Source organism: Lissotriton helveticus, chromosome 4_1, assembly GCF_964261635.1.
Source record: "Lissotriton helveticus chromosome 4_1, aLisHel1.1, whole genome shotgun sequence".
Classification (NCBI taxonomy): Eukaryota; Metazoa; Chordata; class Amphibia; order Caudata; family Salamandridae; genus Lissotriton; species Lissotriton helveticus.
Genome location: NC_136063.1, coordinates 2,109,045,549 through 2,109,622,264, shown reverse-complemented (window position 1 = coordinate 2,109,622,264; position 576,716 = coordinate 2,109,045,549). Strand labels below are relative to the sequence as shown.

The window sequence follows — 576,716 nt, the reverse complement described above, 5'->3', positions numbered from 1 at the left end:
TTCAGCCGGAGGCTATGTTGTTTTTCATGGTATAACATTTTTGGTTTCATTAGCTCAAATGTCCAAATCTTAAATAATATACTTACTTAATGGAAGTGTAGTTTAAGAAGACGGCTGACAATAGGATCAAACTAATTACATTGTGCTTTTGACAGCGTGATTATTTGGATACAATTAAAGAGATAAGCATGCTGCTATTGCTCCATTCTATGAAAATATAAGCAGCTTTAAGTAGCGCGCTTTCAACTTTTGATGCTTACTTTTAGGTTGCAATCAATGGTGAAAAAAAACAATAACAAAGGATGCCTCCTGATGCTTTCCAAATGCAGCATGTAATGTGAGGCTACTTAACAATATATCCTGCAGGTAGACAGTGCAACACCATTTCAGCAACACCTCAGCATCAGTGCAGCACCACCACTGCACCAGTAAGCGTCACTCAGCACCACTTCAGGTGCACCACCACTGCACCACTTAAGCATCACTCAGCAACACAACACAAAGCACAGCACCACCTCAGCATCACTTCAGCACCAGCACAGCATCACTTCAGCCCCAGCGCAGCACCACCTCTGCACCAGTACAGGACCACCTCACTACAGGCACAGCAATACCTCAGCATCAGTGCAGCACCACAACCTCAGCATCAGTGAGCATCAGCACATCATCACCCAGTGCCACCACAGCATCACTCAGCACCACCTCAGCACCAACACAGCATCTCCTCAGCATCACTCAACACTACCAGAGTAATACCTCAGCATCAGCACAGCACCTCCTCCACATTAGTGCAATGCCACCTCAGCAGCAACTCAGCACTGACCCAGCACCACTTCAGCATTAGCCCAGCACCACCTCAGCACCAGTGCACCACATCAGCACCAGTGCACCATATCAGCACCAGTGCATCACCTGAGCACCAGTGCAGCAACCAGTGCAGCAGCAACTCGCATCACTCAGCACCACGGGAGCACCAGCACACCATCACCTGAGCACCACAAAGCATCACTCAGTACCACCTCAGTGTCACTCAGCATCACCTCAGTATCACTTAGCACCACCTCTCCACAAGAAAATCACCACCTCATGATCACTCACCGACACCTCAGCACCAGTGCAGCAGCTCAGCACCAGCAGAGCATCAACTCATGATCAGCACATCACCACCCCAGTGCAGCACCACATCAGCACCACCTGAGCACTAGCACAGCACCATCTCAGCATCCACACAGTACCACCTCCTTAGCACACGCGCAGCCTGACCTTAGCGGCAACTCAGCATCAACACATCACCACTTCAGAATCAGTGCAGCAGCACCACCTCAGCATCTGCGCAGAATCACGTCAGCACAGCACAGCACCACTCAGCACCAGCTCAACACCAGCACCAGCTCAACACCAGCACCAGCTCAACACCACCTGAGCATCAGTGCAGCACCACCACCTCAGCATGGCTCAGCACCACCACAACAGCACTCAACACCACCACAACATTACTCAGCACAACCTCAGCATCAGTGTAGCACTATCACAGTCCCACCTGAACTCCACCACAGCACCACCTTAGCATCAGCACAGCAACATCTCAGCACCAGCGCAGCAACACCTCAATATCAGCACAGCACCACCTCCGTATCAGTGCACCACCACTAGCACAGCCCCACCTCGGCACCACTGCAGCACCAGTTCAGCATCGCTCAGCACCAACTGAGCACCAGTACAGCACCACCTGAGCACCAGCAAAGCACCATCACCTCAGCATGACTCAGCACCACCACAGCATCACTCAGTACCAGCACACCCTCACGCAGCAACAGCACACCATCACTCGGTGCCACCACAGCATCACTCAGCACCATCTCAGAATCTCCTCAGCATCACTTAACACCAGCACAGCACCATCTCAGCCTCAGCACAGCATTGCCTTCGCGTCAGTGCACCACCAGTAAGCACAGCACCAACTCAGCATCAGCGCAGCCCCACCAAAGCATTAGTACAAAACCACCTCAGTACCAGCACAGCCCCACCTCAGTAGCAACTCTGCGTGAGTGCAGCAGCACCTCAGCATCAGTGCAGCATCAGCACAGCACCACTTCTGCATCAGTGCACCACCACTAGCGCGGCCCACAACGACACCAGTGCAGCCCCACCTCAGCATAACTCAGTATAACTAAACACCAACACAGTACCACTTTAGTATCAGCACAGCAGCACATCAGCCTCCACGGAGCATCACCTCAGCACAGCACCAACCTAGCATCACTCAGCACCACCTGAACACCAGCTTAGCACCGCTTGAGCATCAGTGCAGCACAACCACCTCAGCATCACTAAGCACCACTCAGCACTATCTCAGAATCTCCTCAACATCACTCAACACTAGCACAGCACCACCTAAGCCTCAGCACACCAATGCCTCTGCATCACTGCACCACCACCACCACCACAGCACCAACTCAGCATCAGCGCAGCCCCACCAAACCATTTGCACAAAACCACATCAGCATCAGCGCAGCACTACCTCAGTAGCAACTCTGCATCAGTGCAGCACCACCTCAGCATGACTCAGCACCACCACATCATCACTCAGCACCAGTACACCATCACTCAGCACCCCCACAGCATCACTCCGCACCATCTCAGAATCTCCTCACATCACTCAACACTAGCACAGCACAGCATTGCCTCTGCATCATTGCCCCACCACTAGCACAGCACCAACTCAGCATCAGTGCAGCCCCACCAAAGCATTAGCACGAAACCACCTCAGCACCAGCGCAGCACCACCTCAGTAGCAACTCTGCATCAGCGCAGCACCACCTCTTCATCAGTGCAGCATCAGCACAGCACCACTTCCACATCAGTGCCCCACCACCAGTGCAGTCCCACCTCGACACCAGTGCATCCCCACCTCAGCATAACTCAACACCAACACAGCACCACTTTAGTATCAGCACAGCACCACCTCAGCATCCACGCATCACCTCAGCATAGCAACAACACAGCATCACTCAGCACCACCACCTCAGCATTACTCAGCATGACCACAGGTTCACTCAGCACTGCCACCAGCATCACTTAGCACCACCTCAGCATCAGCACAGCACAACCTGAGCACCACGTTAGCATCAGCACAGCTCCATCCCAGCACCACTTCCTCATTTGTGCACTACCACCAGTGCAGCTCCAACTCAGCATCAGTGCAGCACTACCTCAGCACTAGCAGAGCGCCTCTTCAGCACCAGCTTAACACCACTTCAACATCAGCACAGCACCATCTCGGGCACACAGCGCACCACCACCAGCGCAGCCCCGCCTCAGCACCAGCATAGCTACACCTCAGAAGCAACTCAGCACCACTTCAGCATCAGCGAAGCCTCACCTCAACACAGCATCACCGATCACCACCTCAGCATTTCCTGAGCACCAGCGCAGCACCACCACCTCAGCATGACTCAGCACAGCACCACTCAGCACCAGCAAAGCATGACTCAGTGCTACCACAGCATCAATTAAGCACCTCCTAAGCACCAGTGCAGCATTTCCTCAGCATCACTCAGCACCACCTCAATAACACATCGATTGAATGCCGCAGGAGCGAGCGGATGATACGGATCTCGCTCCGTGATGCACTTCTGATTTATTCTAAATAGATCGTCCGATTTACTTGGCTATAAGGAATATGATAGTTCATTTCAAGCCCAAAGAGGACCCCCATTATTGATTATGGCGGGAACCACCTTTTTCAGCTAGTAGATCTACAATTTATCTACACCTGAAATAATTTCTACAACAACTTGGGGTCTATCTTACGGAGACCCGTTGGCGCTATACCCCTGCCCCTTGTCCTGAAGAAGACCCGCGCTAGACCCTCAACTAAGGCGTCCTACAGGGTCAAAACGCCGACGATATTAAGAATATTGGATCAGTAGAGAATACCCAGTCCTTATAATAACCGAATTGAGTGGATTACTGGGATAATTACAATTACCAACTGTAACTGACCAAATAAGCCTTTTTTCTGCCCCCTTCCCTTCCACTTCACTCACTTGTAGATAAGCACGTTTGAATGTCACCATTTTCACTTGATGTCACGTTATATTCACTTAATTTTATTCTGCGCCGCTTTTGTAAATTGTAAATAAATCATGTGTAAACAGGGTTATTTATGAATGAAAACTGAAATTCATAGATTAAAAATAATTGGTTACCCTGAACCCGTGTGGTATTGGATTTGCGTTGTGAGCAAGCTCCTTGCTTGGAGCACAGTCTTAAGTAATCAAAGGACCATTGTGAATTAAAATGAAATAATGCATATATTGAAGTAATCAGGTCGCATACCCGACAGAACCATTGTTTAAATTTAACAGCACCACCTCAGCATCAGCACAGCACCACCTCCGCTTTAGTACACCACCAGCAGCGCCGCACCAACTCAGGCCCACCATAGCATAAGCGATGGCACCACCTCAGCTCCAGTGCAGCACCCCCTCAGGAGCAACTCAGCACCAACGCACTACCACTTCAGCATTAGCACAGCACCGCCTCAGCACAAGTGCAGCATCACCTCAGGACTAGAGCAGCACCAACTCAGCATCACTCAGCACCAGCACAGCACCACCTGAGCACCACCAAACCATCACTTGGCACCACCTCCGCATTACTCAGCACCACTTCTGTATCACTCAGCACTACCTGAGCACCACCTCAGCAGAAGCACACCACCACCTTAAGACCACCTCATTATCACTCAGCACCACTTCAATATCACTCAGCAACAATTCAGCTCCAGACTAGCATCAGCGCAGCACCCCTTCAGGCATCAGCGCAGCCCCACCACAGCATCAGTGCAGCACCCCTACAGCATCAGCACAGCACCACCTGAGCATCTGCACAGCACCATCTAAGCATCTGCACAGCACTACCACATCAGTGCACCGCACCGCACCAAGTGGAGCACCAACTCAGCATCAGGGCAGCCCCACCTTAGCATCAGCACAGCACCACCTGAGCACCAACGCAGCACCACTTCAACATCAGCGCAGCACCACCTCAACATCAGCACAGTACCATCTCAGCATCACCTCTGCATCAGTGCACCACCACCAGTGCAGCTCCACCTAAGCACCAGCATAGTCCCACCTCAGCGCCAATGAACCCCACTTCAGCAGCATTCCGAGGTCAAATTTCTGAATGCCCCCAAGATGTCTTTAGCAAACCTTTATTATAGGTGTGTAAAAGGTTAGTTAGGGAAATGAGCTGCCTAGTAGGATATTGCACCCGCAAGGCCATCCTAAAAGGATGACAAAAATATACATTTTAAAAAAGGAATGCGGAGAGGAGGGCAGGAGAGGCAAAGGAGGCATGTGGACTTGGGGACAGCAAGTCTTCAGCGCAGCCAAGCAGCAGTGAGCAGGGGGGGGCAACAAAGGAAACCAGGGGAGTAGAGCAACAAAAACAGCGCAAACATGTGAAGGGGAAGCAGCACTCAGGGAAAAAGTAAGGAAATGCATGCGCTGAGATGGGGTGCTGAAGGCAAAAGAAAAAAAAATCAGAATGGAAGTAATGGAAGGAGACAAGCCTTTCAAGCAAAAGGTTGGTTAAGAAGTCATATTCCAGAGGTTGGACAGCTAAAAGAAATAAAGCAATGGGTTGACCCAGAGCCCAATGTTAAGTATTGCTATTGTACACGAAATAGAAACCTGAGTTGGGGAGAAAACATAAAACCCGGCTGTAATACTCAAAATGATTACTGTAATGTTGTGATCGATGCTTACCAGCTGTGAATAAAGAATTTAACAAAAAAAAAGTATTGCTATTGTAACCAATTGTTTTTTTTGACAACACACTGCTAAAGATGTTCATAGGCAAGACCTCAAACATAATTCAAGACATAAAAAATACCTGTAACTTTACAATAATAAAGCCACGTTGTAATGATGTTATTAAATAATACAAAGGTAAGTGGAGTCACACACGCACACATCAGTCAAACATAGCTTTTGGGTCAGAAAACTTTAAACCTTGAGACTGGTACAACTTAAAATCCGGCACAGGGTATATATGACTGGCCCCAGGCTGCTGCACATGGGAAGGGCTGAAACAGGAGACTGTCGCAGAAAATATGGGCATATAGGTACCTTCATGCACATCATATGGGAATGCACATACATTCAAACATACTAGAGGGAGATACGCAAAGTCATGAGGACAGTCCTCGGTCTCGCTATTCACCCTGAAATACGTAGATGCCTATTAAACATATGGGAACCGACTGACTTGAATACCCAACAAACTCAGTGGGCCACTCTGGGGTTCACACTGGTAAAAAGAAACATCGCTCGGGCCTGGGGAGCGGCGGATCCCTCCACATTAGGGGGCCTGGAAAAAAAGTATGGACTAGTGTATGATCAGGGAAAAGACGGTATATGTTGCCCGAGGCTGTCCTAGAAAGTGGTCCCACATTTGGACACAGTGGAACTCATATTGTGGTGACATTTGCACCGCCCCGCAGAGTATTGAACTTGAGGACCTGCGCCCTCCCTGAAATGTCTTTATTGTGTATGATGTAAATGATTGCTGTCTCAAATCTGTCTTGCCTTGATTGATACTGCATAGGTCTTGGATTTGCTTATTTGTCGATGATTGTTTAATAAAAAGATTTATAAAAAAAAATCTTTAAACCTCTCAAAAAGGCAATTAAATATTTAGCCAAAAAAACAAGAAAATGAAAAATGCCTTAGAACAGTGCCACTTTCACTACAGGGGCCCTCAAAGTCCAGACTAAGGATTGCCCACTTTTATTGAATTCACAGACAACATTATTGCATTTCTTTTTGGCATAATTCAAATGAAACTAGACTGGAGGCAAAGAGCATTGCCATGTGGTGTGTGTGTGAGCTGTTGGGAGGGCGGGCAGTGGTTTACATGAAGGCCTTACATACATCTGTGTATCACACACAAGGCCTGCCCAGATTATGGTAACGTGGTATAACTCTCCAATAACATCTGATAGCTACAATGACTATTAACCACCCACCCCCATGAGAGCCTGAAGATGCACTCATTTCTCCCAGACTGAAGAACAGCCACCTATTTGTTGTTAATTGTGTGCACATAATAAGCCTTGGAAATACTTTGACAATGAAAAATGCCTTAGAACAGTGCCACTTTCACTGCAGGGGGCCTCAAAGTCCAGACTAAGTATTGCCCACTTTTATTGAATTCACAGACAACATTATTGCATTTCTTTTTGCATAATTTAAATGAAACTAGACTGGAGGCAAAGAGCATCGCCATGTGGTGTGTGTGTGAGCTGTTGGGAGGGCGGGCAGTGGTTTACATGAAGGCCTTACATACATCTGTGTATCACACACAAGGCCTGCCCAGATTATGGTAAGGCGGTACAACTCTCCAATAACATCTGATAGCTACAATGACTGTCAACCACCCACCCCCATGAGAGACTGAAGATGCACTCATTTCTCCTAGACTGAAGAACAGCCACCTATTTGTTTTTTTTTGTTTTTTGGGTGTTCAACTGTTTATTGCAAGTTTCACACGGTACACAGCTATTTCACCTACAACCCTGGGGCCGGCAGAATGTAAGTATGGGCATTGATCAGGTGTGTGATGGGATATCACAGCCATGGCACCGACAGCCCGGAGGCCCGGTGGCGTTCAGCATTAGTGTACATATCACAGAGTGCACCGAGTGCAATACGGAATTAGCCCGCTGTCACAGTTGAACCTTTTGTGTCAAGAATATCATGAAGAAACATGCATATAATGTAGTAACATTTTTCCAAAAAGAAATACCAAATAAACAAAATCGAACAATTGCAATATGACATGATTGTGCATGAGGTGTCACTTCAGTCACATTCTTCAATGGTATCATATCTCAATCCTACTCCAATTGCTCGGCCAATAAAGGAATGAAAACCCACGTCAGGGGACAATATCTACGGTGGTCACTCAGGACGGCATATCCACTCAGCGCCATCAATCGTGCACGTATGTAGGGCACTTCTCCAGACAATGAGGAAACCAACCAAGAAGGGGAGGAAGGGGCGTACAAGCAAGTGCGCATCCAACCAGCGGTCATCCATCGGACAGACCTCCATCCCTCAGCCAACACCCTCCGGGGCCCTCTCGGGAGCTGGTGTATCCTGAGTACCTCCAATGGTGCTTGCTATATATGTACGGTATGGGCCCCAGATGTCGACCAGCCGTGATGTGGTGGGGACCATTTCAGAGTATTCAGTGCTGTTGAGGTTGCATTGTGCCATGCTCCGGAGCCAGGAGCTGTGAAGGGGGGGACGTCGATCGCACCATCTAAGCGCAACTTCTCGTTTGGCCAGTAAAAAGCCCAGTGCCGCTAGTCTGCGCACCGCCTTCGGGAAGTCCGCAACATAACCCAGCAGAGCAATTTCCGGTATGGGGGCCAGTGTTAGATGGCGCATGTTGCCAAGTGTCGTGTGTATCTGGGACCAATAGTCATGCAGTTTAGGACAGGTCCATGAGAGGTGAGCGAAATCTGCGAATTGGCCGCCGCATTTGGGACAGGTGTGAGGACGTGATGAGTCTATTCTGTGGAGTCGCGCTGGCGTAAAGTACAGCCTACGTAGAAACTTGAAATGTAAAAGTTTGTGTTTGCTATTAATTGAAACGTTTTTGGTTGCCCTGTAGCACCATAGCCATTGGTCATCCGAGAGAGAAGATCCTAAGTCAGCCTCCTAGGCAGAACGTACCACTTGGTCTCGAGAGGGAAGGATATCGCAGATCATCCGGTACAACTTGGAGACCAGGTGCGCATTCGATGGATGCTGGATGATGAAAGTGAGGGGTGTCATCTCCTGGGGGGGGAGAGGGGGAACGACGAAAAGGAAGCGCGCAGTAAGGAGCGTAGCCTGGTAAGGACAAACGAATCCATGAATGTCCTTTCAGTAAATCTGTGATCCTCAGTCAATGTAAAGGCGTGCCCTTCCGGGAATAAATCCCCGATCATGGTTATGTGGAACTTGGACATCGTGTGACGCACCACCGTTTCCCCAGTTATCGGGAGCCAAGTGCCATTCGGCAGTGGAAGGGCCAGAGAATACAGTTGTGGAAGGCCGACCAGGTGGCACAGCCTCCCCCACGCCCAGCACGTAGACGACACCGTTTGGATGTCAGTTGGATCTCTCGGGAAGCCCGACGGCAGTGCAGTAGATAATAAACCCGGCAACACCAAATCGGCCTCTGGCTTCAAGTACGGAATCCTGGCGTCAGGGTGAAACCATGGGTAGGCGTACGAGCACTGTGCCACAAGAAAGTAAAGGTAAAAGTCAGGGACGCCCAGTCCACCTCGCTCATATGGGAGGGTTATCACATGCCATGCCACCATTGGGGTCTTGTTTCCCCATACCAGCGACAGGAGCAAAGAGCGGAGCTGCGTGAAGAAAATCTTGGTGAAGGGTATGGGTATATTGTTGAACAAGTATAGAAACCTAGGTAAGACTATCATTTTGATGATAGCGACGCGGCCAGCCATGGATAATGGGAGTCTATTCCACCTCTCAATCTGTCCCTCCAGGGCAGCCAGTGCAGTGCCGTAATTCAATCTGAGAATGGATTCTGGCTCCAAATGTATATGGATGCCTAGGTACTTCACAGACTTCCCATTGAAGAGGGAAGGGGCTGGACCATTCGTCCGTGCTGGTCGTAAGCGGGAATATGACCAACTTGTGCCAGTTAATGCGAAGGCCAGACAATTTCCCAAAGAGGGTGATTTCCAGGAGTAATGGCTCCAGATTGACTTGCGGGTGCCTAACATAGAGGATGGTATCGTCCGCATATAGCAAGACGAGAAGTGGACCCGTACGGAATTGGAGGCCGCGATGTAAGTGCATCTCCTGGAAGTGTCGGACCAATGGGTCAATTGCTAGAATGTACAATAGGGGGGATAGAGGGCAGCCCTCTCTCGTGCCACGCGCCAATCGGAATTGGGCAGTGAGGGTACCATTGAGGCGGAGCCAGGCGACAGGTAGAGTGTACAACAATTCAACTGTGTTGACCAAGCACTCTGGGATACCCATGCGGCGCATCACTGACATCAGAAAGGGCCATTTAATGAGTCAAACGCATTTTCGGCGTCCAATAGTATCGCAGCTGCCGGTGTGTCAGGGTCCACCCGACCTATTTGTTGTTAATTGTGTGCACATAAGCCTTGGAAATACTTTGAGCTTTTTAGTTTTACTTTTGTCATTGTATGCCACTGGGAGCATTTTTATTGCAAAACTGACAAATCTGTTTTAAATATCTTCTACAATTGATCTAAAATTATAGGCGCTTACCTGCACTTAAAACTGACTCACAAACAACTCGCTACTCGGCGGGAATAGAAAATCGCAGCTCCTCCCCAGCGCCATCTTGGATGTAGGGACCTGTGATTTGGGGCACTTCTGGGCTTGCTCTCTAGTTTTTTGGCCACCATCACTTGCCTGCCTATTTAGAAAAGGCAATGCAAGTGCGCAGCGCGCTCGCGAGCGGGCGTGCCGATGGCGCGCCAGAGGCAAGCCCGTCTGCGCCCGTCTGCGCCCCGGTCCCGCACAGCCCCAGCCATGCTGTCCGCAACAGCCAAAGTCAGGGCAGGATAAAGTACTCCAGGGAACAGCTTCTGAAGCTTGGTTCATTGTAAAAGAGGTATCCGATGTGTTAGAAAATATGAACCTGGATGTCCTCTTCTTAACAGAGACTTGGACTAGCACTGACTCATTGGTTCAAATGGGCTTCGCAAGTACAGATGGATATAACATTTTCCATAAACCAAGAACCGTTGGGAGAGGAGGGGGAGTCGGGGTGATTTTTAAGGAGAAATGGGATTTTTCCCCCCTACAAGTAGACGATGTCAGTGGGATTGAACTATTAGGTTTCTCACTTCAAAAGGCGAAGGGCAGGCTACTTACAGGGGTGGTCTGCTATAGACCCCCAAGCGCAGACACCCAGTTTCAAGCACTTCTTAACTCCATCATAGACCTGAGCCTACTCCACTCGAGAATGATTTTATTAGGAGATTTTCATCTATGAGATAACAGTAGTTTAGACCACCATCTGAGAGATTTAAGGCACACCTGTGAGAACCTTAATTTACATCAAATGGTACAACAACCAACGCACTCAGGAGGTCATGTTTTGGATCTTCTGTTTGCGAATCAGGCAGAAACTGAAGTGGTCGATATATTGCCCCAAAGTTGGACCGATCACTCTTTAATTCAATTCTGCATTACGCTACCTAATCTAGAGGTTAATAACAATCAGTCAATGACTTATCGTAAGGGAAGAGAATGGGCTAAGTTGGTCAAAAATAGGGCACTGCTGACCTTCCCTGATCAGAAGCTCTTTACTACTCTTGTCTCTGTTGGGGAAAATTATCAAATCTACTGCAGATATATAGCAGGAACCCTTGACTTACGAGCTCCGGTAAAACACCTTAAAAACAGAAAGAAAATCTCTGCCCCCTGGTATATGATGAGTTAAAACAGCTACAGATAGCATGTAAAAAAGCCGAGAGAAAATGGAGGAGGGCCTACTCAGAATCAGACAAAAAATATTTGAAATTAGCTCAGGCTCAATATAAGGAGTCTATTGCTAAGGCCAAAGCAGATTATTATGCTAAGTCTATTCTGCAAGCTCCAAATAGCACCAAAGCGCTTTTTAATATTGTTAGGGATCTATCTAATCCTGCCTGCACGAGCAATAAGGTTGTCGCGTCACAGGAACTTTTTGACGAGATTACTGTTTTTTCAAAGAAAAACTAAATAAAATTGTCGGAGAACTACATCCGAGCGGTATGGAGGCTCCAGCTCGGAAGTTAAATACAGGATCTCAGGTAGATGCCTCTTTGGAAATTTTTCCAGCCCCAACGGAGGATTTTTTTAATCAGCTTGCCAAAGTGTCTTCTCGGGCTCCCCGCTAGATCGCTTTCCACATAAAATCTGGAAAATATTTGGTCAAGAAATCTTCCCCTGGCTATGGAAGATCTGCTGTCAGTCGTAGGAGGAAGGAGAGGTACCTGAGGCATAGAAGCAAGGAGTGGTGACCCCCCTGTTAAAAAAAACATCTCTGGATCCCACCAATCCAGCAAATTTTAGACCAATCTCCCTCCTGCCATACCCGATCAAAATCTTAGAGAAGGCAGTTAGCAAAATTCTATCACGCTATCTTGAGGACATTTTTGTGCTGGATAGGGACCAGTTTGGCTTCTGCCCGGGACATGGTACTGAGACGGCTTTGATAACCGTAATGAATAATCTACGAATGCGTGCTGACAATGGGAATTCCTCTGTCCTAGTGCTATTGGACATGTCAGCAGCATTCGATACGGTGAGCCACACAGTGCTAGTGGAGAGATTGGAAAGCATAGGGGTTAAGGGACCTGCCTTGCAGTGGTTAATATCCTACCAGTCAGGAAGATAACAGGTTGTGTCTCTGACTCCATTCACCTCGGACAAGTCCCCAGTACTCCATGAGGTACCACAGGGCTCTGTGATTAGCCCAATTTCTTTTAATATCTACCTGCGCCCTCTATTCCCCATTATCAAATCCTATGGCATACACCTGATCAACTATGCAGATGACACCCAACTGGTGTTCTCCTTGGAAGGAAAACATGCGGTATCTATGGATACCTTCCAGGAGTGTATGCACCAGACTGCTGGTTGGCTCAGGGAGATTTCCCTACAGTTTAATTGGCGGAAAACAGAGGTGGTGTATTGTCCTGCCTCTAGAATATCTCGACACCTACTGGTGGAGTTCAAACTTACTCCTGAGGATGAACCATTGATTCCGGCCAAAGTGGTGCGTAATTTAGGTGTTATGGTGGACAACAACCTCCAAATGGAATCACAGGCAAATAAAACTGCCAGTGTCTGCCTATCCCTGTTACGCATGCTTCGGAAGGTTCTCCCACTACTCCCAAAAGATACTCGATCTCTTGTAGTGAGAAGTATAATTCTGAGTAGACTGGACTACTGCAACTCCCTGTATTTGGGAGCACCACAATATATTGTGCAGGGGTTGCAGAGAGTCCAGTCTATGGCAGCAAAATTGTTGCTGAACAGACAGCGTGGGTCCCCGACGACGGTGGCCTTGAGAGATCTCCATTGGCTGCCTATCAAGGAGAGAGTTTGTTTTAAATCTCTCTGTATTGTCTACAGAGCACTACACGGCCAGGGCCCAGTCCCCTTGCAGGAGCTGTTTACCTGGTATAATCCTGGGAGGCAGCTCCGCTCCTCGAATGTAAACCTGATTACAACTTCTAGATTTAAGAGATCTCGGATGGGGGGCAGAGCCTTTGGCGTGGCTGCCTCGTGCTTATGGAATGAGCTGCCTCAGAACATTAGACAGGCCAATTCTTTGACCTGTTTTAGGAGGAACTTGAAAACTTGGCTATTTCTAAGGAAGGATCCGTAGACTCCCTCACTGACAATTGACTCTGCTCTGTGGTGGCTATTCATCTTTCTAAGCGCCAGGATACCCGTAGTGTGGCAGTTTCACCCTATAGAAGTTCCTAATTCAATTAAATTCAATTCAGTTCAATGAATCATGTCTAAGTCCCCCTCCCATATCACATATGTAAGCTCATGGCATTACACTCTGACAGTATCCTGTACATCTATGAGCTGCTATTCCTACCAGTTGCCTCATTCACCAGATGTATATAAAGTCTTGCTGGTACACCCACTTTCCTAAAGTCAGGGAATCATTACCAGTGTAGATGCTGCTAGCTCCTCCTCCTCCTCCTCCCTTAAACGCCAACGGTGTACCTGCAACCTCCATCCCGGCATCTGACAGGTTCTCACCCTACAAACAGCCAGTGCCTCGCAAAACAAGCTGATGTTGAAGACTCCCTGTTGTAATGCCTTGACTTCACCAACAATCAGCTGCAAGTATTCGCAGAACCCAGGTAGAAAGGAGTTTGAACTGCTCAATCTTCTTCATTTATACTTGCAGATCAGGCAATGATAATGGTTATTAAGCTCTAATGACTTGCATTAGCATATGCCTTTTCACAAGCCTGCCTGGAGTTGCAGTTTGGCCAAGGAGCTAACACAGTCTGGCCAATCCTCTCTGTTGGGCCAAAGGGGAGCAGCACAGACCAGCAAACACGCTCCTTCACCATACAAAACTACATTTTAGATTGCCCTTGCTTATTTCTGCACTTCAGTTGTAAATTTCTGCATCCCTCTTGCCACTTTCTGCACTCTTCTTCCATCTTTCTGCACCTCTTGTCACTTTCTGCGGTTCTCCTGCCTCTTCCTGTACTTTTCTAGCCTCTTTCTGTATCTTACTTACCTCTTTCTGCACTTATCTTGCTATTTCTATGCACCTCTCCTTTCTTTCTGAAGCTATCTTGTCTCTTTCATCACTTCTCTTGCTTCTTTCTAAACCTCTGTTGCTTCATTCAGCACTTCTCTTGCCTCTTTTTACACTTCTGCCTGCTTTTGCACTTGTCTTACCTTTCAGCACCCCTGTTGCCTCTTTCTGCACTCCTCTTCTCTGTTTCTGCAACTCTGTATATTTTTTTTACAGAGTTTTATATAGCGCAAACTTGACCCGAATCAGATATCAGAGCCCCTTATATAGCACCAGTTACATTACACGAGAACACATTCATTGGATTGGGAGATTAAGTGATTTGCCCAGATTCACAGGATGTTCAGCGTCATTGCCGAGACTTGAACCCGGTTCCCCTAGAATATGGGTCAACCGCCCTAGCCGTTAGGCCAAATCCTCTCCCCTCATCCATTGAAAAGAATGGAGTGCTCCGAGCTTCTAATGGCCAGTAGAAGCCAGGAGCATCAACATTCCAATGTTTAACAAAGGCCTCACAGAGCCAGAGGGGATTTCAACCCCCTCAGGCTCCGTGGGGTCTTTGTTTTACAAATTAGAACATACTGCCCTCTAAGGGCAGAATGTTCCAATTGCCTTAGAGTTCTTCGCAGCAGCCTCTACCGGCCATTAAAAGCCCGCTCCAGGGTTAAAGCCCCAAGGCGAGAGCCTTTAACGCTGTAGCATGACTTTAATGGCTGGTACAGCCCGCTACGGCAGGCTCCAAGGATATAATACATGTTTTACATACTTTATATAGTTACCATGCGTGGTAAATGCATATGCCTTGTATCGCTGTTCAACCTTTCTGCAAGTACACAGACTTTGGTGATCTTGGGCTAGTGGAAGATCCTTCTGATTTCTGTGCCCCACACTTTGGCGCTGGAACTTCATAAAACTTCCTTGCATTCCCTATTTAGTAAACTTCTGAAAACTTCTTTCTTTTAAGTTTGTGTTTATACCATGGGTCCCTTTTAGCCCCCTCAGCTTTTTGCTTCTGATCTAGTACACGATTCTTTAAATGATAGTTCCACTCTAGAAGTTTTTTTAAATGTCTAAACATAGCCATGCTAAATTAAAAAGGTTACTCCTATTAAAACACTAGCCCAACTCCACCTTTAAACGATTGTTTGACCCAAATCATGCTGTTTGGGGACTCTCTGCTTGCCCATGCCCTTATTGAATCAAAGCACAAGGTGGCATAGCAAAATGCAAGTGAGGTAAAATGATCAAACTATCCCAGGTGAAGTCCCCTCCCCCCAGAAAAAAGAAAACCAGCAGCTTACCTTCTCACTCTAAGTAAACTGTATCACAGGCCCAAATTTGAGATGTTTTTAGTTTGACTCCTGCTTAAAAAAAAATATATATATGAACGTAAGTGCCCCTGAAGATTCTGAGTGAAACTAAACAAATCCCCATAGGATAATAATGACTATTTGGCAAATATAATTATGTATCTAGTGCTATTAAATTACATACATCTTTTTTACTATTCTTTATGAGTTTTGTTATTATGCAATACAGATCAGTGCAATACATCTGCCATCCTATCATGAATAATTGTTTCTCCTGGTTTCATCAGGTAAGAGTGTGGTTTACTCAATCGGGTTAGTTCTAACAGAAATTCAAGGCAATCTAACAATTAACAATCCCCACCGACACGTCACGATGAGAGTAATGTATATCGTTGTATTCTGACCGCTAAAGGAAACTGAATTCAGGAGATTTCGCTGGACCTCTAGTGAGGCGATACCACAAACTTTGGGCGGGAGCATATCTGAGGGATAGGGCCAGGTGAGTGCGTTCCGGGACTGAGCACAAGCATACCCCGATGGGCTCGGGGGAGTAGGAGGTCACGTCCCAGTAGGCAAGCTTTAATCTCTGGTGTGAAAGGAAGCTGAATCTCCATTTGGGGGCATTGTGCCATCTTTTTCTGTGTCAGTCAGAGCACTTATCATGGTCTCCCACCCCTCTGATACGGCTGCAACTCAGAGCAGTAGCAGGCAGTATGTTTAAGGGTGGGTGTTGCTGCTGGCAAGGGAAGAACCAGTCTAGGAGGATAGCTTCCTCACTTCTCCTGGTGGTCAACCCTATCTCTTCCACATGTTTATCAGCCAGCCACCAGGCTGCCCATTGTATTTGTGTTGCCAGGTAGTAATTTTGGAAATCCGGTGTTCTGAAGGTAGTTTTAATTTACTTACCGCTACTCTGGGTCTGATGACAGCCCAAAACAATTGGTCCAGCAGTGCATCTAAGTCACGAAATATACATGCTGGTATTGTGGAGGGGGTCTTGGCAAAATAATACAGGGGACGCAGAAGCATCACCATTTTGCATAATGGTGCATGAGAGAGCAGAGATCTTATAGCACGTTGCCTACCCACGACTCCCGCAGGCCCAGCATCTTAGGAAGCTTCATGTGCTCTAAAATGCAGCCGCAAGAGTTCTCTCCGGTATACCAAAGTAAGTATCTGTTAGGAAAACCATCAAACAACTACACTGGTTACCAGTGAAGGAGAGGGCTCATTTTAAAGCATTGTGCTTCGCGTATAAAGCACTGCACAAACGAGAACCCTAAGAATTATACCAGAAATTTATATGGCACACACCCTGCAAATCACCTAAATCTTACAATTCCAGAAGTTTGGTGATGCCTTCATTTAAGAGAACGAACTAGGGTGGAAGTTTCTATTTAGGTACCATAAAAATATGGAATAAACTCCTGATATCCTTTCATTCAGCTTCTTCCTTACTTAACTTCAGGCAGGAGCTGAAAAATTGGCTTTTTAGTACTTCCGATTTCTAGTAAGATACCAGCTTTTTTCGGTTTTCATCAGCAGGTCAGAGCAAGGACACCGTTTGGTAACAGAGCGCTTTACAAGTCTTACACATTAACATTAGCCCTTTGCTGTAGGTTCAGGGTAAAGCAATTGGATTCAGTTTATCAGGAATGGGCCTAACACATACTGGTTTAATAATAAATACATATAGTCCCACAGTAGGGTGTCAAAAGCCTGTTCCATGTCTGTGGGTATACAGATGGAGTAAGGCCAGACAAGAGATTGACCATATATCTAAGAGGCTCAGGTTCAAGGATGTGTTTCTGGAAGGGATAAACCGGCTGGACCAGTGTAAGTTATAGTAATGTCCATAATGACTGTGTGAGCAGTTTGCTTAGGATTTTATAGTCTACATTTAACATTGAGAGTGGTGTATAAGAAAGTGATATAGGGTCTATATGTTATCATCAAGAAGGTATTCAGGTATGTCACACATTTTCCATTAATTCAGAATGTTAGCACTCTAGTTGCTTATTAGATCACTGTAGTAAAACTACTACTCACCAGGGAAGTCTACTGCTGGTATTGAAAGTCCATGTTTCAGTCTGCATGTCAGAGCTTTTTAATGAAATAGAAGAGGATTTGAGAAGTCACTCAAAATGTGCCCTAATTTTTCTTTCTTCAGCACTAATCATAATTTCTATGGAAAAATGAACCCCCTCAGTGTGTTCCTTTTTAAATTAAATGTTAAGTGTTACCAGTTTATTCCAATCAAGATGGCTTCAGGTGTGCCATACTTTTGTCATACGTAAAGCAGTAAGCGCTCTAGTTGTTCTTAAGAACACTCTGGGACATTCTGTCATTGAGCTATACGTGGGCTACATCTGGATGATATTTGTGCTACATTTGGGCTCTTTTGTCTCTGGTAGCCATCTTGGGAGACTTATTTGTTATGAAGTTTCCTAATTTCCTCATCTACTACAGTCTCCTCAGTAGGAAATACTTTCAGTTTTTAACTTTGATTCCACCAAAAAAAAATCAGATGTGTCACACATTTGCCATTAATTCAGAATGTTAGCACTCTAGTTGCTTATTAGATCACTGTAGTAAAGCTACTACTCACCAGGGAAGTCTGCTGCTGGTATTGAAAGTGCATGTTTCAGTCTGCATGTCAGAATTTTTTAATGAAATAGAAGAGGATTTGTAAACTCACTCAAAATGTGCCCTAATTTTTCTTTCTGCAGCACTAATCATACTCTCTATGGCAAAATGAACCCCCTCATTTTGTTCCTTTTTAAATGAAATGTTTTAAGAGTTACCGCTTTATTCCAATCAAGGTGGCTTCTGGTGTGCTATGCGTTTGTCATAAGTAGGACAGTTAGCGCTCTAGTTGTTCTTTAGAACACTCTGGGAAGCTGCAGTAGAACACAAAAGGAATCAACTGACAGTTTCTGCCCTTGTTGGACGTACATGTTTCACTGAGAATGTGAGACTTCATTCTCACATGACTGAGAAAGATAATGTGGATTTACAGAAAATATGCGCTCAGTTTAGCTTATAGATCTTCTTCCAAACCTCTGTGGGAAAAACATGAAAAAATAGTTTTCTCTCAAACTTGATTCATGATATCCCAGCAGAAGGCTTCTTCACATGGTAAAATCACCTTAGAACACACCACAATTCCTAAAATGAGTGTGGTACCATCAACAAATGATTTATAATGTAACTAAAGTCTTAAAACCTTCTATTAACTTCAATGCTTTTTAATGAGGTGCGATCATGTATATTGGTCCCAAGATGGCTGCCGACACTTCTTTGATGAAGTGCTGACAGCCAATCAGATCTCACGAGTAGATGTGTGGTTAGGCTCCGCCCAGATATATATACATTTCTTTTTCCATTAATATTAAAAAAAACACTGAGCGGATTTACACCATTTGGTGTATTTCCGTTCAGCAGTTTGGGCTGTAGCCGTGTCTAAAGTTTCCTATGGAAAATTGCACGGAGAAAACACGTTTTGGGACCCCCCTTTTTTCTCGGACCCCGCTTGCCGAATCATCCCAAAACTTTTAAGATAGGAGCGGACCGAAGCGGGCCATAAGTTTTGAAAATTTCACAAAGATACGTCAATTGGAGCCAAAGTTATTGGGAATAGAATGTTGCGATTTTCCTATGGTAACTAGGTTCTAACTATAACTACCTACTGATGACCGCCAGTAGGTAATATATAAATATATATATATATATATATATATATATAAAACGAAACCGTTATTCACAAACACCATCCTTTTCAAAAGAATAACGCGAGTAAGCCCAAGTTTTGTGCTGATTCTTCAGTGATTTATTGTGCAAGTATAACACCAGCCATCCGCCATAACGCGTTTCACCTCCCAAACGAGGCTTGATCACATATATATATATGTATCGAGAAACTCCACAAAACCTCCGGCAAGCAGCCAAGCAACGCCGGCGAAGAAGGAGACGGACCACCAGGCTCAGGTACGTTGTTTTATTTTCACTCAACAGAGAGCAGCTACGCGTTTCAACCGCGCATCAAGGCGAGCCAGTAAAACAACATTGCACACAAGAGTTGCAAGTAACTGGCAAAGACAAGTTGGCAAATGTGAATTGCCGGCTTTAGAGAAGCAGAGGAGGAGGACCCGCGATAACGCCGCATTTGTACTGCACGGAGCTCTAGTGCTAACCGCCGGCTTGGGATAAGCAGCCAGCTGGGCGATAGCACGGAAAGCGGAGAAAAGTGTACTAAGGCGAGCCGTCAAACGAACACTGCACACGAGGGCTGCGAGTATTAAGCGTAGACGAGCTGGTCAAAATACATCATTTACGCTTAAGAACTGCACGGAGTACCATTGCTAAACAGCCGGCTTGGGAGAAGCAGCTGGTCGGGTGACAGTAAGGAAAGCAGAGAAGTGTGTATAAAGGCACGAGGCTGTGAGTAACGGGCGAGGATAAGTTGGTCAAGACACAGCATATGCACACATAAGGACTGGGTAACAAAACCGGTTATTCCTGCGGTAGAAAAACTGTGTCTTGGAGAAGCCTGCAAGTATCGGTGGAGCTGCGAGAAGGAAGCAGTGAGTGTGCGAGCCAGAACACGATGCAGGTAAGCCTGATTTCTTCCAATTGTGGAGGTGGCAGTAATTAAACAGCAGAACGTAGTAGGGGGACTAAACAAAGTGCGTCTTATATGCATTATACGGTATTGTGACTATTGGTGAAGGAGGCATGTTTTGCGAAACTACGCGCCGCGAGGAGGCTAAAGACATGTTTAAATCCCAGGGTGGAGGTGGGACACAGTTGAGAGGACCCACCACAAACGCAGCCACAAAACAAAATGACTGAATTATTGACAAAAATGGAACGATTGCTTGAATGTGAGATTAGAAAATGGTGGGAGGCCACCAGTCTTCAGAGTTATATTGAAGAGAATAGGGTCCCTAGGGGACTAAGGGTGTATACCGTCCCATCGTATGAGAATCCAGACCCTCAGCTTTTGACAGATTGGGCCGAGCATACCGCACAATACTGCCGTGGCACTCTAGGCATACTTGTGAAATATGCTTGGAGTGACCGTGAAAAGGCGCTGGCAGAAATAAAAGAACTTGAGGAAGAACTGGCAAAGGAGGATAACAAGAACCGGGTGGAGGAGTTGAAGGCCCTGACTATTGAAATACGAACAAAAAATGTAAAGTAGGAAGCAAGAAAAGTTTGTCCGTGATGAAAACGATTATTTACAAGGAAGGGTCCTAACATTCGCCCGAAAGTTCAATGCACCCCGAAAGGAATTTAACTGGAAGAAACAACAAGTGGTTCAAAGGGTAGAAACCTCGGAATCTGATTTGACCGAAAATTAGTCGAGTGATGAGCAACATGGGAGTACAGCCCAGAGTAAGAAAGTCCCTTTTCACGACGAGTTTCAGATAATAGGCCAATCATGGCTCCGGGGTGGCAAAAACAAAACCCTAGAAACAAGAGGAGAAGAACCAGTAGAGGGTGTGGCGGCAGGAAAAGGGAAGCCGCAGGCAACCTGGGTGAATCGCAACAAGAAGAGATCCAGCAGGCGATGGCAAAAACCACAAATCTAACAGTGACCCTGACCCCACGTAAACTCACGTAAACTGAAAATAAAGTTTTAAGTCTTGGATTGACATTTTGCCCTACGAGCCACCTAGAATATACTCAAACAAGGATAGACCTTTAGTTTCATATGTAAATCGAAACTACATAAATATTTCAAACTGAGGACCCATTTGAAAAATCAGAAAAAGGTGTCCAATAGAATAACTGCCACCGATGCATTGACTGGGAAAGATCTGTCAACCATCGAAATCCTGGAGGATGCACAGTTTGAAAACAGAGACAATCATTATGATCAGAGGTCCATACCAGAAAGAGCTATGAATGTGGGTATTGAACAGGACAGGGAGGAAAGTCCGTTCAAACCGGTATCCATTTTCAATCCTCAAATGCCACCGGACGCCATAGATGTGTTCACAGAAGCCATGACAAATGATCTATTAAAGTTCAGATCTAGTAAAAAATCCTACAATAAAAACATCACGATGGCAGAAACAACAGCCTTACAAAATTTGATGAAAGATGCATCTATAATAATTAAGCCTTCTGATAAAGGTGGAAAGGTTGTTGTTCAAACCAGAGAACTTTATCGGAAAGAAGCATTGCATCAATTGTCCGACGTCACAACTTATGAAAAGGTGTCGAGTGGGATCTATGAAGCGAGTATAAAATCTTATGATGATCTAATCAGCAAGTGGTATGGAAGATCTATGTTGGGAACAGAGGAGCATTTATTTCTGAGAAGTAACAACCCAGTGGCTCCCCCCTTTTACCATATCCCCAAACTGCACAAAGACAGTGTAAATCCACCGGGGAGACCAATCGTTTCTTCAGTTAATAGCCTAACGGAACATTTGTCCAAGTTTATAGACCATTTCTTGTCCCCTTTGTGATACAGTTGGAGTTCTATATTAAAGACACCAAAGACTTTCTAAACAAGATAGCAACACTATCATGGGATCCCAGCTACCTTCTAATGGTTTTAGATATAACAAGCCTGTATACATGCATAAATCATGAGCAGGGTCTAGGAGCGGTACAGGCCTGTTTGGAGAAGATACAGCTACGCTATGCCATGCACAACCAGATGCTACTGGAATATGTAGAGTTCTGCCTAAAAAATAACATCTTCTTGTTTGAAGATCAGTTCTACAGACAATTGTCCGGGACGGCGATGGGCACCTGCTTTGCCCCCAGCTATGCGAACTTGTTCGTTGGCTGGTGGGAGGAGCAGGTGCCCAAAGCCCTTGAAGGTAGAAGTACAGGCAGAGTGGTGCGGTGGCACCGGTATATAGATGATTTATTCATCGTATGGCAGGGCAGTGTAGAGTCAGCGTATGACTACATAGAGATCTTGAACAGCAATGATCTAAACCTTCACTTTTCGGGAACAGTGAGTCCGGTGGCAGCGCACTACCTGGATCTGAAGGTGTTTGTAGAAGATCAAAATATTTATGCTGCACTCTACCATAAATCAACGGCAGGGAATTCAGTGCTGTTTGCTAGTAGCAATCACCCACCCAAACTCATACAAAGTATTCCTTATGGAGAGTTCCTGAGGATTAAAAGAAATAGCACCAGGAACAAGGACTTCGAGGCGGCTACCTCGGAGAGCCTAGCGAGATTTGTGCTGAGGGGGCAGAATCCCATTTCACTTACAAAGACGTTGCAAAAAGTGAGATGTATCCCTAGGGAGAAGCTGATTGTGGAGAGTAGAGAGAGAGATGTAGAAGATGGTCAGAATAAATTCGGTATGATTACACCTTATTCAGCGAAGGCTAATTACCTGAAGAAAATGCTTAAGAAAAACAGGCATATTTTAAAAACAGACAACACCATTAAGGATGATATCCCCAATTATCCCTTGGTAACATTTAGAAAATCACTATCACTTTGTGACATGCTAGTCAGGAGTCATCTTGAAAAACCGCAACAGCAGGGCAGAACCCTGAAAGAAATGAAGGGTTTCTTCCCCTGCGGGAGATGTAAGGCACCCCCTATGCCGTGTACTGCCTAGTGTGCCCATGCGGGCTGCGTTATATAGGCAGTACTATACATCAACTTATAATCAGAATTCTAGAGCATATGAGGGCCATAGACAAAGAAGATCCTTCTTATCCAGTGGCTCGCCACTTCGCAGAATTCCACCAAAGCAAAAGAGATAAAATCCAGTATTTCGGTCGAGATTGCGTTCCGGTAAATCCAAGAGGAGGAAACAGGTTATGCAAACTTAGACGTTTAGAGTCAAGGTATATTATAGATCTGTTAACTAAGCCCCCTAGAGGGATGAATAGCGGGGAGGAGTTAGCTGTCCATTTGGGCCCTTGAATTACCTAGAATATGACTTTGGGGGTAGGGGATATTTCTTTCAATATTATTTCATTCAATATTATTATTACCATACCATTCAATGTGAGGTGTAATCCGATCAAATTAGGAGAATTACTGTTTGTGATCATAATTTTAAATTGAAGGAAATCTAGAAAGTATAGTCTGTTAAGGGATTGAGTCTGTATGTTTTATGAATTTTGCTTCACGTGTATCAAGTAGTCTTTCTGAGAAAAATGTGTGTGTCATAAGAACAAGAGTGTGATGAGTTGAAACTACCCATGGAACTTATAAAAATGTTTGTAGTGCATGCTAGCAATTATCTTTTAGGATGGAAATAATGTGTGATAACACAGTAAGAGGGGACATTAGCCGATCCACGGCGGGATTGTATACTCAAAGTAACATGATGTTTTCTGGGTAATAAGCAAAGTACGGAGCAATATAGCAATTATTAGCAATTGCAATGAATTACATACATATAGATGTTTTCCCGTAGTGGAATGTTCAAATCATTGCTTTGGAAATGTTTTTTAAAGTATGAATAGACCAGAAGCTCTAGGTCTGTATACCATTACAAAATGGCACTTGCTTTATGCATCGAAATGAATGTCCCTTCTTTGTTTTCATGAATGCACGAGAATCATGGGATAAAACATGCCTCCTTCAGTGTGTCAGTAACACTGAGGAAGGCTCACGCCGAAACGTTTGTATCTTTTGCGGTGAAAATAAACACTTTGTAAAAGTCCCCCCGGAGTACAGCATATTTTTTCCAGGAATTGGGAGAGTTGGAGCAACAAAATTACGCGGTTGTCCACTACCACTGCACCCGTTCACGAGTGCTCTAGTTGACAAGTGGAGTCAAGGAGCGTATATATATATATATATATATATATATATATATACACATACATATATATATATATATATATATATATATATATATATATATATAAATAAAAGTAAGAGTCCTCCGAAGAAATGAATAGTGACCAATGGAGGGAATTCAAAAAAGCACTTTATTGGAGAATTGTTCTTAGCGAATGCATTTCGGCGTGTCTGCCTTCATCTGCGCTCCTCTCCAACTGCTTCATGTTCTGGGGCGTAGGCAACCCTGCCTCGATGGAGATAACTACACCTTGCTCTGCCCCCTGATGTGATTGGGCTCTCCCGTGTAGCCCTGTAGACACGGACTGCATATCCCAAAATGCCGCAATGTGGTGCATCGCAGGGAAGGAGATGCTGTGCGGGGTGACACTCACGGAGTGGACATCGAGAGCAGGCACAGAGTCAAAGCAAGATGGAAGGTGAGGCAATTCCACAATCCAGTGCCCCCTCAAATCCCCTGCATTTTCCCGCTGCAACCCTTTCGCCTGGAGCCTTTCACGGGGGTCGGCACAGGAATCCCGGTCACTCAAAAAGGAAGTATGAGTACTTCCTAACCGCTGAGTCCTACGGGCATCGTGGTGGGTTCTGGACGAGATTGCAACCACAATCTAAATGTAGAAATGCTCAACGAGCCTGCCAGACCGTCCTGACTTCTTGTGCTGCGGTGGTTCACTGAAATGCGTGCTGGCTGTCGCATGTATTTATGAAAGTAAGACTCCTCCAAAGAAACGAGTAGTGACCAATGGAGGGAATTCAAAAAAGCACTTTATTGGAGAATTGTTCTTAGCGAATGCATTTTGGCGTGTCTGCCTTCATCTGCGTTCCTCTCCAACTGCTTCATGTTCTGCAGCGTAGGCAACCCTGCCTCGATGGAGATATCTTCACCTTGCTCCGCCCCCTGATGTGATTGGGCTCTCCTGTGTAGTCCTGTAGACACGGACTGCATATCCCAAAATGCCGCAATGTGGTGTATCGCAGGGAAGGAGATGCGGTGCGGGGTGACACTCACGGAGTGGACATCGAGAGCAGGCAGAGTCAAAGCAAGATGGAAGGTGAGGCAATTCCACAATCCAGTGCCCCCTCAAATCCCCTGCATTTTCCCGCTGCAACCCTTTCGCCTGGAGCCTTTCACGGGGGTCGGCACAGGAATCCCGGTCACCCAAAAAGGAAGTATGAGTACTTCCTAACCGCTGAGTCCTCCGGGCGTCGTGGTGGGTTCTCGACGAGATTGTAACCACAATCTAAATGTAGAAATGCTCAACGAGCCTGCCAGACCGTCCTGACCTCTTGTGCTGCGGTGGTTCACTGAAATGCGTGCTGGCTGTCGCATGTATTAATGAAAGTAAGCCTCCTCCGAAGAAACGAGTAATGACCAATGGAGGGAATTCAAAAAAGCACTTTATTGGAGAATTGTTCTTAGCGAATGCATTTCGGCGTGTCTGCCTTCATCTGCGCTCCTCTCCAACTGCTTCATGTTCTGCGGCGTAGGCAACCCTTCCTCGATGGAGATAACTACACCTTGCTCCGCCCCCTGATGTGATTGGGCTCTCCTGTGTAGTCCTGTAGACACGAACTACATATCCCAAAATGCCGCAATGTGGTGCATCGCAGGGAAGGAGATGCTGTGCGGGGTGACACTCACGGACTGGACATCGAGAGCAGGCACAGAGTCAAAGCAAGATGGAAGGTGAGGCAATTCCACAATCCAGTGCCCCCTCAAATCCCCTGCATTTTCCCGCTGCAACCCTTTCGCCTGGAGCCTTTCACGGGGGTCGGCACAGGAATCCCGGTCACCCAAAAAGGAAGTATGAGTACTTCCTAACCGCTGAGTCCTCCGGGCGTCGTGGTGGGTTCTGGACGAGATTGTAACCACAATCTAAATGTAGAAATGCTCAACGAGCCTGCCAGACCGGCCTGACGTTTTGTGTTGCGGTGTTTCACTGAAATGAGTGCTGGCTGTCGCATGTATTTTATATATATATATTACCTACTGGCGGCCGCCGGTAGGTAGTTATAGTTAGTACATATTTTCCATAGGAAATCCGCAACATTCTATTTGGAATAACTTTGGTGCCGGTTGATGAATCTTCGCAAAATTTTCCAAACTAGTTATCAGCTCTCGTCTGCTCCTATTCTGAAAGGGATGATTCGTGTAGCTGGGGCTGAGAAAAAAGGGGGGTCCCAAAACGTGTGTTCCCCACGCAATTTTCCATAAGACCTTTTGACGTAGCTACAGCCTGAACTGCTGAACGGATTTACACCAAATTTGCCAAAGAGGTAGACCTCAGTTCAGACTCGTGCCTTTTGCTTAAATGGTGTCAATCTGTTCAGTAGTTCCTGAGAAATGACAATTAAAATCATTTATATATCTATGGCCGCGGTGGATCCGCGCACCCTGAGCGCACCCTTTCGATCACGTGCTGAATGCTAATTGGCTGTCAAGTGGTTGTCAACATTCAAAACCAGGAAATGTTGGCAGCCATTTTGTGCCTCGGTAGAAGCAAGGTTGAAGAAGTCAGTGGAACAAGTGTGCAAAACGTATAAAGGGGGCAGGGTAGAAATATCCTGATCATCTAGACCTGTTTAGGGGACCGCCAGGGCTAAAACTTTTAATAAAATAAAAAAAAAAAACACGACAGGTGCGCGCATCCGGCCGCAAAAAAAATATATATAACAAGGCTACTTTTATAATTAGCCCCCGGGAGGCCAAATCCGGGGGGCAAATTTGAAAAATGTATGGGGGGCCCAGAGGGGCCCCATAGCCCCGGGGACTGCCACCCCCCCTGGGCTATAAAATAAATGGTTGGGAGGGCTTCAAGCCTCCCCCTGCAAAATCAGTGGTGGGGGGCCTCAACGACCCCCCCCAAGCCACGGGGATGACCACCCCCGGGGCTTTCTGTATTGTGGGAGGAGGGCCCCCACCTGGAGCCCACGAGGGCCCTGGGGACCGCCAGCCCCCAGGGCCAGCTCGTGCAGTGTCATGGGGTGCCTACCCCCGGGACACTGCTGTTTGCTATGAGAGGGCGGGAGTCTCATTGCTCCCGCCCTCCCATAGCAAACTTGGTTTGGATTTTGAAAGAGAGAGCAGGGAAATCTGCTCTCTCTTTCAAAATCCAAACCAGATTGCTTTTCCACATGCGGAGCTGCATGTTAGCAGCTCCCAATGTGGAAAAGCAATGCCGGCTCCCAAACGCGTAGAAGCCGTGCACCAAACGCGCTGGAGTCGCGCACCATACAGATTATGCACCCAGGCCTAATTGCTCACCTTTTCGTGGACAGGACACCTTCTACATCATGCAGTCCCGTTCAGCCACCAGGAAGTCTCACATATGGTGCAGTCTTGATATCGCTATGGGAAAGGACATACTCGTGCACCTAGCTTCATCGCAGGCTCCTCACCCGCTCAGTCCTTGCGGTACCACTAACTCAGTGACCAAAGAGGCCACGCACGTAGTGGTGGGCCCTTGTACTCGGTGGGTCAGGACTACATGAGGCGTCAGAACCACTAGGACGGGCATTCACAGCGCTTGCAATGGGAGCAACTCTAAAATGGCGTAGAGCACGTGCACCCCGTCTTTTTTATTGATAGGGTCACGTGTGTAGTGACGCATGTGCTGGATGGGTGTGGTGTGGGTGTATACCAGGCATGAGGGAGTGTGTGTGTGTGTGTTTGCTGTTCTGACAACTAGGCCTGGAACTAAAAAATCAGTACAATGGAAATCTGAGCAATGTTGTGTAAGCGGAGTGAGCTGGCCTGACGTATGCAAGTGCTGCGCGAGGCTCTGAACCATGATTCCGGAGCTATGGGCATGGTTCTGTCGTGAGCTATATGAGAAATCAAGTGATTCGGGTGTCCGTCTTGTAGTGCTGACATCACCCGGGTCTTAAACGCAAATGTGTCATTATATCTGTAAAGTTCCACAAAATGGCCAACATGGAAGGTACGGGGTATCGCTGACTATATTCATTCATAGTTGCATACATAAAAGATGGTGGACATGAAACATTTCTGCGATTATGAATGTTTGTTGTACATTCAGTGGAGTGTTGTAGCTGTAGTAATACAGGGATGTGAAAGGTTTCAGTTGCAGTTTTTGGCACATGAAAGGCAGATAATATATATACGTATGTGGTCATTCGGATATACTGTTGAACTTGGTGTTGGAAATCAGTGTTCGAGGCTCGGAGTTGCGTCCACATCCTGTTATTGTAAAGTAATGACGTAATCTACGCGTGCCTGAAAATGTACTGTAAATACGATGCTCATGTAATTTGCTGATATAGTTTTGGGTTGATTTTGCGCTATATAAATATGCTAAAAAAAAAAATTTTAAAGGAGGAATAGCCCACACTTACTGTCAGAGGTGAGATGGTTGTATACGCTATATCACAATCTAATGAGGTAGGGCGCATGAGCAGCATTTTACAAACATAATAAATACACAGACACAAATAGAGAGTTGAAGTGTGTACAGGCACGTGTGCTTGACTGCATTTTATTACGTTGCTGTTGGTAACAAGAAGAATAGTAATCATGATATCATACATAGATGGTCAATCGTAAATCGTTTATGACTTCTGCTGTACAAAGGTAGGAGCACTACATGTGAAATAATACACAGAAGATTCTATCGTAAAGGGTTCATGAGTTGTGGTGCACTAAGGTAGGGTCGTTTTGTGTGGAACCTGCAATGATGTGTGGTTCACGCAGCCCGCACTGTTAAGAATGTCTTTTGACTACTTAATTTTGCCTTAATAAGGCCATGTGGCGATCATTTATGGTGCACTGAGTTAGTGGTACGTCTGGTACTCAGCGTGTTGCCTACTGGACTGCATAATCTGTAATTACGATTGAAATAAAAGATGAAACATGTATGGAATACATTGTCGAAATATGTATGTTTTAGAGACAATATAGTTCAAGTTGTGACCTGTGGTGTCCGCAGTATAGACTACGATTGAGTGTGCTTTTGCATTTGCAGCATGAATTTTGTTTTTCAACTAAACCTAGAACTGATATAAAAGAAGTTTTTAAATGAAAGCTACTAAAGGGATATTGTGTAAGTTTGAGGGACGTTATACTTTGTTTGGTACTGCACTCTATAAATAATGAAGAATCAGTTGAATTCTGCCGGATACGGCCATGTGGCGATGAATTATGATGCACTAGTTAGTAGTCCCTTTGGAACCGAGCGTGTACATAACCTGTGATGATGCGTGGTCCAGGCAGGCCGCACTGGGGATGTGCAGGACATCTAACCTGGGCATCTATTGGAATGCTATAACGCATATTAGTTAGCCCATTATCGGCGTTTAGCGGCAGTTTCCTGCTACTAAAACTGTGATAATTTTAACGAGGTTCTTGCTAATATGCCCCAATGTTTTTTTGACTACTGAATGTTGCCTTAATAAAGCCTTGTCATTAAGTGTGCCTTTGCACTTGCAGCGTGAATTTTATTATTCAACTACATCTATAACTGATATAATAGAAGTTCTTAAAGGAAGTATACTAAAGGGATATTGTATAGGGTTTGATAAATGTTATACTTAGTTTGGTATTGTACTCTGCAAATAATGAATTAACAGTCTAATTAATTGTGAGTTCTTATGCCTGCAGTGTAGGCAGGAGGCATCGGTTAGCAAGAGCCCACGGCCACGAGTAGAGCTGCACAGTATTGGTAATTCAGTGTGTGAGCAGCCAGCGATGATAAGTGGTGCACAGAATTTGTGGCACCTTAAGCAGCAAGGTTCTGTGGAGCCTTCAATGATGCATGGTCCGAGCAGGTCGCACTAGTAGCAAGCTCTTTAAAATCAAGTTTTCTTATAAATACTGGTTGTCCTTTTATGGGAGTAAGTTGCAGTAGATCTCCAAAAACTATATGTTTTCTTCAAAATAAGACATCTGACTCAATACAGTCATGTGGCAATTAATTATGGTGCACTGAGTTAGTAGTAGGTTTGGCACTGAGCGTGTACGTAACCTGGGATGATGCGTGGTCCGGGCAGGCTGCACTAGGAGCAATGTTTTTTGCTTAGTAAATTCTGCCTTAATAAAGTCACCGGGAGATGACTTGTGTTGCAGTGAGTTAGTGGTACCTGAAGAACTCAGCGTATGCGCACCCTGCAATGATTCGTGGTTCCGGCGGGTTGCACTGGTACAATGTCTGGAATGAGTCATGTGCAATCGCCATTCCACCTGAATCGTGAGCCCTCCCAATGTAGATCGAAGGCAGTAGTCATCACAAACATCAAGAAATTATTTTTGTCATATCCTTTATCAAAATCTGAGGACATAAAGTACAATTATCTCTACCTTAAATAAATCAAGGCTAAATTTCATGATGTCCGTAGTATAGATTCAAAGCTGAATTGAAGTTGAGAAACCTGCTGTCTGCACTGTAGATCAAAGGCAGTACTGAGCAAAGATATGGACGAATGATTTTTGTTTCTTATTTTAACAAAAGCTGAACACATACAGTACAATTGTCTCTGCATTAAATAAATCAAGGGTGAATTTCCCTACTGTCCGTAGTGTAGATGCAAAGTTGAATTCAAGTTGTGAACCCTGCTGTCCGCAGTGTAGATCGAAGGCAGTACTCAGCACAAACATCGATGAATGCTTTTTTGTCACAGTTAACAAAATCTGAGGACACAGTACAATTGTCTCTGCCTTAAATAAATCGAAAATGAATTTAATGTTGTCTGTAGTGCTGATGCGCTTCTGGTATCAAGTAGTGAACTCTGTTGATCGCAGTGTACATTTGAAGGCAGTGCTCAGTACAGACATTGAGGAATGTTTTTTGTTGCATCATTTAACAAAATTGTCTCTGCCTTAAAATAAATAAAGGCTAACTTCAATGCTGTCAGCAGTGTAGATGCAAAGCTGAATTCAAGTTGTGAACCCTGCTGTCCGCAGTGTAGATTGAAGGCAGTAGTTGACACAGACATCAAGGAATGCTTTTTTGTCACATACTTTAATAAAATCTGAGGACTTAGTATAATTGTCTGTACCTTAAATAAATAATTTCTGAATTCAATGTTGTCTGTAGTGCTTATCCGCAACTGGTATCAAGTTGTAAACTCTACTGACCGCACTGTAGATCGAAGGTGGTAGTCAGCAAAGATATCGACAATTAATTTTTGTCACTTGTTTTAACAAAGTCTGAGGGCATAGAGTACACTTGTCTCTGCCTTAAATAAATAAAGGCTAACTTCAATGCTGTCAATAGTGTAGATCCAAAGCTGAATTTAAGTTGTGAACCCTGCTGTCCGCACTGTAGATCGAAGGCAGTAGTCGATACAAACATAAGTCTGCGGTGATGTGGTGCTGAGTTCACAATGGGCCTGTATTGAGGAGGCACGTGGTCATGGCAGCAGTCACGTGGCAGCGTGAGGACCTTCGCTGTGGTGGAGTCTCTTCTCTTTGCAGAAGTGAACCACACCCAAGGCATAGCCTAATTATTTATAGTCTTACGCTGACGTTGCGTACGATGGACCAGCCCACTCTGCTACTGCTTCAGGGGGTGGAGGGGAGGAACTCCGCTACATGACCAAAATATTCCCCAGTGTCTGAGATAATATGGTTGCATCCACTATGCAGTTCCCTACACTTATCAATGGTATATCTACACATGGAAAAGTTTTTGGTTTGTATAGTGAATTGTGTATAGCATTCCACCGATAGTCTTGGCGTTGTGTACATTATTGTTGATGTGAGAGTTATTTCCCTTATACATACTTGGCTGCCACATCTCTCAACGTTGAGTTAGTGTGCTGTTGAGGGGATATATTATTTTGGGAAGGTATCTAAAAACCTACTCAGTGATTTCTAGATCTACACACACATCTAATCAATTACCTATAGATTCACTCATACATGCTGTCTATAATCAACAGAACACTATCAAATATAGTTATACACCTATATTGATATTACACACCAGCACACATCCTATTCACCTATGCAGTCATCCTACTCACTTTTGGAAATAATGTATCATATTTACATTTACTCAGCTACACATTTATACTAATAGCTCTTCATTTATTCATATAGATAGTAACTGATACTTAGTGTGTTATGTAATCACTATTACAAGTATACAGTTATCTATACAGTCACTCATGCAATTAATTAGTTTTATGTATAGTTATGTATATACAACGACTGTTATATACACTGCCTTTTAATTTTTCTACTTTGTTGGACATGTACCATTGAGAAATATATTTGCTCATCACCACACCCATAAAGATATTCACTCACCCAAACAACTATTATAACATGTAGTCTTAACAATATATACCTACTGAATTAACTATTAACATATCTTTGGGCAGTCACAGATTCCCCCACTGAACTACACACAGATTCACTCTCCTATACAAATAATCAGTTAACTAACCAATAACTAATATAGACTTTCACGTAGCTAGTAACTAACTGGTGCAGCAGTTTACACATCAACTGACAAAATACAAATATTCACACCGTTTAGTCACAATCCAATATATTTAGTGAGATACTATCAATTAGTCAAGTAAACAGTCAATCATACTGCTGCTAAATCCTCCCTCACGATAGGAATATATTCACTGATTCTTAAATGCAGATTGCTATTTATATAATAATACATATTTAAATATCATATTTAAATATCAAACCAAACCACATTCACTGGATGATGGCATCAGGGATGTCATTTGAGATGTTATCAGATGTCATCAGTGATGTCACTGACCATGTCATGAATGATGTAATATGTGACATCATCACCAGTGGATTGCAGGCGCGAGAGTTACAGTTAGTACAACTAACTATAACGGAGGAATTTCAATGGTTTTCCCACAAACAAGCACCTACCTTTGCCGTGAGGGGAACGGCTGCCCTTATCGTTAAAGCCACTGCACTCCTGGACACTCTCTCCGCCGTGAGGGGAACAGATGGCCTCAACGCCCATACGCCCACACGCCGCTCTGCGACAGGGAAGCTGGTAACTACATCTCCCAACAGGCATTGAGCGGTGCGATCAGAGGGCGTCACCAGAAGGCGCCAGAGGACGTTAAAAACAGAGCAGCCCTCCCGCAGCATGGGAGCCCGCAAACAAGCACCTACCTTTGCAGTGAGGGGAACGGCTGCCCTTATCGTTACTGCCACTGCACTCCTGGACGCACTCTCCGCCGTGAGGGGAACGGCTGGCCTCAACGCCCATACGCTGCTCTGCAACAGGGAAGCTGGTGACTACATCTCCCAGCAGGCATTGAGCGGCGCGATCAGAGGGCACCAGAGGACGTTAAAAACAGTGCGGTTCTCCAGCAGCACTGGACATGCACGGGCCAAGGGCGGGCCCGTCCGCCCCGTCAGCAACCGAACCGGGCATACCCTCTTACAGCGATGCTTCACCATGGGTAAGCGAAAAGACCTTTGCTCTGCAGACTCTACTATCTCTATGGCAAACATCCCACGCAATTGTGCCTCCATTATTTCCTACCCGACTACCGCTGTAGAGGCTATTTCTAACGAGATTCAGGATGTGGAGGCTCAGAGAAAGGGAGCTTGGACGCTGCGAGCTGTGGGACTGCAGCCCCTGGTGAAAAAGTGAGAGGGGGGGGGGGGGGAGAGGGGGGGGGGGGGGGGGGATCCTGAAACCAAGCAATACTACCACACAGAGGCCATCAACATGTAAGGGTGGTACTACTCAAAGGCCATCGGCAAAGCAGACACGCCTTGATGTGACTAATGTGGACCTGGACCTGACTATTTCACATATTAATTTGCTTATTGGTTCCCTAAAGGAGGATTTATTTAAATATGTTCAATCTGGTCTAGACAGGGTGTTGGATAGGTTAACTAAAATCGAATCTACACTTGATGGCCTCAGTGTTGGAGGGGGTCAGGCACTTAGTGCAAACAGCCTAAGCGTTGCTGGAGGGAGTGGGAGCGCTCATATGCTTTGCGCTGGGGCTCGAGATGTTGAGGCTAGGGTACCCACCTTGGTTCCTCCAGGGGCTCTTAGTAAATATAACGCAAACAATGGCCCAACGAGAGGGATTGCTAAAGGGCTAGTTAGTTCCAGTCAACAGAAGCCTAGTACACCACCTAAGCCAGAGCCAAAACCAAAACTCCTTAGAGTTGAACAGGTAGGATTGGATTTGCCACCAGAAGCTACCCTCTTAGTAGCAGTCTTAGTAGGGGTACCCCCTGTTAAAGGTAACTGCGTTGAGACCACAGAGGAGCTTATCCGCAAAGTTAGGTTTTGGTGTAGCAGGGTTTCTGAGGGGGCCTAAGGGCATCTACACACATCATAATGGCAAGGCGGGTTGGTTGGGAAGTTGCCCGAAGACGGAGAATGTATCGTGATCAACTTTGACCGGACGGATGTGGCAGGGTAGCTTCTCCATGGGAGCACCAATCGGGGAGCAGGAGGGATTATTGCTCTACCTCTGGGCTTTTTCTATCCCCCTGTCATAGGTACTCGGGGCAGAGATAGCCAGGGGCCACAACGTAATAGGGTAAGAAATAGGCCATTTAGTCAAGCGGTTGAAACAGCGCACAGCTCCCTTCAGTTCCCCAGGGTTGGCATTGTTGATCATACCCGAGACCACTATACAGGGATCACCCCTATAGATGAAAGGTTTTGTGAAAGCAGGTTCACGACATTTAATAGATTTGACCCATTAAGTGAGCTGGATAATAATGACAGACTAGATATTTCTACAAATGAACATTTGGTCAGTCTGTATCATTTTCTTGAACTGTATAGTGAGAAACAAACAACTTCTTATTCGGTTATTGTTTTAGGTGATTTTAATGTACATTGCTGTAACCAAAATTATTATATTTGGGATAGTCTAGGTCCTGCTGACCAATCAGATACATTTTTAACATTCATCACAGTGAGGCTTCTTCGAGAGTCTTGTGGCGGATAATGGTCTAACTTATCCCAATAAATCTGATGTTGGCACAGTTGTTCCAACTTTTAAAGGCAGGGGTATGCACTCAACTATTGATTACATCTTCATTAGTGCAGCCCTGACTTCAAAGGTGATAGGTTATACCACTATTTGGTCCCAGTACAGTGACCACAACCCTGTTACTTTGACACTGGTGGACGGTCTTAAGAAGCCCAACAAGCTTAGTAGATCTGCTGGTACTTTAGGCATACGACCCACAGACCAGGCCCGTAGAATTAAATGATGCTCGGTAGTGCCGCAGGACTTTCAAGCTAATCTGCAGGTTGAGGTCGGAAGGGAGATGCACCTCTGTCTAGAAGAGAACACCAGGGATGCTGATGTCCTTATGGCTTAAACCACAATTTGTACCCAGAGAGCTACTGACCTTAAGCGGCCCTGTAAGGAGCAGCCAACTAAAGGGAAGAGATGGTTTGACCGAAACTGTTCAGCAGCCCATCGCAAGCTGTTAGCAGCTTTAGAGTCTAAACCACAGGATAAATGTGCCATAGCAGTCTTAAGGAAAAGCTATAAATTGTCTCAATCAAAACATAAAACGGAGATTAAAAATGAGGCCTGGAACGATTTTTAATCTATCAACGTCATTAAAAATAGTGCCAAATTTTGAAAAGTTAACAAACCCTTCTTCCAAGATTCCATGAATACTCCCCTTGATTGTAACATACAGGAGCAGGCCAGGTATAACCATTTTAAATCTGTGTATGGTGACCAGAACACCCAAGGTCACTCTGGTACTATAGTTAAATCGAGGCATACTCTCTGACGCTGACAGAGTCAGATGTAGCAGAAGCCATAAGTCTAATGACCAGTAATAAAGCCCCAGGACCAGATGGTGTCCCAGCCGATCTTTTTAAATCTGATATAAAGACATGGTCTAAAATATTTGTCATCGTTTTTAAAAAGGCTTGTAAAATTGGCCTACCAAACTGAGTGCGGAGAACAGTTTCTTCCCAAACTGATCGTACCTTTTAGATTCCCGATCCGTAGGAGCGGTCGAGAATGCGGTCTGGGAGGTAGAGGCCTGGATCACCAGGCTCTAAGGGGTGGGGTGAACGGACAGGAAGCCAGGGTCGCCCGGAGCCGGGCGGTGGCGCCGGGCCACGTTCCGATCTACAGTGAGGCCTGTAGAGGGCTTGGACCAGGTGCCCAACAGAACGTCAGTGATGGCTTCGTTAAACGTCAGGAGAGGCTTCGAGGAGCTTGCCTGCGGTTTCAGCACCTCAGTGAGGAGGTTTGTCCTCACAGCCGCGACTGGGAGCTCAAGAGCCAAGGCCTTGGCTACCCTAGTCAACATCACGCTATAAGCAGCCCCCTCCTTCGTAGTCACGGTAGGAGGGGAGACAAATCTAGTGTGGGGCGAAGTGTCCAGACCACTGGCCTCCCCCAGCTCGTCTGCCCAGTCCTGGCTCAACTGGCACTGCAGTGCCAGAGGGTCCTCAGACCCCTCCCAATCCCCCTCGTCATCCATCTCCTGATAGTCAGGAATAAATGATGGAGCCGGGTCATCGGTGAAGGGCTCACCGATCGGCATTGAAGACGGCGCCGGGCAGCGCCAATACGACGCCGGATCCGGACCGGGGTGGGGAATCGGGGACGATGCCATCCGGGGACGGTGCCGTGGGCGACAAGGGCCTTCCAGTAGGGCAGTTTCTGCTACATGCAACGCCCTCATCGCTGCCACCGATGACCTTCGAACTCTGATGGACAACGGAGAAACAGCGGCCCTCATCCTCCTGGACCTCTCCGCGGCTTTCGACACTGTCTGCCACCGCACCCTAGTACAGCGCCTCGGCAACATCGGAATCCAGGAGAAGGCACTGGAATGGATCACCTCCTTCCTCGACGGAAGAACACAGAGAGTCCGCCTACCACCGTACAAGTCAGAGGCCACCAAAGTCATCTGCGGCGTCCCTCAAGGATCCTCACTGAGCCCCACCCTCTTCAACGTCTACATGAGCCCCCTCGCGGCCATCGCACGCCAACACAACCTCAACATAATCTCCTACGCCGACGACACCCAGCTGATCCTCTCCCTGACCAACGACCCCGCCACCGCCAGAGCCAACCTGCACGAAGGGATGAAAGATGTAGCCGAATGGATGACGACCAGCCGCCTGAAACTGAACTCGGACAAGACGGAGGTCCTCATCCTGGGCTCCTCGCCCTCCGCCTGGGACGACTCCTGGTGGCCCCCCGCCCTGGGCACCTCACCCAAACCGACGGACCACGCACGCAACCTGGGCTTCATCCTGGACTCCTCCCTCTCCATGACCAGACAAGTAAACGCCGTCTCCTCGTATTGCTTCAACATCCTGCGCATGCTACGTAAGATCTTCCGGTGGATCCCCACCGAGACGCGGCAGACGGTCACCCAGGCCCTCGTCACCAGCCGACTGGACTACGGCAACGCCCTCTACGCCGGAACCACGGCCAAACTCCAGAAGAGACTCCAGCGGATCCAGAACGCCTCGGCCAGACTCATCCTCGACATCCCCCGACGCAGCCACATCTCCAGACACCTGAGGGATCTGCACTGGCTCCCGGTCAACAAGAGAATCACCTTCCGTCTCCTCACCCACGCGCACAAAGCCCTACACGACCAAGGCCCGAGCTACCTCAACAACCGGATCAACTTCTACACTCCCAAGCGCCTCCTCAGATCAACCAACCACGCCCTCGCCGCCGTCCCCCGCATCCGAAGAGCGACAACAGGAGGAAGATCCTTCTCCTACCTGGCTGCCAAGACCTGGAACTCACTCCCGACCGACCTGCGCCTGACCCAAGACCACCTCTCCTTCAGGAAGAAGCTCAAGACCTGGCTGTTCGAGCAGTAAACGGCACCCCCCCCACCCAGCGCCTTGAGACCCTACGGGTGAGTAGTGCGCTCTATAAATGACCTGATTGATTGATTGATCATACGCACATTAACACAGGCCTGGGGCGACCTTTCTGAAGAGCTACCAACTCATTTGCCAATACAATATTTGCACGTCATGGGGAACGGGTCTCACGTGGTGCACTGGCTTGCACAGGCCCTACACATCCACACGCAGTTTTCTTCCCAGCGCCTGTGGGACAGGTGGGCGGAGGACAGGGGACGGACACACAAGGAATGGGCGGTGATTTTGGCTGGCGCAAAAAACATACCACGCAACTCTCGCTTTAAACTCATTGAACTCTACATCATACACCGTGCATATTTGTCTCCAGACAAGATCAATCGCTACTTCGGGCTCACAACGTCTGCGTGCCCAAGATGCGCACTAGTCGCTGCAGACCTTTTGCACATGTTTTGGTCCTGCCCCTCGCTACATGACTATTGGCGCGCAGTGACAGCCTCCTTGGCTGCAGGTGTGGGTGGGGAATTGCAACACACATGGGAAACATGCATCCTGGGTCTCTACAAAAGGACGAAGCAGACAAGAGTTCCCACAAGATTTTGGGACGTCGGTTTAATTACGGCAAAAAGGTTAATTACTAAACGCTGGAAAAACAGCGAGCCCCCACAGGCGGCACATTGTGCAGCTCTTTTGATAATTGGGCGTGAGCGGAAAGCATAACACTACATGGGGAAGAAACGGCAGGACTCCGTGCATATCCCATAGCACAGTCCTGGCTTGACACCTTGGATGCCTTTCATCGGACATGCCTTCAATGCTTCATTCAGTCATTCAGATTGCTTTGAGCAGAGTCCAGGAAGTGGTAAGGAGACAGACTAGTGCTGTCTCTTCCCAAGACAAAAAGTTGTTTAAAAAACGATTTTCACTTTCTGTGTTTACTGTCTATGCCTGTGGTTGTTACAGTTAAAAATTGTAGTTTTATCCTGCCTGTAATTGCATATTTTATCACCTGTGTTGTGTTTTAAATGTGTGGTTTTCCATGCCCATGATTGCCTTCATTTAGTGTGTTGAATTGTGGGATTTGCAGTCCAACCTCTGTAGTTTGTCCCTCTAATTCCTTGGTGAAATATCTGTTTTCCCTTCAAATTTCTCCTTTGCTCTGTGCTTAGGCCTGTGTGTTCAAACAGTGCACCCCCGCCACCATTTTGTGTTCACAAGCCAGTGAGGCCAGCCCCCCTGCCCCCCCCCCCCCCTAGCTACATGGATTTTCTACATCAGAGGGTGCTTCTGTGAGCTGTATTTACTGGGGCCTGTGCACTTCGTTTTTTGGCCAGCAGGGGGAGTAAAGCTTTATTCAAACAGTATTGTTAGATTTTGAGTTAGTGAAGCCTTTACCTGCTGAAGTCCAAAGTTGTGGATTGAGCCTGTCTGTCTCCTAGGAGATTCTGAACAGGAGCAAGCAGCTGCCCAAACCCCACCCCCAGGTCAGCAGACCATTGGCTATTCAGCTACCAGGCAAGTCTGAGCCCTCCTCTCACACCTGCCCTGGCCCCTGAAGGCCTTGCTGGGTGCACCCCAAATCATTCTCCATCTTGTGAGTTGCAGCCCACATGTGCCCCAGATTGCTTTGAGCAGAGTCCAGGAAGTGGTAAGGAGACAGACTAGTGCTGTCTCTTCCCAAGACAAAAAGTTGTTTAAAAAACGATTTTCACTTTCTGTGTTTACTGTCTATGCCTGTGGTTGTTACAGTTCAAAATTGTAGTTTTATCCTGCCTGTAATTGCATATTTTATCACCTGTGTTGTGTTTTAAATGTGTGGTTTTCCATGCCCATGATTGCCTTCATTTAGTGTGTTGAATTGTGGGATTTGCAGTCCAACCTCTGTAGTTTGTCCCTCTAATTCCTTGGTGACAAATCTGTTTTCCCTCCAAATTTCTCCTTTGCTCTGTGCTTAGGCCTGTGTGCTCAAACAGTGCACCCCCGCCACCATTTTGTGTTCACAAGCCAGTGAGGCCAGCCCCCCTGCCCCCCCCTAGCTACATGGATTTTCTACATCAGAGGGTGCTTCTGTGAGCTGTATTTACTGGGGCCTGTGCACTTCGTTTTTTGGCCAGCAGGGGGAGTAAAGCTTTATTCAAACAGTATTGTTAGATTTCGAGTTAGTGAAGCCTTTACCTGCTGAAGTCCAAAGTTGTGGATTGAGCCTGTCTGTCTCCTAGGAGATCCTGAACAGGAGCAAGCAGCTTCCAACTCCCTGGCCAGCAAACCTTGTCTGAGGTTGCTGGGACCTTATATGGTGTGCTGGTGGTTGGCACATGTGTACACTGATTGGCGGTTGTATCTGGTGTTTCAATTGGGTTAGGGTTAATGTCCTCATTGGTTGGGTATTTGAGCGTTCTGACTGGTTTCTCGGTCTGTGATTCAATCATTGCAGGTTTGGGACTAGGGCTAGGGTTCGGATTTCTATAGGAAGTAGGGACTAGGGCTTCCTATGTTATTGGTTGTTGGGAGTAGGGTGGGACTAGGGCTAGGGTTAGACCTTCAATTGGAAGTAGCTATTTAGTGCTTCTGGTGTGATTGGTTGTTGGACCAGGTGTGGGACTAAGAGTAGGGTTAGGCTTGCTATTGGAAGTAGGGACTAGGGCTACCTGTACCATTGGCTGCTTGGACTTGGATTGGGACTAGTGGTAGGGCTAGGGCCTTTACTGGACGTAGAGATCAGGGTTTTTGAACTGATTGGGTGCTTGGACTAGGGTTAAGATTGGCTGCAAGGTCCTGGTCTCCTATTGGTTCTAGAAGTTAGGGCTAATGTTGTGATTGGATAATGTTAGGGCTAGGGTTCCCATTGGCTGAAGGGGTCACCTGATTACTAGGGCTACAAAAAAGGCCAGGCTTAGGGCGTCTCTGCCCGGGCGTCGAGGCTAAGGGTGGAGAGGACAAGGGTAGTTGCCTGTTTGGGCCTGTTCGAGACTGATCGGGACTAGGGACAGAAATGCTGCCCTTTTTCTCATTAAAAAAAAAAAACCTTCACTCTTTTATCCCTCCACTATCCTTTTTTTCTATAAAAATTAACAGACTAACATGTTCACTTCTCAAATTCCATGTTCCATATTCAACTATACTAATATACTGCCCAAATAACTGAATAACATATCTACTACTCAAATTACTTCATATTTATACTATACTAATTTTCAACACTAATCCTTTATGGGTTCCGGAGTGGCGTGCTACTCGCCAAAAAGCGCTTCAACACCCATCAGGGGTAACAAGTGCTATATGAATGCTAATCTTTCTTTTCCTTTTATCCATCCGCTATCCTTCTCACTCCAAGTAACAGACTAATATACACCACTGAAATTACCTCATATTTCATCTATCCTTCTGCTATAATTCCAAATCCAAATATCTGACTAACCTATCCACCACTTAAAATGTACTTGCATGTTTCACCATACTAATTCAACACTAATCCTCTGTGGGTCCCGGAGTAGCGTGCTACCCGCCGCAAAAGCGCTTCGAAGCCTCGTCAGGGGTAGTAAGCGCTATATAAATGCAATTACAATACAATAAAATACAATGTGGAATCACATAGACGCACCCCCTTTGACCCAGCCCTCGAGCGAGATACTATCACAAGAAGTGGCCCAGTGCTATCACTTCGCGTTTGGATCCCACCTGGGGGAATAGCCTTTAACGGAGCAGCATTGAAATGCCCCTTCATTGAATCCCGATAGCTCGGTTCCCAACATGCTGAAAACCCACTGCTGACACTGAGACCGCTATTGACCCTCTACACCCCCCCGCTGGTCCCCCCTCTCCCCAACCCCCTCGGACCGGATCACTAGTGTATCCCCCCGGCTCTCAGAAAAGCCACGCCACACACTAGACACTTTACATTAGCGGTAGCACAACATTGACAACCAGCCTCTTTTTTTCTTCTTTCTTTTTCTCTTTCCTTTTGATTTCTTATATTTTATTCTCATTTATCAAGTTGTTGTTGCAGTTTTTGAAGACGGATAGGTTTTTGAATATTGAATTGTACAAGTATCCCTTTGGGCTCGTCCCGATGACTATACTAGCGGATTCCTTCACACTGATTCTATACCTGTATGGTGATACACATTACTAGAGGCACATGGATGAGAATACACCTTTGGAACAGAATAATCGGCTGCTAAGACAAATGACTTAACAGATTACGATGCCATACACACCTTGCATTTCTTTTGTCTCATGTATCCCCTGCACCTCTCGGCACCTTAGGCAATGTGGCGCTGATTTATCTTGAATTGTATCTTACTAATTTCTTTTATGTACACCCGCCACATCTTGGAAGACTGACTTATTGGTATAAGTACCTTAGGCTATATATTTGATGTGTAAAATGTGGAACATGAGTAATACCATCGTAGCAAACTGTTGTCTCTACAGTGTGTGTATATATATATATATATATATATATATATATATATATACACACACACATATATACATATACATATATACACACACACATGATTACGATTTGTCGAGATAGGTTTTCATTACAGGTACTTTGATATGTAATGCAATCCAAATAAGAAATGCAATAAGATATTCAAACAAAAATTAGGGTACATACGTGTGGAGTTAAATGAAGTGAACTTATACTTAACCTATACTTACCTTGTTGAACTTCTGGTGCTACAATATTATGAATGAGATGTTATCCTGACATACAACTGTATAGAATAAAATATATTCACCATCAATTATTATAATTTTTTTTTAATGAGGTAGGACGCACCCTGTTTCTGGTGTAGAGGAGTTCTCTGTGAGCCTCTGGTGCTGGGGAGCTGGATAAATGCAAGCATTTCAGCCATTTTTAGCTTTTGTATATACAACCTCCTCTGTCATCACATTCTTTATCCTGGTCTATCAAACTAGAACATAAAGATAGCGCTAAGGAAACGTGGTGTGGTTGAGGCTGAATTATCAGATCGATATATTCAATTTATTCTCATTAGGATGATAACGTTGTGAATCTGAAATTAATAATACCAATGACTGCACTAAATACTATTCAGTGATTCCAAGAAGCCTCCATGAAAATAAAAATCACAATTTTTACACAAAGAGCTAACGAATGAACATTACATAGTTAACAAGATGACCCCCTCATAGACTTTCAGGTAATGTAGCTGCCCCTGGTAACACTTGAAAGGTAAATGGCTGTGGTTACACACAGACAAGCAAGTCTACAGATTGTGCCATGCAAAATAGGCTACTTCGGCACTTCTTTGAGCTCCGACTAGGTTATTACAGCGAGATTAGTCTGCAAGAACCCAAGTACCATGCCACGCGTAGTTTACTTCTGCTTTAGAGATCAGATGAAATATGTGGAAAGGCTATACATTATGGCATCTAGTGAAAGGACCCTCCAGTATCTGGAACCAATGGTTTTTGTAACTGAAGCAAATAGCTGGGTTCTTGATGCAAGTTAAACCTCATCATGGAACTGCTTTCTATTGATTCTGTATAAAGCACAACACCCGTTTACTAAAGAAGCCCACTTTAAACTCTTCGCTTGCAGGCCCAGTACTTATTAAGCTATAATTACTACTCATTTCAATGTCATTGTTGTTGAATTTTGTGTGCAACACTATGGTCATTGAATAAGCTGCAGCAGCAAAAAAAAAAGTCAATCCTATGGAACCATTTTCTAGTTATCTGTAGCTAATTAACTCTGTTGTATGTCATTTTGACTTAATTACGAATGTGTCTGTACATAATATATCCCAAATTCCTAAGAAAGTAAAAAAACAAAATCTACATATATTTTGTTTAGAGACTTGCAATTTGACTGGTTTTAAAATAATCTAATCTTGTGAAAAAATTGTTAGCACTTTTGTTATTGAGTAAAACAATTTAAAGCTAACCTAATTCAATGTTGTACCCAGAGTTGTGTAAAAACGTCTAGGCAAGAGGGATACCAAGATCTAATGGCACTTTTGAAACTTGTGCATGAATCAGTTACCTTGTTTCCTTATTTGAACTGCTCCTATTTTCTTGTTTTGTGAAGGATTAGGAACATTATTTTGTATTCAACAGGTAATTTGGAGAGGCAAGCAGTTTTGTGGATCACTGTATCCAGGGCCCTAATATTTGGATCTGGATTACCAGCATAACTTCCTGCAAGATATATTGTTATCAATCTTCAAAATAAGCATTCAGTGATCTTTGGCACCACCCAGAGAAGCATTAATCAATTACCTCATGCTATTTGCTGAAACATTCCACCTCCTTGGAGTGCTTGCTTTGTCAAGAACGTGGGGCTATTTTACATCTGACAAATACACTTAATCAACACATTCAATTCTTTCATTCTTAGATGCATTTTATACAAAAGCAAATACGATAGGTTTTTTTAGATGTTTGCAGGACTTGAGTGTGAGTTATTAATACCACTACGAGAACCATTAAATACCGTTAGACATCAGTATCATGACTACCTTTATCACCCTGTAACATTTGAGCATGCCAGTGTTTGTATGCTTTAACGTATGATAGCTAGCACACCTGCCTTTGACGTTTAAATATCAGCAAACAATCCATCTCAAGCGGGCCGCCATGGCTAAGAGATGGCAAAACAAACAAGAGGAAAATAGAACAGCCTCAAAGCAAAGACAATCATAACTTGTCTCTGCTAACTCGAACAGAACAACGCTTTAAATCTAAAACTGATACTTTTTTTTTTAACTGCTTTAAATTTTATTCAGAGTATGAAGAGTTGTACCAGTGATTCTCCATTGACCTCGTATTCTTGAAGATGGTTGGGAGGTAACTTCGATATAAACAGACTTCATGATGAGAGTTGGACTACTGGCACCTGCAGTGGAATCTTTATTCTCAAACCATCACCTACTGCCATTTTTAGGTATCGCCCGAGACAGCGCATGTGCGGTCTCTTCGAGACATTTAGTAAGTGGCTTTTAAAAGTGCCACCAGAGGCTTTTGCTGGCCTACAGCTTGCGTTCACGAGCTCGTGCACAGCTGCCATGTGTTTTTATTGCTGTAATCCAGCTCCTCTGTTTGCACTACACCCCTCCCTTTCCCCCCTCCCTCCCTCCTGGTCAGCTTAATTGGTGTCCTCTAGCTGTGAATCATGCTCCTCTGCTCGCACTTCCCCCTTCCTTCTCCCCCTCTTCTTCATCAGTTTCATTTGTGTCTTCCATCACTGTGAATGCTCCTGCTTCCACCAGGAACACACACACCAGCCGTCAGTGCACGCTTCCACCAGGCACACACACTACCAGCCGCCAGTGCACGCTTCCACCATGTACACACCCCCAACCGTCAGTGGACGCTTCCACCATGCACACACACCACCAACTGTAGGTGCACGCTTCCACCAGGCGCACACACACCACCAGCCGTAGGTGCACACTTCCACCAGGCGCGCACACACACACACACCACCAGTGCACGCTTCCACCATGCACACACACCACCAGCCGTCAGTGCACGCTTCCACCATGCACACACACCACCAGCCTAGGTGAACGCTTTCACTGGGGGCACACACCACCAGCCGTCAGTGCACCCTTCCACCAGGCACACACACACCACCAGCCGTAGGTGCACGCTTTCACCGGGCACACACCACCAGCTGCCAGTGCATGCTTCCACCAGGTACACACCCCTAGCCGTCAGTGGATGCTTTTACTGGGCACACACACCACCAGCCATCGGTGCACGCTTTTACTGGGCACACACACCACCAGCTGTCAGTGCACGCTTTCACCAGGCACACATACCACCAGCCGTCAGTGCACACTTCCACCAGGCACACACCACCAGCCATCAGTGCACACTTCCACCAGGCACACACCACCAGCCGTCAGTGCACACTTCCACCAGGCACACACCACCAGCCGTCAGTGCACACTTCCACCAGGCGCGCACACACACACACACCACCAGCCGTCAGTGCACGCTTCCACCAGGCACACACACCACCAGCTGTCAGTGCACGCTTCCACCATGCACACACACCACCAGTCGTAGGTGCACGCTTTCACTGGGGGCACACACCACCAGCCGTCGGTGCATGCTTCCACCAGGCACACACACACACACACACACACAACCAGCCGTCGGTGCATGCTTCCACCAGGTACATACCCCTAGCCGACAATGGATGCTTTCACTGGGCACACACCACCAGCCATCGGTGCACGCTTTTACTAGGCACACACACCACCAGCCGTCAGTGCACGCTTCCACCAGGCACACACACCACCAGCTGTCAGTGCACGCTTCCACCAGGCACACACCACCAGCCATCAGTGTACACTTCCACCAGGCACACACACACACCACCAGCAGTCCGTGCACGCTTGCACCAGGCACACACACCACCAGCCGTCAGTGCACACTTCCACCAGGCACACACACCAACAGCTGTCTGTGCACGATTCCACCAGGCACACACAACCAGCCGCCAGAGCACGCTTCCACCAGGCACACACCCCACCAGCCATCAGTGCACGCTTCCACCAGGCACACACACCACCAGCCATCAGTGCACGCTTCCACCAGGCACACACACCACCAGCCGTCAGTGCACGCTTCCACCAGGCACACACATCACCAGCCATCAGTGCACGCTTCCACCAAGCACACACCACCAGCCGTCAGTGCACCCTTCTACCAGGCAAACACACCACCAGCCATCAGTGCAAGCTTCCACCAGGCACACACACCACCAGCCGCATGTGCACGCTGTCACTGGGCACACACACCACCAGCCGTCAGTGCAAACTTCCACCAGGCACACACACCACCAGCCGTCACACACTACCAGCCATCGGTGCATGCTTCCACCAGGTACACACCACCAGCCGTCAGTGCAAACTTCCACCAGGCGCACACACCACCAACCGGTGCATGCTTCCACCAGGTACACACCACCAGCCGTCAGTGCACACTTCCACCAGACACACACCTACCCCAACAGCCATCAGTGCACGCTTCCACCAGGCGCACACACACACACCACCAGCAATCAGTGCATGCTTGCACCAGGCACACACACCACCAGCCATCAGTGCACGCTTGCACCAGGCACACACACCACCAGCCGTCAGTGCACGCTTCCACCAGGCACACACACCACCAGCCGTCGGTGCATGCTTCCACCAGGTACACACCACCAGCCGTCGTTGCACGCTTTCACTGGGAACACACACCACCAGCCGTCAGTGCATGCTTTCACCAGGCGCACACACACCACCAGCCATCAGTGCAGCAGGCAGGCTCTTCTCAGAGTTTCTTGGTAAATATGTGTTCGATGCCTGGGAGGGAGTGGGTCGAGTTTCCTTAAACCATGCGGAGTATGCAGGTGCAGTGCATGAACTCTTGTGTGAGCGAGTCAAGCTGCCTGGGGCTTACTCACTCCACACTTGTAAATTACGTCTGCACCAGGTTTTTTCTCATTTGAAAAGTTCGGTGCATGCGCACAGATAGGCAGCCCCCACACCCCTGGGAATGACTGCTTTCTACAACCAGAATGGAAACATTCCAACAATGAAAACAAGTTCATTTGATGCAAAGAACTGTTAACAAAAACCATGTCCAGCTATTGAAGTTCTGGCAACTTAAACAAAACCGCAACAAAACTAAAAACAAGCACTGGCATAGCCAATAGGTCTCGCTTTTTGGACCCTCTAAGTATTTAGTTATGCATCAAAATAGCCTTGGTGTAACAACACCAACTGTTGCATGGCTAAACACTTATAAGGTCCCAAATGCGAGACCTATTGGCTATGCCAATGCTGGTTATCTTTGTACCTTAGGAAGATTAATTCCATTGTAGGTTGCTACACATCCTTCAAGAACAAGTTAAGCCTTTTCTTTTCCTACTTCTGCTTTTGGCAGTGAAGTCCTTATACTGCGGATTCATTTTTTTGAGCGTGGCCAGGTCTTGAAGAACTTGAACTTAGCACAACAGTGTAAACCTAGCCTAAACCATAACATTCATAGTAATTCCTTCCCTCTGAGCTTCTTACTCCTGCCGCTAAATCACACTACTCCCATATTGGAATCACATCAATTGATGCTTTCATTGGCCTGATAAGCACACACAGAGGTCTGTTACAGCCAACGCATTCACAGATTAAATATTTACGGCTATTTGTAGTAACTAGTTACAGAAAGCAGCAAACAAGTAGCATGATGTCCGAGAACTGACATGCTGGCAACTACTCCATGGCAACTAAAACCATGTTGGCAACTATGTAAAAGTAAAATCGTTTTTATTAAAGGCTACACATAACTAATAAACCGACTTACACTCTTGGCAAGTTACTTTGCGCTTAGCTAAGAAACTGAGGTTCTTGTTATAGACGGAGTTCCAAAATCATGTAGTTTATTTCAAAGTTTTGTTCCACGCCAAAGGTATATATTTCATGTTTTTTCATAAATATTTTTCCGTTTTCAATCCCTTCTTATTTAAATTGACAACTTTCCATCATTGGTATTAACAAAGGAACATGCATAAACATTCCTAATTTTGTCAGCAAGCTACTCCTCCTCCCAGTAGTTTCTTAGAAAGCTGTTCACTTCAGGAATAGGTGTGAAGCAGGAGCCTGGGGGTGTGTAAACTGGTTAGTGTAGCAGTTATAGAGGAACACCCAATCGTGAAAATGTAACATTAGAAGCGCACACACACAAAAAAGAGGCGTTTTCTTCAAGGCAAACTTGTAAAACCAAGCGTTGTGGTAGTGGGTGGATTCGTAAGTGACAAATCCTCACAATTTGCTCCAACAGGCTGAATATTGTGAAATTGTTAATGGGAAATACCTCTTTCCTTAGGATTTGAACAAACGGTTTCCAATGTCGGTGTTGAAATCCGCATTAAACTTTAGGAGTGTAAATAACCTACTGAACCAGAAACGTTACTCGTTTTATCTTAACAAAATATAAAATGGGTAACACATTGATGCTGGGGTAATCTCGGTAAAAATACACCAAAAGGTCTTAGAAATGCCTGGATGTTGCCCTTTTAAAAAAAAACTCAAGAGATCCAGCACAGTCCAGAAGATGCCGCTACGGCTCTAGGACTCCTGAAAGCGGAAGCAGTCATTTGCAATTTTCCAGACCGTATTGCCAGGTGTCACTTGTGCTGTCAGCAGTAAGTTCTGATTGAAGTCACTCGGTCTATTTCCTTCGAAGTTGACTGTTCCACAGGTCACCACTAGGACGGTTGTCTGGCCTCCAGTAGCTTCGTCTTGACATAAAGAGAAGAAAATGCATCAGCACATAGAAAAGGGACATCTCAGATCCATCAACAAACTGCAGTATCTCTGACTGTTTACTACAATACATCTCAAAGGGAACTGCACTCAAAGGGGTTCAGAAGAGGCTGTGACGAGGAAATAACTAGATAATCTGAAAGCAAACAAAAAAGAAACCTATCGCCAGCAAGCAGACACCTACAGCACAAAGAAAATGGAGAGGGCGTTGCCGTAGTCTGCCCCCTGGTACCTACCTAATTCTTCTTGGTTTTAAATGATATTGTCATAGCACAGGCACTTTTAGAGAAAGCAAAAAACGGCTGCCAGACAGTAGGCTGGCCAGCATTTTTTGTTTTTGAAAGCTAAAAACATCAATGTAAAAAAAATAGAAACAGATGTCTTGGGGTGATTTTTGATGAATAAGTGTATACCCTCCCATCCCGTTTACTCGCAAGTCAAATGGCACTTCATTTCGCACTGATCAGCAGTAGTGATATTGTTTGCGTTTAAAAAATCTTTGCAGACTCTAACTTGCACTAGACACAGAAAAAATAAATAAAAACCACCACATTTTCTATAACTGGCCTCCATCCATAAACAACCATAAACATTTTGATTGTTAAAACAATAATAGTTTAAAGCACGAATGTTCTTTGCCCCAGAGTCCTTAAAAAGGAAGGACCCATGGACAAAATGCGCCGTCGATCATGTGCACAAAAGACCATCTGTAAATACATACACATACTTCCAAATGGGTATAAGTAAATCCAATGAAAATCACGCAATACTAAAAACAGTGCAAAAGAAAAGGAATCTGGAAAATTAACATCTCAAGTAACAGCTTTTTTACTCCTGGGCCAGTACACAAAACCAAGAAACTGCCTTTGCAAAAGATCAGTATTCAGTTTCCACACCCCACTGGGGAGGGCTGCTTTTTATGTAAAACGACAAAGCTGCCGACAACTTCTTGCAGATACATTGGCTGGCTCAGTGGAACCTAAAGTTTAAAACGCCACTTTGAGGAGTAGGTAAGAGGGAATTCAACACCAATTCTTTTGCGCAGAGAGATGTCGATTATGGATTTAAACCGCAAGACCACCCTGGTCTGGTCAAAAACAGCAGAAGTCAGATGAGAGCAAAAAGACAGAACTGATCAACTGTCTTCGAGAGGTAATAGTAGGTGCTGATTAATGGCCTTAGAAATGGAAACAGCAAAACAAACACACACAAGATTTTCATACCAGTTGAAAACGAAACGGTTACTTACCAGTAGTAGTTGTTTTGCAGCTCGAAGAATTTTCTGGATTCACATGCTGTGCATTATTCCGCCATCTAGTGGTTTGGTCCGGAATCGTCTTACATTCTATTTTCTTCTTGTTTTGGTCGCTGGTGACCACCATTTGGTGCCAGGTACCTGTGTGACGTCAGACGGTATCCTGGAGGTCGACGTGCGTGGTGGCCATCTTCAGATTCTTTTTTTCTGTTTTCATTATGTTTTGTAATCTTTGAGATAGTTTTGAAATACTGTTGTAGGCTTTTGCTTCCCACTATTTTGTTATCCTTCTAGGGGAGGCTGATTAGTTTTATTACCTTACTGTCAGAGACTGTCCCCTCTGGTAGAGGGCTGTTTCTCGATGGATAGCTTGTATTCTGGCTTGTGTGGGATAAGCCTTGGCATTTTCTGTGTTCAGTCTTGCCTACAGGAAAGTTCCCTTTTTCTGGTGTTGAAGGTTTCTTGTGGTTTATTGAGAAACCCAGTGTTTGGAATGATTTTTTTAACATGATTATGACATGTTTGTTTTGTGCATGCCCTTATTAGCCAATCGTCTAAATCAGGGTAGACGTGGATTTGTATCTCTTCTCGGGTGTGCTGCCACTTTGTGAACACCCGTGGAGCAGATTTTATTCCGAATGGGAGTACCTTGAATTGGTAGTGTGTTCCGTTGTGTAGGAATCTTAGGTACTGCCTGTGCCTTCTGTTCATAGGGTTATGTAAATAGGCGTCCTTGAGATCTATTGTTGCCAAGTAATCCCCCTTTTGAATCTGTGGAATTATTTTTTGAAGGGTACACATTTTGAAATGCTGTGTTAGTATGAACTTGTTTATGAATCTTTAGTCCATGATTGGCCTTAGAGTTTGGTCCTGTTTGGGTACTAGGAAGTATGGAAAGTAGTTTTGTTTGTAGCACTGTTGTATTGGTACCTTTTCAATTGCTTGTTTTTGGTAATGTTCTTTGATTTCTAAGTTGAGCAATGTTTTTTCTGATCTGTTTAACTTTCTTGTTTCTGGTGGATTTGTAGGTGGTGTCTTTGCGAGTTCTATGCAATATCCGTATTGTACTAAATTTAATATCCAATTGCCTGTTATCCTTTTCCATTCTTTGTGGAAAAGGGATATTCTTCTGGCCACTGGTATTTTGTGTGGGTCCTTTTCCATGATTAAGTAAGTTAGACCAGTTTCCTCTTCTTCTAGAGGATTGGCCTCTTCCTAGGCCATTCAGTCTTCCTCGACAGGGTTGTTTCTGCTGTTGTTGCCAACATTGGTAGCTAGACTGTTGACCCATATGTTGGTTTGGGTTCTGCCCCCGAGATGGTTGTGTCGCTTGCTGTCCTTTAGCAAAGCGGCCTCTACGTGTGGTTTTTCTGTTAGAGAAACCTCCTCTTTTAAAAGAACCTCTTTGCTGTAGGGCTACCATAGCCCTTGTTTCATTGTCTTTTTTAATTTGCTGGAGGGATTCACCCACCTCTGTGCCAAACAGAGCTTCAGCGTTGAATGGTCAGTTGAAAATTGAGGTCAGAACTTCTTGTTTGAACCCAGAAATTCTGAGCCAGGCATTTCTTCCGAAGATGGTTCCTATGCACATTTGCCTGCTTGCAGTATGTGCATAAGTCCAGGGCTAACTTTAGGCAGGTGTTTTCCCTTCCTGGACAATAGATTTTGCCCTCTTCCTGTACTCCTCGGGGAGTTTGTTCAGCAACTCCTCTACTTCATCTCACTGTTGGTGTCCGTACCTGTTCAAAAGGGCATTAGAGTTGGCAATGTGCCACTGTGTTGCTGCTTCTTTGTCCATTCTCCTCCATGTCCACCCTTTTGCTTTCCTTTTCAGGTGGTGGCCCTGTGTTGGAGACTGCATTGCCTCTCCTCCTGGCTGTAGTGACAATGATAGTCAGGTACTGTACTTTCCTGAACATATTTTGGGTCTTTTGAGGAGGGTTTGTGCTTCTTCTCTACTCTGGGGGTTACCCCCTGTTTAAAGCTGGTTCTTTGAATGCTTCTTGCCTTGGTCCAGGATACTTGGCAGCATAGGCAGCTATTGTGTCCCTTTTTAAGCTGGTGCCTGTGTTTCTAGCAAGAAACATGTATCCCCTTGGCCCACCTCTAGAGGGACTCCAAATGGATTTGCTGCTCTTTTGACAATGTCATTGCAGAATGCTATGTCACCTTTTGAAGGATAGCAGCAAATCTCTTCCTCCGGACTCTCGGTTCGAGATCGTTCCTCGAAATTTTCCGAGTTCTCCTCCTCTTTCGGTAAATCTCCGTATTCCTCGGGTTCTTCGCCTTGATGTTCTGGTGTCGGGGGAGAGTCGAAGATAGCTTCTTCTCCTGCGGCGTCTTCTGCGTCGACACGCTCTGGTTCAGGCGCCGGTGTTTTCAGGATACGATAATCCTTCTATGAGGCATTGAAGTCCTACTTTTGCAGGAGCTGCCAATTCTTCCTCGAGCCTTCTTTTCTTTTCGACCTCGAAAGCGCTCTCGGCGTCAATGGCCAGAGATTTTCTTTTTCCACCCAGACGTCGACGTTAGTCTTCGGCGGTGTAGTGGTCTTTATTGCGGGTTTCAGCGTCGACCCCTTGTTTCAGCGTTTTACCCTCCTCAGTGACAATTGTTTGGGTCCTGTGGGGTTCTTTAAAATCGGGGTTGGCATTCAATCGCCTTTTTGCTCGGCATCTGGGCTGCCTTGTGTTCATTGCCCTTCGGTTCCGACACATTTTTAAGTTGTCCTACCTTCTCGGCATTCTTTTTTGATCCTTAGCCTTTATCGGCGTGGATTTTTACGGAGTCCCCATCTGTGACTTAGACGTCCGATCCCTCGTGGGTCGACTCCGCTGGTGCTTCATGTTCCTCGTCTTCGCTCGAGAAACCCAGGTCTCTTAGAGAGGTTTTCTTCGCTGTCTGCGACATTGTGGCGTAGTGTACCGGTCTTGGACTTCGACGCGTCCGTAGCGTTTTCGGTAGGAACACTGCGCAGGCCTCACAGTCCCTGTGGTTTTCGGGCAAGCAGAGGTTGCAGACGTTGTGTGGGTTGCGTTGTGCATACTTGTGGTGACACTTAGAACAGAACTTGAAGGGGTTATTCTCCATCACCCCAACCTCGCCATTTGTGGACCTGCGTGGTTCTCTGGTTCTGCCTCCCTCACGACGTTGATGATCGCTGATAACTTTCGGTAATGTCGATGATCGATGTTTTTTGATAAGCTTCTTCTGTTTAATAGTTTTTTTGGGGAACAACAAAAAAAATCTTCAGAGCTTTCCGCCTTGATTCCAGACCCAACGGCGGAAAAACCATCTGAAGATAGCCACCACGCACGTCAACATCCAGGATACCGTCTGACGTCACACAGGAGACGTATCTGGCACCAAATGGTGGTCAATAGTGACCAAAACAAGAAGGAAAAAAAAAAAAAGAAAGAAAAAGACAATTCCGGACCCAACCACTATGTGGCGGAATAATGCACAACATGTACCAATCGTGACTGACGCAACTGTGTTTGTGGGCTACTACATTTTCAAAGAATTTAAATCAAGGGATGAGTATGACAAAATTCTTTATTGCAGCGACTATTAATCGCACAACTAATCAGAGCATGTATGATGTAACCTGTAGGATTAACAAAGACGAAAGAGTTTTTGTAGAGGGTTGAATGAGACTAAAATCAGACGAAGAGAAAGGGAAAAAGAACGTTTGTCTCAGGCACATTATTGGGAATGGAACAGAGATTTTAAAGGAACCACCCCCAAGATTGAGCACGGACATTGCTAAAAGGGGAACTTTATGTATCGTAAGGAAGCAGGAGGATGATGAAAGACTAGAGGTATTGGGATGGAGTGAATGTGAGCTTAGATATTTAGTCAAAAGCAGGACCTTTGCTGAGTTACAAGGGAGTATCAAAAAAAGTAGGTGTGTATGATGTGTATGTTTATATGTGCATTTCCATTTACCACATTACTGGGTAGTTAGCGGTTATGCAGCTTTGATCTTCCCCAGAATCTATCACACTAATGAGCTAGACATCCCTTGATCAATATATAAAACGGAGCAAGCAGATCTTTGTGATATTTTTGGAGCATTTACATTTTCGATAGGAGTTACATTAAACTAGGTTAAGATGTGAAAGCTACCAACCCTAGTAGAACAGCTTGCTACTAATACAGCAGGAGCTCTAACTGTGATAAAGAATTGCTTGCTATGGCGTACCAGAATCGCCGAATACAGGTAGAATGGAGGACTACGTCGAGAAGATTCTGATGGGATTCATCAGAAAGGAGGCATTCTCTTCGCAGTTTATAGTGGAAAGAGCACACAGGACACTTGGACCGCGCCCGACGCCAGGCAACCCTCCCCCGTTCCCACTCCCCACCCCTCCCCCCCAGAGACCCATCATTGCAAGATTGCTCAATTATAGGGATCACGATGTGGCCCCCTGCGCAGCGAGACACAAACAAACGCGGACATACAATGGTAGTACCTTTTCAATATATCCTGACTTTACTCAGATGGTACAGGAAGAGAGGTGCAAATTCATAGAGGTCAAGAAAAAGCTCAGAGCAGCACAAATAGACTATGTCCTACTACACCCGGCGAAACTCAGGATCACGCACCAGGGAAAACAGAAGTTGTTCACGAACCCGCAGCAGGCGGAGGACTATCTCTGAACAGTTAAACGTGCGGCACGGGGTGGAGGCGGCCCAGGTGCAGCGCAGCAGCCTGAACGAGATGGCGACAACGAAGATATGTAATGATTACTCCCCAGTACCAATAACGTTATCCATCAGTCAGGTGGCAAGAGAACTGTGGAGTATCAACACACAGAACGGTTCAAGTGAGGTGAGAAGGTTCCGATTGCATCATTTGCGGTTATGTTATTCATGTTCCAGGCTCAGCTTCCCCCCCCCTGCGGAACAAGACACTAACCAGGGGTGGCTTGCAAAGAGCGGAGAGACTGCGTGGCTAGCTAGTTATGTCCCACCACGGGCAAACCCCCTTGGAAGAAAATGTTCAGTTAAGTGGAAGGGATATACAGATGTGTTTACTGTATTTGGGGACTGAGGGTGGAGGGAGGGACTCCGATTCTGGCAAAGTTGGGTTGCTTCAGTGGGAGGGGAAGGTGTTGGGATGTTTGGTTTACAGAGGTGGGCGGGGTACAAGGTTCCCCCCTAAGGGGTGAACGAGTGACAGGAATGGACATGGTACAGCATCATGAGGGAGACGCTTTCAATATGTATGAGCAAATGCAAGATCGAGGTGGGAATGCATGGAATGTAATTGCGGATCGGAAACTAACTACACAGTATGGCTAGTACAACTGTGGGTACACTTAAAATTATAACGTGGAATGTTAGGGGTATGGGCGACGCTAGGAAAAGAAGATATATATTATCCTACTTAGATAGGCAGAAAGTGCATATTGCTATGCTACAGGAAACACATCTGGGGTGTAGAAACAAGATACTTTCGCCGCTAGATGGGCAGAACATATAATATTCTCCTCATACTCCACGTATGCATGGGGAACGCCGATTTTGATAAAAAAACAGGTCCCCTTCCGCCTGGACGATACTCACTGGGATTCGGAGGAACGTTATTGCCTCGCGTGGGGCTGAATAGGAAACACGCGTTACGTTTGCATGCTGCTATGGGCCGAACACAGATGACCCTGGGTTCTTCGACACAATATGGGCTAAGATCTTTGAGGCAGACTCCGCTCATGTTGTGTGGGGAGGTGACTTTAATGTGACATATTGCCCCAGATTGGACAGATCGCACCCTGCTCAGCATCACGTCACTAAAGCGCAGGTAGTGCTTCAAGACATAGTGGCTGCCTACCAATTAGTGGACGCCTGGAGACATACTCATCCAGGCGGGTAGGAAGGTACGCATTTTACGGCGCATGCGCAAACATGGGCTCGCTTGGACTATTTTTTGGTGTCAAGGGGACTGGCGACGGCGATAGTTAAAGTACGGCACTTAGCTAGAACCTACTCTGATCACACGCCTGTGGTACTGGGACTCTCCTCTGCTGACTTTGGCACGCCACGCAGTCCTTGGAGACTGTATGCCCCTAGCCTGCTTGATACGGTATTCCAGGAGGAAAAGCGAGAAGAGATTGAGGTCTTCTCCGAGTGCAATAAAGATTCGGTCGATAGTCTGGAAATGGTCTGGGAAGCTTTTAAGGTCACAATCAGAGGTTATTGTATAGCCAAGGGGGCCGGAGTGCTTAGGGATATATTGAACACCCTGTGGACACTAGAAGTAGACCTTAAAAAACTTGGAAGTGGAGTTAGCAGAGAACCCGAGGGGAACAACACAGGCAGCTTTCACTCACAGATTATATGGGGGAGGCTCGGAGAGAGGTGCGATTTCGTGGCAAACACTGGGTAGCTCAGCAATTTGGTGAAGGGGAGAGGCCTGGTAAGGGGCTGGCGCAAAAGGCAAGGCATCCTAGGTGCAATTATTATATAATGGAAGTGGTGGATTCCGATGGGGAGAGCTGCAGAGAGACACCTACTATACTTAATGCGTTCTCAAAGCACTACAAAACACTCTACACCACAACTAGAAAGAATACACTAGATTTGGACGGGTTCTTAGGAGATGTTACACTCGGCTGGCTAAGCGACGGGCAGAGAGCATTTTTATGTGCACCGTTTGAGATAGATGAGGTACGGGAGGCTATAATGGGGCTACAGTCCGGGAAGGCCACGGGAACAGATGGCCTTCCGGCAGAATTTTATAAACATACATAGATATGATGGCTCCTATTCTCAAAGAAGTGTACGAGGATGCTTTAGAGGTGGGGCATCTGCCGGCATCAATGAGGGAGGCGCTCATACTGTCGTTGCTTAAGTCGGGTAAGGAACCAGCGCACTTTGAATCTTATAGGCTGTTATCGCTCCTCAACTGTGATGCGAAGATTTTGGCCAAACTTATTGCGACGCGTCTGAGTCTCTTAATGGAGCATTTGATCCTGCCTGACCAGTCGGGCTTTGTGCCCAGGAGGGCCACCTCCCACAACCGGAGAACACCGTTTGCCATCCTAAATATTGTCTCACCTGATATACCTCTGGCTGCGGTGTTTTTAGATGCCACCAAGGCATTCGACTCTATGGAGTGGGATTATATTTGAGGTGATGAGACGTATGGGTTTCCCCCCCGCTGTTCCGGTCATGGATAGAATTGTTATTCAGCATGCCAGTGGCCAAGGTCCTTATAAACGGACAAACGTCAAATTCTTTTAACATCTCGAGGGGGACGCGAAAAGGATGCCCCCTTTCCCCATTGCTTTTTGCTATAGCTACAGGCCTCTGGTGGCGCGTTTAGGTCAACACCACAATGATAAGGCACTCCGATGCAATTTGCGACAGGTACTAGCCTCCTTGTATGCGGACGACATCACACTTCATTTTCGGGACCCGCAGCAAAACCTAAACCCGTTATTGAGAGAGTTCATCGTTTTTGGGCAGCTTGCAGGGGTTCAAATAAATTGGAACAAATCCTGTGTTTTTCCATTAACAGAGGCCACGGCGCGCTTCTCTCTTGATTTTCCCTTGGAGTGGTGCGAGGATGACCTGAAATACTTGGGGATCAGTCTCACTAGAAACAAAGAAGAGCTCCTGAAGCTGAACTATGGCACGGCCATGAATACCATAACTGAATGCGTAACCCGCCGGGTGGCGTTGCCCCCATCTATGGCGGGCCGTGCGTCTTTGATTAAAATGGTTGTACTCCCCCGGCTGCTTTACCTTTTCTTGAACATCCCTTTTTATCCAGGTGCATTTTTCTTTAAGTCACGGAGGTCAGAGATGATTCGGCTGGTTTGGGGAGGGAAACAGCCGAGGCTACAATGGGAAGGGGGGTTTGGAATCCCAAATTTTGAACTCTATTTTCTGAGCGCACAGGCCCATTACGCTTGGTATTGGGTGAAGCAGCCTAAATATATGCCACAGGTGGCAGCCGAACATTGGATGTCGCACCCCACACCCATAGAAAGGTGCTTTATATGTCGCTGCCACGAATAGGGATAGGGCGGCCACTGCACTTACGGGCACAATTACCGCCTGGCAACGCCTGCTAGAAATACCCATGATATATTCGCCTCTACTGCCCCTTGCGTACCACCCGGACGTGCACTGCTGCAGGAGGGGCCGTTTAGGAGATTCCACCAGCAGACTGGCATATTCACTTGGGGAGACTTGTACCATGAGGGGCACTTTCAAGATATTGATCACGTGTTCAAGACGGGGCAGAAAACTCCTTTAGATGTGTTTATATATATTAGACTTATAAATGGGATGAGATCGGTTACTCCTGCATTTCCAGCAGAATCGCCAGTTCTTGTACCACTGCAGATAGGATTGGAGCAGGACACACCCAAAAGGTTGGTGTCATTGATATATCATACGGCACAGAAACACATGACTCCAGCACGAGCGAAATGGAATTCGGAACTAGCGATGGAACTGACTGACTAGCAGTGGGAAAAGAGTTGTTCACAAACTGTGCGTGTATCAGCCAGTAGTCGACTCCGGATACTTCATTATAAGTTTTTACATAGATTGTACTACACACCGGCCAAAATGCATAGGTTCAACCTACGGAGGATGACATGTGCGATAGGTGCCACGTGGAGGGGGCAGTCTTTCTACACTTAGCATGGGAGTGCCCTGAAGTATTGGGAGCAGGTGTTTCAGGCACTGAGGGAAATGATTTCTGCATCCGTGGCAGCCACCCCGTTAATGACACTGTAGGGGCATGTCCACACACTTCGCTCTGAACATCGCAAATTTACTGCGTTGGCACTTCTCATGGCTAAAAGACGGGTGGCGTGCCGTTGGGGTAGAGGGCGGGCACCCAAGTTTAAGGAGTGGATAGTTGATTTAGTGATGTGCCAGGAGAGACTCTCGACTTATGCGGAACTGCTACCACTGACCTCTCGGCCCAGGGATGTCTGGGCTCCATTGAGGGGATATTTGCTGGCTCACCCAAGAGAGGAGTTGTAATAGGATACGAGGTGAAGTTGCCCGGGATGTGATGGGCAGTAATCCACTTGCAGAGTGAGAGCTGAGGGTGGTTGGTATAGCCGCAAGGGCATGAGAACAAAGATGTTGGAGTGACAAGGCGTTCCTTTGATTGGACAAGTACACAGGATCGTTTATGTACATATGATGTTATATGTGATTCCTGAGAATACTATTGCATGAGGGTTGTATTACATACTATAAGGTCCACATGACATGTATGATGATTAAACTGATGCTGTATCTACCATATAAAATACATCTTGTAATCGACGAATGTATGTATGTACCATTGCACTGCACTAGATCTATGACTCATTGGCATGTACAATGCTTTTTCCTGTCCTGCATACCTGGTATGTTTTGACTTTAAACCAAAAACCCTAAAAACAGATGTTACATTTTTTTTTTTTAATAAAGAAGAATTACTTGCTATGAGAGCTATGGTCATGCAGAACCACCTTAAGTTGAATTTGCTTCTTGCGAAAGAGGGCAGAGCCTGCAAGGTCATTCATGCCTAGGAATGCTGTGCCAATATCCAGAAAATAGATAACCAGCAAAATAGCTATGTTGCGAACATTACAAATATGACCAATGAGCTAACTTAACTGTAAGACACAGGTGCCTGGTAAGGAATAGGCTCTGTATTTGGGCCTATTGGAAGAGGTTTCGCTATGGTAGGTGAGTGTCTAGAAGTATGGGTGGGAAATACTGAAATTGCTATTAACTCCTCTTTTGATTATATTAATTAGTGTTGCATGTGTGCTTCTCACCCTAAAATTCTGCAAGGGAATTTTATCAAGCAATGGGATAAACTGTGGGTTTAAGAAGCTATCAGCAACGAGAGGAAGCAAAAGAAAGGATTGATGTAAAGGTCGAAGAGATGTAAAGGAATCTAGGACATTATGAGGGACTTGGGTGAAACCAAGGAATAGAACCCAAACCTGATGACTGATGTACTATAATAAGATGTAAAGTGATAATTTAGAAGTCATTAGAGAGGGGGTTGTGGGAGACGTTTGCTCTTTAGATTTAAATGTATTAGAGATTGAGCTTGTGCCAATATGAACAAAGCTTATGCTTTATTCAATCTTGGATGTCACCGCACAACACATGATCATGGTTGTTAAATAAAGATTTGTAAGCTTTTCACTAAGATGGTGAGCAGTCCGATAGGTTCCTCACCACGCTGTACCCAACCAAGGACAATCCAACTGTCTAAGACCATCGTTTATACAATGTGTAAATTACAGTGCTTCAATAAACTGAGAGCAACTGAATTCAATGCAACAGTATTATCAGAGAATCTTTGAATATATTCTGTAGTAAAATGTTTCTGCTTCCTTCTCCCTCATTGGTTTATATCCTCAGATCCATGTACTTGTGTAGTAGTTCATGAAATCCTTTGTCTGAAGTCCTGTAAAATTATGTCCCTTTCCTCTGTAACCAGGGACCCCCATTCAGACCTTTATAAGGCAAATCTATGCTGGATTTTTCATCAAACGTTACTGAGTTTTTTGGACCTATATTCTTTATTGCCAACCGTATTTATGATGTACTTAATATATTTTACTGAATAATTCTTTATATAAACTCAAAAATTTGAGCTGTGTCTATCGTTCTTACTGAGAAGGTCATGGTTCCTACTATTGATTTGAGATCACAAGAAATAGAGACCAGGCCACTCTGGTCCTATACGGACTACAACGCTCCCAGCCTGAGCTGCTGGTAAAATTATGAGAACAGATTTGCACGTTGACACCAGCCACTTGATAATGATTAACAAAACTGGAGAACAAAATAGCAGGCCTCTGCTCACTGCACAGTACGCCACAAGGCTGCTGAGAAGACAGTGGGCACTTGGAAACTAGTCGCAACTGGCATGCTCCGACAGAGACGGACAATGGTGTCCAACCTGGCCACACAGAAACTCACAAAGATTCTTGCTACTGGTGAGGTGCCTCTCAAGTCAGGACAGAGCAAGGACTGTCTCCGCAGCAGTCTCTAAAGCTGCATAGTAATTTCCCACTCAACGAGTCAAACTGGCACAATCAACCACCACAAACATTTGCAGAGCATTCCAGTCTTGTAGAAAAGCAGGTGCAAGCAAAGTGAGTAAAAGGAAAAAAATGCCTTCAATGACAATCTCTTAAGGGTAGAGATTTACATGTGCAGGTTTGTTTATAATTATATGTACTACATAAATATGTTTATATTGTACACTTTATATTCTGTGCCGGCATTCCCAAGAACTTTGGTTCTAGAAGCCATCCGACATTCTTCGGTTGCCCATTGATGGATCCCGAAGTGCTGTCTTCTTGGAGCCGGTCGTGAGTAATTACTTCTCAATTAAATTTTAACTTTACCTTCATTATCTGTTCCTGTGCAGAGTCTTTCATTTGACTGTGGGTTATCCCACCTTGACATGTTGGTGGCAAGGATCAGATCAGTATGTTAGAAAACATGTAAATAAGAGCCAGAGGGGTCTACTATCTGATAAGCACTGAAGGTTTCACAAAAATAATTCCAACCTGTATCCTGCCCAGCCAGCCCTCAGAGGTATTTGCTTTGGACTTCACTGGACCATTTGCTTTGCTAGATTCAGACACAAGGTATTGGGTTGTTGCAATTGATTATTACTCTACTCTTGTTAGTGTGCCTAACAGAATGTAATTCTATTTTTGGATATTTTCTCTAGTGTGCTGAAAATCATTATTGATCATGGCACTCATTTTTCATTTTTTTTTATATAAGCATTTTTTTAAATATCATGATTTCAAACACTTAAAATAGTTCTTTATAGCCCCTTCTCACACAATCTCGTCACGCGAGCAAAAGAAAGAGGGAATACAAACTCTAAAATTGAATTTTCATACCCATTTATAAAGAAAATCTGGAATTACACTACTCCTCGTAGCGGTGACAGGCGTTTTGCCTTTCAGATTGTTGAGAAGTAGGGAGCCAAAGTCGAAGGTGAGAGCTGGGTGGTTTCATAGTCATTCTGTACTTTCCAAGACTAACTTTGATTTAACTGATGTATAACAGAAATAATCTAAAGCAAGGTTCTGTGAAAAATAAATGTGACATCAGAAAATGAAATGTACAGGATGTAGAGTTTAACAAGCATTGGCAAGGCCAATAGGTCCCGCCTATGCAAGAGCTACTGGCTTTGGCAATGTGTTTTAGCCAGGTTGTACACCAGTGTGATTGCTGTTCAGCATGGCTAAAAGTTAGTGGTGTGGGGAGGGTAGAATAGGGTGGATTGTAGAGGGGTACATTGAACCGTGGTAGACTGCAGTGGTGTAGATTGGGAGGATTGTAGTAGGGTAATAGAGTGGGTAGAGTGGAGCGGGGTAGAGTAGAGTTAGATTGCAGTGGGGTGAGGTGGAGTGGATTAGAGAAGGGTAGATTGCAATGAGTGGGGTAGACGGAAGAGGGATGATTGGAGTAGGGTAGTTTGGAGTGGGGTAGATTGGAATGGAGTGGTGTAGATTGGAATGGAGTGGGGTAGATTGTGTGTACTGGAGTGGGGTAGATGGCGGTGGACTGGGGTACAGTGGAGTGGAGCAGATTGAAGTGGAGTAGCGTCTACTTCCGCCCCTTGCACCTTAAATACCTTTATCTCCAATGTCTTATGGAGTGAATGGGGGGGGGGGTGGGGGGGGGGGAGTGGGGATTAAACGCGTGCAACACGTTCCACTTCCTAATTTCAAGACTGATCTCTGCAAAGTAGCTTTATTTTGCTGCCACGGTAACTATGTGCACAACAAAGAGGTGGAAAGTTGCGGTGGCTGCACATCTGTGTCTAAACTGGAGTACAGCGATAAGAATGCAGTGCTTTCTTGAATGCAGTCAAGTTCAGAATCACTTGAATATCCAGTGGCAGCTCATTCCAGAGTATAGATAGAACCCAAGATTTGAAAAGCCATGTCTTTTTTTCCTTACTCTTAGACACTTGAGTGGAGGGTTCTTCACCCTACAATGTGCAGAAGGGTGTAATCTACCAGCAGCTCAAAATGGGGCCTATAATATGCCTTATGGACTAAAGAAGCTGTCTTCGATATAATCCTCTTTCCTACGGGCATCCAGCTTAAACGGCCTTTGCAACGTGAGACATAATCAAATTGATTTAACACTATTTTCACTGCATGTTCTGGATGCACTGTACTTTTACTCTAGCACTGACGGGCAGACGCATCTGGCTAGCTTTATAGCAGTCCATATGAGAGAGGACACAAGCACCCACCATATGACCAATCAGCACTACAGGGGAGAAGCAACAGATTTTCCTCATGGTTTAAAGTAGGCTGAATCTGGTTGTCCAGACCTAATGCATGTGAGGTCGAAAGGATCGTTGATCAAACAACACTCCCAAGTTCTTTACTGTGGAACCTGGAGAACTAGCATTCCCAACCTGTTGTGTCCACAGATTAGGAGACTAGTGCTCAAAGTCCTCACCTCCATCTTATCACTTACTCGGCTTTAACAATTACTGGTCACACAATTATGGTTGCTCAGATGACAGTTTCAGCCTTGCAACAGCATCTGTTGATCTTTGATTGAATTTCAGGAGCAACTGAGTGTCATCTGTATATGTATATGTATCAAACCAACAAGGGGCTGACAAAAATAGAATAGGAGACAGAGCTGAGCCTTAGGAGAACAGAATGACAGCATTGCAGACTCAGATCTGTCCTTCAGGCAGGAGGTGAACCAAGTTAGTCCCTTTTCTATGAATTTCAATACCTTAGCTGGTCTTGATAGATATCATTTCTGACTATGTCAAATGCCACAGCTAAACGTAAGATCACTTCGCAATGCCCCTCATGTTGCCAAATTCTTATTTGGCCCAATGCTGCCACTAACAGTGCCTACCTGCCGTGTTTAAGCCAAAAACCTGCATGATACTTGTTGAGATCTCACTCTCTTCCAAGAGCTTGGACAGCCAAGAGGCCAGGTTCTTCCCTATCACTTTTGCTATCAAAAGGCAACAGAGTAATTGATCTACATTTTTTTTAATAGTTCAGTCGCATTCAAGCTACTTCCCCCACCACCCATTTTTTTAAATATTTGTTTGGGCACTAGGCCTCCCTTCACAGATTAATAGCTGCTAAGCGGCGGTCTTCAATTGCTGGAAAGAACCCTTTGAAGAACTCAATGGGGCATGGTTCATAAAGAGATACAGATCTCAGAAAAAGTAAGATGTCTTTAGCGGTTCTGGACCCAATAAAGGCAACTCTTGGATCACAGGACTACCCAAGCAAGGTTAGAGAGTGACTGGGCCTCTACTGCTGCACGAGTGAGACCAGGTTTAAAATCTACAGACCGATGCACATAGTGATCATACCTTGGCAATTAAGTTGATCACAGGCTCATAGATTGTAATAAACTTAGCAGGGAAAAAGTCAGCTAGATTTCTTTAAAAAGTCTGTTAGGTAGGGATCTGTCAGCACACTAGGAGGGGGACTGAACTTATTAATGATGTAAACTAGCAACCAGTGGCGATTGTGTGTAGATTTTAACTGTTCCACAATGAAGGATGTTTTCACTGCCTTGAATTCCTTCGAGAGGCTTTTGAATTTGTTTTCCAGATGTTGAAGTTACGTCTACTGTAGATTGTTGTATGCCAGGTGTGAGAAGCTTGCCCATACCCATTTTTCCCCATTGCGTTTCATTTGATTCCGATGTTTGTTTTGCTTAGCCCCGTTGAAATGACCACAAAGAACCTGATTGCGAATGTTTCTTTTGTTATGAATACACTAAATTCATCGTTAGAGCACATAAAAGGACGAACATATCAACAAGTCACCAAGACTGCAGATGTGAGAAGTTTAAGGACTGCCACAATTCAGATATCCACTTTTTGGGTGACCTCCATCTTATTTTGAGATTGGCACCCAAGTCCCTTGGTCTAACTCCTCTTAACATCCTCCCATGGCTGAAACCTTTAATAAGGGTAATTGCCCTCTGGATGAAGATCAACTGTCTGAAGCTGAACACCAACAAGAATGAAATTGGGATCTTTGGGAAAAGCACTGCACTGTGGGACTCCATCTGCTGGTCAACAGAGATAGGACAGACACCCGCCTCCACCACCCACAGCAAGAACCCCAGAATCGGCATCGATAGCAAACTCAACATGACTGTGAAAGTCAACGGCATCACTGCCTCATACTTCCATACCCTGAAGATGCCAAGAGATTTCCAACTGCTCCCAATCAGCACCCAGAAAACAGTCACACACTTCCTGTTAACAAGCAAGCTAGACTACAGCACACCCTCGATGTGTAAACAAATAACTCACGTAAAACTGCGGACCATTCAGAACTCTGTGCTCAAATCCCTCAACTTCCAATGCCATACACACACGCAGCAACTTCACTGGCTCCCCATACACAAACGAGCACAATTCAAACACTGCACCCATACTTTTAAAGAATTACATAATGCTGGCCCAGCATACCTCAAGATGACGACTCCCCAATTATTATGTAGAGAAAATCTTGATTTCATTAAAGACAAAGGGTGGCTGCATGTTGGGGCAACAAATAGAAGTATGTGCATAATTGTAGCCTCCACATCTGCTCTCGTAAAACTTTCAGTCAACCTCTGCTCAACAGTACTACTATTTGCACACATCCCCTGCACACAGAAAACCAGATCTGGCAATCAAGTCTTATACATTGCTCTTAAAGTATGGAATGACTTGTCACACGTAAGAGCCTCCTCCTCACTTCTTGAACTCTACAAGCAGCTGAAGACCTGACTTTGAGCAGTCCCACTAAGTCACAGGTCTGGGTAGACTCACAACTACTCAGTATCAGAATAGTCTCCTAAGGGATAGTGCACTCTACAAATCTGCATAACATTATTACTAAGTTGAGGTTACAACTTCCTCCTAAAAACATGCCAGGATCTAGAACTGCAATGGTTGAAGAGGACAGCAGTTATGAAAATGGCTACTTGGATTGTGCAATATTGTGGAAATTAATTTTGCATCTACAATTTTAAATACAGGTCTTTGCATAAAGGGGGTGGAGCAGGACACCGCATATCAGAAGGAAGGCCATACCAGACACACCCCAAGTACATAACCAGCCAGCCACCTTGGACTGAAGGGACTTTCGCATACTTAAGCTTTTACATGGTAATAAAGGAAACTCCATATAGTCTTGCAATAGCCCTTTTCAAAAAAATTCTGCAAATATTGATATTGAAATAAAATCTTACCATGAACTGGTTGGCAGTCTAGAACTTTGATCCGGAACTGACTGGTTGGCAACAATTCAAAGAACTCCATGATAGCCTCTTGTCCAGACACTGCATTTCCATTCCACACTAATGTTGCCTTGTCTAGATAGAGTTTACTTAGCAGCTAAGGGAAGGCGATGTAAAATGATTATATACAGACAAACATATCGTTTTACATATCATTGTTTTTGCTAATAAATCTTACATTAAAAATTAAACCGTACTAGGCCGTTAGACACTGGGTGTGTACTAGGTTTGATGAATGTAATTGGAAACAATAAATAAAAATGTAAACACATTTTAAAAAGTAGTGAAATGAGAGAATTCAAAGTCAGGAAATACAACATCTTTCACTGCATTCTGTGGATACTTAACATCTTTCCAACCATGAGGCAAGTTTTTATCTGAGAACAGAATCACAATAGGGTGCAAACACACCGTTTTTAAGCACCTAGGACCTTTTGCAAACGTTTATGCCAGTACTTCTTAAATATAAATTATTCGGGCACAATGTTACCAACCACACAAGCTGTCAAGTTTCTTCATCAGTAAAAGGTTGCTTGGTCCCATGCAAATGGTGTCACGTCTAGGAATTTTGAACTTGCGCGACAGAGATGCAGGCGCACATACATGGAAGCCACCCACAAAGTGCCCAAGATGTGGAAACCCATAACTGCCCTGACCAAGAACCACCTCTACCCCACCAAATCTGTTCTGAACTAACAAAGAATTCTATTCTGAACAATGTGAGGTGTGGGAAAGAAGGACTATGTAGTAACTGATCCACCATGGTAAACACAGGAGTTCACATTAAGAGAAAGGAACAAAAACATAAGAAAAAGGGGTAATCCTCAAGGTGACCTTATGCCACAGAAATTCACCAACAGAAGTATCAACAAAGGAAGGTTGGACGACAGTAGCCAGCCTTGATGAAGGGGCAGAAGGAGTAGACTTACGAAGCAAGGGCAGCTGCCTTCAACAAGGCTTCCAAAGTAGACTCAAATTTTGAATACACACACAAAATATATATATATATACATATATATATCTAAACAAAATAGTTCAAAGATTTTGGTGTCTATTCTTCTTCCAAAATCTTTAACTTTACATAAATTAGAACAATTTCAGCCTCCGCCAACTCTTCAGGTCATTTTAGTAGATTTTTTTCACATATACAAATCAAGAAATATACAAGTCTGGTACGGTCACACTTCATAGTCACATTCCGATCAATTCCATTTTCTTCTCATAACTCGGTCCCAATTTTATTCTGGTATTTCACCCATCTAACCCACATGTTCCAGATTGGCTGTAGCCCATGTACTTTAGCTGGAACGTAGAGTGCTTGACACAATGTGGGACACTGATCCTGGTGTCATCATGGTGTACAGCTTATCTGGAAGGGGTTGTAGGCAAAAGCCTCCTGTGACTCAGGAAGGAGAGCAAAGAAACTCTTTACTGCTCTCTATCAATCATAAGCAATGAAGTGATGGAAAAATACAACCACCTTCTACTTATGATGTGATTAAACAAATACCATAGCGGTTCAAAACAACTGCTGGAAGTTGCTGCAAACCCTCTCTAACCAGCAAACGCTCTGTTGCAGTGAGCATCTAAACAAAGAATGGTCACAGGCAGTAAATAGTAGGTAAAAAATATACATTAGTCTTTCAGCCCCATCTAGATTAATGGTGTACACTGCAAGACAGGATCATACCCGGTTTTTATGATAACAACTGACCAACTATAGTTCAATATATCTAAATTGATCTTATGTGGATATCCCTAAAATCTCCATTATTCTAATTGACCTATGCGGGATATGGTACAGCTCCCCAACAGGATATCAACAAACCAGGCACTGATCTTTAAAATGCTTTTGATGAAACACTGTTGATATTTATTCTCGAACAGCAGGGAAGCAAAAGTTGATAAAAGTAGGAGATCTTCAAGTCAAAAGCAATTACCTTAATTTGCAGCTTATATTGTGAATATAACATTGAGACAATTTCACGTGGACAATAATTGTGGGCAAAGGTAAAAACAACCTAAAAAAATCCAAGGTAAAAAGTAGAGCTCTCGCACCTTCAGGGCAAGTTATGAAACGTGCACCAACAGTCTGTCTTAGAAACAAAACGGAGTATACTTTTTTCAACAGTTATGAAAGAGAAGTGAAAAGGAAGTACCATTAACTTAACAAGCATTTACAATGCAATGGTTTTGCCTTTGTTAAAGTTAGAGCTATTGGCATTGCTCTTGACATTATTTTTATTTATGTTTTTTTTTAACATAAATAAATGGCATTGTCATTTACAATGCCACTAGCTTTATCTCGCAAATGACACCCACAAACACCCACAGAGAGCCACCCCCCAAACACACACAGAGCCCCCCCCACACACGCACCCACACAGAGCCCCCCACACACACAGCCAAACATCGCATTATATTACACCATCTTTTCCCTTTTGATACGAAATAAAACTAAAACAAGAAACTAAAACGACACGTGTGAATGCTCAGGAAAGCACTAAATCCTCAAACTGCTTTGACATTCTCCTGGCACGTGAACCCACCGAGCTTATACGTGGACGCCCACAGGAGAAACTCACTTACACAAGAGCTTCCCAAAGTGGTACATGCATGACACATAGCTCTAAGAGATATTCATGGAGCCACGCAAAGCCACTTTGCCTGGATTTGAATGGCTTCCCAAATATGGAGTAATGCAACGCAGAACAAATTGCTGCATTGCCTTACTCTGCGCAAGTTCCATTGACATTGCTTGGGTGTTCCCACAAAACTCCCATGGTTTTTGATGCATTCCCAGATTTACAAGGACTTGTACATCTGGGAATGCGTCAAATACTTACACCTCCCCAAGTGAGTTGTGACGAGGAGAAATATATTTATTTTTCCTTGTTTTTCTTCTTTCTACGTGTGCTGCATTCTGCAGCATGCCTGGAAAGAGGAGAAGGCCTCTATGGATTGTTTTTGTGCAGGAAGGTGCACCTTCTTGCACAAAAACAACCCTGCCTGTAATGCAGGCTCCCTTGCGCCATGGTGCAAGGGAGCCTGCGTTGGAGCTAGGCTGCTGAAATGACGCCTGCTCAAGGGTATCGGAAAGGAATGCACCGTATTGGATAAATACGGTGCATCCTTGCCCTTTCCCTATGACGCATGGCTGCAGAGCAAGGGAACTGGCTGCGCTGCCCTGTGCCACCATTCTAATAACTATGCCCCCGAGTGTTCCTTCATGGGACCTCTCTCCACTGACTACAGCCCACATTCAAAAAGTGGAAGCTGACTCAGGGACAGTTCCACTTTGACAACGGATGCTTGTTGGGAGTTGTTAGCCATTCAATTGTTTACAATTACACTTACAATTTGAGAGCAGCAGAAGGGCGCCCCTTGTCTGCACCATTTTGTTCCGAGTCACAATCAGACACATTTACGAATAGAAATGTACCTTTACTTTGCAACGCAACCTGTCTTTTCGCAGGTGCAAAGCTTACATCTTTGGGAATGGCAGGCTTTGCTAGCACAACAATCTGGAGCGAGCTTCTCGTTCAAGTCAAAGGCTGCCTTCTCCCAAGCATTTAGCAAGGACCTCACTCGCCATCAGAAATGCTGACGAGAACTAAGAAAATAGGACTGGGAGTACATGATGTCTCCTTTGCAAATCCGTGTCCCCAGACAGCCGCTGCTTGCAGAGCAGCGACTGCACAGACGTCGAGAGGTGTCAAGCTCCAGGCGGCGGCAGCACGAACAGGCAGCGCGCCAAGGTACAGCGCAACAGCAGTTAAAAATTGGAAACACCGCTGGTTGCTGCATGTGCGACATATGCGGCATAGCGGCGAAGTAAATCAAATCCAATCCGCTCTTAGCGCGCAACACTTCTGTATTCCTGACACTAAATAACTGTTGATTAAAAAGCTTACTGCGGACACGCATACGGAGCAGGGAAGGAGTAATCACTTTTGGTTGCACCTCGCAGGAAAGCAGTAGCACGTGTGAGGTTATTATTTTACAATGAGCGAATTTGGTGCAGGTTTCACACGCTCAGTTAACTCCAGCAATGTCTTTTAGATAGCGTTTGCTTTTTCATGTGTAAATATATCTCAAAATGATTTGCAGCAGGATAATCAAACGGCTCTTTGCAGCAGTATTGCATTGATGAACATGAGGACAAAGACTGTCAGACACTCGGGGCCTGATGTGCAAAGCCTTTTTTCAGTCACTAAGCATGTGTGTGTGCCCAACATTACAGGCTTTGTAACTCAAACAGGCAAGACGCAATATTGCACGGCGAGTAGGAAATGGCTTTTCGACTTGCAATGTGTACATTGAGACTGCTTGCAATTTACCAGGATGAGATGGTATCTGTACATCCGGGTCTCTGGTTTGAGCTCTCTGCAGCTTACAGTATAATGGGTGCGAGATCGCACTACGGGGGGAGGGGCGGACACCGACAATGTGTCCCGACGCCCCTCTCCCCTTGCAGGCACTCACCGGGTCCGGCGGCTGCTGGAGGAGAGCTCCCGCTCCTCGGGACTCTCCGGGGCCGCGGAGGGACGTTCTCTTTCCCCGGGGCTCCTCCTGTGCTCGGGAGCCTCGGGACAGTCGATGCAGGCTGCTTCCTCCTTCCGGCTCTCTCCTCCTCCTCCTGCGATGACGCGGAAGGGGGCTTGGCCGGCTGGGCCAATCCCAGCGCGGCCCGGGCTTGAAGGCGGGCGCTGCTTCCTCCTCTCACTCGGGGCCGCGGCGGTGAATACACGGAGCAATGCCGGGTGGGCACCGGCCTTAAATCTAAATATTAAGCGAGGTGGGCACTCGCTCGGGGTACCACAACAGCGGCAAGGTCCCTGGCAGGGTGGGCACCTGCCAGCGGACAAAATACTCGAAAATCAGGTGCCGGCAATGCCGGACCAGATTCAGGGGCGTTCCCGGCTTTTGGCTGACGTAGCGTTACGTAGCCAAAAGCCAAAAATTCTCGGGAACGCCCCCGAATCTGGTCCGGGATTGACGGACAGAGCCAACTCCCAATGGTTAGCCTCCATTTATGGAGCTAGCCAATGGGAGGAGGGGGCTGTTACCCGACTCCACACACAGATCATAAGATTTTTCCTAGCGCATGCGTACTTCGTACGCATGCATTCGCTAGGCAAAACCTAAAAAGGGCAAGAACTTGCAAGCACAAAACATATTCCAGCTGAAGAACAAAGTACGTGGACTGTCACGCTAGACGTGCGCATGCAAACAGGCATATATATGCATTTTCATGGAAGAGAATAACAAAAACAAAAAAACAGCAGACCTACCCTTCTCCTTTTATCCATGGTATCATAGTAAATGTTAACAAATTCTTCTCCAGCTTTACAAGCCAGGTCCACTCGGATCCCAAAATCCTGAAGGACAACAGTTAAAAAAAACGATTAAGAGTTAGATTGCACATGAAAGATAACATTTCTGCTCGTAACACACTTAGACTTGCCCATAGTCAAAAAGATTACATTTGACACACAGCAAGTAACTATTGTCGGAAAGACAAACAGAACCTGCCAAGTAAACTCCTCAGTAATCTATACCTTTCCCCCCAAGAGGAGCTCAGTCTTATTTAGATGCTAAACAATGTCAGTCAGAGAGACAGGAGGAAATAATCATACATATATGCCTTACGGAACATACACTAGGTTAGGAGCTGGATGTCCTTTATACTTTAGCAAATTTAGGTGCTGGATGTCCTTTATAGCTTGGCAATTTTAGAATTTACATATCACCATCCTTCGATGTTCTGAGAAGAGTCTGCTATCTGGGTTTAGATTGTAATTACAACCCTGATCCTATAATGGCAGTAAACAACTAAGGGTAAGGCATGTGACTGGGGATGTGTGCGAAGGGGGAAGATTTTTAGGACCTCTTTGTACCTTTAACAAGTAATGCAGTGGATTTCCTATTAAAATGTTCCATATGCACATCACACAAAAGTGTGCCCATGCTTGTATACACTGCTTGTAGATCCAAATATCACTCTGGGGTCCAGAAGAGGCAAGTCAAAACAAAAGGGTAGGTATTGGAAATGATTTCACGGTGCTATTCACATCTTACAAAGTCCACACAGTTTTAAATGCCACAGGATATTGCCATAGCCTATTCCCAGTTAAACAAGCATTGGCTTTGCCAATAGGTCTCGCCTTTGGGACCTAATAAGTGTTTAGCCATGCAGCATATTATTCTGGGTGCTACAGCATCTTTTGTTGTGTCACGTGGCACTGGTGAACGGCCACACACAACCAAGGTCAGAATTTCCTGCTATTTAATGAACACTGAAAATACAATTCATGCCCAGATAGAGCAAGGCTGCAACCTAAAGGACTGTAAACAATGAACAAAAAGTAAAAGCTGAGGAATGCAAAACAAGCAATATTGCCGTACTGTGCTCTTCATGCGGAGGGGGCAGGGGGGAGAAGGGGCGGAGAAATCATGAGCGCAGTGTTGTTGAGGCAGGCAATGGCAGGCAGTGTCAGGGTCCCGGGGGAAGTAGAAGGGCCTTCTGGGTGGAGCGGTCGACTTTGGGGCACTGGATGTGGCATTCTGATTGAGGTGTGGATCGACGTTCGGTGATCCTGGGCAAATTGTTTGGTGTCCTCGGAATAGCACGGACAGAGGGGGGGGGGTCCGGGTGTGACCCAGGGGGTGCTCGTGAAGGCAGACGCATTTACAGTGATTGGAGGTTTGGGTGGAGACGGTAGCGCGGCACGGGTGGGGGGGGCAGGGGGAAATGGTTTGGGCAGCTGGAGAGGAGGCAGCGACTGGTCTGGTTGCAGGGTTAATGAGGGGTGGTGGGGGAGACAAGACAGTCCAAAAGAGGGAATTTTCCAGATAAGGAGATCGGGCGGGGGCTGGCTGTGAGCCATTGGGCATTCCCTCACATCTGGTCTGTGCGGGGTTGGCGCTGTTCCGACAATGGACGGAGTCTTTTAATGTTGCGGACAATATAGCACAAGTAGAGTAGTTTTGGGATGTGGACATGGCTGCTGAGGTTTTGGATTGCTGTGGGCAACATTTTCATGGTTTTGGTGTAATCGCGAGTGACATTTCGGCCACTGGGGGTGACACTATCTGAGAGAGGAGGTCGGGCAGTGGAGGCGAGGAGAGCATGGATGTCAGGGATTGCACCCCTTTGAGCAACAAGAGGCCCTATGTGAATCTTGAGACTGCTGCATGTCACCAGAGATGGAGGGGCACTGGCCTGGTGCTTTAGTGGACGGTTTGTAGTTTTGGGAGTATACAGTCAATCATTGTATAGTTAAGTGTTTTCAACAGGGATGTTTGGCCCTTCCTCGGGTAAAAAGAAAACAAAAAAAACGCTGGGGTGGTGGCGATTTGGTGGTACCTTGTCTCTTGTGGAGTCACAGCGCAACACTGTTGCACTTGGGTGGGGAAAGATGGAGACAGTGCAGCTGCTGATGTCTTTGGGAGGTGTTTTTGCGGGTTGGTCTGTCTCGCACTCACTGGTTCAGCACATTGCATGCGCTCAGCTGCTGTACAGTGGCGGGGTTGGGGCTGTTCCCAGGTGCAACCATGGTGGGGAGCCCCCAAAGGCACTCTGTTCTTGACTGCCACTGCTCAGCTGATGTGAGGGGCGTGTCTGCCCAGGACACCACATGCTTGGCCTCGCCCGGAATACTGGCGCGTGTTCATGGGCCTTGTGGTGTTGACAGGCCATGGCAACGGTTACTGGGGGCCCGGGCTGAGGGTGGCAGATATACAGTGCATTTTCATGACGGCGCAGTGCCGCGAGTGGTGTGTGTGGTAGGGGATAGCGAAAGTCAAATTGCCGGCATTGTGAAAAAGAAATAAAAGTGAAAGCAAGCAGACAAACATGAGAAGCGTCCACCATTGCAGATCTGAATATACAAAGAAGGTGGGGTTATGTAAAGAGAGTGGAGAGTGCCAAGATAAAGAAAAGAAGAGGAAACATATGAAAAGAGTGGAGGGAACAGGCAGATAACAAGGGCGCCCACAAAAGTAAAAGCTACCCTTGGAAAAATGATAAGGAACAGATGGCACCCTGCGCGCCCCTGCTTGCTCCCATTAGCTGGAGACCGCCACACACACGAGTTTCAGAAAAGTGCAGACTGATTCCAGGAGGTCATCTCCTAGCGCAGCGCAATCTGCGCTAGGCTAGACCTAAAATTGACCAAATTATAATCGACCCGAAAAGGAATGGCACAATATTTAGTCCCATTTAAGTCTGTCCTTAAACAACTTTGTGTTTTGCCAGGGTTGAGTAATTAAAAAATATACATCGTGCAGGGGTGGAATTGCCGCAAGAAGAACAACAGTCGACGTTTCGACCCTCTTATTAGTGCAGGGGAGATTAAAATCCTTGCTGTGGGGTCTTCATCAGGACCAAGGGGTAGGGGCAGGTAACCTAATATATAAAGGAGAATGAACTTAGATTACAAATTGAGGGGTATCATTCCTACCTCATAATTTGTCACAATGATAGTTGGTGTAAGAGAACTGTATGGTTGAACTAATTAGTGGGAATAAAAGTACCACATCATGTCACGTCGACTGTTGTTCTTCTTGCGGCAATTCCACCCCTGCACGATGTATATTCAATATACCATTTGGAATATGCCTACCTATGATTTTGGTCATTGTTAGCCGCTTTGGCATTTGCTGTTAGATTAATCACAGCCTTACGCTATCTTGAATGTTTGATTTTACTGTCACACAATCCCGCCACTACCTTATCCTCACTTATATCACTTCCCTCCTCCCTCCCGGGGCACTTTATAACCTTTAATACAGCCATTAAGTTGTTTGTATATTCTTTGCATTCGATCCCCCAGTGAATAAAACTCGGTGGATCTAACTTACGTGTTTTTTGATTAATTCATCAAATTGTGCAAAATGTTATAATTATTGTCCGTCTATACTGGGACCCCCTCTTCTTTGTAACTATACAACCCAGGTCCCAGTGACTGTTATTGGGTAACCCCCCTACTTATACACTACTTCGAGCAGACGGCTGTCTGCGAGGTTCTTCTTTTTCTAATTAACTTTGCCTCTTCACAATATGGTAGAAAGAGAACTCTTGTCCTACTCCGAGGACTACATAGACAAACTCCTGGAGAACCCTGATAATATTTTTTTCCCCTCCGATATTCCATCAATTGATTTCTCATTGAAGGACAAGATCTCACGTCTCGAGCGTCTTGAGAAAAAATTGGTGCGGACACGGTGGCATGGCCATTTGCTCACCAAATATCTGAAAGAGAACATTATTCCTGTCGGTCTCCAGATTAAAATTGAACCAGCAATCTTTATCGAAGTTCCAAAGTTCAAAGAGGGTTTCAGCCACATCTCCAATAATTGTTCACGCCATTGGATGGTGCTTGGTGTTGAAACTGCAGCCGACCAAGTGCAACTGATCTCTGCTGAAATCAGGGCGCTGAGATCGCTGCTGACGCCAATTTCGCCAGTGCCAAGGATACACTAACGAACTTGGAAGCCACTTTGAAAGATTTTGACCTAACCACTCAGAACCGTAAACTTGAGAAGCTATCTCGTGACATCAGGTTATACGATAAGAAAAAGACCTATCCATACCTCCAAGAGGACTACTACCGTCAAGACACCCAGGGTCGTTTCACCAACAGAGGCAGTGGTGCATATCGGGGAAGACGCAACTTCCAAACCTTCTCCGATTCATCTTACAGCTCCGAAGGTGAACAGGATCAATCTGGCCACAACTACTACCAATATCCTGACTATAATCACCCACCCCAGCATTTCCATCCTTTTTTAGGACAAGTCCCTGGACCATGGCGACCCCCCCGAGGCAGAGGCAACACCTGGCCTCGTGGCCAACAATAACGTGGCCAGCAACACAACCAGCCCAACTGGGACACCGGACGTGGCCAAGCACAGAAGCAAGTTCGCTTCCAAGCCGAACAACACGGCGAGAGGGTGACAAGGAACAAAACTTACCGCTGGTAGAAATCAATGCTATCTCCAACCCAGTGATCAACATATCTCAACAATCACTAACTAATGTTGAACTTCAAGTACTGAGCAAAGGATTGCCGTACGTTCCCACTCACAAACCAGACAATTTCGTTTTAAGAACCGAACTTTACAAATTCTTTCGAAAGATTCGACTGAAGTATTTCTTTCGCAACACCGATGCTCAACCTAAGTCATCCGTCACAGGCCTGCGACCTCCATCGTCCTTTGTCCCTTATGCCAGTAACATGTCCAACCAAATTCTAGCATATGAAGCGGTGGTATGGCGGGATGTCCAACGAGCCCTCCATGATAGAACTTTTGTCAAACACAATACCAGCATACTTGAAAAAACAGCCCTACAGACTCTGGCAAACAACCGTCTGGTCGTGATTAAACCGGCTGACAAGGGTGGCGCCATTGTAGTGCAAGACTCATCCGCCTATAAAGCAGAAATTCTTCGGCAACTACAAGACGACTCATGTTACCAACTACTCAGAGCCGATCCGACTAGCTCCGTGGCACTCGAGATTCTGGAAATCACGCAGGCTGGCCTTGATGCAGAATTTCTATCCGAGAATGAATTTTTGTTTTTGAATAATAAACATCCCCGCCTGGCAACATTATACACTTTGCCAAAGATCCACAAGAACCCGACTAACCCACCTGGCCGCCCAATTGTTTCAGGATGTGGGTCCATCCTGGAACCACTTGGGAAATATATAGACTTCTTCCTTAAACCTTTGGCTGAATCCACTCCATCGTATTTACGAGACACGATGCACACTATTAACCTCGTGGAAAGTATAGCATACGACCCTGAAACACAAAGACTGGCAACATGCGATGTGGTGTCATTATACACTTGCATCCCACAGCAAGAAGCACTAACAGTGGTCACACGATCTCTCAAAAAACGCCCTGCACCTGTACAAGTTCCGTCAGAATTCATTGTTGCCTTACTGAGAATAGCGATGACACGGAATTTCTTCCTATTTGATAACAAATTCTACCTACAGACGTCTGGAGTAGCGATGGGGGCTCCTTTCGCTCCGGATGTAGCCATACTGTATATGGCAGCCTTCGAAGACGACTCAATCCTGAATCAATTGAACCCATTCAGAGACCATCTCGGCCTCTGGATGAGGTACATTGACGATATTTTAATTATTTGGCATGGCGATCAGGATACTCTAAACTGTTTCTTTACTTGGCTTAATCAACAATCCGACCATGTCAAGTTTACGATACAGTCCCACAGTGACACCATTGACTTCCTTGATGTCACCATCTTTCACGAAGCTGGCGTACTACGTACCAAATTGTTTCGCAAATCGACTGAAAGAAACTCTCTCCTAGCCTACAGCAGTCACCATCCGCGAGCACTTCGCGATAATCTGCCATTCGGGCAGTTTCTAAGAATACGGCGTAACTGCTCCAATAAAGATCATTACTTCTCGGAATCAGAGGAGCTTTCCAATCGATTGCTCAACCGGGGATACACGAGACGCCTGATTAAGAAAGCATGCAAACGCGCTTGGTTCTATCCCCGTCAGGAATTATTATCACCACAAGACAAGACCAACCAGCAAGACAATCGCATCGTTTGTGTCACCACCTTCAACACCAAAAGCAACAGGATAAAACGAATCATTAATCAACATTGGCATTTGGTATCCGAAGACATCCAACAACCTGAGACACCACTGCATGCATTCAAAAAGGCAAAAAGTATTAAGGACCATGTGGTCTGCTCTTTTCTACCCTCGGAAACCCAACCAACTATTACCGCCTTGTGAAACCTCCCTCCGGTCACAGGTCACTTTAAGTGTGGGAACTGCAAAGCTTGTGACTGTGCAATTCAAACGAAAGAATTCCAACATCACCACCTTACAGTAAAACTAAAATCATTCAGCAACTGCAACTCGAACAACATCATTTATGCTATCGTTTGCCCTTGTCAAAAGATCTACATTGGCCAAACGCAACAAAAAGTTAAATCCCGAATCTTACAACACATGAGCAGAATCCGCTGCGAAACTCTGGGTGCACCACTAGTAGACCATTTCAAATTGAACTGTCATCTCCCTGAAAGTCTACGATGGGTTGTCATCGAAAAAGCAACTTTAGGACCACGAGGTGGGAATATCTCTGATATTCTCAACACCCGCGAACTGAAATGGATCTATTTTTTTGACTCAATCAGCGCTGGCCTAAATGAACATGATAGTTCCTTTTCCCAATTGGCCACTTTGCCATGATGCAGCCCCATCTCCCCGTGTGGCTTGATCAATCAATGAGATAACATTGGGCCCATTGATAGTGCCTTAACCACACCCCATAAATTGGACCAAGGAACTTACACCATGTAGACTAAACTTGACTTTGAAATGTGCTCTACCCTCTTGTCTGAGAAATATGCCATACCAACTCAATTGTGTATTGTCCTAGCCGTGCAGTACAGATTACCGAATGCATTTCAATGTCAATGTTTTTTAACTGTTTTTTCAACCTTCTGTCCTAAATTCATTTACCTAATTGACGTAATGTGCTTTACCCTCATGTTAGAGAGGTACGCCTTGTCAATTTGGCCTTTTAATTCAATGTACCTTGAATCTTGAAATGCCAATTGTTAATAAGTATGACAATCGGGCCTTTTAATTTATTGTACCTTGAAATCTTGAATGCCCAATTTATTTGTCTGATTGTCGAAATGTGCTTTACCCTCATGTCAGAGAGGTACGCCATGCCGTTTGGACTTGTGTAATTTACTGTATTTGCAATTATTATATGTATTTCCCTTTGCTATGCGTTTTAACATTTCCAAACAATCATTTAAACTACAATCCACGAACACACCCTTGACTGAGTCTGTCTACCAGCCTCATTGCTCTCCTCGGGATCATGTGACCTGATCCCCATGGTTACATTAGTATCCAGGAAATCGTGCTCGCGTTACACGTTCGAACCGAGCAGCGTGATCAGCTCCAAATCAGTGAGTATCACTCCGCCCGAGACATCCAGGCTGCGCCGACAAATCTTGAACTGTAGGTAATTCCCCTGTCCCAATTTGTCATTCACAGATCGACTCTGGATTTATTCCCTATTACGCCTCTCATCTAAATAACTACGAGCGAGGGTGTTGCTTAATGATCGGTAAGCCTCATGTCTTTGCCTTAAAATCCACCATTATCGCTTAGTTATGTCCTAGTTCTTCATGAACCTACATGTTTATCATTCAGGTTCCGCCATATCCTGACGGCGCCACAATCTATTCCTGACCTATTGAAGCACGACTAATAAGCGTGGTACGTTTCCTTGCTATACAATGTTGTGACGTGCTGATTTCATTAGCTAGCAACCATGCCACGCCAGCTTTGTGCCAATTATCACCTGTTGTACTGTGCCTCTTTTTGTATCTTGAGACTCGAGTTCTCACGACATTCAATCACTAGTTTGATTATAGTGTCCTGCTTACTAATTGCGGTCTACACCTGCTATAAAACAGAATGTGTGTTAGATTTCAGTTTTCGAAATATTATACTTTTAGTGACCATTTTGTCTAGATGACAAACATGATGTGGTACGTTTATCCCTACTAATTAGCTTAACTATACTTTGCTTTAACATCCACCATTTTCGCTTACTTATGTCCGAGTTCTTCATGAACCAATATGTTTATCATTCAGGTTCCGCCATATCATGACGGCGCCACAATCCATTCCTGACCTATTGAAGTACTACCAAGACGTGTGGTACGTTTACCTGTAATACAATGTCGTGTCGTGCTGATTTCATTAGATAGCAACCATGCCACGCTAGCTTTGTGCCAATTATCACCTGTTGTACTGTGCCTCTTTTTGTATCTTGATACTCGAGTTCTCACGACATCTAGTCACTAGTTTGATTATAATGTCCAGCTTAGTAATTGCGGTCTATACCTGCAATAATAGAATGTGTGTTTAGATTTAAGTTCAAAATATTATACTTTCAGTAACCATTTTTGTCTAGATGACAGACATGATGTGGTACTTTTATTCCCACTAATTAGTTCAACCATACAGTTCTCTTACACCAACTATCATTGTGACAAATTATGAGGTAGGAATGATACCCCTCAATTTGTAATCTAAGTTCATTCTCCTTTATATATTAGGTTACCTGCCCCTACCCCTTGGTCCTGATGAAGACCCCACAGCAAGGATTTTAATCTCCCCTGCACTAATAAGAGGGTCGAAACGTCGACTGTTCTTCTTGCGGCAATTCCACCCCTGCACGATGTATATTCAATATACCATTTGGAATATGCCTACCTATGATTTTGACTGGGTGAGAGTTTTCTGCTTAATTCAGAGACTCTGTCCATCACCACCCCTTGTTGTTAATTATTTTGTCCACCCTAAGCGTGGAAGGGTATGCTCAGACATGAGTCCCTTGCTCACTGCACCATCAGGATTCAAGCAAGCCGGGCCGAAGAGGCTGAAATGCCAGAAACCGGTCCCCGGTAGCTTGTTTCCTTTCCAGTGTAAGAATTGGCTTTGTAGTTTGAAAAATGACAGGAACAGACTAATTTGCATACAGCCAGGTTCTGAAACTGGGATGATGCAGTGAGCTAAAAAACGGTGTTGGATCTAGCCCTGATCTCTTGACTGGGTGAGAGTTTTCTGCTTAATTCAGAGACTCTGTCCATCACCACCCCTTGTTGTTAATTACCTATGATTTTGGTCATTGTTAGCCGCTTTGGCATTTGCTGTTAGATTAATCACAGCTTTACGCTATCTTGAATGTTTGATTTTACTGTCACACAATCCCGCCACTACCTTATCCTCACTTATATCACTTCCCTCCTCCCTCCCAGGGCACTTTATAACCTTTAATACAGCCATTAAGTTGTTTGTATATTCTTTGCATTCGATCCCCCAGTGAATAAAACTCGGTGGATCTAACTTACGTGTTTTTTGATTAATTCATCAAATTGTGCAAAATGTTATAATTATTGTCCGTCTATACTGGGACCCCCTCTTCTTTGTAACTTTTCCTGTACTATGGCAAAAAAGAAAAAAAAAGCTGTACTTGTTTGGATTTTTAAAAAAATTGATTTATCCAGATGGTTCTCCAGTTGCCAGCTAACCCTTTTCTCAAGCATTTTACTGTGAAGATTGCTTTCTTGAATGTATGAGGATTCAAGATGCATGAATGATTGCACGAGCCGCCAACTAACTTTGTTGGCAGTACCTGGCACAGGCGCATATTCTTTGAGTAATACCGAGGTGTCCACCATACAGAAATAGGAGCTAGCACAAACGTGCAATCTATCCAATGAACAGGCAACGGATCATTCCAGGGATATTACCAAAATCAAGACACACAGGGCAGAAACTTGGAGTAACACCTCTTATGGAGGCAGCTTTGCACTAATGTAGCGTTTTGGAACGGCTTTTGTCTATGTACCTGTATTTCTCAAGCCATTTAGCTTCCAAACTCCAACACTGTTTCATGTCTTCAGCTCTACAGTGTGTCATGTACAATGGAATGCAGGATTTTAGGAATGGTCCCAACGAGTTCTGTGCACCTGTCCAAATCACTCTGCGTCACTGATGATTTGCGCAACTATGCCAATAACTGAAATTATTTACTAGTAAATTTAGATAGGAGTTAACTAAATGCCTTGATTTATGGAACTTTTAATGCTAGCTTTTCATTGGTATTACCTGTGGTAGAAAGTAGGGGACAAAATTAAACATCAGTATGACCAGCCCAGGAGGAGAAGTTGTGGAATAGAAATTGTAACAGAAAACAATTTCTACAGCACTTTCAGCCAGTTATCAGTATTGTATTGGTATTTATAGAGGGCACAGCTACCAAACAAGGGTCTCCAGGCGCTAGACAGGTCAGCAGGCAGAGCCACATAGACTGCTAAACAACAACCCCAAAGACAGAGTCAGACCTGGCAACTGGAGAACAAGGTCTTAAGGTTCTTACAGAAAGGGAGCAAAGAGTGACAATTCCTGAGCTCAGCTGGATGAGAGTTTCAGAGCTTCGTGCCTCAGAAAGAAAATGAGCTTCCTTTCATGCGCGCAAGACAAAACCTGGGCAATGTAAACAGTGAAAGGGCTGGATGATCTCAACTGTCGGGAGGGGACATGGAGTTTCACCAGGCCTTGTAGACTATATACAGTCATGACAGTTGAAGATACAAACAATGAAGCTACAGTTAATATGAATTTAGAAATGTATAATAAAGAGGATGATGCAGGAAATCTCAAGCACAATTTGTAGGAGACCGATGCCCTTTAATTTATCTGACCAACAAAATGTTGCGCAGAGATGGGAAAAATGGAGGAGATTTGAACATTTTTTAAAAGCAACATGTAAAAAATATACAGATGAGCAAGCAAAAGAGTTGTTACTTAATCTTGTAGGGGATGATGTTGAGAACTTAATAATTACATTCCCAGAACAAAAACGAGATACGTATAAAGGGCTTATGACGTTTTTAAAGACATGTTTGAGCCTCACAGAAATGTAGATTTTGAAAGATAGATACAATACTAACATGGCTTGTCACCAGGAAGAAGAACAAATGGATGACTATGTCACAACACTAAAAAAAATTGGTGACATGTTGTGAATTTGATCAATTTAGCAGTGAAGAGGCAATAAGACTGATGTAAGGTTGAAACTCAATAAAATTTAGGGAGAAACTTTTAGAAAAAAAAATTATGATCTGCAGGAGATTTTGAGAATGGCTAAAACAGATATGCAAGCTTAGAAACATGCTGCAAATATGAAAGACGGGAAAATGAAAACAGAAGAAGTGAGACAAAAGCCAAAGAAAATAAATATTAGAGAGAAAGTAGAAAGGCTAAACAAAGAAGGAGGTTGCGTTGTAGAAGTGGATATAGCTCGTCTCATCCTCTTCAGGTGGCAGATAGGATCTTGGTGGGGAGCGGAGGGGGCTTAAATTCCAACAGATCTACAGGATATATTTATTTTGAGCCACAACATCTTGTAACCTATTTTTTTCCAGATAAAGTTAAACGTGGGCAAAACGTTTGGAATTTTTGCCAGAATATCCACTGAACAGAAAGCCTGCCTGTAGATGAGAAACAGTTTGGTCAGAAGTATTTTGCTACTGCAAAATTGCAAACCAAGTGAATTCCCAGATTCCTAGTTGTCAGTGCTCTTTATCAATTGGCTCAAACGCTATAGGGTCACCCTTTGTTAATAGAATATCAATTACAAGTCTTTTTGCATTATAATAAGCAGTTCAGCTACCACCAACTTGTGAATATCTTAGAATTAATACATAGAGTGGACATACAACCCAAGATTGGGCTGCAACTCTCAGCCAATGCTTATGAAGTAGGACAGAGAAAAGAGAGATGACATGCCAAAAGTTTGAGTCCAACTTCTGAAGTAAAACTTTCACATGCTTCCTTAGAAAAGAGAAAGACAGTGAACTCAGATTTGGGGATGAACTAGAAGACTCCGTCAAAGAGATGCAAGCATTGAGAATTATTACATCAAGGCAGTTTTGAAATTAAGTCCAAGTGAAAAATTTGATCAGAAGGAGAATCACTTCTATGTGGCAGGCCTCAAATTTTGTAAACCTATCTTAATTTGGAGGCTGAGCTGCTTAGTTCATCTAACTGCTTTTGAAAACTTAGGCCTTCATTCAGAATCGTGAATACTAAGGGATGTAGTAAAACTGGATTCCTAATCCCCCATGCACTTCATCAGGAAAAAGATGCCAAAATGTGCGAATCGGGTACAAAAATAGTGATTCCCATATTAGTTTCCCATTTCTCAAGAGACATTCACTGTGCAACCTGAAATACTATGGTGTTATGCACAACTCAGGATAAAGACCATCATTACAATGGTGCCCCAAACCTGTTTTGAAGTACCAACTTTCATTTGAGATGCAAGTCTGATAAAGGATTACAAGTCAAATACAAACTGCAAAATGAAGAAGTTGGGGCAAGCAATTTGTGGCAGGTAAAAATCTAAAATTGCATGTGCAAAAAATGTGATTCCAGTTCACACAAGCCCAGCTGGGATGCATAAAGAGAAGCAGTAGCAGAAGAGCTCAATTCCAAATCTAAGGAAGGTGGAAGTGGGTGGATTGAAAAGGACAGGTAAACGACAACAAACGATGAAAAACTGATCAGAGGCAAATTTGACACCCGCTAATTACTACATCTATGCTATACTACTCTACTATGCTAGAGGTAAGTCATAGGTGCACAATTTGCACCAGCTTTCAGCATTGGCATTGTAGTCTTAGTCTTAATGTTCTCATAAGGTAAAGGACCCACAACAAATCCCTAAAAACTTGGATTTTCGGAGCCCCTGACTCTCCATGCTTCCCTCATTTAACACCTTGCAGTTTCCCCAAAGCGAATCAGACTACTCTGTACCCTTTTCATTTATTTCCGCACAGCGTCAAGATACTCCTTCGGAGTGATAGTCGCGCTTTAGAAATTCCAGATACAATAAAACATGAATACTCTTCTAGATGACATGCAGTACTGAAATTCGATGGTGGATTGTGACTGATTCCAATTCACAAATGTTTCCATGTGCACATGGTATAAAATGACACAGAAATTTGCAATGTATTTGATGTACCATCATGACATGCGCCGGGCACACTTCACTAATTAAACATTGATAAAAAAGATATTTTCAGTACAAAGACATCAACATCCCAGATACCATGCTCTTTGCACAAAAGAGTAGGAATGTAATATTGCCATTTTATCAATCTTTGGCTGCTTTCCTCTATCTTGGACAAAGAGCACTTTGAGAATCAAAGGAACCATTTGATAGACTTTCGTTAACTCAACGAACATACCTTCTGCGGGTTTTGCTTCTGTTGCGGGTGTTTGACTGATCCTTTTTGCCCTTCAATTCTGTATCTGCAAATAATTTTCTAATATTCTGCCTATTGACCTACATTTTGCACTTATCCTTTTCAACCTACACAATGCAAAAGTGCAAAGCCGGATCGATTCAGTTTTCAGCTTTTTAAATTTTGCACATGAACCAAATTAGCTTGTTTTCTAGGGGTAGAATATATTGATTCGTGAATCAGGCATGTGAAAGTAGTAGAGTTCACAGAGTGAAGGCTCTGTCATGCAGGATTGGTCATAAAACAACATGTTACTATGTCACCAACTGGAAAATCACCAATCACTTCTTTCTGTACTCACTCCCCAGGGCGCGACAAATGCACTCGCCCGCTCACATTTGCGAGGGAGAATGGATGAGGACAAGCTATTTTTAGGTCCTACTCGCTCTTTATGGCGAGTAGGAAGACAGACTAACTTTGGTCCTCTGTCTTTGAAAACGGAGCAAAAGTGACAAGATAAGATTTAAAGGCAGTTTTATTGCTCAAAGGGACTGAGCAATAAAGATGCCTTTAAATCTTGTTAACTTGTCACTTTTGCTCCGTTTTCAGAGACAGAGGTCAAGAAGGTTGCAGTTGGGTCGAGGGGATTTTCCAAGTTACTAGACCTGCAGGACTAGTAAAATGTTTTAGATTTGTCGAGCCTGCTCCCCAGAAGTTGCAAAATAATGTTATTTTTTTTTTTTTTGAAAAGCACCCGCTCAAGCAAATCCAAATGATCTTAGCTTACCCAGTGCTTTTAGGTTATTATTGTTTTTAGGTTTCGCCTGCGTAGGCTGCGCATGCGCAGTCTCGCTGGCGAGATCTAATGATTTTGAGGAGCTTTCACTAGCGAGGTTTAAGCCACGCCCCTCCCCCATTGGCCAGCGTCACCGTTTATGCTAAACTTTATACTTTTATACTACCTTTATCTATCTCTATCTTTATGGGGCCAAACACATGGCCCCATAAAGATAGGAAACCTTTTACGGCAGGGAGGAAGGCAGACGAGCCAGTCCAAGTGGGACGGCTCAAAAAGAGAAAAGTATAGGAAAGCAGGCCGCATGTTTATTTTTGCATCGCGCTTAAAGTCAAAGCGTGATGCAAAAATAAACAGTGGCTGACTGGCAAGCACTTTTTTTGAGTGCGTTCTTTCCTTGTTTTTGGTAGTAAGGACAACCACTCGTTATCTCTGGCTTGTGCTAGTTCGTAGATTTTCTGTTGCCGAATGGACATTATCAGAAACGATTTGACTTCTGGGGCCATATCACGAGGGTGTATGTTCACGTGGACCAGAGAGAGTTGTGTGTCCTTTTTTTTTTAATAGAGTTGTAGTTTTTGAAGTGCATGTAATTAACTCGCAGTTTCTCTGAGTTAAAGTGTGCACAGCTCGGAAACAGTATGAAGCAACGGACTACTCAGTGTTTCCGAGCTGTACTTTCAGCAGCATGTGCACTAACGCAAGAAATTCTGATTCTCTGCCCCGTTGTGTGTGTACACAAGTGAAAATCTATGGGAGAGAAAGGCTGATAACAGTTCCTTTATCCCGGCTGTCTGCTGCTTAGCTACTCGGAGGGCAGCAGGCTTCAAAGTGACTGCTGAGTGACCAGATAAGGAGCTGAGGCCAAAGTGTGCTGCAGAAGGAGGGGTTCTGTGTGAATGTGGCTTAAAATGGCTTTCAGGAACATGATTGGCATTGCCAATAGGTCTTGCTTGTGGGACCTTATAAGTATTTAGTTTTGCAGCACAATATCCTTGTTGCATAATCGGATATTGTGCTGCAAAACTAAATACTTATAAGGTCCCACAAGCGAGACCTATTGGCAATGCCAATGCTTGTTTAAGTCAGCTCCGTTTGGCAATGGGCAGAGAGTGTCTCTCTGTGGTGTTGATACATTCCATCTTTGGAGTGCCCAAATGTATGAAATCAAACGCAACCTGGACGAGGGAGAAACTGCTGTAAGCATATTCTAACAGGTGCCTCATATAAACTATCCAGATTCAGGGTTCCACAGATTCGGTAAAATTAACATGAGTAATAGTAATGCTAGGTTGTTACAACATCAACCAGTCCTCTTTTTGTTGCAGATTCACTCTTGTCAGAGACCCAAGTAAATCCATTTTTAGGCTGGGAAGGGATGCAAACAACCACAAAATTGTTTCTCCACAGATAAAAGTATAAATCTCCAATAGATGAATAGGGAAAAATTTAGCAAATTAACGTTGTGTGGCATGTTTAAACATACACAAACATACACTTCCTACTTTGTGCATTTATAGATCGCCATTCATGAGAATAACATTGAATATACAAACAATTCCAAGAAATTGGGATCTGTTGCGATTTACGTATGAACAAATTTAACTAGGGCATTTCTAGCTCAAACGGTTTAAAAGCTACTAAAAACATGACAACACGTGTCCCTACACACTGTAAGACCCTTCGCAAAGGATGACTTGTCGCTTTCATTTGCTTATTATTGTATTTGGGTGTTAAAGTGGTACTAATAAAATAGAATCTTTTCCAAAATAATGAAGTAACATTGTCACGAAATATGATGCTCCATAATTTGCCCTTTTTTGCAGTGTAAGTTAGTCAACCCTGCCACATAATGTGGCCCTCCTCAGCAGCGTAATTCCAGTGACCCTGCGTATACTGCATTTTAAAACGGCCACCCACAACAGGAAAGCTCCAGTGTGCACAGAATCTATGGTAGCAAATCACTGACTATTTGGTTAAGATTACCACACGGCGAGCCCTGCCCGTGACAATGCTCCCTCCAGCTCTCCCACGCCTTGGCAGGCCTCTTTCCTCCTGAGCATGGGTGGGCCGCGGGCTGCGCTGATTTCTGCCATGTGGTGCTGATGATTCACTGCCTGGCCCTGCCAGAGCATGCCGTGATTTTCGTGTGTCACACGTGCGAAATACTCGGCAACGTTCTCATAGTGACGGAAATGAGCTTGTTCCTTAGTGCGAGATTCTTCGCGCGCTGGACGCAGACCCGTTGCCAGGCAACAGCGCAGAATCATCTCGGGCTTTACGTTTGTAGATTGCGCGTGATGTCAGTGGAAGAGACCATTGCGCCCCAGATAAAAATATAAATATATATGTATATACAATTCTACTTTTCATCTGTGTCAGGTTCGGTAAATGTATTACAAATAACTAACGTGCCTCACTGCTGCGGGATGAAGCGCGCCTTAAAAATAAACAAAATGCCGTAACCAAGCAGTGTACATGGAGCGCCACATGCTCGCTCTCGGATGGTATTGTCATGAGTGCTTCCGCCAAGGAAGTGCCCTGTGCTTCTGTTGGTTGCAGATAACAATTCGATTGCGTGTTATCATGTGCACCGTTTGGGGTGAACCTCCGGCCCTCTGTCCTCCGCATGATGCGCTTTCGTCGCTGCCCTAGAGGGATGTTTTTACGGGCCTCTGTAGACACCACCCATATCCTCTCTTTCTCATTCGATGTGTAATTATCTAAAAATATGTTGCTTGCAGGGAGGGACAACCGTGAAGTACATTTTACACAAGAATTGGACTTAGTTCAGGCGTGAGTTGTTATGGAAATACGGCGTTTCTGTTCCTGTCGACGTAATACCACAGCAGTTATCTCGTGTTCATCTTGTATGGCTGTTGCTATTTCAGTTTATAGTATAACATGCATAATAGATCTGAATGTACATGTAAACTGGAAAATCCTACACAGTAACATGAACACAGTACTCATAGGGGTTGTTTTTGCTCAAGTGGACGGGGGAACACGGCCTGGGGGAAGCTGGCTGGGGAGGGGGAGGAGAAATGCAAGGAAGTTAGGGGAGGAGAAGCCGAGAAGCCGCAGAGCGCACGCTGGGCGAAGCCCTTTGATGTGCTCTGCGGCAAGGTGCAATTAGGAGGAAGGGAGGCTGATGCGCGTTCGTGTTGATCACGTGGTTCACGTGAACTTCGTGAAAACGCCAGGCAAAAAGCTGGTGGTTTCACGAGCAGTTTGCCGACTTGAATTCTCGCTCCGCTCGATGCGCATGCGCGCATCGATAGGTCGCGAGACCTAAAAACCACTTAATTACAAACAGAATTGCTTTAACTTAAACGAGGGCCAAACCTATTGCATTTTCAATGCTCGTTTAATTTTTGGAAGGTCAAAATAAAACAACTAAAATGGTCACCAGTGTGTCACAATGAATGTGTGGGTTGCTGGCAAAATAGGACACATGGTGAGTGGGGTTTCAGGGAAATATACATTACCCACCCACCAGTGTCATTCATTACTTAGGGCCTAATTTGACTATTACACCAAGAGGTCTCTGGAGTGGATGAGGAGACTAGAAATAGAATGTAAGACTAACAGAGCATTATTTAAAGTTACATGCATCCGAGAAAGACCGCTCCCTCTGTTATTTTCCCAGCAACCACACACTCTCGGCTGTAATATTGGAACATATAAACGCCATACAAGACAGCCAGTGTGTGTGAATATGTGTCATCAACGGCCCCAAAAGCGCTGGGATGCCTGGCTGCACCTGGGGGGTGCCCAGGAGTGGACATTTCCCAGGGAAGCCAGGAAGGGTTCCTAAGTGGTATACGGACAGCGCCGGGACACCTCCGGTGGAGGTAGCTGTGCGCTTTACAAATTCCGACATTTACATTTACATCAAGCATGCATTATAATGCACCTGTTACCAAACATGAATCATGACGCACCAGTGGCCATTTTGGTTGTTTTACTTTACCGTTCCAAAATTTAAAATAAGCATTGGAAAAGACAATATGTTGACAAACACTTTATAAAGAAAGACAAGGTAATTTGGCTTTGCCAATGCTTTATTCTTCTCTTGTAACTTCTGAGGAATTAAACTGTTGAAAGTTGTAGAAATAGTTCTGTGGCAAGATTCAAACAAGAATCCACTAGACCAGTCTCCTGTAATATCAAAGAAAAGGTAAAAGTGGCTTCATAGTTTAGGATGTTGATAACAGGGAGAGCACAAGATATACATGTATAGAAAGTTACATCCACAATATGGTTTGGGCTTATACCAGTTCTGACATTCAAGCCGTTTTGCCCCTGCATAAAACCAGCTGAACAGACAGTTGAAAAGGGCTCTAATCGCCCGTCCCTGTGCACGCCTAGTGTGTAAGGACAATAGCTCTAGCCAGCAAAAACCATTTAAGAGAAAGAGGGAGTGGGTGAGGGAGAAAAGAAACACACCCATTGTTAAACTGCCATATTTTGATTAAAACCTTTGGTGTGTCCGTTTATAGAAAGGAATACAAAGATGCTAAGCTTATTTATTTATTTATTTTAAAGTTGCTCGGAGTAAATCTTCGACAGGGCGTACCGGGCACAGAGTCTCATCGGACTATCACCTGCCCATCGAAGACTAGCCGTCAATTTCTTGGTCATCCGTGGCTATCCTTTCTGGGATTACCTCTAGCCTCTTCAATCACCTCAAGTTAATGTAATACTCCACAACAAAACATGCATTCTGAACAAATAATTCCAGAATACATCCCTTTTCATGCCCCCAAGGCATTCACCTGAGCCAAAAATTGTAAACATGTATTCTACTCCAGTATTTTGTTTTTTTGTACCGTGTAAGTATGTAAATCTCCTTATGTTACGTACTTGGTTCTATCGTAAAGCGCTCAGACACCTTTGGGTAAAGTCCGTGCTATATACAATTGCATTAAATAAATACATGACAATCAATTACACCATTCTAACGCCAAGTAGCTTAAATTAGCTTCTCGTTGATGCAAAGGACAAATTTCAAACACAATGCCTAGTCTGACTGGAACTAAGAGTACATTACGCTGTTAAATAAAGAGGCAGGATGGGAAAGCGATGTCCTTCTGGCATTGTGAACTAATTCCAGCAATGTATGCACAAAAACTAGGTCATAATTCACACAAATTGCATACTGGAGAGTGTGCCTGCAGTGAGGCTGCGATAGTGCCTCAAAGTACACTAGTTCTGCCACCATCATAGGATTGAAAAAACTGGGGCCACATCCATCACCCCCAAAACCCCTCGCGCATCCCACCCATGATCTGCGTTGTGAGAAAATGCCACATCCGTAGGGTCTAAGAAAAGTGGAAGAGTAACTGAAAAAGACGAGCTGGGGCACTGGTTCAGATGGGTGGGTAGACCGGGTAGCCTCTATACGTTCTAAAATGTGATGGCAGGGTATCCACGGTATACTGACACGATCCATCACTTACTGTGGAGGCCATGAGACCGGTAAACCCAGAATCACGAAGCAGGGAAAAGCAGCTACGGTCACTGGTCCAGCAAGCGGCGGGCTCCAAAGACCATTTCGCACTAGAAAAAGGAAAGACAGACTTAGACGCAGGAGGAAAAAATGGCTACATTGAATAGAAGTACGAGCGAACGGAGACACAATTTGTTTATGGGAAAGACATAACTTTGAAAGTAAGTTAGCGAATTAGTAATAATACAAATACAGGTCGAACCATTTACAAGTACAATCAACTGTAATTTCTACGAAAAAAAGTAAGTAATTAGATAATTTATTGTAAACTATGCAACGTAAAGTTATTAATAAAATGTGCTGTTACAACGAAAGCTAGTCTCAACTCAGTACATTATTTAAAGAGTTTAAGTTAATATCAATAAACATAGAAAAATTCAAGATGGCCGTTATACAGAACATCAGCCGAGTTGGAACCTTAAGTTGATAGTATCCGGGTTGGGTTTCTGTAGTAGTGCGCCTGCGCACTCTAATATGACGTCTATCTGCACGTGAACGAATTAAATCGTACGGTTTTGTATCCGCCTGATATCTGACGCAGGCAGGCTGGGAATTACAATATTAGCGCCATTAACTTAATGTCAGTATCTTCAGTCTCTGATGCAAGCACAGGGAAAACTCTACAGACGTTTGCTTTGATTGGTAAGAGCGAGCCCTCAGAGTTTCTAACAAACAATAATAACAAATTCAGTTAAGGAATGTCTAAGCACAATTCTGGAAACCTGGTGAGAACAAGCAGTTGCAATAGGTCTCGCATTAGGAAAATTTGAGCTATTGGTATTGTAAATTACAATTTTTTTTTTAATGTGTTGGTTTTGTAAATAGCGAAATTAATAGCTTTGTCATTTACAATGCCAATACTGTTCATTTTTGCAAATGTGACACCTATAGCATTTGTAATGCAACATGTTTTGTATTTACGTGACTTGGATGTATTGATATTACAAATAACAATGGCTGATTTTTTTAAATAATTAATACTTAAATAAAATGTATTGTAATTTATAATGGCAATAGCTTAAACTTTTGTAAATAACTTTTGTGAAGATTATGTTCAGTGTATTTTATTGTGACGAAAATCCAAGAACAGAAGTGAAATATTAACATCTTTTTATGACATTTGTAATAAAGCTTGAAACATTGAGAGAACATATTTGAACCAGTTGTTGTTGAATGGTTGCACAGATTGATGCTGTGGTGGCGCGGAGTGATGTTGTGGTGGCGACGAGTGATGCTGAGGCGTTCAGTGATGATGTGGTAGCCCATAGTGATGTTGTGGTGCCCCTGAGTGATGCTGTGGTGGTGGTGCTGAGTGATAGATATAGTGAGTGCGATAGATAGTGTGAGGGCGGATGTGGCGGTGGGTGTGGTGGTGGTGGACGTGGGGGTTGTGGACATGGTGAAGGACGTGGTGGTGGAGGAGGTGGTGGTGATGGACATGGTGGTGGAGGTGGACATGGTGGTGGGTGTGATGGTGGTGGACATGGTGGTGGTGGACATGGTAGTTGTGGACATGGTGATGGACGTAGTGATGGTGGTGGTGGTGGACATGATGATGGTGGATGTGATGGTGGTGGATGTGGTGGTGGACGTGGTGGTGGTGGATGTGGTGGTGGTGGACGTGGTGGTGGACGTAGTGGTGGACATAGTGGTGGATGTGGTGGTGGATATGGTGGTGGTGGATGTGGTGGTGGTGGATGTGGTGGTGACGTGGTGTTGGTGGACGTAGTGGTGGATGTGGTGGTGGTGGACATGGTGGTGGTGGACGACGTGGTGGTGGTTGGTGTGGGAGGGTTAAAATCTGAAGCACTCCAGAGGCGATGAGAATCGCTTTTACAGAAAAGCAATGAGACAGGCATAATCTTTCAAAGATATCCGTAGTTTATTTGTGGATTTATTTTTCCTTATTACTTCATATGAAACGTAAATGTTCAATCCTTGTAAATACAGTCCGATTAAATCATAGGACAGTTCATCACATGTGTTGATGCTAATTACACTTTGAAACGAGCAAAAGGGGGGATTTTCTGGGAAGTAAAACAACTGAAATACGTGTCTGAATCCAAGAAGACAGATTGCGAGCAAGACAAAAACATTCAACTAGCAAAATGCTACGTCTGGGGTGAAGGAAACAAAACTACAGCAGTAAAAGACTCTAGGAGAAGGTGCTGAGTAGGGCGCCCCGTTTTGCGCGAAGCGTGTGGGTGAAAATACTGAATCTAAAAATACCCGAGTGAATTCACGTGTTCCGAGGCATTTATGTGCGGAAAACAGGAGAAAAAGAAATGTGCTTAGGACACACAAATGTAAGGGTTAAGAACTTGAATGGATCTGTGACACTAATCAGTGAGTGAGCTCAAAACAAAGAGAAGGAATCTTGCTGAAAAAAGCAAATGTGTCTTTAGATGTGTGACACGGACAAAAAAAAGTGACCTATGGACGTGGAAACAAGCATTATTAAAATGTAGCCTAGCCTAACAAGAAACAGCGCGGCAATCGGTGCAAGTGATGCCGCACAGTAAACCTGCTGGTTACCGAGTTAAATACTGGTGACCGAAAGTGATCGGTGAAAACACAGTGCTCTGAGCAAGTGAATATGTAAGAGTTAGCGCGGTTAAAAAGTTCAGAGAAATATGGCCGTCGGGCATACCTTAGTGCTTGAAGCTCACATTGCCGAAGCCAACCATGTCGGTGTTTAGTAAACGCCGTTGGGAGTGAAGTTAGCGGTGTGGTGACTTCAAGAAGTACTCCAAGACCCGGAATGCAGCCCCGGGGTCACAAGAAGTAGAAAACAGACAACGCGCTGCCGCAGCGTCTAAGAAGAAAGTGAGAGATGTGGGGAAACGTTAAGAGCATAAACGCGGCCGTGAAATGGGAGCCGCGAGCGTGGAAAAAAAATTTGACACAAAAGAATGCATGTGCCACGAGCGCTGTGAGGGAGCTAGGCAAGCATGCCAGCATTCACGAGCAGATGGTCCTATTTACCTATGGACGTGCAAACAAGCATTAGTAAAATGTAACCTAGCCTAACAAGAAACAGCGCGGCAATCAGTGCAAGTGATGCCACACATTAAACCTGCTGGTTAATGAGTTAAATACGGGTGAACGAAAGTGATCGGGGAAAACACAGTGCTCTGAACAAGTGAATATGTAAGAGTTAGCGCGGTTAACAAGTTTTGAAAAGGGCCTTCCACCACGCAGCTGCATTTTTAGTATTGTTGGAACCGTTTGAGCTAGAAACAAAAAATATTGTTGTTAAAATATGCAGACGATGTTGTAAATGCGGAAAATCTATAATTATGCGAAAATCACGCGACCGCACAATGGTATAATTTCCGTAGCCTTGCTTTTAGCCTACATGTATCATTCGGGCAAGCTCAACGGACTTAGGGACACATACTTCCCCAGAAAGATACTACGACTCGTGCTAGAAACAAAAACTTAACAGAAATATTGAAAGAATACTCAGTATATTATACTACAGTATACTAATTATAATGGTATACCACATGAACAGGAGAACAGTAATGGAATTAGTAATACGAATAATGACCATAATAAAACAGTACGCAGCACAGCTCTGCGATGCACACTAATGGCGGCACGGCGCTGTAAACATCTCAACATAGAACTCAATTGTAACTTTGAAAGTCACTCGCATCACGGTGACAGTGACAACAGGAATAACGCTGACACTCACAATAATCACATTAATAGGTATCATACAGTGTGTAGTGATGCGGTGCTTATATTCAATAACCAGTTTAGGCCGAGCCGTGGTGATATGTTATGTGCAAGGGAGTTATTGGGAGGGGGAGGGGGGGCGGGAGTGTGTGCAGGAGGAAAGGGACAACCTGAGAGGAGAGAGGCAAGATAACGGACAGAGCCCGACTGTTGTGCTCAATAATAACACGGAACTTGATAAACGGGTTGGTGGGAAAGGAGGAAAAGTAGAAGGTTGGAAGGGAAAGGAAAATGCAGCGGGGAGGTGAAAAAAGTAACCAAAGGGAAAGAAGCGAGGAGAGCGAGAGAGTACATATAGAAGGGAAGGAAAACCTTGAAGACTTTGGATAAAAGGTGAACAACAGAGAAGGAAGGAGGTGAGGAAATGCACTGGGAGTGAAGGAAACAGTGGGAGGAAGGAAGGAAACGGCGAAAGACGGAGTCAAGCTAGGGAGGTGAGAAAAGAGAACGAGGTGAAAAGACGAGTGAGAGAATAATCTAGAAATAAGGAAACAACCCAAGACAGAGAGAAGGAAGGGGGTTGAGTAGAGTGGGGAAAAGGGCAAGAAGGGCTGGGGTGAAAGGCCAACGCGAGAGAGGGGCGGGAGGTAAGAGATGAGTGAAGAGAGAAAGTAGGGCTCGCAGAACAGAGGGTGGTAGAAGGAAGTTTCCAGAGGAAAAGATATTAGAAATGGCAGGAGGTGAGAGAAAAGAGACCTTGGTACAAGGAGGGAATATGGGAAAGAGGCGCTCAGTGGAAGTCGGGGAAATTAGGGTAGATTGGGGTAGATACAACTATGGAAAGACGGAAAAGGATGAGGGAAATGGGGGGCAAGGAATGAGCATGTGAATGAAAGAAGAGTGTGTAAAGAGTTAGCAGGTTGAAGGAGTAGAGATGGGAAGAAAGAGTGATGGAAGTAAATCAGGAAATGAAGGAACCAGTTATGGATTTAATATCACAATTGGATGTATGAATTGAAGCCTATAGTGCTGGTGGGGGGGTGGGGTGTAGCGCCTTGATGCCTGGAAAGGGCTTGAACTATTAAAAAGTGAAGAGACAGCTTGTGAAAGGCAAGGGCGTCCGAGAGGTAGAATGCGAGAGCGCCATGGCACGAACTTCAGGATGTTAGGGAAACAAGCTCTCGGCATTGCTGGGTGGGCGGGGGAGCAGCAGCCTGTGGTGTGAGAGACAAATGTTGGTGTGCGAGGATTCCTTTCAAGTCGTGTGGGGGAGCAGGGGAGCCAGCAAGTGGGTGGGAATAACTCTTGGCATTGCTGGGTGGGGGGGAGCAGCAGCCTGTGGTGTGAGAGACAAATGTTGGAGTGCGAGGCTTCCTTTCAAGTTGGGTGGGGGAGCAGGGGAGCCAGCAAGTGGGAGGGAATGACTGAGGCCAAGCGCGCGCTGGTGAAGCGTCACGCTTCAATACTTAACATGCATTGTGAGAAATCCGCTTGTTTAAGAGAGTTTGGTCACATGTAATAGGTTCAGAGCATTAAATTGCTCGACCTAAAAACGGTGGAGCAGGAGTAAGACTAGCAGGGGTGAGAGAGTTTTGTGAAGTAAAACATTGGAAATGCAAGCCCTCTAATTAACAGAAACAATACAGCTTTTTACACATATACATGCTATTTGTAAACACCTGTGAAGTACTTACTTGTGGCTCCAAGAAGACTGACGTCAAGCCACGCAGCTACTTTGAAGTTATTGGTTTCTTTGTGCCCGTGAAGCACACGATTTTAAGAATACCTGCAAAGTACTTTGGTGCGGCCTTAACACCAAGCCAAGCTGGCACAGCTTTCCTAGCCCCTATCACAGTTACGTTGGAAGATAAAACCTGAACTACATTAATGTCCCTAAGCAGCAGGGAGTCACAGCTACACAGGGAAAAACAGGTACAGCCTCATAATAATAATGATGAAATATAAAATGTGTGCTTACAGTGTGCGCTACAGTACAGTGTGCAGCAGAGAAGTGTGCCACACTGAGGAGAGCGTTCGCTGCTATTGCTCTACCAAGGCTTGTGTGCACTGACATTAACATTTGGGCAAAATACATGGCGTTGCTTTGGGCCTGATAATGGTGTTGCTTTGGGCCTGGTAATGGCAGTGCTTTGGGCCTAATATTTATAGGCCATTGCGGTTGCCAGGTTTGTCCGTCGTATTGGGCTTCCTGAAAAAAAGCGAGGAATGCTGGCTCTGCTGGTATCATTGGAAGAGAGCAGCCTCGGCAGGGTCACCAAAGGAGTAAATGAAGGACCATTTACAGCTCCGGGTTGGGAAGGGAAGACTTACCTTGCTGCGCCGGTAAAATATATGGAGCCCACTTAATTACTTTTTGATTCCAGTGGGCTGGTTTTTACTTATCGACCTGGACAAGATGAAAGGCTATGCTGGCGCCTTCGGTATTGAATCATGTGACGCTAAGATGCACTAGCATTCTAGCAGCATGTACAGTAACTCTAAAGTATCCTAGCATATAAAATACGGCTGGATGAAGTGTTCGCATCTAACATGGGGCAGCTTCAGATATCTGCACCAATAGCTATTTTATGGGGAAAGATGGGCATTTTACAGCATATGCTAATAAATAAAAACAAACAACAAATAAAAGTGTTCAAACCCAAAATAATAGACAATAAAAATATGTGCATTTAAGAGCCCAGGAGTGAGTGACTTCCAAGGGCATTCTTCACACCGCTACCACACAAGAGGGTGGGTGCATTTAAAGGGGAGCTGCATGTTTTGGGACAACTCAAGCACAACCGAGCTAAGGAAGCACAGAGCTATTTGTCGTGCAGCAGTCTCTGCATAACCTTGATCCAAAGCAAAGGGTATTTAGTCACTGTTTTCTGCCGGCTTGCGGCACTGATGTGAGAGTAAATTCACACAATGTTTATCCTTTAAAAGACTGTGAAGTACTTAGCTGCGGCTCCAGAAAGACGGACACAAAGCCACGGAGCTCCTTTGAGGTGATTTGTTTTTGTGTGCATATAAAGCATACAATATCAAGAGCACCTGGGTGCAGCTTTAATACCAAGCAGCAAGTTTAAATGTAATCTCTTAAAAGACGACCAGCACACACTAAACAGCTCTAATTAAAAAAAAGTGTGTTTTTGGCCTAGAATGCAAGTGATCTGCAGGTGATGTAACTTTTTGCATTTCATGAACATCACCCGCTTAGCAAAATACAAAAAGAGCATAGCATAAAAATAAAATGTAATTCAAAATAATAATACCAAGCGGACCAAAACTAGGCAACATCTGGAAATATATATAAATGATAACCCGATATTCACACAGTTGGTAGGGGGAAAACCTTTTACAGTCTTTACGCATTGCACTGAACATCAAAACTGATTGCTTTTGCTGGCGAGAAAGTGTTGCTTACAGTTGTTAAATATAAGTTATAATTACAATAAAATAAAGAAAAAGACACATATAGCAATCTCACATTTTAGCAGCTATATGCAGACAATTTTGAACAAAAGCGCCTCCTGAGTTGGGCTTATCTCGAGGAAGCGCATTCCTCAAAGGTTCCGTGAAAACTAGCTGAAACGCGAGAATAAGCCCCGAGTGACAACAGGATGTTTATGGGCTGTTACCAGAGCTTTTATACACATTAAACCAGGAAAAATTAGAAGTTGATCCCAAAGACTATTTAAACCTATGCACAAAACAAAAAAAATATAAAACACACACTGATTTGCAGCAAGCAAAATAACCTACAAAGTTACATGCAGATTTAATGGTTAAAAAGAAACAACGCGATTAAGATGGCACATCCTTTTTAGCCCCAGTCACAAAGTAATGTTGGAGAATAAAACGTGAATTAGCTGAAAGTTCCCCGCAGACAATCACAGCTACACGGGGAAATAGAGGATATATAAAATATGTGCATGGAGCGCACGTTCTACCTAGGTGCTCTAGGCACTTTAGTGCGTTGAGGAAAGATACAAGGTCCGTAAAAAAAGCTACGAAGGTTCTGGTGTTATTGTAAGGTGGATGAGAGTTATACTTCCCTTACTGCAGCGGCTCTAGTGGAGAGTCTCAGTGGCACCATTAAAGTATAGTGTAGTCCTGGCAGCCGTCTCTTCGGTAGCGTAATGGCGTCTATTTTAGGAGAACATGGGAATCTTCAGGTCACGCACTTTCAGTAAAACGCAGTCGGTTTTCGAGCTGCTCTGGGCCCGTGGCGGGGTGAGATGCGCCTGGGGCCTACTCGAGGACGGACCTTGCCCTGGCGCTGAAGGAATGCAGCCAGCCTTAAGAGGCACTTCGCAGTGAGATTTTTTTCCATTTCTCGCAGAGAACAGGCTGGTCTGGGCAAAGTCTGCAAATAAAGCGCCCTCTCGCATCCCTGTGAATTTCACCTTCCCTGTGTGAGTGGGCTGGGCGCCAAGAGGCGCTCCCCGCTGTCCTCTTTATGCCTTTACTTCCCGAGGCAGGAGACAGCTGCAGGGCTTTCTGTTCCCGCTGTTCAGGTCTACCTTAGTCCCGGCCTTGAGTGATTTGCCGACCTCAGTAGAGGAGAGCAGCGCGCCCCCAGGAGGTGAGTGTGTGCGCGTGCCCGTGTGCTAGTCCCAGTGAAAAGGTCCGTCAGTGAATGCCGTGACGTCACTACCGTTCTCAAAGCCCACTCTCTGACAGTGTGGAGTTCTGTCTGATGTCAGTGGGCGTCGGCTGATGAGGATGTATTGATTGGGTGAAGAGGACAGACTGTGATTATAAATTCAACAGGAGGAACAAGCCGTGAGCGTGCACTCTCCCGAACTTCCGGTGTCGGGATGTGCACGCTCACGGCTGTCGTGGGGCGGGACTTCCGTCTTATGCGCCCACGGAGTGGATGGCCGGCCCAGAGGAGCGGTGGCAGCAGAAGTCAGGATAGGCGCCGAGGCTGCTGATGCGGTAAGGTAAGTGGGGCTTAGTCGTGGGGGTGTGTGTCTGTGTCTGTGTGTGTGTGTGTGCATGTGTGCGTGCGTGTGCGTGCGTGCGTGCTTCCGTGAGTGTAGCTGTGTGTGCGCGCGTGAATGAGAGAGGCTGACGCTGTGATTGTGGAATGTAGAGCAAAAGATGTGCACGGCTGGGGGGGGCTGGCATGCGCGTCCACGAGGTGCAATCGACGCTCGTGCCCCGGTCTGTGGTCCCTTCAGCGCTAACTAGGCAGAAATAGGTCTTTCGCTGACGCGAGACCTAAAAAAGGATACCATCTCCCGCCCACTGAAACACAATAATGTCTCGGCATGCCCACTTACATGGGTAAAATGTAGATTTTTTTTTTCTTGTCTCGGTTAAAGCTCAGAATTAAGAACAAGCATTTGCAATGCAATATGTCTCGCATTAGGAAGGTTTGAGCTATTGGTATTGTAAATGACAAATATTTTATTTATGTGTTGGTTTTGAAAATAGTGAAATTAATAACTTTGTCATTTACAATGCCAATAGTTATAACTTTTGCAAATGTGACACCTATAGCATTTGTAATGCAATATGTGTTGTATTTATGTGACTTAGATGTATTGATATTGCAAATAACAATGGCTTTTAATTTTTTTTTTAATAATTAATACTTAAATAAAAGTTATTGTAATTTATAATGGCAATAGCTTAAACTTTTGTAAAAAAACTTTTGTGAAGATTATGTTCAGTGTATTTTATTGTGACGAAAATCCAAGAACAGAAGTGAAATATTAACATCTTTTTGTGACATTTGTAATACAGCTTGATGTCTGACCTGGGGTGGTGTGGAGTGCAAATAAACGATGGATTTAGGCCCAGATCTCTGTACTGGGGTGAATGTATGACATTGTTCCGCATTCTGTCCATCAATTGTTGTTTTTGCATTTGTCACCCCGAGTGGGATGGGTATGCTCAGACGTGAGTCCCATGCTCTCCACACCACTGGAGTCAAGCTATCCAGGCTGATGACGGCTGATAGCCAGAAACCGGTCCTTGGATGCTTGATTCCGGTCCAGGAAAGACATGGCTTGGTAATTCGGGCTGGACTGTTCCCATGAGGCACTGGGTCAAGGCTGATTTGCATATGGCCATGTCTGACCTGGGGTGGTGTGGAGTGCAAAAAAACGATGGATTTAGGCCCAGATCTCTGTACTGGGGTGAATGTATGACATTGTTCTGCATTCTGTCCATCAATTGTTGTTTTTGCATTTGTCACCCCGAGTGGGATGGGTATGCTCAGACGTGAGTCCCATGCTCTCCACACCACTGGAGTCAAGCTATCCAGGCTGATGACGGCTGATAGCCAGAAACCGGTCCTTGGATGCTTGATTCCGGTCCAGGAAAGACATGGCTTGGCAGTTCGGGCTGAACTGTTCCCATGAGGCACAGGGTCAAGGCTGATTTGCATATGGCCATGTCTGACCTGGGGTGGTCTGGAGTGCAAAAAAACGATGGATTTAGCCCCAGATCTCTGTACTGGGGTGAATGTATGACATTGTTATGCATTCTGTCCATCAATTGTTGTTTTTGCAGAATTAAGAACAAGCATTTGCAATGCAATATGTCTCGCATTAGGAATGTTTGAGCTATTGGTATTGTAAATGACAAATATTTTATTTATGTGTTGGTTTTGAAAATAGTGAAATTAATAGCTTTGTCATTTACAATGCCAATAGTTATAACTTTTGCAAATGTGACACCTATAACATTTGTAATGCAATATGTGTTGTATTTACGTGACTTAGATGTATTGATATTACAAATAACAATGGCTTTTAATTTTTTTAAATAATTAATGCTTAAATAAAAGTTCTTGTAATTTATAATGGCAATAGCTTAAACTTTTGTAAAAAACTTTTGTGAAGATTATGTTCAGTGTATTTTATTGTGACGAAAATCCAAGAACAGAAGTGAAATATTAACATCTTTTTGTGACATTTGTAATAAAGCTTGAAACATTGAGAGCACATATTTGAACCAGTTGTTGTTGAATGGTTGCACAGATTGATGCTGTGGTGGCGCTGAGTGATGTTGTGGTGGCGACGAGTGATGCTGTGGTAGCGCATAGTGATGTTGTGGTGCCCCTGAGTGATGCTGTGGTGGTGCTGAGTGATGCTGTGGTGATGCGATAGATGGATAGAGTGAATGCAATAGATAGATATGTTGTATTATGACGGCGATTGAGTTGAGCGTTAGCGAAAGACATCTGAGTTTTAGCCATTATGTTGACATTTAGCGGCATCCATTTTGAATTCACGGCAGCCATTTTGTCTACCACACGCTGCCTCGTGTCGACCATGTGCGTTGTCCTACCTTTCTGCTCATGGCCTTTGAATCTGCCCGGCAACAGTCTAATAATAGCATCTCTGTGTTTCGCCGCTGACCGTTAGGGTCTGCATCTGTTGGTGATTAACCCTAGATTGGAATGTGTTAGCCGAGACCCCAAGACTGTTGACTCCTCCCACTGATCGATTGTGCTTCTCGATATTACCTTGTATGGACATAAAATGTGCTCTTATGCTTTGTACCGCCTTCTCTTGAGCCCCTGTGTGGGTATAAATAAACCATGTGTCCAGTAGCCCTGTGTGCTACTTCTCATAGTACTGAAGGGTACTGTCTGAACTTTAGCACCACCTCATGAGGTGTAATAAATTCTATGTTTTGCAATTCCAGTTTCCATGCCAACTTTTTCCTTTGGGTCTGAGGACTTCGTGCGCAGAAGGGCGAACCCCTTGCACTAGCGGGTCTGGCTGAGGCCTGCACGACAAATTGGCGCCCGGCACGTGGGGCTCATCGGCGACTCGGAGGACGAAGGTTCGGAACCTCGCTGAGGACGCGATCGCTGCCAGAGAAGACCCGTGTATTGGCATCCAAGGTGTCCTTCCCTACTTTCCGATCCGACCATCCAGGTGGCGCCGGTCCTCGACTGAGATCTCTTCTGCTGGTCTGCCGTGCAGTGACCGTTTGGTCGATTTTAGAACTTGGCAGTTTGAACCTGGAGAACCTATGATTGGTAAGAGCCGTTTTGCGGCGCCTGTTGTAGGTTTTGGCATTTGGAAGCTCTTGTATTGGTAAGGTAGTCTTAGGAACGCTTACCCGAGCAGATTTGTATTTGGGATAGACTTGTCTACTTTGGATTTTGTTTGAGATGATTGTTTGAATTTTGCCTATATATGTGTTGCAACTCATATAGGCAGGCGATGCATGGAGTTTTTCTCAGCTTTTGATATGTATAGCGCAACGTACTAAGAAAGTACCGTAAGCGCTGTTTCCCTATAGTAGTGTATATCTTGCACTATTTTTGAGCACGCCTGTTTGCCGCGCATTTCGAAAGATGTGCTGCTTGTTTGGTGGTACCAGTTTACGACTTGAGGAATCACAGCCGGCTCCCCCCGAGGGGACTCCTAATCGAGACATGTATGTGAAGTTTGGTCTTTCTGCCATAATGTACAGCACGTTGTGGCATAAATATACCAAGAAGGATCCTGAGTTACGATGGCCAGTGCATGGGTCGTTTGATGCGCGAAAGGTTTATTATGTGGAGCGATGTTTGTTTGAGCGAAAGTCTAGGCGTGATATGTTTGAGAGTCTGCGAATGTGGGAGAAAGAAGTACGACAGCAGGAGAAACGTGAGCAAGCGTTGATTGAAAAAGAACAGCGAAAGACTGTGTATGAGAAAGCGCTGGAGTTGAGGAAGAAAGAAACGAAAGAAATACAGGAGCGAGAGGAGAAAGAACGTAGGGTACAGATATCTGGCCAATATCCTGTCCGTCAGCCTCTCTATCCTGTCCTTAATAAACCACAAGATGATTTTTTGTTATTAGATTGACCTCCACCTCCGTATATCGCTCCGTCTGCTCCGTCCGGGGATGGCGAGGATTCCGACTCGGGACAACAGAAAGCGCGGGACACTCGATCCATGTTGACTACGGAACGCGCAGCTGAAATCAGACAAGCTGCTCGTAAAGCATTACGTGGCACAAATTCCGCTTCCGATCTTTTAGCTGTTATACAAGATTGTCTTCAACGAAAAACAAGGGAAACCCTACTCACAAAGGAACCAGGGCCAACAATTATATCAAAAACAATGGTTCCAGTGGTGTAATCAAAATGATATGAATTAATTCTATAGCTCAATGGCAATGAAGATTAATACTGAGGATTGACAAGGATGGCAAAAAGAAATGTACGTACAATTGTGTATATTTCTCTTGTTTTTTTACTTCATAGTATGAATTTTGTTGAAATATGTCATACAGTACATTACATACATAAACAAAAACATAGACAGTACATAGAAGTGCAGTGTGTCCCAAGTGTATCAATAAAACCAAACTAACAATATACAAAACATAAATTCTCTTAAGGCACAGTGGTTTCTAAATGGATATATGAAAAAGGAAAAAGACCAAAGAAAGATAATATGATTGTTAAAAGTGCTTCTACACAATCGTAGACACTTTATTTAAGGTTCTATTCCTTGTGGCGTCGACGGCGTTTCAACCCTTAAAGATGTGGGTCTCATCAGGACAGGACAATGAAGGACATCTGAATTTTATCATGTGTGCACCCATGCACGGTGAAAAAATGGAAAGGATTTACTCACTAACAAGTGACCCAGCCGGGCACACTTGTAGTGGTCAAAGAATTTCAATAAGCAATGTGTGATCGAGGGCACTAGTAATATATCGCGTCTCACAGCTCTCTCCTTCCGTGACGGAAGGAGAGAGCTGTGAGACGCGATCGGGCTCCAAAGCAGCGAGGCATGTTAAGGTCGTGTTAAGCGAGCTGTTTTACCACATACAATCCTGTAATATCAAATGAAAGGACACCACACAAGTATATATTATAAAAATATATGTATTTATTATTAAAAACAATCCCCAGTATTCTTTATGAATAAAGGGGCACAAGCGTTAAATCAAAAGCACAGTATAACATACAAAGTAGCACAAATATGGATGAGGGCGAGGGGCCACTCAGACTAATTACTAAACAAGTGGTATAAGAGATACCAATCGAACAGTGGTTAGGCCTAGGGCCTAGGGAATCGCTGGGAGCAGTCGGGACAAGCAATGCTGAAGTCGGGAAAAGCCCGCAGGATTCGGGTGCAGTGCAGAAAGTGCACGCATGCACCAATGTTAACCAATGGTGCGTAAAAGTTACAAAGTTAGAGTTAAAGGACACTTCCGCTGAACCTAGAGAAACAAAACTTAAGACACAGACCCTAGAGGTGTGTACCAGTGTGGGAACACCGGCGTTGCAATGTTACCTCACCCACAGGAAGCGGGTGCACAGGGTCGAAGTTGAGTCGGGTTTCGTCACGCAGGCTCTTGGTGCTTTGAGCTGAAAGGGCTGCAGGCGGGGTGAAAGAGAAGTGTCCGGTGGAGTCCAAGGGTGGACTCAAGTCGAAAAGTACCTGAAAGCAGAGGGGACAGAGTCTGGGTCACTCAGCAGTGACCAGGGTGGAACCAGGACGGAACCAGGCAATGTCAGGCGCAATCAGGTGGTCGTCGAGGAGCTTCTCTCCGCTGTCACGTGGGCTCTGGGGCTTCTACGACGTCCAGGAGCGGGTCACGATCTGTCCCACGCAGGCTCTCGCCGTCGGCGCTGTCGGCTTCAAGATTGGAGCAAACAACACTTGGCAAAAGCAATCCACGCGGAACCGGGAGATTGCTTCTCACTCGAACCAGGAGGGTCAGAGTGGGGGCTCCTTTTCAGGGGAGCTGGTGCAAATCTGGGGCCACCAGAATCGCAGGTCGAATTTCAAGTTTCGTCGGCACAGGGGCCACAAGCCGGCTGGCAAGTGACCGGGCCAACGCGTTGAACCAAAAGAAGCAGAAGGGCCCCACGCAGCACTCGTCGAGTGTGGAGGGCTGAACTTCGGTGCAAGAGTGGCTCAGGGTTGGGGCTTCTCAAACCCAGGTGTACAGCTTCGAGGGTCACTCGTGGGCTGCACGGTCAGCGTCTCGTGGTCTTTCCAAGATGGCGTGCCCCACGCTTCCGGTCGCCTCCACGGGTCTCAGCTCTGCAGGGACTGTGGATCGGGCTGTTAGAAGGCAGGCAAGCTTGATCTCGTCCATCTCTGTCGTTCGAGTTCCGGCGGGAACTGCGACAAAGCAGACGTCGATGGCTGGATGGTGCCTGTTTGCACAGGGTGGTCACTCCTTGACCACAAGGGAGATTCTTCGGGCTTCTACGTCGAGTAGGATGTCGAAGGGTCCAGAGTTTCGTTTCTTATGTTTCATCAGGATAATCTGAAGTGCATTGGCACTGCTCCCACTCTTATTCGAATCTGGGGGGCTGGATTACCTGCTAGGTCCCCCCCTATGGGTGGGACCCAGGAAGTGGGTGGATACACCCCCTTCCTTTGATCCAGGCCGCCCTGGCACGAGGGCTGGAGTGCCCCAGAACCGGTTTGGCCGGATTATGCAAAGGGCAGCCTTGTGCTCCCCAGGCAGTGTCTGGTTTCTTTCAAACCTCCCTGCTACAATCCACTATCTCCTGTCTGGGGGGGTGTAACACCTCCATGCGACAGGAAACCCTTTGTCCAGGCCCCATTTGGCTGAGTTTCGGTCAGCTTCAGGGGGTCAGACTCGTGTCTGTGGCAGAGGCATCCATTTTGTGGATCCAAGGTCCTTTTAGAAATTAACCGCATTTAAGTAAAGTAACATGTCTTACCCCTCTAGAGGGGTGGAATGCTATCCCCGTTGCCAGAACTGGCGAGGGGATAGTATTCCAAATCGTATGACACCTTACACGACATGTTTTGATAAAGCCAAACCAAAGTTGCTATATAACCGCGAGGATTATAATGCACTTAAGAGTATATGGTATGGCATTATCCTGAAACAGCTTAGGGAGTTGTTCCCGACAGCTGCAGACAGGCTCAGCTCATTGCAGAGCTCCATCTCACATTAAACCACGCACTCTGCCTCCAGGATTGATGAGGCCTTCCATAGGAGTGGCTCACAGGTTAATATGTGTCCAGATATAGGTTTAGATATAGGTATACTATATCTAAGTAAGGGGTGATTACACCACCTTACCCCAGCTGAGTGATCAGCCAGTTGTGTCAATTTAAGAACCAGCCAGGGGTGGCAAAGATATGCTGCAGCCCCTGGTAGGCCTTGGTGGCCCCTATGCCCTGGGCACCTATAGTGCATTATACAGGGGCTGACAAGGAGTCCATTTCCAATTATGGTATGTGCCTATAGCACATGTATCATTAATTTAGTGAGAGAACAGCAGGCTGGGGGTCTGATCAGCAGGCCTACAGCCTCAGTAGTCGAAAACCAGTGAAGCAAAAAGCAAAAATTTGGGGTGACCATAGGATAGCAGACCCCACTCTCCTACACAACCCCCCCCCCCCAAACGCAGGGACATTAAACTAACCTTGACCAGATAAGTCTTCATGTTCTAAGTGGAAGTACCTGGAGAGACCATCTGCATTTCCATGGTCAGTCCCTGGGCGGTGCTCCACTGTAAAGTCCATCCCCTGTAGGGAAATGGACCACCTGAGCAGTTTGGGATTTTCACCCTTCATCTGATTGAGCCACAAGAGGGGCTTATGGTCTGTCTGAACTAGGAAGTGAGTTCCAAACAAGTAGGACCTCAACCTCTTCAGGGCCCAAACCACAGCAAAGGCCTCCCTCTCAATGGCTGACCAACGTTTCTCTCTGGGGGTCAGCCTTCTGCTAATAAAAGCAATGGGCTGGTCTTGACCATCTTGATTAAGTTGTGAAAGCACAGCTCCCACCCCCAACTCAGAAGCATCTGTCTGTACAATGAACTGTTTGGAGTAGTCAGGACTCTTCAGGATAGGTGCAGAGCACATGGCCTTCTTCAGGTCATCAAATGCCTTTTGACAGCTAACTGTCCACTGAACCTTTTTTGGCATCTTCTTGGATGTCAAGTCATTTAATGGAGTCACAATGGACCCATAGTTTTTCACAAACTTTCTGTAATACCCAGTCAGGCCCAAGAAGGCTCTGACTTGTGTCTGGGTAACTGGAGGAGCCCAGTCCTGTATGGTCTGGATTTTGCTCTCCAGTGGTTGAACCTGACCCCCACCTACTAGGTGGCCCAGGTACACAACCTTACTCTGCCCTATCTGGCACTTAGTAGCCTTGATAGTCAGGCCTGCCTTTTGCAGGGCCTCCAAAACCTTCTTCAGGTGGATCAGGTGACCCTCCCAGGTGGAGCTAAAGACAGCAGTATCATCTAGATATGCTGCACAAAAGTCATCCAACCCAGCAAGGACTTGATTCACCAACCTTTGGAAGGTGGCAGGTGCATTCTTCAAACCAAAGGGCATCACCACAAACTGATAATTCCCACTGGGGGTAGAGAATGCTGTCTTGGCTTTTGACTCCTCAGCTAGTCTGATTTGCCAGTAGCCAGCTGTCAAATCAAATGTGCTCAGAAACTTGGCAGAAGCCAATCTGTCAATGAGCTCATCTGCTCTTGGAATGGGATGTGCATCTGTCCTAGTGACAGCATTGAGACCTCTGTAGTCCACACAAAACCTCATTTCTCTCTTTCCATCTTGGGTATGAGGTTTTGGCACAAGGACTACTGGGCTGGCCCATGGGCTCTCTGATGGCTCAATCACTCCAAGCTCCAACATCTTTTGCACCTCAGCCTTGATGCAATCCCTGACATGATCAGGTTGCCTGTAGATCTTATTCTTGACAGGCAGACGGTCACCAGTGTCCACCTCATGGGTGCACCAGTTAGTCTGGCTGGGTGTGAGTGAAAACAAATGCCTGTGGGCCTGCAAAACATGTCTGCAGTCCATCTGTTGCTGGTCAGTGAGGCTGCCTGCCAAGGCTACTCCATCAACTGAACCATCATCAGGGTTCTGAGAAAGCAGGTCTGGGAGAGGGTCACTCTCTTCCTCCTGTTCCCCATCTGTGGCCATGAGCAAGCTCATGTCCTCCCTGTCCACAAATGCTTTCAAACCATTCACATGGAGCACCCTGTGGGGGCTCCTAGGGGTTCCAAAGTCAACCAAGTAGGTGACTTCTCCCTTTTTCTCAATGATAGGGTAGGGTCCAGTCCATTTGTCCTGGAGTGCTGCTCGGGCCACTGGCTCCAACACCCACACCTTCTGCCCTGGCTGAAACTCAACCAGAACAGCCTTTTGGTCATGCCAAGCTTTCTGTAATTCTTGACTGGCCTCCAGGTTTTTGGATGCTCTCTCCATATACTCAGCCATCCTGGAGCGAAGACCAAGTACATAGTCCACTACATCTAGCTTAGGCTTTTTGAGAGGTAACTCCCATCCTTCCTTCACCAAACATAATGGACCCCTCACAGGGTGGCCAAACAAAAGTTCAAAAGGGCTGTAGCCAACCCCCTTCTGTGGGACCTCTCTGTAAGCAAAGAGCAAGCAGGGTAAAAGAATGTCCCATTTCCGCCTAAGCTTCTCTGGTAATCCTTTTATCATTCCCTTGAGGGTCTTGTTGAATCTCTCCACAAGCCCATTGCACTGTGGGTGATAGGGTGTGGTAAACTTGTAGTTCACTCCACACTCCTTCCACATTGCTTTCAAATAGCTAGACATGAAGTTAGTACCTCTGTCTGACAATACCTCCTTTGGAAAGCCCACTCTTGAGAAAACTGCAGTGAGGGCTTTTGCCACCACAGGTGCTGTGGTGGTCCTCAGGGGAATAGCTTCTGGATACCTTGTGGCATGATCCACTACCACCAGTATAAATCTGTTCCCAGATGCTGTTTGAGGATCCATGGGACCCACAATATCTATTCCAACTCTTTCAAAGGGTACCCCCACCTCAGGTAGTGGTATGAGGGGGGCCTTCGTTGTGCCACCTGACTTACCACTGGCTTGGCAAGTGACACAGGAGCGACAAAACTCCTTGACATTTTCTGACATATGAGGCCAGTGAAAGTGTGAAACAAGCCTGTCCCACGTCTTGTTCTGGCCTAAGTGTCCTGCAAGGGGAATATCATGGGCCAAGGTAAGAAGGAAACCCCTAAACTTCAAAGGTATGACCAACCACCTGGTTGTACCAGGCTTGGGGTCTCTAGCCTCTGAATAAAGGAGTCCATCCTCCCGATACACAGTATGGGTACCTTGGGCATCCCCAGCAGCCTCAGCAGCAGCCTGCTGTCTGAGGGGTTCAAGGGAAGGGCAATCTAATTGAGCCTGCCTCAGGTCTGCCCTTGAGGGTCCCCTTGTCCCCAGAAACTCAACCTGGTCAGGTTCAAGCTCCTCAGAGACAGTCTCCTCTTGGACTGCAGAATCAGTTTCCTGTGAAACCTGATCCTCAACCTGGGGCAAGGTGGAAGGCTCAGCCTTTCCTCTCTTGCTCCTTCTCTTGGGTTGTGGTTGGTCTATTGTTCCAAGATCCACCACTGGTTCAGGAAGGCACTTCTTAGCCTGAGTCCTTGTCACTGCAAGGACATGTGCTGAAATCCCTAGCATTTCTGCATGAGTCCTGTACTCCACTTCTGACCAAACTGAGCTTTCAAGATCATTGCCTAACAGACAGTCTACTGGGAGGTCTGCACTCACAACAACTTTCTTTAGGCCATCTACCCCTCCCCAGGAGAAGTTCACAACTGCCACACTATGGGAAGTAGTGGAGTTGCTTGCATTGGTCACTAGGTAACTTTCACCTAGTACAATCTGTCTAGGGTCCACAAAGTCAGGTGTCACCATTGTGACACTGGCACATGTGTCCCTGTAGGCCTGAGCCAGTTTCTCATTGATTAAGGGCGTCTGCCTATATTTGCCCAGGTTACTGGGACTCACTGTAGTGGACAAGGCTAGGTCCACATCATATAGGAGAACTGCCTGAGTAGGGATTCTGACTAGGCCAGATCCTACTTCAGTACCCAGGGTTAACCCTACTACACCCTTTGGCTGTGTTCCACCACGGTTAACTGTACTAGGGGGTGCAGGTGCTTTAGGAGCTGCAGTGGTGGGGACTGGATTTGTCTTGGTGCATTCACTGCCCCAGTGTGAAACTGATTTGCAGGTATTACACCAAGGCTTCTTTGGGCCATTATTCTTCTTTTTCTTGTTTCCATTTTGGGAACCACCCTCCTTATTACTAGTTTGGGGTCCTGAAGACTTCTGGTCCTTTTCTTTATCTTTCTGATTCCCACCCTTCTGGTCTGTTTTCTTCTGGTCACCACCTTGGTTCTGGGGTTTCTGCTTAATCCTTGTTCTGACCCATTTGTCCGCCTTCTTTCCCAATTCTTGGGGAGAGGTCAGATCAGAGTCAATAAGGTATTGATGCAACAGCTGGTTTGTACAGTTATTAAGGATCTGTTCTCTCATGATAAGATTGTACAATCCTGTATAGTCTGAAACTTTACTTCCCTGCAACCAACCCTCCAGAGCCTTAGTGGCACAATCTACAAAATCAGTCCAGTCTTGAGTCTGTGCTTTTTGGGTGTCTCTGACCAACAACCTGTATTGCTCAACGGTTAGGCCAAACCCTTCAATAAGAGCACTCTTCAAGACAGAGTAGTTTTTGGCATCCTCAGGTCTAACTGTGAGGAGCCTGTCCCTCCCTTTCTCTGAAAAGGAGTACCATAAAATTGCAGCCCACTGATCCTGAGGAACCTGCTGTACCATGCAGGCTCTCTCAAGAGCAGTCATCCATTTGTGGATGTCATCCCCTTCCTTGTAGGGGGCCACAATTTTTGTCAGGTTTCTATTATCATAGCTCCTGTCTTTTTCTCTAGGAATATTGCTGCCACCAGTGGCATCTAAGCCACACAATTTCTGCTCTCTTGCCAAGGCAAGTCTAGCTTGAGCCAAGGCTACCTCCTCCCTCTCTATTTGGAGATGACAGCCCTCATCCTGGCCCTATGCTCTATCTTCTGAGAGGCAGTCATACCTCTCTGAGATTCTCTTGAGGCACTAGAAATATGAGAGTCCCCTGAGGGAGATCTCACTCTTCTGTTGCCTGGGAGAATGACATGGTGGGATCTGGGGAGGTGCTGGCCCTCTCCATTTCCCAGTAGGTCTAAGTTGGCCTGGTTAAGCCTGGCAACTAGGACCTGGCTACCCCTCTGATCCTGTTTCTCTGGGTCCTCTACATCTGAGTCCTCCTCCTCCTCCTCTTCCTCCTCTTCTTCTTCCTCTGGAGGGGTATCAGTTACAGGGGGGTTCACTCCATCTCCTGACTCTAAGGGAACTGCATTCACCTTTTCTAAGTCATCCTGCTCTAGAATGGCTATCAGGGAAGGACTGGTGGGACTTCTGCCCATTTTTAACCCTCTTGAGATGCATAAGGCAACCAAGTCTTTGTGGGTTAGTTTGTCATAGCTGGAAGTTGCCTGGGTAAGGTCAACTGTCACAGGAGCAGACCCTGAGGCTTTTCCTGTGTCAGACATGACTCTAGTGTGGTGTAAGTGATGCACCTACCTACACTAAGTGTTTCCCAACTGTACCTTGCTAGTGAGTTGTAGTCAGGGTGTGCTAATCCCTTTAATCTACAACTACTAAGTTCAGTAGAACTTAAATATGCTAAGCTTTTGATTTATATGTACCTAGAGGTACTTGATGTGATCTTTCAATTTGATAAAAGATTGCAATGGGAAAACAACAGCAAGCTCAAATCCGCACCGCTGCTCACCAATGTGAGAAGTTGGCCTGATAGGTGATGTTTCCAATTCTGGAACCACCTGTTATCAGACCAAACAATCCCTTATGGTGTCTGGTTGTAAGTCAACCTTATTAGACAAGCTATCCTAGGGGTAGCATGGACTAAGCAGCCTAAAGGCTTAACTTAAGAGGTCGTGTTAAGCGAGCTGTTTTACCACATACAATCCTGTAATATCAAACGAAAGGACACCACACAAGTATATATTATAAAAATATATGTATTTATTACTAAAAACAATCCCCAGTATTCTTTATGAATAAAGGGGCACAAGCGTTAAATCAAAAGCACAGTATAACATACAAAGTTGCACAAATATGGATGAGGGCGAGGGGCCACTCAGACCATATACTAAACAAATGGTATAAGAGATACCAATCGAACAGTGGTTAGGCCTAGGGCCTAGGGAATCGCTGGGAGCAGTCGGGACAAGCAATGCTGAAGACGGGAAAAGCCCGCAGGATTCGGGTGCAGTGCAGAAAGTGCACGCATGCACCAATGTTAACCAATGGTGCGTAAAAGTTACAAAGTTAGAGTTAAAGGACACTTCCGCTGAACCTAGAGAAACAAAACTTAAGACACAGACCCTAGAGGTGTGTACCAGTGTGGGAACACCGGCGTTGCAATGTTACCTCACCCACAGGAAGCGGGTGCACAGGGTCGAAGTTGAGTCGGGTTTCGTCACGCAGGCTCTTGGTGCTTGGAGCTGAAAGGGCTGCAGGCGGGGTGAAAGAGAAGTGTCCGGTGGAGTCCAAGGTTGGACTCAAGTCGAAAAGTACCTGAAAGCAGAGGGGACAGAGTCTGGGTCACTCAGCAGTGACCAGGGTGGAACCAGGACGGAACCAGGCAATGTCGGGCGCAATCAGGTGGTCGTCGAGGAGCTTCTCTCCGCTGTCACGTGGGCTCTGGGGCTTCTACGACGTCCAGGAGCGGGTCACGATCTGTCCCACGCAGGCTCTCGCCGTCGGCGCTGTCGGCTTCAAGATTGGAGCAAACAACACTTGGCAAAAGCAATCCACGCGGAACCGGGAGATTGCTTCTCACTCGAACCAGGAGGGTCAGAGTGGGGGCTCCTTTTCAGGGGAGCTGGTGCAAATCTGGGGCCACCAGAATCGCAGGTCGAATTTCAAGTTTCGTCGGCACAGGGGCCACAAGCCGGCTGGCAAGTGACCGGGCCAACGCGTTGAACCAAAAGAAGCAGAAGGGCCCCACGCAGCACTCGTCGAGTGTGGAGGGCTGAACTTCGGTGCAAGAGTGGCTCAGGGTTGGGGCTTCTCAAACCCCGGTGTACAGCTTCGAGGGTCACTCGTGGGCTGCACGGTCAGCGTCTTGTGGTCTTTCCAAGATGGCGTGCCCCACGCTTCCGGTCGCCTCCACGGGTCTCAGCTCTGCAGGGACTGTGGATCGGGCTGTTAGAAGGCAGGCAAGCTTGATCTCGTCGATCTCTGTCGTTCGAGTTCCGGCGGGAACTGCGACAAAGCAGACGTCGATGGCTGGATGGTGCCTGTTTGCACAGGGTGGTCACTCCTTGACCACAAGGGAGATTCTTTGGGCTTCTACGTCGAGTAGGATGTCGAAGGGTCCAGAGTTTCATTTCTTATGTTTCATCAGGATAATCTGAAGTGCATTGACACTGCTCCCACTCTTATTCGAATCTGGGGGGCTGGATTACCTGCTAGGTAATGCTATGGGTGGGACCCAGGAAGTGGGTGGATACACCCCCTTCCTTTGATCCAGGCCGCCCTGGCACGAGGGCTGGAGTGCCCCAGAACCGGTTTGGCCGGATTATGCAAGGGGCAGCCTTGTGCTCCCCAGGCAGTGTCTGGTTTCTTTCAAACCTCCCTGCTACAATCCACTATCTCCTGTCTGGGGGGGTGTAACACCTCCCTGCGACAGGAAACCCTTTGTCCAGGCCCCATTTGGCTGAGTTTCGGTCAGCTTCAGGGGGTCAGACTCGTGTCTGTGGCAGAGGCATCCATTTTGTGGATCCAAGGTCCTTTTAGAAATTAACCGCATTTAAGTAAAGTAACATGTCTTACCCCTCTAGAGGGGTGGAATGCTATCCCCGTCGCCAGAACTGGCGAGGGGATAGTATTCCAAATCGTATGACACCTTACACGACATGTTTTGATAAAGCCAAACCAAAGTTGCTATATAACCGCGAGGATTATAATGCACTTAAGAGTATATGGTATGGCATTATCCTGAAACAGCTTAGGGAGTTGTTCCCGACAGCTGCAGACAGGCTCAGCTCATGCTAGAGCTCCATCTCACATTAAACCACGCACTCTGCCTCCAGGATTGATGAGGCCTTCCATAGGAGTGGCTCATAGGTTAATATGTGTCCAGATATAGGTTTAGATATAGGTATACTATATCTAAGTAAGGGGTGATTACACCACCTTACCCCAGCTGAGTGATCAGCCAGTTGTGTCAATTTAAGAACCAGCCAGGGGTGGCAAAATATATGCTGCAGCCCCTGGTAGGCCTTGGTGGCCCCTATGCCCTGGGCACCTATAGTGCATTATACAGGGGCTGACAAGGAGTCCATTTCCAATTGTGGTATGTGCCTATAGCACATGTATCATTAATTTAGTGAGAGAACAGCAGGCTGGGGGTCTGATCAGCAGGCCCACAGCCTCAGTAGACGAAAACCAGTGAAGCAAAAAGCAAAAATTTGGGGTGACCATAGGATAGCAGACCCTACTCTCCTACAGTTACATATTGGACTATCCGCGCCAATTACAATTTAACCGCAGGTGCAACAGCAGTCACCTTGAGACTATATTACACATGCACACATGATAAAATTCAGATGTCCTTCATTGTCATTGTCCTGTCCTGATGAGACCCACATCTTTAAGGGTCGAAACGCCGTCGACGCCACAAGGAATAGAACCTTAAATAAAGTGTCTACGATTGTGTAGAAGCACTTTTAACAATCATATTATCTTTCTTTGGTCTTTTTCCTTTTTTATATATCCATTTAGAAACCACTGTGCCTTAAGAGAATTTATGTTTTGTATATTGTTAGTTTGGTTTTATTGATACACTTGGGACACACTGCACTTCTGTGTACTGTCTATGTTTTTGTTTATGTATGTAATGTACTGTATGACATATTTCAACAAAAATTCATACTATGAAGTAAAAAAACGAGAGAAATATACACAATTGTACGTACATTTCTTATTGCCATCCTTGTCAATCCTCAGTATTAATCTTCATTGCCATTGAGCTATAGAATTAATTCATATCATTTCGATTACACCAGTGGAACCATTGTTTTTGATATAGTTATACAAGATTGGTCAGAAAGGGAGCAGTTATATTTCACTGCGTCATTTACCGATGAAGTTGTAGAAATGTTTCGAAAATATTCCGCAGTTTTAGAACCTGCTGATATTGCAACTGATCAAGTACGTGATGGTATTTTTGTTTTTTCCCAGGCGCATGATTTCATTAGACGACTGGTTAAAATACGAGATGAGGCAAAACATCTGAAGGAGCAGAAAAAGGCTGCGGATGCCGTTCCACAGACTAATCCGCCCGGAGAGACGCAACGTCCTATCTTCGTGACAGATAAGATAATACCAGTTGTCATGAAACCTATGCGGGAAGCCGCGCCTTTATATGTTCCTCCTAAAGGAACGGGTGAGAATGATGATAAAAATTCTGTCGATGCGAAGGGCTATTTTATTTATAATTGGGTGTACACTCCCTGGAATAGAGCAGATGTAATGGCGCTTAAAAATGCGTTGCCTGACCCGCGTAAAAACCCAGCCGCCTTTTACGAAGAAGTTGAGGGTGCTTTAAATTCTTGTGTCATGACTTTATGTGATATAGATTTGTTTTTCGGTCTTATTCTACCCCCAGATATGTGGAGGACTGTTCGTAAAATTGATGATCGCGCTGTTCTTGGTGCCGAGTGGAAGGAGATAGAGCGCATGGATGCGGATAGAGAGCCCGCCCAAAAACCGCATCAACTAATATTAGATCTCCCTGCAGCTATTTTGACTAAACTTAAAACGATTATTCCCCCTAAAAAGATTGATTGGACTGTTTTAGAGTCCTGTAAACAAAAGACAGATGAATCGGTTTCTGATTTCTTTACTCGTTTCGAGAAAGCCTTTCATGATTTTAGCGGTCAGTCCCTTACCGATGATACCGGCAGACATTTGTTTTGTCAATAAATATGTTTCGAATTTGTTACCTGGAATAGCAAGTCGCTTAAAAGCTAGCGAAAGTTCTTGGACTACGTCCTCTCCGGCCACTGTGTTGACGATGGCTCAGTATTATGAGTGCCAGGAGGCAGAGGCGAAGGGGACTGAGGACAAGAAGTCGAAAGAGTTAAAAACGAAGGTTATGTTGGCCCAGGTGTATGGTCCGCCTTCTAGAGGTTACGATAGGGGCTCTGATAGAAATTATGATAGAGGTGGCCGAACGCCTTCTAATGCTCCTTATGGTCGAACGGATGTATCTTCAAATCAATGTGGATATTGTAAGCAGTACGGTCAATGGGCGTGTAATTGTCCGGTGCTATACCCTCAACAGGATGCTAGGGGGCGGGGCCAAGGGAGACCTGGATCAGGTTACTCGGCGCCTCGAGGTAATATGAATGATCGTGCCCGATCCGACACGAATACACGCCCACAACAGAGACAGAATACATTCGATAGGCGAAATCAATATCAAGTGTCCGATTATGTTCAGCCTGACTTGTAGGATTCTGCTCATGCATAGGATTGCCTAGGATGGGGTAAGGAATCAGTTGAAGTTCCAGTAGATCACATGGGTCCCTATGTTACAGCACATGTTTTGAGCTCTACTGATCGGTTTCTGGTTGATACAGGAGCTACACGTAGCGCTTTGTCTAAACAATTGGTTCCGAGGGCTCCCCTGTCTGGCACAACTATTACTTCGATAGGTTTCGATGGAACACCTTCTCTTAGCCCATTGTCCCAGCCACTCTTATTCTCTGTTGATAAATTTGATGCTCCATGTCCGTTTTTGCTTTCCCCGAAAACACCAGACAATATTTTGGGCCTTGATATGTTAAAGCACTTTAGAGCCACAATACGATGTTTTCCTGAAGGGGTGCGTGTCATTTTGAGTGATAACTACACTGAACGTGATAGAATCTGCTTGGTTAAAGAAGACACTGCATTAGCCTCACTTCCTGAATCCTTATGGGCTACCTCAGACACTGATGTGGGTCGGATGGTTATTCCTCCGATCCAGATTAGTGTCAAGGAGGGAGCTGAGTTACCTCGTTTGCCACAATATCGCATCTCACAGGAGGGAGAAGAAGCACTCATACGAATTGTACATGATTTGATACGAGTTGGGGTTGTTGAGGAAGTTCCATACAATGTTTGCAATAGCCCGATTCTTTCGATTTTGAAGAGAGATTCAGACACACGAATTTACAGGCTTATTATTGATTTGAGGGAGGTAAATAAGATAGTTATACCACAATATCCTGTAGTTTCTGACATCACAGCACTCCTCACTTTAGTCCCTCCAACTGCCACTACGTTTACTGTAATCGATTTGAAGAATGCTTTCTTCTCGATCCCTATTCATCCTGATAGCCGATATTTGTTCGGTTTCACTTTGAATAACCCATCGTATCGATTTTGTAGAGTTCCTCAAGGTTATACTGAAAGTCCGAGTATTTACAGCCAAGCATTGAAAAGGGAACTTGATTCTTTCGTACTGACTGAAGGTGTGGCTCTTATACAATATGTCGATGACATCTTGTTGGCAGCCGACACTCGAGAGCAGTGTGAAAAATGTACTTTATCTTTGCTTTCTTTTCTTGCTTCACACCATCACAAAGTCTCTCGAAAGAAGCTCTAATACTGTAGACCAAAGGTAACCTACTTAGGTCACCTTTTGTCTAAGGAGGGAAGTGCATTGACATCAGATCGCATACAAGCAATTTTAGACATGCCAGTTCCTACCACACAGAAAGGAGTACGTGCATTTTTGGGTCTTACTTCGTTTTGTAGACAGTGGATTTGGGGATTCTCACACATTGTTAAGCCTTTGTTAGCACTTTTGACGAAAGATACCCCAGTACCTCTTCCATGGACAGAAGAATGTGAAAGTGCTTTTCGACAATTACGACAAGCCCTTTGTTCAGCACCAGTGATAGGTACACCAGATTACAGAAAGATTTTCACACTTTACGTGCACGAGAAAGATGGATGTGCATTGTCAGTGTTGGTCCAGTTACACGGCGATAAGCAACGACCGTGTGCATACTTTTCTGCAGTTCTTGACCCTGTTGCTAGAGCATTACCTGGATGCTTTCGTTTAGTTGCAGCTACAGTGGTGTCAATTCGACAAAGTGAGGGAATAGTTTTGTCACACAAATTGTTAGTGCTAGTACCACATGCTGTTGATGCCCTTTTGAATCAGACAAAGACGCAGCACTTGACTAGCGCTCGTCTTACAGGATATGAACTGACATTGCTAGCCCCCACATTACATTGAAGAGATGTGCAACCTTGAACCCAGCTACTTTGTTGCCATATCCGGTGACTCAGCCTCAGTCACAAGACACACATGATTGTATTTTTCTGACTGAAGAACAGACAAAGGGTCGCATTGATTTACAAGATACGCCCCTTCCAGATGTAGATGGTGAATTGTGGGTTGATGGGTCTTGTTTGAAATTACCAGATGGTACGACCTCAACCGCATATGCAATTACCACGCTTGAGACAATAGTGGAGACAGCTCGCATACCACAGAAATCGGCTCAAGCAGCTGAATTGATAGCGCTGATGCGAGCATGTGAGCTCATTGCTGGTTTGTGTGTGAACATTTTCACAGATAGCCGCTATGCTTTTGGAGTAGCGCACGATTTTGGCCTACTCTGGAAGGAAAGAGGCTTTCTTACATCTCATGGAATGCAGATAATGCATGGACATTTAGTGCACAATCTCTTGACTGCATTGACATTGCCGAAGAAAATTGCCATAGTGAAGTGCAGTGCACATAAGAAAGTCACAGACAAGATTGGACAAGGAAATGCTTTTGTAGACCGTATAGCACGTGACACTGCAATGCAGAGAAATACCACTTCTATGTATGTAGTGAAGTCGCAAGCTGAAAGATGGCACGATGCTAGGCAGGAAGTGCGAGAGATACAGAAGACAGCTTCTGACAAAGAGCGTGAACAATGGTCTAAAGAGGGAGAGTTAGATGATGAAGGTTGTTGGAGAAATAAGCAAATGGATCGATGGAAGCTGCCTATAGCTTTTGTGCAACCTATGGTTCAGATGGAGCATGGGGTGGCACATGTGGGAGCTCTTGCGATGACGAAAATGCTTACGCAAGCTTGGGAGCATCCTGAGATTACTAACACAGCTAAGAGAGTAGTACAGTCCTGCTTGATTTGTTTGCAATACAATCCTGGAAAGGGGACATGAGTTCCATCTGGAGGTTTTGTTACACCAACTGCACCTTTTGAAGTCTTGCAAATGAACTACATTCAACTTGAGCGGTGTAATAATTTAAAGTATATCCTAGTGGTGGTTTGTGCCTTCAGTAAATGGATTGAGGCATACCCTACGAAAGATAATACGGCTATTACTACTGCTAAGGTGCTACTGAAGGAGTTCTTCCCGAGGTTTGGTGTTTGCAGACATTTATGGAATGATAACGGACCTCATTTTGTTGGGGAAGTTATCAAGTATGTCCTGAAGGGATTAGGAATCAAGCAAAAGTTCCATGCTGTGTTCCATCCACAATCTGCATGATTGGTGGAAAGGTATAATGGCACTCTCAAGCTCAAAATTGCGAAAATTCAAAAAGTTGACGTGGCCAGATGCGCTGCCATTGGCATTGTTGTCCATTAGATCGATACCAAATTCTCGGACGGGTCTTACCCCGTACGAGGTGGTGTTCGGACGACCGATAAATATTTGGGGAGTTCCGAAGCCAAGTTCTGTGTACGATGTACCTTGTGTTTTAATGAATGACTATTTGGCACAATTAACTGACAGCTTGGTTTCCATTCATCAACAGGTTCGAGAAGCGCTCCCGGATAAATCCCAAGGTGAGGGCCATGGACTCCTTCCCGGTGACCATGTAATGATCAAATTATTCGAGAGGTCAAGCAGCTTGGAGCCAAGGTGGCGTGGACTAGAGCAAGTACTCCTCGCTATGAGAACGGCAGTCCGAGTTACCAACAAAAGGAATTGGATCCATAGTGTCCACTGCCGCAAGGTATTGCCGACCTTGGTGGAACCTGCTGTTTTGACCGATCATCGGGATATCCTAGCTACGGAGAAATGCCCTGCTGTATCACCTGACGGATCTGTGGAGTTATTCCCGGACCAGGCGACTCCTGGAGCAGCACGCTACGATTTGAGATCAAAGAAAGTGTTTTGAAGTTTTGTTTTTGTTGCGAGACTGGTTGAGCAACCGCTCTGGGTAGTGGAAACGGAGAGCCGATATGACAAGGGAGGGGGATCAGCCCTGCGTAGTGTAGTGACACCTGTCTTGGTTTGTGTTGAAGAAACCAACGTCTGCCCAGAGTAAAGAGCTCATTGACTATTTTTATTTTTTCTGTTTTTTTAGTTGAAGAAGACTCTGTGACTATGAATACTACCAAGAAAAAGTTTTTAGGAGTATTAGGTGTTTTTGTTGTTTTAACGATTATAGCAGTGATCACCTGGTCAGTTGAAATAGTGAGTCCTGCTCGAAAAATTCTTATGGTTCCTACTACTCCGATTCCGGAAGAGCATCAGCATTTTACTCTTCCCTATCATGAGCATAAGCATCGAGAATCTTATCTGAATAACACTTTTGTTCAAATGTTGCATCATACCCACGATGCCACAAATGCTACAAATTGCTGGATTTGTGTATGCTTCCAGCTCATCAAAAGAAAGGTGGAACACTGTTTATTCCACTTCCTTTTTCGCATAATGGTTCTTGTCGAGCCTGGTACACTCTTCTCTTTTCTAACAGAAAACCTGCAGTAGGTGGACTTCTCTTCCGTTTGAATAAAGAGTGTTATCAAGATTGTTGGACCCGGCCTCGTGGCGTGGTCCTACCCCTCCCGCATGGCGGGCCCAGGACGACATCGGCCCTCCATCGACTCGCTGTCGACCCCCCTGACACGAACCTTCATGAAACCTCGACGAGAGCAGCCCCCCTGGCAACCAACGGCTCTCCCACCCTGGGACCCCGGCGGACCCTACTCGCCAACCCGGCCGGTCTGGCAGCCATGCCAGGCCCCCATCTCCAGCCCGACTCCATCTTGTGCCGAGCACGTCACGAGCACGTGGCCGCAGCCGCCTGGCCCCGGCCCCAGCGAAGCCCCGACATCGAGGCACCAAGATCCTCCCAGGTGGTAGAGTGGCCACTTGGCGGATCCCGGAGAAGGGGAGTTTCGATGGGCCTCCTGCCGTCCCCGGACGCCTGGTATCGATCGCTCTCCAGCCTCCCTGGGCGCTGGATCCACCCCGCTGCTGGGTGTCTGGACACCTTCATCCCGGCCCCTCTGACCCCCAGGCGCGAGAGTCCGGACATCAAAGGACTCCAGTCCTATATCTGAGGCAGCCCTGGATTAGGGCTTCAGTTGTATCTTGGAGTCGAAGCCCTGCTGACCTCGTGGCGGCTGATCCTGATCCGAACGCTTGCACCTGGAATCTTTGAGGCCCTGCTGACGCTGTCGCGGCCTGACCGAACTGAACCATCTTTGAGGCCCTGCTGACGCTGTCGCGGCCTGACCGAACTGAACCATCTTCGAGGCCCTGCTGACGCTGTCGCGGCCTGACCGAACTGAACCATCTTCGAGGCCCTGCTGACGCTGTCGCGGCCTGACCGAACTGAACCATCTTCGAGGCCCTGCTGACGCTGTCGCGGCCTGACCGAACTGAACCATCTTCGAGGCCCTGCTGACGCTGTCGCGGCCTGACCAAGCTGAACCACCTTCGAGGCCCTGCTGACGCTGTCGCGGCCTGATCAACGCTGAACTATCTTGTGGCCCTGCTGACGCTGTCGCGGCCCGACCCCTGGAACTATCCACGCACCAGTTGGTGCCAAGACTGTCCCGCTACCCCCTGTTTTTCCCCGAATCCAAGACTTTCCGGGTCCCTCGACCCCTGTGTTCTGCTACGACAATAACGTGCCTTCATTGCTTATATAAAGATCCTGAGAATATCCTTTCGTGTGGTGTCCGTCTGTAGTAGTGTGATTACTCCGCTGTTACGATTGTAGGAGAGGAGCCTCGCCACGGAGGCCTCCCTACGGCGCTCGGCCTATTCTATACGGAGAGGTGTGTCTCGGGGTGGGCAGTCAGACACCTTCTGTCTCCCCTGGGATCGCCTTTCTAACATTGGTGGCAGCGGTGGGATCCGAGCCCGCGCAAATCGTACAGCGAGTAACTCGCCACTACTAACAGGGGCACACAGCAACCATGAGTACTAAGGAAGCCGGAACGACCACAGAATTCCAGAAAGAACTATTAGAGGAGTACACCCATAAAGAACTTAAACAATTTTGCAAAGCCTTGGGTATCACTACCACCGGACTAAGCACAAAAGACGATTTTAAAGAAACGCTGCAAACCTGGGTGGAGACCGGAGCGACCCCACCCCAAACTAACGATGACATTGTCCTAAAAGTACCCGTGAGTACCGTCATAGCCCCAGTGGAAGAGAGAACCGCCAACAGAGAACCGGGCCTCTCCCACGAAGACGCCCAGGAGCGAGAGAGGAGTCGGCTCCATGAACTAGAGCTCGCCCGACTCCGGCTGGACGGGGAACTTCAATTAGCAGAAAAGAAAATGGCCATTGAACAACTACGATTAGAGGGAGATCTGGAAGAGAGGCGAAGGCAAAGAGAACTGGAAGAAAAAAGACTCACGTACGAACACGAGCGTGGCCTCAAAGAACTAGAGATCAAAGCCAAGATTGAAGAGGCGGGCTCCGCGGTAACCTGGAACCCTTCATCTCCTGCCGACCCGAAGGTCCACATCCTGAAGGATGTCGTCAAAGAGTACTACAAGAATGACGATATTCAGCAATGGTTCAAGGCGTACGAAGTTGCCATGACCGCGCACCGCATTCCGCGAAAAGACTGGGGTGCCGGCTTATGGGGGAGATTTGTCAGCGAAGGAAGAGACACCCTGCTAGAGCTAGCCGAGGACGTGATGTCCTCCTATGACCACATGAAGGACGCCCTGCTCATCCGGTATGGCCTCACACCCGAGATGTACCGACAGAGGTTCAGAGATTGCAAAAAGATCCCCGGTACCACGTGGGTAGAGTACGTAAACTTTTATAGCAGGGCCCTGGAAGGATGGATAAAGGGCAGCAAAGTGTCCACCTACGAGCAGCTGTTTGACCTCATCGTTTGGGAGCACCTCTCCAACAACTGCTTTGTCGAGCTCAGACAGCACCTCCTCGACAGCAAGCTGACCGAGCCCCGAAAACTCACCGTCGAGGCGGATCGATGGGTGAGCACCCGGGTCCCCCAGACCCCGATAGGAGAAACGGGACGGAACGGCCAGGGGCACCCCCGCCAGCGTGGCAGCGGAGGAGGCCAGAACAGGAGCCGAGACTTCCCGCCGGCCCCGGGACGGAGTCCACCTCGGGGGTCCCCCCAGAATAACACTTCGCCATCCCTGACCAGGAGGGGGCCCCCTCCAGCACGGCCGGGGCCCCGCCCGAACATCACTTCCCACAGATACCAGCCTCCCAGTCACTATGCCAGTGACCCCCTCTGCCCCATGAACCAGCGTCCCGGCACCACTGGGCCTCCGACCCGCCAGTTCGCTGCTGCCGCCCTGGGAGAAGGGGGAGAAGAAGACGAAGAGGTCTACGATGGAGATCAGACAGAATATGAACCGGCCGCCATGGCCCTAGCCTGCCTGGGCAAAAGAGACATGGTCCCCCAGGCCCCGCTACCGAGCAACACTCAAAAATACCGTCAGTGGGTCCACATCAATGGACGACGGACCGAAGCCCTCCGAGACACGGGAGCCAGTGTGACGGCCGTCTGCTGCCACTTGGTGACCCCCGAACAGATCATACCAAACGTACGATGCCCCGTGAGGGCCGCCGACAACTCCGAGACTCTGTGTCAGATGGCCCGAATCCCCTTCGAGTGGGGGGGGGGGGGTGCCGGGCACCCTCAAGGTGACCGTCCGGGACGATGCCCCCGTGGACTGCCTCCTCGGAAACGACCTCGAGAGCTCTCCCTGGGCCCAAGTCGAGCGGAGAGAACACCTAGGAATGATGGGACTACCAGAGTGGGTCTGCGCGACGACCCGATCTATGGCAGCCCGAGCCCCGGCGGCGACCGAGGCCGCCCCGACCGAAGAGCCGGAGTGGCCCGCGCCACCACCACCCGCAGTCAATGAAGAAGCCGACTCCGAGCCCAGGCCATCGAAGCCCGACCGCGAAGACAGCCACGAGCTCAGCGACATACCCGAACTAGCCCAATGGCGCCAGGAGGGTGGTCCCACCCGAGAGCAATTCTGGCAGGAACAGAAGGCCTGCCCTGCCCTCGAGGGGACCCGACAGCAAGCCGCAGCCCAAGCTACCGGGGACACCTCGGGGTCCCACTGGGTCTACTGGGACCTCGGCCTCCTATACAGTGAACAGAAAATCGCCGAGCTGGGGGCCAGCTGAGTGTTAGTGGTCCCCCTACGATTCAGAGACTTCCTTTTGAACCTGGCACACGATGTGCCCCTCGCCGGGCACCTGGGGCAGGACAAAACTTACAGCCGCCTGGTGACCCATTTCTATTGGCCAAAAATGCGCAACGATGTGCATAACCACTGCCGCACCTGCCCGACATGCCAAGCCAGCGGAAAGAGCGGGGGGAAGGTGAAGGCCCCGCTCCAACACTTTCCAGAAGTGACTACCCCCTTCGAGCGAGTGGGGATCGACATCGTGGGGCCCCTGGACCCCCAAACCTCGCAAGGGCATCGCTTCATCCTTGTCCTGGTGGACCACGCCACCCGCTATCCGGAAGCCATCCCCCTCTGAACCATCACGGCTCCCGTGGTGGGCCGAGCACAGATGGGGATCTTCTCCAGAGTGGGGTTCCCCCGGGAAGTCGTGAGCGATCGGGGCACCAACTTTATATCGAAGTATATGCGGTCCCTGTGGCAACAGTGCGGGGTCACGTATAAATTCACCACCCCGTATCACCCCCAAGGGAATGGACTGGTGGAGCGGTTTAACCGAACACTCAAGGGGATGATCCAGGGCCTAGAAGAGCCCCTCCGCCGCAAATGGGACGTCCTGCTGCCCTGCCTCTTGTTCGCCTATTGGGAGGTACCGCAGAAATCCCTGGGGTTCAGCCCCTTTGAACTCTTGTACGGGCACCCTGTCCGAGGTCCCCTCAGCCTGGTCAAAGAAGGCTGGGAAAAGACAGTCCAAAACGCACCGCCGGATGTCTACCGGTACCTCCTGACCCTCCGAAACCAGACTCGGAAGTTCCGGGCCCTTGCTGAAGCCAACCTGGAGGCCAGTCAGGAGGACATGAAACGCTGGTATGACCAGAACTCTTCATCCATCGAGTTCGAGCCGGGCCAGCAGGTCTGGGTCATGTCCCCGGTCGAACCGTGTGCCCTCCAGGACAAATGGTCGGGCCCCTTCAAAGTGATCGAGCGCAAGAGCCCCGTCACCTACCTCGTGGACCTGGAGTCCCCCCGAAACCCCCTCCGGGTTCTGCACGCCAACCGGCTCAAACCTCATTTCGCCCGCACAGAACTGAGCCTGCTGCTAGCTACCGATGATGGAGCCGAGGACGACTCCGAGCCCCTGCCCGACCTCCTAAGGTGCGCAGAGAAGGACGGCTCCGTCGAGGGAATCTCTCTCTCCCCCGACCAGACCCCCGCACAGCGCAGAGACTGCCAAGAGCTGTTGGGGCAATTCACAGACCTGTTCTCCCTCACCCCCGGGGTTACCCCGTGGTGTGTCCACGATGTCGACACCGGGGACAGCCAGCCAGTGCGACGCCGGGCCTACCGAGTCCCCGACCGAGTTCGGGCCTGCATCCAGACAGAAGTTACCAAAATGCTGGCCCTGGGGGTGGTCGAACCCTACGACAGTCCCTGGGCCAGCCCAGTTGTCCTGGTCCCCAAAGCCGACGCACCTGGCACCCCTCCAGAACTCCGGTTTTGTGTCGACTACCGGGGGCTGAATGCTGTTACCAGCAACCGACGCACATCCCATCCCCCGGGCTGACGAACTAATCGACCGCCTGGGAGCCGCCAAGTACCTCAGTACCTTCGACCTCACAGCCGGGTACTGGCAGATCGGCCTCACCCCTGGCTCCCAGGAGCGATCAGCCTTCTCAACACCCGATGGCCACTTCCACTTCAAGGTGATGCCCTTCGGCATGAAAAACGGCCCGGCCACCTTCCAGAGACTAGTGAACAAAGTGCTGGCGGGGCTAGAAGAATTTAGTGCCGCCTATCTAGACGACATTGCGGTGTACAGCCTCCACTGGGCCGAGCACCTGAAGCACCTCTGGGAGGTCCTGACGGCCCTCCGGCGGGCCGGACTAACTGTGAAAGCCAGCAAGTGCCAGATAGGTCAGGGGTCCGTGACCTACCTGGGACACCAAGTGGGGAGCGGCCACGTGGCTCCCCTCCGACCCAAGATTGACGCCATCATGGCCTGGGAGCCCCCGGTCACCCAGACCGCCGTCTGAGCCTTCCTGGGGCTCACTGGATATTATCGGCGCTTCATCAAAAACTATGGGAGCATTGTGGGGCCCCCTCACAGAACTGACCTCGAAGAACCGGCCACAGAAAGTGCAATGGACACCCGCGTGTCAGGTGGCCTTCGAGACGTTGAAAACAGCCATGTGCACCGCCCCTGTGCTCCAAGCCCCTGACTACAGCCGGGAGTTCGTAGTCCAGACCGACGCCTCAGAGCACGGCATCGGGCGGTCCTATCTCAGATTGACCCCGAGGGGGTTGACCATCCTGTGGCCTTCATCAGCCGGCGGCTGCTGGCCCGAGAGCAGCGATGGAGCACCATTGAGAGAGAGGCCTTCACCGTCGTGTGGGCCCTCAAGAAACTCAGGCCCTACCTCTTCGGCACCCACTTCCGGGTGCAGACCGACCACTGGCCACTGCGGTGGTTGATGCACATGCGTGGCGAAAACCCAAAGCTGCTGCGATGGTCCATCTCCCTCCAAGGGATGGACTTCACTGTGGAGCATCGCCCTGGCAACGACCACGCCAACGCTGATGGCCTGTCTCGCTTTTTCCGCCTCGACGAAGAGAGTCCCCAGGAAGATGGGTGACTCTCCCCGCCTTCAGCTGGAGGGGACGTGTGTTGGACCCGGCCTCGTGGCGTGGTCCTACCCCTCCCGCATGGCGGGCCCAGGACGACATCGGCCCTCCATCGACTCGCTGTCGACCCCCCTGACACGAACCTTCATGAAACCTCGACGAGAGCAGCCCCCCTGGCAACCTACGGCTCTCCCACCCTGGGACCCCGGCGGACCCTACTCGCCAACCCGGCCGGTCTGGCAGCCATGCCAGGCCCCCATCTCCAGCCCGACTCCATCTTGGGCCCAGCACGTCACGAGCACGTGGCCGCAGCCGCCTGGCCCCGGCCCCAGCGAAGCCCCGACATCGAGGCACCAAGATCCTCCCAGGTGGTAGAGTGGCCACTTGGCGGATCCCGGAGAAGGGGAGTTTCGATGGGCCTCCAGCCGTCCCCGTACGCCTCTTATCGATCGCTCTCCAGCCTCCCTGGGCGCTGGCTCCACCCCCGGCTGGGTGTCTGGACACCTTCATCCCGGCCCCTCTGACCCCCAGGCGCGAGGGTCCGGACATCAAAGGACTCCAGTCCTATATCTGAGGCAGCCCTGGATTAGGGCTTCAGTTGTATCTTGGAGTCGAAGCCCTGCTGACCTCGTCGCGGCTGATCCTGATCCGAACTCTTGCACCTGGAATCTTTGAGGCCCTGCTGACGCTGTGGCGGCCTGACCGAACTGAACCATCTTTGAAGCCCTGCTGACGCTGTCGCGGCCTGACCGAACTGAACCATCTTCGAGGCCCTGCTGACGCTGTCGCGGCCTGACCGAACTGAACCATCTTCGAGGCCCTGCTGACGCTGTCGCGGCCTGACCGAACTGAACCATCTTCGAGGCCCTGCTGACGCTGTCGCGGCCTGACCAAGCTGAACCACCTTCGAGGCCCTGCTGACGCTGTCGCGGCCTGATCAACGCTGAACTATCTCGAGGCCCTGCTGACGCTGTCGCGGCCCGACCCCTGGAACTATCCACGCACCAGTTGGTGCCAAGACTGTCCCGCTACCCCCTGTTTTTCCCCGAATCCAAGACTTTCCGGGTCCCTCGACCCCTGTGTTCTGCTACGACAATAACGTACCTTCATTGATTATATAAAGATCCTGAGAATATCCTTTCGTGTGGTGTCCGTCTGTAGTAGTGTGATTACTCCGCTGTTACGATTGTAGGAGAGGAGCCTCGCCACGGAGGCCTCCCTACGGCGCTCGGCCTATTCTATACGGAGAGGTGTGTCTCGGGGTGGGCAGTCAGACACCTTCTGTCTCCCCTGGGATCGCCTTTCTAACAAAGATGAACATGGTTATCCTCAAGCGAATGGAACTATATGGGAGTGGGAAGAATATCGACCGGACAATGCTTCTACACCTTATGTTTTTACTCATACAAGAGACTCTACTACGAGCAATGAATCTGTCATTACTGTAACACGAACTAAAGCTATCTCTGTGTGCAAAGTACTGGACGAATTCCAGTGGGAGTTTGTGAATGTGTTATTGTGTTGAATATAGACGGAATAAATGATAGTACATTTTTGGCTTCACATAACACATATCTAGTATGTGGAAGTCATGGGTATCATAGATTACCTGTAGGATGGTCTGGTATTTGTTATGTATCTTTCCTATTACCCCCTGTTTTTCTTGCGCCTGCTTCTTATCACCGAGATTTTAAACTTTTTAGAAACATCTCTATGAACCGTTATAAGCGAACGATTCGGATTGATGATATCGATCAAACAGACACTAGTCTGCAGCAATATGTTGATTTTAATTTAGGCTTGTTTCCGTTTGTAGGTGCTGCCTTAAATAGCAGGAAAATACGACGATTAACTAGGGTTGTGGAAGTTGTCACCAATGAAACTGCTGTAGCCCTTGGTAACATTACTGAGGAACTGCAAGTTGCTAGAATTGTAACTCTTCAGAACCGAATGGTTCTTGATGTTATGTTAGCAAATAGAGGAGGACCATATAAAGTCATCGGAAGTAGTTGTGTGTACATACCTGATAATTCACCTTCTGTATATGAAGCAATTCTTAAACTGCATAAGATAGCCTCTGATATTCATGAGAAAAATGGTACCTTGACATTCTCTGGATGGTTTTGGGCTTTGATTTCCTCTTGGGGTTGGAAGTTACTGACTATCCTGAGTGTTGCAATTACATTGATTTTCACCTGTTGTATGTTTATACACTGTGGCCCAATGCTATGTTCCATGTGCATAACTGCCTGTATACCATCCAAACGAAATGCCGTAAAAGCGCAACAATCATTAGATAAAGAAGTGGCCAATATAATGTGCATAGATATACGGGATGAATGCACAGATTATCCAAAGAGGGCATATGTCTTTAGCCAACGCTAAAAGGGTTGTCTGTTGTATTATGACGGCGATTGAGTTGAGCGTTAGCGAAAGACATCTGAGTTTTAGCCATTATCTTGACATTTAGCGGCATCCATTTTGAATTCACGGCAGCCATTTTGTCTACCACACGCTGCCTCGTGTCGACCATGTGCGTTGTCCTACTTTTCTGCTCATGGCCTATGAATCTGCCCGGCAACAGTCTAATAATAGCATCTCTGTGTTTCGCCGCTGACCGTTAGGGTCTGCATCTGTTGGTGATTAACCCTAGATTGGAATGTGTTAGCCGAGACCCCAAGACTGTTGACTCCTCCCACTGATCGATTGTGCTTCTCGATATTATCTTGTATGGACATAAAATGTGCTCTTATGCTTTGTACCGCCTTCTCTTGAGCCCCTGTGTGGGTATAAATAAACCATGTGTCCAGTAGCCCTGTGTGCTACTTCTCATAGTACCGAAGGGTACTGTCTGAACTTTAGCACCAACTCATGAGGTGTAATAAATTCTATGTTTTGCAATTCCAGTTTCCGTGCCAACTTTTTCTTTGGGTCTGAGGACTTCGTGCGCATAAGGGCGAACCCCTTGCACTAGCAGGTCTGGCTGAGGCCTGCACGACAGATAGAGTGAGGACGATCGATAGATAGAGGGAGGGCAATAGATAGAGGGAGGGCGATAGATAGAGGGAGGGCAATAGATAGAGGGAGGACGATCGATAGATAGAGGGAGGACGATAGATAGAGGTAGGGCGATAGAGGGAGGGCGATAGATAGAGTGATGGTGATAGAGTAAGGGCGATAGATAGATAGACAGATAGATAGACAGATAGAGTGAGGGCGATATATAGATAGATAGATAGACAGATAGATAGAGTGTGGACGATAGATAGAGTGAGGGTGATAGATAGAGTGAGGGTGATAGATAGAGTGAGGGCAATAGATAGATAGAGTGAGGGCGATGGATAGAGTGAGGGTGATGGATGGATACATTGATAGAGTGAGGGGTGATAGATAGAGTGAGGGCGATTGATAGATAGAGTGAGGGCGATAGATCAATAGAGTGAGGGCGATAGATAGATAGATAGATAGGGGTGTGTGTAGACAGAATGAGGGCAAAAGACAGAGTGAGGGCGATAGATAGATTGAGTGAGGACGATAGATAGATAGAGTGAGGGCGATAGATAGATAGAGTGAGGGCGATGGATAGAGTGAGGGTGTTAGAGAGTTACATTGATAGAGTAAGGGGTGATAGATAGATAGATAGATAGAGTGAGTGCGATAGATAGAGGGTGATGGATGGATACATTGATAGAGTGAGGGGTGATAGATAGAGTGAGGGCGATTGATAGATAGAGTGAGGGCGATAGATCAATAGAGTGAGGGCGATAGATAGATAGATAGATAGGGGTGTGTGTAGACAGAATGAGGGCAAAAGACAGAGTGAGGGCGATAGATAGATTGAGTGAGGACGATAGATAGATAGAGTGAGGGCGATAGATAGATAGAGTGAGGGCGATGGATAGAGTGAGGGTGTTAGAGAGTTACATTGATAGAGTGAGGGGTGATAGATAGATAGATAGAGTGAGTGCGATAGATAGAGTGAGGGCAATAGATAGATATAATGAGGGCAATAGATAGATAGAGAGGGTGATAGATAGATAGAGTGAGGGCGATAGATAGATAGGATAGATAGATAGATAGATAGATAGATAGATAGATAGATAAATAGAGTGATGGCGATAGATAGAGTGAGGGTGATAGATAGATAGAGTGAGGGCGATAGATAGATAGAGTGAGGGCGATAGATAGAGTGAGGGTGATAGATAGATAGAGTGATGGCGATAGATAGATAGAGTGAGGGCAATAGACAGTGTGAGGGCAATAGGCAGAGTGAGGGCAATAGATTGAGTGAGGGCGATAGATTGAGTGAGGGCGATAGATAGATAGAGTGAGGGCGATAGATAGAGTGAGGGCGATAGATAGAGGGTGATAGATAGATAGAGTGAGGGCGATAGATAGAGTGAGGGCAATGGATAGAGTGAGGGCGATAGAGAGATGGAGTGAGGGCGATAGATAGATAGGTAGATAGATAGCTAGAGTGAAAGGGCGATAGATAGAGTGAGGGGCGATAGATAGATAGAGTGAGGGTGATAGATAGATAGATAGATAGATATATAGATAGATAGATAGGGGGTGTGTAGACAGAGTGAGGGCAATAGACAGAGTGAGGGCGATAGATAGAGTGAGGGCGATAGATAGAGTGAGGGCGAAAGATAGATAGATTGAGGGCGATAGATAGAGTGAGGGCGATAGATAGATAGAGTGAGGGCGATGGATAGAGTGAGGGCGATAGAGAGATACATTGATAGAGTTAGGGGTGATAGATAGAGTGAGGGCGATTGATAGATAGAGTGAGGGCGACAGATAGATAGAGTGAGGGCGATAGATAGATAGGGGTGTGTGTAGATAGAGTGTGGGCAATAGACAAAATGAGGGCGATAGATAGATTGAGTGAGGGCGATAGATAGAGTGAGGGGTGATAGAGTGAGGGGCGATAGAAAGAGTGAGGGGCGCTAGATAGAGTGAGGGGTGATAGAGTGAGGGTGATAGATAGATAGATAGGGGTGTGTGTGGGGGGGGTGTTTGGGGGTTGTGTGTGTGGGGGGGTTGTGTGTGGGGGGTGTGTGTGTGTGGGGGGTTGTGTGTGTGTGTTGTGTGTGCGTGTAGGGTTGTGTGTGGGTGGTTGTGTGTGTGTGGGGGGGCTGTGTGGGTGGGGGTGTGTGAGGGGGTTATGTTTGTGTGTGGGGGTGTGTGTGTGTGGGGGGTTGTGTGTGTTGGTGGGTTGTGTGGGGGTTTGTGTGTCGGGGTGTAGGGGGGGTTTTGTCGGGTGTGTGTATGTGGTGTTGTGTGTGGGGGGTTGTGTGTGTGGGGCTGTGTGTGTGGGGTTGTGTGTTTGTGGGGGACTGTGTGGGTGTGGGAGGTTTTGTGTGGGGTGTGTGTGTGTGGGATTGTGTGTGGTTGTGTGTGGGTGGATTTGTGTGTGGGGGGGGTTGCGTGGGTGGGGGGGCGTTGCGTGGGTGGGGGGCGTTGCGTGGGTGTGTGTGTGGAAGCTCAGGAGGAATGTAGGGATTCTGTGAAAAGAAAGGGGCTTATTTACAAGCCACTTGCGCCGCCGGACCCTCACTTTTAATATGGGAAAAAGTGACGTACTGGCGGCGCACGTAGCTTGTAAATATGCCCCCCAGGGACGCTATGGTCCCTCTGCCACCAAGACAAGTGGGTGCCAAATCAGAATGAAACACAAATTTTAAGATATCAAATTCTTAAATGGCGGATGCCGTGATTGCATGGTTCGCCTGAGGTGTCTTTGCTGGTCTTGGCCTGCCTCTGTTTCGAAGCGGCTCATATGTGGAATGAAATAGTGTGCTCTGAGAGGGGTCATCCGGTAATGACGTCAGGCTGAATCTCAAACCCCAATCAGTCCAAACACAACAACATGCCAGAATGCGCAGTGCGTATGGTTAGTGGGGTGCGTGAATGGGTAAAGAGAACAATTTCTTCTCTACACTGGATGGCGCCATGAGGGCGAAACGGAATTCGAATCTAATTCAGCTCCTCTGTGAAGTCTATAGGCTGAACGACTCATAAATAGATGTCAGTACATTCATTGACTCGTACCTTGTCAGTACAATTCTGCCTTTTGTCCTGGACATATACTTGGAAGTGTTCTAGTCTCAAAGCATCCCGAAAAACTCCGCAAGGATCTGTTTCTCTGAGGCTTCTCGACGCTGCATGTGTATTAAATGATAGGTTCTCACCTAGGAAACTGCAGAAGCGCTAGCTTCATAGCTATGGCGGAAATGGTCTTAGAGACAGTACCGGAAGCTGCTTCCTTTTATGGTCATTAGATTAATCGTAAAAAATGCAGAGAATAATTCCACTTCGATAGCTAGATCTACAGGATTGATAAATAGATTGGGGCAGAGAGAGAGAGAGAGAGAGAAGAGACAGACAGAAGGAGCGGACGGACAAAATTTTGACTTACACATTTAAGCAGCGTCTGTGGCTGGAAGAGTACTAAAGGCAATATTTCTTGTAGTCCGTTATCTTCCTTCACACTATCTACTACTAACTAGGTAAATTTATGATACCTTCACAGCCTACGTCAAACCTTCTACAGAGCGCTGTCCATAGCTGATTATCTGTTAATCCAATGGAATGGCTTTCCCTGCCAGTGCCTGCCCAGACATTGCCTAATTTCTGCCAGTGTTGGCAGGTCTACACTCATTTGTAGGGATCGGGGCTTATTTTCATTATCAGCCCTTGACTCAGAGAGAGAGAGAAAGCCTGAAAAGGAAGTAGGAAGAAAATGAGAGGAGAGGAAAGCAGTGCAAAGGAAGATAAAACAGAATAGAAAAAGAGGGACAAAGGAAGGAAGAGAAAGGTAGCAAAACGGTGAAATTAGAGGAAACATGAGAAAAGAAGGGCCAGAAAGTAGAAGAAAGAAGGGGAGACAGGGACAGTAAAGCAGAGCAGAAGGAGAACAAGCTCTCGGCATTGCTGTGGCGTTTTTGTTGGTGTGTTGGTGGAAAGACAGGTTTATGTTTCACGAGCAGATGGTCCTGTTTATGAACTGCAGCGCGTGAAGTAGCTGCTGGCAAATGGAATCAAAGCGTCCGGTCGCTTTGATGTTCTTAACTTGTCTTGTCTTGTCTTACTTTGTGGGAGGGGGAGCGAAGTCTTGTGCACGCGCCTGGGTCACCTGAACTGAACTGTGTGTTGTACTCCGTGCTTCCTTCCTGCCACACTTGCCCACGGAAATTTATAAAGACAAACGTAATGAAGTGAGTGGCAACTTCTTCAAACCTCACACTCTGGTTACATACTACCATAAATTATTTCCCCTTGTGGAAGTTCATAGGTTTTAAAAAACTCAATTGTAACAAGTCCAAGCGCCAGAAGGATTGTGTCCGATACCAGACAGGTCGATGAAGTGCAGTGAAAAGCTGGGAACTGGCACTTGCGAACATTAAAACAGCTTAATGGTAGGCCCTCCAAACTGGTGTCCGCAGCGGTGTGCGGTAAGGAATCCAGAGCTGTCCCAGTTTAAGTAAAAGCCACACGCTGGCAAGCAGACCGGCAGATAAAGCAGGCCACATCAGGGTGATTCATTGGCTTTGGAACAAAGAGCAGAGTTGTGGCGAAACGCGATGTTACTTAGTGAGCTGCTGAAGATGGAAGGAAGGCAAACAAATAAAGGCAGAGAACCGGCTGGGTACCGAGCTGCGGCAGCCCAGAGCATTGGAAGATGAGAGCATTGCTCTGATGCGGGGGCCGGGGAGCGGCAGCTTTGAAGTGTGACGGGAGGCGGGAGGCACAGACAAATGTCTGTTGCAAGGCAAATGGTGGTTTGTGACGTGGCTGGTGTGGTGGGGGGCAGGGAGCGGAAGGGATTACTTTGAAGTCTGATGCCAAGCATCGGGGAGCAAATGGCAAGCGCGTGCACAGAACACATGCACTGTGCGTAATCCACCTGCCAAAGCCCTCTTTGTAAGCTTTCCTGATGCGCCTCTATATGTCTCGAGCTGCAATGCGCAAGCGCATTGGCAGGCGAGACCTATAAATAACCTGTGACTGTGTAATATATGGTAATGTAATTTAGAGTTATCTTCATAGAATGCTGTATATCGAATTCTTGTATGTCATTTTAGGAATGTTGTATGATGAACTTTAGTCTTTAGAATGTTAGTACTTGGCATTATTGAAAACTTGCATAGAAACTGTTGGAGATAGCAGGAGGTTAGTGGGTCCTTTGCTTCTCTTAAACCTACTTTTAAAGTGGATCACTTCGTTATGGGATTTGTTCATTAACTACATACTACATTTTATGGCGACGATCTACATTTGGACCCACTGACAGAGGATTAAATTGCCTGAATTTTATCATTCACCGCGAGGATATGGAAATTTAGTCCCTGACACTTGGAAGACCAAGGAAGAACCCTTTGATAATGTACATTTCGACTTGCTGCTTTTGTGCACATGGATAGACTTTACCTAGCGCATTCTTTGATGGGGAGTCTAGCGCTGATGGTTCAGTTCCGGAACATGTATTTATATTTCCATGTTTGTGCAGAGTGCGAGTGGATTTCGTGTCTACTGTGGAAGCGGCTTGTGCATCGTAAAGCATATATTTTAAAATTGAAGTTAATACCGATTAGCTTCTTGTGGCAACGTTGCTGTGGGATTGTCTACCACGGTGTTCGAGCGGTTGAGAACGTTGCTTTGCGGGCATCTTTTGAATTGGTGTGCGTGCATTTTTATGGGCGGCATTTTTCAATCTACAGAGCGCGCACTGGAGAGAAGCAAACAGAGTCTTCACAACGGAAGCTGACGCGTGATGATTGTAGCATGCGTTCATACGTCATCATGCAACCCGACCGTGCATCCCTCCATTTTGTTGACGATCAAAAGCAGTTGCTTAGCAACAAGGGAAAGCACATTTTAACGCGAATACCATTGTTTTCAGCAGTTATTTTCTGAAGTAATTCCTTTTATGGATAAACGCTGCAATAATTTTGTTATACATAATATATTACAAGCCTGCAGAACTATTTCGAGTATTTTACAGAAAATGTCATATTTGTTTTTGTTTAAAGACTTAAGAACTCACATACAGTTCATAGATTTTTGATATTTGAAAGTATATTATTATTTTTTTTAAATGGCTTCTAGTAGCAGCAAACATGTCATGCAACCACCTCCATTCCTTGAATTACCAGGAAAGCCAGCGAAATCTTGGCTCAAATGGTTTAGAACCTTCGAGAACTATCTTGAGGCTATTGATGCCAGAAAATATTCAGCGGTTCTAGCGAAAAAGATAACTAATATTTGAAATAAGACGTTTCTAATATGACGCCCTTGCGGAATTATTCCAGCTCTTAGGTACTCGGTTAGCATGCGAGCATGAAGCTCGGTCCAAACAAGCTTCTTTTTTGCCTTCTCAAGTCTCTCTAGCAATTGTTGCCTGGGATTGGTGGTATGTGTGGGGTTTGTGGTAAAAAGTGATGGTACACTAATTATTTTGGCTATGTAATCTTCTGTGTAGAGAGGAGCTTCGCCCTCCGACATTATAGCCCTTACTGTGGAAAGTGCACCCTATTCTTAATAGGGTATGGCAGGAATGAAATCCAGAGGCTGGATAAATCCCTCGCGGTGCAGCCACTGCACGAAAAGTTACTGTTGAATACAGGGGAACCCTACTCACAAAGAACCAGGGTATTAGTTTTATATTGGGAAACAACGGTTCTAGCGAAAATTTTAGCTAATATTTGAAATAAGATACAAGCACAATGGCAATACATTTGTAAGGGACAAAGATAATGTTGGTGGACAAAATGAGTTCTCTACACATCTAGATCTGATAGTTATTTGTATATACAAAATAGAAGTATAAATCACTTTCTTAAACTCAAAAAGCAGTATACTTTGTGCAGTAAATCCCCAAGTGAGACATGAAACCATAAGTGAATATATACAGTGAATTGCGTTGCAAAAAGGTTTCCATATGTAAAAGAAGTGACCATTCAGTTATGTGTGGTAACAGCTTAAATGTGTGATAAAATTGGCTGTAAAGAGGTCCTTTCTGTACTGATGTTGACGATGTTTCAACCCTCTATCGGATGTGGGGTCTCCTCAGGACGTGTGTTGTGGGGATATCTGCGGGAAACGCATAAAGCATTAGGCCTGGTATTACTAGCACTTATGCAAGAGTTATGAGAAGGCAATTTACGGAAGGTAAGTACCTGAATGAGAGCGCAGCCTATGTGAAGTCGTGGTGTCCCGTATGTGGTGAAGATAAGGAAAAACAAACTCACGTGAGTACCCGGCCGGGTGCTGCGATGTGCGTTCAGGAAGGTAAAAGACATGGTAAGAATGGAGCTTTGGACAATAGTGTTAGATAGACTTGAATTACTCCTGGAAGCTTCTTACCTCACAGTGGAGAGGTGCAGGCTGCCTCTGTTACTTAGGGGGGTGGAGGACTCTTCTAGCCCTTATCTAATGGCTGGCGGTTGTTAGCAAGTAGACATTCAGTGATATTGGGGTTCTGTGAGCAAGACGATTGGCATTACTAAAGCGAGGTGGGGGGGTTTGGGTATGGGTGGACAACTCAATGCTCTTAACGTACTTTGGAACAATCTCCATGTGGGTAATGGTGGCGCCGCCCACTCGGATGTTGTGTGGCGTCTTGCCGGATGATGCGGCTCCTGGTCCGATGACAGCATGTGTTCGCCTCGCACTCCCTTTCTGAATAGATCTTGGCTTGGATAGAAGCCTGCGAAAATCGCTGGGCAGGCTGAAGGGATGAGCGCTGCGATACCGTTCGAGCAATCGATCGGTGCCGGGTTGTCATGGCTACCGTTTACGGGTCTGCCAGCTCTCGCGTGTCTCATTACCGCGCCACCAACAGTGCTTACAGTAAGCAAGCGTGTGATATGTGGTTATGCAGGGAATTGCCATGTCGGTGCTATGCCCCCGTGTTTGTTGACAATATGAATTGCATGATTGTGTACATTTTCATACAATTATAAGTACACTCTGTGAATTGGTCGGTTGGAAATAAGCATTTTCAGTAACCATATAAATGTTCCACCGTGTTTGTTGGCCAGTATTTGCAGTGTAGACGGCATATTTGTGTGCAATTACATACAGATACAGCTACATTCTGTGAATTGATCGACGACATCATTTCGCATCAATTAGCAATTACCATTTTGTAATAAACAAGTATCAAAAGTTATGCTGGGCCTCAACTGTCACAAACCGTGTTTGTTGACCAGTATTTGCAGTGTAGACGGCATAATTGTGTGCAATTACGTACAGATACAAGTACATTCTGTGAATTGTTCGGCGACAACATTTCGCATCAATTAGCAATTACCATTTTGTAATAAACAAGTACCAAGAGTTATGCTGGGCCTCAACTGTCACGAACACAGGTCCATGCTCCCATTCTGGGTGACATACGGATATTTAAAATGACATATACAGGTAAGATCTATAAGGGTGCCACAGATTGACATCTTTTTGTTGAATATATCTATGGTGCATAAGCTCTATATGGTAAACGTGCGTGGGGGTGCAGGCAGGATCTAGAATCAGTGTAGATTTGTTACGAATCCTCGCCACTCATCGGCAAAATTAAATCCAGCCTCAATTGAATTAACTCTGTCTATCCATCTGCACTCTATGCGTTGAAGGATAGTGGCCAGGTCGCCGCCCCTTTCTGGGAGAGTGGCTATGACTATTATTTGCCATCTGATTTGGTCAGCTGTGTGGTTTTTTCCCATGAAGTGGGGCACCAAAGGTGCATTGGGGACCAGCCTACGTATGCGGCTCCGTAACAAATCTACACTGATTCTAGATCCTGCCTGCACCCCACGTACGTTTACCATATAGAGCTTATGCACCATAGATATATACAACAAAAAGATGTCAATCTGTGGCACCCTTATAGATCTTACCTGTATATGTCATTTAAAATATCCGTATGTCACCCAGAATGGGAGCATGGACTTGTGTTCGTGACAGTTGAGGCCCAGCATAACTCTTGATACTTGTTTATTACAAAATGGTAATTGCTAATTGATGCAAAATGTTGTCGCCGAACAATTCACAGAATACTTGTATCTGTATGTAATTGCACGCAATTATGCCGTCTACACTGCAAATACTGGTCAACAAACATGGTTCGCGACAGTTGAGGCCCAGCATAACTCTTGATACTTGTTTATTACAAAATGGTAATTGCTAATTGATGCGAAATGATGTCGCCGATCAATTCACAGAATGTAGTTGTATCTGTATGTAATTACACACAAATATGCCGTCTACTCTGCAAATACTGGTCAACAAACACGGTGGAACATTTTTATGGTTACTGAAAAATGTTTATTTCCAACCGACCAATTCACAGAGTGTACTTATAATTGTATGAAAATGTACACAATCATGCCATTCATATTGTCAACAAACACAGGGGCATAGCACCGACATGGCAATTCCCTGCATAACCACATATCACACGCTTGCTTACTGTAAGCACTGTTGGTGATGCAGTAATGAGACATGCGAGAGCTGGCAGACCCGTAAACGGTAGCCATGACAACGCGGCACCGATCGATCGCTCGAACGGTATCGCGGCGCTCATCCCTTCAGCCTGCCCAGCGATTTTCACGGGCTTCTATCCAAGCGAGATCTATTCAACAAGAATTTGCAATGCAATAGGTCTCGCATTAGGAAAGTTTGAGCTATTGGTATTGTAAAAGACAATTATTTTTTTAATGTGTTGTTTTGAAAATTGCTTTGTCATTTACAGTGCCAATAGTTATACATTTTGCAAATGTGACACCTATAGCATTTGTAATGCAATATGTGTTGTGTTTATGAAGGTATGTACAAGATTTGCTTTTGAAGCAATACATCTCTGGTGTAACTATGTAAGCACGTGGATTATTGGAACATTTCAGAAATTAATTTAAAGAACAGCCCGTAAAAACCATAGCTATTTCATTCATAGTTTTGGGAAATAGTGCTGTAAAATGGATCATTTGGTAGTAGTTAAACAGTCAATTAAGCACTGAAAACACTCCCAAGTCATTGGCCTTCTTTGCAGGATAGGGCTTTGGAAGAGAAAGTAGGTGGTCAGGGAATAACAGTAAGTGTCAAGTAGCAACCAACTAACTTTTCTCAAATATTCCAGACTACCAGAACACTGTAACACTTCATTAAACTGAGAAACCCATCATTCCTGTTCAGCCAAGTCTGATGACGTAATGGAGGAAATGGAAGAGTTATTAGCTATGATGGAACCATAAACTACATATACCCTAACTGGATGCAGGAGAAGGAAAAAGAAACAAAGAAAGAGTGTACGAAGGACAGAAAGAAGGAAACAACCATGAAAAAGTGCTGACAAATAGACCAAACGGGGATCGATAAAGGAAAGACAAAAAAGGAAAGATGGAAGCAGAGAAAAAGAAACCGCAATTAGAGACAGCAAAAAGGCAAAACTGAAAGGAGAAGAAAAAGAAAAAAGGAAACGAAAAAGAAACAAAAGGGAAAGGAAGAGACAAAGGATAAAGGAGGAGAGAATGGAAGAAAGGAAGAGAGAAAAGAAAGATGAGAGAAAGAAACACGGAAAGAAGAGAGAATAAAAGCAGGAAAGAGAAATAAAGAGGGAAGGAGAAGAAAGAAAGGAGCGAGAATGAAACCAGGAACAGTGCAGCTTTGAAAATAACCCTCTGAGGGCCCGATGTAGGTAATTTCCATTCACCGATTCATAAATACCGACTCATACCGAATCGGTGTTTCTGAATCGGTAAATAGAATGTAGGTAAAAAATCGGTAAAAGTTACCGATTAGGAATGACTCGGTAACCCAAATCGGTATTTACCGAATCGGAAAAATCCAAGTCGGTATATTCTGAGTCGGTGAAACCCAAGCATTCCTATGGGCCTCCTGGCCCATAGGAATGAATGGGAATTACCGAATCGGAATAATCCGATTCGGAATATACCGAATCGGATTTTACCAAATCGGTAAATACCGAATCGTGAGTTTGAAAACAGCCATGTGAGCCTGCCAACCAATCAGGGACCCCCACCACACCCCACAACCAAGGCCCTGAGAATCCAACCAATCAGATTGAAGCACTCCACCCCAGTACCTGGGAGTGGCCACACCCATGCAGGTGCAAACCAACAGAACAAACATTTCAGCAGAGGTGAGAGGAGCAGAGCAGCCACAAGCAAGCAGTGCTACAGGATGGAGTCAACTGAAGGCCAAAAGGATGGTGGGGAGAGAAAACGAAAAATCAAATTCAGCCCAGAGGAACTACAGGTGGCTGTAGAGGGAATTGTAAGCCACTACAGCCAAATTTTCGGGAAGCAGTCTCTGCATGTTGCAGAGACTGTGAAGAGGAACATTTGGATCTCCATACAGGGCAAAGTGAATGCCATTGGTGTGACCCACCAGGAGATTGAGGACATAAAAAAGCGGTGGTATGACCTGCGCATCGTGACAAAAAAGAAGATTTCGGCCCAGAAAAAGGATGCTGGTGAGACTGGAGGTGGCAGGAGCAAAGCCCCTAAGCTGACAGCAATTGAGGAGCTAGTGGAAACCACCATGGAGCCTGAATGCATCCATGGGATAGGCGACATGGACAGCACAGCAAGAGCTACAAAAAAACAAGGTAAGAGGCATGCACCCTAATCCACACCCATCAATCTGACCCCGTACTCCACTGTGTAGATTAATCATCCTGCATAACAACTCATACTCGGTGTCAGCAATGCATCATGGTAGACGTAGTCATGCATACATAGATGCAAAGCATCCACCACATGATCCAGCAAGGCATGCCACACACATCACCAAACACACAAAGTGCACAGGGCAAAGATGTTTAGACTATTTATTTAAGAACTACACACAGATGAACAACAACAGTGACCCTATGTTAATTTCATTCCACAGGAGAGTCCTCACGCAGTTCAGCACCACCAAGGGAGGAGAGTGCACCAGCACCTAAGAGAGGGGAGAAAGAGAAGAGACAATCTGGTCACAGGGCGGCAGAAGGAGGCAACAACACCACCCAGGCAGCCTCATCACCAGACCGACCCACAACACCTGTCCCACTTTCCCCTCTGTTGTTCGGAACACCTGAACTGACAACCACACCCATTTCAATGTCCAGGGTGTCCATCCCGGGAGGGGCAAGTAGGCATGAGGAGCCCCCTCAGAGGATCCTGCTAACCTCTGAATTGGAGGATGAGGAAGTCACCCCCCACAAGAATGCACCTGTGGCTGACAGGGCAAGACCACCGACAGCAGCAGGTGCTGCGCGCACCAGTGTACTTGGCAGGAGGGCACGTGAGGGTGGGGAGGGGCAGGAAGGGGAGAGTGTCTTCTGTGGCCTGGAGGGCACAATGGTGAAGGCGCAGCGCCAGCAGGCCATAGCACTGTTAGCCATGCATAAGGTCCGCTGCATGAACACTAAAATGTCCAACATGGACAAGGGCATAGGCCACATTGCATCAAGCCTGGATCAAATTGCTAAGGGGATTACAGACACTTACATGGAAGTACTGTCGGATAAGCTGGACAGGGACCATCTGCAGCGTGCCAGGGATCGACAGTACATGCGTTAACAAACTAAGGCGATGAATAGATTTGCCACGAGTACCTCACTACTGTGCAGACGCTCTATTACCATGCAGGATGCAGTAATGCACTGCTGCACAGACCTGACACGGGGCATGGGTAGAGTGACGTCTGCGATGGAGCAGATGCTCAACACCAACACTGGCAATGCTGGTGACACGGGTGTGGAGGAGACGGAGGCGTCAAGCAGCAGGAGTGGCGCTAGCACACCAGTACCGAAGGTGCGCAGGAGCGGCAGGCGCAGCCATGCAGAATCAGGCCCCAGTAGGGAAACTGAAAGCCAGGCACTACAATCGCGCAATGTGGTGCGTGGACGTAAGCACTAACCTATGGTGCGGATTTACTGAACTGCACACAGTGACGGCAACTGAGCAGGAGCAGCCAGAGACATTGACTTTGATAAATGATGCCCTTTCAGATGTGACAATTATGATTTAGTGCAGATTAAACTACACTTGTCAATCACTACACCTGTCTATGTGTCATACATTACCTAGAAATATCGACGTGTAATTTCTGTCCGTCTCAATCTACCATCTAGTGCTGCTGGTCCTGTTGCCTGGGCCTCTGCATGTTCTTGGTCCTCATCGATGTTCTCGTGATGTGTCAACTCCACCTCTGTGCCTTCCTTGGTAGCCAGATTGTGCAAAATGGCACAGGTCACTATTATCTTGCAACACAGGATGGGGGTGTACTGTCGAGCACCTCCACTCTTGTGGAGGCAGCGGAACCTGCTCTTGAGGAGTCCAAATGTTCGCTCCACTACGTTGCGAGTAGACCTGTGCGCCACATTGTATCGCCTTTCGGCTCTGTTGGTTGGGTTGAGGTACGGTGTGAGCACAAAGGAACGCAGGGCATATGCACTATCACCTGGGAGGGAATGAGAGGTACATGCGTTACAATCACATTGCACATTCAGCTGCCATTCATTACAGGGTGTGTTACACATATTTACCTAGCAGATATCCATCTCCAAAATCTCCAGCAACTAGCCGTGTGTATATTCCGCTGTTCTGGAAAATGTAGGAGTCGTGCGTGCTCCCAGGAAATTTGGCCACTATGTCGGTGATGATATTGCCTGCATTGCATATCACCTGCACATTAATGGAGTGCGTACACTTACGGTTTCTGTATATGTGTTCGGTGGCTGCAGGTGGGCATAGGGGAATGTGGGTGCCATCTATGCAGCCTATCACATGCGGGAAGTGTGCCAGTCCATAGAAATCAGTTTTTGTTTTTGCAAGTTCCGCAGGTGTGTCAGGGAACCGGATGTAATGTCCCATTCTCTGTGTCATGGCATCCAGAAACTTCCTGAAAAAACGGGACAGACAGCTCTGGGATACACCTCCTACTGCAGCTATCGCACTCTGGTAGCTCCCAGAGGCCAGCAGGTGTAAGCTACACAGCACCTGGACATGGGGTGGGATGGAATGGGCCCTGGGTGTTGGGTGATCCAGGTATGGGTGGAGGTCCCTTATTAGGTCCATGATGGTCCTGGGGTGCAGCCTGTACCTCTGGAGTATCTCAGGCTCAGTCAATTGGAACAGAGTGATCCTCTGCCTGTATACCTGCTCCTTCCTTTGCCATACCCTCAGACCTGCAGCCTGTAGCCTTCGCCTCCTCGCAATCACATAGAGTGCTGCCATTTTTGCAACACTGTTGCATTTTGGGCCCATTTTTATAGGCTGCACATGGTTACCGCCTGCTTTCAGTCCATGGTAAATACCGACTCTTAAATACCAAATTTCATTGAATTCGGTATTTTTGACCTTTCCTACATCTCGTTGGGCATTTTTTCCGATTTCTTATTTACCGATTCGGTGTATAAGGACTCGGTAAATAAGGTATCGGTAAATACCGATTCGGTAATTATGTATTCGGTAAATACAGATTCGGTATTTTCCCGATTCATATTTACCGATTCGGTATATTTTTGACTCATACATCTCTTTTTTTAAATACCGGTCGGTAACGGCCTATTTTACCGATTTTGGGCCGTTACCGACCGGTAAAGGGCTACCTACATCGGGCCCTAAGTGTTTTAACACCGATCTTAATGAAAGAGAAGTTCACGAGAGGTAAAAAAAAATGTAAAGTGTGCTGTCGCCATTATCGTCTGTCTCCATGCATGCGGGCAGGCAGAGCGGTAAACATCTCACATGGCTTCCCATTGATGTGGCAGCAGATTCAACCCAGAGGGTGCCTGGAACCCTGAGGCGGGTTTCAAGGAGCAGATAAAGACGTAAATGAGTGGAAAGAGCGACCCAGCGGCGACCAAAAAGAAAGCAAGAAAAGTCGCTTCCATGCAAAGAAGGAAACAACGATGAACAAGTATCACATGGGCTTAATTACAAGCCACTTGACCCCAATGTGTCAATTTTACTATGGGAAAAGTGAGGTACAAGCAATGCAATGTAAATAAGTACTACAAAGTGCCATGAATTAGTGCAGACCTGGGTTGACAGTAGAGTTAGAGTGTCTTTGCTCTGAGCGTCTCAGTGCAGAGAAGGAGAGAAGTGAGCATCAACACCTGTGCCGTGAAGTTGTTCAAATGTGAGTGAGTGCTAAATCCGAAGGTGAGTGAGTGCTAAATCCGTGTACGCTCATTTGACCCATTCATTAAATAAAACAGAAATTGAACGGACTAGTTCACACAAGACACCAAATCACCGCTGCGCGTGCTTCAACCTCTGGGTAATTCCGGTGTCAAAGGGTAACATTAAGGACCAATCGCACAGCGTATAATATGTGAGACAGAAAGATCTCAAGGCGCCTCCACAACGCTTCATTGCTGTCTTGATCAGTGCTGTCAAGTGTGGAGATGGTTTTCACATAAGGAGAGCAAGAAACGGCAACCTGCTGTTTGAACTGTGTCCAGTCAGTGAATAGGTATTGTAACTGATGCCTGGTTCAGCCACCCCCCCTTTTGCAGGGCGAGCTGGACCATGCCATGATTCGAGTTGGAAGTCGCAAAATGATTACAATATAAAACAAGCAGCAATATCGAGAGGTGGTGGGGGCAGGGTGAAGGGTTAAGGGGTAGGGAGAGACGGCACAGGCTGGGCTTGCTGCGATGGGCTGGTGAGAGGAGAAATGCGAGTGAGTCACGGCCTGGCGGGCGTGAAAAGTGAAGTGAATAATAAGGGTTGAAATGCCAGAGGCCGGCTGAGCGCATGCTGGGGGAGCATTTGAAGTCATGGGGAGGGAAGCCTGTGGGAGGCTGATGCAGGGGGGAGTAGAAATGCGGGTCACGGCCTGCGGCCGTGAAAAGTGAAGTGAATAATTAGGGGAGGAGAACTGGCAGAGGCCGGCCGAGCGCACGCTGGGGAAGCCTGTGGGAGGGAGGCTGATGCCTTTCATGTGGGGAAATGCGCGTGCTTGTGGTCACGTGATTCACGTGAACTGTTGAAAATCCGCTTTTGGGGAGCCTTGGGTTTAAGTCTTGGTTTGACGGCATTAGAATCGCATATTCATTCCTGCGGAATGGAATATGCGAGACCTAAAAAGGGAGTGCGAGGCGAACACACGCTGTCATCGCACCAGGAGCCGCATCAACCGGCCAGACACCACACAATATCCGAGTGGGTGGCGCCACCATTACCCACACGGAGATTGTTCCAAAGTAAGTTAAGAGCATTGAGTTGTCCACCCATACCCAAACCCCCCCCCCCACCTCGCTTTACTAATTCCAATCGTCTTGCTCACAGAACCCCGACATCACCGAATGTCTACTTGCTAACAACTGCCAGCCATTAGAGAAGGGCTAGAAGAGTCCTCCACCCCTACGTAACAGAGGCAGCCTGCACATCTCTTCTGTGAGGTAAGAAGCTTACAGGATTAATTCAAGTCTATCTAACACTGTTGTCCAAAGCTCCATTCTTACCATGTCTTTTACCTTCCTGAACGCACATTGCAGCACCCGGCCGTATACTCACGTGAGTTTGTTTTTCCTTATCTTCACCACATACGGGACACAACCACTTCACATAGGCTGCGCTCTCATTCAGGTACTTACCTTCCGTAAATTGCCTTCTCATAACTCTTGCATAAGTGCTAGTCATACCAGGCCTAATGCTTTATGCGTTTCCAGCAGATATCCCCACAACACACGTCCTGAGGAGACCCCACATCCGATAGAGGGTTGAAACGTCATCGACACCAGTATAGAAAGGACCTCTCTACAGCCAATGTTATCACACATTTAGGCTGTTACCACACATAACTGAATGGTCACTTCTTGTACATATGGATACCTTTTTGCAATGCAATTCGCTGTATATATTCACTTATGGTTCCATGTCTCACTTGGGGATTTACTGCACAAAGTATACTGCTTTTTGATTTTAAGAAAGTGATTTATACTTCTATTTTGTATATATAAATAACTATCAGATCTAGATGTGTAGAGAACTCATTTTGTCCACATTATCTTTGTCCCTTACAAATGTATTGGCATTGTGCTTGTATCTTATTTCAAATATTAGTTATAATTTTCGCTAGAACCGTTGTTTCCCAACATAAAACTAATACCCTTGTTCTTTGTGACTAGGGTTCCCCTGTATTCAACAGTGAGCAAATATTCAGCATCACGCAAGAAAGCATTATTATTTTACCATTTAGGTCACGCTGGGAAAGACATTTTTGATGATTTGCCTATTGTTCCTGCACCATCTGGAGATGATTCTTGGGATGTTTAGGTCTCGCCTGATCCAGCTCATGCGCTGGTCTGGCTGAGCATTTGTAGGTGAGTTTTCAAAGTGCTACTGGTGTGCTACACGCTTGCGTTCACACGCGCAGCCGCCATCTGTCTTCTCCGTCACAGGTCATTAAGTTGCTTGTTTTTATTTCCCGTGCTTTCCCCACTGCCTCGGTCCGATCCCTTTCACTTTCGTTTGATTCCAAATGTAAATTACCATGGTGTGCAAACTTTTTCGAGTTGCATCAAAATAGTCTTATTATTATTAGTCTTATGAATAAACTTATTGGTCTCAAACTTTGTAGTCTCTTCCGTGCACGACCACATATTTACTCTGCTCGTCAATGCCTACCAACTATACAAATTGGTTTCGGGCCTAATTTAATTGCTCCCAACTTGCAACTTACATGGATTATAGTACGCACACACACACAACCACACAGACAACCTCACACACACACAACCACACAAAACCACACACACAACCACACCCATACACAACCACACACACAACCACACACAACCACACAACACCACACCCACAACCACACACACAACCACACTCCCACAACTACACACACACACACAAAAACCCACAAACCCACACAACCACAACCACACACACAACTGCAACAAAAAGTTTTATGAAAAATTGACTCTTAAAAAATTCTGATTCCACCAGAATCTGAGTCCTCCACAACACCCTGTTTTTTGTCTGTCAGCTGTGAAAAGGAGACCAATATTGCCCCCATTTCTATTATTCTGTATCCTCGGTTCAATTCTGGGGTGCTTTTTTAACTTGTCTCTAGTTCATTGCGAATCTTACCGCTACTAATTCAAATTGTGTTAGCTTTGGCTTATTTTCAATGCAAGCTTGATCTCTATAAGTTGCTGTAACAAGCTGCAAGTCCGCTACGGAAGTCCATTTATTTGCTATTTATTTTCCACATAAGGTTGCAAGACCATAAAGTGGAGTATTCAGGATTTTGAATAGTTTGTTTTAAGATGTTACTCTCTCCTGCGCATCCCACTCCTGTACTAAGGTTACGAGTGACCTGGCACCCGCCTTTCAGAGGTTCTTGTCCACCCAAGTCTGGCCTGGCCCTGGTGCATCCCAGCCTGGTACACACCGGGTGATGATCTCCGCGCCTCCTTCTAGACCCCAGCTCACTACTGTTTGCAGTCTGTCACTCACCCCTCACCTCCCTGGCACTCGCCCTTCAACCCTCACGCCTGGCAGTCACTCCTCGCACCTGGCACTCACCCTTCTCCCTCTCTGGCACACAGCATTGACTCTGCGTGACACTCAACTGTCACCTCCCTGACACTCACCCATGTCCCTCCTGGCATTCACTATTCGACCCCTTGGCACTCACCCTTCAACTCCATGGCGCAAGCCCTTCCTCCCCCTGGCCTGGCAGCTGCCCTTCACCCCTTGCACTCACCCTTCCCCTCCCTAGCACTCACCCTTGACCCTCCTGACTCTTACATCTCACCTCCATGGCACTCACCCTTTATCCCCCTGACCTGGCACTCAACCTTCACCTCCGTGGCACTAGCCCTTCACCCCCCCTGGCCTGGCAGCTACCCCTCACCCCGGCACTCATACTTCCACCTTCTCTGCACTCACCCTTCCCCTCCCTGGCACTCACCCTTGACCCTCCTGACTCTTACGTCTCATCTCCCTGGCACTCACTCCTCCCCTCTCTGGCACTCACCCTTCCCCCATGGCCTGACAGTCACCCTTGTCCCTTTTGGCATTCACTCCTCACATCCCTGCCACTCACCCTTGACCCTCCTGGCACTAGCCCGGTTTCTCCCTAGAACTAAAAATTACAAATATTGGCATAGCCAATAGGTCTCGCCTTTGGGACGTTATAAGTGTTTAGCCACGCAACAGTTGATGTTGTTGCACCAAAGATATTGTGCTGCATAACTAAATACTTAGAAGGTCCCAAAAGCGAGACCTATTGGCTATGCCAATGCTTGTTTTAAAGAAGATTGACCTCATATAGGAAAACAGTATGTAGATGAATCATCAGTTATGGTGGAGAGACATACATTTTTCAAACGAAAACAATCTTCTGAGGAATCTATTGAAGATTATCTAGCAGTTTTACATGTTTTAGGTTCAAAATGTTTTTTGGCAATTATTTAGACACTGCTCTATGTGATCAGTTGGTTTTCAATTGTGTTAATAAAAAATTCAGGAACGCATTTTAACATGTAAAAATCCATCTCTTGATGAAGTCATGGATATAGCAAGGAGTATAGAACGCTCAGTTGTTTCTTCAAAATTTTTATCCGAATCTCCTATCAATTTGTCATCTGACACTTCCAAAGTAGCAAGTATAGAAATTATACCATCTAGTAATGATACTAATGTACATTTTGTTTCATACAGGAATGTAGTTAAAAAAGGTAATGATAAGAGAGTGAGTGGAACTTGCTATAGATGTGGTTCCAAAGTTTCATATAGGTAATTTTCCTAACTGTCCTGCTCAAGGGAAGCGATGTAACAATTGCAAGAAAACTGGGCATTTTTATAATGTTTGTCATGCTAGCAAAACAAGAGTTAAAGTCGGTCAACTTGATGTTAAGAACAAAATTTTGTCAGAAGCCATTAGTAATGTATCTGTATCATCCGTAGAAATTAATGCATTAGGGCATTCTGAGAAACATTGCAAGGGTCCTATATGTGATGTGAAAATTGGTGTTGTTGATTTAGGCTTTATGGCAGATTCAGGGTCTCCCATTACAATTTTAGCTGAGAACACCTTTTATAAATTCTGGTCAGGAAAGCTATTGAAATCTACTACCATCAACCCGAAAGCTTTTGGGGAATATGACATAATAATGAGGGGATACTTTGATGACAGCATTTTGTTTAAAGGAAGAAATATTTTCACAAAAATGTACGTTGCAGTTAATGGACGTGATATTTTAGGATGGCAGGATCAAGGGAAATTAGGAATCATATTCAGACCTGGGCATGACAAACCTGTCACACTTGGTGATATGCCTGTTTTAGCAATTCAGGAGATGAATATTCATAATGATTTGACTAAAAGGTTACAAGCTAAATTCCCTGAAGTGTTTTAAAATAAAATTGGTGTTATTAAAGATTTTGAACATACTATTGTATTGAAAAGTAATGCTATTCCGGTCATACAAAAAATTAGACCGGTCCCCTTTTCAGCCAGAGAAGATCTTAAAAAACTTCTTGATGACATGTGTTCTCAGAGCATTATCAAACAAGTAAAATCCTCAAAATGGATTTCGGCTGCCGTTTTCGCACGAAAAAGTTCTGGGGATATACTCTTGTGTGCCGATCTGAGAGTCCTAAATCGAAACATCCTTGTCAACTGTCATCCCCTCCCGAGATTTCAGGAAATTTTAGCTAAATTAGGTGGTGGTAAGTATTTTTCGACAATTGATTTACGCTCTGCGCATCATCAAATACCTTTATCTGAAAAGTCACAACACCTTACTACATTTGTAACACTTTTTGGTGTATATAGGTATAAGCGTATGCCATTTGGGTTGGCATCCGCTGCCAGTGTTTTTCAACGTGTAATGGATCAAATCTTTGGGGACCAAAAGGGTGTTCAAGCCTTTCAGGACGATATTTTAGTTCATACTGATAGTTTGAGTCAACATATTACATTGTTAGAGGATATTATAAGAAAATTAGGTTCTCATGGCATGACAGTCAATTTTGACAAATGTAAATTTCTATCACAAGAAGTTAATTACTTAGGACATAATATTTCTGGAGACGGCATAACACCTAAGGTATCCTTGTTGAAAGGAATTAATGAAGCAGCTATTCCCAATGACAAAGATTCACTTAGAGCTTTTCTAGGCTTAAGTGAATACTATGCACGTTTTGTTCAAGGATATGCTGTTATTGTCCAACCTTTAAGGAATTTGTTGAAGAAAAACGCTAAATTTATATGGTCTGAGGAATGTCAACAAGCTTTTGTACGTTTTAAGAAATTGATCACATCAGCCCCTGCCATCAAACCTTTTATGCACGGTGCAAAATGTATGATTACAGTAGATGCCAGTGCTAAAGGTTTAGGGGCAGTTCCTAGCCAAATGATTGAAGGTCAGGAGAGAACTATCGCTTTTGCTTCACATGCTTTAAATGCCGCTGAAAAAAATGATAGCACGATTGAACATGAAGCACTAGCGTGTTCATGGGCTTCAGAGAAATTCAAAATGTACATTTGAATTGAATTGAATTGAAAAAGGATTTATACAGTGCAACTTTGCCCGTAGGCGTCAATGCGCTAACGATGGTATAGGCTGTGAGGAAAAGGGAAGGAATTACAAATAGGTCTCCCTAAAGAACCAAGTTTTCAGGACCTTTCGAAAAAGAGAGTAAGCTGGCTGACCTTTAATGTCTGCCGGAAGAGTATTCCAGTTCTTGGGGACAAGGGAGTGGAAAGACCTCCCGCCCCATCTGGCTTTGTAGATTCTAGGGATCACAAGAAGATTTTTATTGGCAGATCGAAGGGCCCTAGCGGGGATATAGGGTGTTAGCAGAGATTTGAGATCTTCTGATCCACCGGCATGCAGGGCACGGTGAGTAAGACATAGAGCCTTGAACTCTATCCTAGCCTGCATAGGGAGCCAATGAAGGTCCCTCCTGATGGAGGTTGCTGATGAAAGTCTGGGGGCGTCAGCGACAAACCGAGCAGCTGCATTTTGTATCAATTGCAGGTGTTGTACCTGCTGTTTATTGATACCCAAGTACAGTGCGTTACTATAGTCTAACCTGGAGGAGATTAGTGCTACTGTAACAGTTTTCCGGGCTTCTGGGGAAAGATAGTGCACCAACTTCCTCAGGGTTCTGAGAGCTCAACAACAAGTGGAGATCGTCCTGCTGACCTGTTTGTCGAAAGAAAGTTTATTGTCAAAAATGACACCCAGATTTTGAGCGGACTGGGAGGGCTTAGGACAGACCCCAAGAACGGGAGGCCACCAATCATTTGACCATATTTCTTCCTTGCCTCCGAAGATCAACACTTCTGTTTTTTCCCCGTTTAGTTTGAGGAAATTCCTCACCATCCAGCCAGCCACTGCTTCCATGCAGTTTCTGAAATTCCGGGCTGTGATGTCGGCTGAGTGTGAGATGGAGACCATGATCTGGGTATCATCGGCATAGGATACAGCTTCTAGCCCAAAAGATCTTACAAGTCTGGCGAGCGGTGTTACATAAATGTTAAAAAGTGTGGGGCTCAGGGAAGACCCCTGAGGGACCCCACACTGCACCGGTTTTGCTGGTGATAGGAAGTCGCCCAGCTTGACCCTTTGTACACGGTCATTAAAAAAAGATTTCAATAGGCTGAGCGTCGGCCCGTTCACTCCTATCTCCTTGAGGCGATTGACTAAGATGGAGGGAGATAGGGTGTCAAATGCGGCTGTAAGGTCGAGCAGGACCAGAAGGGTAGTCTGGCCACTGTCGACCTTAGCACGGATGTTATTAGTGGCAACTGTGAGAGCGGACTCGGTGCTATGAGCTCTGCGGAAGCCGCGTTGAGAGGGATCAAGAAGGCTGACGTTCTCCAGAAAGGTGCTCAAATGGATGTTAAGATGGGCCTCTAGCATTGTGGCAGGGGCAGGAAGCAAGGAAATAGGCCGGAAGGTTTTTAAGATACCGGGATCCAGTGAGGCTTTTTTGAGGAGGGACTTAACTATGGCCATTTTCCAGGACGTGGGAAAGACACCTTCCAGAATTGAGAGATTGATTACTTCAAGAAAGGCGGGGAGAAGAACATCTCTGCATTCCTTAAGAGTCTTTAAAGGGCAGGGATCCAGGGGAGAGCCTGACTTCAGCTTATCTAGGTACAGATTGAGTTGTTCTAGTGTAAGCTGAGGGAATTTGTTAAGAATGCCATAAGATGATTCAGGGGGAACTACTTCCACGGAAGGAGGAACAGAAGTGGCCGGAAGTTCTAGTTCCTGATTGAGAGCTTCTAGACTGGAATAGATATCAGTTATCTTTACATGAAAATAAGTGGATATCTGGTTGCAAAGCTCCTGAGATGGCACAATGGGGTCTGGAGATTGCAGGGCTGTCAGGGAGTCCACGATTTTAAACAACTCCCTGGTGGAGCTAAGGGAAGTAGTCATCTTAGAGAAGTGTTGTTTCTTTTCCGCAAGCAACGCAGCTTTGTATTCTTTAAGTAGGGTCTTATGTTTTTGCTTTTCTTCTGGATTTAAGTATATTCTCCAAGCTCTTTCCTGTCTTCTGCATCCCTGCCTGAGGGACCTAAGGGTGTCAGAAAACCAGGGCGCCGAGGGGCTTTTTCTGGCAGAATAGTGCGGCTTGACGGGGGCCAGTGTATCTACTGCCTTCAGGATAGAGTGGTGCAAGTCAAGCGCAGCACTATGTGTGCTCCTTACGGAAGGTGGGCAGTGGTTGGATAACAGGGAAGCTAATGTGTCACAGTTTATCCCTTTAAAATTTCTTTTAAATTCCCACTTACTGGGGACTGCCGAGGATGGAATGGAATTTGAATATGTGAAATCAAAGGGAATGGCCATATGGTCAGACCAGGAGAGAGGGAGGGGGGTCCCTGTCTGTACCCTGGAGTCGTTGGTAAAGACCCCGTCCAGGGTGTGTCCGGCTGTATGAGTACAGCCATCCACTCTCTGGCTCAGGCCGCATGAGGCTAGTAGGTCCAGCAGGAGGGCAGTATCAATGGAATTGTCCTTCTCGAGATGAAAATTAAAATCCCCCAAGATGGTAAAGTTGGGTCTGTCTAAATAGGGCTCCAGAACCTTAATAAAGTTCTGACAAAATTCTGACCTAGGACCAGGAGGCCTATAGATCAAGATCCCGGAGAAGGTGATAGTGGGGGAGGGATTCAAGGCGAAGAAAAGGGCCTGATAGGGATCAGTGGGTGATGATAAATGCTCAGTTTTGCATCTGACTGCAGCTCTATGTAAAATCCCAATCCCACCCCCCCTTCGTCTCTCTCTGTCCATTCTGGCCAGGGAGTAGTCTTCCGGAATGGCGTTCAGAAGGTCTGGTCCGGAATGATCGGTAGCCCAGGTCTCCGTAATAAATACAAAAAGAGGTTTTCTCTCGGAGACAAAATCCCTAAAGGCAAAGTTATTCTTAATCAACGATCTGACATTGATCAGAAACCCATTCTCTGTGGTCGATCGAGAGGCGATGCTATTAACTGTCTTAGGGTGTTTATTGCGAGGGGCCGGATTACCAGTGCACTGACAGGCTGAGGCTTCCAGGGCGCGCTCAGGGGGGAAAATATGATGGCAAGGCAAGGACGGGGGTTTGGCCAAAATCAGTGTCTGTAGGGAGTAAAGAAAGCTACCTATCCATTGGGTGGAGACTTGAACATCCTGGCCAGCCACCATCGCCTCCTTGGCGCAGATGGGCAGGACTCTGGCATGACTCCGGCGTGAGTCCGGCGCGTCCGCAGATCGTGTCCGCTGCACGGAGGGAGGCCGTCCCCTTTTATACTCAGCTAGAGCGCGGCAGAGCGCTTAAACACCCCCAATATGGCCGCTATGAAAACTTCGGCTCCCCGGGACCGAACTCTCAGCGTCTATACTCAGCTGAAACTGGCCCGGGTAGCGGAGGGATGAGGAAGGATATCTGGCAGGGTAAAACGCTTAGTAAAGCAAGCTGAAATGCCAAACACAAAATTAAAATGAAGTGTAAACGCTTTTTAAATCAAGCAGAAATACAGGTGGTAAAGTTAAAAACACTCAGGGGAAAGGCTGTAGAGGAGGACCTCCCGGCTTCCACCTCAAGAGGGTGAAGATCGCATAGCTAAGTCAGACGCCGGGAACAGGGAAGCCCCTTTTATACTCAGCTAGAGCGCGGCAGAGCGCTTAAACACCCCCAATATGGCCGCTGTGAAAACTTCGGCTCCCCGGGACCGAACTCTCAGCGTCTATACTCAGCTGAGAGTGGCCCGGGTTGCGGAAGGATGAGGAAGGATATCTGGCAGGGTAAAACGCTTAGTAAATCAAGCTGAAATGCCAAACACAAAATTAAAATGAAGTGCAAACGCTTTTTAAATCAAGCAGAAATACAGGTGGTAAAGTTAAAAACACTCAGGGGAAAGGCTGTAGAGGAGGACCTCCCGGCTTCCGCCTCAATAGGGTGAAGATCGCACAGCTAAGTCAGATGCCGGGAACAGGGAAGCCCCTTTTATACTCAGCTAGAGCACGGCAGAGCACATAAACACCCCCAATATGGCCGCTGTGAAAACTTCGGCTTCCCGGGCCCGAACTCTCAACGTCTATACTCAGCTGAGAGTGGCCCGGGTAGTGGAAGGATGAGGAAGGATATCTGGCAGGGTAAAACGCTTAGTAAATCAAACTGAAATGCCAAACACAAAATTAAAATGAAGTGCAAATGCTTTTTAAATCAAGCAGAAATACAGGTGGTAAAGTTAAAAACACTAAGGGGAAAGGCTGTAGAGGGGGACCTCCTGGCTTCCGCCTCAAGAGGGTGAAGATTGCACAGCTAAGTCAGACGCTGGGAACAGGGAAGCCCCTTTTAGACTCAGCTAGAGCGCGGCAGAGCTCTTAAACACCCCCAATATGGCCGCTGTGAAAACTTCGGCTCCCCGGGACCGAACTCTCAGCGTCTATACTCAGCTGAGAGTGGCCCGGGTAGCGGAAGGATGAGGAAGGATATCTGGCAAGGTAAAACGCTTAGTAAATCAAGCTGAAATGGCAAACACAAAATTAAAATGAAGTGCAAACGCTTTTTAAATCAAGCAGAAATACAGGTGGTAAAGTTAAAAACACTCAGGGGAAAAGCTGTAAAGGGGGACCTCCCGGCTTCCGCCTCAAGAGGGTGAAGATCGCACAGCTAAGTCAGACGCCGGGAACAGGGAAGCCCCTTTTATACTCAGCTAGAGCGCGGCAGAGCGCTTAAACACCCCCAATATGGCCGCTGTGAAAACTTCGGCTCCCCGGGACCGAACTCTCAGTGTCTATACTCAGCTGAGAGTGGCCCGGGGAACAAAATATGAACTGCATACTGATCACAAACCTCTTATATATATGTTGGGTGATAGTTGTTCAAATAAGGCTTCCTCTAGATTGATATGGTTGTTGGCTACACTACATGAATTTAACTTTGATATAAAATATATTCCAGGAGGCAAAGATGTAAGAGCTGATTGCTTGTCACGTCTACCTGAGAAGATGATTGTATTCATGAAAGTCAGAAAATAAATTGGGAAGATTTGGAGTATGTATTCACAGTAGGTGACATAAATGAACAATTTAAGATTTCAGAGAAAGAATGGTTAGAGGGTTGTGACAATGATGATTGCATGGTTCAGGTAAAGATATTTCTCATCAAAGGTTGGCCTGGATTTAAAATGTTTTTATCAGGTTGCATCAGAATTATCTCTAGTCAATAATATTTTGGTTAGACAACATTTGTTTGTTCCTCCTATCAGTCTCAGGCCCAAAATAATTTCTTTAGCCCATGAGGGACTTTTAGGTATTTCAGCTACTGTGAAGAAAAACTAACAAATTTATTGGTGGCCAGGTATTGACGGTGAAGTCAAAAGGTACGTGGAAGTGTGTCCTGAGTGCTTATGTTCTGATAAGCACTGGAAAACGTCAACAGCTCCTTTATGTCCTGTTAGTTGGCCAAACAATTCCTGGGAAAAAATTGGTGTAGATTTCACGGGTCCCTTCAATGTTTTCGGATTCGACAAAAGATTTTTGATAGTGGCAATTGATTACTATTCTAAATGGTTATACTTTTCTTTTGCGAGCAGTGCAGATTCTTCTATGATCTCATTTTTGAAACACTTATTTGGCATTGAGGGCAGAGTTAAGGAAGTTGTTACCGATAATGGTTCTCATTTTATTTCTGAACAGTTTTCTAATTTTTTGAACCAACATGATATAAGACATATTCGTGTACCATTACATAGTCCAGCTTCTAACGGTTTAGTCGAGAGGACCAATAGATTAATAAAAGAAGGTGTCCAGTCAGCTGTTGCTAACAATCTTAATGTAGCAGATTATTTATATTTCAAAGTGTGGAAGTACAATATTACTCCACAAACTACCACTGATGTTGCTCCTTTTGTTTTGCTTAGAGGTAGAACACCAATTACTTCTATTAGTCCAGCATGGTTATTAGACAAAGTTGAACATTATCACAATATTAATTTACAGGGTGTGCGAGAACATGTTAGGGAAACAAATAATTTATAAAAGGAATTATGATAGCAGAATGCATGTGAAAGAAGGAATGTTGAACATTGGAGATTGGGTTTTAATCAAGAATCCCAATAAAGTCAGCAAAGGACAGACACAATTTTCAGAACCAGTAAAAGTTTTGAAAATGAACAAGACAGCTGTTTTATTACAGAACAGGGGATGGTGGAATACTAATGCTTTAGTTAAGGTAACTAAAGATCAAGCAAGAATTGTTTTACAAAAAGTTGGTTCCTCAGAAGGATGTGAAGGACATGATTGGTTTGATTTAGATTATTTAACACATTCTGATCTTAATGGAAGTGTGCACTCTTTTTCACATTCTGACCAAGATCGCAGTGTGCAAATTTCCATAGGAGAAAATAACTTGGACAGTAGTGATTTTGATGTTAATGATGATAGGGCAGCAACTACAACATCTACATTGTCTACAGCAATAACAACAGCTACATCGTCCAATACTATTCCTGGAGCAGGTGGAGGCAATATCATCAGGAGCAGTTCGAGAGTAAGATCTGCTCCAATCTACTCAAGGGATTATGTGTATTATTGATTGTATATTGTTTGTTTATGCTATTACTTATTTTTAATATTTCTGAGGAAAAGGGTGTGTGCAATATATGGTAATGTAATGTAATTTAGAGTTATCTACATAGAATGCTGTATATAGAATTCTTGTATGCCATTTTAGGAATGTTGTATGTAGAACTTTAGTCTTTAGAATGTTAGTACTTGGCATTATTGAAAACCTGCATAGAAACTGTTAGAAGGAGATAGCAGGAGGTTGTGGGTCCTTTTCTTCTATTAAACCTACTTTCAAAGTGGATTACCTCGTTATTGGATTTGTTCATTAACTACATACTACAGACTGTTATCTATATATAATTAGTGCTCTGATTACTTGCCAGTAATGCCATTTTTTAAATACAGATTTATATAGTGCAAAACGCACTTTACTTGAGCACCAGTTACATTACACAAGGACACATTCAGGCACAGGGAGATTAAGGGATTTGTCCAGCATCACAGGATGTGGACGCGATCCCGAGGCTCGAACACTGGTTTCCAGCTCGACAGTCGGCAATCTAGCCGTCAGACTACATCCTCTCCCCTTTACTCTAAGTCCTCTTTGTCCTCAGCCCTGTCATTACTAATGAGGTATATTTCACTGACAGGAAACTGTAGTGAATAACTCCAGGCAGGCTGTAGTATTTCAAGAGTATTTCTTAAAGTAGTTACAAGTATAGATGTAGTCCAGGACTAGCCCCACCAGGGGCAACCAGTATGCTGCTCAGCCCTTCTCCAACTGTAGTCTCTGACCCCCAACGTTCCACATTACATCATTCTAGGAGGAACTCACTGCCAGAGCATGAACACATTGAACCCAGGATACAACATAAACGCTTTTAGGCTTCACCCACCCTCCTGCCGGGGGCAATAATTACATAGCCAACAGAAAGCACTTCCTGACATACCAAGCAACAAAGGCCTGAACCAGGAGGGTGGGTGGGAGGCATGACTGGGTCGAGGACGAGTAGGACTAAGAGTAATAGGGATTACCGGAAAATAATCAGAGCATTACCTCTACGTTCCTCGACCCAGTCATTACTAATGAGGCATACCAAAGCAAAAACACAGGAATGCCTTTGGCACACCACACACAGAACACAGGCCGAACACAAAAGCGGAGTGCTGCAAGTGTAAAAAGTTTAATAAACACACAGAATCAGGTGGGGGAACAAGCCCCACAGCACGCAACACACCACAACCAAAATTTGTATGGTCAGACAGAGCACAATTTAAACGATAATGCTTCAGAAAAATAGAATCAGAGGCCCAAGTCCCAGCCCGACAGATCTCATCAAGGGAAACCCCATGAAAAGCAGCCCAGGAAGCAGAGAAACCCCAGTGGACCAGGCCTGAACCCCAGAAGAGCAAGGCAAACAGGGCTGAACCTTCCCGTCATCTCAAAAGAGCATGGCATAAACTCTCCTCTAATGACCTGCACGCCACCTTAGGAGATTTCCACCAAGAAGCACATATAAACATAAACACCACATATGTTGCTTTTCATAACTGGATCACTCAAGGATTAGACACCCTTATACCTCTCAAATGGACCAAGGGACGTGGCTCCCCCTCCAATCCTTGGCATAATAACACCTTGAAAGCCATGCGAAGGGACTGCAAGATAGCCGAAAGAGCATGGAGACGAGAATACAGTAACAATGACAAATCTGTCTATCGTCTCAAACAAAAGCTTTATCACAAAGCTATCTGCTCTGCTAGGGCCGCCTTCTATGCTGAAGAAATCAACTCTAGTCCTAATCCCTCCAAAGTTGTGTTCAAACTTGTAGATGAGCTGCAGAGTAGCAGATCTTCTTCCTTCCATACCATGTCAGCGCAGCAATGTGAAGATCTTGCATCTTTTTTCGTTGACAAAGTAGAAAAAATCTATAAAACCTTCCCACAACGCTCTGCTACATCTCTCAGCCCCCCCTTACCCATCAATGAAGGCACCAAGTTGGAGCACATACCGGAAATCTCTCACGAAGACCTGACTATACTCTGCAGGAAAGTCAAGTCTGGTTCCCCAGCAGACCCTATGAGACCGGTCCACTTCATGGAATCTCTGGATTTTTTGCTCCCCTCCATAGCATATATACTGAACCTATCCTTTTCCTCGGTCACTGTCCCGACTGCCTGGAAGCAAGCGTGGGTCTCCCCCATCATTAAAAAACCTTCTCTCGATCCCTCCAAACTGGAGAACTTTAGACCCATTTCACTGCTTCCATGGATATCCAAACTCGCAGAGGCCCACGTAAACATCACCCTATCCAAACACATGGATTTAAACAACATCTTAGATCCATCTCAAAACGGCTTCAGGCCAGGCCACAGCACTGAGTCTGCCCTCCTAGCCACGTCAGAACATCTCCGGACGATACTTGATGCCGGCCAAAGTGCTGCGCTGATCCTCTTAGATCTCAGCGCGGCCTTTGACACGGTATCCCACAATACTCTGCTGAATCGTCTGGCTTCTGCAGGTATCGCGGACCGTGCCTTGGAATGGTTCCGTTCCTTTCTGGAGGACAGGTCTTTCCGGGTGTCAGCCCCCCCATTTCTCTCCCAGTCCCACTCCATCGGACAGGGAGTTCCTCAGGGCTCCGCACTCAGCCCATCCCTCTTTAACCTATACGTACAGCCGCTGGCGGCTGTAGCCAGAGAATGGGACCTCTCGCTGGTGTCATACGCTGATGACACACAGCTGGTTATCACTCTTACCGAGGGTCCCTCTATCTCTGCAGCAAGGTTCAGGGATGGGCTGGCTGCTGTAGCCCAATGGATGACAGATAACTGCCTGCAGCTTAATGCAGGCAAGACGGAGGTGCTGCTCCTTGGAAAGAACACCAGTCACTGGAACCAACACTGGTGGCCAACATCGCTGGGCACCATCCCACCCCCCAAATCCCTGGTCAAGAAGCTAGGCGTTTGGATGGACTCATCACTCAACTTCCAGACCCACACAAAAAGAGTAGCGGCCACTTGTGTGGGCCTGATGAGGAGCCTCAATCCCATACTCGGCTTCTTCGATCCCAGAGTTCGTCAAACGATCATTCAAGCCACAATTCTGTCCCGCCTTGACTATGCTAACGTCCTACTCTTGGGTGCTAACAAAGCAGAGATAGTGCGTTTGCAATGCGTACAGAACACCGCGGCGAGAACCTTGGTCGGACTCCCCCGCAGGTGCTCGGCAAAAGCTACAATTCGAAAACTGCATTGGCTACCTATCGAGTCCCGAATCCAGTTTAAAGCTCTCATTATGATCTTTAAAATTCTTAAGGCTGGATGCCCAGAACTTCTCCGGCCACTCCTTACGCCTTATGTGCCCCAGCGCAATCTGCGCTCACTGGGCCAACAACTACTGACGGTTCCTCTCACAAAGTTGGCTCGCACTGGCGGACGCTTCTTTAGAGTGCTGGGAGCCAAACTTTGGAACAACCTCCCTGTGAGCAATCGCTCCCTGGAAAATTTGGCTGCCTTCCGGAAAGCCATTAAAACCCATCTATTTCCTCCCCCTTAGGTGTCTTGCCTCCTGTTTCTGTCCCTATGGAGTTTCTGTGGTTCTCTAGCGCCGGGACGCCCCTTTGCTGGGGAAGCTGTTTGCGCTCTACCAAATTTTAACATAACATAACTGTTGTATCTTTTCCTTTAAGTGAATACATTCCTTGCTAAGAATGTAGTTAGGTCATGTTTAGAATGTAATGTATTAAAGAGTGTCAGTTGTTACATGGTCTGTGAAGAGAACGACTTGCCTCCCTGTTGGGCTAATAAACTACTTTCTACTCAATTCAAGAAGAGCTCATCTTTACAATACTGGCGACGATGAGCCCAACAGGTGATTAGGAACCCTGCGTGACTTTGTTTCTCGGATATCTTGGGATTTCCAACATCTTTACGACAGTGAGTTTTTTTTTATGCATTTGGACTTTCGAATTTTTTTTTGAACGATTTTCCAAGTATGAATTGATTTCTGAGCTAGCGACTCCATAGCGGCAAGTACATTTTTGTTATTTACTATTTTTTAGTACCTTCACTGCAGTAGTGTCTACTTTCGTTGGACTGCGTGTTTTAAATCCTGCACGTGAACTGCGCGAGTTGTACTGGAGCGTACTGGAGCGTGCCTGCCATTGATGTCTTGAACTGCGCGAGTTGTACTAGAACGTACTGGAGCGTGCCTGCCATTGATGTCGTGTCGTCATACAGCGGACTCGGAACAAGCTGTGAGAGCGTCTTGTCGACTGTGGAGCGTGTTGTCATCACACGTAGAGCGCGCATTTCCACGTTGCTAAGCAACCGCGTGCATTACCGTCCTCTCGCTCTCACGAACTGTGACGCGCATTGTTTTCTTAGGCAAGACACAGAAGTGCATGCTGGCATTTGACGAGTACGATACTCGCGGAAGTATTTGACATCATTTTACGCATTTAAATATGTTTTGCATGGATTGAGGCAAGTCACATTTTATGTTTTAAGCGAAAACTGAAGTAACCGCTGTCTGGATTGACAGATTGGCCAACCGCACTCTTTTGGGAGAGTGGCCTCTTCAAAAGTTCAAACCAAGTAAATTCAAAGTTTTTAACCAATAGATACGTACACAGTAATCCAAAGTAATTCAATTAGTCCATTGAAGTTTATTTACTGTAATTCAGTTTGTAAAGTAACGTTGTTGTCTCACAACTTTATAAGAGCTCATGTATTTTCCTTTTCAAAAATGTATACAACAAATAGTTCATCCACATGCCCAATGCATTTCGTGCTGGGAAGCACTTCATCAGGGGAAATACATTTCTGTGGGATAATTAAAACAGAAATAAGTTGATGGGAAGAAGCAGGTCACAGTCTGCGCTCAACAAACATTGTATTTCATTTAAAGTGACTATAAACACATAAAACAAAGTGCTTAATAAGGTAAAACAAAGTGCTCCGTGTGATACATAACATTAGTGCTTGTCTCGTGATCATAGGTACAAAAGTGGTGCAACAGTTAGCTCAAGTGTCACTGGAGTGTTCAATAACGATATAGGCTAGTAACAATGCAAAGTAAACGATGCGGGGTAAACGCGCTGTTCCTACGGTGCTTCGAGTCAGTTACACGTATTGTATTAATGGGATCAAACCCTTAATATTACCGCATGGAAGCAAAGGAAAACTGAGGAAAACTGAAGATTGTAACTCTATACCCTATCTCAGCGCTAAGAATCGCTTAACAAACACTCACCGGTTAGCGGTTTGTGAGAACACCTCGTTCGAAAATCGCCGCTCTCAGCCTCTGGCATCTCAGAGTGAAGTCGCGCATGCGCTTAACGCGCGTATTATGCATTTATCTGCATGCAAAACCGGAAGCTTTTAAGAACCTTAACTCGCTTCGTATGGCTTAATATTTAAACAAACGAGCATGCACAACAATATATTCAATATGTCTGTATGCGAAAGTTACTTGTTGAGGTGAAATAATCCGTTTGACTGGAAATACGTGCGCTCTATCTGTGAGTCAAACTCGCGGCCATCTTGGAATGGTCAATAATACCTATATAACCAGTGTAAATAAACAAGTGTACTTTCAACCAGTGTTACATCCACATGCTCACGAGAATTATACTCAATATTTTCATGAGAAACAAATGCTGATCATACATGTTCATATATATTCAGTGTGCAAAAAACAAATTGACAACAGTGTTGTTGAGTGAAAACTAAATGGTAAACAAGAAGGTTAAAGAAAATCCTAATTATTACAAAATCAGTGTTAATGATGTTCATCTAGGTCTAGAGGAAACAACTGTATTCAAGGCGTTCATTAAGCCCCGTGGGGTGGCAGGAATTTAACTTTTTAATCTAAAATATTTCTCTTTGGAGTAGTCTTTTCTTGTTGTCACAACCTAGTTTAGCAGGAACACACTCCAAAATCAAAAAACGCATCTGACTGATGTTGTGGCTGTTGGTGATGTAATGCGCAGCTACTGGTGCCTTTATGGATTTATTTCTTATGGTGCTCTTGTGCTCTGTCAATCGAGTCTTAATTTTTCTCTCAGTCTTGCCCACATAAGCTAGTCCACATGGGCATTTTAGTAAATATACCACATTTTTTGAGTCACATGTAGCATTCGTAAACAATTTTATGGTTTTACCTGTTGTTGGATGGTTAATGGTGTTACCACGAATTATGTTATTACAATGCCCACAATTGGCACATGGGATCGTGCCAGAAAATTTCTCTTTTTGATGTGATGTATCTCTTTCAATAAGGTCCTTAATGTTCCTGGATCTCTGGTATGCAAATAGTGGTTTGTCGAAAATTCCTTTGAAATCAGGCTCCTTCTCAATCATCTCCCAATTTTTTAAGATGGTTTTCTTGATAACCTGCTGTACTTTGACAGTTGTCATCCGTTATCACTCACACGCCATTTACCCTACTCTCAACTTTTGAGAATGAAACGAATTTCGTCTACCAATCAAATCTTTGAAAGGAATGCAGATTCCAAGATAGCGAAGTTTCGAGAGAGGAAATATCCAGAGACCATCTTAGATGAAGCTAAAGTCAGAACACAAGGCATCCCTAGAGAGGAACTGTTGAAAACTAAGAGCAAGGACAAAAAACAGAACAGACCAGTATTCGTTTTGAAGTTCTCAAATTCAAGCAACCAAATCAAGAAAACCATCTTAAAAAATTGGGAGATGATTGAGAAGGAGCCTGATTTCAAAGGAATTTTCGACAAACCACTATTTGCATACCAGAGATCCAGGAACATTAAGGACCTTATTGAAAGAGATACATCACATCAAAAAGAGAAATTTTCTGGCACGATCCCATGTGCCAATTGTGGGCATTGTAATAACATAATTCGCGGTAACACCATTAACCATCCAACAACAGGTAAAACCATAAAATTGTTTACGAATGCTACATGTGACTCAAAAAATGTGGTATATTTACTAAAATGCCCATGTGGACTGGCTTATGTGGGCAAGACTGAGAGAAAAATTAAGACTCGATTGACAGAGCACAAGAGCACCATAAGAAATAAATCCATAAAGGCACCAGTAGCTGCGCATTACATCACCAACAGCCACAACATCAGTCAGATGCGTTTTTTGATTTTGGAGTGTGTTCCTGCTAAACTAGGTTGTGACAACAAGAAAAGACTACTCCAAAGAGAAATATTTTAGATTAAAAAGTTAAATTCCTGCCACCCCACGGGGCTTAATGAACGCCTTGAATACAGTTGTTTCCTCTAGACCTAGATGAACATCATTAACACTGATTTTGTAATAATTAGGATTTTCTTTAACCTTCTTGTTTACCATTTAGTTTTCACTCAACAACACTGTTGTCAATTTGTTTTTTGCACACTGAATATATATGAACATGTATGATCAGCATTTGTTTCTCATGAAAATATTGAGTATAATTCTCGTGAGCATGTGGATGTAACACTGGTTGAAAGTACACTTGTTTATTTACACTGGTTATATAGGTATTATTGACCATTCCAAGATGGCCGCGAGTTTGACTCACAGATAGAGCGCACGTATTTCCAGTCAAACGGATTATTTCACCTCAACAAGTAACTTTCGCATACAGACATATTGAATATATTGTTGTGCATGCTCGTTTGTTTAAATATTAAGCCATACGAAGCGAGTTAAGGTTCTTAAAAGCTTCCGGTTTTGCATGCAGATAAATGCATAATACGCGCGTTAAGCGCATGCGCGACTTCACTCTGAGATGCCAGAGGCTGAGAGCGGCGATTTTCGAACGAGGTGTTCTCACAAACCGCTAACCGGTGAGTGTTTGTTAAGCGATTCTTAGCGCTGAGATAGGGTATAGAGTTACAATCTTCAGTTTTCCTCAGTTTTCCTTTGCTTCCATGCGGTAATATTAAGGGTTTGATCCCATTAATACAATACGTGTAACTGACTCGAAGCACCGTAGGAACAGCGCGTTTACCCCGCATCGTTTACTTTGCATTGTTACTAGCCTATATCGTTATTGAACACTCCAGTGACACTTGAGCTAACTGTTGCACCACTTTTGGACCTATGATCACGAGACAAGCACTAATGTTATGTATCACACGGAGCACTTTGTTTTACCTTATTAAGCACTTTGTTTTATGTGTTTATAGTCACTTTAAATGAAGTACAATGTTTGTTGAGCGCAGACTGTGACCTGCTTCTTCCCATCAACTTATTTCTGTTTTAATTATCCCACAGAAATGTATTTCCCCTGATGAAGTGCTTCCCAGCACGAAATGCATTGGGCATGTGGATGAACTATTTGTTGTATACATTTTTGAAAAGAAAAATACATGAGCTCTTATAAAGTTGTGAGACAACAACGTTACTTTACAAACTGAATTACAGTAAATAAACTTCAATGGACTAATTGAATTACTTTGGATTACTGTGTACGTATCTATTGGTTAAAAACTTTGAATTTACTTCGTTTGAACTTTTGAAGAGGCCACTCTCCCAAAAGAGTGCGGTTGGCCAATCTGTCAATCCAGACAGCGGTTACTTTGGATTCCACTAACTCCCTGCAGGGCAGAGGGAGCAGACCGGCCAGCACCTAAAAAGAATAGACATTATTGAATTTTTGAATACCTTACGAGTGCCACGCCACCCCATATTAAGCGAAAACTGACCATTGAATACACTCAATCAACTGGAATTCGTCCCTGATGCTTAGAAGTTTATCGATGTTCGTTTAAAGAAAGGAAAAAAAAAAAAAAAGAAGTGACCAAGAAAAGAATGATTTAAATTTTTTTGTTTCTCATTGTTATTTTTCCTTCATTATTTTGGATTGTTATTTTGGATTGTTGTGTTAGCTTATTTAGTTAACTTATTGTGTTAATTTGTTTAGTTATTTTTGCCTTTCAGCATGTCATCTTCAGCGACTGGAATGAATCAACCTCCCCAATTTTTGAGCGAGCAAGGTGAACCAATTTTACCGTGGAAGAAATGGAAGCCAATTTTTGACTCTTATTTACTTGCCATTGGTGGGGAGAAGTTTTCTGCTGTCAGGAAACAAGCTGTTTTGTTAAACAATCTTGGTATCGAAGGAAGAAATATTTATGACAGTTTGGATCCAATACATATTGGTAGGGGTGCGGGTGAACCTTCTGATGTGTATGAGATGAGTGTACTCCTTTTGAAGAACCATTTTGGTGCACACATTAACGTTGTCATGGAAAGACACAAATTTTTTATGCGCACACAGGCTAAGAGTGAGAGAGTTGGAAACTATGTGGCAGCACTTAAATCCCTTGCACAAACTTGTGAATTTGAGCTTTTGACTGACTCTCTCATTCGTGATCAACTTGTTCGTTGCACTAATGATCTCAAGATCCAGGAAAAACTTTTGTCAAAAAATCCAAATTTGAAAGAGGCCATACTTATAGTTGAGAGTGTTGAACATACCTCTACCTGGGTTAAGGAGATTAGGAAAGGTCCTTCTCTAACTGATCCTGTTTCCAATGTAGGTAATGAAAATCGTCAAATTTTTCAACCAGAGACAAGTGTTGCTGCCATTAATAAAGTTCCTTCAAAGCAGGAGAAAACTACTTTTAAAGCTGAGAGACCTAAACAAATCAACAGTTTTAACAGAGAGAATACATTTAGATGTCCCAGATGTGGTAGTGAGAAACATGGACCAAACTATCCGAACTGTTTTGCAAAAAGCACTGTTTGTAGGAATTGTTGTAGGAAAGGCCATTATGCTAGGATGTGTAAAAGCAACAAAGTTAATTGTGTTGACGATGATGAAGAGTACTCCCAGGATTCTATTCATTGTATCACCAATTCTCAGGATGATGTTGTTAATGGTGTGAGCCAAGTTGATGATGATGAAGTATTTATGCCTTCTTGTGACATCCAAATTGCCAACAAGGTTGTTCCCGTACTTGCTGATTCGGGTTCACTTTTCACTCTTATCAGTGATAAATTTTGGTTTAATAATTTTGATGGAGATAAGATCAAACTTTTGACTCCTGACATTAATCCCGTTGGGTATGCTAAACAGAAAATTGATTTGATTGGATACTCCATCCAAACCATTACTTTTAAGGGCAGAGAAACTGTTGGGAAGGTGTATGTTGCGAAAAGGGGAGATAATCTCCTTGGTTGGCGTCATCAAAGGAACTTAGGAATTACTTTGAATCCCAATGCTCCTGAACATGTTATGTTGGCTTCTCTTTTGGGTGATTGTTCGGAGACTTTTGAAACTGTCAAGTCTGGAATTGCTAAGATGCCAACTTTGGGGCATTTTGATGTCCACAAGAAAACTATTTTGTCTACTGATGCGAGTTTACGTGGTTTGGGGGCTGTTTTGTCCCAGCTAGTAGATGGTTCGGAAAAGGTTATTGGTTTCGCGTCACGTTCTTTGAAGGGAGCTGAGGAGCGATATTCGGTTATTGAGCGAGAAGCCTTAGCTTGTATTTGGGCCATCAAGCATTTTAGGTTCTATTTATGGGGTCTACCTTTTGTTGTTAGGTCTGATCACAAACCTCTTGTGCAGTTGTTCTCGTGTAGAAATGTTGAATGCACGACTCCTAGAATTAAGAGGTGGGTCGAAGGACTCCTGGAGTAAAATTTCTGTGTGGAATACTTACCTGGTCTTAAAAATGTCCCTGCGGATTTTCTCTCCAGGTCACCCCTTGACAAACTAGTCATGTGTGACTCTGAGTCTCCTGTTATCTCTTGGGTGAGGGAATCGGCATTAAATGAGGCGGAATGGACTGGTAGTTTTTCTAATGATCCGGCCAGGTATTTTGTTTTGGAAACCACGGTTAATGGTTGGCCTGTTTTGAAAGAGGTTCCCGATTCAGCTACGGGTTATTGGAATGTGAGGGATGAATTGAACATTATTCAAGGTGAATTATTCAGGAGTGACAGGTTAATTCCCCCTTTTGGGGTGAGAGAGAAGATATTTAATTTAGCTCATGAGGGACATCTTAGTCGTAGTCTCACTAAAGCTAGGGTCAGGGAATCCTATTGGTGGCCTTAGTTGGACCGTGAGGTTGAGATTGTTGTCAGGGACTGCTACATTTGTGCTGGTAATGATAAATCTAGGAAGGTGAACATCGCCCCTCTTTCCCCTGTTGCCATACCTGAGCGTCCTTGGTCTAAATTTGCTGTTGACATTATTGGACCTTTTGAGTACCTTGCACCTTCTGAAAAATTTGTTGTTGTCCTAGTAGATTACACTTCAAAGTGGTTATCTGCTTCCTGCATGGGTTCTGTGTTGAGCAGGAACGTTATTGAATTCTTAAAGGATGCTTTTACCTGCGAGGGAGTACCTGACGTTTTGGTCTCTGATAATGGTGTCCAATTTACCTCCCAGGAAATGTCTGACTTTTTGAAGGATCTATCTATCACCCATCATAGGACTGCTCTTTATTCTCCGCAGGCAAACGGTTTGGTGGAGAGCATGAATAGGTTGGTTAGAGAGTGTGCCCAGACCGCTTTGGAGAGAAGACTTCCATTGAAACCCATTCTCAGAGAAAAACTGTGGGCGCATAGGAACACCCCCAATAGTGTAACTGAGTTATCACCTTTCAAAATACTGAAAGGTAGAGTTGCTGGTTCTAAGCTAAATCCTTTGTGGTTGTCTGTTAAGGATAGAGGCTGTGTGATCGAAGATTCCAGGTTGCGAAACTATCAAGATAAGTACAAGAACAGATTTGACGTTCTAAAAGGAGCAAAGAGTTCTTCTTGGAAAGTGGGTGATCTTGTATTTATTAAAAAAAGGCTGTTTGGTCCCCGAAAGGTGAGTCAAAGTATTTTGGGCCTAGACGCATTATAAAGGTCATGAAGAACGTGGTTATGCTTGCTGGGGGAGATGTTTGGAGTATGTCGCGGTTGTCAAGGTGTGTGGAGGGAGATGATGGTGTTGTGAAACCTGGTCTTAGTAAATCTGTTGTGGAACCTGCTTCTGAGAAATGCTCGAATCTACCACCTCAGAATAAGCTTGTATCTTCTCGCAGCACTAGCATTAGAACTAGGAAACCTCCATTGTACCTTCAAGATTACTTCCCTAGATGACTTACCCTTTTACTTGATCATTGTTTTCCTGATTGTTCCTTCTTTCCTTTTCTTGTTTTCTTTTTATCTTTATGCTTTTATCTTTTCCTTCCACCTTCTTTCTTTGTTCTATTTCTTTTTCGTTTTGTTATTATAATAAGGGAGATGTGTTGTATCTTTTCCTTTAAGTGAAACCATTCCTTGCTAAGAATGTAGTTAGGTCATGTTTAGAATGTAATGTATTAAAGAGTGTCAGTTGTTACATGGTCTGTGAAGAGAACGACTTGCCTCCCTGTTGGGCTAATAAATACTTTCTACTCAATTCAAGAAGAGCTCATCTTTACAATATTAACATAAACCAGAGCCCTGATAAGCCTGAGAAATAACAGACTTGATCCAGTGATCCAGCGACCCAGCGTAAGGCGGGAAGCAGCCTTCCCCCGACCAGCTAGACCAAAAGTCACAAAGAGAGAGTCGGAAGAACGAAACACTGCAGAGCGGGCAACATAGATAGACAAGGCACGCTTCACATCAAGAGTGTGCAACAACAGCTCAGCAGGAGAGGAAGGAGAAGGGCAGAAGGAAGGGAGGATCAACTCCAGAGAAGAATGAAATCTAGAACAAAAATTAGGAACTAACCGAGGATCCAAAGAGAGGACTAGCGCGTCATCCAGGAAACGTAACAAAGAAGGAGTACAACGCAAGGCAGTAAGCTCACCCAACATCTGAGCAGAAATAACGGCCACCAGTAAGGCCACCTTAAAAGAGAGCAATGTAAGGTCAACCGACTCCAAAGGTTCAAAGGGGGAGGAGTGGAGAGCACCCAGGACCAAAGAAAGATCCCAAGAAGGAACAGGAGAATGAGCAGAAGGAGAGGAGAGAGATAAACTCCGGAACAACCGAGAAACCTACAACCCATCCGAAGACGGGAGCGAAACTGGATCCCAGAAAGCCCGATTAGCACTTCACTGGCCCTTCAGGGTAGACAAAGCATAGGTCTCCTGAAGCCCACCCAGAAAAAAACTGAAGGATAGAAGCAACAGGGCAAGAGGTAGGAGACAGACCAAACCCAGAGCACCAGGAGGAGAAGGAAGCCCAATGCTTAGAGTAGGAGGATAAAGAAGACTTCCTACGGAAGGCCTGCATCACCATAATGAGGTGGTCAGGCAAACCCTGTACCCCAAGAGACAGCCGTTCAACCTCCAGACCTCCAAGGTGAGAGGGACCAGGAGGGAGGGAGAGGTCAACCTCAGCGGAGATATGCAGCGAGGCAGAATCCAAGGAGAACCCACCGCCAGACTCAGCAACAATGGGAATCAGTACCTCTGAGGCCAGTGAGGTAAGACAGCCACAACCTGGGCCCCAACCGCTGCACCTTCAGCAAGAATGCCGGAATCAGAGGAAAGGGGAGGAAGGCAAACATCAACCAAGGGGGCCACAGGAGAGACAAGACCTCCAACCCCTAATCCCCCCTAAGCCCCCAACTCCAGTGTCCGGGAACAAAAGAGGGGAAGCAGAGCATTGGCCCTGAAAGCCAACAAGTCCAGCCTGGGAGTCCCAAACCTCCGGCAGAGCAACCGTAAAATCCTGGGAGAGAGGAAGAGAAGACGGAAACCTGCGACTCAAGGCATTCTCCACCACATTGTCCAGACCCCGGATATGTTGAGCAGAGATGGCCAGAAGATGAAGCGCCGCCCAACCTGCAATCGCACAGGCCACCAGATTCAAGGAATGACTGTGAGTACTGCCCTGATCTTAACTCACAAGCTCTAGCGAAAGCCGCTAATTCTGCTGCTTGAGCAGAGCACTGCGGAATCTGAGCTGTTTCTACTACTCGCCCTAATGTCGTGAGAGCGTAGGCAGCTGAGGTGTTACCATCTGGCCCTGTCTACATACAGTGTACCTTCTGGTTCTGCTATTGGGGTGTCCTGTAAGTCAACCCGTCCCTTTGTCTCTTCCTCTGTCCTTAATATGCAGTCATGTGGGTCTAAGCGTGCATCCTGAGTATCCAGTGGGAGTAATGTGCGGGGTTTAGTACAGTGCATCTTTTGATGTTGATGTGGCTGGCAAAGAGTGTCAGTTCATAGCCTGTGAGTCGTGCGCTAGTGAGGTACTGTGTCTTGGTGTTATTAAGAAGCGTATCTACAGAATGGGGGATCATCAGAGTCAGGGGGGAGTTCATGACTATCCCCGCACTCTGACGGGCCATGAGGGCTGCTGCAGCGGTTGCCCGTAGGCATCCAGGGAGAGCCCTTGCAACAGGATCTAAGGTGCCTGAAAAATAGGCACATGGCCGATGGTGACCTCCGAACATCTGGTTCAAGACAGCGCATGCACAGCCGTCTGTCTCATGTACAAAAAGAAAAAATTGGTTGTTATAATCAGGAGTACTGAGGACTGGAGCAGTACACAGAGCCTTTTTCAAATCTTGGTAGGCCTGTGCATGCTCTCTAGTCCATGGAAAGGAATGTCTTTAGTGGTGAGGGCAAGAAGAGGTTTGACCATGGCCGAAAAATTGGAAATCCACTGTCTACAGTATGAGGTTATGCCTATGAAGGCTCGCACCTGCTTTTGTGTTCGTGGGACCATCATAGCATTGATAATGGCTACACGATCAGCGGTGAGCTGCCTTCCCTCCTTCGAGAGGAAATGACCTAAATAGGTCACCTTCTCTTGACAAAACTGAAGCTTTTTCAAAGAGACTTTGTGATTATGGAGATCAAGGTGGCGTAACAAACAGAGAGTAGCTTCTTTACATGCTGGGGCAGAATTTGCAGCAATGAGGAGGTCATCTACATATTGTAATAGTGTGGAATTATCAGGGAGTTCCAAGGAATCTAGTTGACTTTTTAGGGCTTGACTATAGATACTGGGGCTCTCGGTAAAACCTTGAGGGGCGCGGCAAAATCTAAAGCTCTGCCTACCAAGGGAGAAACCAAAAAATTGTCTGCTGGCAGTAAGTATAGGAATGCTGAAAAAAGCATTCTTCAGGTCTATGACAGAGAAGTGTGTTGCATCAGAAGGGACTATCGTTAAGAGGGCTGTAATGTCGGGGACAACAGGATATGGGAGATTGTTATTTTGTTAAGGGCTCTAAGGTCAATTACAAATCTGTATATTTTAGGGGAGAGAGCATCTCCATTGGTCTTTTTAAGAACGGGAATAATGGGACTGTTACAGATATTGCCACCTGTCTCCTCCACTACGCCCTTGTCCATATTCAGATATTATTGTTAAAAGGGCCATTTCTCCTTCCGCGGGCAGTCGATACTGCCAGAGGCAGGGGAGAAGTGCACCTGGCTGGATGCATACCACATGAGGGGATATGTTGAGACACCCTACATCAGTGTCTGATGATGCCCAGAGGGAGGAAGGTATAGACTGCAATTCTGGTGGGAGGGGACCAGACAAATACATATAGGAAGCTGCGGTGGGGGAAATAGTTAGGGATACACCTAGAGGACTACATGATATGGTCACTCATCTATCCAATGGCCGTACCCCTTACAATAAGCACACTGATCTGTTTGGAGGGCTCCCGTACTTTGAGAGCTGGAGGGGTAGACTGGCGAGCCCTTGGAGGGGGTTGGGGTTGAGGTCTGAAATTCCAGCGGGCATCGGGACCTCGGGGAGGGTAAGCCTGCTGCAGAAGTGCCTTAGTCTTAACAACCCTAACCTTCTTACTTTGCTTGTCTCTATCCTCATTCTCCCTATTCTCGTGATATTGTGCCATAGCCAAGACACCAGTCATAGTTTGGGCGGACCACGTACATTCAACTTTCTTGAGCCTGGCGGAGATCTCAGGAAGCAAGTTGCTGACAAACTTATCGACAAACACTGGGCCAGAACCTGGGGTGCGGGGATCCAAACCACTATGTCCCTTGTATTCTGTCTCAAAACGGGTAAAGAAGTCAGCTACATTCTCATCTTTTCGCTGCCTACAGGCGTTTATTTTATCCCAGTTAATGACAGTTTCCGGCAAAAGTGTTTCCATAAATGTCATTATTTTACCGGGCAAAGTCAGGATGGCAGCTTCTGGTTTAGTCCCTCCTACCCTTGCTTCTTCCATAGCCTCTAGGTCAGCCCATTTACCGCCCAACGCCACTTCATGGTCAGTATGTCGAATTTTGTCCAAAATTTCAGTGGCAACAACTGTACCAAAAAGTAAATCTATATCCTCAAGAACGAGAGTACCTGCAGATATAATCTGACCTAATTCTCTGTAAAAGGCAGCCGGATGCTTCCGGGGATCTGGTAATTGTCCTTTTAACTGCATTACTTCTGACCTTTTCCAAGGAACATGAACCCAAAGCCTGCACCAGTGTGCCTCAACAGCCCCTCGGCCACTATTTTGGACATCGGTAAGTGCGTTAACAAAGACAGGGGCCGCCTCTCTCATTGGCATAGATGTTTCTAGAGGGGTGTTGGGAATCACAATGAGCCATTAAAGCAGACATAACGACAAACATCCCCTCTCCCTGAACATCGCCTCTTTTTATTTGCGACCTAAGGTCCATTAATCCGGTGGGTATCGGCATATGCGCATTCTCAAATCTTTGCATGACCAGGGTACACTTGTATTCGGCCCAGGTGGTCTGTTCCATAACCGTCCACTGGGAAAAGGTGGACCATATTTCTTTAAAGGCATAAATATTCCCGTTATTTATCCAACATTCACACTGTTGCCTCTGTAGGTCATTTTCTCGAAGGGACGAAAAGCTGACTGCAGAGCGCAAGCAGGGCAGTCGGGGGGAATTCAACAATTTATATAAATCCTGCTTAACTGTAGACCACGGGGAAGCAGGAAAAGGGCGTGTAGGGGTAAAGCGGCAGGGGTTGGGTAGATGGAGACTTGTTGTCATTCCCGGAGCAAAGACAGGGTTAGCGGGCATGGTCGGTGTCATAGGAAAAATCGGGAGGGATGGTGTGACAAGGAGAATAGTAAGAGGTGCAGTGGGGGCAGGAGTGGGCGGTGGCGGCGGGTCATGCGGGGTGTGAGGCGTCAGGGCAGGGTACATTGGGGCATATGCAGGAGGGCTTTCTAGCATGGTATCAAACACGGAATCCCCTACTTCTCCCCCTTCCATATGGCCCTTTCCTTTCTCCTCATGAGCTGGATAACATTTTTGTACCCGGGCCCCATGCTCCCTATCGGCTATTTCTACTGACTTTGTCATTTGATTTTGTAAATTTTCTCTGGAGTGGTCGGCCATTGACATACGTTCCTGTTTTCTTTCTTGAGCCTTCTGCTTTATAGCTCTCTGCTCTATCTCGTTGCTCCAAAATCGGACAGATTCAAACATAGACGGGCACGTTTTTCTTTTCATTAATTGCTCCTCTAAGTTGGTGAGAACTTGGGAATTAAAGGAGCCATAAAGTGGCCACTGTAATTCCGCGTTACTTTGTTTAGTATATTTTACCCAGAATGAGGAAAACATTATGGCAGAAGGGCCATGTTTAACATACATCGTATGGTCAGGGGTCCCTTCTGGAGGAAGCGAACAAGCCACCTCCAGCTGGGAGTCCTGTGTACACATACAACAACATAATCTCTTGAACTTACTACTGACTGGCATGCTTAAAAACAGATAACAGACACCAGCGGGTTTTTAAAATTCACCTCGCTTGCTTGGCTTTGGCAAAAGTCAATAACAGCTTGGCTTTTGCGAAATTCAATAACAGAATCATACAGACTTGGTGGGTGATCAGTCCACCCTTACCTTACAGGGGTAGTTCTCTTCTGCATACGTAGGGATGTGTCCTGCTCCAGAAATTATTTGCTAGGGGACTTCAGTAAGTACGCGGTCAAGTGGCCCAGACCGGGTGGGGAGGGACAGCGGGCGAGTCGTTTGGCTTACCGGATTGCAAGAATCCCTCGGGTAGGGTACCTCCGTCGGAGTCTCTCCGTGCACCCCCTCACATCCACTGGGCCTGACCTTCGTGCTCGTGGAGTTCCTATTCGGGCGCCATTTGAAGAATCAGAATAACCCACTTAATGGGTCTCGGCGGCATGGGGAACCGCCCAAACCTTCCATACCCTTCATACGTAGTAAAATGAGACACAGGAACTTTTTCATCCCAGTCTGTTGGCTGTTAGTTCATTGTTTAACCAGGGCAGTGTTTGCAGTTGATAACCAGATCCAGACGACGTTTGTAGATGGTGATCTGGTCAAGGCTTGGTACACAAATCATTGTTCACTCGGCTTTGATCAAGGCTTAGTCTTTTCAGGTCATTGTTCAATTGCCTTGATCAAAACCCGGTCTTTCAAGTCATTGTTTAATCACCCTGATGAAGGTCCAGCAGTCAGACCATTGTCCAGATAACCTGATCACGGTGTCAAGGATGTTTACCAGGCTGGGAGCAGGAGATGGAGAATAAATCATTTACTCAGTGTGGGTGTCTCGTGGCTTTCTGGTGAACTGCAGAGAACAGGGGGTTGGGCATGTGACAGTTCCTGGGCAGAAATGCAGGCTGCAAGATGGTTTTTATCGTGTCAGTTAGAATTTTCCTCAGGCATCAGCAAAAACGACCAGGTGGGTCGTGTGGAAGTGTTTGACACGAGATGGCAATGAAAAAGCTATGGAAATGATGCAGATCAGAAGAACACTTTTCCTCAATTGCATAGTCCTGAGTCGGGAAAGATACCCAATGGTGAAGTTCCCAAAGCAAAGGCTGAATATGGAACCTGGCCCACGAAACCATAAAGACAGTAGCAGCCATATGACCCTGTACTTAGTGCGACTGAAGCAAGGTAAGCCAAACCATGAACCCTCAACAGGGATTGAAGGTGCAGAAGCCGGGAAACAGGAAGGAACACCTTGCCCTTAACAGAATCGAAGTCTGCTCCAATGAAGGACCTCCGGGTGGCAAACAGCAGGTGGCATGTTGGGAAGTTCAGGAGAAATCTATGGCACTCTAGCATATGAATGGTTAAAGACAGGTGCTGAGACATGACCACGGGTGAAGGGGAATGGAGAAGACAATTGTCTAGATAAGGAAACACAGAAACTACCAGGAGGTGAAGATGGGCTACCAAGGGAGCCACCTCCTTGGGAACACCCTGGGAGCAGACCTTAGACCAAACGGAAGGACACAGAACTGCCAATGAAGACCTCCCAGGCAAAACAGCAAAAATTTCTGATCCTCCAGAGCCACCGGTACATGAAGATATGCGTCCTGGAAATCCAGCGTACACATCACCCAGCCCCCCTGAATGAAAGGGATCACACGTTGCAAGGTCTCCATCTAGAACAGAATCTTACGGACAAACCGGTTAAAAGGCCGGAAATTTATCACAATCCGAAATCCCACCATGACTTTCGGAACGAGAAAGATGATTGAATAGGTCCCCAGACCCCATTCTGACTGGGGAACAGGTACAATCGCCAGGGACAGGAACTGAACGCTGTCCAACGGAGACCGACGATGAGCCAGGCCCAATGGAGTCGGAGAACGCACCATGCCGGAAGGCGGAGGAGGGGAAAGAAACCCGATCCGATACCCATGGCAGACGACATCCAGAACCCACTGGTCGGACGTTGTCAGACGCCAAGCAGGTAGTAACAACCGCAGTCTCCCACCAACCACTTGTGGACCACCAGCGGGACCTTCCCGGGGGTCCGCATAGTCAGGAACGCTGAGGACCCCGTCCAGCATCCTGAAGGGGTTTCTTCTGGAATCTGCGCTGGAAACCCTTACCGACTCCTTTCTGGCCCCAAAAGGAAGACTTTTGAAACCTCTAAGGCAGACAGAAGGACTTGGCATTAGAGAAGAAGGACTCCTTTCCGTGAGGCTGATGCCGGAAGGACACAGAATGCTTTCGTTTCTTGCACACCTTGTGAAGTTTATCCTTAAGAGTGTCCCAAAAAGACGAGGGCCAGTAAACGGCAACTGCAATGCCATGGATCTCTGAGCGGCATCCGTATTCCACCCCTTCAGCAACAAATTCCGCAGAGCAGCAATATACGAAAAACAAGACAAGGTAGAAGCATGCACAGAATCAAAGGCAATATCCAAGAGAAATTCATCCTGACGCTCCATGGATTCCAGCAGGTCCAGACAACGGCCACCCTCCCTCATTGTGGAAAATAAAGTCTTAATGTCGGCCACCGAGGACTGAGTGACATGAGCCCCATAAACACCCGAACGGATAGTAAGATGGGACCCCGCATACGACTTCTTCAAGCCAGAGTACATTTTCTTATCCACCTCATCACGAAGGATATTATCGTCGGCCATAGAAGGACGACCCACTAAACTGGCCACAATAGAATCCAAAGACTCAGGAATCATATCCTCCATGTCTTGCAAAGGGTAGAGTTTTGACAAAAAGCGAGGCATCATGATGTGATCAGGGTCCTTCAATTCCTTCAAAAGGACGTCCATCACAAAGGGATTTATAGGCAGCGATTTAGTAGCAGGCTTCTGAAATTGCGGCAAGACCGCATTCTGTGAAGTGCTGGCCACAACCTCATCCGGAAAACCCATGTTCCCCCTGACATGAGAGAGGATGTCCAGCAACAAGTCCTTGGATATATATTTGCCCTTCAGGTCCACCGCACCCAAGGAGGAACTATCGGAAGAGTCCGAACAGGAAATGTCCGAATAGAGGTCAAGACCCACACCAGAACGTCCACCAACAGACTTCTTGGAGGACTTTAAATCTGACAAAGTCTCCAAAATTAGGCACCTTAACCGGCTGTCATCCAACCAGCACTGCTTCACAGGAGAGGCCACTTTTCCAATGTCCGCCGGGGAAGAGGAGACAGGCGACACATGTCTGCGCTTTCGCTGATGTTTACCCATATTAATTGCACAACCACCAGGAACTAATCAACACGCACTGGCGCAGGCTCAATAGAAATGAAGCGTGACCCCGCCTACATTTAAAGCCAAAAAAAAGTGGAAACCGCAAATCACGAGGTAACCGGCAGGCAGTAACAGCCTAAAGTAATGCAGGTAATGAAGTGGGGGGCGTGGCCAGCCGGAGGCACAAACACCGACCAATCTTGGCCGCCGAAGGCCAAACCCCGGAAGAGGGGACGAAGACCTCACCATGATCGCAGAACGGAACACCCAGAACCCAACCTGGGTGCTCATTGCCACCGAGGCTGCTGCAGACACAAAGACGGGGCCCCAACCAATGCGGGCGAAGTCATATCCACGAGCGGAGAACTCCAAGCCCAGCCCCGGCGCCCATTACCACAGAGGCCACCGGGGAGAGCTCCCAACACCGCCAGGCTATTTGCAGGGCTCCAGGTAGCCGCTCTAGTCCCGAATGAGTAGGAACAAACCCCTCCCCCATCTCGGGACGTCCAAAGACGGTGGGAGGCGACGGCAATAACCAAATGGAGAATCTGCGTGGAGGTTGGGGCAGAAACTCACCACAAGATGAATCCAGCTGCAACTACACAGACCCCAGGAGACCTGCGCCGCCCAGCAGCATGGGAAACGAAGGACCGGATGGAATCCAGGAAGCCAAGCGACCCGACTCCAGCAGCTCCCACCAAGGCCCAGAAGCACCCTAGAGCCCAGTAAAGGAGGAATCAACAGGACAAGTACGTAGCAGGTAAGTGCCCAGCACCTACCCCAGCGTTCCCTGTCATGTCCACAGACAGGAAACAAAACAAGAAGTGCTTTCTGTTGACTATGTAATTATAGCCCCTGGCAAGAGGGTGGGTGAAGCCTAAAAGTGTTTCCTGTTTAGTTTACGGTAAGTGGATTATACCTCATTAGTAATGACTGGATCGAGGACGAGGGACGTAGAGGTAATGGTCCTTCCACAAATCCAGTGTATTTCCTGCTCATTCCTTTTCGAATCATCTATAGGTTGGTTTTCCTAACACATTGTTTGGCTTGCTTTCCCATGCACCAAACAACTGCGAGTGACATGGGGGAGAGAGACCTCTCTCTGTCGCTGTTTTACCCGGATCCCATATAACGTCTTTATTGTCAAATCAACCTGAATTGGACCTGCAAAATGCTAGCACGTTACAAACTGCTGTTCCTCGTATCCTTGAATGTAAATAGACTCCAATATTTATTAAAATATTTCTTCAAAATTATCCTATATCAATTCAAGTACATTTTAAAAACTTGTGTGAGAAATACAGACAGGGACAAATCAATAATTACAATAATGGTGTTGCAGGCACCCTGTACTCCAAGAAATTCCGCATGACAGTGGCATGCCCACTATTGGGAGGATCAGGGAAGGTGTTAACATCAAAGTCTATGAGGTGGGGTCCCCAGAAATAAGAAGTAAAACAGAATTGCAAAATATAATCAATAACAAAGAACTGACTCAAAAAGTGAGTTCAAGATAAATAAAATTAAGTAACCGTGAAGATTTATTACAAAAATGTAAAAATACAATACTATAGTAGTAAAATGTACATGCAGCAGCAATCCCAAATTACATAGAAGTGATTTGCCACAAAGGCTCTCAGTAATATGACTAGAACAAAATAACAGGATAAACCAGAATTAGAATAAGTCTCAATTGTGCAGCTAAACCAGTAAGAAATTAGACAGCATCCCTAGAGGCTCAGGAAAGATCTACTTGGCTTACACCCACATTTAAGGGGTTATATACTGCTATTTTGCATCAGTATGGTACAATCATTGCTCTAGTAAATCTTATTTTCTCATTTTAAAACATCACATAACCCCATCACCTTAGTAGCAGCCCGCTACATGAATATTGATTCACCTCTTCTGACCTAATGTTGTCTGGATGTGTTACAATAACTACTTACCTAATCAACAGAGAATCGTGGTAAATTAATGCAATACAGTGTGTCAACAGGAAGAAACTTGTGATCTAGCAAAAAGCTAATTGAGCGAGTTCTTCAAGAACGTCTTCCTGAAATAAACATTGACGTCTTACTGTATGTACTTTCGACAAGAAAGGCAGAGGCACAAAGAATGGTAAAGCAAGAAAATGACCACTTTTTAAAAGTGGAATTATCAAACACACAATTTAAAAAAACATCTTCACTGAAAAATGTATTTTAAAATTCTGCGCATTTGATCTACAGTCCCTGGGCACACATAGTGAGCTTTACTAGGGACTTACCAGTAAATCAAATATGGCAATCATGGATAAGCAACCATAATCACAATTTACACAGGGAGCATTTACACTTTAGCACTGATCAGCAGTGTTAAAGTGCCCAGAGTCCCTAAACCAGCAAAAACAAAGTCCAGCACACAGTCAAAATTACATCCGGTGTCAGCAAAAATTAAACCACGCCAAGGAGGCCAGGTCTAACACAAGGCAATCCAGTCATGTAGATAACTTTCTAATCTTCAGAGGCAGTCCAATATATTGAATCCTAGCACCCAACACATCTGAATCCTAGCACCCAACACATCTTTTAATTGTAATTGTATTTGCATTCATATAGCGCTTACTACCCCATACGAGACATCAAAGTGCTTTTCGGCGAGTAGCATGCTACTTCGGCACCCATAAAGGATTAGTGGTAAATTAGTATAGGGATGTATAAAATTAATTTGAGCAGTGGACATGTGAGTTTGTTATTTAATTGAAAAAGGATAGTAGAGGGATAGAATAGGGAAAGGGTTTGTATTTATATCATGCTTGTTACCCCTTGTGAGGTGTTTAAGTACTTTTCAGCGAGTAGCACGCTACGCTGAACCCCAAAAAAGGATTAGTGGTGAATTAGTGTAGAGAAATATGAAATTAATGTGAGGGGTGGACATATGAATCTGTTATTTGGATTGAAAAAGAATAGTAGATGGATAGAAGAGGGAAGAGTTTGCATTTAAATAGCGCTTTCTACCCCTGATGAGACATCAAAGTGCTTTTTGGCGAGTAGTACGCTACTCCAGAACTCAAAAACAGGATTAGTGATGAATTAGCATAGAGAAATATGAAATTAATTTGAGCTGTGGACATCTAACTCTGTTTGTTGGATGGGAAAAGATAGTGGAGGGATAGAAGAGGGAAGGGTCTCAAAAGAGTTTATTTGGAGTTCATAGCAGAAGAAAATTTTGGGGGATGGGTAAAGGGGAAGTGGAGAGGGAAGAGTCAGTGAGAAGGGTTTAGAAAGGCTTGTTTGGGAGATCTCAATAGTAAACGAGGATTGAGATGATGCAAGGAGGGGTAGAAGAGGGGAGCGTCTAGAAAAATTATTTTTGGTAGGGGATCATAGTAGAAGAATGGGGTTTGGGATGAGTCAGAGGATGGAGGCAGAGGGAATATTGACAACGTGAGGTGTGGGGGTAGGGGTAGTAGAAGGTTTTAAGCAAAACCGGATCCTACCGCTGTGCATTGGTTAGGTGCAGGTTGCCCTGTGGTAAGACGTGGGCAAAGGAAAAAACTGGGTGTGTTACTGACCAGCCTTGTTCTAGTTTGGGGACAGGAGGTGGACAAGAGGCGGAAAGGCGTTAGGTATCAAAGACCTGGAGTGAGAAACCAAGTGGAGTCATTGATTTAGGCGTATGCTAAGAACCCATGGACTGGCTTCTTCTGTCAGGCTGGGGATAGTGTATGTGGCACGTTGCAATTTTATGGACTTGGAGCTCTTTGCGGCTGGAATGTGGGTGAAAATTTGAACAGGATCCATATGTCATCTCCTCTGCTAGGTAACAGGTTTTGGATGGGGTCGTTGAGGGAACTAGTCAACAGCGAGGAGTAGCAAACACCAGTTGACAGAGACAAAAGCCCACATCCCTCTAGCTCCCTCCCCTTCGTACTCACCACTCTGCTCCCCCAGGAAGACCAGCTTGAGCTTGTGCAACAGATTCTCAAAGTGTCCTCCGGTGGACACTACTCAAACCAACAACAGCATTCACCTCATTTACATGGTAAACCACTGGAAATACCAGAGCAAGGTAGCAACTACCTATCCAATTACGAGGCAGAGTTACATTAGTTGTCTTACCACACACATAATACATTCCTCTACATATTGGCTCTTCACCAACCAAAAACTCAAAATTGACTACAAAACTCCTTTCACACTGACTCTCTATAAGAATATTTTGGATTTGAAGGTAAGTTTATTCAGCTCACAAAATGTATCCTCCTGCTGTCGACCACCTGCAGCAACTGCCAAGTTTAGCACATTCTCTACCTTTCTCGTTTATTCAGCTCACAAAATGTATCCTCCTGCTGTCGACCACCTGCAGCAACTGCCAAGTTTAGCACATTCTCTACCTTTCTCTTCTTTTCTACACTTCCCACCCTCATTAGCATATAATTCCACATGCAACATATCCCCTTTCCTTATAATAATGAACACAAGTTAACAATGGTAATAAGAACACAATCAACATTTAACTACATTTCTAATATATATATTGGTGTGGGGTACACAGCAAAATAGAAATAGCACCACTAACCTGGGTCTACATTGCCTTTTTTCAGCTCGGAAGCGTGTGTGAGACGAGAAATTGGGATATATATATATATATATGCATATATATATACAAAAGATCAGACATATTGATTGGGTGGAAGGGGACTGGCTGATTGCACTGGACGTTACAGCCATTTACACCAGCATTGCACATAGTGATGGGTTATCAGCGGTAAAACACTATTTATCAAGACGTGGACCCTTATTCAAAGAGCACAGTGCAATGCTTATGTGGATGTTGGAATTTTGTCTAAGTAACACCATTTTCATGTATAACAAGTTACTGTATCGCCAATTACAAGGGGTGGCAATGGGGGCCAGCTTCTCCCCAAGCTTCGCATGTTTACACATGGGAGCTTGGGAGGAGCTGGTCCTTAAAACCACACATGAGCAGGCATATTTGAACAATGTGGCAGGTTGGTATCGATTTATCGATGATTTGCTTATAGTGTGGAGAGGCAGCAAAGAGGATTCTATAGGATTCATCCAAGATATTATTCAAAATGAATTGAATTTAAAATTTACTGCCTCACTTAGCCAGGAATCAGTAACATTTTTGGATACTGAACTGTATGTAGCAAATGGACGATTGGAGACCAAAATACACCGCAAAACCACTGCGGGAAAAAGCATTTGACATGCGGCCAGTGCACACCCCGCACACCTTGTTTCTAGTATCCCCTATGGAGAGATGCTGCGCATGAGAAGGGTATGCAACAATCCCATTGACCTAGAGAATGCTCAACAGGAAAGCAAAACTTGTTTTCTTGAAAGGGGCTATACAGAACAGACAATTGAGAGGGCCAGGATTAAATAATTGACAAAAACTAGAGAGGATCTGCTAACAAAAAGAGACAACAGGGTTCAGAATGCCATTGAGCCAGTGGAGGGTATTAGACAAACTGAAAAAGAAAAAACCTTCAGAATTATCACTGGCTACAACAAGCAACACAGAGATATTTACAAAATTGTAAATAGAAATTGGCCTATTGTAACTAGTGATCCAATCATTGGAACCAGTTTACCCAAGAGGGTGTCATTAACATACAGTAGGGCACCCTCTCTCAGAGACCAATTAGTTGATACCAACCCTGAGCCTATTGAAAAAATTACGTGGTGGCAGAATAACAAGGGATTCTACAGGTGTAAAACCTGCAAGGCTTGCAATCACGGCGTAAATGTCAAGTCATACACTGATGGATTTAGTGGCTTATCACATCCTATATCTCAGGTTTCAACATGCAAAACTGAGTTTGCAATATATGTATTGCAATGTCCCTGCTCACTCAAATACGTGGGAAGTACCAAGCTACCGGTACATAAACGTATCCTCCAACATCTGAGGGCCATAGCCAATGGAGATAATACATATCCGGTAGCTAGGCACTTCCGTGAGTTCCATCAAAGTGTGAACACTTCATTAAAATACTTTGTCATTGACGCGGTCAAGGCCACTAGACGTGGCGGAGACAGGGAAGCCAAATTACGGAGATTGGAAACCCGTTATATCCTCCTTCTTGACACAAAGACCCCTGGGGGATTAAATGTCACTGAAGACATGTACACATGCCTCCCATAACTATAATAATCCAACTATTCTGCAACGGCCCCTGAAAGGTATCAATACCATGAGCCTATCTCTCAATATTGTTTCCCGGCTGGGAAACGGTAGTATTGGATTTTAATAGGGGATACAACAATATATTGATTCATTACATGCTTTCAATATTTTATGATAATTTAAAGTAGATCTATTGTGGGCTCCAATTGCTGCAGATTTTGTGTTAGTCGATTAGCATGAATCTCATACTCATCTCTGAAGTGACAATTTCTTTTTATTCGCAGGTATTGTCCGAATGGCAGATTTTCCTTTAAATTTCTGGGGTGATTGCTTTCAAAATCGAGCGCTTTGTTGCGGTCAGTCTGTTTCTTGTATAGTGTTGTGACCAGTTTTCCGTCTGATGGATAGACCTCTATATCTAGAAATGCCATTCTTTGCTTTGAGAAGTTGAGGCTGAATTTGATTTCCCGGGTGCAGTTATTAATCCATTCGTGGAATAACCAGACTGACCGCAACAAAGCGCTACATTTTGAAAGCAATCACCCCAGAAATTTAAAGGAAAATCTGCCATTCGGACAATACCTGCGAATAAAAAGAAATTGTCACTTCAGAGATGAGTATGAGATTCATGCTAATTGACTAACACAAAATCTGTTAGAACGGGGATACCCAAAAAGACTTCTGAGGCGCTCCATGAAGAGAGCGTGGTGGACGCCAAGAGAGGAACTGTTGAAAAAGAAAGAAAAAACTCCACTGGAAAGGGTGGTATGTGTTTCGACTTATTGCCCCAACTCCAATCTTTTGAAGAAAGTTATAAACCAAAATTGGCATCTCGTCCAAAATTTGGAAGAGACATTGAAAAATAAACCTTTATTTGCTTTTAAGAAAGATCAAAGCATCGCAAACCATCTGGTCCGTGCGGCTATCCCTAAAAAGAAACATCCCTCAGTGAGATCAATGTTAGGCTTGCCTCCAGTTCAAGGCCACCACAAATGTGGCACATGTGTATGCTGTCCCACCACGGAAGAAGGAACAATATTCAAGCATAAACAATCGTTTTGGAAGCACGACGCTTTTACGAATTGTAAATCGCGTTATGTGATATATATGGGATCAGATGCCCGTGCAACATGGTATATATCGGTAAAACAAACCAGGAAGTAAAAAGCCGAATTACCCAGCATAAATCACGAATCAAAAACAATGTTCAGACAGCACCTTTGTTAACCACTGGAAAGCAAAAAACCATACAGAATCTGACATCAGATGGACGGTAATTTTGAAAAGATCCTCGCGGAGGGGATATGGAAGAAAAACTTGCGAGAAGAGAGGCAATGCTGATTATAAAATTTAATACAGCAAAAGATGGCCTTAACGAAATTTCTGAATTATATAGGCTATCGTAGCCACCCTTAAAAAATGAGAAAAGTGCCCTCAGTCCTATTCCAGCAAATCCGCACACCACATGTTTACCACAATAAAGTGCTGCAATTAGGCAACTCATGATGATTAAAGAAGACCCAAAGGCAAGAGGAACCAGAAACCAGTTCTGTATTTTTGTCCTCCCGCAAAATCGATCAGATGGTATCTTTTATGCATACCTTGGATATCACAAATAAATTCACGATCAGAATACATAAATATTCCAAAAAAAGCAAATGTGGAGTCAAAAGACTCGTAAACTACAACTCCCAAGTGTAAAGGAAACAGGGGAATGTCGCCGCGTAATGACGTCACACACGCCGGGAATATCAAAATAAACCCAGAAGACCGCAAACGCTAAACCCATCGTGATAACCGGAAAGTAGAGGACGTTAACGCCGAACCAAACGGTAAGCGCAACTTTGTTTTCTCACCAATTTTGTAAAAAACTGCAGAACTTTGCAGTCAGGCTGGCAGATAGACGCTGTTAAATCAAAACTCGCTCTATTCCCCCAGATAGAGAGTCCACGACCGAAGTGAAGAGACACAGCAAAGACTTGCAAAATAATAAACAAATCTTGGTGCCTTACAAGTAAGTCTCCTTTATGGTTTTATATAACTACCATCATAACAGAGACTTCCGGATAACTGACGCTCCCTTCTTTTGATATCGTAGGATTTTAAATACAGCACTAATACATCTAACATCTGGAAGTATACACCAACCTACAGTGTGAGTATGACAAAGGAATAATTTGATGTTTAGCGACGGGTTTAGTGCCTAAAACAAACAAGTGGTTGTAACCTGGTTGTTGGTGTAGAGTGGCAAACTTAGGTTTCTTTTCCTTTTGATTTTTCCAGAGTCCCTCTTTTCCCTCGATTGACACAAGGCAGAGGTAAGATAGACTAGCTTTTAGATTTGCGAAAACAGTATACTCCCAGCAGTCAATCTAAAAACACCTTCCCCGTCTCTTTCAGATATGTGGTCCTGATGAGAACACCCCCCAATAAGGGTGTTCGAAACGCGTAGACCGGCCCCTCATGCAGCCTTAGGAACCCTTAGGAACCCTCATAAAGTGTTAAACTTTCTAATTTGAAAAACCTATCCCAAGGTTGTCTTCAATTATGAAGCAAATTTGTTTGTATAAATGAATGTTAAAATGTATATTGTGTAAATAAGAAGTGTGGTTGACTCTAGTGAGTCTGGATGAATGTTGGTATGGAAGATGTGAGAGGATAGAAAACATTTTAGTTTTGATTTTTTGTAGGTTTTGTTAAAATAGTAAAGGTCAAGAAATGTATATAAATATGGTGATGTCATATAAATAATGCAAATGTTTATTTGGTAAATTAAAAATAAAAATAGAAAGATTTGAATCAGACAGAAAAAGAAGTCTTGGAAATATGGTGTTTTGTTTCACTATGTTACTATAGTTTTTCTAGAGTAAAACTGCAGTACTGGTAATTGTTTTGTGATATAGCTAAGTGAGGCTTGAGCCCAAACCCTTTCTTTGGTTTCAAAGCATCCTGGATGAGCAGCAGCTGTCTGAAGCTCAACTTGGAGAAGACAGAAGTCCTCATCCTCAAACCCACCCGCTCTGCATGGGACAGCACCTGGTGGCCCTCGCCCACTGCAGCTCTCCTACCCCCATGGACCGCACCCGGAAACTCGGCTTCATACTCGACTCCTCCCTCACCATGACCCGACAGCTCAACGCTGTCTCCTCCTGGTGCTTCAACATCCTCTGCATCCTTCTCAAGACTTTCAATTGGATTCCCCTGGATCCAGAAAACTGTCACCCATTCACTCATAACCATCATACCGGACTACGGAAACGCCCTCTATGCCGGATTCAACAAATCCCTGCTCCAGAATCTCTAGACCATCCAAAGCACCACTGCCAGGCTCGTCCTCAGCATCCCATGACACAAACCCATCACCCAGCACCTACAAGACCTCCACTGGCTCCCTGTCGAGAAGAGAGTCACTTTTAAGATACTCATGCATGCCTATAAATCCCTCAACAACACCGGACCCCAATACCTCAACAAAAGGGTCTCCTTCCACTCACCCAAGAAAAAACATCCGGCCCGTCAACCTCGCCGAAGCCCCTTCAATCCGCAGAGCCAGAACGAGTGGAAGAGCCTAGTCCTACATCGCAGGAAAGACCTGGAACAAACTCCCGCTCAACATCAGACGTTACCCCACTCTGCACACCTTCAGGAAAAGCATCAAGACCTGGCTCTTCAGCTGATTAGACGCTGCAAGACCCCCCCCCCCAGCACCTTGAGACCCTCACGGGTGAGTAGCGCACTTCACAAATCCCTGATTGATTGACTGCAATTTTTAAAAACTGATGTAGATCTCTTTCTTGAGTCATGTTGTCATTTATTAATCATTGTGTGCATTTGCAAATATTTTACACTCCTCGGTGTTAGGGCTAAGGCTGTTCGACCGCACTACCCCTTAATAGAGCACTTTGGGATTGCATAGCAAGCCCTGTCGGTTAGTAAGGGAACCCTCTGACTCTTTACACTATATATCAGATTATTGATATATTACATAAAGATCTAGCTCCAACATCAGGGTTGTGTATTGGCTCCCACACTTTTTTAGGTCTCCCTGAGTCAGCGCGCATGCGCTGCTCGGAGAGACATTTAGTAGTGGCTTTGGGAAGTGCTCCCAAAACGGCCACCAGCTTCCTAGAACGCGCACAAGCATGGGCGTTGCAGCGCGCGCATCCCTTGCGTGCTTTACCACGTCATCGCGATGACTTTCGCTTTCACGGCGATCGTGATCGCGATTACTTTCTCTTTCACGGCCGCGGGGCGTTACTGTTACGGCAGCGCGGCCAATGCTTGTATTTTTTGTGAAGCACTTGAGAGTGCATGTGCTTTCCTGATCTCTCGTTCGTGTTCTTCCCACCTGCCAAAACACCCACCTCCCCATGTTCTGTGTTGCGCTCACCCTTGTGTGCTGCAGGCTCTCTCTAGCTCTCTTGTGTGCTTCGCCACCGCCAAATTGCTCACTCACGTGCTCTGTTTTGCTCTCTGTCTTGTGTACTTGCCGCACGCCGTATATTGCTCTCTCCTTTGTGTGCAACTCTCTCTCTCTCATTTGCTTCTCCCCCGGGAAACTCTTCTGACGCTCCACCCTATGTGTTGTTCTCTCCATTGGGTGCGTCTCCCCGCCCTAGTTTAGCTCTCTGTCGTGACGGCTTTTCCTTTCCTCCTCCCGCCCATTCCTCCTTTGGCTTCCGCCTCTGCTATGTTGTTTTCATGTTCTTTTAGACAATTGTTTTTTTTCCCCTGACCTACGTACCATCTGCCATTTTGGATTGATATATTAAACAATAAAGAAGATAACAGTTGCTTCATCATGCCTTTTTCCACATTTTGCGTCGACAAATTGCATTGGCAAAGCCGGTAGCCAACAAAAGGCGAGACCTACTGGCTTTGCCAATATATTTTAAGTCGGTATGCAGCTGACGTGAACGCTAGTCACCTTAGTTACAGTCTTTTTTTGTGGCTCTGCCTGCCGCGTTAGATGTTATTAATAACATTTTCTTCAACAACAAAAAAATACAGTCCCTAAGGCTGAAGGCAGAAGTCGAGCCTAGCGCACTTTTTCCTTCGTAGTGTTTAAGGGCTACTGGTGTCAGCCCCTGTCTGATTTTAAACGGTATTTCCTTTATCCTCTCATAACCCTCTCCTTCTCTACATGCTGTCTTTTGCATTGCTCTGTCTTTCCACACTCACCTTGTCCATTCTCGGTTTTTCTTTCCCCTCACACATATCACAGTCCGCACCCTTTTCTGTTCACCTTAGCACACTCTCGCTCTCCCTCTCTCTCTTCATCACTCACGCCTCCTCCCTTGCCACATTCACCCTCCTTGTAACCTTTCTCTCTCCTGCGCTCTCTTCCCAGTTGCCCGAGTAAAGCCTGCTTTTTTTTACTGCACCCCCTCCCCCTCTCCTCTGAGGGAATAATTTATGGTGGATTTTGTCTTGCTGCTTTCATTATGCTCTGATGAGGGAGGGCTGAGCCCATGATGTGCCTGGGCCAGAAGTGATGGGAAGCATAAGTTCTTAGATTGTCCGCACTGCCCGAAGACCAGACTGTACAGCTCCCCATCTTGGTTATTTCAGATCTTCAGTGCCTCTAGTGCTTTCATGCAGTGCTGCGCGTTAAGTATTCCAGCACTTCCATATGCAATATTGTCCTGCATTGCTGTACTGTAATGCGCTGCAGTGTTTCCATGCAGTGCAACACTCCCATACATCACCGTGATTTATACTGTGGCCATTTTACCCCCCATATATACATTCCTGAGGCGTTCACCTTCCATTCCTGAGACATTTATGTTCCATTTCTGAGGCATTCACCTTCTTTCTATTCCAGAAATATTAACCTTCTTTCCCTGAGGCATTCGCCTTCCATTCCTGATGTATTCAACATTCACCTACCATTCCTGACGCATTCACTGTGCATTCCTGACGCATTCACCATCCATTCGTGAGGTATTCACCTTCCATTCCTGAGGCATTCACCTTCCATTCTGTAGCTGCTTCAAAAAGCATTGGTATAGCCAATAGGTTTCGCCTTTGGGACCTTATAAGTGTTTAGCCATGCAACAGTAGATGTTGTTGCACCAAGGATATTGTGGTGCATAACTAAACACTTATAAGGTCCCAAAAGCGAGACCTATTGGCTATGCCAATGCTTGTACGCTCTCTATTTTTGTTTCCCTTTTTTTTTTGTAAAAACTTTTTTATTTTCATTTCATTGTCAGGATTTTACATACATCAATTAACTACAGTCGTCTCCATTTGCGATGATACAATACAATCTTCAGACTGCATGCATAACAAGGTTACTCAATACAGTCCAATCTCCATTTCCTTAGTAGAACATTCCTCCCTCACATCATCCCATCTGTTCTCTCTATATTAATGATATTGTACCATGAAGCAGACACACCCTCACTGGCACATACCAAAACCCTAATACTCTTATTTGCTGACGACACGTTGTTGGTCTCCAAGACTACGAGCGGGTTACAGAAGCTCTTGTTTCGTTTTGAGGAGTTTTGTCTCGCCCAGGGACTGGAGATCAACACCTCAAAAACCAACCTGATGTTGTTTAATCCCCACAGAACTTTCAAGAAGGGTGGGGGGGTGGGCATCATGAGTTGGTGGATTGGTTCAGCTAGTTGGGTATCATGTTCAGCGGCGCATGTCCTGGAAGCTCCAGGTCAGTAAATCTGCTTTAAATCTCAAATAAATTACGGGGGCAAGATTCAAAGGATATGGGGCTCTCACAACAAACTCATTCTGCCTTCTCTGCACCTCTATGAGGCTAAATTAATGGGTTCAGCTCTGTACGGGGCAGAGTTGTGGGGTCTCTCCAACACAGCTTCGCTCTCGAGCTGAGTGGTCGCTCCCCTGCTCCCCTGGTGACCTGTGGTATTGTTGCTCCGCATTTACTTTATTTACTGCCTCCTAATTGTTGCCTGCAGTCTGCCCTGCTTGCCGCTTTACTCTTTTAGCATTTTTAAAGCGCTATTGCTACTTTAACTGGTATTGCGCGTTTATCCACAAGCGCTCCGCTCTGCTTACCCCTCCGCCTCCATTTTGTTTGTTGTGGCCCTCTGGAGCCCGCCCCGCCTCCCAGCTGAGCCGCCCTCGCCCCTCCCCCTCCACCACCCAAATATGACAGTTGTTCCCACGCGCAGCGTTCACGCGCAGCGATCGCGCCCAATCCGCGCCGAAGGTGCGCCAAAGGTAAGCCCGTCTACGCCCGTCCGTGCCTGGACCGCGCCCAGCGCCAGACCCCCTGCCCCTCGCACTGCCCAGCCCTCCCGCATTACCTACGATGCCACCACCCTCCTAGCCCTCAACCCCGGCCGTTCCCCCAACTGCGTCCAAGCCGCTCCCGGACACACCCATGGACCTTTCTCATGCTACTCCTGTAAATTCATCGGTACCGTCACCAACTCCGCTACGATCACACCTCAGATTCCCGACACCAACCACCTACAATGCATCCTTCTCAACACCCGATCGGTCCACAGGCACGCCATTGACCTATGGAATCTACTAGACACCATCTCTCCAGACGTCGCCTTCCTAACAGAAACATGGATGAACGCTTCCTCCGCCCCAGACATCACCATTGCCATCCCTGAAGATTATAAGATCATACGCAAAGACCGTACCGGCCACACAGGAGGAGGAATCGCTATCGTCCATAAAAAATCTATCCACATCTCAACCAGCTCTGACGTCAATCTCGCCAACTCTGAACACCTTCACTTCCAGATCCACATCGACCCCAAGACCACACTCAGAGGCACCCTCCTCTACAGACCACCAGGACCCCGCGCAAAATTCAGTGAAGACATCACGGACTTCATCACTCCACACGCGCTCCCCTCCAAAGATTACATCCTTCTGGGAGACCTCAATTTTCACCTTGAAAAGAACAACGACCGCAACACCACCACCCTCTTGGACAACCTCGCCAACCTCGGACTCAAACAACTGGTCACTTCCCCCACCCACATCGCAGGTCACACACTCGACCCTATCTTCACCTCCAGCAACCATGTCTCCTTCAGCCACACTACGGATCTCCTCTGGACTGACCACAGCTGCGTTCACTTCACCTACAACAAGCCGAAACCCATCAACCACCCCCAACCAACTCTGCAAAGAAACTGGAACAAAACCACCATTGACCAGATCTCCTCATCGCTCCTTCTAAACACCCCAGCCCACTCTTCTAACCCAGACCAAGCCGCCACCAACTTCACCCTATGGCTATCCAACAGCGCCGACATCCTAGCACCACTGAAAAAACGTCAAAGTAAACCTGGCAGCAAGAAGGCCTCATGGTTCAACGATGATCTTAAGAAGTCCAAGAAACTCTGCCGCTCCCTTGAAAAGGCCTGGAAAAAAGACCCAACCACTAGCACCAAGGACGCCTTCAAAAACGCCACCCGCACACACCACCAACTAATCCGAAAGGCCAAGAAATCAGCATTCAAGGATCGACTAGACAACAACGCTCACAACAGCAAGGAACTTTTCAACATCGTCAAGGAATTTACCAATCCCTCGGCCAACTCCAACGACATCACCCCCTCTCAAGCCCTCTGCGACTCCCTGGCTTTATTCTTCCACAACAAAATTGCAGACATCCACAACAGCTTCGACAACCAACCCGGAGACCAACCCACCCAACCATATGCTGAACATTCTCCCCCCTTGAACACCCTTAACGACTGGAACCCAATCTCCACTGAGGACACCATCCGCCTGATGAACTCCATCCACTCAGGATCCCCCACAGACCCATGTCCTCACCACATCTTCAACAAAGCAGACTCCGTCATAGCACCGCACCTCCGAGACGTCATCAACTGCTCCTTCAACTCCGCCACCTTCCCGGAAAGCTGGAAACACGCTGAACTCACCGCCCTTCTGAAAAAACCCACAGCGGACCCCACCGAACTCAAAAATTACCGCCCCATCTCGCTCCTTCCTTTTCCGGCCAAAGTCATCGAGAAAGCTGTCAACAACCAGCTCGCCGCCTTCCTCGAAGCCAACAAATCCCTCGACTCCTCACAATCTGGCTTCCGAGCAAAACACAGCACTGAGACCGCCCTCATCGCAGCAACAGACGACATTCGAACTCTACTGGACAATGGAGACACAGTCGCCCTCATCCTCCTCGACCTCTCTGTAGCCTTCGACACAGTCTGCCACAGCACCCTTTTACAACGCCTCAGAAACATCGGAATACAAGGAAAAGCACTTGAATGGATCACCTCGTTCCTCACCGGAAGAACCCAGAGAGTCCGCCTTCCACCATTCAAGTCCGAGGCCACTGAAGTCATCTGTGGCGTACCACAAGGATCCTCACTCAGTCCCACCCTCTTCAACATATACATGAGCCCCCTCGCGGCCATCGCCCGCCAACACAACCTCAACATCATCTCTTACGCGGATGACACTCAACTGATCCTTTCTCTCACCAATGACCCCAGCACCGCCAAAACTAACCTACACGAAGGAATGAAAGAAGTTGCCGAATGGATGAAACACAGCCGTCTGAAACTGAACTCAGATAAAACAGAAGTCCTCCTCTTAGGTACATCCCCCTCTGCATGGGACGACTCTTGGTGGCCGGAAGCCCTTGGAAAAGCACCCATCCCGACAGACCACGCACGGAACCTAGGCGTTATCCTGGATTCTTCACTTTCTATGAACAGACAAGTCAGCGCCGTCTCCTCATCCTGCTTCAACATTCTTCGCATGCTCAAAAAAACATTTCGCTGGATCCCCACCGAAACAAGAAAAACAGTCACCCATGCTCTGGTCACGAGCCGACTGGACTACGGAAACACCCTCTACGCAGGTACTACCGCTAAACTCCAGAAAAAACTCCAACGAATCCAAAACGCCTCAGCCAGGATCATATTAGACATCCCGCGTAACGAACACATCTCTGATCACCTGAAAAACCTCCACTGGCTACCCATCAATAAGAGGATCACTTTCCGACTTCTAACCCACGCACACAAATCACTCTACGATATCGGACCAGAATGCCTCAACTCACGACTGTCCTTCTACACCCCCTCCCGCCAACTACGTTCTTCCAGCCAAGCCCTCGCCACTGTACCTCGCATCAACAAGACCACCATGGGAGGTAGATCCTTCTCATACCTGGCAGCTAAAACATGGAACTCACTCCCCACTTACCTTCGCCTTACCCAGAACCACCTAGCATTCAGAAAGCAACTTAAAACGTGGATATTTGACAAGTAATCCCCCTCCCCTCCCTAAGCGCCTTGAGACCCTCTGGGTATGTAGTGCGCTATATAAATTCTTTGACTTGACTTGACTTGACCCATTAACTAGCACCTAAAAAACATGGGAGTCAGCAGCCTAGTTGGTAAAACAAAGTTGCGCCCTTTGGTAAACTGGAGGCGGCTGTGGACAACGCCGGAGCTTGCTCATTATACTACAGCCCTCCAGTATGTAATGGCAGCTGACCAATGTACGAAAGTACCTTGGCTTTTGAACATTAAAGAGCTACTTTATACCCTTGGTCTATCTGACCTCTGGGCTTATGCTGCCACTACTCGGTTCCTGTCCAAAAACACACTGAAGACTTTTTACTGGGCAGCCACCAAGGCCAGTGAATCTAGAAAAGCTACCTCCTTCCTCTCATCTGGCAAGAGAGTTTCTTGATTTTAAGCCCTTGAGGGGGTACAAGCCATACTGGGACCAGGTGACTGTCTCTATAAACAGGAAGGTATATTTCCAGTTTAGGGCGGGCACCCTTCCGCGGAGAGTCTTCCCTCAGAGGTGGTCAGTCGGGCCACGGATACATGTCCTTCCTGCACTTCCTCAGCGGAGAGTGTAGCACACGTCTTCTTTGCCTACCCAGCTTCTCTAGCTGCTAGATCCTACTTGAAGACACATAGATCAGCGTAGCCATTCAACCGCTCTTCGCATTCTGAGCTCAGAATGCAGCCCACCCTTTGCCATACCAGTAGCCAAGTTTTTGGGGGCCATATGGATACTTCAACGAAAGGTACTCCCCCCACTTAACTTAATGTGTTTCGCAGTGTCCCACCTCTGTTTTTTTTAATAGCACTGCAATACTTTTAGCTCTTTTTCTTTTTATCATTTTTATTCTGCATATGGCAGTTAACCTTATTGTGCTGTTATTGTACTACTGTTGGCACTTGTTTATTTATATGTATCATGTTTGATTCATGCCGAACTGCAATTGTGTTTTTTCACTTATCCTTATGCATTGTTTTACTGTATTTGCACTTTTATGGCCCTGGTGGCCAAAATAAAGTTATTTGACTGACTGACTAACAATTCCTGTTCAATTTGAGAGAAGACTCACTGCGCTCTGTGCAACTAGTGCGGCTACATAGTCTAGTTTTTTGGATTTGGTTTTATGTTTACTCTGATTATCTTTGATGTTATACAAGCCCTACATATCGTGTTAGTGCTTGTGCACTAGCGCTTGTTGCCATCATCATGATGCTTTAGTGCTCAAGACAAGGGGCCCGAGTCACAGAACTAACTTAAGACAAAATCTTAAACTTACTAATATTTTGGTATTCACAGAAGGCACTTACTCATTTTGGTATTCACAGAAGGCACTTACTCATCCATGAGTAAGTGCCTTCTGTGAATACCAAAATGAGTAAGTTACTCAAAATGAGTAAGTTACTCATTTTGGTATTCACAGAAGGCACTTACTCAGATGAGTAAGTGCCTTCTGCTAATACTAAAATGAGTAAGTGCCTTCTGTGAATACCAAAAGGTAAACATCCTTTACAACGAAACTTTTTCCACGCAGTACCTTTGCAACACAGGAATTACAACGCAAGTCGTTACAACGACTTGCGCTGGAGGGCGCTGTAGGATAGGGAATAGTTTATTTTACTATCCAAAACCTTCCCTACTATCCACGGGGACTGGAGTTGGAATAGTAAATTAAACTATTCACTATCCAGCGCCCCCCCAACGCAAGTCGTTGTAACGACTTGCGTTGTAAAACCTGCATTGTAAAGGCATGCGTGGAAAAAGCATGCATTGTAACGACATACATCCATACCAAAATGAGTAAGTGTCTTCTGTGAATACCAAATTGGTAGTAAGTTTAGGATTTTGTCTTAAGTTGGTTCTGTGAATCGGGCCCTACGAGATTGAACTTGAGTTTTGTGTTTGCCTACTACACCAATATTTAAAAGGAAGGGAGCAGATTTACAGATGAAAATCCTCCTGACAGATTAATGGGTGACTGGTGTAACATTCAACTTTGTCAATATCGTATTATGACTATGTGATTGGTATGTATGGCGCTAATACTTTATGTCTTTCTACTTATCATTAGAACAACTCTGCTTTCAGAAGGACACTGTCCCCTACGCACTCCTGATGAACCCGGGTGCAGGCTGGACCAAGGGGCACGTTGTGGCAATGTTCTCTTTTCATCTTCCAATACCCCTTCCCTTTTGGAGCACCTACTGAGACTAGAGGGTTATACAAAATGTTGAGAGGTGTCCCAAGAGGTCTGGGGACGGGTGGGGGCAGCATCACCCCTGCAGAATACCTGCTTTTCAGGTGAGTGGCCTCGACATAAGGCACTCCTCTGACCTTAAGTGCAGTAGGCTTAGCATCATCTTTAAGTTTGATTCTATGACAAGACCCTTTCAAACATCCCAAAATATTCAAGAATAACTCCGCCCATTTTTGATTTGCATTTGCATCAGATATACAGCGGCGGTATTACGCGGAACGAAGAGACGTGACTGACAGCCGACTCTGAAGGTCCCAGTCGAGAACAACCGACTATTGCTCGACCCCTGACTACCACAGACGAGATAGTATGCAGTATTACTGACAACGCCTCATACTCAACAGCTAAGGGAAATTACCGAGCTCTGAATAGAATACAACGGAACAGTCCGATAGAAGTTCAGAGGGAACCAGCACTAAACCAGAATCCATCTGTGGGTGCTAGAATTTGAGACACCATCCAGTATCACGTGGTTGAGTATGAGGCACATAAAAACCACGCAGTCAAGAGTGCTACACTCGCCTTGATTCAATCTACTAAGTCTCGAGTGGTTGAGACGAAATCACTAAGGGTGAAACTTATTGACTCTTTCAGTTTGACAGAAACATCGAAAGTCTTGATAAAGATGTTGTAACAAACTAGATCCATCGAAACGCGTCGACGCAAAATCAAGTACAATCTGGGAAACTTACACTGTTGAAATACAAATTATATCTACGTATGCAACAAAGTGGTAATATAGGACATTGGATGTACAATTGTATTGCGCAATTTCTTTGTCTTACACATTTTCTGTCTGTTTTAATTATGCTGGTCATAATTATGATGCATTCGTTTTTTAAGGAATTTTTTTGTGTATTCTGTTTTTAGCAAACTGAATTATTGTACAAATGTTTTTGCATATTAGTTTGTAATTTTAATACAAGTACTAGAACATTAGGTACTACAAATAAAGTGTATTTTTATTATATCTGGTTTCATAGCAAATGTTATTGTATTTTCGATTGTTTGCGTAGAGTTTAAGTTTGATCAAGGGGATCACTCTGTATTTAGGTACTTATACCTTAATTCCCTTGATTACGTTAAAGTGTACCTCTCATTCCTTTATCTATCTATCAGATATACAGGCACATGCATCAAGGTAGGATTTTGTGAGCCCTTAATTGTGATAATTAGGGAATCGCAATTAAGGACTCGCAAAAGCCTACGCATATAGGGATCCCTGTAAAAATAGCGATTCCTACACATTCCTGTTTTGCGACTGGCAAATTGCTAGTCACAAATAAGGAATGGCTTCCCATTCATTGCTATAGGCCTGCAGGCCCATAGGAATGAATAGGAAATTGCATGCGCAATTTGCGAGTACCAATAGGTCCTCGCAAATTGCGCATGCAATTTCAGTGTACAAGGGTGTCAAAAGGACACCCTGTTGCACCCTCTGAAATTGATCTGTGCACATATGTTGCGCACACACATGCCCTTAGGGCATGTGTGTGCGAACATGAAACTTTGAAAAATGCACAAAAGTGCATTTTTCAAAGTTTTTGCAAATGACCATGAAGTTCAACTTCATGGTAATTTGCGCCTCCTATTAGCGAAATCGCTGATTTTTTAACTTTAATGCATTGCATGTAAGGAATCTTAATTTGCGATTCCTTAAATGCAATCGCAATTTAAGTAATCGCAATTTAGAGATTACTTAAATTGCGATTTTTGCATTTGGGATGATGCATCCCAAATGCAAAAATACCGGTCGCAAAGGGGCATCCCAAATGCAAAAATACCGGTCGCAAAGGGGCAGATTCTGAGAATCTGCCCGTTTGAAACCGGTTTTTCTTTTGATGCATGTGCCTGTTAGTGTCTGTGTACAAAACTGAATCAGGATGATTGGGATTCAAAACAATACCCTACAACTTTTGGTCAGCACAACTTACCACATTATCGTCAACACTAACCATATACACCTCCCTTTAAAAATGATGCCAGCATTAAAACAATCAAAGGCAATATTTTACTTCAGTAATGTACAGGATAAATCCTGGTATCTAAGAACTCTAACATTACGATAAAGTGGGGAGGCTAGGGTGGTTACCGTGGGCTGTCTGTGTAAGGGGACTGGCCCCTGCATGGGCCGATGTTAAAGTTACTGCTGATCTGAACAACCACATCCTTCGTTTTCCTTTTCTTTTGTGAATTGTGGTGTATGAACAATGCTCACTATATCTACAAATATAATAAAATGGTTATAAAAAGCAATAACTCTTAACATTCCCCATTTTTTTTATGTTGACGCATCAATTATGGTATTTGGGGAACAAGAATCTGCCTGTACTTCCATATCATTACCTAAAATTAGAATTTTACATTTTGGTTGATGAAATAATTCGGTCTAGACATCTACGTCTGACTCTGCAACTACTGACACCTCATCTTATTCACTTCCAGACTCATTACATTCACAATCTACATTCACTCCCCCAGTTTTTTTTATCTCTTCCATTGCACACAAAATGGCCCAATCCGTTTACATTTATCGAACATTAATAGCAGAACAATTGATTGCTAATGCAATCTGTCTTTCACTACCACAATGATAGCATTTAGTTGAATTATTCTTTTCTCCCAGACTTCCTCATTCCTCTCTCCGTTTTCCTTTCATATAACCATTTGGTTTATCATTATGAAGTTTGTCTGCGTCAATTCCAACTTTTAAACTTCTGTACCATTACGTCTACATTGGTTGTAGTATCTTCACTATGATGTTCACTCAGATTTCATTATTTTACATAATGAGATGTAGTCTCAACTCTCTTAGTAATCATTATCGCATTGTCAATTGTAAGTTCCTTTATGTTAAGAAGTTTATTCTGAATTTAACTATTGTTGGTCTTCTAAACTTGTTTGTCTCTGATGATCTCGTCACCCAATTCCTTAAATCTACATGTAGATTCTAACGCTCCTAATATTGCAACATACTGGTCCACCCACTCTCCAACTAACTGTTCATGCAAAAAAAATTGTGACGCTCCACTACAATATTTATTTTAGGTTAAAAATACCCCTCCAAGGGGGCGTGGCCAAGCAGCATGGCTGGCAGGACGTGAGCTCCGCCGGCTCCCGTCCTGCGGACCGGAAAATCCTTTAAAAATATCCTGTGCAGGCGTTTATAGCGGACCAGATTGAGTGCCGAGGGTCCCCCCTGTCCTGGAGACCCCCTGGCTGGCGGCTGGTCGTGGCGACGTCCGCAGATCCTGACAGAGACGGACCGGTATAGCAGAGGCCGGCCGAGCACCTACGTGAGGCCGGGGATCACGGCCTGGTGCGGAGAGGTACGGTGGGAGTGGCCCTGCCTCCCTGGACTCTCCGACGGCGGTGGTGTTTTTTCTTCGTCGGCAGAGCCTGTTGCCATGTGGGGCTCCGCCGTCCTGACGCCTGTGAATTCCCAGAGGGCTCTGGAGATCTACGGCCCGGTCCGGACCTTGATCTGTGGCCCGGAGGTGAGACGCGGCGCCCGTCCTCTCCCCCGGGGGCTGCCTGGTGGTTGACGGAGAGTATCCCTGCCCGGATCGGTGCCCCTGGGACCAGTGCTGACGACCCTGCGGGACTTGGGAGCTGGCGGGGAGCCCGAGGCGGAGCAGCCTCGTGTCCCGTCCTGCAGCTCTGAGGTCCGGCATTGAGACCCTGCCGGGCCGGGCCGTCATCTTGCCCGCATAGCGGGAGGAACGCAGGATGCGGGCGAGGTCGGTGCCTGTGTATTGCGGGGGCTTGCGGGCTCCAGCGGGAGCATTGTGGTGCCTTCCCCCCCCATCCGCGGGGGCCCAGAGCCTGAGTGGCCCCGAATCTGGCGAGGCCGTGATTGTGCCTGGGGGAGCGGGCGGCCGGAGATCGGGCCGCCCGACGGATGAGGGGAGCCTGTCCCTGGTGCCCGCCGGCCTGATATGAGCCCCTCAACATTGTGAAGCGGTGTCGGTAAACGGAGGGACCTCACCGCTTGAGCGGCTGGCTGCCCCGGACCTCCCCCCATGCTTCGACGCTCCCTGGGGGCCGCTTGGTGGTGCCGTTGGTTCCGCTGGTGCTGGGGCCCCTGCCCCCTGGAATGAACTGTTTGCCCCGGGCCCCACCGACAGCCTGGTGAAAGAGGGGACTGCTGGATCAGGCTGCAACTACTCCTGGGAGGCGGACTCCTCGGCTGAGTGGCCCTGATAGTGGCCCCGGTCTACCCGCAGGGGCGCAGCTTTGTGGACGGGCACCCCATGATCCCCGGGGAGACGAGAGTACGGGGGACTGGAGAACTATTGGGTTGTAGGCCCACCACGACGTCCTAGGCCCTTGAACTGGCCTGCCTATCCTACACCCCGATGCTTGCTTGGCGGAGGAGGGATACAACACGTGTTCGCTGCCCTGGGACCTCTAGGCCCGGCCGATTGCCGGGTGCCATCAGGGGGAGTGGATTGTTGACTTCAACGGCCCCCCGCGGACGCCGCTGCTCTAGGGGGCGATAGTGAACATTATAGCCCTCGCCCCAGGTGTGTGGGCCTGCCTGGACGCGGAGGAGGTGCCCCTGGCCCCGGCCTGGCGTCCTTCTGATCCTTAAGGAGCTGCCTGGAGCCCCGCGGCAGGAAGACAGGGGGGAGCGAGAAGATTCTGCGTCACCCCGGTAAGGATCGTTGAGACCTTGTCGCCACCGGCCATGCGTAAGGACAGGATGTTGAAGTCCACTCAACCCAACACCATTACACAATACACTACTCAGAGACTGCCCTCGCAAAGAATTACGCGTCAGACGGGCCAAGAGGAGGGTGCGGAGGGGCCTGCGGAACCATCCAGAGCCGAACTGCTGAAGGCTATACAGGGCTCCCACACTGCGCTTGAGCGGCAGATCGAGACAGTATCCATTGATGTCAACCTTTTGCGAACGGATCTCCGGAAGGTGGCGGATAAGGTCTCTGACGCCGAGGGCAAAATCACCCAGCTGCAAGGCGAAGTGGCCTCTCTCAAGAAGACAGTAACGACCCTCACGGCTGCGACGCATGCCCTGGAGCGGAGAGCGGAGGATGCGGAGGGTAGAGCGCGACGTAGCAATATCAGGGTCCTGGGCGTGCCGGAACGGCTGGAGGCGGGCAACGCCGAACGTTTCCTGGAAACTTGGATTCGAACCCACCTGTGTCCACAGGGCCTGTCCGGTGTCATTGTTATCGAACGGGCGCACAGAGCCCTGGTGCCGCCTCCGCGCCCGGGGGAGCCCCCGAGAGCGCTCATAGCCAAGATACTGAACTACAAGGACCGGGACTGTATACTGAGGGCGGCGAGGGAGACGGAGAATCTCACTATTGAAAACAGCCGCGTCTCCATATATCCTGACTACACCCAGCAGGTGCAGGAACAGAGGAAGTCCTACCTGGCCGTGAAACAGAAGCTCCGGGAGATGAAGCTGCAATATATGCTCTTGTACCCGGCTAAGCTCAAAGTGATCTCACAAGGTTGTGCTCATTTCTTTGAATCCCCGGCGGAGGTCTGGGAGTGGCTCGAGATACGTGGCGATGATCTACCACCAGGAGAACGGGGAGGACCCCGGGAGACGTGGGGCACCCGCCCTCAGCGACGGCGCCGAGGGAGACGAAGACGCGATCTGCCTCAGAGGACCCGGCTGGACCTAGAATCATGGTGGGTGAGGATGGTGCTCTATTGCTGAGACCTCCCGGTGAGGAGGCGGGCCCGGAATCTCTGGGCAGGTCTATCCCTGGGGACACTTTGGTTCCGGACACCCTGCAGGATACAGTGCCTGGCACAGACACCGAGGCACCGGTGATACCAGAGACGGGACTATCCGAGCCATTGACAGAGTCGGATCCACCTTGAGGTACCTATGATCTCTGCAGTATTATCCTTGGTGTAGGAGGAACTTTGGGACCCTTTCTGATGTTTCATGATGCCGGTGGGTTCGGAGGTTTGCCCGGGATGACGAGAAGGGGTGGGGGGACGTGCTTCCTCCTGAGGGGGGAATCCGGGGCGGGGGAACTGTGTGCTCTATTTTTGTATTTCGCCTAAGGTTTGCTATGTTAGATTGGGTCTAGCGGGGAGTGGGTGGTAGGTACCGGTTGGGCTGTGTGTGTGTGGGGGTTGTGTGGAACGGATGGGGTGGCTGTGCACGTCTTGGCACCAGCAGAGGGAGGGCAAGGTAGCATGTTTTGTTTTCGCTGTCTGCTTGCTCGTGGGTGGGGGTGGTGGGATGTGTTCTGGGGGAGTTGTGTGGTTTGGGGCTCTTAGGGGTTGGGTGGGGTGCAGTGGGATGATTGTTGTTGGCATCGAGGCACCGTTCAGGGTCACGGGTGGGGGAACCTACTGGAATGCAACTGGTGGCCCGGAAGGGCAGCAACACAGGTCATGGGATATAAGTTGATGACATGGAATGTGCGGGGGCTAGGCACTTGCACCAAGAGACATAGGGTCCTCTCCTTCCTTCGCCGCCACGGAGTTGCCATCGCATGTCTGCAGGAAACGCATCTAATGGACGAGGGTGCTCAAAAATTGGCCAAAAAATTGAGAGGTCAGGTGTTCCACTCCTCCTTTTCTACATATGCTAGGGGAGTATTGGTCTGGGTGGCTCCAGGGGTACCCTTTGCCATACAGTACGTGGAGGCTGACATAGAGGGTAGGTACCTGCTACTTCGGGTGAAGCTTGATGGAAGGGATTTCTCGATCTTAAATTCGTATGCCCCCAATGTCGATGATCCTGACTTCTCCCGACTCCAGGATGTCCTGATTTCGGAGCTCGATGCCCCCCTCCTCTGGTTTGGAGACTTTAATTGCGTGTTAGACTCGGATCTGGACAGGCATCCCCCCGTACTGGCACAAAACCGCGCATGACGGCGAAACTCAGGGAAGTGATGTCTAACCTAGGGGTTGTCGACGTGTGGCGACAGCGCCATCCCTTACAAAAATTGTATACCTGTTACACTCCGACACATAATACTCATAGTAGACTGGACAGGGTCCTCGCCGCGAATATTGATGTATCCCTCTCCGTAACGGTCACCCACCAGGCCCGCCTCTTGTTGGACCACTCCCCAGTGACATGCGTGGCCCAGTGGCTCGCCCAGCCCTCCCGTCCTCAGACCTGGAGGATGCCGGTGGACCTATTACAGGACCAAGTGGGGAAAGCCCATGTAGAGACAGCTCTTACTGACCATTTGGATTTGAACTGGGGTGAAGCTGACTTGTCCTATCCGGTCAAATGGGATGCCATGAAAGCGGTGGTGCATGGCGCATGTATGGGCCTGTCCTATGGTGTGCGGAAGCAGTTGCTCGGTGACCTGTGTAAAGCGAAGGATCGCCTGCGAAGCTGCCAGACTATTTCGGACCCCGACGACTCGGATTTAGAGTCGGAGAGGTCGGCCAGGGAGGAGGTCCAGGACATACTGACCAGGCTAGATAAGTAGACTCTGGGTCAGTATCGTCAGCGCCTCCATCGCGAAGGGGACAAAGCCGGGAGATTGCTGGCCTGGATCCTTAGGAGGGAATTTGCTCCGGAACGGATAGCTGCTCTGCGCAACCCTGCGGGGGACCTGGTGCTCTCGGAGGCGGGTATTCTGGGGGTCCTACAGGCCCACCTGCAAGTGGTTTATGCTGCGGACCCCTCGGTGACGGAGTCCGCTTCTCAGGCTTACCTTCGGGGATTGCCCCTCCAGACTTTATCGGAGGAGGCGGCAGAGGAGTTGGAGGTGACCCTGTCGCTCCATGAGATCAAGGTCGCACTGGCCAGTCTACCGCAGGCCAAGGCCCCTGGGGGAGATGGGTTTCCGCCAGAATTTTATCAGGCGTTTGGGGAGGCCCTGGCCCCCCGGCTCCAGCAGGTCTATGGTGAGGCGCTGGAGTGTGCCGCCCTCCCGCCTACTATGAATCAGGGTGAGGTGTGCATGATTCTCAAGCCTGGAGGCGACAGCTGCGACCCTGCAGCGTATTGGCCCATTACTCTCATCAATACTGATGCTAAAATCCTCACGAAAGTGTTGGCCAATCGCCTGGCGCTGCACATGGCGCATCTGGTGCATCAGGATCAGTGCGGATTCACTCCGGGCCGCAACACTGCGATGAACCTCAGACGCCTGAACCATATTCTCCATGAGGTACGGGATAGACAGGAACCCCAGGTCCTGGTGTCCATTGATTTGGCCAAGCCATTCGACACAGTAAATTGGGGGTATCTACTGGAAGTGCTTCATCTGGTGGGTCTGGGCCCCATCTTCTGTAACTGGATCCGGATCCTTTATGGGAAACCTCGAGCTAGGGTTAGGCTCGGCGCGGCGCGATCGGAGGACTGGCCACTGGGCAGGGGCACGTGGCAGGGTGCCCCCTCTCGCCACTGCTTTTTGCCTTGGCAATTGAGCCTTAGGTGGTCCTCGTGAGGATGGAAATGGCGCAGTGGGGTATCAGAGTAGGGGACACCGTCAATGTGGTCTCCCTGTACGCAGATGATGCTTTGTTTTATTTAACGTTCCCGAGCGAGTCGCTGCCACTTTTATTATGGCTATTGGATCGTTTTGGCGCGGCCTCGGGTCTGCGGATTAATCCTGGCAAGTCCCTCATTTTCCCCTTGGCGGGTTATGGCCCCGACCAGCGGGCGAACCTCCCACACCTGGGATTGCGATGGGAACTAGATGCCTTCCGGTATTTGGGAATCCAGGTGGCATCGTCGGATGACCAGTTGCTGGCCCGCAATGCTGGGCGTGTGGTGCGCTCCTTTCAGCAGTCGGTCTCGTTCTGGAATACACTTCCTCTTTCCCTCATGGGACGATTGGCGGTGGCTAAAATGGTGATGGTCCTGCGACTGTTATACGTCCTACAGAATTCACTGTGCCCGATCCCGCCAGGTCTGTTCCGCGCGCTTGATTCATTACTTACGTCGCTACTCTGGGCAGGCAAACGCAGTAGAGTTGCTTTGCGCACTGTCGTCCGGAGTCGGGAGTCGGGAGGTCTGAAGGCTCCGAGATTCGACCTGTACTATTACGCGGCACAGCTTCAACCAGCTGCACGCTGGTTCGCCGGGACAGCGAATTGGGAACTAAGCCTTTTGGCGGGTAGAGCGGATGAGGAGACTCTCCAGGTAGCACTGATACAAGGGAGGGGAGAGGATACGTCTTTACCTTATGTGGTAAGGCACACAGCAGGGATTTGGCAGAGATTCGTAGAGAGAATCCTGAGGCGGGCCCCTTTCCATAGAGAATTACCGGTGTGGATTCTAGCGCCTGTGGTGTTGATGGAAGAACATATGTCCTTCCGGACCTGGACGGGGGGTGGCTGCGAAACCCTGGCGGACCTGTACCCGGATGACTCCTTTGTAACCTTTGAGGGGGCTACGGAGGCCTTTGGCTTGATGGAGGGGCATTACCTGCATTATAGGGGACTGCAGGACATGGCGCGGGTGACCTGGCCGCAGTTCCCAGAGGTGACCGCGGTGTCACACACCCTTAACATCCTCCTTTCCTGTGGCAGAGGCCGACGGCTGATCACGTTGTTGTATTCAGCCATGCGCAGGGACTCGGATCCACCGGTCTCCCAGGCTTGGGCTGCATGGGAGGCGGATCTCGGTGTCGCCCTGGAGCCTGACCAGCACAAACGAATCGGGGCATTGACCCGTACGGTATCATGTAATGCACGGTTCAAGCTCATCCATTTCAATTTTATGCACCGCACCTATATGACCCCGATATCCTTACACCGCATCTCAAATGACAGACGGGACGACTGCCCTAGGTCTGGACTGGGTGGAGCGGGATTTCTCCATCTGGCCTGGGAGTGCCCGCCGGTAGCAACCTTCTGGGGGCAGGTGGTAGGGCGCATCCGGAGGATCACGGGTCTCCGGATCGCCTTGGATCCACTACATTGTCTGTTGGCCCTGGTACCCAAGCCTAAAAAGAGAAAGTTGTCCTATAAGCTGTTGCAGCTACTATTGGTGCTGGCAAGGCGCAGGGTGGCTATCACCTGGATGGGAAGTCGAGCCCCGGAGCTTTCATTCTGGCTTAGAGATTTCAAGGAATGGCCCCTGGCGGAGGAAACGCATATGCAACACACACGTAGGGATGAGAAGCTGCAGGAGGATCTGTTGGCATGGCGCATGATGTGTGCTGTGGGGTCTGTAGATAGTGACTCGGATGCCATCAGTGCTGAGCTGTTCACCCCGCAGGGGTCGGACTCCGGGGAAGAGGTGGTTGGGAGTGGGGATGACGGGGCTGCTATGAGCTAGTGTCTTGCAAGTACCGCGCGCATAACCTCTGTAAAAATGTGATTTGCTTTGAGTCCCAAATGGATCTGTGTTGATTTTGATTTGATAATTGTGCCCGGATGGGCCCTGATGACCTGAACGGAATGTATATGCCTGTGTTCTCACTATGCCGAGTTTGTAGGGGAGGGAAAGTTTTTGTTATTCCTGAATTTTATTGAAGTTTTTACTTTGTCCAGTGTTTCCAAACAACAAACAAGAAAAAAAAAGTGATGATGTACTTTCACCTGGCCGTATAAGCGGCATGTTTATTGTTTTACCATGACTACGGAGTCCATGTTTCTGGTACCATACTGCCGCCCGGCCCCCGGGATGTGGGCTGAATGGCTGTGTCTTGTTGGTTAACGTCCGGGTCCTCGACTCAAGGAGGAGCCGTGTACTGATATACTCCGATGTTTGTTTTTGCATCACACTCAAAATAAAGTATTTTAAAAAATAAAAAAAAAATCCCCTCCAATGGCCTCATAACTTGCAAAAAATTGTCATCACTCTCTTTCTCAATACTCATATCCTCTTCATTTTCCAATATATCATGAAGAGGAAAAAGTGATTGCTTAAATATTTTCTCCTGTCAACTCTGAAATTATGTTTCAATCACAATAACCTCCATCTCTGTCTAAAAAAGATGACCCAATGACTGGATAATACACTAAAATTCAATGGATATAAGACTGAATTTCTATGCTTCTCACCATCAAACATACAACAGCAACTCCCCGCAAACATTTGGCCTTGGGCGATCAACGCAGACATTGAAACTGGTACGCAACCTAGGAATCCAAAATGATAATAAACTCTCAATGGAAGGCCACATCAACAAAACAGTAGCAACCTGCATGGACTCCTCAGAATTTTGAAGTAAGTAGTCCCATTACTCACCCAACCTTATAGAGAATTGGTGATACAGGATACAGTTCTAAGTAGATAAGACTACTGCAACTCCTTTTTACTAGGTAGTCCTGTTTACCTCCTTAAATGGCTCCAGAGGATCCAGGTGTTGGCAGCTAAACTACCGCTAAATAAAGATAGAAAGGACTCTGCATCAGAAACACTATAGAAACCACACTGGCTACCAGTAAAGGAAAGCAGCATTTTAAGGCACTAAGCATTTCCCATAGGGCAGTAAATGGTGCAGGACCTACAGCTCTTCAGCAAATGTTTTAACTATATAAACGCTTCCGAACTCTAAGTTCTTCCCAGGCGGCCCTCTTGTCTACTCCCCCCTTTAAAAAAACAAGAGTAGGAGGTAGATAAGTGCGAGAAAAGGTGTTTTTTTTCTTAATAAATGCTTGACTCCTCTTCACTCCGATAATTTACCAGCGCCAAGATGCTCGTTGGGTGAAAGATGCACTTTACAGAATTTTTTTTATAAAATATAGCCAACTTGCACTTACGTAAAAATACCTCTCCCACAGTAGCTTCCAAATAAGTCTCAAATGGCTCTTGCCAATGTTCCAATAACATCAGTGGGTCACCAGTAGAGGAAAGAAATGTTGAAGGAGGCTGATATGGATTTAAGATTCTGAATACCTAGAATGAAGTACTGTGCCAGTGCCTGTCTTCCTCACCAATAGCTAATACAGTATAATTTTAAATCGAATTTATATATTTACATGGAATACTTCCACAAGCATAGGTTCTTGTTGTCGCTGACCCTCGATGATTAAATGTTCACTAATACTTAAAAAGGTGTGACTGTCACCAAACAAAAGAGGCAAACAAAGTTCTACATAGTAATCACTGTAGAGAAACTCTTAGCCACCATTAATTCCTATGGTGCTTTCCCATCCATCAAAGATGGTTGCCAAAACGTTGCTCTGTAATTATTTTTTTGCATGGTAGATCTTGTTCCCTTTACATCCAGCTCACTTGCCACGCAAGCAGGAGAACTATTAGAGTGTGGTGTTCAATACACACGCCACAGGTGAAGCGCACGGCGTCTTAAAACACATGCCACAGGTGAAGCGCACGACTCCATCTTCATGATCAAGCAAGAAGCCTGCACTGCACTTTTCACGAAGTCAGACAACAGGACACTGAAGGACAGAAACATGTCATCACTAATGAGACTGGATATTTCGGATCTGAAGGTAAGTTTATTCAACTCACAAAACGTATCCTCCAGCTGTCCACCACCAGCAGCAGATGCCAAGTTTAGAAAGTTCCCTACCTTTCACTCCTATTTTGCCTTTCCAACCCCTATTATCATATAATTAGGGCTTCCGGTTTCATGGTATATTTCTTTTTACATTTCCCGTCTGTATTCATCCATATATGATTTTTCCAAATGTTATCTGTACTTATCCATATTTTTTATTTTTGTGTGAAAACTTGAAGTCAAAACTAGTGTATTTCGATATTTACTTAACCGATAAATGTACATTCATACTTGAACACCTGATAGGTTTCAATGATATGGACACCTACATATGACAAATCAGTGCACTAATATGAAAACATTAACATTTTATAATCAAGGTTGTGCATATCTACTGCTGTTTAAGCCCATTTTCTAAAAGTCCTTTCTTTTTTTAACCCCTTACCTGTCAATCTACACAGCTATTGGCCTGCCAGTCATTACTGACAACATTTAGAATCACTCAAAAAATAATCCAATTTTTGTTTTTATTCACATTTAAAAATAGATACAGACCTAAAATAATAGTTTTTCTGTCTGTATCTGTAAAAATCAGTAAAAACAGAAAACAGGGAACCTTACATATGATTCCAAATACAACTACAACATAACACCTTGCACACTAACTCTCTTCAGCAAAGTCCATTGATTTAGTTCCCTTAGAGCCTTGCGCAACATACAAAACTCGCCTCTCTTCATTCTCCATTCTCAATCTTGGATGCGCATTCAAACCTATAAATGTTTTTTAGCTTTAATTTGTTCTCTTAGCCGATCTTTCAAGATTTTCACTCTCTTCTCATTACATTGCATAACAGACTCTCGCTCTTCTTCACTCAAACCACATACATGCTCATTATAATCTCATTCATTTTCAAATTTGTTTGTGCAATCTTCAGCAAGTATTTAGAATAAGTCATATGAGTCCCAGACTCTCCGGAAACAGGATTTCCTCCCTCGAAGTGTTGAAATCCGTAATATACAGCATCAAAAACTCATACTTTAGGAAACTCTAACAAAAACACTGCATGATAGACTGTAGGACAATGGTAACAGGAGATAAGTGAAACCTTCAGCTGAGAAGGGGAGAAATGTTCACACAAAACAGTCTTTAATATCCATGCTTTCTATGGGCCTGATTTAGAAGTCATCACAAACATGACAGATATCCTGCCCGCCGTATTACGATCCCCATAGGTTAGAATGTGATGGTAATACGATGGACAGGATATCCATCACGTTTGTGATGGAGTGTGACCCTCAGCTGACTTCTAAATCAGGCCCTTTATCGTCCTCCATCAAATTTGAATGCACAGTTTCCCTGTAATTATCTAGTGATCTATCTCTGTCTGTAAATCATATGTGTTTTATGGTGTGTATAATAGTTAATGCACCATGTGAAAGTGAGACATCTAAACTGAGAATCAGGCATAACATCAAATCAGCTAAAACTATTACTAGTAATAAAAAAATTATACCACATATTTGCCAGCATCTGCTGTACTCCATCGTCTATTGATTAAAACGTAAAAAAGGATGCATACAATTTAAGAAGTACAGAATCAGGACTTACACTCTTTTTTTCAGTTCTTAGAATCAGAAATCCTATTATCTTCTTCATGGATACCTAAGGTGCAAAATAAAAATCAAGGAATTTCAGTCTAAAATCCTTAGTTCAAAGTTGTTAAGATCCAAGGCAAATCTTCTTCTATGGGTTTGTCTTCAAAGATGAATTGGCAAGAATTTGTCAAATTATGAATTTCCACATGTTTTTTTTTCTCAGACACAGATGCAATGATGCGTACTTTCTATACGGCACTTGTTTTCATGTTGGACATTTAGCAACAACTGATTCAGATTCACTTTTGCTATACTCAGAATCAATTTAAATTTTCTCTGGTTCTTCTCTGATTGATTCTGATCTTTAAGACTTCAGTGTAAACATTTACTGCTTATCACAGGGACAGGACACTTGCCTCTAGATATGTTATTTTGCCTACTGTATCTACATATGTGACTACTGTTAACTCTTCTACACTCACTGCTGAACTTGTACTTTGATCAGCAACTTAGCTCACTGTGAATCATTTTCCCTTGGTGTGCCTTGCGTGGATCCCTTAATGTTTTCTTACCCAGAATCCCCTGCAAACCTCAAATTTGCTACAAAAACGAATTTTCCTCACATTTCTGAGTGGGTTCACTCCACCGGAACACATCTCCTACCACCCAGCGTTCCCCTTGGTCCTGAAAGTAAAATGATACCTCACTTTTGTGCGTGGGCCAAGGGTCTGCGACTGGGAATTGCCACAAATGTAGAGATTGAGGTGATAACACAGAGCTCTCTAAGCGCTATATATTTTTTTTATATATGTTTTTAGGCTGACTCTGCATTGGACACCCACAAAAGGGAGGTATCATTTTTATCGAGAGACCAAGTGGAATGCTGGGTAGTAGAAAATTTGTGCCGGCGCAGTGATCCCAAACAGAAATGGAAGGAAAATGTGGTTTTTTGTAGCTAAATTTGAGACTTGCATGGGTGTGGGTTGGCAAGTACCACCTCCTTGTGGAGGCCAGTGATCACGGAAACACTCAAGGAAAAATATTAGCTAAACTTCCTGCAGTAACTTACCAGGCCCAGGAAGCCCTGTATCTCTTCTATCGAAGGAGGGACTGACCACCCAGACTTGCCTTAAACGTTTTGTGAGTCCAAGGGGATCCCGTTTGTGGAAAGGACATTGCCCAAATACTAAACGGATTTCCAGGTTGGATCGGCTAAGTAAAACTAAAGCCCTCCATAATAAGGGTGTGTGACTTGGTGTTGACATGAGGGGTCGTGGCCTAACAGTGAGGCTGTTGCATCCTGCAATGTTATAAGGAAAGAATAGTGAGGCAAAATAAGACCAAATCGGAGCTCAGCTACTCTTTATTGCGCCGGAAAGCTCCACTAGCAGTGTGGTAAACTGAGAACGTAAAACACATGTAATTAAAAGGAGACAGCTTAAATCATAAAATCAGTATAAAGCTGTAGAATAGCATTTCAAGATGATGCCTGCTTTGTTTAAAAAGTGGTTCCAGGCATCCCCAGGGAGGGAAGCACCTACAAGGAATCAAATCAGTTACAGAGGGTAGAGTCTAATATTGTGCAAAATCAAGCAGGCTCCTCCTAGGACAAGGACATCCTGTGACTGGTCTTCTTACCAGTGTGAAGCTCCTGTCTTGGTTCTGGCTACTCTCCACTTTCACTCTTGCTCCATTTCTCTCTCTCTCTCTCTCTCTCTCTCTCTCTCTCACACACTCATGGCTTTACTCTCTATTGGGCTTTGTTTGTTATTGGAACTGTTTTTTGATTGCCTCTCTGTTGTTTCCGGGTGAGGTTCCTTTGACTTTTTCGCTGCTTTTTTCTGCCTGCCCATCCACTCTTACTCTTGCCTCTCTTCCCTCAGCACTTGCTAAGTTCTCAGCTCTTTTTTGATCTTTCTGCCCTATTTCCCTTGTTCCCCTTACTTTTCACATTTTGGTCAATTCTGGTTTTGAACCTTTTGCCATTTTCTTATGTTCTCCTTTATCTTTTACACATCTTGCTTGTTTCTGCTTTGGTTTGCTCTTGCCCCTTTGCTCATTTTTTCCTCCTTTCTTTCATCTCCCCTCTCTTTTGGGCTTTCCACCTTGTTACATTTTCCTTTTCCTTCAATGATCTCACCCTACTCTATTCTTTATCTTTTCTCTATTTCCACTACTCTTTCACTCTGTGCTTGCCCACTATGGCATGCGCTATGTTTACCCTTAAATGACGTTCTAGATTCTGTATTACTGTGTTATCCTGATGATTCTGTTTGCTACCCGTTGCCTCCGCCACCCCGAGACAACAACCAGCGAACATACCGGCGGAAAAGCCCCAAATCGGCAGCAAAGAGCAATGAAGGGCGTCGGAAGGAATAGAGCACAGAGAGGCGGTGCAGATTCTCTGATGGGAACAGAGCTGAGCAAGAAATAAGCAGATGCGGGCTAAGAATTGAAGGGAGAAGCACAAGATGGTGGCGCACTAACCCGACCGAAGCTCCGACAAAACAACTAGCCTGAGGAACACCAGACGAGCGGTAATGACGGCGATGCAGTGACCGGAACCAAGCCAGACCGGTAAGGAGGCTGACTTACCAACGAGCGAGTAATTCCAAGGGGGATTCGAAGCGCCACGGATCCGAAGAACAAGAACGAAACCGAAAGACACTCTGGGCGCAGCCATCTTAGAGCCATCTTAGAGCGGTGCCAGAGTAGGAAAATAACAACATATGAACACCAACAATAGCCCGTACTCGAAGCAGATAGAAGACCCACTGCTCAACAAGGAAACTAAGAGAAAAAGAGCAGAGACCCATTCGTACCACCGAGGCAGTGGCTCGACATAAAACGGGAGAAACGGAGCGGAGTTCACAAGATGGTGGCGCTCCAACCGGCTGGTAGTCGGACACAACAACCAGCCCGATAACCACCAGCGAGCGGTAATAGAGGCGGTGCACTGACCAGAATCCAGCCAGGCCGGTAAGGAAGTAGGCGTACCGACAAGCAGGCAATACCAAGGAGGATCGAAGCGCCGCAGCTCTAGTAAAACCAAACCAAAAGATGCTCTAGGCGCGGCCATCTTAGAACGGCGATACAAACGAGAAATGGCGACATGCACACCAGCAATAAGCCCGAATCGGATGAGGAGACCCACTGCTCATCCACAATTAGCCAACAAGGAGAGAAGAGCAGCGACCCATTCGGTCCACTGAGGCAGTGGCAGTGGCACGACACAAGACCGCAAAACCAGCCTGTGAGGCCCCCAATCAAGAAGCGGAGAAGAAGGCAGCTGCCACCCGGCAATAACCTCTCTATAACTGCCCAAATCAGAGCAAGCAAAACGGCCCCAAGAGACTGACAGACAAAACAAGCTGAGAAGGGGAGATAATGCAAAGTGGCGAACAACACCAACGTCCCCAAGTGGACGCAAGTATACCCCTACACCATGACCAACAGCGGCACCAGCTGAAAAGCGCTTAGGGGAGCAAACACCAACTTCTCATTAGGCTCACGCCCCAAGCGAGTAGGGAACATAAGTCAAAACACCTGAGCAGACAGAGCGAGGGCCAGAACAGTGAGCGGCGAAGGATGAGCGAATAACTGAGCACCTAGCCAAGGAAGGAACAGGGGGAAGCAAACCAGCACCAACACTAAAGAAGCAAACTGAGAACACATAAGAGAAGCAAGGCAGTTGCCAAGAGAAGAGCTGGCGTACGCCAAGACCAGAACGAGAACAATAAGGTGGCCAAGCAAATTCAGACTGGACGGCACACCCGAAAATAAAGACAACGGAAGGGCGGATAACAAACAAGCTCACCCGGCAACCCAGCAGAAAGACGACAGACTGTGCACCTACCTGGTGAGGAGAGGCTTCGGCAAAATGGTGGGAAGAGATGAAAAAACCACCAGCGACAACAAGAAAGTCAGGAAAGACCAACACGATTCCCCAACGAAGCTGAAAAACAACCACACTAACGAAATAACACTAGATACACTCCTCAAGAAGATCAATGAAGGGAACGACCTAGCAAAAGCCACAAAGAAAACCATAGACAACATGCAACTAGAACTGGCAGTCATAAGAGCAGACCAAAGCAAGACGAACTCCAGAATCGACATGGCCGAGAAAAGAATAAGTGATCTGGAAGACAACACAATCAAAACAAACAGAGACATGAGCTACGTGGTAAAAACAACCAGCCACCTAGAAAAAATTATGGCAAAGCAAGACGACCGAAGCAGGAAAGGAAATATCCAACTTCTAGGAGTGCCAGAAGGTGAAGAAAAAGCAACAGGCTCATGCGCGGCGCTACTGGAAGACCTACTACCAAAACTCACTGGCCTAAGGTTCGACAGGACATTCAAAGTAGATAAAGTGTACAGAGTACCAGCAACAAAACAGCCGCAGGTAAAAGGCCCGATGCATATCATATGCAAACCACTACGAGCAAACCACACAGATGCTATCTTCTCCTTCGCTAGGAAAGGCCAAAACGTTCAATGGAAAGGTCAAAAGATCATCATAACACAAGACTTCTCCAAGCAAACGGTAGAAACTAGGAAAGGGTTCCTATCACTAAGAGACAGTCTCCGGAAAGCTAACATAACTTTCAGCTTCGCGGGACCGGCCAGAATGAGAGTCACCGACAGGAAAGGCACGATGATCTTTGACGAACCCAACGAGCTGCGGAGATATCTACAAGGCCCGGACCCCGAAGAAATGGAAGCACAGAGCCCAGGGGCAGCGAAGAGAAGAGCATCATCAGACACCTCCGAAGAAGGTGCAGATGGAGGACGGTAGCAAAAGCCACAAGACGGTACCAACATGTTAGGAAAGAGAAATCCACCTCAGCAAAACAGATCTACCTCACTACAACGGACCTGAAAGTAAACCAGAACCTCTCAGGAACAAGAACTGTGTTCTTGAACTGCAACCTGCGGACAACAGAGAAGAATCTACCTCAGCACAACGAATCTACCTCAACATAACGGACTTGGAAGCCGAATCTGCACTCCTCAAGAACAAGAACTCTGAACTTTGAACTGTAATCTTGCGGACAATAGACCTGACTCACTAAGCAGCACCAGAGACAATGGGACACTGCAGCCAAGATGACACCAGGTACCTAGGAAGCCAGCCGAGTATCCTCTGGCCCAAGGTACAACATGTTTACAATGGAGGGGCCTGAAGGGAAAAGAACTCGGTGGGGGGAGCGGGGGGTGGGAGGAACCTTGCTGTCGCACGCCTATAGTACTATGTCTGGGGGGGTGGGGGGTGGGGGGGCGGGGAGGGGGGGGAAGCTCCACGGTACAGTCAGATGCGCTTCAATATCTACATTTTCTTTTGATCCTTATCCTTCTTTCCTTTCTGTCGATCTCCCAGGGGGGCAAATCCAGCACAACACTAGACCTACACTCGCCTCTCAGAAGGCAGCACAAAGCAACACAAGCCATTAAAGTCAGCGATAGAGGCAAACCACCATGACAACACCTACTAATATCCAGCTACTCTCTGACATTAAAGTAGTGTCCCTCAACGTAGAATGCCTCAACCACCCAGTCAAACGCCGGAAAATACTAGACTACCTAGCGAAACTCAAAGGCGACATTTACGTCCTCCAAGAGACCAGGATCTCAGAGGAGGATGCACAACGCCTTAAAGCGAAATGGATAGGAGAAGTAGCCTGCTCACCGGCCATACACAAGAAGGGTGGAGTGGTCACAATCATTAGCAAAAAGGCCAAACTTGCACTACACGAATGTCAGACAGACAATAAATGAAGAGTACTGATTACAAACCTCAAAAGAGGTGAGGAATCCATACACGTAGCCAACGTTTACAGGCCCAACTCGCAGACAGAACATTCTGGGAGGAGGTGGAGGCCAGACTAAGCAACATCCCCCAAGGCGAACTAATAATCCTAGCAGGTGACATGAACCAGACCCTAGACCACGCCATAGACAGACACCCACACAGAGCGAGTCACAGGTCACAAGAACAGAGCATTCTCAAAAACCTATGTGCCAAACTAGAGTTAAGAGACCCATGGAGACTCCAACACCCAGATGCAAGGGAATACACCTTCTCCTCACACCCACACAACTCATACAGCAGAATCGACTACATCCTCATCTCAGCCACACACACACACCTCATAGACACAACAGAAATCGGCCCAATGTCAATCTCTGATCATGCACACGTCACCCTCACAATCAGTGGCAGGCACAATGAGAAGCCCAGTCGAAGCTGGCGACTAAATAGCGACATCCTGGAGAACACCGCCAACATAGCAGAAATTGAGGGAGCAATCACTGAATACCTTTTCTTCAACGATAACGCGGAGATTAACAAGGGCAGCCTTTGGAATGCCCTAAAGGCCACAATACGAGGCAAACTCCTGAATATCAAATCCAGGATGAACAAAGACAGAGCCAAAAAAATAACTGATCTGGAGACCCAGATAAAGGACCTAGGGAGAGGCCACTGCACCAACTTAGCGGACAAAAACACCCTGACCGACCTCACTAAGAGGAAGTATGAACTCAATAAACTTATGAGTGAAAGAGCTGGCACACGGATCAATAAATACAAATCCATCAACCTATGCTCAGCCAATAAAGCAGGGAAAACATTAGCAGCATACCTGAAAGCAAAACAAAGGCAGTACACTATTGAAGCGATAACGGACAAGACGAACAAGACACATACTGACAACACAAAAATCTTGGAGGTATTCAAAAGCTTCTACAAAGAGCTATACACGGCAGAAAAAGGCCTAGCACCCGAAGGGGGTGCAGGCCTTCTAGAGAAACTAAGCCTACCCAAACTGACAAAACAGCAAAGGGACACTCTGGAGGGAGACATAACCGGGGCAGAGGTAGAGAAAGCAGTCACAGCCCTCAAAAAAACAAAGCGCCAGGACCGGACGGATACACCGCCATGTTCTATAAGCAATTCCTACAGCAGCTAAAACCTACCATGGTAGAAGTCTTTACGTTCTGCGCACAAAGAGGTAAAATGACAGACACAATGGCGGAAGCTAACATCATAGTAATCCCTAAAGAGGGCAAAGACTCACAATACCCGCAAAACTACCGCCCGATCTCCCTCATAAACGTCGACTGCAAAATATACGCCAAAATTATGGCGGATAGACTAAACAAGCTTCTACCCCATCTAATCCACAACTCGCAAGTAGGATACCTCAAAAATATGATGTCTCAAGACAACACCAGACTCTTATGCCACCTCATCCACCTCACGGCCAACAGCCAAGACAAAGCTGTAATGATAGCTCTAGACGCTGAGAAGGCCTTTGACAGGGTCTTGTGGCCATTCTTGGACCTATGCATGGATAAATTTGGTCTGGGAACAAAGTACCGTAGCATGGTAATGTCACTATATAACAACCCCAGAGCCCGAGTGGCAGTCAACGGCGGAACATTGGGAAGCTTCACCCTAGAAAGAGGCACGAGGCAAGGATGCCCACTGTCCCCGGCATTATTCCTGTTAGCCCTAGAACCACTATTGGGCATGATAAGAAGCAACCCACACATAACGGGCGTCCGGGTCAGCAACTACACAGTAAAGTTAGCAGCATACGCAGATGACATACTGATTACAACAAAAAACCCAACTACCTCAATAGCGGCACTAATGAGCACGATAGAAGAATACACCCAAGTCTCAGGATACAAACTAAATAGAGAGAAGTCTGAATGCAAACCCATGAACTGTCACACCACTAGTACAGTCCTGGGAACATCAGGGCTGACGTGGCAAAAGAAACCCCTTAAATATCTCGGCCTCCTATTTGGTAGAGACCTAAGGTCTACCCTGGACCACAACGAGGAGGCGATTCTAAAGAAAATCCAAAACAAGCTAGAGTCCAGGTCTCCTAAATTCATCAGCTGGTGGGGAAGAGTAGAAACCATTAAAATGATGATAGCGCCCATGATGAACTACATGCTAAGTATGCTACCACTTATACTAACGGAAGATTTCCACAAGAAGCTAGATGCGACTATTAACAAGTTCCTGTGGAAGGGGAAGAAACCCAGGATCAGTCTGAAGAAACTAAGACTGAAGAAAGAACTAGGGGGACTAAACATCACAGATTTCAAGGCTTTCCAAACAGCCTGCTTAGCGAAGCAAGGAATATTCTGGCTCGTCCCTGCCCAGGAGTATGAACCCGTATGGCTCGAGTTGGAGAGAGATATCCTGGGGGGCGCGGAACCTGTAGCCATACTCACAGCCAACAAGCACCCTGAGACAACCAATGCAGTGTTCAAATACACAAAGGCAGCACTCCTGAAAGTAGACAAGAAAATGGAACATAGCATTAGAACTCGCAAATGAAGAATGGTACGGAAGAGGGATCACAACACCTGCCCAGCTGGAGAAGGCAGGTACACCACTCACATTTGAAACGCTGAAAGGAACACATAACCTAGCCAACATTGAATTCTATGAATTCCTGAAAATCAAAACTGCCATCACCAGAGCGAACCTCAAAAAAGAGAAACCCTCTATCATAGAATACATGCAAAACCTAAACAAGATCGGACACCAAACGGCCCACCTATACAAACTCATAAGTCCACAAACATCTACAATGAACACCAGAGCGATGTCGTTCTGGGGAAAACAACACAATAGACCCTTCAGCGAAGATGAGAAAGCTAAACTATGGGTCTCAGCCTCCAAGAATAAAGTCTCCCCTCAACTAGCACAAACAAAGTTTTGGCTACTACACAGAATGTTCTGGACACCGGCCCGGCTGGCCTCAGCGAGTGCCGTAGAGAATGACACATGTTGGAACTGCCACAAAGCCAAGGGGGACCTAGCCCATCTCATCTACGAATGCCCCAAAGTCAAGCTGTTTTGGGGCAAAGTCAACAACTTCATCAACACAGTAGTAGGGAACACCATTAAACAGGGTCTTAACGGAATAGCCACAGCGTTCATGGCCCCAGACCTAGAATCTAAGGAAGACAGAGACCTGGTAGACCTACTACTCACAGCTGCGGTTAAAACAATCCTAGCGAACTGGAAGGGCACCAGCAAGGCCACCTTTAAAAGATGGATAAACTGGGTGACCTTTCTGAGAGGTGCAGACAATATCACAGCAAAACACTCAACCAACCACACAGCTAGGAATGAGATGTGGGCCACCCTAGACAAACATCTAGAACAGAACAAAAACCCCTTAGACCGCAGAGGCACGCCAGGCGCATCAGATGGCACCAGAGATCTGCCCCCCCCTTCTCTCTTTCTCTTCACTCTTGGGGCCTACAGGTATACGCTCACCAGCATCAGGAATAAACCCAATCGACGCCAGTCAACCACGATACTCCAGTAACCCATCTGTATGTGCCCCCGCATCGCTACTGTACTGTACTTGTGTTATATCTGTAAACTTTTCAATAAAAAAACTTTGAAATAAAAAAAAAAAGCGTGTCAGCGCCAGGAGCGCATTACGTCAGCGGTGGCCATTTTGGATTGCTATAGTAACCGAAAACAATTCTCTGATGCCGAAGCAGATCACAGAATAGCATTTTTTTTCTTCAGTGCTGTATCAAGCAATGGAGTAGGTGTATGGCGCACCTATATTTATTCAGACGCACCATCATTCTGGAACAAAACAATCTATATCAAGTGAATTGTGCAGAAATAAATTTACCAACTACACATTAAGGTATTATATTACATTGGTAAGTTGTGCATGAATATTCTCACCGATTACTCAGTAAGGCATCATTTTGGACACTTTGTTTAATTTCAGTTTATCAAAAAATAGAAGAGAGGGGTCCAACTCAGCCAAAGGGATAGGACACCAACAGTAGACACTATAAAAAATTATCCCTTTGGGCTCTTTTTAAAGCATACGCCACAATCACACTGGCTTCAGTCATAAATCTTTCACCACACCAATTAGAAACCAAAAGCATAATATAAGAAAGTCATATACTTTTATTTTATTTGCTGTATGTCAAAAACTATGCTAATTAAAAAAAAATCTTTACATATATAAAGCTTTAAACATATACGAAGGAAAACAGGAACAGGCCAGGAGACGCATGAGTCCCGGCGAAAGTTGAAGCACCCGATTTCTTTTAACTACCCTTGACGGTGTGGAGGGTGCTCAATTTCAACGCTAGATTTGCGTTCGGCATATCACATAACAGATTTGATGGAAGAATCTAAAAAATATTTAGCGTTTATTACACCATATGGGTTGTACCAATATACTAGGATGCCTTTTGGCCTGGCGTCAGCTGCGTGAGTGTTTCAGAGGGTCATGTTCCTTATCTTTAGAGATTTGGATGACTGTGAAATGTTTCCAAGACGATATTTAGATATTTTCAAAAAATTAATCAGAACATGTATTACACTTAAATGAGGTTTGTAAAAGGTTAGAGAGTCATGGACTCACACTTAAGCCACACAAATGTAAATTATTTAAATGATCTGTTGAACATCTAGGACATACATTGTCTGGAGATGGTGTAATACCTAAGACGTCTAACATCTGAAAGAGACACGTTAGTGATAGATTCCTTACCTTAGAATATCCCCAGGCGTCAGACTGGATCCGGAAATTTTTGCGTAGCAATACCCCTGCGCGCCAGCAGGCGTCGTCCACGGCTCCACGTCCGTCGCCGGCGTCGTTAGCACTGGAATGACGTCGTCGGAGTACTTAGACGCCGCCCTCGCACGCTGGCATCAGTTCTTCTTTTTTCCGCGCCAGCTAGCGCAGATCCGGAGAAGCTCTACCCCTTAGTCATTTTTTGACAAAACTTTTTGATCTTTTTGATCATTTTTCTCTCGAGTCTCTCGACTCCTACAGTGCCGGTAGGGATGCCCGGGTTCAAACCCTGCTCCAAGTGCAGCCGACTGATGTCGGTTACCGACCCCATCGCCGGTGCCTTCAGTGTCTAGGCCTCGACCACGACGACCGCACCTGCTCCGACTGCCGGGCCATGACGTCTAAGGCTAGGTGGGAGCGGTCCCGCAAGCGACTGGAGCTCCAGCAGTCGGCCCCGCGCCGTTCCAGGTCTCGGTCCCACAGGAGGTCGAGGGACCGGTCGCAGGGTCGGAGCCCTCGTAACTCCGAGAGTGGGCATCGGTCTTCAGGATCCAGATCCTCAGGTAAGAGGCATGAGAGGTCGGAGAGATGTCATCGTTCCTCCGACCCACCCCGGCGCTCGCGCAACGCGGCCGGGGGTTTGGGTGACACCACCCACGCGGCTCCGACAGACTCGCGGGCGTCGCCACCTGCCCCATACCTTCCGGTCCCTGGGCACGGTGCGACGCCGGAGGAGGTCGAGCAGTACCTCATGGCCATGAGGTCCCTCCCTCCTCTGCCGGGTCCCGTGGTGCCTACGGGCCCAACGGTCCCGGCTGGAGGGCCTAGCGGGTCAAGTGCTTCGGCTCCGACGCCGTCGGGTGCTTCGGCCCCGGCGCCGCCCGCGACTTTGGTCCCGGCGCCGCAGGCCCCCACTGGATCCGGTTCCGGATCCAGGTCGTCGCCGGTCGACCTCACGACCTCACCGGCGCCGGTCCTGCGAGTGTCGCCTCCGGCGCCGACTACGGGCGCCATCCCCGATCCTGCCCTCGATTCGGTTCCGGCGCCGCTCTCGATGTCGTATGGAGATTTCGATTTCCACGAACTGGCCCCATCTGTTGATCCTGAATTGCAGGAGATGGGTGACGAGGGTGATTGGGAGGGGTCTGTGGACCCTGTGGCACAGGACTGCCAGTCTCAACAGGCTGGACATATGAGCTTGGGGAGGCCAGTGGCATTGACACTTCGCCAGACACTGGATTTGTCTCCCCTCCCACCGTGGCTACAGGGGAGGGGCTGCCTACAGTGTAGTGTTGACGCGGGCGGCCAAGGCCTTGGGCCTGACGCTCCCCGTCGCGGCCGTGAGGACTAACCTCCTCACTGAGGTCCTTAAACCGCAAGCATGCTCCACTGAGCCTCTGCTGCCGTTTAATGAGGCTTTGTGTGACGTTCTTGTGGGCACTTGGTCCAAGCCCGCCACAGGTCAGCCTGTGGATAGGAACGTGGCCAGACGCTACCACCCGGCCCCGGGCGACCCTTGGTTTTTGTCCACCCATCCCACCCCCGAGAGCCTGGTCATCCAGGCCTTCACTTCCCAGACCGCATTCCCGACGGCTCCACCTGATCGGGAATCCAAGAGGTACGAACAATTCGGAAAGAAAGTGTTCTCGTCCCTGAGTTTGGGACTACGGTCAGTCAATACCGCAAGCATCTTGGGCCGCTACACCCACACTCTGTGGGACACGGTCACGGACGTGCTGCCACAATGCCCGGAGGAGGCCCGGGCTAAACTCGCCCAAGCCCTTGCGGAGGGTCGAGATGCAGCGCGCTATTCCATCCGGTGTGTGCTGGATACCACGGACTCACTGGGCAGAGCGATGGCAACGACGGTAGCGGTTCGACGCCACGCCTGGTTGAGGTCCACCAACTTTTCGGCCGATGTCCAGGCCACACTTCTGGACATGCCGTTTGATGGCCGTCGCCTCTTTGGCGACAAGGCAGACCATGCGCTTGAGCGTTTTAAGGACTCCAGGGCTACGGCCAAGTCCTTGGGCCTCTCGGCCCCACGCCAGCACGGGTGCCTTTCGCTCTTTTCGTGGCCAAGGAAGGGGCTCTCTCACACGTGCTGCCAGCCACGCACCGCAGACTGCTACACAGTGCGGTGGCGGCCGTGGAAACCGCCGTGGCGGCGGTCGGGGACAACGGCGAGGGCAGTCAACACCTTCCCCTGCAGCACCCGCCTCAAAACCCTCCTAGTCCGTGCTTTCAGGCCCATGTGTCGCCAGTGGGGGGCAGGGTTCGCCATCACATCTTCCACTGGTGCACTGTCACGTCGGACAGGTGGGTGCTACAAATCGTCCGAAGGGGCTACTCCCTCCCCTTTGAGACGACCCCTCCAGCCATGCCACCGCGATACCACCTCGTGTCGGGGGATCACTTGCAACTTCTGCAAGAGGAAATTACGGCCCTCTTGGCCAAGGGGGCCATAGAGCGCGTTCCTGGGCCAGAAGTAGGGTGTGGATGTTACTCCCACTACTTTCTGGTACGCAAGAAGGGCAAAGGGGGCCTACGCCCTATCTTGGACCTACGGAACGTCAACTGCTTCCTCCGGAAAGAGAAGTTTAAGATGCTGACTTTGGCTCAGGTCTTAGCTGCACTGGACCCAGGAGACTGGATGGTAGCGTTGGACTTGCAGGACGCCTATTTCCACATCCCCGTCCTGCCGGCCTACTGGCGTTACCTGCGGTTCACGGTAGGCCACGAGCACTTTCAGTTTACCGTGCTCCCCTACGGCCTTACCAGCCCCCCCCCCGGTGTTCACGAAAGTGATGGCGGTGGTCGCAGCTCATCTGCGCAGGGTAGGGGTTTCAGTCTTCCCCTACCTCGACGATTGCATCAGGGCAACTTGTCCGACCATGTCTTGATCCCGGAGGGCACTGCAAGACAGTTGCAGTGGTGGCTCACGGACCGCGATTGGGTCAGCGGCAGATCCCTCTCCCTACCCCAACCAGAGCACGTAGTTGTGACGGACGCGTCCCTCCAGGGCTGGGGGTGCCACATGGTAGAGGCGGAGATCAGAGTCCTATCTCCACATCAACCTTCTGGAGCTGCGGGCGATCCGTCTTGCACTGAAGGCATTCCTCCCCTCCGTCCGGAGGTGTGTAGTGCAGGTGTTCATGGACAACACCACTGCCATGTGGTACTGCAACAAACAGGGCGGGGTGGGGTCGTGGACCCTATGCCAGGAGGCCCTGGGCCTCTGGCAGTGGCTGGAACACCAGGGCGTGACCCTGGTGGTTCAACACCTGGCAGGTTCTCTGAACGCCAGGGCGGACGAACTCAGCCGTCGGTGGCTGATGGATCACGAATGGCATCTGAACTCAGACTTGGCGCAAGGTCTCTTTCAGCAGTGGGGAGAGCCTTGGTTAGATCTATTCGCCACAGAAGAGAATGCGCAATGTCATCAGTTCTGCGCGTTGGAATTTCCAAGGCGGCACTTGCTCGGAGACGCTTTTCGTCGCGAGTGGAGTTGCGGTCTATTGTATGCCTTTCCGCCTATACCACTTCTGCCCAGAGTGCTGAAGAAGATCCGGTGCGACCGGGCCCAGGTTATCCTTGTGGCTCCGGACTGGGCACGAAGATATTGGTATCCAGAGCTACTCAGCATGTCTGTCGATCCCCCGATTCGTCTGCCTCTTCAGGAGGACCTTCTGTCGCAGCAGCAGGGGACGGTCCTCCACCCGAACCTGTCCGGTCTCCACCTACAAGCTTGGAGATTGAGCGGCGACAGTTTAGGCCATTTGACTTCCCTCCTGAAGTATGTAATGTCATTCTGGCAGCCAGGCGTCCCTCCACAAAGTCGGTATACGCCTGCAGGTGGAATAGATTTGTGGCATGGTGCACAGCAAAGGCTGTGGATCCACTCTCTACCCCCCTTTCTGAGGTTCTCCTCTTCCTTCTTTCTCTTGCCCAGCAGGGCTCTGCTCTGGGCACTATCAAGGGCTACCTTTCTGCCCTTTCCGCCTTCTTAAGGCTACCTGATCAGCCATCTTTGTTCAACTCCCCAATTGTAAATAGGTTTTTGAAGGGCATCACACACATGTTCCCTCCTGTTCCTTTCGTGATGCCCCAGTGGGACTTGAACCTTGTACTTACTTACCTAATGTGTGCTCCCTTTGAGCCGCTCCATAACTGTCCTCTCCGTATTCTTACTTTGAAGACGGCTTTCCTGGTTGCCATCACCTCTGCCAGGAGAGTGAGTGAGCTCCAGGCTCTTTCTTCCACACCTCCTTTCCCCTATGTCCATCCGGACAAGGTTGTGTTGCGGACGAGACCCTCTTTCCTGCCCAAGGTTGTCACGGCTTCCACATAGGGCAGTCCATCACCTTGCCCACCTTCTTTCCGCATCCCTCGAAAGAGGAAGAGCGGCTCCACCGTCTGGACCCAAAACGTGCGCTCTCTTACTATCTGGATCACACATGCCAGCTCCGGGTGGATGACCAACTCTTTGTTGGTTACGTGGGCGCTAAGAAGGGACGGGCGGTGCACAAGCGGACCATCTCTCGGTGGATCATCTTGTGCATCCAGGCGTGTTACTCCTTGGCCAAGAAGGAACCTCCTGTGGGGCTGAGGGCTCATTTCACTCGGGCCACGGCAACTACAACTGCCCTGGGCCGAGGAGTGCCCTTGCAGGACATTTGTCAGGCAGCTACGTGGGCCTCGCTGCACACGTTTGTGAGACACTACTGCCTGGACAGCCAAGTCCGGAGGGATGGCTTCTTTGCCCGTTCCGTCCTCCAGGACTTTCTGGTGTGATTATTGGTTCGCAGACCCACCACTGGGGTTGGTATTGCTGGGGTATCTATTCTAAGGTAAGGAATCTATCACTAACGTGTCTCTTTCAGATGCACAAGTTACTACTTGTGTAACGATATATCTGTAAGAGACATTAGTTAGTGATAGATTCCTTACCGACTCACCCATCCTCCCCGTTCTGCGAACCGATATCTAGGGTTAAGGTCATCCCCTTTCAGAGCCCTAGTTTCATGGCACCAGTGTTGGTTCTATCATGGTTCTGCGTATCTGGCGCGTAAAAGCTGTGTGTCAGAGCTGACGTGAGCGCACGAGGGCGGCGTCTAAGTACTCCGACGACGTCATTCCGGCGCTAACGACGCCGATGATGGACGCGAAGCCACGGACGACGCCTGCCGGCGCGCAGGGGTATTGCTACGCAAAATTTTCCAGATCCAGTCTGACGCCTGGGGATATTCTAAGGTAAGGAATCTATCACTAACTAATGTCTCTTACAGATATATCGTCACACAAGTAGTAACTTGTGCATTGATGCCATTGTTAAAGCTCCATCACCAGTTAACTAAGAGCAGCTCTTATCCTTCACAGGATTGTGTGAATATTATAGTAAATTTGTGGACGGGTTCGCGACTAAAATGGAACCGTTAAGAAAATTGTTGAGACAGAATGTGAGATATGAATGGGAGGAAGACTGAAAGAAAACACTGGGGATGGATGGATTCCCGTTTGAATACTATAACACCTTTGCGGCCCAGATAGTACCTCATCTCTCGTCTATATATGAGGAGGCTTTATCCAAAGAGATCCTACCCGCGTCATTCCGTGAATCCACGATGGTGACATTTCTCAAACCCCATAGGGATCCCACGTATCCGTCCTCGTACAGACCTATCACGCTCCTGAACACAGACTGTAACATTTTGGGGAAAATCCTGACCGATCGCTACAGTCAAATTCTCCCCACCCTGGTGCATCCTGATCAGTGCGGGTTTGTGCCCAGACGCAATACCTCGCATAACATAAGGCGGCTCTTTCATATCCAAGATAGTGTGCAAGATAGATTGCCTCGCGCCGCCTGCCTGATCATCGATCTACAGAAGGCGTTTGATACTCTGACATGGCCCCACTTGTTTGCGGTCCCCCTCAAGCTAAATATAGGCCACAATTTGCTGGCATACACAAAACTCTTGTATAAGGGACTCACCTCCAGGGTGAGAGTCGGTAAGTTTATCTCTGCTCCCTTCCCGGTGGAGAGGGGGACCCGACAGGGGTGCCCACTACCCCCCCTCCTTTTTGCGTTGGCAGTGGAGCACCTGGCTATGCGGCTGAGATGGGAGGGGATGTCCTGGGGGATCCCGATTGCAGGAACGACACACTGCGTTTCATTATACGCAGATGACCTGCTAATTTACAGTCGGGACGTGACAGGAGACCACACTTCAATTTGGGAAACCTTGCAAGATTTCGGTGACACCTCGGGCCTCAGGGTTAACTGGGGGAAGTCGACCATCTACCCGCTTCACCCCCACCTGGCACCACACGATCTGGTGATAGGTGGTCAGACCTTACGGTGGAGTGCAGTAGCCCCGGATATCTTGGAGTGCGACTCTATCACTCCCCGACCGATCTGTACGAAGGTAACCACCGCAGGGCGCTGGCGGGCCTGCGTTCGGCGGTGGACTTCTGGAAGACTCTGCCACTGGCACCCATCGGCCAGGTGGCCATAGCGAAAATGATAATGGTGCCCAGAATGCTCTACCATTTTGCCAACCTCCCAGTGATCCCGCCCCGGTCCTTTTTCCGATAACTAGACGCCTTGCTCACAACGCTGATATGGGGCAATGGCCGGCACAGAGGTGCTTTACGCACCCTGTATTTGCCCACCGCGTGCGGTGGCCTAGGAGCCCCGTCCTTTGAATCTTACTTCCTTGCTGCGCAGCTTCAATGGCTCTCCCACGGAGACCGGCAGGATACCTCTCCCAGCCATAGGATGGATGCTCCTGCCCCACACCAAACCGATCCGTACCCACCCGGTTCAAGTGTCCATAGCACGTAAGTGCATGATGCGCGTCCAAAGAATGTCAAAGGACCGACCACTATACTCCCCACTGTTGCCCTTGGTAGGCTTCCCCCGCGGGGACAGATACTACACTGCAGTCCTGGATTGATCACGACGTAACGGAGGTGGAGGTGTTGTTTCATGAGGGGCAACTGATAACCTACGAGCAGCTAGTAGACTGGTATGACCTCCCTCCTGGACAATTTTTAATGCATAGGCAACTGGTAGACAGTGCCCGTCAGTTTTGGAACCTCCGAGACGGGGAGCCCCCCACGCACCCGGTCCTCCATACGATACTCCAAATGGGGCCGGCAGACACTTAGTCACCTGGTACTATAAGGTCCTTAGAGAACTGACTGATGTCTCCCTAGCTAGCCTGAGACAATCCTGGGAGTACGATGTGGGCAGAGCATTTCACGACACGGAGTGGACGTGCGCTCTGGAATATACAAAGAAAGTGTCCAGGAATGCGCGAATCAAAAACATACAATTCAACATACTCCACCGAGCCTACGTCACACCAGACAAATTGCACCGGTATTATCCGGACACACAATTTAGCTGCCCCCGATGTCAGCTGGTGGAAGCGAACTTTCGGCACATTTTCTGGGACTGCCCCTCCCTGCAATGCTACTGGACCAGAATACACCAAACACTCCTCACACTGGTTAATCTACCGCACATTGACACGTGGGAAATATGTGCCCGGGAACCTACAAACGGAAAAAATCCGAAAAATTGCAACGGCGCTTTGCATCTCTTGCCCTAATCCTCGCGAATAGCCATGCACTGGAGAGCCCCCTCGGGCCCCCCGCAAGCGGCATGGATAGGGGCAGTCAACAAGTGGGGGGCGGCGGAGAAAGAGACCTTACGGGAGGAAGAAGTGAAGGGTACACGAAAACATCCTATCTCCCTAGAATGGACACAGCTACTCATACAATTTAAGCAAGAGACAGTGCCGGACGATGCACTGAGGCCATCCCCGCCTCACCCCGGTCACTCCTCACAACACCCCGACCCACCTAATCAGTTGCCCTGATAGGGAAAATGCCAGCCATCTGCGCCAGAATGCACACTCCCCCCCCGACGCCCTCGGGACCTTCACCCTCTCGGGCCGCCGGCTTGCACGCCCTCCGCCCACCATACATCCAATCGCCCATGCTTGCCCTCAATGCCCTCCATCTCTCCAGGTTATAAGAAGGAGTTCCTTCGCACAGTTTTGAGTTCAGGTTTTGGTCGGTAATTTCATTGCCAACAGATACATTGCACGTTAGTCAAGCACTGTCTAGTAAGGGGACATGTGAACAAACACGGGGACGACGGACATACCTAACTCCGTCAGCATGTGGCTCCTGGGATATGCCAGAGTGCGACACACTCTCTTATACGCTTAGTTTTCCTCACTCATGAATCCATGAGCGAGTATTTACTATCCCACCAGGTGGAGTACACCCCCATGTGTAACAGTTGAGATGTTTTTATGTACTTTGTGTGAACCTTTTTCTAAGTGTAACGACTGATATATGATTGGTTTGCTACCTCCACGGGGACTCTGTAATTACAAAACCTTAATAAAAAGATATAAACAAAAAAATGAATGGGAGGAAGAATAACAAAGAGCTTTTGAGTGCATTAAAAGAGATATTGTTAATGCTCCCACATTGAAACTGTTCCGCGTGAAAAAAGAATGTATCATCACAGTAGATACAAGTTTACATGGACTTGGAGGGGTTCTTTCACAAAGAGAAGGTAAAGAGGAATGGAATATGGCTTTTGCATCTCACACATTAAATGAGTGTGAACATAAATATGCTGTAATAGAAAAATAACTTCTTGCATGTGTGTGGGCTGTTGAGCATTACAGACTGTATGTGTGGGGCTGTAAGTTCACTCTTCGAACGGATCACAAGCCATTTGTGAACATTTTATCTACTGGTGGGGGTTGGAACTCCACTGCCAGAATTGCTAGACTAACATCTAAATTGCAGGAATATAATTTCAAAACAGAGTAAGTACCAGGAAAGAAAAATGTTACAGCTGATTTTCTTTCCTGGTTACCTTGTGACCTTGGTGTGCAGAACACCATCAAAGAAGCTGAGTTTGTTGTTACTATTAAAGATGTCATTCCTGTACAATTTCACGGAATAACTGAAGATGGTTGGCAAAATTGCGAGCAACTTGATGACAGATGGTGTGATTTAAAGAAGTTTATTATAGGAGGTTGGCCAAGGAAAAATGTGGTAAGGCCAGAGTTGGTACCTTTTTTCAATGTTTCAGGGGGTCACTGACTAAATATCGACGGACACATTATATACTACTCAAAATAACGATCCCAAAATATCAACAGACAAAATATCGAATTCCTATCTACAAAGAGGTAAGTACCAAAATATCGAATCCAAAATATCGTTTAAATATATATATTTTGTAAAAATATCGAATTTCTTAAAAATAATGTAAAATTAACAAAAAAATTAAAAATAAATAGCTAAAATATACTTTAAAATACTTAAATTACCTTAAAATTATTAAATAATTAATTTAACTTATAAAAAAAATATACAATCATATCTGTTAAAGCATATATATATATATTAACATAATATTATTAAAACATACACAATATTATTACCGTAGGATAGCGGGAGTGTAAACATTACTATTCCCACTCCTGGAAGTGCAACAGTATGGAAAGCGTTGGATAGCGTAGGGGTATAAATTACTATTCCCACTCCAAAGACTGCAAAAGTAGGGAAAGCGTTGGATAGCGTAAGGGTAAAAATTACTATTCCCACTCCAGAGAGTGCAACAGTAGGGAAAGCGTTGGATAGCGTAGGGGTAAAAATTACTATTCCCACTCCAGAGAGTGCAACAGTAGGGAAAGCTTTGGATAGCGTAGGGGTAAAAATTACTATTCCCACTCCAAAGAGTGCAACAGTAGGGAAAGCGTTGGATAGCGTAGGAGTAAAAATTACTATTCCCACTCCAGTGAGTGCAACAGTAGGGAAAGCGTTGGATAGCGTAGGGGTAAAAATTACTATTCCCACTCCAGAGAGTGCAACAGTAGGGAAAGCGTTGGATAGCATAGGGGTAAAAATTACTATTCCCACTCCAGAGAGTGCAACAGTAGGGAAAGCGTTGGATAGCGTAGGGGTAACAATTACTATTCCCACTCCAGAGAGTGCAACAGTAGGAAAAGCGTTGGATAGCGTAGGGGTAACAATTACTATTCCCACTCCATGAGAGTGCAACAGTAGGGAAAGCGTTGGATAGTGTAGGGGTAAAAATTACTATTCCCACTCCAGAGAGTGCAACATTAAGGAAAGCGTTGGATAGCGTAGGGGTAAAAATCACTATTCCCACTCCAGAGAGTGCAACAGTAGGGAAAGCGTTGGATAGCGTAGGGGTAAAAATTACTATTCCCACTCCAGAGAGTGCAATAGTAGGGAAGGTGTTGGATAGCGTAGGGGTAAAAATTACTATTCCCACTCCAGAGAGTGCAACAGTAGGGAAAACGTTGGATAGCGTAGGGGTAAAAATTACTATTCCCACTCCAGAGAGTGCAACAGTAGGGAAAGCATTGGATAGCATAGGGGTAAATTTTACTATTCCCACTCTAGTGAAAATAAATTAATATAATTCACATAATTATCAATTAATCAATTAATAAAAATTAATTATCATTTAAGAATTAATTAATTACCAATTAAAAATGTATTAACAATTTATTCAAAATAAATACCAATAAATTAATTAACATATTTAATTAATTATAATTAAATTACTTCCCACCCTATTCCCCTATAAACCCACAACCCGCTACAGAAAATACATTTATATTATTCACATAATTATCAATTAATCAATTAATAAAAATTAATTATCAATTAAGAATTAATTAATTACCAATTAAAAATTAATTAACAATGTATTCAAAATAAATACCAATACATTAATTAACATATTTAATTAATTATAATTAAATTACTTCCCACCGTATTCCCCTATAAACCCACAACCCGCTACAGAAAATAAATTATTATTCACATAATTATCAATTAATAAAAATTAATTATCAATTAAGAATTAATTAATTACCAATTAAAAATTAAATAACAATTTATTCAAAATAAATACCAATAAATTAATTGACATATTTAATTAATTATAATTAAATTACTTCCCACCCTATTCCCCTATAAACCCACAACCCGCTACAGAATTAAATTACGCAAAAATTAAATAACATAAAATTAATTACTTAAAATAAATTACTAAAAAATATACACTTTTCACACATATACTAACATACAAAACACTTTTAAAAAAATCGATATTATTAAAAATTCGATATTTTTCATAACCTATATTATATACTTCGATATTTTGACTGTCTATATTTTTTAAATTGATATTACATTACTTACCTTCAAAACGATATTTTTGATGTCTATATTCTGTCCATTCGATATTTTGTCCATTCTATATTTTGGACTCGATATGTGTGTTCCTCGATATTTTGGACTCGATATTTAGACCATATACCGTTTCAGGAGAGCTGGAATTAGAAGGAAATGTATTATTTAAGTCTGGTAAGTATATTCCTCCTAAAGGTATGCAGGACATTATACTCAATATAGCTCATAAAACTCATCCAGGTATATCATCTATGAAACGGTTGATCAGAAGTTTTTTTTGGTGGCCAGGCATAGATAAGTTCATTGATCGTGTTGTTGGAGTATGTAAAGAATGTGTTTCCAGTTAGAAAATGTTAAAGGTGCATGTACCTCCATTGAAAGTTGTCAAGTGGCCTGAAGAACCATGGCAAAAAGTTGCCTTTAATATTTCAGGTCCATTCAATTGTTTACCTGAGAGTTTGCATTTTGCTTTTGTCATAATAGATTACCTTCGAAATTGCCAGCAGTAAAATTTGTTTCAAAGGCTACCATGAGTGCTGTTATTTGTTTTGTTAAGGAAGTATTTACTTATTTATTTATTTATTTATTAAATTTATATTGCGCTCAGCTACCCGTAATGGGTTTCCCGGCGCCAGGGACAGACTAGAGAAGAAAAACAGGTAATTGCTGAGGAAGGGAAGGAGCAGGAACAGTGACCAAACTAAAACAGAAAAGTTTTCAACTTCTTGCGGAAAGCAAAAAGATTGGTCTCTGTTTTTAGCGCTAACGGAAGAGCATTCCACATCTTCGGCCCCAAATGGGCGAATGAGCGACCTCCCATTTTTGCCAATCGGATTCTAGGAATTACAAGATTGGCTTTATTTGATGACCTGAGAGGACGACTGGGCTGATATGGCTGAACAAGATTGTGCAGATAAGTGGGGGCAGAACCCTGACGAATCTTAAACAGAAGACACAAGGTTTTAAAAGCCACACGGTCAGGGATTTTTAATCAGTGAAGGTCACACAGGGCTTGCGTTGCAGACATTCTTCGTGGAATATTGCACAAAAGGCGGGCAGCTGAGTTCTGTACAACCTGGAGTATATTCATTGTGGCTTTATCGGCTCCTAGATAGAGCACATTGCCGTAGTCGATACGAGACATTACAAGGGCCTGAACAACAGTTCTTCGAGTAGACTCAGGCAACATCCATAGGATCTTCTGCAACCAGCGTAAGGTATTAAAGCAGATTGCAGCAACCTTAGTTGCCTGTTGTCGCATCGAGAGTTTCTCGTCGATTACAAAACCGAGGTTACGAACAACTGGCACGGGGGTAGGCAGTGGACCCATATCACTGGGCCAGTGTCTAGGGCCCCACAGATCTTTATGTTTGCCAAGTATAATAACCTCAGTCTTATCACCGTTGAGCTTTAGCAGATTGACTTGCATCCAGGCCGCAACACGAGAAAGGCCGATTTTAAGGGCAGAGGTGTCCTGAACCCTGCTGCCAGACAAGGAAAACACAATCTGCGTGTCGTCTGCATATGAGTATATGGACAGACCGGCGTCCTCTACGATAGTGGCGAGGGGTCTGATGTAAATATTGAACAACAAAGGGCTCAATATAGACCCCTGAGGGACGCCGTAAGCAGATGAACAGATCGCCGATTCAGCTTTGTTTGAAAATACCTGAAATGTGCGCTCATTAAGAAATGAGGTCACCCAGGCAAGCGCAGATCCAGCAACACCAAGGGAGTGAAGGGACTCCAATAGAATGGAATGCGACACGGTATCGAAAGCCGCGCTTAAATCCAGAAGGATAAGCGCAAAGGTCTCACCACTATCAATACCGTGTCGGAGTCGCTCAGTCACCCCTAGGAGTGCGGATTCGGTGGAATAATTGGCGCGAAAGCCTGATTGGGATGAATGAAGATATCCCGTATTTTCAACAAACTCGTTTAGCTGGATGTTGACATGGCGTTCCAGTATTTTGGAACAAGCTGGCAGCAGGGATATAGGCCTGAAGTTGGCCAGGTTAGTAATGTCTGCACCAGATTTTTTTAGTAGGGGAACGACCATGGCATGTTTCCAATCCTGTTCAACACGGGATTCACTGAGGGAGATGTTGAGTAGCCTCATTAGGAATCTACGTGGTTCAAGGTCAAGTTGTTTCAATATCTTCATAGGGACAGGGTCCCGAGGGGAGCCTGACCTAATGCTTTTTAAGCACGACAGGAAGGACACATCGTCAAATAATTTCCAGTTGTACAGAAACTCAGTGGGAGGGACAGAGACATTACAGCAAAAGCCAGGTAAGGAAGGGTCAGTAGAAGGTGGAAGGGAAGCTAAGGATTGATGGATGCCCTGAACCTTCCATATAAAAAAGTCCGCAATGGCATTGCAGTGTATACCATCTAAAGCCGGCAGCGCGGGGACAGTGTCAGCACCTGTAAGTTTCTTGACAGTAGCAAAAAGAGTCCGAGGACAGTTCTGCACTGAAGTGATTGTAGAGGTGATGTAAAGAGCTTTGGCACGTTTACAGTTGGCGTGATAAGATTTTAGCTCATCCTTGTAAATCACTTTAGAGGGAATGGAATAGAACCTTCTCCACTTCCTCTCCAAGGCTTTACATTTAACACGTTGGATTTTTAACTCATCCGAGTACCAAGGTGCAGGGGGACGCAAGGATCGGAATTTACTGCCAGAACGAGGGGCATGAACAGATACTGCATCTGTTAGCCACCTAGAAATGGGGGCATTCAAATTTTGCTCAGTGTTAATGAGAGAAGGAATTGTCTTAGTCAGATGCAGATTAAAAGCAGCTAAATCAATCCTGTCCCATCGATAGGAAGGTTTTGTTTCCTCTACATAATCACTAGCTATATAGAGACCGGGCGGTAGCACAAAGTGTACAGGATAATGATCGGACCAAACAAGCGGGCGTGCCAAGTGAGTACAGTCAAATGAAAGAGTGGAAATAACTGGGTCCAAAAGATGACCGGCCAGATGAGTAGCTCCAGTATTACAAAGTTTGAGGTTAAAAACCTCAAGATCAAAAAGAAAAGATTTAGTAAGGGAATTGTTGACATCGTCTAGATGAATATTTAAATCACCAAGAATGGTGAAATTCTTTGATTTCAGAAGTATTGCTGATAGACAATCAACAAGTAAGGGAATCCAAGAAGCAGCATTCCCCGGTGGCCGATAAATTAACAGGCCAGAAAGCGTCAGTCGGGGATTAATCGTAAGTTTAAACAATGCAGCTTCGCTACCTGGAAGATGTAGTGCTTCCAGTTTACATTGGTAGGTGGATTTAAAAATAATTGCAATTCCACCCCCTTTACCTGAGGGTCTATCCTGATGTAGCATTACATAGTTGGAGGGAATAGCTGCAGCGATGTCCGGACCCGAACTGGCATGTATCCAGGTCTCGGTCAGGAATAGGACATCAGGAGATTCCTCGGTTATGAAATCGTAGATGTCTAATTTATTCTTGGGGAGCGATCTACAGTTTAAGCTCCAAAAATGGAGCAGAGAGGGAGGAGAAATACCACCCTTCGTAGGCTTCCTTTTCCCCCTACAATGCTTAATGTACTGTTGGGTTTTAGAGAGCTGCATTTTGCCGGTAGTGAAACCACAGCCGGAACATGAAAAGTAATGACACGGCAGAATACAAGAGGCACAAAAAGTGGGGGCAGAGGGTCGCAATGAATGGAGTATCGCGGATGAATAACATACGCGACCATCCCGAGTTAACATACCTGAAGTCACGTTAGTAAGGGGCAGCCCGTCCTGCAGCCCGTCCTCAGCGCGGACGGGCGCAGACGGGCAGGACTCAGGCACGACTCCGGCTAAGCGAGGGCGACCCATCTGCGCGTCCCGCTGCGCGGTAGAGGAGAGCATTAAATAGGCACTCCAGGCCCAGCACGATAAGAGGGAGGGAGAGATGTAAGACCCAGCCTGATCCCGCCTAAAAGCAGGGGAAAATGAAAATAAAATAAGCAAAGCAAATATCCAATAGGGTAGGTTTAAAATACAAATAGCGCTAGCAGCAGCGCAAGCGCAATGGCAGCAGTACCTGTGAATGCTATCGTTCCATGTCAGTTACAGATAATGGGGTACAACTAACATCTATGGAAATTGAGAATTTCCTCAAAGATTGTGGTATAAAGCATAAACTTACATCTCTGTATGAACCACACAAAAATGGACAAGTGTAACGCTTTAACAGGGTTCTCAAGACTTTTGTTACAGATTCCTTGAAGTTTGGGGATAGTTAGTTGAGTGCGTTAAGAAAACATTTGTGGGTTTATCGCACTACACCCCATTCCTCAACGGAGGTCAGTCATTTTAAACGTCTTAAAGGAAGAGATCTTGCGTCCAGCATGTGTCCATGGTGATTCAGGGACAAATGTCATACTAAGTTTACTGAAAAAGTGTGTGTACATGATACTGCAAAAAGAGTTGAAATGAAACAGTTTAAAACTGCAAAATGGTATAATGACAAGTGGAATAGTAAGGCACACACATTTCAAGTGTGTGATTGGGTTAGAATTCTTAAACCAGGTTTAATGAATAAAGGTTCCAACAAATTTGGAAAAGCTATCCGGTCAAGAAAGTTTTTAGCAATAGTGTCATTACACAAGATGGTATAGTGTGGAATGTCAAGAGAATAGCTAAATGTCCGTATACGTGCGCTTTCCAGCTAGACACTTATAATAAAACATGTTATTCCACTCCTAATACAGAAGATGAGCAACACAATGGAACTGTTGCTTACAGAGTTAAACTTTCTGACCGCGTGAGACAATTACCCCAAAAATGTAATGATTTTGTATAGTTGCATAGTTAAACATTTTTCTTGTTTTAGCTTTTTATTAATAAAGGGCGATGTGTTACATTTTCCTTTTCCTTTAATGATCTCACCCTACTCTATTCTTTTCTCTATTTCCACTATGCTTTCACTCTGTGCTTGCCCACTATGGCATGCACTATGTTTACCCTTAAATGACATTCTGGATTCTGTATTACTGTGTTATCCTGATGATTCTCTTTGCTCCCAGTTGCATCTGGAGCTGGATCTGTATGGACTTACTTGCCATGCTGAAATAAACCTACTTTGAATGTACTCTTGGGAATTAGATATAATTGTCATACACCTTTTCCCTCCCGTTGCCTCCCCGTGCACTCCTTAGCTCTTTTCTCTCCTCCTGTCTTGCCATGCTCTCCCACTATCACGCCTTCTGTCTCCTGCTCCCCCCCTCATCGCCTTCTGCTCTCCTCCTCTCCGAACCAACTAAATGAGGACCCTGGTCCTTTCCCCACCACTACTCTGCAATGGCCCTGCACACCGTCATTACTGGTAACTGCTCACTGCTCTGCTACCACACAGCACATCACTACAACAAAGAAGTATTTTCCTGCTGCACCTGCAAGCTTTCCTGCAATCTCTCATGCCCACTGCTCACAACTCCTGCACCAACAGCACTCACCACCTGTCGCGTTCACAGCCACACCCACCAGCTATGGACCGCACACCACTCTACACTCTATTTCAAACTCCTCAACACCAAATCACACCACAGAGATTTTGGACCTACTAGACGACTAGGCATCCAACCTGTTGTTCCTCACAGACACCTGATTTAACCATGCACCTGCCCCCGACATCACCACAGTCATCCTTCCCAGTTTCAGGATCACCAGACAGGACAGACTACACAACCCTGGTGGCGGAATCGCCATCATCTACATGGACTCCATCAGCTGTGAGGGGGCATTTTAATAATGACGAGAAAATAATACAGAATTAACATGTAGACTTTAATGAATAATACAATGTGTTTAAATGCAAAAATTGTAGTGGGCACCATATTTACTCATACTAGGCCTGAACTGGCTGAGAACATTGCCTTACAAGCTGTTATGACAAAAAAATGCTCAATGCACATAACATTTTCATTTTGCAACCTTTTCATGGACATGTTTTTCATAATGAATAATAGTTGCATAAATGTTTTCACATAACTCTGTAAAATGTTTCTACTCACACAAAGATCACAGTTTTTTTCCCCAAAACTTTATTCGTGAATGTAGATTCATAGCATAGGCATACATTATTAGGCAGTGAGCGTTGAATACATCACGATTTTTCAATTTACTCCCAGTCCATAAATAAAGGGGGCTAAATCTCTGTAACCAGGTCGTTCACATACAGATACATGCACAATATCAGGGTCCTCTGTTATTGCCAGGACATGCCCCATGCCCACCCCTTCCCTCCCCAACTATCCCTCCCCCACCCATCCACCCAGGTGTCAATAGTCTCCCAGCTGTTCAGTCTCTGCTCCATGGTGATGACCACTCTCCTTCCAGAATAATCGATACAAGCCTACTTAAACACGTCCGTTCCATCTCAGTGTCCGGTATACTCAGCTTTCATGTCTCAGGGTGTAATGTGCTCATTCGCTTTGGGACAGTGGCTGGTCCAAACTATCTAACTCCAGTAGCATAACCTCCCAATCCTGTGCCATGGGAGTTTTCCGCCTCCCGCCTTCCTCCTCTTTTCTAAGGGCAGTGCATTCTGCCCGGCCCCATCTCACCACCTCCGCCTGCCACGTCTCTACCCTGGGTGCTCTTGGAGACTTCCACCGCATCGTAATCGTCCTAATCGCTAAGAGGAGGGCAAGATCTACAAATCGCAGAGCGAGCTCCCAGTAAGCAATATAAGGCACTCTCCTTCACCTGTATCTGTGAAATCTCTCTTATTATCCGGCATACCTCCCTCCAGTAGCTGCCCAGCTGTGGGCATGTCCAAAGCATATGTAGGAGGCCCGCCTCATCCGCCCTGCATCGCGGGCAATGACGGGGGCGTCGGGAAACATCCGGTGAATTCTCTCCGGGGTGAGATATGCCCTATGGAGTATCATGGCTTGGATGAATTTAAAATTCACATTCCGGGATACCCTCTTTGGGTGTTCCAGGGCCACCCGCCAAGTTGCGTCTGTAAATTCCTCCCCTGTATCTTGTGACCAAATCTCTCGTAATGTGTTAAGGGACAGTGCTGCATGAGTTCTAACCCCTGTATACAGCCAGCGTACCAAGTGGTCCCCTGCCCCCATGTAGTGCATCAGATGTACTAGCTCATGTTGCTGTGGTTGAATGCGTTGCAGCGCCTAAGTCGTCCTAATAAAGTGAGATACAGTAGCGTGCAATAGGTAATGTATGTCCGAGGTCCCGGTCGCCTGCACAAAAGTGCGATGGTCAAGCAGTAGATTGTCTCCAAAAAAACTACCCACCCCCTCAACTCCGCTCTCCGTCCAGTGTCGTAGAGTATTTTTGGTGAGCTTTCCCTGCGGTGTTGGGATGCCCAATAAAGGGGTATTATCTGCATATGGCTGTGCGGACGACATGTAAGCCAGCACCTTCTTCCAACAGAGAAGGGCAGTACGTAGCAATGGGTGGCACAATTTTGGTATTTTACTTTTGGGTAGCAATAGAGTATGTAAGTCGCCCCGTTCCAACTGTTCCATTGTCCAACCGATCTCATGGAGGTTTCTTCCGGCCAGCCAGTAAGACAACCATTGGAGTTGACTTGCGTAATAGTATCCTTGAAAGTCAGGGGCCCCTAGGCCCCCTAGAGAGGTACTAAGTTGTAATTTGCGCAGACTGATCCGTTGTCTGCCCGACCCCCATATAAGAGTGGTCAGTAAGGACTTCATTGTCGCGAAAATGCGGTATGGGAGACATATGGGTAGATTCACGAAGTGATACAGTAATCGAGGTAGCATTACCATCTTTGCTATTGCAATGCGGCCCATGACTGACAAAGGTAGTGAAATCCAAAAGCCGATACTGCCACGGAGGCCAGCGATGGCCCTGGAGATATTGCCATCCAACTGGTCCTCCGTTTTCCTGTATATGCGGATCCCCAGGTATTTAAAGCTGGACTGAGCCACTGGAATCATGTAGGTGCCAAACGTTATAGAGGGCGGATGGGGTGCGTCCCAGAAGTAGAATCCCACAGACTTTTCTGGGTTTATAGCCAAGCCCGATACCACTTCAAACTGGCGGAAGGTATCATATAATAGCGAATGATCGACCTCCAGGTTCCGGAGATATAATAACATATCATCCGCATATATGGAAAGAATATGGGATGACCCTGCCATCGGTATGCCCAGCTCAGCTGCGTACGTGCGAAGAGCAATGGCCAGTGGTTCGAGCGCTAGCACAAACAGCATTGGGGACAGAGGGCACCCCTGTCTGGTGCCTCGGTAAACCGGGTATTCGGCCGATACATAGCGTCCCGTTCTCGCCCAAGCTGTGGGATCAGTATACAACAGCCTGATCCATCTTATTAGAGGGGCCGGGAAGCCAAAGCGTTGCAGGGCCTCAAACATAAAGGACCAAGAAAGTGAATCAAACGCTTGTTTGAGGTCCAAGGCAATGCATCCTGCCTGTGTTAGTTCTGTCGGTGATGCCGCCATTAGTGCGTGCAGGCGTCTCGTGTTTAGGGAGGTACTGCGCCTAGGAAGAAATCCACACTGGTCACGATGTATGAGCGCGGTCAGGTGAGGTTGGACCCGCAGGGAAATGGCTTTGCTCAAAATTTTATATTCCGTGGCCAGCATGGATAAGGGCCTATAATTTGCTAGCTCCAAAACAGCCCTACCTGGTTTAGGTATGGAGGTCACCAATGCCTGCATAGTTGTTTGTGGCAGATGGCCTTCTTCAAAAGCTACCTTATATACCTTTTCCAGGATCGGTACTAATGTGTCGGCATAAGTAGAATAGAACTCCACCGGGAGTCCATCCATGCCTGGCGTTTTGTTTCTGTTTAAGTTCTTAATTGCTGCACGTATCTCGTGTTGGGTTATAGGCCCCTTAGAAAGGCACTGCAAAGGGAATGGCAAAGCACGTTCCTGCATGCAATGGACTGTGCAGGAGCGGCGTGATCGCATCTCCACCACAGGTTTGGCGGTCCGATGGACCGCCAAACTCATAGTTAGGTACTAAGATTGATTAAATTAACTTGTGACCTTAATAAAGATGAATTACTAAGACTGGATTAGTAAAACCCTTTAACTCATACCAAACTCTCATTATTGACTGGAAATAGATTAGTGATTGTGATTATAATTAATGTGATGTGCAGCTCCTGATCTTCTGTAAAATAACGGCATAGATCCATCGCCTGTAGTGAGAGCAGCGGGGGTCAGTCCTGTTCAATGGAAACCGATGTTTTTAAATGAAAAAAATCCCCACCACTCCAGCAGCTGCATCAACTTCTTGGACCAAAGTCGAAGCAACATGGAACACCTGTCCTTCAAACTCCACTTCACAGCCAATTTCACCTGGAGCAACACCCTCATTTACAGCCCTCTGGGACCACGGACCAACTTCACTACACCATTACTGACTTTGTCCTACCGCCTCATCCCCAGCACCTTCACCCTCCTTGGAGACGCCTGGAAGACTGCACCAACCCCAACACGACCGCACTACTCAACAATCTAGAAAACCTTGGCCTCATCCAGCCCATAAAATAACTGCATACTCTGCCAGATATCTCCTGAACCTGATCTTCACCACCTTCAGCTATATTATGGTCAACAAACCCATGCCGATCATCTGGACCAACCACATCCTCATCAACTTCACCAACCTTAGCCCACACCAACACAGATCAACCAACACCAAACCAGCATGTCAAGACTAGAACAAAATCCCAGAGGAACGCCTTCCAGAGCTCAGCAGCAGCCTCCTGGACTCCATGTCAAACTTCAACAACTGAATCATCGCCTACCCCAACATCGTAGCTCCACTCAAACTCAACAAAGCCACTAGATCAGGCCACAAGCCAGCTGGCACATGAAGGAGCTTAGGATGATGCAGCACCACTACAAACAACGGAAACCCAGCTGGAACACAAGCCAGGGCATTGCGAACAGGATCACCTTCCAATCCGCTCACAGCCACTACCAGCATCAGATCTGTGCATCCTAATGCTCTGCACTCGCAGACCACATTGACGCCTATACTATCATTGGCTTAGAGATATTTATTATTGTTAGAAGTTGACCTGGTATATGATGTCCACTAATTAAAGTGGGCACATTACACCAGTCCAAATAACTCTTATGGTGATTTAAGAGGTCACAAATAACCTTAGAAAGCTATCCAAGTGGTAGCTGTGGAGAGCAGCCTTCAGGCTTACTCTTGAAGGAATGTTAAGCAGCATGTTTTACCAGAATGCAACCTTATTGTATTGGTTAAATGAAAGGAGAACCACACAGTAGTAGTAAAATATGTATTTATTATTGTAACACACCTTAAATACCTCACAGTATCTGCTACACGCAGATAAACACAAAGCACCCAATACTGTAGCACAGAAACAATCGTAAGTAGCACTAATACACAGTGGGCTCCAGGGAGCGATCAAACCACATACTAAAATAGTAGTATAAGAACTACAACTCGAGTCCAGACAGTATCTGGAGGGCGTAGAATTGCTGGGGCCCCAAGGAACCACCAATGGTGAGTAAGGTGGGACCCCACGGAGGACGGGTGCAGTGTGAGAACACGACCGCGTGCTACGTACAATTCAATGGGAGAGTCCCGGTTGCAGTTTTTTTTTTTGTAAAAGTTTTATTTTATTTTAAGTTGCACAGGAAAATAAACAGAGGGCTGCGGGGGAACCGCACATAACTCAAAGTCATGGTAAAATCTTTGTACGCACAGCAACAGTGACTCAAGCCATTCCATATGCATATCCAGCCCAGGCGCGAGACCACATAGCAATTAGGACCATTGTACACAGTGTTCTAACAGTTTGTCATTAGGTCAGTCCAGCTGAGACACCCAGCGCCGCACTGCGCCGGGCCCTAGCCCTCCAGGAACCATACAAGCGGTGCAGATAAGCAGTTCGTGGATCCTCCACAGCCCAAAGACAGAAACAACCAACATCCCCACCCCACCCCCTCCCTCCCCCCAGTGGTGACGCCATTCACTCAACACTCAATCATACCTACATTACACTTGAAAGAGGTGCATCGACCTCAAAGAGGCCGGACAGACGGCCGAGGGCAACCCCTTAGACAGAAACGTAACCAGAGGACCCCACTGATACCGGAAATTCTTATACTGGCCCAGGAAGATGTCCGCCACTCTCTCCAGACTGAGCAACCTCCACAGCCGCGCGTGCCACAAGGAGACCGCCGGGGCCTCCTTCTTCTTCCAGGCCGCAGCCAGTGTGAGCTTCGCTGCACCGAGGCACAGCCACATAATCTTTTTATCCGCCCTGGTCTGATAGATGAGGCCAGGGTCCCGCAGCCCAAGCAGGACACAGGCCATAGAGTCATCAATGGGATAAGGCAATATGTCCTTCATGTGGGAGAGGATTTCCTCCCAGTACGGACGGATCACCGGGCAGTCCCACCAGATATGGCGGAAGTCCCCCAAAAGCCCGCAACCCCTCCAGCACTTATCCGAGGTCCTCGGGAAAATGCGGCGAAGCCTAGTCGGGCACATATACCACTGCATGACCGTTTTGAGATGGGCTTCCCTCAGGTGCAAGGAATGGTTAAAGGACGACAAGTCGCGCCACAGCGCCGACCATTCCGCGTCTGAGACATCTCGCCCCAGCATTTCCTCCCATTGCCCCATATAACGAGGTCGAGGAGCTATAGCCGATTGAAGCAGCAGTTGGTAAAGGAAGGAAATGGCCCCCTTCATGGCAGACGTCCGCAAAATAAAGGCTTCGAACGGCGTCGGTGGTCTCGTAGCCGCCTCCACCACTCCAGGCGACGTAGCCCAGTGAAGCAGCTGCACATGCCGGAATTGCTCAGTCTGGGCAACCCCATAATCCCTCATGCAGTTAGCGAAAGTGAGGGTGTCCGGGCCGTGGAACAAATGGGTCAACGCCCGACACCCCCCCTCCCTCCACACCGCAAACGGCCCCTCATGTAGCGCCGGCGGGAAAGCCGGGTTGAAATGCAAGGGCGTGAACGGCGAAGGGAACGTGGTCCAACGGTCATCTCCCGCCAGTGAGTCCCACACCTTCAACACCGTGCCGGTGGGAGTGCTGATATATGCATTGAGGGGGCGGTCCTTCTTCGGTTTCCAGGCCAGGTCCCAGATTGACCTGCCGGCAACGCATCGGTCCATATGGAGCCAGTGTTTCTCGGAGGTCTGTTGCGACCATTCTACCAAAACTCTTAGTTGCGCTGCTTTGTAATACAACTGCAGGTCCGGGAGCCCAACCCCACCCTCCGATCTCGGCCGACGGAGAACCGCATAGGAGACCCGTGCCTGACCCCCCTGCCACACAAAACGCAATAAAGAAGTCTTGAGGCGCCGAAAGAAATCGCTGCCCACGGGGATAGGCAAGGCTTGGAACAAATATAAGAATTTGGGGAGGAGGACCATCTTCACGGCATGGATTCTGCCCAGCCACGACAGAAACTTCGGCTTCCACCTATCCAATTCCGCCTGGGATTTCGCCAGCAAGGATGGGAAATTAGCCTGGAACAGCCCGCCCACCGTCGGAGTCAGGTGGACCCCCAGGTAGACAATCGAACCCGTGGCCCAGGACAACGGAGTCAGCGGCAGCACCCTGTCCCTCTCGACCTGCGACAGGGTAAGATTCAGGATGTGCGACTTGCTATAGTTGACCTTAAAGCCCGCCACTCCCTCAAACTCCAACAGGGCCTCCCGGACGCAAGGAAGCGAGCTCTCCGGATCAGTAACAGAGAGTAAGACATCGTCCGCGAAGAGCGAAATCTTATGCTGTTCCCCCGCGAATGGTAAACCTCGGATCCCCTCATGCTCCCGCACCGCCACCGCCAGCGGCTCAATGCTCAGCGCGAATAGCAGGGGGGACAGAGGGCAACCCTGCCTGGTGCCGCGAGTGTGAGCAAAAAATGCCGACACATGACCATTCACCGCAACCCGGGACCGGGGGCAGCAGTAGTTGGCCCTCACCATAGTGATGAAGGTCTCCGAAAAACCAAAGGCAGTCATGGTATTGAAAAGGAACCCCCAATCCACCCGATCGAAGGCCTTCTCGGCGTCCAGGCCCACTAGAACCGCCGGTATACGAAACCGTTCCGCTTTTTCTATAAGATGTACCACCCGACGCGTGTTATCATGCGTCTGGCGCCCCTTGATGAAGCCAGACTGATCCGGATGGATCAGCGCCGGCATAAGGTCTTGGAGCCTACGCGCCAGGATCGCCGAGTATAGTTTGGCGTCCAGATTAAGAAGCGCTATCGGGCGAAAGGAGGCGCAGTGTGCCGGATCCTTCCCCGGCTTTGGCAACACCGTAATCATCGCCTCTGCCAGGGAGCCAGTGGAGGAACCAGAGGAGGCCACATCATTAAAAAGGGCGACCAAGAAATCACAAAGCTCGGAGGCGTAAGATTTATAAAACACAGCCGTGTAACCGTCCGGGCCAGGCGCCTTGTGAAGCTTCAAGTTCGTAATAGCCGCTAGCACCTCCTCCCTGGTAATCGGTGCCCCTAAGAGCTCATTCCATTCCTTAGACACCTGCGGAAGGGTTAGACGCCCCAGGTATGCCTTCTGGGCAGCCGTTCCTAGTTGTTCCCCCCTGTATAGGTCCGAGTAAAAGCGACCGAAGAGGGCCGCCTTCGTCTCGTCCCGATGCTGCAGTTGTCCAGCAGAGTCGCGAATCCCTCCAATGTACTCACGTTCCCGCCTGTCACGAAGCTGTCGGGCCAAGTGCCTCCCCACCTTATTACCACAAGAGTAGGACTGTCGGCCCAACCGCAGTAGGGTAAACTCCGCCCTGTTATTGTAATGGGCCCTCAGTTTCCCCCGTACCGCCGTGAGAGGCCGGAGGGTCACCCTCGAGGGGTTGAGTTTATGTACCTGCTCGAGAGAGGCCAGTTCAGCCTCCAGGGCCTCCCTCTCCCTGCGTCGCATCCTATTGAGTTGTGCGTTAAGGCCCAAACAAGTGCCCCTGATGGACGCCTTAAAGGCATCCCACGTGTTGGTTACCGAGGTATCCGACGGTGGGTTGAGGGCAAAGAACTCCCTAATGGCCACCCGCAGCGCCTTGTTAGAAGCCTCGTCTCGAAGCACCGAGGCCGGGAAATACCATTTCCGTTGCCCGGAGCCTGTCGACGACCAGCGCAGAATAAGTACCAGCATGCTGTGGTCCGAGACCGAGAGGGGCAGTATGGTGGAGTCAAGGACATCTCCTCTAAGAGCCTGGCTAAGAAATATATGGTCCAGTCGGGAATATGAGCGGTGCACATTAGAAAAAAACGTGTAATCCCTGGACGTTGGATGTAGAGATCGCCACCCATCAATCAACCCCATGTCCACCACTTTTTGCCGCGACACCTCTGAGAACACACCAGTATCCGCCCTGCGAGCGCCAGAGCAATCCAGCGCCCCGTCCCACACCAAATTACAGTCCCCCATGATAAACAACTGCCCTTCAACAAAATCACCCACTTTCTGCAGTAAACTTTGTAAAAACTTATTCTGGCCAGTATTAGGAGCATACAGCACAACAAAGGTACAGAGCCTCCCCTGAACTAATCCCCGCACCATCAACCAGCGACCCTCCCTGTCCGTGCGCACCGCCACAGGCTGGAAACGCAGCGAGGCATGGAAGAGGAGGGCCACCCCCCTGTGCTTTGTGGAAGCGGAGGATCTGTATATCATGGGATATGCCTTATGCTTAAGCCGCAGCTCATCCGTGCGGGTAAGGTGAGTTTCCTGCAGACCCACTATATCCAAGTGGTGGTCCGTTATGTATTTCCACACCTTATGCCTTTTCTGCGGAGAGTTCAGTCCCTTAACATTCCAGGTCCCTATGCTAACAGGCATCGGGAGACAAAAAACAAGAATCCTCTATACCTCGGGGGCAGGCCCTCCACCCCAGCCGGTAGATGCCCTGTTTACAACACATGGCAAGATCAAGCCCCCGCCAACCCTCCGCCCCACAGTCCCAACCTCGAGTCCCACGCCCATCCGCCTCGCATCCCCCACACCAACAGCACCTCTCAGTCTCCCAATCATCACCACACAGCACCATCCACAGCACAGCCGCGTCACCACCAACACCCCCCCTCGCCCCCAACCCCAACACCCCAAACAACCCCACCAAGACCCTCCCCCCCCCAGAAACCCCCCCACAAACCATCAGAAGTCCAAAAGAGTCCTCCATGGGACGGCAAGGAGACATCGGCCGATGTCCCCCACGAGTCTCGTATCTGGGCGTCTTCTCCCAAAGTACATAGGAACCCACGATACCTGTAGGGGTGCGCCCCTCCGGCGCCCCGGTTGCAGTTTTAAAGTTTAAGGACCCTTCCCAGTGGATTACGAAGAAACCCATGGGAACCTAGAAGGTTGGAGAGCCACCCCACCCATGGATACTGAAGTACCAGAGTTACCTATCCCAGGGAAGCCGGGTGCATAGGGATGAAGTGGCGTCGGAAACCGTTGTCGATCTCAATGGGAGTCTTCAAAGAAATGCCACTGCCCGAAAGGAGAACAGTGTCCGGTGGAACACACAGGTGGATTCTTGATGGAAGGAACCTGAAAGCAGAGGGGACAGAGTCTGGGTCACTCAGGAGTGATCAGGGTCTCTGTAGACGAATACCCACTGATGTCGGGTGCTTTAGGTGTGATTATGGAGACCTTGACTCTACATCTGCAGGGACCAGGAAATGTCAAGGGCAACCGGGAGCCGAATACTAGCTGTCCCACGAAGGATGTCGAGTGCTAAGGGTCGGCGTCCGGCGGGAACACCAACAAGCCTTGGCAGTGGCAATCCACGCATGTCAAGGAATGTTACGGTCTGGCCTAACAAGGGCCAGGAGACTCAACTCAGCAAAGGGAGTCAGGGCAGACTTGGAGCAACCAGGGGAGCCCAAGAAAAGCATTGCTGTCCCTCAAATGGACCCACAGGCCGGAGGCACAGGAGACACAAGGGGACCTCTAGCAGTTTCCCGAAGTAACAGCTTGCAGGGCACAGAGTGCAAGTTGGCCAAAGTCCTTTGTGTGAAATATGCGCAGAGGTTCGGGCTATTCGTAGCCCAATGCACTTGTTTGGGAAACACCAACAAGCATATGCACTTGCAAAAGTACCCGGTACACAGGGGTTGGTTGTGCTGTCCCCACGAGAGATACTGGACTCAGACTTGTTGAGAGGGCAGCTCGACCTCAAGGAATATAGGAACCCACCTCCTGGGTTGCTGGCGACTTTGGAGCCCACAGGAGCTCAGGGTCAACAGACCGGTCAGTTGCATTATGGTGCCTGTGAATGCATGGGAGTGACTCCTTCACGCTAAGGGAGATAACTTCTGCCTGATTCCATCACCTTAGTCCTGCCTCTGCCTGATTCCATCACCTTAGTGGGTCAGTTGTACCTGTATTTCTTGGTACTGTTTTCTTAGTATTTTCTTAGTTATAGTTTTAGCATCTGTTTATTCTGATTGTGTGCCTGCTCCGCTTTTCCCCGCTTCCCCCTTCCCACCGCTGCTGTCCCTGTGGCCCCTCTCCCTTGTCCTTGCCTGTTTCCTGCCTCCCAGCTCCAGGAACCCTTGATCTAGGGCCTTCCACCGCTACAGCTCCGCTGCCCCCCTCGCATTCAACCCCGGAAGAAACAACAACTGCCAGAGATCAACACCGAACATCACCCACGGCCAGTTCTCCTGCCGACACTGCTAACTATCCTTCACAAATCAACAGCACCCCCATAATCGCTGAACTAATGCTTTAACGTGCGCTCACTACACAGACATGCCATGGAGATCTGGGACCTGCTCGACACCCTCTCGTCAGACGTCGCCTTCTTCACGGAAACTTGGACCAACGCCACTCCGCCCCCAACATCGCCACCACCATCCCCGACGGATACAAGATCCAAAGAAAGGACCTTCCCACCGCCCAGGAGGAGGACTAGTCATCGCACACAGGACCTCCCTCTGACTCTCCACCTAAAGCACTAGCTACCCCCTCTCCAACACAGAGCACCTCCACTTCCAGATCCAGACCAGCCTCAGAACCATTCTGCATGGGACCCTCGTCTACAGACCCCCAGGTCTCGCACCTCTTCCTCCACCACCACTGCCAATCTAGTTGCATCGCATGCCATCACCTTCACGGACTACATCCTCATGGGAGACCTGAACTTCCACCTCGACAACCGCAGCAACCCCAACTCCACTACCCCCCTTGACAACCTTGACAACCTCGGTGTGAAGCAGCTAGTCACCACCCCCACCCACAAAGCCAGACACACCCTCAACCCCATCTTCGCAGAAGGAACAAACATCCACTTCAGCCACACCGTGCATGCCCTCTGGACAGACCACCACTGCGTACACTTCCCTGCCAACACCACCACCGCACCCAAACCCGCCCGTGCTCTCTACAAAGAAACTGGAGTAAGATCACTGAGGAATACCTCAACACCACCCTCCTCCACGACCCCCCTCCGCCACGAACGACGCCAACGCCATAGACTAAGAGCTACACCACTGGATCTCCAGCTGCGCAGACAAGCTTGCACCCCTCTGCCACCCTGTCAGACAACACCCCAGGAAAGCTACCTGGTTCACCACCGACCTACAAGAAGCCAGGTGCTTCTGCTGACACCTCGAGAAACTCTGGAGGAACAGGAAAACCACAGTAGACCAGAACACATACAGGAATGCCATGACTGAATACCACCAGTGCATAAGAGCCACTAAGCAGAACTTTATCAAGAATAAAATCCACACCAACGCCAGCAACGCAAAGGAACTTTCAGCATCATACAGCAGTTCACTTAACCCCCCCAGTGAAGCCACGGACGACACACCTTCCCAGGACCTCTGCAACAAGCTCAGCTCCTACTTTCATCTGAAAATCAATACCCTCTACGACAATTTCAACGAACAGACTCCAGACACCACCCCACTCTCCATCACCAGCAACCTTCCTACCATCACCACCTGGAAACCTGCTACCACAGAGGACACCGCCACGACCATGAAGAACACCGACTCAGGAGCCCCCATGGACCCCTGCCCGCCACACATCTACCACAGAGCTGCCGCCGCCATAGCACCCAAACTAGGCTGGACCATTAAGGTCTCCTTAGAATCCGGTATCTTCCCCGACGACTAGAAGCGGGCGAGGTCAAGTCCCTCGTCAAGAAGCCCTTGGCCGACCCGACAGACCTGATAAACTACCGGCCCATCCCTCTCCTTTCCTTCGCAGCCAAAGTCACTGAGAGATTCGTCAACGGCCAGCTGACCTCCTTCATCAAAGAGAACGCCATCCTTGACTCCTCCCAGTCTAGATTTTGCAGCAACCACAGCACCGAGACCGCCCTCCTCTCCGCCACCAATAACATCCGCATGCTACTCGACCAGGGCCACACTGCGGCCTTATCCTACTAGACTTCTCTGCAGCCTTCAACACCGTCTCACACCGCATTCTCGCCACCAGGCTTCACGACGCTGGTACGCGAGGAACCGCCCTTGACTGGATCCGCTCCTTTCTCTCCAGCAGAACCCATAGGATCAGACTCCCACCCTTCCTCTCCGAACCCACTGAGATCAACTGTGGGGTACACCAAGGATCCTTGCTCAGCCCCACGCTCTTCAACATCTACATGGCCCCCTTCGCTGCCATTGTCAGACAGCATGGGTTCCGCATAGTATCCTACACAGACGACATCCAGCTCATCCTCTCCCTCTCAAAGAACCCTGAAGACACCAGACTTTGCTTCCAGAAATGAATGAAGGACGTTGCAGCCTGGATGAACAACAGCTGCCTGAAACTCAACTTGGAGAAGACAGAGGTCCTCGTACCCTTCTCCACCGCCTGGGACAACACCTGGTGGCCTTCCACCCTCAGAAACCCACCCACTCCATCAGACCATGCCCGAAACCTCGGTATCATCCTAGACTCCTCCCTCACCATGACCCACCAGATCAACGCCGTCGCCTCCACCTGCTTCAACTCTCTCCGTATCCTCCACAAGACCTTCAACTGGATCCTCCCCAAATGCAGAACGACCGTCACCCACGCACTCATAACCAGCAGATTACACTACGGTGACGTCCTCTATGTCAAAATCAACAGTACCCTGGTACACAAGCTCCAAACTATCCAGAACACTGCAGCCAGGCCCTTCCTTGGAACCCCACGATATGAACACATGACCCAGCACCTACGAGACCTCTACTGGCTCCCTCTCGAGAAGAGAGTAACCTTCTAGCTACTCACCCATACCTACAAATCCCTTCACAACATCGGACCCAAATACCTCAACGAGAGAGTCTCCTTCCATGTACCCAAAAGAATCCTCCGCTCTGCGGACCTCGCCCTGGCAGAGACCCCTTGCATCCGCAGAACCAGAGCAGGCAGAAGAGCCTTCTCCTACATCCCAGCAAAGACCCGGAACGAGCTCCCAGTCAGCATCAGATGCTCCCCAACCCTGCACACCTTCAGGAAGAGTCTCCAGACACGGCTCTTCGACTGATCTGGAGCTGCTCCCCCCAGTACCTTGAAACCCTCACGGGTGAGTAGCACGCCCTATAAACTACCTGATTGATTGATTGACTGAACTTCAGTTGTCCTTGATGCTCCACAGGTCCAACATGGAGTCTGTATGGTGCAAGGGCACTGACGATGCTTTGGACGGAGAGGGAGACGAAGTCGGGCCCAGTCGAGTCCAGAGTGTCCAGACGGTCGAAGGTCAGTGTTTCTTGTTCAGAATCTTATCCATGTCGAATCTTGGGTCCTACAGCCAGGTAAGCCCTTTTTTACCCACGGGAGAGGGTTGGACAGATTCAGGGGACCCTCCCAGATGAGGGTCAGGACAGTGGGGAGGTTACTCCCATGTCCTTTGTCCAGTTTCGTGCCAGAGTGGATTTGGACTGGACTATGCACAAGGACACCAAGTGTGCCCCAGATGCAGACTTTCAGGCACTTTGGAAGTGCACCCACCCACTCCCAAAACACTGTGGGCCCGATGTAGTTCGCCAAATACCGGTCGGTAACGGCCGATTTCGGCCGTTACCGACCGGTATTTGGGATTGGACATGTAGGTGGCCTGAATTGTACCGATTCGGTAAAATACCGAATCGGTAAAGTTACCGAATCGGTAAATCAAGATGTAGGTGGCACTTTAAACAGTGCCACAGGCCATTACCGATTCATAATTTACCACCAAATAATATTTGGTAGTAAATTATGAATTTCTGTGTACATGCACATCTGAGCATGTACACCGGTGCCATGTGGCACACATACATGCCATAAGGGCATGTATGTGTGTTACATTGCACACAAGCCAGAATCTGGGGTGCAACAGGGTGTCAAAGTGACACCCTGTTCCCCTTGTAAATTCGGTAATTTTACCGAATCGGTATTTACCGATTCGGTAATTGCCATTGATTCCAATAGGCCTCAAGGCCCATAGGAATCAATGTCAATTACCGAATCTGTAAATACCGATTCGGTAATTACCGATTTTTACCAATTCGGTAATTGAATCAGTAAAAATACCTAAATCCCGATTGCCAGTACTTAAATACCGAATCGGTATGATTCAGTATTTAAGAATCGGTGATCTGGGATTACCTACATCGGGCCCTTAATCCTGTCTGGGAGGTGGTCACACTTCTCTGTGACAGGATGCCTATTGTAATGCCTTCCCCTGCTTGAGCTTGGCTCTGCAGCAGGAGGGCAGAAATGTGTCTCTGGTTCGCAGCAACTATTTTGTGCTGCCCCACTCAAGAAGGCTGGTACCGGTAAGACCAGGGACCTCACAAAGCTCACTTCAGAAGGGTGGACTCATACCTCCCACACTGGTTACCTGTTTGGAGGTATGATTCCAAGGTGTTTGGCATGTTTTGTTGCAGCCGTTTTCGAGATAGCATTTTACGTGAGAATATAATGCACCTCTACCTATATGTCTAGCTGCGTCACCGACAACATGGGAGAATGGTCTCCGAAGGCGGGAGGGGTGCCTGCTCATGCAGGGGCACCCTCTCACATAAAACCCAGCACCCTGTCTTTAGGGTTGTCAAGGCCTGCTAGAGGGGTGACTGAGCTAGAGGGGTGACTGATAGGTTTTAAGTGTAGTGACCCATTGATATAGTACACCTACATCTAAAGTAAGTGGTGCATACACCATCTTACACAGGCTGCAATGGCAGGCCTATAGTTCCATTTTGCATGACCTTCCATTGGTGGCATAATACATGCTTTAGACCAGGGGAGGCCTCTGGGGTACCTATGCCCTGGGTACATGTGCACCTGCTGCAGGGATTCTGTTCATACACAGAAATGTGCCCAGAGACCCAGGACATCAGTGAATTTTGGTGGACCAAAAAACTCACCTCAGTACCTAGAACCCCATCCGGACTAGCATTAGTGTCACATTAGCTCTTTGTCCTATAGCACAGTAACCAATGATTAGACACCCCAGAACATGCGACTTAGGTTACTCTCAGGAATGGTGGGAATCAAGAACACTCTTTAGTTTGTTATTCTCATACCAGTCCACAACATGGATAAAAAGAGACACGATAAAGTTTAAAATGTTTATTTTAACGACGTGCTCTAGGATGCAGTATTTTTGCTAACATAAGCTGGCATAAGATTAAAAATAATACGATCAGCATTGTTACAATTCCATAAAACACAAAAGGAGATATCATATTATAATGATAGTGGAAACAGGTCCTATAGTGCCTGGTATGCCACCCTCCCTAGCTAGTAACTATGTTTTATAAAAATATAGAAGGACTCTTAGGCTTGAATAGGGGACCCCATACCGCCAAGATCAGCAGAGATGAATCACATCAGGATCTGCAAACACTCTCTCTCTGGAAAAGGATTTTCTCCAAGAGCTTAAAATCATGTATGCAGTGCAATATTAAAGGCGCCAGAATTTCAGCCAGCTGCAACTGCGTGCATGTTGTGTCTAGAGTGTCCAGGACAGGTGACCGTCCTGTCCTGGACACGAACGGTCGCTCCCCTGCCTCCTCCTGCGAAGACCTGGTATCGTAGCGCCTGACTCTGCTGTAATTTCACCGCAACGTTCACTGCTGACCTGAAATTGTAGCGCCTGACTCTGCAATTACTGTCATAGCGCTTGAGTGCAGACGATTTCCATTTAAGTAGCGCTTGACTGCTCTGTCTCTAACCTAATCATAGTGCCTGCATTGTTATAACTTTTTTGATCGCTAGCGCGCACTTCCTGGCTGTGCTTTTACGGAGATTTGATTTGAGTATTTAAAAGCGCCTCCGTTTCCACTGCAAGGCTTGTTGTTGTTGCTGCCTTGTTGTTGTTACTGCCATTTTGTTTTCCATCCCCTGGCCCTTCCCCCACCTCGCTCCCGCCTCCCGGCTTACCCTCCCACCCACGGAATCCATAGGCCATCCTCGCACCCCCTTTGAGCTGTGACCGTCCTGTCCTGGACACGAACGGTCGCTCCCCTGCCTCCTCCTGCGAAGACCTGGTATCGTAGCGCCTGACTCTGCTGTAATTTCACCGCAACGTTCACTGCTGACCTGAAATTGTAGCGCCTGACTCTGCAATTACTGTCATAGCGCTTGAGTGCAGACGATTTCCATTTAAGTAGCGCTTGACTGCTCTGTCTCTAACCTAATCATAGTGCCTGCATTGTTATAACTTTTTTGATCGCTAGCGCGCACTTCCTGGCTGTGCTTTTACGGAGATTTGATTTGAGTATTTAAAAGCGCCTCCGTTTCCACTGCAAGGCTTGTTGTTGTTGCTGCCTTGTTGTTGTTACTGCCATTTTGTTTTCCATCCCCTGGCCCTTCCCCCACCTCGCTCCCGGCTCCCGGCTGACCCTCCCACCCATGGAATCCATAGGCCATCCTCGCACCCCCTTTGAGCTGTGACCGTCCTGTCCTGGACACGAACGGTCGCTCCCCTGCCTCCTCCTGCGAAGACCTGGTATCGTAGCGCCTGACTCTGCTGTAATTTCACCGCAATGTTCACTGCTGACCTGAAATTGTAGCGCCTGACTCTGCAATTACTGTCATAGCGCTTGAGTGCAGACGATTTCCATTTAAGTAGCGCTTGACTGCTCCTTCTCTAACCTAATCATAGTGCCTGCATTGTTATAACTTTTTTGATCGCTAGCGCGCACTTCCTGGCTGTGCTTTTACGGAGATTTGATTTGAGTATTTAAAAGCGCCTCCGTTTCCACTGCAAGGCTTGTTGTTGTTGCTGCCTTGTTGTTGTTACTGCCATTTTGTTTTCCATCCCCTGGCCCTTCCCCCACCTTGCTCCCGCCTCCCGGCTGACCCTCCCACCCACGGAATCCATAGGCCATCCTCGCACCCCCTTTGAGCTGTGACCGTCCTGTCCTGGACACGAACGGTCGCTCCCCTGCCTCCTCCTGCGAAGACCTGGTATCGTAGCGCCTGACTCTGCTGTAATTTCACCGCAACGTTCACTGCTGACCTGAAATTGTAGCGCCTGACTCTGCAATTACTGTCATAGCGCTTGAGTGCAGACGATTTCCATTTAAGTAGCGCTTGACTGCTCTGTCTCTAACCTAATCATAGTGCCTGCATTGTTATAACTTTTTTGATCGCTAGCGCGCACTTCCTGGCTGTGCTTTTACGGAGATTTGATTTGAGTATTTAAAAGCGCCTCCGTTTCCACTGCAAGGCTTGTTGTTGTTGCTGCCTTGTTGTTGTTACTGCCATTTTGTTTTCCATCCCCTGGCCCTTCCCCCACCTCGCTCCCGCCTCCCGGCTGACCCTCCCACCCACGGAATCCATAGGCCATCCTCGCACCCCCTTTGAGCTGTGACCGTCCTGTCCTGGGCACGAACGGTCGCTCCCCTGCCTCCTCCTGCGAAGACCTGGTATCGTAGCGCCTGACTCTGCTGTAATTTCACCGCAACATTCACTGCTGACCTGAAATTGTAGCGCATGACTCTGCAATTACTGTCATAGCGCTTGAGTGCAGACGATTTCCATTTAAGTAGCGCTTGACTGCTCTGTCTCTAACCTAATCATAGTGCCTGCATTGTTATAACTTTTTTGATCGCTAGCGCGCACTTCCTGGCTGTGCTTTTACGGAGATTTGATTTGAGTATTTAAAAGCGCCTCCGTTTCCACTGCAAGGCTTGTTGTTGTTGCTGCCTTGTTGTTGTTACTGCCATTTTGTTTTCCATCCCCTGGCCCTTCCCCCACCTCGCTCCCGCCTCCCGGCTGACCCTCCCACGCTCCGCCCCCTCCACTCTCCACTTAAGGCAGATGCACCCATGCGCAGCGTCCACGCGCTACGGCCACGCCGAAGGTGCGCCAAAGGTAAGCCCGTCTGCGCCCGTCCGCGCCTGGTCCGCGCCCAGCGCCCGTCCCCCTGCTCTATGCCGCTCCCAACCCCCCAGAGTAACTTATGATGCCGCTACTCTCCTCGCCCTCAACGCCGGACGCACCCCACTTTGCTGCGCAGCAACCCCAGGACGTACCCACGGCCCATTCTCCTGCCTCTCCTGTAAGTTCAACTGCTTCAGGACCCTCACCAAACACACTTCCTCCACACACAGCTCCGCACCCAACGACTTGAAATGCATCCTACTGAACACCCGCTCGGTCCACAGACATGCAACCGAACTCTGGGACCTAATCAACACTGCGTCACCTGACATCGCCTTCCTTACTGAAACATGGATGAATGCATCCTCTGCCCCCGACATCGCCATAGCCATACCGGACACTTACAAGATCATTCGAAAAGACCGCACCGATCAAACTGGAGGAGGCATCGCCATCGTCCATAGAAACACCATCAAAATTACAACCAGCTCTGACGACAATCTTGCAACCGCCGAACACCTCCACTTTCAGATCCACACCGACCCCAGGACCACACTTAGAGGAACCCTCATTTACAGGCCCCCAGGCACCCGATCTCAATTCAGCGACGACATCACTGACTTCGTCAGCTCGCACGCCCTCGCCTCAGAGAACTACATTCTTCTAGGAGACCTCAACTACCACCTTGACAACATTCTCGACAACAACACCACCACCCTTCTGGACAACCTGTCCAATCTCGGACTCAAACAACTCGTTGACACCCCCACTCACACAGCCGGACACACGCTCGACCCTATATTCACCTCCAGCAAGCACATCTCCTTCGATCACACTACAGCTCTCCACTGGACGGATCACAGCTGTGTTCACTTCAGCTACAAAACAACCCTGACCCACAACCGTCCACAACCCATTCCCCGAAGAAAATGGAACAAAATCACCACTGACCAACTCCTCACATCACTCAGCCAAAATACTCCCACCCTAACAACGGACCCAGACCAAGCGGCCACCAACCTCAGGCAATGGATTACCCACAGTGCAGACGAACTAGCACCCCTGAAAAAACACCAGTTGAAATCATCCAGCAAAAAGGCTCCCTGGTTCAATGATGACCTTAAAAAATCCAAGAAGACATGCCGCACCCTGGAGAAGAATTGGAGAAAAGAACCAACCTCAGACAACATGACCTCCCTCAAGACAGCCACCCGCAAACACCACCAACTGATTCGATCCGCCAAGAAATCAGCATTTAAGGACCGTCTCGACAACAATTCTCATAACAGCAAGGAACTCTTCAATATCGTCAAAGAATTCACCAACCCTCCCGCAGCATCCAACGACATCACTAACTCCCAAGACCTCTGCGATGCGTTATCCTCCTTCTTCTACAACAAAATTGCCGACATCCACAACAGCTTCAAGAATACTCCCAATGAACAACTCACCCCACCCCCTTCAAATCCCACCCTTCCAACTAACTACCTTAACTCCTGGAACCCAGTCACCATTGAAGACACCATTCGCCTCATGAACTCAATCCACTCTGGCTCACCTTCTGACCCCTGTCCCCACTACATCTTCAACAAAGCCGACTCCATCATCGCCCCCCAACTCCGTGACGTCATCAACTGCTCCTTCAACTCCGCCACCTTTCCAGAAATATGGAAACACGCCGAACTCAGCGCCCTTCTGAAAAAACCAACAGCAGACCCCTCAGAACTGAAAAACTACCGACCCATTTCCCTCCTCCCTTTCCCGGCCAAAGTCATCGAGAAAGCCGTCAATAGCCAACTCGCAGCCTTCCTTGAATCCAACAACTCCCTGGATCCCTCACAGAACGGCTTTCGAGCCAAACACAGCACGAAACCGCCCTCATTGCGGCGACCGACGACATCCGAGCACTCCTGGACAACGGTGAAACAGTGGCCCTCATTCTACTCGACCTCTCCGCCGCCTTCGACACTGTCTGTCATAACACCCTCTTACAACGCCTCAACAACATCGGCATTCAAGGTAAAGCCTTGGACTGGATCATCTCGTTCCTAGCCGGGAGAACCCAGAGAGTCCGACTCCCCCCTTTCTACTCAGAGCCCACCGAAGTCATCTGCGGCGTACCTCAAGGCTCCTCACTCAGCCCCACCCTCTTCAACGTCTACATGAGTCCCCTCGCCTCCATCGCACGTCAACATAACCTCAACATCATCTCCTACGCCAACGACACCCAGCTAATCCTTTCCCTCACCAAAGACCCCAACACCGCCAAAAACAACCTTCACGAAGGTATGAAAGAAGTAGCCGAATGGATGAAACAGAGCCGCTTAAAACTCAACTCAGACAAAACGAAGGTGCTCATTCTAGGATCCTCCCCCTCAGCTTGGGACGACTCCTGGTGGCCTTCCGCTTTGTGATCAGCGCCCACACCCACAGACCATGCACGTAACCTTGGCTTCATTCTAGACTCCTCTCTCTCAATGTCCAGACAAGTCAACGCCGTATCGTCCTCCTGCTTCAACGTCCTTCGCATTCTCAAAAAGATCTTCCGCTGGATCCCCCTTGAAACAAGAAAAACTGTCACCCATGCACTGGTCACGAGTCGACTGGACTATGGCAACACACTCTACGCCGGAATTACAACAAAATTGCAGAAAAAGCTCCAGCGCATCCAAAACGCATCAGCGAGACTCATATTAGACATCCCGCGCCAAGAGCACATCACCGGTCACTTAAAAAACCTCCACTGGCTTCCCGTCAACAAGAGAATTACTTTCCGCCTCCTTACTCACGCACACAAAGCCCTTTATAATCTAGGACCCGAATGCCTCAACACCCGACTGTCCTTCTACTATCCCACCCGCCAACTAAGATCATCCAATCAAGCCCTCGCCGCAGTCCCGCGCATCCGAAAAACCACCATGGGTGGCAGATCCTTCTCCTTCCTGGCTGCCAAGACCTGGAACTCACTCCCCACCCACCTCCGCCTTACTCAGAATCACATCTCCTTCAGAAAAGAACTGAAAACATGGCTATTCGACAAACAATGAACCCCTCCCTCTAGCGCCTTGAGACCCTCTGGGTGAGTAGTGCGCTTTATAAATGCCTGAACTTGAACTTGAACTAGAGCATGAGCCAATCAGCCCGAACAACACCTAACATTGTTATGATAACCTTGGAGGCTTCAGCACTCACTGTGCAGACTAAGGTCGAGATGTAAGTCTAGGGATGTTGAAAAGAAGCCATTATCACGTGAAGCCATTCACACAGCCTAACGTACAAAAACAGTTACATATAGTGTTATGTGCAAAAGCAGCAAAAAGGTTAAATGGTGTTTAAACTTCTAATAAGCCTATGCTAACATAGTAATGTGCGCAAGCAGGTCCCTGCCTTCACTACATACCATACACTAGGAACTGATAAGGGTACCCCAGTATCCAATCTGGAGTGTACCTAAGTACATGGCATAACAGATAGTCTGAGGTCTTGATTAGCAGCATCCCAATCAGACTAGTCAAAACAGAGTAACATCAAGCAAAAAGTGGGGGCAACCATAAGAAGCAGATACCACTTTCCTACAGTTATCATGAAAGATTTCACCTACCAAGCAGCCACCTCCAGCTGTGTCACCGCCTCATAGGATCTTTCTAACAGGCTTTCCCAGCTCTCTTGCAGCAAGATGACCAGCATTTACAGCAACTTCGACCCCCAAACTAAACTGGCAGTCATTGCAACGAGACTCTCCATCTTATCCATGGAAACCACATGGCCCACTATCTCCATGGATGAAGCCGCCTCCAACATGCAGTCCATTTTCTCTGTGGCCCCATTGGACCCTTGCCCCCACCAAGTCTGTGCAAAGGACTACAACTCATCAGCTTAGCTCTTACCTTGATCTTGAATGCCTCCATCCCAACAGCCATCTAACCAGATGCCTGAAAACACGCCACCATACTCACCCTGCTTAAGAAGCCATCTGTTTAAAAAGCCATCTGTGGACCCAATGACACTTGCTAACTACTGACCCATCTTTCTGCTTCGGTACCCAGCCAAAGTCCTGGAGAACTGTTCAGCAAGTGCCTAACCAACCATCTTAATGCACACCAACTTCTCAACACCACACAATCTGGCTTCAGGCCAAACTACAGTACAAAAACGCTAGATGACTTCTTTAAGATCTGGACAGGGGAGACTCCGCAGCCCTCATTCTCCTGGACCCCTCTACGGCCTTCAACACAGTATCCTACCCTAACCTCACCTGGCATCTGCACGATTTTGGAATCCAAGGACCACCACTGCAATGGATATGCTCCCTCTTGACTAGAAACACCCAGTCAGTCAGCCTAGCCACCACCAATCTCATGTGATGAATACCACATAGACCATCTCTCAGCTGAAACCTCTTCAACACATACTGATACTGCTCACATACGTCACCCACACCTATAGGATCAACCATCCTACGCAGACAACACTCAACTGATCCTCTCTCTCTTGGACAAAACTTCCAACACTTGGACCAAGTTCGCCAACTGCGTGATGGATATTGCTCACTGGATGATGACCAACTGACTCAAACTGAACACTGACAAGACAGATGTCGCAATTTTGGGAAAGAAAGAATAGCCGTGCGACTCCCCCTGGTGGCCCGCTGAACTTGGACCCACCCCCTCTCCCACCACACCTGCCTAGAGCATGACTGTCCAAGACAACACAGTCACCTGCTTCCACACCGTGAAAATGCGGAGTATAGTCTTCAAATGCCTCCCACTACCACCCACAAAACAACCACCAATGCCATCCACACAATCAAGTTGTACTACGGCAGCACCCTTTATGCAAGTATAAGCAAGCAACTCACCAGACTGCAAACCACTCAGACTTTGGCAGACAGGACCACACTCCATTTTCCACACCACAGAAGCATAACATCACACCTCAGGAAACTCCACTGACTTCCAAGACACAAATGTTCCCTGTTCAAAGTCCTCACTCACATCTTTAAAGCCCGACATTACATGGGCAAAGCTTACCTTAACAACCGAATTTCGTTTGACAACCCCACTAGGCACTTCCACTCTGCTGGACTCCTACTTGCACACATCCCAAAAATATGCAGAACCAGAGCTGGCGGTCGCGTCTTTTCCTGCATTGCTCCTATAACTTGGAAAAACCAGCCATTAAACATCAGAGAATTCCCAAATTCTACAAGCAGCTGAAGACGTGGTTCTCCAAAAATACTCACAGTCACCAGCCATAGGTCGGGCCGATTGTGCTCTTTACAAATAAACATAATACAAAATAAAAATTCTCACATCAACGTTTGGTATCATGGGAGGCATGGATGAATATTGATTATGTTATTGTAGGCTGTTACCCCAAGAGAACCATTCAATTACTTGATTTGATTTTCTAAGTGGGTGTTCTGTAATGCGCTAATGCATCTGAATGTATTAGCATTTTCTCTGAAAAACCCACCACACACTTTTACAGTGCTTAATTTGTGCAGGTGGTGGACACCTCTCTGGGCACTTCTCTGGGACTTGAACTTATTTTTCAACATCAGATTTTGATCAAGAGCAAGAGAGTGAAAGAGAGAAAATGGAGGAAGAAGAGAATGTTAGGAACAAATTACAAAGAGGGAAAGAATGGGTGAAAAAGAACCTGCAAGAATGAGGAAAACAGGCCAAAAGTGTAGACTGTAGGAAGAAAGGCATGAGGTGTCACCAAAACTATACAGCCTTCGTACTCAGCAATCCCTCCACTCAGTAGCCCTGATGGCAAATTGCTATGTAAACCTGCGCGTATTTTCCACAAATTAAACATTTACACATAGTAACCTTTCACACGACACAATGCAGAAAGGCAGCTTGATGCGCTGCTTTGCATGAAAGGGAGAGAGCAGAAATGCACCATATATACTAAGATATGGATGTATGTCCTTACCACGCATACTTTTACAATGCATGCCTTTACCACGCAACTTTTAAAACGCATGTCGTTACAACGACTTGCGTTGGGGGGCGCTGGATAGTGAATAGTTTAATTTACTATACCAACTCCAGTCCTCGTGGATAGTAGGGAAGGTTTTGGATAGTAAATTAAACTATTACCTATCCTAGAGCGCCCCCCAGCGCAAGTCGTTGTAACGATTTGCGTTGTAAAAGTTGCGTGGTAAAGGTAGTGCGTGGTAAAAGTTGCGCTGTAAACGCTGTTTACCCTAAGATATAGCGATCTTCTCTTTCATTGTGCAGGTGCACTTCAGGCATCCTAGCACCAAAGCAGGCACCATTGTGCCATGTTACAATGTTGCCTGTGTTACGGGCAGAATTGTTTCCTTCCTGCACACAAACAATCCTTAGAGGCGTGTTCCACTTTCCATGTTCGCTTCAAAATGCAGTACACATGGAAAGAGGAATAACGATGTGAAATCAAGATATTTCTTCTCGTTGCGCATCTCTCGGGTAGGCGCATCGTTTGGGTGCAATCCCAGATGTACTGCGTGTAGTATATTTGGGTTTGCCATGGGCGGCTCCTCAACGTGGGTGGAGGGGTGTCGCCCCACTGCTTTCTCGCAGTGCGAGAAGCATAAACATAAAATGGTATTTTAAATACCATTGTATGTTTCTGCTTCTCGCACTGCGAGAAAGCAGAGGGCAGGGTTTGGTTGGGCGGGCAGGGGTGCGGTCCTGCTCCAGGAAGGGGAGGAGGGCCGACCAAACCAGTCATGCACACACTGCATTTTCTCTATGGAATGTTTCCTCCCCTTAGACGCCTGTGGGGTTGGCGTCCCAGCCAATTTCAACACTGCCATTGCAGTGTTGTGATTGGCTTAGGGGAGGGGAGGGTGGCTGCCTGCTTCCTGTACGGAGAGGAGAAAGGAGATGCGACGCGAGACCAGAGGAGATGGTAATTTTACATTTAAAAAAAATTTAAATTAGCCCCCCTCCCCACGTGACCCTCTCCCTGCGCGAGTCCCCTGCCCCCCCACCCGCAAGCAATGCTGTCTGAGACTGGGGTTTGTGTCAAAATACATGGGTGGATGCATGGGAATACACATACTACACCCATGCAATGCCTACCGAACACAGGGTAACGCAGCACTGCGCAAGGAGCTGCATTGCTGTACTTTTCTTTACAAAGCCACGCAGGGCGATACAAATGAGCTCTTGTGTGGATTTGTAAATCTCAACTAGCATTTTGCGTCAAGGTGGCACCAAAAATGTACTGCCACCAAAATGTTAGTAGATCTGGGCCTTAGTGTTAAAACGGGTCTGTCCTCTTGGGTCTCTGTTGCACCACTACCTAAGAGGTAGGAAGTCTTGGAAAGAGCTTGGAGTCCAGAGATGGAGTGGGAAGAAGGGTTCATGCCCTGGGTTGTGACCCAAGCAGCGCCCATGTCTGTGCCCATCCGTTCGTCACCAAGGCATATGTTTAATGTCCTCAAAAAACATTGCTGCGGACAATCTCATAAGGGCTACTGTGTACCAACACTTCACCATCTGTCGCCTGACTTCTCCAAGAACTCCTGGTGACCACTGCAGGTTCAGTGCCTGGCCCTGCAGTCCTCAGAAAAGCACAACAGATCTCAAGGAGGAGCTACAACTGAGGCACACGCCCTGTTTGCAGTTTTTGATGTTAAGAACAGTTGTCATTCAGCCCACAATTAGAGAAAAGTTACGTTTTATGTCATGATGATTCAATTTGCCAAATGTGATGACTCTACGGTTATGGTATGTTATTATTGAAAATATGCAACAACAAAAAAATGTGTGCAATTTGGGTAAAAGAAATACTTAAGCAGCAGAAAGACAAAGCATGGAGTGAAGGAACAGCTCCAAATTACACATTTAAGAACAAAAACTAATTTTGCAGACCCACCTGTGTGCATCACAATGGAGTGAAGATGAAAGTGGCAGCCTCCTGGGTTTACACAGCTTAGGTCATGGAGAGGTCATGGGTTGACATTGATGCTGTGGGCGGGCGATCAGTTTAAGAGGTTTACCTCGTCCCTTCTCTGCAAATCCTAATCCGGCCCTCACCATCCTGCTGAGCAGGGAGTCTGCAGGGTTAGGCCACTTGGGGATTATTTTCATCTAGGTGCGGAAGGAGTCTATGAAGAGGCCGTTTACAGTTCATGAACAACATAAGGGTGCTACTTTTTGTGCCCTTTTTCGCATTTGATGCGGCCGCCCTATCATGGGTCACTTTCCTGCCCATGCTGATAAAACCGATATTAATAGACTAAAATGGTTGGGTTTCTGATGATAGACAAAGGAGCTACCGAACTACTTGGAATTTATGTTGGTAAGTAGTTTACAAATTGCGGGGGGAAAAGTATGTATGTATACAGGATAAAGACAAAGATATATGATTGTATGTTGGTTTTATCATGGTTAGTCATTGTTGAGCAACGCAATTTTTTGTTACATCATATATGTTGGTTTAGCAATACACTTCAGTAGGGAGACTGGAAATAATTCTTCATCACCCCAAGCCATTGTGTTATTGATCTAAAGATGTTGGTGGGATGAAACTATAGCAACCAAAAATAGCAATTGTGAGGCTTCTTGCATACAGCAGGCATACACAATTGATACATTTCACAGTCACGGTGCTGGTTTGCAGATTTCGCCCTGTGGTTGAAAAACAAGGATTTATGTTTTGAGAAGTTTCAGTTCAAGGGAACATCCAGAAAATTAAAATCCCCCCCCCCCCTCACACTTGAACCATAACACTAACCTCACCAAGCACGCGAAAGCAAGTAAGCCTCTTGCTTTCACATGTTCCTCCTCCTTCCATCTATCTTTCTCCATTCTACCTAACCATCCTTTCTCCTTTCACCCTTTCATATATACATACATTCTTTCAATCTTCCATCCACCCTTTCACCATTACATCTATTCAGTCTCTCATCCTTCCACTACTTTTCCTTACCAACTTTCATCTTATCTTCCGTTTTTTTCACGTTTTCTTTGCTTTTCCTCCTGGTCTTTTCTCTACCCAATTTTTGTCTCTCAAATTTACTAATTCTTTACTTTCTCTTTTGCTGACTTTTTATATTTGTCCTTTTCTCTGTAAATTACCCTATTGCCCTCCTTTCCTTTCCTGACTTCCCTTCCTGTTTCATTTGCTGCACATGCTAGTACACCTCCCACACCTCTCTGTCATTTACTTCCCTAACAAGTTTGGTTTACGACCGCTTAGTCTGCAGACCTGCACGCATAAGGGGCTTATACACAGGTAATTAGTCTTTTAGTGGCACCCAGTTACCCAGCCCATGGGACCAGTGGCAGCCCCCGCTTAAGCTGCTTAAGTGGGGGGCCCACTACTCCACTGAGTCAGCTAAAAAGCACTCATGTGCAGTGTGTAAAACATGTCTTATCTTCGACATTGTTTTGTGCTCCAAATGTCGGAAGTACTGCATGTCAAATAATGCGCTTTGTAGCTGTTGTCGTGGGACCTCCTTTATGAAAATTACTCATACATTTTGACACGTTTCAAAATTTTGCGTTTTTTTGTTGCCAGCAACAATTATTCTGGCTTCATTAAAGAAAACGTGTAGGAAAAGAAATGTACTCTCCTATGTTTTATGTCTTCGTTTGGAGAAAATTTCAGATTTTTCTTAAACTTCGTAGAATGGTAGAACTACTCGCATTTTGTGACTGCCACCAGTTCAGTGTACTGATCATGTGCAGAACTATTTAACATTCCACATTATATGACGTGACAGTTACACTTTTTGGGTACCTAAGGAGAATTGTGGGACACAAGAAGGTTTAATACGCGAGCCTTAAAAGTTTAATGGACTGGTTGGAATGTCAAGCATAGACCCCACCAAAGAATGCATTGTCTTGCAAGTTTCAAATAAAAAAAATAGATTTTTTTGGGCTGTGCTAATTTGAATTGAAAATAAAAGTAAAAGGATGAAGAGTCATGATTATATATATGGGGTGAGTGGAAGGCTTTGGTAACATATAGAAACATGGGTTAACAATTATTAGAATGTTCTTTCAAAGTTAGAAAAAGTGGCAGTTTGGCCAGGGGAATAGCTAAGCCAGTAAATACATCTTCATCAGTCAGATTTGGATAAAATGTCCTCATGTGGTTTAAATCTTGGGAGGTTAACGCAATAATGTATGTATCCAACTATGACAAAAATAGAGCCATTTTACGGGATAAGCAAGAGTCTCTCTAAACTGCACCGTGTATATTAACGCGTGGACAGGACATGTGATCCAGTTATATACCATTGTTGACTTGAATGTCATCATCTGTGAGTCAAATATCAATTTATCTCACTGAGCTATGAGACCGACCAAACTCCTTATGACGCCAGGCCAATTATTACCACTATATATGACCTAGTTATCTAGTTGTAATTTTTTTTGCAAAATCTCACTCATACTTGACACTTACTGACTTTCAGGCTGACTCTGAACTGTTGCGCTTGTCTTTCAAACACCTTTTCTGAAAGGCATTGTTGATTTGTGGTGTTTCGGCTGCTAATGACGCTGTTGCTGCCCTTTTTTGTCCATGATTCATTTTCCTTCTCTTTATCCTAAACTTGTATGGGCACAGACTTATATGTTTGATCGCTTTCAGCTGGCATCACAGTTTGGTAGGCACGGTGCAAGCATGGGTCTGAGCAGAAACTGTAGGTTGGAGGTTTCAACCACTCTGGGTTGGTCCTGGTTGTCCTTTCTTTGAAGACCGAGGGCCACATTTATGAAAAGTGACGCATCGCTACGTGAAAACAGCGATGCGTCACTTTTCATTGCGCCCTCCTTGAGACGCCAATGATGCGTCATATTTACAGTATGACGCATCATTGCGCAAGGAGTTACAGATACGTCAGTATTTCTGACGTATCTGTATGGCGCAAAAGTGACGCATTGCTGGAGTGTGTCACAATAGTGACGCAACTCCAGCAATGTGTTCTTTCACATGGGGCATGCCCCATGTGAAAGGGCCTGCGTCAGTCTTACGCCTGCTGTGAGGCAGGCGTAAGAAATTGACGCATTTGCGTCCTAGAAGTAGCGCAGTGAAATCTTATAGATTTCACTGTGTCACTTCTAGGACCTTTTCTTGCGTCAGAACGCCCCCCTGCATACATTATACCTGGCGCAGGTATAATGTAGCGCAGGGGTTTACAAAGTGACGCATCTACCTAGATGCGTCACTTTGTAAATATGGTGCAACAAGGCACATTTTTTACGCTGCTGATGCGTCACTAAAAGTTACGTACCAGCAGCATAAAAGTGACGCACATCCTCATAAATGAGGCCCCGATAACCTGAGCGACATCCAGTGTGATCTGAGTCACAAAGCTTTTTCTGTGAGTAGTTGCATCTTAATCAGGTCTTGGGTGTGACCTATTCATGAACCTCCAAGCAAAAAGTAATGAAATGCAGCTGTAGGATTCTCACTGCATTCAACAACTGTGATTGTCAAAGTCAGGGATACCACCGCAGGTACAGCTGCTAGAAATGTGATCTTTGTATAAGGTTTTTCTACAGAAGCCAAAAAAAAACCAAAGGCAGATATAGACCTTCCAGTAGAGTTAACATTCGACTAAGTCCCCGATTACAAGTGGAGGGCTAAATTCTGATCCCTCTGTAAATGCGTGTTTGCACAGGAATCGGAATTATAAATTGTGTGATAATCATAATACAAACACAAACAGGTCAAACCTGCTGAAATTAATGGAGGAAAAGGCCTGTAAAAAAGGCAAAACATACGGAATTCGGTGGGTTAACTACCAATTCCATGCGTTATACCTCATTTGCTGGTTAAAAAGTTGGAATAGGAGATATTTACCACGTGCGATTAATACCTCACCTATTTCTCCTAACTTGTAATGAGGGCTTCTCACTGATGTTGACTAGTTGCGTAATATTGACTAGTCAAGTTATAAAATTGTGCGCACTGGATTATGGGAATTAACCTAATCCCTGAGCCAAGACAATTCACTTGAACACTGTGCACTATATAAGTAGTTAAATCATGACTAAACATTTTATTATCTTTGGAGCTGGTCCAAGTCTCGCGAGAGCCATACTTCAGTATGACTTTTAACTTTTGTCCCTACCTACATTGAGTCTTCAATGGGCTAGCACTACAGGTGCAGTGCTTTATTTATTGTCTTACACAGTGTGAACTCTGGCCAACCGGGTTTCAGAGCGTTGTACAATGCATATTTTAAAAAGCCATATGTTGACTGTGGGAGCGTATACAAAAGCAAATTCAGCACATATGTGGCATACATACACCACTGTCCTCAATCTTACAAAAGTAATTAGTGTTCTCCATTTTCAGCAGGGGTAGGAGATGGGGCTGTAAAAGGCTACCAGGGTATATCCACCCCTGGTAGAGGAAGCAAATGGCTCAGGGCCCGATTCACAGAACTAACATAAGACAAAATCCTAAACATACTACCATTTTGGTATTCACAGAAGGCACTTACTCATTTTGGTGTTCACAGAAGGCGCTTACTCATTTCGGTATTCACAGAAGTTAGGAGTCCTAACTTTAGGACTCCTAAATGCCTTCTGTGAATACCGAAAGTCTTAAAGTTAGGATTTTTCTCAGTTTAGGAGTAGTAAAGTTAGTACTCCTAACTTTAGGACTCCTAAATGCCTTCTGTGGATACCGAAAGTCCTAAAGTTAGGATTTTTCTCAGTTTATGAGTAGTACAGTTAGGACTCCTAAATTTAGGACTCTAAACTGAGAAAAATCCTAACTTTAAGACTTTTGGTATTCACAGAAGGCATTTAGGAGTCCTAAAGTTAGGAGTCCTAACTTTACTACTCCTAAACTGAGAAAAATCCTAACTTTAAGACTTTCGGTATTCACAGAAGGCATTTAGTAGTCCTAAAGTTAGGACTCTTAACTTCTGTGAATACCGAAATGAGAAAGTGCCTGCTGTGAATACCAACATAGTAGTAAGTTTAGGATTTTGTCTTAAGTTAGTTCTGTGAATCGGGCCCTCACTCCTTATACCGCAGATGGTGATCCACTGTTTTCACCTCGTTGAGATTTGGTAATTATCATTTGAATCCCACAGAAGTAAAGTCATCATAGTTGTTCCTTTCACCTTCATTCTCATGAAAATCTGCTTGATCATACCGTGCTAAAGCGCCTCCAGGTCCCTGGACGAGTAAGCTCATAACTGAGCTGCCCAACTTCTAGATCCGATTATAGGGCATGTGTCATTGGCGTGTGAACTGGAAAGCCATTGTTTGTCCTGGAACAGAAACTTTGTGCACAAAGGAGATCAGCATTCAGTTGAGGAAGCTGCAGGACTATTATGTGCTTTGTGTTTTTTATGGTTTCTGAATCTCTCATTTCATTCATTCATTCATATTCGTGTTTTGCTCATTGTTTTATTACATGTATTCATCATGGGCCAGATGTATTAACATTTATGTGGCAACATTTTGTGACCACTAAATTATTTTACAAACCTACCTAAGTCTATTTATATAATAATACTTTGGAGTTAGTTGCAATCCGACCTACCTCAATAATATTCATGAGGAAAGTCTCAAATTACGACTCCCTCCTATTCATGTGGATCACTGTGGTGATAGGTCAGCAGACCACCAAGTCTGTGATCATTTTATTTAAAGTATTCTTTTTTTTGAAGGATTGTTTCCTTAAAGTATATGGGCTGTGTTACTTTTTTAAATTTATTTTTGTTGAAACATGTATTAGAGAGTTCACAGTGATCCCTTGGACCACAGCCTACACCTCAACACACTTTCTTTTACATTCAAAAAGAGGGATTCTTTCCCTTTTGCAACTGAGTTAGTACCTGAACTTGGAAGTCGATAATTTTTCAATGTTTTCTGATCCAGAATACAGTTGTGAAACATTGATACATCCCATACTGAATATCAATTTGGAAGGGATGCCCACATCCCGTCCTGTCTCAATAGCGATTTGGATGGAGTTGCAGATTTTGGTATTCAGTAATAATTTTCAACTTCTAAAATAGGCCTAGTACATTGTAAAAATGTTTTTGCAGTCACAAACAACAATTCGAACTGTTTACAATTGCAAAAAGGTTTAGTACATCTGCTCCCACATAATGGAATGTTTTGCTATAGGTTGATAGTGCACCAACAGCTCATATATATAAAATAGTTTAGTTTATAAAACACCATAAATCCAGACAAACATTAAGGAGAACTTCATATTTTATTTTTCTGCCACATTGTTTACAAATTACAAGGTCTAACTTTTTCGTAAAAATATCACAAATAGTATATAAGCTCAATAATCAGACAATTTATTGTAGAAAGCATCTTCATATTCCTGAGCGAAAATTGAGGCTGCACGACGACGCTCAGTGGAAAATGCACAGAAACCTTCCTTCACAACAACAATGAGGGGTAATTCCTTTTGATCGTACAGTTTTGTCTACCTTCCTGAAATCTGATAACAATTGACATTTGCTATCTTACTTCCTTGGGGCCCGATTCACAGAAATAATGTAAGACAAAATCCTAAACTTACTAACTTTTACTCATTTTGGTATTCACAGAAGGCACTTACTCATTTTAGTATTCACAGAAGGCACTTACTCATCAATGAGTAAGTGCCTTCTGTGAATACCAAAATGAGTAAGTGCCTTCTATGAATACCAAAATGGTAGTAAGTTTAAGATTTTGTCTTGCGTTAGTTCTGTGAATCGGGCCCTTGGAGATTATTAAGTACTGTCGAACGGTGTTATGATATAGTGGCATGTATACTTTTCCAATTTGCGGGAAAGTTAACCTTGAAGCGTAGAGGAAAAATTAAACAGCGCAGTGACGTGTCACTCCCCGTGGTTTCTTCTGTAAGAGTGTGACTTCTGCCTATGCACTGTGAATTTCTTTTCTTAGACATATATTTTTGGTCAGTATGGGTGTTAAATTTTGTTTTGTTAGGGTGCCTCGCTGGTCCTCTCAGGAACATCAAACTTTTTCTTGCAGTATATTTTCTTGTGTTGTGACTCCTTCATCCATGCAAGCAGTGAATCCACCACCGCTTTTTTAAAAAAGCTGGCATTTGAAACTTCTCTTGGAGCAATCAGTGCATCCACATATTGACCTTAGAGGAACAAATTTCTGCTTTTACACTTGTTGGGTTTTGAAGAAAGGCCTTACAGATTTAGGCTTAAATGATGGTGAAGAAATAGGTGAATACCTAGAAGCCCCAAAAAATTTTACGGATCAGGTTTGATATCCAGCGCAGTCTTGTAGTTTCTAGATAGACGATTTCTTAAGGGTTCACAAACAAGGATAATTGTTGATAATTACATTAGTACACTATGCAAACTGATAGCCAAGTGGCAGTTTGAAAATGTCAGTGTCCCGTTAGACTGTGAGCTATTCATAATCCATTGCAGTGCTGTGCTAAGGGGGGGGGCGACCCGTGACCCTTCCAGGTAGGTCGCTCCCCCTCCGCACAGCACCGCCTGTGTGTCCCTGCCCCAGTTGCCACTGCTGAGGAAGTTCGAGGCCCTCCTCCACCTGCAGGCTGCCACTTGTGCCTCAGCCCTTGTGGCCAGTGATAGGCCGTAGGTTTGCTCATCCTCCATTGTATTGCCTGTATTTTCTTTCATTGCTCCCATTGTAGTGACCGCATTTTCATTGTTGTGTCTGCGACTGCTGTTGTCTGTCTCCCCCGCTGCCTGTACGTGGTCTGTGCCAGGTCTCTCCCTCTGTTCCCCTCGCTGCCCCCGTGTCTCTCTGCCCAGTTTCCCTTCTGCTCCCCTCGCTGCCCCCATGTCTCTCTGCCTGGTTTTTCCTTCTGCTTCCCTCGCGGCCCATGTGTCTCTCTGCCCGTTTTTGCCTTCTGTTGCTTAGCTTCCCCTTCATTTCTGTGACCTTTCTGCCTTCTGTGCCACTCGTTTCCCCCATTTTATGTGACCTTTCTGCCCTTTTCTTGTGATCTTTTGCCTTCTGTGCCACTCGTTTTGCCCGTTTTTCTGTGACCTTTGCCCTATTGTGACCTTTCTGCCCTCTGTGCCACTCGTTTCCCCCTCAATTGTTGTGCCCTTTTGCCTTCTGTTTCCTTTGTCGCCCCTCCCCTGCGGCTCCACCCCCCTGACTGCCCATTCACTGCCCCTGCCTCCCAGCTGCTCCTCACTCCCACCTCCCCATACATGCCGGCCGCTGCGCGGTCGTGCCGCTGGCATGTGGCAAGCCCGTCTGTGCCCATCCGCTCATGGACCATGCCCAGCGCCAGCACCCCTGGCCCCCGCACCCGCCATGACGACCGCCGCCACTCCGACACCAGCACTCTGCACGCTCTCAACCCCATACGGACCCACAACTGCTTCAAAGGCTGCCCCGAAATGCACACACGGTCCCTTTACCTGCCGGAACTGCAGCTACACCAGCCACAAAGCTGACGAACCACCCACCAAGAAAGACCTCAACCACCTCCGATGCATACTACTGAACACCCGCTCCGCACGCAAACACGCTGTCGAGCTCTGGGACTTGCTCAACACAACCTCCCCGGCCGTCGCCTTCCTGACAGAGACCTGGTTGAACAACTCCTCCGCACGAGACATCGCCATAGCCATCCCAGACGGCTACAAGATCACCCACAGAGACCGCACCAACGGAGTCGGAGGAGGAACCGCCATTGTCCACAAGAACAGCAACAGGGTCTCGACTAGCACCGACGACGCGCTCAGCACTGCCGAACACATGCATTTCCAGATCCACACAGACCCCCAACTCCACCCTCAGAGGCCCCCTCGTCTACCGACCACCCGGGCCCCGCCCCCAGTTCAGCGACTCCATCGCCGACTTCATCAGCACGCACACCCTGACCTCCACCGACTACATCCTCCTTGGAGATCTGAACTTTCACCTTGAGAACAACAACGACAACAACTCCACAACCCTGATCGATAACCTCGCCAACCTCGGACTGAGACAACTTGTCACAACGCCCACCCACTCCGCCGGCCACACGCTCGACCCCGTCTTCTACTGAAGCTCGCACGTCTCCGTCAGCCACACCACCGAACTCCTCTGGACCGACCACCGCTGCATCCACTTCACCTACCAGAAACCCACCACACACCACTGCACCCAACAGATCCCCCGCCGCCGCTGGAGTAAAATCACCGTAGACCAACTACATGCAAACCTCGCTCTCAGCCCACCCACCGAACCCTCCAACACCGACGTCGCTGCTCCAACCTCAGACGCTGGATCGAGGACTGCCCCAACACCCTCGCCCCGCTGAAGAAACCCCCCCACAGAGACACCAGCAAGAGGGCCGGCTGGTTCACCACAGAACTCCTAGATTCCAAGCAAGCCTGCCGGAAACTAAAGAAGAAATGGCACAGTGAACAAACTCCAGACAGCCACGCAGCACACAAGGACGCCGTCCGCAACCACCACCACCTTATCAGGGCTGCCAAGAAGACCTCCTTCAAAGACCGCCTTGACAAAAACGCACACGACAGCCAGGAGATCTTCAACATCATGAAGGATCTCTCCAACCCCAGCTCCTACACCAACGGCATCCCGCCGTCGCAAGCCCTGTGCGACTCCCTCGCCATCTTCGTCCACCGCAAGATAGCAGACATCCACGACAGCTTCAACACCCAAACAGCCCCAACAGATAGCAACAAAACAGACCCTCCACACACCATCAACCACGTCCCCGTGCGAGCCTGGACCAGCCTGAGCGTCGATGACACCATCAAGACCATGAGCACAATCCACTCCGGCTCTCCGTCAGACCCATTCTCGCACCACGTCTTCAACAAAGCAAGCAGCTCCATCGCACCCCACCTAGGCAACGTCATCAATCTCTCCCTTGAGACCGCGACCTTCCCAGAGAGCTGGAAACACGCCAAGATCAACGCCCTACTAAAAAAAACCAAGGCAGACCCAAGAGACCTCACGAACTTCCGACCCATCTCTCTGCTCCCCTTCCCGGCCAAGGTCATTGAGAAAATCGTTAACAGACAGCTAACCTGATACCTCGAAGAGAACAGAATCCTGGACCCTTCCCAGTCAGGGTTCCGCAGCAACCACAGCACGGTGACCGTCCTCATCGCCGCCACCGACGACATCAGGACCCTGCTAGACAACGGGGAGACTGCAGCACTCATCCTCCTAGACCTCTCCGCCACCTTCGACACCATCTGCCACAGCACACTATGTGCATGCCTCCACGCCGCAGGGATCCGAGACATGGCTCTGGAATGGACCACCTCCTTCCTCTCCGGCAGAACCCAGAGCGTCCGCCTCCCCCGGTTCCATTCCGAAGCCTCTGAGATCATCTGCGGCGTACCCCAAGGATCCTCCCTCAACCCGACACTGTTCAACATTTACATGGCTCCGCTTGCACACGTCGCCCGACAGCACGACCTCAACATAATCTCCTACGCCGACGACACTAAACTGATCCTCTCCCTCATCAAGGACCCCATCACCGCCAAATCCATCCTCCATGAAGGAATTAAGGCCGTCGCCGACTGGAGGAAGATCAGCCGTCTGAAGCTGAACTCGGACAAGACGTAGATCCTCATCATCGGCTCCAACCCGTCAGCCTGGGATGACTCCTGGTGTCCAACAGCACTGGGGGCAGCCCCGACCCCCAACGACCATGCACGCAACCTGGGAATCATCTCCGACTCAACGCTCTCAATGACCAAGCAAGTCAACGCCGTCTCCTCCTCCTGCTTCAACACCCTCCGCATGCTCCGCAAGATCTACAGATGGATCCCGACAGATACAAGAAAGACAGTCACCCAGGCCCTCGTCAGCAGCAGAGTCGACTATGGAAACGCCCTCTACGCGGGAGCCCCGACCAAGATCATCAATCGACTACAACGCATCCAAAACGCCTCGGTACGACTGATCCTCGATGTACCACGACACGGCCACATCACCCCCACCTGAGAAACCTGCACTGGCTCCCCGTCAACAAGAGGATATTCTTCAAGCTCCTCATCTACACACACAAGGCACTCCACAAGTCCGGCCCAGCCTACCTCAACAGACGGCTCTCCTTCTACACCCCCAACCGCCAGCTACGCTCCGCCGACTTTTCACTCGCCACCGTCCCGCGCATCCGAAGAACAACCACCGGCGGGAGATCCTTCTCTCACCTCGCCTCCAAGACATGGAACACCCTCCCACTGAGCCTACGACAGACCCAAGACCTGCTGACCTTCAGGAGGACACTAAAGACCTGGTTGTTCGATCAGTAGCGGCCCCCACCTACCCCCCTCAAGCGCCTTGAGACCCTCGCGGGTATGTAGTACGCTTAACAAATGACTGATTGATTGATTGAAAGCTATTCATAAGCCATTGCAATGACAAAGGCATACGGCAGAAACTATCTATGGTTAATCTTACGCCAAAAGAATTTATCAGAACGCTAAGGGGATTGAAACTTCACAGATTTCAGCTACAGTTGAAGATAAAGTAGTCAACCAAGTTGGAGGTGTTCACTCCTTAATGGATATGGGAAGGAAAACGATCCTACATGTTGAAGCAAAAAAAAGTTTTTTAGGCTAGCAAATATCTGTTTGAGATGTGGTAATGTTTCTCACTCAAAGTCTTGCAATCCCAGTCCAGACAGAAATGTTACATGTAGGTTTTTCAAAAACAGGATAAAGAGGGTAAGTGAGTCTAAGCTAAAACCATATGACTAGCAAAGTTGACTGTGTGCATGACGATAATGTCCAATTTAATGATAAAGAGTTGTTACTCTGTGACACTCACAATTTGGTTCTGGTTGTTAGTGATGACACGGTTAAGAAAGGAGATTGTGGTGCAGGGATCACAATGATTATTCCCAAATTCTAGACTGATATCTGAAGTGGTAGACTGTTACTCCCTCCTGAGCGTTCTCTCGTATTTTATGAAGGACAGGAAATAGAATTGCTGTGTTTTTTGGAAGATATTTTAATATTCAAGAAAAAGTGCATTGAGGGGAAACCATACCTTGCAGTCAAGGGTCTCAACATCCTCAGGCGGCTCCACCAGTTTCTTTTTTTGGAATGTGACAAGACCTGGAACAGAACACCAAGTCTTAGTCATCAGAAGAAATTAAGTTGCTGAGCAGTTAACCAGTGAATTCCCCAAACATTTTCAGGGCAGCTGGGGAATAATTAAAGGTTTCAGGAACTAAATAGGAATTAAAGAGGGGGCATCCATGTCAGACATAAAATGAGAGGTGTGCCTTTCAGTGTAAATTATGATCTAGAAAAAGAACAAATGACTGCACAACAAAGGGATCAAATAATCTGTTGAATTTTCCATTTGATTGTGGAATTACGAGTTTGTGTTGACTTTCTTAACCTCAATAAGGAGATTTGGGTTGATTCTCACCCCCTGCCAGAAATTGCTGAATTGTTGTTCTTGGTTGCAGGTGCTTGGTGGTTCTCCAAACTTGACCTTACATCTACCTATCACCATGTGGATTCAATTTAGAACCAAGACACTTAACAGCTTTTGTATCTCAGGTGGATATCTTCCATTATTGCGGAAAGCCTTTAGGGTTGGAGTCTCAATCAATCAATCAATCAGGGTTTTATAAAACGTGCTACTCACCTGTGAGGGTCTTAAGGAGCTGGGGGAGGTGGTGGGGGCTGCAGCTCCGGTTCAGTCAAAGAGACAGGCCTTGAGGTTCTTCCTGAAGGTGTGCAGGGTAGGGAAGCCTGGAAAAGAAGAGGGGCAAATTCCAGCACATTCTGCCAGTCTGTGTCCCAGATGATAAAGTTGCAGGCAAATATCATTAATTCTGCTCGGTGTCCCACTCAAAGGAATACTATCTCCTTCCTCAACAGGCAAATGTGTACAGACCCAGCAGGATAAATAGTTAATCTTTTGATTGTACTTTTTCTAACAGAGGCAGATCAATCAATGTCAGCTGAGTGGCAGTTTCTTACCAGGGGAGAGTTGGAACAGTTCAGTCTATGAATAACTCTCCATCCTGCCATAATAATATATCCCATCAATAGCAAGATGCTCAGAGCATCAGCAAATACAGCAACCCAGACGCATAACAGAATACAGTGCCCAAAGGAAGAAGGCTGCCTACCATTGCCGGAGACGATAACGATAAGAGGCCATATGGATATCATCCTGGGACGAAGAAGCAGGAAGGGAATCAGGGACAACAAGTCCTGGCCCACAGATGGTCAAAGAGGCTGTAGCAGATTGGGTAGTGGAAGTCCACAGCTGCTTCAGGGGCTGTTCCAGGTCCTGGCTTGATTGCAGGAGCATCACTGCCCTTGGAGGACTAAATTGCTTGCAGTGAAAGGAATACATCCACATCAACAGACCTCAGCATTTAACAACAGTGTTTATGATGAGCAAGAATTGATATGGACCACACCAATGGAGCACCCACAAAAACACCAGACCACCAGGCTGAAGTGAGTGGCAAACTTCGGTCAGGCACTCAGGTGAGGCACCTCGCACCAGAGAACAGAAACTGTAAAGAAATGGTAGAAGCTTTTTGCAATACTGCAGCACCGCATCATCATTTGTGGTTCTAGTGTTGCAAGTGATACAACAGAGCTGGAAGGGAACATCATGGGTAGGCTCATAATGATTTCATAAAGGCTCAGTTTAGTTTTCCGGGAGGGGATCGCTCTCACGGACCATAGAGCTATGAGTATGGCATCCGGTCACTTCAACTGAGTTTCTACGCAGATCTTCGCTATTTTATGCTTCAAGATATTAGTGCTCATGTATCAACACATTTCCCCATAGACACAGAATGGGTAGACCCATTTGATGCATCTGGCCCATTGTTACTTTTTCACCCTACCCTCTGATTTGGGGCAAGAGACAAAGGGAAAATGTTGATCTATTCTTAGCGCTTTGCAAACTGCCTGTACTACAGAGATCACTGTTGATCCGGCTTGTACATCAAATCTAGTGATAAAGTCTCTAAGCATCCGCTTAGTGACAGTGAGAGCAACCACACTGGCAGAGGGGAATGCCTCTACCCATCCTAAACATGTACAAACCACAACCAGCACATAAGAGACATTTTCACATTGAAGTAACTGTATAAAATCCACCTGGATGTGCACCAAGGGGCCTTAGGGGGAGGGTGAGCAGCAGTGATGACCTTGATTTCTTTTTCAGCAATAATTGACAGTAAGGTGGCACAGGGCTAGAAATACCTCTGGGCTATAGAAGAAAAGCAGGACACATACCCAATTGTAGCAGATTGAATCATGCCGTCCCTACCAACATGGACTGCTCCATGATACAACGTTACAAGGTTCCGTAGTGGAAAATTTGTAGTGACCCACACCCAGTGCAGTCTGAACACCTCAGGGTCTTTCTTACATTGCTGCTTCAACCAAGCTTGTTTTACACTTTCAGATTCTTGCTTGCAAGTAAAACAGGGCTTTTAGAGTAGGTATAGGAAATAAGTAATTTTTGCAAAATACGTAGCAACGTCAGTGGTTTAAGACGATGCAGCATTTTGAGAATGATAAATAATGATAATGTTATATTTAGCCTGTCTCCTTTCTGTCCATGGGATTCCACTGTGACTCACATGATGTCACCACTAGAATGTTTGGTGACATCATGGAGTGTTGGGGGCTTGCCCTGATCACGACTGGCAGTTGGCACCAGGCAGGCTGAGTGACAAGGAGGTCACTCCTGGTGGGTCTTCACTATGTCTTATGTATTTCCATCTAATGACTTGACCTGAAATCCAGCCTGAATTAAGACAGCTTGATAATACACCCAGCTCTAAGGACTTCTGTTTACAACATTTAAACTGTCGTAAGCGCCAAGAGCTCAACGACCTGCGCGGATGTGACTGAGGGTAGTTTACAGCTTTCTGCAACAAGACATGTAGTGCAAACAGTGTACCTGTCAGCTAAGTTACCATTATCATTCCTGTAACAATGTGCTTCTCCCTCCTCACCCATAAGCAACAGAGAAGCATACCAAAGAAGTGCAAGCAGATAACAATATTTAATAAAGTGATAATCGAACATTAGACAGGTGTTGTGCTGTCATTATGAGGAGAAGTGAACCACAGAATGGGGTACAGCAACCACTAGGGGGAAACTTACACAATATATTCGAAAGCTTCAACAAGGCTGGCAGGTACCAATAGGAAAAGGAAACAAGGCTGGAGACAACCACGGCTGGGTCCAGTGTAGAATATTAGTAGGCAGTGTAGCTTTTGTGATCTCTTTGCGGTTTCTACCAATTCAGCAGGCCTGATTCCCACACTGCAGTTTGTAGTACATTTTTTAGTACTACAAAATGTACTACAAAGTGCACGTTTTGTCTGTAATTATATGTATGGAGTTCTCAGCCTTGACTACAGAGTCGCTGCACATGTAAGTAAGGATTTTAGTAGTAAATATGGGAGGAACACAGGAGTGTGTGTGGGAAATGTGGCAGACTTCTAAAGGGGATGGGATTAGGGAAGAGTAAGAAGGGTTTAGAGAGGGCTAGGGAAGGCTTTAGGGAGGAATGTCAAACACCCGCACAACAATAACATTATTGAAGTACTACGGGTGGGAGAGAGGCATGCAACCTACACTTTTTAGTACGTTTACACATGGAGTTTGTGACAAACAAAACTACTAAGCTTACTACAAAGTGTAAACTTACACAAAAGTGTAACTTACCTTTATGAATCAGACCCACTAAGTGCAAATCAATTACGTTCATGGCAAAACAGAATTAAAGGTTTCTCAGAGTAAGGAAGCCCCAAAGCGGGTGCTAATATCAGTCCTTTTTTTAACTTTACAAATTCATTTTCTGAGTCCTTAGACCACTGCAAGAGCTAAGGTTGTCTTTACTGAAAAGGGTGTAAGGGTCTGGCTATCTTAGCATATCCTATCATCCAATGTCTGCCATACACAGCCATTCCTAAGAAGGTGCACACTTGAAGCACAGTCACAAAGTGGGGAAATGTATGCATCGTTTCCCCTCTTTCTGAGGATTAATAACATTCTCATGATATCTGATATCATGATATCTTATGGAATCATGGCAAGGTATTTGACTCAGGAAAGGCAAACTCCAATTTTATTTTAGACGCTTTGTGCCTTTTCTTAGCAAATTTAGTATGGCGACAGACTTTGTAGTGGTCTAGCGTAACAGAAGCCTATAACAGGTCATCAATATATTGAATTAAGATGGACCCCTGGGGGAAGACTGTTTTTAGGGCCTGTGAGAAGATTGGGAGAGACTCTGTAAATCCTTGTGGGAGATGTGTACATGAAAGCTGAGATCCAGACTCTCTTCATGTATGGGGATTGAAAAGAAAGAGGAGCAAAGGTCAACTACAACTGGCTGGAATACAAGAGAGGATAGGATAGTGGCATTGTTGTGGGCCACTGGAAAGTTTGGGATAACCACACTATTGATCGTCCTAAGATCCTGTACGAACCTACATATATGTTCGTTACCTACATACTATGATGTATGGCCCATTTCTTCAACCAGGCAAATAGACCATACATCATTAGCTCCAGTGGGAACATATGAAAGAAATGCAGTTAAGTCTGGGGACATAACATCGGGGCCCATACTCTCACTACAATACAACACTCTCACACAGTAAAGCAAGCACCTGATTTTCTTGTTTCTGAGGTATTTTTAGGAACACTCCATCTGGGATGCAGAGCATTGCACAATTAACTTTGCAAGGATCTCTGCACCTAACATGTGTGTTGGGAAAGTGAGGATGAGTTGAAAAGATTACCTGTCAATTATAGGTTCCATGGAGGTCTCAATGGGATTCAGAATATGGTGGATGGCACATTGATTATAATACCAACTGCGCCTGTAGACAAAATCGAGAGAGGTAAAGAGGGGAATTCAGACATCTTAAGGGCCGAGCGAATGGCACCTATCAATGAGGGCGGTGGTGCATTTACCATTAATGATGCAATCAACATAATGGCCCTTCTACAGGTATTAATGTATTCATTTGACAGTCTGGACCACTCGGCGGTCCTAAAACTCAGGGTTGGGGTTCCTGATAGCTTGATAGTACCCTGATGGATCTAATGGCCTTGGCACACTAGAAGCATCGCTGGGACAATCCTGCTTCCAATGATCCAGCTTCCCACATGCAAGGCCAGAGTGCCCTTTCCTGTGATGTCCCCTCTACCGTCTCCATTATCCTGCTCATCCATCCGCTTGACCTCCTCGATTATCATTCAGAAAGGAGGAAAGACGAGTACACAAGAACAAAGAATGAGAAGGGAAAAGCATATGAAATTGAGAGTATTATAAAGAAAAAGAGAAAGGTTCAAGATCAAAAGCTCCTTTAAAAAAAGAAGAAAGTGTCTTGTTTAACAAAGACAAAGAAACATGTCTCAGAGACTGCTGATATTTCTGCGAAACAGGACAGGGGCTGCATCACGTTTATACAATGCAGCGGAAGTGACTACTGTTCTCTAGACTCTTAAAGAATATCTGGTTGTGGCTCCAACTGAAGAATACTTTCAGGTAGAGACACTAATAGACACTGTCACTGGTCTGTCCTGATATTGTTTTTATTTAGTAACACAGATAGATGTCAATAAATCACGCTTTATAAAAGCTGTATTCTGGTCACATTTATTGGATGCCTATGATATCATCTTAGATGAGTATGATTGTCCCTAATGTTTGCAAAGAACACACCTAGTGGAGGGGAGGTAATACTTGAAGCATTTTCCTCCTTAGTTACTAAGTTCTCAGGGACAAATATCCAGGTGATTGGACTTTTAAGTAAGCTCCAGCACTGTCTTGAAACCAAGCAGGATGGAATAAAGAATCTGTGCCATTGTGCTCCAATGTGATCGGCCTGAACTTGTGACTTTCCTCTGGTCTAGTGCATTCAAATACCTGCAAGTAGCGTTTTGTGCTTTTAGGCACCACGTTCACTAGAAATTTTAAAATTGAATCTCTCCGGTTCTACAGAGTGGCCTTTTGTCCTTCTGGTATCATTTTACTTACTAAAAGTTACTCTATTTTTCTAGAATGGATAGGGATTTTTCTTGTATTGTGTTTTCACTTTATTATAGTTGTATGCTGCATACATCCTTAACGCATTGACTCTAAGTTAAGCCTGACTGCTGTGTACCAAACTACTAAAGAATTAAGCTCAGGTTAATTTAGTGACTTTTGTGGTTCACCCTGACAAGGATTGTGGTTGTTTCCTCAGCGGGGTTTCCACCCCCTCACCCAATAACCCAATTTCTTATGAGTTGGACATTAAGAACATTTAATTCTCACAAGGTGCCCTGGTCTCTGATCAACAAGGCTACTCTTTTCTGCCTTATAATCTCACTGCCAGGCAAAACCTACACTAAGAAGGAGACATCCTACAATTTGCTTGCAATTCTTCAAATAGTGTATGCCCTTCCCTTCTGCTTATGGTCCACGTTTAATGTGGTTATTGCATGGAAAATTTTCTTATATATCACTTCTTTTCATTTTTAGGTCTCGCCTGTCGATGCGCATGCGCATCGAGCTTGCGAGACTATTGCGGCTTAACCACTCTTTAACTAACTTGCAAGGAATCGTGGCGATTCCTTGCAGTGCCCGTGACTTTTAAGCTCAATGCGCATGTGCATTGAGCTTAAAAGCGCGTGCACATCAGTTCCCTCAGCCGCACTCCAGGCCCCTGCTGTTTTCACACCCTCTCCCCGCTCCGCCCCCTCCCCTGCCCGCCGTGTCGCAGATCACAGAATCTTGTTTATCTACTTTGAAGCGCACGGCCGCTAGGCCGTGCCTCCCCTACTCTCCTCCCCCCTCCTCCTCCTACTCTCCTCCCCTGCCTGCCGTGTCGCACCTCTCCCCTCTCCCCGCTCCGCCCCTCCCCTGCCCGCCGTGTCGCAGATCACAGAAGCTTGTCCTGTCATGTTTTTCGAGTCGGAAGTGAAACAGAGGCAATAGGATTTATAGATTTCCACAAGAAGACGGGAAGTAAGTCCTGCGCCTGAGAAGCTTGCAATGTATTTTTCAAGTGCTCGCTTGCATAGCAAATGTCTTCTTTACTCGAACGTTTTTTAGCCATTGTCTAACATTAAATCACCTATTTATTCTGTAATGGTTTGTGAATACGCGTGTAAGTGAATAACAGATGGCTTGTTTCCTTTTGTAACGTATCGTTTGTTACCTCTGTTTTGTTTCCCGTGGCCGCCTCAGTTTCATTTTTTCCGTGCTATCTCACAAGCGCGGCCGCTCACTTTTATTTTCTTCCCGCAGGATTGGTCTGTGCATATAAAAGTAGGGCTGGTGCTGCTTTGAGCCAAGTGGCACAGGAGGTGGGGTGGGCAATCCCAGTTAAAGTCAGCATGCCAACCTAGTACCAGCACAGCTAATGTCAAGGCACTCAAGAAGATAAGGGCCCGCTTCCCAGCGTCATGCAGTGTCCATGGGTACAGCAGCACAAGCAGCCCCAACAGCACCTACGTCAGGCCCCTCGGGCAGTTTGTACTAGAGGGTAGAAGCACAGCGCGTCCGAATGCTCCACACTTGGCTCCCACCACCCTTATCGCACCACCCCGCAGCTTCATGGGGGCTGGCAGGGGTGTCACGGCACCACAGGGCATCACAGTCCATGGCCCACTAGATCACCACTCTGCAGTTTGCAGCCGGGAATCGGCTCCACCTCCTCACCCCCCAGCACCGGATGTCAGCAGCTTAGCGCCAGCAGCCTTGCCTCTCGGGCCGTAGCCTAACTCCCAGCCATTGTAGATGGGGCCCCCAGACCTGCCACAATGCTGTTCGCAGTGGTGCCTTCTCCTTCAGGCACAGCAGGGCAGTCAGGAAGCACGGGAAGGGACTCTGCGGGCACACAGCAGGGCTCATCATAGAATAATCACCGGATAAACGGGGCAAATCGCATAGCTCACTTAGAGCACTCCCGCCATGATGGCTGCTCAAGCCACGACCCCCAACCTCCCTCATATTAAATTGTATTCATGTGTAGTGTTATTTAACCTACAGGATTTGGGGATTATGCACTATGGTTTTCCTTACATGAGGTTATTGTATTCATGTGTACTGTTCTTTGATACACAAGATTGTGTTATTATGTGCTACTGTTTTCCTATGTGGTGTTTTTCCTTGCAAGGTTTTTCCCCAAAATCTGATTTAACGCCTCAGAGGCCGGATGAGCTGAGGGCTCAGACAGTTTTCAGGACTCTGTTGGTTTCGTGGATGTTGTTAATCTCCTGAGTTTTATTTTTGACATTTTGCTACGATGGAGGTGCTCCAATTCACAATTTCTTTCCATGAATTCATCCTGTACCACAAGAGAGAACAAGCACTGGCGTTGCCAATAGGTCTCGCAGTAGGAAAGTTGGAGCTATTGCAAATAACAATGCCTTTTATTTTTGTTTTCTTTTTAAAAAATTAAAGGGCTTTGTCATTTACAAAACCAATAGCTCCAACTTTCCTACTGCGAGACCTATTGGCAACGCCAGTGCTTGTTGTATTTGCCGACAGCAAACATCTACAATAGGGTATGATTGCATATACAAACATTCCTAGAAAATATTTCCCTTTAATTTCCAGTGTCTCACCAATGGAGATCCTGCATTCATTATTACTTGTTTATGCAGTAAATCATTGTGATGCTCACTTCAATGTGACAAGATCAATATTCATGGCTTTTGTAATGCTACTACCCTGGCCTAGCTTGCAAAGTGCTTGAGGCACCTGCCTCATTCATCTCTTTCTACCATGCTTTGTTAAACAATGGTAGTTATTCTATTAAAACAAATGCTTCCTGCTGTGGTCTTGCCCAAGGACACGTTTATTAGTTAACTCGTCAGAAAACGCAAAAATGGAGTGGAGTAACTTTATATCCTCCAATGAACGTTTGTGCCTTTTAACCAAGAGCCAGTGTCACGAATATGCAGCTAGGGAACCTGAACATGTTTCTTGCAATTTAAGTAACAAAAGAGGACCATTTGACCTCTGCAGCAGAAACCTTTTGCCTCCAAACAGCTCAGACTGCATGTGACATATAGCGGCTTTTGCACACCCAGTTTCTGACACATTTTGCTGATTTGCTTCACACTGTATTCTGTGCATCGAAAACAAAGGACATTTAACACTTTTTCAAAACAATCTGCTCTGGATTGTTATTTGACTTTAAAACTATTTTAGGAACTATTCCTGAGTTTAGGGTTCTTTGTTTTCAGACTTGCTTAGCTTTCATCTTTCTAAAAGAAGGACAGCCAGTCTTATCCATGCCAACATCACTGTCACCAGTCTTCAGTCTTCAGCTCGGGTACAGATCTACTCTCCGGTCTGAGTGAACACTGGACTTCAGTCTCCTAATGTGAGCCCTCTCTTACAATGCTGGTCCTGTTTGGCTATTCGTCTGGAGCAACAAGCTGTGCTGTCAGTGACAGATGTGATCTAATTACACCGTCAAAGTTGGATCACACGTATTGGACTATAAAAACAATTGCCTCTCATCCAAAATGTTCTTTTGACTCACAGCTGGTGCTAATGTGTGCACCACAAACAAAGTTCTTGGGGGCACCCTTTCACATTGTAAATGTGTGAAGGGTGATGTCGAATGTCAATTCCTTTGCAGATGCTGCATTTTTAACTTCAACTTTGATGCAAACTTTGTTACCTTATTAATATTCACTTGCACTCTTTAGCCGCAGACTACCATCTCCATCTACAACATTGGTCGTACCTGTGCAACCTTTCCCTCCTGCATCTCCTACATTTTCAGCAGACAAGAATAATTGGTAACAAAGTTATACCATCTCTCTTGGTGTCTATCTTTGATGCTGCAGGGGCAGAAGTCGCACCTTTTCAAATGTCAGAATGAAACCAACCCAGTAAACTGTGAAAAAAGAGATTAGTTGCTGGACCTTGTGTACTAATCCGATAGCGTGCTTTTTACTTTTAATCCTTTGAATGTTTTGCGGTTTTTGCACCATGCTACATAGTTAAATTAGGCTAAAAGATTTTGCCTAGTCTGATCATTCATCAATGTGCACAGAATCATGCAAACATATACACTAGAACTGTTGCTCTATCTATTGGAAGGCGCCATGTGCTTTGCATTTTTCTTGCTTGAACCCATAATTTCATTCATTTATTCAGATGCATTTTTTGTTCATCATCAAATATTCTTTATATAACTTAATGCTTTGAAACAGGTGGAAAGTGCATCAACAGCTCTTCTTTAATGTATTCATATAGTGTGATTCATAAAACAGAGTAGATTTAGGAAAATGTGCGGCAGGAATCCATATATTATCTTTCCGCTCCTTACATCACAAATCACGAAAATTAGCATTTGATTGTACAGCAGCTCAGTACAAGGGCCTGTTAGTGGAGAGCATCTTCAGATTCCTGAGGATCAAGGGTGCAGACACTTTGCTGAAGGTCAAGCACCAATGCTGTTGGTATTATCTGTCTGGTTATTTCCCTAAACTCGACAACATACAGACAGACACTATCCTCGCTTTATGCATAGGGTATTTTTACAACAACTGGTAACATTGGTGTGATTACTAACTTGTAAAACAGCAAAAGTGGATGATTCATTTTTGTGTATTGTTCTCAGAATGTATGGCATGCTGCTCTGTAGACTGATAGCTAATGTCAGCCGCGGCCGCTGCAGGTAAGAGCAGTGAGGCCCGGTGAGTGGGGATTTCGAGAGTCGACCACAAGGGAAAATTAAATAAATGATTAATTTTCCCGCGTGGTTGTCTCTTGAAATTCCCCCTCACCTGACCCCACCACCCTCCCGCTCTGACCTGCAGCAGCCACGGCTGGCTAATGTTATATAGCTTTTCTATGATTTTGCTAAGACACTGGATCATCTGCCATGTTGCGGACATGAGACAAATCATATCAAACTCACTAAACTTGCAGGGGTCTCCAATCTTTGCTGTACTGAGAGCTACTTATGTTCAATGAAACCCATTGAGAGCTATTAATTCTATTAGTCTTGTGTCATTTCAATTTTGTTATATGTATATTAATTAAACCAAGCAAAAGCTTTCTAATTTAATAAGCAGGACTTGATTATTTCTCTGGTAGATCTCCACTCTGGAATTCACCTGGGTCCCCGAGCTGGCTTCTGGATGGTCTTGCAGTACCTCTAAGAGAGGCAGGATTGGAGGAGTGGGGGGATCTCTTTGTGGAGGGTAGCTTACTCCCATGGGAGGTGTTACTCTCTAGGATAGGGCCAGGGCTCTCCAAGTTTAAATACCTCCAAATACGAAGCTGGGCATTCTCACAAATTCCTGCTAAGGGCCGATTTCAGTTAGGGGGTAATAGCAATATGGTCTCCCTCTTAATTGACAAGCCTCCAACAAAGAAAGAGGTTTCATTCTGGTACAACTTACTACTGGAGGAGGTTGATGGCGATTTTCATCTGCCCGACACATTGTGGGCCGCACACATTACGAATCAAAATGTGGAGAATCTATGGTTTGAGTCCTTTAAGATCTTGTGGAATATAGTAAAACCATCGTGGCTACGTCGAAACCACCTTTTTACCCTACATAGGGCATACTACTCGCCTGAGAGACTCTCGAAGTTTTCAAATAATCCAGTGGTGGCATGCCCCAAATGTGGTCTGGGAGCGGCTTCAGATCTACACATGTTTTATGATTGCCCTTTGTTACTTTCGTTTTGGGATGCGGTCTGTCTTACACTCACTACTGCATTAGGTTCCCAAGTCCGGCCATGTCCCGCTCTTATAATCTTTGGGGTTGCATCAGAATTCCAGGGCTCAGCAAAGAACTTACTCTTCTTTGGAATCTTGTTGCCCAGACGGGAAATCTGTAAGAAGTGGAAAGACCCGCTACCCCCTTCCCTACAGGACTGGGGTACGTCTGTGCTACAAACATCAAAAATGGACCTACAAAGATCGGGCAATCCAGATAAGAGAAACTTTTGGTCTTTACTACACTGGCCATAATTGAGTATGTAGTCTGGGTTTCCCCCCCCCGAAGTCCAATGATTACGCTGTTTGGCTATCTTTTTCTTTTTACGTCTGTATACCCAATAGGGCGGTTCGATACAGGATTGGGTATTTGACTGCAGCATACTACCCTGAGGGTTATCTTGATGTGGTGCTGTGGGAGTATATTGAAGAACTGATGGGTGAACCACCTCGTAACATCCAATGCCCCTACCAGTTTAACTGTGACAGTACGCTTATCTCTACGCACTACTACTTAGATACCAAGGGCAGGAATGAGGACCAAAAAAAAAGACACAAAAAAAATAAGTAGGACTGCACACAGGTGAGCTACTCAGGGGTTGCCGGAGAGCTACAGTAACTAACGAGCTACTGGTTGGAGACCTTAGAAATCAGCCAATTACGCTCTCAGAATTCTGGGTCAGCACAACTCCTGTCTATTGATTCTCTTTGATCTTTCCTCAACTTTCCACATGGTCAACCACAGCAATCTTTTGTAATCCGTCCACTAAAATCCAAATCAGGCCTTAAGTTACTTAAGTGCATACTCAAGCTTATACAAATAATTTCAGAGCAATTAATAAAACAGGAGCAAAGCCCAGTTTGGCTAGCCTCAGCGTAGTTTGAAAAGGGGCTTATGTAACTTACGTCATTAAGATCCTAAAGTGTATGTGCATACATTTTAAACAATTTCAGGATTGTGAAAACATTACATTAAACGATTTTCATAATAAAAACAACATCCCATTTTGGCTGGCTCCCCAGTATATGAAATCTTAACGTACATGCCCCAAAAATATGGATGTTTCAAGGTCATACAAACAAAGGAGGAACCAGTCGCATACAAATGAACAAATATACATTTAAAGAGAATGCCTTTTAAACCAACTTTGGCAAAAACGTAATCACATAAAAAATCTCACACAAATTTTTTAAAAGGACCGTTAAACAAAAGGGGCAAAACAGAACTAATAGGAATGATCTTTTGCCCTGTTAGCTACTTCCTGATAGTTTTAAACGCTTTTCAATTATCATAAAACATTTAACAAACTGGCATGTAAGTTAAATATTTGCAAAATCCATATTTTCTCCAGGCCTGCCTAAACATTCATATTTTTAGATAATTAAACAATAATTATAGCAGGTGAACTCTCTCATCTTTGAATTTTGGGCACGTGCGTACAATATGCTGGACTGACCCATAGTGATACGCACAAGAAGATCATGATTTGGCAATATGATTTAGCTGAAAGTGGATGTTCTCATGGAGGAACAGTGTTTTGAGGGCAAACAGCCAAATTTATAAAGCAAAAATCTATTTTTTAATTACAGTCGAAGAGATTGGTAGAGGTATTGCAGGGGGCGTAATACTCTGTAAGAATGTAACACAAACCGAGCATATGAACATGAGCTGAAGGCATTTTTGTCCTCAAGCAGCAATGGGCCACATGCATCAACAAAAATACCGGTCGCAAAGGGGCAGATTCGCAGAATCTGCCCCTTTGCAACCGGTATTTTTGCATTTGGAATTCATCATCCCAAATGCAAAAATCACAATTTAAGTAATCGCTAAATTTGCGATTACTTAACATGCGAGTGCATTTAAGGAATCGCAAATTGCAATACCTACTTGGTACTCGCAAATTTGCGCATGCAATTCCCATTCATTCCTATGAGCCTCTAGGGCATTCCTCTGGGCCTCTAGGCCCATAGGAATGAATGAGAAACCATTCCTTAATTGCGAGTCACAATTTACGAGTCGCAATTAAGGAATGTGTAGGAACCGCACATTTGGCTGCAATTTCTACATGCGTAGACAATTTCAATTCCATAATTGCGATTCCTTAATAATCGCAATTAAGGAATCTCAATTGCCTATTTTGATGCATGTGCACCTATGCTTTTTTTCCAAGGAATTAGCAGTTCTTTTAAAAATTGCTAGTTAGTGGCCCTCGAGCTCAAATTGGTTTATTGATTCCGTGAGAAGCTGTATCCACTGATTGACCTTGGCCTGAGAACTACTTAAAATTTCATTCGAGATATAGGGCCATATGTATCAACATTCCGTTTTGCGATTCCTAAATAGCGATTTTTAAGGAATCGCTATTTAGAAATCGCAAAATGGTATGTATGTAGGAAATTGCTTCTTTTTAGCGATTCCTTCAAATTCCTTAATTACGATTAGCAAATTGCTAATCGCAATTAAGGAATAATTTCCCATTCATTTCAATGGGCCAGGAGGCCCATAGGAATGAAGGGGAAATTTGCGATTCGCAATTTGCTAATCGCAAATTGTGAATATTTTTAAGAGTGCAGAGGTGTCCAAAGGACACCCTGTTGCACCCCTGAAATCTGCATGGGTGCACATGTGGTGCACATACATGCCCTAAGGGCATGTCTGTGCGTCACATGGCACTTTGAAAAATGAAAAAATATGCATTTTGAAAGGAAATCACAACTTACCACCAACTAGAAGTTGGTGGTAATTTGCGATTCCTTAAGGCCAATTTGCATTTTTTTTTGGCTTCTTACATTGCATGTAAGGAATCGCAAAATTTGCGATTCCTTAAATGCAATCGCAAGATAAGGAATCTCAAATTTTGTGATTCCTTATCTTTCAAGCAGATTTCCTTGATACATACCATAAGTCCAAATTGCATTCGCAAACGCCTAAATTCTGCGAATTTCGGCGTTTGCGAAGTCAATTTGGCTTGATACATATGGCCCATAGTGACAATGTATTTTGAGTAGATGATTTTATTTTGTGCGTTAATGTGATTAAGAACAATTTCCTCGCAATAAGTAAATTACGAAGGCCAAATTGCCACCTAATCTGGCGCTGTGCTGAATGTGATAGAAGAGAGAAAAATTTGCTATAAGCATTTGCTACCAGTGTATTCAGACGGATTACTAGCCCAACTGGGACAAAATCAAGACCATAGGTTAGGAAGGGCTCCAGCTTACCTTGAATGACTGTCAATAGAGGCTCGAATGGCAGGGCCCTGCAGATTGGCATATGATTTTTTTAAAGCAGAAGTCAATGCTATTGCTTTTGAGTCAAAGGAAGCTTTAAGAGCATTAAATGAACCCCGGCTATCATAGACGATGCCTCTATATTTATATGAGCTAACCTAATCCACTTTTCATATCAGTCATTTCATAAAGCATAGCTTTGCGCTGTGCCTTCCTAAACTCAGAGCCAATAGGTACAGTCATCATATGCTAACAATGGCACCATATATTCATATAAAGCCATGAGATGCTGTGTGCAGTCTCAGATACTTCGGTGTTAAGATTTTTGGCCAAGTGTAACAGCACAGGTCCTGTGGATGTCAACAGCCTCATGTGCCAGGAATAGTCTAATATGCCCAAGGTGAATCCTTGTTTCCCAGGTAGTTTTCATATGTCCAAGCACAGCCATCATATGCCAAATAAACTTTACATTCTGGGTACAGCCTCACATGCCAAGTACCTGCGCCTTCCCTGGAGACCGACATCTTCCATGTTGTAAGTAAAACTCTCCCGAAAACCTGCCATCATCTACCAGCAGAGACTCCTATGCCAAGACACAGCTATCTTATGCCAGATACAGACCGAGATGCACAGTGTATTGTGATCAAGTGCCTTGTACAACATTCATATGTGAGGATAATTTGGTAAATGGAAGGTAAATCCTTTTATCCCAGGTTCCAACTTCGTATATAAGACCTTACCTCACATGCCCAGCTTCAGTCAACGTATGCGAAGAAAAAGCCTCATGCTCTTAGGTGTGAACTCACCCCAGAAGATTCTCACACCTGCTATTGTTTGGAAGTTTCACTGTAGACTTGTGCTTTATTGTGTCCTGGGTTGTTCTTTTATTTGAACCCATTTGGTGCAGACTACGTGTTCTCTGCATCCTTTTAACCAACTCTGAAGTTCAGATGATGTATAGCTGATGTTCTTGCACCCAGGACTGGGAATCCCTCTGGTGCTTGCACCATAATGATATCCCTGTCAGATCCCTACCTCGAGGTGCAAGGAAAGAGTGTCTCTTAAAGCCTGAGATATACACTTTTAAAACATTTGAGGGGCATTCAGCATGCCATGCATGCTGAGCGGTAAACAACCTTTACAAAGAAACTTTTACAACGCACTACCATTACAACACGGTCATTACAACACAAACCATTACAACGCATTGCACTGGGGGGCGCTCTAGGATAGGGAATAAGTTTAATTTACTATCCAACACCTTCCCTAGTGTCCACGGGGACTGGAGTTGGAATAGTAAATTAAACTATTCACTATCCAACACCCAAAAGCACTATGCGTTGTAATGGATTGCGATGTAAAAACTGCGTTGTAAAGGCAGGCGTTGTAATAGCCTGCGTTGTAACGTCATACATCCGTGGCTGGGGGCACAGCTCAATTTCAGAGCATCAATCTCCACCGAAAAGGTACCATTGGGTTTCCATGTCCATGGCTGCAACAGTGGGGCCAAGGGTCGCCCTAACATCCCTGGGCATTTCTGAAGTTTAGAGAACAAGAGGAATCAAAGGTGGTTTGGCTTGCGTGGATTCAAACAGGTTTTCTTGACCAGAATTCCCTACGAGTGTAATAACTATGCTTAACGCCAATTTTCTCTCACTTGCCAAGGCTGGGGCTGGTCTTCCTGACAGCTTTACCACTCTGGATTCTGCCAGGTGTCTAATTGTTAGATATATGTGGCATTTGGGGCTTTTACTGGGTGTTTGCAGAACATAGGCCCACATACCATAGTTACCGCCATCTCAAGAATCGATGCTCTTTTAAAGCAAAATCCCTGATGTTTCACCTCTATGTTTCTGGGCTGTTCCAGGCCTGGGTGATGGCCCCATCCACACAAGTTACATACCAATTTCATTGACCAAAATTTAGAAAAAGCTTATTGATAGTATTTGCGTTATTTTGCACATATTCTGGAACATTCCCTCACTGAAATGTGAGGACATTCTGTGATTTTTTCCAAAATTTGATAATTGCAGGACATTCTGGATAAGAAAAAGTGCTGGGATTTGATCAGGTTGCACTACCCTGGACTCCTCAAGTTGTCTAGAAATGTCTGGGGTTGGTAGTTTCTCTGCATGTCAAGTCATCTTCTTTGATATCTTTTTTGGCAAATTCAATAGCGACCAATGAAAGGTTAACTTCTCTTCAATCAGATCTAAAAAGGCAACTCTAGAGCTTTAGTATTTATTGACTTGAGAACATCTACATTTCTGAGATTGAAAATGATAGTATAAAGCCAATATGAGTAGAATGCACATATCTATCAATGAAAACAAAAAGCAATTTAATGTATGATTTACTCGAAGGTGCCTTTGAGAAACATAAACATTACGGAGGCTCTAAATAATGTATATTTATTTCTTTATCAGGTGACTGGAAATGCAGCTTTGATCTCATGACGGAACTGAAGTAAAGCTTGAATACCACTTCATTTACCTGTACCGTAAAACACATAAGTGCAATGCAACAAGAGCCATTTAATACCTGTGTCTTAAGATGTACCAACCACCTGAGATGGAATGAAAGTGAATACCTTATATTTTCAAACTTCTCAGCAAGGATATTCCTGTGCTGGTCTCTGATAGTCATCGTCCTCTTTCCACAGCTCTCGCATTCTATTCCATACCGAGTTGGCGTTGTAGGTCCATGGTCTTGTGACCCTTTGTTTTCCAAAGCCCTACCCAGTGCCGCCGCCAAGCTCGCCATTGAGCGCATCAACAGGGACTTATCCTTAGACATCGGGATTCCCTTCAACTATGTGGTACTTGAAGAAGATTGCCAAACTTCCAAAGCTCTTTCAAGTTTTCTGTCCTATTCTGGGGTGGCCTCAGCATTCATCGGTCCTTCCAACCCTGGATACTGCGATGCTGCCACCCTCCTTGGCAAAAACTGGAACAAAGCGGTGTTCTCCTGGGCGTGTATCAACTATGAATTAGACAACGTGAAAAGCTATCCTACGTTTGCAAGGACTCTTCCGTCACCAACCAGGGTCCTTTTCAATGTAATGAAGTACTTCCAGTGGGCACACGTTGGTATTATTTCATCTAATGAGGACCTCTGGAAAGACACGGGAAATAAGGTTGCAAATGCCCTTCGGAGCAATGGTCTGCCAGTGGGCATTGTTACTTCTGTGAGTGAAGATACAAGGAATATCAGAAAAGCCCTGGAAAAAGTCCGTAAGGTGGACAATCTTCGCAGTGAGTAATGATTTCCAGTTTACAGCCTAGTGCTTACATTGAACTAAGAATGCATATTACTGTAGCTTTTAGCAAACTGAGTAAAGAATATGTCTTATTCAGAGAAAGAACTTTTCATAACAATTTTTGGGGAATTTGTGCAGCCCAGATTGTGACTACCACAGAAGCACACCCACCTTTCTATTTCTTTTGTCTTCTGTGACCCTAGAGTGGAGGAACTGTGCACTGGGAGAACTTGTTTTGATTATTCGTATATGAACTTATTCATAGAGTAGAATACCAGCAAATACATCCTTTGCATAATACTATTGTTGTATCAAGCAGGATAATGATGTCCTGTACTGTTGCCAATGCTGCAGTTAACCCATCTATTCTCTGTCACTGGCTCAGAATTATTTCAACAGACCCAACCTATGCTAGCATTCAGGCTAGGGACTTGCCCCATTTTATTCTCAGAGGATTCTTAGAACTCTTCTATTAGAAAAATAAAATGTGTGCTCTCTATAAGAAAAGGGACTCTTTATGCCAATCAGAAAACAAATACCTGTGTCTTATACCTCAGGTCCAACAGTGATTGTTGGCATTGAGGGGTGGCATTTTATTACTGGATGGTTTACCACAAGTATCACAACTAGCTCTTGCCAGTGGTACTGCAAGGTAGTGTGACAGCTTGGATTGATCATAATACCTGGTAGACACCTGTGTTGCTTGTCTATCCTCCACTCTCTGGGGGCATGACGGAGTTACATATGTGTGTACATATGCTGCTGGGGGGTTGATCAGGCATGTGCCATTTTTCACCCCATGACGATGCTTGATTTTGGATGCTGCATGACTGCAGTCCCATAGAAATGTAACTCTGATAACAGCTTCACAAGAGAGACCATCACTGTTTGTGACCATATGTTAGATGTTCCTATGACGGACAGTATAAATATAATGCTACCCATGTCAAACAAGTGTGCTATGAGAACCTGCAACCTCTAATCACCAAGACTGCCGATGACTTTGCCCATTGGTCACATCTCCAGAAGTGCTCATTGTCAAAAGGACTGTGACGTCCCAATTTGACTATATTTAAAGCATTCTTCCATTACTAATGGAAATCAATCTTGTCTGACATAATCATCATGCTTTTAAATGCATATATAGCTACATCATATATGGTACTTGAGATCTTGCCTTCGAGTACATTAATTGCAACAAGACAAACTATCTGATGTAGTCTTATAACATAATGCACCAACTGTAGCAACTGGTATATTTGATGCCACAGTCAAAGTACATCCCTGCCTCGGCCAGGATAGAGCGTAATACATTACAAAACCCCCAGGGGCTAGGATTGTCGTATGGCACCATAGCTCCTGTAATCCTATTGACAAGCCCAGTCATACATGCCATGCCTTCAGCCTGCAAATAGATCCTTAGTTAGATGTCAGCCCCTTTGTGGAACAGTGCTGGTCTTCAGACTTGCAAACGTAACAGGAAAACAGAGTTGGAGGTGGATCTAGATAGATTAGGAGACATGCTGGAGAGAGGGCTTATCATATCTTTTTGTAACCTCCATGTGTATTATCTGAATGACAGTCATATATAGAGATACAATCATATGCCACCTTGCCTGAACTACTGCCTAGGGACTGCTCCTATACAACCACACAGGTTCCTAATATTGAAATACATCCAAACATACAACCTCTATAAGAGAGTTACTAGCCATATCTGGTTTTGTCTACTTTAGAGGCAGAACTCTGCTGGTTCTGTCAATATAACGTGCCCCACTACCGTGCAATAGAAATATCATCCCCACAAATGCATCTGAAGATATCAAAGCTCAAGCGTAACTATTTCAAGATACTCGAGAACTAGTAATGGGATCCGTCTAAACTTTTTTCCTGCTCGCCTTCATTGAGACAATATATGGTGTAGATCGGATGGACCTGATTGCATAATGCTTTCTTTAGAGTGAATGCTTCCATTCCTTGGGCCAGATATTTCATTTAGTACCTCGCGATTTGCGACAAATTGCGATGCACTAAATGAAATATATAACAGTGTGTTTACATTGTTTTGCGATGCCCAATGGGGTCGCAAATTGTGAGGCTCCTTAATATTAATGAGCCTCTCGCAATTTGCGAGCCCATTGTGAATGTCAGCCCTCCTAGGGGTGGTGGCCTGCTGGGCTCAGCAGACCACCATGTCTGCGACTGCCTTTTAATAAAGCAGTTTTTTTTTAATGCAGCCCGTTTTCCTTAGAGGAAAATGGGATGCATTTAAAAAAAAAATAGTTTTTATTGAATTTTTTAAGGGCAGGCAGAGCTCCCTGGGACCACGCCTGCCCTTAAAAAATTATTTCACAAGCATTTGCAAAGGGGAAGGGGTCGCCTAGGAACCCCTTCCCCTTTTCAAATGCATTACCACCTACTTGAAGTAGGTGGTAATTGCGATTGTTTTGCGACCGCAATTGCGATTGTAAAACATTGGTACATTGTTTCGAGACTCGCTATTTAGAAGGGAATGCCCCTTCCATATAGCGAGTCGCAAAATCTATTTAGCGAGTCGCAAAAAAAGTGCGAGTCGCTAAATAGGCTATGTACATGGCCCAATATGTTTTGCATGCGCAAATGGGTTCGCAAACCCGTTTGCGCATGCAAAACGGGTCGTACATCTGGCCCCTACTCTCATGCTGGTCTGTGACCTGGAGCACTATGTGCGACATTAATGTCAACACATTTTAACCCTTAGCTACCCTTGAAATACTGCACAACACCTCTGATATATCATCTCACGTTAACCAGATGGAGCTCTACCTCTTTGGCAGTGGCCTAGGTATGCATACTTAGACACTGGTATCACTCAATATACCGACACATAAGGATAAACTCTTGGAACTTGTCCGTTTAGCTATCTATGAAAACATTATTTACAGAAGACCATATCCCCAGGGATCGTCCCTGAGCCCCACCCTTTTTAATCTTTATGTCTCCCCAGTGGCTCCCATTGCTGTGGGTCATGGGCTGCAAATTGTGTCCTACGCCGATGACACGCAGCTGGTTATCTCCCTTTCACGTGCGCCCGGCCTTGCCATGGACAGTTTCAGAGCTTGCATGCAAGATCTTGCAACCTGGATGTCCACTAATTGCCTTAAATTAAACGGCAACAAGACCGAGGTGCTCGTGGTGGGGAGGAACCAATCTGTCTGGTCGTCGGCATGGTGGCCCCCATGCTTAGGTGAGGTTCCAACACCTCGTCAAGAAGTCAAAAACCTAGGGTCTGGCTTGATGCTGACCTGTCTTTTGGACCCCAGATAGACCGGGTGGCGGGTGTATGTTTTATCGTTTTAAAAAGCCTACGGAAGGTCCTCGTTCTCCTTCCCACGTCCGCCCGTAGAGCGCTGGTGCATGCACTTGTCACATCGCGGTTAGACTACGGCAACCTACTGTATCTGGGAGCAACCTGTAAGGCAACAAACCGCCTTCAGGTTTTACAGAATGCGGCAGCCCGCCTTATCCTAAAACTCCCTAAAAGATCGGACTCCAGAGCTGCCCTTCAGACCCTCCACTGGTTGCCAGTAAGGAGCAGAGTTGAATTCAAAGCCCTCTGCACTTGCCATTGCATCCTTGCTGGGAAGGCGCCAGCACCACTCCAGAACCTTGTCACTAGGCATGTACCCTCTCGCGCTCTGCGCTCCTCACATGGAGGCCTATTAAAGGTCCCTAGGGTGAGCAGGACCCGCATGGGAGGAAGATCCTTTCGCTATTTGGCGGCGTAGAGCTGGAATGCCCTACCTCTCAACCTCCGCTTGGATCCTTCTGAACCGAGCTTTCGGAAGAAACTTAAAACACACTTATTTTCAAGATAATCGGGCCTTTCCCTTACTTCTGTTCTGAGTTTTCAGTTCCAGCGCGGGGACACGCTTCTTAGCGTAACCAAGCGCTATATATAAAATTCCCTTATTATTATTATTATTATTATTATTACGTCTTTGTCTGACTCTTGTCCCCATTTCGAAATGTTACTGCAGAATCCATTGCCCTCCTACCTATCCCTGATTCATGTTGCCACCATACCATATGGTGCTATGCTGAATGCTAAAAATGGTTTAACATCGGACATGAATTCCACATCACAATTAGGGCTCAGAGAACTAGAGCGCTATACTGTAATGTTCGCTCACTACTGTGAGAAATTAGTTTGTTGGTTGAGTGGGGTCAAACCCTACTCATGCAGCAGCCACAATCCTTGTCAGGGTGAATCACAAAAAGTCACTAGTTTAACCTGTGTCAAGTAGCTTGACACAAAGGCAATAAAGCTTAACTTAGAGGCAATGTGTAAAGTATTTATGTATCACTTAAACAGTAATAAAATGAAAACACAACACAAGAACAATCCTACACTACTATAGGAAAATAGAGTGCATTTTATTAAATTAGTTGACACCAAAATGACAAAATCAAATCAGTAGAATGAAAGTTCAGAATTTTTAAAGTTTGAAGTGTATAATAGCGTCAAAAAGATCTGCGCGCCAGCTGCAGACATCTAGTGACACGAGACCAGGACAAAGTTGAAAGTTATGGCCGATTGCGATGGAGCAGAGTTTCGATACATGAAGTGGATTGGGCCCGGTCTCTGCTTACCTTCGGACTTGAAGAATTTTTCAAGAAAAATACCTGAGTACGTAAAGTCCAGCGGGGCAGGCAGCCGGTAGTGTCCAAGGACGGGGCATTGTCGTCGGGAAATCGCTGGACGAAGTCGTAGTGAGAATTTCTACATTCTGACTTAGTCTCTGTTATGGAAGCCTGAAATCTCTAGTGGGAGGAAGCTGCAGGCTCTAGCTGATAAGGGCTCCACAAGGCTGGATACCCCTTCTTTGAGGAGATACTGAAAAGGATTTTCTGCTGTGGAGATGAAGGTAGCGGAGCTGTCGCGAAGTCAGACCGACTTGATCAGTGAGCGGGTAGGTCTCAGTCTCCTCTTGGTTCTAAGAGAAGTTTCTGGAAGAAAATGTTCTAAGCCCCAAGTTTTGGATTTTGGCTATCTGGGCACCTTTACCACCACTTCCACCACTTGGAGGGTGATGACTCACTCAGGCTGAGTCCAAGTGAGGTACAAGGTGGTTGGAACCTATTCTGCCCTAAGGCTCTGACAACTAGCACTTGGAGTCACTCTGGTGTTCAAGCAGGATATCAGATCTCGAGCAGCAGGGAAGACCTTTGCAAGCACATGGCAGGCTTCAATCTGCAGAATAGTCCTGTTGGTGCAGCAGGGCAATCCTCTGAAGTGCACAGTAGGTCACAGGCAGCAGGGCAGTTCTCTGAGACTCCTTCCGCAGGTTAAGAAGTGAACTGAAGTGTGGGCCTGAGGGTCCTATTTTTATACCTGATGCCAACTTTGAAGTGGAAGAACTTTCTGCAGTTTTCCCCCCACAGAAGTGTCTGGAATTTCCTGCCTGCCTGTCCTGGTCTCAGGCTGTCTGTAGGCGCAATGAGCTAGTGTGTAGTTCTTTGTGTGTGAGCTCAGGCACAGTCTTTGAAGAGCAAGTGGGACTGTGCTAAACTCCGTCCCCCATCCTGCTTAGATGGCCTATCCTGCCAACACCCAAACCCTCTTTTGTGTGGCTGTCTTGGAGAATACACAAAGGCCAACTGGCAACTACATCTAGTCTTGTGACCCAGGAATTAGGCTCCAGGCACCAAATAGTTGGGACAAGAAAATGGCAACTTCTAAAAATTATAGCTTACAACAAGTGTTTACATGGAACTTACTTAGAAATCAATTTCATTTTATCACAAAATCTTATTCTGTGTTGGTTTAGTCAGGAAAAGAAACAAGAAATAAAAGGGGTTTCTATGCCGTTGTAGGGATATTATTGATTTATAACCGGACAAGGGCAAAGAATAGGAATATCGATTCAGGTACCTAGATAAACACACTACACCCACTCCACAAATTCATGTCCATAATTATTAAACTAAGCAATAGTAAACATATCTAACGGTGCATGTGTATACCGATCTACCCCAAAATACATTTTTTGCATCTGAAATGGCGTATGCGAAATACACGAAAAATGAGTATAGGTACAGTATTTCAAGGAGAGTAATCATTCATAAAACAGGATATATATATTAGCGGAATGATTTTGCGAAAATTACACATGAAATGGCTCTTAATACAGAAAAGAAAAGTGCGAGACCAGGTGAAAGTTCTACCAAGTTGGAAAATGCCGCAACTGTGCAGTCGTGAGAATGATTGCTATCATCGATGACAGGATCAGCAGTGCTCACAGAAGGTCGTACCTGGTTGATGCTGCTCTCATCTTGCACTTCACTACCCTTCAATCGCAGTGGTGAAGTCTCAACGAATGCCGTCATCAGGATGGGTAACCGCTGGTGACAACACGATGCATGAGCCTTTACTGGACTTAGCAAAGTATCTGTATCCAATGGTACTTCTGATTGCAGTGTGAGACAGACGTCTAACACGCATTCTTCTCCGCACAGCATACATCTTAACACAGGTAAGATACAGTTCTGCCAGATGGGTCTGAATGAAAGAAACCAGGTCATATTCAGATCTCTTAGCCGGGCTAATCCAAGGACTTTAGTTATGCGGTCCCAGTAGCGTATAGCTAGGATCGTTTCTTCCATTGTTGCTGGAGTCTTGTCTGTGACGTGGCTTGCCATAACGAAGCAGGAGTATCAATATGCATCAGTATGTGGCGTTATAGGCTTGTTTTCCCCAAACTGAGGGTTGTGCATATCCGTCTGTATATATTACACAGGCGTACTGTTGTATGGGCAGAATGTCGATTGGCAGAGGATATTCTCTTTCATATTCTAGATTTTTTAATCTTTTCAAGTTCGGACCAAAATAGTATTTCACTTTGTCTGTAGCAAGAGAATTTTCCCATTGAATCCATTTTGGATTTAATGCCACGGTAGTTAAATTACATGGGCTTGTTAATGCCTCAAAGGCTGATTCTGCTGTTATGACAGTAATCCGTCTGCCTTCGGCTTGGTCTCTTTCTTTTGCTACAGCTGTTTGAACCGCATGTACAATGTTTTCCTTAATACTGAATGTTTTTTCAGCTTCTGTGTACAAATGTGATTTGTATGCTATTGGTACAGTTTCTCCCTCATTAGAGGTTAGGTATGTGAATCCGCATCTTCCTGGGATGACCCGGATCACAAGGTTGCGTGTGTTATCGCGTGTTTGCAATTTTGTTTTAGTTAACATGTCTGTTTGCAATGATCTAAAAATTTCTGTGTGTTTTTGAGTCCAATTGATTGTTTTAAAATCTGGTTTTATTAGTTCATAGAGAGGTTTAACCCTCTCTGCATAATTTAGAATGTAAGTTCTTCCGAAAATTCAGGAAACCTAGAATTGATTGTAAGTTTTTCAGCGTTCTTGGTGCTTGAATTACAGCACATTTCTCTAAGAAATTGTCTGCCAGGCTTTTGCCTTCACTTGATAATTCATATCCTAAAAACAGGACAGTTAGATGGGCAATTCGTGACTTTTTAAAGTTGAATTTGTAACCCTCTGCTGCGAACCCAAGTATTATGGTGTTCACTCTTTTCAAGTGAGTATCCAAGTCATCATCTGTTAGATAGATGTCATCGACATAAGATAATGCCTCATCATCATACATTTGTAGTAACTCTGTTACTCTTGCTGAGAATAATCCTGGGCTGTTCTTGAACCCCTGTGGGAGTCGACAGAATTTTACTGCGAGCCCATTATTGAGAAAGCGGTTAAATACCTGCTTTCAGGTGCTATATTTTGACAAAAGAATCCATTAGAGATGTCTAATGTTGTTTTGTATTTTTTGCGCACGATGTTATTCATTAGTGCTGCACTATGTGAGTTTTATACTGCAAAAGTTTTGCAACATGAGTTAAGGTGTCTGTAGTCCAAAACCAGACGATATGAATCGTCTGGCTTGGAGACAGGAAACAAAGGATTGTTCATTTGTGAGGTGCATGTTTCAATCACCCCATGGTATTCAAGTTGATCTAAGATCTCCCTAACCTGTTTTTTAGCATCTTGCTTAATTGGGTACTGCCTTTGTGCAGTTGGTTGACTTTTTAACTGGATTTTGTGAGGAGGAGAGTCCTCATCCCACCCAACATGGTTTTTATATAATGCAGGAGCTTGGGCTACTGCCCACTTTCTTGCAAGTGTATATTTTTTATGAATTGGAATGTGATTTGAGAAGGCAGGCATAATCATTTCTTCGCCATGAGGGCACTCCCTGACAAACTCCGGTGGCCAGTCTTTTTCAGCTAAAAGGATGTCATAGCCTTTTGAGAGGTTATTCCAAAATAGACCCCTTATTTTCCTAGTCTTATCTCCCTCTATACGTAATGTTATTTCGTATATTTTATGAGGTTTGCTAACTCTGGTATCTGCAGTTTCCACCTGAATGTATTCATTCGTGTCCACTGTCTCCAGATGATTCATCAGGATCTTGCGAGCTATGCTCACTTCTGCTGCGCTGTCTAGCATTGTCTGAGCCCACTCTCTGTTTTTCAGCTGTGTCCTCAGGATCCTCGGCATGTTTGATTACTTTTATACTGGCTACCTTCTTTTTTGGAAATTGTAATTTTTTACTTTGATGAGCAGGTTCCTTGTCTTTGGACTTGACATGCTCTTCCCTGTGTTCTGACCGTCCTCTTCTTTCCGATTTCTGCGAGGAAGGTTGAAAAGATCGAGAGGGACGTGCATCAATATCTTGATATCTATCAGGTTTCTTCAAATTATCCCTATTTCTAAGGTTGTATCTTTTCTCAGAGGGCTCCCTCTGGGGAGACTTGTGTCCTTGGTCCGGAGATCTTTCTCTCCGCCGAGGAGACCTTCCTCTGGACTGGAATCTTTTTTCTTTGGGAGTGGATTGTTTATTTCCATCCCAGCTCTTTTTTGGAGTGTTTAAATTATTTTTAATAAATATTTTTTCAGGATTTTCAGTTAGTTGGGGTTTTACTGGTTTCCCACCCAAACTATCTCTTCCTAGTTCTTCATAGGATTTTTCTATGATTCTGGCAAGTTCAAATGGTTGTTCTGCTATATCTGTTTCTTTCAATTTCTGGCGGATCGCCACAGATGCTGCTTCTCCTTTTATGTTAGATGATAATAAAGCTGAGACCTGCTTGAAGTCTTTCAGTAATTTCATACCCAGAGTTAAAGCAGGTTCTGGACCGTATGCATTTTGAATCTGTCTTAGCACATCGGGTATTACCGCCATGAACGGAACACCATGTGTTTTTGTGTAAATGGAAGCAAAGACTGTGCCCCAAGTGTCACAGTCTTCCACATGTGGTGCGATCCCCATTGGAAGACAGATAGTCAGAATTCTGTGTTTCTCAGTAGGGGTAGTATCCGGAAATACTGCCTCTATTTGAGTAATTTTTTGTGCTAACCAGAATGGAATTTGTTCCCGTTTTATGGGTACTTTACCCAGACATGACTGTATGTTCTGTGGTGTTATTTTATTTGTATTCCCCTGATGAGGGGTCAGCTGTGGAATGTTAATAGCTGGATGGACTGTTGAAGTCCGCATTACATATTGGACTAATTGTCTATGAATTTTAATCAGTTGTTTTAGCTGTGCTAAAAGTTCTGGTATTGACATTTTTTCGATGTTGGGATGTGGTGTGTAGCTGGCTAGAACCGGCCATGTTGCTCCTGGTCTACCTAGTGGACCGAGCCTGGTGATGTGATTATTATGTTTTAGGGCGCCTTTAAACCAGAGCAGGTGCTCTTGGTATTTTAATGGTATTTCCACCTCCTCGAAAGGAGTGTAGTCATCCGGTGGTTCCTCTATTTTGTAACAGTGGAATTCATTTGTGACAGCGTTTGCTGCTGGAAAGTTTATCCATGAATAGAATACCTCTGTCTGCCGATATTCATGTGCCTCAATTACGAATATGACTGTACCACCTCTCGATGTTAGTCAATTTTCTATAAGTTTAACAGTTATAGTTTTTCTTATGTTGACCGGAATGAGTATTGCATCCGGGTCGGTTTGCAGGAGACTATTGTCATCCTCTAGGAGATGAGCTGCTATTCTAGCTGCCTCCCTATCTTCTTCAGTTTCTGACATTTTTACTGACAGAAAGGTTTTTGTTGCAGATCAGGTTTTCAAGGAAACAAAGATTAGGGGCACAATATTTTGGAACACTGTATCCTTCAACGTTGAATAAACCAAAAACTATACATAGAAATCTCTTCCTACTAAGTTCCGGCGGATTTTAACCTTTTACCCACTCCAGACGTCTTTTGGAATATTTACGGGAAAAAAGGGTCTGTGTGAAAAAGGACGACTGAGTTACTCTAACGTCTTGCGTTAGATTTATCGCCTTACCAAACGTTGGGCGCCATGTAGTGTATTTCCTATAGTCCCATTAGGCTCTGCGCATTGGAATAATATCTTCAGTAGTGTAGACGTAGGACTGAGGTTAACTAGGTCTCTACTGACTATATTAGACTTAAGTTTTTTGCCAGCTAGCTCAGAGTTCACTAGAAACTTTCTCGAGTAAGCGAGGAGGAGTTTAACCTCCCTGGATAGACAAGAAGGGATTTAGTTTCCGACAACCATAAAACATGACAACTTTGCTCTCTCTGAATAAGAGTGTATCTCTAGAGTCGTGTGAAAACAAAAGACAGCTATTTCACTCAGTCAATAAGTGCGTACTTAGTTTCACCAGATTGCAGAGAAAAAGAGAGACGGGCGTTTTCAATAAAAGGTATTATTTATTGAGCAGTCTCTTTCCTCATACAAGAGAAATGAATTGCTACAATTGCAATACTTATAGTTAAGTAAAGTGCATACAGTAAAAGCAGGATTATGAAATAATACTGTAAAAGCATTGATATGGTTTCTTAGCCATATGATACTTTAAAATGGATAAAATAGATACATACATATATACATTGACTAATCGTACTCAACTGGTGCTTCTAACTACGCCTACCCCGGTGTACCTGACCTAAGCCTAATACGTGGGAGGGAGTAAGTAAGTAGCAGTTTAAGTTAAGTTTGTTTTGCCAAGGATCTGACTCAAGAATTCTCTGTAAGGGTTTAGTCAGTTCAGTACCTGGGTATTAGAAGGCAGGAGGGCTGGTATCTCTCTCTCAGGACTCGGTATCCCAGTCACCCGCAAGGGTAAGCTGGAAACGCCGGAGGCTGGATTTCTCGGCAAGAGAAAAGACAGCGTCTTTCTCAGCGCGTCAAAAGGGAGGGGCAGCGTCGTGGGCTCTCGCATCAGCTGGGCTCTTCGGAAGTAGATAGCTGCTCTGCTCCAGGATTACCACCGTGCGTTTGCTTAAGGCAACGTTGGTATATTTATACCTGAAAGGTGCCGGGTTTGACGTAAGGCTGGACATAAGACGTCAATAAAGATGTCACTAAGAACTGGTCGTTCTTACAGTGCTTTACAGGAGTTCTCGGACGAAATCAAAACAAAGCAGCTGGGATTTCCCAGGTTGCTGGAGGCTTGGATTTGTTTAAGAACTCGGTGTGCTTTCTAGGGGGCTGGAGGAGTAGGCTTGCTTAATGTGACAGCATGCGCTATGACTGAATTATGAAAAGGGTTTCTATGCCGTTGTAGGGATATTATTGATTTATAACCGGACAAGGGCAAAGAATAGGAATATCGATTCAGGTACCTAGATAAACACACTACAGTAGGCTTCACAGAGGTAAAACACAAACGTGTGAGTTTTTCACCATCAGGACATTTAAAACATAAAAGTTCATGTCCCACTTTTTAAATGCAATGTACCCTGCCCTATGGGCTGTCTAGGATGTACCTTAGTGGTGACTCAATATGTGATAAAAAGGGAGTTTTAGGTCTGGCAAGGGGTTTATCTTGCAGAGTCGAACTGGTTGTTTAAGACTGCTCCCAGGTTGCAGTGGTAAGCCTGGGACTAGTTTTAAGGGGCTACTTAAGTAAGTGGCACTATAAGCACATTTAATTTACCAGCCCTGGGTATATGGTATACAACTTTGCTAGGGAGTTATAAGTAAATTAAATATGCCAATCAAGTATAAGTCAATTTTACCATGCTATAGGAAGTGAGCACAAGTTCTTTAGCACTGGTTAGCAGTGGTAAAGTGCAGAGAGTCCTTAGGGCAACAAAAATAAATTCAGCCAAACAGGAGGGGGAAAGGCAAAAGGTTTAGGGGAAGACCACCTTAAGGCAGACAGGTCTAACAACTAAACTTGGCTCGTATCTATTTGATCTTCGTTTAAGTTATTAACATATATGATTTTGAGTGAATGACTTTATATAACTCCTTCTTCTGCTTGGATCTACTTTGTTGAGTGCCAACCAGACTGTTTTTGATTAATCAGAGGTCCCCCCTCCCACCTGTTAATTTTAGACACATTATCCATCCCCTCTGCCTTCTTACCCTTGTAATACTGCCCCTCCCATGCCATATCATGCCTCGCTTCCCTTTCCACCTCTGCACCCCAAGCATGGCCATTACAAGGGAAGCAAATAACAACTACAAAATGCCAGTACTCCCGCTTATTTAACAACTTTAGAACATGAAGAGACAGAATAAAACTGACCCTTCTAAACTACTCTTTCAGTTTGAGTTAATTCGTTTATTTTTCACAATAAAATTCCAAATCATTTCAATTGAAGAAACTTTTTCAAAACACCTATGTCATGAAACACATTATACAAATCCCCACAGGAAACTTACACGCATACTAAAAAAGCATCAATCTTAACCATATCTCACTATTTTACAACCTCAGTGAAGTAGTGTGGCTCACTGGTTAGAGGCGGCAGACCCGAGAGCAGAGGACGGCCCGGGACCAGGGTTCGATTCCCGGCGCGGCAGGTTTCTGGACCAGGGTCAGCGGACTCGATAATTCTCTCGCCTCGGTGCCCACTCTGATCAGCGATCACACTCGGCAACTCTGGGCATTAGCTTGACTCATCTTCACTAACGGCCCCACCAGACCGCCGGGGATGCCTGGTCTCACCCTGGAGATACCCATTAAGGGACCATCTCTCAGGGAAGCCAGGAAGGGTTTCGCAGCGGTCAAAGCGCCTTGGGACCCTACGGGTAAGTAGTGCGCTATATAAATGCCTATACATTTACATTTACATTCTCTTCCTCAGACACACAAATGGCACCTCATTCATACTACTGTATCAACTCATTCGCACATTCCTACATACACCGTATATACATTCACTAGACACCCACCCTGGGGTACCAGCAGCTAATATTCTTATTCAATATTGGAAAATATAATAAATACATTTACAGATTTCAACAGTAGCCCATCAATAATACCAAACAACAAAAAATTCTTGAAATGATAACTTTGCTTGATTGGCCTAACAAAGAACGTGGTCGACGCGTTTCGAGTTCCTATGGGAAAGGAACTCTCCTCAGGACCAAATAGCTCTGAAAAACAAAACAGTCTTGTCTTATTCTACTGATTTACAATAGAAACCTCCTATTTCTATCTAATCGCGCATCCAGATACCTCTTACCTTTTCAGTCATTCAGCATATACTCTTGGGAATGCTTTCTTGTAATCCCTGAAAGTGAAAATTCAAAAGCATGTATGTAAAAATTATACAGTCCGTCTCTAACCAAAGGGTGGAAGGAGCATTATGTGCAAGAACTATCTCTATGGCTTACTTCTGATCTTCAGGGCGCGAGGCGCCTCAATTGAGATGCTGTGTTCTCCTTTGTGCGCAATATATAGTTGGTGGTTTTCTGTAGACAAAATATATTGCGCAATTGAGTATCATTGGGCTTGTTGCCAGTAATTCAAAGAGCAGTCCGAATGCCTCTACTCATACCTGTACAGGTTCAATTGAGATCCAAATTTTTTCTTGAATGCTTTTCGCGGTCCGATTCTATAAACCAAAAAGAGGATGAAGCTCGTATTACATCTTATTGGCCGGGGACTTGGAATTAATCATTTTTAACCGTTCCTGGCATCACGCGCAACATGGAATTTGCCTGTTTGTACTAATGAACAAGGACGACGCCAATTGTTCTGCATGTCCGTAATCTGTGTTTCGAAAATAATTTAATAGACTACAAGTCTTTGAATACATGGTGTTTTTTACTCGAAAATACAGCGTTGAAGCTCTAGTGAGGGCAACAATGATTTAAACTGAAAGCGGCGAGCCTTAAAGAGCGGCACTTGTGTTTTACGAATGGCCGCTCTGGCAGCATGTAAGCGTCTGCCTGAGAACCTGGTCTTTTACACATTAACATTGAGTTTAAACCTTTCTCTGTAGTACTAGATAAAATAAAAAGGACTTGTCTAAGCTTTAAAACTGAACTTCGTTTACCTTATTATTACTGGACTCGATGCGTTCGTGTCTCCCGCGTTGGGTCGTTTGTTTACCCAAGGTAGCGTAGTTCGCGGACTCGCGATACTTGAGCGGGAATTAGCTCCATTGAATTATGGGAGTTGGAGTTCCCCACGATGTCTCTACACGGAATTTCTTTGTCCCGTCTTGGACTTAACTATGTGTTCAATGCGTCTCGTTCGGCCGGTTTTGATTCTTATAATGTATTTGCATGTCAGGGTGCTAGTTTTTTGAAGAAATGTATCAAAAAATTGTGTGGCCATGATTGGAATCTTCCTGGTCATGGACCTATGATGGTACCTTCGTACTGTGTGTCTTCCTAGTCCTGGCCCTATGATGGTGCATCCGTACTGTAGTTGGACCAATGTGAATCTGTAGTTATAAAGGATGGTCTTGCAAGTCATAGTACATACAATTAAACTGCTCCAAAGGTTTTTAAGAACAAGCGGGATTACAGGTGATACATTTCTGAAAGTTCATTTAATCCGTCTACGGCTGTGTTAAATTTGATGATTAACATAGCTTCTTTTTTTTTTTGTCAGTTGGCCTCGAGGTCACCTCCTCTCCTGTCTTGTTCGACCTTTGAGATTATTGTCCAAAGTCAGTCCTTTTCTGTATGGGTGTGGGTGTGCCAGTGGTTAACTAGAGGAGCCGTTTGGACATTTTTTCTTATCCTAGATTTATGTTGGGATATGCAATGGCGTATTTCTTGATTGGTTTTGCCAATATAGACTTTTTGGCACAGGCAGATAATTCCGAAGATGACAAACCTGGACTTTCAGTTGGTAAAACTTTCGTGTTTCCAGAAGATTCCTTTGTTGATAAACAGATCGCCCTCTATGGTGGATTCACAGCAGATGCACGTGCCGCATTTATGATGTCCTTTGATAGGTGGTAAATTTATCATATCTCTTAATGTAGGTGTTTTTTCTTTCGGCAGTGCTGCTCTTGCGATCTGGTTAGCTATGCTTCTGTCTTTTTTGAAGGCAAATAGTGGTATTTCATTCAGTTTTGTGTCTAGGTTCTGAACTAGGTGCCATTCTTTTTGATCTGGTTTTTTAGCCAATTTGATGTGGAACAAAAAGTTGAGAAGCACACGATGCGATCCATTTTTTTTTTTTAGGTTCCAACAGCACTTCTCGAGGGGTCCACCATGCCCGTTTCATTGCTCTTCTAACCAGTTTTTTTGGGGTAACCCCTAGCCAATAGATTGTCTTTCAAATTATTTGCATGAAAAAAGAATTCATCCTTAAAGGAACAATTGCGCCTTATTCTCAGAAATTGGCCCACCGGTAAGTTGTCTTCCTGGCGGGCCAACACCTACATTAAGAGATATGATAAATTTACCACCTATCAAAGGACATCATAAATGCGGCACGTGCATCTGCTGTGAATCCACCATAGAGGGCGATCTGTTTACCAACAAAGGAATCTTCTGGAAACACGAAAGTTTTACCAACTGTAAGTCCATGTTTGTCATCTACGGAATTATCTGACCGTGCCAAAAAGTCTATATTGGCAAAACCAATCAAGAAATACGCCATCGCATATCCCAACATAAATCTAGGATAAGGAAAAATGTCCAAACGGCTCCTCTAGTGAACCACTGGCACACCCACACCCATACAGAAAAGAACTTATTTTGGACAATAATCTCAAAGGTCGAACAAGACAGGAGAGGAGGTGACCTCGAGGCCAAACTGACAAAAAGAGAAGGTATGTTAATCATCAAATTTAACACAGCCGTAGACGGATTAAATGAACTTTCAGAAATTTATCACGTGTAATCCCTCTTGTTCTTAAAAACCTTCGGAGCAGTTTTATTGTATGTACTATGAATTGCAAGACCATCCTTTTTTTAACTACAGATTCACATTGGTCCAACTACAGTAGGAATGCACCATCATAGGGCCAGGACTAGGAAGATTCCAATCATGGCCACACAATTTTTTGATACATTTCTTCAAAAAACACCAGCACCCTGACATGCAAATACATTATGAGAATCAAAACCTGCCGCACGAGACGTATTGAACACATAGTTAAGTCCGAGACGGAACAACAAAATTCTGTGTAGAGACATCGTGGGGAACTCCAACTCCCATAATTCAATGGAGCTAATTCCCGCTCAAGTATCACGAGTCCGCGAACTACGCTACCTTGGGTAAACAAACTACCCAACGCGGGAGACACAAGCGCATCGAGTCTGGAAATAATAAGGTAAACGAAGTTCCGTTTTAAAGCTTAGACGAGTCCTTTTTATTTTATCTAGTACTACAGAGAAAGGTTTAAACTCAATGTTAATGTGTAAAAGACCAGGTTCTCAGGCAGACGCTTACATGCTGCCAGAGCGGCCATTCGTAAAACACAAGTGCCGCTCTTTAAGGCTCGCCGCTTTCAGTTTGAATCATTGTCGCCCTCACTAGAGCTTCAACGCTGTATTTTCGAATAAAAAACACCATGTATTCGAAGACTTGTAGTCTATTCAATTATTTTCGAAACACAGATTACGGACATGCAGAACAATTGGCGTCGTCCTTGTTCATTAGTACAAACAAGCAAATTCCATGTTGCGCGTGATGCCAGGAACAGTTAAAAATGATTAATTCCAAGTCCCCGGCCAATAAAATGTAATATGAGCTTAATCCTCTTTTTGGTTTATAGAATCGGACCGCGAAAAGCATTCAAGAAAAAAATTGGATCTCAATTGAACCTGTACAGGTACGAGTAGTATGAGGCATTCGGACTGCTCTTTGAATTACTGGCAACAAGCCCAATGATTCTCAATTGCGCAATATATTTTTTCTACAGAAAACCACCAACTATATATTGCGCACAAAGGAGAACACAGCATCTCAATTGAGGCGCCTCGCGCCCTGAAGATCACAAGTAAGCCATAGAGACAGTTCTTGCACATAATGCTCCTTCCACCCTTTGGTTAGAGACGGACTGTATAATTTTTACATACATGCTTTTTAATTTTCACTTTCAGGGATTACAAGAAAGCATTCCCAAGAGTATATGCTGAATGACTGAAAAGGTAAGAGGTATCAGGCTGTGCGATTAGATAGAAATATGAGGTTTCTATTGTAAATCAGTAGAATAAGACAAGACTGCTTTGTTTTTCAGAGCTATTTGGTCCTGAGGAGAGTTCTTTTCCCATAGGAACTCGAAACGCGTCGACCACGTTCTTTGTTAGGCCAATCAAGCAAAGATATCATTTCAAAATTTTTGTAGTTTGGTATTATTGATGGCCTACTGTTGAAATCTGTAAATGTATTAATTATATTTTCCAATATTGAATAAGAATATTAGCTGCTGGTACCCCAGGGTGGGTTTCTAGTGAATGTATATATCGTGTATGTTGGAATGTACGAATGAGTTGATACAGTAGTATGAATGAGGTGCCATTTGTGTGTCTGAGAAAGAGAATGAGGTTGTAAAATAGTGAGATATGGTTAAGATTGATGCTTTTTTAGTATGCGTGTAAGTTTCCTGTGGGGATTTGTATAATGTGTTTCATGACATAGGTGTTTTGAAAAAGTTTCTTCAATTGAAATGATTTGGAATTTTATTGTGAAAAATAAACGAATTAACTCAAACTGAAAGAGTAGTTTAGAAGGGTCAGTTTTATTCTGTCTCTTCATGTTCTAAAGTTGTTGAATAAGCGGCAGTACTGGCATTTTGTAGTTATTATTTGTTATGCTGGCGTGGCCTTACTGCTGAGTAGCCAAACCCTCTCATTGTTAACTCCATTACAAGGGAAGGGCAGCCGAGCTTAATTGCCTCATAACAGGGCCCGCATTGCTACTGCAAAATTTATTTATATGTCAAAAAAATAAGTTTTAGCCTGCTTTTGAGCTACATTTTTTGTAAGGATAGTAACCTTAGCTGCCACAACTTCTTGACATAAAACAAGAGAAGGGCCTGAATCACATTGTAACCTGAGCCTGCCAAAGCTTCGGACAAGCACCTCAGCCCACCAAAGCATTGGACAAGCACCTCAGCCCGCCAAAGCATTGGACAAGCACCTGAGCCTGCCAAAGCTTCGGACAAGCACCTGAGCCTTGTCCTGGTATATCCAGCGTGCTTCTTTAGTTGCCAGGCGCTTTTCCATAGACTGCGCCTCGCCCACCACTCTTTCCAGAACCACCCAAGTAAAGGAGTGTTTATTGCGATGACAATGTTGCACTAACTTTGTAGTCAGTCTGCCCTGTCGTATCGTACTTAGGTGCTGTTGGATCCGGAGCTTGATTTTACGTGTCGTTAGGCCGATGTACTCAAGGCCGCACTCACAACTCAATCTATAGACTACATTCGTAGTGTTACAATTGCTGAAATGGTTCAGCGTCCAAATCTTTCCGGATTTTAGCAAAATGGTGTTGCATTTGCTCGTAAGATGGCACACCGAACAATTTCCACAGGGATAATGGCCATTTGGTACCGTCGTTGTTTCTAACGGTTTTTTCTCTATCATCCTGGTATGGACCAATTTGTCCTTTAGATTGGGGGCCCTTCGGAAAGCAAAACGGGGTGGCGGCATCTTGTGATCTTGCGTACTCAGGATCGGCCAATGTTTTCTGATAGCTTGTCGAATCTTCGAGGCCAGCGGGTCAAAGGTCATGACCACTGGTAGACACTCTGATTTTTCTTTTCTGTGTGATTCTAAGAGTGCTGTCCTAGGTGTATTCAAAGCCCTTTTATTCGCTTGACGAATTACTTTACATGGATAGTTCCGGGCTTGTAACCTGCTGCTTAGATCTTTGGCTTGTTCCTTATAGACCTTAGTCGTAGAGCAATTCCTCCTATACCTCATGAATTGGCCCACTGGGAGATTGTCCCTGAGTGCCCTAGGGTGATAAGATTGATAAGCCAGTAGCGAGTTTCTATCTGTGGGTTTTTGGTGCACACTAGTAGCAAACTTTCCTTCAGAAGCCTCGATATCCAAATCAAGGTACACTGCACTTGTGTGATGGTATTTCCACGTGAAGCGCAGACTCCTGTCCTGCGTGTTTAGCCAGTTGAGAAACTGGAGGAGAGAATCTTCTTCTCCTGACCAGATGAGGAGCACGTCATCGATATAACGTCTCCACAGACGTAGATGGTCTTTAAAAGGATTGTTGTCTGATTCGATGACGTGCTCCTCAAACTGCCCCACATAAATGCATGCCACACTCAGTGCCATCGTGGCCCCCATTGATGTTCCCGTCACTTGGAGGAAGAGCTCATTTTTGTAGCCAAAGAAATTTCGTGTAAGGGCCAATTCCACACATTGTAAGATAAAACTCTGTGGCGCATCATAAAACCATTCTTGCTTTCTGAGCGCTTTGGCTGTTGCTACTAGGGCCGCTTCTTGAGGGATACACGAGTATAACGACTCGATGTCTATAGTAACGATATACTCAGTAGCTGGGTTGTAAGTCATGGAGTCTAGGACATTTAAAATATCCGTAGTGTCTTTGACGTAAGAGGCTTGGGTTATTACCGATTCGCGTAGATAGTAGTCTGCGAATTGGGACAAGGGTTCCAGAATTGACTGGATACCCGACACAATAGGCCTGCCAGGGGGAGGCCTGGCAGGCTTATGTATTTTTGGGAGGATATAAAAGGCCGGAGTCCTCGGGTTGGTGTTAATGATGAACTCCGCCTCTTTTGCACTTATCCATTTCTTTTCCTTCGCATTGGCGACAAGTTTTGTAATAATATCCTTCAATTCAGGAGTAGGGTCTCTAGCGAGAGGTTGGTAATTAGTTCTGACATCTAGGAGTCTTCGTACCTCCGCTTCGTAGTCGGACGTATTTAAAATCACGATTGCGCCGCCCTTGTCCGCGCTCTTGATGGTTATCTTGTCGTTATTCTGGAGGGATTTAATGGAGTCCCAATTTTCTTTCGTCATGTTTTTGAAACCCATAGATTTGTTCTTGTTTTCTATGTCTCTAATCTCTTCCAAGACTTTAGCTTCAAACACTGCAGTTTCTGGGCCGAGCGTTGCATTAGGGGGGCAGAAAGTGGAGGGTTTTCTTAAGTTGGAATTAAAACCTCTGTTTTCTTCAATTGGTTGCTTACAAAAGAATTTTTTAAGTTTAATTCTGCGCATTGTCTCGTGGAACTCGGTTCGGCATTTGAAAGCATCGTGGTTAGGTGTGGGCACAAAGCCTAATCCTTTATTTAGGACCTTCTCTTCCTCGGTAGTCAGATGGTAATCAGATAGATTCACTACGATGCTCTTCATAGTGGTTTCTTCCCTCTGCTCCGCGTCATTCGTGGTGAGGAGGTTTGCCATTGTTGTTGTTGTTGAGGTCGATTGCCCCGTCCTCTCCCTCTCCCTTGCTGTTGTTGGAATCCCGGGCCTTTGTTGGATGCTTGGCCCTGTTCTAAAAAATTCCTCAATAGGGTGTTTAAATCGGTGTTCACTGGTGCAGATTGGTTGAATCTCAGTCTGCTGGTACTCGGGCCTGGTTCAGGTTCCTCTTCACTTGACGTATTCGCAAACGACCAGTTGGTAGGTGTTCTTTTCTGCTGTTGGTACCTACTTCCCTTACCACTTCTGCTGCCACCAGTATGTGGTTGTTGTTCTTGGGCTGACTGGTAATATGAGTCGTTGGTATATGGGAAAGCCCACTCGTGTGTGTAGCGTTGGAGGTTACGTTGCAGGCCTCTGATTTTCTGTGTCACCATATATTGTTTATATTCCTCCAGATCTGTTTTGATCTTCTCTAGGTGTTCCTTGGCATCAACAAAGCTACTATCACGATTTATAGTTTCCTCTAATTCAGCAATTTCTTTCAGGACTTCTTCACTTTCTCAACTGGCTAAACACGCAGGACAGGAGTCTGCGCTTCACGTGGAAATACCATCACACAAGTGCAGTGTACCTTGATTTGGATATCGAGGCTTCTGAAAGAAAGTTTGCTACTAGTGTGCACCAAAAACCCACAGATAGAAACTCGCTACTGGCTTATCAATCTTATCACCCTAGGGCACTCAGGGACAATCTCCCAGTGGGCCAATTCATGAGGTATAGGAGGAATTGCTCTACGACTAAGGTCTATAAGGAACAAGCCAAAGATCTAAGCAGCAGGTTACAAGCCCGGAACTATCCATGTAAAGTAATTCGTCAAGCGAATAAAAGGGCTTTGAATACACCTAGGACAGCACTCTTAGAATCACACAGAAAAGAAAAATCAGAGTGTCTACCAGTGGTCATGACCTTTGACCCGCTGGCCTCGAAGATTCGACAAGCTATCAGAAAACATTGGCCGATCCTGAGTACGCAAGATCACAAGATGCCGCCACCCCGTTTTGCTTTCCGAAGGGCCCCCAATCTAAAGGACAAATTGGTCCATACCAGGATGATAGAGAAAAAACCGTTAGAAACAACGACGGTACCAAATGGCCATTATCCCTGTGGAAATTGTTCGGTGTGCCATCTTACGAGCAAATGCAACACCATTTTGCTAAAATCCGGAAAGATTTGGACGCTGAACCATTTCAGCAATTGTAACACTACGAATGTAGTCTATAGATTGAGTTGTGAGTGCGGCCTTGAGTACATCGGCCTAACGACACGTAAAATCAAGCTCCGGATCCAAGAGCACCTAAGTACGATACGACAGGGCAGACTGACTACAAAGTTAGTGCAACATTGTCATCGCAATAAACACTCCTTTACTTGGGTGGTTCTGGAAAGAGTGGTGGGCGAGGCGCAGTCTATGGAAAAGCGCCTGGCAACTAAAGAAGCACGCTGGATATACCAGGAATCTAGCGAACAGCAAGGACTAAATGAATTGCTGGAATGGAATAAGTTACGATGATATAGTTGTTCCTTGGCTCAACAAACTAAAGTCCGATGGCACACATATTATATTGAAAATATTGAGAATATCTAGCTTACGCTCTACCTTATTCCAGATGCTGTGAGGTGTTCGCGTAAACTATCACACCAGATACTAACAGCTGGAACTGACATGAGGGGTTATAGCTCTTAATGATTTGGCTTACCTCATGGAAACAGCGGCTCACTGAGAAATATACAATGAGCTTGGTGGTTGACAATTAATATGTTATAATCAAGGGACATTATGTTTACATCCACACTGTGTACAGCCATAACCTACTAATGTTAAGCAGTACCGTTCCAAGATGGCGCCCGCTTTATTCAATGGAATGCCCGTCACGTGTTGTACATGCCCTTTGTCGTTAGGAGCACGTTTGATTTTAATCATGCCCCTTCCGACATAGAAAACGCAACCATTGATGGCCTGTAAATTAAATGTAAATAGAATACGAAGTGTAAATATGAGTAGAAGTCCGCACTCGATGGCTAGAATAGCCATGTGATTTTTGGGACCAATCAGAAGTGAGCTGCACACATGACAGTCCGGCCCAATCAGAGCCAACCGGCATTGACGCCGGTAAAGGTAAATAAACCGCGCGTCATTCACTCGGCGCTCCGGTGCTGAGAAGACGCTGAATGAAGTCCCTCCACTGGTAAACGCGCTGTTCCCGGACAATAGAACTTTGATACGGTGAGATTAGAATGGCTGACTCTAACGTGCGCCCGTATGGCGCCCTCCCCTCTCTTCATTTTTTTCCGTTAGATGAAAATAGAAGGGAGGCAAGACCATACTTACCGTTTGGAAGTGGGTCCAGGATTTTATATAGCCATATTGGTAACGGTATGAAAGCTAAAGGTGCCTCCCAGGTAATCAGCATTATTGTCTATTACTAGGTGCAATGCATGGATATAATGTAGTGTTAACTTCGCAGTAAAGCTACCGGCAGTTTTTTACATATATATATATATATGTTTATTTTTTGATTTACAGCATTTAAAGCACAGTATCGCTGGCAGTGGCACCCTAATTTTCGTTTGCCCTGAAGAAATTGCCTGATAAAATACCTAAGGCAATGAAACATGTCGGCTGTGAGCTGAGTACGAATCGATAGGTAGTATTCGTACCCCTCCTTTTAATATTACATGTTTACTGTAAGCAACAAGAAAATATGAGTAAAAAGGTTGTTGTATCTTGTTGCGCAGTATTTTGTGTGTTATATGTTGAACGTTGTTAGTCCTTGTCACATATAAGTTTTGCGTACACTGCACCATTCACTGTCTTCCTCTTTCCTTTGGGTTTTTGGACACGTTTACGTTAAGCTATTTGACACCGATGATGAGAACAGGGCCATCCTGGTGAGTACCAACCAGGGGTCCCATTGGTGGTGCGCCCGTGAGGTGTCATCTAGCTATTCACACTTTTTTCAATTGTTGTCCTTCTAGTGGATGTCTGTACTGTGTTGTCTGGTTACTTGTTTATCAGAGACGGGCTACCTTTTATTTATGGCAATAGACTGAAACAGAGTAATAATCTCTATAATTAGAGGTATGATTAGAACGATCATTTGACAATCTATAGCTGTTTACAGTTCTATATTAATTATTTGCCTTTAGGACTGGGTCAATTTGTGATTAGTGCAGGCACTTGAACCCACCAAATAGTTGGACAAGCACCTAAACCCGCCAAAGCTTCGGACAAGCACCTTAGCCCACCAAAGCTTCGGACAAGCACCTGAGCCCACCAAAGCATCGGGCAAGCACCTGAGCCCACCAAAGCTTCAGACAAGCACCTGAGCCCACCAAAGCATCGGACAAGCACTTGAGCCCACCAAAGCATCGGGCAAGCCTGCCTTAAGGGAAAAGAATAGAATAGAAAATACATTTGAATGTTGGTTGTTTCATTCCTTGCTTATTATGGTTGACACTGAGGGCAGGAAAGAAATTCAGAACAATGATTTGCAGTTACATTTATTGCTACTATTACTCGAGAACATAATATTCTCTTCCACTTTTTTCTCTTCCAACTGGTAGAAAACATCATTCCTATGCAATTTTATAATATTCTAAAATTATCTCAATTTAGAGTTGTTTAAAAACATATTACCAGAGGAACTAAGAGAAAACTTGGAGTGTGGCCCAACATCACAATCTAGAGAGTGATGGCTGAAAGAGGTGGGGTCGACCCACAAGCGGCTGCTTTGAAGATTTCTGCCTCATTGATGCTTACCTAGAAGTTCAGGCTCTGCTATCTTTACTGTCAGTCAAAAATGCTGACTCGGTTGAGGATCTGGACGAACTGTCAATTACCGAGGGAGATATATTCAGCTGTGATACGAGTAAGGAGTAAACCAAACCCTTAATCTCTTAAGCAGGCTGAATCCCATACTTGGTATAAATGTATTGCTGTGTGTATAGCACTCATGTGACTTGTTTGTGTTTGGCACACTCCTCTGTAAAGAGAGTTTTGGAAAGAATAATTAGAAACTATCAAGATGTATGTCATGTATTCATTTTGTATGTTTACAAAATAATGGTAATTCAAAACGGTGCCATGTGAAAACCACAATAAAGATAATAAAACGTGTAACATACAACAAGTTTCTTAGTTCTAAAACTCATTAAAGCATTTTAAATAAATCGTAAATCATACGTTCTTACATAGCGCCTTTCACCATAAGGTCTCAAGGCGCTTGCTTTGGGAACCCGTCCTGGCTTTTCCCTGCGAGATAACCCCTAGCTGGGCAACCCCAAGGTGAAAGCCAGGAATCCCATCGCGGTGGGGCCATTGTGGAGATTAAGCAAGCTATTGCCCAGAGTTGCAGAGTGTGAACCCATGATTTGAGTAGGCACTGAGGCGAGAATTATTGAGTCCGTGGACATTTTGAGCTCAAGACCCTGCCGCATCGGGAATTGAACCCTGGTCCCGGGTCTGACCTCTGCGTCCGGGTCTGCCTCCTCTAACCGGTGAGCCACACTTCTCCACAAATGGTAGTAACTTATCAATAAACTGATTAAATAATGCAGTAGCAGTTTTAGTAGCATATTTAACAAACCAAATAATGGGTTCTGTTTTTCAAATAACACTTGGTCTTATATATAAAGGCTTGAATCAGGCAAAGGATGCAATCACTCTTTTCTTCGGTGCCTCAGCTGTAATCGGCGCCTAACACTCTGTCCCCACCCAACCCTTTGAAAATACTTCAAGTCACCAGGCTACAGAATGATTTTCACTACAACTTTCACTGCAACTAGACCAGTCTTTTTTCCCTGATTCCAGTAAACGAATTCAGCAACAATGCCACGAGAGTTCTCGGCCTTCCAATTGTCATGATCAAAAGAGGCTTGTGGAGCGCAATATGTGTGAGCCTCAAAACAACGTGCAGGCCAAGTGAGAGAGAGAGAGAAGCGGCTCCCTGCACTCACACAATCAGGGGATATAACGTGCGACCTTGGGGGCCCACCCAGGAGCAAAGAATTGAGTGGTGTGCAGTCTCCACCGGGCAAGTGTGGTGGCAAGGACCCACGGATTGAGGAGTGCAGCCTCCGAAACAGTACGCAGACCCTTCTGGAGGAGCTGGCACTTGACCCCGGCGAAAAAGCACCAGACTGCAAGAGCAGTGAGTGATCCCGTGGGCCCGCGCCGGAGTATGGGACCGGGCGGTGCACAAAAGCCCATTTAATAGGGAAGGCGGCAGGAAAGGTCCGAGGCCCTGTGGAGGAAGCCTGAGGCCTGCTCCGGTGCTACGCGGGGCCGTACACACTGCGGCGCCACGCGGCATCTGTGCACCGACTTTCGATGTGGGAATGCGGTGGCTGCGCCAGCCAAGCACCCTTCCGAATTACCCCCGCACACACCTAAACCAAGCGAATGTGGTGGGTGGGTCACCAAGGCAAGTGAACACAGACACGCCCATTATTTGAACATTCACGAACAAGGCTGAACCCGCCCCCTCAATGCCTGAGTGCGAGGGGCGAACGACGAACACCGCAATGCCACCTGGGCAAGATCAAATGAACATATGATGCCCGGTGCGAGTGGGGCAGCCGTCGCGAAGTTGCGGGGCATACTACCCTCTGTTGAGGCTGGATAGGAGAACCCATAAGGCACTACCGAAAGTAAAGAAGATACGTGGGAGAGGCATAGTAGGCATAATGGCATGGGAACCCCATAGGCCGCGTTAAGGTAAATCAGCCCCTCCATTGCGATACAGCCTTTGCGGATCCCAAATCATCTCACCTTGCTAGTTTGCACTCAGTGGAAAACCCGCAATCCAATATATGCACCAATTCCAGCCACAGCAATCCCACCATATGTAATCACTTCTTCGCCACAGTGGATTGCATAAAGCCAAGGGACCTCCCGTCGACACCCACTCTCTGGTCCAGTGTCCAAGCCTTGACTTGATAGAATTAGTGCCACATGCCAGCTGGGAAAGACAATAACCCACAAGTTACCCAGAGCCGGGGTGCTCTAGTGAAACAACAGGCACTGAATCCCACAACATTCACAAGGGATACATCTCAGTGAGTGAGCAGGAAACTGGGCTCATTATCTTGCAACAACAAGATTGGCAAAATGGACAAAATTCAGTCTAAGCTGCAATTTGACCTATGCGTTTCAATATCTTTATTCGGCAAATTAATCACCATAAAAGAATACATATGCAATATACATTTCCAATTCTCCAGAAAAATTATTAAAATACAAATAAAAGATGAAGTTCACCACAGTCAACTTGTTTGCTACCAGCGGATACAGCATCACACCGAAGATCCCCCCGAATGCAATTTGAGTAAACGGGAGCGCGTCATCCACGCACTACCCAAGAATTTTGCCACCCCGCAAATCATGAAGGAGGATGAAGAGTCCGTAGAAAGTACACGTAGTGCCTGTCTATGGCACCTCAGCCCCAGTTCCCTGCAAACAGGTTTCAACCAAAATTTCCGCGCCCCTTTGTAAGCTGGGCAAGCGAAAAATAAATGGGCCACCGACTCCTTTGGTGCTACACAGCCAGGGCAAGAACGCAGGGGGGCACCAGAGTTTGACCACCTCGCCGTGAAATCATGCACCGGAAGCGTCCCGTATCGCAGTTTTAGATATAGTGCTCGATCTAAAGGTTTGGTTATCAGGTCGAGGAAGGGCTCCAATTTTCTCACACATTTAAATAACAAAAATTGGTCCGTGAGTGAGCCCCCATCCGCAACCCTCAGCGCATTACTATGTACCCAGTCCCAATATAGCTTTTTGATCACTTCCTTGGGTGGCGGCAGTTGTGACTCCCATGCATCCCTTAGCCCCAAGTTAAGAGCCAAGTCTTTCAATTTGTTCAACCATCCTATTTTTTTACCCGTATCCAGTAGAAGAAGATCGTCCAACCCTTCAGCATATTTTGCAAGCTCCTCAGTTCTTCTTAAACGAGTCCAAAAGAGCAACGGGCGTAGCCTTACCAAGTCCTTTAGAGCTCTTCTGCCCAGATCTAGTCTCAAGGGGATCAGTGGGGTGGAAGTAGGAAGAGCCACCACCTTCCTTAGAAAATTGTTTTCAGCTGTCGATAGCTCTGTAACATTTTCAAACCCCCAAAGTTCGGAGCCATATAATGCCGCAGGAAGAATCTGACCCTCATAGATGGCCATGGCCGGGGAGACAGGTTTACTACATGATTCACGGAGCTCCCTCAAAGTCACCCCAGATACTCTTTGGTGACTGAGTAACATTTTGGCCAAATGGTCCTTCCAGGTCATGCGGCTGTTTATCCGGACACCAAGATAGTCAAAAGACTCGACCAACTCCAAGGGAACACCATTGAGCAAGAAGTTATTTTTGAATCTTCTAGAGGGGGAGAGTGCCATCAGTTTAGTTTTCGAGGTATTGATGGTTAAGCCTCGGATGGTACAGAAGGAGCTAAACCGGTTCAAGAGTTTTTGCAGACCCACTGGGGATTTGGAGATTAATATGGTGTCGTCGGCGAAGAGTAAAGTGGGGATTCTTTCCCCCGCCAGGGCTGGGGCATCCGCCTCCTCCCCCTTCAGATGGTCCACCACTCCATTCACAAATAGGGAGAAAAGGGTCGGAGCCATAACACAGCCCTGGCGTACTCCTCTCCTCACAGGGATCCTATCTGTTAACTGTCCCTGGGATCCCCATCTGACCCTCGCATAATTCCCCTCGTGGAGCTTTACGATTAGGTTCAGGAGACCACTGGGAAAACCCATCTCTCCTAGGATTTCCCATAATTTGGCACGGGGGACCAGGTCGAAAGCCGTTTTGAGATCTATGAAGGCCATATATAAACTGCCTTTCTTGATGGTAACTGCCTTCCAATAGATAACAAAAAAGCGAAAGACCTGGTCCATTGTGCCTACCTTTCTTCTAAAACCCGCTTGTAGGTGGGAAAGAATACTGGCCTCCTCCATCCAATCTCCTACTCTTGAAATGATGACCCTGCCAACCACTTTCTGAATTATATCTATCAGACTGATAGGTCTCTAGTTCGCAGGGTCATCTCTTGCCCCCTTCTTGAACACGGTTACTACCTCTGCCCCCTTCCAAGAATCTGGCACCTGGTGACCCCTGGTAATCAAATTCATTATTGTGGCTATTAATTTGGCCCAAGCCTGTGGCTCCGCTATCAACAGGTCTCCAGGAATTCCATCCTGCCCGGCTGCTTTCTTGGGGGTAAGATGTCTGATCGCCATTACTACCTCTGTGGTCGTAAATGGAGGGTCGTCCACCCCTAGGGAATCCCCGTCACCCAAACTATCTGCCCCAGGGCTGGCTGTTTCCTCAATGCCTCCGTATAGGGATGAGAAATGATCAAACCATTGCTGACTAGTTATGTGTGCAGCCAATGGTTGCGATTTCCTCTGCCTGGTTCTATTGATCAGACCCCAAAAAAGGTTTGGGTTCCTACTACTCACAGCATTGGATAGGTCCCACCAATGCTGTTCCTCCCATTCGCGTTTGGCCAGTGATAATGCTTTTAGGTAATCCTTCCTGGCCGCTCTAACCAGCAAAGGATCCCCAGAAATCAGGGCTTTTGTCAGGTTTTTCCTTTTGCCCTTACACTGATCTGTATACCAAGGTTTTTTAAAAGTGGGGGGTGTAGCAGTAACCCTATTGCTTTTCCCTTTCGAGGTAAAAAATTGACCAACATGTTCTATTGTGGCTTTATAAGCTAAGTCGAGGGAGGGGTATGGAAGCCTGCTAATCTGGTTTCCACCGACCCAGACCTCCAAATCAAAAGACAAGCCCTCTACCAGAGATTTAATAGCCCCTAGATCATCCTCCTTAAGTTTAGCCTTATCCCATTTCAGTCTGCGATTATTGTTATATGGGATAACCTCTTTAGATGTTTTTAGGGTGACATTCTCCCTCCTATCTTTAAGGGTACCCCAATTAAACTTGCAACACAGGGGATTGTGGTCGCTATCCTGACTTGGGAGGACCTCCATGTCAATAAGGTCTGCCCAAAAACTGACATCCATTAGGAGGTAGTCAATTCGGGACGGCCCAGTAAGTCTATTGAAGGTTAGAGCCCCTGCCTGATCGGATATAGTCCTGCCGTTGAGGGCTCTTAACTTGTGGTCCCTAGTCAGTGCATTGATTTGGATTGCCCTAGCTGACCATTTCCTAATGGGGGGCAGGGATAAGGTTGGGATGGACCATTTTGAATCCTCCCCTTCAATACCCAGGGGGTCATCTCCGAGGAGGGGTTCAAACGTACAATTAAAATCGCCCCCCACGATGATTTTTGCTGATGACGGGCAATTAGCTAAGGCGGAGTCCAGAGTTGTTAAAGTCAAAGAGGCAGAGTCCCCAGGGGCCCCTCTAGCGTAAACATTGAAAAGGTCAAGCCTACTACCCTCCTCCTTCCCTCTACAAGAGAGGTGGAGAATATCATTACACTCCAAGATGTGGCGAGTGACCACCCAATCCAGTTCTATTTTAAACCAGACCATGAGGCCCCCCGCTGGTCTACCCTTTCCCTTGCTTACTGCTGGCAAAAAGTGGGTGGTATACCCCGATTTGTGTAGCGGTGATAGGCTCCAAGTTTCCTGAAACAGGCAAACATCAAACCTCGCAATGAACGTGTGCCACTCTGGAATTTCTAGCTTCCTTTTTAACCCCGCGATGTTCCAAGAAAGGAGGTTTATTACCCGACGTCCTTTGGACACTATGGTGTATCCCTCCCCGTTCACACCCTCATTATCCACCATGGTCATGCAGCTCCCCCTTCCTGTGCCAAGGGAATAGGGGTTGCAGGACAACCAACCACACTAGTCAAAGGCCTGGCTGACATAGGAGCCTCAGTAGTGTTGTTGGTAATTACAGTTTGAGCTAAAAGTGGACTAACTTCCTCTGTATCTGTACTACCACAGAGTCGTCGTGGGGCCTCCTCCCCGGTGAGATCACTTATCTCCCCCCCGGGCACTGAACTTCAATCGCAGTCTTCTAGCCCAGAGAGCTGAGAAAACCGATTGTAAGTGTCCAGCGGGGTGAAAGGTCTCAGATGATTCATCCTGGTGTCATGGTTCGTCATATGTCTATAAGGGACCTTAGACCAAGCAAGATGCTGGTCAGGCACCAGGGCAAAATTATGCCCATACTGGGTATAGTTGTTATTTTAGGGCAAGGTAAGAGCAGGCCTATAAGATTGAAATTTAATTGGATATTTAAAAGGGGTAGCCTCTGGCCTGGGATAAAAATGTGTTAAAGCCCGAGGGACGATGCAAGTTTCCCCGTTTCCTGGTGGCCAGTTTAAAATATAATCAACAGCCCGAGGATCTCTAAAATTGATCACCACTAGATCCCCCTCTATATTTTTAGTTCTACTCCCCAGCCAATTGATCCGTCTAACGTGGACTATATCCCCATCTATATTGGGCGCTATCGGCCTGTACGTTCTCAACCAATGAATGATTTTATTCTTGAGGTCAACATATCCCTCCTTCTTACTTTCTGCTAACTGAGGGACCCCAGTCAAGACCACCACAAAGGGCACTGCTTCTGGGGGAATCTCCACTTGTGGGACCTTTTTGTGTGGTATTCTATTTTTTCTACCTTCCCCTTGGACATTCTGATTGTTACTTGTCGGGGCCTTTAAGATTGGTTTATTTGGGGCTTCACCCAGGGCAATTTCTGGTGTCTTTAATTGTTTGGGAAGCGGTCGGTTTTGAGAGGAAAGGTCAGCTCTACCCTGGGGCTGTAGAGTTTGCTTGGCCGGCTGGGCTGGGGCGGGTGTGTTTTTTTGAACTGTAGTAGGAGGGGGCCTTATCGAGGGTGTAATATGCACCACCCCGCTCCCCTTGGTTTTAGTCAGAGTGGCCATGCTAGTTATAGCGGCTTCCAATATGGTCAGTCTGATTTCCACCTTTTTAATGGACTCATTGATAGGTAAAAGGAGAGATCTCAACAAAAACTCCAAGTTCCCTATCAATGTGGGGGGAGGTGAAGTAACAGCTGCTATAGCTCTAGTGTTGCTATCAGGAACCACTGCCTGTATGGCTACTTCAAAGGGACTCTGAACCAATGGTGGTACTGCAGCTGGTGTAAAATCCTGTTCCACTGCTGGGGTAATCTCAGTTAAAATGTTTTTTTTTGCCCCTTTACCGAACTCAGTATGCGGGGTTTTGGCTTTCCCTGGTGCCACCCTATGTTTCCTCCTTTTTTTACTAGGTGGTGGACGGTGGATCTGGGCCGCAAGTAAAAGCTTAGGTTTCTGTTTCCTGGGTTTCGATGTGACAATGACGCGACTTGGACTAGGGGTAGGAGAGACGATTATAGTGTTATCCAAAGGCAAACAAGGAGTGGAAACAAAATCACGGAACAATAGGGGAACGCCTTCTTGACTAGCGTTGTCCTCACTCAAGTCTACAGAACCTCCCTCCCGGGTCAATTCAAGCAGGGAACTATCAGTGAGGGGTCTATGTTTCATGCTCTCAACTGAGCGACGCCGCTCTGCCCTACGCTCTGCTAGGATAGAATCCTTCTCACCCTCACTCTTCTTGGGAAAATAATTCTCCAAAGACCCATTGCGTAATCTACCTTTTTTCCCCGGGGTTTCCTCTTCTGTCGCCATATCCAACGTATGGCAGGACACGGGCCACTGAACAGCAGATGTTAAGGGTCTGGCCCAGCCCGGCCTCCTTCGGCCCCGGACGGCCACAGACGGTCCCGCCCTTGTCCCGGGCTTAGCCCCGGGCGTCCCGCACGCGTCCCGCGTAGCGGAGGTCTGTCCTTCTTAATGAGGTGATGAGGTGGTTGGGGGCGGGGCAAGCAGGGAGAGCGTCCAGGTGCAGGTGATGGCAACACAGGGACTCCTGGGAAATGGAGTCCCTGTCCCTCACCTGGCGCTCGCAGCCCTGAAGGAGTAATCCTCTCCCGCCCTCTGGTGCAGCAATAATCTCCAGCGGCGATCCTTTTCCTTAGTTGGACACCCAGAAACACGGGCGATGCGGGACCCGCGCAGCGGGTACCGCGAGGTGCAGCGTTGATGAGGGTAGATTAGAACAACAGCAGCAAGTACGTTGCAGGGATTAGAAAGTGAGCTCCCTGGTCAGCAGATTACGAGTTAGGCGTCTCCCAAACGTCCTGGGCAGGCGGCACCTTTAGCTCGGCGGTCGGGGGCGGGGCAAGCAGGGAGAGCGTCCAGGTGCAGGTGATGGCAACACAGGGACTCCTGGGAAATGCAGTCCCTGTCCCTCACCTGGCGCTCGCAGCCCTGAAGGAGTAATCCTCTCCCGCCCTCTGGTGCAGCAATAATCTCCAGCGGCGATCCTTTTCCTTAGTTGGACACCCAGAAACACGGGCGATGCGGGACCCGCGCAGCGGGTCCCGCGAGGTGCAGCGTTGATGAGGGTAGATTAGAACAACAGCAGCAAGCACGTTGCAGGGATTAGAAAGTGAGCTCCCTGGTCAGCAGATTACGAGTTAGGCGTCTCCCAAACGTCCTGGGCAGGCGGCACCTTTAGTTCGGCGGTCGGGGGCGGGGCAAGCAGGGAGAGCGTCCAGGTGCAGGTGATGGCAACACAGGGACTCCTGGGAAATGGAGTCCCTGTCCCTCACCTGGCGCTCGCAGCCCTGAAGGAGTAATCCTCTCCCGCCCTCTGGTGCAGCAATAATCTCCAGCGGCGATCCTTTTCCTTAGTTGGACACCCAGAAACACGGGCGATGCGGGACCCGCGCAGCGAGTACCGCGAGGTGCAGCGTTGATGAGGGTAGATTAGAACAACAGCAGCAAGCACGTTGCAGGGATTAGAAAGTGTGCTCCCTGGTCAGCAGATTACGAGTTCTCGGCCTTCCAATTGTCATGATCAAAAGAGGCTTGTGGAGCGCAATATGTGTGAGCCTCAAAACAACGTGCAGGCCAAGTGAGAGAGAGAGAGAAGCGGCTCCCTGCACTCACACAATCGGGATATAACGTGCGACCTTGGGGGCCCACCCAGGAGCAAAGAATTGAGTGGTGTGCAGTCTCCACCGGGCAAGTGTGGTGGCAAGGACCCACGGATTGAGGAGTGCAGCCTCCGAAACAGTACGCAGACCCTTCTGGAGGAGCTGGCACTTGACCCCGGCGAAAAAGCACCAGACTGCAAGAGCAGTGAGTGATCCCGTGGGCCCGCGCCGGAGTATGGGACCGGGCGGTGCACAAAAGCCCACACACACCTAAAACAAGCGAATGTGGTGGGTGGGTCACCAAGGCAAGTGAACACAGACACGCCCATTATTTGAACATTCACGAACAAGGGTGAACCCGCCCCCTCAATGCCTGAGTGCGAGGGGCGAACGACGAACACCGCAATGTCACCTGGGCAAGAACCACCAAATGAACATATGATGCCCGGTGCAAGTGGGGCAGCCGTCGCGAAGTAGCGGGGCATACTACCCTCTGTTGAGGCTGGATAGGAGAACCTACAAGGCACTACCGAAAGTAAAGAAGATACGTGGGAGAGGCATAGTAGGCATAATGGCATGGGAACCCCATAGGCCGCGTTAAGGTAAATCAGCCCCTCCATTGCGATACAGCCTTTGCGGATCCCAAATCATCTCACCTTGCTAGTTTGCACTCAGTGGAAAACCCGCAATCCAATATATGCACCAATTCCAGCCACAGCAATCCCACCATATGTAATCACTTCTTCGCCACAGTGGATTGCATAAAGCCAAGGGACCTCCCGCCGACACCCACTCTCTGGTCCAGTGTCCAAGCCTGGACTTGATAGAATTAGTGCCACATGCCAGCTGGGAAAGACAATAACCCACAAGTTACCCAGAGCCGGGGTGCTCTAGTGAAACAACAGGCACTGAATCCCACAACATTCACAAGGGATACATCTCAGTGAGTGAGCAGGAAACTGGGCTCATTATCTTGCAACAACAAGATTGGCAAAATGGACAAAATTCAGTCTAAGCTGCAATTCGACCTATGCAAAAGTCCCAGGTCATGAGAGCCGACCCCTTCTGACCCAGAGGCACCATCTGATGAGCATGAGGCTTCAGCCACTATAGATCTGAAACAGATCCTACACACTATGCAATAGAGTTTATCAAAAATAGACAGTAAAATTGATGCACTGTCGTTCCACATGGACAGATTGTCTGAGTGCCTTGACAAACACGGCAACAGGTTGGACACAGTGGAACAAAGAGTATCGGCGGTAGAGGACACTGTGATAACAGAAAAGGAGGCACACATATCGATGGACAGAATCCTGCAATCGCTCCAGTCAAAGTCAGGAGATCTTGAAGCTAGGTCAAGACGAAATAACATTAGAATCCTGGATGTAGCGGAGCTGTCGAATATTGGAAACATGGAACAGTTTGGAGAAAAAGCTATTGAACGACCTCCTTGGCAGAGACACCTTCTCGGATATATTTGTCTTGGAGCATGCCCACCGCACTCTGGCACCCCGCCCGGTCCTGGGGGCGACCCAAGTCATATAATGGCAAGGATACTAAACAACAGGGACTGGGATGCTGCCCTGAGGAAGGCACGAGAAATGGGGACGCTGCGACTAGAAGGCACAGACATATCTCTATTCCCGGACTTCACCCTCCATGTCTAAGAAGCAAGACGCCGGTTTATACCTGTCAGAGAAATGAATCTGGAGTACAGTATGCAATACACGCCAAGTTGAGTATCAGAATGGATGGTAAAGTCCACTTCTTCACTGAATCTAAAGCAGCAATGCAATTTCTAAAGCAAAAGGAGCAAGCAACGAGACGTCTTGGTTCACCGAGCAGGTCTGGTTTGAGTGAAGAAGCAACATTGGACACTGAAGGAGACTGAAGTAGGCGAAGGAAGCTGTGAGCAGATACACACCAAGGTATCTCTCACCAAGGAGGGTCTTCATGGCTCCCACAGGGTGAAGATCCCTTGTGGCCCAGGAACTGACGAATAAGAACACAACGAATAAGAACACAACAATGATAAGTAGCATTTCCCCTACATGACAGTATACATGAATGTTATTACAATGGACTTAATTGGGGATGATGTATGGTGAGAATGCTCTCAAGGTATTTACTCACAGTAGCATGTTCCCAAATCCAACGGCTAAATGTAACTCGAGTCTTTGGGATGGGGAACGGAGTTTGATAACAGTTTTTGTGTAAATATAAGGGCCATTCCAAATAGGAGAGACACATCATTTTTGTCTTGAAAAAGATGGTCTTAAATTCAAACTAACCATCGAAATGCGTCGACGCAAGAAAGCACATAATCAAGGGACAGAGCTATCTCCATAGACAATATAAGCAAAACGTGTCCTGGACTAGCCTTTTTCATTTCGTATTCCCAGATATGTATTACCATGACAAATAAGATTGTCTGTTTTTTGTTTCTCTCCTCTGTCTTTTTCCTATCCTTAGAACTGATTGTTTTAAAGTTTTTTTATTGTAATATGTTTTTGTGGTACATTTGAATGTATTAAGTATGCACTGTTTTTTAAAGTAATTTTTGTACAAAAAACTATTTTTTAATTATTTGAAAATAAAAGCAGCAACAGTTTTTTACAAAAAACAATTTTCAGTTTGTTATTCATTTACTTCTACTATATGGTCCATAGCACAGCCACTAATTCAACCTTTTCCAATTTCTGGGGCATTCATTTTTCACCAAGGGATTTCCTTTCCTATACTATTTACTCACAGTAGCATGTTCCCAAATCCAACGGCTAAATGTAACTCGAGTCTTTGGGATGGGGAACGGAGTTTGATAACAGTTTTTGTGTAAATATAAGGGCACCACAGTTGATGTAAGTGACAGAATGGTGGCATACAGGCCAATGAGTGATGGTAACGTCTGCCCCAAGTGTACCGCACTATTCAGTATGTTACATCACAGTTCCTCGAGAAGGGAAGCAAATGAGGGTGGGGGGGTCCATTGCAGCTATGGAAGTTGGTGTTGCCCATAGTGTTGGTGGGATGTTATGGGGTAATTGTATTGGATTCTTCATAAGGGGGAAAGAGAAGTATCATAATAACACCATACATTGCACCAACATAGCGACACAATCTTTCCAATCGACACGTAAACCCAATGGCACATAGCAGCACCCAGACACAATCTTTGCAATTAATGACCTGGAATGTTATGGGTCTAAACGACAATAGAAAAGTCAGGAAAATAGTGGCATACTTAAAGATACATCACATAGACATAGTAGTCCTACAGAAGACACACCTCCAATCAGATAGCAGTGCAGCAGTGCAACATAAAATGCAGGGCCAGTGTTATGCAGCGGAGTACACATCACATGCAAGAAGGGTATTACTATGGGTAGACCTGCATGCTCGGGTAACCATAACGGGACTCCTCAGGGATCCAAATGGCAGATATGTATTAGCGAACTCCAGTAAAGGAGACCTAAAATTATTATTGGTGGGTATTTACGGGCCAATCCATGATGACCTCCCACTTCTATAATTCACTTGAAGCAAAAGTGATGCAATAGGCGTGGATTCCACAGGTATGTGGAAGAGATTTCAATTGCATCCTCAATCCAGATATAGACTGATTCAAAAGGCCAACCAGGCACCCAGCTGCAGCAGCTTTAGCCATAAGAGATATAATGCAAATGGGGGGCCTCTTGGACATATGGAGACACAGAGCCCCATAGGTGGTAGGCTACATACCCTACTCCTCAGCTTATGATATGCACAGCCGAATAGATTGCTGGTTGCTGTAGAGGGGATTAGGGACGAGAGTGTTAGCCTGCACCCACCTTCCCAGAACATGCTTTGACCATGCCCCAGTTCAACTAATGTTAGAATACCGAGCGCCCAGGGTTCCCACATTTATCTGGCTATTCCCACCATATTCACTACTAGATGCTGTCTTTAAAGCTGAATTGATGTGAGCCATAGAGGAATTTTTAGCGAATAACTTAGGATTCAGTCAAAACATTTGCCACTGTGTGTGAAGCCTTTAAGCTATATATTAGGGGAGTAGTGCTACCTTCTCACAAAGGAGTTCTCCACTCCAATACGAAGCAGGTTAGCGACTTTAGAAAAGGATATTGCCAATATAGAAAGTTCTCTACTGGGAGACGAGGGACTCCAGGCTGCTGCTGAGCTTAAGCAAAAGTTAGTAGAATTCCAAGAAACAGCGAACCATGAAATCAAACACATGGGAAAGTACGCGACTGCACGCTCATATTGGGAATGGGGCAGATCAGGAGCCACACTAACCGGGATATTGAGGCCTCTGAGAAATACAGGCACAATGTCAGAAATGACAGATGAAGGAGGGCACACCCTGCATACCCCCAGAAGAAATTTCAGAACATTTAAGATCCTACTATGTGACCCTATATACCTCACAAATCCCGACAGACAATGATGCACTAACCGAATACCTGTCACATTGAAATGCAGAGGCTGGCGTTGGAACATAGGGAACATCTGATGGCACCTTTGCAGATGACCAAAATCCGAGTAACATTGCTGCAGGCAAAGCTCCAGGGGCAGATGGACTGACGGTGACTTTCTATAAAGAATGTCAGAAGCTGCTGATTCCACACCTCAAAGCGTTATATGAGGAAATGGCAGAACAGGAGAAATGTCCCCCATGCTTTGGGAAGCAATGATCGTAACGTTGCTGAAATCAGGCAAGCATCCAGGGCCGGACTGGCTACTGGGCAGTTGTGTGTGCTGCCGAGCTGGGGGCTGATTTCGTTGATAGGGACTTGCGAGTGAAAAACGAAATTCGTTTTGCTTTTTTTATTTCAATGCGCACGCAGGTCCCCATCAACGAAATAAGCCCCCACCACAGAGAAATTAGCCCAAAGCTCGGCAGCACACACAACTGCCCGGTAGCAAGTCCGGCCCTGCAAGCATCCCACTCACTGCTCCTGTTATAGGCCACTGTCCTTGTTAAATGTGGATCCTAAGATCTATGCAAAAAGTTTAGCAAACAGGCTGGCACCTCTATTACCAGGTTTTATTTATTCGGAACAAGCTGGATTTGTTCCTGGCTGAAACCTAACACAAAACTTGAAAACACTGTTTGGTGTGGTGCAGAGATTGGACCTGGAGGTTAGGACTGCCACAGTGTTCCTGGATGCAGAGAAGATATTAAACTTAATTGTGAGTGCCAACTAGCTCAGAGGTCACTAGAAACGTTCTCGAATTCACAAGAAGGGATTAGTTTCTGACAACCGCATAAACATGACAAGTTTCGTTTCCTCAAGATAAAACTGATCTTCAGAGTCATGGAAACAATAGATAGATATTTTACTCAGTCATTCGTGCATGCTTCGTTTCATCAGAAGTGCAGAGAAATAGAGAGACGGGCGTTTTCAATAAAATTATTTATTGAACAGTCTTCTTTCTCATGCAGAAGAAATGAACTGCTACAATCGTAATACTGGCTGTAAAGTATAATGCATACAGCAAGAAGAGAGAGTTATAAAATAATAGTGTAAAAGCATGGTATGGTTTCTAAGCAATAAAATACATACATAAATAAATAAAGACTAAAAAGTACTCAACTGGTGCTCCTAAAATACGCCTACCCCGATGTACGTAACCTAAGTCTAGTACGAGGATAGAAGTAAGTGTGATGTAGCATAAGTTTAGTAGTCTTTTGCCAAGAATCTATCCAAGATTTCTCTTAGGGTCTAATCAGCTTCGTACCTTGGTTTAGAATGAAGGAGGTCAGTCTCAGGACTCGATTTCCCAACAACCCGCAAGGGTAGCTTGGAAACACTGGAGCTGGATTTCTCGGCAAGAGAAAAGACAGCGTCTCTCTCAGTGTGTCTGCTGGAGGGTCGGCTTCCTTCGGCACTTCCTGTAGCGTGATGCTTCGGGCAAGTAGATAGTCGAACTGCTCCAAACTACCGTGTGTTTGCTATGGCAAGTGTGGGCATATTTATTAAAGGTGCTGAGTTTGACGTGAAAGTTTACATAATAACGTCATCAAAGAGTCTCAGTTCTTTGAAAACCCCATGACTTATTGGACAAATCAATATTCAAGCAAGGGGAAGTCCCTAACTGCTGAAGCCGAGTTTTCCAAGAAATCGTTGTGGATTTTCGGAACTAGTGGAAGTAGTCAAGCCGTATTTGGACTGCATGAGCTATGTCTAAATATGGTTATGATTCCTATGCCTATATAACTATATAAGGACATGGTGATTTATACCTATATAAGGGCATGAATTGGGAAAATTACACTAGGGTCCTAAAATGCTATACAACAGTTGGTGTTTGAAGTTTTTGCAGATGACTGATATCTTGTCATGGACGTAGTCAGCGAGGTTGTCGCACAGTTCGTGAGAGGGGTTGTTGTCGTTCTTGGTGGCTGCGGGATTTGTGAACTCCTTCACCAAGGCGAAAAGTTCTTTGCTGTGGTTTGCTCAGGCTGCAATGCAGTCGGCTAGAGCTTCTTCTTGTTCTCTTTCAGGAGGCGGTAGTACTTGACAGTGGTCTTGTTTACGGTGCAGTAATCTGTTTTTTTGTTGATGCACCACTTTCTTTCGAGTTGACACCAGTTTTATTTGGTGGAGTGTATTTCTTCGGTGAACCAGTTTGCTCTCTTGGTGTGTTCTTTAGCCTTGATTGTCTTAGCAGGTGCTATGGTGTCCGCGCATTTTCTGATCCATTGTGCAAAGTTCTTTGCTGCTTGTTCATGGTCATGTGTGGGGTCTGGGAGTTGAGAGCTCAGTGTGTTGTTCCACTGGTCTTCTGAAATCTTTTTCCAGTTTGTCCGCATGGATCTGAGAGGCCTTGCGGACTTTCTAATGTCACTGTCACTTTGCTCACTGGTTTCTGTCTCCTCATTGATGCCGTCTGGAATGTGTTCTTCAGTCACCTGAATTTCTCCGTCTTTCCCCACTCCTTGTCCAACTTTTGTTTCTTGCCCTCGTCAACTCCCTGTGGTCACTCTGCCTGTCTCTCTTCTCCAAGCTCGGAGTCTACATTTACAGCTTCTTCAGTTTCGGGCAATGTGGATACTTGTGGCTCTTTCACCATAGGCCCTATAGTTGTCTTGAGCTTTCTTTGACACTGACACTTGTGTGCCTTCTTCTTCTTGTCCGTCTGAGCACTCTGGTTGCACTAAGTTTGAGTGTGTGATGCATTAATTCAGTTTGGAAGGCCTCCACATTTAACAGCAGTGTTCATGACCACAATAACTGATAGGGGCCACGCCATGTGGGATTTAGGCCGGACTTCCTCGTGTGATCCTTCACCAAGACTCAGTCGCTAGGACTGAGGTCATGGCACTGCACTTGCCTTGGGAGGGTTCATTCTGGTGGGAGACAGATTGCACCGCATCAGTCAGGTGTTTGCAGTAGTGAAGAATCATATCTTCTGTAATATTCACAAGTGCCGTTGCAGGCACAGTAGGAAGTCTCATGGCCCTGCCCATGAGAATTTCATGAGGGTACAAACCTGTCCTAAAATCCAGAATACTTCTTAGAGTTATCAGTATTGATGGAAGTGGGTCAGGACATTTCAAAGATGTAGCTGCACACACATTAGCAAAACAAGACTTAAGCTTCCTATTAATCTGCTCTACGATGCCTGAAGCCTCAGGTCGATAATTACAGTGGGCAGCACACTTCATGGCCGGACACCACAAACCTTAACAGACAAGTTCAAATGTATAATTCTCAGGCCTAGATTTATTAAACCTTTATGTCTTGCAGGGCAACGTAAAGGCATGTTTCAAATCTACAAAGCCACACAATGCCTGATTTACATGGTCTTGCATGGCTTTGTAAAGAAATGCAATTCAAAGCAATTGCTTGAACTGCCTTGCCAATGCATTTGAACTAGGAAGGCCTTCAATGGGTTGAGTATGAGCGTTTCTATGGATCTACCCATGGATTTTGGCAAGCTTCCAGATTTCCTAAAGTTATTAAACCAGGGAATGCATCAACGTGATACACCTTCCCAAGTGAGGCATAATGATGTTTCCTTATTATTTCCTGTTTCCATGTGTTCTGTATTCTGCAGTATACATAAAAAGAGGAAAATGCCCCCAAGGACTGGTTTTGTGCAGGAAGGCTTTTCTTCTTGCACAAGAACAATTCTACCTATAACGCAGGTACCCTTGCTTCATGGTCCAAGGGTGCCTGCGTTGATGCTAGGCTGCACACAGTGCATCACAACATGGATAGAGCACAAATGCTCCATATCGTTGTAAATATGGATAATGTCTGCTTTCTTCCATTCACTCAACGCAGCGCAGCAACTTTGCTTGCTGTCACTCAATGTTTATCCTGTGATCATGTACTTCGAAGAGACTGATAACAACTTCAGTTCTTGAACCAGCCACATTTCTCTTCATAAGTGCAAGCAGAAATACAATTGCAGCTTCACAAACTGCACGACAAAACTGAGCCCTCCTGAGTAAAGCTCTAGCAATGCGATCGAAGACGCATAACTCTACTATACTCATCCTAAAACAATGCAACTGCTCTGGAACACCGGAACACCACCAGTTCTCCAAACTGGACCATAGGAACCTTGGGAATGCACACTCCGGGCAGATTATGACAGATTTTTGGCTAAATTCTATCTACCTATGCCTCGGTGAGAACAACCCGCTGCTACCATCTGGTAATGCATGAGATTAAGATGACATTTGCAACACACAAAACTTGGTGAAAACTCGAATCTCCGCTATGTTCACTGGGATGGATCTTTATCCCAAACTGAGCCAAAATCATGAATTCAGCAGCATATCAATAACAGTGAAGCAGAATTTGCCACACAGTAATGACAGATGAGGGTAAATTTTGCAAACCATATAGGTATATTAACAAATTAGTAAAGTTACAATCTCAAATTGAATCAGTTAAGCATAAATGAATAGTAACCTGAATACAGCATGTATGAATATAATCCAAACAATTCAATTCGGCAAATGCAAGTACACATTATTAAAAACAGCATAAGCAAAGTAAGCTACAATTCTGTTCTGATGAAGAGAAACTCCCTAATGCTAAGCTAAGTTTCCAGGAAAGTCGGAACATTTAAAGAAGCAGATGTCTGTAAATATAGCATCGAAAGTAGAAAATGAAGGTCCAATCAAAAAAGGAGGAATGTACTTGCTCGAGAAAGTAAGTCTCTGAGCAGAAATATAAGGATCATTGGGTTTCAAGAGAGGGAGAAAGAATGGCTGCTTGCAAAGGTGGACTGGAGCAAGTGCACTGTTAACTAACTCAGCTTCATACAGTTAAAACATGAAATTAAGTCAAAGTGATACATTGCATGGGTTCTCATGGAGTAATAACCAATCAAAAATCAGTGTTCCCACTGTACTTGGTATTGGCTTCCTTCTCATGAATAATATGTTTTGTTATGTTAAGTTATATTATGCTAGGTTATGCAGATTTGTAGAGCACACTGTCAACTGAAACGGTATCCTGGTGCTGTCAGTCTTCCATCATTGGGGCTTGCATCATATCTCACAAAGGTGCTGAAAATAATTATCGATCCAATTAATTGCAACAAACATGATGTACACACAGTCAGCTTACAGAAAATAATACATTTTTTTTAAAATGTGGTGACAGTAGTGCCTGAAACAAAGAGCACAACAAAGAGAATCGCAACTGTTTTTTTCATTATGGAGTAGAGGGCCTAGGTCCTTGTCAACTCATGTCAATTATAAGATACACCTATTCTAACTGTAGATCAGAGAAAACATATAAATCACTAATTTCACTAAATCTCTTTGTAAAATAGCGTGTGAACACATGTAAGTAATGGTTAAGCATAATGCAAGTTAACATGTCACAAAGCACAAATAAATGATGGTGACACAGCGTCCCCATTGTCAATAGGAGTCCTTGCAGTTATTCTATTGAAAAGCCATGTTTTTACAGCTCACATTAATGTGTCTTAGTACGCACAGCTATGGGTTTGAAACACACGTTGGCAAAAGACAAATACAGCAATTAACTGAAAAATATGGAATTCTTCTGCAATATTGTGTGAACACCTTTCGAAATATATACCTGTAACATAGTACATATACCACTTGCATAGTTTCAGTAAACGATTATCTACACTTCTATCATTTCAAAACCTTTGGTATTTAAATGATGCCCATGTGCCAGTTTTATTTATATGTTTACCTGACACTCTTATGTGTATGTTACTTGTGTATTTCAGTCATAATCATGTGTATGCATTCAGTCCTCATTGGTGGACATCTGCAACAGCAACTTTTGGAGGTAGCCCACGACTTGAAGATGACAGACGGCTCTTTGGTCTTTGTGCCATACGATACCCTTTACTACAGTCTGCCGTATGAAAAACATACGTATGAGGTGCTGCAGAACAACTCCAAGCTCAGAGCAGCATATGATGCTGTATTAACAATCACCATGGAATCAGAGGACAGGACCTTCCACCAAGCCTTTCAGGAAGCCATAGACAATGGAGAGCTTACCACAAAACTAAAGCCCACTCAGGTAAGCAATGTCTGCAGCATCAGTGACCATCTGTATTGGTATTGGTTCTTACAAAGTGCGGGAGCAATAGAGTGCTGTATGTTATAGCGTGTCGTAAGATATGCTCAAGGCCATGTACCTAGTTGTAGAGAATTTGGGGAGAGGGATTGTTGTTGAGTTTGCACAACCATAGGAGCTGTAGTGTTTCATGAGAATGTGTTGCAATCTCAAGCCCTGGTAGTCATTTCTATTTAACTCTGATGAGGCTGGTAATAGCTCCATCAAATTAAAGTCTGTGAATTGTGTATTGTAGTGATGAATGCAGTCCAAAACAGTGCAACTACAAGAAAACCCTGTCTTATAAATAGGGGCATTTGGTCCTCTTATAGAAACAATATTTATGGGTTTCAGATGATTGAACTAACCTCAGTCTAAGAAGCAAAATAATCATTAACTTATACATTTCTGTCACCTCTGGCCAGATGGCCATTCTTACACTGTGCAATGCTTCCTGTGTTCTAAATAGAGCTTTTCAAGGGTCTGTTTGGCCATCCTAAGGGTGTGAAATGTTGATACTTGTTTAAGACAATAGTAACGTTGTGCAAAGTCGCTAAGTCAACTATCTTACCTTTTTAGAAAATCTTCAGGGTCTGCCATGTGCGAAGCTTGCAAAGTTTAAGAAAATAATAGGGGTCACAAGGGGAATCTGGTGGACTGGTGCTCCTTACCACTCACTCACCCTTGTTCCTTTCAGACCCCCCACCCGCAGTCGCCCTTCTGAGCTCCTTTGCCCCCTGCCCACCACCCAGACTGCCCATACGACTTCACCAGGCCAGTCTTAAGGATTTTGGGAGCTACGGGTAAGACATTTTAGTGACACCTGTACAGAATACATTTTAATTTTCTTACCCATTTCCTGCTAAGTCAAGCCTGCATCATTCCAAACAATACTAAACAAGATATTAAACTTTAACAGAGTCACATAAAAACTGTGTAAAAAGAGTTGCGGCTGGTGACATTTGAAAGTAGCTGCGATTCCTCCAAAGGAGCGGAGGAGCATCTCCCCCTCACACTGCTGCAGAAAGCGTGAAAAATAAAATGGTAATAAAATGATTTTATTGCCATATTATTTTTTACACTCTGCCGAATGGATAGTGAGGGCAGGACGGGCCGATGCATCATTGCTACTGATTGGCAGCAATGAGGAGTGGCCACTTCAGTTTGAAGTGCGCATGTAGGTTTGGCCGATTATCTTGCTACAGTCAGCCCAATATGTGCACTTCAAAACTCTCCAACCCAGCTGTCTTAGAAAGCAGGAACAGCCCCTCCCCCCAGTGCCTTTCGGAGAGCTGAGCCAACCTGCTCCAACCAATCAATATGCTTCACTCAAGGTGCTTAACATTGTTAACAGCATGAGAGCAGCATCTGTATTGGCTAAGGTCAAGGCCGTGTGACCTTGCACTCGGAGCAGTTTTGAGTCAGGGACTGGAGAACATCGAGGACGCGCTGCAGGCTAAGTTGAGTGAAACTTTTATTTTTTCTTTGTTAAATGTTTATTTTTTGTATCTTTGTATAGCGCCCTACCATTTTTGTATGCCACCAACCGCCACTGTTTGAAAGTGGTGAGGCGTAAAAGTTACAAGTGAAGTGAGCAAGCTCAGTGGACAAATGTGGGACTTTGGGTAGGGGGAAGGTCCTCACCCTGAGAACTATTTTTAAAAAAGATTGGCAAATGGTGCATTTTAAAGCACATTTTTTTATTAAGAATTTAGTTATAAAGCAGGACATTTTATAAAGCAATTGTGTACTCGTAGGCTGGAAATATTTAAACACATTAAAAGCTGCCCAATATCTTAATGCATTAATGTCTTAAACAATTACTGCAGTGTACAAATTGTACAGGGCGACAACTTCAGGCACTTTAAAGTGTGAGCTTGAACAGTGTCTTGTACTACTCTGCTTGAGGCAACGACTTTAGAAGAAAATTCTCAAATAAGGCTTGGGGAAACAACCGCAGCTGCTGTCTGCTGTAAGTCATATAGAAATATGTGCAGCCAGGGCGTTAAATAGGTTGAAAAAAGTGGGGGTCTCTAAAAGGGGTGTGGCTTAAAAATGTAAACTTCATTTCTGCAATTCCCATATTGTGCCACCGGACTGGTATTTTAATTTCTCTTTCAGCTTTCTGTTATTGTATACAGACTCAGTTTAAAGTATGCAGCAGATAAGAGCAATAAGATGCTCACAAAAAACATAACATGATGGATATAGCTAACACTCTTAGGGAACACAAGATTAAGAAAAACATGTGAAATAGAAACAAACATTAAATTGCTGACATGCATTACCTTGAAGTTTTTAACATTCACTGTTCGGAAATCAGTTTTTGCCACTGATGTTAAGGGCATGAGTTGAAAGCCCAATAGGGATGCGTTTCAGTGTCTCATTTAATGCCATATGGAAGCGACAGGTCCCCCGAATTACGGAACCACAAACATCTAGCGTGCTGCAGCTTCTATCTTTAACATCAAAACATGTCCAGACTGGGGTTAAACATTCTAGAACCATTACATCAACTAATCTAAATACACGAGGTCCTTAATAAGCACCAAGTGTGCGTGCAATATTCTTTGCGTGCGTACTCACAGCATTTAATAGTTTTTGATATTTTTCTGGCATTCCACAACTCAGGAAACTATTCGAAACATAGGGGCATATTATCAAGCCCCAGCAGATAATTATCGCTGAGCGCACTTAGCGCGCTTTAAATTATCACGACTATCGCTGGAATATATCGGCAAGCTAGCGCTGTATTATCAACGCTTAGCGCTATGGGGATAAATATTCCAGCGATAGCGGGGTTTTCCATGGAACATCGCTGGTTTTCCAGCGTTGTTCCATGGAAAACGGCGATAACTTGATGATAAGGCCCTCTGGCCTCAGCCCCACAATCCACCTCCCATGTTAGCTATGCCTTAGTCAGGAATTTAACAGACGTTAAATTCTTGCGTTAAGGCATAGTTAATGCGATTTCAAATATCGCTACCCCTCGTTGATAATATCACGAAGCTGGGTTAGCGATATTTTCTCATGGAGTTTTGTCAGGCATGCCTCCTTTGCATCTCATTAACGATGCGATGCGAGGCGTGCTGACGACTGGCGCTAAGGCAAGGAAACACGCGCTCTTGTCCTTGTTAATAAAGCGATAATATTATCGCTGCTTTTCGTCCAAAAACCAAAGCGGCGATAATGTTATTGCCAGCCCTTGATAATATGCCCCATATTTCTGTCTTTGAGCTTGCCTCTCTCAAAAGCTGAGGCCATTTTGATAAACGTAGCCAGGGCGTAAAAGCCCTACACAAATTTCGGATCAATTTTGCTGGGGAAAAGATACAGTAGCTCTCCTTTTGAAGTGGCCTGTGACCTACAGTCATGGTCTGGGATGTCACAGTGGGGGAGGTCAGTGTGACCAGGCCTCTCATCATAATATACATGATACAAGGTTTGCATTACCACTTGCCATAACAGAGGACAAGGCGCCACGTCTTACTTACCCTGCCCACATCCAGTCTTACCCTGCGACAAATGGGAAAGGGTGGAATCAATGCCTAGGACCGGTTTCTGGCTATCAGCCGTCTTCAGCCAGGATAGCTTGACTCCAGTGGCTTAGTGAGCAAGGGACCCATGTCTGGGCATACCCTTCCCACAAACAGCAAAACAAACAAGATGATGGACGGAATGTTGCACAATGGCAAAATTTGCTGTTAAGAAGAATGTCTGACCTACACAGGAGAATAAATGATGCCAAAACTAGAGAAGGAACCTTGAAGTATAACACCCAGATACATCTTGAATGTGCGGGTCATAAGACATAAGGCCCCTTCTGAAAGATAGACTGTCAAGCTGTGCGCTTAATCGCACTGACAGGAAACCCCAAATTCTGGCTGCTTCTCTTGAAAAAAACTGTTTTTGTTCTGGTGCAATTCTCAATTTGAAAATTTCCAAATTTAAAGAGAATTTGCTTGTTGGGGATCTGGACCCTGTGTTATGATCAGTAAGTTGTCTAGGCAGCCTTCTGGCAGTGGCCCCTGGATATCGACCCCAAAATATTGATGGGACACAATATTGCGGGCAAAATATTGAAAGAATATCGACAGGCAGGTCTACATTTTTTATACCTATGTGGTGCATATATGTTCAAGATACTTGGATGTGGATTTAGGAGTAGTAAAACTATACCTCCTATATGCACTTACCTTTTGATATCTTGTCCCTCTATGTTCTGTTCTTCAATATTCTGGAGGTCAGTATTCAGTAGGACAATCAGCTTTGTGTATCTTTATAGGCTAAGCAATCAGTTTTTATTTAATTCTGGACTCTTGAGGTAGCCAGTCAATAAAAGCTGTTGAAATATGATCACAAGTTTTCATATCACAGTCTTGCTGTGGAGTGGAACCCTCAGCCGCGGCCCGTGGAGGTAGTTACGGTGAGGCAGGGAGGCGCAGGGTGGAGGGTGCTAAAAACCGGCATAAGGATAATTGCAGGTAAGTACACAATTTAATTAATAAAACGAATTTCGTAGTGCACACTGCATCGCACAATGCGATGCTGTGCACGCTACTAGACATATTTCTCCTTTTTACGCTTCTGACGGGATCAATTATCATTTTGACATGAACCCAGGTTTACTTAACTTAGTAAATCTGAGATTGCGTCAAAATCCATGGATGGATGCATAGGAATACCAACACTCTACCCAAACGCTGAGTAATGCAACGCTACCTTGCGTTACGCTGGATTTACTCATCATGTAGAGCCATGCAAGGTGTCCTTGTGTGGCTTAATACATCTCACTAACGGCATTGCATTGCTTATATGCTAAAGAAAGGGATGGGGATTAACAAATAAATCAGCATTAATGGAAGATGTAGTCTTGTCATATGTGGGAAGGATTATTTTTTGGAATGCCCTCTGAATCTTTTGGCTTCACATTCCTCTTACATGACTACAGTTTTAGTCCACAGTAAGTAGAGCAAAGGTGTTCGAATGTCATACTGCAATACACTGGCTAAAATACTCCAGCTTGACTCAATGGGTTTACCCTAAATAGTTGACAATCCATTATATATGCCACAAAGCACGAAAACATTTAAATACCCAATACACCCCACACAAAAGTGAGTATTTTATTCTGCTAAAAGAGTGAGTCTAATTTCAAAGTTGGCGACAAGGAGGGCCATGGACACAGGTCAACATGGAGCACTTGCTGTTCCAACAGCTATGTAAAGTAAGGGGCTGTGCTTGGGCTAACACTCATATTAGATCCCTCAAGTGTGCCATACATTAGGCGCCTCTGACCTGTAAACAGGTGATTGCAAGAGAAGATTCAGATGGCCCCAGACCAGGGCAATCAATGCTAGGCAATGAGCCTACACTAGGAACAAGGGTGAAAAATAAAAATCCTCATGTTCCTTGTGGGCTGAAATTGGGTGCCCCTAGCTCCCAAAAAAGAGGGGCTATTACATGATGGGTCACAGCCAGGGAATGCCTCCTGTGGGTGTCCAGTCCACTTCTAGTCAGATTATTATGTTTGCTACTAGCTGTAAGGTATATGTAGCTTCTTTGAAATAACCTCCATGAATGTAGTCATCTAGTTCTTGCGTGTTGTCTGCAGCTCCTGCACTACTAACTCAGAAGCTTTCTATGTTGATGTATGGGCTGTTGACAGTGCACTTATGGATAAAGCACCCAGACGACTCTCTACATATGCATGCCACATAGAATAAGGATTCCACATATAGAGGATCTTGCAAAAATTAAACCATTGCTACTTTGGCGGCGTATTTGGACTTCTGAAAAAAAACATGCTAACTAAGGAAATTGTGGCAGACTCAATGGCATTAGATCACTCGGCGAAAATCAGATGGCTTCTTTACATTAGAAACTTTCTCACTGACCTAGGCTTAGAGACATACTACATAACACCAGCAAAGATCAGTGAGATATCTAAGAAGGATCTGAAAGTAATGGCCTCGAGCCATTTAGATGGACTAAGGCTTGCTAGCGAGATAGGCAAAGCCTCTGTCCTCCATGCAACTATGGTTCAGACTACCGTCATGATTCAGCCCTACCTAACACTGGATATTAGTATCTTTGATCGATTTTTACTAACGAGATTTAGATTAAACCTCTTCCATCGGTTAGTAGCCTTCCCAATGAGGAATACTTGGGAGCTAACTCTTGGACTTTGTCCTTGCGACGATACATCAGTACAGACTACCATACACACCGTACTGTTTTGTAAGTTTTATCATGCCCATCGTAAATTTTGGCTGCTATCTCTGTTAAAGTTGTGGGGCCTTAGACAGTGCCGTCCTGCCATGTTGCGTCTCCAGCTTCTAGAGTCCGAACGTACCTGCTATCATGTTGTCAATTTCCTGAAATGTATCTTTAGGCATAGGAAAAACCTGTGAGGAATATGTCTAAAACACAGAACAATGATTTTAATGAAATGTACAGAGATTCACTTTTAATTATTTTTTTTATTTTTATTTTTTATAGGAACTCAGTTTTATTGTGTAATTGATTTTTTATTTTGTAATAATATGGATAATGTTGCTTTTATGGATTTCTATCATGAAATACCGAATAAAGAAAATTATATTATGGATAAAACAAATGCATGGACCCCCTTCTTCGACTTTGCAGTGCTTAGAATTAGATCAGAAATTATTCCAGATGGAGAATTGATCAAATTAAGACATCTTGTATTTTTGTTTATACTCAATAAAGTGTGTCAATGTGAATTTAGAGTTCACATAATAACTAAAAATCTTCCTCTTTTTAAAGAATTCGTAAGTGCTTTGGAAAACGCAAAGGTCTACATTTATCCACTCTAGCGCTGGTGAGGTAAAGGGAATTCAGTCAGTGAATTGTACCCCGGATGTAATATTTATTCTGAAAGAGGCAGGGTTGCCAGTTACACTGAACTCTTAATCAGATCCTGACATCCTGTATACCTTGATCATACCTTTAGGTACTTGTTTACTATGCTGGAAGACTGCCTAGTTCAGCTAAGCTAATTGTGGAAACTATTTCTCAGAATTCGAAATCATGTGCAATAGGAACATTTATTCTTTCAATACTTTATTTTATCGCCAATACTGCAAACATTAACATGGAGAATATTATGATTTTATTTGATAAATATTACAGCATGATTATTTTTTAAATCCATATAGGTGTCACCATTGTTTGGCACAATATACAATGCAATTTACTTTATTGCTCAGGCAATGCACCACAACGAGAGACACCGGACATGGGTTTCTGGAAGCAATTTGGTTAGAAGTTCTAAAAACATGGAGTTTTATGGATTTAACCAGAGGATCCGGACTGATTCAAACGGAAACGGATTCACAGATTATGTCATCCTTGACACCGATATCAAAACCTCTCAGCTCCATCGAACTTACCTGGTAGACATGGAATCAGACATGGTGCGATTCATGGGCAGACCTATTCACTTCCCCAGTGGGGTGTCTCCCAAATCAGACTCTTACTGCTGGTTCAGCCATGGAAAGATCTGCACTGGAGGTAAGGTGGAGTCTAACTTTAGTAGTTCTCTGACGTCAGCTGTTAGTAGTAATGTGTTGAGTATTTGGTCTAGAAACGCGTGATATTGTGTTCGGATGTCTTCCGAATTCTAAAAACAGTCTGTTGAGCAATTAACTAATAATAACAATGCATGACTTTAAAAATATTTTTCTGACACATTTCTGTAATGTAAAAAGCCACATGACAAAAGACTCCTTTTATATGATTGGCACCATTTATTAGGATGAAGCAGGGGATTACATCTGAAGATGTCGCATTCACATAAAACAACAAAATAATTGGAAATTCCAGCAAACCATATGTTAGGACGGGAATGTCCCTTGCATGGTATATGGTCATGCCCCCTGACCTGCATGCTCAATTGTGACTATCTGGTATACTGGTTAGGTTCTGCCGAAAGATCTATTGTTTTTAATATAAACTTAACAGGGACTGACATCCAACCTCCTCTCTTTCTGGGCTCCTCATTGGTTCCTGCGTGTGCTACCCAATTTTCCTCCATTTCTATTGGCTGTAGCATATTTTCCTGAATTTAATAATGCTTGTTCCTTGTCTGCTTCTCTTATCAGTTTCCAGTAACCGAAATATTCTTAACATCTGCTTTTGTGGAACTATTTTTCCATAAAGTTTTGCCTCTTTTTGCTTTTTACTGTTGCAGCATATTTATGTAACAATTTATCACGCGACAGATTAAGTGATTTGCATAGAATCACAGGATGTTGTGCGGCGCTGCCGGAACTGTAACCGGGATCCCCAGCTCTCGAGTCAAGAGATATGCCACATCCTCTTCACTCCAGTGTTATCGGACAGTGAGCTATTCCCTTCTCCCGAACGATTATTGATACAAACAGTTCTTTATTCATCACATGTTTAAAACCAATACATAATCCAATGCTTGCTTTTGAATTCTGGCTCAGCCTCATGCCAAACTAGCGTGTGTGCAAAGGCCTAGTCCTGCCCTTGACATGAGTGTGGTGCCGAACCCATCTTGGATCTGGAAGGATGCACCATGTCTGCTTTTCATTGTGACAGAGCATTACTGTCCCTGTTATGAGTTCATGCATATAGCACAGTGGTGGCAGCATGCCATGTTTTTGAAAATCCTAGTGTGATCATGCAAGTTAGTTGTGTCATGAGAGTGGAGACCTGCTGGTCCATTTGTACAAAGTTCTGCTTCTTCATGTGAGCCTGGATCCTTGCACTAAGATCATAAGATCATGGGTGTATATATACTGTGTGTGGTTTGCATGTTACACATTTAAATGAGTGTCTGTAGCCTGCTGGTCTGACAATGGCCTGCCGGTTCCATTTGGAAAATCCCTGACCTGTTCATGTTTATTTATTTATTTATTTATTAAGGAGTTTTATATAGCGCTATGCTGACCCGAGGGTATCGGAGCGCTTCACAACAGTTTTTGAGCAAGATTCATACAATAAAAGCAGTATTCTACATATAGGTTCGGCAGTCCAAGTATGCTGAGCAGCATTGAGGTAGTTCGTGAGTCCTGAGATAACCTCATATAGTGCATGTTGTCTTATTTATTTATTTATTTATTCAGAGTTTTATATAGCACGAACAAGATCTTTACAGATATCAGAGCGCTTCACAGAAAACAGGGGGTGACGGTAGCATGAGGCGACATAATATTGGGTGCAATATAAACTTCAGTAGCATGATGGGATAGCAGTCGTGTTCTAAATAGAATGTCAGTAAACAATCAGATAAGCGAAAATAAAAGACGATACTGAGTCTTACATACAACAACGATAAAAATCAGGAGAACTTATGCTATAAGTATCTAAAAGTTACAGGGAGCAAGGGGAAGGGGCCTCGATATACAGTAGGCTAATCTGAATAGTCTAATAATTGATATTTAGTGAGTAGCATAAAAGGATCGACTGACCATCATATAGTTGTGTCAACCAAAAGGAATAAACAAATCTAGATCATGCAAAATATGACATTATATGACATTAGACAAACATGAAACCAGTACTACCCAAGCGGCACGAAAGTCATTGTTGAACAGACATTAAAGTTCAGGTGAGCTTAGCCATGAGGATGGCTTTCACCTCTTTCTTAAAGAAGGCCGTGGAGGAGATAAGCCTGATTTCGGGAGGGAGTGCGTTCCAGATCCTCGGCGCCATTCCTGAGAAGGAGCGTTTGTATGTTTTTTCCTTCCGGAATCTGCGAGGTTTCAAGAGTAAGTTTTTTGAACTTCTATTGGATCGCGACCCTCCTGATATAGTTAGCTTTTGAATGAGGTAGTTAGGTGCATTGTGGTGTACAGCCGCGTGTGTCATCAAAGCAATTTTCAGTTGTATTCTGGCTTCAAGGGGCAGCCATTTCAGAGATTTCAAGTCAGGGGTTATATGAGAGTGTTTTCTTGAGCCCGTAATGAGTGTCGCGGCCGCGTTCAAGGAGGCTCTTAGGGGTGCAGTTGTTGCTAAAGGGAGACCACTGAGAGTCGCAATTCCATATTCAATGCGGGGGATGACTAGGGCTTGAACTGCATTTTGGAAGTCTTTGGCTGGGAGGAAGGGTTTCAACTTTCTCAATGTGTTGATTTGGAAATTAGCTCCTTTCGTAGCTCTGCTAATGTGCTGTTGCATGTTGAGCTTTGCGTCAAGTGTGATACCTAAGGATTTCGCGGAGTCCACGATGGTGGGCCGGACATTGAAAGCTGTTAAGTGGTTGAGCCAAAGTTGGATGGTGGTAGATTTTGCAGGGGGTGCTATCAAAAGGAACTCAGTTTTCAGAGCATTTAGTTTGAGGTGGTTGTCGGCCAACCACGATTGGGTCTTTGTGAGAGTGTAGTTCAGGAGTTTGATATCGTCCGGGGATTGTACCTTTAGGTAGAGTTGGGTGTCATCGGCATACATATGGAAGTGTACATTGGATGCTTGGAGCAAGGAGGCAAGTGGTTCCATGATAAGGTTGAACAGTGTGGGTGAAAGGGAGGATCCTTGTGGAACGCCTAAGTCGACAGGCACAGGCGAGGACAACATATTGTTGATCTTGAACTTCTGAGACCGGTTATGTAGGAAGGAAGTGAACCATTTGAGAACAGTCCCGGATAAACCCATTCTAGTGTTTAGCAGCTCAAGGAGGTTCTCATGTTTGACCGTGTCAAAAGCTGAGGAAAGGTCGAGGAGGATGAGGAGGCATGAATCATTGCGATCAAGGATTTGGAGGGCGTCATCAATTATGTGAGTCATGGCCGTTTCCGTGCTGTGTTTCGCTCGGAAGCCTGATTGATGGGTGTTGAGGAGATCAAACTTGTCAATGTGTTTTGTTAGTTGAAGCTGAACACATTTTTCCAGCAGTTTGGCCAAGGTGGGGATGTTTGTGATGGGACGGTAATTGTTTAGGTCAGACGGGTCAGCTGTGGGTTTCTTGAGTATGGGAGTGACTTGCCCCACCTTGAGTGAGTCAGGGATGAGACCTTGTTGAAGGGAGCTGTTAATGATTTTAGTCCAGAGTGGGAGGAGCATGGTGGTGAAGTCTTTTACCGCGTTAGCAGGCAGGGGGTCTGTGAGGTGATTAGAGGGCTTCAGGGTACCGAGCAGTTCTTGGGGTTGATACAGTAAAGCAGTATTCTACATATAGGTTCGGAAGTCCAAATGTGCTGAGCAGCATTGAGGTAGTCCGTGAGTCCTGTGATAACCTCATAGAGTGCACGTTGTCTTGGGGTTGAACCAATTAAGGGGGGGGATAGCAGTTGGGGGTCCAATAGCAGGGTGGAGGTAAGTCTTAGAGCTACAATGTATGTCATTAATGTGGAGCATTTAACCCTATTAGTAGATAATATATACTTTAAGAGTATCGCATTATTACCAACTCTCTGGGCTTCATGCACAATGGTAACTTGCACTTGAGTAATTCACACATTTGAGTAAGTTAACTACTTTTTGCTTATTCACAAAATCTGAGTGTAAGTTACAACTAAAAATAAAACAACATTAGTAAATCCGGTACCACACATTTCCAACCACTGGTACCTTAACACCCTTGCATAGAAAATAATGGAGGTAGTGAATTAAGATAAAACACCACACGAATAATGGTAAATAACATGAAAGTACTTCAAATCATGAAAATATAAATAAATATAATTTAATGTTACAACATATATAAAATAGTAAGTTTTGTACTTTTAATTCTGAAATATTTTAATAGGCAATTATGAATTTAAAAATTAATGTTACAATATTTTTTTATTAATTACATTAATCATTTTTAATAATTGATAATGCATAGTAATTGTTTACTTCAGGTGGGAATTTCTTTTTTAAATTTAAACATCAAAAAAATAATTACAATTTCATTTAATATATTTCCATTAATTCAATATTTATTTCTAAATTAACTTATTGTGGTAGCATTCTTTTATTTTGTTCTATATTTACAATAAATATATTAAATGAATTTACAATACTATTTAACATAAAAAATATCCTTAATATTTATTCTTGTGCTGAAGGGAAAAATAAAAATGTTTATTTAACTTAAAAACACATATCTAAAATATTTTGATGTTAAATATTAATGTAGATTCATTTTATATATTTATTTTTAATGGCAATGTGAGTTTTTAAAGTTTTAATTAGAACTAGCACCAAGAAACACAAAGTGGCAATTAGTTATGTGTTCTCTGTAGCCTTGGACCTAAATGCAGTTTGATGCTGACTGCAATGGTCAGCTAACCCTGTCAAGTTTGTCCTTGTCTTAGATCTTACCTTATGACTTTATCTCTTTAAGTTCCAATCTGCTGCAGGCGAACACTTCTAAAGCCACCAGTACTGTAGGGAAGGCACAAGGGTATTTGTAGGAAAGGCCTCTAATAACTTGCTGTATCCCTGTAGCTTGAATAAGAGGTCAGCCTTCTGACTCTTGGAGTCCACTTCTTTGTCCTCGCTACAAGAGGGTGAGCAGGTTCAGTCCTTTAGGGCTCTTCTCAGATCTCAGACAGCAGAATCAGTCCTCTTCTGATTTTCCAGCGGTCTAGAGGAATTCTGAAGTCAGTGCCTGGAGGTCCCACCTTCATGCTTGGCATGTGATAGTGGGTGAGAATGATGCTTGGGGGTGCCCTAACCAAGGGTGTAAAGGCTCCCAAAGCAAACGCTACCCACTTTGGGCATTTTTCAGGATAGCAAAAATCTTCAGCCACACCAAACTTGGGCTCTGAGGGCTGGTGGTGTGCACTATTGTAATCCTAGTGTTATCCCACATCTAACACTAAAATCAGGTTTTAGGCAGGCAAACTCAGAGACAGAAGTCTGGTAAACTCAAAGCTGAACTTACAGCAACAAGACTGTGGATACACACAAAGGGGCCCATTATGATGTCGGGCCCAATGCCCCTGCCAGGCAGGCGGTAGCCACTGCCAGCCTGGCGGGGGCAATCTGCCCGACATCTACACCCGTTTCCCCCCCCCGCCATATTAGTATGGCAGGGGGGACCTCGGCGGACGGAATTACCGTCCGCCGCTTTTCCGCCCCGGTCGCCTAATCTTTTCTTAAAAATGCCTTCATTACACGTGTTCCACACATTTCTTTAAACTTATTTTATTCATGATAAAATGCTCCTTTACTTCCAATCATTATTGTTACCTTCCAGTTCTGCACTGGGTGAAGGAAATGGCATTTGGTGGTCCTGTAACTAAACTTATACGTTGTTAAGTCACTGGGATATTGGCTGAATCCCCAATGATTTTAAATATTGACATTAAACAGTTGGTCAATTATGTATAGATTTGTAGAGTTCAGTTAATATAGTTGTATCTCCCACTGATTTTTGGAATAAAGTACTGAGGGCCCGATTCACAGAACTAACTTAAGACAAAATCCTAAACTTACTACTTTTGGTATTCACAGAAGTTAGGATTTTGTCTTAAGTTTGTCTTAAGACAGACTTAAGACAGACTTAAGACAAAATCCTAACTTAAGTCTGTCTTAAGTCTGTTTTAAGACAAACTTAAGACAAAATCCTAACTTCTGTGAATACCAAAAGTAGTACGTTTAGGATGTTGTCTTAAATTAGTTCTGTGAATCGGGCCCATAGTCTTATGGCATTTTGTATTGATTCTGTAAACCCTATGATTGCTTGTAAAGTCACCCTTGCTTTCTGAAGGCTACTCTTCAAGATGTTGCCAGTCTTGTCATAAGTGCCCTGAAGTTTGAGCAAATTGCACTGACACTGAAAGGTCTACTCAAACTCTTATCCGTGCTAAACGTCCTATAGCCTTGTTTGTGCCACCATGCTGTTGGGTTTGAACATTGATGATCATTGAACTTTCACCAGATGTTCTCATTTCCTTCCTGCCCTGTTACTTTTCCAGGAACACTTTAAAGTTCTTGTGACACAATATTTCCTTCCATTAGAATATTTAATACGTTTTCTTTTAGGAAATGCCCATAATATTTGAGTGTTTATTACCTGTTTTCTAATTGTGACCCCGTCATTTTTTATTTTGAGCTACCCACTTCCTTGGCTTCCATGTTTTTTGTGTGATTGAATTTTATATGGAATTTCAGTTTTTGATTATTACTTTGCTGTAAATCACTCTGATGTGTTCTCGTTTGTGAAAAGTACTGGGTACCCCCACAGTAGCGTGCTAGCCTAAGAATGTTAAATTCCGGAAGACAGGTGATACCTGGTAGAATAGTTTGTGAGGGAAAGCATAAAAGAGAATTTTTGTGGCACTGTCAGGTAAAGGTGTTGGGATAGTTTGTTTAAATTAAACACATCCCACTGTGAACCCAGTGGCCATCTAGAACACCAAAGTACTACAACAGATTGAGTAATGACTTTGATTAAGAGTATATACTGTAGAATACGAGCCTTTAAATGCTGTGATGGTTTCGTGGAATTATTCATCTGCTGTTAGTGCTTGTTTTACTGTGAGGTCACAGATTTGAACACTGGTGAGTTCACTCAGCCTTTTAGCATTCAAAGGTTAGTAAAATGATCAATGCTGACCTCGATACCATTCCTGGTATCTGTGACTACTTGACTTTAAGAGGCATTCATGGCTGTCTTCCTGCATCCTTTTGATAAATATTGTTTCTCTTTGGGTCTCTTCTAGGTCAGGGTCTCAGGTAGTTCTCCTTCTTCCCCAGACACTAACACAGACCTATGTCCTATATCTTGTGGGTGCGGAGCAATAAAACTGACAATTGTAAGATGGCACTTCTGCATCAAAATATAGAAATTAGAGCCCAAGGAGCACTTATATAGGTCCCCCGTACAAGTACACTCTGCAAATCAGTAGACATTAACTATTGCTGTTTTCAATGTGCATTTTTGATTTGTAGAAGAAGGATATATATATATATATAATGGCCTTGTTAAAAGGAAGGATGCACAAATTAAACAGAACATAAGGCCTACATAGACCTACAACATTTGGCAAGATTAAAAGCAATGATGATCATTTAAAAAGCAGACATCCTTGTTCACAAAGTCACATTTTCTGTCTCTGTTACGGAGACTAGACAATTTCCATATCTAAGCACTCAGCAATAGTGTAGAAATTGATGTGATAAAAATGAAACCTCTGAATACCCAATGAGGACATGATCCAATGCTTTGCTGGAAACTCTGCAGTCAGTACAGAATCTTCCAGGTGTGGACCTGCATTTTTAAAAATGTTTTCTCGTTGTTTAAAGGTAACCTGATCATTGTGAAGACCTACCAGATATAGAACAACAAAAGTAAGAATATTTTGCTGAACACTGGTCACCAGTGCAAGATTGTATAATAAAGGTTTGCACACAAATGCTCTTATGTATACTTTGAAAAGTGGCATTGATTAGATTTGCTTGAGTAAATGCACTACACAAATTAAACATCCTCATAGTTATGTCACAGCGGAGCCTTCTAATGACACCATTTGAACTTTCTTTTCAAAACAAAGCAAGTCACTGTTATAACAAAAAGGGCTGATGTTAATACTTTTATCACTTTATATAAAAATGGTGAGTAACATGTAGAATTAATTGTCAGCTTTTATGAATATAAAATCTATGGGTAAAGAGAAAACAAGACACTGGCTTAACCATGTGAGTAGGGGGAAGGAAACAGAAGTGGGTATGGATAATTGATGAATACATATTACTCCACGTTTTCTGACCTTATACATTTAAACATATGTTGTTTCTTTCACCTTGAAATAACATATTGTAGAGATTCTTAATTATTTCCATTGTGTTACTTTCACCAAACAGTACTGATCTTCCAATTCTTGCCATTGTCCGCCTATCGGGGAAAGCAGGGGCCACCAAGACTCCACCATTGGAGTTGAAGTCATTTATCTCTGATGTCCCAGGGTCCATCCTACTATGGCTCTGCAAAGCGGGCAAGTACAACACTCCTGTACATTCCACACGCCAACACTCTCACACACAGTCATCCAGGCTGGGCAGCATACTACTTCTCCCTTCTTTACAGAGCAGCATACTACACGTCACTTTCGTGGGAACCACTTCACACTCCATGCTGCCCATTTGCAGGGCAGCTTTTGGGGAAAAAGCGTTGAATAAATGGACTTTTCCAGTTTTGTTGCTTGGGTTTGTGGAGCGATGTCAGGCAATGCATTGCCTGATTCACTTGTCTGCTGAGCAAGCATGCTGTTCTCAAAGCTGGTGTACTTTTTCCCAAGGAGGAAACAACTGCAGGCAGGAGAACTGGTTTGGTGTCGCTTCCTTTTCAAGTACCTCTTTATGCAGTTTTGCAAGTACATCCTTTGTAAGGGCTGATGTGGGGTAGTATCCAGCGTGGAACACCCACAACAGAGGCACCTTGCTGTGAATAGCCACAAAGACAGTCATCACAAAGAGACAAAAGGGTGGTTTTTACCTAGGATAGGATCAAAGTTATAGAGCACACTCAAACCTGAAGGTCCCAAATCGCAGGACAGATGAATCAGCAAGAGAAGTGAAGCCAAGAATCAAAGATTCTGAGATGAGAAAAGGCAAGTTTCCAGATGATTTTTAAAGGATATAAAGGAATCAGCTTCTGAGATATAGGTAGGCAGAATGTTCCATAGTTTGTCAGCGGCTACCAAGAAGGAGCGCCCACTCCATTTAGTCTTCCAAAGACTGGGGATCCTATGTTTTTTACAGCCTGAGGATCTAAGTAGTCTGCCCAGAGAGTACCTGTGAAAAAGAGCAGTAACTTGGATGGGGCCCCTAAAAGACACGTCTCACTCGGAACAACAGCCTGCACCCACCTTCGCTCCCACCATCTACCAAGTGGCAGTGCTACAGGAAAGACCAACTCATATTTCTTTAGGAGCCTTGCCTCCTTTGTCCTCACTTCACTGTCCGGGTTTCCTGCCACCTGCATCCTGACACACCAAAATGGAACCCACAGGCCTCTATCACTGTGTTTCACTAACACGTACAATTCGTATATTACAATGGCCACATATGTAAACATGCACAACGTACACTTGGATGGGATTAGGTGACAAAACAGAGTATAAATCTGACTGCACATTGGCGAAACACTCTCAGTCAGTGCAGTTTAATTTATAGAATAGTTTGGGAAGGCCTTTAAATGGAGTAACGCACAGATCCTGTACCAAGGATGAAATACTTCAGACTCTGTTTAAAAGAGCTGCCCCGGGGAGCATGGCCAAACCGTCCAACATGGTGGACGTGCTTTGAATGGGCTCCTGCTAGCCCTCTTTAATCCCGCCAAAATCCTGCCATCTTGTTTACATTTCTGTGCCGGATCTCTTCGACATTAACTGCCAGTTGAGCGGCACCCGGCGATCCATCTTGGACCCACAGCTTTGGTTTGGCGGCACCTGGGTCTCGTTGGCGACCTGTGGCCTGCTGGTCCTCGCTCTGGTGTAGGGGGTTTTGCCGGAGGGAGACCAATATTATTGAGGTGGGAGCCGCTCCTGGGCCACGCATTGTGGGCAGAGGGGTGGCGCCTTGCTGATTCCATTGCAGGCACTTGGGGCATTCCTCTTGGGGGCGCATTTAATGTTCCTGTGGTCACGCTAGACTGCGCAGGGCCTCCTCCCTCCATAGGGGGGTGATCCGCCTCGCTGATTCGGCAGCAATGTCGGGCAGTGGCACTGCATAGACCCGATTTGGTCCAGGAGATCTGCCTCTGAACGGTGCCTGCAGCTCAGCGGGGGGCGGGACTAGTTGCTCCCTTTGCTTGACCGGTGTGCCCAAGGCCTGCCCCTGTGAGAATAGATCCACTGCGTGGCTGTGCTCCGGTTGATTGTATGATAGCTGGAACTTGGAGGGGGTGACCTGCTCTGGCTCGGCGGCCGTCTCGGGCTGCAGCGGGATACCCTCTGTCCTGGGAGATCTGGGCCTGCATATCTGCCACTAACCTACCGCCTTCAAGTCGGCAGAGGCAGCGGACCTGGGATCGGCATGGCCACATCTACTTCGTCGTGCGCGCTGTGGCGCACCTCCCTCGAGTCTACCACTGCAGCTTTATTGGTGTGCCGGCCTTGGAATAATTAGAGGGACTGCTGTGTAGTGCCCTTGTGGAGGGGTTGAGGGCTTGACCGCTGGCCTAAATTTACTGGGGTGTTGGACTGGGCCCTTCTGGCAGGTTCACCCCTGAACTTTTTGCCTTTTAATGTTACATCATTATAGTGATTTCTGGTCTTTGCGCACTTTAGCACTGTGGCGCAGTGTAAAGTGCGTGCGCTCTCTGAGTGCGTGTGTGAGTGGCCTGCCCTCCCATAGGAATGCATGGGGAATATGTGTGTCCATGGTAATTCCTGATGCATGGGGAGTGCAAGGTTGAGTTTGATATGTGCGAACTCGTGAGATTGAATGCTGCGCAATGATGTGTGCGGCTTTAATGTGTCTATTGTGGAAGTGCCACTTCTAGAAGTTGGCATGTCTGTGAAATTTATGTGAATTGGCTGTCTGGCTTGTGATTGGCTGGATCTGGCTGGTGAGCCTGGCTCCAGGAGTCAGGATCGGTCTGCCCCGGTGGTGAGTGGGGAGATCTGCATGATTGATGTGAAGGAGGAGTGCACCTGGGACCTGAATAGGGCTGGACTTTCCCCACACAATTCTGGCTCCACCCCCTGTGGTGCGACTGATGACCCTAGCCTGGCCAGTGAATGGGGAGAGGGCCTGAGCAACAGAGTGCTCCAAAACCAGCTGCGTCTGGTTTCTCCCCCACCCTGCACCTTTGGAGACAAAGGATTTTTGTGCATAAAAAGAGGCTGTGACGTCTTGTAAAATGTTCTTGTGTTCCTACTTGAATCTACAGGGTTGTGCTGCTGCTGGGGCCCAGGGGAAGGCTTGCCTCCCTGGGCCCTGCCCAGCCCCTGGATTGCTGATGGACTTCTTTTGGACCCTCCTGCCCTCTGCACCTAGGAGGACCTTGTTGCTGGGGCCCTGGTTGCTTAGGGGTATCCCTTAGGGGCCTGGTGCTGTCTGTGCTCCCAGCGCCTTGAGAGCGCTTTATTTTTCGTTCTTGGGCAGAGCGTTGTCGTTTTCCCTTGGAGGGAAGCGCTCCTGCCCTTTGGATGCACCCGAGTGCGCAGGTGCCACCCTGCGTCTTCATCTTTATTTTTGTTCTTATTTACGGGTGCCACCCCGTTTATATGCACCTTAGCGGGTGCCCACCCCGCTTCTACGCTTATTTTATAAACCGAGGGTGCCCACCCCTCATTTTGCCCCCATTAAATCACCGCCACGGCCCTCGCGCCGCAAAATAGGAAGTCAGGCACCGTAGTGCCTGACTCTGGGCGGGACTTCCGGTTTTGAAAGGAAGTCCCGCCCGCCGCCGCACGCTGATTGGAGGCTGCTTGGAAGGAGATGGCTGCCCGGAGACTCGAGGGCTCTACACGAAGTCCCGATCCCGAGATGGGGGACCGGGTGAAGACAGGCACCTTGCAATGGCGGGGCTCTCATGAGGAGAGAGCCCCGCGAGTGCCGCCGCATAGCTGCCCCTGCCGCCAGTGAAGGGGGAGCCCCGAAGACAGCATCCCGCCTTCGCCCCCACCGGTGAGTTGTGTGAGGAGTCGGGTGGGAAGAGCCAGACGCAGAGCGGCCCCGTCTGGCAGCGGGCGGCTCCACCGATTCCAGAGGTGCTTCGAGGGCCCGTGGGGCCCAGGCCCAGTACCTGCATTTTTGCACCATTGCCCCCAGAGCCTCCGTGGCTCCCTTGTGTAAATTAGTGGTTTCATGAGCCAGATGGCTCCTGGGGACACATTGCTTTTAGAGCCTAGGTGGCTCCAACGGGGGTCATGTCTATTTTAGAGGCCCATGTCCTCCCCCCCCACAGTTCACGTGTTGGTTCCAGAGCCTAGAGGGCTCCCAGGTTTTGCGCCTTCTCTGGCACAGTTTTGCTCCTAAGGGCCAGTGAAGGCCCCTGTCGCAGTTTGCTTCACAGCTGCCCAGCAAGTAGTGGGCAGCTGCACCGTTTAGGTTTTCCTTTCTAGGGGACTTGTTCCTTGGACTCAGGAGTGAGTCGCACTCCTTCATTCCTACTTGGCCTTCCCCAGCTGCCTAGCACTTAGTGCCAGCTGCAGCGTTTAGGCCCTGGTCTTGTCCTCAGCTGCCCAGCAAGTAGTGGGCAGCTGCTACGTTTAGGTATTGGCCCAGTGGCGCAGCCTGGACTTTGATGTGAGTTAGGTGCTAGATGTGATTTCTGCGCTAAATGTGATTTATGTGCTTCTTAGGGTTCTAGGAAATGTACTGTGTGTAGAATGTTTTGCGCACTCTGTTCTGATATCTCTAGACATATGTTTATGCTTAGGAGGTTGTTTTATCTAGTATGGGTTATACTAGTGTGTTCATGGTTCCCTGCGTGATATTTGCCTAAAGTGTTTAGGATTGCGTAGGTGGTACTTACCTTTTGTCAGTGGTTACTGGTTGTGGTCTACAGTTTCTATTTGGCGTTATAGTTATTATATGTGCTATGTGCTATTTCTACAAAGTGCTAATTCTACCAAGTGCTAGTTCTAAAAGTGCTTATTCCTGACAGTGGTCCATGTGGCCCTGTCCAATGTAAATAATCACCTGTAAATTCTGCCCGTGCCTATGGCACACTGTAAAGTGTGTGTTCATTATCTAATGTGTTGGGTATAATACAAAGGCTATTTTTATATAACCTTGTGTGGAGTTACTTTTGTGGGGGGCCTTGGATGTTGTTGCTGGTGGGTGCGTGCACAAATACTTAACTTACATTGCCTCCGGGGTAAGCCTTACTGCTCGTGTCGCACTACCAAAGGGGTGAGCAGGGGTTATCTTGGCGTGTAACTCCCTTGCTCTGACTAGATTGGTGGTTTCTGCCTGGTTTTGGCACCAGCCTTAGCCAACCCATTTCTAACATGGGGCTTCGCACCTGACCTGGGCCTGTGGTGCGGAGCTTTGTATGATGGTCAGCGCCTTGGGCCCCCACTGCACTGAGATTTCCCTCTGGGCGTATTAGTTGATTGAGGCCCTAGTATTGGCGGCTTTTCCTCCTTGTGCCACTGTGCAAATTCATCCCCTCTGATTTTGTCATCGGGTCCTCCCTGGTCCAACTCTTTCAGTGTTTGTTTGACTGGGGCTGCCTGCCTCTCGGGCGTTTACACACAATGTCTAAAGACAAAAGCTCTGGTTCCTCAACCCGACAGAGTACCTTGGACAAGTTCACTGGCGCGTCTGCCCAGTCCATCGGGCCAGGAGACAAACAGACGGTTATGCCAGATAACGCAGCTATACTGGCCGCTATCACTCAATCTCCTGACATGCTAGAGGCCAAAATGTAAGTCGTCGATGTGACCTCCGCAATGCCGTACAGCGTATCACTGAGGTCGAGTCCCGGATCTCTACAGCGGAGGACTCGATTACGACACTCCAACGGAAGGTCTCCGCCGTGGAGTCCATCGCTAAGGGGTGTTTGACACGGGCAGCTGATGCGGAGGGACACGTCCGCCGTAACAATCTATGCTTTGTGGGTTTTCCCGAGGGGTGCAAGGACGGACACGTGGATGGCTTTCTGGCCAAATGCCTGGCAGACTGGCTTCCTCTGGGTCTTCTGTCCCCTTGTTTCGTCTTTGAACGAGCTCATCAAGCCCTCTTTCAGAAACCACCGCCGGGCGCGAGACCTAGGCCTGGGATTGACCTCATCCTACAACAGGCTAGACTCAAAGACCCCTTATTGTTTTCTTTGCGAAAGATCATGATTGTCCCGGATTACACCAGGCTGGTACAGCAGCGCCGTCAGTCTTTCACCGTGGCAAAGGCCAGGCTGCGCCATCTCAAGGTCCAATATTCCTTGTTGTTCCCGCCTAGGCTGTGAATAGCCTATAAAGGACGGACATATTTTTTTGATTTCCCAGAAGAGGTCTTCGCATGGACAGATGAACATGTCAAACTCCGACTGCACACCCCGCCCAGACTAGATTCCGACTCCTCCTGTGGTGGACTAAACCAGGGGTTGTCTCGAGCCCCAGGCGAACAGTGCCAGCGATCTCTATCAAAGAAACACTCCAAATCTTGCAATAAAACACATGTCTGATTCCTATATTCTGGCACAGGAACACCTCTGCACTCCTTCGCTCATCACAAGAGAAAACTTGACCCGATGACTGATGGCATATACCTATGGGCTACACCTCCTACTGCTCTCCCTGGACTTTGCAACATCGCTGTGTCTAGGGGTTGCAGTTTAGGGATCCATTGGCTAGGAGCACTACTGAACCCCCGTTGAGGCCTGGAGATCTCTCCTGCCGCGACAGATGCTTCATCCTATCTCTGTCCCATTTCTGCGTGATCAGCATGGAGGTGTCCTCACTGACCCCTGCAGGGTGGCCGCCAGCTTTGCATCTTTGCCCCCTATGAGACTATCTCACCTCAGCTGGTCACAACGCCATTGCCTCAGTAGACCGATTGGGTGAACCCGCTGCTCTCCTGCTGGCAGACATGGATAGGGCCTTTGACTCTTTAAGCTGGACGTACCTCTTATTGCTGCTGCGCCACCTTAACTTGGGTCCACACCTTCTGCAATATATTGAACTCATATATACTGATATCACTGCGTCTGTTCATGTGGCGGACTCTGTATCACAAACCTTCTCTATTGGACGAGGCACCCTCTTTGCACTCACGATGGAGCCGCTTGTGGCATGGGTGCGGATCGACGCTCTGTACTGGTACTTCGAATGGCCTGGGGCAACGTCCGACTGTATAGCACTGTATGGATGACATGTTATTTTTTCGTATGCGTCCAGACTGATCTGGGCCTCGTCTCCTCAGGATCATGCAGATCTTTGGTGAGACCTCTGGGCTCTACATGAATCCTCGTAAATCCTATCTATGCCCCCTCTGCAATACAGGACAACTTGGTGCCTGATCCGAGGAGGTCCCGTGGTGCAGGATGGTTTTAAATATCTTGGAGTCTTTTTGGCGGCCACGCAGCCCCTATCCTGGGAAAGAAATTTTGCTCCGCTTTGTGTGCAGGTCAGGGAGCAGACGCACATCTGGTCACATCTACCCCTTGCCCTATTTGGTAGATCCGCCATTTTTAAGATGGTTTTCTTGCCCGACTGCTGTGCCAACTTCAAAACCACCCGTATCTAATACCACCTAGCTGGTTTACACAACTCAATGCTACACTTTGACACTTTCTCTGGGGGGGTGGATCGGCGCGGGTCGCCTTACAGAACTGCTTTCAGTCCACTTATTGCGGGGGCTTGGCAACACCCGATATCCAGGCATATTATGCAGCATCACACATACTCATCTTAAATGACTGGTGGTACTGAGACAGGTCAGATCCCATCTATGTGGTTGATCAGTGGTTGAAGGGAGCCCACTCTTTGCATTCTATCTTGTATGCAGGCGCAATCCTGAAGGCATTGCCTCCATCAACTGCCACAGTCTTTAAGCTCTGAAAGCGCACTCTCCTACAGCTGGGATGGTGGGGCAGAATGATGAAAGAAACTCCCCTTTGGTGTAATGGTCTGCCACAGCTGGCTGGCCTCCCTGGTTTCTCGGGCTGGGACAGGATAGGAATCTCTACCTTTGGGAATGTCCTTCATGGACAGACACTGAAGTCCTTTCAGGAGCTGCAGCAAGAGTATGCGATGCCTCGCTCGCAATTTTACAAATATCTGTAGTTCCGCCATGCCTCTTGCCATACCTGACACTTCAGGAGTCCATTCCTGAGTTTGGCCCTCTTGAGGCTAAGGTGTTCATGGGAGACTTGGGGGAACACAAAATTGCCAAAATCTACTGCACACTAGTCACGAATAGCCATACAACATTATACAATGCACAGGAGGCCTGGCAGGCTGACCTAGGCCCACTGGACGAGGAGGACTGGACTGAGACGCTGGCGTCCCCGCGAGGTGCTGCTATAGCAACACGGCTCTGGTTCATACAGTTCAAATACCTCCACCGCGTGTATTACATTAGACTCCGGCTCTGACGGGAGGGACTCACTGCTTCTCCGCTTTGCTTTAGGTGCCGCCGCTGAGGGTACCTTCCTCCACTCAGTATGGTCATGTATATCACTGTCGAAGTTCTGGCATGGCGTTACTACCTGTCTGTCACGGGTTCTGGGTTGGGATACCCTCCACTCTCCCAGACTGACCCTCCTACATATCACTGATGACTTTGGGGGGAACATTTACAAACACCACTTACTGTTATTGGGCCTCACACTCGCAAAGGGAGACATTGCGAAACATTGGAAAGACACCTCACCGCTCTCTCTTGGAGCTTGGAAAAAGGGTCTTGATTTCTGTATGGGGTTGGAGATCCCTATCTTTGTTGCTTGGGGCTGCCCTCGGAAACATCCGAAAATATGGAAGAGATAGGCAGATTTCCCAGGGATCTACTTAGAGCCTATCCCCGATTCAACAACAGATTCATTTAAACATGATTGCTATGTGGTGGGATCTCTAGATTGTAATAATGTGGTCTCTACTGGCATGGATGGACCTTATGTGCCTAATATTCTACAGCAGATTAATGACACTTCGGTTAATTGTTATTGTAACAAGTTGTTATGTGCATGTTCCTTCCTTATTTAGTTATGTACAAAATGTCCACATCAATACTTGTATTGTGTGCTCATTGCTGCTTTGGTGTAACGCCTCATCAAGTGTCTGTTGGCTGTTGACAATAAAATTTTGTTGTTAAAAAAATTGAGCTGTCCCAGACTTGCCACACAACATGTTGGGCTCTTAATGCCTAAACAATGAGTACACTCGGAATCATATGGTTAAGCTGTCTACCCAAGATCTGAAGCACTTTGTATAATGCTTCTTTCTACAGATTACATTCTTCAATTGCTTTCTGTCTCAGAAAACCTTCCCCAATACACTCCTAAAAGCCTGCATGAAAAACTGACCGTGACATACTTTCTTACTTCAGAGTGACCCTCTTCTTACCTTTCATCCTCCACATACCTCTATTTCTGAGTATAGCTTCCTCTTAGTCTCATGCCCGCCTGCCTCAATCCTTCATATTGCAATTCTCCAATAAGCTGATACCTAATTTCATAAATAAAAACTTCTCCTCTTTAAATCCCTATCCCTCTGATCTAACAGTATCAAATCTCCACCTTCCTACCTATCTCACCAACCATTCACCTGAAACCACATATCCCCCATTAATGATCACACCTACATTGCATTACAATATCACAGATTAACCAGAGTAAATGCCTTCAATTGTTTCTTGAGAGCACATAACTAATCACAATAGCCAGCCATAGCCTTGGTTTGTGGAGGTTTGTAGAAACAAAGGAAATATGAAAGTGTTAAAAGTTTAGTTCCACTTGAATTGAACTCCCAACATTTTTGAGAAAGTGAAAAATGTGTAAGAGAAACAGTGCATCGTGCCCTGGTGTGTGTGCTACTCGCTGTAAAATGGTTCAACAAGTCGTCGGGGGTAGTAAGCTATATATCAAAATTAATTAGAATTACAATTACAATCACATAGACTACACACATCAACATGCATAAGACATGCTGTGGATGTTAGTGCATGGATCTAGAAGTGCATAAAAGAGGAACTTTACCTGAGTGTGGCAACCAACCTTCACTCTGCATGGGGCATTCCCATCCCAACACAAGTGCAGTCTATTCTTAATGTCAGACCAAACATATTTTGTTTTAAGGGATTCTAAGAAGAAGCATTTGTAAAGAACCTACCATTTTTTCTCATTTCTAACTTACAGAATTATCTGACAACTTTTAACAGGTTTTCTGGGTTTTGTAATATTCTGTTATGATTTCTTTTTATTTTGTGCTGTTTAAGTGTTGCTGTAATTCTCCTGGCTTGGCAGTTCGGGCTGGATTGTTCCCCTGAGGCACAGGGTCAATACTGATTTGCAAATAGCTGGGTCTGAACTGAGGTGGTGAAGTGAGCTAAAGAATGATGATGGATTCAACCCAGATCTGTGACTGGGGCTGAGTGTCTGAAAAGTTTCAACGCTCCGTCCATCACATCCTTGTGGTTGCCACATTTATTGGATGACATTTGCTAAGACAGTTCCCCACTCCATTTGTTACTAGAATTATTGGTACGACTCAAGATAAACGTGATGGAACCCTAGTGCAAAGTGTTGTTTTGGCGTTTGCTTTCCAGTGCAAATCCTGAATTGCTTTGGAATGTAGCCTTATTGTAACACAAAGTAGCACTATGCACTACTTTGCATCAAGGAAGTGTACCACGGCTGGTACAAGGATGTTCTCCTGCACTGATTCATGGATTTTGACGTGAATCCTTCATCTACTAACTTTGGGAGAAAGGGATTTGCATCAAACAATTACGCCTCTTTGAGGCATGTGTAAAGTTGGAAAAATATTTATTTCCCCCAAACCTTTCCAACTTTGTATGTGTACTCCACAGTACAGCACACATACAAGTGGTAAAGTGTTCAACTTTGTCAAAGCATAGAATTGTATGCCAGAAGTGTACCCCTCCTATATAAAACCTGTGCCTGACATCACACACACACCCTTGCACTATTGTGTGTGTGCATTGGTGCAAGTAAATCTGCCACTCCGTTCTCCAGATCAAGCACTCATAACATATAATGTGTACTGGTTAGGATGACGTGACTGCTACACCTTTCAGTCCTCATTGGCTTAGGTAACATTTCTATACATTGGTTTACACACTTGTCTGACTCAATGTCTCTATAATATAAGTGCAATATCTAGCGCTCTAACTCAGGGATGAGTAGCACTATATAATAAATAAAAGTGAGAGAGGAGCTTAGAAGAGATAAGGGGCACTATTGGAGTGTGGTATTAGTGAGGGAATCCCTTAAAAAGTATGTCATTGTGTGGGTTGTCCGTCACCAACGTTAAAGCCAGCCCTGTGCAAACCAGGCGCAAAGTGTTAGTACATTCGGCCCATAAACTCAAGATTTTAAGGATTTGAAGCTTAACACAATAATTGGGGTGTCATACTAATAACATTGGATTACCACCCAAGGAACCCTTTTTAGCATTCTTAGAATAACGAAAGATTGCAGAAAAGATAATAAGGTTCTAAACCAATATTTGAAATTTGCATGTTTATGAACGTCAAGTAGCAAAAGGATCACTATGACAAAGGCATTAACCCACTGAGCTATCTACATTAAATGCAAATATGTGATCTGAATGTTACACGTCAGGCTTTGCAGCAGGGACTTTACTCCTCTTTACTTCTTTATCATGAGTCAAAACTGTGACTTGGCAAATCACAGATGCATCCATCAAGTGCAGAGTTACTGTACCATTGTTATTATTCCCTGAAAATACCAGGCCAAATGTTCTAGACAGGCTGCTCTTGTCTCACCTCTGCCTTTCATGCAAAGGGCACCCCTTTAGCTTGGTGCTCAGTGTGGCGGCACAGGCCACACACCCTAAACCCGGCACTGTGCGGGGTGTAATTATGTGTTTGGGTCTCAGTTTTAATAGTAAGTTGCACTCCTCCTAGGCTTGAAAAAGGTATATTTTGTTAGGGTTCTACAACTGATAAATAGATAGGATGTTGCAATCATGTTTCTAAAATTAAGAATGTGTTGTGCGGGTTGCTCAGATTACAGTGGTGCACTGATATTGGCTGACTACCTACAATATTGAATGTTTGTAGAAATCATTTTGCTTGCAGATTTAACTGCATCCAACCATAATTGAGATCCTCTAAACGCTCAAATAGTACAGTTTACAGAGGAGTAGATGGTGTGGACTTGTTCATTTTCAAGCCACATCAGAATCCCAAAGGTCTCAAACTGCTTAGAGGCAGAAGAATGGCTCCAATCGCCTTATTGTTTCATGATCCAAGGCCTATATGTTTGCAGGTTGGATTGTATATAACATACTTTTCCACTGAATCTCGTTTATTTGCAATAGCGTTTCAAAATTTAAATTAACCTAACGAAATGCATCTACGGCACTCAGGGACACAGCAGGGATAAATGTACTATTTACTGTTTGCAAAATACTGGTAAATAATTTTCCGAACTTATATGTACAATATCTCAGTTCAAACATGATTGAACTGCATTCCAACCTACTTCATTAATATGTTTGAGAGTAGACAGTGGTCCCATGGATCATTGTATACTCCCAAGCAAACCTTTTTCAGTTCACCAAGGACTCCTTACATTTCGCGAATTGGTTACCGCCCCGACTTGGGAGTTGCAAAAATGTCAACGTTGTGACCAGAGTTTGGTTCCAAAACATTGATACATATTAAACCTATTCAGCATTTGGAAGGGACGCCTACAAAACGCCTTTTCCATACAGGGCCGGACTGGCCGTAGCAGACCGCAGCCGTTTTCCCGGGAAGCTGGAAGGGTGGTGGCCGGTTTGACAGGAATGAGGGACGGTGTTGTATTACTGGGGGCTGGTTTTGAAGACAGTGGCCTCTCTTTCGCATACCCTGCCAGTCTGGTTTCCGATAACAAAATCAAACATTTGATTATTGTAACATTGACATAGCTGTCAAAAAGGAGTCTGACATTTCGAGAGAGTTTTGTAAATTTTTCTAAGAAAGCCATCGGCTCCTGGTGACCAACCCCCTTTTTAAAGCCCCTGTCAGCCACCTTTTATAAGGTGATTGGACCATCAGGTATACCTCTATCCCTACAATGCCAAGTGACTGAAAATAGCTATTGATATATTACTTTACATCTTCTTTTGTCCATAAAACTGTGCAAACAAATATGAACATTTAATTTGTTTCCTTTATGCTAACAATGAAATGTATCAACCCCAACAGCATATTATATCTTCTTGCACCTAAGCTTTTGTATGTTGCTAGTTTTCCACACTTTCGTCTTTGCTCCCTGAAGGCTAACCACTGCAAATTCTCTGTGCATATGAGCCTATCTTTTTGATTTTTATATTTTCAGTTTGTTTTAAGAGAGGTGAGTTTTCAACTCATGTTTACGGGTCATTTCTAAACATTGCAGTTGATTGTCCAGTGTAGTCAAACTTTTAGTTTTACTTTTAGGATGGATGTTATAATAATGCTGCTGCCTCTTCTGAGTTTTTGTCTGTAAAGGCAATTATAATAACAAGCACAAACACCTAACATTTTGCTTACACAGAGACAATGCCCATGTCTAAATTGCATCCAATGTAAATGTTCAATATGGGAGAAAGAACAGCACTGATGGATTTTACTATTTCTGAACCTATTTGTGTCATGTATCTACTGAAATGGCCTTCAAACACGAAAGAAAGCTCAACTGTGGAAGATTACTTTAGAGAGGGGAGACACTTCATGGCCATGTTTGTATTTTGTATGCAGTATTTCATAAAACAAATTACACATGGTGGTGATTGTTCTAAGAGACGGCATCCAAAGAGACTATATAAGTGACCAGCAAACTTACACATTTGGTATTAATGAATAGTTGAAATATTTTGGCTTCCTGTTATGGATTCTTCTGCACTGCAAGTGTCAAGTCTTTGGATCATAATTCTGCATGGAAGGGGCCACAGTGACACTATTGTCCTTGAGAGTAGCAGGTAGTGTTGGTTGTCCGCACCAGAGTGGTTATTTGTTGATGGCTGCACAGCGGATTGTTTTGAGAAATCTCCGGAGACTGTAAATGATTTAAAAACTCTTTAAGTTGCAGTTAGTAAACAAGGAGATGGGTTATTATAGAGCCAACTATGTTTCTCCTCTGAGGTATTGATGTGTTATACTTGAGTTTACGAAGGTCACAGGAGAGTAATTACTTTCTGATATCACCAAATGTATGTCACATGTCAGACTGAGTTATGTTAATTATTAACGATATGTTTCATCAGTGGAAGCAGGGGATCACAGTTGGAGGGAAATGTTGATGCTAGGACCTCCCAGACTACTGAAACTTCTGTATCTAAAAATGAGAAAATACAGGGGAACCCAGTAATCTGCAGGTAACCAGGTATAAATATAGAATTTTTAATTTTTTTCCATACGGGGATTAGGTAAAAGTGAATTTAGTAGCTACTGCCTAGCCTATTAGAGTCTCTGGTAGACTTTGCACAGTTAATGAAAATCAAATTTTAACTGGCCTGTACTGTACTGTTTCTTCATATGTGCGTTTTATTTATGAATTGTTCTTGGCTGTGTAACACAGTTTAATCCTTTGGGTAATATTTATTTCTATAGTAAACATAGACATTGGCAGTGTGATTCAACAGTGCAGGCGGTGCAGAGAGACAGTGAAAATGTGCAGAAGGAAGTCAAATATATATACGATTTAAATCAACAGCACATGAGTATGATCAGTAAATAACTGACAGGTCTGTTTACAGAGTTGGTGAAGAATTGTAGAACGAGGAAAGAATCAGATAGGTTCCTAAAATCTTCACAGTTTAGACTTCATATGCCCATGCGGGGGTGGGAGGGTGGAAAAAATAAATAAATGACTTACCTTTCACTGTTGGCTGCTACAAACTTCTGCTACCACGCAGTGCTTCCTGCTTTTTTGCTCCCGGCACTGCAGTACCCATGAGCATCAACTCCCTGTGCAATCCCAGTGCTTCTCTCATGATACTACTCCCAGCATGAGAGAAGCGCTGGGATTGTGAGGTGCGGGCCAGTTTCAGTGTTCAGCAGGTACTGGATCCTGTGCCCCTGAGCACTGCAGATATCTCCTAGGAGCAGTCTGGAGATATCCAAGTGTGCATGTCAGTTTGGCCATTCTAAGACAGCCGTCTAAACTCTCATGCGTACTTTCAGTGCCTACCACTCCTCCTCCCCATGCTGCTAGTGTTGCCTCGTGGCCCCTGGCCCTGCCCTCGACTATGTGACTCTGGAAGTGGAAAATAAAATGGAAATTGAAAATTTATTTTTCTTCTGTCTTCTGCATTTCAGCAGTGGGGCACCACCCTTGCATATGACAGAAATTGAACAAGGTCATCATCAGGACAGATATTCAACAATTATTCAGAATTGCTACCAGCATTTCAATCAGTTAAAAAAAAATGAAAAAGTGTTACCAGGCACTGTTAACACAAAGGTCAAAGGCAGTAATCAGGGCAATATATTTTAGTTTTAGGCAATAAAAAAGAAATTGCCAAGTTGGTTTATATTAATTGTTGGAGGTGAAGTATCTGGTGCAGTTCAGCACAGAATGCATGACTACATATGTAGAGTGCAGTGTATGTATTTTCAATAATAGTTGCATATAATCATTTTTGGGGCTCTGATGAATGTGTTCTTATGCCTTTCTTTTCTCTTTCACGTAGGTATTGATCCAGCTTTTGCATTGATGGGCTCTCTATGCGTACTTTTAGCCATGGGTTCATTTAATGGACTTGTGTATGCTATAAGGTATGATTTTGTTTTATCTATCATTGATCTGTAATGAAAATGATGAATTGTATTCATGTTAGTTTTTTATGACAGAACCACTCCCATACTAACTTATGATTTAGGAAGAAGAATAGACCAAAGTACAGGTTGTATTGTGTTTAACAAGAAAATACAAATTGTTCATCTTACATCTATGAGTAGACTGTAGTATTGAGAAGGACTTCTCACCAAAACTGCTCTGGCTTTTACGATATTAATTCAAAATATTGGATCCTATAATGGTTTAGGAGCCCTGCACGAGTTTCTGTTTTAGATGTTGGGGACCTGCAGAATGGGATGATGTTGACAAATGTCAATAGTTTCAGTTGGCTCCTTACTTGTATTGCTAGCTATAACACAGTTGGCTTTTTATGCAGTAAGTGAACACAGTCTGGTTAACTCACAACATGGTCCTTAAGAACCAATGTTAAATCCCAGGGCCCGAGTTTGCGATAGGACGCACTGTCTTTATTTGCACCTGTGCTCCCTACCACAATGAATGCCCTTCCCCCAGGGCGGGGCAAACATGAAATATGGAGCAGCAGCTACAAAGCCATTTGGTGTTTCATAGTGCAGACGGCAACCAGCCTAGGGAGAGAAATCCCCTTGCGGGTTGGTTAGTGAATGACTACACCCACCTGCAGGGAAATGTCTAGGGGGTCCATGGCACCCCTTTTCACTGAACTAGAGGGCTGCCCTCAGGGGCGCACTGAAAGTGTGCCACCTTTTTGTGTTGTAATTTCAGTGCACCTCCGAACAGTTGCAGCTCCTCCGCTAAGGCGGAGGCGCGTCGCCTCACTGCCTTGAAGCAGTTAAAAAAGGAAAAAATAAAATGATAATAAGGTAATGTTGTTACCATTTTATTTTATCCTCCTCCTGTGGCAGCTTTCCGTGACACGGCGGGGCTGTAGGTCAGGGGACGAGTGGTAGAATCCTCCTAAGTGCGCAATGACTGTTTGGCTGGCTCTCCCAGGCTGCCCAAAACAGTAATGTGCACTTTCTCTCTTCTCCGTGCAGGCGGCATTTCAGCCTGCATGAAAAACATGCCCAGGCCTCAAGTCCCTGGCTTAGCGCCGAACCACGCCACTCAGACCAATCACAATGCTGCATAGCAGCATTGTGATTGGTTAGGGGAGCGTGGGTGCTTACCAATCACAACACTGCATTGCAGTGTTGTGACTTGTCAGGCTGTGCTTCCTGGGGTCCTAGACGGAGGAGAGCAGAAGTGGAGACATGGGACCCGGCGGAAAGGTAAGTGTATTTATTTTACATTGTGTCCAGCGCCCCACCCATTTTCTCCCCCAGCCTGCCCCCCCCCCCCACCCGGGAGCCGTGCCAGCCACCACTGCTTCCTAAGGGTGCCTGCGTTTAACCTCTAAAATGGAGACACAAATACAACCAGAATGACAAAAAGGCCCCTCAGGATCACGTGTGTATAGTCTAATTAGAGAGTTTGCTCAACACTATCCCTTGTCCTGAGGAAGACCCTCCTGTAAGGGCCCACCTATCTCTACCATGTCGTGGGGTCGAAACGTCGACAACCAGATCTCCCCAGCAGCTTCTATTCTGAGCTTGGAATTATACTGCTACTATTTGGAAGCATGGTTACCACCTGAATAACATTTCATTTATGTGTTTTTTGTTTCTGGTTCCAGTTGCAGCCAGTTTCTAAATAGGGTTTTGGATAAGTACATTTGACCTATACTGTATTGCACTATCGTACCTTGCACTACCTCCTATCATTCTCACTCCCACTCCCACTCCCCCTTTTTCTGGGCAATGTAATGTGTTATTATGCTAACTTATGCTGTGTGCGCAAATTTTAATGCGCAGGTACTTTGTGATTAAACAACAATGTACAGTCCAGTTGATTCTATGTGTTCTTTACTTTGTCATTAAACTGTTTTCACTGTGTATTCTATTTGTATCCTGGGACCCCTCCCTTCTGTACCGTTAGTTACCCAAGTCCCACTGACTCCCTTGGGTTTACCCATTTATTGTAATGCACCAGCAAGGTACGGCAGGATTTTGAAGTCATTGAACATCCCCCAAAGTCAGATGCATCGTTGTTGAGCTCCTGGATTTCATAAATACTGACAGCACTTTGCCACCGAGGGTTTACTTTCAGACACAATGCAGGAGGCTGGAGCTGGGCAGGTCTCCATGAGTCCAGAAACCTTTAATGAGAGGGCCTGCTGAGAGAGTTTTTCCTGGATAGCATACGCTCTGAGCAGTATATACCTGGATATCTTGCCCACTGAGGGTACATCCTCCCACAGTCCCTGGTACAAGTACTCCGGAGGTGGAAACAATTACCAGGTTACTCAAAGTTCTAGCTGCTGGGAAGGTTCCTTCTGGTCGTTCTTATAGGGCTTTCTCCAGGCAGGGTCCTTTCAGGGTCCAGTCCAAAACAGGTTACTTGGTCCTTCTTTAAATAAAAGGGCTCATCAGACAAATAATTGAATATTGGAAAGCAGTTCCAGTCCCTGAGTGCCAGCAGGAGCAGCAGACTTTAAATCTTCCTTCTTTTGCTCTCAGGTAACACAACGCACACTTTTACAAGGTTAGTTTTCCACTAACATCATCAAAAATCTACTTTCACCATTGAATTACATGTGTAAGAACATTAATTCATTGAATATTCCCTGAACAAGTTAAATGAACATAATTTTATCCATAACTAGGTCTGCTCATGGAAATGGATTTTTACCTATGCAATGACAAGCAACTTTTTTGCAACCGTTGTCCGACGGCAGCCATAATCTTGGGTGGCATAACTCTTCTCAAGCACTGTGGATTTCATGCTGAGTGGCAATGGCTTCATTAATGGGTGGAAGGGGCAAGACAGAGGTAGATGGGAGTGGGGTGAGCACCTATAACAAGTCTCACAAGTCTCAACACTTGTGTATATGATAGAGTCCAGGATTACTCCAAAATTTTTAATATTAGCAGATTTACTTGTTTACTGATCGTGACTTCAAAGAAATCCTGCCAGTCTTGAGCAGCAAAAATAAAAAAGACCCACACACCCTGGGATAGCAAACTCTTTGGGTGCGAGGTTCTTTAGCATTTTGTTTTAAAACATATACTCCCAGTCTGGAAGTTTGTTTTTGTAAAACACAAAGATTGCTGAGGGGCCGCAAGAAAGATGGCAGCTACTCAACAAACTTGTAGTGCCTGTATATGAGCCGATCTCTAAATATGGCAGTCAGTAGTCAGCTAAGGTGGCCGAAGTCATGGCCGGACTACTGCCTGCCATGGCCTCCGCCACCCTGGTAGACTACTGACTACCCACCAAACTCTAAATGAGGCTGTCATTCATATTGTAAATTTAATATGTTTTTGAATACTTAAGTAGAATCGAATTCTCATCCTATTGTACACCACTCAAGTTCAATTTAAGTGCATAAGAAGCCATCTACATGGCTAATTCCCAAATCCTGATTCACCTGTAGAGATTTACACCAGTAGATAAAGCATGTGGCTGGGTGTAGCAGATTGACTCCAGTCAAAGGTTAAATGTTAGGGCTGGGAAGAAGGGAGTATGTACACTACAATACCTAACGCCTAAAAAGAGGAGGATTTCCTTAGTTAAGGTAATAAAGGCATAAATTAGAGTTTAGTGGCTAGGGTACTTCTTCACAATGGTGACAGACTACCTTGTCTGCTAAACTCTAAATCAGGCCCTCAGTCAGACCACTGCCAGGTTTAGGTTGAAGGAGTAAAATGCACTCCATCTGCATAAATCTTCCTCTTAAGGCCCTATGGAGTATGGGTTGTCGGAGGTTAGCCATCCTATGGTTTTCCCTATTTATAGTGGGAAGGCAGGTGGCTTTTTATACTGCCCATCACGACCAGAATAATTCTTGGGAATGAAGGACAGTAAAAATAAAGTAATTACCCCAACACCATGGGAGAAAACTCCCATGGTGTTGGGCCATTCATTTTTTTTTCCGACAACCTACCTGAATGATGAATTCATGTGTGTATGTATGAATGTATCTGCTTGTGCATGTGTGTGTTGTGAAAGGATGTGTGCACGTGTATATGCTAATGAATGGTGGGATGTATGTCTGCGCTTGGAATTATGTGGATGGGTGTGAGTATATGTGTGTCTTTGTGGAAGAGACAGCATGTGTGCCCACCCTGTCACTGCTGCTTATTTCGGGTTGCAACTGCTACCAATATTACTTGGAGCGTTTTACTATTCAAGACATTCAACACATTGGATCATAAAAATGCAAAATAACTCTAAGTGTTCTACACTCTAAGGGGCACATTACGATGGAGGATTTTCCGCATCCTCCGGGCCGGCGGAAGCCACCGCCGGCCCGGAGGATGCGGAAAATCCTCTGCGGACCCACCAAAGACCCACCGCCACATTAGGAATACTGGTGGGTCCTGGTTTCTGTCCGCCACTTTTCCGCCGCGGTTGGCTTACAACCGCGGCGGGAAAGGCCTAATATGGTGGCGGTGTCTCTCAGACACCGCCAGACATATTAGGATGGCTGTGCAAACATGCTTTTCCGCGGCGGATTCTCCGCCGAGGAAAAGCATGTGGATCTTCACCTCGGGGGCCCGTAGCGGGCCCCCTGGGTGAAGGGGGGGTGGGATTTGCACATGGGGGGTACCTATGGTACCCCCCTGCCTTTGCGTGCACGAAGCGGCAGGCACCGCGCGGTGCCTGCCGCTTTGTGCATGCAAATGCACTGCTTTCATTTTTTACATTGCGGCGGGTGCTGCTTCAAGCAGCACCCGCCGCAATGTAAAAAATACAGGATGTGGCCGCCAGGGTGGCGGTCACATCCTAATTGTCGTGGAGGGACCGCCGCTGCCCATGCGGACGGTCCCTCTTACGCAGGGGTGGCGGACGGACGCAAGTCCGTCCGCCATCATAATAGGGCCCTTAATGCGTTGTTAAAATAACTGCTACTTTGATAACAGTGCCTGGGATGAGAACATGCATGTGTCTGAAAGTGAAACAACATTTCATGACAAAGATTGACTTAAATGAAGTGTTTGTTTCCTGTAGAACTTCACTGAAAGAATTGCCTTTGCTTGATTTGGTGTAAATTCGTTCAGTGATTTTTGAGAAGTTACCATGTAAAAAGTGTTCCTGTCTGGGCATGAAGGGGTTACAGTTTACAGATATCTTAACAGTTGGAAAGGTATATTTTTGATTTGCATTTAGTGTTAGCGCTGACGTATTTGCACAAAATCCGGAAGATGCTTAGCATGTTTAGCTTACTATCAGTATGTTTACATTTTTGCAGATTCGTCAAAGGAGGCACATTTGAAAGAGCCACAAAATTTCCATTGCTAATTGCTGTGGCATCATTTGGCATGATTTGCTGAATCCAAATGAAATTTGGCAGACATTTAGTATGTTTGCTATGCCAAGTGTCACCCAGATTAATGAAGGAGGAGCAAAGTTAAAAGGGATGGGAAGGCAAAAGCGGTTTCATATTCTAATACCTTTGGTACTCTTTAATGATTCTGCATAGATTGTCCAGGCTGTTAACATGTTAAACCCATTACATGACTCTCAAGATTCATGCAGATCCAGGAAGGCATGGGATAGAGTTAAATGGATGGGGGGTGGGGTAAAAAAACATATATTTGCTAATAGCTTTGGCATAGTTGTACTCAACCCATGACAAACACTTACCATGATTACACACAGACACACACACGGTCGCCAGTAGGTAATCAGTCAAGAGGAGGCCGAGAAAAAGAAGGGTCAAAAGAAGTGTTTTTCCAATTTTAATTTCCATAGAGAGTTTTGAACTTGACTACAGCCCGAACTGCTGGACAGTATTATACAAAACTTGGCAGAAAGCTGCCTCTTGGTCCAGAAAGAGTACTTTTGGTTATTTGGTGTAAATCCGATGCCTTTTCCTTTTTTAACATTTCTTGTGGGACTTGGCCCCAAGCCAAGTCCCAAGATGGCTGACAACACTTCTGAGTTGAAGTGTTTGCAGCCAATCAAATTTTAGTAGGATCCGCGGGTCAACTGCAAGGACTCGCTTCCCAAAATATCTATATTATTTTAACTTAAATATCTCAAAAACTACTGAATGGATTTACACCAAATCATGTACATAAATACACATATACAACTTTACAACCGTATGTATGTATGTATATAAGTGGTATAATTATGGCGCAGAGCGGTGGCGCCTGACTGGCAGACTGCTATGGAGGAATGGCGTAGGTAGCAACCGGACAGTTCCCGAGCCTGATACTGTGAGGAGTTGGACGTGGGACGAGGCAGGAGCTGCAAGTCAACGCTACAGGAGGATTGTGCTTGAGGCTGGGAGATAGGCGCTCTTGAGTGAGGCCTGTCTCCACTCTTCAAAATTGCAAGGATTTCGGAGCAGGGCTCTGCTTGAAGCAGTGGAGAGGAAGGAGAGCCACTGGCCTCAATGGAGCACTGCTGAAAGGTGAACTAAAAGCAAACTAAATGCTGCTATTTAAAAGAGATTTTTTTATCAAGCTGATTGTTTTGCACAAAAATCAATTATATTGTTATACTCTTTGTACAGACTGGAACATTTATTTTTTATTGACGTTTATCATGACGGCCAGTTTGTGAAAAGGAATACGAGAGTATTTCCTTCATGCTGATGGAGGGATCAATTTGCATTTATATAAACAGTCAGTACGTGATTCCAGACTGAAAAAGGCAGTAATTGTTGAAACATGTCTCTTGAAAATGTATGCAGCTTTACATAAAGTTTTAATCGCCCACCCCCTCTGGAGTGCAAGGACTCTTTGTACCGGAAGGAGAAAGTGGTATTGTGCTGATATTTATAAATATATTTGGAAGATCAAACTTCAAAAGTTCCACTTAATGAATACCCACAAAACACAAATACTTTCTACAACAACAGCGCTTCCAAGTGGACATATAGCACTAACAGCAACCGACATTAACATACTGTCAGATATGAATATGCTAGCTAATGATGATGAGGAATCGGAAAATGATTGTAGAAACTCCACTCAACAAACAAGCGAAAGGATAGGCATCAGTATCAACGCTGCTCCGGCCACCCATTTCAAACCGAAATCCAAGTTTGTGCCGGTAATGACTCGGGACTCAATTGACACATTCAATGAGACAATAACAACAGAAATTAGAAGATTAAACATCAAAATACAAAAGCAAAGGTACAGATATAATCCACGATTGCAAAAATATCATCAGCTCATGAACAAATTGCAGGATAACGATTCTATTGTAATACGCAACTCCGACAAAGGAGGAATCGTGGTCATATGGCCAAAAAGTCAATATCTGGAAGAGGCCCAACGACAACTGGGGGACAGAGATTGTTACAAAATAAGCTCAAAAGGCATAATAAAATCAACACAGGAAGAACTTTGTAACAAACTTGTGGCATGGAAAAGTTTGGGATTGATAAATCAAGATAAATTTAAGTTTATGAAAAATGACTACTCCATAATACCAGAAATCTATTTTATCCCAAAAATTCACAAAGATAGACTGCGACCTCCCGGAAGACCAATAATCTCAGCCAATCAGAGTCTGGTGGAAAATGTGTCAATCTATATAGATTTGTTCCTTCAACAGCATGTAAGGACGCTTCCATCATACATACATGATACTACGGATTTCTTGAGGAAAATACAGGAAATAAAATGGCGAGAAGATTACTTACTAATATCTATGGATGTCTCAAACTTATATACATCGGTCCACCACAGAGATCGGATGAGAGCTCTAGAGTATTATCTAAACACAAGACCTATCAAATTCCACACACATAATAAGATGCTTCTGGACCATACCAAGTTGTTTTGAAACAGTGTAGTGAGCAGTAGCCCTGAGCTGTCTAAAAATGCCAGTTGGCTTAGCAAAGGTAATGGTTTTGTCAGATGCACAATCTGTAAGGCCTGTAAATGTGGGGAGAATAAAACAACCTATAATACAGGCTTCAAAGACAAACCCACTATAATCAACACGTTTCTAACATGCAAATCCGAGTATGCAGTATACGTATTAGAGTGCACTTGTAAATGTAAATGTAAATGTGTTGGACTTGTAAAGCGCACAGCTGCCCGTAAGCGTCCCGGCGCTGAAGACCGCTGGGGAACCCGTCCTGGCTTTCCCTGTGAGATGGTCCCTACTGGGTATCTCCAAGGTGAAACCAGGCATCCCCGGAGTCTGTGGGGGGCCGTTGTAGAGATGAGGCAAGCTTAATGCCCAGAGTTGCCGAGTGTGATCCCTGGTTAGAGTAGGCACCGAGGCGAGAATTGTCGAGTCCGCTGACCCTGGTCCACGACCCGGCCGCGTCGGGAATTGAACCCTGGTCCCAGGCCGTTCTCTGCTTCCGGGTCTGCTGCCTCTAACCAGTGAGCCACACCACTCCACTTGTGGATTAAAATATGTGGGCAGCACCCGCCTCCCAGTGCAAAAGAGAATCTTACAGCATCTAAGGCCGTATCGAATAATGACAGCTCACATCCGGTGGCCCGTCACTTTAACAAGATCCATAAAAAGAACCTGACAGAGTTGAAGTACTACATAATTGATAATGTTCCCTCTCTTCGAAGAGGCGGGAACAGAGATGCAATACTCAGGCGTTTAGAAACTAAACTGATATGAGAATTTGACAGCAAAATCCACATGGATTGAATACAAAGGAAGATCTTTATACTTGGCTGTAATCAAGGTAGTTAACATATGACATGAAAACAGTACATCATTTAATTTTAATATAGCATTATTTATATATTTATATAGCTTTCATTATTATACCTCTCCTCCCTTCCATAACAGTTTCCCTGTCATTAGTGTTCATGGGCTCATGACACAAAGACATTGTTCACATGCACGTTGACACTTACATTTTTTAATTAGTATGCTGATTAGCATAAAACACTTGGCACTTTATTTGCACAATTTTACACTTTATCACTGTACTGTGTAGAATGTTGCAATAATTTCTTAATTTCAATTAAGAGCATCAAGTTGAGGCTTAACATCACAATATGATGTTAGCACAGAGGAAAAGAAACACAAAACAACCATAACTCAGGAATCAATATTGTGGATAAGGAAATATGTTTACATATATAAAAATAATGATTCTATTATGTGGTCAATTAGGACGTATTTTTAATTGGTATTTATACAGTTATTTAAATTGCGTATTTGCACAACATATGGTTCCTCAAATAGTGTTTTGAAGAAATGTGGTACAATACCATTGGACCTTCTAAAAACAAAATGCTATCAATATTGAAAATAATCACCGGTGAGGCTTGTATTACTGTTGTTTTACCGTGTTTTATTATAATTGAAATGTATTTTACGGATATACAACCAAGTGCAATACAATACTGCATATATTGAATTGTTTAATGAATTGGACAATTTAAGAATGTATCACCCAATGGAATTCTATAAAATGAAAAAGATTTATACATTACCAACCATGTACAAAGAAACTATACAGCACTTATGTTGAAAGTATGTTTTCCTTATTTATTGTACTAACAGAGCACAAGGTCACTTTAAAAATGGGAGAAACTAAGTAGCATGTCATGTGATCAAGGGCTTGGTAAAGCCCGAAACGCGTCATGGCGGCCAATGCACAAAAAATAAAATAAGGAAGCACAAAAGAAGTGGTGTCCGTTCCGTTTTTCTTTGGTAAAGCGACAACGAAAAGTATTCAGTAATAAATATATATATATATATTCACTGAAAAAAACTAAAGGTTACTGGGACGTTATAGTTAGGCTGCTATTTCACTCGTACAAAATTAGAGAAATTTGTTGTTTTCAGTGAATTTCTAATGTTTTCTTTAGTTCTATTTCCAGTGAATTTCTAAACTTTTTTTAAATGCTAATTCTTAACTATAACGTCCCTGTAACCTTTGTTTTTATTGTGAATATCTAAGGTTTTTGAAATTCGATTTCCCAACTATAAAGTCCATGTAACCTATGATATTTATATTGAATTTTTAAGGGTTTTAAATTGTGTTTTCTATCTAAAATTGCTCTATTAGGGGTCAATAGGGTGTTACTAAATAACCTGAAACTCTTCATCCGGTCTTCTGTATATCAACCATATACACACAACCAATGCAACGGCTCTTGTCAGAGCCACCCTAGTACCCGAAATATTGGGAAGTTTTTTTCTAAAGGTTTTATGTTTGTTTCGTTTTCACGGTTCTTTGCGACTAGGTCGCGATCCCTGTGGACATGTAGTGAAAACAGAAAACAAACGCAGACATTTAATGACCACTATCACATCCAAAAATAATATGTAACAAAAATTCCATTCGGAACATTGCCCTACACATTTTACTATATATATACTTCTTTCAAAGCATGTTTAAACTTATATTTTTGTACTAAGTTTCTTTATAACACATCTTTGAGACCTATTTTACGTTTTTGCGTTTATTCGGGACATCGCAATGGCATCGTTAACTGCGGCGATCGCACCTTTTCCATAAAGTGAAAAACAAATATATGAACACATATTACAGTATTTTACACACTATAGGGGTTTATTATTGTACACTTCAAACTCATGTTTTTCTAGTGTATTTCTAGAACAACCATCTCTAAAACCTATTTTCTGTTTTCACGGTGAGGAAGGAGATCGCGATGACGTCGGTAATCATGATCCCAGCGGTTACGTTGCAAAAACAGGAATTCAATAGCCACCCCCCTAAAAAAAATTATAACTATATAACTAATTCTAACCATAACAGTAGACAACTCACTTTATAAATAACTCTATAAAACATTTATCAATATCTCAATATCTCTATCAAATTCTCAAGTAACTATACTATACTCATGCCCTAAAGCATGAGTATAGTATAGTGCACTGCTAAATACCATACATATTACATCACTTATGACATGTTCTATGACATCATTGATAATCTCACCTGATCATCTGAAATGACAAAATTGATGAAATCACTGTGCATGGCGGGGGCGCGAGCTATAGTTACTTTCGGGAACAAGTAATAGTTGCTTGAAATAGCTAGAACTGGTGAATTTCAGTCATTTTGTTAGTTTAAAACTGTATGACTTAACTGACATTTTCACCTCCCTATAATGTCGGTTTAGTCTTTTTTTTTCTGGGAACTCATATAAATGTGGCCCTAACACCCAAGACACATAATGCCGCCTCCTAGGAAAACTCCTCATGCTTCTGGCCCCAGCACTGTCACTTTGCATAACTTTATTTAAATATTTAAATTAATTCTATCTTTCTGACTCCTAGTCTGAAGGTGTTTACTGCCTTTCTTCTTCTTGCTGCAGTGTAAGTCGTCAACCAACACGCAGAAACAGCAGCTGTCTCAGGTGAAAGACACTGCACCTGCTGCACTCTTCTCCTTGAGCCTGGGCCCACTCCTGCCTGGATCTTGACCTTGGGCTGACTCCTTCCTGGATCTTGACCCTGGGCTGACTCCTGCCCGGATCTTGACCATGGGCCCAGTCCTGCCCAGATCTTGACCTTGCCTGGGTCCGGTACACACTGCAGTTGATCCGAAGTTACACAGCAAAATAAAAGTCACAGGCAGGAAACATTCAAACAGTATCGATTGCAATATATTAATATTTTTTAATGCAAGGTTTTTCGTTAGGAGAATTTAGGCCTGAGTGAATGGCACCTCTTAGCTCTGCTTCTGAATTCTACTCTCTTAGTCTTAACTGTGTTTTCTACCCCTAACTCACCCCTACCACTACCCTGTGTTATACCCATCTATAGCTTCTCCTACATAAACGCTAGTATGGATATCTTTTTCTATGCCTTATTACCTCTACTCCTTCCTGTATACTAGTGTCTCTAACCAGTATCTCTACTTCTTGCCTATACATTAGTACATTTTATACTCTGCTATATGTACCCCTGCCTACACCCTGGTACCTTTACTCATGTCACACTTTTGCATTTTTCAACGTATACCCTAGCACAACCACCTTGTCTCAACCTTAGTGTATTCTCTACGGCCAAACAGCACCCTTGTGTTTATTCCCTCTTCTTATCTCTTTTCCTGTGCTGTTATTATCTGCCTTGGACCCCTTTTTTTAGTGGGTTTTGAGGAAATGTTCTCATGTATGTAGATCATCAAAATAGTTTCACTAGGGTGATGTTCTTCAATTTGGACATTCTTCTTAATGACGTAAAGCTGTTATTTCTCCCAAAGAACAATATTGATTCAAATTAATGATGCTGTGTCTTGCCTTATATCTTTTATATTTCAGACGTCGAATAAACAAAATAAAGTTAGTTAGAGGACCTAACAAAATTCTGCTGACGTTGGATGATGTGACATTCATCAACCCACAGTTAAGTATGAAGGTAAGGTGTTCTCGCGTATTGAGTGGGTCCCAGCTATTCAATAAGACCCAAGATCTTGAACGTGTTAAAACGTTTGACTGAAACCAGAATCAGCCATCCCACCCAACAGTGGTCCATGAGTGACCAAATATGCCTGAGAGTCTTTCACTTGAGGACATACCTACTTCAGCTCCAGACAGTTGACTTTAGTAGCCTTAAAGAAATAGTCCTGGTGTTACCCCAACTCATGTAGAAGTAGTTCTCTTCCTGAAAAAAGATTGTGTGTGTCTGTAACAAGTCTTCCCCGAACTGTATGCGTGCCATACTCAGTGAGTTAGCTCTCCTTAAACCAAGTCAGACAAAAAACCAAGGCAAAGCCAGATGATTTCATATATTGTTATATAGTACTGCATTCACACTGTGGCAGCATGGTGGCTCCAAAAAGAAAACACCAGACAGGAACTAAAATAAACTTTGTGAACTTTCGTGGAACTGGAGAAAGAAAGAGTTTAGTAGAACAGGAAGGACTTCATGACCAAAAAGCAGGTGACTTTGTATACACTGTCGTTGCAATGAAAGGTCATTCCAAAGCTTTGGACCTAGCGATCTAAATGAACAATCTTCACACCTGATGCATCAAATCAGCAGAAGGAAGAGCAAGTCTGAAGGCACTGACCTACAAGATCTGTAGGGAAAAAAGCATTTTATTACGCAGGAAAGGTTGCAGTCAAGGAAAACTTTGAGCTCCATTATGAGTTATCTGTTATCTCCACAGGTAGATATTAGGACCAGAATTAACAGTGGTGGTATTTCCCAGTGAGAATATGTGATTACAAGTTTACCCTCTGGATTGGAGAATAACATGCAGAACTGGAGCACCGGGTCCAGTTTTGAAGGTTTTTCCTCCTTCAAGAACATTAAGCACCTGCTTGAAACAATTGGTAAATGATGCGGGGGGGGGGACTGTTCCATGTCGTAGGGTTGACAGAGAGGCATCCGGCTATAGGAGGACAGGTTTCCTTTAAGTTTAACAAGACCTTCTTCTCCTGCTCCACCCAGCTGAAGACTGTGAGATGCAGGCAAGGGCAGGTTGCAACATCTGCCAGCAACCCCTGCAGCTCAGTGGGGAAGTTCAGGACAGACGTCTTGGGGCCCAGAACTATCGGGCTTGAAGATTGCTGATGTGATAGTTCTGGGCTCAGACACACCAACAGAGATATAGTTGCATGGCAGGGTATATGCCCCGAGGGTGATGCTACCGGCAGCTCGAAATAGAGGTCCTTTGTGAATTAAACAGAGCGTGATCCTTTGCTTAAGTTGGAGAAAGGAAGAAGTTCTGGAAACCTCAGTGGCCTGATTCAAATTCTTCAAGCACACATCCTTAGCAGCCCATTGTCTCTAAGATGTACATTGATACGACAGGAGAATTAGTCTGTGGTAAGGAATTTTGTCTTGCTTGATGAATTATGGACATCCCGCATTAAGAGGGGTTGAATCTAGGTGACACTTTTCTGGCCACTGGAAGTGCAATTACAACCATTGGTAACTTTTATACATTTTTATTAAGGCTTAAAGCTTTTTAAAATGTCCGAATTTACTTAAGTGTTAATATTTTTTGTTTAAATGTAAAAAAAGAATCTTTGTTCTTTTTCTAAAGTTACTTTTCAAGTCTTTAATTATTTAGACCTACCTTTAGAAAAAAAGACTATGTGAAAATTTGTGTGTGATATTTATAACTTTTTCAGCAGCTACAACGTCATTTTGATAAAGCTAATTCTAAGCTCACCAAAAGTCTTCATTAAAAAAATACTACGCTTTTCTATAACAAAACCTAAGTTTAAAAAAAACCCAGATACATGTTGTTATTAGATTTAAGTTAATAATTTGCTCTTTTTAACTTGGAAACAGCATGGGATTGTTTGTGGAAAAAATAGTTTTTGCATATAGACACCTTTTAACACCATATAAAAGGTAATAAGGATAAATATATAAAGTCTGTTTCATAACATTTTAACAATCACTACTTTTGGGAAGTAAAAGTTATAAAGGCTGAGCAAACAGTCGCAATTTCAGAATAATTGTATGGAATGCCTTGAGAGACAGTATTTTCTGTGAGGAACCAGGAAATGTGCCCACCTGGATATGGCTCTTGTATGTGAGGGAACACACCATTGCAGATGACCCTTCTCTTCTCTTCACTTACAGAAATCGAGCAGTGATGGAAGCCGGGCCAGTGGAAGCGGCCAGGGAGTGTCAGATGGTAGAAGCATCAGGTCACCAATGAGGTCATATTCAGTAAAGAGCCTCACCCCTGCTACCCTTGAAAACTCAAATGTGGCCGTCTATGAGGTGGGGCGCGGCAGCTGATTATACATCTTATACACCCACATGATGCTGCAAACTTCAATATGTTCCCTATCTTGCTGTTTTACCCATGTATAATGTTAAAATGCAGTCTTCATTTCTAAATTAAATGTTACCATTCCACACATTGCTAAATCTGTATTCTCGTTGCATATGTAGATTCGACTCACACTCAAAAATATGCTTTTTCTCTCAGAAGGTATTTTTTCTGAATGCACACGTGGATTTTCTAGCAGAATGATTTCGATATGAGTAGTATGATTCTAAGATGAATGTGAAGAACAAGAAATGGAATGTGGGGGACAGAGTTTTTGTGAAAAATCCGAGGCACACATTGAATGGAATGAGTACCTTTATCGGTCCTTTTACAATTGTGTCTATTAAAAGAAATGTGGTGAAAGTCAATACAGGATGTATGTGGAGTATGTCAAGATTGGTAAAATGTATGGAACGATTTAAAGATGACTTGAAACAACGTGATTCTGCATCCGTAGAAACATGTCCAACTGAGAATGTATTGGGGTCCTCTTCGAGAGTTTCCCTTAGATCTAGGAAAATGCCTTTAAAATTTAAAGATTATGAATTAAGTTAGTTTTGTTTGTTTTTTCTAGTGTCTCTCTTTAGGTTAAGTTATTTTCTTTTTATACCTAGAAAGGGAGATGTGTTGTAACTTACTTATGCTTGTTGTAGAATACTGCTCTGGTGTTATGACATCATGGAATGTTATTCTGTGAAAGACTGGATTCAGTAGGAGTTAGCTGACCAGTGGAAGAAGGTGAAAATGTAGGTGCTGTGATACTGATCTACAATAAATCTACTATTTTATTCATCTGATTTGGAGTATTCATCATTTTAACAGTTGGCATAGCAGAGCTTCTCAGGTTTTGAACATGCACTAACTTATTCGATTGATGGAATTCACATGCTCTTCTTAGACCTGTTCTTAACCTGGAAAAGGCCACAGCTTTACTCCTACGAAGGCATGAGTAAATCCATTTCGAGCCTTCGTATGGAAACCATTAAATATGGTGGGAGAAAAGGGCTGTGGTTTGGGAGATGGGGAAAAATGTTTTCCACCTGGAAAATAAAGATTTACTTCTGGAATTCAGAAGTTCTACAAGAGTATTTCACATCATTTCACTTTCATTTCATTTCATTTCACATCAAAAGGCCCTACGTGTCTATTTTCTTGCACACTAAAGTGGAATTCAGAAAGGCTTCTCAGGAACCTGAACACCTGGGGATATGGCAGGTTTATGAATGTTGCCTGGAAATCATTTCGAATTCCAAAAAGAAAGCCTCAAGGCTGAAAACCTTAACAGCTCAACAATGTAGACTTCTGACTTTTTTGAGATTCAGGATACATTTTAAAGTGCTAAAACATATAACCATATTTAATTTACATTAACCACATAGTCTGCACGCTGCTACAGAACACATATGCAGGCTTCAAGCTTGACTTCAAATGTATTTTTTATAATAGAATATTATTATTATATGTATTATTTAAATTATTATTGTCATTATTATTATGTAATACAAGTGTTACAATTGATTTTTGATTTGTTTTCGCATATGTGTTATTCATTTTCATGTGATATGTAAACTGTTGTGCACATACTCAATGTCATACGTTTGATGGGCAAATCGGAATAATCTAAAATTTACCATATGCATGGTTTTGATTCTCTGTTTCATTACATGTGCTTGTCCCTCCTTCTGTAGCAGTGTGGTTTACATTTCTTTGATGTATAGTTTTGGCCTCTAAAATGTTTAAGTTTCCAAGAACTGAACGTATAGCTCAGTTAATTCCAGGGTGCCAAATGGAACACATGTTCTATCACTTCTAATATGAACATTTCCCACATATATTATATGCTCTTGCTGTCTCCAGATATTGCCTAAAATGTAATTGTTCTGTACATTTCACATGTGCTGTAGCTGAACTATGATGGTACAATGCGTGCTTTTACAACGCGTACCGTTACCACGCAGGTTTTACAACGCAAGTGGTTACAACGACTTCCTTTGGGGGGCGCTGGATAGTGAATAGTTTAATTTACTATTCCAACTCCAGTCCCCGTGGATAGTAGGGAAGGAGTTGGATAGCAAATTAACCTATTTCCTATCCTACAGCGCCCTCCAGCGCAAGTCGTTGTAACGACTTGCGTTGTAAAACCTGCGTGGTAATGGTAGCGCGTTGTAAAACTTTCGTGGTAAAGGATATTTCTCAACTATAAGTATAGTGGTCCATCAATGCATCAGTTATGTACGAAATATATGGTTTTTATATAGAAGAGTCATCCCAAGTCCATATTTTTGAAGAACAACACTTGTTTTTGTTCTGACCCATTCACACCTTAGACACAGCCAATGATTCACTCATTACAAGGGGGTGAGTATAGCCTTCGTAGGTGGGAATGTTTTTGGAACAACTGTATCTTGCAAGGTGTATATGAAGGTTTAGGCATATACAAAATGTGTGTGATTTGATTTCACGCAATTTGAATTTTTTTGGACAAAATGACACATTATCATGAGAAAAGCATTTGGCGCTATATTTTAGTACAAAATGCATCATCACATTCATTTTGAAATGCGTGGGTGCAGTTGCAAGAAAATGTGGAAAAAAGCATGAGTATTGTGAGCGACAATCACTCGTGTTCTGGTCATTTGCATTGTTTCCATGCTCTCGGGGGAGAATCTTTTAGCAAGCATTGCATAATTGCGTGGTATAATTGTATAGTTTCAGGATATTCACATAACAAATGTAACCCACAATTCCCAAAATTACATGAATAATACTGTTGTAATTTAAATTTTCCCTGAGTCTAGTTTTTCTTTTTCTTTATCTTGGCAAGAGAATTTAAAAAAAGACAATTTCACCCATGCAATAGTATTTTCATATGTGCACATGTACACTATTTGCAAGTGGGAAAATACAAAATATTGGAAGGAGTACTCCTGAAAACATTTAGCAATACTTTAACTTTGGAAATCTATATTCGACCCACGCAATAAGCGTTCAGTTCAATATTTACACATTTTCGAGAATCTAGCTAACTTCTTTTAGATCAGAGATCTAATCTTAATTGAATCAATGAACAGATATTAGTTTACATTTCGTAGGTGCTAGCTTGTGTCTGTGAGGTCAGTATTAGTTTAAATTAGTATTATAGGTTGATTTCAATGATTATGGGCCTGATTTACCTATAGACAGACGGGTTGCTCAGTAACAACGGGGACGGATATCCCGCCCATCTAAATATAAATCCCGTAGGATATTATGAGATTTATATTTTGGCGAACAGGATATCTGTACCCGTTGTGATGGAGTAACCCATCAGTCGATATCTGAATCAGGCCCTATATATCTTTGCAATACAAAAACATGCACAGCATCGTAATCGGCTGTTCGGATTCCTTTCCGACTGACCCCATCCGACATGGATTTCCCAATGGCCTCCAACGGGCTCTCTGAGCCCGTTGGAGGCCATTCGCAAAGCCTCCATTAATCCCTCGGGCTGCTCTTTCCGCCCGAGGGATTATGATGGCAGATTACAGCAGCCTTTCTGTGGCAATCCGACTATGGGGGAGCCGTGGAGGGTCCCCATGGGTGCAAGGCCTCCAGATGGCTGCCAAGGGGGCACCATACCTCCTGTTGATGCCTGCACCCCGTGGCAGGCACCTTGAGGTGTGTCCCAAGGGTGCAGGGATGAACTGCACCTCAGCTCCTTACAGTGAGAGCATGCATTCCGATCGGAATGCATGCTCCCATTATAAAGAATAGGAATGCGACCGAACAGTGTCCGGGTGCATCCAAATTGCTGGGTTGGGACTGACAACAGTAGGTTGGTCGGTCCCAGTTCCCAAACAATGTCAGACGGACTCAGGTCCATCCGACATCCTAATTGGGCCCTAAGAGGGAACATTGTGCTGCATTGAAAATGTTATTTTGTTCGGCTCACAAGCATGACAAGCACCAACTCATTAACACAATTCATCATGCATAAACCACTTCAAAAAGAAGAGAGAAAGTTAATGCAACCGGAAGTGTTTTTTTCAAAAACAGCAACTGTCTGGTGTTCCCTAAAAAGTAGGATTAACAAACTCTACTTCATCTTTACTACTCATTTAATAAAGCTTATCCTCTTTCTGGTACTCCTTTTCCTACAGTCCTATTGGTCCTACCATGTATTTTATTCATCTTCAGTCTTCTTCCCTCCCGGCATCCTACTAAATCCTCCCTGTAGTAGCCTCTAACTCCTCTATCTGTTCTTCATAACCATCCAATACATCGTACATCTCATAACCGTGCTATTCTCTGCCACACCTAGTATAGGTTGTATAAGCGTTTAGTTCCTTGTTCTTTCTAAGAGAGTTTCTCTCAATATATAGCTGTAGGATATCTCTTCATTGCAAGATGCAGTATATAAAAAAGTAAAATAAAACAATTGCCCTTCAAGAAAAGGGGATTTGAAACTTAGACAAGTAGGAATGATGGACAGACAGGCATGAAAACATCAAGGAGTGAGAATAGGTAAGACTGTGACATTTTTAGGTTTTGTTGGCAGTTCATGTAATTTGAAAGGAGAAAAATGGTTGAGGAAATAGGACACGACTAGAAGGAGGATTATTAAGGATATCCTGATGTGAGCAACATTATATGGGCATCACATCACCACCTCCTGCCGTCCTTCCTCCAATGTGAATAGTTTGTTATGACACTGAAGAACCATATAACATGGTTAGATTATGTTGTATAATACTATATTCTTATATCATAATGCATATTAATATTGTACTTGGCGTACAGTTCTGCAATACTTGTATTCATATTGCCTGACTATCTATAATTCATTTACATTTATTTTAGGGTGACTGGGTCTGGATGAAAAAGTTTCCTTCTGGGAATTTTGGAGTCATTAAACCAAGCACAAGTGATGTGTTTGAAATGGTAAGTTTTGTTATACGATATAAGACTTTGAAAAATGAGCCACATGTACATAACTGACCATTGTCATCATTCCACTAATAATAAGCAGCACAGATGGGCAAAAATGTTCACCTCTTTCCAATGTCGTCTACATTTATTGTGGTGATCATTCCCGATGTTATCTCACAAAATTAAAAGGGGGTAAGATAGAAGTGGCTTCAGATGCTGGGACATTCTATATTTTGCAGCAGTCTTTATCGAAATCAAGGGGGAATAGTGCTAAACTGTGATTGATATTAGATATAAACAATCAGCAACTATGCAAAATCCTCTAATGACACATTTACTTTCAAGAGACCGGTAGTCATACTGGTTCAATGACAGAGAATGAGAAGCCCACAAGGGTTTCATGCATCAGACATAGTACTTGACACCCGTTACTATTCAGTAGTAGGGCATGAAGTTATTGCTTAGTGAAGCCGAAAGGCCTCTAATTGGGTGGGTGAGGTATAGTTTCCTCATAAACTAAAATACTTGTCATGGCTGTCATTTTGTGTTAAGGAATATCAATTCATACAAATGTAATGTTATGATTGTGGCATTTATAAAGCATGCCATGTCACCTTCATAGGGATATCCAGGAGCCTAACCAACTAGTCTAGAACAGTACACAACTCCAAGGATGATGGACAACAGCCATTGGCCCCTAATTAAGATTTTTGAGGGAATAGCCAAGTCTTCAAGCCTTTCCTAAATCTAAGGAGACCTGTCTCCTCTGTGAGATGCATAGGCAGTTAGTTTCATTGTTGTGCTGGAGAAATAGAAAGATCTTGGCCTCTGAGTGATGAGCGATGGAAAGATGGGATCACCAACAAGGATTGTTCACTAGATCTCAGAGACCAAGAAGAATGATAACAATTGAACCGTTTTTTTATTTATTTTAAAATTCTTTTTTATTAACGTTGCAGAGAACAGAGGTGATCGTCACAGTTAAGCAATACAATACATACAGTTGTACCTCTAGAAATTAGAGCACGTTAACAATATACATTTCAGAATACTCATTACCGTTCATTATTTAAACATTCTACAGTGCGAGCGGTTCGTCAATTTGGGTATTTTGGGGGGATTCACATATATGGCCCCTGTATTCATTCCATGCAGACCATTTTCGGGGGCATCCCCTGGCTACATAGACTGTCTTCTCCTGGAGCATGCACCAGTCCATGTCCTCTTTCCATGCACCCAGTTTCGGCGGTCCCTCTGCCCCCCATAGCCTAGCTATATTTCTCTTTGCGATTGCGAATCCCCACGGGGCAGCAGATCTGTGAGCTCCCAAATGTTCAGGATACACCTCTTTGCCTCAACTCTTAGCTCCACCTCCCACACTTCTTGCATGCACCTATGTATTCAGCGCCAATAAGGCTGGAGCACTGGACAATCCCACAGTATATGGAAAAACGTCCTCCTCCTTCCACATCTCCTCCTGCCGAGCCTGTCCTCACCTCGACCCATCAATTGCAATCTAGTCCCGAGATGTAGACTCGGTGGAGAATTTTAAGCTGAATGAGACTAAGTCTGGCCGATATGGCCACTTCCCTAGGGGACGCTAGAGCACTCCTCCACTCCTCCTCATCTATTTCCAACCCTTCTGCCTCCCACTTCCCTCTAAGGGGTTGCAATATGTCCGGGGAGTTATTGATAATCTTTTTATATGTGAGTGAAATGGCATGCTCGGATAGGTGGCCGTCCAGCAGTCTGTCCTCCATGGGGGACGAGTCCGGGTGCATAGTTCCTGGTGGAATGTTGGATTGCAGAGAATGCCTGACCTGCAGGTATCTGAAATATTCTGTTTGAGCAAGCTCGTATGTATGTTGGAGTGAGGCAAAGGACACAACTCCTTCGGATCCCCATAGGTCTCTGATATGGGAGATCCCAATTAAGTCCCAAATACGGAACCCTTTGCTTCGGTTCAAGGTGCCCAATAGTTGCGAAACCCATAGCGGGGTAGCCATAGTTAGAGTGTCAGCCCATCCCAAGTTACGTTGCACTGTGTGTCATATTTGGACTGAGTATTTGGTTGGTTCAGTTAGCTGGTACCTGCCAGGTTTAGAATACAGGGCCGCTTCAAAGTTCCCGCCCGGCAAGAGCCACCTGTCCATTCCATATACCGGGTCATTGCCATCACAATACATGGCCTGATTAATGGCCGAGAGGTGTGCTGAACCGATTTTTAAGAGCGGAACCATTTGATGAGTAGACACTTTATGAACAAGTCAGCGATTTGAAAACAATACTCTTAACATGAAGCCAGTGGATAGACCCAGATCATGTGGCTGGATTATTGCAATGCTGTTTATCTTGAGCTTTAAGGCCCACCACCAACCGAAGATTTATTTTAACCAATTCAAGGGTGAGAATCAAATAATCAGCCAGCTCAAGATATACAGCATTGCATTAATCCAGCCAAGCTGATATGATAGCATGGAAGATGAACACCTTCTGCAAAAAAGAGCACACATTAAAGCGTCTTCAAAGTTCAAAGCTAAAAACAAGAGCTGGCCACAGCTTTAATCTACTCACCTAGGGACAAAGGTGAGTCAAATTTCGCCTCCAGGTTTTGTACACAAATTACTGGCGTTGGCCTAGAGCCCAATGTGGCAGGCCAAAACAGAAGATTCCAGGAGCAACTCTTAAAGGACAGATAATCTCTGTCTTAGTGTTATTCAACTTTACATGATGGCTAAACATACAGTATTCAATCTGAGCTAAACAGTCAAAGAGTGTGGTTGCCACTCCATTAGGAGCATTGAAGGTCTTTAGTATGATCTGAATTTTATCAGTATATATAAAGAGAACAAAGCCATGTGACTGGATGAGCTCAGCCACCAGTGAAGCCACATAAAGATTAAATTATAATGGGGAAAGTATTGATCCATGAAGGAGTCTGCTATTATTTGAGTGGGATTAAAGATGGATGCGCTCCCATGGTTACTTGGGACAACCTGTCAGAAAGAAAATTACACAACCATTCCCATGTCTTGCTGTCAATACAAAGAGTCCTCAAAATAATAAGGTAATTTACAGTAACATAGGCTTTTGACAGATCCAACAAATTCAAGTGCTGCAGGGGTGTTGTCATTGGCATCCTGGCACAGATAGTCCAGGGCAGAGAGAACCTGCACTTCTGTGGTTCTGTCTGGCTGAAACTCGACTTGAAGGGAATGCAATAGTTTGTTGGCATCAACAAAAGCTGGTGCCTGGTGGAAGATTGCTTTTTCCAACAACGTTGCCACACATGGCTGCTGTGAAATGTGGCAGGAGTTTGAGTGGTCATCAGAATATAATGATGGTCTCATTAATAGCAGTATTACAGAGGTGAACTAGAGACATGAGGTACCCTTTCTGATGATAAAGAGGCATTAATCATGGCTTCTGGAAAAGAGTAATCCAACAGCAACAGCTCCTTAAAGATTCTGGCAGACAAAGGGTCTGTCTTTAGGTGAACCAGTAGCTTTACACTCACTCACTCATAAGTTTGAAAAGGTATTGGTCAGAAAATGAGACAAATTGTTGTAAATAACTACTATTATCAGTATTTGGCCGAGATAACTGAAAACTCTAATGAGAAGACTCACATAGCACTCATAGTGCACACAGCATCAGAAACCTCAGTAAAAGGCAAAAGTGGCTGGTCTCTCAACTCATCTGAGACTGCTTTTGAGTTACGTAACTTTGTCTGGTCTGACAAAAAATGGTGAGCCACCATTTTAGAGCCAACATATAAAAGGGATAATGAATTGATTCACCTAGGGAATAGTAAGAGGGACAAGAGAAATGGATGACAAAGAAGCGACATCTAGTGCATGATCCTTGATATGTGATGGGTGGAAGGTGCTCATAACCAAATTAAAACAGTCAAATGACTTGTTAAAATTACTAGTGAAAGGATGGGTTGGGTTTTTTAAATGAATAATAAAGTTCTCTAACATGATTATTTTTCATGGCTCAATATGGACCTCTTTTAAGGCACTGATTAATATGTCCTGCACTTCTGGACCTCTGTGAGGAGGGCTTTGTTTTCTAAGACCCTAAAAGGGCTAGAAAATTCACTTTTGCTGATGATTTGCAAATCATGGAAAATCAGAAGGTTTCAATGGTGTAGTAGGGTAGGTTTTGGTATGTATATGTTATGGGATGGTCTACGGTAAGGGAGTTATGATATATAGCATTTGTGTTTGAAAATGTCCCTTATGCATGGTAATCCCCATATTTTGCTGATAGCTATTAATGGATTTTTTATTTTGCACATTGGGGCACTGTTGTCCGAAGTGTATGAGCTCAGAACCCTCTAACCTTTACGTTAGGCCTGGAGAATACGGTGTAGGAAAACACACCAATAACTTAGAAAGTTAAATGTCACCTCTGAACTGCAGCACATATTATGCGATCCACTAGGCTGACAAGGAAAAACATGGCTTCAGGCCTACAATTATACCCTTAAGTACACATGCATGTAAACTTGTCAAAGTGCAAATAATAAGAAAAAGCAACACTTTTCTCCCAAAATACTTTCACTATGTAAACCCTAGTGGGATTTCTGGGAGAAATAGTCCAAACCTGGCTGCTTGGAACAGGAAATTCTGCTGTATTATTGCACTGTCCTCCATTCAAAGATGCAGAATTCGGTATGTTGATTAATACTGGACTCAATAATTATTGCACCCAACAGGACCAGAATTTAACGCATGCGGTATTACATCCGCAAATAATGAGGATAAATAAATAATAATAATAAATTATATATAATAATAATAAGAATAAGAATAAATAATGAAATAATTGATGAAAATACTCCTCTGAATTGTAACATTGTACATTGTGAAAGACTACAAGTGGGTATGCTTGCCCTGGGTACTATGAACATATCTTCGAGATGACACATTCTTTTAATAAAATGGCAGTCTGACACTTTGGACCAGAATGGTTTAACTTGAGAGCATCTCTGCTGCATCATCTTCTTCAAGCATGTTTCAAACTCCCAGTTTTCCTTCTTACTGCTCCACAGATGAAAGACATGCGCCATGAGAATGTCAATCCCTTCTTGGGCTTCTTCCATGACTGCGGGGTCTTTGCCGTTGTGACTGAGTTTTGCTCGCGAGGAAGCCTGCAGGACCTGCTTAGAAATGACGACGTCAAGTTAGACTGGATGTTCAAATCTTCCCTTCTTCTAGACCTAATTAAGGTAAGCTGTGTATTGGGTGCTCTAATGCATGTTTGTTTGAAAATTCATGCAAAAGTGATTAAATTAGCCAAAGGCAAAGAACATGTGGGCTACAATACTTGCTTGGACCAATTTGCAGAAAATGGAGAGAGAGGCTGGAGGAAGCGACTACACGTCGACATGTCGGATTTCTTCAAAACATAAATAAATAGAATTCTGTGCTGTAATATTAAAAAAAGCTGCAATGAGAACCCAAAGTAGCCATGTACACTTTCTAATGCAACACCCATTTTGCAGGGGCGGCTCCTCTGCTAGGGCGAAGGTGTGTTGCCCCACTGCTTAAAGAAAGAAAATGAAAAAATAAAATGATAATAAAACACTTTTATTATCATTTTATTTTTGATTGACTTAGCCGAGTGTGCTGAGTCTGTCAAGTCCGAGTCAGGACAGGTCCAGGTCGCATCGTCACCAGCAGGGGGAAGAGAAGTAATGGGCACTGAAAGTGCACATGTCGGTTTGCCAGCCAAACCGACATGCCCACTTGGATATCTCTGAGCTATTCCTTGAAGATATCTGCAGGGCTCAAGAGCTCAGGCTCGCAGTCCTTGCTCTGCCCAATCCCAGCGCTTCTCTCATACTGGGAGTAGTAGCATGAGAGAAGCACCAGGACTGCGTGGCTCATGAGCTCAGGGGAACTGCTGTGCCGGGAGCAGAGGAGCAGTGAGGCGCAGTGCAGGAGCAGAATGTAAGTGTAATTTTTTTAATTTTTTTATTTTTCCCCACGCTATCCCCACACTGCCCTACCACGTAGTATGGGTAGCAGCCATGACTGCCATTTTGTCCAGCGAACATAGCGCACATGACCAGCCATATGCAGCAACATTTGCATGGTCTTTCCTGGTACATGCAATTCTGAACTCCTTTATTCCAGTGCTATATATTTCCTTAAGGGTTTGCCACTACACCTGGAAGCAGTATTCATCTGCAGGAGCAAAACAGACCCTTGTTGTAGCAACCCACCATAAATCCTCCTGGGAATCATGTGATGCAATCTAGATGAATGGAGGGGCAGACACAGGAGGCTGTCTGAATCTCTGATGAATGTAACTCTATTTTGCTGTAACATGCTGCTATGAAAATATTATAGTTTAAAAGTGATGATGGATCATATAGTCTGACAAGAAAGGCATTGATAATTCCAATAGGTCTGGCTTTAAAATAATGTTGTATGGTAATGTGAAGCATGGGAATGAATATGTATTTGTTTGGAAGCAGAGAACTGTACAGTAGTATTGGTGTAGGTTAAAAGGTCATGTTAAAATGTCAGGTGACAGTTGTGCTGTCAAGCCAGAACTAAACATAGGTAAATGTAGGTAGATGAATCCCCTTCTCCCTTCTGCTCTGCCGCCATAGAAAAACACCATAAATTATCTAGTACTCTAAGACACTTTTACAGCATTACAAGGTCATGTGTGTGCCCCTGAAAGTTCAAACTCAGGTCGCTGGATAAATAAACAAAATTATCACAGCTGGTGCAGGGCAAGCTTTTTTTTGTGGAAGTACACAACTTCTGTCCAATCAAAACATGTACTACTGGTTTCCAACATGTGGGTGGAGCCAGAGCCCATTTCTAGTGAGGCTCAAATAATTGTCTGGTAAAAGCTGTGCTGTCTAGTATGGTTTTGTATGTATGGTTTTGTATGTTTTTTCAGCAAAGCTTCTCCTATAGCCATGATAGAAGTCACTTTGGTAAAAAAATAAAACATGAGTTGTTGCCATGCAATAGAGGAATGACGGGCTGCTCCAAAGTGTGGGTATTTTTTTCAGAAAATACATTTCTGTGGTGCATTGTATTGTATTGTATGGTATGGTATGGTAATTGCATTTGTATAGCGCTTACTGCCCCTGACCAGGCGTTGAACCGCTTTTTTCTGCGAGTAGCACGCTACTCTTGGACCCATAGAAGATTAGTGTTGAATTAGTATAGTGAAACATGCAAGTACATTTTAAGTGGTGGATAGGTTAGTCAGTTATTTGGATTCAGAAGAATAGCTGAAGGATAGAAGAGGAAAAAAGGTTTGTATTTATATAGTGCTTGTTACCCCTGATGGGGTGTTGAAGCACGCTACTCCGGAAACCCATGAAGGATTAGTGGTGAATTAGTATTGTGAAATTTGAAAGTAATTTGAGTGATAAATATTAGTCAATTATTTGGAGTGAGAAGGATAGCCTAAGGATAGAAGGGGAAGAAAGGTTTGCATTTATATAGCACCTGTTACCCCTGATGGGTTTTTAAGTGCTTTTCTGGCAAGTAGCACCCGACCCCGGAAACCATAAAGGATAAGTGATTGAAAATTAGTATAGTGAAATATGAAGTAATTTGAGTGGTGGCGTTGTTATTCAGTTATTTGGATAGAGAAGGGTAGGTGGCGGGATAGAAGAGGAAAAGAGGTTTGTATTTATATAGCGCTTGCTACCCCTGATGGGGTTTTGAAGCGCTTTTTTGGCGAGCAGCACACTACTAAACCCATAAGGATTAGTGTTGAATTAGTATGGTGAAACAGGAAATTACATTGTGTGGTGGATATGTTATTCAGTTATTTGGATTGAGAAGGGTTGGGGAGGGCTAGAAAAGGGGAAACTTTTTGCATTTATATAGAGCTTGTAACCCTGATGGGGTGTTAAAACGCTTTATTGGCGAGTAGCTAACCACTCAGGAACACATACAGGATTAGTGGTGAGTTAGTATGGTGGAATATGGAATTTGAGAAGTGAACATGTTAGTTTGTTATTTTGATTGAGGGATAGAAGAGTGAAGGATTTTTTTCAGTTTTTTCTTTTTTTAAGTCATAGCAGTAGGAAGAGGCTTTTGTATGAGTAAAAAGTTTTTTTTGAAGGGGAACAGTCAGACAGAAGAGTTGAGAGGTTTGTTTTGAGGGATCGGTATAGTAAAAGAAGTGTCAGATGATGCAAGGAGGAGTAGAGTAGGAAAGAGTCTAGAAAGGGTTATTTTGGGTTATCATAGTAGTAGTATGGGGTTTGGGATAAATGAGAGAGTGGATGTAGAGGATATATTGATAGATGTATAGGGTGAGAGATAGGGTAGTGCATTGGAAAGAGTAGTAGAAAATAGTTTGAGATGAGTCAGAAAGTTGGGCTAGAAGATATATTGAGAAAAGTATAGGCTGAGAAATAGGGTAGTGTATTGGAAATGCCAAATTAGAAGAAAGTGATAAATATATAGATCCATAAGTACATTGAAAGTATATAAATGCATAAAGGAGGTAAGTATATGTAGATTAAAGATATTGATAAAGGTAGAGGATGAGAAATAGGGTAGTGCATTCAATCTGCTTTTTCAGGAGAAAAAGTAGCAGACACACAGATCCAAGTACATGGAGGTACATAGATGCACAATGGAAACAAGTACATGTAGACCAAAGATGATTTTTTTCTTTTTTAAACAACATCATTATTTTACAGGTTTATACAAAGCATAGGTACATATCTATAGTGAAAATAAATTGTGGGTGGGTACTACTGAATGGGAACATGGGCAACATTTCTGGCCCTGATCCTGACCAGTCTTGAACAGGCAACTGCCCTTGTTCTCTCCACCCAACAGGCTCAAACAGGCAGCTGCCCTTGTCCTCTCCGCCCTACAGGTTCAAACAGGCAACTGCCCTTGTCCTTTCCGCCCTACAGGCTCAAACTGGCAACTGCCCTTGTCCTCTCCGCCCTACAGGCTCAAACAGGCAACTGCCCTGCCCTCTCCGTCCTACAGGCTCAAACAGGCAACTGCCCTTGTCCTCTCCTCCCTTAGCCTCGACGTCCGGGCTGAGACGCCCTAAGCCTGGACTTTTATTGCCGTAGTAATCGGGTGACCCCTTCAGTCAATGGAAACCCTTGCCCTAACACTATCCAATCACAACATTGTGAGTTTTCTCTCAGCATAAGGGAACATTTTTACGTTTTTTGTGCACAATACTTTCATAGCAGTCCCAGACAGGGGGAAAATGGGTCTACATTGTGTCAGATGTCCATCCTAAATGAGGTGGGCCTTCCCCAAACAATGTCTGTCATTTGATCCTTGTCACAGAAAGATTTCCTGATGGTTTACTTACAAACTCTCACACTTTAAACAAGAGATTGGGGCAGAAACAGATGCTACTTATACCTACCGCGACATGACCCCCCTCACTACCCATAATCATTTTGTAGCATAAGTAGAATTTTTTTTTTTTTTGTGTTTAACATTCTTTGCAGGGCATGAAATACCTTCACCACAGAAAGTTCCCCCACGGGAGGCTAAAGTCTGGTAACTGCGTGGTGGATGGACGCTTTGTTTTGAAAATTACAGACTACGGGTACAACGAGGTGTTACAGGCGCAGCGAATTCCACATAACGAGGCTCTAGCACAAGGTATGTTCCTCTTCTCACACCACTGACAGCCCGCACATTCTCCCCTTGTGGTAGGCAGGCCACGGCTCCAGGAATTGGTATTTGGGTGGGCCAAGGGTGCATTTGAGTGGGCCACTGCGGGCCCAATTTGTCGCTTCTTGTGGTAGCCAACACAACCTTGATTACATCATATCTACTTGCAAACAGTCACCATGATACAACAGATCGTTTCTGTGTGTATACAGAGCATGTGGAGAGTTATTTGAAAGTAAGAGCAATGTCTGTACCTAAGTGCAAACCCTCAAATTCCAGCAGGCCAGGCTTCAATACAAGATCTTCCATGCACGAATATCCACTTTTCTACCATCCCTCTCCTGTGCACCTTATCTCACAGCTGACCTTGGGCGCCAGCCCCATATCAGCCACCATCAAGTTCCACTTTCATTATTCCCGTAAAACATTACTAAAATCACCTTCAAACTTAAAACATTGAATAAATCAGTACATATAATTAGCATGACCTTTAAAATATTTTCCACATTTGTCCTAATGACCTGACTGCTAATTAACTAAACAAAAATGGAAAGGCCATATCAGGGCCATGACAGGACTGGTGGCGCCCCACCAGTGACTTCTTTCTTCGCATATACCATTACTACCATCCTCCAACAGTGCCCTTCATCTCTCCGTAGCCCCTTTCTCATATGCATTTCATTTGTTGTATAGCGCTACTTATATCAGTGTAGGTGTAGGGTGTCACAGTACTTTACATCACACACACATTGAGACAATTAATCATACAAGTATGTAAATCAGCCTATAGGGAATGTCACATAAGCCAATGAGGATTACAAGGTATAGGAATTAGTTGTCATCCATACTGGTGGGCAGTATATTTTAAGAGGGTTTGGGCTGCGGAAGCACAAATTCAAGAGTTAAAGCATACCTCAGTGGTTGGGGGTTGGCTTTACGTTATCAAATTCTATTTCTTTGGGGTTCGTTGTGTATGCATTGAATGTCTGTGTCCCATAATTTACAGCTGTCTGTGTTCCTTTCAGAATTACTCTGGACGGCCCCTGAGTTGCTGCGAGACCCCCACGCAGCCATGCATGGCACCTACTCTGGTGACGTGTACAGCTTCTCCATTATAATGCAGGAAGTTGTTGTTCGGGGACCTCCATTCTGTATGATGGAACAAACTCCAGATGGTAGGATGTCTGCACCTATTCTAATGTCATTTTATTGGCAATTACAATGTAAAATACTCTCATATAACATTGATTGACGAATTGAAGAGTGATTGCTTAACCTTCAATCAGGAAATCTTTTTTTGGGAGGAAATATATAAAAACAAAAGATTTTTTTAAAAACATTACAAATACCTATCAGTGAAGAACAAGGCATCAATGCACATAGTTTTTAGTCATATATTCCTCAGTTAGTCCAGTTTTCTTCTTTTCCTTGATGTTTCTCCCGGAAAGCTTGAGACATTTTGTAATTGAAACAATCTCTGAACATTACTTTCGCATTATTTTCCTCTTTCTCATAAGATTTATTTGGCCAATGTCGAGGACTTTGGAAATCCACAAATTGCTGTATTTATACTTGATCTTTAGATGAGTAAAGTCATTCCCAAGCATAGAAGAAGGACTAAAGATCAGTCTACATATCAGTTCCATTCTTTCTTGCACTTTAAGGGGCGAAGGTTTTACACTAAGGGTCAGTGGTCTGATCCACAGAGGGAGTCAGATCATGAAAGTATGTTTATGACTTTGGTTATGGATGCAATATTAGTGCTTAGTTCACCAGGAAGGAATAAAGGAGTATAATCCTGTTCTCTGTGAAGTTTTTAGAGGTTATTTGCCCGGAGACAGCAGTAGAGGACATAGCGCAGGCCCCTGCAGTTCCTAGGGCTTTAGGGGTGGGGCATCATTCAGGGGCCCCCATTCTTCTCATGGTCTGTGCATATCTGTGACAAACCAAAGGTGGTGATGGACGGAGTGTTGACAATACAAACACTCACCCCCAGTCAACTGATCTGGGTTTAATCCATCACCGTTCTTTAGCTTACTCCGCCACCCCAGTTCAGACATGGCCATATGCAAATCAGTCTGACCCTGTGCCTCCTGGGAACAGTCCAGCCCGAACTGCCAAGCCATGTCTTCCCTGGACCGGAATCAAGCTTCCCAGGACCGGTTTCTGGCATTGCAGCCGTCTTCAGCCGGGCTTGCTTGACTCCAGTGGCAAAGTGAGCAAGGGACTCACGTCTGAGCATACCCTGCCAACTTAGGGCGAACAAAGCAAAAACGTATCTGTTACATGGAATTCTGAGGGGCCCATCACCACATTCTGCAGGGGATCCCCCATCATCAGCACACTAGACCCTCCTGCACAGAGTCCCCCAGGTCCACAGTTAGGAGGGTGGCTACCACTGCCTGCCTCAGGGTCTCCACAGAAAGTGTAGGGAGGATAAAGAGTCCTGGAGAGGGCAGTGCATGACAGCATGGTTGAATACACGCGCCCCGTGGAGTGGAAGAGCACACGGAAGAGACAGCAGCAGCATGCGAATAAAAATAGCCTAGTTCACAAATCTGCTTCTGGAGTTATCTCTCCATAGGAGGTGAGTTGCCCTGATTGAGCACAAATTGCAGAACTGTTTACTATTCCCCTCTCTTGGATGTCAAAAAATATACTAGTATTATTAGTGACCACTACTTCAATTGAGTGTTTTCCAGAAATGCATGTGAAAGTACACGCAGATGCTATAATATGGTTACTGACTGGAGGGGTCATCAGCCTTTTGGTCACTGAAACCGTTCATGCAGAATTGCACACTAGTTTTGTCTCCCTCGAATATCTCTCCCTTTTACAAATTGTGCTTTGACGATGCAATTCGTTTTTCATACAAAGCAAACACTTTGACAATAAGCCGCAGCATTTTTCTACCGAGAACTTTGTGTTTCTAAATTCTGAATACCTATGTGCCTGCCCTACTCTGAAAGGTAATTTGTGTTATTACACTCCATAGAACATCACCTGATTATTGTTTTTCTACTGCTTCATGTCACGTGCTGTGGCTGCTCTCGGACTACGCAACAACAAGAATATATTTCTTGACAAAGACTTGAAACGCCACTTCTTGAAGAAGCAAGTCATGAACCTTCCCTAAATCTCTCTCCGTCAACTGTTGTGCTTACATGTAAAAAAAAAAACATATACACATGCAAATCAGGTCAAATTGGCACATCAGGTTTACGGATTTGCCAATGTCATTCATCTCATACAGGGGCTATACCTCTGTATCAATTGGAGTTCTTTTTGCTGCAAGAAATTGCAATTGGTTTTGGGGTGTAAAGCCTTAGTTTTTATTGCCTAGCAGTGGTCTCTGTGCCCCACAAAAGACTGATAGTGTTACCATGTCTCTTTCATAGTGTGAAGGTGAGTCTTCCCATTCATCACAGCAATCTAGGGATGTTTTTTCTTAAAGCACAGCCTAAGATGACCACTGCGGATGTGCAAATGCACGGCAGCCATCTTGGAAAGTAATACCACCATTTAAAGATGATACAAGTTATCCAATCAAAACATGGCGAGACCAAAAGGCTTCTGGGGCATGCCAAATGCAAGAACAGGGAGAAAAGCCATTGAATCAGTAGCAGGGACCTGAGATAGACAAGGAAGCCATTGAATTGTGAGCAAAGAGAAGACAGAAAGTCCACTCTATGTCTATATTCGATACAGTAGTTCTGTTGTCTGAAGGAAGAACCTTTCTTTTTTTAATGATGTAGTCCCAATTCAATTATTTAAAAAGTGCAGTAGATAAATACGTTGCATTTATTGCAAATAACAATCATCAGAATATTCATTTTGCTTAAATGAACTTGCAGTGTGCCACAAGGCAGTTAATTAACCCTATCTATCATCTGAATAGAAATCATCCAGAAAATAAGGAAACCTCCACCTATGTGTCGGCCATTGGTATCTCCTGACCACGCCCCCATGGAGTGCATCCAGCTCATGAAGCAATGCTGGAATGAACTGCCAGAGCGACGCCCATGCTTCGACGACATATTTGATCAGGTAAAAAGTATATATTTCTCAATTATGTACCACTTGACGTGGAGCAAGGTGGCAGTCCTAACTGCAAAAGATATGTTTTGACAATGACTGACAATCGGAATGTAGCCCACTCAGGTAATATTTCCAGACTGCATGTGCATGCACCCTACTGCTATGTGTAAGCAATGCATGAGGGACTGTCCAGTAATACTGCCATGTCTTTTTATATTACCTCACCGTTTCCATGCCTCGCCCTTAAAAAGCTGTTCTCCTTCTCAGCAGTATGTTGCTGGCCCAACACATGGTGTAAGAATCTGCTAGTAAATTTCTGTTCCCCATAGTCAGTCCAGCCTCCTTCCTGAATAGAATGCGGGTTGCATCCCTCTCCCAGCACAATTTTGTCTTCTGTGCCCCCTCTCAAAGTGCAAGAGTCATTTTGCCTTTTCCAAGATGCCAACAGTCTGCGGGTGTGGGTCAGGACGCATCTCTGTTCTCAAGTGTTGCGCATAAAAAAAAAAACAATGACTCCACACTGTGGGTGTCAGAGGTTTTGGTGATCATTATTGTTTTTTCCTGTCCTTCACCATCAGGTCTTTCTTGGCAGTAACGGACAGGAATAAATAGGCCTTACACAATCTCCCCTAAATTAATCAGAATGTACAATGTCCTTTCTACTACGGCTCCTACTCTTTCAGGCTGTCGGAGGAAGTATTTTTTCGACTGAGCAAATGGGAGCTCCATTGGCAGAATACTTACTATCCGCCTCTCCCTAAATAAGGTAGTTGGACTGATGGCTTGGTGGGTAAGGTACTCTTTAACATTTACAACAGAGTACCCGGTATGCCAAACACTAAGGGGCATATTTATCAAGGTTTTGTGTCACACTTTCGCCACTTGCTAGGGGACGCAAGGGCAATGCAAAACCTAAATGAGATTTATCAAGCCACGCAAGGCCACCTTGCATGGCCCTGAGAGGTTTGATAAATCTAGGGGCATATTTATCAAGGTTTTGAGTCACACTTGCACCAAGCAAGTAGACACAAGGGCTATGCAAAACCTAAATGAGATTCATCAAGCCACAAACGCCACCTTGCATGACCCTGAATAGCTTAATAAATCTAGAGTAACGCAAGGCAGTAAATCGCAGCCTTGCATTACCTTGCAGGGAGGCGTGCCATGGGTGAAGCGTGGGTGTTCTCACCCATCGACCCATGCATTCTGACCAATTCCCAGATTTTCCAACATTGCTAGATCTGGGAATGCATCGGAATTGTACGCCACCTCACCAGGGGCGCAACTAGGAGAAATATCTTCATATCTCCTCGTCGTATCTCTGTCCCTTCCTGCACAAAAACAATCCTGCCTTCAAAGTAGGCACCCATGCAACATGACACAAGAGGGCCTGCATTGATTCTAAGCAGCTAAAAGTGTGCCAGCGCTAGGAAAGGATAGGAAATTGCTGTATAGTGGTAAATACAGTGCATTCCTGCCCTTTCCCTTTAACGCAGTGCAAAAAGGAGGCTTGCTGTATTGTGATGTGGGAATTTTTGATACATATGGCCCTATATTTGACCAGGAGGCAGGGACCTGATATTAATGCTGTAGGGGTGGTGGCAGAACCTTTGAAGCTGTGAATAAGTTGGGTGGCAACATTTTCTGCTCTTTGTAGTTTAGTCATGATTTTCCAGGAGTCTTGTATAATCTCCATTGTAGAAGTCGATGCTTGAGAGAGGCTCTGCTAGGAGCAGAGCGATCAGATCTTAATTTTTTAGCAGAGAGAGTATCCTATGAATGAGATGGAGATGGAAAACACACTTAGCACAGTGTAGCCCGCGTGGGGCGAGATAGTTCTTTGTTGAAGCTGACTCCAGGATTTCTGACTGAATTTAAATCTAACATTGTCATGTCTATGTCATTTCCTCCTGTAGAAGAAAATTTAAGAGCAATAATATTATTTTTCTTTTTCAAACAAACTTTTGTTGTTTTTCTTTATTTTTTCAGTTTAAAAATATCAATAGAGGGAAGAAAACAAATATTATTGACTCCATGCTACGTATGCTGGAGCAGTACTCGAGTAACCTGGAGGACCTGATTCGGGAGAGAACTGAAGAGCTGGAAATAGAAAAACAGAAAACAGAGAAACTCCTGACACAGATGTTACCACAGTAAGTGAGTCACATTCGACTTTCCTAATGTCACGAATAAGGTGTGACTTGCACTTTTGCATTCACAACTTTGGGCCTCATTACGATGTTGGGAGGAAACTTTCCGCCTGACACCGTCTCGGATTCAGGACCCGACCGAATCACGGTCGGCGGTTGCGCCCGACGGATTACAATATGACCAAACACTGTTCGGTCAGAGTCCCTTTCATCCCTATAGTAGCCTGTGTTCCGACCGACAACACAGGCTCCTATGGGGAAATGGGATGTGTGTGTAAAACCCTGCACTCTGTCACGGACAACCCACTGTGCCTGCCATACAGTGCAGGGTTTGAAAAAGGGGTTCCTTAGGTACCCCCTCCGCACACAACAGGAGGCCTCAGGATGAAGTGGGCCCTGCTAGGGGCCCCCAAAGTCACTTTTCGACAGTTTTTTTGTTTCGGACAGGTCGACTCAGAAAGTCTGTTGGAAATCGAAATAGTAATCGGTCTGTCGGAAACACTGTCAGTAGAGGTGCACAATGCAGTTCAGATCAACACAAATACTTAGTGAGTGAGTCGGAACTGGGGGGCATTGAAACTTCGCTAAGCCTGCCGTGAGGGGAACGGCTAAGCAGACAACACACTTACCCCCTGCCTTGCATCAAAACCGCGCCGTGAGGGAAACGGCCAGCGCCTTCACCGCCATCCACCCGGTGCAGCAGCAGCTGGGGAACCACATCACCCAGCTGCCCCGGGGGTGGACGCGGCGGTCGTGACGCCTGACACGCGCCAGGAGGCGCTTCATTAGCAGGGAGCGCCGAAGCGCTCAGGGGGACATTGAAACTTCGCTAAGCCTGCCGTGAGGGGAACGGCTAAGCAGACAACACACTTACCCCCTGCCTTGCATCAAAACCGCGCCGTGAGGGAAATGGCCAGCGCCTTCACTGCCATCCATCCGGTTCAGCAGCAGCTGGGGAACCACATCACCCAGCTGACCCGGGGGTGGACGCGGCGGTCGTGACGTCTGACACGTGCCAGGAGGCGCTTCATTAGCAGGGAACGCCTCTCTCCCCGCGAGTCGCGCGCGGGAGAAGCCCGGGCAAAGGGCGGGCCGTCTGTGGCCGTCCGGGGTCGACAGGGGACGGGACGGGCTACCCCCCTAAGGAGCACCGATCAAAATGGGTAAGCGTAAGCTACAAACCTCTGATACTGTGAGCGGTGTAAAATCCAAAGTTCCTCGACACTCTAATAACACGTCAAACATTCTGTCATATCTTACCTCTGTGGTGGGTAAATTAAATAAGGAGATTGCAACTACAGAACGTGAATTGGGACTTGAAGCATCCGTAGTTGAGCTCCCTGAATCCCCAGTAACTGACTCACAACATACTCCCTTGGAAGCCTTGGCAGCTACCAGAAAAATGACTGATACCGCCCCTTCCACCAGTAGAGTAAACACAGAAAAGGAAGTGGGTGTAAACATCTCAAATGATAATATACCTGTGGCGGAGGACAGAACCACAGATAATAAGCATGCTAAGAAGCAGTCAAAAAAGGCAATAAAACCTACACCGTCTAAAATGAAACAAGGACAAGGTCAAGTTATATCTAGACAATTTGAAACCTCGATGAGAGATTTAATTGAGGATATACTCACTGAAAAACTGGAAACCACTCTATCCCAAATTTGTAGTGATATCACTGAAACATTAAGAGAGTGTGTTCTAGAAATATTGAAAAAATGCGAACGGATAAACACATTTCCAGCTTCAAAGGACCACTCAGCAGTTTCCAATAATATTGACCTGCCCAAAAATTCCCGACCTCAGGCTAGTGTATCGAAGAGGCCTGCTCATGCCTGCGGTTCATCAACAGCTGGGAATCGACCAACGTCCAATATGGATCATAATGGAATGACACTAACAGACGGGGTCAAGGGATATGAAGAGAGTAGGCAATCCACTGTTAGAGTCAGCACACAACCTTATCCTGAGAACTCCGTGACTGAGAGACAGCAATCCAAGAATAAGGTTGTGGCTCTGAAACGAAATGTGCACCTACCCCCAGAGGCCACACCTTATGTAGCCATACTAGTTAATGTACCACCACTCAAAACTGGCGAGACAGAGACACATGATACCCTAATGAGAAATATTAAGGTGTGGTGTGATGAAAATTGTACGGGGGAAAAATCTTTCTGCTAATATTAATATGGGAAGACGGGTGAGCTGGGTAGGAAACACCAAAAAACATCTTAAGGGAGACTGTCTGATTGTGAATTTCAGTAGATCACATGAAGCATCACGGTTACTCTGGGATGCGACAGATAGACCCCCAGAAGAAGGAGAGATAAGAGCTGTACCATTGGGGTTTTTCTATCCTGGACCATACACTCTCAAGAAGAGTTCACAAGAGACTGAGAGAACTGGATTAGTTAGAAACTCAGAAACTGTACAAACACCGTTATAGACTTGGGAAACCAAAAAAACCTGGATTGCAACCCAAAGCAGTCTACTATACTAGCCCCGCACAAATCGAGGGTATCACAATGTCAAACAGATTTTCAGCGTTATCCCAATTGGAGGACATTGATTGACTGACGAAAAAATGCCAATCCAAACATCTGAACCCACCGATAGAACAACGGGCAGAAAAGGTGACCTCTGTCAAGCTATTGAGTTGGAATATTGCAGGATTACGTGCTAAGAGGGACAATAAGACATGGATAGGATCTCTTAGGCAATATGATATAGTAGCATTACAAGAAACATGGGACAGGGAATGTAATTTTTGGGTGGATGGGTTTACCTCTTATTTTGTACCCTCGTGTATATCTAAATCGGGTAGGGATAAAGGAGGACTGTTAGTTTTAATCTCGGTTAATATAGCAGGATCAGTGAAAGAGCTAAAATCTACTTCCCCTAACTTTTTAGCTATAGAAGTTGTATTGCCAAATAAAAACAAGTATGATATATTGATTTCTATAATGCACCACAGGGTGACTCCTCAAAAGAGCACATTGATGCATTGTCCATATTTTTAATGGCTTATAAAGAAGTTCAAACCACTTTTTTCTCCATCATCCTAATAGGTGATTTTAATGTGCATTTGTGTGATTTAAACTGTCAGTTCTTAGAAGCTGACTACCCGGCCTATTCAAGTTATCAACACTTCGAACACTCTGTAAAGGGAATAGCCCTAGAGGAACTGCTTACAGAGGTAGATCTGTTTGAACCTGGCTTTTCAGACAGAAAGGATCGGGTATCTACATATAATGCCAGGGAAAGCGAAACTATAATTGACTATATGTTTATATCCCCTGTATTATTAAGTTCTGTTTTATATTATAATGCTATTCAATCTACTTTTAGTGACCATAACCCAGTGGTTATGGAACTGGCTAACACAACACTTTCTTTTATTAATATGGACACTGATAAAGTTACCACTAGTGTTCGAATTAAGGACCAGGGAAGGAGGTCACAATGGAACAAAATTGTCCCTGAGGAGCTCCTCTTCAAGATTAAATCGAAGGTGGGAGATGAAATTGACACTTGTATTGACCCACTCAGATTTGGGGGTAATGTAATAAACTCATTCGAAAAGATTTGCCTTCAGGTGAAATCAGAACTTATGGTGAAGACACTACATAAACCTAACAAAGAGCATAGATGGTTTGATCACAAATGTACCAAAATACATGGAGAGCTCCTACAAGCCCTGAATAAGAAACCTAGAGATAAAAGTAAGGTTTCCTTCTTAAGGAAATTATATAAAACAACACTTCATAACAGGAACAACGATCTAAAAAAAGATGCATGGGACTCACTTTTTGAAAAAGAAACCCTAAGGAACAGCTCCAAATTCTGGACTATTGTCAATTCACCCTTGTTTAATGGGCTGGAAAATGCACCATTAGAAGTAAACATTTCCGAATTAGAATGGTTAACCCATTTTGAGAATGTTTATGGCAGTAATCTGGTTTGGGATAGCTATGAGACGTTGCCTAAAGAAACAGTAGGTCCCATACAGAATATCACGATCAAAGAGGTACAGTTAGCAATAACTGAAACTTCTGCTAAGAAAGCACCAGGACCAGATGGGGTACCATCTGACTTGTACAAAGCCAACCCAGAGTTCTGGTCCATAATACTTGCTAATGTTTTTAACCTAGCAGCCAATGCTAGTCCTTCATTCTTCCCTAAGACTTGGTCCCGCTCCATTATAATACCGATATTTAAGAAGGGTCAGAGAGGACACCCAAAATGTTACCGTCCAATTTCCTTGATCGACACATCGATCAAGATATTGGGAAAAGTAATTCTGACAAGAATAAATGCATGGGTGATGGACAAAAATATTTTATGTGACGCCCAATATGGGTTTAGAACAGGAAGAGGCACGCAAGATCAATGCCTAAACCTACACCTAATAGTGAATAAATATACAATAGCATCAAAATGCTCAATCTTGAGGGGGCGTGGCTTGGCGCCGCGCAAGATGGCCGGCTAGCTACGGAGCTCCGCCGCACCACCCGACCTCATTAAAGTTTCCCCGATGTGAAGGGGCTTATTTTCGTTTCTTTTTCCTGGATTCTGCCACCGGAACCTCCGGAGACCACACGGAGCGCCTGTACGGCGTTTCAATTGCCGTCTTTCTGCATTTACCGCGATGTTGCTGCCGCTCCTCACGCAGCCGCCATTTTAGGCATGCCGTGACGCACCAGACCTCCGCCTCCTCACCGACCGAGCGCTCCCTCGACCACCATGAGTCGCTTGGCAACACCAATTTTTTGGGGTGAGCTTTAACAGTGCATGTTTTGCTACAATTTCCTCTCCTTTGAGGCACATCTATTCAGTCTTTTAAAACTGTGAGGATCCTGCTGTGCAACCTACTTCCCCACGCGCTTTGCCACCACAGCGCTTATTCATTGGGGTGTAATGTGACTGTTTCCCTCACTGTTTGCTTCCGGAATGCTTCACAACCTTTTCCTTCCAAGGCAGGTTTGTGCCTTTTTGCTTCAATACCACCGGCACCCACGCCATTCAGCTCGCTGAGCTTCTCAATGTGACTTACCTGTATTTCCTCAGGTTTGTTTTTTGGCGCGTGCCTGTCATATTTTAACTGAAGTTTTTTCAACAACTATTGCTCTCCTCTGGTCAACATAACCCATGGAGATGTGTTTTTGAATTTTTCCTCTCTATTTCCCCAGTGACTGGTTCCATTAACACTGAGGTGCTCTTTTTGCATCATTATTGTCGTCTTTCCTTTCACTTCTACGCACCTTGAACTTTCGTTGTTGTATGGGGAGAGTCCCCTATGGTATCCTTACGACAACCTAGGTTTCTCTTTGATTCTTCGGTGTGTTTTTCCGGAGCTTTCTTCACCTGCTGGATCTACACTGCCTCAGTCTACTAAAATGTCGACTCCTTCCTCTCAGCGTGCCTCCTCTGGTACTCCGACCTCCAGTAGATCCTCTCCACAGGCTCCAGCTGGCAAACGTACCAAACAAAATTCTCCCACGCCAGACGACCCATCTTCCTCGTCTCCTATTGATCAAATTTTGGAGGAACTCCGTGCCATGCGTCCTTTTATTGAAGAGACGAGCAAAGATATGCAGCTTCTCAAAGATAAATGGGAATCTATGGATGCGCGCCTCTCTTCTGTTGAACTACTCTCACCTGAGGTTCAATCTAACACACAACGCATTGTTACTCTAGAAAAGACTGTCCTTTCTCTACAGAAACACACGGAAGATTTGGAGAATCGTAACAGAAGAAACAACCTTCGTATTTACAATCTGCCAGAAAATCTTGAGGGGGACGATCCAGTCTCTTTCTTCACTTCCTTCCTCCCGAAACTTTTGGACTTACCCCCCTCTACGTCCATCAGTCTTCAGAGAGCACATAGACTTGGCGCCAGACAATCTTCATCTACCAAACCCCGTGGGGTTATTATCCTGTTTCTGAAGTTCACCGACCTTCTTTTGATCCTATCGGCAGCAAGAACCAAAAAACAATTGACTTTTCAAGGTCAGCGAATTTACTTCTCTCAGGATGTCTCTAATGCTACTGCCTCCAGACGCAAGGAATTTTTGGCAATGCGTCCCTCTTTGCGTTCCCTTGGAGCACGTTATGGCTTATTTCATCCTTGTACCTTCAGAGTCACTCATCGGAATAAGACTTGGTCTTTTCAGGAACCTGGTGAACTCCGTAATTTTCTTCTTCTACAAAATGAGGAAGGGATGGAAACCTCCTCCTCTCCATCAAACAGTGGCTGAAATGTTTCTGTTGCATTCATGTTTTGCTCTCTAGCTCTCTTTTTTCTCTAGTTCTATGTACTCTTCTTGGCCTTTCTCTCTTCATCTTTTCGTATTTCTCCTCTTGAATTTTTTCTTCTCTTCAGTCTCCCTGAATATGTTCAACATTTCTCTTTTTCTACTTCTGGTTATGTTTCTCATGTATTTTGTTCCGGTTGTCCTTAATTAATTTTCTTTTTCCATGCACAGATCTTCCCGGATGTCTCCTTCACTGTTTTGTTCAGTCCTTCGTTTCCCTTTTGTGAGGTCTCGGTGTGGTTCCGCTCCTGTTCCTGGTCCCTCCGTCTTGTAACGCATCACCACCTCCCCGCCTTCCCTTTGTGTATTACCCCCTTCAGGTATGTTTATTACAGTCATCCCTTTGGATTTGTACTGTCTTCTATGCCTTCTCTCTTTTCCTTTTTCAACATCCTTTATTGACCTTCTTTCCTATCCCCTCGCCTTTCCCCTTTCCCCCTTTCTTTTTCCTTTTCCTCCTATTCTTCTTTCTACCTTTTCAATGGTTCTAATATTTTTTGATTTTTTGCAGTTTAACCTATTGTTCATACAATATGTTTATCCATTTTTCCATTCCCTAGTTCTAATGGTTTATATAGTTTTTACTTCACCCTGTTGCTTGTACAGTATATTTTTGCACCTGTTATCTCTAATTTGTGCTATACAGTCTCATGTTTAACGTCATTTCCTGGAATGTTAAAGGCTTTAACCATCCTATTAAGCGACAGAGAGTTCTTTCCCACCTCTCCTCTTATAATCCTGATATTGCCCTTATCCAAGAAACACACCTCTCTGACGTTGAGTCTTTGAAACTCAAAAGACTTTGGGTCGGTGATGTTTTCTTTTCACCTGCTTCTCATAAAAAAAATGGGGTCGCTATTCTAGTTCATAAACGTCTCAAATGTAAACTGCTCCTTGAGGAGAGAGATGAAGAGGGTCGCTGGATCTTAGTCAAACTGCTCGTTAATGCTATCCCGATTACTGTACTGAATGTTTATGGTCCTACCTGCCCTGATTCTTCTTTTTGGCCCGTGATCACAGCAAAATGTATCCAATACAAGGACGATGCCTTTTTACTTGGTGGAGACTGTAACCAGATTGTAGACCCCTTTTTAGATCGTAAATCTTCTGTTCGTTTCATTCCTCATAAACCACACAAACAGTTTCTTGACACGATTTCTCAGGTTCATCTCATAGATTCCTGGAGGATCACACACCCGGACACTTTGGATTTTTCCTTTTTCTCTCCCCCACACTCTTCCTTTTCCCGCTTGGATTACATTTTCCTTTCTTCCTCCTTATCTCAAAACCTTCTTTCCTCTTCCATTGAACCTATTGTCATCTCTGATCATGCCCCTATTCTTACTGTCTTTGATCTTCTCCCCCCTGCCCCTAAATCCTCGCGCTGGCGCTTTAACTCTTCTCTTCTCACTGATCCCACTTTCTCTTCGGCATTTCGTTCTTTCACCTCAGAATTCTTCCACCTTAACGCTACACCTACTATCCCTTTGCACACCCTCTGGGACTCGTTTAAAGCCACGGCCCGTGGTTTCATTATTGACTTTGTCTCCAAGAAAAAGAAAGCGTTTCTTCAAAAACGCAAGGTCGCCCTACAACATATTAAGTCACTTGAGCACCAATTTTATACCTCTTCTCCAAATCAAATGTCTCCTGAACTTCTTCGCTCCAAAATTGCCTTTAATAAGCTCACCACAGATTCGGCCTCTTCTTATCTTCTACGTAGTAGCGCACGGTACTACGGGGGTCGCAATAAGTCCGGTAAGCTACTTGCTAATTACCTCAAATCACGGAAGGAGCGGACTGTTATTGATGCTATTTACTCCCCTTCCAATACTCTCCTCCATACGGATAAAGATATTTTGGAGCAATTTCATTCTTTCTATGAAACTCTATATACTCCTGAAAGTCCCCCTACCCCAGATCTTCTTCAGTCATATTTTGCTCGTCTGCCTACACCTGATACCTCCCAGCTCAATTTCTCGACTTTAGACTCTGACATTACCCTTTCTGAATTATCCACTGCATTGACGTCTCTTACCAAAGGCAAGACCCCTGGTCCTGATGGCTTTCCGGTTGAATTTTATCTCCATTTTTCCGACATTCTTTTACCTCATCTTCTTCTCCTCTTTCAGTCCTTTTGTTCCGAAAGCCTCGCTCAAGGAACATTTCAAGATGCCACTATTTGCCTCATCCCTAAAGAAGGGCGTGATCCCAAATTTTGCAAAAATTATCGGCCGATATCTTTGGTCAACGTAGATTATAAATTATTTGCTAAACTTCTCGCTCTTCGCCTTGATCCCCTTCTACCTCACCTCATAGGGAAAGAACAATGCGGCTTTGTTAAAGGTCGCCTCACTTCGGACAACTCTAGACTATTCCTTAATGTCCTCAGTAAAGCCCCTTCCTTATCCATTCCTCTTGCGGCCATCTCAGTGGATGCTGAAAAAGCCTTTGACCGCGTTGATTGGTCGTTTCTTATGGCTTCCCTGAAATGGCATGGTTTCGGTCCAAAATTCATTTCCTATGTCTCCCTAATCTATTCCATGCCCAAAGCCTCTGTTTTAGTCAATGGTAAACTTTCCTCATCCTTTACTCTTAAACGTGGTGTTCGCCAGGGTTGTCCTCTTTCCCCTCTTTTGTTCATCCTAGCTCTTGAACCCTTTTTGACCTCTATCCGTAATAATTCTTCCATCTCTGGCTTTCCATATGGACCCAATCACCTTAAATTATCTGCATATGCTGACGACATCCTTCTTTTTATTTCTGACCCTGCTACCTCAGTCCCCTCCCTATTGGCTGAATTTGAACATTTTTCTTTGGTCTCCGGGTATAAAATCAATTCGGACAAGACGGAGATTCTTCCCCTCACTAAATTCTGTCTTCCGCATTTCTTTTCTTCCACTGGCTTTGCTTGGCAGAGTAAGAAACTTAAATATTTAGGTGTACTTTTCTCCAACTCTCCCTCGTCCTCTGTTCGTCTTAACATGGACGCTGTTATTTCTAGAATAGAGGCCCTCCTCACCTCCTGGAATCCCCTTTTCCTCTCATGGTGGGGGCGTCTCGACTCCATTAAAATGATGGTTGCTCCAATCTTAATTTATTTACTTTCCATGCTCCCGATTCATATTCCGACTCTTTACTTTCGTCGTATTGACTCTGTCTTGTCCAAATTCCTCTGGAAACAGAAAAAAGCGCGCATCTCACTCTCATCCCTTCGTAAACCCAAAGTGAATGGTGGTACGAATTTTCCGGATTTCCGCCTCTATCACAAATCCTTTTCCCTCCGTCAAGCTTCTCGTTGGTTATCACAGGACATTTCCTTTCTGTCCCCACTTTGGCTTTCTGTTGAGCGTGATCTTTTACTTCCACATTCATTTAAAGAAGTTCTCCTCTTCACCGCTAAGGCTCCATGTCTTGTCTCCCCTATTTTTCGACACACTTCATCTCTTTTGCGACCCCTGACCTCCTCTGTTCCTATTTCTCGAGAGTCCTTTCTCCTTATGCCCATTTGGTATAATTCACTTATTCTCATACGGAATAGACCTATTGCCTGGCCTACCTGGAGATCGAAGGGTGTTATCTGGGTTAATCATCTTTTCGATGGCTTGTCCCCTCGTTCCTTCCCTCAATTTCAGTCCTCCTTCCAATGCCCTTCTTCCTTCGCGAAGAAATATTTCATTCTTATGGAAACCGTCCTTGAACGATACTACTCTCTTGATTCTGCCATCTCACCCCCGTCATCTTCTTCTTTACTTACCCTTCTTTCTGCTGTCCCTAAGGCCTCCCTTATCTACCGATTTTTCTCTGCTTCTGACCCTGATCGCCCCAAATCGAAATTAGAACTCTCTTGGGAGAAAGATCTCGATTCTATATGGCCGATTTCTCTTTGGGATAAAATTTGGGCTAAATCTCTCAAAACCTCCCGCAATGCCTCTCTGACTCAATCTCTCTTTTTCTTTTATCATAGACTCTATCTTTCTCCACTTTCCTTATCTCGTTTTATATCCTCTTCTAGTGCTGATTGCTGGACCTGCAATGCTACCAATGCAGACTCCTTTCACCTTTTCTTTCTCTGTCCTTCCGTCCGCCTTTTCTGGACACAGATGTGGACCCGTATTTCTCATATCTTTCACTTCTCTCTCCCTTTCTCAGCTTCCTTGGTGTTTCTAGGCAGTCTGTCTGATTCTCTTGACCTCCCACCACACTCGAGAGGTCTCTTTGACCTCATGCTTGCCCTTGCCCTCCAACACATTTCTTCTAATTGGAAATCTCTACACAAAATTTCCATGGTCTGTTGGTGGAACTTACTCTGTCATTCCCATAGGCTCGACGTAGCCTTCGCAGCCTTGTGCAAACCTTCCCGTAATGTTGATTTATATTGGTTACCTTTAACTTTATATTTGGACCAATCTGCCAAGACAAAACCCTGTACTTTTTCCTCTGCCAACTTTAAGCCCCCTTGAATAAGTGTACTCCTGTATCTACTCAATTTAATCACTCTCTCGCTTGTGCCGTCTTATACTTCATAATATGTTATTTACTGCCTTTTAGACCATATATCTATCGTTATTCATAGTCATTGGTGCTTTTACTGTACTTTTTTATGCTTGATGTTCATAATTACTGCAATTTTCTGTTTATGACTTATTGTTAGGTTTTTCTCACTCCCCCCCCTCCTTTCCCTCCCTCCTTTCCCCTCCCTCTTAAAAACGCTTAAAATGCTTTGTTCCTCATTTGTACCATCAGCTTTATTTTTTATCCTCTCATCATATTCCCTCTTCCTCATTTATATCTGCTGATGTTACCTTGTTGGATTGATTATTTACTTCAATAAAGCTTTCAAACATAAAAAAAAAAAAAAAAAATGCTCAATCTTCTTGGCATTTATGGACCTCTCCACAGCTTTTGACCTAGTCAATAGGTCAAAGCTGTGGAAAATGCTCCTGGAGTTGGGTTTGGACCAGGCTCTGGTAAACTTCCTCGCCGAGTTACATAGGGATTTATCGGCCACAATCAGAATGACGCAAGAGGGAAAATGTACCGCCACTTTTAAATCGGGCAGAGGGGTGCGTCAAGGCTGTATACTGGCACCAATGCTGTTTACACTTTACATTAACTCTCTAGAGAAAGTCTTGGCAACTGTTACAACAGATATTCCGCGTGTGGGAGGAAAGTTTACTCCAGTACTCCTATACGCGGACGATACAGTACTTTTGGCTAGAACACCTAATGCCCTACAACAATTGCTAGACTCATTTGGAGAGTTTATGGATAAATTAGACTTGGTGGTTAACACGGATAAATCCCATGTTATGTCTCTAGGGAAAAGCAGAAAGCAATTTAAAACAGTGTCGTGCAGTGCCAATATAATAGCGAAGGTAAAGTAAAGTAAAGTCCACATTTGTAAAGCGCACAATCACCCGTAAGGGTCTCTAGGCGCTGGGGGCCGTCGGGAAGATTAAGCGAGCTATTGCCCAGAGTCACATGGTGCTGGGCTAACCTACCGCCGGAGCCGGGGATCGAACCGTGGTCCCCAGATTCCAGCGTCAGTCGCCCTGGCCGCGGCGCCACACCTCTTCACTTACTTAGGAGTGGTCTTTGATGATGTAGGTTCCTGGGTCCCCCAATTATCAAATAAAATAGCTGCCATAAAGAGATCATCATATGCTATTCTTGGTTTTGCTAAGAGACTGGGTGGCAAACCAGGGGAAGCAATATTGTCTATTTATAAAGCGAAAACTGTGGCCATAGCTAGGTACGGGGATGCAATATGGGGCTATAAGGATATAACTCGTATACAGAGGGAGGAAGATAAATTTTTACGAGCACTGCTGGGCCTCCCCCAGTCAACTCCCAGTTTTGCTGTACATCGGGAGTTAGGGCTGGGTTACATCTCAGATCACCTGAATATGGCCCCTATTCTGCAATGGATTAAAATATGGATAATCCCTGTCCTGACCCTTAACCAAAAGATCATTAAAGACTGCATGGCATTAGATAAAGCAGCAGAAATAAAATGGCTGTCATATATTAAAGCTTCATCTAACTATTTGGGGCGCCCGGAAATATTCTCAAACCCAGAAACCCTAGTTAAAGCTGATATTAACAGGGTAAAAACTAACTTTATAAAAGTAAGGGAAATGGACCGTGAGGCCAAGGAACTTTGTAAGCCGACAGTAAGGGCTCACTACTTACTGATTTTAACAATGTCTATTCAACCATACCTGACTATTGTAACTAAACCTTATCATAGATGGCTTTTAACTAAATTCCGATTTAATCAACTGCATGTGTTACTGGGGAACTATAGGGAGTGGAGTAAACCGGAGGATGCCGCCCCCTGTAATTGTGATCATCATTCATACCAGGACACTATGCATTTTGTGTTCTTTTGTCCATTTTATACGGAAGGAAGGAAAAGGTTTATCATACCTCTGTTGAAATATAGGGGTTTTATACAAGCTAAACCTGCCTTAATTTACTTACAGATGATGGAATCCTCGGTTGTCATGTTTGGGGTAGCAAATTATATTGTAACATCTATCCGTAACAAAAAAATTAGACACTTAGAGGAAACAAACTGTGAGTGCGAGTAAAAGTAACTTATAATGTCGGTAGAGACCGTAAAGATTTAACCCATTAGACATCTGAATAAGTTTTACCATTGATTTTATTTACAGACCTTGAGCATATTTGATAAGATATTCTGGAAATCTGTGCACCTGATGTACCTTGAGACTAGTGTATATGAATTGTATTATATGTAAATATGACTATTTTATCTTGTAAATGTGATTATAAAAATGTAATTGAATAGTATGCTTTTATGATTTTAAATAATCGAATAAAGTGGTTTTTGAATGAATTGAATGAATGAGTCGGAAATGGTTCGGAATAACCGTCCGGTTTCCTTTCTGACCACGGACATAGTAATCGGTCGGGTGGATTGTAAACCGACCCAGTCGCTTGTAAGGGTTCCGACGGGTTCTAGGAGATTCCGACTGTCAGGCAGAGGCTTTCTGCCCGACACCGTAATGAGGCCCTTAATCTTGTCTTGGTCACACATGAGAACTAGGTGACAAATTTAGAGAAATATTTGTAAAATAACATAACCGTAGTTTATTCACAAATGCTGATTTATTATTTTCTAGAATTAGAGAACTCACAAAAAATGACTATCGATCAATCAGAGTTTTGTATAGCGTGCTAATCATCCCAAGGGGTATCCAGGCACCAGCATGATGTGAGTCTATTCGTCAAGGTGCATTTAATTAGACCATTTAGATCAACTTGGATTCCTATCAATGATAAAAAATCCATAGATGATTCTCTCTCAACTGTCTTCCAAAGCAACAGGAAACCGGAGGGTGAAAGATTATTGAATGGTTGTATGTCAGAGGGTAAAAAACCCTGACCACGAAACCGTCACCACGCATGTTGTTACAACTCAGTCGTTACAACTGCGTTGTTACAACGCGGTCGTTACAACGACCGGTTTGTACCAATGCATACCATTACCCCGCAAGCCATAGCAATGACTTGCAGAGGGGGGAGAAGGTGTTGGATTTAAAATCCAACACCTTCCCTACTGTCCGCACAGACTGGAGTTGGAATAGTAAATTATACTATTCCAACATCCAGCGTCACCTCCTCAAGACATTGTTACGACTTGCGGGGTAATGGTATGCATTGTCACAACACGGTCGTGGTAACAACCGTGTTGTAACAACATGCGGGCTGACGGGATGCGGAAAAAAGAGTAATGATGATCAAAATATCAACTTGCCAAAATGTTGTCGTCAAATTATCATCTACTTTTGTGCAATGAAGTTAAGTACATACAGGTAAACATAGATTTGCTTTTCTGAACTTCTTATCTACATGCCTTGAAGACATATATTATCAAGGAACATATATGTGGAGTTAAGAGTAGTAAATCAATTCTTATCTATACATAGTTACCTTCATGATAATGTGGTTGTCAGTATTTTGGCAGGCAGATATTTAAGTCTCCATATTCAGGCTGAACAATTCATAGATGTGTAAAAGGGGCTATCACCAGATGAGGATCCTGGTTAGGGAGTAGCTATGCATAGAAAGCAAACACTCACACTGATAATTTTGAAGAAATGCACAACATTTTTCAGTGATTATCCGAAAATATCGGCACAACTGATTTAAACATGACATAGGAATGGTGTTGAAATGTCAAGTACCTAATAAAACTCCAAGGCCTGACCAAGATGGTGAAATCATAATGGTTCCACATTAGGACAAGCTAATGAAACCCTTTTTAATGACATAATTAGTGCCTCAGATATCCAAGATGCCTTAGATAATACCTGGAACACAAAGGGATAGATTAAATCCAGCTTCATACTCTCCCCTCTAATTAATAGATTCTTCTGTATACTGATCACCAAAATGCTGCTGCACTGTAATGAAGAGGGGGACAGAGACTAAAGATATTCTTGAGGTATGCTAGACAGTATTTTGCGAAGGAGCGGTGACTATCGCACTCATATTTTCCCTCCCACTCATTATAAGTAAGTGCAAATCTCTATTTATGCTATATTTGCACACATTGACCAATGCTTTTTAGTGACTGGCTCGGGATTTCTTCTGGTCTTCTTTGAGAGCTGAGGAGACAAAAGAAGGCCTGGTGGAAGCATTGGAGCAGGGATCATCTGAATAATCCTTTCCGATTCTTAGTGGGTATTTTTGGAGGGATAGACTTGAGACACATCTCTGTACTTCTATTCAACAATGATGCCATCTTTCTGCCATAGGGTGAAAACTCACTGATGGCTTTATTGTGTATTTCATAGATTACTTCTTGTGTAAGACCTCAAAATAGCTAATTTAATCACATGGTGTTTGGTTAGCACCTGCACCTTGATTAATACAATTAAATGCTCAGAAAAAAGTGAGTTCTTTAGATTGCGTTAATAATGGTTAAACTCGTGACCAGAGCTGGGGGTCCAAAGGTTAAAAACAATACTTTCTCTTATCGGGGGGGGACTTTTGCCTATTTTGACTTTTCATTCAATATGAGGTAGCATCAGGCAATATTAAAATCTATTAACCTCATCATTGTCCCTTTTGCCTTCCATGAGCGTGAACCTTGGGGCCATCTGAGTTGTGCTATCTTAGTAAAGGCAGAAATACCTGTTTGAATCTTGCTTTGTGTTCCTAAATGCATCCTACACTGTGTATCTGGCAGCAGGTTTGATTCTGACATGGCTGTGGTTGACATCTAAACAGATTTTCTTAAGGATTATTGAAAACACTTGATAATGCATCACTGATATGGTTGATTTAACTGAAATCTGGGAGCCACCTGACCTTATTTCTAATGCCACTATGATTAGAGAATTCTTTTTTACTGTACCACGTGTCTGTACAGATTCTGTATAACAGAGCTCCTAAAAATATGGTGTCCTTATTTGGTAATAGAAGATTAGGGCATTGTGAAATACTTTAATTAAAGATTGCTCCTGCAGTGGAGAAGAACCTCTGTCTAAGAATATGATTGAGCAGTTTGTCTTTGAGAGACAAAATGGGGTAGCTGCAAGTTACTGCTCCACATGCTCTGATTGCTCTTGCAATGCCAATATAGGGCAATTCTTGAGCATTTTTTGTCTACCTCCCATACTTTAAGTTACATAAATGCAGTACAGCTTAATGACCATCCTCAATATAGTGAAGCCAGTAACTTCTTTGTCAAAAGGCTTATTGCCATGTTTTCACACATCGTTTTATAGAAGCTGTACATGTACAGAAGCTGTAGTATTTTGAGAATGATGCATTAATGAATTTCAAAAACTACTTTGATGTATGATATGATGTTTAAGATTTTATGGAAGCACGCACCACAACCTCAGGATTTCCTGTTAATTCTGAGAAAAAAATCTTTTTGCTAGGATATTACTTGTAGTGCAAATATAACCCATCAGTTTCATGTCCATTCTGAATGCCTCCTCCTCTTCCGCAAACTTCTCAGATGCTTGGAAAAAAACACAACTGTCTTCCCATTGCTGTAGAAACCGTCTCCGGACCAGTCAATGCTCGCTAACTACAGATTGATCGATCTTCCTGCTACCATTCCCAGCCAAGGTCTTAGAGAAAATCATCTACAGACACCTTACCGAATATCTCAACAACTATCAACTTGTCGACACCCCTCAGATTGCTTTCAGACTTAACCACAGCACAGACACTCCCTCGTCGCCACAACAGTTGACATCCAAAAAACTCTGGACAAAGGAAACACATTTGACACAGTCTCCCATACTATCCTCATTCAACACCTTAACAACATCAGAATCTTAGAACATGCACTCTGATTATTCTGTTCCTTCCTGACTGCAAGTACCCAGTCAGTCAGCTTGGCACTGTACTTCTCATCTGTGGAGTTCCACAAAGATCCTCCCAAGATCATCATCAGTTCTCATGATATCAACGTCATCTCCTAGATCAATGACACGCAACTCATTCTCTCCCTCACAGAAAACCAGACCCAAAAAAATCAAAGTGCCACTCACAGCTATCTGGTTGTGCGAGATCGGGAGAAAGTCACTAGTTCAGGTTGATTGCGATGGATACAGGGACCAGGGGAGTCCCTCTGAAAATGTACCTTCTTTAGCTCAATGAGCAGCGTTCAGGGTGGAGGGGGCCGCGAGGAGCAGAGAAGCATTGAAAGAGCAGTCCTGGTGTCCTTTTTAAAGTGCTCAAAGAGCAGTGGGGCGACGCTCCTCCACCTGAGCGGAGGAGCCACCACCGCCCAAACTAATTTTGGGCTTTGTGTTTGTTTCGAAATAGCTGAAGGTCAATACTTATATTTGTTGCCATTATCACTATTAAGCTAATATTCAAAAGTGCTAATTCTGGGTTAAAAGCATCTCATGTATTTATAACAGTTGTGTCATAATATCCTCTCAAAGAAGGTAAAGCCAACCCCCCTGTCGCCCCATCCCTTATGCTATTTGCGGCTTGCTCAGGCGCACACTTGTTTGTTTTGCCCAGCCAAATAAAACTGTTTATCATGGTATCTTTTTTTTAAATCATTTATCCTGAAAGTTCCAAAATATCATGGAAAAGAAAAGATTAACAACGGGACTATGGACATCTTCACTAAAGGGACCTTTACATCTTTCCATTGTTTTAGCTGCTTTAATGCGCAATGGTTTAAAATGATTACTTCAAAAGGCTTCTCATGCCTCTGTATTCCAAACTCTGAGTTACCTTTTTTTTTTTATATAATATCCTTGCATTATGTACTTGGAAGGATCTCTTTTGTTGTGTGTATTGCTGGTGTCTCAGTTTTTTTGGTTTTGATGTGGTTACTCCATACCTCTTAAATTGCTTTATTAACTGCAATATTTAAGCTATGTTTTTTTACCACGCTTCTATGTTTGCACGTCACTCAACAGCTGGAGTGCCTTTTAAATCAGTGTCTAAGCTCAATTTTAAATCCTAGCTTGGGTTTAATTTTTAATCATGTGACTCATAGATACTGGGAAATGCATTTTCTGGTAGAGGAACACTTTTGTAAATGTCAGTAGACCTTGGGGTAACATATTAAAAGTGAATAGGTAATCAGGAGGTACCAATTTAATTTTCATTTGCTAGATGAAACAAAAACATCGAAAATTCAACCCCTAAGGTAGGCACCTCCATCGCTAATTCAAATTAGTCTGTGGATTTAAATAAGATTAGCACATATTTGCTAATGATTATATAAGGACAATTCCGCCAAATTTTGCACTAGGCACCAATCTTCATCCTGCACACGCCATTTCTTCACTCTGCATTGGACAATTATTCTTATATTTCAAAAGACTTCAGATCCTAATATGCATTTAAATCCCTGATATATTCAGTATGAGCAACACAGGTTTTTCGTGGTGATAAAACGAATTATCTGTCTGAAATTCGAAAGCCTTAAAACAGGCAGTGGTTGTGTTTATCCGTAATGGTACAGTGTGTACATGTAAGCAAGGCTCTTGTTTTTTCCATTGATTTTCTAAGTACAAGGCACCTGCTTACATTATATGCGTCATCTTGCAACTTACCAAGAACAGTGAATTTAATTTGGAAACAACCCCATTGTATTAACACCTGTCTTCTATTTTGATTCTGGCATTTTGATGGTCGTTTTTAAAACTGTATTTGGTTTAACGCTATTGTGAAAGTTTAAAGAGTAGGTAAATACTTCTGTGCTGGATATTTATTTGAAACAAGAAGACGCTGCATGTATTTGTGTTATAATTTGATTGCACTGAATTTAAAATTTGTGCATTTTCCTTACCTACTTTTCAACACACTGCCATTTTGGTATATTATTCCATTTTAAAGATTGCTTTTTCTTGTGATTGTCTCAGCTAAACTGGTTATGTTGGTGTGATGTTTGAGCAACATTGATTAGACGCATAAAAAACTAACAGCCAGAGATTAATTACTTTGTGAAAATAAATGCTCAGTTAAGTTCGTGCACAGCTAATGTCCGTTTCTGTTTGTGGTTGCTGCACACATTTGAGAACTTCATAAAACCCGGGTCCTCACAAAGTGCTTGATGCGCTTATACCACACAACGTATGCAAGACCGATGCAAACCTTACATGTGATTTATGAAGCCGTGTAGGGCCACTTTGCATGGCCATGATTGGCTCCATAAATCTGGAGTAAGGCAACACAGCGCAACTTGCTGTGTTGCCTTACTCTGCCCTGGAAAGGTGTTCCATGAGCGCTGCATGGGTGTTTCCACGCAACTCCAATGGTTTTTGATGCATCCCCAAATTTACCAGAACTGCTAAGCCTGGGAATGCACCAAAAAGATACGTCTTCTCAGGTGAGACGTAACAAGGAGAAATATCTTTATTTCTCTCAGTTGCTTCCTCTTTCTATGTGTGCTGCATTCTGTAGCACACATAGAAATAGAGCTGCATTCTCTATAGCACACATAGAAAGAGTGCTGCATTATGTAGCAAGTATGGAAAGAGAGCTGCATTCTGTAGCACGCATAGGAAGAGTGCTGCATTCTGTAGGACACATAGAAAGAGTGCTGCATTCTGTAACACACAGAAAGAGTGCTGCATTCTGTAGCACGCATAGAAAGAGAGCTGCATTCTGTAGCACACATAGAAATAGAGCTGCATTCTCTATAGCACACATAGAAAGAGTGCTGCATTATGTAGCAAGTATAGAAAGAGAGCTGCATTCTGTAGCACGCATAGGAAGAGTGCTGCATTCTGTAGCACACATAGAAAGAGTGCTGCATTCTGTAGCACATAGAAAGAGTGCTGCATTCTGTAGCACGCATAGAAAGAGTGCTGCATTATGTAGCAAGTATAGAAAGAGAGCTGCATTCTGTAGCACGCATAGGAAGAGTGCTGCATTCTGTAGCACACATAGAAAGAGTGCTGCATTCTGTAGCACGCATAGAAAGAGTGCTGCATTCTGTAGCACATATAGAAAGAGTGCTGCATTCTGTAGCACACATAGAAAGAGAGCTGTATTCTGTAGCACACGTAGAAAGAGTGCTGCAGTCTGTAGCACACATAGAAAGAGTGCTGTATTCTGTAGCACGCATAGAAAGAGTGCTGCATTCTGTAGCACACATAGAAAGAGTGCTGCATTCTGTAGCACGCATAGAAAGAGAGCTGCATTCTCTGTAGCACACATAGAAAGAGTGCTGCATTCTGTAGCACGCATAGAAAGAGTGCTGCATTCTGTAGCACGCATAGAAAGAGTGCTGCATTCTGTAGCACGCATAAAAAGAGTGCTGCATTCTGTAGCACACATAGAAAGAGTGCTGCATTCTGTAGCACACATAGAAAGAGAGCTGTATTCTGTAGTACACGTAGAAAGAGAGCTGCACTCTGTATGCCACATAGAAAGAGTGCTGCATTCTGTAGCACATATAGAAAGAGTGCTGCATTCTGTAGCACGCATAGAAAGAGAGCTGCATTCTGTAGCACGCATAGAAAGAGTGCTGCATTCTGTAGCACGCATAGAAAGAGAGCTGCATTATGTAGCAAGTATAGAAAGAGAGCTGCATTCTGTAGCACGCATAGGAAGAGTGCTGCATTCTGTAGCACGCATAGAAAGAGTGCTGCATTCTGTAGCACGCATAGAAAGAGTGCTGCATTCTGTAGCACGCATAGAAAGAGAGCTGCATTATGTAGCAAGTATAGAAAGAGAGCTGCATTCTGTAGCACGCATAGGAAGAGTGCTGCATTCTGTAGCACGCATAGAAAGAGTGCTGCATTCTGTAGCACGCATAGAAAGAGTGCTGCATTCTGTAGCACATATAGAAAGAGTGCTGCATTCTGTAGCACACATAGAAAGAGAGCTGTATTCTGTAGCACACGTAGAAAGAGTGCTGCAGTCTGTAGCACACATAGAAAGAGTGCTGTATTCTGTAGCACGCATAGAAAGAGTGCTGCATTCTGTAGCACACATAGAAAGAGTGCTGCATTCTGTAGCACGCATAGAAAGAGAGCTGCATTCTCTGTAGCACACATAGAAAGAGTGCTGCATTCTGTAGCACGCATAGAAAGAGTGCTGCATTCTGTAGCACGCATAGAAAGAGTGCTGCATTCTGTAGCACGCATAAAAAGAGTGCTGCATTCTGTAGCACACATTGAAAGAGTGCTGCATTCTGTAGCACACATAGAAAGAGAGCTGTATTCTGTAGTACACGTAGAAAGAGAGCTGCACTCTGTATGCCACATAGAAAGAGTGCTGCATTCTGTAGCACATATAGAAAGAGAGCTGCATTCTGTAGCACGCATAGAAAGAGGAATATGCCTTTGAGGATTGTTTTTGTGCAGAAAGGTGTCCTTTCTGCAATCCTGCTTACAACGCAGATGCGTTGAATCTAGGCTGCCACAAGGGCACCAGTTCAGGTGAAAAGGCAGGAATGTGCTGCATCGCTATAAATACAGAGAATTCCTGCCCTTTCCCTGTCACATAGCGCAGCGCAGCACAGTGCAGTGCAGTAAAATGACATGCTGCGCTGTGTACCATTCTCATAAATAGGCCCCTAAATGTATAACTTTGGAATGTTTGTTTAATTGTGCTCCATTGACGAGAAAGCCAAAGTTGTGTGTTGTTTTTGTTCTTTATTTGTTGTTTGGTTTTATGGAGGTAACAATTTGGTTTTTGGCAGATGTTTTTTTATTTCTATCGCAGAATAGTGGGGCACATATGTGGCTAAGAATTTACCTTAAAGTGGAATGATGGTGGTTTTAGAACATTGTAATGGTTTTGTTCAACAGCAGGGTTCTGTCATTCTTGTGCTTTGTTTGGACTTTGGTGAGTAGTTTAATGAACCTGATGTATTTTCTGTGATACTGGTTGATGTTTTGAATGTGCAAAGTGGTGATTGTTTACATTTGGCCAATTCTGCAATGTAGTGGATTCCCTATGAAATAAAAGGAGTAGGACTTTTTATTATTTTGTCTAGACAGAAAGATATTCATTCTGACTCTCTCATTCTAGGTGGTTCTAGTAAAAACAGGAGTTTGTGGACACATTCTGAGTGAAACCCCAGACTGTCAGTTATATTTGCAGACATTTTTGTAATTTTCCCCTCACATTTCATTACGAAAAGCCCGATGAAAGATAAATGGGGAAAAGTGCCCAGAAAAGTTGTAAAAATTTAGAAAATCCACGTGCAAACACCAACTTCAATGTACATCCTTCATACCGAGGGTCATTTCTGTGGAAGTAAAGACATTTAGAAGTTTGTACAAAAAGCTGAAATCTTCACTCTCCACGCGCAGGATTCCTCAATAACTCAAATACATCCATCACTTGCCCTTAAAAATAAATGCTGACCCAGATGTCTTGCCCTACCACTGTCCTACATCTGGGCTCCTTTGCATTACAAAGGCCCTTGAATCAGCCATCTTGAAACCTAGCAGAAGCAAAAGGGCAAGCATGTCCATTGATACTACTAGACCTCTCTAGTGCATTTGACACCATCGGCCACAAAATCCTCCTCGACTGGTTGATGACACGTGCAGGAATGGGCAGGGGCACAATCCTCACATGGGCCACTTCTTTGATGGCCAATCCTACCTACCAAGTAAAGTCTGGCCAGTAAGACCTAAAGCTTGACCTTTGACTTCATAACTATTCCTGGGTCCACTTTGAATGCTGTACTTTGAACACCTATGATGCATGCTTCCCAAATTAGCTTTTTTTAATAACTATTTTTGTTAGTTTTACATTACCTTATTAAGCATGTATGTAGGCACAACCTTGGTACACAAGAAATTCTCTCAAGGCATACATGAAACATCACATAGGCAATTTATTGCATGTGTAATGATACTGTAATGCTAATTATCAAAATATAGCATCTGAAGAGTTCAACCATGGGCCCCATATCTTAGGGTGTTTTTTTCTGTACCTTTGTAGCCTTATATACATGTTCCTCAATCTTTGCACAGTAATCCATACCCCTTGTCCTTCCAATGATGGTGGGTGTCCTTGCAATCTGGTAGCCCATAGCCACTAAGGTATGGGTATGGTACAAGCCTCTAAATTCCTCCATAATCGCCAGAGAATCCATTTGTGGTCCATTTCCAGTGGTCTAACCACAACTCCCCCCACAGTTCTGTTGATGTTGTTCCAATACTTCCTCAGTTCAGGGCACTTTCATAATGTGTGGTAATACGTGCCATTAGGACATCCACCTCAGTCAGGGTCCCTCTCTCTCTCTTCCCATATGCCCTAGTCATGTGGAGCATGTGAAGGTATCTGAACTGGACGCAGTGGTGTCCTAGAATTGTTGCAATTGAAATTGGAGAGACTTCACAGCGCCAATCCTATGAGGATGTGTTGTGTGGGAACGCCTACCCTGCAGGCATTATACCTGATGCAGGTATAATGTGGCACAGGGCTTCACAAGGTCACTCATATCCCTAAATGTGTTACTTTGTAAATACTATTATAATATTATTAGAACAACAGTGGTCCCATGCAACAATAATCAAGTTTAAAGATAAATACAGACACAATGGAACCCGTATTCTAATGACTTGTCCAGCCGGACAGGGGTCAAAAATCTTTTTAATGACTTCAACTGGATAAATAGAGAATATCCTTTGACACTCTCACGTCGTGGGGTACAAGCCTGTACCTTATTAAAACACACAAATCACTTTAGTACATTCAAAGTGAACAGAAAGGGCTTTTAGGCAAAAAAGCTGAGTTGTTCTTCAAATCAAAATACGAACAAATATTTACAAGATGCGCCATTACACCGACATGGTACACATTATATATACAATGTATATGGCACACAATTTGGTCGACGGCGTTTCGATCCCACTTTTTAAATCAAAGGGATCATCATCAGGACATTTTGATAAGTGCCTAATAATTTCGAGCCTCTAGGACCATTAGATTTCAGGGCTTAGGGTCAGGATGTCAAGTCACCGAAATCGGGACCGAGCAGGCTGGAATAGTCGTGAGGTTAACCGGTACCGGTTTAGTCGGTATTACAGCGGCCTCGGCAATGCGAGCTGGAGTGAGATTGTCTGTAAATGGCTTTGTAAATACAGCGCAATGCGGTGCAAGATCCACACTGCAAGTACATCAAGAAATTGAAGCATCGGTGGTGTTAAACTGCCAGAAGGGGCTCAGGATTAAGCCGCCTTGTCTTTTTCCACTACGACGGCGCACAATGGCTGCCGTACACCAATCCAGGCACCCTTGCGCTATGGTGCAGAGGTGACTGTGTTGCAGAGTTGATTGATGTTGTGGCTCCATCTCTACTCGAGACGTCTGCAGGTGCGTCTGGACTAGTGGAGGGCAGGAGTGAACCAGTTGGCCTTCTTGAAAATGTTGTTTGCCTGGTTTATGCTTTAGGGTGCCAGGGTGTTGGTGCAGTTAGAGATCCATTGGCGGAGTTTGTGTGCTGCATTGTTGGTATCTGTAAGCGTTGGCGGAGTGGTGTTGCTGAGGGAGTTGACGAGAGGTTCTTCTATGGCCTTGATTCAGCTGTGACGGGGAGGGGGCAATAATGGTGGTGGTGTACAGTGGGCGTGGTGAAAGTGTGATGTATACAACGATGATTGGTCCAGGAGAGTTTGCTGGTGTGGCTGTAGTTGAATGTTCCCACTGGCATAGAAGTTGGAATTGAGCGTGTGTCTGGCTATGAGGGTTAGTGCGGTGACGAGCTGTTTGAGTCCGATGTTGGGGAGTTTCTCCAAGAGGGTTGTGGTGTTCTGGTCACTGGGGTTGTCCAGGTGGAAGTTGAGGTCTTCGAGTAGGATGTACTCGGTGGATGGGAGAGCCTGGGTTGCGATGAGGTCTACAATGGCATTGGTGAATGGGGGGGTCATGGGCCGTGTGGCCTGTAGATGAGGGTGCCTGCTGAGGGTGGTGTTGGGCTTGGTCCGGATCTGGAGGTGGAGGTGTTCTATAGTCTCTGTTGGGTCATTAGACTGTGTGGTCAGTCGGAGTGTGCTTTTGTAGACGATGGCAATGCCTCCTCCTGGGCAGTCGGAGTGGTCCTTGCATGTGACATTGTAGCCATTGGAGATGAAGATGCCAGGTCTGGAGCAAAGGTTTCCCCAGGTTTACATGAAGAAGGTGATGTCTGAAGAATTAGCATCAAGGAGGTCCCAGATTTCAGTGGCGTGTTTGTGGAGGGGCCACACGCTGAGGACGATGTAGTTGAGACGGTCGGGTGCTCTGTTGCTCGACTGGGCGTTGAGAGACGCTGGTGTGGCAGAAGATGTGTTTTCAGTTTCAGGAGGCGAAGGGTGCAAGGGTATTCTTTGGTGATGCTAGATGGCAGGTGGAGTGGCATCCAGGGTTGTGGGTGAGGAAGGTCATGTCATCAAATTGATGGAGTGTCCGGGAGGCAGGGCCCCTTGCACTGGATGCCGTCCATGTATGGACAGCGCAGATGGGTTTGCCTTTGGCGCACATTTGGCACACCAGTAGCACACCCGCTGTGCATGAATGCACAGTGGCTTCCATTAAGTAGTACTGCGGGGGGCTGGACAGCTGGGAGGTGGGAAACACAGGAAAGCATACTAGAGGGGGCGTGGCTGCGGGGGATCACAGCGTCAATTAGGGAAGGAGCTGTACATAAGCACAGGAAAGACAAAGCCAAACAAAGCAAAGAAAAAAATTCAGATTCAAAGGTTGAAAGCAACAGAGAAGAGCAGAAAGCGGGACAGCAACAGCAGTAAAGAGGGGCAGGAGGGCATTCAAGCAGCAGAGCAGTGACCCTCTACCACTGGACCACCAGCGATGAGGCACAGACAGGAGCCTTCGGGGGCAGGAGGGCCTCAAAAAGCTGAACTCCAGGTCAGAGGAACCAGCAGCAGCAGATGTGGACAGTAGCAGAAGCTACCAGACGATGCTGTACTGTAGGAAGAGCAAGTCCACTAAGGGATAGTCCTCTGTGCACCCAAGAGCTCACCACCAAGTGGCAAGGAAAGGCAGCACCACCAGGTTGCCACTTCCGATCTAAAAGTGGCGACCAGATTCAGTGTTCCCCAGTTCCCTTGCGAGTAACTGCAGATAAAACTGCATACCAAAGGGGCTGTGCCCGAAGTGGCCCTTTTGCCCCGGCACCAGCTGCCACCAATGGCCGACCTCAGCAACTTGAGCCAGTTAGTAGAGTCCCCCACTAGTCTTGTGTGGTGTCCTCGGCAATGTGCATCCTCCACAGAGCAGGGATTGCACAGGGCACAGTGTGCGCTACCCACCAGTGCTAGGCCTGGGCCCGACAGGACCCGCAGGCCTCCTCCCCTCCCCGTCCCACCTTCTCCTCACCTGGACATTGACACCGGTGCTCAATCCGCCACAAATCTGTGACTCAGCCAGCAGGAGCCTCACCCAGGTGGGATTTCACAATCCTGGGTACAGCAATCACCGCCAAGTCTGCTGGGGAACCTCCTGATGCAGGTGATGCAACAGGACCCCCTTAGGCATGAGGTTGCAGCACTCCCACCACACAAGTTTGGCGCAGCTCAGGGGCCTCACCATCTGCAGCGTCCGAGCAGTTCCACATCCTCACATACCCACAGGAGTGCCTCTACTAATCACAGCTCCAAAGGCACTAGGTGGTCTTCTCACACAAGTCAGCAACATGTCTCCATGCAACCTGCTGGACTCCACCAACATGTACGGGCGATCGCCGATGACTCAATGTCTATAACCACGGACCTAAGGTTTGGTCCCGACGCGGCCCGCCTCCACCGTCACGCCGGTGCAACTCCACAGCACCTGTGCCTCCCAGTCCGGTTCTCAGATGCAGGCTTAGCGAGGCCTCCAGGCCCCAGGGACTGTCCACACTTCCAGCCTTTGGCTGCCATGGTGTCGCAAGTGAAGCACTATCAAAAATTATGCATTGCTGGTTTTCCCCATCGATGCAACTCTTTACATATATGGAGCCCTTGATCAGCATGCCCTCTTCCCCTCGGACTCTGGCTGGTCATCCTGTCTCTTGGTGGGTTTGTTTACATGTACTGAACTTGCCCTGGTTGCTCCATTCTGCATTCCATTGTTCGTCTTTTCTTTTTATCATTGGTGGTGGACTTATAGGCTATTTTGCCCCTAGAGGCAGAAAAGTGACATTGGGCTCCGTAATGTGAGTTTTTTGCCTCTCAATAGCCTTTCATCACTTTTCTCTAGCTAGCCTTGATGCTAGTATCAGGAGCAGTTTTCGCCGCCGTGAGCAGATCTTATCTCCATGTAGATACCTATTGTAAATATGTCGGTACCATGGCGATAGTTTTCAGCGATACACAGTGGTTAGAAAATTGCCGCTAGCTAATGTTAGTTAGCAGCAGTTCTTGTAAATATACCCCCAAATGTCACCAAGGGTAAAAATACCAATTAGATTCAATGGTTCAAATCCTAAGAGACCTGCTGTGTATGCAAGCCATGTTATAGGAAGCGGGGGCCTCGGCATACCTGTTGAACTATTTGATGTCTTTGGGAGCTACATGCCAACAAAGCATAAGGAGTCTAGATAGAGGTGGCAGGTTGTGAAGTACAACTTTGATGTAAAGTAAATTTAGAATTCTGTGTATGTTAATTAAGCCAAGCTCCAACCTATTAGATTGGTCTCCTCTGTCGCCATTTGAGCCCAGTAATATGATTTTATGTCAGCCCGTCCCAACCCTGCATCCTATGTCGATTGGCAACATTTCTCAATTGAAATGAGATTTTGGTATTGCGCCGTTCCATAACTATTTATTGAACCCGCTATTATCTGGTAAGAGAAAAATATGGGTAAACAAATGGAGGGAACTAAACTGGGCAATTTTTAACGGGGTCCAGTGTATATGCCCATGAACTGAAACAACAAAAAGAAATACACTGTTCCCCAAAAGAGAAGAGTAGCAAGACTAAGTAACCAAGCAAGGGGGGGCAGCGTTCAAGGGAGAAAGAGGGGAGGGAATTCCCCTTTCGGAACTGAAAAACCTCACACAACCAGCAAGCTAGGTGTCATGCTTCATCATATAGGTTTTTGCTCCTCGTTAGACTGGTGCTGCAATGTCTAAGGACCTTTAGGTAGATCTAACACTGCTGGATCATTGCACCAGTTTGTTATTTCACCCCACTGTTTTTAATAAGGTAGTGAACCACACCAATAAACTTACCGTGGATTTGCCAACCTTTTTTACTCTCACTAATTTTTCCCATACGTCTACACATCCCCTGAAGCCCTCATACCCACATGCACCAACTGGCAGTAACAGAAGATCTCCGATAAAGAGTCCCTTTATGGGTGCCCGTTAGACATTGCAGCGCCAGTCTAACGAGGAGCAAAAACCCATATGATGAAGCATGACACCTAGCTTGCTGGGTGTGTGAGGGTTTTCAGTTCCGAAAGGGGAATTCCCTCCCCTCTTTCTCCCTTGAACGCTGCCCTCCTTGCTTGGTTACTTAGGGCCAGATGTAGGTAAATCTCATTTACCGATTCATAAATACCGAATTTTACCGATTCGGAATTTATGAATCTGTAAATGAGATGTAGGTAAAAATTCGGTATTTTTTACCGAATCGGTAAGATTCGGTATTTACCGATTCGGTGAATACCGAATCGGTATTTGCTATTGAATCCTATGGGCCTTGAAGCCCATAGGATTCAATAGCAAATACCAATTCGGTATTTACCGAATCGGTAAAAATACCGAATTGCTAAGGGGGACGGGGTGTCACTTTGACACCCTGTTGCACCCCTGTAACTGGCATTTGCGCCATGTGGCACACAGACATGCCCTTAGGGCATGTCTGTGTGCCACATGGCACAGGTGTACATGCACAGATGTGCATGTACACAAGAATTCGTAATTTACCATGCAATTGTATTGCATGGTAAAATACCGAATTCTAAATGCCCTGTAGCACTGTTAGAAGTGCTGCCTACATCACAAAATACATTTTCTGTATTTTTACCGAATGGTAAATTTACCGAATCAGTAAAATGTACAGAATCGGTAAATTTACCGATTCTGTAATTTTACCGATTCGGTAAAATTACCGAAAATGGACGTGTTTTTAGCCCCTACATCTCCATAGCCCTTTACCGGTCGGAAACCGCCGAAAATCGGTATTTTCGGCCGTTTCCGACCGGTAAAGTGCTACCTACATCTGGCCCTTAGTCTTGCTACTCTTCTCTTTTGGGGAACAGTGTATTTCTTTTTGTTGTTTAAGAGAAAAATATACAATTTCTAATCTGGATAATGACTCTGTGAGATAACCTCTGTTTAACTTCTGACAATGGTGTATTTTTAAACTGATACATTTAATACAGTACTCTATAGCTGATCATATGAAATAGTTGTGCTTGGTGGATTGATGAATTCATTGACACATCAGGATGGGCATGTGTATTTTGCACTTTATTTAAGCTTTGAAAATATTTTAATTTGTATCGGTGCCAACGGCGCTACTGGAGCGGAAATGGGTTACTGCAATTATACAAGGTAACATTTTGATAGATTGTGTGGTGTATATATACAAAACCACTAGAAAGAATATTTTGTGATAGTGAGAACGCATTTGTGGAACAATAATACTTTGGCATTAATGACATGAGGAGGAATGCGGTGAATGAGGTGAAGGAAAACGTCTAGAAAATAGGTCTATGTGTTCAGCAGTGCATGAAGTTCCCAAAGTGTTAGCAATATTGAGACTGCATTAAGTGAGATAAACTATTAAGGCGACCCAAACAGTTGATGGTGGCCTCTAAAATATTAGAAGTAGGAATTTATTTAGTATTTTAGGCTTGCCTTAGGCAAATGGAACCGGGTTAGCGAGAGGGGCAGCCAGGATATGACTGGGCACCGCAAGGGGCTGCGGGTGAAAGGGGTTGGAAATGGAAGGGATGATTTGAGGATGAGAGGCCAAAACTGAAAGGAGTAACAGGCAATCTATCACAGACCTGCAAGGACCATTGGTGAGTTTGTCAGAGAAGAGTGGTAAAAGGTAGGTCTTCATGAACTCTGTCCAGAATTTCAGCAGCTACAGATAGAGGGCATAACAGTGAAGCAAAGGCAAATACTCTCCAAGTCTCATATCACTTAGCAACGGTGGATGAGAAAACCAGATAGCTCGTATATGGATATAGTTGCTTTTGTTCAGAAAACAAAGAGAATCTCATCCCACTTTAATGATCGGGGATGCCTGAAAAGGGGGGATGGTTGCCTTTTGTGCTGTGGTAGGTGACGAAAGAGTGTGGTTGAGTAAAGAAATCACAAACACATGCAGAACTGTATGCTTGCAGTTTGACAAACTTTTTTTCTGATTTGTGTGAGAGTTTAGCTTAAGGTACTAAGTTGTCAGATAGAGGTTCTGTTGATAGAGCGCGCAGGTCACCCAACCAACAAAATTTACCAATACACTTATCGGGCCCATAAACTTCAATTTATCTTATACATTAATCGGGTGACCATGCACTCTACTACCAGTAACCCAGTTACTTCCTATATATTTTCTGTTGTACCCGACTTACCAATCCACCGTTACGGGTACCTAATGACCACGATGAATCAGGGAGCTAGCTGTGAAGAAAAGGCAAACAACACAAATACTTTCTATATTTGCACTCATATAATAAACACAAACTCAAGAAGTTTTAAAAACCTTTATCTAAAATTCATCAAGCTCAGAAAACATGAGATTTACAACCAGTAAACAATCGATAACTAAGATAATGAAGAGTACATATCCATAGAGGAAATAGATCAAGCTGATCATTTATGAATCTAGGAATTTTTAAGAACAGGGAACCTACTTAATCAGAAATCTCAAAGTTAGTCCTTAACTGGGAAATATCAAATACGGGAAAGATTTTAATACACACTATAAAGTCACAAGTGAAAACCTATACCTGGGAAAAATGGAAATGGGGAATAACTTTGGATTTGAATTTCTAGGGCTCTAGAATAACATATACCTTAGGAGGGGAAAAAGTGGAACATACTAGAATTTCAGAACCATCATTGAGTCAGCTTAAAGGTAAAGATCAGACACATCTATATTTCATGAATGGTATCGAAAAAATGTACTTAAGGAGGGGGAAAAATAGGAACATGCTAGATAACAATAATAACGTATGAACTTTTTATTCAGTAGTTTGCGAAAAAGCATGGAAATTCAATATATGCAAAGGTATGTCTTTATTGAAGCAAAAGACAGAAAACTAGAAAGGTGCAGTGTAGAGTTTCAGCACTATATTTACCTAGAATGGTGTGAAGACCAACCCTGGCCACAGGTCAGTTAAGAACAGGAGGGACCCCAAAGGAAACCCGTCATCAGAAGGACAGCAGGTGCAGAATGGACACCCCAGGACAGGACAGGAAACCCAGATTAGGAGTAGGACAGGACCACCAAGGCACGACCAGCACCCGCAGTTTGGAAGAAACGCCTGCGCTCCACCCTCTCTGCAGCTATCAGCCAGAACCCCGATTGGGTTATCGATTTCCCCAGCAAAGTGCTCCGCCAGCACTTAAGGTTTAAAACCTCTAGAGTCTATGGAAAGTTCTGACAGAGTGCTCCGCAGCCCTCTGTATCAAGTCACCTATTGAGTGCGTTGGGTCAGTGACAGGTCAGCTATTCGGACAAGTCGGACAATTTCTCTAGCTAAACCTAGGCTAGTTATACTGTTTTCGGGTCAGTGTACCACCCTCCAAATGTTGCAAGTGTCAGAATCCCCAATTTCGATTGGCCCCCAAGTAGGATAGGTTAACACACCAATCATATTTCACTTCTACAAGCTCACATTTACATACTCTGGAACCGCCTATTTGAATTTGGGGTTCCCATGAGATACTCTACAGAATACAATGAAACTTATACAAATGTAACTTTTGCAGTACAGTTCGGCTCCATCCTGCTGGGTCGCAGGTCACTTTCTCAGGAGCATCTTGACTGCGGCTGCCAGCTGGCTGAGTTCCACTGTTCAAGGTTGTCTTCCCTCTGCCAGGGTGACATGCGCAGTAGAGATTTTCAAGATGGATTCACGAGTGTCTCTCAAACCCTCAAGAACGCAGTACATGAAAAGTAAGCGAAAACAAATTAAAACACAGAAATAAATGATTACACTGTATACCATGAATTGCTACTCTATACCCCGTACCTTATAATATCTATAGCGTTAGGGTAAATGCGGAACAAGCAACTTTGCAAAAGCAGCTTTGCAAGCACAGAGCATATGAGGAGACAAAGCGGCCAATTTAGCTGTATTGCGCATGAGCAAACATTTCCGACCAGAACTGCGAGTACGTCACGTCACGTGAGTGTGACTAACGCATGCGCAGAAGAAAACCCCGCCAAGCAGTGGCCATTTTCAGTGGCAAGCGTATTAATGTTAGTAAACACATAAGCAAGCTTCACTGGGACACCCAAAATGTCAGAATAATGGGGAAATTAGTAAGACAAACAGGTTGAATTACCTTGTTACATTATTTGAGGTTCATGAATTCAAGCAAGGCGCGTAACGTGCGAATCCTTGCTCCATCACTGTCTCATTATATTTCCTGCCTAATTGTACTTTCCTTGTCATCTAATTTGCAGATCAGTTGCAGAAGCACTGAAAACCGGCTGCACTGTGGAACCCGAGGGCTTCGATGAGGTTACCTTGTACTTCAGTGATATTGTGGGCTTCACCACCATCTCGGCCATGAGTGAGCCCATCGAGGTGGTGGACCTGCTCAATGACCTGTACACTTTATTCGATGCTGTGATAGGGAATCATGATGTCTACAAGGTTTGTATTCACACTTAGTGTGATTTTGTCATTGGAAACCTTTTTGGCCAACACCATGTTATAACTTCTATAATTGCTAATATGTTGCAGATTTTCCAGTAAATTGTTTCAGAAATGTAAATGTTTATATTCAGTATTACTGGCAATATGTTGCAATCTGTAAGTTAGATTTGGTGTGTGTGTGGCATTGCAAGAGGGTGTAACTTTTGTATTCATGATTTAGCACTGTATGCATATACAACTAATTCAGCAGCCTAAGTAGGATATTGCTAAAGGGAACTGGCCACATGTTTATAATAGTAACAATGAAAGGTGAGCTCAAATAACATACCTGTCACCCTAGCCTCCCTTTAATGCTGGCTACAACTACTGAATGATGCAACAGTATGCCATATGCTCACTATTCGGTATACTGCAACACATGTCTTCACAATCCTCCAAACAACTCTGAAGTCACTAAATGATGTGAATTCAAAATCAAAACACCACTGTTCCTTTGTTATTCTGATTATTTCTTGCCCCATTTTCAGCCACCCTGACGGCCACAACCACTCCTCCTTTCTTTTACCACAACACAGTCTGTTTTGGCATATCCACTCTGAGCCATCCACTACTCAATGCTCTCTTGATTATTGAGACAGCTCTTGATCAGCACTGTTGGTATCACCATTACTCCTCTCTCATCTTCACCTTCACTATTAATTTGCTTTCTAGAACCACAGACATTATTCCCTTCACTCATTCTACTTTGCCATTCATGGTACCCCATCACTCATCTATGCTCCTCAAACTCACAATTAGCGCTTACCAGTTGATGCATCAGGTCATGTCATCAACTTCCTTTCACTGGCCAAATTTCCTACCCTGCTTCACCCAATAATTCACCTTTGTTGAATTTTACCCACTCTTATCCATACTTTTGCCACCTCTAAGTCCAAAGAAATCCTTATAAGAAATGTTCATCTTCTCTACATGCCACTTTCCTTCTCATAACGTGTGTCTCTTCATTGGAGAAAAAGCCACATGTTCTCTCCCTCGACCATTTAGCAAGTAGGCATCCAGTGCCCAAATATCCACGCACTTGTCCACCTTGTCTTAGGAGATGTAAGATTTGAAACAACAGAATTGAGCATTCTGGAGATCCTTATCATGAGATAATTGCTTGCCACCCTAATTATGCACTCCAGGACAAAGTCAAGAGTATATGTAGAATAGGGCTATCTCATAGATAATGCCCTCCAGACTAGGGATTAATAAGAATTAGCACCCAAATATGGTTACATTTTGTAAGTAAAAATAAAAGTCAATTTCACATGCTATTCTAAAGGACTGTGTACTAAACCCTTTGAAATTAAAAAGCTATTTCTCAGATCTTACTAACATTTTTCATTTTATGCCACATACAGGTAGAGACAATAGGAGATGCCTACATGGTGGCGTCAGGACTTCCGAAGCGAAATGGGAACAGACATGCAGCTGAAATCGCCAATATGTCGCTTGACATTCTAAGCTCAGTGGGATCTTTTAAAATGAGACACATGCCAGATGTCCCTGTCAGGATACGGATAGGCCTGCATTCAGGTAATAATGCTTTGTATTGGACAAAGAGAAGCTTACCAAGTGACCCACATGCATTAAACTGCAAATTCTATTAATGCAAAAATGCTCCCACTATATAGTTTGACCCGTAGTCTCCAAAATTGTTTCCATGTAACTTCATAACGTTGTATATTGTTTTAAAGACTCTGGTTTCTATAGCTTCTTGAGTCTATGTGCACTTGATCTTTGTGGGTCTGGGTGGAATCAATAGAGGAATCGCATAATTAGCTGTGAGGTGTTAAGGTATGGTTATTAACGGTTATGATATAAGTAGAAAGTAGTATGAATCAGGGGTGGCTCCTCCGCGTCGCTCCACTCCTTAAAAGTAAAACATTAAAGATTAAATGATAAAAAAGCACTTTTCTTATCATTTTATTTTTTGTTGACTCGGCCAAGTCTGGGGCGCTACATCGCCAGCAGTGGGAGGAGGAGTAGTGGGCACTGAAAGTGAACATGTCTGTTTTGCCGGCTGTCCAAGGCTGGCCAAACTGACACAGGCACTTGGATATCTCCAGGCTATTCCTTGGAGATATCTTTAAGGCTCAGGAGCACAGGCCCTCAGTCCCTGCTGGAGCGCGCACCCAGCCCGCTACGCTATATCCCATTGCTTCTCGCATGCTGGGAATAATAGCATGAGAGGAGAGCTGGGATTGCGTGATGAGCTGGGAGGCTGTGCTCATGAGAACTGCAGTGCCAGGAGCAGAGGAGCAGCAAGGCATGATGCAGGAGCAGAAGGAAAGTGTATATTTCTTTCAGTTTTATTTGATTTTTCCCCGCACTGCCCCACCACGTAGAATGGGCAGCAGCCGTGACTGGTAAGAATAGTGTATGCCAGAATAAAGACGTCTGTTACTGATCTCCGTGTATGGCGTGTTCATTTTGCATGCTCCCGGACTGGGGATGATGTGACAATTGTCGACGAGTAGGGGATACATACCCCAAAGAAACAAGACTGCTCTCCCTGAGAGTTTGAAACAATAGAGCAAACTCCTCGTGCCTGCCACGTGCGTCCCACGTCAATGCAAAACCAGCCTGCAGTAGGCGTTTGTGTTGAAGGCTTTGCAGAAGAGCACAGTTGGAAAAGCCCGCCAAAACCTGCTGACAACCAGGTACAATGCTAGAGGCAGTGATAACTAGGTATGAGAAATTAAAATGTACTTACCAGTAAAATGAAATGCTTGACTACTTTGAAATACGATGTGACAACCTGGACCTGAATGAGAGGCCAATGCGTGCCAAGTAGCAAGTGGCATCCAGCATGTTTCAAATTCGAAATCAAGCGTGGTTCCCAAAACTCGGCCCCCTGTTGTAGAATTGTAGTTTGAACTGAGAATGGTGGTAGCTGCTGGAATACCACAGAAAAATAATGCGAACAAAGCAAAAAGACAATAGGAAAGATAACCATGTGTAAGAAACAGAAAACTCACTCACTGCCAAGGATGAAGACAGAGCCACATGATCTGTGAGTGGGCGTAACGACCGAGGCTCAAGCACAAAGACAGAGCTTAGAAAAGACGCAGATTCAGGTTTACAACAAATGCTGTTGGAACATCATATACTCTCAACGGCGGTAGAAAGAAGCGTAAAGTACCTGGCAGACATTTTTCTGAAGCCACTACTGCCATTCGACACCGCCAAAAAGCAGAAATATTGGCGCCATGTGGACTCCATGGATGGAGACGTGCGATGACTTAATTGCTACCTTACAAGAAGTAGATGACAAGAAAGTCATTACAACTTAAAGAATCTTGCTGATGATGGAGTAAAAGAAGTGATAAAGAAAGTCTCACAGACTGATACAATATTGTACTGTCAAATCAAAGAAACATTAGGAGGCAAGTTCAATCTGGTGTTGAATGTTGCCTATGAAAGGTACATTTTCAATCAAGCAAGACAACAAGTTGGTGAAACGATGATGAGTTTGTTGAAAGATTTGACGTGCTTGTCAAGCACTGTAAGTTTAGTGAGTTTCAGAGTCATCGGTGGCCATCTTCGGACTCGTTCAGAAGACGCATGTTGAGAGAAAATACTGATGGCTGCAAGATCCGTTAAAAGGACGGATCGACAACCTGCTGACATGGAAGCTGGAACAGCAAAGAGTGAATCAGAATTAATCATGGAAAACTTACACAAGCACAAGGTAGACATCAAGTTGATATCCTCAAAGAAAGAAAAGTTGGGTTTCTGCTGTGGGTTTTCATTTCCCCATGAAAATAAATGTCCTGCCATCGGACAGACATGCAAAGGTTGTGAAAAGGTAAAACACTTCATGACAGTTAGCAAGTCACGTGAGAAACCAGCTACATCTCAGTGAGTATAGAAAATGGACACCAGAAGGTTCTAGAAGCATTCTCTCCCTGCCCACAAGGCCAAAAAGCAACATCAGTTACGACAAGTAGAAACCAAATGAAGTCGATCATCATCAAGTTCGTCCAACAAAGGGTTTTTAACGTCATTATCGAGCGCAGATGAAGAAGATGAATGTGCGATGATAGCTTCGACCTAAGAACGACATGCACAAGTAGGTGTGGCTGCTTGCAAAGAAGAACTAAAGACCAAAACAGACAAAAGATAAACAACAGAACTCTTTGAGCGTTGCCCCAGGATTACAATAAAAGTCAACTGTTGCCCTGTAACTTTTATTATAGACAGTGGTGCATCGATTATCATCATACCTGATGAAAAGTTTAATAACCTGTCACCAATGCCACATCTTAACCCATCAAACACAAAGATATATACGTGGGCTGCCTCCAAACTGTTGCCAAGTCAAGGTTCGTTCATAGCAACATTGCGACATAAAACAACGTCAGTGCAAGCACAAATCCATGCTTTTCAAGGCACTTCATCTAGTGCATACTTACTCAGTTTTGTCACCGCTGCTGACATGATACCAATATCTCTCAATTATAACCTGCATGCTCAAGCTGAAATTGTAAGTTTGTTTCCATCATTGTTTCATGGCCTAGGAAGGCTCAAGACAATTAAAGTGCAACTCCATATTAACAAAGACATTCATTTTGTTGCCCAGCGACACTGCAGAATCACTTATCACTTTCAAGGAGTCATTGAGAAAGAGCTAGAAATGCTGGTGAAGCATGACATCATTGAGCAAACCACAGGTCCTACATCATGGGTTTCACCCATAGTAGTAGTGCCAAAAAAGAACAATGAAGGTGCCGTGGGCATCTGTGTTAACATGTGCCAAGCCAACAAGGCAATTGAGTGAGAAAAACATCCTGGTCCACACATGGCAGACATGATCTAGCAGCCAAGGTCTTTACCAGTCTTGACCTAAACAAGGGATATCAGCAACCCACCCTGGAAGAAAACTGTAGGTACATTACTACCTTTCCAACCCATATTGGTTTGTTCAGATAAAAAAGGTTGATTTTTGGAGTGTCATCCACTGTGGAGATATTTCAAGATGTTATATGTAGATTCAACCTGTTACACATGCTTTCAACCACAGTGCTTACATACTGGCATTTAGGAGAACACAAAAAGAACATGACAAGGCTCTTACACAAGTGGGTCAGTTAATTGCAGATGCAGGTCTAACTCTCACATCAGAAAAGTATGAGTTTCATAAAACCAAACTTAAGTTCTTTGGGCACATATTTTCTGATGGGGAAATGACTCCTGAACCAGGCAAAGTACAAGCAGTGTTAGGTATGTGCTGCCCACAAGATGTTCCCATGCTGCAATCCTTCTAAGACATGGGCCGTTATTGCTCAATGTACATTCATGATTTTGCTACTGTGAGACCCCCAATGAGAGACCTGACAAAACAAAATGTTCCTTTTAAGTGATCTCCTGAATGTGATCAAAGCTTTGAAAGGATAAAACAAGCAATTGAAAATGTAATCGAGAAGGTCTATTTTGACCCTAAGTTACATACTGAGAACAGGCTGGCTACCGGGCAGTTTGGGATGCTGCTGAGCTGGGGGCTGATTTCGTTCTTGGAGACCTGCGTGTGCTAAACGAAATTCGTTTTGCTTTAATTATTTTGAAGCACACGCAGGTCTCCATGAACAAAATCAGCCCCCACCGCAGTGAAATCAGCCCCCACCCCAGCAGCATTCCAAACTGCCCGGTAGTCAGTCCGGCCCTGACTGAGAACACAGTAGATGCAAGCCTGGTGAGGCTGGAAGCATACCGTGCTCAACATAATGGTCCTTCAAATGCTCAAAGACACATTGTGCTTACGCCAGTCAAAGCCTGTCTAACACACAATGTGCCATTTCTAAGCCAGAGAAAGAGAGTAATCTGGGCCTGTGAACCTTTTCATTGTGGAAATTGTGGAAATAGTTATAGCCAATGTTCATTGTGCTAAACAGGTTACTGTGATTAATCCTATTCCTACACTTGATTCCATTGCAAAACCTTGACACTCAGCAGAAGTCCAATTACTCTAGCAAATTACAGGAGAATCCGGATAAGGTACAGAGTAACACTATCTATTTATTAATAAAATTATTCAGAGAACCTGGGAGCCCATTTCTATCCAATGATCCAGATAAAATTTCACCTCATCTAACATTTCTTCTGTCAAATCATACAGGGGTAAATGGATAAATGGCACCCATACAAGGATACATGGCAACAAGTGAAACACTGAAAGAGCTCCAGTTTTTCTACATAATGCTAAAGGGAAATCTCTCCAAGAAGTTTCTTCTTTAGACTTGTCTGTGTGGTTTCCATTAAACCCCTTAGCTGCAGAATTTGGTTCTGGGATCCCCATTCATTCACTCTAAGTGCAGTGGGAAAAAAGGTTCATGAAGTTCCTGCTGTGCTGTTAGACTTTATTTATCCCTGCCCTGAAGAAAGACACATTTGATCATTCTATTGAATTTAATGTATTTATATCTTTCTTTGTTATACAGTATGTGTGGGTGCTTCATTCATAATGCAGGACTGATTTTCACTCTAGGACCTGTCGTTGCCGGGGTTGTGGGCCTTACCATGCCTCGATACTGCCTCTTTGGGGACACTGTTAACACCGCCTCTCGAATGGAAGCTACAGGGTTGCGTGAGTAAAGCAAATTAAATCAGTTGTTGTTATGTTAATGTGTGTAGCAGTACATTTTATTATTAGTTCTGCACACCATGTTCTGACTAGATTTAGCATATTCACTTAGATTTGCATTACAATTGTGTTTTAGTTACAATAGAAACAGCATATATGTGTTTAACACATGCATTTTCTGAAAAGTTAGTCATGTTATGTGTTACATGGTCTGTTGTAATATTCTACCCAAGCATTGAACATGAATGTAGGTTTACGTAGGACCTAATATCAACTGTATGAAGCACACACAAACTATAATATTTATATGGGGTTATTTAATGGGAAAATTTTCAGACCCTAGGCTTCTTACAGTGGATATACATGGTTAAATGAAACATAAAATGTATTGGGAGGGTGTTTGCAGTAAGTCTAACCACCATCATTGATACGAAGTACCAAAAAACTAATATTGATTACATTCTTATTGCTTGGATTATGAATCACTTCAGAAGATTTAAAAGTGCCTACAACTTTGTTACAGTTATGGTAACTGCTCGTAAACAGTAAGTCTGTGCCATATAAAGAATTTGTTTGCACCATAGCTATAAACACATCTAAAACAGGTACCAGAGAAGGACCTACATGGTCCCTTCACTTGTGTAACTCTGCTATACTTGAACAAGTCCTGAATTTCATGGCATGTACGTGCATCTTCCATTCTAAATCCGACATAAATAGCATTCCATGATATTTATAGGAAGTCACATCATCTACTTTTGTTTTATTAAGAAACCAGGTTGGCTTCCTAGGAGCAAAAAAACATTGGGCTTGATTTGGTGCAGAGACAGAATATCGAGTCATAAATATCGAGTTTCACAAATATCGAGGTATAAATATCGTGGATCAGAAATATTGACAGCAAGAATATCGTGGTCAAAAATATCGATTTAAGGTAAGTAATATCGATTTTAAAAATATTGAAGTGTTTAATATCGTTTTCAAAAATATAAGTGTTAAAAATATTGTTTTTATCATTGTTATGTATTTTAGTATATATTTTATATGTATTTGATGTGTGTTTTTTGTATAAGAATTGTTTGAATTTTTAATATATGTGTTACATTTTTAGTAGTTATATATATATTTATTTTTTTATTTTGTGTTTTTAGTTCCGTACCGGGTTGTGGGTTTATAGGGCAATAGGGTGGGAAGTAATTTAATTATATAAAATGTATTGATTACTTTTTATTTATTCATATTTATTAATTTCGTTTATTAATATTTGTTTAATTGAGATGTTATAGTGTTAAATGTGTACAGTAAATTATTATTAATTAATTAATAAGTGGTTGTTAATTAATTCTAATTAATGAATTGGTAATTAATTATTGTAATTGTATAATTAACTTTAGGTGTGTGTTGTGGTGTTTATAGGTGTAAAGGATGGGAAGTAATTTGTTTTTAATTTATGAATTGATAATTGGTTGTTAATTTTAGTTAATTGGTTATTACTTTTGGTAATTGTGTAATTATTTTTAATTGTGTGTTGTGGTTTTATAGGTGTAAAGGGTGGGAAATTTATTTTTAGTTGATGAATGAATATTAATAATTGGTTGTTAATACATTGTAATTAAATAATTGCCAATTAATTATGGTAATTGTGTAATTAATGTGTGTGGGTGTTGTGTAGGTTATAGGAGTAAAGGGTGGTAAGTAATTTGTGTTTAATTAATTAATATATAGTTGTTACTTAATGTTAATTATTTGATATTTATTTTGGGTAATTGTTTATTTTTGTGTGTGTTGTTTTTACTTTTAAAGGGGTAAAGGGAGGGTATTAAATTAAATGTAATTATTTAATTATTAGTTGTTAATAGTAATAGTTTTAATTGTGTTTTAGTATTTTAATTTAGGTGTGTTGTGGATTTTCTAGTGTTAAAGTTTGTGTAGTTTATTAATGTTTATTTTATTTTTTTTAATAAAATGTTTTAATTGATTATTAATTGTGTTAATTATGCAAATATATGTAATTAAAAATGTTGAAGTGTTTTGTTATTGGTGTGTTATAGGGAAGGAAATAAAATAAATACATTTATATTTTAATACATATTTTTGCTTGTAAATAAATTCTAGTTTTCAAGAATTATTTTTTTGTAAATGTATTTATTATTTTATTATATATATTTCTTATTATATGTGATTAATATTTAATATGTGTTTATTTTTATATGTTTAATATATTTAATATATATTTTTTTAAATAGTGTGAATTTCTTATTTTTTTTATTTTATTAAATGTTTTGTTTAAGTGTTCGAGTGCGAATAGTAATTTGTTTTACTCTGCTATTCAACTCTTTCCCTACTGTTGCATTCACTGGAGTGGGAATAGTAATTGTTCCTCTCTGCTATTCAGCACATTCCCTACTGTTGCACTCAGTGGAGTGGGAATAGTAATTTTTACCTCTCCACTATCTAATACTTTTTCTACTGTTGCTCTTACAAGAGTGGGAATAGTCATTTTTACCACTCTGCTATCAAACACTTTCCCTACTGTTGCACTTACTGGAGTGGGAATAGTAAGTTTTACCCCTCCACTATCCAGCACTTTCCCTACTGTTGCACTCACTTGAGTGGGAATAGTAATTTTTACCCCTCTGCTATCCAACACTTTCTCTACTGTTGCTCTTACTAGAGTGGGAATAGTAATTTTTACCACTCCGCTATCCAACACTTTCCCTACTGTTGCACTTACTGGAGTGGGAATAGTATTTTTTCCCCTCCGCTATCCAATACTTATTTAACTGTTGCACTCAGTGGAGTGGGAATAGTAATTTTCACCCCTCCACTATCCAACACTTTCCCTACTGTTGCACTTACTGGAGTGGGAATAGTAATTTTACCCCTCCACTATCCAGTGATTTTCCTACTGTTGCACTCACTGGAGTGGGAATAGTATTTTTACTTCTCCACTTTCCACTACTTATTCTACTGTTGCACTCAGCTACTGTTGCTCTTATTGGAGTGGGAATAGTAATTTTTACACCTCCGCTATAAAACACTTTCCCTACTGTTTCACTCTTTGGAGTGGGAATAGTAATTTGGCCCCTCCGCTATCCAATACTTTCCCTACTGTTGCACTCAGTGGAGTGGGAATAGTAATTTTTACCCCTCTGCTATCCAACACTTTCCCTACTGTTGCTCTTACTGAAGTGGGAATAGTAATTTTTTAAGCAAACACAAGGAGATGATGGACGGAGCACTGAAACTTTTCAGACACTCACCCCCAGTCACAGATCTGGGTTGAATCCATCATCGTTCTTTAGTTCACTTCGCCACCTTAGTTCAGACCCAGCTATATGTAAATCAGTCTTGACCCTGTGCCTCATGGGAAAAGTCCAGCCCAAACTACCATGCCGGGTCTTCCCTGAACTGGAAACAAGCATCCTGGGACTGGTTTCTGGGTAACACCCTTCATCAGCCAGGCTAGCTTGAATCCAGTGGCAAAGTGAGCAAGGGACCCACGTAACCCTGCTTCCAATGCAGCACTGGCACCACTGACTGGGAATGACTTAGAAACATTGCTAAAACTACAATCATTGGAAGAACCAACACAACTTGAAAATGATGTGGATAACAACATTACTACATGTCTTGATGTTGCAGGGATTTCACAAATGGGAGGACAAAGTATGTTCAGGGTGAAATCTGAAGTCATACCGCAAACGCCACATGACGCCATTGACGTTTTCCACGAACCGATCATTTTCGATTTGAAGAAACTCAATGAGGAAACAACCAAACACAAACACTTCAATATCCCAATGGGACAATGGAAAGCGATCATGGACTTAAAGAAAGACGAGACTATAATAATAAAGCCCTCCGACAAAGGGGGTAATATTGTGATTTTTAATAAAGAATAATATTTCAAAGAGGTTTTCAACAACTCAACGATGCTGATTGTTATACAGCCATACACAGAAGGGAATACAATGATTGTGTTATTAGGATTCAGGAAGTTCTGCAGGGTTGGCTCGCACGTGGCCTCATTAATTCACAAGAACTTCGATTTCTGTCCAGTGAGCATCCGGTGATACCTACCTTCTACCATCTCCCGAAGGTGCATAAGGATCTCAACAAGCCACCATGGAGACCTATCGTAGCCTCACGGAACAGTTTGCTTGAAAATATCTCTATCTACATTGACTCCTTCTTAAATCCTTTGGTGAAGGATCTTTCCTCCTATGTCAAGGACACGCACGCCTTCCTGAGACTATTAGAAGGTATCGAATGGGAAAATGACATGGTGATGATCACACTTGACATCACCAGGCTATACACTTGCCTTGAACATTTCAAGGGTCTTACTGCCTTTAAGTGGTTCTTAAAAACACGAGAGCTCAAATATCATAACCATAATGCTATGACTGCTTATTGTCTTGAGAATAACATTTTTCTTTTGATGGGAAACTATACAGACAGAGGAGAGGGACCGCAATGGGCACGTGCTTTGCCCCATCTATGCAAACTTGTTCGTAGGCTGGTGGGAGAAGCACGTGGCCTGGGCAGAACCACACGGCCATTGGGTAGAAAAGGTCGCCCTATGGGCAAGACATATCGACGACCTATTCATTGTCTGGAAAGGGTCCCAGGAAGATTCAAAGATTATATAGAAGCCCTAAATACGAATGCGCTAAATCTCATTTTCACTGCCACTTGAGCAGAGAAAGTGCCTTTTACTTAGACCTAGAAGTATACACAGAGGGCAGAAAATTACTCACAAGACTCTATCGTAAGCCCACTGCAGGGAATGCTGTACTGCATGCAGGTAGCCAACATTTTAGATCCCTCATTAAAATCATACCGTTTGGCAAACTCTTGCAAGTCAAACGTAATTGTACCACCAATGAAGAAATGTCAGAGCTAAAAACTGAACTGTCGAAAGGTTTAGAGTCAGAGGCTACACTGAGGGCATACTACGAGAAGCTGTGTATAAGACAGGAAAGATTGACAGGCAGACACTCATAGCAGAAATAGGATCCATCAGAATGAGAACAGGCTTTAATGAAAGATCCCAACAAGTAACGCAGATTTTTAGAAAAAATTGGCACATAGTGAAAACTGACAATGTGATGAAACAAGTGTTATCACCACACCCTCTTATCAAATACAGGCGCGGCACTTCCATCATTTGGTCCATAGTCACTTCAGCACCCCCTCAGCCAGACTTGACAAAAGCAGGGGCTTTTTTCCGTGCCTGAAATGTAAGGCGTGTAAATTTAGCAAAAAGGTCACAGAGTGTGAAGTAGACAGGCATGGTTCTAAAGAACATAAAAAAATAAACAAATCGCTAAATTGCAATTCGGATTTCACTGTCTATTGCTTAGTGTGTCTCTGCCCCAAAAAATACATCGGAAGCAACATCCATCAAGCTAAGAAAAGAATCTTAGAGCATATGCGTGCGATCACCAAAAAAGATCAGACTAACCCAGTAGCACGTCATTTTGAGAAGGTGCACAATAGTAATCGCGATCTCTTACGATTCTTTTGTATTGACCAAATTGATAGAAAAGAAAGAGGAGGGGGCAGGACAAAATCATTGAGATGTTTGGAATCCAGATATATTATAGAGTTATCCACAAAGATGCCGCAAGGTCTCAATAACGAAGAAGAAATGTGGGTACACATAGGCTAATATAGGTGTATTCAGCCTTTCACATGCTAGACCCCACTGTGTTAGCCTTTTTCTGATATCATGTATATTGTATTAATTCTTTGGAAATTTAGTTTTTTTAGTTTTTTTTATCCCGCAATATGTTGTTTAGGAATTGCCTATTACTGGCTTCACCTTGCCCATATGTATTGAATGTTTTGGGATATATTAGTACTGATCTCGCATAGTATTGGGGCATTGGATATAATAGTCTTGTTGAAATAGGCATTTGCCTATATAGGGCTTGATTCTACAAACGATATGCTATCTGGTACTATGAATTTTGAAATAACAGTTTAGAAATACCGTCTGTTTTATCCTGTAATATGCTGTTTAAGAATTGCCTATTTTGGGCCTTAACATATCTACATGAATTGAGTCTACATTAAATTTGGATATATATTGTTTTTTTAAATGGACGTTCACCCATTAGGGCTTGATTGACTATACAACATGTCTTCGGGGCATTATTGATATGCACAGCCCACCTCTGAAATATACTTTTTGAAACTGTGGTTATATTTATACCTCTTTCCTATCATTGCTCAATTTGGATAGTGATATAAAAACTATGCTTCAATTGTAAAAAACCATTAATGGTCTATATATAAAAGGAACTTGTACATTCATCAGATTGCTGTATTCAAATATAGATCTTAAAGATGGGTGCCGCAGATGCGGAGGGCTCTGATGAATTTAGTTTTTTCACTCCAGTGCGCATGATCATTGTGTTCCTTTCCGGTATGCATAAATACGTATTGGTTTGTTATTGCAACTGACATTGAGGAAAGCGGTGTTCGCCGAAACGCGCCTGTCAGTTTATTTCACGCTGTCTGCCGAATAAACCTTCTAAAATTTCCCCGTGGAGTGCCTCCGACTTTATCCACATATTGGTGGTTTGTTTTTGGTCATGTGACGTGATTTACCGCCGCGCTGGAGTGCACCCGGGACGCGAGGTGTGTATAAATCGACCAATAATGCCCGCCATAGAAACGACAGACAAAACACTTGTTATATACTGCTAATGAAGAAATTGCAGAACAATAACAATCTAACTGTGAGACAATCGGACAAAGGGGGCAATGTTGTTCTGTGGCACCGCAAGCTGTACATGGAAGAGGCACTACAACAGCTGAAAGACATTGAATGTTATAAAAAAAAGCAGTATACACATTGTGAAATCAGCATGGAATGAGTGCTATTTGAAGCTGCTATTGACATGGAAAGTGGGGGGCTGTAAAGTGAGTATGAATATTGCTTTTTAAAAAATTAACATCCAGTCATCCTGCCTGCGGTGTGTCGGCAACACCAAAGTAGGCAGACCACCGATACGCGTTTGTTCAAGAAATAAAGATCTTTCAAGAACGCCACCCTTGAGTGCTTACTTTTTCCTTAACTGTCGAATTTGGAGCTGATATTTTAGCGGAACGCATCGCCGCACCACAGCACCCGTCCTGGAGTGATTCGTCTTGATGCACTCGGAGCCTTAATATATATATATATATATATATATATATATATATATATATATATATACACATACACTGAAAAAAAACACAGGTTTCAGGGACGTTATAGTTAGTAATTAGCATTTAAAAAACCTTTGAAATTCACTGAAAAAAAAATCATAGGTTTCAGGGACGTTATAGTGAGAAATTAGCATTTAAAAAAAATATAGCAATTCACTGAAAAAACCACAGGTTTCAGGGACTTTATAGTTAGTTGGACATTTCACTCTTACAAAAACAGAGAAATTAGGCCGTTATAGTTAGTTGAGCTAACTATAAATCACATCCCTACAACGCACTGCTGACGACGTCACATATTACATCCCTCATGACATGGTCAGTGACATCACTGATGACATCACTGATGACTTCTTAAATGACATCACTGATGACATCCTCCACTCAATATCACACCCTAATATAACCTTTCATACACCCACTCTGAAATACAGGGAAAACAGCTTTTACATCGCATGCGCTACAACGCATGTGATTACAAAGCGGTTGTTACAACTACTGCGTTGTTACAACACTGACCATTACTTTGCAAGTCGTTTCTATAACTTGCTGTAGGGGGCGCGTTAAACTGAGGAATAGTATAATTTACTATTCCAACACCTTCCCTTATGTTGCACAAACTGGAGTTGGAATAGCAAATTATACTATTCCTAAGTCCATAGCGCCCCCTACAGCAAGTCGTAGAAACGACTTGCGATGTAATGGTTAGCGTTGTAACAACGCGGTCGTTGTAACAACCGTGTTGTAACCGCATGCGATGTAACATCGCATATTCAAAATACAGATTACCATTCTCAAAACCATAGACCCAGCAATACCAGTTAGTACATACCCACTCACTGATTCATAGGTCTACACACATCCACTCACTTACCGATACAGTCACTCATCAATACAGCCTCTGATATATACACTCATATACCCATACCGATACTCACATACTGGCACTCATCCACAGAGATACTCACACACATAGTCAGTCACCCAAAGACTCAATCACACTGCCACTTTCTCACCAATTCAGTTATACACACACCACCTCACTTATTCAACAGATACTAACACATAATTATTCTTATACAATCACTGACACAAGCACATGCTCATTCATACAGCCACCCTCACAATCACTCATTCTCACATATAGTCAGTTATTTATTTAGTTAAATACTTTTTATTGAGACATATAGTCAGTTATATACTCCAACACTCACATATACTGCCTTTCACATATGTAGTTACTCACACATATACCACTGAGACATCCATTCACTCACCAACACAGCCATACGCATACTCAGTCACCCATACAGCCCATACAGCCCCTCGCAGATGCACTCATGAACGCATACACCCACTGAATCACCCGCTCACACATCCATGCAGGGAGTTACAGCCCCCCACCCACCCACTCAGACACTCAGGCACCCATACAGGTACTCAGACAACCAATCATTAACCCATATAGCTACTCATGTAGCTACTCACCAACTCATGCAGTGACTTACACAGCAACTGACAGACTGATACAGACATTCACACAGATTAGTCATTCACCCATGCATTCACTAAGACAAGCTTAATCGCTCACTTATACAGTCAGTCTCGCACACACTAAATCATCCATTCAGACACACATACACCCGCTCATTCTTCAATACACCTTTGCGTATCTATATATATATATATAATTCTTAAACTTTTCAAAATCACCCAGTCTCTGGATGATGTCATTAGTGATGTCATTTGAGATGTCATCAGTGATATTAGTGATGTCACTGACCATGTAATGAGTGATGTAATATGTGACGTCATCAGCAGTGCAGGGGCGCGAGTTATAGTTAGCTCAACTGACTATAGCGGCCGAATTTAACTGATTTTGTACGAGTGAAATGTCCAGCCAACTATAACGTCTATAACCTGTGTTTTTTTTTGTGAATTTCTATGGTTTTTTAAATGCTCATTTCTAACTCTAACCTATGTTTTTTTCAGTGAATATATATATGTGTGTGCCTACACTGCTGTCCTCGCATAGCCAGAATCTCTCTGTGATTTGGTCCAGCAGTCCGAGGGGACTTGAGGAGGACCTTTGGGACACGGAGGTTTCATTTATGAGTCCCACCATACGAGGCTGTAAAGGACATTGGAGCGGACATTGATAGACTGTCTGCACCCACACCACCGGCCCAGCTGCAAGATCATGTTGCATGCTGGGAGTTGGAGTTTCTACATACCCACGTGACTTCCAACAGGTGAGCCAACGCTTTAAGGGGAGGAGTCCAATGTCGACTGCAGCACTCGCAAAGCAGCCTTGATGGAGAAATGCGGGACTTTGTGTTGGGGCGTAAGCACTGAGGAAGGCTTGTGTTAAGCCGAAATGCATTTGCTGCTGCCAACTGATACCACCGAGAAATGAAGGGCTTCCACAGGATCCCCCTCTGGCCGCCGCGCTTTTCTTTTTGAGGGAAGTGGTTGGTTTATATATTTGCGCCAAGCCAGGAGCGCGTAACGGATGGCCCTGCTGACAAGTAGAGACAAACGAGACTGGCACCGCGCTGCTTGCAGCGCATTTTGTGCTCGAGGGATCGAGAGGTTCGTTGTCTACCAAAGCAACAGGAGAAGGAGTGCAACAGGTGGTAATTACCCCGATAGGACGCTGTGTGCCTACACTGCTGTCCTCGCATAGCCAGAATCTCTCTGTGATTTGGTCCAGCAGTCCGAGGGGACTTGAGGAGGAACTTTGGGACACGGAGGTTTCATTTATGAGTCCCACCATACGAGGCTGTAAAGGACATTGGAGCGGACAATGATAGACTGTCTGCACCCACACCACCGGCCCAGCTGCAAGATCATGTTGCATGCTGGGAGTTGGAGTTTCTACATACCCACGTGACTTCCAACAGGTGAGCCAACGCTTTAAGGGGAGGAGTCCAATGTCGACTGCAGCACTCGCAAAGCAGCCTTGATGGAGAAATGCGGGACTTTGTGTTGGGGCGTAAGCACTGAGGAAGGCTTGTGTTAAGCCGAAATGCATTTGCTGCTGCCAACTGATACCACCGAGAAATAAAGGGCTTCCACAGGATCCCCATCTGGCCTCCGCGCTTTTCTTTTTTAGAGGGAAGTGGTTGGTTTATATATTCGCGCCAAGTGAGGAGCGCGTAACGGATGGCCCTGCTGACAAGAAGACACGAACGAGACTGGCACCGCGTTGCTTGCAGTGCATTTTGTGCTCGAGGGATCGAGAGGTTCGTTGTCCACCAAAGCAACAGGAGAAGGAGTGCAACAGGTGGTAATTACCCCGATAGGACGCTGTGTGCCTACACTGCTGTCCTCGCATAGCCAGAATCTCTCTGTGATTTGGTCCAGCAGTCCGAGGGGACTTGAGGAGGAACTTTGGGACACAGAGGTTTCAGTTATGAGTTCCACCATACGAGGCTGTAAAGGACATTGGAGCGGACATTGATAGACTGTCTGCACCCACACCACCGGCCCAGCTGCAAGATCATGTTGGATGCTGGGAGTTGGAGTTTCTACATACCCACGTGACTTCCAACAGGTGAGCCAACGCTTTAAGGGGAGGAGTCCAATGTCGACTGCAGCACTCGCAAAGCAGCCTTGATGGAGAAATGCGGGACTTTGTGTTGGGGCGTAAGCACTGAGGAAGGCTTGTGTTAAGCCGAAATGCATTTGCTGCTGCCAACTGATACCACCGAGAAATAAAGGGCTTCCACAGGATCCCCCTCTGGCCTCCGCGCTTTTCTTTTTGAGGGAAGTGGTTGGTTTATATATTCGCGCCAAGCCAGGAGCGCGTAACGGATGGCCCTGCTGACAAGAAGACAAGAACGAGACTGGCACCGCGCTGCTTGCAGTGCATTTTGTGCTCGAGGGATCGAGAGGTTCGTTGTCCACCAAAGCAACAGGAGAAGGAGTGCAACAGGTGGTAATTACCCCGATAGGACGCTGTGTGCCTACACTGCTGTCCTCGCATAGCCAGAATCTCTCTGTGATTTGGTCCAGCAGTCCGAGGGGACTTGAGGAGGAACTTTGGGACACGGAGGTTTCATTTATGAGTCCCACCATACGAGGCTGTAAAGGACATTGGAGCGGACATTGATAGACTGTCTGCACCCACACCACCGGCCCAGCTGCAAGATAATGTTGCATGCTGGGAGTTGGAGTTTCTACATACCCACGTGACTTCCAACAGGTGAGCCAACGCTTTAAGGGGAGGAGTCCAATGTCGACTGCAGCACTCGCAAAGCAGCCTTGATGGAGAAATGCGGGACTTTGTGTTGGGGCGTAAGCACTGAGGAAGGCTTGTGTTAAGCCGAAATGCATTTGCTGCTGCCAACTGATACCACCGAGAAATAAAGGGCTTCCACAGGATCCCCCTCTGGCCTCCGCGCTTTTCTTTTTGAGGGAAGTGGTTGGTTTATAAATTCGCGCCAAGCCAGGAGCGTGTAACGGATGGCCCTGCTGACAAGAAGACACGAACGAGACTGGCACCGCGCTGCTTGCAGTGCATTTTGTGCTCGAGGGATCGAGAGGTTCGTTGTCCACCAAAGCAACAGGAGAAGGAGTGCAACAGGTGGTGATTACCCCGATAGGACGCTGTGTGCCTACACTGCTATCCTCGCATAGCCAGAATCTCTCTGTGATTTGGTCCAGCAGTCCGAGGGGACTTGAGGAGGAACTTTGGGACACGGAGGTTTCATTTATGAGTCCCACCATACGAGGCTGTAAAGGACATTGGAGCGGACATTGATAGACTGTCTGCACCCACACCACCGGCCCAGCTGCAAGATCATGTTGCATGCTGGGAGTTGGAGTTTCTACATACCCACGTGACTTCCAACAGGTGAGCCAACGCTTAAGGGAAGGAGTCCAATGTCGACTGCAGCACTCGCAAAGCAGCCTTGATGGAGAAATGTGGGACTTTGTGTTGGGGCGTAAGCACTGAGGAAGGCTTGTGTTAAGCCGAAATGCATTTGCTGCTGCCAACTGATACCACCGAGAAATAAAGGGCTTCCACAGGATCCCCCTCTGGCCTCCGCGCTTTTCCTTTTGAGGGAAGTGGTTGGTTTATATATTCGCGCCAAGCCAGGAGCGCGTAACGGATGGCCCAGCTGACAAGAAGACACGAACGAGACTGGCACCGCGTTGCTTGCAGTGCATTTTGTGCTCGAGGGATCGAGAGGTTCGTTGTCCACCAAAGCAACAGGAGAAGGAGTGCAACAGGTGGTAATTACCCCGATAGGACGCTGTGTGCCTACACTGCTGTCCTCGCATAGCCAGAATCTCTCTGTGATTTGGTCCAGCAGTCCGAGGGGACTTGAGGAGGAACTTTGGGACACAGAGGTTTCAGTTATGAGTCCCACCATACGAGGCTGTAAAGGACATTGGAGCGGACATTGATAGACTGTCTGCACCCACACCACCGGCCCAGCTGCAAGATCATGTTGGATGCTGGGAGTTGGAGTTTCTACATACCCACGTGACTTCCAACAGGTGAGCCAACGCTTTAAGGGGAGGAGTCCAATGTCGACTGCAGCACTCGCAAAGCAGCCTTGATGGAGAAGTGCGGGACTTTGTGTTGGGGCGTAAGCACTGAGGAAGGCTTGTGTTAAGCCGAAATGCATTTGCTGCTGCCAACTGATACCACCGAGAAATAAAGGGCTTCCACAGGATCCCCCTCTGGCCTCCGCGCTTTTCTTTTTGAGGGAAGTGGTTGGTTTATATATTCGCGCCAAGCCAGGAGCGCGTAACGGATGGCCCTGCTGACAAGAAGACACGAACGAGACTGGCACCGCGCTGCTTGCAGTGCATTTTGTGCTCGAGGGATCGAGAGGTTCTTTGTCCACCAAAGCAACAGGAGAAGGAGTGCAACAGGTGGTAATTACCCCGATAGGACGCTGTGTGCCTACACTGCTGTCCTCGCATAGCCAGAATCTCTCTGTGATTTGGTCCAGCAGTCCGAGGGGACTTGAGGAGGAACTTTGCGACACGGAGGTTTCATTTATGAGTCGCACCATGCGAGGCTGTAAAGGACATTGGAGCGGACATTGATAGACTGTCTGCACCCACACCACCGGCCCAGCTGCAAGATAATGTTGCATGCTGGGAGTTGGAGTTTCTACATACCCAAGTGACTTCCAACAGGTGAGCCAACGCTTTAAGGGGAGGAGTCCAATGTTGACTGCAGCACTCGCAAAGCAGCCTTGATGGAGAAATGCGGGACTTTGTGTTGGGGCGTAAGCACTGAGGAAGGCTTGTGTTAAGCCGAAATGCATTTGCTGCTGCCATCTGATACCACCGAGAAATAAAGGGCTTCCACAGGATCCCCCTCTGGCCTCCGCGCTTTTCTTTTTGAGGGAAGTGGTTGGTTTATAAATTCGCGCCAAGCCAGGAGCGTGTAACGGATGGCCCTGCTGACAAGAAGACACGAACGAGACTGGCACCACGCTGCTTGCAGTGCATTTTGTGCTCGAGGGATCGAGAGGTTCGTTGTCCACCAAAGCAACAGGAGAAGGAGTGCAACAGGTGGTGATTACCCCGATAGGACGCTGTGTGCCTACACTGCTGTCCTCGCATAGCCAGAATCTCTCTGTGATTTGGTCCAGCAGTCCGAGGGGACTTGAGGAGGAACTTTGGGACACGGAGGTTTCATTTATGAGTCCCACCATACGAGGCTGTAAAGGACATTGGAGCGGACATTGATAGACTGTCTGCACCCACACCACCGGCCCAGCTGCAAGATCATGTTGCATGCTGGGAGTGGGAGTTTCTACATACCCACGTGACTTCCAACAGGTGAGCCAACGCTTAAGGGGAGGAGTCCAATGTCGACTGCAGCACTCGCAAAGCAGCCTTGATGGAGAAATGCGGGACTTTGTGTTGGGGCGTAAGCACTGAGGAAGGCTTGTGTTAAGCCGAAATGCATTTGCTGCTGCCAACTGATACCACCGAGAAATAAAGGGCTTCCACAGGATCCCCCTCTGGCCTCCGCACTTTTCCTTTTGAGGGAAGTGGTTGGTTTATATATTCGCGCCAAGCCAGGAGCGCGTAACGGATGGCCCTGCTGACAAGAAGACACGAGCGAGACTGGCACCGCGCTGCTTGCAGTGCATTCTGTGCTCGAGGGATCGAGAGGTTCGTTGTCCACCAAAGCAACAGGAGAAGGAGTGCAACAGGTGGTAATTACCCCGATAGGACGCTGTGTGCCTACACTGCTGTCCTCGCATAGCCAGAATCTCTCTGTGATTTGGTCCAGCAGTCCGAGGGGACTTGAGGAGGAACTTTGGGACACAGAGGTTTCATTTATGAGTCCCACCATACGAGGCTGTAAAGGACATTGGAGCGGACATTGATAGACTGTCTGCACCCACACCACCGGCCCAGCTGCAAGATCATGTTGCATGCTGGGAGTTGGAGTTTCTACATACCCACGTGACTTCCAACAGGTGAGCCAACGCTTTAAGGGGAGGAGTCCAATGTCGACTGCAGCACTCGCAAAGCAGCCTTGATGGAGAAATGCGGGACTTTGTGTTGGGGCGTAAGCACTGAGGAAGGCTTGTGTTAAGCCGAAATGCATTTGCTGCTGCCAACTGATACCACCGAGAAATAAAGGGCTTCCAGAGGATCCCCCTCTGGCCTCCGCGCTTTTCTTTTTGAGGGAAGTGGTTGGTTTATATATTCGCTCCAAGCCAGGAGCGCGTAACGGATGGCCCTGCTGACAAGAAGACACGAACGAGACTGGCACCGCGCTGCTTGCAGTGCATTTTGTGCTCGAGGGATCGAGAGGTTCGTTGTCCACCAAAGCAACAGGAGAAGGAGTGCAACAGGTGGTAATTACCCCGATAGGACGCTGTGTGCCTACACTGCTGTCCTCGCATAGCCAGAATCTCTCTGTGATTTGGTCCAGCAGTCCGAGGGGACTTGAGGAGGAACTTTGGGACACGGAGGTTTCATTTATGAGTCCCACCATACGAGGCTGTAAAGGACATTGGAGCGGACATTGATAGACTGTCTGCACCCACACCACCGGCCCAGCTGCAAGATCATGTTGCATGCTGGGAGTTGGAGTTTCTACATACCCACGTGACTTCCAACAGGTGAGCCAACGCTTTAAGGGGAGGAGTCCAATGTCGACTGCAGCACTCGCAAAGCAGCCTTGATGGAGAAATGTGGGACTTTGTGTTGGGGCGTAAGCACTGAGGAAGGCTTGTGTTAAGCCGAAATGCATTTGCTGCTGCCAACTGATACCACAGAGAAATAAAGGGCTTCCACAGGATGCCCCTCTGGCCTCCGCGCTTTTCTTTTTAAGGGAAGTGGTTGGTTTATATATTCGCGCCACGCCAGGAGCGCGTAACGGATGGCCCTGCTGACAAGAAGACACAAACGAGACTGGCACCGCGCTGCTTGCAGTGCATTTTGTGCTCGAGGGATCGAGAGGTTCGTTGTCCACCAAAGCAACAGAAGAAGGAGTGCAACAGGTGGTAATTACCCCGATAGGGCGCTGTGTGCCTACACTGCTGTCCTCGCATAGCCAGAATCTCTCTGTGATTTGGTCCAGCAGTTCGAGGGGACTTGAGGAGGAACTTTGGGACACGGAGGTTTCATTTATGAGTCCCACCATACGAGGCTGTAAAGGACATTGGAGCGGACATTGATAGACTGTCTGCACCCACACCACCGGCCCAGCTGCAAGATCATGTTGCATGCTGGGAGTTGGAGTTTCTACATACCCACGTGTCTTCCAACAGGTGAGCCAACGCTTTAAGGGGAGGAGTCCAATGTCGACTGCAGCACTCGCAAAGCAGCCTTGATGGAGAAAAGCGGGACTATGTGTTGGGGCGTAATCACTGAGGCAGGCTTGTGTAAAGCCGAAATGCATTTGCTGCTGCCAACGGATACCACGAGAAATAAAGGGCTTCCACAGGATCCCCCTCTGGCCTCCGCGCTTTTCTTTTTGAGGGAAGTGGTTGGTTTATATATTCGCGCCAAGCCAGGAGCGCGTAACGGATGGCCCTGCTGACAAGAAGACACGAACGAGACTGGCACCGCGCTGCTTGCAGTGCATTTTGTGCTCGAGGGATCGAGAGGTTCGTTGTCCACCAGAGCAACAGGAGAAGGAGTACAACAGGTGGTAATTACCCCGATAGGACGCTGTGTGCCTACACTGCTGTCCTCGCATAGCCAGAATCTCTCTGTGATTTGGTCCAGCAGTCCGAGGGGACTTGAGGAGGAACTTTGGGACACGGAGGTTTCATTTATGAGTCCCACCATACGAGGCTGTAAAGGACATTGGAGCGGACATTGATAGACTGTCTGCACCCACACCACCGGCCCAGCTACAAGATCATGTTGCATGCTGGGAGTTGGAGTTTCTACATACCCACGTGACTTCCAACAGTTGAGCCAACGCTTTAAGGGGAGGAGTCCAATGTCAACTGCAGCACTCGCAAAGCAGCCTTGATGGAGAAATGCGGGACTTTGTGTTGGGGCGTAAGCACTGAGGAAGGCTTGTGTTAAGCCGAAATGCATTTGCTGCTGCCAACTGATACCACCGAGAAATAAAGGGCTTCCACAGGATCCCCCTCTGGCCTCCGCGCTTTTCTTTTTTAGAGGGAAGTGGTTGGTTTATATATTCGCCCCAAGCCAGGAGCACGTAACGGATGGCCCTGCTGACAAGAAGACACGAACGAGACTGGCACCGCGCTGCTTGCAGTGCATTTTGTGCTCGAGGGATCGAGAGGTTCGTTGTCCACCAAAGCAACAGGAGAAGGAGTGCAACAGGTGGTAATTACCCCGATAGGACGCTGTGTGCCTACACTGCTGTCCTCGCATAGCCAGAATCTCTCTGTGATTTGGTCCAGCAGTCCGAGGGGACTTGAGGAGGAACTTTGGGACACGGAGGTTTCATTTATGAGTACCACCATACGAGGCTGTAAAGGACATTGGAGCGGACATTGATAGACTGTCTGCACCCACACCACCGGCCCAGCTGCAAGATCATGTTGCATGCTGGGAGTTGAAGTTTCTACATACCCACGTGACTACCAACAGGTGAGCCAACGCTTTAAGGGGAGGAGTCCAATGTCGACTGCAGCACTCGCAAAGCAGCCTTGATGGAGAAATGCGGGACTTTGTGTTGGGGCGTAAGCACTGAGGAAGGCTTGTGTTAAGCCGAAATGCATTTGCTGCTGCCAACTGATACCACAGAGAAATAAAGGGCTTCCACAGGATCCCCCTCTGGCCTCCGCTTTTCTTTTTGAGGGAAGTGGTTGGTTTATATATTCGCGCCCAGCCTGGAGCGCGTAACGGATGGCCCTGCTGACAAGAAGACACGAACGAGACTGGCACCGCGCTGCTTGCAGTGCATTTTGTGCTCGAGGGATCGAGAGGTTCGTTGTCCACCAAAGCAACAGGAGAAGGAGTGCAACAGGTGGTAATTACCCCGATAGGACGCTGTGTGCCTACACTGCTGTCCTCGCATAGCCAGAATCTCTCTGTGATTTGGTCCAGCAGTCCGAGGGGACTTGAGGAGGAACTTTGGGACACGGAGGTTTCATTTATGAGTCCCACCATACGAGGCTGTAAAGGACATTGGAGCGGACATTGATAGACTGTCTGTACCCACACCTCCGGCCCAGCTGCAAGATCATGTTGCATGCTGGGAGTTGGAGTTACTACATACCCACGTGACTTCCAACAGGTGAGCCAACGCTTTAAGGGGAGGAGTCCAATGTCGACTGCAGCACTCGCAAAGCAGCCTTGATGGAGAAATGCGGGACTTTGTGTTGGGGCGTAAGCACTGAGGAAGGCTTGTGTTAAGCCGAAATGCATTTGCTGCTGCCAACTGATACCACCGAGAAATAAAGGGCTTCCACAGGATCCCCCTCTGGCCTCCGCGCTTTTCTTTTTGAGGGAAGTGGTTGGTTTATATATTCGCGCCAAGCCAGGAGCGCGTAACGGATGGCCCTGCTGACAAGAAGACACAAACGAGACTGGCACCGCGCTGCTTGCAGTGCATTTTGTGCTTGAGGGATCGAGAGGTTCGTTGTCCACCAAAGCAACAGGAGAAGGAGTGCAACAGGTGGTAATTACACCGATAGGACGCTGTGTGCCTACACTGCTGTCCTCGCATAGCCAGAATCTCTCTGTGATTTGGTCCAGCAGTCCGAGGGGACTTGAGGAGGAACTTTGGGACACGGAGGTTTCATTTATGAGTCCCACCATACGAGGCTGTAAAGGACATTGGAGCGGACATTGATAGACTATCTGCACCCACACCACCGGCCCAGCTGCAAGATCATGTTGCATGCTGGGAGTTGGAGTTTCTACATACCCACGTGTCTTCCAACAGGTGAGCCAACGCTTTAAGGGGAGGAGTCCAATGTCGACTGCAGCACTCGCAAAGTAGCCTTGATGGAGAAATGCGGGACTTTGTGTTGGGGCGTAAGCACTGAGGAAGGCTTGTGTTAAGCCGAAATGCATTTGCTGCTGCCAACTGATACCACCGAGAAATAAAGGGCTTCCACAGGATCCCCCTCTGGCCTCCGCGCTTTTCTTTTTGAGGGAAGTGGTTGGTTTATATATTCGCGCCAAGCCAGGAGCGCGTAACGGATGGCCCTGCTGACAAGAAGACACAAACGAGACTGGCACCGCGCTGCTTGCAGTGCATTTTGTGCTCGAGGGATCGAGAGGTTCGTTGTCCACCAAAGCAACAGGAGAAGGAGTGCAACAGGTGGTAATTACACCGATAGGACGCTGTGTGCCTACACTGCTGTCCTCGCATAGCCAGAATCTCTCTGTGATTTGGTCCAGCAGTCCGAGGGGACTTGAGGAGGAACTTTGGGACACGGAGGTTTCATTTATGAGTCCCACCATACGAGGCTGTAAAGGACATTGGAGCGGACATTGATAGACTGTCTGCACCCACACCACCGGCCCAGCTGCAAGATCATGTTGCATGCTGGGAGTTGGAGTTTCTACATACCCACGTGTCTTCCAACAGGTGAGCCAACGCTTTAAGGGGAGGAGTCCAATGTCGACTGCAGCACTCGCAAAGCAGCCTTGATGGAGAAATGCGGGACTTTGTGTTGGGGCGTAAGCACTGAGGAAGGCTTGTGTTAAGCCGAAATGCATTTGCTGCTGCCAACTGATACCACCGAGAAATAAAGGGCTTCCACAGGATCCCCCTCTGGCCTCCGCGCTTTTCTTTTTGAGGGAAGTGGTTGGTTTAAATATTCGCGCCAAGCCAGGAGCGCGTAACGGATGGCCCTGCTGACAAGAAGACACGAACGAGACTGGCACCGCGCTGCTTGCAGTGCATTTTGTGCTCGAGGGATCGAGAGGTTCGTTGTCCACCAAAGCAACAGGAGAAGGAGTGCAACAGGTGGTAATTACCCCGATAGGACGCTGTGTGCCTACACTGCTGTCCTCGCATAGCCAGAATCTCTCTGTGATTTGGTCCAGCAGTCCGAGGGGACTTGAGGAGGAACTTTGGGACACAGAGGTTTCAGTTATGAGTCCCACGATACGAGGCTGTAAAGGACATTGGAGCGGACATTGATAGACTGTCTGCACCCACACCACCGGCCCAGCTGCAAGATCATGTTGCATGCTGGGAGTTGGAGTTTCTACATACCCACGTGACTTCCAACAGGTGCGCCAACGCTTTAAGGGGAGGAGTCCAATGTCGACTGCAGCACTCGCAAAGCAGCCTTGATGGAGAAATGCGGGACTTTGTGTTGGGGCGTAAGCACTGAGGAAGGCTTGTGTTAAGCCGAAATGCATTTGCTGCTGCCAACTGATACCACCGAGAAATAAAGGGCTTCCACAGGATCCCCCTCTGGCCTCCGCGCTTTTCTTTTTGAGGGAAGTGGTTGGTTTATATATTCGCGCCAAGCCAGGAGCGCGTAACGGATGGCCCTGCTGACAAGAAGACACAAACGAGACTGGCACCGCGCTGCTTGCAGTGCATTTTGTGCTCGAGGGATCGAGAGGTTCGTTGTCCACCAAAGCAACAGGAGAAGGAGTGCAACAGGTGGTAATTACCCCGATAGGACGCTGTGTGCCTACACTGCTGTCCTCGCATAGCCAGAATCTCTCTGTGATTTGGTCCAGCAGTCCGAGGGGACTTGAGGAGGAACTTTGGGACACGGAGGTTTCATTTATGAGTCCCACCATACGAGGCTGTAAAGGACATTGGAGCGGACATTGATAGACTGTCTGCACCCACACCACCGGCCCAGCTGCAAGATCATGTTGCATGCTGGGATTTGGAGTTTCTACATACCCACGTGTCTTTCAACAGGTGAGCCAACGCTTTAAGGGGAGGAGTCCAATGTCGACTGCAGCACTCGCAAAGCAGCCTTGATAGAGAAATGCGGGACTTTGTGTTGGGGCGTAAGCACTGAGGAAGGCTTGTGTAAAGCCGAAATGCATTTGCTGCTGCCAACTGATACCACCGAGAAATAAAGGGCTTCCACAGGATCCCCCTCTGGCCTCCGCGCTTTTCTTTTTGAGGGAAGTGGTTGGTTTATATATTCGCGCCAAGCCAGGAGCGCGTAACGGATGGCCCTGCTGACAAGAAGACACCAACGAGACTGGCACCGCGCTGCTTGCAGTGCATTTTGTGCTCGAGGGATCGAGAGGTTCGTTGTCCACCAAAGCAACAGGAGAAGGAGTGCAACAGGTGGTAATTACCCCGATAGGACGCTGTGTGCCTACACTGCTGTCCTCGCATAGCCAGAATCTCTCTGTGATTTGGTCCAGCAGTCCGAGGGGACTTGAGGAGGAACTTTGGGACACGGAGGTTTCATTTATGAGTCCCACCATACGAGGCCGTAAAGGACATTGGAGCGGACATTGATAGACTGTCTGCACCCACACCACCGGCCCAGCTGCAAGATCATGTTGCATGCTGGGAGTTGGAGTTTCTGCATACCCACGTTACTTCCAACAGGTGAGCCAACGCTTTAAGGGGAGGAGTCCAATGTCGACTGCAGCACTCGCAAAGCAGCCTTGATGGAGAAATGCGGGACTTTGTGTTGGGGCGTAAGCACTGAGGAAGGCTTGTGTTAAGCCGAAATGCATTTGCTGCTGCCAACTGATACCACCGAGAAATAAGGGCTTCCACAGGATCCCCCTCTGGCCTCCGTGCTTTTCTTTTTGAGGGAAGTGGTTGGTTTATATATTCGCACCAAGCCAGGAGCGCGTAACGGATGGCCCTGCTGACAAGAAGACACGAACGAGACTGGCACCGCGCTGCTTGCAGTGTATTTTGTGCTCGAGGGATCGAGAGGTTCGTTGTCCACCAAAGCAACAGGAGAAGGCGTGCAACAGGTGGTAATTACCCCGATAGGACGCTGTGTGCCTACACTGCTGTCCTCGCATAGCCAGAATCTCTCTGTGATTTGGTCCAGCAGTCCGAGGGGACTTGAGGAGGAACTTTGGGACACGGAGGTTTCATTTATGAGTCCCACCATACGAGGCTGTAAAGGACATTGGAGCGGACATTGATAGACTGTCTGCACCCACACCACCAGCCCAGCTGCAAGATCATTTTGCATGCTGGGAGTTGGAGTTTCTACATACCCACGTGACTTCCAACAGGTGAGCCAACGCTTTAAGGGGAGGAGTCCAATGTCGACTGCAGCACTCGCAAAGCAGCCTTGATGGAGAAAAGCGGGACTTTGTGTTGGGGCGTAAGCACTGAGGAAGGCTTGTGTTAAGCCGAAATGCATTTGCTGCTGCCAACTGATACCACCGAGAAATAATGGGCTTCCACAGGATCCCCCTCTGGCCTCCGCGCTTTTCTTTTTTAGAGGGAAGTGGTTGGTTTATATATTCGCGCCAAGCCAGGAGCACGTAACGGATGGCCCTGCTGACAAGAAGACACGAACGAGACTGGCACCGCGCTGCTTGCAGTGCATTTTGTGCTCGAGGGATCGAGAGGTTCGTTGTCCACCAAAGCAACAGGAGAAGGAGTGCAACAGGTGGTAATTACCCCGATAGGACGCTGTGTGCCTTCACTGCTGTCCTCGCTTAGCCAGAAACTCTCTGTGATTTGGTCCAGCAGTCCGAGGGGACTTGAGGAGGAACTTTGGGACACAGAGGTTTCATTTATGAGTCCCACCATACGAGGCTGTAAAGGACATTGGAGCGGACATTGATAGACTGTCTGCACCCACACCACCGGCCCAGCTGCAAGATCATGTTGCATGCTGGGAGTTGGAGTTTCTACATACCCACGTGACTTCCAACAGGTGAGCCAACGCTTTAAGGGGAGGAGTCCAATGTCGACTGCAGCACTCGCAAAGCAGCCTTGATGGAGAAATGCGGGACTTTGTGTTGGGGCGTAAGCACCGAGGAAGGCTTGTGTTAAGCCGAAATGCATTTGCTGCTGCCAACTGATACCACCGAGAAATAAAGGGCTTCCACAGGATCCCCCTCTGGCCTCCGCGCTTTTCTTTTTGAGGGAAGTGGTTGGTTTATATATATATATATATATATATATATATATATATATATATATCTATATATATTGTACCGGGCTGGCTGAAGAGACTGAGTCAGAGACTTTTAATAGGGATCTTAAAGAGGGCTTTATTTTGATGTAAGATCTTCGTTTCCTGCTGGTTATGCGCTCTCGGGCAAACGCTGCCGGGTCTGTTATGGGCTTCCTTAGTGGCTCCAGGATGTCTATGGAAGGGTGGACACTCTTCCTCCAGGCACAGCAACCGGAAAAGAAGTAAAGAAATAGGATCGGGTTAGGGAAAGGCTTCACTGGGACAGGAGCTGCTGCAGAGAAGGGACAGAAGTGGGTAACAGGGGGGCAACTGTCCACCAGTTCGAGTCTGTGACCGTCCCGTGGTCATTTGACCTGCCCCGTCACATATATATGCACACACATCTTAAAGGCATACTGGGTACACATTTTTGCAAATACTCCTTGTGTGGAAAAAGGGAGGAATGGTTTAATTTTCCCACATCTATTATGCTGGAAACCCAATTATTGTATTTGTAGTGAATTATAGGATTTGTATAGGGCTTATTACCCTTATGTTGGGCGCTGAAGGACTTGCTTACAAGCTTAGCAATGTTCACCATGCAAGTCCAATAGATCTAGTTAAATATATCAATCAGGGTCTGCTAATATCTTTAATTTTTTTTATTATTTTGATGTGCTTGGATATGTATTATTTATCTTTGAGGCCTTAGAAATGTTAATACATGAGTGAGTTACATGAGTGTTGCATATAGTTTGGCCAATATTCACAAGCATGTTCACATATACACTGGTATATATAAAAGTAAAAAACGCCTATTAACTAGAAATACCAAATCAACATGATGCATAAAGTACGCATGTTGAATGTATAAATGGTTGCAACTGAATTCATGGTCAGTCGGGGTTGTATATATTGACACTGTACCTGGATCCTTACCCTGACTACCCTTAACAGGATCCCGGCCTGGGTGTTCACAATATCACAGAAAGTGGGCCCTGGGAGCACTTGTTAAGACAGCCTCTGCCACAGCTTTAGACTGACTGATGTCTTAAGGAGGTGTAGGACTGGTGCAGCACTATTTAATAACTGATATTGGTAAACTGTTTGTCACAGGACAGTTCAAGGCATGTGCTGCTTTTAGCTGAAAATGTAGCTGCATTTGTTGACTTATCAAAAGCAAACAGAACATAGGACTGGTGCATACACAAAGCAGCTGCAACATAACACATTGAAATTATAATAAAGCACATAGTACCAAAAGAGTCAAAGCAGAATGCAGCTCAACAACTGCTGTATAACACAAAAAATCACATTTGCAATAATGAAAAAAACACAACAGAATTTATCACCACAACAACAAAATTCTTCACAGCAAATATGCGCAAATATTCTTGTCTCATATTACCACCTTCAGGATCCTGTTTTGATAAAAGTTGTTTGGGCATGCACTGCCTTAACTTACCACTAGTCCCACGTTTCTTGATATTTGGTCTCTCTCCATTCTGCACCTAGGAGTCGAACTTGTCCCATGCTTAATTGCACTTGCAGTTCACATACATTTCAGTGTGGTGTGATTCTGGAATCTTTATGAATGTGTTTTCAATCACGTAGTTTGTTGCAAAGAGGCGCGTACTTTTACATAACACTCTGATTTCTTTTGCAGCGTACAGGATTCATGTCAATCACAGCACTGTTAAAACCCTTAAGTCTTTAAATGAAGGCTATATGCTGGAACTAAGAGGAAGAACTGAACTGAAGGTAAAGTCCTATATTCATCTTTTCCACCCATGTGTGCAAAAAATATAGTAAAGGGATAGTGGGTATTTAGTAGGAATTAAGGGAAAGAATCATTTTTAGAGGTTATCCTAGTTGTTATTGGAGGATTGGCTTTATGTAATTGAATTGTATTTGTGGCAAGGAATTTGTTTGACAGTTTCCACTGAACAACCTAATTCCCAAACATAGATATATGAAATTAGGTAACTGTAGCACAATAGGTACTGAAGAAATAAATAGTTACCCGCAATACATAGTTGCTTTAGACTAAAATCCTGTTTGAAACAGGATAGCAGACATAGTAGTCAACCAGTGTTTTTTCTTTTCTATACTGGGTGACTACCTCAGTCCAGTCCAGATGTCTGCTCCACTCCTAAATGTTTAGCTATATTTGTCTAATTAATTCAGTGGAAGCAAGACAAGACTACAATACCCAGAATGCAATAGGGTATCACATAAAAGTACTGGACCGGAAAAGGTGTCCGTAATGACCTGGAGAGAGGTGGTCACACAATTTGTATATCTTATTGGAGGAGGTAAAGGCATGCTCACCATCACCATGCAGAGCAGTTCTAAGCGCTGTGACATGATGTTGTCATATGAGTGAGTTGACCACTAGCCACATGCAGTTGTTTCCTAGATGTGGTTTTGTTGTTTGTCTGACCTGGATATCCACTGGCCCCTTAATGACTGCTTTGAAAACAAAGTGGCTTATGACAGTAAAGGCTTACACAGAGTTAATATTTATTTTACAGGACCTATACATTGAATTGTAAGAGATTCCTTACTGGAAATATATGAACAAGGATATTGTGATAACACTCTAATCTCCTATCTGTGAGCCTAGACATCATTGTAGTAGATATGCTGATATCCCTGTACACACAGCTATGTACTCCCTGTACACACAGCTATGTACTCGAGGCATTTGTCAAGTCCTTTTTCATCTCTGCACCCAGGTTGTTGAACAGTATTCCCATAATCACCAGGACCACCCCAAATCTGCTCCAGTTTAGGAAAGAGTTGAAGACACACCTCTCAAAACAACTCTACCTGGCAATGTAGTAACAGTACAAATGGGGTTGCAGAATCCAGCTACCTCTCCTAGCACTTGCTGCAAGTATGCTGCCTTTGACTCTGTACAGCACACTGCTGCTTTTAGGCTAGGTTGGCAGTAGGCAAATATCATATGCATACAGACATACATAATGCCCCAAGCTTTATGAGCATAAATTGTTATTTGACTTTCCAATCTCCCACTGGTTCTGTAGGGGTGTGATCAAATACCCCTCTGATTAACAGAGGTCAATTGCAACTCACATTCATATTTTGGTCAACGTGTGGCCTTGCAAATCGGGCCACTTTGCACGACTGACTTTGCTAAGTGAAATGGCAGATCCAACATTTCTGATGATCATGGGGCCACATTCATGATCGCACATTTTGCGAGTTCCTAATTGTGACTTTTTTCAACTCACAATATGGTCCATGGGATCACGACCTGCTCTTAAAAATATTTGTGCCCACAGTTTCACTGGGAAAGAAGGTCCCCTGGAGACCCCTCACCATTTGCGAATGGGTTACCACCAAATTATAGTTGTCATTCCAGTCGCAAAACATTCATAGTATTTCCAAATGAGGTCGCACACTGCTCGTCCCATCAGCGTGTGACCCCGGAGCATGATGGTTGATGTAGTAGGTATTAGCGGGTGCGCTTCTACCCGAGTCTTGAGTCTTGAGGGTGTTCACTGGTGTGCTTGCCATCCCTGGACACGTGTTTCGCGGTTATTACCGCTCGTCAGCAGGGATTAGGCGTGTGCACGGGGTTGCTGCGTGGGCGGCCGAAAATATTTATAGGTCCAGATACCTCTTATGGCGCGCAGGTGCGGAATCTCGAGGTCGTCACCTCCACCGGCTCAAAGGAGCCTGAATAAATAGTATTTCCAAAACATTCATAAGTCTCCCTGCAACTCGCTGTTAGGAAGGGACACCTTTAACATGCCCCTTTCTAATGCTGACTTGCAAACCCTATTTTGTGATTCGGTAATAGGTTACTGACTCGCAAAATAGGGTTACTACATGTCAAAAGGCTATTTTGTGGTCACAAACAACCTGATTCTCCCTTTGCGACCGCTAAATCCTTTTGTACATATGGCCCATGGCGAAAGGCAAGTCCCATTGCAGGGCACGACAAATACCTGGACAGTATAAGCTACAGGGCTGCACACATTAGGCCCATATCCATGGTCTATCTTAAGTGAAAAACTTCCATACAATTGCATACACGTCCTGCATTCTTGTTGCATCTCGCAACTAAGGTCTCAGAGCTCACCTGTAAACCTGATTAAAGCATTTTAGGAATTACCAGAGCAGATGGCGAGGTCACACAGGCACCTTAACTTTGGTAACTACCGCATTTTGAATATTCTCATTTAAACCTAAGCACAGCACACCAGACGTTGTCACACTAAGGGCCGATTAAGATGCGGTCAGTAAAGGCTCCAAATGACATTTGGTTTGTCCGAACCGGTGTCGGAACCCATGTTTCCGGCCAACTCGGAAATATATCCGACCAACCGATTACGATACAAGGTAATCGGTTGGTCATTCCGAATCGGTTCTGACCGGCATTCAGAGAGTCTGAGTCGGAGCCGAATCGTAAAGTTCTACGGACCGTATTTCTGACCCACCGATTACGATGTCGGATTCTGACAGCCTTTCCGAATAGGTCTGTCTGACATGGATCGGCTGTTGGAAACCGTCTTTGGGGGCCAGTAGCAGGCCCCCTTCAACCAGAAGCCTCCGGTTGGGACCCATGGGAGTACCCATGGGTCCCCTCTGTCCAACCATTCACAGTGTGGCAGGCACCATGGGGTACCCAACACAGGGTGCAAGGTTTTCTGCATCCACCCCTTTTTCAATGTGAGCTGTGTTCGGAGCCGAGTCGGTCGGAAACGATTCCGACTTGGAGTAGGTCGGAAGGCTTTCCGACAGACATCGTAATGAAGCCCTAAGTTAGATTCACTGTGTATGAAAAGTATTGTACAATTTATCACAAATTCTCTTACAGTGATGTGTTCATGTCACACGTCCCACATGATGCAGACTGATGATAGATTCTCAAAAATACATGTAATGTCAGACCATTTGGCACCACCAGGTCAGCAATATATAGCACAGTAGAATCTAAGGTAGCAGAGGCATGGTAGAGAACATCAGGATTTGGTCATTCATAAGATCTGTCCTCCTAATTTTAATGAAAGACATTTCTAAAAGTTAGATAGCCACAGGAGTCCAAGGTGGACACATCTCGGAAGGTTTCAAACCCAACACTGTCATTAAAAAGACTGCCAGGTGTAAAAGTACATTTGTGATTGAACATTACAAAACTATGTAATAACTGCCGTCTGTCACTTGGATTTATTCATCTAACACTGTAGTTATACATATATGTGTGCAGGAGTTGTGTAAAATGCTGCATGCACTTGAGAGCTCCACCACATCAATTTGGTATGAGAGGGGAAAGTTGGGTTTGGATGTCACAGGTTAGTAGGTGGGGTGCCTCTTAGAAAGCAGTGTTTATGACACGGATTATCCATGTAAACTCCAGATAATGTTGTTGAGCAGACATTCAGGTACGTCCATATAGAGCCGAGTGTTGTCCTTTCACAGTCTTTTGTGAGCTTGCTTGGGCAAAAAAGGTGTGACAGAATGCCATAATAGGTTCACATACAGGTGAACTGAGGCTTACAGAACATTACAACCTAGTTAACGAGGACAGTTGGTTTTAGGTGCCTGACTGACAGTGTATACATAGCAATGAGGAAACAATACATTATTATTCTCCCACCTCTGAAAAAGCCCAAAATGTGTTTGCTGATAGGAATTATTAATTGTGTCTTTCCACACACCACTCAACTTTGATGAGTTATACCATGATCCAAGAAAGTGTTTGAATGCACTGTGAAAAAGGTGGTCACACTTTGACTGCATGACAGTTCAAGACTATCGAAACCCTATACGGATTTCAAATATTTGGGAATTCGGGTCTCTAAAGATCCAGCTCACCTTTATGAACACAATCTTCTACCCCCCTTACAGCGACTTGGGAGTGATGTCCTCAATTGGAAGTCGCTTCCACTATCCCTATTGGAATGTGCAGCCCTATTCGTAATGATGTCTCTCCCACTGTTTTTATATGTCTTACAGAACACGCCGCACCCGGTAGGATCACACTACTTCAAAGCCATAAACGGTGCATTGAGAGAGCTTTTGTGGGACGGTAAACCGCCCAGGATTGCCACTGAGAAGCTTACACTTGGGTGGTATGATGGAGGAATCGGTCTCCCCGACATTAAGAAATATTACTAGGCGACATAACTTCCTGTACATACAGGTCACAGGGAGACCCCAGATTTCACATGGATAGATGGCTTCTCCCAGTGGGGAGGTTTCGTAGGGGCACTATACACTAATCCAGCTAAGCTGAAACTGTTGGATCCACGGGGCACACGGTTCAAGTGTGGTGGGTGGGTAGCCATGAGGAGGTTGGGTTGAGAGGGTAAGATCACATTGGCCACCCCACTTTGGGACACCAACCTCCTTGGCAATTTAAGACATACCCATGGATTTGACTGTTGGGATTTAATAGGCATCTCTAAGGTGGGAGATTTATGGAATGTGGGTGGAGTAATCCCCTTAATCCACTTGCAATTGGAATATGAACAGGCTCCCACAGAATATGTCAGGTACCTGCAGATCCGGCACCCTTTACTTGCGGTGATAAAAAAGGGAGAGACACCACCAGAATCTTCCCCGCTAGAAGATAGGATCTTAGACGGGCATCTCCCAGAGAAAGCCATATCACTAGTATATAAAAAACTAACCAATATTATGATGGACCCTCTACTCTGATTTTGAGCAAAATGGGAATACGACTTTGCTGTGTTGGAAGACGAGGAGTGGCTCAAGGTTTGGCCTCTCCCAGGGAGGCTGCCATATCTGCCTGGCTCAGGCGGGTGTAATTGAAGATACTCCATAGAGAATATCTAGCTGGACCAACGTTGGTAAGGATGGGGTATGGCACTGAGGCCAGATGCCTTAGGAAATGCGAACAAGAGGGCACTTTAATGCACATACTGTGGGAGTGTACGGTCATTCAGAGATACTGGTCCGCAGTAGTGGTGTGTATGGAACAAGTAATGTGCAACAAAATCGATTGTAACATCAAACTATGGGCCAGATGTAGGTGGCCAAATAGCGAGCGCGTTTGCGATTGCTATTTGGCAGCGAGCAATGTAGGTAAGTTGAAACCTACTAGCAAAATAATTATTCCTTATTTTGCTCTTGCATTTAAGGAATCGCAAATTGCGATTCCTTAAATGCAATGTAAGTAGCACAATAGAAAGTGCACTTTAGCCTTAAGGAATCGCTAATTACCACCAACTTCAAGTTTGTGGTAATTAGTGATTTCCTTTAAAAAAACACTTTTTTGCTTTTTTTTTAAGTGCCATGTGGCACACATTCATGCCCTTAGGGCAATTATGTGCACCTCATGTGCACACATGCACATTTCAGGGGTGCAACAGGGTGTCCATTTGGAACCCTGGCACCCTTGAAATTGCGCCCGCAATTTGCGAGTGCCTCTTGGTGACTCGCAAATTGCTGGAGCAATTCCTATTCATTCCTATGGGCCTCTTGGCCCATAGGAATAAATGGGAAGGTATTCCTTAATTGCGAATCACAATTTGCGATTCACAATTAAGGAATATTAAGGAATCACAAAAAATATTGCGATTTCTACCTACATGGCATTTTGTGATTCCTTAATAGCGATTCCCTAACAATTGCTATTAAGAAATCGCAAACATGCATTTACCTACATCTGGCCCTATGTCTCCTGAATATTTGGGGCCCAACAGATTTGACTACTCAAGATAAAATTATGGGAGATGCATAGAATGATGGTGGCTAAAAGAAATATAGCAAGAAAATGGAGGGCGCAGGAACCACCGACAGTGGATGAATGGGGGAAAGACATGGACTGGTACATGGTGACAGAGAGCACTATATATGAATCCAGGGGATGTCCCACTAAATGGAAGCATATCTGGGGAAAATGGAATGACTATAGGGGAGGACTCTGTGATCCCCACAACCCAGATGAGATACTGATCCAGATAGCCTTCCATAAGTGTATCTAACGCAAACAGTGTGTATCTAGCATGTGATCTCAGATTTGATTTTTACCTTTCGCCAATATAAAACTCCAAATGTACACGATTGTACGAAACCCTGTTAATATGAATTCCCAATGTAAAGTGGTGCTCTTGAGATTTTACAGCGACTTTTATATCTCTGAATTGTGAGCAGTGTGTTATTCTTATTTTTTGGTGGGTTGTTATGGGTTGGATATATTCTGGAATATTGGAAGTATTCTTTGGAACCGTTATGTTCTATATGTGGAAATTGGTGCTTTCATTGTTGCTGGCTTAAGATCACTCCTGGTCTGCTCATGCATTCAGAATAAACTTTGCTTTTCAGCCATCTGGTAGTCAAAGCTTTCCTCACAGCAGCGATGAGTGATCCTACAAAATGAAGTCTCCAAGCTCTCTGAACTGAGTCAACGTTGAGTTTGTGGTATCAAAAGTCTTTATTTTCACAATGTCTCAATTTTGTCCTCGCCAACACCTCTTTCATCTCACGCTGCAGATGTCGCAGAAGACTTCCTCAGTCTGGTGTCTCTCTGGCGTTAAATATTATATTCATGCCATCACTTATAGGTCGTTGTAGTTCGTTTTAGCACAAGCTGTTCGGGTAATTGCAGATTGCCCTTCTAAATTGGTAGGTCCAATCTCTGGGGAGAGTACTCCTGGTCCCTCCTGCATATGGTAGCGTAAATTCTGGTATGGGTGATAGCACAGGAGTTATGGGGTTCTGATGTTCATCAAGCGGTGCAGGAGTGGACTGGGGTTCTGTTGTTCTCCAAGTGGCCGCTGTCTATCTCATTTAAGCTGCACACTTGTAATATCTGGGGGAGCTGTGTTGAGCCCCTAGTGGAGTGGGAACTCTGGTCTCCCATATTTCCAGCATATTTGAAGGTGTTAGAAGGGGAGGATTGCACCCCACAAAGAAAGCTATCAATGCTTAAGCACTGCCTGAATGGAGTTGGTTTGAAATAATAAAAAAATGCTCTGCCTTTACACAATGCTGGCAATACTGTATTTCAGTATGCAATTAGAGAGTGGCACACATGGTATGGTAAAAAAGTAAACATGGTAATGGAAAGGTATACTTTGTATTCACAAAGGGAGGATGAAATGGTCAAAGAATAAATGTCTGCCTTGAGAAACCTACCAGACACATGGAAATTTTAGATTATCACCTATGTCGAGGTTTGAAGAGATCAAGTCATGAAGAAAACTAAGAGTAAAAAAGTTCAAGAGAGGTCATGGGTAGGCATGAAAATGGGCAAAAACGTTTGGAGGTACCCCTGGTTTTGTGCAGCAGGGAGGGGGATTAAACAGTAGAAATATAAAGGGAACCTTGTCTCAAAAGACAGCCAATCGCTGGTGTGAAAACTACTAGGAGTGGTCTGGGTCAGGGGGGTCTATTATTCACCAATCTGTAAGCTGTATGTGCCAATTAGCACGGTTACAACCTATTAAAATGAACTTTTGAACACACTCGAATATACCAAACAAGAAAAGTTTTGTGTCTTCAAAAATAAACAAGAATGATTTATTTGCCTCCCAATAGGGTTACAGTCTAACATGTTATCACAGTATTAAAAATAATTAAAAAACTCATAACACAGTTATGCAGTCATATATAAAAAGTCAAAATTTAATCAAAGAAACAGTTTTTTACAAGTTCATACCTTTTGACCTAGTCCAGACCACTTTGTTAAAAGAACAAAGGAATTAGTTCTTTTTGCATAATCGCAACTTAGATTGAATCTAAGTTGCGATTATGCAAAAAGAACTAATTCCTTTGTTCTTTTAACAAAGTGGTCTAGCGGTGTATAACTATAGATAGTAATACGACTAGGTCAAAAGGTATGAACTTGTAAAAAAGAGAAATACTTAAATGTTTTTATTTATTTTTAGAAACAATGGAGTCAAAATGTTGTAAAGTCCTGAAGAAGGTGTGAAAAAAGAAAAAAGCACCGAAACGCTGCGTCGACTGTTTCTTTGATTAAATTTTGACTTTTTATATATGACTGCATAACTGTGTTATGAGTTTTTTAATTATTTTTAATACTGTGATAACATGTTAGACTGTAACCCTATTGGGAGGCAAATAAATCATTCTTGTTTATTTTTGAAGACACAAAACTTTTCTTGTTTGGTATATTCGAGTGTGTTCACAAGTTCATTTTAATAGGTTGTAACCGTGCTAATTGGCACATACAGCTTACAGATTGGTGAATAATAGACCCCCCTGACCCAGACCACTCCTAGTAGTTTTCACACCAGCGATTGGCTGTCTTTTGAGACAGGGTTCCCTTTATATTTCTAGGCATGAAAATGGCCATCTGTTACCACTATGTACTTTGCCAAAGGAACTGAACAGTCTGAAATATTTATTCAAATTAGAGAAACATCAATGTGAGCAAATTCAGAAAAATAGATAGTGCCTTTGAGTTAATGCTGTGAGTTCCAAGTAAACCTTAAAAGCAAAATAGGACCGGAAGGAGCTTCGCGGGCATCCACGATGGTCGCGTGAGCACAGAGCTCCCCGGACCCACGCCGCCCCTCACGATTATCCTGGCAACATCCTGATTTCGTGGACGGGCTTTTGCTCGCATATCCTTGCTGATCTTCGAACACTTTGAAAATTCGAATTTGGACACTGGGGTCCACTTTTGCATCGACTCTACTTTTTGAGGCCCACCCCGAGGCGGACCGGGGGCTCGGTTGCTGCACAGGCCGTGGAGTAGTTGATCAACAACGGCAGCTAGGGTCCCCTTCTGGCCAACCCCTCTTGACTTTCGGTTTCGATTTCTGCTCCCGGCTTTGATTGGCAGGGGTGCAGCCTCTCGCCACCTTCGGCGGGCCTGCTGTCTCCTCTTCGTCTGGTGCTGGCCCGGCTGCTTGCCCACGACTCGGCCCTTTCGTGCCTGCGACATTCGGATTTGGTCTTGTTGACTGTCTGGACACTTGGCGCCCGGCCATTTTCACCAGGTCCCCTTTGGGGTCCCTTTTCCAAAATGGCCACTGGGCCGCCTCTTGAGAAACGCAACACTAAGGCACCTCTCCGTGGTGGCCAAAACCAGGCCAATATCATGGACCACTACTCACAGGTCAAGGGGTCGCCCGGCGCTGCTGGCCGTGCCTCGGATACCTCTAAGACCCTCTTTCCAGCGTCCTCGGACCCATCATTGCAGGACGTCATGGGAGCCATAGCCAACATGCAGGCCTCTATGGGACAGCAATACGAGGCCTTGGCCTCCAAGATTGACACTGTGGCCGTCGACATTACACTGATTAGAGCGGATCTGTCGAAGACTAATGAAAGGGTTGAGTCATTGGGCTTGAAGACTTCTAGTCTTATTGCGGATGTCACAGAGGCCCAGACTGAGATCGGCGATCCGCGTTCCTCGCATGACCTACTGGCTTGTCGCCTCGAGGACTACAAAAATAGGGCCCGTCGCAACAACGTGCGTCTTATTGGTGTCCCGGAGAATTCCGAGGCTATGGGGGTCGACCTCTTGATTGAGGATTTGATTGCTAACCATCTGTCTCCCGCTGGACTCAGTAAGTTCTTCGCGGTTGAGCGCACTCATCTTGTTCCCGGCGGGAAGGCTAAGCCGAGTGCCCCCCCCGAGGCCCATTATTGCCAGGTTGTTTCATTTTAGAGACCGGGACGCTGTTCTACAGGCCTCACGGGACAAGGGCCCAGTCAACTTTGAAAATGCCTCCGTTTCCTTTTATCCTGACTTTTCGCCGCTTGTCCAGAAGCAAAGACTTGGATTTCAGGGAGTTAAGAAGCGATTGCGAGACTTGGGTCTTAAGTACTCCCTGTTGTTCCCTACCAGGCTTCGGATTGAATATCGGGAACGTGTTTTCTTTTTTGATCGCCCTGAAAATGTCAGTGACTGGCTCGACTCCCTGCCTATGAGAAATGAACACACTGGGCACCCTGGAGGAGCCGACGGAGGTGTGGCTGAAAGAGGACTTCTCCTGTGGATCCCGGCATCTGCACGTTCTTGCTGTATCAGCTGAGTCTGGACTTGGGTCTTTATTAGGCCTAGATCAGCGTGGGGGTGGCGGGGGGTGAATGGGGACTCTTCCTCCTCCTGGGTTCTTTGCGTAGCTAGTTTAGTAATGGGGCGACAGGCACACTGCAAGTTGGGGTGGCTTCTTAGTCTTACACAGGGGTGCAGGGTGGGGGGAGTAACATGGTCGATTTGGGGGTGGGGGTGTGTGTGTGTGTGTTTTTGTTAATTCACGAGGCATCGTATTGTTTTTCCTTTTTGTACTGATCGTGGTTTTCTGTGTGGGTCCTGCTCTTTCTACCTTTCGGGGATGGGGGGGTGGCGAGTTGAGGCTGTTATCCTGGAATGTCAATGGATTAGGGGACAGGATTAAGCGTAGTATTGTTTTGCGGTTCCTTAGGAGTCATTCCCCCGATATTGTCCTCCTACAAGAGACGCATTTAATAGGCAACGCTTGTCAGGCGATGAATAGGCGCGGTTATCGGTTGGTGGCCCACGCAGGGTTTACTTCTGGGTCTAGGGGGGCTGGTATTCTTATTCGGTCCTCTCTCCCTTTTGCAGTTGACGAGGTGCGCCTTGACGACAGGGGGCGCTATGTGGTGCTCACTGGTAGGTGGGAGGGGAAGACCGTGTCCATACTTTCAGTCTATGTCCCCCCGGGTCTGCAGGCTTCAACATATGCTGATCTGTGTAGAATCCTATTGGATCTTCCTGAGGGGCTTCTGATCTTGGGTGGCGATCTGAATTCTGTTGTCTCCAGCACCTCTGGTCGTTATCCTCCCAGAGATCTACCCAGGGCGCAAAGGTGGTTGAGCGATTTGTTAGAGACCTTCGGGCTTGTCGACGCCTGGAGGCTACTACACCCTACACAGTTGCAGTACACCTTTCACTCCAGGGCACACGGTAGTCTTTCTAGATTGGACTATTTCTTAATGCCGGCGGTCCAGTCCTCCTCCATCAGAGAAATTCGTCAGCTCCCTAGGGGTATTTCCGATCACTCCCCCTTGTGGCTCCGGTATGTGGTAGGGGCGGGCGATGAGGGTAGAGTGGCTCCTATTAACCCGTGGTACTTTCAGAACCCCAGGACCCGCTCTGACCTTGTTAAAGCCATCGAGCATTATTTTGATGACAATGTGGGGTCTGTTTCTTCTGCTGTTTTGTTGTGGGAAGCATTTAAAACTGTTGTACGTGGTCAGTCCTTATCCCTGATTGTCGCTGCTAAAAAGGCTGCAAATGTGGAGGTTGCGCGCTTGGAATCTGAGATATCCGTTCTGGAAGACGATCTCCGGCTGGGCGTATCCAGTACTAAGTTGCACTCCCTTGCTTTGAAACAAGCTGACTACAAGGCTCTTGTAACGGATGCTGCGAAAGTGATGTACAGGGAGCAGCAGGGACGACTATGATGTGGGTGATAAGGCGGGTAAATTGCTAGGGTGGTTGGATAAGAAGGAGAGAGTGAATCGTGTGGCCCCCGTGATTGAGAAGCTTGATGGTGAGTGTGTCACTGACCCTGTTGGGATCGTCCAGTGTTTTGCGGATCACTTCGGGACAGTGTACACCTCTGTTTGTGACAGGGATGAGGAAGACTCCCGTTTACTGTTGCGGGATATTGCTTTGCCTTGCCTCTCTGACTCTGACAGAGACCTCTTGGATGCTCCGCTTACAGTCGATAAAATCGCGGTGGCTATCCGTTCCCTTCGTTCGGGCAAGGCGCTGGGCCCCGATGGTTTGCCCATTGAATTGTACAAGCTGCGACCCGACAAAATGGCACCCTATCTACAAGACATGTTTCTCGAGGCCCTGGAATCTGGCTCCCTCCCCCTCGACCAACGACTCGCTACCATTGTTGTCATTCCCAAGGAGGGCAAGCCTCGGGATCGTTGTACTTCGTATAGACCAATGTCTTTGCTCAACGCCAAGCCCAAAATTTTGGCTAAATTACTAGCTAATCGCTTGGTAGTTGTGATCGGGGACCTGATCCATCCAGATCAATCCGGTTTTATCCCGCACCGCAACACAGCTTTGAATCTGCGTAGACTCCATGGGGTTCTTGGCTTCTCTTGACGCTACCATGGCCTTCGATACTATCGAGTGGCCCTACCTTTGGGCGGCCCTCTCGAAATTCGGGTTTGGGCCGGGCTTCATAGCCTGGGTGCAACTTCTTTACTACCCTGGCCCAGGTAGTTGTTAACGGACGAGTGACTTGCGTTTTTGCGCTTGGACGGGGCACCCGACAGGGCTGTCCGTTGTCCCCTTTGCTTTTTGCCCTGGCTCTCGAACCGTTGGCGGAGTGGCTCCGCTGGGAACCTTCTATGCGGGGCATCCGATGGTCCCCTGATTTTGAGGATCGAGTCTCGCTATATGCGGACGACATCCTCCTATATCTCACCTCCCCTAAAAAGTCCCTTAATGTGCTTTTTGATGGTTTTACTTCCTTCGGTAAGAACTCCGGTCTTGTCATTAATTGGGCTAAATCCTGCGTCTACGTTTTGGCTGGAGATCTCCCTCCACTGCCGCGTAGATTTCCGATTCAAGTGACGGAGACTGGTTTCAAATACTTGGGGATTTATGTTTCCTTGGACCCCTCCAGGCGTTATGAGCTTAATTTATTGCCCCCCCTGCAGCGGCTCAAGCTTGATGTGGCTCGCTGGCGTAGGTTGCCACTGTCGCCCCTCGGTAGAGCAGCGCTTTTCAAAATGATGTCTCTGCTCCGTTTTTTGTATGCACTCCAGAATTCTTTTGACCCGATTGCTTCGGGCTATTTTCGTGAAGTGGAGAACCTACAGAGACAACTGGTCTGGGATGGGCGTGCCCGTATCGCCCTTTCTAAACTCACTCTTCCATGGTACGATGGCGGTATAGCCCTCCCGGACATCAGGCGTTACTGTTGGGCATCTCAGTTAAGTGCAATTAATCATGCGACCTACGCACCGGGCCCTGCCCCGGCATTCTCCATGGATAGGTTTATCTTGCCAGGGGGGACCTTTAGCAGAGCGTTATACTCTGGTGGTCTCCACGGAGCACTGACCGGTCCCACCAAGATTGCTGTGAGAGTGTGGCGTGATGCAAATGCGGCAATGGGCTGGCGGGGCAGGTTTACTCAGGCCACCCCTTTGTATGATTCGGAATGCTTGGGCCATCTGTGGAGAACGAAAGGCTTTGATAAATGGGATATGATTGGTATTAGCAGAGTGGGCGACTTGTGGTCGAAGGGTACTGTTAAGTCCTTTGAAGTGCTGCGAGGGGAGTATGAGCTTGGTGATACTGAATTCTTTAGGTATGCCCAGATCCGTCATGCTCTGTTGTCTGTGTTTGAAGCGGGTGCCGATATTCCTGAGTCTTCCCCTCTGGAGGACCGTATTGTGGATGGTCACGTGCCCGACAGCACGATCTCCATAATTTACAAGAAACTCATTAATAACAGAGCTGACTTGCTGGTCCGCCTCCGGGCTGCGTGGAGTGCGGACGGACTGGAATTGGACGATGAGGACTGGCAATCTGCATTGTCCTCTCCCAAGGAGGTTGCCATTCCTGCTCGCTTGCGGTTCGTCCAACTAAAGATATTTCACCGAGTGTATGTTACTGGGCCTTGCCTGGTTCGAATGGGTTTTTCTTTGGATGGGTTATGTAGGCGTGGCTGTGGGATGTCTGGTTCTTTTCTCCACATATTGTGGGAATGCCCGGAGGTGGTCAGGTTCTGGTCTCGAGTGCACGATGTCATGAAGAGTGTCACGGGTGTGTCCCTGCTGCCCGAGGCCAGGCGTTGTTTGTTGAATGTCTGGGACCTAATGACTACAGCTCAGCTCAGATTACATGAGCGACCCTTGGAAATATGGTCGCGAAGAGGGACATTGCCCAGCTCTGGGGTTCGCAGAGATCACCTACCCTGTCCACGTGGAAAGACAACATGGACTGGTGCATGTTCCGGGAGAAGACTGTGTACCTTTCCCGGGGACGGCCCAAGAAATGGGGTAGAATTTGGTCCCAGTGGAATGCTTACCGTGGTAATATATGTACTCCCCCACATGATGTGACCATTGACGTTTCTTTGTCCCCCTAATTGGCATTCACTCGTCATCTATTGTATTGAGGTCGCTTGTTTCCTTGTCCGCCCCTACCCCCGTTTTATTCGACTGTACTATCTTTGTCTAACCTTTGGGCTCAGCCCGCACGAACCCATGACACTGTATTATTATGTCCTTGCCTTGTGACGTTTGATTGTTTATTTGTATGTCTGTTTCTTTCAATAAAACTTAAAAAAAAAAAAAGCAGAACAGGAGGGAGATCAAATGAGATGTGACATTTTCAATAGGTTGGGAATTGTAAGGAATGTCTTGCTGTGGACAAGACTTGCAATCGATGTAAGAAACATGGCTAATTTGGAGTAGTAGGTAAAATGGCTGTTGGAGCCAAAGGTAATTCCGTAGCAGACCATGATGATAACTCTAACTAAAACCCTAATCTTGTTTCATGTGTTTGTTCTGATAAAGCTGTGGATGGACGAGAAATGGAGAGGAGGGTTCAGTGGGGTCTTGTACCTAGATTAGCATTTTGGAAAAATCCTTAGTCAAAACAACTAGTGGCAGGGAAATTGCAGGCACCCGATGTTCAACATGGTGGGTACACCAGGCATTGAATTGACTTACGTGGATCTTTTTGGGTGGATTTTGAATTTGCAGGAAGAGGTAAAATTTCAGTAGCAGAGAAGGACAATCCCATTGTTGGATGGCCCCACCAACCAGAACTGGGGATGCACTTGAATACGAATGCTCATAGAACTGTGTTTGCCGTTGGTGAGAGTACTGAGAATGAGTTTGTGAAGTTGTTGATGCTGAAATTTTCTGAGGTACTTAAGCAAGGCCGCAGAGAGTTTGTGAGATTTAGACACAGTATCATCTTAAAAGACATGTGGTTTCCGTGAGGCATACGTTTTGCAATCTCCCAATGATATGTAGAGGGAAATGCTCTAAGATCTAAGGGGGTAATTGAGCCCAATGAATCATCTCCATGGATATCTCTGTGGTGTTGTCACATACAAACATGGGAGGGTTGACGCTGTGTGTCGTCATCAGCGGTCTTAATGAGGAAATTTGGATAAACAGGCACCCACTTCCCAATTTACATGAATTAGTGCCCACACTAGTGTTCTCCACATTTTTTATGTATATTATTTTCTCGTGTGTCCTTTTGTTGTATCTTTTTGGGGCAAAATTGACATAATGTGTGTTGTGTGATAGCATAGAATTCAAATGTTTTTTTCTGAAACATTTTTTAGATTCTAGTCTTAGTTGGAGAATGAGACTTGGAGAGCGGGTTCTCTGATTTTATTTTTGTGTTTCAGTTGCTAGGTGAAACACTACTCATATTTGAACTCTTCAGATAGCTGCTCTATTGCAGTGTACACTAATAAACAATATGTCACACCCAACCTGTTTGATTCGCTCACTTTGTACAAAGGGTATGCTGGTCATACACTGTTTAGAGGAAATCCATTCACCTCAGAATTTAGCAAAACATTTTGGGGCTGATGTATGAAACTACTAATCGCAAAAAGTGGTCACAGACTGCTCACTAACATTTTGTTAACCGACCTAATCAATATTTCTGAGCTAGGTCACAAACTTGTGACCAACTGCAATTTGGTGCCATCACAAAGATGGTAGACTGATGAGGTCAGTAGACCAACCAATCTATGATCGCATTTAAATAATGTACAAAAAATGTAGATGCTGCTGTTTTGTTTAAGGGAAAGACATTTTTTGAGTTTGTTTGAGGTGTGACAGTATGCTTTCCATTGTGCAAAGTTCCATCTGATCAGGTAAATATCTGGATAGTCTGGTTCTGTGAACAGGGTCTTCAAATGTACAATTACCAATGGAGTAATTGCCCATCTAAGTTGTAAAAAGTGTGGAGAGGTGATTGTGAGTTGGCCCAAGCTTCTAAAACCTCTGTCATCTTCCGTAGACTTCATTCCTGGACAAAGAATGCAACAATCAAGACTAAGTCCTGCTAGCCCTGCTAGCCACCCTTGATTTAGTTCAGAATGTGCTCTCATGCTGTTCCTCACTCAGTCATTGAACGTGTTTTGACTGTGCTTCAGTTAAAAAACTCTCAAAAAGTTTATAGGAGAATATGCAATCTTTCTAGACTCCCTACCCCACTCTCTTTCTGTTCCTGATTATAAGAATATTTACAAGCCATTCTAAAATGTGTTACTCGTTCACTCATTTACAATAGTTGATTGATTCAAAGATTTCCATTATCTGTTTCTCAGTTCGGTATCATGGCTGCCAAAGCCACTTTGTTCTCAAGGGAGCATCAGTAACTTAAGAAATTGAACAGTGACATACCACAATCATCTATGAAAAAGTGCCCCAATATTATGCGATGAAATAGCCACCCATGGGCTTTCAATAAGTAAGGTGTTATTCACCTAACCACAATCAGTATGAAGGAACCACTAGAGACTAATCTGCTGCCCATTCTCTAACAGATGAGCAGGAAATCACAGAAAGTGCATATGCTCTCTTGTCCAACATTGTCTGTGGCCATTTGCAGATGCTCCTTACCCTCAGCCACACCAGATGTACACTAACAGGGGATGTATGACGTTACAAAGCATACTTTTACAACGCATACCTTTACAGCGCATTTTTTACAACGCAACATCCATTACAACGCATGATATTACAACGAATTTTTAAAAACTACCTTTACAACGCATTCCATTACAACGCACACTACCTTTACAACGCGTACCATTACAACGCATAACATTACATTGCATGTATGGTAAGTATTGGATAGTGTAGGGGTAAAAATTACTATTCTAACTCCAGGGGGGTGCAACAGTAGGGTAAGTGTTGGATAGTGTAGGGGTAAAAATTACTATTCTAACTCCAGGGGGTGCAACAGCAGGGTAAGTGTTGGATAGTATAGGGGTAACAATGACTATTCTAACTCCAGGGGGTTCAACAGTAGGGTAAGTGTTGGATAGTGTAGGGGTAAAGATTACAATTCTAACTCCAGGGGGTGCAACAGTAGGGTAAGTGTTGGATAGTGTAAGGGTACTATGCATTGTAATGGTATGCGTTATAATGGTATGCGTTGTAATGACTGCGTTGTGATGACATGCGTTGTACTGGTATGCGTTGTAGTGTCATGCGTTGTAATGGTTGCGTTGTATTGGCATGCGATGTAATGGATGTTGCATTGTAAAAGTTTTGTTGTAATGGTAGTTCGTTGTAAAAGTTGTGTTGTAAAGGTTGTTTCCCCTAACAGCTCACCAGGACTGATATTACTGGCTGGTGTAACACCACTCCAAGAGTTGCATTGGTTCTAGTGTGTTCATACTCAGACTTTGTGGGGGTTCCATTTTGGATGACCTTGTACATACCAAATGAAGATGCTGTTGAGTCCAGGTGGAGGGAGACATGAGCCCCTCTGAGGCCTTGGGCTGTTGGATATCCAGCAAAGTTAAGTGAATCTGAAAGGACTTTTACAGTTGGTGGGGACAGAATTGCTACTCTCACAGCAGCGGATCAGTTGTTGTTGCTCCTGCCTGCTGGTGGTGGTAAATTGTGTCTCTCGTTGTAATGTGACTGCAAAAACTTCTACTGCCTATGCTTTGTTTGGCAACATATGCCCGTGTGTGTTTCATGTTAAGTATGATATATTTAAAAAAATCAATAACTGCTTAGTATGGCAACTGAACTGGTGCCATCAAACACCCAAGACGAGGACTCACTCCACACAAAACCCTGCTTCCTGTGCTCGTTTTCTTCTGTGAACTTGCCTTGACTTATTTTTAACTTGATTTAACAACTGCTTTGGTTTTTCTCTTCTAAATAAGGGTAAAGGTGTTGAAGAGACCTTCTGGCTGGTTGGAAAAGAAGGTTTTACAAAACCACTCCCTGTCCCTCCAGTGATGAAGTCAGGGTAAGCAGAGTGGCGTTGTCGTCCTTGGGCCGTGCCCTCTCTTGCTCTCAAGCTGTTGTGTTTTTACTTCACTATTTTGATATCTTTCACAGGCAACAGGGTCATGGTATTCTGCAGGATGACATAACCGCTTTCAAAAGAAGAAAGGCTGAAAAACAACTTGCAAGGACGAATAACTGAGGTAATGTTATGCATGAAAATGTATAACATTACGTGCTGGATGTGTTACAATGCTCATGGTTCTGCTCTCGGCTCTTTGCCACCACAATAGTATTTATAAATACAATTGTTTTTTGCCATTGGGCATTTTATGGAAATGCAGAGCACTTACAGCTAGATTCATGAAAGGGCCGTTTTGCGAGTCTTTAATAGCGATTCATAAGGAATCGCTATTAAGGACTTGCAAAACGGGATTAAATTGCGATTCCTACACATTCCTTATTTGCGATTAGCAATTTGCTAATCGCAAATAAGGATGCGATTTCAAGGGTGCCAGGGGTGTCCAAAGGACACCCTGACACCCTGTAGCACCCCTGAAATGAAAATGTACACAGGTGTTGCGGACACACATGTCCAAAGGACATGTGTGTGTGTAACATGCAAAAGAAAAAAATGCACTAAAGTGCTTTAATCTATTTTTTCGCTCTTTACCACGAAGTTAGACTTCGTGGTAAATAGCGGCCAAATATTGCGAATTCGCAATTAAAAATTGGTTGATGAATTGCATTTAAGGAATCTCAAATAGAGATTCCTTAAATGCAATTCCTCGCACAATAGCGAATTCTATAATAGCGATTATTGCATTTGGGATGATGAATCCCAAATGCAATAATTGCGCTCGCAAAGGGCCAGATTCTGAGAATCTGGCCCTTTGCGAGACGATTTTCGTTTCATGAATCTGGCCGTAACTCTCTAAGGCTGATCTGCATACACATGTTCTGCGACAGAAGTGCTTGCTATAATTGGCTTCTGTAGATATGAGTGGCAGCAGACTAACATCATCGTAGCCATGTTATTCAGTCTTCTCCCTTGATGCTTCTAGTCTTAACCCTTATTTGTGAAATTTGTATTTTCTTTTTTCTGCTAATATTTAAATGTCCTTGGGATCCATACACCCTCTAGTTCGCCTGTCATCTGCTATGTTAAGCTGTTTTCCCATATGCCTCTATGTGCCAAAATACCTCCCAGCCAGTTGAAGCAGCAGTAGAATCAATGTTCAATACAATGTAATCAAGAGAATGATCTAAGATAAACACTAGAATGTATCAATATTTGTATTCCACATGATCATCTCTTGCAGACATATGCATTTTATATTCCATTAGCTATGCCCCTTCAAACGCGGCTTGAACCTTTAATTACAGAAATTTGTTTCAGTCCTACAAACTTAAGAATGTATCATAAAGGTCTACATGAAGACTAGAAGAGGAAACTGACTTTGGAGCAATTTATAGAGAAAAGGTGTATGCTTTATAAATTTAGAAGGTTAAGTCAACTGATGTGGTCTCCTGTATGGATGTACGTTGTTACAACGCATGCTTTTACCACGCATGCTGTTACAACGCAAGTTTTACAACGCAAGACATTACAACGCATTGCTTTGGGGGGTGCTGGATAGTGAATAGTTTAATTTACTATTCCAACTCCAGTCCCCGTGGATAGTAGGGAAGGTGTTGGATAGTAAATTAAAACTGTTCCCTATCCTAGAGCGCCCCCCAGTGCAATGCGTTGTAATGGTTTTCGTTGTAAAACCTGCGTTGTAAAGGCACTGCGTGGTAAAAGTTGGAATGTTTCCCCTCCTGTATACAATCAGAAGAAAGAAAAGTAAGTGCCTGGAAATTGGCTATTTTGCATGTCTGCCTTTCTGGTTGCTACTGCTGCTTTAAGCTAAGGACCCTCCTATTCCTGTTCCTTTTACAGGCTTGTTTTATTGCCCTTCCTGCAGAGTTTGTTTGTTTCTGAAAGATTGGATTCAGAGTAAAAGTGATGTGTGGTACAGGTATCGTTGATATGCCAGACAGCCTTAAAGGGTTGCCCTGTGTTCGTGTACATCTCAGCCACGGAAAAAGGATATTAGGCTGTTCTTTCAAAAGTAATGAACACACTTTATTAATGCTTACACAGACAACATGGTTTGTATAACTAGTCTACTCTTCTTTTCTGAGTAATGGTCCATTCTGGTGTTTCAAAAACCATTCTATTACCAATAGGTCACAGTCATTATACATAGATCCAGAATAGACCACAGGCACTCCTTGAAGAGAAAGGATGTCTGGATGTCTCAACCATTTCTCTGCCTTTAAGATGATCTGCCTTGAGGTCTGAGGAAGTTGCAGTGTGGCCCACTCTTCACCATATTGAATGCGGTGGCACGCCAGCTTCCCTAAGTCCACTTTGAGAGATCAGAGATAGCACATGACACTTCTGGCCTGTTGTAACCAACAGTTTAGGAATACATGTTGTGTACAGTGTTAAAGATTAGCAAATATCCGGAATTAGAACAGTTCTCAGGATATCTACCATCAAATTTGAAGGTTTCTGTTTGTACTCAGTGAAATAATATAGCAGAATTTAGCTTTTTGCAAAATACAATGACAATGAATATAGGGACCCCTGTGTTTGTGATCTCCCAACACTTGCAATATAATATACTGTGTTTATAGCATGAAACACAGTCTGTTACAGCTACTACTCTATATTTATTATCTGCCATTAGCACCAAGAAACGCATTGGGTTGTAATGCATCCTTGAAATATATGCCTGCTCTTTTGCAGCAGGATACTGCTGAAATAGGTGCAGTTTATAAATTCTTATGCAATATGGGGGGACATATCTTCTGTAACCATGAGACATTCACTCTAATGACTTTTATGTGACAAATCATTTAATGACATATACACATACTACAGCATATTTCACACATGGCCTGGCTTTTGTGGATTTACCTTACCCCAGCTGTATACCTTACTTTTATATGTCCTATGGGGGCTATTGCAGAGACAAGTTTGCACTATTCATCCGCACAATCGAGTAGGAACTTTTTGTTTTGTATGAATGGACTCATCCCATGTGGCTGTGTTTCTGTATAAATGTGTTTAATATTTATACTTAAAGTAAAGTCTAGTGCAGGCAAATAAACATTGTTAATAAAAATCTGCACCAGAGAATAAACCATGTTTGATAAAATTGTGCACTGTAAAAGCAATGCAGTGCCTATAAAGGTGTGCACTGGACTGCAATGTTGGGCCAATACAATGTGCACTGTATGCCTTCCAGAGAACAGACCATTACCTCTCTTCTTCTGATCACTGCCTAGACACATTCATTCTACAACACTATTACCGCCACTTTCATTGGTACCGTTATCCAGTGAAAGTGTGAAAATAATCAAATAACCATGGAGAATGTATTTGAATGGTGTGAAATTGAGCAAATACAATAAAACACTTACTAGAGGTGATGTTATGGGCAGCACATTGTATTATGGCTAGAGTAAAAGGAATACCTTTTGGAAAACGTATCTAGCATACATTAAATTAATTAGAAATAATGACTTTATAAGTGGAACATTTACCATTGGTGAGGTTTTGATTAGAGATGTGATGCAAGCAATACAGCTTTTCAAAATTAAAAGAAAATAATTAAAGCGATATAATTTAATATACTTACTTTCATGTGATGAAACAATTATATATTAAACAATAATTAGTGTGAAAGATGGTTAGAGCTAGCCTTTGGGTTAATGCCAGATGGTATCAAAATATATATAAACTTTCTGAATTTAAATAATAAAATAAATCACAATAGAATTGTTAGAGTTAGCACTAAAGCTAGAATAACAATCCTATATTTAATACTATATATATATATATATACATACACACACACACACACACACACACACACACACACACACACACACACACACATATATGTATGCATACTTGGACAAATATATTTATATACTTGAAAAACTCTTATAAACGGAGACCCGCACTCCAGTGTAAAGAAAGTGTCCTGCAATGCTGTTTCATTCCATAGTTTATTGGTGCAAAGGTTCACCACAAACAAACCAAATGTGTTTCGGTGTCTTGCACGCCTTACTCATGGGTACAAAGGCATGTAAAACACCGAAAAGCATTGGGTTTGTTTGTTGTGAACCTTTGCACCAATAAACTATGGAATGAAACAACCGTGCTGGACACTTTCTTTATACTTGAGTGAGGGGACACTCTTTTCTCTTTCACCTGAAGCCGCACCGGACCGCTGAAGTCCTCCTGACTCCTGATTCCTGACACCGGGCAATACCTTCTACCTCGCCGGACCCGCTACGCGGGTCCCGCAGCGCGGTAGTGTTCAAGGGGCTGCTGACTTTGGGCTGTTCTCCGGACCGGCAGGGCTGCGAGCGAAGCAGGGACTCCGTGGACCAGGAGCCCCTGCGTGCCCCATTAGCAACAGCTGGGCTGCTCTCCCTGCCGGCCACGCCCCCGCCCATAACGTCAACAGGTACTTAAAGACCTTAGTATACCCGCTGCGCGGAAGCGCGCGGGAGCGTCCCGGGAGAAGCCCGGGACAAGGGCGGGACCGTCTGTGGCCGTCCGGGGCCGAAGGAGGCCGGGCTGGGCCTACCCCCTTTGTTGCGTATTCGATTCCTGGTCGCACTTCTTGCTACAATCCCCGGCTGAATATAACTTTGTACTATTATAATGCCGTCCCCGGCAAAGGAGAGCACTCCATTGAAGCTGGGATGTGTCAAAAGCAGGACTCTAGAGAATTATTTCTCGCGGGCGGGGGGGGAGGGGGACAAAGAGTGTAACCTGTCCCGGTTAAGGGCAGAAAGGAGACGCTCAATAGATAATTTGAAAAATACCCCCCTTGGAGACCAATCCATCACGCCTAGGGAGGAGTTGTCCCTAATAGACGATGTCCCACTCCTGCTGAGGGATTGTATGAACACCTCACCAGTTGAAGCCATGAGTATAGCTCCAGTTACTAGTCCATGCCCCACCAGGGTGACCATTGATTTAGTCTCCCAACCCCCCCTAGCCCCTAAGGCTAGGAAAGCTCAACCCAGACCAGCCACTGCGCAAGGAGTACTTGGGCCTCCTCCTAACAAACGTAGGAGGAAATCGAAGGGAGCCCAGGGAAGGAGCAAACCAAAAATCTCTCATTTGGATTTTGGGAAGTCTTCCACTAAACCTCCCGTACTAGCACCGAAATTACCGGCTGATTCACACTCCAAACCTATTGCCCAGGATGATCTAGCTCCCGCCTCGATAACAAATATGGGAACCAATATCGCTAATGTCCCCCTTTCTGTTGTCCCGCTTGGGAACTTGGAATTCTTGCTAAGGTCTCTATTATTACCGATTAGCGAGAGTATAAAAAAGATTGAGATCAGACTAACCATTCTGGAGACCACACTAGGTAGTCTGAAAATCCCGGCTGATCATCAGGGAAGGCATTCAGAACCCACTCCCATTACTTTAGCCCCCCAACAGCCTGTAAATAGTGCTGCAAACATAGTCCCTCCACAAGCCGCAAATGCGGCAGTCTCGCAACATCCCTCAAGGAACAAGCCTGCACCAACTAGGCCCCCTAACTTTAACATTCCCATTCCCCCTTAAGGCCCGGTTTATCCGGCACAGCCAGTAGACAGTACCACACTGATCCCCCTAATGAAGCTTCCCTCGAGACCACGTAGGCCCAACCTACCTCCTGAGGCTAATGATTTTACTGTAGTCATGGCAGGTGTTCAACCACTTGGAGTAGGTGAAACCGAGGATTTTTGTGCCCTGAAAAGCAGGGTCATTAAGTGGCTAAACATAAATAGACCCCTCCCGATACACCTTAATAATGAAATCATAATGGTAAGAAGGGTGCCATGGGTGGGGAGAACACATAAATCCATTATAGGGGACTGTATACTGGTGAGTTTTAGGGACACAGAAACAGTGACCTATATATGCCAAGGGAAAAATAGATCTAGGGAATCCACCATTCAAACCCTTCGGGTGTCTTTCTTCTTTCCCATCACTCCAGTCCCACTGCAGCCGCCACAAATGCAAAACAACTGGGAGAGGGTTGGCAGGAGGGGGAGACACCAGGATTTTAACCCTAGACCTTTATTTGGCCGACCAGAACCACCCTTTCACACCTATAATCGGTTTAATTGCCTGAACGATCTAGAGGGGGTAGATTGACAAATGGATAATGCCCCCCAGGGTTATATGGAAAAGGGCGTCCTGGCAGAGGTGTTGGTAGAGCGAAGCTCTCATGCTCAGCAAACTCTAATGACTGGCGTTGGGAAAACCGGGTGTGTTGAACCTAAGGCTACAGCCATAGAATGTATAGGAGGGGGACATGGGCTGGCTATGCAAGGGTCAACACAGGAGATACCATCGAATCCACAGGAGGGTTCAGAAGGGAGGGGGGAGGGAGTGAGACTGATTTCCTGGAATGTAGCGGGGATAGCGGGTAAATTTAACAACAAGGAATGGGTTGATTTCATTAGGAAATTTCATGTTATATGTGTTCAGGAGACATGGGCTTTGGTGAACAATTACCATCTACAGGGGTACAAGTGTTTTTTTTGTTCCCGCCCGAAAATCTAGATCAGGGAGAGCAATGGGCGGGTTGTCCATTTACGTAGATTTAGACCTCCCAGGCACCTGGTCTTCCCCAGATGGGAATTCACATGGGATCCAGGTAGTTCGGTTCCTTGGAAAGGGGCTAAGATTTTCTGTTTTTAACATCTATAACACTGAGACAACAAACAACCATATCCCGCTACTAGCTGAATTAGACCAGAGGCTGGGACAAGAAACAACATCCCAAAATAAGGGGCAGTCTTATGGGCTGCTTTTAATGGGAGACTTTAACTGCCACCTTTGTCCGGCATTGGTTAAGGCAAATTCAGATTGGTCACAATGCCCAATGGAGAAGGGGCCGCATTTCTCTCATACACCCACGGGACTGGCTCTTGGTCTACTTCGGCTTAAGTATGACTTAGAACATACCATTAATATGATAGACCCACAGTCGGAGGGCACACTTCCACCAACTTTTAAGGGTCGGGGTTGCTCATCTATTATAGATTATATTTTGGCTTCGAGATCCCTGATAAATAAAATAATCAGTGCAGGGATAGAATCGAGCAGCTTCAGCAACCACAACCCTCTCGTTTTGGTGCTCTCGTATAGGGAGGGTGCTGGAACCAGAGCCCATCGCACAATTGAGGAGAGGGTCATAGACCAAGGTAGGAGACTGAAATGGTCCAAAATAGATGGGGTAAAGTTTTTTAAAACCTTGGGTGACAATGGCCTATTGGCCATTAACGATTGTCTAGACTTGGAAGTCCAGGGATCAAGGTTACTGGAAGCATTTGACCAGATCGCTAACCTGATCGATGGCCTACTTAAGTCCAGTGCTCCCACACGTAACCTGGCTAATCCCCGGTGGTTTGACAAAGACTGCTCTAAGGCACTAAGGGAGTTGAAATGCTGCCTTAAGCTAAAACCAAGGGACCCTCAAAATATTAGGGTGTGCAGAGAAAAATATAAAAAAGAGACCAAAAGGAGGAAACTCGCCCTGCAGGCAGAAGCATGGGCAGATTTAAGAGAGGCAGGGGAAAAAAAGGATCTTGCGGGCTTTTGGAGAATCATTAATAGACCGACTTTTCAAGAAAATGATTCCCCGGATATAGGGGCTAACATCCTGCCGGAGCAGTGGGTCACACACTTTAGGGGTTTATATAACCATGAGCCCGGTGCCCCTGTAGAGCCACCGGTAACCCCAAGTCAGGTTTCCCCGGTAGTATTCACTCTTAAGGAGATTACTGCAGGGATGGAGGGTCTGACCAAAAATAAAGCTCCGGGTCCGGACACGATTCCCCCTGACCTGTTTCTTAGCAATACAGATTTATGGGCCCCTCTGATGACCAGGGTCATAAATACTGCTATCTCTTGTGACTTGCCACCATCTTGGTCAAAAGCGATTATTGTGCCAATTTTTAAAAAGGGCAACAGGGACGACCCCAAGTGTTATCGGCCGATTTCCCTGATTGACGTATCGGCCAAACTTTTGGGTAGGGCAATCCTTAACAGACTGTCCGAGTGGACCGAGGAGAATAACATCTTCTCGGACACTCAATACGGGTTTAGGACAGGGAGGTCCACTAGTGACCAATGCCTAAACCTTTACATGCTGACTGCCAAATATACTCTGGCCAGTGATGAACCTATTTATATGGGATTCATGGATCTGGCAGCAGCATTTGACCACGTCAATAGAGGAAAGTTGTGGGACTTGATGTCAAGCATGGGGATTGAGAGTGGTGTAATCACAATATTAAGGGAATTGCACAGCGACACCACGGCCAAGGTTCGATTTAACTGGGAGGGAGGATTGTCTGACTCTTTTCCTTGTAAGAGCGGAGTCAGACAAGGTTGCATCCTTGCCCCCTTTCTGTTTTCCCTTTATATTAACAACTTGGAGCAGTTTCTTTTGGGTTTAAAGGCAGATTCCCCTAGGGTCCGGCCGAGGCATATCCCTGTCCTGCTTTACGCGGATGACGCGGTCTTGCTCGCGCGCACACCGCGAAGCCTACAAATCCTGATAGATGGGTTCGTTAAGTTCATGAGCACCCTGGATCTATCTGTTAACCTGGGTAAATCTTATGTGCTCCTGGCCGGCAAAAAACCTTCCTCTAAATTTACTTATACAATAGGCACCCATATTTTAGAGGAGGTTAAAACGTTCACTTATCTTGGAGTAACCTTCGATGGCGCTTTGCAGTTTAACTCCTTGGTGGCGGAACGTTGTAGCAAAATGATTGCCTCTAATGGGACAATAGCAGGATACGGCAGGAGGTTAGGTAGATGGAGCCTGGAACAGGTGGTGAACTTGTATTGCTCCGTATCATGCTCCAAAGTAATCTATGGGGCAGAAGTATGGGGCTTTGTGAACACTACTAGAATCCAACAGGAAGAAAATAAATATCTGAAATCTATCCTGAGGGTGCCACCCAGCACCGCTGGAATCATAGCTCACAGGGAGCTAGGGAGGCCATACTTGGATGACCTGTTAAAACTTAGGCCAATTGTGGCATGGATAAAAATATGGGTTAATCCAGATGCGCATCTAAGCAGAGAAATTTTATTGGACTGCTTAGATAGGACTAATTGTATGCGCATCCCCTGGCTTAAATATGTGAAAAACACTCTTGAGGATTTAGGTTTTGGAAACCTTTTCACGAACCCTACAACAATTTCAGCCCAGCACAAGAAACAAGTAGGGGTAATTTTCCTAGAGCGGAAAATCCAATGCAGAGCTGAGGCTGAAAGAGTTAAAAAGACTGTGAGGGCTCATAATCTGGTGAAGAGTGTGGAGGGTATGGAGCCTTATCTGTACCTCATGCATAATGCACAGGATAGATTTCTTATGTGCCGTTTTAGACTGAATTTACTACCTTTTTTGTTGGCTTCACCAGCAGGTTTCTCCACGTCAATTGAGCAGAAGGGACCCTGCGGCTGCGACAATAGGTCTCCGCAGGACTCCCTTCATTTTGTTTTGCTTTGTCCCTATTTTTCTATGCCCAGGCGCAGTTTTCTTGTAAATATTTAAAAAAATGCCCAACAGGAAAATGCTAGGGATGCATTAGTCTTCTTGCAAAAAGCCTCCGATCCCCTAACCTTGTGTTGTATTATGAATTTTATTAAGGTTGCGGTCCGATTAAGGATGACTAGGGGTTAGGAATGAAAGATTTTGGATTTTCTATTCTAAGTTTATGGATCTGTACATCGGTATTTTTACTTGTATTAACTCTGTATAAGGATCTTGATTAATGTTTAATAACTTTTTATCAATGTATATATATATGTGCTTTTATGGTGTTTTTTAATCACCGAATAAAGATTCTTAATTGAAATTGAATTGAGTGCGGGTCTGTTTTCGTTGATCAGAGTTTTTCAAGTATCCGATCCCGCACTGGAGCCGCACGGTTCCAGCTGAGAGGACCGGTAAAGCTGATATGTACATGATTAAATATATTTTTTCACTGCAAAAAAACAATGCTTAATGTTTGATGTTAAAAAAAGGTGTTGGAATAAAACATGAGCTAATATTAAAAAATACCCCCAAAAACACTGACATACACAATTTAGTGAACTAAATAGAACTTGGGCTCCAATCATGCACTGCTTATGACCTCACATATTACATCACTCACGACATGATAAATTACATCATTGATAACATCAGTCATGACACCTCTGTCATAGACTCCGGCCGGACCATGCATTCAGTTCATATCAGGACTTGGACTCAGTGCCTAGGCTCCGCAAGGCCCTGCACGAGGGAACAGGGAGTATGGCAAAGCGGAGGATGCACCAAATTAGGGTGGTTCACCTATCCTGCCAAACTGCTATTAGTGGTCTGTGTTGCGTGAAATAGACAGAGCAAAAATACACCATATGTACTAAGATATGGCACACTTCTACTTGTGCTGGCACACTTTGTGCTGCCTAGCGCCATTGTAGGCACCTTTGCACCATATTGCAAGAATGCCTGCATTACAGCCAGGAATGTTTTCGTACAGGAAGGAGTACCCTCCTGCATAAGCTTTAATCCAAAGAGGCATTTTCCTCTTTCTTTGCTTGATACAGAACACATAGAAAGAGGAAATGACGAAGAGAAAAAAATATTTTTCATCATACATTTCACCATCGTCTGGGAGGTGTACATATTTGATGCAATTCCTGGTTTACAAATCTTTGCAATCTGGAATTGCGTGAAATCCATTAATGTATTCACAGGAACACCCATGCTCCGCCCTTGGAATGCCTACCAGCTCGAAATGGAATGTAACGCAGTGCAAGTCACTGGTTGCATTACATTTCTTTACAAAGCCACGCAATGTGGTGCAAATTGCCCCATGCGTGGCTTTGTAAAACTTAATTAAGGAATTGCGCTGCCTTGTATCAACTTGCAAGAAGCAAGGACAACACAACTCCTAAATCTGGTCCAAGGTTTCTCAATATAATGTCAATGAGTCAGAGCAGGGGAACACTCAGCAAAAATGCCTTTGGATTATAACTTTGGCCACAAGGTTCAAATGATGAAAAGAGACTCTGTCCTGATCAAAATATGATGTGCACAGTATAGTCCATATTTCACTTGTTCTGCATTTTTAATACTTTCAAAGACATACATAGGTTCAAAATGGATATTCAAATCCTTGTCATTTTTCCTGGAGAGTTCATCGATTAGCATTATAGGGCCAATGCATAATGTACTAATGGCCTTCACAAGATTTCTCTATTTGAGCTGGAGTTACTTAGGAAGGCCACTTTCTCAGACTGTGCTCTGAGGAGAAATTGTGTGGAATGGCATGTATGCATGCCTGTATCTATGTGGCATGTCTGTAGCACAAACCTACCCAAAAGGCAACAGAGTGCTGTAAATGGTCAAAAACAAGTATAAAGTCAGCGAGCAATAGGGGAGAAAGCTGGGTTGTGGACAGTTAATACATTGTGATGTAGTATTCTTAAAAGAAATGTTCAGTTCTTTCCTAAATTGGAGAGGCACTGGGGCAGTCCTGATGGATACAGGGATGTTGTTCAACATCCTGGATGCAAAGATGGAAAAGGCCTGTTGGTTTGCTTTTTTCTTTTTTACACTGCTTAGTCTGCAGTCTGATGATGTTCAGGCTGTGGTTGTTGCAGAGAACCATCAGAGATGGTCAGCTTGCTGCATGGTAAGCAGAGACGCTGTTCGGGAATGGTTTTGTAAAGGATGCACTTAGTTTTGAAGAAAGTGTGGGCTGGCAAGGGGAGTCAGTGGAGTTCCACCAAGATGGGGGTGATGTGATCATATTTCTCCAAGCCATAGATAAAATGTGCTGTGGCATCTAGGATGCCTCTAAGGCAGGGTCCTTCAAACTGCGGTGCAGGGTGGGCCCTTGGGGGGCCCAACTGATCTCGGGGTGGCACCAGGCTCTGGTTAAAAGAAGCATCCTGCTGACAGAGGTGCTTTGTTTTAAGCTGAAACCAAATGGGCCATTGCTAACATCTTTTGTCATTCATATCTGACTGGGAGTATGTGTCAAAAGGGAAGGGACTCCAAATATTCTTCAAACCTCTCCACTCCATTTTAGATAATCACACTGTGGATACTTTTACATGTTAGTAAGGCCTAGCTAACCAGAATAGTATGTTTGGCACCCATATATTTGATTGCTTTTTTGAAAGGTTTAACATAACTGTAATGTTGAAATAAGTCCAGACATATTTAAACATTAGAAATGCAATTGAATAATTGTGAACTTTTGTGGGTGGTGACCCTAATGATTATTTTTTTTACTAGGGGGCACAGCATAAAAACGTTTGAAGACCGCTGCTCTAAGGGGAGCCAGTATGAGGTTGTTAACAGTAGTTCTGAAGTTGGTTTGTAGTGTGTTGAGAACAAGAAATATTAAGCTGATTGCAGAACTTCTGTTAATTCAAGACACACAAAAGGAATTAAATTATCTTATTTTCATCTCAGGGTGGATAAACTCGAATTATTTTTGGGGGGGAGATGAATCTTAATTATAGAAAACATTGCTCTAGTCTAAGTGGACAATTTGGTCTCTCTCAGCTGCTAACGACCTGGAAATCTGTGACACCTCTTAGTGCTTTGTTTACTATGTACAGCAGGTGCAGTCTGCCCTGTTATTTCTATACATGCTCGAGACGAAAGAGTTTCCAAGAGTTGCAGAGCATGGCTGCCCTTAGAAAGGCACTCAAGAGGGTTATTCACTCCACTCACGTTAGGAGCCAGGAGTATATGTTATGATTGGGCAGAACTTGTGTGCTTCCGCTAAAAAGTGCTGCCCTCCATACAACTGTGATAATTTGTTTATTTAAATTTTCAGGGGCAGACACATGACATTGGAATGCTATTAAATTGTCTCAGATAACTAGATAATTAGTGTTGTTTTTCTCTGGCAGCAGCGCAGATGGAAGGAGGGCAGTCATTAACCTACACATATTTTTAGGTCTGGCTTGACAGTGCAACTGTCACCTTACCTTGTGACATACATTATTAGCCTACATTTCTTTGCCTAGACACAAACGCATATCCATTCCCATGCTATTTCCCTGTAATGCTTCACATTATTATACAACATTCCTTTAAAGTCAGACCTATTGGCATTGCCAATGCTTGTTTTAGGAGGTAGCATTAGGACATAGTTGTAGTAGTGGCGGCGACCTCCTGAGTCATGACTAAGCTCTGCTCACTCAACGCAGGCTTGTTCATGCCAGAGTGGATATTTTTTCTGTAAAGGCATCTGGGAGTTCAGCCAAAAGTAATTTCATCAAAAATAAAGGTGCCATTTTGTAATTGAACAGTGCCTTTGCGCAATATTTCAGACTTAAATACCCCGGACTCTACTCTACTTTCACGTCTCAAAGAGGAAGAAGACTGTCTGCCCTAGTGTGCTGTCTCTCAGCATAGCACCACTTTCTTGTCTTGGACACAATATTGGAAGTGGGGGGGAGGGAATCTGAGGGGCAAGCCATGCCTATACTTTTAGAGAAAGAGTTCCTCTACTTTTTGTGAAAAGACAACCATGCTGGGACAGTTAATTATGGGAGCTGAAATACTTAATCTGAAGTGTAAGGCAGGGAGTCTCCTGTGCCGTGAAACCAAGGGAGAAAACAAGAACAAGGGGCACCCTACTCACTAGGAAAAATTGTGGAAACCAAGCTGTACACGTTACATGTTTTTCACTGTTTGTTTTATGGTTCCATTTCGCTTGGGGACACAAAAGCACTATTGTTTTTCTTTGGTCTGTGTATATATCAATTTGAATATTACAAATCTGATAAAAAGAATTAAGGTGAACATAAAGTCTGCAAGGCCTTCTATCTTTCTGACATCACCTTAACCCGTTTTTGTGATTGCGATTTTGCATTTGATTATTATTATAGATTAGTGAAACTCATCCCGCCCCCTTGTGTACAGCATCACAGTTCCATACTTTTTTTAATGCACTTAGACCACTACTTGGATACATAGGGACGTGCAAAATCTATGGCCTGCATCTGAAACGTACTTCCTGAATGCAGTCTGCAGCACCTTTCGAGTGGTTGGGGCCTAAGATCCTCTCTGCCCTCTTCACCTTTTTCCTCTTAACCTGTGTGTCTTAAAGAGAGCCTTGCAGCATGGGTCCATTGCAGTGGCGTAACAATAGTTGTTGTAATACTTTATTCGACAAAAAAATCGTCATAAAAGAACAGACATACAAACTCATAGACATACATAAAATACATAAAAGCAGTCCGTCCCAAGTGTTACAACAAGAAGGATAAATTTAAAACTTAAGAAGTAAGTAAATATAACTAGCTGTTCGGTTCAAGCGGGTTTACCGTGTCACTTAGCAGTTTTGAGCGAATAAACCAAGCACCCGCAAGGTATTTTGAGACCCCACAGACAATATACAATGAAGCTGTATTGGTTAACATAATACGCAAGGCAGATTTATGATCATTCACGCCCATGGATCTACATATGGGTTTTAGCCATTTATTCCTAACATGCTTATAGGCTGAACATGCAAATAAAAAATGCCCCAAGGATTCTTTCGGGCAACTACAGCCTGGGCAGTTTAGGTCTTTCCCCTCCATGCTTTTCCATCCTGCCGTTATATCTTTAACAGGTAAAGTTCCATGTCTAAATTTCAAGAACAAAGTCCTATCTCTAGGTGATTGGATGAAATCCAAGAAGGGTTCGATTTTGCGCCCTACTTTGTGTTCTAGGAACTTGGTGGTCAGGGAGCCAAGATTTGAGTTAGCATGTATCTTGGAGTCTACCCATTCCCAATATAACTTTTTTACTTCTTGTTTAGTGGGAGGGCATTGTGAGGTCCAGGATGCCCCCAGACCTAATGAGTGTACCAAAAGCTTGAGGTTGTTGAGCCACTTTATTTTATTATTCACATTAAGGATGATTAGCTCGTCCAGGACTCGGGCATAGTCTTTCAATTCTTCCGTCCTTCGCAGTCACACCCAAAATAATAGGGGTCTAAGATAGACTTTATCAGCTATACATTTCATACCCATGTCAAAAAATAGTGGCAGCAAGGGAGTTGACATGGGAAGTGAGACCAGTTCTCGGATAAACTTGTTCTCTATGACTGTCAGGGCTCTAGTGCTATCAGCACCCCAAATTTCCGAGCCGTAGACTGCCGATGCTACCGCCTTCCCCTCATAGACTGAAATGCCTGGAGCGATTGGTCTACTGATGGATTGGCGCTGGTTTTTAATTATAGCACCAGAAACCCTTTTAAGATTAAGTATCATTTTGGATATGTGCGGACCCCAGGACATATTATTAGATAGTCTAACACCGAGGTAGTCAAATTCATTTACCACCTCAAGCGGGGACCCGAAGAGTGAAATATTTACATTCCTGGACTTCTTTTTTAACGAGAAGACCATTAGCTTTGTTTTCGTGGTGTTTATTGTTAAGCCCCGCTTACTACAAAAAAACGAAAAGCGGTCTAACAGTTTCTGGAGGCCTGACGGGGTCTTGGACATCAGGAGGGTATCGTCAGCAAAGAGGAGTGTAGGGGTCTTCTCACCGGCAAGGACGGGCGCATCCGCGGGGTCCTCCCTCAAATGGTCTACCACCCCATTTATGAAGAGGGAGAACAGCGTTGGTGCCATCACACATCCCTGCCGCACTCCTCTATTGACTGGTACCCTCTCTGTCAGTTGCCCTTGGCTTCCCCAACGTATCCTCGCAAAATTGTCCTCATGGAGCTTGATAATAAATTGCAGGAGATAGTTAGGAAAGCCCATTTCCAATAAAACTTCCCACAATTTGGGGCGGGGAATGACATCGAATGCGGTTTTAAGATCAATAAAAGCCAGATACAGGCTGCCTTTGTTAATGGATACTGACTTCCAATAGACCGCGCAAAACCGAAACACCTGGTCTATTGCGCCCACATTCTGTCTAAACCCTGCCTGGAAGTGGGTTAATACCTCTTCTTCCATAAGCCAGGTCTCAATTCTATTTACAATGACCCTGCCAACCACCTTTTGTATGGTATCAATTAAACTAATTGGTCTATAGTTGGCAGGGTCCTCTCTATCGCCTTTTTTGTAAATTGTGATTACCTCGGCCCCTTTCCAGGAGTCTGGGTCGGGAAAGCCCTGTTGAATTAAATTCATTAAACTAGCTATAAAAGTCGCCCAGACCAAAGGGTCATGAGCTAACAGGTCACCCGGCAGACCGTCTGGGCCAGGTGCTTTACCAGGCCGGATTTTAGAGATAGCATCTTTAACCTCTGTTACCTCAAAAGGGACTATCTCTGTCGGTGATTCTATTCTTACAGCCGGAAGTATTTCTGGGACTAGATGAGCTTGAGTCTCATCTACGCAATATAACTTTAAAAAGTGAGCGTGCCATTGCTGGGAATTTATGTGGTTTAAAATTGGGTCAGCTCCTCTTCGATCTAAAATATTAATCAGTTTCCAAAAGGAGACAGAATTTTTATCCCAAGCTGCTATTTTAAGTTTCTGCCAATGATCTTCCTCCCAATTCTTTTTTGAAAGTATCAAAGTTTTCCTATAGTCTCCCCTAGCCATTCTTACAGCTCTGGAGTCATTTAGCTTTATTGCCCGTGTGATTGCCTTTCTCTTTTCCCTGCAGTCAGCGGTATACCAAAGATTTGTTTTTAAATGCTTCTCTACAGGTGGATCTCCCTTGGTGGTTTTTTGAAAGACCTTGCCTATTTTGACTACAAGGTCGTGATAGTGAGTTAAAAATAGTGGGCCATAGGTGTTAAAGGTAGCCAGATCCATCTTTATTTCTAACATAGTGGAAGATTCCATTTTAACTAAGTCCCTAATATGTAGGAGCACTTCATCTTCAAGCTTGATCACCTCCCATCTCAATTTCCTATTGCAATTGGTTGGGATGGCCTCCTTAGTAATTAATTTCGAGTCTGAAGACTCGCTTCGTTCGTTAGGCCATTTAATTGACATACATAGCGGATTGTGATCACTGTCCATAGTTTGTCTAATCTCCATATCTACAAGGTTGGACCAGGAATGAAGGTCTAAGAAGATATAATCAATTCGCGATGGGGAGACTATCCTGTTATATTTCATCGCCCCATTGCGATCAGAGATGGTCCGGCCGTTTAGGGCTCTTAGTTTGTGGGCCAAGGCTAGGGCATTCAGCTGTATTACTCTAGGATACCATTTCTTGATGGGTGCTAGATCTAAGGTGGGAACGGAGTACTTCCAATCCTCCGCTGTCCAGCACAAAATATCCTCATCATCCAGAGGTTCGAAAGTACAATTAAAATCGCCACCCACCAGAATTTTTGATCCCGGGGCTAATTCTAATAACTTAGAATCCAACAACTCAATTGTTGGCGAAGTTTGGCAGGCCTGCGATCCCCTAGCATAAATGCAGAAAATATGTATTTTGCCCCCTTTTGGACTTTTCAAAGAGATGTGCAGTAAGTCATCTGAGGGAACACTATACACATTAACAGCCAAGTTAAGATTGACTTTCACCCATATATGAAGTCCACCAGATGGGCGACCTTTCCCTGAGGAGACAGCCGGGACATAATACGTAGAGTACCCGTTTTTGTACTGAGGAGGCAGACACCACGTTTCCTGGAACATGCATATATCGAATGGATCAATAAAGTTGTTCCAATCTGGGATTTCAAGTTTTTTTTTTTAGCCCTGCTATGTTCCAGGACAGGATATTTATAGGGGGGCTGTCTGTAGTCGGGACAGTTAATAAGCTGGAAGGAGCTATTTCCGTTTCAGTGCTACTAAGACCACCTACTTCAAGAAATAACTCATCCTGCCCAACACTACCTACTTTAGTCACCAAATATTCTGTCTTTTCCACCCTTGTTATTTCTCCGATTTTATTTGAGTTATGAGGTACAGGAAACTTGGTTATAGGCCCAGGATTATGGGTTTTTAAGTGGACTTGAGTCACTCCTGTCATAGAGACTTCTATACTGGGTACATCTATATTATCCTTTGTTTCTTCTCTTACAGAAGTAGCTAAAAGTCAATCTACGTTTTCCAGCCCGCTATAGCGGTTATAACAAGGTATAGACCAGGGATTGAGTTGGGGACCTGACCAAGCTCTATTGGCGGGCTTAGGACCGTACGGAGGTCTACCTGAACTTCTCGAAACCACACTCCACCCCTCATTGATACCATTGTCCCACTGGCTCATGGTGTTATGTTTGTGATTTCCAGCCCAGGTCCCAGTTGGCTGGTTGGTATCATGGAAATGGCTTTCCCTTGTAGGATATGTTGGATTTCTCCCGAACCCCTGGATTGGATAATGCTCTTGCAGGTAATCTCCTTTTGTTCCTCTTATATTATGTTTAGAACCTCTCAGCCAACTCCACCTATTACCACGATAGTCTGAGACCATGTAGAAATAGGATACGGGTTTGGCTGAAATTGAAGAGTTACTAGTACGCGGGGGTCCTGCAGAAATAAATTCCACCACATCCGGGTCCTCAAAGGACACAACAACACAATCCCCCTGTAAGTTTTTTTTGTTCTCGCCTACCCACGGTGCCCTCTCAACCATAAGTATTTTGCTATTAATATTTAGAGGTGGAGGGTAATTTTGATCTAACCAGTGACAGACTTTGTTCTTGAGAGCCCAAAAGGATTCAGATGTTGAAGGGGCTAGTTCAGGAACGCCTGTTAACACTATTACATAAGGGCAAACATCAGGTGGTAAATTGATGTTGTGGCGAGACTTGGATTTTGCTGGGTTGTGAAGCGGTGGTTTAGACACAGGGATTTGGGGTTTGTCAGAGCTCTGTTTTTTTTTTAGAGCGTTGGGCGTTAGAATGGGCGAGTTTCTGTTACTACTCTTAGCAGTTGATGTTAAAGTTGGTAGGGTTTTGGAGATTACAACCCCCCCTGTTGTTTGCTTTGGTACTACTGGTTTAATACTAGAAGGTACCGGAATATTCGTGACTGCGTGGTCAGGTATACAGGGTATGGTTTTCCCTTCTTCATATTTGGCCTTTAAATGTAATTCGATCCCTTGTAGTCTAGATTCCAAGGGGGCAAGTAGAGATTTGATTAGCTTTTCCAAGGCACTCATAAATATACCTTTTGTATCTTCTAAGCCTTCTGCTGTCTCATCCAAGGAACTAGACTCTAAAAGGCTTACTAGACTAATGTTAGGATCTGAATTATTGGGAATACCCAATGGAAAAAGGTGGGGACCAAGTGGAACCTCTTGACTAACAATACCCTGGGCTGGAGTAGCCACGCTATCACATCCATCCTGAGTGTCAGTAATGTTATTGGCAATCTCTATGGGACCTCCTGCAACGTCAACACCCAATGGGGTAACCCCAGTATTCATACTAAGTGGATTAGAATTTATAGGGACAGCACCCTCCCTTAAACCCCTCAGAAGTAATGAGACATCCTGATGGACAATGCCTACCTCCGGAGACTTGGCAGGGGAAACAACCATCAAGGGGGTCAGAATATGAGGAGCAAGTAAAACTGCCTTATTATCGTTAGTAAGGGGGCAGATGAGTGGAGGGAGAATGGAATTAGAATTCTGATTGGAAAGGTTTTTGGAGGGGGTACGTGCTGATGAGATAATTCCCAGAGAGGACCTTCTCGCATTAGCGAGGTCCTGGGATACCCTCCTTTCCATAAGGACGATACCTTGATCAATTAATTGATTGGTGCGTACAATGAAATTATCTAGAGAACCAGTAAGTTTTGACTTACTGCGAGTTTCCCGAGTACATATTTCCGCTGGTGGGTTAGACATATCTGGTTAATAAATCCTAAAATCGATTGTTACCATATGCAGATTACCCACGACAAAAAGTAACAAGCATTAGAAATGCAATCGGGCTCGGATTTATTTGAGTTTGAGCTAATGGCATTGTAAATGCCAATGTATTGTTGCTATGTGTTATGGAGTGTGTTCATGTGGTGTGTACTGCCAGTTATCTCCTTGTGAGTGTGAGAATATTGCACCGTTACTGCCTGTGATGTCCTTCTTGTGAGTGTGAGAAGCTTGCACCTCTGCTGCCTGTGGTCTCCTTGTGAGTGTAAGAAGCTTGCACTGCTGCTGCCTGTGATGTCCTTCTTGTGAGTGTAAGAAGCTTGCACTGCTGCTGCCTGTGATGTCGTTCTTGTGAGTGTGAGAAGTTTGCACCGCTGCTGCTTGTGATGTCCTTCTTGTGAGTGGGAAAGGCTTGCGCCTCAGCTGCCTGTGGTATCCTTGTGAGTGTAAGAAGCTTGCACAGCTGCTGCCTGTAATGTCCTTCGTGTGAGTGTGAGAAGCTTGCACCGCTGCTGCCTGGGAGTATGAGAAGATTGCATTGTGCATCTCTGTGCTGTGCCTGTTCTTTGTAAGGGACTCTTGCTCTGTTGCTGCTGCTGCCTTGGCACCGGACCTGCTGTGAGTGTGTAAGGGCAGCTTGCACCACTGCTGCTTGTGATGTCGTTCTTGCGAGTGTGAGAAGCTTGCACCTCTGCTGCCTGTCGTCTCCTTGTGAGTGTAAGAAGCTTGCACTGCTGCTGGCTGTGATGTCGTTCTTGTGAGTGTGAGAAGCTTGCACTGCTGCTGCTTGTGATGTCCTTCTTGTGAGTGGGAGAAGCTTGCACCTCAGCTGCCTGTGGTCTCCTTGTGAGTGTAAGAAGCTTGCACAGCTGCTGCCTGTGATTTCCTTCTTGTGAGTGTGAGAAGCTTGCACCGCTGCTGCCTGTGGTCTCCTTGTGAGTGTAAGAAGCTTGCACTGCTGCTGCCTGTGATGTCGTTCTTGTGAGTGTGAGAAGCTTGCACCGCTGCTGTTTGTGATGTCCTTCTAGTGAGTGTGAGAAGCTTGCACCGCTGCTGTTTGTGATGTCCTTCTTGTGAGTGGGAGAAGCTTGCAACTCAGCTGCCTGTGGTCTCCTTGTGAGTGTAAGAAGCTTGCACAGCTGCTGCCTGTGATGTCCTACTCACTACTCTACTCTACTCACTACTCACTACTCTGCACTCACTACTCACTACTCTACTCACTAATCACTACTCTACTCACTACTCTACTCACTACTCACTACTCTACTCACTACTCACTATTACACTCACTACTCACTACTCTACTCACTACTCTACTCACTACTCACTACTCTGCACTCACTACTCTACTCACTACTCTACTCACTACTCTGCACTCACTACTCTACACTCACTACTCACTACTCTACTCACTACTCACTACTCTGCACTCACTACTCTGTCTGGGTTAAGGGAGACCCTCGAGGCCCTGGTGTCACTGCACCTGCTGCACCCTCACAGCCACTGGTAGTAAAATACAGGACTGTCTGGGTTAAGGGAGACCCTCGAGGCCCCGGTGTCACTGCACCTGCTGCACCCCTGGACACCCACAGCCACTGGTAGTAAAATACAGCACTGTCGGGGTTAAGGGAGACACTCGAGGCCCCGGTGTCACTGCACCTGCTGCACCCTCACAGCCACTGGTAGTAAAATACAGCACTGTCTAAATTAAGTGAGACCCTTGAGGCCCCGGTGTCACTGCACCTGCTGCACCCCTGGACTTCCACCGCCACTCGTAGTAAAATACAGCACTGTCTGGGTTAAGGGAGACCCTCGAGGCCCCGGTGTCACTGCACCTGCTGCACCCCTGGACACCCACAGCCACTGGTAGTATGCTGTTCTGTGTTATGTGGTACTGGTATGTTGTGCTTTGTTATGTCACTTTAACTATTGTTGTAATGTTTGAAGTTATGATACTCAGTGTTATTTTTCTATGTCATGTGTTTCTATGTTTTGTGGTCGTGCCTTGATGTGCCCTGCTAAGTCGTGTCATGCGATGCTATGGTATGTCGTATCATGCTGACATGCCATCATGTGTTTTGTTATGGTGGACTACGTACCCCACGTCATGCCTATGTTTTACGACATTACACTATATTGCAGAGCTTTTGCGTTTTTACTTAAAACGGGACTGCTTCTAGGCGTTGTAATGGTTTAAACATTCATACGACGATCTAGAAAACAACAATCTCAAATAATCGCCTCATAGTAGCTCACATCAACACGCCAATGGTTATGGTACCAATCGCCCCAAACTCTAACGAATCTATTGCATTTGGACTGGAAAGGTTCCCTGTCCGGCGTCTTTAGATGTGTTTATATTCTTTCGGGTGGGTGGGAGAGGGCTACATGTTTAGAGGAAGTGGGGCAATGTACGTCCAAAGCGGGGCCCGACTTCTCTCACTGCCTGCAGGGCTGCCTGGCCTGCCACACTCGCATCTGCTCTGCTGCTCTCTGAGGATGAAGGTTGGCGTGCCCTGCTGTGAGGTGGAGGTGCGTGCTCATGCTCATGCAGACATGCCAAACTCCCTTAGAGAGCACACAGGGGAAACGTGTGCTCATTGGCTGCTCGCACCCCTGCCCTGTCAACAGCGGAATGAAACATACTTTTTTACAGGACTGGTGAACCTTTCGACATTCCTGTGTGCCACCGTTTTGCTTGAGGGCCTGTGTCTGTTTTGTGCCCAGTGGTCTATCTTGGGATGGAAGGAAGTAGCCTTGTAGCCCACCTCACCAGTTAGTTTTGCACATAGATTTAACTCCTTCACTGCCTCCCACCCGAAGACATTGCACATAGTTCATGTGCCCAGTGCAGTCAATCAAGGCACAAGCACATACCGGCTCCGCCGTTCTAGCCTGGCAGTGTCCTGACTGTGCAGGTGGCGCGTTGGAGGCTAGAGGGGATGGTAATCTTATGCCCCCCGCCCCCCAATGTTCCGCACAAAGGCCGGTGTTGGCTCCCCTAGGGCGCATGCACTTCACTGTGGCGCATACAATAGACAGCACGGCCTGCTACCCCGCACACTCTATATTTACATGTCGCGATTTGTAAACGGGAGGCATCTCGCCCAAGGCCCATCTGGAGTGGGCTGGAATAGGACTTTGTAGTCCCGAAGGAGCACCATTGAGGTGGAAGCACAATAAACAATTGTCGCGCGACGGAGATGGCGAGTCTTGCGGGGTACCCCCCCCCCCCCCCCGTGCATGGTGGGTGCTGTTACTGCCCCTCGGCAGGTGCAGGTGGTTTGTTGATGAGGGGCAGTGCTGCGACACTGCAGGCTCGCGGTGATGGCGCGCGGCATCTGTGTGTGTGTGCCGGGGATGATGGGGATCTGGCGACACTGGCGCAGATGAAACTGCGACACTGGGAGCTGGGCTGGCGGGGGAGGGTGTGTGTGTTGGGGGGTGGGGGGGCAGGGGATACACAGAATTGAAGCCGAGAGTGCCGCGTGGGTCTGGGGGTGAGACAGTGGAGCCAGGGTCGTGAAAAGATACAGGAAGAAGGAAGCGTGCACAAAAGAAGAGTGCTGAATGCAGGAATGCCTCTTCAGGGATGCAGGAAGGCGGGTGCGAGGCGGCAGGAAGAAGGGGATAAGGACGCAAGGAGGAGGCTGAAGGGATGCAGGAAGGAGGGAGCCGAGGCAGGAAGAAGGGTGCCTGGTTACAGGAAGGAAGCTGAAGGGATGTTGAAAAGTGCCGGCTGATGTACGGTGGCGGTGCAGACTGCGGAGATGCAAGGTGCAATCTGTGGATACGCGGAGAGGAGGCCAGAAAGACGCAGGAATTGGAGCAGGGGATTAATGAGAAGGCTAGAAGGTCGGGGTGGATGGGTAAAGTCCGCGCTATATACAAATGCATAAATAAATAAACACGGCAAAAAGTACACCACGCAATGCTAAACAGTCAGCACACCATCGCTCATTATTCTTACAGACTGTCACGCAGAGGCAGAAAAAAGACACCCCGTAGCAACTTAAAACAAGAACTACAGTGTGGACGAGCATGTATGAGTCATCTTCTGTGAGCCTCGCCTGCTGCCTCTCGTCATTTAACATTGAACGCGCTCACCGCTGTGAACGCGTTCGCATCATCTGGCTTGCATTACACGGGCACTCTGACAGCTCGTAATTAAGATTAATCACTCTGCCATGCTCGCTCTCGCACACAAAATGCCACATCGGGCACGCGTACATTACTTACAGCCTATCACTTCAAGGCTACTACATACACAGCACAGGGAAGACGAATCACTGACCAGATGCCAGAAAACGCTAAGGAATGTCTGGAATTTCTCTCTCCAAGGCCCTAGGAGATACTTCTTCTTTTTTTTCTCCTTTAACATTAGTTCTCAAACTCCTCCCAGTTTCACTGGGAAGGAGTCCGAGCCCTAAAAAGGAGCTTACGGTAATAATTGTCCCGCTAATGACACCCCCCGGGCGATATTAGCACTGCCAAAAGGTGTGGCCCAGACCAGACTCTCCAGTGGCGTAACAATAGGCCGAGCAGACCCCACGATGCAGGGGAGGCCGAGCACCCGGGGGCCCATTCTGGCACTGAGCCCGGCCAGTGTGTCCCTTGGTCTTTAAGCGCCTGACATGGTCCGAAGCGTGGAGGGCCCCCTCTATAAACATTGCAGGGGGGCCCCCTCAAGTTTCATTTCGCCACTGGAAGACCATTGCAAATATTTACCATGGTCACAGAATGTGCAGCAGTCCGAGTAGTTGCTAATGGTGTAATTGTCCATCACTGAACTCCCAGTATTTCTCACTCGACCCTTTGAGGCCAGAACCTCACACTGCTTTACACAGGTGACAAGGATGCCTGTGTAGGACATCTAGCAAGGTGTCTAATGAACTCCGGCAATGGAAAGCTGAAACGAGAGTGGTGGAACCACCATTGGCCTCTACAATTGCAGGAAACCTGCATGATCCATGTACCAGGTCGCTGGGACTCTCCATAAAGAAGACCCTAAGGCCTTCCAGCCATGTCCAGAAGGTCAGTCCAATAGCCAGCAGTACTGATGAATAGAAGTATTCCAGCCATCGGCTCGCTGAACCAGTCCAGGCACCAGAGCTGCACCCCAGCGTGTGTTTCTGTGAGTGTGTAGATCCGGATGGTGGAGTGATCTCATTCACAAAACATGCTCAAAACAACAAAGCAGTGAGACCAACCCGACATATGTTAGTTAAAGGACATTAAGTGAAAGGACTTATTTTGACATTGGAGCCTCTATAAATATCAACATAAAAATGTCACAATTCCAAAAACGACACCAACCAGAACTAGGAAAACCAGAACATATATATGTTATGTGTATTTGTCTAGCGCACAATTCACTAGGAAGGGTATCCTGGCCCTGAAGCAGGAGCTGTATGGGCCGGGCCAATGTTGAGACAAGGTAAAAAGCCAAGTCTTCAGTTTCCTGTGGAATTAAGAACTGAGCAGGAGGCTGTGATGAGCAGGAGCATATATGCACATGGCAGCAAAAAAAAAAAGGGTTCCCGTCATCTCATAATATAGGAACAATGGCATCGCAATTCTTCAACAGAATGACAGGAAGTGGCACACTGATCAGCTGCCAGATGACAGATTCCCTCAAAACTTATAGCCTTTGTGCACTAGGTCTGCTGAACAGGTGTTGATGAAATACTACATGATTTTCAATGCAGCGTCAAAGAACTAGGGTGTCTGCGGAACCAGTGGTCCTGCACGTAGGACCCATCCATCCAACCCACAGCACTTCGACTTTGCAGGATCCAGTGTCACCTCCGCCCAACTGCAGACAAAGAACTGAAGAAACTGAAAGACCTTAATGTAATATAAAAGGTGACAGGACCAACATCACATGTGTCCCCCATGTTGGCCAGGACAATGCCAAAAGACCCAGGGGTGATGCTCATCTGCACTGTTATGAGGCTTCCAAAAGAGTACTGAGGAGAACACAACAACACCCCACAATAAATAGATAGCGACTTCCATGACATAAAGAGGTGCAATGGTATTCAAAAAGTAACTTGGATGCAGGACATCATCAGCTTCAGGTGGATGAAGCTCTCTCTACATAACAACATTATCCACTCACATCAGCTTCCACAGATACAAAAGCCTGGACTTTGGCATCTTTTTGGCTACAAAGGATTGTCCAAACACAATAAGAGTATTAGACCCGGCATCATTGGCGTGATTTCCCCTGTCTTTTTGCCTCTACCGCCTTTATTTTTGACTGTGTGCTGGATTTCATTTTTGCTGATTTAGGTACTCTGGGCACTTGGCCACTGCTGATCAGTGCCAAAGTGCAAGTGCTCCCTATGTAAATTGTGATTATGATTGATTATTCATGATGAACATATTTGATTTACTGGTATGTCCCTAGGAAAGTGCACTGTGTGTGCCCAGAGCCTGTAAATCAAATGCTGCTAGTGGGCCCGCAGCACTTAGTAGCCCTAGACCTCTTCTGGTCCCAGGTTGCGACTCCCCCACACCACTGCAGTAGCACAGAGGTATCACTCCTGGCCCTCCAGCTGCGCAGCACGTGGTTCGAGGCCCGGCCTCTTAGAGCCACTGCCAGCCTTCTCCTTGGTCTTCCTTTCCCCTTTCTCAGCCTTTTTTTTCATTGACCCTCTTGCACGCTTCTGGTCCTATTCACTTTAAAAGTTTAATGACTATCGCTCTCCTTCCTGTCTCTCTTTTCATTCCTGTATTCTCTTTGCTATTCCCTTTCTCTCCTTGCCTACTTTTGGCTCTTGTTTCATTTACTTTTTTTTTCTCCCTTCTTTGTTATTCATTCTTTGTTGCAGCTCCTCTTCGTTGGCATGTTTCCCTCCAACCACCTTTCTCCAATCCCTTTTCTTCCTCCTGCACCCTCAGGCCCAGTTTTTTCCCTTGATGAGCCATTCCTTTTTTTCTGCTACCAACTGATCTGTGCCATTTTCCCTCCCCTGCAGTCCTGCCCCCTGCCCTCCCACCTCCCGAACTGCCCTTTCCACCAGGCAGCAGCATGGCCGCACAGTGGGCATGCCAAAGAAAAGCCCGTCGGCGCCTGATGCCAGGAACCCTGGTTCCCCTGCCCACCACCGGTACACCTCTGACAGGCTCTGAGCTCCTGACTCCCAAGAGTTTAGACATCATCTGCGGCATCGCTTCACCTAGCTCCATGGAAGGACTCTTCACCTGCCACCATTGCCGTTTCACCTGCAATGCAATGCAGGTACCCCCGCAACCACTACCCAGCCGGCACCCGACCTGAGACCACAGCTCCACTGCATGCTGGTCAAAGCTGATCCCTCTGCAAGCATGCTCGGAAATCTGGGACCCCATAACTACTCTCTCCCGATGTGATGTTAATAACAGAAACCTGGCTCACCCATTCATCGGGACCCCCCATCGCCACTGCGACTCCCCTGGATACAAGATGATCCACTGCGACTGCCCTGAAAGACATGGTGGAGGCCTCACCATCTTCCACAAGGACTCCCTCAAATGCACCGCCTCAAACAACGAGACAACACCGATCATGGAACACCTCAACTTTCAGATCCAACTAGACTCCAAAACCACCATCAGAGGAACCGTCGTCTACAGACTGCCGGGCCCCCGTCCAAGCTTCTACAACTCCACCCCTGACTTCATCGCCCCCCTGGCAATTGAAACCAACCACTACATCTTCCTGGGAGACCTGAACTTCCACCTAGAAGACCCCAACAGCGCCAATTCCACCACCTTCCTTGAGAACATGAGCAACTTCAGCCTTTTTTCAGCTGGTTACCACCCCTATGGACAGCACAGGCACACACCAGACCCCATATTCTCCACCAGCTACATAGTCAAGTTCTCCCACACCTCCAAGCTGACCTGGACAGACCACAACATCGTCCACTTCATCCTCGATGGCCCACTAGAGGCCCCGTAAAGACTTCGCACCCACCCATGCCAAAACTGGAGCAGTATCACAGAACCCCTCTATATCTCAACCCTCAAAGAAGCAAGACCCATTCCATCTGACACACTCAAACTCAGCGTTCACAACTTCTCCAACTGGGTCTCCTCAACCGCCAACACCATTGCCCTGTGAAAAACACCACCAGCCACATATCCGCTAAGCACACCAGTTGGTTCACCCCTGAGCTACTGATCCTCAAACGCTGCTGTAAGAAGCTATAGAGACAATGGCATTCCAGCAAGACCCCCACCAACCTGACCACCATCAGATCCACCCTCAACAAGTACCACCACCGTCTCAAGGAGGCCAAGAAGGAAGTCCTCACTAAACGCATCGAGGTGCGCGCCAGTCACACCAAGGAACGCTTCAGCATCATCAGAGAATTCTCCTGCCCCTCCGCTTCGAGAACCCAATCCACCACTCCCAAGCCATCTGCGGCACTCTTGCGGACTACTTTCAACACAAGATCACCGACATCTACAGCAAGTTCGATCAGCAACCCACCGAACTGAACCGCCTGTGCACCCAAACGGATGCCTCCCACTCCCTCTAGATCAAAAAATGAAAGCAACTCATGACCTAAGACACCCTCTCCATCATAAACTCCATCCACTCCATAGCCCCCACTGTCCCCTCACCATATCTACAGCCTAGGAAAGGATGTAATCTGCAGCCTCCTCATAGAAATCCCCAACACATTCTTCACCATAGCCACAGTTTCTGGTGTCTGGACGCACACGGAAGTCAAGCTCCTCCTTAAGAAACCTTCCGCCAACTCCAACATACTCAAGAACTTCAGTCCCATCTCGCTACTCCCCTACCCTACTAAAGTCCTGAAAAAAACCATCCCCTGCCAATTTACAGACTACCTCAAAGAAAACATCCTGCTCAACCCCTCCCAATCTGGCTTCTGGCCCAATCACAGCACCTAGACCGCCCTGATTGCAGCAACGGGCGACATCATAAAAAAGGTAGAACAGCTGCCCTCCTCCTTGACCACTCAGCAGCCTTCAACACCATCCCCCAGAGCTCCTCCCTCAGCCTCACCCTCTTTGACACCTACATGACACCTCTTGCAGACATCGTCCGCACCCAGGGACTCAACATCATCTCACACGCCGATTGTTATTGTTATTGTTAATTGATATTTGTATAGCGCTGAATCACCGACAGGTGTCTCAGCGCTAGGGGGGGCGAATGTTGGGCAGCTAGACGACACGGGGTCGAACGTGAGTTAAGCTGTGCTTAGTGATTCTCTGAACAGGAATGTTTTGAGCTGTTTCCTGAAACGAAGCAGGGAGGGTTCCTTACGGAGACGCTCAGGTAACTTGTTCCAAAGCTGGGGGGCTAAGACGGAAAAGGCTCTACCTTCTTTTGATGTGATCTTATACAGAGGACAGGATAGGCGACAGGCCTTGGAAGACCGTAGTGTGCGGCCAGGCACATAGGCCTCAAGGCGTTCCTTTATGTAAGATGGGGCCTGGCCGTAGATTGATTTGTGGGCGATGTAGAGGCCCTTGAACTTCGCTCTTTCCCTAATGGGTAGCCAATGCAGTTTGTGCAACAACGGAGTGGCAAGGGATCTTCTAGGAAGCCTGAAGACCAGCCTTGCTGCATCATTCAAGACCACCTGGAGTCTGTTAGCTAGTTTCTGAGGGAGACCCATGTATAAGGCGTTGCCGTAGTCTAGCCTTGAGACGATAGTGGCCGAAACTATCATTTGGAGTGAGGTGGTGGTCAAAAGGGGGGCAAGTTTCCGCATCTGTCTCATCAGACCGGTGCATGTACCGACCACCGAGGTGACTTGATTGGCCATGGAGAGCTCGGAGTCATTTTTTAAACCGAGACTCTTCACGACCGGCACGGGGGTAGTGGTAGGACCTAGCTGTTGGGGCCAGAAGTGATCATTCCAGGGGGAGTTAATAGTGAGGATGACCAAGACCTCAGTCTTGGCCGGATTGATTTTCAGTGAGTTTGCTGACATCCAACTCACTGTAAATCTGAGCACATTTTGGACATGGGCCTGGGCAAGGGGAGTGTTGTCTATGCTGAGGAGGAGTTAAGTGTCATCAGCATCGTTGAATATTTTACAGTCCATGCTGGCTAGGGCTACTATCAGTGATTGCAGGTAAATAATGAAAAGTAGTGGAGACAAGGCGGAGCCCTGAGGGACACCACAACTAAGCGACCCTTTGTCTGACATCTGCTCACCCAGCTGAATTCTTTGGGACCGGCCAGATAGAAAAGACATGAGCCATTGGTGCGCTCGACCACTGATGCCCAAGGTTGTAAGTCTGGTCAATAGTTTCTCATGACGGTCAGTATCAAACGCCGCTGACACCCAGCTTGTCCTTTCCCTCACAGAAGAAGATGCTGACACGACCAAAGCTAACTTCCGTAACACCCAGGGGCATAACAAAGGCCCCTGCAGTCCATACGGTGCGCGGGTCCCCAGGCTTTCCCATACTGGAGGGGGCCCCCCCAGCCCTTACCAATGTGAATTTGAGGGGCCCCTTCAGCATATCTTTCTGGGGGGCCGCCTCACGTTTTGTTACGCTGCTGATAACACCATGACCACCTGGATGAAGGCCAACTGCCTACTACTCAACTTGGATAAACCAGAGTTCCTCATCTTCAGAAACATGCCCTCCCCTTGGTACGAAACATGGTGGCCCACCACACTTGGCCCCTCACCGACCCCCACCCGTCACACACGCACCCTCGGAAAAATCCTGGATAGCCAACTGACCATGAAGCAGCAGATCAACGCCATCTCCACTACCTGTTTCCACACACTCTGCATGCTCCGCAAGATCTTCTGATGGATCCCAGTATCAACCAGGAAGACAGTCACCCAGGCCCTCATGTCCAGCCAACTCGACTACAGGAATGCACTCTATGCCTGAAATACCAAACAGCTCCTGAACCGCCTCCATACCTTTCAGAACTCAGCAGCAAGACTCAGCCTCAACCTCCCTAGAAGAACCAGCATTTCCCCTCTCCTCGGGACTCTCCACTGGCTCCCCGTTGGGAAAGAAGTCTCTTCAAACTCCTCACTCACACCTACAAAGCCCTCCACAATTTTGGACCCGCCTACATCAACAACCGCCTGACGTTCCACCAACCGACCTGGCTCTGCTCTACCACCTTTGCCCTGGCCCACATCCCCCGCATTCATGGAAGCTGCTGCGGAGGTCGTTCCTTCTCTTACCTCACCACCAAATCCTGGAACAAACTCTAACAATGCACCTACCCTTCACTGGAAGACTTCAGGAAGAAGCTCAAGGCCTGGCTATTCGACCATCGCAACCATCCGCCAACCGCTCACAGAACCTCAGCACCTGGAGACCCCCAATGATTGATTGATTGTGCCACTCACACCAGTAGCCTTTGAAATGTGTCTCAGACCTGCCACTGCAGTGTTTGCACGTGCAGTTTTTAACTGCCATGTCGACCTGGCACGTGTACCCACTTGCCAGCCTCTAACCTCCCCTTTTCTCCTATGTAAGTCACCCCTAAGGTAGGCTCAATGTACCCCCATGGGTAGGATGCAGTGTATGTTGAAGGTAGGACATGTATTGGTGTGCTACATGTCCTACCTCATAGTGAAATACAGTGTATTTCGTTTTTCACTATTGCAGGAACTAGCTCTCCCATAGGCTATCATAGGAGCTGCCTTATAACATTTTACAAGCATAACTTTCAATTGGGAACAGCTAGAGATTTGGAGTTTAGGCTCTCTCAACTCAGAATTTAATAACACGACATTTAGTAAAGGTAGTTTTTAAAACATGTGTTTGAAAATGACACTTTTCTTGTTTAACCATCCTGTGTGCCTCTGTGCCTGCTTGTGGATTCGTCTGGTTTTAGACTGACTGAATTCACTCTAGACACTCTCACAAAGGTAGTTAAGGTGTGCCCTGCATATGCTGATGAGTCATACCAGGCTAGAGTGGTGGGAGGAGTGGTCACTAGCACCTTAGTAGGCTGTGGCTGCCCCACACAATGCTGTCTCCACTCCCTGTAGTGTGGCTGGACCAGGCAGGACAAAACTGGTTTCACTGAGCAAGACAGAATTTTTGAACAAAGACTTGGAAGGGAAAAAAGGTATAAGTATTCTACCTAAAACCTGATAACTTTAGATTACTTCTGGAATCAAGAGGAACTTCTGTCAAGGAAAAAGAGCTGAAGATCTGTAAGGAGGAGTACTGCCCTTTTGCTGTGCGTTGCTTTGCTGGATTGGCCTGCAGTTGCTGCTTCTGCCAAGGAGAGGACAAAGACTGGACTTTGCTGTGCAACCTGCTTGAGAAGAATCTCCAAGGGCTTGTGTGTGCTTGCCTCCTGTTCTGAAGTCTCAGGGTCACAAAGACTGTACCTACAACCTTCTTGAACTCCACTGCTGGGAGTTCTGACCTGCCTAGGGGGGGTCTCTATTTCAGTTCTGGGCCCCTGGAAGTTGTTCCTGCTATAGAAAGCTCTGCCGAACTAAAGAAATCTACAAAATCAATGCTTCGGTCTTGCAGATACCTTTTCTGAAGCAGCACTGCAGTGCAGGAGAAATTCCCCACGCACAGCCCCATGAGGCTGAAGAAATCGACGCAGCGCCTGCCCGCAGGCCGAGAAACTGTTGCATATGACTTGCAGGCCCCACTATGCGGCTAAAAGAATCGACGCATCACCGGTCATCGGCTACAGAAATCAATGCGGCACCCATAGCACCTGAATTTTCTCACACATCGCACCTCCGCGGTAAATTTTTCCGATGCATCACCCACAGACCAGAATTGATTGGGAAATCGGCGCATCAATTCCCCCTAAAGTCTGGATTCCTGCACCACTTTGTGCAGCAGAACTGTCACATTGCTTCCCCAAGGACTCAGGAGCTGATGCATTACTGGGTTTTTTGACGGTTCCCTCCTCTGCAGCTGTTTTGTCTCATGGATTTTGATCATTCGCGGTACTTTGTGTAAAAATCACACATCCATAGAATTCTATGGACAGAATTGCTTGAAACCTTTTAAAAGTCATATTTTGAGTTGTGTATGTTGGATTTTTGTCATTTTCATCTTGTTTGGTTTAGACAAAGAGACTTTATTTGTCTAAACTGGTGTGGTGTGCATTTGTGGTGTTTTCACTGTGTTACTGTGTGAGATATGCATAAATATTTTACACATTGCTTCTGAGATAAGCCTGTCTGCTTGTGCCAAGCTACCAAGGGGGCGAGCAGGGGTTATCTAAGTGTGTAACTCCCTTACCCTGACTAGAAGGAAGGGTCTCTACTCGGACAGGGTGCAAGCTGTTGCCAACTAGATGCCCTCAATTCTAACGAAGAGAAGTTTGCTTGGGTTTAGTGGGTGTTCTGAAGGACAGTGATGATTTCCTTATTCATGCCAAGACAATCCCCAAACACCGCCAAACGCTAAAGGACACCCTGCAGCAGATATCAGACTGCAGTCTAACACTACACTGCCAAAAATGTGTTGTACTTACAGAGGAAATTGACTTCTATGGATACCTTTTCTTCAACAATGGGGCTAAGGTAGGCCCCCAAAACGCAACAGACAGTAGAGAAGGCTAGGCTCTACACACTACTTCAGAAGTGGTGAGTTTTCTGAGAATGGTTGCATACTGCGGGAGATTCAGCCTCAATTTAGCAACTCTCACAGAACCACTCCGACAACCAGTGGCGGCTCCTCTATAGGGGCGTTTGGGCGCCGCCTCCCTACTTTCTCGCCGTGCGAGAAGGCAGAAACATAAATGGTAATAACTACCATTTATGTTTCTGCCTTCTCGCACGGCGAGAAAGCAGAAGTTCCTGGTTGGGGGTGGGTGGTCCTGCTCGAGGGCAGGGGGTAGTGGCTTGCCCACTGTTGTTCATATTGACTGTTTGGGCAGCCTGAGGCCCCCCCAAACAGGCTGTATGAAAACAGTGGACAAGCCACTCCCCTTGCCCTCGAGCAGGACCGCCCACTGTCCCTGTTCTCTATGTATGCTGCAGCATACATAGAGAAAATGACCCGGGTGGGGCAGCGGCCTCACTAATCACAACACTGCTGTGGAGGGGAGGGAGGCTGCCTGCAGCCTTTATGATGACGAGCACTGCAGGAAATGGAATTCAAAACGGAGGACGGCGGGAGTCGGGAGTCTCAGGACTTAAAAAGCGGGACTGTAAGTTTTACTTCTATTTTATATATGTATTTTCCCTTAAACGCTTTCCCCCCCATCCCCTCCGCGACGCGATAACCTCATTTCCACCCCCTCCCACCCGCCCGTAATGCTGGCCGCGACTGTCGTATTGGCTCTTTATTATCCAGGAGGGACACCGGCTCAAAGTATGTACTGCATTGCATTGCGGATTGATGGCAGGCTGGGGTGTAACACCACAGTTAAAGTTGGGGGAAGGTGGCGCTCGCCTCGTAGGTACTCAGCACCCCCTTTTGTGCATACTCCCCGACAGATATAGCGCTGTAAATACCAGATATCACATTCACCTAATATGACAGACTGTCTATTGAGCGCTGCACGAATAAAGGATTTTTGCTTCACTAATTTTTAAATATGAACTTTGCAGACGTCAGCAGTGAGCGTATAACTCACCAGGCCACTTTGGGTCTACAAACAGTCAAGCAATATTAGTGTGATTGTCGAAGTCTGTGTGTGTTTCCTGTGCGTACGCGTGTATCTGTAAGAAAGCAAATCTTTTTTAAAGTTAATTAAATCCACTAAGTGTATCCGTGTTTTGCGGCGAAGGGCTGCACGGGTTGTGCTCGTGTATTAGAAACACAACTCCGTTTCCGCATCCGTGCGCGGCAAAAGTCAAGCCCAGGTTGTGCTCATTACTATGTTTTGTTACTTCTCACCTTCCTAATATTCACATCGACATTCATTCACCCAGAGAGACACTATCTGCAAACTAGACAGGTGTTTCCCTGAGAACAACGTATTCTACCCTTAAGATATAAAACACTCGAACTATCATTTAAATATTTAAGATGTAACGCCCAGGTCAAGCATTTATATATGCCATTGCCAGCCGTAAAGAGTAAAAATAATCGAAACATCACCTACCATGATGACGCCAAGGAGATTTCAGGACTATGTATTCCACTGCAAGCATAAAAAAAGAGATTTCCGAAGTGCATGGCAGACAAGGTTCTACCCAAAAAGAATAGTGAAGCGTAAGGTGGCACTGAGACGAAGTGCTGAGATCGGAATCATCGCCTTTTATATTATTTTTTCTATTCATCCTCCCTGAATTGCGGTGTTGCAGTGGAGGGTAATCATTGCAAGGCCTTCAGCTACTGTCAGGCATTGACAAAGCCAATAGTTCTAGCGATGTTAAGCATGCCACTGGTAAGCATTTGCCTCCATTATGCCGCCTTAGACCATTGTCTCCATTTCAGAAGCCCTGTATTAGAACTCCCTTGACTCAAGCACACATCCTTGCTAGAAATAGTCCTCAGAGGTCCCTTAAGTCTAGTGTGCCAGTGCTCTTGGTAGGGTGTGAGTGCTGGCCCACCCTACCTGATGTGAGGGCTGTGAGAGTTCTGCCAGTAGTAAGACTGCTAGTCTTTGAGGGTTGTGAGACTGTGCTGTGCTGTTAGTTTAATCTTAGGCTAATTACGTCTATGTTTTACAGCCCAAGAGCCTAAGTATATTTTAGCTTTAATGGCTCTGTGTTTGTTCGTCTAATATACGAATAACAACATAAAATATAACACACCAGCAAACCTGACAGACAAAATATTTATTTACAGCTGTCAAGTTTTCAGAATTATTATGTGTAACATTTGCATAGTTTAAGTGTGCTAATGTCCAATTGTTCTAGTTGCACACTACAGTAACTGTTGACTGTTGTAGTGCAGTAAGATGTCAGTTTTAATTTGATTAAATATTTCTACACTACACATTCACAGTTGCTTTATAAACCTTTTTCCTTTCTCAAATTTGCTTTAAAATGTACTATTTGCCACTGCTTTCTTCACAACTTTCTCTAGGGAAGAACCCCACAAATGTACCTTTCAGACGTAACATTTATACCCAACTTTTACGCCCTACCACTTTCAAATTTCACCAGCTGCCACTGCCGACATCTAACCAAGACAAATAAAAACTGGTAGTAGGCAATGGAACAAGAACAAAAATTATTTGTGAACTTCAGGGAAAACCAACTTAGCAAAACAGCCAGGAAATACTTCAACGTGAAATTCACATCAGAATTGGTAGTTGACACAAACTTGTAGGGCTGGGGATGGTGTTCCTCCGAAAGCAGCAAGCAGGCATCTGGCCTCCAGAGGCATTTGCATGTAGGGCTGCGGAATGGGATTATTGGGAGACCTCTATCACATTCTGCAGGGGGGCATCATTTTGTGATGTGCTTCTGATCCCTCGCACTGCCTATGTGACCGCTGGCTTCAGAGTGGCAAAATCAGTACTTGCAACACAATAGCAGCTTGGGGCTCCACTCTCCTTGTTTTCTCTCAATTTGTTATCACAGTAATAGTGAATAGCATTACATTATTAACTTTTAGTGTAATAAAAATGTACAATTAGCTGGAATATGACCTTCCCTAGCAGCTGAGGTAAGTAAAAAAAATGCTTTTAAATGTAGGTTGTGTGCATACTTGCTGGTGTTTATGTGAGAGAGCGTGCATGTGCGAATGTGTGTGCGAATGCCTAAGCATATATGTGACTGAAAATGAAGGTTAAAGGGTATATGATGTCACATTCGCTACCCCTGGCTTATTGGTGAATTAACTTCCATGACTGCTACAGATCCAGATTTGATTCAAATGCAGATTTCACTGATCTGATTTATTAATCTGTCTTTCCGTGTATTCCGGAGCTCAGCTCTGCTGAACAGCGGTGGCTCATCCACAATGGTGGAGGAGCGTCGCCTCCCTGGCTCAGAGCCAGCAGCTGAAAAATAATATGATATTTTAATATTGTTTTTTTTCCACCTGCTGGCTGAGCCAGAGTGTGTAGGGATGGGCGGGTGGGGCCATGGGAGGGAGGAGTGGAGTGTCTGTTTGTTTGGCCGTCTTAGGCCGGCCAAACAGACATGCGCAGTTAGGTTTCTGCAACCCAGCTGTATTAATCAGCACAGACTCTCAGTGCTTAATTTGTTAAATAATAAGTGCCACAGCTCTCGTCAGGAGACCACTGCAGCTTGCACCACACATTGCCCCTCCTATGCTGCCAATGATCGTAACAACACATTTACTAACCATCACTATCCTACAAGTGTGACAATTCGGTCTATTTCAGGCCCCCAAAGCTATAAGAATGGCTTAAGCGGCAGGTAATAGTCATTTATAATGTATATTGAATTAATAATCAACTGTTGTTGTGGTTATCTCTAAATTGTCCAGTCAGCGCCACCTTGTGGCAGACTGTCAAAAGCGCCAATATTGACAATAAGTGCTGGTGCCGAGCACCGGAAACCACCGTCTCAAATTAGGCACTGGACTCCCTGTGCCTGAGTGAGCGTTAAACCAGTCCGCTCAGGCCAATCCCTGCCCTGCTCTCATGGCATGAGAGCAACACAGGGATTGCACAGGCAGTCGCTGGTGCTGTCCCAGTGTCTGCTGGGACCAGGAAGAAGAGGAATACCGAGGCACGAAGAGTGAGATAGCCCACAGCTTCATGTAAGTCTTTTCTTTTTTTTATTATTAACCTTCCCTGTGCCCCCTCCACCCGCCTCACCATTTTTGTTTTTGTCCAAATGGAGGTCATCTTCCATCAGTGTCCTGATTCTCAGTGGTCAACAGTCTTATGGCAGGACACTATGCTCAGAGCAGCACAACACTTCAATGGCCTCCTCTTTCTGCTTAAGACATAAGGGTGGTGGCAGGGCTTTCTCCTTCTTGGTTCCCTCACACTGGAACTTCCTGCCTCTGTTTTTCAGGACTTCTGGGAGCTATTCTAGGTTCAAAAAAGCCTGCTGCTTAGTTAAGATCTTGCCCTATTTCTCTTCTCTGTTTCAGTTTAGTCTTCTTCCGCCGCATAAAGGGCCTCAGACATTTTACAGAACACACATCCAGGGAGACTTGCCATCATCTGGTGTTGGATTGCCATCAGAATACTTCAGTCTTTACACTAAAGTTCTGCACTCCCCATTCCAAAACCTACAACCTGCAATCTTTAACCTTCATTCAAATACAAAACGACAATCCACCCTACTAATGATATGTTTGTTGCATCAACACGTCAGCAAAGTCACAGCAAGTTTATTTCAGGCATTCATATAGGTATTGAAATAATCCGTTGCATCTACTGTTAATGTAATACAGCACACGGAGTTTAGATAGGCAGCGTGTAAATTCGCAGTCAAAACCTTTTAAGTATCAATCCGATTTCAGTTGAAGCAGTGTAAGGCAATAGTGCCATCTAATGGTCAATTGTTTCAATTAAAACTAAGTAATTCTGGCAAACTAGTTACTATTTATTTCCTTCCTTTCGTTCTCTTTCCTTCCTTGATTTCCCCAACTCACGTTCCTCCCCTATTTCAGTTTATCTTTTTCATCTTTCTCTATTTTGTTATTTCTTGCTTTTCCTCTTTCAATTTCGTTGTTTTCACATGTAGTCTTTCAATTATCTTCCCCCTTGTTTAAGCTTCTTTTTACTTGTTACCTTTTTTCTTTCTTATTTTCTTCATTCTTCCGCCTCCCATCCTCGTCCTTCTTTTTTTTCTTTGCATGCATTTTCCTCAATTAATTTTTACTGCTTTCAATTGTATTTCTCTTTTATTTTTCCATTTTACTCGTCTACCCCCTCTTCGATTCTTGCTTTCTCTCTTTTTACATGCGTCCTTACTAAACATTTACAGAAACCGAGGGGGTCAAGCCGTTCAGAAAGGAAATTACAGCTCTATCTTTGTGAAGTCCAAATTCCTATAACTTATGGCATAGTATAAAGTCTATATCAATCCAAATACTGGGTCCACCATTAAAAATGTTCAACAATCCCTATCCCCAAATTTTTTCCAGGGGATCAGTCACACTTCTTCCTTAACAAGCTTTATTTGAAGGTGAAATGGGTGTAATTTCCATGCTACCTTCCACTGTCTCATAAAAATTAATATTGTTTGTGCTTGATTGACAGGTAGAAGTGATGCATTTGTACTCCTACATGTGGGTGTAAAAGCATGACTTTTAGGAATTCGCAGCTCTGGTTGCAGCATTCCTGACATATGCCTGATGCCTTGTAACGTCATGTCACTTTGCTATTTCTCTAAAGCAGAGTATAACTTACCATTGGGGAAGGCAGACTGATGAAAAAGGGCACCTTTTTTCATTTTACTTCTTTACTTCTTTCCACGGGGGAAACATTGTTTGCCTTTGAGAAAACCCTTCCCATAAGCCACTAGAAACGGTGGCAGGGAAAAACCCAATGCACAAATTCGCAGTAGGAAGGCCATTCATGCCTGGCAGAAATTATTTTGTGAATAATTATTAGACGTAGATGAAGCCATTTTCTGTTCAACATATTTAGCTGTGTGAATCAGGCCCTATGTATTCTACAATAGTTTCTTTGTCTTGGGTTTTTGATCTTGTATGTGTAGATATTTGCTTAGTGTTTGTTGGTTGTGGGGGACAGAGAATCTAGACACCGGCAGCTGAGGGGAACGCTCACAAGTACCTAGGTGGTTTTGTGAACGCTTGTTCACAACCGATTGAGCACATACAGAAATGCTGGAGTAAATTTACAAATCGGATGCAAAAAATAATTCCAACACGCCTATATTTTCAGGGTTGTAGAGAGAAGGATTTACCCACAAAAAATGAAATCTTTTTTTATGTGAGGAGAAAAAAGAAAAAAAAGTTAAAACCCATTTATATCGTCACCTTATTCATAAACTTTGAAATGTTCCCGCTATTTAGTATTTCTACGTGTAATGCTCATTTTAATCTTTTCATGAATATGTCATCCAGACAGGCAGTTCAGTTGTGCCTTGTGCAATCTGCATACAATTATATAAAAATATACTGATCCAGAACATTTTAGTGAGCTCCGGTCCTACTTCCTAATTCTACCAATCTGGTCCTTGATTGGCCAACAACTTACTTCCATTGCCTCGATTGATCACAAAGGCAACCGATGTCCATCCTCGTGAATCCTTTCAGTAACTGGTTCTCTCTCATTCAGATTTGGTTTCCTCTGCATCAAGGGTTGTGTCACCACTCAAGATTGATACACCTGCTGTTGCAGTGTATACGGCTGTGATGTGGTGCTTGCGGTCTACACATCTGTAATCTTTCCATACCTTTTGATGCTTCATGCATGCAATCCTTCCCTTTGTGCTTCTTGCTTGTTACCACCACCTTCCTGCTTGCTTTTTTTCCCTATCCCCTGCTGCTATTTAAGCCCTCCTGCTACTGACGGTATAACCATTGATGCGTCCCCTTTAATACCACACGGCAGCCATAGAAATATGCCCAAATATTTGAGGACAGGAAAATGTGCTAATCTTGCTCTATGCTTTGAATATTGCATTCTAAAAAAATATTGACAGCTTAATGACAAAAATAAAAAATAATTATCATCAATACAGCATGGCTCAACAAATGCCAAAGTTCTAAGTTGTGCTAAAGGATATAGATGTGGGCGCTTTACTAAATTTGCATGAATGAGTGTTATCTCCAACACGTCAAACTATACATTTTTTTTAAGGAAGTAATGAAAGTCTCTTTACTTAAGTAATGCACATCACTGCTAAGTAAAATGTTCAAACAACTAAGTAAAATGTTTGACATACATTGATATGGGTTTCAATGTCAGGTACTGAGGGCTACAGCTAAAAAGAAACGAGGTGTAGCCATAGCTAAGATTTCGGCTGATTGCCCCCCAATAATTGAATTTGGACCAAGGATTGAAAGTGGAACATATGGGACCAGATATACAAAGCCACTTTGCAATCACAAAACACGGGTTGTAAATGCAAAAGGACTTTTCCTAATGTAGAAACGCCCTTTTATGAGTTTGAAATGTTTTTTGACTCAAAAATTGGGCTCTTGCTATACTTTCTGAGTTGAAATTCGAGGGGTGTGAAAGGGGCGACCCCTTCCTATTTCTGAGGAATGAATGGCCACCCTTGGTCACAAATGATGGGTTATTTACTGACCCATGAGTTAGGGTGGGCGCTGATTCACTTTGGTACACCTTCTTCTTTGTGAATCATGGTGGCAGCTTGGGGATTGGGAAAGAAGAGGCAACGAGAGTTGAGATGTTGAGTTGCTTACATGTTATGTAATTAATTTGTTAGCTATTCTCTTATGCAATTAAATTCTCGTTCTGAACATGTTTGAACTGCATCTTGCTGGACCTCTCTTTGCAACAGAATGCATGTGATGTAGGAGCACCCTTCACAGGGTTACCATCAGACTCCTGGGCGCAGAGCGTTACATTGTCTAGTAGGGTTAAATAAAATGGGTCTTTAAGAAGTAGTCTGTAAATTGAAGCTGTGGATTGATGACTCAGTCCAGGAACTAAAACACATTCCAAGCACTTTCCTAAACTATGGCCAGCACATAGAGGTTTCAGGTGTAGAAGGGTGTGCTTCTTTTTGTTATGAACATAAAGTGGGGGCTACAGATTGTGGGCTGATTCTGATGCGGTTAGGAAAGCATTCCCACCCAGGGCCTGATTCTGATGCGGTTAGGAAAGCATTCCCACCCAGGGCCTGATTCTGATGCGGTTAGGAAGGCCTCCTAATGGCATTTGCTCCTTCCAAAAAGGATCGGGAGCGACCCAGTGCCCAATTATGATGCGGTTAGCACCATGTGCTCCCATTGAAGTCAATGGGAGTCCAACCAAATCGTATCTGGAAGCATCCGGATGCATCGTACTTGGTCGGTCGGACTCTACCGATTCGAGTGGGTCGGAAACCATTTCCAACCCGATTTGGTCGGGAAGCATGTCCAACCCGCATCAGAATCAGCCCCCTAGTGTGTCTCACAATTGTCTAAATGTATGTAATCAACAACTTCTGCTATCTTTTACCATGAGGAGCTTTGGTCCTAGAAGATTTCTTACAGCTGGGCTATCTAAGTTAATGACCAAATGCAAACTGCAGGCAAAGCTAGAACAGTCCCAGTGCCCCATGTAAAGGGGCATTGGGATGTTCTGCGACACAAGCACACCTGTCCACATGGCAGAGCATGGTATCCCAGGGAATTCATGGGTTGCAAACGTCTTTGTAACCTCATCTCCTCCGCGTCACAAATCATCTCTGATATCCTACGTTAAGGTCCTACGGGCACATCCAAGCCTATGATATGAGTACCCAACACTGTGCCTCCTGCCTTTATAGACACATTCTTGCTCACAATTGTCCAGTATTGTTTATGCAGTGATAAATAAGTAAACCTACTTATCATAATGCAACATCTGATCAACACACATTATTGTTGATGCACCTTGTACTTCGTGTGTAGCCGCATAAAAGTAAGTGACTTAGCGTCTCTTCTGTTTCTCCACAGGGAAGAGGTGGTATTCAGAGACTTGAAGCTGTTGCTAAAGACAGCCGTGAGACGAATCACCCAGGTGCGTCAAATAACAATCGCAAGAACTACGGAATCTGACAGTGGCTGAGCGTCCGGCGCACGCTGCCCCTAATACCAGGATTACAGCAAGTCAGAACCAGTTAAGAAGGACACCTATGAGAGGTCATCCTTAATAAGATTTATGCATTACTGCCGATCAAATCAAGCATGATCATGTAAATGCACCACTTCTTTTTACATCCCAAGAAGTTCTGAATCTTGCACTGGGTACTGTCAAACCGCAGTGCGGGTCCTGTTGTGCTCGAAGGTTGGAATGTGAGATCCATGAGTAGGAAAGATGTTTCCTCCTTTCCAGGATAAAGACACAAACATAAAAGACACTATTTTTAAGAATATTTACATTCACAAAATTTGTAGATGGAAGGATGTAATTATGCAAGCAAACCATTGCTGCTGCACCCTAGGATAAAATGTACATTGGTATTACCTTTCCAGTCAGTAATGCATTTTGTCTCCCTTTATTAGATGCGGAAAATAGAATGAGTTACTTTTTCATGATTTCAAAAGTGTTATGTTTGTGTATACACATATATATAATATATATACCCTATGTGTGTGTGTGTTTACAGATTACAAGATTGCAATTAAATTGTGTAAAATGCGGAGTAATGCAAATTATATCTGCAACCTAACATTAGACCATCTGTACATAGGGTATTTATAAAATTTACATTTGGTCAAATTCCTATAGGAGAAAATGTATTGGTTAAGAGAGACGGGATTAGTCTACTGCTTGGCTGTCATTTTTATAGGGCCAAAATGGAGGACATGGTTCATGTTCTGTGTTTTTTGTCTCGGCTTGACGCCTTTACAAATAAAACTTATTAGACTTGTATGGTTTTACAAATATCCAGTAGAAACCAATGAGGACGCATTTATTGTTAAACCCACCCACTGTGAATATTTGTTATTGCGTAACGAAATGTTATGGCTAATTTCTTACACTATGGTAATGCTGGAGATTGCAGTTTTAAAAAATATTTTTAACAAATAGATGTATTCCATGATAGAGTACAAATAAATATGGAAGCACTTTATCTATTGTTAAATTCATCTATCGTATATATATATTTGTTATTGTCATTAAATTTTTTGTCTAATTTTATAAACTGTAATAATGCTGGAGATTTGTAGTTTTATATTTTTCCAAATTAATGTAAATGTATTCCTTCCTAGAACAGAAATGAACAAGGAAGTAGTGTTTTCTTTACCCAATTCTCCTAGTGTGTTTATTCAATAAGTCATAATTGTTTAATCATTATGTATTTGATTTTTCTATTTATCTGTACTAGGGTTTAGTAGTGTTTCCGCTGTGTTAAATGAAATAAATAATATTATGTATATATGTATTGTTGTGAGAAAGGCCTCTTTGACGGTCGAAACACATCACCAGAGCATAAACGTAAGCATCTTGTGATCCATAGCGTGCTAGAGCCTGTTTGTAGATTGGGAATGGGCGTTGTAGGGAAAACAATATATATAAATTATATACATATGTGTGTGTGTGTGTGCGTGTGTATATATACATGCATATGTATATATATATTCACTGAAAAAACCATAGGTTATAGACCATATATAGTTAGGAATTAGCATTTAAAAAACCTTATTTTACTCACACAAAACCATTGAAATTCCATATATAGTTAGTTGCACTAACTATATATCGCGCACCCGCAATCCACTGCTGATCATGTCACATATTACATCATTCATGACATGGTCAGTGACATCACTGATGACATCACTGATGACATCTCAAATGACATCACTGATGACATCACTGATGACTACATACAGTGACTGTATAATTCTGTAAAGTTAAAATATGTCTTACATATTGAAGAATGAGTGGATGTATAAGTGTCTTGATGAAGGATTTAGTAGGGGCATGGCTGACTGTATGAGTGACTGATTAAATGTGTCTCACTGAGTGCATGGGTTAGTGACTAAACTGTCTTAATTTGTGCATCATTATGTCTGTTGTTCTGTAAACTGCTGCATGTGTTGATCATTAGCTATATGATTAACTGTATGGGTTATTGATTGGTTGCCCAAGCATTTGTATGGGAGACTGAGTGTGTGTCTGGGTGGCTGGGAGGTGTATGACTCTCTGCATAGATGTGTGAGCAGTTGATTGACTAGATGTATGGGTTCAAAAGTGCATGTGGAAACAGCTGTATGGGCGGTTGACTGTGTGCATGAGTGTATTGGTGAGTGAATGGATATCTCAGTGCTACATGTCAAAGTAAGTACATATGTAAAACACAGTACATGTGAGAGTTGACATATATAAATAACTGTGCATAAGAGCCAGTGAATGTGTGAGTGGCTGTATGGATCATTGTGAACTTGTATCCAGGATTGTATAAGTGAGTAAATATGTTTTAGTATATGTTTGAATAAGTAAGGTGTGTATAACTGTATAGTTGAGGAAATGGAGGTGTGATTGATTCTTTGCATGACTGACTAAGTGTCTGAGTAACTCCATGGATGAGTGACAGTCTATGAGTGTCTGTTTACACTGAGTGTATCTAAGGTTATATTAGAGTCTGAAGAGGTTCATCGTATTATCACATGAATGATGTCATCAGTGATGTGATCAGTAATGTCAAATGAGATGTCATCAGTGATGTCATTTGAGATGTCATCAGTGATGTCATCAGTGATGTCATTTGAGATGTCATCAGTGATGTCATCAGTGATGTCATTTGAGATGTCATCAGTGATGTCATCAGTGATGTCACTGACCATGTCATGAATGATGTAATATGTGACATGATCAGCAGTGGATTGCGGGTGCGCGATATATAGTTAGTGCAACTAACTATATATGGAATTTCAATGGTTTTGTGTGAGTAAAATAAGGTTTTGTAAATGCTAATTCCTAACTATATATGGTCTATAACCTATGGTTTTTTCAGTGAATTTCAATGGTTTTTTAATAGCAAATATCATAAGCTGTCGAATGTCAAGTACGTGGTAAGTGAAAACATTTTCGTGTTTATGCACACTGATCTGCTTTGAATGGTGCCCCCCCCCCTCATTTCTATTAGGAGTACTCTCTCTTTGCAGATAGTGAAAGGTAGTTAACGCAGGCCTTTGCCCCCGTTGTAATCCGTCGTGCCTGCTTCTCTCTCCATTTGATTGATTGTTATCCAAGTATTTACTGTTTTAGAATTAGTTCTCTTTGGTTCATTCTCTATTTACAAACAAACACAGAGTCGCAATACTCTGTTTAGTCTTTGCAGATAACGAACAATTGTGTAAAAAAAAAGAAAAGGAATCGAGCAAAATCAGTAGGCCACTAATGGGATCTCTTTTTGACCTCGCTAAAATAGAAACATTAGGAACAACCCCTCATGACAAATACAAAACTAGTGAGATGAACTGAACTCCACACAATGATGGCTGCAAAACAGCTCGGCTCCGCCACCCACCCCGCCCAAAATAACGATAAAGAGCGGCTGCCATGATTGGTTACGGAATGGCCACGACGGAGCTACGAAATGGTGCTGCTCTCATGCTAACCCCAGCTTCAGTCTGAAACATCCAGAAACACTGTAGACTACCAATTCGATCAGTTCCGGTAGCGCCCCAATGTAACCCGGTAGAGAAGAACTAGCCCTCCCCTCTTTGACTGATGGTTCTTGTTGCCTGTCCCTTCTGTTGTCATTTAACAGAACTATTTAGCCTGCTGAAAGGGGTTGTGTTCCGACCGCTGGTTGGTGGAGACATTTTGACTATATTCTGGACCTGCGTTGTCGCGTAATGCGTCATATGACGCGCCGCGTTAGCGCATCCGGAAGTCATCCGGGGCGCGCAGCGCGTAACGTAAGCATAACAAGTCATGTGACTTGTTAATAAAACTTTTCATTGGTTCATTTTACTTTTCTTATTGTAATGATGAAAGGCTTGGTCATATGACCTAAAAATTACGCTTTTCATTACTTCCGAACATTATTTTTTCTTAAATATATGTTATAATGTTCCAGGCTAATGTACTTTCCCGGAAATTTTACAACTGTCCTGCAAGTAAAATATATTCTTTTTTCGAGAAAAAGAGCGTTTCTTCGTCCCATGACGGAGCCGTTGAGCAAAAGAGGGTCGACCTGCTGTCTTAGTCGCCGATACGCCTGAATATGAGATTCTTATCGATCACTTTATGTTGCAGGAATAGAAAACACAACAGCCCTTGACCATTTATCTTTACTGCGTTCCTTCGTATTATACCTTTTACCCTTCTTGTAATTGGTCTGCTTTATTTCACTTGCCTTTTAATGATTCTAAAACAGTCACTATTATTAAAAACTTTACCAATGTATATACTACTACCATGTTTTCTTTTAAAAACCTTTATTGTGAAAATTTCATTATACAAATACGAGCCTATAACCACGTGGGCCTGCCACGGAGCAAACATTAATCGTATATGATGAATAGACATTTACACTGTAGAGGAACGTAACGGGCGGGCCATTAGGTTGCAAGAACTAAGGTGTCTAACAGTTACGGAATCGGTGGACGTACATTTTATAATTAAAATACGACAGGGCCAGTTACAATAAAATTATCTAGATATACATTTGCGGGCAAGTACCATGGGTGACGTTAATTCGAACTTTCAACAGTACAGTAATCAATAACACATCAGAACTTAATATCAATAGGGATGTCGAAATATTCAATCAATTCTCGTCCCCGCCCGCCATGTGCTTCAAAACTGCATACGTATCTCGTGATTTCAAGGTTCTGCAACCAGTACACAACAAGGAGTTACGAGTCCCATTTATTCCGGCGCCATTTTGGGCGAGGACGGGCAGGTCCAGGATATAGTCAAAATGTCTCTACCAACCATCGACTATGATCATGTTCATATGCTGTATTTATTAGAGTAACACTCATCTGTCCACATGAAATTAATTTGCCACAATCTAAACATGTCATTTTAATCTTTCCAAAGTTCTTCTAAATATTTGGGACCGTTTCCCTTGCCTCTGAAGCTCTCAGTGCCACTTCTTTGATGAATGTACTAGCAGGTCAGGGGTTCTCCTCCAAATCTCTCTTTTATGCAGCACTATAATTAATTGGTGCCACCTCTCCATATGACGATGCATGGTATAGTTACCACAACTATATTTTTTTTCGGTTCCTCTGGAGAGTTCATCGTGGCAGATGAAGCGTGTAACGTACCGGGCATTTACCTTTTTTTGCATGTACAGGAAAGGAAAAAAAAAATCGAGCGTCCGAGTTCTAAGGTGTCCCAGGGCCATTTTAGTGGACCAGGCCCAAATCCAAAGAACAGGCCGCCATTTTGAGAGTCCTCTTGCAGCCGCCTGTCGCTGTAGCATCAAGAGCAGCCGAAACTCAGCTGAATGGCAACTGAAACGGTAAAGGGGCGCCCCACTACAGCAGACGAGCCTCCACCTAGGAAGGCCCATTCACGCCGGCTCCCCCCCCCTTCGGGCACCCCACGCCGTTATTCGGAGCAGTATTGTAGGATGGCCACACCAGTGCGGCAACTTGCTAGACATCACCTCGGTGGTAACCGAATCTCAACGCCTTGTGGTGTCTTCTATTCAGAAAACATTGTTATGCTGCCTTCGACCTATTCGCCGCAAGTGCGCACACAACTCAACTGCATAGCTTGCTAGACACCACCTCGGTGCCATCCGGATCTTGGAATGTCAGCGCCTTTTGGTGTCTTCTCTTCAGAAAATATTGTTGCGCTGCCTTTGGCCCCATTCGCACATCAGTCCGCTACTGACGCCATCTCACAGGCTAATGGGGCGCCCCACGCCGACTTTCAGCATTGTAGAATGACCACACCAGTACAGCAACTTGCTAGACATCACCTCGGTGCCATCCGGATCTCGACGCCCCACTGCAGATGAAGTGCCTCTCAACTATGAAACCACCACGGTGACATCCGGATCTTGGCGCGTTGTGCTGCCTTCGGCCTATTCGCACATCGGTCCGCTACTGACGCCATCTCACAGGCTAATGGGGCGACCCACGCCGAGTTTCAGCATTGTAGGATGACCACACCAGTACAGCAACTTGCTAGACATCACCTCGGTGCCATCCGAATCTTGGCATCTCAACGCCTAGTGGTATCTTCCATACAAAAAATATTGTTACGCTGCCTTTGGCCCCATTCGCACATCAGTCCGCAACTTAGACATCACCTCGGTGCCATCCGGATCTTGGCATCTCAGCGCCTTGTGGTGTCAGTCAGAAAATATCGTTGCGCTGCCTTTGGCCCCATTCGCACATCAGTCCGCTACTGACACCATCTCACAGGCCAACAGGGCGCCCCACGCCGACTTTTACCATTGTACGATGGCCACACCAGTGCCACAACTTGCTAGACACCACCTCGGTGCCATCCGGATCTTGGCGCGTTGTGCTGCCTTCGGCCTATTCGCACATCGGTCCGCTACTGACGCAAACTCACAGGCCAACGGGGCGCCCCACGCCGACTTTCAGCATTGTAGGATGGCCACACCAGTACACCTTACTAGACACCACCTCGGTGCCATCCGGATCTTGACGCGTAGTGAAGCTGCAGCAGCTGCAAATAAGCTTCAGACAGTGTTACAACCGCTGCTCAGAACTCTCAACTATGACACCACCTCGGTGCCATCCGGATCTTGGCATCTCAGCGCCTTGTGGTGTCAGTCAGAAACTATTGTTGCGCTGCCTTTGGCCCCATTCGCACATCGGTCCGCTACTGACGCAAACTCACAGGCCAACGGGGCGCCCCACGCCGACTTTCAGCATTGTAGGATGGCCACACCAGTGCGGCAACTTGCTACACACCACCTCGGTGCCATCCGGATCTTGGCATCTCAGCGCCTAGTGGTGTCTTCTATTCCGAAAATATTGTTGCACTGCCTTCGGCCCCATTCACACATCGGTCCGCTACTGACGCCATCTCACAGGCCAACGGGGCGCCCCACGCCGATTTTCAGCATTGTAGGATGGCCACACCAGTGCGGCAACTTACTAGACACCACCTCGGTGCCATCCGGATCTTGGCGCGTTGTGCTGCCTTCGGCCTATTCGCACATCGGTCCGCTACTGACGCAAACTCACAGGCCAACGGGGCGCCCCACGCCGACTTTCAGCATTGTTGGATGGCCACACCAGTGCGGCAACTTACTAGACACCACCTCGCTGCCATCCGGATCTTGGCGCGTTGTGCTGCCTTCGGCCTATTCGCACATCGGTCCGCTACTGACGCGAACTCACAGGCCAACGGGGCGCCCCACGCCGACTTTCAGCATTGTAGGATGGCCACACCAGTGCTGCAACTTGCTGGACACCACCTCGGTGCCATCCGGATCTTGGCGCGTTGTATTGCCTTCGGCCTATTCGCACATCGGTCCGCTACTGACGCCGCCTCACGTGCCAACGTATTTTCTCCGCATTTTATACCCTATGCCGCATAACAGGTCATGTGACTTGTTTATAAAACTTTTCATTGGTTCATTTTACTTTTGGTTTCCTAATGATGGAAGGCTTGATCATATGACCTAAAAACAACACTTTTCATTGGATGAAAACTTTTTTTTTTTCCCAAACGATGAAAGCCCCACCTTGTTTCTGGATGTTTCAGACTGAAGCTGGCGTCAGCATGAGAGCACCACCATCTCGTAGCTCCGTCGTGGTCATTCCGCGAGCAATCATGGCAGCCGCTCCCCACCAGAAGCCTGCAGGAGTCGGGGCCCCCAAAACTTTTGATGAATTCTCAAGGCGGAGGGGACGCTTTCGAGAATGGGGTCCAAGACCTAGCAGACAAACGTCCGATTTCCAAGGTGTCCCAGGGCCATTTCAGTGGACCAGGCCCAAAAAGGAAAGAGCCTGCCACCATTTTGAGAGTCCTGTGACAGCCGCCTATCGCTGCACCGCAAGAGTGGGCGCAACTCAGCTGAATTGCGGCTTTTGACACAGTGGACCAAAAACGGACGGAATGGCAACTGAAACGGTAAAGGGGCGCCCCACTACAACAGATGACACTCCACCTGGAGAGGCCCATTCACGCCGCCTTCCCCGGGGCGCCCCACGCCGTTATTCGGAGCAGCATTGTAGGATACCAAAACCAGTGCGGCAACTTACTGGACATCACCTTGGTGCCATCGTTCTGCTGCCTTGGAACTATTCGCACAACAGTTTGCTACTGATGACCCACCCCCCGCGACGCCCCACGCCGTTATTTGCTGGGTGGCAACTTACTAGACATCACTTTCGTGTCATCTAGATTTCGGCGCGTTCTGCTGCCTTGGAACTATTCGCACAACAGTTTGCTACTGATGACCCACCCCCCGCGACGCCCCACGCCGGAAATCTGGACATTGTGCTGCGTTGGGACTATTCGCACAGCCGACCGCTACTTCGTTGTTTTTCCCTAAAAATGTTTATATGTTATTACTATTTTTGTTTTCTTGTATATATTTATAAATTATTAAAGTTTTATAATCTTACTACTTTGTCGGAGTGCTATATATTTTTAATGTGACACATAATTGTAAAAACGTTGATGTACAAAGAGTCATCCCTAGAATCTTCCGCTTCACGCTCGGTCCCCTCCCCAATCACAATACAGGATGGTTTTCAGATAATAGCAACGCTTCTGCTGTGACGGATCTCATCGAGTGTGGGCCTTGATCTACTATAACTCCTTTGAAGAGGGGTGATTCTTTACAGCTGTGGCCATAAACTACATCTGCAGGGCTAGCTCATACCCTAGGACCAGCCTGGACAATCGGACACAGAGGAAAAGGAGTGTCAGAGGGTGCGGTAGTGAATAGGGCGAAAGGGAGGTGTCGGGCGGGCACAGGGTGTGATTCTCAGGGAAGAGCAGCGCAGATGGGGGGAGGTTTATTACCCATGCATAAGACAGAGAGCGGGGGTGACCACTGCCTGGGTGAGATGCTTGCGAGGGTGGGGAGCCATGTTAAGGATCGACAGCGTGCACAGAGTGGGTCTGGTCAAGGCATCTAAAATGGCTGCCGTGCACGACAAAAGTGTGGCATTTGAAAAAAGACAAGATGGCGCAGACAATGTTTTTCAACACTTCCTGATTTCCTTCGAATCGAACGTTAACAGACGTTGGGGCATATTACCAAAGTTAAGCGATATTTATCCCTAACGATGCATTGCAAAGATTTTTTTACCGTCAGAAATTATCGCAGATAAACCTTGCTATTATCAAGGTTTATCGCAAATACGATAAAAAACGACCGCAATGCATTAATATCGCTGAAAACTCAGCGATATTCATGCATTACCGAGCTAATGCTCTTAGCCATGTTATCCACCTCCCATTGGATAACATGGCTAAGAACTGCTCAGGGCAGCTGTTACTTTTTGGAGATATTCGCGCTTATCTCGAATATCTCCAAAAGTTGATAATAGGAGATAGCGATGTTAGCGACTGTTTCCAGTCGCTAACATCTTGGCATGCCCACTTTGCATGTCATTAGTGATAAATATCACTCACATGCAAAGTGGGGCCCAAGATGGTCGCTATCTCCTACTAGCCGTCGCTAACTGGTGTTAGCAACAGCTAGGTAATACAGATATAATTTTATCTCCGCGAAGCGGAGCGCTGTTACAGATATATATCTTGTTTTTGAACGTTAATTTCTCAAAATGCACTGAAGCACATATATTGAGACCTAGCAAAGGCACATCGGGCTACCAGTCCCTAATATTTTACCAAGTTTCGTGCAAATCCATTCAGACGTTCGATTATTATTATTATTATTTTTTTTTGCCCCGCGGGGCCCTTTTAAAACCTCCACATCAAACCTAGGGGGTCAGCGAGGATCTACTATGCCCCCTTATGGTCATTTGCCCCTTCGCTTTGGCCTCCTCTTGTCTCTCGATCCTACCGAGAGACAAGATGGCGGCCGCTACGGACTGTTTGGAATGTTTACAGACACCGGAGAGCCAATCAGCTTCGCTTCGCAAAGCTCCGTAACGCGAAAAGTACGCGAAGCGGTGCGCTGTTACAGATATATATCTTTTTTTGAACGTTAATTTCTCAAAATCCACTGAAGCACACATATTGAGACCTAGCAAAGGCACATCGGGCTACCAGTCCCTACAATTTTGCCAAGTTTCGTGCAAATCCATTCAGCCGTTCGATTATTATTATTATTATTTTTTTTTGCCCCGCGGGGCCCTTTTAAAACCTCCACATCAAACCTAGGGGGTCAGCGAGGATCTACTATTCCCCCTTATGGTCATTTGCCCCTTCGCTTTGGCCTCCTCTTGTCTCTCGATCCTACCGAGAGACAAGATGGCGGCCGCTACGGACTGTTTGGAATGTTGACAGACGCCGGAGAACCAATCAGCTTCGCTTCACAAAGCTCCGTTGCGCGAAAAGTACGCGTCCTGGAGCGCTGCCCGGTCCGCTGTTACAGATATATATCTTTTTTTAAACGTTAATTTCTCAAAATCCACTGTAGCACATATATTGAGACCTACAAAAGGCACATCGGGCTACCAGTCCCTACAATTTTGCCAAGTTTCGTGCAAATCCATTCAGCCGTTCGGGCTAAAAGTGAGGCCAACCGCCCTATGGAAAACTCAATGTTAAAAACACGTTTTGGGACCCCCCTTTTTTCTCAGCCCCCCCTTGACGAACCCCCCCCAAATTTTCAAGGGCTGCTCAGAAACAAAATGTGCCATTTTCCTGAAAATTTCAGCCAATTCCGTCCACAAACGGCAAAGTTATTAGACATAGAATTTTCAAAAATCCCATAGAGAAAAAATCCTAACTATATATACCTACTGGCGACCGCCAGTAGGTAATATATATATATATACTATCATACTACTTTTGAACGTGATAAGCAGATAAACCTCATTTACTGACATCATGAAATGAAAATCCCAAACTTGAAGTCTAAAAGGTTATTTTAATTAGGTTGTGAGTTTAGTATATGCTATGCTAGTGTAAATGTTCTGTGATAAATGTAACTGCAAACGTCCTAAAGACCACAAATACTACTTAGTGCTATATTTTTGAAGATACTCTATCACTGCATATCATAAGCTAGAATCCTAGATAATATTGCCTTTATTTTTGGTTTAGGGTTTTTATGTGACCTGTACTCACAAGTGGTGTCGAGAACCTCTGCTGAATACAGGACATGTTATGTAAATTGATCTCTTCAATTTCTTACAGCATTAGCAATGTTATCAAGCCTAGAACCACTGATGACATTGCCACTTGATGTGCAAGGAAAAGTATTCTTGTTTTATGGGCTCTTCAGAGCAGCACAGGGCCCTGCAAGTATACACAATATGAATTATAATTTTCAAAAGGGTACTTTATGTACTAATGTAGTCGATGTACTGTAATGCAAGTGGATGTAAAAGTCAATTTGGATAAACATGGCTGTTGTTACATATATTGTAGCAAAGGTCAAACCTGTAGGTATCTTTTTTCATGAGACACTTCTAGCAGTTAGGTGTGAGATGGTGATACACCGGAAACCTATAAAGCATGAACAGCGGAATTATGATAAATTGACCAGATAGAACGCTGATCACCTTTGATTGCCTGAGTGACAAAGTCTACCTTGACAGCAAATAGAAGTAGGTGCATTGCTTAAAATAAAATCCCAGGAGTACAATAGGATGAGATGGCCAGAGTTGGCAGTTCCTTCCGAATGAAATTGCAGTTGAATGTTCCAAATGTAGCTCATAAGGATGACCGTGAAGGACTGTGATGCACTGTTGTGATTGGAGACAGGGCTTAGGTGGTTTATAGCTAGTGGAAGCCAGAAGGCAGCGAGCCTAAAAGCCTGCGAAACAAGGTGCACAGGATACTTGACGCGTAAGGAAGGAGGGACCAGGGGAAAGGAGTGATAGGTGGCAGGAATGGTATCTTCACCATCGGCTTCTAAACCAGTAGGCTCCATAAGACATTACTGAAGAAGGTGGGTAGGAGCCTAACTCTGAAAAGGTGTTCCAAGTTCTGTATGTGGTGGTGGTGCCCAGGAGAGTGCAGTGGATTAACAGTTTTGGGGTATAAAGATCAGATAGAGTGCATGAAGGGTTCCTGTGAAAGGAATGTGGGTCGGGATCATAGTGAGAGGATAAACAATAGACTGACTAGAGCCGGGTGTGATTAGGAGCGGGTGAGGGAACAGTGCAGAAAGAGTTTTCCAAATGGTTTGAATCTTTGAGGAGGAGTTGTCTGCCAAGAGTGGTAATGGGTTCTAGCTGTAAGGAGGCAGCCTGAGGGATTGTATAGCACCTTGTAGGGTAGGATTAGAGTTAGGTTATGAGGAGATAAAACAAGGCTGATTTAGCCTGATAAAAATCTGAAGTAAATATGTAAAATTCCCATCTGTAGCATGTCAACTTGCAAAACTGTTCCCATTTGCACAAGTGAACACCTGTAATTTCTGAGGGAGGCAATAGGTGTGATCATCCGGAGTGGAGGGCATATTGGAATAAATATGCGGACAAGTAACAATGAAAAGAATAAGACAACAAGAAAGGCGGCACTGAACACACCCAATCAGCGATAAAAGTAACGATTCCAGGAGGCTGCATTCAGGGAGATAGCTCACACAAGCGGTGCATATTACCAGTGTGCTGGTGACAAACTTCCTTTTGCAGGTGTGAGAGGCTGGTGGGTTTCGGTGGGGAACTAAATTGACATATGTACAAAACCGGAGGCTGGATGTGGATGGGTCTATGGAGGGATGTGAACTCTACTGATTTGGATTTAAGGATGGGGAAAAGGATTCCCAGAAATGTGACTCAGTAGACAATGTGTGAATACCATAGTTAGTCAAAAGTAGGACAACACAGAGTATTTTTTCACAAGTGACTACCAGCATCAAGTTTCATTACCTTAGTGTAGGGTTACCAAACATATAGAAGGGCTGGACCAATGCCAGATTTTCAGAATAACCAAAAGTAAATGTGCTGCAAGATGTATTGTATAACATTTAGTGGATTCACAACCTGGCCACAGCATACCATTACTTGTTTTCGTTGTCACTCTCGTTTGCAATCTTTCAAATTGATTGGTTTCCTTAGGTTTTCCTTCCTTTCTTGTGTTAGTCCTCCCTTGAGCATGGACCAAGTACATATGTTCTTCCTCGTCTTTGTTCTTCATTGCCTTTTTGCAAAGCACTATTTTTTAGATTGCAGACAGCACAGCTGGCTGGTTGTGAAAGACTTCTTGGGGACATTCTGAAAGCTCTGGGAATGTATTCCACCCATTGCTTACCACTGGCTTAGCCTGTTTACCACTTCTCTGACTTGCTCCTTGTATTGTTCCATGAGTGCTCACTTTCTAGGAACTCTTTTTTTTCTTTTTCATTGGGCAGTCCAGGAGAGCTTATGTGTGTTCAGTTATCTCCTGTGTGCTAGTTCACAGGAGTAAACTGCTGTATTTCTTCTAAAGGTTCCCTGCCTCCAATGTTTCTGCTTGACTTATTCTGCTTATCTCTGCCACTCCAGTTCATCAATTTTGCATGCCTGTGAGGAGTAGTGCTCAGTCTACCAGCTTGTTTATTTGGGTCAGTGCTCCTTGCTAATAATATAACTTAAACAAACCTCTTCCTCAATTTCTTGTCCATGCCATAGGCATTGGAAGTAGGAGGTGCTGAAACGCCACCAAGATAACCATGCTGGAGTTCAGAGGTGAATGAGCAATATTGAGGCCTTTAAACTTCGTTTTTATCTTGTCATATTTGCTGTGCATTTACAGACATATGTCAAATGGTAGGCTCTGTTTCCCAGGGAGCTTGGTGGCTACCTTTCTTTCTCCACTCCAAAATGGGACGATATATGTGACAATATTGCAAGGTATGGGAATGTAGAAAGGCTGCAGGATGTTATTTTTTCTAGCACACAACAAAATATGAAATGCCTGTAAATGAATTGTTCAAATATTTCTGAATATATCAGAATAAGAAAGGCACAAATGAGGCACATTTTCTATCATTCTGAAGTGTGGTGGAAATAAATATTTTAATAGGATCAAAACAAATCAATACACTAACTGATTTCCACGTATATCAAAGATGTTCATGGAGAGAGGAAGTGGGGGACTAGGAGCTGAATGAGAGGTCCAGTGGCCATACTCCTTGGTTTATGAAACAAACACAAATTAGGGCTACTGTTCCTAAAGAGAAAGAGGAGACATCGAAAGGTTGTGCAGGACTCGGGCATATGCATGGTGGCAGTCAGCAGGACCAAAGGAATGTCATACTTCATCATAGGGCTATTGCTCCTCACTGGGCCTGCACTGCAATGCCCAATGGGTCCCCCAAAGGGTCACTTTGGTGGAGATCTTTTATTGGTATGCCATATGATTAATGCAAGGTAGAGTCTAGGTGGGATGGTATCTCATGTGTGATGATGTGGGTTAAAATTGGTCAGGGACCCCACCAACTACTTTTAATTACTGGACCGCCCTGTCAGATTAAAGACCTTGAAAGGTAAATGCTACCAATGGGGTAATAAAGTACACTGGTAGTCTGATGTGAGTTCCCTGTTTAGGGTCCAACTCTAATCAGTCAAAACGTTTCGCACCCCTAGTGGTCAGGAGGATCCGTGGTGCTTCATCAGCACAGGAATAGTGAGTGAATAATCCTCCCCACAAATGTGTCAAAAGTGGCGCCCTTTGAGTGGTACCTACTTTTTTATGTTGGCTTTCCAACTCTGGATGGATAAAAGTACGCCCTAGGGTGTGGCAGAGGTACTCTATACCATTCTATGCCACTCCAATCTATGGCACTCCACTCTACGACGCTCTACTCCACTTTACGACACTCTACTCTACTCTATGCCACTCCACTCCTCTCCACTCTATGACACTCCATTCTACGACACTCATCTCAACTCTACGCCACTCCACTCTCTGACACTCCACTCAACTACACTCCACTGCACTCCGCTCTACCACACTCTACTCAATGCCACTCCACTCTATGCCACGCTAATCTGCGCCACCCCACTCTACTCCACTCCATTCTGTGCCACTCTACTCCATTCTACGCCACTCCACTGTCAATACTTCACTCTACACCACTCCACTCAAAGCCTCTGCACTCCAACACACTCTACTTCACTTTACACTACTCTACACAACTCCACTCTACAACACTCTACTCTACGACACATCACTCTATGGCACTCCACACTAAGACACTTTACTCCACTCTATGACACGACACTCTATGGCACGACACTCTACTCCACTGTACACCACATCACTCTATACCACTCCACTCTACGCCACTCAACTATGTCCCAATACCCTTTGTGACCCTGTACTCTATGCCACTCCACTCTACAACACTCTATTTCACTCTACCGTACTCCACTCTACGATATTCCAATCCATGCAACTCCACTCTACACCAGTCTACTCCACTCTACGCCACTCAATGCCACTCCACACCACTCTCCTCTGTGCCGTTAACTTGTAGCCATGCTGAACAGAAGTCATGCTGGTGTACAACATGGCTAAAACATATTGGCAAAGCCAATAGTTCTTGCAAAAGAAAGACCTATTGGCTTTGCTAATGTTTGTTTGTTGTATAAGCGCTTTAGTATTATTCCTGAACATGCATTGTGTTTCCTCACTTTTAACATAGGCATACAGCGTTTATTTATGTTGCTTTTGCCCTATCTGTCGTGGCTATGGATGTCTATATACACTCTATTCACACTCTATGATTTCTATTTACACTCACAACTGTAATACTCTATGCCAATCTACTCTAAAATACCCCATGCCAATCCACTCAATGCCACTCTACACCACTCCCCTCTTTGCCACGCTACTCAACGCCACTCCACTCTTCGCCACTCAACTCTAAGCTACGCCACTCCACACCTCTCCACGCCACTCTACACCATTCCATTTTACTCTACGCCATTCTACACTACTCTATACCGCTCCAATTCACACAGTTCCACTCTATGCTTCTTCCGCATACCTACTCTATTCTGTGCCACTCTACCCCACTCCACTCTACACCATTCCACGCCACTCTACTCTACGCCATTCCACTGTATGTCACTGCACTCGACTCCAATCTACTCCACCCTACTCTATGCCACTCCACTCTATGCCACACCACTGTATGCCATTCAACTGCACTTAATTTCACTCTATGCCATTGGACAGCACTCTATGCCACTGTACTCCACTGAACTTCTCTCGGCGCCACTCTACTCTAGGCCACTCCACTCTATTCTATGCCACTCCAATCTATGTACCTCTACTCTACATTACTCCATTCTACTCTACACAAATCGATTCAACTATACACCACACTAGATGATTCTAATCCACTCTATGCCCCTCTGTGCCACTCTACACCACTCCACTCTACTTTACACAATTCCACTTTATGACAGTCTACATTACACCACTGCACACAATGCAGGTCTCCAGCACTTTATGACACTCCACTCTACTCGATGCACTCTGTTCTATGCCAATATACTCTAAACCACTCCACTCAATGCCTCTCTACTCTATGATACTCTAATTCATGCCAATCCATTCCACTACCTGCCACTCAGTTCCACTCCATGTCATTATGCCACTCTAACCCATACCACTCTATGCCACTCCACTCTATGGCACTCTACAGCACTCTACTTTATGTCTCTCCGCTCTATGTCACCACACGCTACGCCACTCTACTCTATGCCACTCCATTCTACACTAAGCCACTCTATTCCACTCTTCTCTCTTCTGTGGCACTCTATGCCACTCTACTCTATGCCTCTCCACTGTACTCTACCCCACTCAACTCCACTACACTCCATGCCATTCTACTCTACGCCAATCCACTCTACTCTATGGCACTACACTCTACGTTACTCTATGCTCCTCCACTCAACACTTTATCACTCCACTCTTGGCCACACAACCCTATGCCACTCTACCCTACTCTATGCCACTCCACCCTACTCTACGCCACTCCACTCCATTTCACACAATGCCACTCTACGGCATCCTATACCACTCCACTCTATTCCACTCTATGCCCCACTCTATGCCAATCTACTCTACACAATTCTACCCTTTGCTCACTTTCACTATGCCACTCCACTCTACGCCACTTCACTCTATACCAATCCAATCTATGCCACTCTACTGTATGCCACTTTATGCACCCACTCCAGTCTACACCACTGTATGGCACTCCTCTCTATGCCACTTCATTGTACGCCACTCTCCTCCACACAATGGCACTCAATGGCACTCTGCTCCACTCCCCTTAATGACACTCTGTTCTGCAGTATTCTGCACCCCTCCACTATACACCACTCTACTTTATGCCACTCTCCGCGACACCGCTCTACACCACTCCACTGTCTGCCACTCCGCTGTATGCTACACTACTCTGCGCCACTCATCTTCACTCCTTGCCACTCCACTTCATGTCACTCTACTCTGCGTCACTTCATCCCACTCTGTGTCACTCTACGCTACTGTACTCAATGCCACACAACAGTACGCCACTCTACTCTATGCCACTCTATTCCGCACAACGCCACTCCACTCTACTCTCATCTGTGCCACTTTTCTCAACACCACGCCCCTAACCATGCTGAACAGCAGCCATGCTGCTGTTCCCATGCTAAAAGACATTGGCAAAGCCAATAGCTTTCACATAGGCGAGACCTATTGGCTTTCCCAATGCTTGTTGACTTCGCCAGTGCTTCCTCAGCCCATTAAGATATTCAAACATTTTTTTCTGACAGGCACAGGCTGTCCAAAGACTTACGCAGTGTGCTTAATTTCACTTGCTTCAAGATCGCACACTAAGTGTGTCTGTGTGCATATTTTTAGCACATCACCTTATCCCTCACCAAGGTAGTGTAGTTTAAGCAGTTTAAATATTTTTTTGAACGTTCTTTTCACATCCTGCACATTTTCCAAAAAGTGAGCAAAAGAACTATGGATTTAACCCAGATCTCTTGACTGAGGGTGAATGTTTGATTTGTCTTTTGCTTTCTCACCCTAAGTGCGGCTGGTATGTCCAGACGTGGGTCCCGGGCTCACTGTGTCACTGGACTCAAGCTGGCCTGAATGATATGGGGTGATGCCTCAAAACCGTTCCAGGAAGAACCTGGCTTGGCAGTTTGAGCTGGACGGTTCCCATGAGGGACAGGGTCGACTGATTTGCATATGGTTGGGTCTAAACTGGGGTGGCATTGTGAGCAAAAGGATGATGGATTGACCCAGATCAAGACTGGGGGCGAATGTTTGACTTATTCGGCATTTCATCCATCATCTGTGTGTCTTTTGCACATCTGTCTCAGGCACTACACACATGCTGGATTTTCACGTTATAATTATTCGAATTCATTCATTTACTTGTGGAATGTGGAACCGCTCGAGCCTGTTCCAGGTGAGGTCGCCCCACCTCCGCTGCTCCTGCCCGCCGTGGCCAGGACCCTGCCCTGCTGAGTGCCGCGCACTGCCTTCGCACACCCCCGTTTTCGCCGCTGTTTGTCTGCTGCGGCGTGCCTGTTTCCCCCCTGTGTTATCTGTGCGCCTGCTGCTTTGTACTGTCCACTAGCCCCCCTGGTATTTTCTCCAGTTTTCCGCCCGTTTTGTAAGCCTGTCTCCACTCGTATCTTCTATCCACTTAATAGGAGTCAAGAGGGACATAAAGGACTAGGTCGCCCTCCACTCAGTCAAACAATAATCACAAATTGACCCAGTCCTAAAGGCAAATAATCGATGTAGAACTGTGAACAACTATAGATTGTCGAGTGATCATTCCAATCATACCTCTAATTATAGAGATTATTACCCTGTTCCAGTCTATTGTCATAGATAAAAGATAGCCAGTCTCTGATAAACATGTAACCAAACAACACAGTACAAACATCCACTAGAAGGACAACATTTGAAAAAAGTGTGAATAGCTAGATGACACCTCACGGGCGCACCACCAATGGGACCCCTGGTTGGTACTCACCAGGATGGCCCTGTTCTCATCATCGGTGTCAAATAGCTTAACGTAAACGTGTCCGAAACCCAAAGGAAAAAGGAAGACAGTGAATGGTGCAGTGTACGCAAATTTTTTTATTTGTGACAAGGACTAAAAACTTTCAACATATAACACACAAACTACTGTGCAACAAGATACAAAAACCTTTTTACTCATATTTTCTTGTTGCCAACAGTAAACATATATATAAAAAGAGAGGTAAGAATACTACCTATCGATTCGTACTCAGCTCACAGCCGACATGTTTCATTGCCTTAGGTATTTTATCAGGCAATTTCTTCAGGGCAAGCGAAATTTAGAGTGCCACTGCCAGCGGTACTGTGCTTTAAATGCTGTAAATCAAGATAAACATATATGTATATGTAAAAGGCTGCCTGTAGTTTTACTACGGAGTTAGCACTACATTAAATCCATGCATTGCACCTTGTAATAGACAATAATTATGATTACCTGGGAGGCACCTTTAGCTTTCATACCGTTACCAATATGGCTATATAAAATCAAGGACCCACTTCCAAGTGGTAAGTATGGTCTTTCCTCCCTTCTATTTTTATCTAGTGGAGACAAAATGAAAAAAGAGAGAGGGGGCGCCGTACGGGCGCACGTTAGAGAAGGCCATTCTAGTCTCACCGTATCTGGGTTCTACTCTCCGTGTACACCGCGTTTACCAGTGGAGGGAATTCGTTCGGCGTCTTCTCGGCACCGGAGCGCCGAGCGAGTGACGCGCGGTCTATTTACTTTACCGGCGTCAGCACCGGTCGGCTCTAATTGGGCCAAACAATCATGTGCTTTGCTCACCTCTGGTAGGTCCAGACAATCACGTGGCCAGAATAGCCATCGAGTGCGGGCTTATACTCGTATTTGCAAATCGCATACTGTTTAATTTACAGCCCAACAATTGTCACGTTTTCTGTGTCGGGAGGGGCACGTCAGGATCAAGCATGCTCCTAATAACAAGAGTCGTGCCCGAAGTGTAACGGGCGTTCTCTTGAATAGGGAGGCGGCCATCTTGGAACGGTCTGGCATTCATTTACTTGTGGAATGTGGAACCGCTCGAGCCTGTTCCAGGTGAGGTCGCCCCACCTCCGCTGCTCCTGCCCGCCGTGGCCAGGACCCTGCCCTGCTGAGTGCCGCGCACTGCCTTCGCACCCCCCCGTTTTCGCCGCTGTTTGTCTGCTGCGGCGTGCCTGTTTCCCCCCTGTGTTATCTGTGCGCCTGCTGCTTTGTACTGTCCACTAGCCCCCCTGGTATTTTCTCCAGTTTTCCGCCCGTTTTGTAAGCCTGTCTCCACTCGTATCTTCACCTGTTCCACCCGTTGTGTAACTTGCCTCCACTTGTTCTTTCTCCTGTTTCCCCCCGGTTCTTAACCTGTCCCCCCTCGCCTTTGCTCACTTGCCTCCCCCTTTTTTGCCTTCTGTACCCCTTGTGCTGCCCTCCCCCGCCTGTTCGCTCCCTCGAGCCGCCCTCCTTCCCGCCACTGCCCCCGGCGTCTCCGCCCCCCCTCCTGCCCATTGGCCGCCCCGCTCCCGCCACCCAGCTGACCCGCCCTCCCGGCTCCTCACTTATGACGCCCCCAGAGCGACCGCGCAGCGGACGCGCGCAGCGGGAGCACCGATTGAGCGCCGAAGGTGCGCCAAAGGTAAGCCCGTCTGCGCCCGTCCGCGCCTGGACCGCGCCCAGTGCCAGGACCCCTGGCCCCCGCAGTCACCAGCCCACCCGCCGGAAGTACGACACCACCACCCTCATCGCACTCAACACCGACCGATCCCCGGGATGCTACCGAGCCACCCCGAGACGCACCCACGGACCCTTCAGCTGCCGCTCCTGCAAGTTCACCTGCATCCGGACCTGCACTACACGCGCACCCACCAAGACCAAGACGAGCAACAACAGCAGCCACGCAGCGGGAGCACCGATTGAGCGCCGAAGGTGCGCCAAAGGTAAGCCCGTCTGCGCCCGTCCGCGCCTGGACCGCGCCCAGTGCCAGGACCCCTGGCCCCCGCAGTCACCAGCCCACCCGCCGGAAGTACGACACCGCCACCCTCATCGCACTCAACACCGACCGATCCCCGGGATGCTACCGAGCCACCCCGAGACGCACCCACGGACCCTTCAGCTGCCGCTCCTGCAAGTTCACCTGCATCCGGACCTGCACTACACCCGCACCCACCAAGACCAAGACGAGCAACAACAGCAGCCACCTGAAGTGCATCCTGCTCAACACCCGCTCCGTCCACAGACACGCCGTCGAGCTCTGGAACCTGCTCGACACCACCTCACCAGACGTCGCCTTCCTCACGGAAACGCCATCATCCACAGGAACACCATCCGCATCACGACCAACACCGAAGACACCCTGACTACCGCCGAACACTTGCACTTCCAGGTCCACATCAACCCCAAGACCACCCTCAGAGGCACCCTCATCTACAGACCCCCGGGACAACGCACACAATTCAGCGAAGACATCGCCGACTTCATCAGCCCGCACGCACTCCTCTCCGCTGACTACATCCTCCTCGGGGACCTCAACTTCCACCTGGAGAACAACAACGACCGCAACACCACCACCCTGCTGGACAACCTCGCCAACCTCGGACTCAAGCAGCTGGTCAACACCCCCACCCACTACGCCGGACACACACTCGACCCCGTCTTCTCATCCAGCAAGGACATCGCCTTCAGCCACGCCACCGGACTCCACTGGACGGACCACAGCTGCGTCCACTTCAGCTTCAGAAGGACCACGATCCACCACCACCAACAACAGGTTGCACGCAGAAGCTGGAACAAGATCACAGCCGACCAGCTTGCGACGTCCCTGAGCAAGAACCCACCCACCAGAGCAACTAACCCCAGCCAAGCGGCCACCAACCTCACGAAGTGGATCAGCGACTGCGCTGACGACCTCGCCCCCCTGAGGACCCCGCCTAGCAGACCCGGCAGCAAGAAAGCCCCATGGTTCATCGACGAACTCAAGAGCTCCAAGAAGAACTGCCGAGCCCTCGAGAGAACCTGGCACAGAGACCCAACTCCGGACAACATGGCTGCCCTCAAGCCTGCCACCCGAAAGCACCACCAACTCATCCGCGCCACCAAGAAAACCGCATTCAAGGAACGACTGGACAACAACGCACACAACAGCAAGGAACTCTTCAACATCGTCAAAGAGCTCTCCAACCCCAACGCCGGAAACAACGACATCACCCCTTCGCAAGACCTCTGCAACTCCCTCGCCTCCTACTTCCACAACAAGATCGCAGACATACACAACAGCTTCAGCACTCAACCGACGCACGACACGACCGAACCACCGTCCCCCACCACCACCCTCCGCGCCTGGACTCCGATCAACACCGAAGACACCATCCGCACGATGAACTCCATCCACTCCGGATCTCCGACCGACCCCTGCCCACACCACGTCTTCAACAAGGCCGACGCTGTCATCGCACCCCACCTGCGGGACATCATCAACGCCTCCTTCGACACCGCTACCTTCCCGGAGAGCTGGAAGCACGCCGAACTCAGCGCCCTACTCAAGAAGCCATCAGCCGACCCCACCGACCTCAAGAACTACCGCCCCATCTCGCTGCTCCCGTTTCCTGCAAAAGTCATCTAGAAGACTGTCAACAAGCAGCTGGCCGCCTTCCTCGAGACGAACGGATCCCTCGACCCCTCGCAGTCTGGCTTCCGGGCTAACCACAGCACCGAGACCGCCCTGATCGCAGCCACCGATGACATCCGTGCCCTGCTCGACAACGGAGAAACAGCGGCCCTCATCCTCCTAGACCTCTCCGCGGCCTTCGACACTGTCTGCCACCGTACCCTAGCACAGCGCCTCAGCAACGTCGGAGTCCAGGAGAAGGCACTGGAGTGGATCATCTCCTTCCTCGCCGGAAGAACACAGAGAGTCCGCCTCCCTCCGTTCAGATCGGAAGCCACCGAAGTCATCTGCGGCGTCCCTCAAGGCTCCTCGCTCAGTCCAACCCTCTTCAACGTCTACATGGGCCCCCTCGCAGACATCGCACGCCAGCACAACCTCAACATCATCTCCTACGCCGACGACACTCAGCTGATCCTCTCCCTCACCAACGACCCCGCCACCGCCAAAGACAACCTACACGAAGGGATGAAAGAGGTAGCCGAATGGATGAAGAACAGCCGCCTGAAACTGAACTCGGACAAAACGGAAGACCTCATCCTGGGATCCTTACCCTCCGCCTGGGACGACTCCTGGTGGCCCCCCGCCCTGGGCAGCGCACCCAAACCGACAGACCACGCACGCAACCTGGGCTTCATCCTGGACTCCAGAAACACTTCAGTGGGGTTTTTAGAAATTCAGATCACTCAGGCGCACTACCTCGGTTAAACGTTACAGAGTGTAGATTGATAGATAGCAATGTAGTGCGTGAAGAGCAGGCGGAAAAACACCCTTAACCGTCTAAAAAGTCAAGGGACTATACAGATATATACAATTGTGCTCTCGCTACTACAAAAAAGTATTACAAACAGTACAATGACTGATGAGTATTCAAGGAGACAGAAGCAGATTCTTTGGTGTGTTCTTGATACAGCAAGAAGTTGGTTTATTCTCTCCAGATTCAAGAAATGTAATGCAAAGCCGACACGTGTTTCGTCGTGTACAGTTGAGTCAACACGACTCTTCAGGGCTTGAAAATTGGTATGTTCGTGGTGCTTGTTGTTAGATCTGGGCTACTATCCATGTATTGGACGTTACTTGTCGGAGAGAGACACAATTCAAATGTGACTACACAGAAACGGTCTGTTCCTATTAAGATAGTCACGTAGAAAGTGCTTAAACAGTGGCAGTCTGCCTATTGAATGTCACACATCTTTGTGTTTGTTCACTCTGGCTCCTGGTGTATCAGGAGGTAGCCGGGAGGGGATCCGTCTAACTTAGGACTCGCTGGAGACGGGTGCGTCTCTCAACAGGCGGTGCGCTGTGTTCTGGAATCCCTCCTCCTGTGGTTCCCGGTCGCCGTCTCTCTGTACGGACAGAGAGACGGCGACCGGGAACCACAGGAGGAGGGATTCCAGAACACAGCGCACCGCCTGTTGAGAGACGCACCCGTCTCCAGCTGTATCAAGAACACACCAAAGAATCTGCTTCTGTCTCCTTGAATACTCATCAGTCATTGTACTGTTTGTAATACTTTTTTGTAGTAGCGAGAGCACAATTGTATATATTCATCCTGGACTCCTCCCTCTCCATGACCAGACAAGTCAACACCGTCTCCTCGTCGTGCTTCAACATCCTGCGCATGCTACGTAAGATCTTCCGGTGGATCCCCACCGAGACCAGGAAGACGGTCACCCAGGCCCTCGTCACCAGCCGTCTGGACTACGGCAACTCCCTCTACGCCGGAACTACCGCCAACCTCCAGAAGAGACTTCAGCGGATCCAGAACGCCTCAGCACGTCTCATCCTGGACATCCCCCGTCGCAGCCACATCTCCGGACACCTGAGAGACCTGCACTGGCTCCCGGTCAACAAGAGAATCACCTTCCGACTCCTCACCCACGCACACAAAGCCCTACACAACCACGGCCCGGGATACCTCAACAGCCGCCTCAACTTCTATGCTCCCAAACGCCAGCTTCGATCGACCGGCCACGCCCTCGCCGCCGTCCCCCGCATCCGAAGAGCCACCACAGGAGGTCGGTCCTTCTCCTACCTCGCCGCCAAGACATGGAACTCCCTCCCGACCCACCTCCGCCTGACCCAGGACCACCTCGCCTTCAGGAAGCAACTCAAGACCTGGCTGTTCGAGCAGTAGCGGACCCCCCCTCCCTAGCGCCTTGAGACCCTTTTGGGTGAGTAGTGCGCTATATAAATGCTGTGATTGATTGATTGAACTCGCAGTGTTACCAGAAAAATGACTCCATTATGATCAATATTCTTTTTTTAAAGATTTTGTTGACCTCTTTTCCCCATCATCCTCAAAAGTCAAACTCATAATGCGTGATGGAATTGTTGGGTGTTAGTGGAGGTGAGAGGAAAGAGCTGGCGGAGGGAGGGGCCGAGGGTTACTTAAAACACATGTTCGCACAGCCAGCCCTGCGAGAACAGTTCACATTTCAGAGCAGGGAACCTCCGAAGACAAGCATTACAGCGCCCAGCACTAAATATACCACCCGGGGATTGGTTATTTAAAGGAGCGGGTAGCTTTTCTGTAAGCGAGATGACAAAAAGAAATTAAGTGGAGCCGGGCTCCCCTCTGAGGAGCAGAGCGTGAGCTGCCGTGGTGCTTATGGAAGCCAGCCAGACGGGCCCCCGGCGGTCAGACGTGAACCACGAGTCCCAGACTGTGGCGGCCGCGTCTCCCTCGGCGTCCGTCTGCTAAACCGCCCCGGGGAGGGGGAGTGGATAGATTTTGTCTCAGATCCAATGCCTGCTTCTGCCTCAGACGACCTCGATGCCGAGGGAAGATTCAGAGACGCTTTAGAGTCCATTCCTTCTATAAGAACTTACTTTTCTCCTTTGTCCTCCGCTGAACTCGGAAAGTCTCCAGACCTGACAATCTTCGTTTTGTTGTTTGTTTAAGGAAGCGGAAGTAGACGCAGGTAATCGAAGGCCTTCAATTAATAGCCGCTGAAACTGATACGCCGTACGCAGGGTCTGGTCTTTTGTTGTGTTTTTATTGAACGCTGTGTAGGGGTTGTTAGAGGTGTCGGCTCTGGCGGTGCTTCTGAGGTGAGCCTTTGAGGTCTCCTAGCAACCGAGGGAGGAGGAGGAAGAAACTGATGAACACGTATCGCATACAGGCGTGACCATGAACTGCACGTCCAGGCGCTTTATGACTCCTCGTGAGCACTATTCAACCGCCGTCTTTTATCGGCTTCCTTGGGCCTGGGAAACAATTTATGAAACTCTTTTACGATCAGTAAAATAAGTCATTGAAAATTTGCAGTGCAGCAATGCGTCATCACAGTGCATCCTGGGTGCACCAACTCACCACAATCAGCACAGGGCACCATAACTATATCCCTTGAACCAGGTAGATCAGCTAAGAACCAGCTTAACACAGATAAACAAACCCACTGTGACAAATTGACAACAGCTGACCTTACCCGCACCCACCATCAGAGCAATGGGCAGACCTAGAACCAAAAATCCAAAATATGCTCAAAACTGAAATCCCAGCAAATTTGAGTAAAGTCAATGAACAATCTCGATGGAGACATCTAGATAAGAAACAAAGCAGAATATCAACAAGACAAGCTGGACACCATTCGCAGGGGCCATTAGTGAACACGCGCAGAGCCATTAGGAAAATCGCACGGGGCCCTAGAAAATAATATTGACACATTGGGCCTCATTTACAAAATTTTGATGCACAGTAGCACAGCAGGCCTGCCTGCTGCGCTGCCATGCGTCAAAAGAAAAGGGCAGGAATGAGCCATATCTACAAGAAACAGGATTCCTGTCCTTCTCCCCTGTGTCGGCGCACGAACAGCAGCTGTGCGCCACTGCAGATACCCCTGCGTCATTTTGCCACCGTGCCTTGCGGGGATGATTGTTGGTAACAATCATTGATGCCATTTTCCTCATTCTATGCATGCAGCAGAATGCAGCACGCATAGAAAGAGGAAAAACAGAGTAGAAATTAAATTATTTCTCCTCATTGGGCCACTCCTACGCTGATTCTGACGCAATCCTTTCTTTGCAAAACGTTGTAAATCTGGAAATGTGTCAGGTTCCATGGATGTTGCGTGGAAACACCCACAGCAACACCCATGGAACGCCCTTTACACGCAGAGTGATACATGAAAGGGGCTCATAGTTACAATGCACCAGCGGCGCAATGGGCTTGTAAATGAGGCCCAGTAGGTCTCTATTTCACAGGGGGGATCAGCAGAAACTATCAGGCAGAGTAGGGAAACATTTTCAACCTTAATGGAGGCACAACCAGCAATCTGGGAGCTGCAACAACAAGTGAAAGACCTAACAGAACGAGTGCGATAACTACAGTGCATATCAGGGAACGCATGTAAGGAACAATGTAAAGATATGCACTTTGTATGCAGATAAATTGAATCCCTAAGCAGAAAAGAAACAATATTTTATGCACACCTGCATGGACCACACTGATCTCAACAGGGATAGTTATAGTTAACACAGATGCCCACAACTTGGTATAAAATTCCTACATCGAACATAGGAATGGGAGATGTAGTAAAAAAAAAAAAAAAGATACAAAATATGCTCTTATCTGTGCAGGAGTAATCTGGACATAGCATGCCACCAGTAAACACACTTTTATTAAATCAGACGCCGCTGTCACTCAAAGAAGGTGGAAATAGCACCTGTACTATTCAACACATTTAGGGCCTCTTTACAGTATTTTGACGCACGGCAGCGCAGCAAGTCTTCCTGCTGCGCTGTTGTTCATCAATGGAAAAGGGCAGGAACGCGCCGTATCTGCAAGATACAGCGCATTCCTGTTCTTTTTCCCTGTGCTGCCGCACAATGGCTGCCATGTGCCTACACAGGATGGTGCTAGGGTGTCAGTATTTTAGGGGTGTTTGTTTTTGTGCAGGAAGGATTAACTTCCTGCACAAAAACAATCATAAGAGGTATTTTCATCTTTTTACGTGTTCTGCAGAATGCAGCTCACACAGAAAAAGGAAAAACAAGGAGAAATAGAGGTATTTCTCCATGCTGTACATCCCTTACGCCTCCGCTGGGGACGCGTATGAATCTGATGCATTCACAGGCTTACAAAACCTTGTAAATCTGGCCATGCGTCAGGTTTCATGGATGTTGTGGGGAACACCCACAGCAACACCCATGAATCGCCTCTTTCATGCAGAGTAATGCATGAAAGGGGGCCATATTCATAAGTTCATGAACAGTCACGCAGGGTGATTTTACATGGCCTTGTAAATATGGGCAAGCCCTATGGGCAAGCCCACTGCGCCACCGGTGCATCAAAAAGAGTGAGGCATCGGCAGTTCAATGGGCTTTTAAATAAACCCCTTATTGTTTAGTAAAGGAACCCTAATCTGGGTCAGACCAAGTATACCCTTTGTGACCTTTAGCACCAAGATAGAGCCATAGAGCAGATATGTAATAACAAAAGGGACACTTGATGGCAGACCACAGGCGATAGCAAGTCTGTACACACCCACAAAAGTGCAGATATAATATTTAAATACATTAATTCCACACCTAAAAGAACTTGCCCAAACACCAACCATGTGAGGAGGAGATTATACTTGTATACAAGACTCAGCAATGGATAGGCCCCAGCCTATTTTGAACGGTGCACAAATAATGAGAAACTCTGAAAGATTCAAGAGATGGAACTGTAACTGGAACCTCACACACAGTTGGTGGGGCCTTAATCCGACAGTGATAGAATTCACACATTTCTTGCAAAATGATTAAGCAGGTACCAAGGCACTGACATCCCTGGACGTACCTGGACCAGTCAAGGCCCTCCTGGTCCTGGTACCCGTGGGCTACAGCCTCTGCCTCAGTAACTTCAGCTCTGCAGCTCTTTGCTTCTTTCACACTCTTGCTCCTTTCTCTTTCTCTAGCCTATGCTCTCTTTCCTTCTCACCAACTCGGCTCATCCCTTGTACTCTTTTTGCCTATTTGACCCACTCACTCTGTGCTCTCTCCCTTTCATTTGGCCGCTCTGTGGTTTTCTTGGGCGTTTTCTGTACTCTGTGCCTGATTCCTCACTCACTCTGTGCTCTCACTCTCTCACTTGCACAATCTTTAGCCTTTCTTCTGTTTTCTGTCCTCTGTGCCTTTTTCATCACTCACACTGTGCTCCATTTATTACTTCCAGCTTGTGCTCTGTATTTTTTTCGGAACCCTTGCTCTCTTCTGCTGTTGCTCCATTTTGCCTTCTGTTTTGCCCTTCTGTGCCTTTGGCCTGTGCCCTCTTTTGCCCTTGTGCTGTGCTGAGCCTCTCAGTGCCCATTTTTCTGCGTCCCCCCACCCTCCTCCCTCCTCACTCCTCCCCCCTCCCCAATCCTTACCTTAGTCTTTCTGTGCCACAATCTTTTCCGGTGCTCCCATTAAGCCCTGCCCCCTACACCCCCCTCCTCTCCTTGCACTCCTCTCCCAGGATGTACTTAATTGCGGCTACAGTGCAGATGCAACACTGGCGTGCACCTGTCCCTGCTTGGACCGTGACCAGTGTCACAAACCCTGTTTCCTCTCCCCCTGACGTTACCCTGCAGCATTCCTTGGATACCTGGACCAGGACACACCTTCCTCGACTGCTGCCCCCCGCATCGCACAATATAGAGGGGGCTTTCATGTGCACCCTCTACCAGTTTATGTGCAACAACTCACCATCCACACACACATCAACAAAATGCAAACTACTCTCCTACAGCACACCTCCTACATCCACCCACCCACAAACACACACCCCAGTAAACAAGCTACTGCTATCCGAGATATCCTGAACAACGACACACCGGACCTCCTCTTCCTGATGGAAACGTAGCTGACCACTGCATCTGCACCCCACATTGCCACAGCCATTCCAGCTGGTCACAAGATCACTCACCAGGACCGCAAACACAAACCTGGATGAGGAATGATAATCATATTCATTCAGCAGCACCACCTCCACGGATAATGACACCCCCTAATGAAGCACCAACCCTTCAAGATAACATTCTCAGCTCAGTGGTCGAAGTGGGGAAAAAAAAGTAGGGGAACTGTGGGTGGAGAATCAGGGGGCGGGAATAACCGAAGATTGAATCAGTGGGCGGAGTCAGGGGTGTGGCTAGAAATAGCAAAACATACCAATTTTTAGTACGTTAAGCATTTCACTGACCCGTTACAGCTTATAACGTTATTTAATTAAAAGAATGGATATGTTTATTTGAGGTTTAATTCAGGAAAAAGCAAACACTCATAGGGAATACAGGTTTATGTAAAGCATGTGAAATATAAGCAGGAACAACATGTCACCTTAATGCTTTTACGCTCATTGTTCAGAAATCCATGATTATTTTTTGTCTCAAACATTGAGGTCATGAATGCAGGGCTCCTCCTATACAAATGTGTTAAGCAGGGCTCAGAAGAGAAAGGGACTCTTCAGGAGAATCTAGACTCACGGAAACCCACGAAGGCTCCTTCATATTCATGTCAGCCAGCTAGCTGCTCAATCATAATATAGCCAAAAGAACAACTGGTGGGCAGAATGCAGAGCAATATCATACATTCACCCCAGTGCAGAGAGCTGGGCCTAAATCCATTGTTTATTTGCTCGCCATTCCAGTTTGGACCCATCCTTATGCAAATCAGTCTTGATCCTGCGCCCAATGAGAACAGTCTAGCCCGAACTGCCAGGCCAGGTACTCCCTGGACTGGAAACAACATCCTAGGACCGGTTTCGGGCTTTCAGCCCTCATCAGCCAGGATAGCCTGATTCCAGTGGCATGGAGAGCATGGGACTCATGTCTGAGCATACCTGTCCCACTCGGGGTGACAAATGCAAAAAGAACAATTGATGGACAGAATGCAGAACAATGTCATACATTCACCCCAGTTCAGAGATCTGGGCTTAAATCCATCGTTTTTTGCTCACCATGCCATTCCAGTTTGGACCCAGCCATATGCAAATCAGTCTTTATCCTGCGCCCAATGTGAACAGTCCAGCCCGAACTGCCAGGCCATATGTATTCAAGTGTCCTTTCATTCGGGAAGTGAACACAAAGCAGTACCCACTGAACTATACACATAACATATTGCTCTTTGATATACATGGTACATGTTCTTTGCAGCAGGCATATTACCCCTCTTCACTACCTTAGATGAGTAAAACAGCCACTAGACAAAACATGCTCCCATCTCTCTCCAGCAGGTACATTGATTACCAAAGTTATCTTGGCACTTGTATTGTTGACCGAAACCTGCTGAATATACAAATAAGTTTGCAGTGTTTTTAAAACTCCTGCACTTGTACAAAACCCGTCCCCCCAAACTAAACTGGCCCCCTACCCTTCCAGTCGCCCTGGGAAACGCCTGCTCCTGCCCCATCACTGCTCCTGCCCCATCACTGCTCCTGCGCCCTTCACTGCTCCTGCGCCCTTCACTGCTCCTGCCCCCTTCACTGCTCCTGCCCCCTTCACTGCTCCTGCCCCCTTCACTGCTCCTGCGCCCTTCACTGCTCCTGTCCTTTCACCGCTCCTGTCCTTTCACCGCTCACACCCGGTTACTGCTCTAGCTCATGGCCCGTCACCTTCTCTGCCCCGTCACCTCTCCTGCCCCGTCACCTCTCCTGCCCCGTCACCTCTCCTGCCCAGTCACCTCTCCTGCACCATCACTTCTCCTGCCCCGTCACCTCTCCTGCCCTAGTACCTCTCCTTTCCAGTCGTCTCTTCTGTCCGGTCACTGCTCCTGCCCAGCTCACTTCACTCTGTGTACAACATTGACAAAGGTGTCAAGCAGTGCTGGCTGGTAAAGTTTGAAAGTGGTGGGGTGTAAAATGAAGACGCCAATTATCAATTAGTGAGCAAACATAAGTAGGCATAAGCTAAAGAGGAAGGGAGGCATGGTATATTGTTGACTGGACAGGATAAGCCTGGTACCAATAGTGTAGCATAAAATGAACAGTGTTATTAAACAAAAGAGAAAAAGTTAAAAAAGCTTGGTGCTGGGTACTTTTATGATACGTCTTATGGGTCTACCAGCACAATACTCTTGACAGGTCAAAACGTGTCATTGCTAGCTCTTTCAAATTATTCACAAAGAAACATTATTTTGCACTTCATGCGTTTAACGCAGTTCTCGCTCTTTTGCTCTGCAAAGCGATGAGAAGAAAGACTTTCAAATCACGTCATTTGAAAACACACACACAGCCTTTAACATTTCAGCCAGGGCAATGCCAAATACTTTAAACTCACCAGGGCCTGCATATGTTGACTTTCAGCCAAGCACAAAAAGACAGTAAAAAGGTTTGCATGGCGTTCTGCAGTCATACAGACAATTCCAACCCTTCTCTTATAATGGTGTACAGATTCCTCGCTGCACTCCTGGCTCTTCTAATGCACCTCCGCAGGTTGCTAAAGGAAACAGCAGGCTGCGCGCACCACACGGTGGCACTTCACCAGTGCATCTGTTTCTAAGTTTTGAAACCCATTTCACTGGTGAAATTAAATCCTGACTAGAATAAATGTTAGCGTACAGCAGCACCATGAAGTGAGAGAAGGAAAACAGACATAGTGGCTGATATGTAGTCACTATGGTAACACGTAATTAAATTCGCACATGTGAGCCCCCTACTAAAAGTATGTGCCAGGAGTTGCTGATACAATTGTGCCACAGCATACTGTCTGCAAGATATCGACGGAGCTCACTTGGGGAGGCTGATCGGTGCTGAGGAAGTTGTTCTGCAATCACCTTCGGATAAAGTCCGCGCTACATAAAAATGCATTAAATAAAAAAAAAGATCGTGAAGATAACAAGCCACGCATTCACACTTATCTGTAGAACATTAACAGCGCTAGGGGCTAGATTCCGGGGTTGAGTTTGCCGCCTCCATCCACTAACCACACACACACACTCACAACTCGTCACAAGGTAGCCACTGGTGTCAAGTTCCCCACAGTACCCTGCTTGGGGAAAGCTCATCTCTAATCATCAACTCTAATCTCAGGGCCACTGGATATGCTAAAGGCAGAGGGCGGCGCATTGTCATTCGAAAGAGGTAATCAGCCTCAATTGGAATGACAATGGGCCTCCTCGGTCTGTTTGAGTTCAGGGAGGGGCTGCTGCAGCCTCTGGAGTTCACAGAGAAGTGCAAGCAGCCCCTGGAAGCGAATGAAAAAAGTTTTAAAGTTGGACTATTCTTGCCGTCCCGGGAATCTTTTTTGAAAGCAAGAAGTAGGGGATCGGACTGAACAATTTTTTAGAAGTAGGGGCACGCCGTGCCCACCGATCCCCCCCCACTTCTACCACTGTCTCAGCTACATTCTCCCTCACCGTAACCCTTGTCTACCGGCCGGATCAAAAGCCACTTTCACCAAAAACGTTGCTGACTTTGTTGCCTCCCTCAGCGTCGTCTCCAAGAACCTCCATCCTACTAGGAGATCTCAACCTCCACCTGGAAGACGGAAATGATCCTGTAGGAAGATGGCTCTTTTTATGGTGTATCAAAAATCTGATATTTCGTGTAAAGAGTCCAGGTGTTCCCTTCTGAGTGGACAGGGCTTCCTATGCAATCCCAAAGTGCTCTATTAGGGAGTAGTGTGGTTACACAGCCTTAGTCTTAACACAGAGGAGTGCATGACGTTTGCAAATACATGCAATGATTACCTACTCAACAAGAAGATCCACGCTAATTTATAAAAGTATAAAGTATCTTCATATACGTTTAGGCATTAGAAGAAAATCGTTCAGGTAAGTATGTTTTTAAATATAAATTATTTTCAGTTCAAAAAGTGGGCAGTGCAACTTTTGAGTTCTGCAATGGATTCCTATAGTAGGAAAAAAAAGTTCTGCAAACAAGTGCAGTACATCTACTTACAGGACCAATCCCTGGGAGTTAAGTTGAGTGGTGGGCAAGGTCCAAGGCAGCACCTACAGTACACCACCAGCAGCACGGGGCGGCCGGCTGCAGGGTGCAAACCAGCGTCTGGTGCCCAATAGGTTTTATTAGGGATCGGTCACTGCAGAAAGAGGCTGCAGGCTCCAGCAGGGAGACTAGTCAGGGAGAACCAACAGGGGGTTCAAGGCTTGCGATGCTCGAGGACGTAGGCACACCAAAGGTCCCCTTTCCACGGCCCAGGGGTGACGGATGCAGAGGTGTCTTTATTCTGGTTCCTTATCGGGAGCAGTTGCGGATGAGGGGGCCTACGTGCAGAGGCTGCAGGAGACGTTGGCGGAGTCCACAAGGGGTGAGACTACACTGGACTCGGACTCTGGACTGCTGGTGAACCTTATTGACACCGGTGGGCCACTTCAACTCAGGTCAAAGGCGTCGGATGCAGAGCTGACTTCGAATGTCGGGTCTTTGGCTGTTCCGGGGGCTTCAGAGTCTTTTCTTTGGAGGTCCCCTGTTCACGGGAGGTCTTGGTCTTTCTTGAAAGCAGGCAGTTCTCACAGGTTTCTGGAGGCCCTCAACTGCAGGATGAGTCGACTTTGGAACAGAGTAGGCGGAGAACAGCAGGCAGGTCAGTGGGGCTGGGGCCAGGTCAGGTGCTCTCTTCTGCTTTCGCAGCTCTTTGTGTCCTTCTTCTTCTTAGGCCGGCCACGATCTGCTTCACTAGTGCCAGAAACTCCCCTAAATACTGAATTAAGGGGTGTTAGGAGAGTGTAGGGTAGTAGCCAATGGGCTACTGACTTTTGGGGTCACTCTGCCACCTATATGACCACTTCCTGTTGGAGTGGGCATAACCCTGTCACAGAATTCTTAAGTATGCCATCACCAAGAAGGCTACTTTTAAAAATGCATGTCCACCTCATAGTAGTCCACCTTAGGGGCGGTAGTAGCATGGTGGTGGTACTATTGGGAAACAACCTTTACAACGCAACCATTATATCGCACTACACTTACAATGCAGGCATTACATTGCAACATCCTTTACAACGCATGACACTACAACGCAGGCATTACAACGCATACCTTTACAACGCATGACACTACATCACATGTCACTACAATGCAGGCATTACAACACATACCATCACAACGCATACCAATGGAGTTAGAATAGTAATTTTTAAACCCTACACTATCCAACATTTCCCCTACTGTTGCACCCCCTGGAGTTAGAATAGTAATTTTTACCCCTACACTATCCAATACTTTCCTTTAATGCAATGCAATGGTATGAGTTGTAAAGGTAGTATGCGATGTAATGGAATGCGTTGTAAAGGTAGTTTTTGTAAATGCGATGTAGTGTCATGCGATGTAATGGAATGTGTTGTAGTGAATGTTGCGATGTAAAAACTGCGTTGTAAATGTATGTGTTGTAATGTCATATATTCGTACAACTACCTGGCTAGCTCATTTTCCTGCCTCTTAAGGTGCCAAAGGGATCCTGGACAAAGGGGTCGACTTTTTCTCCTGTGAGGGGGAGGCAGATTTGTATTTTACATGCGGCAGCCCTTTGAGGATTGCCGCCCAAGGAAGGCTAATCAGCAGGTCAACCTGTGGGAGGGTGTTACACCCTCTTCCTGCCCAGGCTGTTGTTCTGGGTCTCCTGAGAGCTAAGGCTTTCATCCTAGAAGGCCAGAGCAGCGTCTGAGGTGGCAGGCTGGAAGAATCCAGTTAGCAAGTACACCAGAGGCTAGTAGGTTACCAGGGGGCTCTTCTAAAGTGCCCTTGGCAAATCCAACACCTGCATCAGTGTGAGTTTGCCAATATGAGATGTTTGATACCAAACATCTCTATTTTCAGTGAAGCCATTATGTAGCTGGGGAACTCGTTTTCACCAGTGTCCAGCACATGGTCTAAAATGGCTTCCGTAGTCACTTGTACTGGCAGTAATGGCACTGACCAGTACAGGGGCATATCTGTACATGCAGGTATGCCCTCGCATGTAGTGCTAAGCACCCTGCCTTAGGGCTATCATATCTGCTTTAGGGGTGACTTACAAGTATCACATGCAATGGGAGGGGATATGGCACACAGGGATGCGTGACATATTTTTTTTTTTTAACATTTCTTTATTAGTTTTATAAAGTTCCATGTATTACAACAAACAAGGCGTCATCATCAAACATTCAATTAGGATGTACAGTGCATTGGTTGCAATGTTAGCTCAGAAGGGGGAATAATAACAGGGTGGAAGGATATGGGTGGGGGAGGGGGGAATCACATCTCAATGTGTGACATGTCATGTTTTCACTTTTGTCTGCGACAAGACATGCAGCCTGCAATGACGGCCTTGCATGTGCTTGGTGAGGGGCCCCTTAGGGACACAATTCATGCTGCAGCCCTTAGGAGCCTCTTTAGTACCCCAGGCCGTAGGTAGCAGGATACCATTTACTAGGGACTTGCAAGGGGTGCTAAAGGTTTTGCCAGTTGGGAGAACAATTGTACAGTTTTGGGAAAGAACTCTGGCAGTGGGGACCTGGTTAGCAGGAACCCAGTGCACCTTCAGTCGAAAGCACACCATTTACCAGGCAAACAGTGGGGGAGACAATGCAAAAAGGGACACTTTCCGACAGATCCTGTGAGAAAGTGGCTCTATGTACACTGGTCTAGAAGGAAGTACAGTGTGTATAGAGTCCACCAACCCAAGAGGTATAACAGAGGTAAAAGTCAGAACTGACCTTACTCTCCAAAGTGGTAGCTTGGTCGAGCAGTAAGGCAGTACCAGAGGACAGTGTAAAGCATGTGTTGCACACACTCAGTCAGCAAAAGGTTTCACACACTCAAGGACTGAACTCCAGGCCAATTGTTTATATATCCACAGATATAGTTGTTTTATTTTTAGAACCAACAGTTATAAAAATATACTTTTCTCGTTATGAGTACTCTCATGTAATTACTTTGCAAAGAAGCAATAAAGTTTGTGCACACAATTAATACAGTATTGACAGTAAGCAGCACAATCCTAAAACACACTATAGCATTGAGCTCAATGAGTTTTCCACATGTAAGTACAGTTGATTACTATACAGATTACTTTAGTAGTCCCAGGACCAGATCCTAGGTTCAGTCCTGGGGTCTAAGCTGAAACCAGATTAGCAAAAATGTTTTAGTTACTGTAGTGAATTTTCCTGAATATAAAGCTGTTTTAAAAGTTCACACATCTGACAATGTTATTCAATGGGAGAAAATTCAGGTTGCAGGTAAAGTACGATCGCGTTACTTTTGTAATCCAGCACTGGTCTCCTGTGGCCAGCACTGGGGTCTTAACTTAAAACAGGTAGGTAATTGCGTTTTAGTATTTCGTATGATTTTTAAAGAATATTTCAAGTTTTCAAAAGTAGATACTTAGAAGAAATTTCATAGAAAAGCAGACAATGGGTTCCTTTGGAGAAAATACAGATTACTAGTAAACCCGGTACTTTTACGGTTCAGTATTGGGCTGAAAGGTACAGTACTGACTTCTTACCTGATCACAGGTGAGTAGTTCGGAATTCGGCTGATTTTATATGAATATTTTCAGTTTTCAAAACTTCACACTTAGAAGAAATTTCATAGAAAAACAGTCAATGATTTCCTACGGCAGAAATTTAGATTACTAGCAGACACGTTGTGATTACTTTTCTCGTTCAGTACTGGGCTACAAGGTACAGTACTGGCTTCTCTCCTGATTACAGGTGAGTACTTCGGATTTCGATATTCAGCTGATTTTAGGTGAATATTTTAACATTTCAAAACTTCACACTTAGAAGAAATTTCACAGAAAAGCAGACAATGGTTTCCTATTGCAGAAATTTAGATTACTAGCAAACACGGTTGTGATTACTTTTGCGGTCCAGTACTGGGCTACAAGGTACAGTACAGGCTTCTCTCCTGATCACAGGTGAGTAATTCGAAATTCGTTATTCGGCTGATTTTAGATGAATATTTCAAAGTTTCAAAACTTCACACTTCGAAGATTTTTCGAGTCAAACCAGTAAATGTTATCCAATGGCAGGAAAGTGAGTCATCGGTTTTCAGGTGAGTACTCGACTGGTGAAGTTAAGGTTCTGGGCTTAGACTCAGGGGTCCCCCAGGGTCAGGTAGATACAGTTAGTACACCCTCAGCGGCACAGGGGCGGCCAGGTGCAGAGGTAGTTAGGCCCAATGTTATAAAATGAGAGGCAGGGGGCCTTCGGTTGGTGGCTGCTGGCTAGCAGGCCACGCGGCTGTGGGAGCTGGGCTCCTGGTCACTTGCTCAGGGCAAATGGGGAAGTAGAATAGGGTACAGGTTGCACTGCCAGGGGCACTCGGGCGGCTGGGAGCAGGGTGCTTTTGAGCCGTTGGGCGCTCAATGTTATCTAATGATGATCTTGAAACTGGAACAAAGGCTGCAGGCTTGGGGACGGTGGATCTTCAGGAGTGACCAACACTTCGAGGGGTAAGTTGGGATCTTGGAGGATAGGTAGGCACCCAGGAGTTGGGCACAGGGGGCTGTGGGGCGCCGGGTGCAGGGGTGTCTTTTGAGGTCGGGAAATCTTACCCCTTGCTGTTCGCGTTCGGAGGGGTCCTTTGTCCTGAGGCTGCAGGCATCGTCGGGGTCGTCGAGGAGGGTCCTTGGGCACTGGATTCCGAGTCAGAATCACTGGGGGGATGTCCTCAGGGTCTTGGTTCACCCCAGCACTGGCCAGGCTTGGCGGGTGCAGAGTGTTCAGGGTTCGCGGTTCCGGGCTGATGCCAGGGCTTGTTACTTGCTTTGAGCAGTACCACTGCTCATGGGAGACCCAGGTAGTCAGAGTCACAAGGCAGTCAGGTCCTCCAGGGTTTTTGAGGTTGCTGACCTCTGGAGATGCCGGGGTTTAGCAGGAACAGGTTCGAGGGTCGACAGGCCGGTAGGGCTGGGGCCAAATCAGTTGGTGTCTTCCTCTTCTTAGCAGCTGCACGGCAGGTCTTCTTGTTTCTTGTTCTTCTTTCTTGTTTCGGTATCTGGATCTGAGGAAGGAAGGTTCAGGGAGCCCCTAAATACTAAATTTAGGGGCGTTACAGGTAGGGCAAGGGCAGGGACCAATGGGTCCCTGTCCTGGGGTGAGGACACCCCCTAGCCTGCTCCTCTCCTGTGGGACGGGGCAGGAGCCTAGCTGGGATTGGGCAGGGCTCCCCATCTACAAGATGGCCGGAGCCCGGGGTCGTGCTTCACCTCGCCTCCCCCACCTGAGGGGTGGAGTTGGCAAAGGTTGGCACACCCCCCTTCCTGACGTAGTTTTTCCCGCCAGTCTTCCCGCCAGAGTGGGGGTAGAATGGGTGGGGGCCAGTTGCTGGGTACAGCAAATAGTCTGGAGAAGCTCTCAGAGGCGGCATGCTTTTGAAGCTTCCCCCTGTCCATCCTGGGGGAGGAGACATAGCACCTCGCCCAGGATGTGCATTGTTGCAGGCCCAGGAGAGCGGGGGGCTCTCCACCCAGGGGTCCAGCAACATGTCTGCTGTGTGGCAGCCTCTGCAGCCACTCTGCCCAGACGTGGATCGTAGGTTAGGTTTTCAGGAGGCATCTCTAAGATGCCCTATAGTGCATTTTACATTAAATCCCACACTGGCATCAGTGCGGGTTTAATGTGCTGAGTAGTTTGGTACCAAACTTGCCAGTCTTCAATGTAGCCATTATGGTGCTGTGGAGTTCGTAATGACAACCTCCCAGCACCATATAATCTTAATGGCATCACTGCACTTACAGTGCCCAGGAATGGCCCTGGGTACTGTAGGGGCACAGGGCTCATGCACCTGTGCCCACAGCACTGGCAAAGGACACCGAGCTAGAGGGGTGACTGATGTATGCCAGGGCAGTGGGGTTGTGGGCATGGCACACATCCCTGGCACACAGGGATGTGTGCCATGTCGACTCTTTGTTTAGTTCTGCACCTAGACACTCAGCCTGCAAAGGCAGTGTGTGGGTGTCAAGGTACAGGGCCCCTAAGGGTGGCACAATAAGAGCTGCAGCCCTTAGGGGTCTTCTCTGGTCACAATGCCCTGGGTACCTAGGGTCCCATTTACTAGGGTCTGATATGTGGCCAGAGATGCCAATTGGGTTTAGGCTTTAGTATAGTTTTTAGGGAAGAAACACAGACCCTGGGTGTCAGGCTCGGCATTGGTTCTCTTCGGGGCTGTGTTGAATATCCTATAACCTCCCCCACACGACTCCCCTAGAGCCTGGAATAAGAACCACAGACTGCCAGAAGGGATCCCGTGAGGGCGGGAAAGGAAGGGGACAGCGGGGAGGGAGATCTGAAACGATAAGGACAAAGGTTTAGAAAACACCCTCCCAACAACCCCACAATAAGCTACTATACAATCCTTCCTTACTATATACACCTTTAATCTAAGCCCCTACCTGAAAAGGAAAAAACAGGAGGCTTTTTATTGCGGGAGGAATGATGGGGTGCGATCAGGGATGGAAACCAACTGTAACAACACATGCATATAACCACAATGAGCTACTGTGTCATGTGACGCTATGTTAATCACCTATAATACATTCCACATACCACTCATGTAAGGTGTTCTTCTTTGGGTTAGACCAATCCCTAGATCACGTACCTCTTGGCTCCTCTCCCTGTAGTGTTAGATGCAAAGCGCAGAAAACATGTTGGGGCAAAAGAAATCACAAAGAAAGATATGGCAGGCTACGTTACGATATCCGTTCAGCAGTAGTCCTGCCACGATGTACTGGTTATCCCAGAAGGGAGGGGTCTGCTTCTGGACACGTCCGTGTCTGAGCCCAGGATAACGTACTAAATATACAGTGTTAATCCATACGAATCCAATCTCCTTATGAGAGTCAAACTATACAAGCATCTTGTTGGACTATGAATATAGTTCCGGTCTAACCTGACCGTCAACAAGCCTCTCCCCGCATCGAGGACGCGAAATGCCGTCTCGGCCAACAGGGAGAGAAAGAGAGAGAACCCTTGTTACCTCACAAGGTTCTCAGATGTCTTTGAAGGTGCACCCAGCCGCGTACAGAGTCAGCGAATCAAATCCTTACTTCATCCAACCCAGAACGGGAAGAAGTAATAATGACGGACAGCAAAGTTCAGAACAGGAGCTTACCGCTAATTCGCCTTACCGATCCGACTAACGTCTTGACTGGAATTATGGGCACCGCTGCCGAGGAACGGCAGAGTCTTTATTTCCGGGTTTGTGCGTGACTGACGTTGCAACGTGACGTCGTCACCCGATCTTCTGGGAAATGTGGTTTGGCCACTGCGGTTGCCATTTGTCCCGCATTAGGCGGACAGCGACCCTGTACTGTCGAAACCTGACACTGGGTACCTGATTGGCAGGGACCCAGGGCACACCTAGGAAAAGTGCATCAAGTATCAGGCAAAAAGTGGGTGGGTCCTGCAACAGGAACTCACTTTCTCACAGATCCCAACACAGCCACTTTCCTTGAAAGCCTAAAAACATGGGACTAGAACAACATGTTAACAGACTCACCCATTTGGCCAGGCACATGCTTGACCCCATCTTCATCGCCTTCAATAGCATCAAGTCAACACCAACCACACCCTTCACTGGTACGACCATGCCGTCGTCCACTTTAGAATCAAAGTTCCTTGACTAATCAAGCTGGCCACTACTAACCAGGCCAGGCCCGGATAGAGTAAATTGTTGGAATCTGACTGGCTCAAAAACACTGCACACAAATGATCCAAACAACACCAACAACGCCGATATCAGGCAGTTTGACGAGTAGATCACAAAGTTCGCCGACTCCCTAGCACTGGTCAAACACAGCACACAAAAGAGGACCCAGAAAGAAAGCCAGCTGGTACTTAGAGGAACTCTGAGCAACAAAACAATCTCAAACAGCTAGAAAAAAAATGGAGGGCCAACTGTCTCACTGCTGACAATAAGAATCATAAATTAGTCCTGAGATTTTAATACAGGCTCATCAGAGAACCGTAGAGAAATCCCTAGCCGAGCATATCCACAACAGCTCCAACAGCAGCAAATACATTTTCTGAATTGTCAAAGACTTTATATCACATACCTCCACCACACAAAAACATCACCCCCTTTCTGGAACTGTGCTGCAAACTCTTTGACTTCTACAACAACAAGATCGAAGTCATCTACAACAATTTCAACCCTCAACCAGACACCAACACCCTCACCACTGAATTACCCACCAGCAGCCTTGGAGATACCTTGACCACCTGGAAAGTTCTCACTGTGGAGGAAACAGCCAACATTTTGGGGACAATCCATTGGCGGCGCTGTCAGTACTAGCTATTTAGCGGACAGATGCACAGCAATGTTAATTGGGAAAGTTGAAATAAAGATCAAAAGTCTCTTTTTATAGGTGCTCAACAAGGTGGCGTCGAGGGCCCAAAGACGTCAGACAAGATACTGAAAACGTGAGGCCAGAGGATCTCTGGTCTCATCCCTTCGTTGGCACACAAATTGTTGTCCCTCCTTAAAGCAAGAAAGTGACTTCCATTCGATGTTCGTTGCAGTTCACATTTATTTCATATTAAAGTTCTTATTTGCAAAACTAATTGATATTTTTTCATGATCATTTGCAACATTAAACTCTTAAGCACTGTCTTTTGAGGCGTGTCCAATGCATTTCGGGCATTTTTGCTATGCCCTTCATCAGGGAATTGACACTAAAAACAACAATATAAACATGCATTAGAATGGTTGTAAATAATGTGTCAAAAATCATGCTAAATTAAACATTCTGCAAAACATGACGGTCCATGTGCGTTAATAATTAAAGAAGAAAATAAAACAATCAACAGATGAGCCTTCTTGTAACAGTGCATGACCAAAATCATTTTGCATAGCTACCTATACACATGAAGGTTTAAAAGCGACGTGTCACTTACGTGCTTCTTGTAAGAATTTGTGTCAAAATCTAAAAGGCAAAGGTGCACGAAACGGTGTTACACTCAGTGGTTTAAAGGACCGCATTGTGCCGCGTATGGTATATTGGGACGATGGAAACTAACCTGAACGGATTCGTCAATGTGCGTAGGTCCGATGTTTGTCTCCGAAGAAACGCCGGCGGGAAACCTTTGTTTGCCGCGTTTATTAAATTCAAATGGGGGAGTGTCACAGGTATGGTGACGAGCTAATAAACAAGGTGGAAAGACTGAACTTAACAGTGGTGGTCAGGCTGGTCATGACGAGGTGTCTGGCTACTGACTTCAAATAGTGTATTTGACAATAAAAATGGTAATGAGATGTATGAAATGCTGGCAAAATAAAAAATGTGTTTCAAATAAAAAAATAAAAAATGGAAGATAAAAAAAGATGAACTATGTAAATCTAAACCCACCGTGGGATCGAACCCGGGTCTGTGCAGTTGTAAGCGCAAACAGCTAACCAGATGGCTACGTTGAACGGTGATGAAAGCATGCTGTTTTAAACAGTGTCAATGTTCTTGTGAAAGGGAATACACACAATAACATCACAATCGGTATTCAGAGCAATTAAATCATAAGTAACAAGAAAATTCGATTCTATCATTGAGGCCCATTGGCTTCTGGGTCGATAATTTGTAAATCCAGTAGTTCTCTCTCCAGAGGAGAAATTTATTGTTGTCTCTACCTTCTTGCTTTGTGACTGTCTCAAGAATGATAAACTTAATTTGAGATACGTTATGTTGAGCTTCAACAAAATGCGATGATAAAGCTGACTTGGAGTTTTTGAGTCTGATGTTAGACTTATGTTCCGTGAGTCGAACCTTAATGCGGCACTCGGTTTTCCCAACGTAAAGCTTCCCACACGGACATTTTATTCCGTATATTAAGTTACTAGAGTCACAGGTGGCATTAACATGTAGTTTGATGGAATTGCCGTATCTCGGATGTTGAATTGTGTTGCCTTTAATGATATTATTGCAATTGCCGCAATTTAAACAGGGTCTAGTTCCATGAAATGAAGTGCTCTCTTTGGGTTTGAGTTGTACGATTTCACCTAAATTTCTGGCCCTGGTGTAGGCAAATATTGGTGGTTGGTTAAA

General features: G+C 45.4%; 2 protein-coding genes across 3 annotated transcripts; one reads left to right on the top strand and one right to left on the bottom strand.

The window, feature by feature from the left end:
* Positions 1-48,562: 48,562 nt before the first annotated feature.
* LOC144829548 (NTF2-related export protein 1-like) lies at positions 48,563-92,343 on the bottom strand. Its single transcript, XM_078688788.1, has 4 exons — positions 92,244-92,343; positions 72,430-72,516; positions 67,088-67,232; positions 48,563-49,553 (listed from the first exon to the last, which is right to left on the bottom strand). Exons 1-4 carry the CDS (start codon positions 92,253-92,255, stop codon positions 49,381-49,383), a joined length of 417 nt encoding a protein of 138 aa, XP_078544914.1. The 5' UTR covers positions 92,256-92,343; the 3' UTR covers positions 48,563-49,380.
* Positions 92,344-266,513: 174,170 nt separating this feature from the next.
* GUCY2F (guanylate cyclase 2F, retinal) lies at positions 266,514-534,304 on the top strand. Of its 2 annotated transcripts, XM_078685978.1 has the most exons (20): positions 266,514-266,568; positions 296,991-297,818; positions 341,639-341,940; positions 349,158-349,512; positions 373,215-373,299; positions 385,582-385,678; positions 387,863-388,006; positions 392,898-392,978; positions 398,026-398,202; positions 402,448-402,604; positions 403,642-403,791; positions 406,515-406,663; positions 408,644-408,807; positions 441,184-441,376; positions 442,783-442,957; positions 447,909-448,007; positions 472,407-472,501; positions 490,591-490,676; positions 490,769-490,857; positions 533,005-533,079. In XM_078685978.1, exons 2-19 carry the CDS (start codon positions 297,083-297,085, stop codon positions 490,854-490,856), a joined length of 3,333 nt encoding a protein of 1,110 aa, XP_078542104.1. In that variant the 5' UTR covers positions 266,514-266,568; positions 296,991-297,082; the 3' UTR covers position 490,857; positions 533,005-533,079. The 2 variants fall into 2 exon arrangements, with proteins under 2 accessions (XP_078542104.1, XP_078542103.1); XM_078685977.1 differs by lacking the exon at positions 490,769-490,857 and having other exon boundaries at positions 533,005-534,304.
* The last annotated feature ends 42,412 nt before the right edge of the window (positions 534,305-576,716 follow it).

What these genes read in the sequence shown, in the direction of transcription:
- GUCY2F (XM_078685977.1), top strand. Translation starts at nt 297,083, where the DNA reads ATGCAACAAGAGCCATTTAATACCTGTGTCTTAAGATGTACCAACCAC. An exon ending in CAAGTGATGTGTTTGAAATG is followed by an intron (nt 392,979 to 398,025) that starts GTAAGTTTTGTT and finishes ACTGCTCCACAG; the next exon opens with ATGAAAGACATGCGCCATGA. An exon ending in ACGGATAGGCCTGCATTCAG is followed by an intron (nt 442,958 to 447,908) that starts GTAATAATGCTT and finishes TTTTCACTCTAG; the next exon opens with GACCTGTCGTTGCCGGGGTT.
- LOC144829548 (XM_078688788.1), bottom strand. An exon ending in CCATGGATAAAAGGAGAAGG is followed by an intron (nt 67,233 to 72,429) that starts GTAGGTCTGCTG and finishes GCCTTCCCTTAG; the next exon opens with CTGCTAAGTAAACTCTATCT. An exon ending in AGACTGCCAACCAGTTCATG is followed by an intron (nt 49,554 to 67,087) that starts GTAAGATTTTAT and finishes CTTTATGTCAAG; the next exon opens with ACGAAGCTACTGGAGGCCAG.